The 576,716-nt window shown below is 41.3% G+C and overlaps 4 protein-coding genes and 4 long non-coding RNA genes across 21 annotated transcripts; 5 read left to right on the plus strand and 3 right to left on the minus strand.

The window, feature by feature from the left end:
* Positions 1-18,643: 18,643 nt before the first annotated feature.
* On the plus strand, positions 18,644-37,024 carry TBXT (T-box transcription factor T). The gene is made up of 8 exons (XM_072994325.2): positions 18,644-18,925; positions 21,005-21,269; positions 25,831-25,965; positions 27,756-27,817; positions 27,911-27,972; positions 29,645-29,821; positions 30,925-31,057; positions 34,142-37,024. The coding sequence occupies exons 1-8, from the start codon at positions 18,720-18,722 to the stop codon at positions 34,407-34,409; spliced, it is 1,308 nt and encodes a 435-aa protein (XP_072850426.2). The 5' UTR covers positions 18,644-18,719; the 3' UTR covers positions 34,410-37,024.
* An 8,386-nt stretch (positions 37,025-45,410) lies between these two features.
* On the minus strand, positions 45,411-93,710 carry LOC140705734 (uncharacterized). 2 transcript variants are annotated; one of them, XR_013540509.1, is made up of 2 exons: positions 92,850-93,710; positions 45,411-57,050 (listed from the first exon to the last, which is right to left on the minus strand). It is a non-coding gene; the product is annotated as an uncharacterized LOC140705734 (long non-coding RNA). The 2 variants fall into 2 exon arrangements; XR_013540508.1 differs by lacking the exon at positions 45,411-57,050 and adding an exon at positions 88,997-89,026.
* A 1,367-nt stretch (positions 93,711-95,077) lies between these two features.
* On the plus strand, positions 95,078-427,524 carry PDE10A (phosphodiesterase 10A). 7 transcript variants are annotated; one of them, XM_078383193.1, is made up of 24 exons: positions 95,078-95,562; positions 161,731-161,799; positions 313,781-313,909; positions 334,566-334,594; positions 339,358-339,478; positions 342,055-342,104; positions 350,068-350,208; positions 351,826-351,981; positions 368,144-368,194; positions 371,065-371,144; positions 373,253-373,304; positions 380,613-380,755; positions 387,145-387,237; positions 389,336-389,522; positions 389,846-389,988; positions 398,349-398,432; positions 406,310-406,405; positions 409,438-409,588; positions 410,151-410,306; positions 412,268-412,440; positions 414,356-414,467; positions 418,259-418,339; positions 419,933-420,021; positions 421,658-427,524. In XM_078383193.1, the coding sequence occupies exons 1-24, from the start codon at positions 95,469-95,471 to the stop codon at positions 421,770-421,772; spliced, it is 2,595 nt and encodes an 864-aa protein (XP_078239319.1). In that variant the 5' UTR covers positions 95,078-95,468; the 3' UTR covers positions 421,773-427,524. The 7 variants fall into 7 exon arrangements, with proteins under 7 accessions (XP_078239319.1, XP_078239320.1, XP_072850473.2 ...); XM_078383194.1 differs by lacking the exon at positions 406,310-406,405 and having other exon boundaries at positions 95,084-95,562; positions 371,086-371,144; XM_020808648.3 differs by lacking the exons at positions 95,078-95,562; positions 161,731-161,799 and adding an exon at positions 257,748-259,368.
* On the minus strand, positions 135,722-159,111 carry LOC144585899 (uncharacterized). The gene is made up of 2 exons (XR_013540512.1): positions 138,171-159,111; positions 135,722-136,968 (listed from the first exon to the last, which is right to left on the minus strand). It is a non-coding gene; the product is annotated as an uncharacterized LOC144585899 (long non-coding RNA).
* LOC144585898 (uncharacterized) lies at positions 339,486-341,934 on the plus strand. The gene is made up of 2 exons (XR_013540511.1): positions 339,486-340,059; positions 340,091-341,934. It is a non-coding gene; the product is annotated as an uncharacterized LOC144585898 (long non-coding RNA).
* Positions 352,379-355,284, plus strand: LOC140705732 (uncharacterized). Its single transcript, XM_072994385.2, has 2 exons — positions 352,379-354,884; positions 354,983-355,284. The coding sequence occupies exons 1-2, from the start codon at positions 354,210-354,212 to the stop codon at positions 355,076-355,078; spliced, it is 771 nt and encodes a 256-aa protein (XP_072850486.2). The 5' UTR covers positions 352,379-354,209; the 3' UTR covers positions 355,079-355,284.
* LOC144585897 (uncharacterized) lies at positions 357,150-360,064 on the minus strand. Its single transcript, XR_013540510.1, has 2 exons — positions 359,830-360,064; positions 357,150-357,226 (listed from the first exon to the last, which is right to left on the minus strand). It is a non-coding gene; the product is annotated as an uncharacterized LOC144585897 (long non-coding RNA).
* Positions 427,525-431,724: 4,200 nt separating the features above from the next.
* Positions 431,725-464,198, plus strand: C1H6orf118 (chromosome 1 C6orf118 homolog). Of its 7 annotated transcripts, none has more exons than XR_012085208.2 (12): positions 431,725-431,905; positions 437,535-437,709; positions 439,586-440,286; positions 442,296-442,418; positions 446,427-446,486; positions 449,036-449,160; positions 450,758-450,816; positions 451,037-451,224; positions 452,044-452,097; positions 453,965-454,026; positions 454,799-454,947; positions 462,051-464,198. XR_012085208.2 is itself a non-coding variant. In XM_078383195.1 (12 exons), the coding sequence occupies exons 4-12, from the start codon at positions 439,603-439,605 to the stop codon at positions 462,151-462,153; spliced, it is 1,458 nt and encodes a 485-aa protein (XP_078239321.1). In that variant the 5' UTR covers positions 436,964-436,996; positions 437,201-437,444; positions 437,535-437,709; positions 439,586-439,602; the 3' UTR covers positions 462,154-464,198. The 7 variants fall into 7 exon arrangements, 6 of the variants coding, with proteins under 6 accessions (XP_072850433.2, XP_072850454.2, XP_072850452.2 ...); XM_078383195.1 differs by lacking the exons at positions 431,725-431,905; positions 454,799-454,947 and adding exons at positions 436,964-436,996; positions 437,201-437,444; XM_072994332.2 differs by lacking the exon at positions 454,799-454,947.
* Positions 464,199-576,716: the final 112,518 nt, after the last annotated feature.

Consider the following 576,716-nt stretch of genomic DNA (forward strand, 5'->3'; position numbering starts at 1 on the left):
AATAGCCTTTGAAGGAGAAACTCTTCGATAGATTACATCTGAAAGAAACTACCCCCAGATCCTGGAGATGTGTGAAGGTTTGGCAGTATATTGTCCTTAGGGATGTTAAGTACTTTAAAGCATCCTGGCTATTTCCTGTAATTACAACCTCACTTTCTGTTTTGCTCCTTGGCTCAACTGTTTCCATGCTACCTAGTTATCTAGGTTGCTACTGTTCTGCCAGGTCCATCAAGCTTCCTTTTTTCTCCTCACACAGCAAGAAGCCAAGTTCATTTTTCCTTCCTTTGGATCAGATTGATCTTGGGCGAGTGCAAATATTCTGTAGACCGTGATGTTTCAGAACAGTACAAGAAGCATGTGTAAGAAACATGGTGACACTTCTACTCATAGTGAGAATGGGTCAATGCAGATCCTTCAACCTTTGTTGCTCATATTATTTGAAAGTCTAAGAGGAACCCAGTATGTGACCTGATTTTTTTTTAATGTGAAGCATCATTACGGGCAGAACAAGAATAAAACACTGTACAGAAACTATGGAGGCCACAACTAAGATAATTGCTTTTATTCAGTGCTCTGAAACTTGTGCATTCTCTCTCTCATCATCACTGCACTCCTTGTTTATTTTAATATTTTAAAAAATATATACCCAAACAGAGCAAGCTTGGATATGAACAAAAAAATATAATTTTTTTTTCAGCCTGCAATTATTCTTATTAGAAGCACAAATTTCCAAACTTAAAATGTAAAGTCTGCTACAATATAATCATGATATTATTAACTAAAGAGTTCAGGTAAGTTTCCAGCATGGTACAGTAGACAGAATGAGGGACTAGGATGCTGGAGAACAGAGTTTGAATTCCCATTCAGCCATGGAAACTCGCTGCAGGTGTAGAACTGGCAAAACCATTCCTAAAATATTTCACTTTCCTCGAACACCCTGTTAGGGTTTCTAATAAGTTAGTTCCAGTTTGACGGCACAGAATACAAGATTAGACAAAAACATCCTCTTTGGTGTGCTGTGCTAATACAAGGGGTTTGAAATCAGTAAGAAATCATTGCTAGAGCAGTTGAGTGTAGGCTGTAAAATGTGCTAGTTAAGTTTTAGATATGGTGCCTTCTGCCCTGAAATTTACTGAAACCCCCTCTGTGTGTGTATGTGTGCATGTGTACGTGCATGTGCATGTGCTCTCTCTCTCTCTCTCTCTCTCTCTCTCTCTCTCTCTCTCTCTCACACACACACACACACACACACACACACACACACACACACACACACACACACGTCTGTATGTGCTGTCAAGTTAATTCTGACTTAGGGTGACCCTTTCCAGGGTTTTCCCAGCAGAGAATACTCAGAAACGGTTTCCGATTCCCTTCTTCTGGAGGCTTCCTTGGACTGGGCAGCTTGCCCAAGGCCGCACAGGCTGGCTGTACTTGCAGGAGGCACAATGGGGGATGGAATTCTCTGCCTCTAGCTCAGCAGCCAGATACCTAAACCACTGAGCAAGGACACTTCAAAAGAATGTATTAAAAATTATGATTATTGTACTTGCATATAGGTAAGGAGAAGAAGATCAGTACTGAATTCAATAGAAATGCTCTGGAGTAAGTGATTTTGGAAAACATTTCTAATTCTTAACAGAAAAGGCAAGAGGGGTATAAATGCCTGCACTTCAGCTATTAAGGAAGTGAGAAGTGATGGTGACACAGCTCTGAGTTAGGATTAAGCTTGTTCACACCATGCAGCAAGGTCCTGCAGAGAGGAATCTGCACCTGGCACTTTCACAAATAACCTGCATCTGAGAGAACTAATAGCAACAAGAAAAGCAATGAGTTCAATGAGTCGCAGTTAATATAAACACATTAACATTTGCTAGGAATGCATGCTATGCAAAAAAAAATCAATTTGGAATCAATAACTAAGACTGTACCCTAAAATCATACACTGAAATAAGTACCTGTGTTGATGTAAAGCAGCTTTATATATCTATACAGTAATTCTAGGTATACATACGATACCTGTGGTTTGCACTGTGACCATATATAGTACAGAGGAAAATTAAGTGCAGAAAATACTGGAAGTACTGGCAGTGGCAAGAAATGGATATATCTGAAGGCCCAGCTCTCTCCCCTTCCCTCTATTATCATAATGTGCCCTGAAAGAGTCTTTGAAACAGTGGTTTCTGAAAGAGGACAATTGAAGATGGACCCTCTCCCGACACACACAATGCAATTATGTGTAGTGCTCCACTAAATAAGCTATGGTGCAATATAAATGGATGCTGATTTTGCTAATCCAGTCTCCTTTCTTCTCGGGGACAGCCCCTTATACCATGAAGCTTCATCCACGTGATAGCCTGTTGAGGACTCCACACAGGAGACCTGGATGAATGGAGCAGTCTTAAGTGGAAAAATAAAAGGGAGGGGTGTTTCAGTAAACCCACATTGTATGTAGTTCTGTTAGTTGAATTTGGTGCCCTTTCGAGGGTCACCATAAAAGTGCAAAACAGCAGAGACTAATCTTGCTGTGAATGGCCACAGTAGCACTAGGGTGTGTGCTTACTACTGCTTCTGAGTCACGGCTGCCAAACTAGCATTGTTACCATCAGACGTGCTCAGCATGAGTTCATTACTCATCCTCCTATGTTCCCTGTTACTTCAAAAACCTTGGGTGCTGCAACAAGTGCAGTGTGCAGCAGCTAGACGCAGAACACACAGGACACCAGTTCAGAAAGATTTGCATTAGCTGACAGTAGTCTTCTGGTCCGCATTCAAGATGTTGAGGATGACCTACAAAGCCCTAAATGGGAAGGAACACCTCTCAGTATATAAACCTGCCCGATCACTAATATCTCCTGGCACTGCAGGGGACAAAGCCTTCCTCTGTGCCCCACCTTTGGCAACAGTTCATTAGGTGGAAAAGCATACCCGTAGCACTCCTACTGTGGAATGCCCTCCCCCTGGAGGATGGACTGGCATTGGCACTGGCATCATGTAAGCACCAAATCAAAATATGTTCATTTTTAAGACCCTTTGGGATTGAGGATCTTGGCCTGCACAGGTTTTAATGCACAGGTTTTAACATTTAAATGTTTTAAATTGTTTCTATTTAAAATGTTTTAAAGGATTTTATGTTTTTAACTGGTTTTATATGGCTCTTTAACATACCCTGAGATATTGCAATGTAGGATGGCAATCAATCAATCAATCAATCAATCAAACTGTCAGTCAGTCAGTCAATCAATCAATCAATCAATGCAAGGTATAAGATTAGGCTGCAAATCTATTTGGGATCTTACCACAACATAAATTATATCTGAGCCAAAAATGTTTTAGCACAAATGTGGGCAACATGGGGTTCTGGGTGATTTTTATCACCCTTGCAGCCTCCAATTACCATCACTGTCATTGCTACGAACTCGCTGCTGGAATTCTGCATCACCACGGAGAAAAAATTTAGGTCCTTCAGTGAGCACTTCAGCTGGGTACTGGATGATATCAAGGAAAATGGCTCTACTTGCTCACATCATCTGACCTGCGGAGGATTAGGGAAGAGCCCCTTCTCCAAAGGCTTCCTTATCTTTGGTTTAGACCTCCTTCACAGCAAAAGTGCTCCAGGCCCATTAAGCATATGTGAAAGTGTACTAACGTCAGAGAGGAATGGTTTGTAGTTCTCTGCAAACCATTTTACAAATGTATTTGTAAAATCTGTAAACTTTATAGGTTGAGTCTGTACTTTGTGGAAGCATTTTAGCCTGAAGAACATTTAATAGATTACAGATAAAAGGCTGTTGGTCCTTAGAAATGTTGACAGAGGTAAATAAGCACAGAGGTAATATCAAAATAATTACTGGCGATATAGCAGTAAAATGTGATAATTAGCCTCTGTAGATATAAATGTAGCATTTTCTATTTCTAGTTTCTACCACACTTCCAAGTCATTTGACATAGAAACAAACAACCTTTCAGGATATGGAGGGCCACCAAAACATTCAACTTTGCTTTTGTACTCATCACCTTCCATAAAACTGTATGCCCTTTAAAGAAGGTGCTATACGATCAACACATCTGTCTTGAGACAGAGGCAGGAAGGGCGGAGGATGGCTGTCCATTAATTGCATCATATTAAGCTTTGAGGCAGACAAGTAAGTGACACAGCCAAAAGGTGAGGATTTCCAGGTCTTCTTTCCCCACCTCCTTCCACTCCCCTGTTCCCTGCCCCTTCTCAAATGTTTTACAAAGCCCTCATCGTGCAAAGTCCTGGAAGGGGATGGGAATTGGGAAAGAGAGAAATAAAAAGCCCCGGAGATGTGCTAACATTCCTCTTCAGAAAGAAAAAGAGTTTTGCAAAAAAATATTACATGCCACATTTTTCCTGATCAAAAAGAGAGGGTGAGAAGCTAAAGCAAATGCTACTGAGGGTGGCAGCCCAAGCCATGAGCAAGCTAAGCAAGTCACTGGTTACACCAGTGTTGCTCTATTGACTAGTAAGACTGAGCAGCAAGGTCTAAATAATGTTCTCTAGCTGGGCTGTCGAGTTCTGTGGCTGTTTGTTAGCAGGTCCTCTGCTCTTCATGGTTTGTGGGCTGCAGCCAGAACTTGAAAACATTCTTTTTCTAGACTACATCTGGCATGGCCACTAAGGAACAGTCCCAGTCTATGGACTGCACTCATGCAACCCTGGAATTTAATACATCTCTCTATTCAGAAACACAGTCCCGTGTTCAAGAGACCTTGATTCAAATCCCCACTTGGCCTTGGAATCTCATTGGAAGGCTGTGGCAAAACCACTCATTAAATGTCTAATTTACCCTGAAAACTGTAGGTCAGACGCCACATGACAACACATAAGTCACAACAGTTGATGGGAAAGGGAACATGATATTGTCTACACAAAATGCTTAGAATCAAAGCATTTGAGGAAGTTACAGATAAGCCAACCCAATTGTTTTAACCAATAATTTTTAGAAATATCTTTATTTGTAATGAAGTACAATATCTTTCTATCCTTTGAATCTCCCATTTTAAAAATATTTCCCCTTGTCTTCTCAGTATGTACACAAGCATTTAGAAAATTTAGAAAGTACACTTTTTAGGTTTCAGTCTTCTGTGTACAAGCCAAGAGATGTCTGTTAATGGTCAGCAGAAATACAGTGTGAATATTTGATACTTACAGTGAAAATTGTTGGCATATAGTGTGTTAATAAAATTGCAGGCTTTCTTTCACTAAGACGGAATGTGCTCCTCTCATAGTTGGTGACACAATAGTGCAATGAAGCACTTATATTTACTTGAGTACTACATATGGATAATTGTTAAAAACACTTTGACGATCACATATGTGACAAGAAAGCATCACATAAATCCCTATATAAACACATAAAATTTTGGATCAAAGGGTTGTGTGGGTGTAATGGAAGAACTGGTGGAAAGGACAGCCTCATAGCCTGAAAGAATCTCTTGCTGATAATTCTTCAGCTTTAGGTGAAGTTGCTGAAGGCAGCAAGGCAGAAGAAGTTCTGAAATGTGTGTGGAGAACACTGGAATTCTTTGGAAGCTTGGTACAGATTCCTCTGTGTTTTAAATTATGACATTTTTAGTTTGTCTTTCATCCAAGATCAACAAATGCATAATACTACTTCCCCGCCACATTTTCCTGACAACAACCCTGCAAGAAATGGTGGCTGCTCCAAGGTGTTTCCTGGATTTCTTCAGTTTAGGGCACCATTTACCAGTCGACCATGTTGATTATCAATTTCCATTTACTTAAATGAGACTCAGACATGCATGTTGCATACTGTAGTTATAGGTTTGCCCCTTAGTGCAAAGCCAGTTTTCTAGCCAAGAAATTAGTACTTGTAGCTTCCCAGCAAAAGACCTTCCCTGTTACAATTAACTATCCCATGGAATGCACAGACACAGAATAGTAATAGGTGTTTCTGGTAATGATTCCTGGCAAATTCATAGGAATGAAGAGCCTCAGCAGGGCTAGCCAGATGCCCACATGTGGAACCTTCTGAAATATATCATTGTCTATCACTCACCAAGGATCCATGAGACACCCTCAAAGATTCTTTCCTGCAAAAAAATCCAATGTAATAAATGTGCCTTAAGATATAACATTTGAAAATCACTGCCAAATGCCAGTTTTCTTTGGTGATATGGCTGTCAATTACATCTTCAGAAGTAAAACCTTCGTCATTCTGCGTAGGAGACCCCAGGTGTCTCTATACTATATCCATTTTGCTACTTGAAGCAGGTCTGGCCATTTCACTGGGCAAAGTGAGGCAATTACCACAAGAAGCAGATTTGAGGTATCAGGAAAGTATATGAAATTGTGAATTATTATTATTAGTTGCTATTATTGTGATTGTCTGAAATAGGGAGATCATTTTTGTGGATTTTCTGCCTTGTGTGCCAAAAGAACTGGGTAATACTCAACTTGAGCTTTGTGCATGGACAGGGCCATTTGATAATTGTGTCAAGCAGCAAAAATATTACTCCAGTTTGAAGGCTGTTGAAAAGTTACCTTGCCAGTCTGAAACTCTTACTGAAAGAATACAACATTTTAAAAACTGTACTGGATTAGATGAGATGAGATACTAGACACCCCTGGTTGCCTACGCCTGTGTTTTCACCCTTTCCCTGTTTCCCTGTGTCTTTTCTGGATGGCAAGCCCCCTGCGCCAATGACCTTTTAAATGTACAGTGGCATAAGAGGAGGTGTTCTGTATCAGCATTCTGGTCATCTAGTGGCCAACCATTTGCCCCAAGGCCAGCCTAGGAGATTCTGCTTCCCAAGGCAAAAGACAATATCTCTCTCCCCCCCCCCCCCCTTCTTTCTATTCATGGGCACCAACTGGACTGGCAATTGAACATCACTTCAAGATATGCAGTAGGACAGGATCTCATTTGTTTCAGAGACTCAGGAGAAGCAGAAGAGAAGAGCTGGCATGTTCATGAGGAACAGATGGGAGGCTCTGCTGCTCTTCCCTCCTTGTGTGCAGCTTAAAGAGGTTGTCTCACCACAAGCAGGCGTAGCTGATGTACAGAGATGAACTGTGTTGGTATTGGAGGGAATGCATAGGCATTACGGCTAGTAGAGGTTGACAATCCATGATTCACTTTCAGTGGCTCTGATATAGTACCTGTTCTTAATTGAGCAACACATATTTAGCTGGTGATTGTTTGGAAAGCTGGGTTGGCTGGTTAACTCAGTTAGTTGGGTATCTGACTGGTGACTGCTGGCAATGAGTTTAATTTGCCACTTTGCTTCCAAGGAGAAAAGCCAAGTGTGTTTAGTCCTGAACAAGTCTAAGAATACTCTCAGAAGAGGGGAATGACAAACCACTTCTGTCCTCTGAAGATGCCGGCCACAGAGACTGGAAGAACAACCTTCAGAACATGGCCAAAGCACCCGAAAAACCCACAACAACCACTTCTTAGTACTCTCTACGGAGAGGACTCTGGAAATAGTTGCCATCAGTCAGAATTGACTTGATGGCATGTAATTTATTAACACAGATGGTGCCTTGTATCCTTGCCTTATGTAGTTCCCTACAATACCAAGTGAACAACAACAAAAAATGAGCCCTTTCCTCCCCACACCTACCTATGTGCTCCAAATCAGCTCTGGAGAGCATGCCAATTTCCAGAATACACCGATTTCCAGGTACAGGCCCCTGGTTGCATGGAGAGCAGCAATTGCAGGGGTCAGGGTGTGTTCCTTTAGTACAAGCAGGTGACAAAAGATTATTTATTTATTTTATTTTATTGATTCTATTTACATCCTGCCTATCTAGTCATTGCGACCAGTCTAGGCGGCTTACAAACAGATCATACAACTTTATTATGATTGATAAAGATTGTTGATCAAAATGATAACTTCTGAGCTAATTATCTAGAACGTGGTACCCATGATCTACTGAATGTGGTCTACAAATGTGACAAGGATTCATGGGCTAAACATTAGCAGGTTTTTTTTTAAATCCTCAAAGTGACACATTGATCCAGACATGGGTGAACTTACAGGAGATTCCTCTAATAATATATGACTGATTTGAAAGGCGAAACCCAACAAGAAGCTGGGGAAGTTTACAACAGCCTAAGACCAGACACTTCCTCACGAGGCTGTATAACACCAGACCCTCCATCCTTCCCATCAGGATTTTGGACAAAAAGACCAGGCTGAAGTGCAGGTGCACAGAGGTTGTAAGCAAGCCCCATTTTTGACATTGTGCAACATCGTTACTGTGCATAGATATCGCATTAAGGCATCCTCCTCCTATTTCCCTGGCTTGACTTGTCAATTAAGTGAGACACACGAATTAAGAACTTAGGCAAACCAAGGGCTAGAGATGGTCAAGCGTCCTGTTTGATTGACCCAAGACTTTTGGGTAACCCAAACACGGCCTGGAAGCCCCAAAAACCTGGCCCTGGGGCGATCGCAATACCTGCCTTTCTAACACGATCGAATATTAGAAGGGAGGCGACGCGGCCCCGGGTAGGCGGGCGGCGCCCCAACAGGAGCCGCTGGAAAACGGGCTGCAGACCGTGGGCGAGCGGGGGGGGGGCAGGGAGAGGGAGAGAGAGAAGGAGGAAGAAAATAGAGGAGGCTGCAGCTCGCCGCCCGTAAGGAGGAGCGGAGCCTTCCTCTAACGAGGGAGACTTTATAGCCGTCGGGCTGGAGGATGTTTTTTGGCTATAAACGGTCATGCACGGCAGCTCCGGCTGAAAAGACCTGGGGTGGGGGGCGGCGGGGGCGGTTGGCTTCCCTCCCTGAGAACCAAACTGCTGTAAAGCTCACTCGGGATGGATCGGGGAAGGTCCGGCCGTGCCTCGTCGTAAAAGAAAGACTGAGAGGGCGAGCGTGAAAGAAAGAAAGAAAGAAAGAAAGAAAGAAAGAAAGAAAGAAAGAAAGAAAGAAAGAAAGAAAGAAAGAAAGAAAGAAAGAAAGAAAGAAAGAAAGAAAGAAAGAAAGAGCGAGAGAGGGGCGAAGCTCCCCGCCCAGAAAGGAACCCGCCAGCGATTTCGAAGCGGGCCGGCCGTCTCCTTGCAAAGGCGCCCCCCCACTCCTTCTCCTCCTCCTCCTTCCAGCGCGCCGTTGCTTCTGCGCACCGTGCGTGTTGATTTAAAGCCGGTCAAGACGCCGCTCCGACGGGGAGCGCCGGGCATTTCTCCTTGACGGTGCTACCAGCCTCGGCTCCGGAGCGCGCCGTTTAACAAAACGAACAGTCCACCCGTGGCAGCGAAATGAAAGGGAGAAAGTCAACCCCCTTCCCCCTTGGCCCTGAGCATTAACGGGAGGGAACCAGGAGGAAGATGGTGCAACGTCCAGAAGAGAGGGCACTTGGGCGACTCTTCCAAATTCATTCGGGCTCTGGAGCCCCGGCACAGAGGCCGACCCTCAGCCGGCTGGTCTGCTGTTCAGCAGCACAAACTAGGCGGATGGAACCGCGCATACGCTCTAGTGAATTCCCTCCTGTTTAGATCAATTCCCATTGAAATCCATCGGATTTACAAATCTGAGCCCTCATTTACTGCAAATTCGTAAATTCCCCCCGCCTCAGGCTCCAACGGAGCTGAATCGTCAAAAAGCAACCGTTGCATTCCATGTGTCTTCCTCTGAAGTACACAGTCATACTCAACACAAATCGCAATGTTTCATATTTGAATCCTAATGCCTAATAATGGCCATTAACAAAAATGAATAATGCTTCTTGCTAAGACATCTACAGTGTTGTAAAGGTAGCGCACAACGTGTATCAGCCTCTGTACTGAAGTTCGAAATACTGTACTAGATTTAGATTATTCTGATTCAATCAGATTTTAATGTGTTCTCAGCACAGCTCTGCAAATGGGTACCCATTTTGCTGTTAATTTTAGAATCACGCTCGATATTCCATCTGGAGGGATACGGTATGCATATTACAAAATGTAAGAACTTATTCAAGACGTCGCTCGAGTGTGTATTGCAAGAGTATCGTGCGATGGTTCGCAAAAGCCACACAATCATTTTCCAGCTTGTGACATGTGTTTGCATGTGTGTATGCGCGAAATTAAATGTCATCATTTATTTATTTACAAGATTTAGATACCACCCAATAACCAAAGTTCCGTGGACAACTTAAAATTAAAATTCAAAACCTCAAAGAGCAATAAAAATGCAAACAGAAAGTCTCCGAAAGCAGAAGAAAACCAGGCACAGCAAAAGCTAACATTATGGTAAAGAATGTTGAAAGCATTGTCGGATGGTAAGATGGAGAAGTCTGTTCAAAGGGCTTGGTAGCACTGCATTTGAAGCCCGGAGCAATACATCCTTGAAGCTCTTCTCCCGCATTTACAAACCAATTAATTTGAAGCTACTTGAAAAAGTCGACGTGGGGGGAAAATAAACCAGGATGAAATCAACTGTATTTTACCAGTGATTCACGATGGGTCTTCGAGCACACCGCACTGCGTGCTGGAAGGAGAGGACTGGTGGAGCGGGAGGGGCGGGAGGAGAAATGGGTGGCTTTTCTTTTCCTGCCAGCTATTTGGCAAGATCTCCTCCCCCCTCCCCCACATCCTGGGATGAAGGAAGGGCGATGGCGGGAAAACTCATCCCTTCCTTATTAGCAAGAGTGGAGAGCGGGCGAGCTTTTAGAACGCTAGAATACAACGCCCATGATTCTTGGTTATGATCGCTGGGGCTGATGAGAGTTGTAGTCCAGGAGCTGCATGGGGAGCAGGGGCACAAGTTCCTCAAAGTGATTTACACCATAAAGTGTAGATTTTACACTCTCCCGTTGATAACAGCAGGCCAGCCAACACGCTGTTGGTGCGCAGCAGATCTTTTTGCCACCACCGGGGTCGGGCGGGGGGGGGATTATAAATCTTCTCCGATGGGACCGTCACGTCGCCCAGCAGAGCCTGCCGGTGACAGCAAGCCGGGGGGGGGGGAGCAGAGGAGACGGGTGACCAAGGGGCCCTGTCTGTCCAAGAAACGCGTCCCATCCCAGAGACATTTGGGAGGCTTTTAGACGAAGAAGTGCTGCTACTCACGAATAAAAGGCATCAAGCTTCTGTAACTAGCACACACACACACACACACACACACACAGATCCTTCTCCCCCCCCCCCCCCATCGGGCTTTCCCTGGTAAAACAAAAAGGTCAAGGAAGCAAGAGAACCTGTTAAGGGCTCTTCCAGTTAACCGTGAAGTCCAGCGGTGCGGCGCAGCTGGAACTACAGCCCAATATGGATACCTGTCTATTTCGAGGCGAGTCTCACAGTGTTCATTTGCGTGCCTAAGCTCTGTGAGCCTCCTGTTGCTTTCGATGGGAGGTATTTAAGCGGATGCTTATCTTTTGAGGAACCTCGGGAGATTTCCTCCCTCCCCCGCCTCTCCGCTCCCCCCCCCCGGAGAAGAAAAGGTCCTTGGCGACGGCGGCGGTGGAGACGGGGGAACTCCACCGGAAAGGACCGGGCTGCCTCTTGCACGCCACCGCTGCATTTCAATGAGCCGGTCTGTTTGTGTACCTGCAATGGGTCCTCCTCCTCTCTCGCTAGAAAAGAGACGAGCGTTCCGTTCCGGGGCTTGCGGAGCCTGGTCTGGTTAGGCGGGAGGACTTTCGCGGCCCGGCAGGAATCGGGCTCCTCAGCCCAGCGCGAGTCTCCTGGCTTCAGGATTGGAAGTACCTGCAATATAACGCAGTGGCCGTGAAGCCCGGTGGAAACACATAACTTGCAATCGGTTAACCAATTTCGAGGTATAGGTCTTATAGACAGTGTGGCGTAAAGGGATAGAGGGACTGACGAGGACTCAGGGGACTTGGGTTCAAATCCCTGTGTCCCTGCCTCAGTATCTTAAATACTGTACCTTGAAAAGCCTATTAGATCGCCATACGTCGGGTGCGAAGTGGCAGCACCGAACAATGTACGCCCTACTAAAAATATGTCGGGCTTATTTCTGGGTAGACCTGTCTACCTTTATTTTGTTAGGCAAGGGATGTTTAGAAATCCCACAGCGCGGCGCTTCATAGAATCACTAAAGTTCTTCCCCCTCCCCGCCCCGGAAAAGAAAAAGTCACTGAGCAGTCCTAACGAAACCAAAACTACGGCGGATTCTTTAAGACCAATGCATTTATTTCTTCGTCTAACTACAGATGCCAAAGGACTTGCTGTCGTCGGCAAGTCAACAGAGCTGCGCAGTCCCTCGCTCGTTTATTCTGAAAGAGACGCCTCTGGATTCAAGCGTATCCGACCTACGGGGTCTCTGGAAAGGCACCCTGCGAACCTCAAAGGCTTTTCAAAAGATCTCGATCCGATCGCCGGAGATCTCGCAGCTTTGGCAAGCCAGTTTCTGCCGCCTGCACCTCTTCCCACCCCCCAAGAGAAACGGGGAAGCGGGCTGGTCCCTTTGCGGTTGTGCGGTCGCTTAAGTTTCTCGGGGGGGGGGGAGAAGAGGGCTTTACGACCTTGCGGTGAGAATCTCTGGAGGGAAGGGAGGGCGCGCGGGGGGGAAAGCGAGAGGTGACAATGGACAGGAAATGGTTCGCCAGGGAGCCTGCAGACAACGGGGATCTCGTTAAACAACTCACAACACACCAGCCAAGGAGCGACGCTCTTTGAACGTGGCGATTCTCTGGGCACCAGGTAGCAGCGCCACACGGACTAAACCGAAGGAAGTCGCTTTGACTTGGGAGAGCGACCCCGAAGGCCAGCGGGCCGGCTTCCTAAGCACCCCTGCCTTGTGCCACTTTAAAGGCTCACGATGCTTATTCGGTGGGCTGTCACCCACTTCTTCAGATTTCCAGGCCTGTTTTGGTACAGGCTTCTTACTGGTGCAGGCTTCCCGGATTAGAGTTTGCTTCATCCATTGTAGGAAGTGTACAGCATTGCATATTGCAGCTCTGCCACTGGCTTCTATGCCTGTTTACTCAAAAGGAAGTGCCACTGAGATCAATGAGGCCCAGGTGTGTGCTCACGGCTGCAGTGTGAGTCGCTCTCTCTCGCGCTCTCTCTCTCAACCCCTCATGCACACACAATAATGGACGGAATGCCACAGACACCGATAGGAGGGATAGGTTTTAAACACTCCCTTCAGCATCCTGAGTTCTTAAAAAGAAATTGTCTGTGAAAGGAAACGAAAAGATAAAACAGAGATTACATTTTTAGTTCATCAAAATTTGTTTAGATTTGTACTCCTTTTCAGAACTGCTAAAAGGTACATGCTAAACAATAAAACACACAATTCCTAAAACCATCGACTACTAAAAGTTATCCATAAAAACCTGGAAGTACAAAAACAAAGCCTAATAGCCAGTCAAAAGGACTCCCAAATCTAACAAGAAAAAGTAATTAAAGCTGAGCCTAAATCCAAAACAGATTGAATGCAGATTTCTTTAAAGCAGTACGTGGTTCCCAATCTTGAGACCCCAGAGGTACTTGGACTACAACTCCCAGAAATCCTGGCCAGCAGACCTAATAATAAAGGCTTCTGGGAGTTTTCATCCAAGAACCTCTGGGGACCCAAGGTTTAGAACTACCACTTTAAAGAAATCTGCATTTCAATCTGTTTTTGATTTAGGCTCAGCTTTAATTCCTTTTTCTTCTTAGATTTGGGAGTCCTTTTGAGTAGTATAACTCTTTTGACTGGCTATTAGGCTTTGTTTTTGTACTTCCAGGTTTTTATGGATAACTTTTAGTAGTTGATGGTTTTAGGAATTGTGTGTTTTATTGTTTAGCAATATATATACCCTGCTTTAGAGGTTGTCTATAAGAATACAAAGAAAGCACCAACTATGTCTCTTTAGAGAAGGCCTAGAGTTCCATGAATGAGGAACCATTACTGCCAAATTGTTGGATCTGGGAGAGTGCACTTCTCAGTCAATCACAAAGTCCAGGGAGAGTCTTGTAATCCATCAGATAACCTTGTATCAAACATGTAGGTCTTCAAATAAAAACAAACAAACAAATAAGCAGCTATTTGAATTAATCTTGAAAGCAGACACTCAGCCAGTATAGCCGATATAATTTTGGACTGACATCTTCCAAACACCTAGTCCTGCCAGGCATCCCTCTTTATACTACCTGAAGTTTTTATATTATGCTTAAAGATAATTACACACCAAGCAAATGACACCAGTCTAGACTGTATGCGAGCAAGTGGACATGAGCAAGCTAGGCAATAATCTCTACATCAGAGAGCAACTGGTGTATCAGTTTAAGTTGCTAGAAGGCACAAGAAGCACCCACAGAAATAGCACAAAGTCTAACAGGACTCCCAAGACATAAACAAGGATCTTCAGAAGGAGTGCATCTATATCTGGAACTGGCTTGACCACTTTATACAGGTTGGTTGGATTTCCCACCCACCACAGTCTATTTTACCCAAACTGAGTTTCAGATTGTTCATTGATTTTCATTGCGGCTCTAGATGAGACTTTTGAGGTTCTACATTCTCTTTGGGATTAGTAAGTAAAGAGGAAAACTATGTCACAACACTGGCCAGAAACATGGAATTATTTCCACCTGGAGTTTCATGTATTGGAAATGTTAAAAAGTACAAGTGTGTGAAAACCATTTTGTATCCGAAAATTTGCTATACAGATTTTGGGACCAATTTGTCCCCAAATGGTTTGGAGATGATCTGTACTGATTTGTTCTCAGATTCATGCAGGAATCTGTATGTTTCTGTATGGGAAGGAAGAACTGCAGAGGTGGAAAACAAAGGACTATGATCTGGAATAGGTGGTCCTACCCAGTGCAGTCAGCTTTGGCCATGCAGTCGACCCTCATGTGTAGGCAAAACTTGTACCAGCATTTTCCCACCCCCACCACGGGAGCTGTACATTCTACTCCTTCCCAGGTTTCTCCTCATCAGCCCCAGATTAACCATTAAGCAAAATAAGCAGATGCTTTGGACATCAACAAGGGAAGGGGGCATCACAGTGCCAGGTTTACTATGGACTGTGGTGCAAATGGTGCAATCCCCCCCCTTAACAAACTACATCCCTCCCTCCAGGCTCTCTCTTTCCCTCCCTCAAGTGCCCCAAGAAAACCACCTCCCTATTGAATATGAACCAGCAAAATCTAAAAGGGACAAAGATTCAACTAACAAGAAAACTTATGTTTTGAGTGAAATTATCAACCATCATCATCATCATTTGGTGTTTTGTTCACTCATTCATTTTTAAATTTTTACTTCTGTATTTTGGGAGGTTGGATGAGGATAAGGATAAAAAGAACTTCTGGTCTTTTAGATCTACAGCCTCTGCACTACATGTGGAAGCCAAAGAAATAACAATCACTGTTAAAAACATCCCCAAAGGGGTTTTAAGCTCTTGTTTGAGCTTTTCAGTTTACAGATTCTGTCTACATTAATCAAAGCATGAAAGCTCAGGATTTGGCTGGAAGCTGATAATTTGATTGTACGTATGATTTTGTATACAATTGGTTCTTTTTTGCCATATGCTATACAATCACATTGCCATATTTTCATGCATATAGTATGTGCATTATATGGAGTTTTCAGGCCATGGGACCTGAGAGGCACCCTAATCTTTTCAGTATTTAGGGCCTCTAAAGGTCTTAATCCAGCCCTGCTGCTCATCTATGAATGCATCATGCATTAACCAGCAAAAAAGAAAATAAAGTAGAAAATGGTGTGGTGGGGGAAGAGAAAGGTCCTTCCTCATGCTACTTTGACTTTGAGAAAAGAATAGAATTCTAGAACCCATGTGGCCTAGTAAGCAATGTAGCACCTTTCATTTCCTGGGTGGAAAGCAGCTGGTTGGTCAGGTAGACATGTATATGTCAAGTCAAGTGAGGATTGGTCTGAATGCTCCAGTGACCGGAGTCTCCAGAGGAAGGCGTGGCCTTCATTGGGTATCCAGCTGTCATTCTCCATCTATTGTGGTGCTTCCTCCCCAACCCCACTCCCATAATAACTGATGACAGATTTTCTTTTCTTCAGACTTCATCATTTCTAATGCCAAAAATGCTGGGGCACATTTGAATGATTTCCAGGAGTTTTACACAGTTCAGAAAGAATCGGGGGAAAGGCCTTGTGGTCCCAAAAACAACACCCGTTCCTGTGTTTCTCGGAGCTTGTGAACCAAACCAAGCATGACTGGGAGTTTCCTGAACTGTCTTAGACATAATCCAAATATACACAAATATCCCTGCTCCACACTGTATGGACATTTTTCTCTGAAGCCAATGTGTATCCCTGTTAAAAAACATTGGGAGCAAAGTAGGACTTAATGGTATTCCAAAAGCTTGAGAGCTAAATCCAGTCATTAATCCCAACTGTGGTAGACTCACTGAACGAATGAGATTTTTTATGTCAACACTTAAGCAAGTTATGTGTCAACTTAAGTTGCTAGAAGGCACAACTAGCATCCACCTCTGCTTTCACAAATAGCACAGAGTCCAACGTTCAGTAGGTCCATGATAGCTGGTGCTAACAATTGGATGTAGTGGAATGGACTCAAACACTCCACACCACCATCTTTTGAACAGCAGGATCAACAATTACATATGTGTAATTAAACATACAAAGAAAGCATATAAGAATACATTTTAATGCCCAAAGCATTATTACCTTTTTTGAGTTACATGTGGCAGGAAACTCAGCATGTTTCACTCATTTCCTTGCACAAAATCAGATCAGGAGCAGAAAGTACTCCAGGAAGTTATTTCAGGTACAGGAGCCATTTATTTAAATTGAGTACCTTCCAAGGTGGTGAGCAAACATGTTTGTGTTGCAGCCGAATCCTCTTTGCAGTATAAATGAATCAGGAAACAAAAGAGGCAGTCCAGACTCTAAAGCGGGGTGGGGGGTGGGGTGGGAGTTTCTTATTATCAAGGTAGGCCACTGGCCGTGTTGAGTGGGAACCAATAACAATCCAGTTATTTGTAAAAACCACCCAAACCATACAGTCAATTTTCATTCAAGAACTAGTTAATGACTGAGTGATCCATACTCAGTTTTGTGACACTTTCAAAGGAATTCTGTACTGCAGCTTATGACGATGGGTAAGAGGAATGGAAAAGTAATATTTTTAAAACTATTTCTCTGAAGCTCAGGTAACATTGTGTGCTTTGACTTTTCACTTTCATAAACTGTCTAACATTACTTGTGAATCGGGATGTGGAGAGTTCCTATGGCTTCTAACTTGCTGTGTGGAGGAAACACCCCCTCAAATCAAAATATTCAGATTAACATCAATTAGGGTTGTCTTTTAAAAAAGATAACTTTCAGCTTAATTCGCACAGTTTCTTTCTGAGAAAGAGTCCCACTCTTATTGACATGTTTGATAGATTTCAGAATTTATTTCTGTGTTGTCCCCTAAAACTGTTTACTTCCCTAATCATACTTAGAAAGGAGTAAAATCTCATGTATGACATTGATGTAAATTGATGTCACATTTGGGGGCTCTGACGTCCATTGAAATAAGACTCTCACTTTTACTCACTAGGAGTTGGTTGGACTGCAACCAAAGACAAAGGAGGATAAACAGAATTACGTGTATTTATACCTCACTTTTCTGCTAGGCTTTTCTACCCATGATGCTTCTAATTAAGGTCTATCAGAAGATGCAATATAGCTAGGAAAGAGATAAGGGATGACATTTCACTGTTTGGGATCTTTTCATTCCCCAATCAACTGGTAAAATAAGACAGGCAAACTTGTGTGGGCAGAAACCAAACCTTGCCACTATATTCACCCACAGAAAGTCAAAGCGCACGTTTTGGTTGGACTCTTCCACTAAGGACACCCTGGGAAAGCGGTCTTCGGTGCAGAGGCCAGGTATAAACATCCTCAACCCCCCCCCCTCACCACACATAAGATGGCTACACATCTCAGACGGTTTCCTAACAATCAGGGCCTGCCTTTGTCACTTACACCGCAACCTAAATGTATTGAACTCGGAAGGCTCACGGGCTTGAATAGCATTGTTATGTATACAGACGTGTTTTTAACTGGAGACGGAAGCTTGAACGCGGTTCTGTAGACACTAAACCTTGCCGGGGGGGGGGGGAGCGTCTGGCCGCAGTTCTTCGACCCGGAGCCGTCTCGAGCTTTGCTGGAGCGCCCAGGCGCAGCTGCCGACGGGTGGCGGGTGCAAGTGGGATAAACAGGGAGGACGCTGCCCATCGGTTATGGCGCTCTTGCTGACATGGCCCATTTCCTCTTGGGCTGCTGAAGGCGCTGCCCCGGCGGCTTTGATAGAGGTGCAAACATTTGGGGGCAGATTTACATAAAATAGCCGCGTTTAATCCCACGGGCTGCAATTAACATCACAGGCTTTCCCCAGGGTACCGTTCTGATATGGCCGCAGGGAGCCTGTCGGGTGGGCGGCCCGAAAACATCAAAGGGACTCTCCTCCAATCAGGTGAACCCCAAACCGGTATTGTGATGTCACTAAGAGGGTATTTATTGGGGGGGGGGCACAGTTTCAAGAGGCGCTGACCAGAGAGGTCATGTGGAATTAACCCCTCTGCAACCCAGGTCTACGCGCAACCTTCCCACTGGAGGAGTACCTCGAAGCCACCCACCCACCCAGCCCACTCCACCCCCTTCTCCCCTTGCCCCTTCGCCACGGGGCTACCCGGATAAGTTTTCCAAGCCAGAAAGCGTGGAACCTCGATACACTGGAGGCGGGACTCAGCTCCTAAGGAGACTCTCTAGTGGGGTGCGAAAGAAGGAAGGACGGGAGGAAGGAACGAAGGATGACGAATCCGAGCACCGACAGCTCCGGCAAGAGCCTCCAGTACCGGGTGGACCATCTGCTGAGCGCCGTGGAGAACGAGCTGCAGGCGGGCAGCGAGAAGGGAGACCCCACCGAGCGGGAGCTGCGCGTCACCCTGGAGGACAGCGAGCTGTGGCTGCGCTTCAAGGAGCTCACCAACGAGATGATCGTCACCAAGAACGGCAGGTAGGAGGAAAGGGAGGCAGCGGGCAAAGGCCTCGGGCGGGCCGAGAGCGCCTCTCCCCCGTTCCCCTCGGGGGAGCTTGGCCGACGCCGCCTCGCAACCTTTGAGGAGCCCCGCGGGCCGGCACGCGCCCTGGGCGAACCGTGGCCATCTCCTCGCGGTCCTGCGATTTAGCTCAGCCTCGGGACACCCTTGGGACGAGCCGGTTTTATTTTGCGCACGCTTTCCTGGACGGGAGCCCACTTCACGCCTGCTTATTTATGGTGGCGTGGACTGAGGCCCGCAGACGCGGCTGCGGCGGGAAGCACGTCCGCCCCTTCAGATGCCGCTAGGCTGACTCCGTGGCCCTTTTCCTGGGGGGGGGGGCGCGACCCCGCTTGCTCCCTTGGGCCACCTCTCCTTTCCTTCCCCCCTCGCTCACCTGCTCCCTTTGCGCCACCTGTTCTCCCTCTTGCCCTGCGCCTTCTCTGCTCTCTCTCAAAGTTTCCCCATTTCTATTCCAAGAAGCCATAAACAAAAAAGAAAGGAAAAAAAATGACAATCCGGTCCGCTAATCTTCCACGTACAGATTTGCCCTCGTGCCTGGTTTGCCATCCATGATTTCCAGGCCATCTCACTCTTAGGTGTGGACGCGCTCGCTTCATCTTTAGCCCACCGACCATCCTCAGCACTGCCCACAATTCTCCCGCTTTGCGGAGGCGCCTTTCGGGTCTGAGGTCTGGACATCTCCCGGAGAGGCCCGCTTTCCTGCGAGCGGCTGGTTGGGCAGACAACAGTCACCTTAGGATAAGCCAACTTTCCTTTTCTAGCGTCCTTTTCTATCGGAATGTCTGCAGAGGAGGAAAAACTTCCCTGCCCAGCTGAGATGTAAGATTTGCATGCCGGTTCTTAATTCCAAAACTGGGGTAGAAAGAAACTTAGCCAAAACTTTGGGAATCCTAGCAGTTGGCTTCATGACGTGTGTTTATTTTTAAAGACTGAATACACTTAATTGGGAAGGAAATGTACATTACAGGGTTTTATTTTTGACAAGCGGTGTTAGTGATTTTTAGTCAAAACCCCAGGAAACTTTCTTCTAATCACATCTTCATAGTGGATTGAGTTTTGCACTCCGATATAATTTTGCACTCCGACATTTCCTCCAGTTTAATGAAGTGATTGTATGAATTTGTCTCCGGTTTTAAAAAATTTCACCAGCTCTTGTAATAACTTACAACACCGAGGTGTTTTAGTATGTTAGAAAGCCTGAGGCAAGCAAGATTTAAATCCGCCAGGAACCAAATTAAGGAAAATAAAAGGACTCCCCTCTTTCTTAATCCCAGACTGGGATTCCACAATGCAGTAGTTACAACCTCGGTTTGCTAAAATCGACGGGACTTTTATTTTCCAAATCAAAAGAAGAGGGAAACGAGGATCAAAGTGAAAACCTTTTAGTCATTTCGGTGGAATGCACGTCCATCGTTTGAGGGCAATCGGTTCTTTCAGTGGTCTTACACTTCAGTGGTCATTTCCTAAAGACATTGGCACCTCATCCCTGAAAGCGATTACTCGTAAGAAAGCGTGACTGATGTCCGTGGAATCCCCTTGCTCACGAGAAAGCTTAGAATCCTGCTCCATATGGAACTGTCGGTCTCCAAGGGCCCTTGTCTGTCCGGATTACGTCCCGCTGATTTCTGCGGCCTCTGTAGGGGAGCCCGCTCGCTCCTCCTCCGGTGGCTTGGCTTCGCTGCTTTTAGGGGGGGCGGCCCTCTGGCAGGTGACTTTAGCAGGGGTCAGGCGGGGGAGCCTCAGGGCGGCCCGCTACCCAAAGTTACACACAGGACAGCAGGCCCAGCCTGGGCAGCTTCCCAGGGGCTGCGAAGCCTCAGGGTGGAGGCCTTTCCTCCCCCCGCCCGCCCGCCGCCCCCGTCCGGCTCTTCTGCTCCAGAAGGACCCCGGGGGGGGGGGTGCAGGAGGGTTGCTCTGGGCGAGGCGCGGGCCTGGGAGAGGGAAGGCGGCCCCCGCCTCCTGGGGGGCTCGGCCGGCTCGGTGGGAGGCCTCCCCGCCGCCTCTCCTCGCTCCTTGCCTTCCCTCCCTTGCAGGCGCATGTTCCCGGTGCTGAAAGCCAGCGTGTCCGGCCTGGACCCCAACGCCATGTACTCGTTCCTGCTGGACTTCGTGGCCGCCGACAACCACCGCTGGAAGTACGTGAACGGGGAGTGGGTGCCCGGCGGCAAGCCCGAGCCCCAGGCCCCCAGCTGCGTCTACATCCACCCGGACTCGCCCAACTTCGGCGCGCACTGGATGAAGGCGCCCGTCTCCTTCAGCAAGGTCAAGCTCACCAACAAGCTCAACGGAGGCGGCCAGGTGAGGAGGGCGCCCCCCTTCGGCGCCGGGGAAGGGGAGCCGCCGGGAAAGCGTGGCGGGGGGAGACTGGGGAAGGCTGGGGGGAACTCCGACGGGGGGCACTCCAGGGCCTGCCCGCCTCCTTCCGTATGTCCTCCATCTCCCAAAGAGAAATGGGGCCTTCGCGTGCATCAATTCCCCCCCCCCCCCGTGCTGGTCCTTGATTTGGGGCAAGTTCGTTGTATTCAGCTTTCCAGTTGATGAACCCTTTAACGTTCAGCTGTAATTTCCACAGGGATCGGAGGTGGGAAATTTACCCTCCGTCTCTCCCCCCCCTTTTTTTTTTAAACCGTGCTCTATCTGTGTGAGGTATCCGGTGTGGTGTAGTGGATGGAGTGATGGACTAGGATTAGGCTTCGAATTTTGCTCAGGCTTGGAAACTCACTGGGAGAGTGGAACTGGCAAAACCACTCCTGAAATAGCTCACTTGCCTTGAAAGCCCTATTAGGGTCGCTGTAAGTCAGTTCCAACTTGACCTCTCGGAACAACAGCATCTGCCTGAAGTTTTCCCAAAATTGGCAGGGCTGGTTGCTGTTTACATTAAACTCCACCGAGATAACAGCTAACTGGCTTTCTGTTCCTGTACAGAAGGTGGGGGCAAGGCTGATCCAAAGCACAAAGGTGTCTGTGTGTGTCTCTGTGTGTGTGTTCGATAGACTGATTCTTACACTTTATAGATCAAAACTGGGATACTCTGGTCGTAATTGTAACCCTCCTGTTCTCACACCAAGGATTACTGCCTGCCCCTCACACAACTGCTCACTGCTGCAAGCACCTGGCTGGCAGCACCTCCCCTGCATGTTTTTTTCTCTCCTAGTAATCCTTTACAGATGCTGTGATCACATGAAGGGGCAGTTAGAATACTGTTCCCTTTTCTTCCTCCATATGGTCTGAATGTCTGGACTGTCTATATACCTTCCAGAGGGTTACCTATATTTGTCGGGTACCAAAACACTAGATTTGTAGAGCCCCAAAGACTTAACCTTTCTTATGGCATGCATCCTGTTGGCTCAAAAGCCACCTAATTAAATGGAGGCTTTTATACACCTGGGGACAACGCACAGCACTTTGTGCAATTGATGAACTTGAGTCCAGTACTTCAGACTTTAACACTATAATGAAATAATTATTATTTTGGAAGATACCAATAGCCTCTTTAACCAGTCAGGTAGCCTGAGACCTTTTCATGTCTATAGGCTCTGCTCAGTGAGTTAGGTTATGGAGATAGAGATTGGGAGTTCAAATTCCCCTCTGTGCCTCCTGCAAGTACAGCCAGCCTGAGTGGCCCTGGGCAAGCTGCACAGTCCCAGGGTGGCCCCCAGAAGAAGGGAATGGCAAACCATTTCTGAGCATTCTCTACCTAGGAAACCCTGGAAAGGGTCATCATAAGTCAGAATTGATTTGATAGCACATAATGATGATTATTATGTTGTTGTAAGATCTTTGTACGGTGAAAGTTGTGTGTGAAAGTTGGGAGGACAGGCATTGTGCTGATTGCTGCTCTCTGTTCTTTATGAATCTCTGAAAAAGGGCTATTTATTGACTCTTTCATGTATTTGCTTCTGAAACAATATGTATTGGTAGATTGTCTATAACAACCTTAGGAACATGTAATAGAATTTAATTTTGTACTGCATTGCTGTGCTTTAGAACAGAAGCTGCACCTCAAAACATTATTCCTCAGCAGTTGCTTACTAGGGAATAGGAGTTGAAGGGGAATGGAAACTGACCACTTCATGATCAGCTTCAACTCCTACTCCCTAGTAAGCAACTGCTGGATATAGATGTTGAATATAGTCATAGCCATGCAATGCAGTTGTTTTCTTCCAAATATTATATCCCTATCCTAAGCTAAAATGCACCCACTTTTCATGCAGGTATTCCTCTTGCAAGGAAAAGATATGAAATTAGAAATCTTTCTGGCATATGTCTGTGTGCCCTAAAAATATTCAAAAGAGGGTGCCTTACATATTTCTTCCAAATGCCAGTAGAGACAGGTAGCAGCCAATGATAAATAGGGATGACTAGCATGTGTGCTAATTCAGTCTTATCTCTGAGGTCTACTGGCAGGCCCAGCCCTACAGTGAGTGAAGGTTATATTAGGCACCACGTTAAGAATAGCAAACTATCAATTATTTAACTTAGTGGCTGAAATCCAGTTGTAAGTCGTAACTAGGGGACTTATTTAGGAGTCGAATCATCACATCCCTTCTGACTCATTGGGCCTACTCTGGTTGTGACTTACTGTTGGATCTCAGCCGCTGTATTCTTATTGTGTGTGTTGAGGAAAAACGCTACTTGTTTTTGTTTTGTTGCTTTAATCTTACCAGTGTCTTCAGCAGCCCTGACCCTCCTAAGGCTGTTGTGGGCCCCTCCCCACTAATGGCTGCAAGGCTAACTCTTTGAGTAGGTTGAAGCACAGAAGCACTGTAACACAAATTCTCCCACAAGTCTAACAAGGTGTAGGGTGGAAATATTCTTAATTTGCGGCTTTGTTTTCTTTGAGATATCTTCATCTGCGAATCCATTTCAAGTTGTGCTATAGGATTAAATAAGGGGTGGGGAACTTGTTGTGTCTGATCCTGGGTGCTTTCCCCAAAGTTATTAGCAGTAAAGCAGGTAGAACAAAGCTTACTCTGGAAAATTAGTGCACACACACTTTGGAACAGCCACAAGTTATTTATTTCAGTATTATCAGCCTGTGACCCTCCTTGCCTTTTGTCTGCCACTTTGTCATTCTCCATGTAGTTTGCAAGTAGGCCAAAAATCAGTGCAGAGGACAAACAGGCTGCAGTCACTTCCCAAGGACCAAGTAAAACCCACTTGAGTCTTTTCATTGGGACATAATTCTAAATGTGTAGGTTTATGCTTTAGTAGACAGTAGGTCATTGTAGGTCAGAAAGCTAATCTGGTAAAATCTGGGACTATCAGATTAAATTGTGATAAATTAGAAAATTAATATTTATTTAAGAAAAAGTTCCCTTTTGTTTAATGCATCTTAACTACTGTGTTTCCATTTTGCATTGCATCTTCACATCACAGCTTTAGCAATTATGCAATATTAAAGATGTATGAAGCTGGCCTGCAAATATTAGTTTGGCAATCCAGCATCCTTGGCAGGGAGGACTGAACAGTACCCATTCTGCGCCATAGAAATGCCCTAGAGAGAGCAAAGATATTTTCCTTCTCATTTCCTAACTGAAGCAGTAGACAAACTGGGTTACTTAATTGGCATTGTACTCATGCTGATCTCTGTCATCTTGATAAACTGATCAGCATGAAATTGACAGGGTGTAAAATTATCTTTGTATTCACAAGGGTGGGGCTGGAATGTGCTTCAGCAGTGTCCTTTGTCAGCGAAATCAGAGCCTTTTAGATGTATTTCTAGCATAAGCATGCATGTCTTTCAGCTTAATTCCCATATTCTGCTGCATCTATTGCTGAAGTGGTTAAAGGGCATATTAAAATGAGAAAGCTGTTAGTTGATCAACCAGATCTGTACATCTGTGTGGTATGTTTCAACCTATGTTAACATATTAATGGCTAATGTGTACCTGTAGTGGGAAAATAAACAGTGCAGCTGTTAATAAAGCAGAGGTGCAGAATATGAATTGATATTCTGAAGAAACTCCCTCCCTATTGCAGCTTTGGAGACAAGGACAGCCTTCTAAGTAGTACTGAGTTTTGTAAGTTCCAAGTGACAATATTCTTTTTTTTAAGGACAGGAAATAACCATAGCCAAGTTTGGCATATCCAAGCTAGTTGATTTTAGTGGATTTGGATATACCTCCCTATATTTTTGCACAGGATTGAGCAGAATTGTTTTTCTTGAAAGAAAGAAAGAAAGAAAGAAAGAAAGAAAGAAAGAAAGAAAGAAAGAAAGAAAGAAAGAAAGAAAGAAAGAAAGAAAGAAAGAAAAGGCTTAATTTCATATTAGTTTCAAAAGTCAATGTTTCCCTTACTGCACAGCTATTTTTGCACTAATTTTTAAAACTCAGGATAAAAGAAGGATGTTTTATTAAACTTCTTTATTTCTACATTTCAGTATGCCCATTTGGATTATTTGGAATTAGAAAAAACCCATGATTTCAGTCTTGAAATTATTTGATGATAATTGTTCTTGCCATGACTTGGCTGAATATATGGACAAAGGAATTCTTAATAACTTTGGCTTGTCACACAAACAGGGATACTATCTAAAACAAGGAAGAGAGAACATTTAGTTCTTTTTCTTATTATTTATTCACTTTAAGAGAGCCTAAAACCCATTGATTTTGCCCTATAATCTTAGAACTCCAGAGCTGGAAGGGACCCTATGGATTGAATCTAGCCCCTGTCAAGGAAGCACGGCTGGGAATCAAACCCCCAAACCACTGAGCGATCTAACAGTTGAAAAAACCAACCAACCAACCAAAGAACAACAAAAACAACAACAAAACCAAAGACAAGCTGCAACTTGATGGTGTCACATCAAAACATACCTCTGTGTCAATGCTTGCTTCCATTGTCATTATATTAACAGATCATGCTGAACTCCTTGCACAAATACGAACCTAGAATTCATATAGTGAGAGTTGGTGGCCCTCAGAGGATGATTACCAGCCATTCTTTCCCAGAGACCCAATTTATAGCTGTGACAGCTTACCAAAATGAAGAGGTAGGTACAAAATGGGGGGGGGGATCCTGAAGTCATGAGTGAAATCACTGGAGCAAGACAAGGAAAGAAGTGTAGGTAGGGCTATGTTGACTGCAAGAATTTAAAAGGGTGCTATAAAATAGCTGGAACAATTGCTCATCTCCAGTGAGTACTGGGCAGTTAAAAAAAAGCTGTTGAACTGTGACAAGGTTGGTAGATGTTCACCATTCAGAGCAATGGCTTAAATGTGAGAAGATCTCAGCAGTAGAATTTGCTGCCTAATGAAATCAATGTTTTCCTTCTTTGAAGAAAGCGGGCAAACTGTTGTACTGTAGTTTTTGATTTTTCTCCTTCACATCAAAACCTAATTGTTGTGCCAGTGAAACACAATGGCTGGGTAACTTACAGAGCTTCTTCTCAGAGGAAACGTTCACTAATTCTCAAGGAATACAGAGGGTAGACTTTCTTTGTGGAGACCACAATTTGTGCAATGGATAGCTTGTGAAAGCATCCAGAACCCACTTTACAATGGTGTGGGGCTCCCTGCTCAGTAGCTCAACAGGATACCAACTTGGCTTTTAGCCAGTTATTCTCTTCACTTTCACTTAGAGTCCTGAGCACATGCTACTGCAAATGGTTTCCACTGAATTAAGTGAAATTTTCTTATAAACAAGATGTATTTAGCACTAAATGCCAGTCAGATTATTAACTTGCTCTGTGTCAAATAAGTCGTACTCATAGATATTTACATTCTGCAATTTGTCAATACCGATGACAATCTGAAGATATCTAATGTAGAAAAATTCTCTGAAAATAGATCACTTGAATTTAGAAATCCAGAATTTTTACTGTCAACATCAGTTTTTAAAAACAAGCTACAAATTTAGTGTTAAAATCATATTTCCAATTTTTTACTTATTTTCTCCATCCTCAGCTGAAAAATAAGCAGAGAATTCAACTGCAAATAAAAAATTAGATCTTTCTGAATTTCCATCCCATTTTAGATGTGTGAGACTTCTAAAAATGGTTTTTCTTCTAAAAAAGTATAAATAACCACTCTTCTTATATAAAGTTGTTTTTTGAGGAGGAAGGGGGGTCTTGCAGTTGCATCTGAATCTCTTGGTGACATTTTGTTACAGTTTTTATATTGCTCACTTTCTATAACCCATCAAGATCAGTTGGAGTCCCACTATTGGTTATAGTTCATATTCTTCACTTCATACAGCTAAGGGTCAGCTGTTTTTGAAAAGTGAATATCTTATTTACTCATAGAGCAGAAATTTTTCATATAGATACTTTAGAAATTCTTGGCTTTACTTCAAAAACAATTGGCAAAGGTATGATGTGAGATATGATCCCTTACTGTCTTGTTTTGCATTTTGAACTAATAAATGGAAACACATAAACAAACAGCATGTTGAGCTAGTTAAAGTGACTGTTATATTCATGATAAAGGTACTCTTCCCTGTTGTGTTATTCCTTTTTTACCCAGAAACCTGAAACTTTTTATAACAGTGTTTAGTGTATTCCCTCTCCCTTAGGTACTTCCTTAATAGGATAATAAAACCAGGCATCTAAGTGGAGTAAAGAGAGAAGGTTGTAGTAAAGAGAATGATTTCAAAGCAATGATGTTGCAGTGTGAGCATTTTAGGTGCTGTTTTGGTAATTCTCTTCTGGGCCAATTTCCCAGTAGAATCTTCAACCCCCCGTAGAGTTGGCAGAAATGTTGAATGACTGCTTTATGACAAATGGGGAAAAAAGAATAAAAATTACATTTGTATTTGACACTTTTTCTCTGTGTTTTTTTTTAGATAACAGCATTAAAAATTAAGTACAATCCCTTTGCAAAAGCGTTTCTTGATGCAAAAGAAAGGTGAGAGCTCTTTGCTGTTTTAGTTGCATTTATAAAGTATTTCTTCCAAAGTATTTGATCTTTTTGACTAACAAAGTGCAGTTTCTTTGACAGAAGTGATCACAAAGACATGATGGATGAAGTGGGAGATGGTCAGCAATCAGGATATTCACAATGTATGTCTAAGCTCTCTTCTGAAAATTATTTTCTAATGTGCCATCAATATCAGTTCTGCTTTGCTCAGGTACTCTTTTTCCTATGGATCTAAGGATATTGTGCATGAGTATAGTGCAAGTATAAATGCTGACATATAAATCCATTCTATTCCATATTAGATAAGCTATTCACCCCTTTTTGCCTGTTTTTCATTTTTCTGTTTGTTTGTTTGTTTGTTTGTTTGTTTGTTTATTTATTTATTTATTTATTTATTTATTTATTTATTTATTTATTTATTTATTTATTTATTTATTTATTTATTTAACTTATATGCCACCCACACTACCCAAAGGTCTCTGGGCGGTCTCTTGTTGTAGTATGTTTAATGACCATAGCTAATGCTGTACATGTAAAGTTCTCATGCCAAGGTCTGTGAATTTTATCACGGTGTTGCCACTTCATCTTTCTGAACTTTGAGACTAAAGGAGAATCAACATAGTTTTCCCAAAACATGTCTCAGGGTAGGGTGGCCAGGTGCATTAGCACAGAAGAGAAAACATGTTTCCCAAAAGAGGCAGAAGAGATTAGTGAAGTCTTTTTAATACCTTATTCTATTTTTATGCAAACTTAGGAGCATTTGTTATAATTTAAGCAGACACTAGAATGGGGAAGACTGTGAGTAGGTGACCTGGGTGTCTGCTCGGTTTGCTGTTCAGGTGTTAATTGTTGATGGACTACTACTATTTCATCTGATGGTTCTCGATCTTTAAACTAGTCACATGTTTTGGGAAACGGAATGCCTTAGACTAAAGGACTGTCTCAGCTTTCCAGATAAAGAACTGGATTCTGTAAAACAGGGAAATAAAGCAGCACCTGACCAACCTAGTCAGGGAGAACCGGAGTGTGATGCTCCCTGAAGCTGCTGCTGTATTCATAGATCTTGCATGGTGAATAGTCTTAAGTAATACAATGTATAATATTACTGGTGAGCATCTTTTTGTTCCACTGTAGAATATGCATATTTTATAGTACTTTGCCCCAAAAGGAGACCTTCTGTGCTTAAAACTAAGGGAAGTCTATATCTCCTTGTAATCAGTATAAAAAACTTAGGTTTACCTTTAATGGCATAGGCCTTGAAATGTATAGTGTAAAAAAGACCATTTAAAAGAAGTGCAAAATTGCATTCTGTGTGTCTAATGGAAGTATTCATAGAAATTAAATGTCTCTGGAAGCATTTATCATATCCATAGAAATTAATTGAAGAATAATGCACCCAGCGTCCTTTACTCCCCCAAATGAAAAAAAAAAATTCAAAATTTTAAATGATAGGGTAATATTCAGCCACTGCTGGAATAAAATCACTGAAATTCAAATGAAGCCCTCTACCTTCATCCAAAGTCCACAATGACTAGCAATAGTGCAAATCTTTGGAGGATATTAGAATCCTGTTTCTGTTTGTAATATTGTATGCATTTAACAGACACACATACAGCACAATTTTATGACTTCACAACACGGGGGAGTGTTTTTATGCATAGCACGAGATGGGGGCAGCTGGTTACAAGGAAGCCATGTCTGTGTTACTGCTGTAAATAAAATGTTTCATTATTTGATATTCCTGAATAGTTGTGTGCGTCGGGCTCGTTGCCCTCTTGGACGGACCGTGCAGTGACATGTCCCTTCTTCTTGCAGTAGGGGGTTGGCTGATTCCTGGAACAGGGACGTTGTGTCCTCCTCCTAGTCCTCACACACAGTTTGGAACACCCCTGTCACTTTCCCCTGCCCACAGCTGTGAAAGGTACTCATCACTGAGGAATCACCGCTCTGCCCCTTATCCAAATCCATACACTCATAGAACCAGCTCTCCAAGTGAGTGTTCTTTTTAAAAATTATTACTCTCTGGTTGTTTGTTATCACTGGACATTAATGAGCAAGTCAAACACAAGTGTGAATATAGAGGCTGGATCAAGAGTATGATCTTGTTGTGCTGGAGGTTGTGGACAACTGCTGCTGAGAAATGCCAGAGAGAGAGAGAGAGAGAGAGAGAGAGAGAGAGAGACATTCGTGTGTGTGTGTGTGTGTGTGTGTGTGTGTGTGTGTGTGAGAGAGAGAGAGAGAGAGAGAGAGCAAAAAGCAAAGCGTGCTGCTTATATACCGCCTCATAGTGCTTCAAGCACTCTCTGGGCAGTTTACAAGTTAATTATGCAGGCTACACGTTGCCCCCCCCCCCAGCAAGCTGGGTACTCATTTTACCGACCTCTGAAGGATAGAAGGCTGAGTCAATGTTGAGCCAGCTACCTGGGATTGAACCCCAGGTCGTGAGCACAGTACAAGAAGAATCGGTCTGGAGTGTGGATAATCTCTGCATGGTTACCTAATATTAATCACAGGAGGAAAATGAGTGCAGGCCTATATATAATATATATAATATGCATGCAACAATGTTTATTGTTGTGGCTGTTTTATCTGGTGTTAACTTAATTTTTATTCTGCTGTTTTAAAATATCACTTTGTAAATAGTGTTTTACTTCATCTTGGAAAGGTGTTATAGAAATACTTTAAACAAACAACTTTTTAAAAATTATGTCATTTCTACTACAGCTTTGTGAAATAAGATGCAATTTCTTCTATTCATTGTATTCATTTCCTACTAGAAGAGGAAGTACAGAGTTGTCAGAAATCAAGGAAATCAATTTATGTAGAGCACTATAGCTGGTCCTGTATGATATTTTTTAAAATGTTCTCCAGCTACTTGAGCTTTGCAGTATGTTCATTTCCTAGGTTATGAATATTTATGACTCAAATAGCATAATTTCCATTTTCCAAGAAACCCAGTAATTAGGTCCTTACATTTATCATGCAGTCATACATACGTTCATTTTGCTTACTAATTCTGGTAAATTCAGTTGCATAGAATATTATGTAGATTGCTTTACTTTGTACTGAAAACAGGAACTGTTCTTCTTTTACAGCAGCCTATGGTGATAGTTCTTCATCCTGCCTTTCAGTGCTCCAATCCCATGAGAATTGGTCCAGTTTAGGAGTCCCACCCCCAACAAGTATGTTGCCTATGGGTCACAGCACTGGCCCACCAACCAGTTCCAGGTAGGTTCTGTTTTGTGTTCAAGAAAGCTCTCAAACACCCAGAAGCAGGAATGTGGCTTTATCAAATGCATTTGTTATCCAAGGGCAAAATCTCAGAGGAATCACTTCTTTGCAAGTTTCATTGAAGTGAACAGGCATTCCAGAAGAGCACAATAAATTGTTAATTTAGTAGGCCTATTCGTGCTACATTCAATATGCCAGCAAGTTTGGAAAACTCAACAGTGGCCAGAGGATTGGAAAAGATCAGTCTACATCCCAATCCCAAAGAAAGGCAGTGCCAAAGAATGCTCCAACTACCGTACAATTGCACTCATTTCGCACGCTAGCAAGGTTATGCTCAAAATCCTACAAGGTAGGCTTCAGCAGTATGTGGACCGAGAACTCCCAGAAGTACAAGCTGGATTCCGAAGAGGCAGAGGAACTCGAGACCAAATTGCTAACTTGCGCTGGATTATGGAGAAAGCCAGAGAGTTCCAGAAAAATATCTACTTCTGCTTCATTGACTATGCGAAAGCCTTTGACTGTGTGGACCACAACAAACTATGGCAAGTTCTTAAAGAAATGGGAGTGCCTGACCACTTTATCTGTCTCCTGAGAAACCTATATGTGGGACAGGAAGCAACAGTTAGAACTGGTCATGGAACAACTGAGTGGTTCAAAATTGGGAAAGGAGTACGGCAAGGCTGTATATTGTCCCCCAGCTTGTTTAACTTATATGCAGAATACATCATGCGGAAGGCTGGACTGGAAGAAACCCAAGCCGGAATTAAGATTGCTGGAAGAAATATCAACAACCTCCGATACGCAGATGATACCACTCTGATGGCAGAAAGTGAGGAGGAATTAAAGAACCTTGTAATGAGAGTGAAAGAGGAGAGTGCAAAAAACGGTCTGAAACTCAACATCAAAAAAACTAAGATCATGGCCACTGGTCCCATCACCTCCTGGGAAATAGAAGGGGAAGATATGGAGGCAGTGTCAAATTTTATCTTCCTGGGCTCCATGATCACTGCAGATGGAGACAGCAGCCCTGAAATTAAAAGGCGCCTTCTTCTTGGGAGGAAAGCGATGACAAATCTTGACAGCATCTTGAAAAGCAGAGACATCACCTTGCCAACAAAAGTCCGAATAGTCAAAGCTATGGCTTTTCCTGTCGTGATGTATGGAAGTGAGAGCTGGACCATAAAGAAAGCTGACTGCCGAAGAATTGATGCCTTTGAATTGTGGTGCTGGAGGAGACTCTTGAGAATCCCCTGGACTGCAAGGAGAACAAACCTATCAGTTCTAAAGGAAATCAACCCTGAATGCTCAGTGGAAGGACAGATTCTGAAGCTGAGGCTCCAGTACTTTGGCCATCTCATGAGAAGAAAAGAGTCCTTGGAAAAAACCTTGATGTTAGGAAGGTGTGATGGCAAGAGGAGAAGGGGACGACCGAGGATGAGATGGCTGGACAGTGTCTGCGAAGCAACCAATATGAACCTGACACAACTCCGGGAGGCAGTAGAAGACAGGAGGGCCTGGCGTGCTCTGGTCCATGGGGTCACGAAGAGTAGGACACGACTAAACGACTAAACACACAAACACATTCGTGAGACCTTTATAGTGGATTGTGCCTTGCCCACTGCTAGGCAGTTGGCAGATGCTATTGTAGTAGTATGGAAGGACAGATCCTGAAGCTGATGCTCCATGCTTTGTCCATCTCATGAGAAGAGAAGACTCCCTCGAAAAGACCCTGATGTTGGGAAAGTGTGAGGGCAAGAAGAGAAGGGGACGACAGAGGACGAGATGGTTGGACAGTGTCATCGAAGCTACCAACATGAATTTGACCCAACTCCGGGAGGCAGTGGAAGACAGGAGGGCCTAGCGTGCTCTGGTCCATGGGGTCATGAAGAGTTGGACATGACTTAACGACTAAACAACAACAACAACAACATAGTAGTAGAAACAAGGGTAGTTCAATTTATTTTCTTGCCTTATGTGAAAATTCATGTTGTCTTCCTTCCTTCGTTCTACATCTTATATACAGTATAAAAAGGGGAAGGAAGGGCATTTCTGCTATATATTTTCTTCAGTTGTTTCTCCAGTTGCACCTTTTAAAATGTAACATACAGAAGTGAACAGAGGCTTTGGCTCTATGTATGTATAGAGGAGGAATGTGTATTTCCTTGGCATGAAAAGAGATCAGGAGATACATTACCCCACTTCCTCAAATTTTGTTGTTCAAAGGGGCTCAGATTTTTATTTTCCATTGAGGGCTTTATCAATTACTTTGAAGTCTCTAAAAGTTTGTTATTTTGTATAATGACACATGAAGGTGGAGAAAATACTCATTGCCAAAAGCAGGAAACGTACCTTAGTGTGAGTTGATTGAGGCATTTGATATTCTACAGTAGTTGTAGAAAGAAATTTTAACAAGGGATGCTTGCTATTCTTCATTAAACCTGTTTTTTATTTGTGTATATCTTTTTTCGCTTTTGGTTTTAAGCTGTTCACTTTAAATAGCTTTTCAATATTCTATGTTTCAAGTATTTATATTTAATTTACCTTGACTCTCTGAATTGGAAGAAAAACTAGGTAGAAAAGAAATTATTATTATTATTATTATTATTATTATTATTATTATTATTATTATTATTATTATTATTATTATTATTATTATTATTATTATTATTATTATTATTATTATTATTAAGATTCTATAAGAGCTGTGTTCAGAGAAGCCAGCTTTTGTAACTTTTCTTCAATCCGCAAAAGATCAAATCCACCAAAGGGCACCAATACCATAGTATGGGCAAATTAAGTTTTGTGATCAGTGCATCATAAGGGTAGTTGATGTGGAGATAGTTAATAATATGAATTTGTGCTTATCTGATGCAGTCCATATTGCTGTGCTGACCATGACAGAATCCTGCTGAATCTCATGAGAAAGAGTGTATTCCCTCCTTTCCATCTGGCCTAGGAGGCTGAGGTAGTTGATTGCCCAACACCAGACTGAAGAAAGACTGTTGAGTTCAAATATAATGTTCTATCTATCAGTCCTGGACCTGCATTCTCAAATCTGTTCTTTTTCCCCCCCTCTTGCAGCCAGTATCCCAATTTGTGGTCTGTAAGCAACAGCACAATCTCTCCAGTGTCACAATCAAGTGGGGTGTCTGGTGGGATTGGACCCCAATTTTTGCGAGGCTCTTCAACCCACTATCCCACCCTTCCTCATTCAGTGACAACTACTTCCTCGGGATCTCCGCTGTACGACGGTGGGACAACTACAGATATTGCTGATAGTCAGTATGATACTGCAGTGCATGCTAGGCTTTCTTCCACCTGGACTCCTGTCACAACTCCTTCTATGTAGACCTTCTATTATGGCCAGAGACATTCTCATTGCTGTAAACTAGGCATCCAGAAAGACAGTTTCAGGAGTGTGGAGGAAAAATCATGAAGTATGTTAATGGTGAAGTAACTGCATTAATTGCTTTATTCAGTATTCAGTATTCAGTATTATCGTGTATTGGTAGCAGCACAGACACCTTATGAAAGCAGTAGGCAACTTGTACTTACCACACTGGAAATTTCTGATGATCCCATTTTCTATCTCTGTGGCCAGGGGAATGAGAAGTGTTGCCAACCTAGTGTTGGAGAGAGAGAGAGAGAGAGAGAGAGAGAGAGAGAGAGAGAGAATATTGCTAATACATTCTCTGCTCTTCCTTTTGAACACAAAACTTTTCCCCCCCAAAAGGGGAGCAGGCAGATAAGAATTTTATTTTTGCCACTGAGCTGTTTTATAAACCAACCCAACCCAACCCAACCCAACCCAACCCAACCCAACCCAACCCAACCCAACCCAACCCAACCCAACCCAACCAACCAACCAACCAACCAACCCACCCACCCACCAACCAACCAACCAACCAACCAACCAACCAACCAACCAACCAACCAACCAACCAACCAACCAACCAACCAACCAACCAACCAACCAACCAACCAACCAACCAACCAACCAACCAACCAACCAACCAACCAACCAACCAACCAAAACACACACTTTACACATATATAAAGTGTGTATCTCACTCAGTGGAAGCTCTTTGTATTTTTTTTAAATTCTGTACTGGCCTTTTTTCATAGTGAACCACCACTTGCCTGTTTATTCCCTGATAATGGAAACATCTAGGCCAGAATCCCTGTGGTGGAGCACTTTGCCTTGCCCTGCTCAATCTCTGGCTTGTATTTGTATGATCCACATACTGGCCCCACAACCTAAAGAGTTTCCGCTTGTGTGAAATGGTAGCAAATACCTTCCTTGTGAAAATGGAAGAGAAGAAGCAATTAGGTGCAGATAACACCAGCATGCTTTGGGCCCATGTGTGAACTTGCACTAACCAATGCAGTTCCATTGCCCAATGGGAACATTTCACTCAGATTTTTGTCATCAAATGCCCCCTTTTTCAGTTCTGCTCTTCCCAGGCCCACAGTGACTGGATTAGGTCAAGGTCTAATGCCTGAGGTTTTTGGTGGTATATAAAATCACAGTTTGAAAGGGTGGTGAGTTTTTCTCTGTTTTTGTTTTTGTTTTGTTTTTGTTATATACAATTCTTATCCCCTTAACTCTTTAATCTGAGAAGGAGGGAAGAGGTCTGCCACATCTGGAGTGAACTACCCAAAACTGAAGTATTTCCCTTGTTTGAGATATAAATACAATGAGCCTTGAAGGATAACTTCTGCAATAGAAATTGTGCACTAACAGAATGGATGTGCCTTGACCAAATAATTGCCTTTTATGCACAACTTTATGCAACTTGTGATTAAGTTAAAATGACAATCAAAAAGAGCTCTTCCCTGCATATCAAATGCAGCTCTCAAAGTTTTACAAAGTAGTTCTTGTTTATTAAAGTGCCTCTTGTACAGTAAGTTTTGTTCTTGTCCAGTGCAATCCTATGCATGTTTACTAAAAAATCCTTCCCGTCAAGTTCAGCAAAATTTTCTGCTTACAGCCTGTGATGGATTTATTGCAGTCGCTTCCTATGTTGATATGTTTTGCCATATATGTATGCCTTGCATACACTACAAGTAATAACAATTCAGTGAGACGCTGTTGTATTTTACCGCTGTGTAGGCAAATGGTGAAACTCACACAGGCTTACTCACTGCATTCATATTTACATGCAATCTATATGTAGGTTTCCTGCATAAAATGATATATGTGTAAAGAACTATGGGTGTGATGCTGCTCCTTGAGTGGTTTGAAAATTATTTTCAGGCTTTTTAAAGGGCCATTGTATAATAAAATGTACTGTTCAAAGACACTAGCTATTAATAGGTTTGAAACCAGGCTGTTAAGTAGAAAGTGCACATCTGAAGATTTTTTCCTTATTTATTTTATTTCAGTACTGGCCTTCAGTGAGGTATATTTATTTGGTAGGATATGCTTTTGTATATTTGTATATGCTCTGTCTTTTTTATAGGCTATATTAAGACAATCACCTGGAGGACACATTTCCGAACAACAATAATACTTCATCTTGAGCATGTTCGAACTATTAAGGCCTTTTAAGGCCAATAAAACAGAATCTTATTGCTCTTATGGATTCCTAGTTTATAAGCCTCTCCAGAGGACCAGACCTTAGTCTCCTCACATCCTTGAGTTGAATTTCACTTTAGGTCATGGTGGCAAAGCTGGCAGAAGAGGACTTAAGATATTGTTGTTCATAAATGAGTCACCAGAATTATGGCCATTATTAATTGATATGTCCCCATTCAATACTGTAAATAAGCCATTCAGCTTCACTGTGAAAGCTGATCTTGTACATTAATTATGTGCATTATTATTTACTGTCATCTTTTAGGCATTAGTAAAAGTGTGCATAACTGTGTTTTTATTCATTTTAAATGTATTCAGTTAAACTGTAAAAAAAAGTAGAAAAGCTTCTCTAATAAATGATATGTGTAGCTGCCTGCTAGAGAGAATATTTTACTAATATTGCACTAAAAACTGCTTTATAACACAGGAAATTTCTGAGTTGAACAAGCAGATGACACATATAATGATTCTGCATGTGATGGATGTCAAAAACATACACTGTGACCTGGCAGTATCCTTCCATGGATGAAGGACTTTAGTAGATTCCTGCTTGTATCTTTGTTTTCCATATTTGTTTCTGTTCTCAAGGTCAAAGGTTTTACTTAATTTGGTTTGGGTAGTGGTGACAGAAATGATGGTGGTGGGGAATAACTGGATGCTTTTCTTTATATCATATATCCTGATATTTAACATTTTAAGCCAATTACTTGTGGGCCCAAGGAAAGATATTTGGAGGGAGGGATTTTTCTCTAGTTCCATTCTGTCCTGCCTGCCTCAAGAGCATTTGTTGTTCCTGATTAACTTCTGATTCTCACCCTCACATGTTGGAAGGTTTATGAAATGAATACATGCTGACCCTCTGTACGCAGTTGTGGTGGCCAAAACATCTTCAGAAAAGTGTGCAAGAAATGAGATGAATGGAGGAAAAAGTGGAGGAAAAACAAACAATTTCTTTCTAACCTCCTGTTTACTGTCAACAGATTCCAGTTAAAATGCCAATGGTTCCAGTTAAAGTATAAAAAATGTGTGCAGTTATGACTCTATGGTTTCATATGTGGAGAATTTGTGTAAGTGAAAGTTGTTTGCAAAAAAAGAGAGAGCAAAAGTTGTAAAGAAAGAACCTTAGGAATAGTCTCCAGATTACAGCTGTCTATTTTAGTGAGAAAAATGACAAGCATTAAAAGAAGCACCTGTTTTATATTCAGAAGTTACAATCTGGATGAGAACAGTGTTTCGCTAATATGCCTTATAGATATCGTATATAATTAAATTGGGTAAAGCAATATTCAGCAAAGACCAGAGGTCCATCTTCTTTGTGTACCACATCATGCCATCTTTCTGAAATTGAGAGCAAATTGTGGTGCATGGCTAAGACCTGCTGGCTTATTTTGACTGATGCAGGTCTCTTTGAAGGAAACCTCCCCCTAAAGTAGGTGATCTGTATTGATGCTTCATCTGATTTTGTATTTGGACTTTCTACAAGAGACATGCATAAAGAGGTAGTGGCTGGCAAGCATTTTCCAAAAGACAAGCTGTCGTATTAAGCAATGGCTGTGCCTCTACAGACTTACCTGTCAAAGGAAAATTGCCTCTTCCGTCATGCTCTTAGATCATGTGCAAATGCTCCTACATGAAAGAAGATGCTAAACTGTGGCTACTCACTGAAGAGAACATGTTTGTGGCAAATTTGGAAAGAGTGGTATACAGAACTGTAAATGGGAAATGATGAGCAGGATAATCCTGTCCAGTAAGAGCACTTCTTGGGAAATGGCAAAAGGTATTTTCCCCTTGTTGACTTTATTTCATTTTCAAGGACCTCCAACCATACATATGTGGGAAAGGATGCAGCCTCAGTTCACTCGTTTGCAGTGGTGGAAGAAGGCCTGGCCGAGGAGCAGGTTCTCTTCCACTGTGCCTCCTTGCCTTACTATGTTCACTGTAAGGGAGGGAACTAGATGTGACAAATATTTATGCCCAGTTTGCCTTCCACTCATGTTCCCACACTATCTTTTTTGAGGACTGGAGTGTGTATTAGCAACCAATGCCAATGGAGATATTCATTAAATGACAATCACCCACGTCACTCATGCCATTCATATTCATGAGCTGATTTGCATGAACCTATGAGAGGACTGGAGAGGCGGATTCAGCAGCTACATGAGGCTTGGCGGGAGAAGGAGGAACCAGATAAGGCTGGTTAGTCAGAGAGAGAGAGGGAACAGGTATTGAGAGACATAGGGCTGGTTAGGAAAATAAGTAGAGAAGGTGTTAATGATATAGCAAGAGAAAAGAAGTATGTACTGAGAGATGATTTGCTTATGTATAATGTGTATCTGAGAAACTTCTGTTATTCATTCTGCTTCACTTTAATAAATAAGTTCTGTTTCTGTTCACAAAACAAGTGTTCTGACAAATATCATTTATACAGTGGTGCCTCACTTAACGATTATCTCGCTTAACGAGGATATCGCTTGACAATTAGTTTTTAAATGATGGTTTAAATGGAAAAGATCCACTTTGCGACAATCGGTTCCCTGCGTCGGTAACCGATTTTCTCATTACGATGATCTAAAAACAGCTGATAGTCGGGTTTCAAAACGGCTGCCGGGTGTACAAAATGGCCCCCCGCTGTTTTCTAGGACGGATTCCTCGCTTTACAGGCAGCAAAAATGGCCACCCCTATGGAGGATCTTCGCTGGACGGTGAGTTTTCAGCCCATTGGAATTCATTGAAGGGTTTTCAATGCATTTCAATGGGCTTTTTAATTTTGCTTTACGACGTTTTCGCTCTACAGCGATTTCGCTGGAACGAATTAACGTTGTTAAGTGAGGCACCACTGTATTGTGGATTGAGGTAATCCACTGGTGGCAGTGAGAAGAAAACGCAATGTGAGCCTTTGTGAGGGAAAGACAAGCAGGGGCCACAAGGGCAATCACCACAATCAGATATTAACAAATTTTAGAAATGACAAAATCCCATGCTCTGTGCTAGCCCTACATAAAGTTAAGTGGCGTGATGTGGCAGATACTTGCAGGGGATAGCAAGACTCTCATTAGGGCTGTGTATACCACTGAAGCTACCCTGGTTCTTCTAAAATGCCTGCTGCCTCCAGAATGATGGATGATGTTATCCTATTGCCAGTATTAATGTTTTCTCAAAAAACAAACAAATAAACAAACACTCCAAAACTGTCCATGCAGCCTTTGTAAACTGAATAGGGTGTGCTACTGTGTCCCCTGCCTCAAGCAGCAAAATGTCTTCAGCTGGCCCTGCCCAAATTAGATTCAGAATGAGCATTTTCTCTTTATTCCTCACTGCTCATCTCCTGATTTCTCCCAAGGGGCCAGGTTTCCTTTCCTCTGAATTTAAGAGATTGCTTGGGAAATCAAGACTCTGCATTCCTCACCATTGGCTATGCCGGTTAGGATTTATGTCAGTTTATTTATTTTAAATACGTTTAACCCACCTTTCTCCTTAAAAAGGACCCAAGGTGGTTTGCAACTAAAAGGCAATATTTAAGTTAGTAACAATGAGTATACAATGGAGATGGGAGCTTTGTATTCTTCTCTTGGGGGAGGTGAATATGAAGCTCGCCTCCACAGGTGGCCAATCCAATTCAGCCCTCTCCTGAACCAGGGCTTCCACTTACCGCTTGTGGCACACCAATCACGGAAGTTGCCCAACTGGGGCTTCCCCGCTTCCCTGCACTGTTAACCAATCAGCAGCTGAATAGAGAGGCTTGTCATCCCACCCCCTCACCAGACTGGTCAGTAGCGCAGGGAGGTAGGGAAACCCCAGCTAGGCTTGTTCCATGATTGGCATGGCACAAAGGATGATGGCTGTGCGTGCCATGCTGCAAGCGGAAAGTGGATGCCTGGTTGGGGAGGAGGGTCCAATTGGACTGGCCACCTGTGGTGGCGAGCTTCATCTTTGTCTCTCCCAGGAGACGAATACAAAGCTCCCATCTGTAATATACATTATTAAAAGATCAGTGAATACAAAACCAAAAAACTTAAGTAACACCAAAATACTCTACATTCAATGTGGTAAGGTCTAATAATCCATTTCAAAAAGACCTTCTTGGCAGCCATTCACTCTGGGAAAGCTTGCCTGAAGAGAGAAGTCTTCACCTGCTTGTGGAAGGACAGTAAACATGAGGCCAGTCTAGCTTCCTGTAGGAAGGAGTTCCGGAGTCTGGGAGCAGCTCTCCCACGTCCCCACCAAATGCACCTGTGAAGTCCAACAACATCTGCAAGGACACACTGTGCCCATTCCTGAATTAGGAAAACCAAGTAGGAAACAACTATTTACTCCTGTCAAATGCCCACCACCTCTGCATGTCCCTTGAACTCTGATCTGAAGGCAGTTCATTACTGCTAGTATTTCAGGAGGACAGGAAATTATGCTTGTCAGTATGCTCGCCTTCACCAGCATGAGCCAAATCCTTAAGGTATGGACACAGAAAGAACACAGCTAACCTGGTTGACTGTCAAACATTCAGGTTCTATTTCACCTGTAATTCTTCTAACTTTCCCCCCAATTTTCCCAACTGCTTTCTTCGCCTTTACACCATACCACTCAACTCTGTCTTGTTTCCCTCTCCGTGTCTCTTTGCTTCAACATTCACTTCGCTCTTTTCTCTATTGTTCTTTTGTCTTTCCTCGCCCCCCCCCCAGCCTTCTGAGGGTGATGACAGGCTGAGCCCAAAACAGGGTGAATGCCACTGCTGTCCATCACAACAGTATTTCAAATATGGCTGCATATTGCTCTGCATAGTAGCATGCCAATATTACCAGCTTTTTATTCAGTCCTAGCTGAAAAAAATTGCCCACCTGGGCTAAGAGCATGATGATGCCCCTCCACCATTACACATGCCGACTGAGCCAACAAGCAGTAGGATTTTAGTTCTTTACAAATAAGATAGGATCCTCCACCATACCTAAGGGCCTCAGGGTGGTCTAGGACTGAAGGCCAGACTAACTGACAGATGCAACATGTAAGAGGAAGGAATGTCTCAGGAATTGTAGGAGCTGTAGGCGGACTCTGTAGCTTCCTGAGGCAGTCGCCTGACTCTTTTCGTTGGTCCCTGAAAATCCCAGGCAAGCATTTAGCATGGGATTGACCTTTTTCACAGGTGTCTCACTGTCAGTCAATACCTTCATTCTGTTACCTGTCATGACCCAAAGTTTTTCCCCAGATTATTTCTCACCAATTGCTAAATTATGTCATCATGTACATGTATCTAATAATGCACATACACACGAGTGATTCATCAGGAATATTTAAACCAAAGTCACAGGGACCTCGGGAACAATCCGGTTGCTAAGATAAATAAATAATCAAAAAGGAAATACAGAGGCCAGAAAGTACAAATAATCAGATGTCTTTTTTCAATTAAAAAGGTGAGGATGGTGCTTTACACATAAGCAATACTCAAATGCAGTTAGTGCAACTAGTACATTGGGGTGAACAAGAGAAAAGGCTCCAATTCAGATAAAAACAGGGGAAGGTGCCAATGAAGGGGTGGGCAAACTACAAAGGAACAAACCTAAAATGGAAGACAAGAAGGCTGGATTGTTACAAGCATTCTCCTAAAAGGCCTATCATTTTATTGTAGCTTTAAATACCTCCAAGCATTTGAAAGATTGTATCCTCCTTAATCTCCTTTTCAACATCTTTTGAACTATTTCTTATCATGATGCCTTAAAATCTGTAAAGGCTGACTTTAAAAAAAGCACCACCTTTCCCTATAGTGACTGGAATTGTAATCTTCCTTTAGTAGCATGCACTCAATCACCTTCCAACCAACCACTCTTCAGACATGCAAAGTTTGACGGGGAAGAATTACTGCTTTCTTTGCTCAGTCCTCACTTTTCTGGGGTAAATGCTGCCACAGATTATTCTTTCCCTTGGGCATGTCCTACTGATGCGAATCTCTGCCCATTGATCAGGAAGGTGGATGTTGTCAATCTAGGTCATTCCTAATCAATCCAGTCTAAAACATGGCACATTTCCCATTTAGGGCTTTTTTCTCTCCATCCATTTTGATTTCTGAGAAACACTCCATGGAATGCCAACAAGGGAACTCAGTTAGGTCACGCTATTCTCTTGGTGGGCTCAGTGTTTGCAACCCATCCCATTGCTGGGTGTCCCAAGGAAACTTTACTCCCCAACTGAATAATTCGGATCCTCCTTCTTCTCTAGTCCATCTCCTGAAATTGAGAAGATTTTTCACATCTGTCTAAAATGTGTTCAATTACAGTTGCTATCAAAATTATTCAACCCCCATTGAAAATCAGGTTTATTGTCAAAATTTACAGACTTCCAGCTGTTTGCAATGAACAAATCAAACAAAAGCAATTGAAATAGCTAAACACAATGAATGCTTCAAGTGGTTTCCCCAAATTCAACTGAAAACGCTGCTGCTATTGGTATTGTCAACATTCAGGCTTCCTTTTGCTATGTGCCCTTTTTCCTGCTGGCAACTTGGGCACCATATTGTGCAGCAATATGGTGTCATTTCCTGACATTTTGAACCATGGGTACAGAAGCACTATACTCCACATTCACAAACTGGAGGGTGTTTCCACCCTCCACTTAAGAATTGAATATCTAAATAGCTGCTGGTTGTGCAGAACTAGTCTTCATATTTTCATAAGTGAAATCACAGACTTGACATTTCCTGGATTGAGGTGAGTTTCACTGAAGTATTGAGGGGTCTGTTCCATATTTTCTACTAGCATTTGGGATATAAGCCCTGCTTCTTGTGTTCCTAACAGCATTTTTACTCCACAGTTGTCTCCCTACCACATTTCTGTGGCTTTTCTGAATTCCCTATCAGTTCACTGTAGCAAACTGCCATTAGGAGGACCAAACTCTGGTTCGGTAACAAAATCTTTCAGACAAGCAGTCAGGTCCTAAGCCATGGAAGCCAGGTTTGTTTGTTTGTTTGTTTGTCTGTCTGTTTGTTTGTTTATATACCACCCATCTGGCAGCCAAGGCCCCTCTGGGAGGTTTATAAAAAATAACATAAAACAACAAAATAGAAAAATAGCAAATAACTACATCAATATATAGGGCAAAAAATCAAAAATCACAAAGAGCAGTGAGGATAAAATTACAATACAATAAATAGAATTAAACGCATAGAAAAATATAGAAACATGGAGCATGGCAGTATCAGTTTGTTCAGGGAAGGCCTGTCTAAATAGCCAGGTTTTTAGTAGTATTTTGAATGTGCCCATTGAAGGGGCCAGGACATAGAGGAGGAGACTTCCATCATTGTAGCACCACTGCCGAGAAGGCCTGATTTCTATTGGTTGTTTTCTGGGCCTCTCTCAGGGGTCAGAACTCTCAACTCCCCTGGAATTATCTTATAGGGTCGGCAGATCAAACTTGAAGGAGATGCTCGGCTAGATATTGAGGTCCCAAACCATTTAGGGCCTTATAGGTTAGTACAATTACCTTGAAACTGGTACGGAAGTGAACAGGAAGCCAGTGTAAGGTGGCCAGGGTGGGGGAGATGTGTTGGTATTTTCTAACCCCACATAGAAGTCTGGTTGCCGCATTCTGGACCTGTTACAGTCTCTGTAGCAGTTCCAAGGGCAGCCCCACCTAGAGGGCATTGCAGTAGTCTAATCTTGAGACTATCAGTGCATGGACTAGCATGGTGAGAGACCTGGTGTCAAGGTAGGGACATAGCTGGGTGATTCACTTTAGGTGGAAATGTGGATTGGACCACAGACTATCTGAGATGTCATTGATAGCGATGGGTCCAAAAACATGCCTAAGCTATGAACCTCATCGTTCATGCAAAGAGTGCCCCCCAAAAGACAGGGAGGCACCCAGACCAGAGACACTAGGGGCCCCCACCCGCAGGATTTCCATCTTGTCTGGGTTCAGCCTCAGTCTGTTGTCCTTCATCTATCCCATCACCGCATCCAGGCAGCGCTCAAGGGACAGGACAGCATCCACTGAAGAAAGGTGGAAGGAGAGACAGAGCTGTGTGTCATCTGCATATTGGTGACATGACGCTCCAAAACTCCTGATGACCTCCCCCAGTGGTCTCATATGGATATTAAATAGCACTGGGGAGATAATTGACCCCTACGGGTCAATTGAGAGTCTACAGAGCTGACAACATCTCCACAAGCTCAACTCTCTAGGGACGGTCCTCCAGGAAGGACTGGAGTCAATCCAAGGCCTGACCACTGATCCCCAATCCCAAGAGTCTCCCCAGGAGGATACCGTGGTTGACAGTATCAAAGGCCACTGACAGACCAAGAAGGACGTTTTGCCTCTGTTGGCTTCCCTCAGGAGGTCATCTTGCAGGGTGACCCATGCCATGACACGGCCTGAACTTGGACTAGAATGGATCAAGGGTGTCCTCCAGGACTGCCTGAAGGGTTCACCACAATATTTGGCTGAGCAGTCAACTGCAGATGACAAAATTAGAATAAAAGCAAAGGGAGGCCCTCTAAACAGATGCTTTAAAAATGAGGAGAAGGAGGACTAAGAGCCGCTGCCTAGCCTGGACAGCTGAGCAATCCAGCCGTCTGACTTCAGTCATCACTTCTTTATGTATTTTTCCTTATGAGCAAATTCTTGCAGCATAGGTGAGGAATGATATCCGTCTTTTAACTACCCGCCTCTAGGAACACAAACTATTTGAAAATGCCAGCAAATGCCTGACCCTCCTCAATCTTTGGCTGTCAGGAAAACGTTGCAATTAAACATTCTTTTTAAAAAATGACCTGTCAGAGATGAAGTAGGTTTTTGTCTGTATCCAAGCTAAATCTTAAAAAAATAATAACAAACAGAAAAACTTCACTTATGTGAGCTGGCCCAAGGAGATGGACATTAACTGTCCAGGGAAACAGGCTATCAAAATGAGTGATCTGTGAAATTTCACCTCTTTTTCTGTTGGTGAGCAGCTGGGGAAATCCTATGATACTGAGCTCACTGTTCAGCATTTTGTGTCTCAATGATCACAGATGACTAATTTTTCAGGATAAAGGTCCCCAAATGAGGAGCCCCAAAGCTTGTTGTTGTGACTGGACTAAATCCAACTGTTAGTCCCAAGCAGAGCATATCCATTATGTACATGTTGACTTAACAAAGTCCCATTGAATCATTGGTTTCCTTCTAACTGGGGCCAATAATGCTCAGGTATCACTGGTGATTAGGAGTACATTTTCAGCTAAAGCTGATGCACCAGATGCACCCATTCCTGGATATGTATATCACAGCTACAGTGACACATGCCTTGGTTACACCCCACTTTACTGGGGCTGCCTTTCAAGAGTATTTCTAAACTTTAGCTGGTCCAAAATCCAGATGCTAATTTGAGACCAGTTACAGAAAGCATATACCTCTTTTTCTCCAACAGGTTTACTGATCACCAGTCCATTTCTGGGCATAATTCAACCAGAAAGACAGATAAAATGGATACTCAAGCCTGAACTCTCAAAAGAGCAAAAATGAGTGAACGGAGGCTATCCTACCATGCACATATAGCGAGAGTACAGAACTGACCAGAAAAGACAATATTGCTGGGAAAGGGGTGGTGTAATAAGAATAAAGGGAAATCTAACACGAGACAAATAGTCTCAATAAACAGAGCAATAGCTGCCAGTTTGCAAGACCCGAGTTCTTAATGGAAAACACAGTATTGCTGGGGAGGGTAGTAGGAAGGGAGAACAAAATAATATGAAGAGATGTAGGTAGGATATTGTAGAGGTCATTAACTCAATTCCTATGGGATGTCCTGCCCCAGGACATGTACATGGAATCACTCCTATCTTTTTTTAAAAGTAAGCCTTAAAGACCTATCTGTTCAGGACTGCTTTTAATTGATCTTTTTTTAAAAAAATCTTCAAAACAATTCTTTAAAAATCTTTATGCGATTTTATTGATGTGGACATTTTTTGTATTGTCTTATGTTTTTGTGGGTTATTTTCCATGTTCTTTTTATTAGCTGCATTTGTTGTACAGTTTTATGCTGTATAGCAGCCTTGTCGGAAACAGCAGTATAAAGCTTTTGTAAACAGGCAAACCAACAGTGGGCATCATTAATACACATTTGCATGTCACATGTATTTAATATTACAAAATAAATCATACAAAAACCCAAAGCCAACCCCCAAGCTCCATACCAATATGTTCTTTCTTTCATGGCAAAATACTGCGAGGTATACAGCAACAGAATAATATGGCCAGATTTTCTTGATATGCATCGTGTTGATGTGTAAAATACAACCCTTCTAAAATAAATGGAGAAGACATACTAATCATGTGAAGTGCAAAAGTCAGCACTCAGAACTGGAATAAAGCAGGCAATTAGCAATTGCTTTTTCAGGGGCCTGTTTCCTGGATGCTCTTTATACAAGTATTAGAGGATCTGTGGTGGAGGCCAAGTCTGGGAAAAAGTAATTCAGGGTATTTCATTGCTCAAAGTATCTCATGTACTTGTGAAAAATCCAAAAACAGCTCAGCTAACAGATCTGGCCATTTCAAAAGTGAGTGTGCCAGCTATGAGAGTCATTCTAATTTGTTGCATGTGTATTTTGTTCAGGGTTTTTTTTGTTTGTTTGTTTGAAATGAGCGACTAGACCTCTAGTCAAGCTGCTTGAAAGTGATATACTCCAAACACTTTACATTTTAGCTGCAGACCTGTGGAATATGGTGTGACTTATTTCCAAGAAAGTGTGCTGAGATTTTGCATGTTTATTGTAATTTCTACCCAGGAGGAATGGCCAGAAGTTGAGGAGGTATGGCCATGGGGCCTCAACCATGAACCCTGCCTGACGGTGAACCATCCTTGTGCAAATGTTACCATCCTGATAACAGTTGAAAGAAATGAGAAGTTTCATGAGGCCAACGTCTTATTATATGTGTGCAGAGTGTGATGGAGGGATTTTTCCTTTCCCCAGTTGCATTTTGTATACACCCAGCTGGGATACCAAGGGCTATACTCTATAGCTGAGCCTTTGCTGTACCTGAAGTGACTTTAGTCGCCATATGATTATGCCCTTACTTCTGACTAGGTAAATGCAGATATCCTATTAAATTCTTTCTGGATGGTGTTATGTATTTCAGGCTATTTATAAAAAATGTCAGGGTTGTAAACTGAATCCTTCCCATTAACTGTGAGTAATCTGTGCTATATTTATTTGCATCCCATCCATGCTTAACACCTCATACCTACTGTAGCAGCTTTTAGGAAACTGTAAGAAGAGGTGTTAATATTTAGTTCCCACTATTTTATTTGAAGAAGCAAATTAAGTAGTTTGCTCAAGGCTGATTGTACATCTGATATACACCAAATGCATCAGACTTTGCCTTTTAAAATGAGTTTTATAAACATATTTGTTTAGATCAGAGCTAAAAGATTTTTTTTGGACTACAGCTGCCATCAAGATGATGGAAAAGAAACCTTCTAAGTTTCGATCAATTAAAAAAATTACCTTAAACATCCTTCATTTGAATTCTATGTAATTTCAGGGAACATAACAAGAAAAAAATGAGCACAACATTTTACCAGAGTAATGACAAGAATTTTGACCAAACCCCAGGAGGCAGTGGAAGACAGGAGGGCCTGGCATGCTCTGGTCCATGGGGCCACCAGGAGTCAGACATGACTTAACGACTAAACAGTGACAATGACAAGAATTAGTGATATGAACACAGTACAGACAGAAATTATGAACAACCTATATCATTTGTAGATAGGCATGGTCATAAATGACATTTTAAGAAAATGTCATTTATGACCATAATCGCCAGATGATCTATAAACCGCCTGCACAGTGTTGAATGCTTCCTGTAATCCTGTTCATCAAAAAGCCAGGTATGCTTGCCATCTAGACATTGGCAAAACCAACTGATTTACTGTGGTATCAACTCATAAAGGCAAATTTTTTCTCCACCAGGCATATCATCTAAATAATATGAAATATACTCTTCATATACACCTGCCAAAGAAAGTAATCACTTTTGTTTGCAGTTGTCAGGTTCAGTGCTGTAGCTTATGTAGTGAGAAAGTAATTCCACCCACCCAAGAGGGAAGGATCTTTAGGCCTAGAGGAAATCCAAAAACGTCTGCTGTTGTTATGTGCCCTGAAGCTTTATCTGACCGTAGTGACCTTATGAATGAGTCATCTCCAGAATGATCTTCCATTAACAGCTCTGCTTAGCCTTTGCCAACTCAAGGCTGTGGTTCCTTTATTGAGTCAATCTATCTCATATTCTGTCTTCCCCTTTCTCTACTGCCTTCAACTTTTCCTAGCATTATTGTCCAGCAAGTGTTGTTTTCTCATAGCGTGTTCAAAATATGATAGTGTCAGTTTCATCATTTTTTTCTTCTAGGGAAAGTTCAGGCTTAATTTAACCTACCTTTCTTGTTTTTCTGGTGGTCCGTGGTATCCACAAAGCTCTCTTTCAGCATCACATTCCAAAGAAACCAAATTTGTTTCCTGTTGTCTTTCTTCACTGTTCAACTTTCACATTCATAATTATTTCTTAAAAGTCTTTGTAGGAAACCTCCCTGGGAGAGTGGGGTTAATTACCAACAACCTGATGAAGACCTGACATTCTCTATGGTCGCGAAACACTCACATGTTGTTTTTGTGTGTGCTGGCAGGAGATGGCAAACTGAGGAAGGTAGTGGATTCAATAGAAAAGCTAAAGAACCCTGAACAGCATTTCATGCTGCAACATTTTGCTACAGGTTCCAATTGCTGCTTTTCTGACTTTTCCCATTAAGAACTCATCTTAATTTAAGCTTTATTATATGCCTTGCTCATGATTTCAAAATCTACTGTCTGGATCCAATGTTGAGGGATGAAATTTAATAAAACTTTAAGAAGTTTTATTGTTGCTGAACAGGGAAGAAAACACTGTAGAACAGTTGCTGGCTTTTACTGATCTGGGTGCTCCACCTTGTGGCTGCCATTTCATATTTCATGCAAAAAAGGAGCGTTTGCAGTTTCATATTTAGATAATTGATGCTTACATTGGCAACACCGTGTGACTGGCAACATTGTGTGATTTTTAAAGTGATTCAATAAAGGTATCACCTAACTCTTGCAATTGGCAACTTTGTAAGCATGAGTCATTGTTGCAAGCATTGTTGCAAGCATGCAACAATAAATGACTCCAAATGGAGAGGAACAAACCTGATAACTTGGAGTTTAAAGGACAGTGCAATGATTTTAAAGGACATTGAAGAAACACACATCCAAATGCAGAAAATACACCAGTACTGGCTGAAGATGCTTCTGCAAACTGGTCATTCTCTTCCTGGATTAGGAGAACAGCACTCTCACCCTCCCATCCAGTTTTGTTTCTATTACTCTTCCCCAGACTCTGAGCTTGGGACTTTCTTCCTGGGAGGTCCAATGATACCCAAAACATCCAATTGGCTCTCTCCAGAGACTTTGCTGAAGAGAAGGATGCTTTGCCAAGCTGAGAAACCAGGACAGCGCAGTTCCTATGTTTCAGAGGAGGGAAGGTTATACATCGCTTAGGGGGACTTGATCTTTGAGAGGGTACACAGTACCACCACCTTCAAGGGGAGGATGAACGATGTGATTCTGCTGCCTGCTTGGATGCATGCCCCCCTTCCCATGCAATGAATGTGTGAAGAGCAGAATAGTCATATGCTCTTTACAAAGGATCATCATCTATTTAAAGGCTGTCAGGTCTAAGTATCTTTAAAAACCAGACACTATCAGAAGGAAGAGCAGGGACATTTTTTTTCTTGATTACTACCTGGACAAGAAACTGCATAGGCAAACAGATCACCATGTCATAATTTTGTTTCTGTCTAAATTCTAGTTATTGCTTAACTAGTAATGTCAGATATTGTGGACAAAGCACTTGATCACTGTTGGGCCACCACCTCATCCCTTGACCCTTGCCCAGCCTGGCTAATCAAAGCAGTCAGGCCTTAACCAATGAATGGTTAACAGCAATAATTAATGGGTATCTCCTAGAGGGCAGGGTTCCTCTTGCCCTCAAGGAGACACTCATTAGGCCCATCAGGAAGAAACCAAATTTGGTGGCAGACGATATTGGCAACTACAGGCCCATCGCCAATGTTTCTTTCATTAGTAAAGTAGTGGAGAGGGTGGTGGCCAATCAGCTTCAGGTTCATTTGGATGAAACAAATGTCCATATAGTTTCCAAACTTGTGAGTGAAACATGAAATTAAACATAAAAACCTTTCTCACCTTATATGTGCATTATATAATTTATAGCAGTCCTGAAATTTTTTTCAGTATCTTTGTGCCCATATTGCAGATGGGGGAATGCAAGCTAAGGGAACGATTTCCCTAAGACCACAGAGGGAATTAGGAAAGCAGCAGGCTTCCGACTAGGTAGAACATGCACTTTGCCTGGAGAGGGTCTCAAGTTCAAACTGTGGCATCTCATTTTTTAGGAAACAAATACAACTTTTTTAAAAAAGAGATTCTTGAAAGATGGCAAGCACCACTTCTGACCAAAAACCCTGGGGAACTACTACCGATGAGAGTACACAGCAGTGGGCTCGAAGCTTGTTTACATGTGGTGATAACACCACCTTTCTAACTGACAAACAACACATTGACCACAGGGTTGCCTTCAGCATCATGACTATCATGCTGCAGGTTCAGCTGAAGACATTTTTCTCCCTGATGGTAACCTCGCCTGTTCTGTGTACAAAAGATTACTTGGCTAGCTTATTAGACAACCACTGAATTTTACTTTAACACTGATAACAACCTATATCCGAAAATAGCAGGATAGGTTGGGAGGCACAAAACTGTCTGTGTAGCACATAAATCTGTCCTTCCACATGTTTCTGCTGCTTCCCAAGACTTGCCACCTGAGGCAACTCTGCCCAACAGTAGGGCACGCTGCCACATGCTGACAACACTGATTGCTTTTCTTATCTTGTATTGTCTCCCTTTGTGCTAATCAAAAGCAATGTGCACAGTTCATCTTTCCCTTTACCAATCACAGTATTCTTTAAGACAAGTGTTTCTCTGGAAATATTATTCATTTAAAAGCACTATGAAAGAAATGCCTTAGCATCACACAAGTTTTTGATGCCTTTCAAGTTGTATGTGATGAGGCAGGCCTCTAGGTGGCCTCATATATTCACCTGAAGTATAGGAACCTGCTTACCATTCTTTCCTCTAGTTATTTCTAGCTGCAGATTAGAAGTTCACCGGGAATACTTAAAAGGTGACAATGTATTAATTGCAGGCACTGATCTGAGTTCTGGCATGCAGATATCCTGCTTAGCAAACTTTGAAAATAGTTTCCAAAGCCTTCCTGCAGAAACTGTCAATAGGGGTGTGTGTTCAAAGCATGGCAGCAGGAGACATCTTCAATAAATAAATAAATAAATAAATAAATAAATAAATAAATAAATAAATAAATAAATAAATAAATAAATAAATAAACAAACAAACAAACAAACAAACAAACAAACAAACAAATAAATAAATAAATAAATAAATAAATAAATAAATAAATAAATAAATAAATAAATAAATAAATAAATAAATAAATAAATAAATAAATAAATAAAACAAAGCAGGTGAAAAATACCCAATCCATTGAGTTCCAATCTGTACAGGAAACAGCGTTCACGTGCATAGTGACTCTAGAATACATATGAGAATCCACCATGGTCAGCAATTAAAATTGATCATGTGACTCAGTGACCAGTTTGTGGGGTCCTGTGTGATCAGCAGGCAGCTCAGGCCCTTGCAGTTGATTGTATGGCCTCCCCACCCTCCACTGAAATTCCTCTTCCCGTCTGCAATCCTCTTCCCTTTCCTCCTATAATCAGCATTTCAGAACTAGTGTTTTGCAAAAAAATAAAAAATAAAAAAAAGATGACAAATTCTGACCATTCTCATTTAATTTCATTGAGAAGAAATTCATTTCAAAAAGAACTTCAAAAGAAGAGAAATTCTGGAGAAATTTTCATGAGTAAGATTCAAGGTTTTCCTAAGGAGGACTTTACATACGAGGAGTCTGAGGGGTGTTTGTGTGTGTTTGAGCGTGTTCTGTTTTTTGTATTACACTCATCAATATAGAATGAAAGAACTGTGCATGTTTAGCCTTGAGAAAAAGAAGACAGAGGGATGATATGGTAGCACTTTTGAAATACTTGAAATGCTGTCATACAGAGGAGGGGCAGGATCTGTTCTTGATCATCCTAGAGTGCAGAACATGCAACAATGGGCTCAAGAAACCAGATTTCCATTGAATATCATGAAAAACTTCCTAACTGTTAGAGCAGTAAGACAGTGAAACCAATTGCCTTAAGAAGTGGTGAGTGCTCCAACATTGGAGGCATTCAAGATAAACTTAGACAACCACCTGGCAGATATCCTATGATTTGTATTCCTGCATTGAGCAGGGGGCTGGACATGATGGTCTTATAGGCCCCTTCCAATGTCACTATTCTATGATTCTATGATTCTTTGTAGTGGACGGTAGCCTCTGCACCTTTGTGTATATTAAAAGGGAGGATGGAGGATGAAAAAGCCCCATCCTCCATTTTTGTCTCCTGTTTTTTCTTAATGTTTCCCTAATTGACGCAACACAATTCTAACTCTATACTAGGTGGATGGATTGCTCATTCGTTATGCCACTTACTTTATTTAATAATTAAAAGGGGGGGAAGGGAAAGCCACTGGGGGCAGCTGAATGAAGGCTGTGAGAAAAGGCAGAGAAGGGGGCTATGCCAGTGCCATGGGCTCCACCCCCACAAGGCAACAGAGCCACAACTGAGGAGAAAGGTGGGGAAGGTCAGGGTTCTCTCCCTTCTTTCTCATCAACCTGCACCCCAGTGTTTCCCCCTCATGCCAGTATCAACACTGCACGCTTGCCCTGTCGTGACTACCCTCTGCTGCTGCCTTCTTACTTGTGTGTAAATAGGGTAAATTCATTTGCAAGCAAACTGGGTACACTTACACATGAGTAAATTGACAACTGAAAGGCTTGTGTGGTCCCTTCTCATGGGAAGATTAACATCTCTAGTGTGAATGGAAGTGAGAGACAAAATAGATCTCATCGAAGATAAGAACCTTTTAGGTGCAAACCAAACTCCCTTGCCTGGACAGGTCCAAATTTTCTAGTCCTCAAAACGTTTTTTACATTCACAACATGGAAGGCCAACTGAAATGGTGTGTAGAGCAGGTGCCAAAAATGCTTCACACCTCTCAACCCCTGCAAGTGGATTATTAACCATAGGCCTGTCACTTCAAAATGCTCCAGAGCTCACTGTGTGGCTCAGTTATAATTATAGACACTGTGATGAAAGGAAATTCTCTCTTGCTATGGATATGGCCTTCTGAAATATATCATTGTCTATCACTCACCAAGGATCCATGAGACACCCTCAAAGATTCTTTCCTGCAAAAAAAATCCGATGTAATAAATATGCCTTAAGACAGTGGTCCCCAACCTTTGGCCTCCAGATGTTCTTGGACTTCAACTCTCAGAAATCCTGGCCAGCAGAGGTGGTGGTGAAGGCTTCTGGGAGTTGAAGAACATCTGGAGTTGCAAGGTTGAGGACCACTGCATTAGACAACTCTTGTCCCTCCAACCAACATCACCTGATTATTGGAAGAAAGGTCTATCAACAGCTTTCAGGCATGGTAGCTACATGACACCTCCATGTTTAAGGACAATGTGCATGACAATACCAGATGTCAAACAGGCTGTGCATTTGAGGGTCCTATTAATGTACCACCATATTATATAAAACTCTTCTAAGTGAAAGAAGGGGGCTGGACTAATCAAGATCCCACCTACATACCAAAACTTTATATTTATTTATTTATTTATTTATTTGTTGGATTTAGATCCCGCCCATCTGGTATATTCTACCACTCTGGGTGGCTTATATGTGCATGCTGGTATTTTTGGTGCAGCATCCTCCAAGTACCCAACTAACAAAAGATGCCAACAAGAGGAATCTGAGCGTTCCTGAGCAGGAAAGCCAGAGGCTTGGCTGTTCCTTTAACTCTGACCTCTACTTCCTCCTGCATCCCTTGTTCCACCAATATTCTCAGGGTCAGCCTGTCAATTTTACTTCCTTTCTTACCTGACTTATGCAGACATACCTTTGCTCCTTGTCAGTATGCCGTCTCAGGCACACATCAACCTCCTAAGATTGTTAAGCATTTTTTTGGTCTTCAATATAATTTCCCTAATAAAATATAGTTGTTTATTTTTAACTGTTTCTCCACCTTTATTGGGGGATCTAATAGCCCACATGTCTTATGCAGCACTTACTCTGCTAGTGAGAGAAAATGTCATAGTTGCTTTTTCTCATGCTTTGAACATTCACAACAGATATCTGTTTGGAGTCTCTTCTCATCACTGCCCTCGATTCACATAGGACAAATGTATAAGAAGGGACACATATAGGGTACCTGTCAGTCACCCACATTGAGGAGCTCTGTGCCTATACATTGGTTGAAAAATTGGCATGTACAGTAGGTATTGTTGTCAGCTGGCAGGTGGCATGGCAATTTCCCCCTCTCAAGACATGATGGAGATCTGTCTAAATACACCTTGCCTGTAACTAGGGAATTTTAAAATGTACATTATTCTTGCTAGATTCATGTTTTCCTTTTGGGCCATTGTAACATGCTCTGTGGGAAACAGATTTTGAAGCAAGCAAAAAAAAAGTGTGCTGCTTATATACCACCCCATAGTACTTCAAGCACTCTCTGGGCAGCTTACAAGTTAATTATGCAGGCTACACATTGCCCCCCCCCCCCCCGTGAGCTGGGTACTCATTTTATTGACCTTGAAAGGATAGAAGGCTGAGTACCTGGGACTGAACCCCCAGGTCGTGAGCACAGTTTTGGCTGCAGTACAGCAGTTTAACCACTGTGCCATGAGGCTCTTAATCAAGTAGCTGGTCCAGGTTGCTGAGGTCAGACTACTGATGGTGGCTAGTTATAGTGAGCATAGACTTCCTTGATACAATACCTGCTTCCTAGGCACAGTTCAAGGTGCTGGTTCTACCTGTAAAGTCATATCTGGCTTGTACCAAACTATCTGAAAAACATACACAAACCAGTTCAGATGTCAAAGCTTTCAGGAGAGACTCTTCTCTTGGTTACACCACCCTCAGAGGGTTGTCTAGTGGAGACAAAGAGAAAGGTTCTCCAAAAGCTGCATCCAGGTTCCGGAGCTTACTGTGGGGCAATGCAGGAAGGCCTTCTCTCTGTTGTCTTTCCACTGACAGGCAAAGAACCTATCAGTAGCATCTAAGCTGTTAAAGGGCTTTTAACTGGTTGGGTGCAGTTATTGTGGTTTTTTTTTTTTAAATGTGTGTTTTTAAAATAAAAACCCTGTTTTAATGTTTGAATTGTCTAAAGTTTTAAGTGACAGCTACCTTGAGTGCTATGTTTGTAGTAGAAAGGTAGGGTATAAAATGAATAAAATAATACACAGAGGTTTGGGGTGTCTGGCTGTGAGGCCAGGAGATCCAATCCCCACTGTCCCTCCTTAGAGAGAAGTCAGCTGAGATCACCTGGACGTCTGGGGTGGATGGGGTTACATGTTCTACAACCTGTCTGCTCAGGGCAACCTCCACAGTTTTAGAGCACCGCAGAAGGAGGTACTGGTAAAACATTTCTGCGTACTATAGTCCTACAAAACTGTACGACTGCTACTGTAAGACTGCATCAATTTAGCAACACAGTGTTATTGCTGCTGCCGCTGCAATGGTAGTGGTAGTAGTCTCTCCGCTTCCCATATATGAATACGTTTCTTGATTCTCATTACTTGATTCCTCGGTCCTCAGTAGGTGACAGATGAATGAAAACTTGAATTTATGGTGAAAATAAGAGGGCCCAGAACTCAAATGCAAAGGAGAGCAATTGTGAGATTGAGAAATGCAGAGGAAAATGGCACAGCTCTGTCTCAGATTGTCTGAATGTCATATTCAGCACCACTGATAGCCATGGTTTGTATTACGGTTGCCATTTATTCCAGGCTGTTCTTTGGTTCAGCCCACTCCAGAGTAGCAGTGCTACCAGATAAGGCCCATGAATAACATTAATAGTGCAAATGTTACTCTATGTCATTGTGGTTGCAATTACACAAGTAATTTGTTTTTCTGCAGCACCAGCTACCATCCTGAGTGATTCATCGCTTATTCTTTGGCATCACCCGCTTTGGCAGGCAAGACTGGATGAGAACAATCGTCCTGATGTTGCATCCTTTTATCTTGTTGTGGTTAACAATGTGCCAATAGTTGTCTTGAAAGTCTTCCTTTTTGGCATTGTCCCTTGCTGAAGTTTAAAATTTAAGAATACAGGGTAATAACCGAAGACTTTTCTTCTGGTCTTAATATTTACTGGCACGCTTTCCATTCAAACTTCTCTTTTCCTGCATGCAATAAATATACACATCATTTATTTACTTAATACATTTATATTCAGTACATTTATTCTTCATTGGCACTGAAGAAAGCATCCCTCATCCTCATCCTTACCATTATTATCATCACCATCACCACAATAATCAGAAATATTTTTACGCTGTTTCAAATTTGCACAAATCCCAAATACAGAAACAATAGGGACGGGGGGAAATGAACAAGAACACAATATTACAGCATTTTAAAATATTCCAAGTGGCTTATGGTGAGAGGAAAGGTAAGGTATAAAGGTAGAAATTGAATAAATGCCATGAAAAAGCTCTACGAGGGTTAAGGCCTTGACAACTCCTACAGAGGGGAGATAATTCCATAGGAGGGGCCCTGCCACAAAGAAAAGCCATTTCTCTGATCCTGCCAGGCAGAAAGCTGTAGGCAACAGCTGCAAAATGTTGTGTCTCTGTCAGATTAGGCCGTGTAGAAATATGGTTATGGTGAATGCAAAGGCTAATCTTGCAAAAATTTCTGCAGTAGCAGCAGCAGCAGCTCTAGAGCATGCAAAATGTTGAGAAAGGAAAGAGGGTTTCTGAGCATCATATTCTGAATGTATGAGAACGAACTCTAAAGTCTGGATTGCTTGCTGGGTTCCATTGTACTCATGCTTTTCCATTCTGTTGATGTGGAACATGCCTTTCTCCCAAATGAGGGCTTACAAAAATTTAGAAGACAGATAAAGTTAAAACACTATAAATTGCAATATTAAGAGCAATAAAACATATTGCATATTAAAGAAATAATAAGTAGAATCATTTAAAAGTTCAAAGGCATAGTTAAAAGATTTTTCAATTTTTTTTACAATTTCCCCATAAAAACATCTTCCTTGATGGCTGGTCATTCGTTTATTTACAATATTTATTTACAATATTTTTTAGCCGCACCATTGCCAGTGGCTTCTGGGCGGCGTACAACAATATTAAAAACATTAAAAACATTTTAAAAGATAATATAAAATAGCATATATTAAAACATTTTCTTAAAATATTAATATTAATAAGTCCTGCTGCTCATGTGGCTAGCTAGGGAGTACAGTTTAATTAAAATGCTGGCTAAACAGAAAGGTCTTTGCCTGGCGCCAAAAAGCCAAGAGTGTTGGAGCCAGGCGGACCTCTATAGGGAGGGCATTCCAAAGTTGGGGGGCAACAGCCGAGAAGGCTCTATTTCGACATGCCATCCCCCTCACCTCTTTCAGGGATGGCACCTTCAGAAGGGCCTCCTGGCCTGATCTTAGAGGACGGGCAGGCTCAGGGGACCAACCTGCCCTCTGTTTGGAGGGGCTTCCAAGCCCGAGATTGGCTGTAGAATGGGTGAGGCTGTAAGGGTGCTTGGAACAAAGGAGAGGCCTCTCTTGAAGACCCTAGAACTCAAGAAACATTAAATGGGGGAAATACTGTCTTTTAGACAGTCACAGAAGGCTCCATAGGTCATAAGCAGCACTTTGAATGGTGCCCAGAACTGGCCACATTGATTGAGCCCCAAAATCTGAATCACAAAGAATGCCTGCCCCACAACTTGAGTTTCAGTCACATACTGCCCGCGAGCCGCTCCTGTCTGGCCCGCCCGTCGCCCCTGAGTGAGCTGGAGCTCCGGCTCCTGTCACTCAGCACAGCAGTAAGCAGATCTCTCAAGATCCGATGCTGGGAATCTCACGAGTTTTGACTGTTACTCTTGAGCCGCAGGCTGTGGAGCCTGCGGCTCAAGAGGCCGGAAGCGATCCTTGCACAGGTGATGTGATGACGCATCACATTACCTGTGCGGGATAGAAGACAGTTGGAGAGGAAGGCTGTGGGGAAACAGAGGACTGGTGAGTTAGCTCAGTGTCACGTTTTTTCTTCCCCCCCCCCCCCCGCCCGGGAACGAATTGCAATGCTCACATAGCTAACTCCCTAAAAAGTTTAGGGAGTTAGGCTAACTATGTCAGCCTTGTAGTTCATTCACCGCAGGGCCTCACCCAATGGGGGCCTATTACTACCCACAAATTGGGGGCCTATTACTACCCACCTAATGGCGGCCTATTTTTAAGTAAAGTTGGTTCGGCCACCGAACACAGTTCAGATTTTTCATGTGGCCCCCTATAGAAATTAAATGCCCATTCCTGGTGTAGTGCTAGAAATCACCAGTCTGGAAGCACCCAGGCATGCTAGTCTTTGAAACAGGAACATTAGCCCACAGACAGGGGAGATTATGTTTCTGGATTGCATCTCCCAAAACATTTGAGTTGAAATCCAGAAAAGTAACTTTATCTATCTACGTCTAAGTCTGTGAGTATATTTGGACGTCACCGTAAACATACAAGCTACAATGAGTCTTGGGCTTGTACTCCCCTGTTCTTGTAATCCCCATACTGCAACTTGCAAACCTACAGCCTCCATCTTGGAATACCACTTAGACTCAGATATTGACACCACACCATGTGGTCAAAATGTTCCTCTTTCTCCTCACTTATGCACTTTCTCCATTTCCAAAATGCTCAGGCTGAAGAAGCATCCTTCCAGACTCAGAAAAGAGTTTACCCAACATTTTAGTGGTCAAATACAGTTATTACCCGCCCACCCCTGTCTTTTAAGTCAGTGGTCCTCAACCTTGGGCCTCCAGATGTTCTTGGACTTCATCTCCCAGAAATCCTGGCCAGAAGAGGTGGTGGTGTAGGCTTCTGGGAGTTGTAGTCCAAGAACATCTGGAGGCCCAAGGTTGGGGACCACTGTTTTAAGTAATGGAGTTGGATGGGGCCCATATGGTCATCAATTCCAACCTCTGCTCAATACAGGAATCCAAATCAAAGTATATCTGAAAGATGGTTGTCTTTCTCTTGAATGCCACCAGCACTGGAGCGCTCAACACCATTCAAGGGAATTGATTCCATTGTCATATGCTCTAACAGTTAGGACTAGAGATGGGGGTATTCGTATTCATATATGAATACTCCCGCACAGGTGGCAATAACAATGGTCCAGCCTCACGGGGCCAGACGGTCCACTCACAATTCTGCCACTGCTGGGATCCTTCCTATCACTCCGGAGCTCACAATTGGCTCAACACTCCTGGGAGGAGGTGGGATGACAAGCCTCTCTGCTAGGCTGAAGAGTGGCTCACAGATTGCAAGCTCCTGAGTGATAGGAAGGATTCCAGAGCTCACGGCAGTGGTGGAATTGTGAGTGGATTGTCCGGTCCCATGGGGCCAGACCCTTGTTATCACCACCTGTACAGGTTAGGATGTCCCCCCCCCCCAATATGCAACTGAAATATGGCTTCCTATAACATGAACCTGTAATTATGTGTCTTGCACTCTGGAATGATCAAGAACAGATTCTTCCCGATTTGAAAACTGACATCATATTTCACTGTTCTTTTTTTCCAGGATAAACATGACCAGTTCTTTCAATATTTCCCTCATAGTGTTTGGTTTTCAGCCCCCTTGTTGACCTCCTCTGAACTTGTTCCAGTTTGTTGATATTCTTCTTAAAGTGTGGTGTCTAGAAATAGATACAGTGCTCAAAACGAGACCTAACCAGAGCTGAATAAAGGGGAACTAGTACTTCTGTTAATGCATCCTAAAATAGTATTTGCCTTTTTTGTAGCTATATTGCACTTTGGGCTTATCTTCAGTTTGAGCACTACAAAAATTCCAAGATCCTTCTTATTCTTCATAATACTGAGTCAATTATTCCCCATAATCGTATTAAACAACTGCATGATTTATTGCAAATCACTCAAAGATTTATCAGTCGGTACTGATGTATGTTTGCCCTGTTTCTTAACTGCAGAGCTTAACCATTTGTTATACACCAAAGATAGGATGTGTGTGGTTCTCTAGTAGTTGTTGGACTACAACTTCCAACAATTGTTGACATGTTGGCTAAGGCTTATGGGAACTCCAATGACACCACAAAGGCCATGCACTCCCTGCTTCTGTTGTAAAGGTTTTATATGAAGCTGGAAGGATCTGCTTCCATTTCATCCCAGGTATGCTGTTAACATGGAGATTGTCACAGAGGCAGTTGCAGCATTTCTGTGGGGTGTGGTCTTTCAGTATGAAGCAAACCGACAGAGAAATTAAATGTGCACAGCTGTAAGACTTTCTGCCTCGTGGCATAGTAAAAAGCATGTTTCCAAACTACAGGTATGACTGAGATTGCAAAAGGTTCCTGAAAAGGCTGGAGGAAACATAAACAGAACATGTAATCTTTTCATCCTGCCTCTGGTTTGTGTTCTGACTTGGGCAAGAAGTGGCTTACATGCTTTGCTTCCCACTGCTGGCATTCTCTTGAACTGCAAAACCTTTGTTAATCCATTGCAGACTGCTAGATGGCTCCATTCCTAACAGCATTGCTTTCATCTTCCCGGACACATTCAGATCCCTTTCAGATCCACCATGTTAAAAGTAAAGGTAAAGGTTCCCCTTGACAATTTTTGTCCAGTCATGTCCGACTCTAGGGGGCGGCGCTCATCCCGCTCTTCAAGCCATAGAGCCAGCGTTTGTCCGAAGACGATCTTTCCGTGGTCACATGGCCAGTACGACTTAGACACAGAACGCTTCCCACCGAGGTGGTCCCTATTGATCTACTCGCATTTGCATGCTTTCGAACCGCTAGGTTGGCGGGAGCTGGGACAAGCGACAGGCGCTCACTCCGTCGCGTGGATTCGATCTTACAACTGCTTGGTCTTCTGACCCCGCAGCACAGGCTTCTGCGGTTTAGCCCACAGCGCCACCACTTTAAGGCAGCAAGAAAAGAAGACTGAACACGAGATGGATTGATTTAATAAAGGAAGCCACAGCTTTTACTTGACTTAATACAGTGGACCCTCTACTTACAGAATTAATCCGTATTGGAACGGTAGTTGCAGGTCGAAAAGTCTGTAGGTCGAGGCTTTATTGACCTACAATGCATTGAAAACTGATTAATCCGTAACTGGCCGTTTTTGTTCCATTTTTGTTCCATTTTGGTTTTTTTTCTGGTCTGTAGGTCGATTCTCCAGCTGTAAGTTGAACCTAAATTTTGCAGCCAGCGAAGTCTGTAAATCAAAAAGTCTGTAAGTCAAGCCGTCTGTAAGTCGAGGGTCCACTGTAAAGGAAAACCTGCAAGACTTTGGCAGGGTTGTTAATGACAAGACATTTTGGTGGTCACTAATTCAATTTACTTTTGTAAATTGAAAGTGACTTATGGTACAAAACAACAGTTATGCTCCTCATACTTCTGGGCAGGCATTTTGCCATTACTGCTATCATTTATTCAATTGTACAAATAATTTGTGTTTGTGTTTCCGGCAATACAGAAAAACACCGGAAAATAATCTCTGGTTCCCTCTAGTGGCTGATTCTGACACCACACATTGTAAAATATGCAAATACAGTATACAGAAGACAAAACTAAATAAAACATCCCTTGCCATTTAGGAGTAATGCGATAATGACATAAAGCCTGAGAAACTCACATCAAAATGCTTCAAAAATGCCTTAAAATGCATACATTTTGTAGAAGCAAAAACCCCCACTGACGAACCATTATTCTTTAAACTTAAAAATAACTTTATAACCACTTGTAATTACCTTTGCTGTAATTTGTAAGTACTCATTAAATTACCAGTTACCCAACAGATAACTAGCTGCAAGTGACTATTCTGTTTACAAACAGTTAGTTGATTCTATTTTCTGAGAGCTGCAATCCAAGAAAATAACTTTTGCAAGTTCTGTGCCTGTTCTAAGGAAGAAATCAACATCCACTGTCCTGGCTTGCCCAGTTATCTCAGACCAATTTCAGCCTGTGACGTCATCTGAGGTCAATAGGACAGTTGGTTGCTGTAGGGCCACCGCAACCTCCCTGCATCCTTGCATAGCCTGGCTTTTAAAAGCTGCTAGGCCGATAACAACAGAACGGGCTGCTTCAATCACCAATGTGTCTTTCCTTAAGGGTCAGATTCCCCAGGCCCTTAAGGAGACATGCATCAGGCCCATTTGATGACTGTAATAACTACAGGACAGCTGAGGATGTTGACCCTGAGAGAACCTACAGAGAAAAATACAAGGAACTGGACCTTCTCCTTCAGAGTTGGAATCTGTTACTACCCATGATTCACCTGCCCCCTTCCTTGGGTATCTTTAAGAAACAGCTAAAGACCTGGTTATTTTGGCAGGCATTTCAAAATATCCCATCTAAAGAGATGATCTAAATTGCTGCTACAGTCGAAATACTATAAAATCACTGCCAATTTAAATATTTAGCTGTTATTCACTGTGTTGTAGTACATATATATATATTAATGTTTATTTCTATTGTATAAGTTGTAGATGCGTCATTTTATGATTTATGGCTATTATTTGATTTGGCAGAATGTAGGGAGACAGAGGGACCCTTCTGTCCTAAAAAGCGAACTATTCAAAACCCATATAGAAATGCAGGTATTCATCCATGAGCACAAAAGTACACAGTCCTAGTAGTGTACCTATGTAATAAAAAGCAGGTGGGGGGCACGCAAAAAACCCAAAAAACCAGGCATTATGATACACTGACAGAATCCCTCATTTTGTACTGAAGGAAGCAACCAAGCAAGTGAATACATCTCGACAGGTGAGAAAGAAAGAGAGAGAGAAAGAAACTGCTGGTCAGTGCCTTCAACCAGAGATGCCCTGCGATTGGAGAGTGCAGGAGAGGTCTTGGACTTAGTTGGTGAGTGAACCTGTCTGTCTCCCACTTTGGCAGTGGCTCATATGATTGGAATACTCTTGATGTCCCTTCCTCCACTTTTAATCAGTGGCATCTTTTAAATTTTTATTTAATGTTTTTAACCTCACCAATGCTAGATTCAACATGGGGGAGATGTAGCGTTTGCCATTTCCTCCTCCTCCTGTTGTTGTTGTTGTTTAGTCATAAAGTCATATCCGACTCTTCGCGACCCCATGGACCAGAGCACGCCAGCCTCTCCTGTTGCCACTGCTTCCTGGAGTTGGGTCAAATTCATGTTGGTAGCTTCGGTGACACTGTCCATCCATCTCGTCCTCTGTCGTCCCCTTCTCCTCTTGCCTTTTTCGTGTTTTGTGAGCTGCCCAGAGTAGACTATGTCTAAATGGGTGGCATATAAGCTCAATAAATAAATTAATTAAATAAATAAATAATTGCCTTCACATTTTCCCAACATCAGGGTCTTTTCCGGGGAGTCCTCTCTTCACATGAGATGGCCAAAGTACTGGAGCCTCAGCTTCAGGATCTGTCCTTCCAGTGAGCACTCAGGGTTGATTTCCTTCAGAATGGATAGGTTTGTTCTCTTTGCAGTCCAGGGGACTCTCAAGAGTCTCCTCCAGCATCACAATTCAAAGGCATCAATTCTTTGGAGGTTAGCTTTCTTTACGGTCCAGCTCTCACTTCCATACATCACTACAGGAAAAAGACCATAGCTTTGACTATGCGGACCTTTGTTGGCAAGGGGATTTCCTCCTGTAAACTCCCTTAATTTCTATGGAACAGAGAGTCCTGCTATAGCCCATGTTTTCTCATTTATCTGAAGGCAGTGCCATCCTACCTGAAAGTTACCATAATTTTAGAAATCAAGAGGACTACCAGTTTTAGAGTCCATGTGTTTTCACTGGAGTAAAGATGAAACATACCATTAATTCTGCTTGCAAAATCTAATGCGGGATAAAGTTTATCTGTGCTGTCCTGAAATGCACTTTGCCCTTTATTCACACTTGGGGCTGCCACTGTGGATAATGCGCTGCTAAAATGGCTTCTTCTTCTTTTCTCTCTCTTCCTCCCTCCCTCTCCCGCCTCCCTCTCCCCCCCCTCCCCCCCTCTCCCCCCCCCTCACACTCACTCACCATAGTTACCCCCACTTTTCAAGACCTTCCAAGTTCATTAGCTTAGTTTATATTGAGTTTACCTGGATCTCTCTCAGCACTGGTGGTTTTTTTTCCTGACTAAAAGCACATTTGTATTTAAACAAGTGCAGCGTTTGGACTGGAGTCATTCTGATTTATGGCAGGAGGAATAAAGCGAAGGAGTACAGACGTCAGCGGTGCTGCTGCTGATCTGGCAACAGAGACTTCCTAATGTACAAATGATGTCTTTCGCCACACAGCGCCTCCTCTTTACTAACTCAGGGCAGGAACACGCTGTTTCTTGAGTGTCAGGCAAAGGGTTGCAGGTACATTGTGGCCACAGCAAAAGGATACCAGAGCACAGGATTTTCTGTAGCCTACAGAGCAACAGTGATATACAATTGATCATCTGTGCAGACATTTTTAAATCTGCATTGTTAACGTAGGAGTAAGAGAAAGACAAACTGGACAACGGAATGTGTCTGGAGAATTTGGTGGAGGTTTCGGTCGCTTTCCTTTAACCTGCAAGATCTGTGCAATGTAGGCAATGTAAGCAGAACAAGTCTTCCTACTGTGAGCAACTAATGCATTCCAGTCTCAAAGCCAAAAGATCACTGCTATGCCTGTTTCCTTCCTTCTAAGGATCCCAGGTTGCCAAGGTGTCAGGGAGGCCATTTGCAGCCAACAGCAGAGTGAAGGAAATGTGCCCCAGATGCCAGCGATGTGGTGTAACCTTCCACAGTTTTTTGGTCTCTTGGGAGAAAGCAGATAGTCCCAGCAGCACACAAATTTCCCCACGTATATTTCTCTCCTCCTTCTTTTTAAACTATATTCTCCTTTCAAATGTTTGCTTGCTTGCATTCCACTGCCTTTACTTTTCTGCCCACAAGGACATCTGGAAAGTTGTCCAATAAAATGGACAAAAACACTATAAAGCAGCAAAGTCAAGCCTTTGCAGAGCAAATAACAATTCAGTGCTGAAAGCAGTATTAAAAACCATGTTCCTAACTGTATATCAAAACACCAAGGTGGCATGTGCACCATATTTTATAGGCATTAACTTATTTACAAACAGTGAGGGAGGCTGGCCGAGAGAATCAGTGAATGGCAAAAGGTTACCTGATGAGTTTCACAGCTAAGTGGCTATGTAAACATGGGTTTCCCAAGCCCCAGTCTAACATTGGAACCTCTACAACCACAATGTTCTCCATGTGGTATCCTTGGCAACTAATCTCAGTATTCCATTAGAGCCCACTATTCATATCTTTCTTGAGACTTCATTTTCTGAGCATTCCATGGAGTACCAGAGAAGCTTGGAGCCTCCGGCTTGGTTTCCTACAACACTCCCTGGTTCGCCTGACATTAAGCTGCTTTGGGTCACTGGAGAATTCAGTGACTCCAACATGCCATGGTGCTGATAAGAATGCTACTGGTATTGCATCAGCCCCTACCTCCTTTGCCACTAGGGTTTGGGCAGAAACTTTTAAAAGTAATTTGCTACCATTAGAATTCCACGCCCTGTCCCAAAGTAGTTAATGACCATTGGGAGTTTGGACAAGTTTGGAAACGAAGTCTTACCTATTTCTCAAAGCAACTAAACCAAATACAGTCAGAAATACTGGGTTTTAGAATGTACTGGCCTTTGACACAAAATGTATGATTCTCTCCTTGCCCTCCTGGCAGCAGCATGAGATACAGCATGAGCCAGTACTTAGAACTGTAGCTAGAAGGGAGCCAAGGGTCATCAAATCCAACCCTTAGCCAAAGTAGGAAATCTCCAGCTAAAGGATCTCTGACAGATGGCTATTCAGCCTCTGTTTAAAGGCCTCTAGTGAAGGAGAGAGTCCATTGCCATCCAGATCAGTCAATTCCAGTCTCAAACAGCTTTTACTCTCTGTTACTCAGATGGAGTCTCTATCATAATTTGAATCAATTACTCCTACCTTCTGAAGCCACAGGAATGAAGCTCACTCCATCTTCTATGTGATAGTCTTTCATACATTTGAAGACCTCTATCATATCATATCTCATCTTCTCTTTTTCAGGTTAAATATATCCAACTCCCTCAACTGTTCTTCACAGAGGTTGGTTTCCAGACACTTTACCCTCTTGATTGCTACCCTCTGGACATATTCCAGCTTTTTTATATCCTCATACTATAGTGCCTACAACCAGACACAGTGTTCCAGCTGAGGCCTGACCAAACCAGAATAGAGTGGTATTATGATTACTTCCTTTGATATGGACACTCAAACTGTGTCAACTCTCCTTCCCCACTGCATCACATTCTTGATTCATATTCAGCCTGTGGTCCACTAAGACCCTTAGATCCTTTTGACTCAAGCCAGGCACCACTCATTCAGTATTTGCTCATCTCATTTTCCCTGCTTAAATGTAGAACTTTATGTTTTGCCCACCTGTTTCCAGGGGACTAGCAGTGAGACAATAAGTAGTCCAATCCTATTTAAATTGGACCTACACCTGAAAACCAAATTGGTCAAGAAGCAAGCTATAGAATTAGACATTTGCAAAACATGATGCCTCCAAAGGAAAGACAATCAAATGCCTGTTACTTTGTAAGACAGCTTCCATCTTCTGTAAAGAAACAGAAACCTGCAAAATTTGTACACCAGCATCGGTTGAGAGCCTTCCTATAGCTCTACGTGGTCTCTGTCAAGTTTCACTGGGAATCTAGGAGTGCTGGACTTCTGGTAAGTCGACCTGCACTTCTACTTTGTGTTTGCACTTGCCTATCAGTAGAGAGTTGCGTGTCCTGAGTCTGTCTGCAGGAGAATGAAATTATTCTCCTTAAGAACAACGCAGAGGAACACCTGCTTTGTAGCTGACAAGTCATAATAACATATTCGTGCCTCCAAAGTTCATCTTTTAAGCTGCCTATTTATAAAATCAATGTAGATTGGTTCAATGCCGGAACCTCCTAGGTGTCCTACAGAATTTCATAGACCTCCTGGGAGAAAAAAAATCAGAAGCCTGTGTTTGTCACAGCTGGCATTCATCCCAATAAAGGGTTAATTCCAGAATGAAACCATCTTTGGCAATCAAATTAACATTCTTCTGAGTGTCAAAGTATATGTATTTTCATTGTTGCAATAATTCCATGCCGGCCCTGGTGGAGTTCTGGGCAAGCGCACGCATGAGCAGCTTAGAGGGAATGTTAGTTATAGGCAAATACTTAAGTTGGAAAAATATGTTTCAGTTGTAAGTGTTTAGTAAAAATAATACAGGCAAAAATTTCAAGGTTTCAAAGCTTGACACCACTATTTCTAGTGGATCTAACAATCTGAACATCCCGTCTACCAAGACAGGTGGATCCAATTTCTAAGACATCTGTGGTAGGTTTACTCGTTTGTTGTTACCCAACGGGCAGTGTTTTTTGTTTGTTTGTTTGTTTTTGAGTCTGGAACATGTCTTCCTACTGGCGCAGATACTGCCAATTGTTTCACTGCCTCTTCACATCCCATGTAACATCCCTTTGCCTTGTTAATAAATTGATAATGATAGTTAAGCTCATCCTCTTATCTTAAAGTCCATCCCTATACTATCTTGTCTATGCCAGGTATTAAAAAACGTATATTCCATAAACTGCATTAGATCATTGCTTGTGTCGGGCTAATTTAGAGTTCCTCAACAGTGTCCAAGCATAAGCTAGACCTCTTCATCAGGGACAATGTTACAAATAGTACGGTAGAGGAATGAGGAAAAGGTGGCTTGATGTTACAAAATGTATATCATATCATCTTAAAATGAAATGAGGAAGCAAGACATTGCAGTCTCTTTTCAAGTAACACACAGGCACAATTGTCTATCCCTTAATTAAGTGTGTTGCTCCTATAATAATAATAATTGCATGCCAGCAAGTCAATTCTTACTTATGGGGACATTTTTCAGGATTTTCAGGTAGAGAATTTACAGAAGTGGTTTACCTTTACATTCTTTGGGGGGCATCTTGGGACTGTGCAGCTTGCCCGAGGCCACACAGGTTGGCTGTTTCCCTAGGAGGCATAGTGGGGAATCAAACTCTCAACCTTGGACTTCCTGAACCACTGAGCTATGCATCCAGCTATGTTGCTCAGCCGCAGCCTCTGCAATATGATATAGTAGTAATAATAAATATTTTTGCATTAATGCACAAAAAGTTTCAAGATTTTTTTAAAAAAGACCTGAGTCAGAATGTTAATCAACTACTGTCTTTGCTCCTATCATGGTTTGTGTCTCTGTGTTATACATACTACTGTCCAGTCACAGCTACACTAAATTCCTAGTATTGATTGCTTCAGAGGGAGAAAATGTTCAAAGCTCCCAAGACTTTGAAAAATGGAAACCAGAAAAAAAATTTAAACTGAAGGAGCTAGCCATGAAAACCCAATTAGAGGAGCTAGCTTTGAAAAAACCTATTAGAATTGGAAAAGAACAGAGAACTGAAAAGGCAAAGGGAATTTGAGCAAGAAAACAGGAGAAGGGAATTGGAGCAAGAACTGGAAAGAGAAAAAAAAATTAAAGAAAGAGAAACGGAAAGAGAACTTAAAGAAAGAGAAAGAGAAATGCAGTTCCAGATTGAGATGAAGAAATTTGAATTAATTGCTCAAAATAATAATAAAAATAATAATTCCAGTGAGGGAAATCTCTCAAAAATCAACCTAAAGACATTTCCCCAATATCGGAAGGGGGGTTGTCCTGAATCTTTCCTGATTTCATTTGAGAGAGTTTGTTGTGACTTTGAGGTTAAAGATGATGAGAGGATGATAATTTTAAGATCACAAATAAGTGGAGTTTTATCTGAGCTTTATTCACATATGTCTCTGGAGCAAGCTAGAGATTTTGAGGCTTATAGAAAGATGGTGTATTCCCAATTTGGGATTAATTCAGAGCACCTCAGAAGTAAATTTAGACCAATTTCAAAGAAACCTGATGAGTCTTTTACCCAACTTGAGGCATGTTTGAGACAGTATCTCAATAAAAGGCTGGAATAGGAACAGGTCACCTCCTTAGACCAAATGAAAAATGTGTTTGGGTTGGAACATAGAGTGGTCGTATAGACCAGATGGGCAGGGTACAAATCAATCAATCAATCAATCAATCAATCAATCAATCAATCAATCAAACAAACAAACAAACAAACAAACAAACAAACAAAAACAATTTTATTCAATTTTGCCAGGGGAACTGTGTTATCTGTCAAGGACAAGGATCCTAAAAATGTGCTACAAGTGTCTGAATATGCTGATTCTATTAGTGAGATCAGAGATCCTTGATTTCCTGAGGTAAAATTTGACAGAAAAGGATGGGACAATGGCAGGAGAACATCCAAATCCAGTGGAAATTACCTCAGGCAGAAGTGAGCTAAGGGAAGCCATTTTAGAGCCAAATCCACATCCCCAGACCACAGTTCCCTGAAATCAAATAATCCTGAGGGAAAAGTTATTAAAACCCTTTATTCTGAACCCAGAGCCAATAAGAAATGTTTTTCCTGTGGAGAAGTGGGACAGTTTTGGGCCCAGTGTGAAAATCAAAAGGATAAAAATTTCAGTCAGACTAAAAAGGTGTTTCTTCTTCAGTCATCAGCAGCTGAAGCTAGAAGCAGTGCTGTTGCTAAGGAAATGGACTTGGCAGAGAGCCCAAAAATTCCTGAAGCCAGAGTGGTACAATGTTTCCTAATCAAGTGTGATCCTATTTTACTTGAAAACTCAGCAAAAAAGATTCGTATAATGGCATAAAATAGCTAGGCCTTAAAGATTCATGGCCTCAGATAACTATTTTCCACCATGACAATTCCTGAAGAAGACTTGATAGAATATGAGAAGATCTCCATTAAAGGTACCAGTTCTCAGTTGGTGGTACTACCTACAGCCAAAATTTCTGTGAACTGTAAGGGGTGGTCTGGTTTCTGGAAAGTAGCAGTGTCAGACCAAATCCCAGCTCCTCATTTGATTGGTTTAGATCTAGTCAAGTATGTGCAGAGTGTTTAATAGCAACCCGCTCTCAGGGGAGGCAGATTGAACCCTCTGAGGAAAGCGCTGGAACTCTTGTGGAAGGACCCACTTTGGGGGAACATACTGAGATGACGGAGACAGCTGACTTGGTGTTAATGAAAAATCCTAGTAGTTCTTGCTTTGTTAAAGCGCAAAAGGAAGATGTTACCTTGAGTGATTGCTTTGGGAAAGTTAATGAGAATCCCATTCCACTGACCCCTGAACACCCAGAAAGGTATTGTGTGGGAAAAGATTTATTATATAGAGAGGTTTTAATGGCGCTTCATAAGGGGTAAGGAGGCCCCCACAAACAGCTAACTGACCCTGTTAAATGCAGATAAATGATTATAGAAAAGGCACACAGAGATGTTTTTGGGACACACATGGGCATCTCTTGCACCAACCAAAGAGTGGCACACAATTTTTATTGGCCAGGAATGGGAAAGCAAGTTAAACAATATTGTCAGAGCTCTGATACTTGCCAAAAATGAGTTACTGGAAATGACAAGATGAAGGCTTAGCTATGCCCAGTGCCAGTGATCTTGACCCCTTTCCAACACGTGGGTCTGCAAAAGACCTTAGAAATAGCAGAGGAAAGCTTGGGGTGTGCTCATGAAAAGTAGGGGCTGGTGTGATGAAAAGGCCTGGGAAAGAGCATTCTGTCCCAAGGACAGAGTGGTCATGCTGAGACCCATAGAAGGCAGTAAATTGCAGTTAGCATGATCAGGACTTGTAGATGTGTTATGACAGCCCTGGGAAGCTGAAGGACCTAGTATTAAGAAGGCTCCACATGCAGCTGCAAAAGCACTGAGAATCCTGCAGGGCAAGCCCCTACCTAAGAAACCAGAGATTAATGGGAGAGAACCAGATAATAAAAATCACAATAAATCTGAAATTAGCCAAGTGTTTGAGATGGCACTTAAAAGAAACTTGCCTGTGAATTTTGAGGTGACTCGTGATAGTGGTCCCCCACATACGGAAAGCTTTATGACTAGAGTACCTGTGGGTGAGTTTATGGGTGAGGATAAAGACAAGTGCAAGAACATTTCAAAGAACAACATAGCCATAGCTGCTCTGGAGGAGTGGAAGAAACTGTCTACCCTCCCCACAGTGGAGAAAATGAAGCCACGAATAGAAAAGAAGACAGGCTTCACTTGAAAGAGGTGAGCCAAATACATCCAGTGGATGTCAGAATGCCAGGTAGCCTTCAATCGTTTGAAGAGAGCATGGACTTTGGGACCTGTCCTTGTTGAACCAAACTTCAACCGTGAGTTTACCATAGGCATGGATGTGTCAAAGGTGGAACTGGGAGCCATGCTGTGCCAAGCAGACAACAGCGGGAGTCTACACCCAGTGACTCTTATCAGCAGGAGACTCCAGCCTGGTGAGAGACATTTGTCCACCATTAAGAGGGCATACCTAGCTATCGTGTGGATGCTGCAAAAGCTGAAGCCCTATATTTGGGGAAGGAAATTTGTACTCTTAGCCAACTGTTCTCCTTTGGTGTGGCTACAAACTATGAAACCCAATAACAGCAAACTTGCAAGATGGACACTGATACAACTGGTACCTTACCAAATCAGTGTGGCAGTTTCTGTCATTGGAATTCCATGGACATAAGTATTGAACAGGATATTGGCCATTATATATTTACACTGCTAGAGGTGGAGAGAAATGATTGAAGGATTTCCTGTCTCCTGTACCAAAAAGCCTAGCCTTGCTTTGAGTGCCATGCCCTTTGATTTGGATATCTGCCATTCTGTCTCAGGCAACAAAATCTCCTGGGCCAGCCTTGCTACCACTGCACATTAAATTCTAGCTCTATAACCGCACTAGCAGTTTATGCATGATGAAACTCGAACTTTGTCCATTGACTTCAGTGGAATGCTGGTATCCTTCCACTGAATCATTTCTCCAAGCATCAGCATAAACAAAATGATACTTTGGAGAACTGCTCTTTGAACAAACACAAACACAACCAGAGTGCAGGCCATACCTAATCTACTGGCACTACATTCTCTACCCTTCTCCTCTGCTCCAGGTAGTGGGAAAAACAGAAATCGGTGGAACAAGAGAAACATCAGTGTGTTTCTTACACAGATCCGAGATCTCAGGAGAGGGTAGCAATATTTGTTGTGACAAATTTAAAAATGAGTCTTAAGTCATCTCAACGACAAACCTATTTTATTTAGCATATAATCATCCTTTTAGAACTGCAAGGGACTCTATGGATCATGGAGTCCAGGCCCTGTCAAGGAGGCACAGCAGGGAATTGAAATCCCAACCCCTCTTGTTCCAGAGCCAGATACCCACCACTGAGCTATCCAGTAGTTCATGATTTTAAGGAGTGACAGTAGGGTCTAGTGGATGGAGTATCAGACTATGACTCAGGAGACTTGGATTTGAATTCCTACTCAGTCATGGAAATGCACAGAAGGGGGTGTTCGCATTGGTAAATCCTTAAATATCTCACACACCTTGAAAATCCAATAAATGCTTTCACAGACTGCAACCTCCTTCTCCAGATACATCAGATGCAAACATGTATCAAAGGTAAACTCATTTTTAGGCTAAATGACATCCCAGGTATTTCTGGACTTTTGGAACCTCAACTTGGCCCGGATGGCTGTTTGAAGCAATGCAATGGAACTCTTAACTGCAGTACACAGTGCAATGCATGGCTACCACAAAGGCAGAGCAGAGGAACAGCCAGGATCAAACCTGGCTTCAGTTCGCCCTGGAAGCCCATAGCAGACTTTGCCCCTCCCCAGTCCAAAGAGCAACCACCCTCTTGTTGCTACAGTACTCTTGAGGCAAAAGCCACGGACTCGCTTGCAGAGCGTGCGGAAAGAGGAGTTGGCGGGACAAAGCAGAGCCCCACACGAGGCTCTTTGAAATCAACACGAAGCAAGCTCGCTCAATCTATTAGCTCGCCGTGTGAAGTTTTGTTCCTGAGTGGGCCGGAGACATCGAGCCAAAAGCCTTCACAAAAGCGGGTGCCTTTCAGGGGAGGGGTGGGTGGAAGGAAGAGAGAGAGAGAAAGAGGGAGGGAGGGAGATGGTGGCTGCAGTGTTCTGCTATGTATATTTTTATCCTGCATAAATATAGACGCACGAGTTGCTGTACGGTGTGGCAGCCACCAAGGGTAGACAAAAAATGAGCATGCCCACCCCCACACCGTATCCATAGGGAAACACAGGGCGAAAGGCAGAGTGAGTGCGATGGGGGCAGAGTTCGGAAATGTTACTTTGGGGGCTACCGATTCCAGAATCCCCCTGGGATGAGCTGACCCTCGTCCCCTAAAAAAAAGAAAAAGAAAAAAAGAAAAAAGAAAAAAAAAAGAAAAAAAAAGAGCGCGAGAGAGATAATAATGTTTCCAAGATCTGGATGGCGAGGGACATGAAGAGAGAAAGAGGGATCATCACTAATTCTGAACTCGCCAGCCGCAACAGCAGCTAGTTGTCCTAATGGTTTGATTTATAAGCAGGATCATAAAAATCCCATTAGGTGTCTCATTGAGAAAAACAGAGAGAGAAAGAGAGAGGCAGCCAGGAGGTAAAGGGGGGGGGGGAGAGAGGCAGGGAGCCAGAAAGCCCGCACGTGTGTCACTGAGGCAAGCATTGACGCAGGCAGCTCTGACGTCAGCAGCTTCGGCAGGGACGAGACTGAGTGAATGGAACGAGACGGGGGGGGGGGGAGAGAGAGAGCGCGCGGAGGGCGAAGGCGAGCAGCCGCCTCTCCATTCACTCCCCGCAGTCGAGGCAACTTCGCCTCCGCCTGCCTCCCACCCGGCACAACGCGCGCGCTCGCTCGCTCGCTCGCGCTCCTGAGCCCCGCGGGTGCTGCGGCGGTCTTCTCAATGGGCCAGGCACGGCGCGAGGCGCGAGTCCAGCCGCTGCTCTTCGCTTGTTCCCAGAGTGGGTGGCTGGCTGCGTGGGTGGGGTGCGTGCGTCCACGTGAAGAAAGTAGAGGTCTGGGTACAGGAATCAAACGGGGAGGAAGGAGGGGGGGAGGGAGGGAGGGAGATGCCCGCTTCCAGCTTCGGGGCCAGCGTAGCTTTCAATGAATGAAAGCCACCTGATCCGCCAGGGATGGCTACGCGAGAGAGGCAGGCACCGGCAGCTGGCCGTCCAAGCGAAGGCGGGAAAAGTCCCCGAATGCCCTAGATGCCATGGGGACATATCCATGGATGGCAGCTGGGGGTGTTGTGAGAATTGCAGCCCAAGGACATCTCTCTTTTTTGGGGGGGGGGGACATATCTTTTTCTCATCTCTGGCAGCAAATGCTGCGGTTCAAATCCTCTCAGCAGCAGAACATGTTCCCCTAAAGAGGTTTAATGCACACCTTCGGCGTTACAGGACATCTTTAGGCAGGGCTTCACAGTTCCTTCTGCATTTCTTGACTCTGCTATAGAAACGGTAAACGTGTGGCCTCCGAACGTGGATAGAGAGGTGCAATCTTCATCATCCATCATCACTGAGTATGGTGGCTGGGGCTGATGGGAGCTGCAGTCCAAACACATCTTGAGGGCTGCACATCCTCCATTAGCCAGAATGGACAACCACTTTAGCAACGTTCCCTGCACCTTAGTCCATTTTGATCATTCATACTCAGCAGGGCAAACCAAGACATTTTGCTACCTGTAATAGTAAAAAAGCAAGGCACACAGTACCCACAGCTGTTGCCCAAGTTATTTTGGTCCCAGAGGAAGAAAGTCCCACAAGCGTCTCTTCCTGGGAGGGCATGAAAATAAAGCAGCCAACCAAATCTGTCACCCTCTCTGAACACTCCAAACCAGCTTCCTCACACTGCCCCCTGCTAGGGCCGGCCCTCCTGTTGTTTTCACTTGTGATGCTAGCAGGGGCTTTTGAACATTATACACGAAGAATTTGTGGAACATGTTAATTGCATTCATGGGGGGCCTAATGCAAATTGGAAGAGAAACAGAACATGCATTTCCGTCTCTAAAGGTCTTCTACTCTCACACCAGGCTTATCCAAGCACAAACCCACACAAACTTCGTGCGTAAAAGATCTTTATGTACACGACAAATAACCAGGGGAAGAGAGGGGGAGACAGAGAGAGACTCAAAGGCACATTTAATGTCACATCAAAATAGTTATAAGGCATTTTCACATGTTACTCTGTTCTAATGTGGCTGCAACGTTGGGTAAAAAGTATACGCAGTTTCTCTGTACGTTTGCACGTGAACAACATACACATGTGGCACAAGAACCACAGAGGGACTCAAAGGGGTATTTAAATGTCATATGTAGAAAACAGCCAGACAATGCCATGGCTAAGAAGCAAAAGCAAACAAACATGGAACAGCAGAAGGGAGCCAACGTGCGGGGAATAGGCAGCTGTGGAGAATATTATAATTGCCATAACCTGAGCACTGCAGTATCTGCTTTGAGCCTGTGCTGGTATCCTGCCCATCTGCACTGCAGTCCTGTGAAATATGAGTGTGCCTAGTGGCCCAGATGTGATCCTGTGCCTCTGTTTTTTAAGGGGTGTCTTTTGCTTTTGTTCCAGTTCCAGCATGCAGCCCTGGGAACACAAGGAGTGTTCATAGAGGCATCTAACTTCAAACATGCAGCATTTAGGACTGCACAGAAATGTTGCCAATGACCAAGGCAGCAATTAAAACAGAAATACAACATGGTGTATGTGACATACAAGAACATACAAAGAGCCGCAGTAGAATACACAAGGCTCAGTTTATTAAGATAAGCTGACAGCTATGGAATATTGAGGCAGGTGGAAGGCAGAAGGTATCCTGTTGGATTCTGGCTGAAGAGTCCTGAGAGAGGGGACATGGGGGCACATCTTTGTCCCCAAACAGCATAAGACCCTGGGTCAAGATTTTCCAGACAAGGGAGAAAGACATTTGAAGTGTCACTGCACATTTTTTCTATCTTTTCCCCCCTTATTGGACTTTCCTCTGTTAAGAAAGAAGCTGGAAGGATGAGGGAAAACACGAGAGGATTGCAAATTGAAAATGATGATGTGTAAGTACCCCATGAAATGCCAATAAAGGGGGCATTTCCAGGCCATGATAAAAATGCATTTGAGAGGCAACCATCCTCTTAAAGACAGTAAACAATGTCTACAAGGTGTGTGTGGGGGGGTCTTACCTCCATTTGGAGCACAGCTTCTATAAATATAACAAACCTTCCTGGTCTATTCAGGATCATGCCTTCCCCACAAAAAATTAGCATTATAATAGGAACAGCACACAGCTGCTGGAAAAGAATCATGTCTCTCCTCTTACTGCAATGACTGCAGTTAACCTGACAGGGGCAGGGAGGTTGGTGGGGTGGTGGCAGATGATGCCTTCTTCCTTGCTAATTAAAAGGCCCAGGTACTCTGACTCTGCCAACCCTGGCTCTGCCAGGCCACTGACAAATTGTGGAAATCCAGTAGGACCCCTCTCACTTTCACACAGTGGACTTTCTTAGAGATATATGTGTTACTAATCAAATGTGCAGATTAGAACCCATGTTCCCCTTCCAATGACCAATCAAAAAGTGAGGCAAACTACATTCTCAGGAAAAACACAGGTGATGACAAATAGAGATCTTCCCCCATTTCCACCTCTGCAAAAAGAGTGATAAACATATCCTCTAATTCAGTAGCTCACAACCTTGGATAACACAAGGGTTCTTGGACTGCAGTTCCTGAAAGTCTTCACCATCAACTGTGCTCAGGGTGGGAACCACTGCTCTATCCTGATTGTGACCTGTAAACCCAAGGTTAGAAGGAGAGCTTGAGGATGGTTACCAAAAAGAAGAGTCTCGTGTAATTTAAATGCTTACAAATTTGGCATGGTAACTGAAAACAGCTTGAGCCCCACAGACTCCAATATCATTGCTAACCCACTCCCACTAAAATATATTAAAAGCTACATTTCTGCACCACCTTTCCAAATCACTTGAGGTGGTTTACAATAAAATAATAATTGTTATCATGTGTTGTTAAGTCAGTTCTGCCTTATGATGACTCTTTCCAGGTTTTTCTAGATATACTGTACCGAGACGTGGTTTAACATTCCCTTCTCCTGGGAGTGTCCTGGAGCTGTGCAGCTTGCCCAAGGCTACACAGGCTGGCCCTTCTCCCAAGAGGCACATCCTCAATAAGACCATGTAAAATAGTCCTTAATGTCCATCGGTCTGAACCGATTTTAACAGAAGATGCTGACTTATATGATACAAGTCCTTTAGCTCCTCTAGCTCAGTAGGGGGATCAGGATTTCCCAAAGAGAATTTTCCCAGCTGTACCTGGAGATTCTGTGAATTGAACCAAAGACCTTATCCCTACAAAGCAAGTCCTTTATCAACTATGGCCCCTCCCAGAAATGACATATTTCCTAACTCTCAACAACAAAAAAGATTCTCTCCAAACACCTGCTACCTAGACTTCTTCTAACATCAATTACTTAAGCACATATCTATCTGCAGAGAAGGTATCTTCTAACCTGCTTCTCCAAACTATTAACCCTTTCCAGGTGTGTGAACTGTGATGGCTGGGAGGCAGATGCCCCCCCCGATGCTTCAGCAGTCCAGTGGTTAATGTATATGTGGTGTGTGTGTGTGAAAGAGAGAGAGAAACAGAAACAATTAGTGAGGAATATCTTTCAGTCCAAGAGACAAATGTGATATTCTTGTAAGAATGTTGGGAAAATTAAAAAGAAGAAGTTTGAAAGCCAGGGAACTACCAGACAATGTCAATATGGGAGGGCGTACGACCATCAGGGGAACCCCAGAAGGCAGGGATTGGGATCCAAGTGTTGGTATTTGGCCACAGAGGCTGTCATCATCCTTGCCTTAGATGTTCCAGCTAATAGGTCTTATCAGTGCATAAAAGGACAACTTCTGGTTTTTCCACAGAACTGTCCTTGGTAAATAAAATGAAACAATGGAAATAATCTACTTGTTGATCATAAATTAACTTTCAGTTGCAACATTCTTTTCCTTTTTACAGCTGTCAAAATCATTGTACATGGGGAATCTGCTAAACAGATTCAGAGGACAGCTTCTAAAATTGGCACTCTTTTGTATCTGAGTTCAGGCCGCACAAAAAAGAACTTTTTTTTTAACAATGAAGATAATTATCGTTCCATAGTTACAAATAATTATTTTGACAAGGGACATGGCAGAATGTGGTAGCAATAAAGGTTGGCTGATCCTGACAATGCCCCACTGGAAACAAAACATAAGTGGAAAAGAAAGTTACCACACCCTAAGTTCTTTGAGAGATGAAGAAATAAGCTTGTGTAAAAAACTGATACTGTAAGGTGAACAAAACTTTATATGGCATGCCTCTATGTTTTTGTCACAAATACTTCTGCCCGTTTTGGTGAATGTTTTAAAATTTAATTCAGGTTGTTATGACCTAGGAACTGCTTTTTGCTTTGGAAGCAAAGTGGGGCTTCCGTATATCTCCCCTTTCCCTCCAAATATGTTGAGCTATAACAGAATATACCTTCAAAAAAAAAAAGGTTTTCTCTGAGAAATCATCCAACAGAGGATTGTCCTCCATAAAGTGGGAAACTAGTCACTCTGTATGTGCACTCCACACAGAGATTTTCCATGTAAGGGCTCAAACTGTATGTCTCTGTGAGTGCATGCAAAGGTGCCCCTTGTGAGCTGAACAGTAAGAAGGAAGACGCAACACTAAACAACAACAACAGTAACAAAAAAGGCAATGCTTCAAACTGATACATATACTGGTTTTATGATATTTAACATGCTCAACATGTATTAAAAATCCAGAGGGATATCCACGATAGTCTACAGCACTGGTTCTTAACCTTGGGTTACTCAGGAGTTTTGGAAGGCAACTCCCAGAAGCCTTCACCACCTGCTGTGCTGGCTGGGGTTTCTGGGAGTTGCAGTTCAAAAGCATCCGAGTAACAAAGGTTAAGAACCACTGGTCTACAGTATAGTCTATTGCAGCAAATCTAGCATGAGTCTTCTGGCACTTTAAAGATGAACGAGATTTATTTGGCATAAGCTTTCTTGGACTGCAGCACACATCTTCAGATGCATGACTATATATGTCATTATGTATGCATGGGCCAAGAGGGAGGGCCTACTTTTTTTAACTGGGAAGCTTCTGGACCTTGCCATCATTTCCTTAGGAGGTTTAGGCCTGGATGAAACTCAGGTGCGTTCTCTTTGGATGTCTTGCTGAAGCCTTTTGTTCTGTGGGGGGGGGGGCTGCTTGTTCTCTCTCTTATCACATGGGCCAAGAGGGAGGGCCTACTTTTTTTAACTGGGAAGCTTCTGGACCTTGCCTTCATTTCCTTAGGAGGTTTAGGCCTGGATGAAACTCAGGTGCGTTCTCTTTGGATGTCTTGCTGAAGCCTTTTGTTCTGTGGGGGGGGCTGCTTGTTCTCTCTCTTATCACATGGGCCAAGAGGGAGGGCCTACTTTTTTTAACTGGGAAGCTTCTGGACCTTGCCTTCATTTCCTTAGGAGGTTTAGGCCTGGATGAAACTCAGGTGCGTTCTCTTTGGATGTCTTGCTGAAGCCTTTTGTTCTGTGGGGGGGGGGGCTGCTTGTTCTCTCTCTTATCACATGGGCCAAGAGGGAGGGCCTACTTTTTTTAACTGGGAAGCTTCTGGACCTTGCCTTCATTTCCTTAGGAGGTTTAGGCCTGGATGAAACTCAGGTGCGTTCTCTTTGGATGTCTTGCTGAAGCCTTTTGTTCTGTGGGGGGGGCTGCTTGTTCTCTCTCTTATCACATGGGCCAAGAGGGAGGGCCTACTTTTTTTAACTGGGAAGCTTCTGGACCTTGCCTTCATTTCCTTAGGAGGTTTAGGCCTGGATGAAACTCAGGTGCGTTCTCTTTGGATGTCTTGCTGAAGCCTTTTGTTCTGTGGGGGGGGGGCTGCTTGTTCTCTCTCTTATCACATGGGCCAAGAGGGAGGGCCTACTTTTTTTAACTGGGAAGCTTCTGGACCTTGCCTTCATTTCCTTAGGAGGTTTAGGCCTGGATGAAACTCAGGTGCGTTCTCTTTGGATGTCTTGCTGAAGCCTTTTGTTCTGTGGGGGGGGGCTGCTTGTTCTCTCTCTTATCACATGGGCCAAGAGGGAGGGCCTACTTTTTTTAACTGGGAAGCTTCTGGACCTTGCCTTCATTTCCTTAGGAGGTTTAGGCCTGGATGAAACTCAGGTGCGTTCTCTTTGGATGTCTTGCTGAAGCCTTTTGTTCTGGGGGGGGGCTGCTTGTCCTCTCTCTTATCACATGGGCCAAGAGGGAGGGCCTACTTTTTTTAACTGGGAAGCTTCTGGACCTTGCCTTCATTTCCTTAGGAGGTTTAGGCTTGGATGAAACTCAGGTGCGTTCTCTTTGGATGTCTTGCTGAAGCCTTTTGTTCTGTGGGGGGGGCTGCTTGCTCTCTCTCTTATCACATGGGCCAAGAGGGAGGGCCTACTTTTTTTAACTGGGAAGCTTCTGGACCTTGCCTTCATTTCCTTAGGAGGTTTAGGCCTGGATGAAACTCAGGTGCGTTCTCTTTGGATGTCTTGCTGAAGCCTTTTGTTCTGTGGGGGGGGGCTGCTTGTTCTCTCTCTTATCACATGGGCCAAGAGGGAGGGCCTACTTTTTTTTAACTGGGAAGCTTCTGGACCTTGCCTTCATTTCCTTAGGAGGTTTAGGCCTGGATGAAACTCAGGTGCGTTCTCTTTGGATGTCTTGCTGAAGCCTTTTGTTCTGTGGGGGGGGGCTGCTTGCTCTCTCTCTTATCACATGGGCCAAGAGGGAGGGCCTACTTTTTTTAACTGGGAAGCTTCTGGACCTTGCCTTCATTTCCTTAGGAGGTTTAGGCCTGGATGAAACTCAGGTGCGTTCTCTTTGGATGTCTTGCTGAAGCCTTTTGTTCTGTGGGGGGGGCTGCTTGTTCTCTCTCTTATCACATGGGCCAAGAGGGAGGGCCTACTTTTTTTTTTAACTGGGAAGCTTCTGGACCTTGCCTTCATTTCCTTAGGAGGTTTAGGCCTGGATGAAACTCAGGTGCGTTCTCTTTGGATGTCTTGCTGAAGCCTTTTGTTCTGTGGGGGGGGCTGCTTGTTCTCTCTCTTATCACATGGGCCAAGAGGGAGGGCCTACTTTTTTTAACTGGGAAGCTTCTGGACCTTGCCTTCATTTCCTTAGGAGGTTTAGGCCTGGATGAAACTCAGGTGCGTTCTCTTTGGATGTCTTGCTGAAGCCTTTTGTTCTGTGGGGGGGGGCTGCTTGTTCTCTCTCTTATCACATGGGCCAAGAGGGAGGGCCTACTTTTTTTAACTGGGAAGCTTCTGGACCTTGCCTTCATTTCCTTAGGAGGTTTAGGCCTGGATGAAACTCAGGTGCGTTCTCTTTGGATGTCTTGCTGAAGCCTTTTGTTCTGTGTGGGGGGGGGCTGCTTGTTCTCTCTCTTATCACATGGGCCAAGAGGGAGGGCCTACTTTTTTTAACTGGGAAGCTTCTGGACCTTGCCTTCATTTCCTTAGGAGGTTTAGGCCTGGATGAAACTCAGGTGCGTTCTCTTTGGATGTCTTGCTGAAGCCTTTTGTTCTGTGGGGGGGGCTGCTTGTTCTCTCTCTTATCACATGGGCCAAGAGGGAGGGCCTACTTTTTTTAACTGGGAAGCTTCTGGACCTTGCCTTCATTTCCTTAGGAGGTTTAGGCCTGGATGAAACTCAGGTGCGTTCTCTTTGGATGTCTTGCTGAAGCCTTTTGTTCTGTGGGGGGGGGCTGCTTGTTTTCTCTCTTATCACATGGGCCAAGAGGGAGGGCCTACTTTTTTTAACTGGGAAGCTTCTGGACCTTGCCTTCATTTCCTTAGGAGGTTTAGGCCTGGATGAAACTCAGGTGCGTTCTCTTTGGATGTCTTGCTGAAGCCTTTTGTTCTGTGGGGGGGGGGCTGCTTGTTCTCTCTCTTATCACATGGGCCAAGAGGGAGGGCCTACTTTTTTAACTGGGAAGCTTCTGGACCTTGCCTTCATTTCCTTAGGAGGTTTAGGCCTGGATGAAACTCAGGTGCGTTCTCTTTGGATGTCTTGCTGAAGCCTTTTGTTCTGTGGGGGGGGCTGCTTGTTCTCTCTCTTATCACATGGGCCAAGAGGGAGGGCCTACTTTTTTTAACTGGGAAGCTTCTGGACCTTGCCTTCATTTCCTTAGGAGGTTTAGGCCTGGATGAAACTCAGGTGCGTTCTCTTTGGATGTCTTGCTGAAGCCTTTTGTTCTGTGGGGGGGGCTGCTTGTTCTCTCTCTTATCACATGGGCCAAGAGGGAGGGCCTACTTTTTTTAACTGGGAAGCTTCTGGACCTTGCCTTCATTTCCTTAGGAGGTTTAGGCCTGGATGAAACTCAGGTGCGTTCTCTTTGGATGTCTTGCTGAAGCCTTTGTTTCCTGGACCGTGCGCCTAACGGCGCGCGAAATTCTCAAATACTCTCTCTATCTCCAATCCTAATATGGTAAATAGAAATCACCTGAGCAAAGGCAGAGTCTCAGCTGTAAAGGAGGATGAGCAGGAGAGTGTGTCTAACGGCATGTGAAACTCTCTAATCCTACTTTTTACCCAAATTTGGTAAATAGGAAAACCAACTAACATCTCGTACACTGCGGGGAGTATACTTTTAAAGGTCAGATCATACTTCCATACTATTAGAGACCAGGCCGGGTAGGTGGGGCTCGTCAGCCCTGGAAGGCAGCCCATCTAGGAGAAGGACCACTCCGAATTTAAACCTCCACTGCCTTGTGGCTATATCCACTTATGGAAAGGGCTTCAGGAGATAACCTCGAGGCAAAATCCGGAGCCGGAGTCCCGGAGGCATTTTCTTTCATTCTGCCAACTCCTGCGACGTTGCTGGAACCAGTTGTATTGGCTCTTGCCTTTCCACTGGACCATTTCAGCGATGTGGAGAGGGGGGATTTGCTGCTTGGGTAACAGCCTATCCTCCATACTATTTTACCCAGGCTTCGTGCTCTGGAGAGGACACTCCAGCTTCGCATACAGCGTCGAAACAACACGGGAAGTAGCAGTTACTGGTTATAAGTCTCTGCTCAATTGGCGTAGAGCAGGACGCCAGGGGCTACTTCTGACGGTGGGAGAGGTCATTGCACCTCACTAGGTAGATACCGCCCGCCTTAAGCTGGGCAGCCCCCAGCCAGTAAGGTGCTACCTCGCCACGGTCTGTTAACCTCACGGGGTGCGTGGGGTTTAGGGTGAAACCCGACAAGCAGATCGACAACCGTGCACCATGCAACAATCATAAGAAAACTTCTGCCCTAAAGCTGGGCACCTGGAATGTACGGACAATGACCCCTGGCTTTCCTGACTATGGCTTTCCTAACGACCTGCAAGAAATAGACGATGTGCGCAAGACAGCTGTCATTGACATGGAACTGAGTAGACTGCAGATGGACATTGTTGCCCTGCAAGAGACAAGACTGCCAGACTCGGGATCTGTCAAAGAAAAAAACTTCTCATTCTTCTGGCAGGGAAAACCATCGAATGAGACCAGGGAATATGGTGTTGGCTTTGCAGTCAGAAACACTCTCCTGAGATGCATTGTTCCACCCACTGTGGGGAGTGAAAGAATCCTGTCTCTGCAGCTCCACTCATCAGCAGGACCAGTAACCCTCATTAGTGCATATGCACCAACACTGTCATCCACTCCAGAAGTGAAAGACAAATTCTACGACGACCTGGCAGCTACTATCAAAAAAGTCCCTGAAAGAGAGTCACTGTTCATTCTTGGAGACTTTAATGCTAGAGTTGGTGCTGATCACAATTCTTGGCCCACTTGTCTAGGCCGTTTTGGCATTGGAAAGATGAATGAAAATGGCCAACGCTTACTGGAGTTTTGCTGTTACTATGGTCTCTGTGTCAGCAACACATTCTTTAATACGAAGCTGCAACACAGAGTTTCCTGGAGACATCCAAGATCCAAGCATTGGCATCAGCTCGATCTGATCCTCACTAGACGTTCTAGCCTTGCTAGTGTTACGATCACACGCAGCTACCAGAGTGCTGATTGCGATACTGATCACTCCCTGGTGTGTAGTAGAGTAAAACTGCGAACAAAGAAATTGTATCACATGAAAAAGGAAGGAAGACCACGTATTGACATCAACAAGACTCGCGATCAAAGAAAAGTGAAGGAATTTGCCCAAGCACTCGAGGAAACCCTTCCAGGTCCAGCTAATGTAAATGCACCTGAACGATGGGAACACTTCAAGAACACTGTCTACAACACCGCCTTGTCCACCTTCGGCAAGAAGACCAGAAAGATGGCTGACTGGTTCGAAGCCCACTCGGAGGAGTTAATGCCAGCCATTGAGGATAAGAGAAGAGCTCTAGCAGCATACAAAGCCTGTCCTAGCGAGTACAACCTGCAAGCTCTTCGAGCCGCTCGTAGCCAAGTCCAACAGGCTGCCAGGAGATGCTCCAATGACTACTGGCTTCAGCTTTGCTCTCAGATACAGATAGCAGCGGACACAGGTAACATCAAAAGAATGTATGATGGTATCAAGCAGGCCTTAGGTCCATTACAGAAGAAATCTGCTCCCTTGAAGTCTACTACAGGTGTGATCATCCAGGACCGAGCACAGCAGATGGAACGCTGGGTGCAGCACTACTCCGAGCTATATTCCAGAAAGAATGTAGTAACCGAAGAAGCATTAAATAACATTGAGTGCCTGCCTGTCTTGGAAGAGCTGGACAGCGAACCAACCCTAGCAGAAATAAATGCGGCCTTGGACTCCCTCACCTCTGGCAAGGCACCTGGAAGGGACAACATCCCTGTTGAAGTGCTGAAATGCGGTAAGGAGATCATCATCACCGAACTGTATGAAATCTTTTGTCTCTGCTGGAGGGAAGGTGGAGTACCACAGGACATGAAGGATGCAAACATTGTCACGTTGTACAAGAACAAAGGTGACAGGGGTGACTGCAATAACTACCGTGGTATCTCTCTTCTTAGCGTTGTAGGGAAGCTGCTTGCCCGTGTTGTGCTGAAGAGGCTCCAGGTGCTTGCAGACAGAGTCTATCCGGAATCACAGTGTGGATTTCGAGCAAACAGATCCACCACTGACATGGTATTCTCCCTCCGACAGTTGCAGGAGAAATGCAGGGAACAACAACAGCCACTCTTAGTGGCCTTCATAGACCTTACAAAAGCATTTGACTTGGTTAGCAGGGATGGCCTTTTCAAAATACTTCCCAAGATTGGATGTCCACCTCGTCTCCTTAACATCATCAGGTCCTTCCACGATGGAATGAAAGGCACTGTAGTTTTTGACGGCTCAACATCAGATCCCTTTGACATCCGAAGCGGAGTGAAACAGGGCTGTGTCCTCGCACCAACACTTTTTGGGATCTTTTTTGCTGTCATGCTGAAGCATGCCTTTGGAACTGCAACAGAAGGTGTCTATCTCCGGACTAGATCAGATGGAAAGCTCTTTAATCTCTCTAGATTGAGAGCAAAGACCAAAGTCCAGCTGAAATGCATGAGGGACTTCCTCTTTGCAGACGATGCAGCCATTGTTGCCCACTCTGCTGAAGACCTCCAACAACTCATGAACCGTTTCAGCAAGGCCTGCCAAGACTTTGGACTAACAATCAGCCTGAAGAAAACACAAGTCATGGGCCAGGGTGTGGACTCACCTCCCTCTATTACCATCTCCACACAAGAATTGGAGGTTGTTCACGACTTTGTGTACCTTGGCTCAACCATCTCTGACACCCTCTCTCTAGATGTCGAGCTGGATAAACGCATTGGGAAAGCAGCCACCATGTTCTCTAGACTCACAAAGAGAGTATGGCTCAATAAGAAACTGACAACACATACCAAGATCCAGGTCTATAGAGCCTGTGTCCTGAGCACACTCCTGTACTGCAGCGAGTCCTGGACCCTTTGTGCCCGGCAGGAGAGGAAGCTGAACACCTTCCATATGCGTTGCCTACGACGGATTTTTGGTATCACCTGGCAGGACAGAGTTCCAAATAGAGTAGTCCTAGAACGAGCTGGAATTTTCAGCATGCATACATTACTGAAACAGCGACGTCTACGCTGGCTTGGGCACGTTGTGAGAATGGCTGATGGTCGGATTCCAAAGGATCTCCTATATGGAGAATTAGTACAGGGAAATCGCCCCAGAGGGAGACCACAGCTGCGATACAAGGATATCTGCAAGCGGGATCTGAAGGCCTTAGGAATAGACCTCAACAGATGGGAAACTCTGACATCTGATCGTTCAGCCTGGAGGCAGGCAGTGCATCACGGCCTCTCCCAATTTGAAGAGACCCTTGTCCAGCAGGCTGAGGCAAAGAGGAAGTCACAAAGGAAGCAAAACCAGGGAGCTGGACAGGGGACAGATTGGATTTGTCTCCAGTGTGGAAGGGATTGTCACTCTCGAATTGGCCTCCTCAGCCACACTAGACGCTGTTCCAAGTCCTCCATACAGAGCACGATACCATAGTCTTTCGAGACTGAAGGATGCCTACACTTATGCATGTACACAGTTTAAGCATGGAGGACCCCATCACCTCCTATGTTAAGTGTGACCTGGAGGGGTGTGGCTTAGATTGGACCATTCAGTATTGAATGTACGGTATGTATTGATTCAGTTACCTGAATAAATACCAAAATACTGGCATGTTAGCATGAGCCCTTCACTTCTGGATGAGGATCAAGCTGCTATCAGATTGCCAACACCTGTTCATCTTCTTATTTGCATGACAACTGATCAACTATTTGGTGTTTACCTATTCCCTGGGGTTCTGTTTGCCCATCCTGCTTATCGAATGATTTGACAGTGGTAACCCTAGACCTCAGGGTGCCTACATAGCAGGAATAAAGGTCAGTGACATGACGACAATGGAAGAGTGACAATGAAAACCAGAGCCCATAAAAATATTTTTATAGACTATAAATCTCAAAATCTCTCCGTTGGCATGGTGTCAAAATAACACTGTAGTCTAAAAGTAACTATTCCAAACTTTGCAAGAAACAAAACTGAAATGGGATGAATTTTAACAAGGAGCAACAACTGGAGTATAAAGACTTCCTTAGCGTATTTGCCAATGATAGCTTTGACTCCTACCCATAGCATTGGAACAGGAAGCGGAAGGAAATGTCTGTCTAGAATCCCCAGATTCTACCAGCTAAGGCATTGATTTCAATTAAAACTGGAGGCACAGAGAGATTCAAGACCTGAAAAGGCTTAGGCTTCAGAGTGTATGAGAATAATAACAGCCTGCTTTCAAGTCAACCATCCATGGTGTTGCTTTTCTATGCAGTCTGTGGTTGTGGACATGTTTCCTCTGAGGACAGGTAATTCTTGAGTAGAGTGGGAGAGACTGACTAATAAATACAGAGACACAGGAGGATTACCCACCCGTTAGGAAAGTGAGCCAGAAGAAACCCAGGATAAATATTGCATTAAGGCCATCTCACTAGTTTGTGCCACTTTTCAGAGCACTAGGTACGCTGAAGGTCTCAAGCACACGGATTCAGTCTGCCTACCTCAGCAAACAACAACAACACACACTTTGTCTATTGGGAGGCATCCTTACTGATGTAACACCATACCTAAGCTTATGGGAGAAAGGGACAGAACCATTGCATAGTGTTGCTGGCCCATTTCTTAGTCTTATATTCTTTGTGTTTGATTTTTACTCTCCTGTGCCACAGGGCTAAAAGCTTTCTTATGCATCTCCAAACTGTCTTAAAGAACCAGGGTGGTTTGGCAGTATTATGTGTCTCTCTTGTCTGGATTTTCAATTTTATGCCCTTTATAGTATGGTGCAGTCAGTTCTGCCAAGTCAGTAAATAACATCATGAATGGCTCTTTGTAAGCACAACTGACAGGTTGGGCTGGCACCACCTTTCTGATGAAAAATAAAGTGTTTGCAAATTGAACTGTGTTTATGGAAGGTCCTTGGTGATGAAGCAAAAAGGCAGCAGCTAAGAAATACCATCACCAAAATCATCATGATGGCTTTGTTTTATTACCTTCAGGATCAAAGCTCTCTGCCTCTCAATACCAGTTTCTGGGCACTGGGGAACATGAGCAGAAAGACATTCTTGCACTCATGCTGTGCTGGTGGACTTCTCATAGGGATCTGCTTAGCCACTGTAAAAGCAAGATGCAGCATTATGTAGGCTTTTTGGTCTGAGTCAGCAGAACTTACGTATTAATTGAACTAAAATCAATTGCAATCTTTGTCTCCAGATTAAAGGCTGCAGTCTTCAGTTGCATGCCATGCAGACTAGACTTAATAATTCAGGGCCTAATTCTGAAAACAGTAGTTTCAGAGCTTGGAAAAGTGCCTTCTGAACAACAGTGGCTGCATTGCCTTGGGGGATTCTGAGTGCTGTAGTCCACAGAGCAACTGATCCATGCTCTGAGTAAGCTTAAGGCTGTGCTGGTATGGATGTGTCCATAGGTCTAATGTACATTTCTTCTTCAGTGCACTAGTGATCTCCACACCATGCGTGCTGGCATTTCCCATTCAGCTACAGGGTTGGCATCAGATAACCTGGGCTATGTGTTTTACCTGCTCGACCTGTCTGTGCATTTGTTTCTGGGTCCAACTCAAAGTGTTGGTTTTAACTTGGTTCATGGCTGCAGCATCTGAAGGACCGCCTCCCTTGGGAGCTGATCTGTATGTTCTAATTGCCAGCATGGGGCTTTCTCTAGGTTCTGAAGTTAAGCTTAATAAGAATGGGGAGGAGCTTGCAAAAATTACTTCCTTTGAGTTCAGAAAAGTTATTATTTTGAATTAAAACTCAGAATTTTTTTTTAGTCAGTATGCCATAGCCATGAAAAGGAACATTTCCAAGCACAAGAACAAGGGAGAGGAATTTCCCAGTTGCCATACAAAGATTTTGGAACTTCTTTCTCCAAACAATTCATTTCATTCCTCCTCCTTGGTCTTCTGCTATCATGTTAAAAAAAGAAACAATAATATTTTTCCATGTACACGGCTAATGGTCTTTAAAGGCCTGACTTCACTGTCTGGCTGACATGTTACTCTCTTGTGAAAGGCATTTCCTAGTGTGTCTTTATTTTTTTATTTTTAATGGTGTTTTGCTCCAAAAGTTTTGAACTGATTTTATCTCTTGGGCTACTGCTGTGTTTAGTTACCATGAGTTTTGGGTTGATTTTATTTTAAAGAATTTTGGTTGATTTGTTTTGAGATTCTTCAAACTTTATAAAGAATAGCATGGTATAAGTTATTTAAAAGCCCACAATGCATTCTTATCATGATTCTTTCCAAAAGTTTAGCAAGGAGAGTCCAGAAGGAGGTCCATTTAGCCAATTCTGTTCTTTAAACCATTGTAGAACTTGCACATATAAAGCAAGAGGTGTCATTTTGATCTTTTATGAACCTACCAATAAACCAATAAACCAGAGATGCTTACGACATAACTGATAGCTGAAAAGCTCTAATAAAGCTCAAGTTCTCCCTCCACTGCCTTGTGGCTATATCCAGTCATGGAAAAGGCTTCAGGAGTTAACCTAGAGGCAAAAATCCGGAGCTGGAGTCCTGAAGGCAGTTCGTGTCATTCTGCCAACTCCTGCAACGTTGCTGGAACCAGTTGTATTGGCTCTTGCCTTTCCATTGGACCATTTCAGCAATGTGGAGAGGGGGGATATGCTGGTTGGGTAACAGCCTATCCTCCATACTACTTTACCCAGGCTTCATGCTCTGGAGAGGACACTTCTCCATACAGAGCATGTTACCATAGTCTCTCGAGACTGAAGGATGCCTATGATGATCTCCCTAGAAACTCCAACCATTGAGATGCTAGGGAGAACTCAAACTTAAGCCACCCTGAAGCCACTCCACCCATCTTTTTGCTAAGCAGCAGAGTGAACAGAAATATGTATATCAGTGTGTAGGTAGCTCTTTTGCCTTCTGGGATATTCTTTTTCTTTGTTCTCTTACTCAGCTTAATTTACCAAAGTTAATTGAAATATTGGCTGAAATCCTATTGGTGTTTGTGTAAGGTTTGCACATTTTGCTGTGGTTAACTGTTTAGTATTGAAAGTTAAAGTTCCTAAAGTACCAGGCATTGGACAGTAATTTAAAAGGAGCGCTAAGTTTTGGCAGGCTCACTACCTAAATGCACACAAAGGGGGTGGGGATTTAATTGATTACATGCAGTTAAGTGATTGCCAACTTATGGCAAATCACATACAATTTTATAGGTATAAAATAAACAAAGTGGTTTACCAGTCCTTCCTTCTTTGCACATCATCAAAAAAGATGCAAATTTAGAAATAATTACTTTAATTAAATTATCACCATCATGGGAAACACTGCAACCAGTTAATCTGTGTATTTTTCCAGTTGACTCTCCAGGTGCTAAATGGAGATAGGAAATGTCAGCCCTCCTGCTGCTCTTCTTTCTGATGGCTCTTTATCTTTACTGGAACATGGTCTAGATGTATCTATGAAACAGGAGACATAGCTAGCCTTTCATTACACTAAGTGGCCGCTCCCTGTTTTCAGAAGAGACTCCATGTCACATTTTCAAGGCAAAAGTGCAGGCTACACATTGCATGGAACTCTGCAGTTCTTTGCAAGGAAGCATGTTGATTTACATAAGGCACACCAATGTTCAGTTCAAACCAGAAGAACAATCTGAGGGCAGAAAGACTTATGAACACTTTCCTCTTCCTCTTATTTCAACACTGAAAACCACCCTGATGCATCTGTTTTGATCTCTGCAAAGTGAAAATGGCCACTCTTGAGTAGCTGGTGTGGTGTAAAAGGAGTCCCCTGAACAGTTCATTTGCAGGAACACTCTATGGCTATCTTGGTTCTGAACTGCATTCTGTGAAGTTGGTCACAGCTTCGCCACTCTTACAGCTATCCTCTAAAGCAGTAGTTCCCAACCTTGGGTCCCCAGATGTTCTTGGACTACAACTGCCAAAAATCCTGGCTAGAGAAGCTAGTGGTGAAGGCTCCTGGGAGTTGGAGTCCAAGAATCTCTGGAGGCTCAAGATTGGGAACCACTGCTCTACAGGCCAAACACATCACCAGTGTGGCCAATGATCAGGGCCCATGGGAGTAATACACTCCTAACATCTGGAGGCCCAGAGGTTCCCTGACCGTTTTCTACTTGTGACCTCAACCTCTGGCAGAATGTGATACTTATTCAATAATTTTCTTCCTATCCTACCTTAGCCCAGAATGTGAGACAGCAACCTTGTTCTGTTTATTGTTAAATTCTTAACGTCAGAACCCTGGCTGTAAGTGTAGTCCTGCCTTCTTCCCTCCCGCTCATATTGACACGTGATGACTGGAGCTGTCTGTCACCAAGGCTTTGCTACGACGGAAAGTCCGGATGCCTCCGGGTTCCAAAGGGGGAATTAAAAACCGGGGCGGGGTCCGTCCGGGCAGCGGGTGGGCGGACTATACTGCCGCAGAGAACGCGTGTCTGCTTGCGTGTGTGTTTTGAGTCCGCGACGTGCAATGGGAGCTCTGGGCAGAGCTGATGCGGCCGAGCTTGCTCCTATCCTGGAGCAGCCTGCTGTTGGCAGGCAGTTTCTTTGGGTTACCGAGCATCTTTCGAAGCAGTCCTGTTCAGACCCACTCGAACAGCTGCCGCCGCCGCGTGTGAAAAAAACCCCACGAGTTTGTACTTTAGCTGGGGATGGCGAGGGGCGTGCTCGTGGGTGGGTGGCGACGGTTACCTTTACCGCTTTCTTCTTTCGAATTGCGGTTAGCAGGCTGGCCCCATAAACCTGATTTTAGAGTGTGCCCAGAGAGAAATATCCGCGGTTATTAAGTTAAACACACACACGCTCTCCCTTCTGCTTTGAGTACAGATTAATTCCACGTCGACGACACGGTGTAAAGCAAAAAAATAAAAATAAAAAAAATCCCCAAATTCTTCCCACCTGAAATCGAATATTCTTGAGGATTTACCAGGTTTTTCCTCACCTGCCTGGCGCAGCAACCGACCCATAGACCGAAGCAGGGGACGTTTGTCGTCTGGAACGGTTTCTTGTTTATCCGTGTCTTACACCATATGGCAACTCGTCTGCTCATTACCCCATCCCCATTTATCTAATAGGAGCAAGAGGGCGCCCTCTTTGTTCTTGACCCCATCTGACAAACACAAATTCGAATGGGGCGCGCGCGCGCAGACACTTCACCTGTTGAATTTCCTCGCTCTTGCGCAAGTGTTAAAAGGCTGAGAATCCTGAGAAGAGTGGATAACATTTGGGGGGCCTGAGTTCCCTAGTTCTCTTCCTTTCTCTATCTCTCGTTCGCTCGCTCTCGCCCCCGAGAGAAAGGGACCGGCGTCTGGTCAATTTCAGTCTGTTTAAATTCAGTTGAGTCACTTTCCAATTACTAAGCTAGGTTTCTGACCTGAAGCGAGAAGCATTGTGTTGCCCGGCGGCCGCAACTGCCCAGACGCCGTCTTGAAGCTTTCCTTTCCTTTCCCCTTTTCTCTCTCTCTCTCATTGCTTTCAAAGTTGTTCTGCTTTTGTTTTGGGACGTGCGTTCGTGTGCGTGCGTGTGTGTGTTGCAAGCAGAAGGGCTCGGCTTCCAAGTCGGTTGCTGAAAGGTCCAGGCTGCTTACGTCTGAGCGCCCCTTATCATTTCAATGAATGCCAATTGCAGCCTTGGCGCTGTTATAGCAATGAAGCTACACACGTCATTGCCTCCTGTTGGACGTGAGATGCGGCCAACCCCTCTCAGCCCCCGTTCTCGCTTCAGAAAAAGAAAAGAAAAACTCCTCAACTTCCAGGCAATCGCCTGACCATCTCGCACCGCCAGCCTAAGGTGAGAGCGAATTTCCCCGAGTAAAAGCAACCGCGAAGGCGGCGAATGGCGGGACCCGCGCCTCGCAGCCTCTTTCTGGACTGCTTTAAGAACAACCGGACGAGGAAGACATCCAGACACCTGGGTCTCTTGGCTACGAGCTCAGTGGAAGCCGCCTTCGTCGCGCGATTCTCTTCCTGCCGAGCCTTGGAAGGAAAAGGAAGATGCTCCTGGCGGCCTCTCCTTTTACTGTTGGCGCCAGCCGCTCCCGGGATGGGTTCCCGAGAGCCTCGCTCAACCAGCTCCCCGCCGCTTTTTGCGGCCACGGCTCCCTGATGTCATCGCTCCCCTGCCCGCCGGGGTCTTCGGGACTGGGCAGCCAGCATCCCCTCTCTTCCAAAGTTGCGTCGGGGGAAGAGGGGGAAGGCGACTCAGCTGAGACCAAGCTTGCTGCGCAGTTTGGGGGGTAAGTTGTGTGTGTGTGTCTGGGGGGGGGCGTTGGGGGCCTCTTCTCCGCTGGGGTTCAATGAGTGGGACCAGGTCGAAGGACAGCAAGAAGAAGTGGGGAAGGGAGGGGGATAAAAAAGAAGAGAAAGTAAGCGAAGCTTGCCCCCCCCCCGGTGTGTGTGCGTGTTCGAAAAAAAGAGCATAGTGAGTATATACCTGTACATCCAATCTGGAATGGAAAGGGTTACAAAGCTATAGGCAGGGGACAGCTAGGTTGCCCGGGCCGCGGGAGGAACGCGGAGGTTGCCAGGCGGGAGTTCCCGGCGGGTCCTGCCCGTGCCCCCCGCCTGCTCTCCGGCGTCAGTCGCGAGGATTCCTGAGCGCCCGATCCGAGGGCCGTGTAAGGGGGGGGGGCTCAGGGCTGCTGCTCCGGCACAGCTGTCCCGGGGGCAGAGCCGGCGCTCCCCGCCCACGCCGCAGCTCTCTTTCCCTCCCTCCCCTGCCAATCCGGTCGGAAACGCGGGTCGCCGCCCGTTTCCCTCGGGTGAATAACTTCTCCTCCCGGTCCCCTTCGCCCATTCCCGGCACGCTGGTTCCCAATGCAGCCAAACTACCACCCGACCGCCCGACCGTCCGGGGGGGGCTCTTCGCTCTCCCGCTGTCGACATTTCCCCCCTCCTAGTCGGCGCTCTTTGAGGCTCCGGAATTTAAAAAAGAAACGAGAGGGGGGCGCCCCTCCCCCACCTCAGAGAGGAGGTGGGGGTACTGCCCCCCCCGCTTGGACAGGCACGGAAGATGCCCCTTGCCCCCGCCCGACCCGGACCCCTCCGGGCCAGCCTTGCTCCGGTGGGGGGGTGGGGAGGCAAAAGAGGGGCGAGGCGCCCTTCCGAATCCCAGCCCCCCCTTTAGCGCCCCCCCCCCGACGGCCCCCCCCGCTTGCCCACCTCCCTGAATTCGCACCTCCACCTACGAGAGGAGCGAGGAGGGCGAGCGAAGGTGGGGGCCGCGCCGATAACCAGGCAACCCTCCTTCGACGTGGGGGCTGCTGCTGCTGCGCGGATGGGATTCTGATTTGTAGGATTTCTCCGCTAAGTCCCTGCCTCCTCCGCGGGCTCCAGCCACTCCAAAGTCTCGTCCCCTCTTTTTAAGCGGTGACTCCTCGCCATCCGCGGGGCTGGCTTGTACGTAGCGCTCTCTCTTTCTTTCTCCCTCCCTCATCTCTCCACAGAGAGAGAGAGAGAGATTGAGAGAGAGAGAGAGAGAAGGGGAGGAACAAACAAACAAACAAACAAACAAACGCCCCCTCCCCACCCCACCCGCCCCCAACTCCCAAAGGCCGTCCTGATGTCCAAGAAGCGCAAAACCCCCGAGGGCGGAGGAGGACCCGGCCTCTCGGAGGAGAAATCCAAGACCCAGCTGGGAGACGGCGAGGAGCCAGGTAGGAGGGGGAAGCCGGCTAGCCTACAATCCCCCGAGGGGAGGTCATTTTGGAGGGGGACCCCACCGTCGGAATGTGCCCTGGACGGGGCTGGTTAGCTTCCCTACTCCTGTGTAGCCGGGGCTGGCCAGACGCGAGAGACCCGGGAGGCTGCTAGGCCACATTGTCTCCAGGCCAGCGGGGCGATTCGGTTGTAGATCGTGGGGTTTGAGGCACTGCTTGAACTTTGGGAAGGGAAGGGGTTAAAAGGCCGGAGCTTGGGGGGGCGCAGGGGGCGCTGGTTTGAGGCAGAAAAGCCGGGTTGTTTGTTTGTTTGACTGATGGATTGATTGACTGACAGATGGGAGAACGGATTGCAATACCGTTTGGCTGATCAATTCCTCCACCCCCACCCCCACCCACCCCCAGTCCTTTCATTTCACTTGCCTCGGGTGTGTGTGCGCGCTGCGTTCATCCCGTCTTGGCCTTTGGAGGGGGAAAATAGTATGGATGAGATCAGGGAGGTGTTCCAGGCTGTGACTGGGGCAGCGAAGGGCAGGGGGACCTTTCTGCGTGACAGGGATTTGGAGGTTTGCCTCCCTTCCTCCTTTAACACTCTCCCCCCCCCCACCCCCATCGTATTTCCTTGAGGAGTCAGATGCTGTACTTGCGTCTTACTTAGGGAAAGTTGGGGCTTAATTTTTTTTTTCATTGCCATGCTGTATTTTCTTTCCATTTGTGTATTTCTCTGTGAACTCTTGTGCATTTTTAATATACAGCAGAGGTTAGGTTTATATTTGGGGGAAAATATCTGATTACTGTTTAATAATTCTGCTGCCCTTTCCCTCCTTGTTTCTGTTCCTTGCACTCCACCTGCTAGTTTCTGTCTGTCTCTTTTCTTGCTTATTGTACCTAGCTGGGCCTAGAATAAATGGCAAGTCAACCTACAGTATTGCAGGGCTTGTGATGATGGTGCAGAGAAAGGAAGGGGTGGAGGAGCACACAGAAACGATGGTCCAAGTTGTTGGAGATGTTTTGTGAAGACCATGCTGGAGATCATGGGTCATATGATGCAGTCTGTTATGCCAATTATTCAAGTGTTTCTACCCAGGGCAGAACTGAGATGTTTCTTTGGCTTTAGCAGGTGTAAAACCTGAATTTAGTGCCGACAGAAGGGGAAATGTACCTCATTCAATATGGAGTCGCTTGTTCTAGAGGTTGAAGACTGAGATCTTGCAGATACCGCCAGACTTGTAAAATTCTGCTTCCATCCTGTATGGGGTTTCAGGGCATGGGGAGATGTAGGTTTCGTCCTTTCATCAGTGCACTGAGCCCAATTTGTCATATCCTCTGCTAGAATTATTACAATGTTGCCGTCATGGTGTTAACACTTTTTGCTTAGAAAAGCCCTGTTTAAGGTTTTAATCCCAGCTTTGTTGGAGAATCCTTATAATATAATATTAAAAATAAAGAAATATACTCTTCTCACCTTGGAACCATTAACTTAGGAAAATAAATTCAATCATTTGCAGGTAAATACTGAATTTATAGGCGTAATTCCATGCAGAGCTTTTGTTTCCTGTGTTCCTTTTTTGATAGCTATTTTTTTATTTATTTATCTATTTTTTTTATTTTTGGTCTGTGAGCAGTTGTCTTGGAAGTCAATAATTTTTGCCTGATCTTAACCTAGAAAACTTTTAGTTACTTCATTATGCACAGACCAGAAAGCTGGATTATAAACTAAACACAACTTGTGATGGGTTGCTCGTGTTGTACGTGTAGATGGCAGCTTGGTGAGAACATGGTGGCGCTGAAAGCATGACGACTCTAAAAATGCTGGTCATAAGAATCTCAGGGTTATGTGATGGTGAACAAAGCCACCTTGCCTTAAGAACACATTTTTTTTAAAAAAAATTGAAAATATGGCAAAAATGAAAATATGAGTGATCAGTATGATTGAAGTATGCAAATGACCAGTTAGGTAGTGGTTGTCTAGCCTTTACTGCATTCTCCTTCAGTATACTTTTCTTCCTTTATTGCCAAGGTATTAACAGATTATCTTTTTCAAAGCCTCAAAAGATTGCTGGCTTTTTGTAGCTGGAAGCTTTGGAACCACACTCAGTTTCAGCATTGCCTGGGATAAAGCAGAACATAGCTGATGTATGCAAGGTTTGGAACTTTGGCACACATCAGCTTACATGGGGTAACGGTGAAATGAGTGGTGCATGCATGGCTCTCAGCGCAGGTGAATAGCTCCTATAAGCCTGACGTGCTACATTTCAGAGAGCGGAAGAAGTGATGTAGCCATCTTAGAATCACTTGCCAGTCAAATCAAGTTCACTTAGGTAGTACACCCACTATTACGTAGATCCAGTCCAAATCTATGTACACACTGTGATACAGTCAATTAATGGAACTAAGCTTAGAATACCATTTTGGCTTAAATTATCACAATCATGTTTTAAAATTCATAGATTTAAAAATCCATTATAAAAATACCCTTCATTGTTCCTTGTTGATAGGAAAATTATCATGTTTGCCAATTGTCTGGCAATGTCAGTGTAGAAACCTCTTTGAATATACAGTGTACCACAATATCAGGTAGCACATTTGTATGTGTGCATTCCCTCCCCCCCCCTTTACACCTGCTTTGCAATAATGCTAGGGATTGTCTTGAAATAATTATAGTCAGACAGACAGAACAGAACAGAACATTTGCATTGTATTAGAGGTGTAATATTAATGAAGCCCAATCACCTATCTGGGAATAATTAAGCAAATGAAAAACTGCATACATCTGAACCTGTGCAGGACACTTTTATACCCTGTTTTGCTTAATTCAGACAAATGAGCTTCTTTATTAAGCTTATCAGGAGTTCTAGACATGCAAATATTTAACACAACTGGTAAAGCCTTCATGCTTTGAGTTGAACAACAGGAAAGAAGTAGATGAAGGTTGGAGCAACTCTTCTGAGTTTTTAATTTGATGCTTTGTAGAGTACGTCTGTATAAAATCATTGATCAACACACCTTAATCCATGCATGGATTCAGAGTAGAATCAATCTCTTTGCTGACTATGATATGAACAATCCTGTGGTATATAGTACAGTATTCATGTCTGTTAAGTGTGCTTTTCTGTGCATGCACCCTGGTAGATTCAGATAATCTACTGAAGGTTAACAGAAGAGGTGCAGAATCTCACCCAGCATTCTGAACTGGAGAAGAATTTATTGGGAAAGTGCAGCTTGATTTTTAGTAGCCAAGCACCACAAGCTGGGAAAAATTCATATAATGAACAAGGAGTAACCTAATGGTGAACTTCAGTGATGCTCGTAGTTTAAATACACAGAGCTTATTGTCAGTTTTATTTTTCTAATTCTAGAGGACAGATCCTCATGTTTCATGTTCGGATAATAATATTTCTTTTTTTTTTTTCAATGGATAGTCAGAAGAAGAGGGAATTCTTGCAATTGAAATGCCAGATTAAAAGTAACTCCTGAATTAGCCAGCTATGATAGCTGGAAAATATTAGCTCTGTGAAGGCAATGGTTTGCATGAATGGGCTCTCAATTGCAGCAAGAAAACCTACTCATTCAGAAACAGTGAAGTTTTTACTATAATAAAACAGTGCCTCTTTATTTCATTTCATTTTATTTATCTCGGAAACTGCATCTTTCCCTTCTACCGTCAACCCAATGTTCAAGCAGTTCAACTCATTATAAAAAACAAAAATATTGATAATTACATTGGATAAAACAATTTAAAAAATACATATGGAGCTGAAATGACTGCAGCTGATCAAACCAACCCAAAGCATTGAGATCAGCCATTGAAATTTCAGTTAGACAAGCAAAAAAGAAATTCTCTTTTTTTAAAAAAGGAAAAAGTCTTAATAAAATGGGGGAAATTAAAGAATGTGCCAATGTGTCCTTTATAAGGAAAACATCTGTTGGGTGTAATCCGCTCGTGGCAGAAAAGGCCTTTCCCCATCTATGCTGTTGTGAAGCTTAGGGAAACTTTTTAAAGTCAGTTTTATCTAGACCACATCACAGTAGTCCAGTCCAGGTATGATTTAGCATAGATGTCTTCTGGAAGTCTCACTTGTAAGCAAATTAGTTTTTAAAAATGGGATTTTCTTTCTTTCTTTCTTTCTTTCTTTCTTTCTTTCTTTCTTTCTTTCTTTCTTTCTTTCTTTCTTTCTTTCTTTCTTTCTTTCTTTCTTTCTTTCTTTCTTTCTTTCTTTCTTTCTTTCAAGGTTGGGGGGATCACCTTATTTTACAGGTGATTTCCACTCCCTAGACTCTAGAAGGATGATTCTTCTGTTTCTCACCCGCACCCCTGCTGTGCTCTTGATTTTGTGAATAAATTCTTTACTAATTGGGTGGCTCAGAAGGCACAAAAATCACCCTGGCTATTGTGAGTGGACCATGGGCCACATTATTCTCACTCCTATTTTTATTTTTGCTCTTATATGCTGACACAAATTCTGACTTATGGCAATTCCATAGATTAGTGATTGCCAAAAAGGTCCTGTTATGAACAGTCCTGTTCAGGTCTTGCAAACTAAAGGCCATGGCTTCCTTTATTGAAAGTGTGAAGGCAAGAGGAGAAGGGGAATGACAGAGGATGAGAGGTTGGACAGTGTCATCGAAGCGACCAACATGAATTTGACCCAACTCACGGAGGCAGTGGAAGGCAGGAGGGCCTCGCGTGCTCTGGTCCATGGGATCACGAAGAGTTGGACACGACTAAACAACAACAATATCATATTCCATAGAAAATGCAAATCAGATCTGCATATTGGATACATTCAGGCTAACTATCGTTAAAATCCTGGTGTAGACAAAAGCGAAGTGTGCTGCTTATATACCACCCCATAGCGCTTAAAGCACTCTCTGGGTGGTTTACAAGTTAATTATGCAGGCTACACATTGCCCACCCTGCAAGTTGGGTACTCATTGAGCTGGCTAACTGGGATTGAACCTTGGGATGTGAACACAGTTTTGGCTGTAGGACAGCAGCTTAACCTCTGTGCCACGAGGCAACCCTTTAATGTGGTGATGTTAGAGGAACAATATGGCCGGAGCCTAGGACCTATCACAGGGAGTGTGATATATCACATGTGTATGTGTATATATTATAAATATATAATCCATATATTTATATATATATATATTAAAAATGCTGAAACAGGGTTATAAAATGTGTGTCCTATTTCAGATATGATATATACTGATATTTTTTTAAAAATGGAAGTGGGCTGGACCTCTCCGGTCCTCTGAAAGGCCCTACCTGAATCTAGTTGGTAATCTTGAGCCAGAATCAATCTGTTGAATTAATTTACGTCGTGTTAGCTTATACATACGTGCATCTAGACTTTGGGGGAAATCTTATTGTTCATATTCATTTGATGCTGTTCGAATGAGAAGAAACCAGGATAAACAGTACACACAATGGGAACTTTTGCTTTGTCATACCTTCACCAGGGTGGGAATGGTCAAGACCACTCTGGGCATTAGTTTCAACACTGGATTCTCTGAGCCACCCCATTAATGTGTTGCATCCCATGCAGGGCTTCTGATTTGCAGTCTTAAAAAACCGAGGACTCCAGCCCGAGGTCATCAGTTGAGCACCCATGGCAGCATGAGTGGGGCTTCTGAGGCACCTACACATTACTGTACAGATCTAAATTTGCCAGTGGTACTCACTATATTGCAGCTGGGGAGGAAAAGATTGTATTCCCTCTCACTGCCTGCTGTAGTCTTGATAGACATCAGTGCCCTTCTGCACCCACCCCCATGACAAATCAATGTTCTTGTTGTAAAAGTGCTTTTGTGTTAACAAGAATCTAGTTCTGCATCCTGGACCATCCAGTGGCTTGATTCTAATTTAGTACAGTACTTGGATTCCTTGTTAAATATTGGGTAGATGTCTGCAAAAATTAACCCAATAACACCCCCCTCCAAATAATTTTAAAACATTTTTTTAAAGAGATCCATCTCAGATCCATTCCCCAGGAGGGAAATCCCGGCGTCCTGGGTTCAATCCAGCCTGTGCGGATTCCCCACATGGACTGAGGAGAGTTCTTGGAAGGCCGTTGATCTCTCCCAGTGTGAAGAAATTTTCCTGTAAACAGCAGCCTTCCCGTAGGTGGGGAACAGACATACACAGGGAACTCCTGCTGACATCTCTGGTCACTCACTGGAGATCAGTGGGATTTCCCCCGCCCAATTCAATCCTAATTTATAGATTACTAACTAAACTATTTCCAGAATATGATGGTCAGATACAAAGAGACTTCAAGAGCAGCTTGCATTAAACCACATGGGAATTATTTTGGAGAGGAGCAGTAAGATCTGAGTGCAGGCACATATTGTAAGTGTGTGCTGATCTCCAGAGCACAGAAATGTTGTTATTGTTTGTTGTTGTTTGTTGTTGTTGGTTTTTATTTATTTATTTATTTATTTATTTATTTATTTGTTTGTTTGTTTGTTTGTTTGTTTATTTTGGGTGATAATTCCCAGAACCCGCCCAGCTAGCACAGCTGGCTGGAGAATTAAGGGAGCTGACATTGCAAAAAAGTAGTTTCCAAGCTTTGCAGACACCGTAGGCCTTTTTCAATTCCCCACAGCTTTCTCAGCAGCTGCTCTCAGGCTGAAGGACTCATGCATTAGAAGCCAAGACTGGTCCCCTCTCTGTTATCCTTCAATTGGCAATCTTCGGCATTTTAAGTGACTCTTAAGGACTTGACCTGATGCCTATTGGTGCTGTATTTTTCTTAGAGATGCATTTGTAAATTACATTTTGAATTGTGATTTTTAATTAATTCAGTTTTAATGAGTGATCTTGTTGTGTGCTTTCACTCTCTTCTTTAATTTAATCCTCTGATTATTATTATTATTTTTTGGAAGAAAGCTGGGTTATGAATCAAATAAATAAATATTGGATTCCAGCAATTTTTTTGTACTACAATGCTGGACTAGTAAGACCCTGATTTACAGAATGAAAATTCACTGAGCAGATTTATAAATCTTTGGAAGAAGATGAAATGTTTTTCAGCAAATGATGCACGACCCGACAGATAGCCATCTAAAAACTATGCATTGATTTGCCTACAAACTAAATAAGCTCTGCTAGTAAAATAAATCACACAGATCTGAATGAGATATCTTCAGCTGCATGTAATGTGTGGAGGACTTGAGCTGAACAATTTAGACAAAAGATATATAGTGGACAAACTATAGATTCCACACTGACAAGATATGGGTTCAAATCCCTGCTCCTGGCATCAGGCAAGTCCCCCCTCCTCTCCCTCGTACCTTCCCCAGCTCATAGGGCTGAAATATTGTCATGAGGGCAAAGCAGGATTACATTCTACACATTGCTCAGAGGTCATCAAAGGAATATTATTTTGCTTTCATGAAATGTTGGAAGCTTCTCTCCCTTTCCCTTTACTTCTCCTCCCACAGTCCTGCTTTCCTCCAGTGAGTTTGAGGTGACATATGTGGCTTTTCCATTTCTTCACAACAACCCTGTGGCCAGGCTGAAAGACCGTGACTTTTAACTAGGGGTTATTTTCATGACCGAGGGAGGATTTGAACTAATGTCTCCTAAACCTAGTCCAATGCATTAAGTCTCGCACCACACTGCCTGTTATCAGATGAATATTCTCCTTGAGATAAATGCAACTGGCCTCTTGATTAGACTTTGTGAATATGGCCCTTTCTTATCTCTAATGTATGTTGGACTACAATTTTCTTCATTTGGAGTCACCATGCCCATTGACTGTGTTGAACTAGGAAGATGGGACTACTGCCTGGGGATGATAGGAACTGCAGGCCCACACTTCTGAAGGCATCAGTTTAAGAGGCCTCTGTACAAAAATCAATTCTTTTCTGAGCAGTACTGCCACAGTAAAGCATGATGAATAACCAGAATGCTAGGATTTAAAATTTCCAGTATGAAGAGTTGGGTTTTGAAATAGCATCATAAGCCTTTGAAATTTACAAATGGCAACTGAATATGCTAGCATTAAAACCCAACATTAGGAATTAAATGACAAATGTACAGTATATGCAATTAGCACACAACTGGCTTTTACTTTGTAGCACACTAAACAGGCAAATGCATGAAGTAGACAGATGTGTGAATTTGGTTACAGAGACTGTCAGGAGACTTGACTCAACAGAAGTCAAGGAGGGTGTTTCTGTCTCATTGGAAATCTCAGCTTTTCCACTTGCGAAGAGACATGCTTGCCTTATTCCAAATTAATTCATACTCAGTCAGTACACTTTGTCTTGGCATAGTAAAGTCTTCATATGTTCTCTCGGAGGCTTTCACGGCTGGGATTTGATGGTTATTGTAGTTTTTTCGGGCTGTTTGGCCATGTTCTGGAAGTTTTTCTTCCTAATGTTTCACCTGTCTCTGTGGCCAGCATCTTCAGAGGACAGGAGTTCTAGCTCAGGAATCCTTCAGACTTGTAAGGTCTGCCTTCAGCTCTTGTGGGATCTCAGTTTTTAAATTGCTGTTTTACTTGGATATAACCAAGGTGCATTACCTGGAGCCCATTGCAAAATACATAACCCTGGAATCAAAGAATCTGAATCCAGGGGAGAATTCCAGTTACATAACAGCATTTACTTCTCACATCAAAACCCACTGCTGGTTACGTCAAGCTTTCTTAATTTCAGAAGAACAATTGCTGGGGGGAAGAGGAGCCTCCTCTGCTAGTAATAGCTGGACAACATCAAGGGTAATCTAACTTTTAGTGCCACAACAACAAACAAGGATGATGTATTGAATTCAAAGTAGTCTCCGAGTGTCTTCAGCCAATAATCTTTTCTCTTCTCTGCATGCATTTTCCCATTTATTGTTCCTGGAATGATCAACTGTAACAATCTCTCCTTTCTGTTTCTGATTACATTGGTGAAATATTCTGGCTTTCTGCTTTTTATGTTTTGTGACTTTTGGGGGGTGTTCCTTTGCTTTTGTAGTTCTTTGTTGATCACCCTTTCAATCCAAGGAATTCTCAACATCCTGCAATAAATCCTTGTTTCAAATGCTTTCTTTTTATAGTTGCAGTTGATGTGAAAATACAAATCCTTGCCATACTCATCTTTGTATCACTGTTTTGGAATAACATAGAGTTGGAAAGTATTGCTAAATCACTGCAATATATTTGTAAATAAAATAAACAAAGCTTCCTTTACACTTGCTTGTTTTCAGCTTGCACTTGAAATTGTAGGAAATCCATAGAGGAAAAGGAGGGACAGTGTGTTGTGGTGTTTTGTGTGGCAGAACAGAAATTCCCAGGTGCACAGTGTGGTAACCACATGAAGCCCAAGAATATGCACACAACAGAGCACATGGTGCAAAGGACCAAGCTGTACACTACAGGCTGTCATTAGAAAAGGGAGGGCATGCAATAGTCACAACAGAAGACTTTGATATCTCATGTCATATGCAGATTAGATTGCTTTTTTGTGACTGGACTTTGGGAGATAGACATGGGCTGGATCCATTTGCATGTATGGTTGCTCAGTGACAAGCAGCTGCCTCAGTCATCTTGCTGGAACCTTCAGGAGTTTAACTTTCTAATGACAGGTAACTTGCAACTTGTAGTTCATCTCTGAAGCAGGAAGCTCTTCAGCATTTCACAGGAGCCTCAAGGGGAGATCTTAAAACAGACATGGGTGAGTAACAATGTTTGCCATTCGAGTTGATTCCTGGACTCTTACTTCTTCTACAACACCATGTCCCATGTACATTGCAATTGGCAGGTTAGGGCATTTACCTCTTTTTGGGGGGGTCTTCCATCTCAACAATAAAATCATGATTACATAGGACAGCTGCTCATCTGTGAACTGTAAAATCAAAGCTATTAGAATTGCTCAGCTCATCAGCTTATCCTGATCATTAGTATCCTTTTTTATCCCAAGATGTGTCTGGACCACTGGAGAAAATGTGGGGTAGCCTTCTTGACTTCCTGATGTTTTGTGGAAGTGTTGGCTGGTTACATCAAAGTATGTTGATTTTATTGTTATATTTTATGCAGTCAAAAGGACACCAGAAAGACAGCTCCTATTGTTGTTACGCACTGCCAAGTTTTTTTTGTGACTTATGGTAATCCTATAAATTAATGACCTCTAAAAAGGCCTGTCACAAACTGCCCTTCTCCTAGCTACAAATGAAAGCTGTCCTCCTCCTCCTTAATCAGTCCTTGTGTGTGTGTATTAGTGCGATAAGGGAGGAAAAAAGGCAAGAGAAATAGTGGAAAAACATGTGAGGGGCACAAGTAGAAGATGATGTCATCTGGACACATCCCAATACATTTCCATGTTTCAAGTAGGATGATGACTCCATAGAATTCTCCTGTAGAAGCTCCACAAGCCTCTTCAAATGCAAAACTGGCAGAAAAAATATGAGACACACCATTTAAGATATTAATAGCTCGATAGAAAGAATGCTTGTACCGGGGCTGTGATGGCTATTTGGATGCCGTTTACTGAGACAAAGTCCAAGCATAGAGATCCTGTCATTTGAATGAACTGTGGAAAGCATCACAGGAAAACGCCACTGCACTTCCTAGTCTGCAATGCACTGCACAGACTGCGTTTATTTTCTTAGTAAAAGGAATTCCATATATCAGACATGATCTGCAATTAAGACATCTCCATTAGTTGACATTTCCTTCTTCCGTTTCATTCTGAGAAAAGGAGCTGAGTCATTGAGAGGCAAGTGGAACAGCTGTTAAGGAAGATACAAGCACGGATCATGTTGAAATATGTAAGCAGGAGCCGTGCTTGCGTAGTTTGTGCAGTCCGTTTTTTGAGGCAAATACCCATACTATGCATGAACTGACAGCAAGGCAATCTCAACTCACTTACTATTGAAAGGTGACGTCTGTCCAACCAAATCTTTCACTCTTTGCTCCAGAATGTATAATAACACAGCTTTTCCATGTCCTCTAGCTTTTGAAACCTGAATCTATATTTTCTACAACATATTTGAAATCTTTGGTAACATCCCTGAACTACTGCTTTTTCCCTCTTACGCCTTTGTTGTTTAAGACGCACATTTGTCAATTCCTTGCAAAAAGGGACATTTCATTGGCTTAAGAAAATGGCCATTGCTCTATTAACTAGTTTATATAAATATATATATTAACTAGTTTATAAACCTTTTTATAAATGTATATTTATAAACTAGTTTATGAATGTATTAACTAGTTTATAAATGTACGTATATATTAACTAGTTTATATAAATGTATATATAAACTTATTAACATACGTTTATTTACATACATTTATTTTAAATGCTGTAAGCCACCCAGAGACCTTCGGGTAGTGAGGGCGGCATATAAGGTAAATAAATAAATAAATAAATAAATAAATAAATAAATAAATAAATAAATAAATAATCTACATACATTTATTACATTTATTAACATACATTTATTAACTAGTTTATATAAATGTATCTCCTTCATGGATTGCTGCCTTGTTGTGGCGAAGGGGCTTGAGTAATTCAGAGAAGCTATGGACTATGCCGTGTAGGGACACCCAAAACGGACAGGTCATAGTGGAGAGTTCTGACTAAATGCAGTCCACCTGGAGTAGGAATTGGCAAGCCACTCCAGTATCTTTGCCAAGAATACCCCATGAACAGAAACAAAAGGCTAAAAGTTATGACGCTGGAAGATGGTACCCTCCGGTCGGAAGGCGTCCAACATGCTACCGAGGAAGAGCAGAGGACAAGGACAAGTAGCTCCAGAGCTAATGAAGTGGCTGGGCCAAAGCAGAAAGGACGCTCAGCTGTGGACCTGCCTGGAAGTGAAAGGAAAGTCCGATGCTGCAAAGAAAAATACTGCATAGGAACCTGGAATGTAAGATATATGGACCTTGGTTAAACAGGGGATGGCAAGAATCAACATTGACATCCGGGGCATCAGTTAACTAAAATGGACAGGAATGGGTGAATTCAACTAAAATAACTATCATATCTGCTATTGTGGGCAAGAAGCCCATAGCTCTCATAGTCAACAAAAGAGTGGGAAAAGCTGTAATGGGATATAATCTCAAAAATTATAGAATGATTTCAGTACAAATCCAAGGCAGACCTTTCAACATCACAATAATCCAAGTTTATGCACCAATCACCAATGCTGAGGAGACTGAAATTGACCGATTCTATGAAGACTTACTACACCTTCTAGAACTGACACCAAAAAAGGTGTTCTTCTCTTTATAGGGGGAATGCTAAAGTAGGGAGGTAAAAGGAACAACAGATAAGTTTGACCTTGGAGTTCGAAATGAAACAGGGCAACAAGTTGGTCATCGTTTAGTTAGGCATCCTTCAGTCTCGAAAGACTATGGTAGCGTGCTCTGTATGGAGGACTTGGAACAGCGTCTAGTGTGGCTGAGGAGGCCAATTCGAGAGTGACAATCCCTTCCACACTGAAGACAAATCCAATCTGTCCCCTGTCCAGCTCCCTGGTTTTGCTGCTTTAGTGACTTCCTCTTTGCCTCGGCCTGCTGGGCAAGGATCGCTTCCAACAACACAAGAGGCGACTCTACACATGGAAATCACCAGATGGGAAATACCGTAATCAGATTGATTATATTCTCTGCAGTCAAAGATGGAGAAGCTCTATAGAGTCAGCAAAAACAAGACCTGGAGCTGATTGTGGCTCTGATCATCAGCTTCTCATAGCAAAATTCAAGCTTAAACTGAATAGAGTAGGAAAAACCACTGGGCTAGTCAGGTATAATCTAAACTAGTTCCCTTATGAATACAGAGTGGAAGTGAAGAACAGTTTTAAGGAACTAGATTTGGTGGACAGAGTGCCTGAAGAACTTTGGACAGAGGCTCGTAACATTGTACAGGAGGCAGCAACAAAAACCATCCCAATGAAAAGGAAATGCAAGAAAGTGAAGTGGCTGTCTAACAAGGCCTTACAAATAGTGTTTTGACGCTGTATGCAAAGCTGGAGTGTCCTCTCCAGGGCAGGAAGCTTGGGTGAAAGAATATGGAGGATAGGTTGTTACCCAAGCAGCAAATTCCCCCTCTCCACGTCTCTGAAATAGTCCAATGGAAAGGCAAGAGCCAATACAACTGGTTTCAGCGATGTTGCAGGAGTTGACAGAATGACACGAACTGCCTCCGGGACTCTGGCTCCGGATTTTGCCTCAAGGTTAACTCCTGAAGCCTTTTCCATCAGTGGATATAGCCACAAGGCAGTGGATTTTTGAAATCGGAGTTTTCCTTCTAGATGGGCTGCCTTCCAGGCTTTGGACCCAATAGTCCAAAGAATTTTAAAAACAATGGTTCCAAAGGAAAGACAAGTGCTTTCTGTATACTTGTGTCCTTGTTTCCAATTTGCTACCAGTAAGGAAAACAAAGCAGGCCTCCCATGTTTGGCCTGCCGGGTAACAATACCTTGACCAAACTTCGTCATCCCACTTTGTGATGAAGTTCATCACCTTTTTAAATATCTGGTCCAGCAGAGACTTTTTGCCCCTCTCTGAGGTAGAGCCATGTTGTCCTCAAGAGACAAGAAAGACTGGAAAGCAGCAGACGCTCGCTGTCAGCATAACCAAAAAAGAGAGAGGAAAAGACCCCAGAAGACGTTTCCTCGAGCCAGAGATTCAGGGCGGGGAAGTTCATTCTAACTTGCTGCTTATGTTGCATTTGTGTCTCTCCACTGAAAACACCAGCAGGGCTGGCAATTGATGACAACTCCAAAGAGGAAAACGAGTCACAGGCATAATACCATTACCAGGTAATGGTTCTAACAGTTTCAGGACTGAAATAGGTGGCAGGGAAGGCCAGGGAGTCCTTTGGAGGCGGCTTTCCCCGGGGGGGTGGTGGTGGTTAGACCGGGCCTACCAGAGAAGACCCAAGACCTTTCATCGGATAAAACAACAGCAGTCAGGAAACCAAGGGTTTTATACTTCATCTGTTGCAGCTGCGTTTATACCACGCCAGGGGAATCATCTGCCCTAGCTTCTTAACACTGTTTCAAGGATACTTACACAACATGGTTCCCTTCCTTCTGGAAAGTCATAAAAGATCCTCAAATGTGGATACAACAGATTACTTCTGCAAATAATGAATGCTTCATATATTCTGTCAGGGATGGTTTGTGAATTCCCGCATTAGCAGGATGGTCTAAGCCTTATATTACAAGCATCCTGAAAAATCATGCTAGGGCTTATTTTCAGGGAAATGGTATGTACGAAGTCCAACATATTGGCATCAATACTAACAATGGATTATGATAATCTGTTAGCCAACCATCATCACAGTATTTAAACAGTGCAGGGCGGGTGTTGTGGCATACAGCTCTGACAATTTGCTGCGCCATCCCACAAAGCAACTGCTGGCTGAAGCACCTATCACGTTCTACCTAATGGTGGTACTGAATCCCTTGATTTTCACAAATGTATGAAAAGTGTCATAGATCTCTCTCAGCCCTGCCACAGACTCAACTTGGCAAGAATACACAGAGGAATTATACCAGAAAGATTTGGATGTCCCTGAAAACCCAGATAGTGTGGCTGCTGACCTTGAACCAGACATCCTGGAAAGTGAAGTCAAGTAGGCCTTAGAAAGCTTGTCTAACAACAAGGCCAGTGGAGGTGATGGCGTTCCAGTGGAACTATTTAAAATCTTAAAAGATGACGCTGTTAAGGTGCTATATTCAAGATGCCAGCAAGTTTGGAAAACTCAACAGTGGCCAGAGGACTGCAAACGTTCAGTCTACATCCCAATCCCAAAGAAAGGCAGTGCCAAAGAATGCTCCAACTACCGTACAATTGCACTCATGTCACACGCTAGCAAGGTTATGCTCAAAATCCTTCAAGGTAGTCTTCAGCAGTATGTGGACCAAGAACTCCCAGAAGTACAAGCTGGATTTCAAAGGGGCAGAGGAACTAGAGACCAAATTGCTAATATGCGCTGGATTATGGAGAAAGCCAGAGAGTTCCAGAAAAACATCTGCTTCTGCTTCATTGACTATGCAAAAGTCAATGGATTTCTGACACTGTGTTGACCACAGCAAACTATGGCAAGTCCTCAAAGAAATGGGAGTGCCTGATCACCTTATCTGTCTCCTGAGAAACCTATAGGTGGGACAGGAAGCAACAGTTAGAACTGCATATGGAACAACTGATTGGTCCAAATGGGGAAACGAGTACAACAAGGCTGTATATTGTTCCCCAGCTTATATAACTTATATGCAGAATACATCATGCGAAAGACTGGACTGGAAGAATCCCAAGCTGGAATTAAGATTGCTGGAAGAAATATCAACAACCTCTGATATGCAGATGATACCACGCTGATGGCAGAAAGTGAGGAGGAATTAAGGAACCTTGTAATGAGGGTGAAAGAGGAGAGTGGAGGAAAAGCGATAACAAACCTCAACAGCATCTTAAAAAGCAGAGACATCACCTTGCCAACCAAAGTTCGAATAGTCAAAGCTTTGGTTTTTCCTGTAGTTATGTATGGAAGTGAGAGCTGGACCATAAAGAAAGCTGACAGCCGAAGAATTGATGCTTTTGAATTGTGGTGCTGGAGGAGGCTCTTGAGTGTCCACTGGACTGCAAGGAGAACAAACCTATCCATTCTAAAGGAAATCAAGCCTGAGTGCTAACTGAAAGGACAAATCCTGAAGCTGAGGTTCCAATACTTTGGCCATCTCATGAGAAGAGAAGACTCCTTGGAAAAGACCCTGATGTTAGGAAAGTGTGAAGGCAAGAGGAGATGAGGACGACAGAGGATGAGATGGCTGGACAGTGTCATTGAAGCAACCAACATGAATTTGACCCAACTCTGGGAGGCAGTGGAAGACAGGAGGGCCTGATGAGTTGCACAAGACTAAACGACTAAACAACAACAACAACATTGATGTTATATGTTAATTGTGTTTTGGGTTTGTTGTCACCATTGTGGTTCTTTTGGGGGCTTGCTTTTATTGTGGGTTGGGATGGGGGTGGGTCCTTATATTTATTATTATGTTGTAATAATGAACATAAGCATGCACAGAAAAAGCTGGCCTGGTTCTCAGAAGGGAAGCTGGGATGATGCTTCTAATATGGCAGTAGTGGACAATGAAGAGGAGGTGGTCAAAGGATCAGGAAGAGAGGTGACGGCGGCAGTGGAACCGGGGCGATGCATCCGTTTTGCTAAAAATGAAGTCTCAAGTGGTAAAAAGTTGGGTGCTTTGTTTTGTTTCGGCAAAAGGGGATACCTGAATCAAACCACGAACCAGCCTGGTTCACTGTTTTCTTTACTTCGTAGTTCAGTTTGTGCCTATCTCTAACATTGAGTATACGATACTAAAAGGATAAATGAATGCAATACCAAACACAATCAATGCAGTATGGCACTACAAATCATTTTAAAAACTCCACTTGGCAGCCATTCACTCAGGGAAAGTCTCCTGAAGAGAAGGATATTCTCTTACTGTTGATCTGTTCAGTGGTTTGCTAAGTATACAGTATGTGCGGTAAGGAAAGCAGCATAAACAAGTCTGTAATTTCAAGCAACTGTCGGTAAAGATTTTATATATATATTCTGCCTACAAGTGTCTCTAAATGAGTAATTGAGACTTTAAGTGCCAGTTAATGAAAAAGGTGTGCGCTACAGAGTCCACAACTTTTTCATTAACCGGTACTTAAAGTCTCAGTTATTCTCCTCTGTAGATTTCTGTACATGTACTGTATAAACAAAGAGAATTTTACCAGTATTCAAAACTCTGCAACATGTTATTCTCTGCACATGGGTTTGATCCTCACCATGCAAGTGAGTCCACACATCTGTGTTTGTTTCATTTCCACAAAGTATCATGACATGTGGTTCTCTTTCATTTTTGTTTTGGAACCCAAAACACATGTCTGCTCACCCAGACTTGTTCAAATGCCCAGGCAAAGAGGGGAATAGTCACTGGAAAACTGTATTTCTCAAGGACAGAACAAGTCAGTCTGCTAGAGGGATATGAGTGGTTTTGTAGCATGTTGTATGGAGGAGACTGCAGTGCTGGCAACTGTAGCTGCCCACTGATTCATTCCCATCTGTTATTGCCTTGCAAAACAGTAGGTGAAACAGAGGAAACAGAATGCAATACCTTCGCATCATGTCGAATTGGCACTTTCTTGATGTAAATGAATTTAGGAGAGATGAGAGTGCAGGAAGCTCCTGGCTTAGAGATTATCCTTTATCGTAATCCTGACCTTCTGATTTGGTTTGGGACCCAATTTGGAGATTCAGATTTGAGCCTGATTCAGTTTGGACTGATTTGGGTCTAGTCTAATTATATCCAGATCTGAATTGGAATTGGATTTGAAATCCTGATCTTAGCTCCTCCCATTGATTTGCAGTTTCGAAATTTTAAATGGCTGTATATTTTTGGGCTTTTAAAAAAATGGACAAGCATGGACTGTTCTTGCCACATTCCAGACAAAATAAGTCTAGGGCAAGGGTGAGCAACGTGTGGCATCCCAGAGCTATCTTTGCAGCCCCTCAACACCCCTGGGAGACACTCCCAGTCCCCAAAGTGTTTAAACTTTTGTTTTAAAAAAAAGTGTGATTCAGATATTCTCTTTCTGCCCTGTATAGGGTGCGGAAGACATTTTTGTCATGTGTCAAGTTCTTCCTAGCACCCCAGGGAGTCCCCATATCCCCCATTTTAAAGGTAATGAAGCATTTCTTGGGTTAAGTAAAGGGGGAAAAACTTCTTTAAGAAGCAAAAGCCATTCTTCAAACCACTAAAACCCTTCATCACAATATTTATGGGTCATAAGAACTCCATTCATTTTTTTTAAAAAAACAAACCAAACCAGCAAGTGAAACCCTAATGGCACCAACTCATTTGGTCCTACTTCCCTGGATTTTAATAGCTTTAAATAAAGAAAACTGGTTTTAAAGAAAGCTTTTCACATAAGAACATGGCATTCTTGTACTTGAAAGGCATGTGAACTGCACCATTAAAATTAGTCACAATAGGCTTACATTTTGCTAATATCTGTCCTGCTTTTCAGAACTGTCATAGTGATAGTGGAGATTATAGGCTGATAGGGATGAAGAGAATCAAGCCAGAGCAAACACGAAAGCATCACAAAACCCCAACAAGGTTCTTCAGAAATTGCAGTGAGAGAATACTAGTGAGAATCTGACCTACCCCACCTTGAAAGGTAGGGGGCAAAGTTGGGCAGGGGGCAGATAAGTGTCATTACCTAACACATTAAGATTTACATACAGTAAACAGGTTGCTACTCAAAGGAACAAAAATTAGAAAAAAGAGGACTACATTAGGGTACATGGACTGAGAAGACAGAAGATTTGGAAATGAAAAGGTGAGATTCACTAATCAAGACAGTCCACCACCACCAAAACACAACAGCTTTTTCCAGGATCTGGTACCACAGCCGGAGAAAAGCAAATGACCAAAGAGCTGCAGACAGGTCTGAAAATATGACTTAAGTGACACCACACTATATCTCCCTGCAAGTACCATGTTTGCAGGTGCTGGTGAAATTATCATCTAAGTTTGCAAGCTGTACCTGTCAGTGAACAAAGTTCAGCTTCCCTTTTCCTCTTTACCTCATTTTGGCCTTTTCCTTATATGATGCTGTTTTGTTGTATTTGGGTGACACACCATCGGATTTCTTTTAGCACGTGAAATGCCAAATTGGTTCACATCGATATAGACCGGTCGGGATTTCCTTCAGATCCAATTTGAACCAACCCAAATCTGTGTCAGACTTATTCTGATTGGCCCAAATTAACCCAATTTGTTTCAGGATTCATTTGAATCAGCTGCAGTCAGTTAGTTTGAGATACAACAAAGTAATTTCAGCCCATTATCCACTGGCAATTCTGGGCTGCTCCGAAACATTTTGTTGCCTGGTATAGAGGCCAAATATCTGAAGGTCTGTTGCACAGAATTGGTCTCTGTTTATCGAAAAGGATCTCCTTTTGAAGGATTGGCCATTGCATAGTCTTATTTATTTATTTATTTATTTATTTATTTATTTATTTATTTACTTACTTACTTACTTACTTACTTACTTACATTACAATACAAAATACAAAGTTAAAGAAATTGAAAAAAAGTAATTAAAAAATGGGGAAAAACCAAGTAAAACACAACTTTATACACAAGCTTTCAAAATTATAACATGGTACTTCCCCACCACCACACACACACCCTGGGACCATTGGAGATAAAACCAATTCTCTAGCTCCTTCAAGGATTCCCATTCCCCCTCCAAAATTGTAACATTTCTTGAGATGGTGCACTTCCCTTTCCCTTTAGTAATACAATAAAAATCAATAAAATCTCCCCAAATAACTAGAAAACTGTCTTTTTTAACAATCACATTACACATTAATTTATCATTAACAGCTATATTCCATATTTATTTAATTGAAAATCATGTTTTATTTTCCAGTATTTAGCTATCATTAATCTAGCTGCTGCTAATAAGTTATAGATTAATTCTCTAGTTGCCCAATGTATTCCTTTTTATCAAATATTGATAAAAGTGAGATTTCAGGACATTATTTTACACTTTGCTTGGTTATTTCTTTTATTTCTCTAAATGTTATTTGACAAGATTTCATCATGCTGTCATGTCCGTACTACATATGAAAATAAGTACCAGTTTTCTGGCATCCTCTCCAACAGAACATAAAATAGTTCTTATTAATTCGATTTAAACATAGATTTCCTTATTCTTATATCCAGTATTTTCTCCCAGCTCCCAGTACTTATATCTTCCTCCATATCATATGCCCATAAAACTTTCAGTGGCTCCTGTAGATCCTCTGCTTCAATTTTCTTTGGATACATTTTACGTACTGTACCTTTCAGTGTTTGGTTTTCTTCTACACTTTCCTTTTGTAATAACATTTCCTCAAACTTTGTAAATTCCTGCATTAACCATTTTTCCTCAACCAATCTTTTCTCCACCACTTTAATTGCATTAACCTAAACCATGATAATTTCTCCCTTCCTAATATATCTTTTATTTGTTCTCCATTCTCCATTTTTTCTTACTGAATTCTTTAATCAACTAACTCTTAATATACTCTCCAAATTCTTCAAATTCATTGGAAAAGTTTTCAACTCAGTGAATGTAATGGTGATACTAGTGGACTACTGTATGTATATTCTTATACTTGCTCCAAATTGTCAACGTACAGTGGTGCCTTGCTTAACGGGCGCTCTGTTTAGCGATGAAATCGCTTAGTGACAACTTTTTCAGAGTGTTTTTGCGCTTCGTTTAGCGATGGTCCCTATGGGCGATTTTTGCTTAGTGATGGTTGGGACCATGCTTCGCATAGCAATTAAATTTTGGTTCCCCTATTTCGCTTAATGATGGTTTAAACAGCCTCATGTTTGCTGTTTTTAAATGTTTTTCTGTTATTTATAAAGTTAAAGTTTACTGTTTAAAATGTTTGAAATCATAAAGTGCACTTAATAAATCCATTGTTAACCAAATTTGACTTTGTTCTGACTCTTTTTTAATTTGTTGTTGTATTTTTTCAATGCATTTCAATTGGGGAACCGCATTTCGCTTAGCGATGTTTCATATGGCGATTTTCACTTAAGGACGGCAATTCGTTCCTATTGGAATGGATTATCCAGTTTTCAATGCATTTCAATGGGAAACCGCGTTTCGCTTAGCGATGAAATTGCTTAGCAGTGATTTTTTTGGAACGAATTAACATCGCTAAGCGAGGCACCACTGTATTTTTAAGGAAAGGATTTCCAATTTCTTTACCTCTATTTTTACTATATATTTTAAAAATAATATTCTCAAAATTTATATTTAGTTAGGATGTGCGATAATATCCTCTTTATGTCTTAATTAATTTGTAACATAGTACTTCAGTTTAAGGAGCCCCAATCCTCCTACCTTTTGAACTTTGTACAATCTCTTCCTATTAATCCTTGCCTTTTTATCACCATTACAAAATTTGTTTATCATACTTTGCCAATCTTTTATCTCCTCTTCAGGTAGCTCTATTGGAAACATCCCAAACAAAAATTTAATTTTGGGTAAATCTTCATTTTAATCACTTTCATAGTCATTTTAAAGGACCAGCAGAAGGTAAGACCAGAATTCTTGACATTGCTCATAAGTAGTTAAGGTCTGGACAGCATTAGGAGAGCAGTTAAGTTCAGCAGTTAAGTTAATGTGTGGATTCTGAGTATTAGAACAGTTATCAGAGAACACATCTCACTTTGGAAATAAATCACCCCCTGGTTTCTTATTTTAGGACAAGAAAACTGGTATTTATTAGAGAAATATACTGAGAGAGGTAGAGTAATCTCAGATATAGCTAACTAAGGAGGAACTGCTGAGAACCATGAGTGCTTCCGCACTTCTCGAGAATGAATGTCCCCTGGTTGCACGGCCAGTTATGTGACTGACAAAGTGGAAGAACTGCTTGTGCAATTACTTCATTTTTCCACAGTAGATCTAAAATGGGAGTCAGCAACCTGTGGCGTTTCAATTGTTCTTGGACTGCAACTCCTGTCACCCCTCATCATTGGCTCTGTTAGAACAGGTTGATGGAAGTTGCAGTCCACTGATATCTGGATGGATGGCCACAAATGGCTCACCCAATTCCACATCTTAGAAAGTTACTTGCAAGAACAATGAAGCATGCTGAATCTGTGTACAACTGAACAGTGGCAGGATGATGCTAAGGATCCCCAAGAATTGTCCTTCTACACTTTTGTTATAAATTGCTCCGACATGTTTTATAACATTTTTAGCCTACCCCATATTACTCAATCTCAAGGCCAGTTACAAAGCTGTACAACATAATTTTAAAACATAAGATATTTAAAACAATTTCAAATCAAATAGATCAAAACACAGTGGTGCCTCGACTTGCTACTATAATCCGTTCCAGAAGGTGGGCGTAACTCAAAATGGTCTTAAGTCGAAGCACCATTTCCCATAGGAATGCATTGCAATGTGGTTAATCCATTCCAGAAGGGAAAAAAACACACAAAATAAATAAATAAATAAAAATAAAACACTACAAGCCGCATAGGAATGTGCTGGGGCTGGAAAAAAAATACCAAAAAACAAAACAAAAACCAATGCAAGCCCTTTCGGAATGTGTTGGGGCCGGAAAAAAATTACCAAAAACAAAACTAACCCCCCCAAAACAAAACGAAACAAAAAAACCCACAGCCGGCCCCATCGGAATGACATGGGGCTGGGAAGAACAACACAGAAACACACACACACACACAGAGAGAGAGAGAGAGAGAGAGAGAGCCAGCCAGCCCCATCAGAACGCCATAGGGCTGGAAAAACAACAACACAAAAACAGTCCCCCCCCACACACAGCCAGCCCCATTGGGGGGAAAAAACCAAAAACACCAACACACGCACATGCAGCCAGCCCGAACGCGATGGGGCTGGGGAAAAAAACAGAGCAAAACATTAAAAAAATCACAACACAGAAACATAACCCCCCCAACCCCAACCCCACCCTGCAAAACAAAATAAATGTACTTACTCAGGAGCAGAAAGCAGCTCCAGGCAGTCCGAAGCCTCCTCCGACGCACTCACTCTAACCGTTGGGACGAAAGAGCTAAAAAGCAGCAGCCTCTTCGCCTACCAACGGTTAGCAAATTTGAATTCCCCGCCTTTTTTCCTTGCCTTTTTCCAGTCGCAACTGGAAGCTCTGACCAGAAGTAGAAGCAAAATTTTGCAGCTGGGGCTGGTCGCAACTCAGAATGGTCATAAGTGAGGATGTTCGTAAGTCAAGGTGCCACTGTAGTTAAAACATTAAAAACATTAAAATAATTGTGCTAAAACTTACGTAGGCCATGGTTCTCAATCCCCCCCCCAAAAAACTCTAATAAATAAATATGTCTTGACATGGCACCAAAATCATGTCAATGTCAGTTCCAATCAAGCCTCCAAGGGGAGGGCATTCCACAGTTGAGATGCTACAGCAGAAAGAGCCCCCCCCCGTGTCTCCACCTAATGAGTTGTTCTCAATAGGTGGACAGGAAGGAAGGCCTCCCCGTCAGATTTTATTGATTGAGCAGGTTTATATAGGGAGAGGCACTCCTTCAAATATCCAGGTCCCAAGCCATTTAGGACTTCATAAGCCATTGCTAACACTTTGAACTCAGACCGAAAGCATATAGGCAGCCAGTGCAAATTCTTCAGAACTGGTAACAGTTCTGATATCAGTATCATCTTCAAAGGTATCCCATTGTGGTAGTCTAGCCCAGGGTTCTTAACCTTTGTTACTTGGATGCTTTTGAACGGCAACTCCCAGAAACCCCAGTCAGGACAGCTGGTGGTGAAGGCTTCTGGGAGTTGCAGTCCAAAACTCCTGGGTAACCCAAGGTTAAGAACCACTAGTCTAGCCAGAAAGTTACCAGAAAATGGTCTACTGTGGTAAGGTTGTCCTTGTCCAGGAGTCATCATAGCTGGTGGACCAGTCAAAACTGACCCCAAGCACTTTGAGCCACTGAGCTCACATGACCCTACAAGGACAAAGATTAATCTATAGAGTGCCCCCCCCCCAAACTACACACCTACTCCTTCAAGGGGAGTGCAACTCCATCCAGAACAGGTTTTCTATCCAACTCTTGGACCTGGGAGCCACAAAACCACAAAACCTGCATCGTGTTGGGATTCAGCTTTAATTTATTGACCATGAGGCTGAGCAGAAGTCTACCCGACTGTCACTGATGCACCTTGACCAAAAAAAAGGTGGTATTTGCAGTGGGGATGTAGTTGTCATATACCTCTTGGTCCAGAAAGTTCCTCTTTAGGAGAGGGTGTGCTGCTGCCTCTTTTAAGGCAGATGGCCCCATCTTCTGTCATAAAGAGACATTTGCCACCTCCTGGACTCACCCAGTCAAGCCATCCTGTTAGATCTTATCAACCATGATAGGCAAGAGTCAAGTATGTGTGTGGTGGTATGGGCTAATTCAAGTGTCTTGTCCATATCATCAGGTTACAGCAACTGAAACTGATCCCCCCAAAACTGACTAGATGATGCACCTAACACCTCTTTTAGACTCTATAACATTATGGTATCACATTTCAAATGAATATGAGTGACTTTCCTCTTGAGTGCCTAGCAAACTTCACAGCATGTAACTGAGGATTCCATTCCTAGTCCTTTTGAGTCTTATTTGTGCCACTTGTACTTTGTAGCAGTACCTTTCCAGGTTTTGTGGTTTTATAGGATAATTTGTCTGTCCCTTTTCAGTTTTGCAGTTAAATGCTTGCCACTCTTAATGTGTTCCTTGAATCTTATTTGTCCCATAATCAAAAGGGGAGGCTGCCTCTCCTAAATCTTAACTTTACAAATGAGCCAGCCTAAAAATGTGTGCACTTCCTTTGACTGCTTCAAACTGAAGCTGAAACTGCTTAAATTGTGAAAGCATTGTTTGTGCTTTTGCACATAAAAAGTTGCTTGTCCTTAAAATGAAAAGTCTGTTTTTATTCTGAGAGCCAGTGTGATGTAGTCGTGGATAAAGACTTGGACACAAGAGGTAAAGGTAAAGGTTCCCCTTGACAATTTTTGTCCAGTCGTGCTTGACTCTAGGGGGCGGTGCTCATCCCCGTTTCCAAGCCATAGAGCCAGCGTTTTGTCCGAAGACAATCTTCCGTGGTCACATGGCCAGTGCGACTTAGACACGGAATGCTGTTACCTTCCCACCAAGGTGGTCCCTATTTATCTACTCGCATTTGCATGCTTTTGAACTGCTAGGTTGGTGGGAGCTGGGACAAGCGACGGGCACTCACTCCGTCTAGTGGATTTGATCTTACGACTGCTTGGTCTTCTGACCCTGCAGCACAGGCTTCTGCGGTTTAGCCCACAGCGCCACCACATCCCCCTTGGACACAAGAGACCTGGGTTCAAATCCTTGATTGGCTGTGGAGGTTTCCTGGCACTGGTAACGACACTTTTAAAATATCTCACATACCTTGAAAACTCTGTTCAGGTTGTCAAAAGTCAAATGTGATGATCACACATAATTTTCATTTTAGACCAAGAGGCAGGTCTTCCTTTGCTTGAACAAGCCTGAAGAGGCTAGAGGCTCAAATACACATTCAGACATATGTGCCTTTTCTGGTCTTACATTATCTTTCCAGAATGATCTTCTAATTCTGTGTGACTCCATAATTAGACATGCAAAAGAAGCTCTTGTTTTCATTTCAGAGATCTTCAAATGTTGGACATGATATTGCACCTGCTTCCCTTTTTATATTTCATTTGTCACTTGAAAGAGCAGTTTCTAGGCATGGATTCTTCATAATGTCTGGGTGAGATCGGTGGTCAGTGTTGCTCAGACAGGAGGGGTTGTCCCACTTAGCATCTTTTAGCCTAACTAACTTCAAAGGACAAAATGAGTGGGCTGTCCCTGGGAAAAGGAAGTACGGTAATTGGAAAACAAGAAGGACAGTAGCACACAATGGTGGAGCAGGAAAGAAACAGAGGTGCTTGTATGTTTTCATGCAAAATTCTATTTATTGTCTGGTGTATTTTGTATTCCACAGGCACTTCTTCAAGGAGTTCTGAAAATAATACAAGGAAGGTAGCAGTTTCCTTATCCCCCTTTTCCTTCAGAAACACAAGGCAGTGTGCTTGGTTCTTACCTTTCATTTTGTAATAACAACAATTTGGTGAGGTAACCATGCCAGAGGGAGGGAGGGAGTAACTGGCTCAAGGTCTGCCAGTTTGCCTCATACCTGAATGTAGATTTGGACTTAAGACAGAGGTCCAACCTCTGACCCATTGCCAGAGGTTTGGAACAGATGTGTCTTTCTGGCTGTAGATAAGTGCATCTGTCAAGCTTGATTTGGCTCAGCTTCTCTCTTTTTCATTCCTAACCACATTCTATTCTGCATCTGCCTTGGAATGCATGGTTGTATTAAATCCACATCTTGGACAATTTTCCCCATGCACTTTTCAAATGTACACATTAGAGGTCACTCCCCCCCCCTCACATTTCTGCAAGTTATACCTTCATAAAATAAATCATATGGGGGTACGTTTCTCCAAATACACACATTTTTGAGTGCATTGCAAATGTTTTGTGTATCCTTTTTGCAGTGTGAAAGGAATGACCCAAAATAGCCAGTTGCATCTCCAGGAGGACATTGTTGGCTATTTGGGAATCCAATATTATTGAAAACTGCTTTGTAGTGTTTTGTAGCATGCAATTTTCTCAGCCATATGGGCTGAGAGAGAGATCAGTTTTTGCTTCTTTTTTGCTTTTCTATAATTTCCCCCCTTTCTTCTACTAATCTCTGATGCTTTGTGAAATCTACAGGAAGCAGTGAGTAAAACATATATGTTATTTTTTACCTTAATCAGTGTCTGACTGATTATCTTGCTGGTTGATACAAAGGGATGGGCATGAACCAAACCAGAAAAAACAGCAAACCGGGCTGGTCTGTGGTTCAGTTCATGACACAATTTGGGGATCCCCCTTTGCTGAAGCAAATTGAAGTGCCAAACTTTTTTTCTGCTCGGTGCTTTGTTCAACTTCAGTGAAATGGAGTGGCCAGCCCGCCCCCTTTCCACTGCCCCGTTGCCTTCACCTACCTGGTCCTGTCACCTATGCTGTCACCATGGGCTGCTGATGCCATCTTCAGAGGCAGCAGCAGTGCCATGGCAGGGAAGCTGGGCCTGCTGCCTCTGCACATGTGACCTCCCATCAACTGGGTGAGAGGCAGTGGCCTACGTGGTTCTGGGACGCTTCCCAGAGCTGGCCACTGCCTCTGCACATGGTGATAGGCAGACAGGCCCTGGCTCCAGACTCTTATGAATGAGTCTCCAAGGCCCTGATTCTAACAATATGTAAAGTGTTGGCTAAGGTGAGGTAATATGGTACTTCCACATTCTGTGGTCAGAATCCTGTTAGAGATTTAGGCCAGGCTAAGGGCAGCTGGATAAATAGTGGCTGTGAATTACAACAAATGGTTGAAGCGAAGCTCAACGTTAAAAAGAAAAAGATCCTGGCCACTGGTCCCATCACCTTCTGGCAAATAGAAGGGGAAGATATGGAGGCAGTGACAGATTTTACTTTCTTGGGCTCCATGATCACTGCAGATGGGGACAGCAGCCACGAAATTAAGAGATACCTGCTTCTTGGGAGGAAAGTGATGACAAACCTAGACAGCATCTTAAAAAGCAGAGACCTCACCTTGCCAACAAAGGTCCGCATAGTCAAAGCTATGGTTTTCTCTGTAGAGATGTACGGAAGTGAGAGCTGGACCATAAAGAAGGCTGACTGCCAAAGAACTGATGCTTTTTTAATTGTGGTGCTGGAGGATACTCTTGAGACTGAAGGAGATCAAACCTATCCATTTTGAAGGAAATCAACCCTGAGTGCTCATTGGAAGGACAGATCCTGAAGTTGAGGCTTCAATACTTTGGCCATCTCATGAGAAGAGAAGACTTCCTAGAAAAGCCCCTGATGTTGGGAAAGAGTGAAGGCAAGAGGAGGGGACAACGGAGGACAAGATGGTTGGACAGTGTCATTGAAGCTACTAACATGAACTTGACCAAACTCAGGGAGGCAGTGGAAGACAGGAGGGCCTGGCATGCTCTGGTCCATGGGGTCACAAAGAGTCAGACACGACTTAGCGACTAAACAACAACATGTGCTTACAAGTTGTAACTGACTTATAGCAACTCTAATAAGGCTCTCAAAGCAAGTGACATATTTAAGGGGTAGTTTTAATGGTTCTATTCCCCCAGAGAGTTTCCATAGCTAGGTGGAGTTTGGACCCTGCTCTCCAAAGTCCTTGTCCATTATTCTATCCACTACACTACACTATGTACCCTGAATTACACTTATCCTAACATGCAACCACAAGAGGATTCTGGCCAATATTTCTAGGTGAATTAAACTGTAGAGAGGAGGAAGAAGGAACCTCACTCCCTCATTGGAATTTCCTGATACTCCTATAATTCTGTTTGAGTGGTTGTGATATGGCATTCACAGATGAATAGAGCTCAAAGAGAAGGATTGTTTTTTTTTAAAAAAACACCAAGCCTAAAGATCTTAAAGTAGCAGCTATCAATTCTGATATTCCTTTGTATGAAATATAAATTCTCAAGCAACTTTTGAATGTGTATGGCATTGCCCTCTACTGGACAACTAGAGAGCTATTTTCAATACTGTACTTCATAGTAGGCTTATTTAATTCTCATAACATTTATATTGTATAGCTTCTAATAAATGTAACCTCTTATCTGACCTCATATGGACTATTGGTAGGATTATCAGAGTGTTTGGATCAGGAATATACAGTTATCAATAATGATATTATGTTTGCTCCTGAAGATAAAGTGACTTTGGAAATGAAGTGGGAGTCATATCTGCCTCTTTACTCCTAAACTGAATGTGTCAAATTGAATATCAGAACAAAACCCACATGCAGTTTAGAATGCTGTCTTTTTGCAGTGTTACATGTGAATCCTCGCTTGTCTTTTTCTGATGCATAAGAATAAGAAGCTGCAAAGTATTTCCTCAGATGTACGGGCTCCAGCATTCAGACTTGCAAACTCTGCCTGCTTTTAGAAAGCAATGCTGCTTAATGCCAGATATGTGGACCAAGAAAATTATATGCAGTGACAAACAGAATTCTTTTAGTATTTGGGTGTTATCAGTGTGTCGCACAACTTGAAATTATGGACATATGTAAAATATAGTTAAAATTAAAAGCAAGTTAAAATGTTGAGATAATTAGAATGTTTTTTGACAAGAAGTGGGCTCCTTCAATAGTGTTATCTCAGTCATCTGCTAGATCTTCTTTTATAAACACGGTGGGGAATAAATTGCATGAACGTACCAGATTAGGCATCCTTCAGTCTTGAGAGACTATGGTAATGTGCTCTGCATGGAGGACTTGGAACAGTGTCCACTGTGGCTGAGAAGGCCAATTTGAGAGTGACAATCACTTCCACACTGAAGACAGATACAATCTGTCCCCTGTCCAGCTCCAAACTGATTTGGCTGTTTTCGGGACTGCCTCTTTGCCTCTTTGCCACCTGCTGGACAAGTGTCTCTTCAAAATGGGAGAGGCTGTGATGCACCACCTGCCTCCAAGCTGAACACTCAGATGTCAGGGTTTCCCATCTGTTGAGGTCCATTCCTAAGGCCTTCAGATCCCACTTGCATGTCCTTGTATCACAGCTGTGGTCTCCCTCTGGGCCAATTTCCCTGCACGAATTCCCCATACAGAGATATTGGGTAGTGTGGCTGCCATATAAGACAGACAGACAGACAGACAGACAGACAGACAGACAGACAGACAGACATGAGATCTTTTGGAATCCAGCCATCAGCCATTCTCACAACACGCCCAAGCCAATGTAGACGCCGCTGTTTCAGTAATATACACATGCTAAAAATTCCAGCTCGTTCTAGGACTACTCTATTTGGAACTTTGCCTCACCCCTGCCAGGTGATAGCAAAAATAGTCAGAGACAACATATATGGAACATATTCAGCTTCCTCTCCTGCCGTGCACAAAGGGTCCAGGACTTACTGCAGTACAGGAGTGTGCTCAGGACACAGGCTGTATAGACCTGGATCTTGATAGATGCCGTCAGCTTCTTATTAAGCCATACTCTGTTTGTGAGTCTAGAGAACATAGTAGCTGCTTTGCCACTGCATTTATCCAGCTCGACATCTAGGGAGAGAGTGTCAGAGATTGTTGATCCAAGGTACACAAATTCATGAACAACCTCCAATTCTTGCGTGGAGATGGTAATAGAGGGAGGTGAGACCATGCCCTGGCCCATGACTTGTCTTTTCTTCAGGCTGATTGTTAATCCAAAGTCTTGGCAGGCCTTGCTAAAACGATTCATGAGTTGTTGGAGGTCTTCAGCAGAGTGGGCAACAATGGCTGCATCATCAGCGAAGAGGAAGTCCTGCATGCATTTCAGTTGGACTTTGGTCCTCACTCTCAATCTAGAGAGATTAAAGAACTTTCCATCTGTTCTAGTCCAGAGATAGACACGTTCTGTTGCAGTTCCAAAGGTGTGCTTCAGCATGACAGCAAACAAGATCCCAAACAGAGTTGGCGCGAGGACACAGCCCTGTTTCACTCCACTTCAGATGTCAAAGGGGTCTGATGTTGAGCCATCAAAAACTGCAATGCCCTTCATTCCCTCATTAAAGGACCTGATGATGTTAAGGAGTTGAGGTAGACATCTAATCTTGGGAAGTATTTTTAAAAGGCCGTCCCTGCTAAGCATGAACATAAGTCCTGCATTAATTGAATTTCTCCACAGTCACAGAAAATTTGTCACAACTGTCAGATGGATACTCAGTTGGCTACATAATCATAATCAGAGGGTGATGACTAATGGCTCCTTCTCCAACTGGGAGGAAGTAGCAAGTGGGTACCCCAAGCCTCAATCCAGAGCCCTGTGCTCTTCAACATTTTAATTAATGATTAATGGATTAGATGGTGCAGTAAAATGCTAATCAGGTTTGCATATCACATAAAATTGGATGGAATAGCTAATACTCTGGAAGAGAGAAACAATATTCAAGATGATCTGGATAGACTTGAGCACTGGGCTGAAAACAGTAGAATGAAATTTAACAGGGACAAGTGCAAAGTACTGCATGTAGGAAAAAGAAACTAAACACACAAGTACGAGATGGGGGATACCTGGCTCAGCAGTACTACAAGCAAGAAGGATCTTGGAGTTGTTGTAGATATGAGACAACAATGTGGTGTGGCTACAAAAAGCCAAATACTATTTTAGGCTGCCTTAACAGAAGTATCGTTTCCAAATCCTGCAAGCTGCTGGTCCCCCTCTACTGAGCACTAGTTAGTCAACGGGACCTTCTCCCAAGCTGGGGATGAACATACTTCCCTCTGTTTGATTTGTGTTTGGAACCACTTGCCTGTGCCATGTGACAAAGTCCTAATATTCATGCCTTTGTTAACCTTTCTCTGAATTAAAAATTGCTCTTTATGTAGATGATATTTTATTGTTTATCACTGAACCTAAGTCTTCCATGCCAGAATTAAGGAAAGTAATATATTTGAAGATATATTTGTTCTATATTCAATTAACAGGACAAAATTTCAGTGGCTGCTAATAGGGATGATCCATCACAGAGTGTGTGATCTGGAGAAGATCATTAAGCAGACAGTTTGTAATAACTTAGAAAGCAATGCTGTCATCACTAGAAGTCAACATGGGTTTCTCAAAAACAAGCCAGACTAATTTGATCTCTTTTTTTGATAGAATTACAAGTCTGATGGATGAAGGGAACGCTGTGGATGTAGCATATCTTGATTTCAGTAAGGCCTTTAACAAAGTTCCCCATGATATTCTTGCAAAGAAGCTAATAGAATGTGGGATAGATAGTGCTACTGCTAGGTGGATTTGTAATTGGTCGACTGACTGAAGGGTGATCACAAATGGCTCCCCTTCGTCCTGGAAAGAAGTGACTAGTGGGGTGCCCCAGGGTTCTGTTCTGGGTCCTGTGTTATTCAACTTCTTTATCAATGACTTAGATGAAGGAATAGAGAGTATGTCGATTAAATTTGCAGATAATACCAAATTGGTAGAGGTTGCTAATTCCTCAGAGGACAGGATTAAAATTCAAAATGACCTTGACAGATTAGAGTCCTGGGCCAAAACTAACAAAATGAATTTCAACAGGGAGAAGTGTAAGGTCCTATAGCTAGGCAGAAAAAAATGAACTGCACAGATATAGGATGGAAGAAACCTGGCTAGACAACAGTATGTGTGAAAGAGATCCGGGAGTCTTGGTAGATCACGCTATAATTAATCCAACAGAAAATCATGTTTAGAATATACAGGACATTGTAATGTCTTTTTAAGGAAAGGTCTGAGCAAATCATCTGGATGTTCATGGTGTGATTCCCAAAGACTTCATATTCTTCCTTTGTTACTACTTTGTCAAACTATGGATGAGGAAAGTACTGCCCTCCTGCTGTATGTCTATCAGCCTTACAGACAGGGGATTCTATGCTTGCCATCTCCGATCTAAGTACAGAATGAACTAAAAACCAAAACCATATTTTGCTGCTGCAGGTTTGGGGCTCCATTTTCTAAGTTACGGTGATGACAACATAAAACCAAAATGGTGGGATAGTTGTTTTTCTTTGTGGAGCCATTCAGAGAACATATCCAAGTTGTCTATGCTGTGTATATAAGACAGAAACAAATTGATTCTTGGGAACAATTTGCGCGGGGAAAGACTAATGCCAATAACTAATATTCAGTCTGCTGAACAAAAATATGTAAAATATCAGAATATTTTATTTTAGAAAAAAACAGCATCACTAGGCAAATGATACATCTGTTGTCACTACCCTTTCCTTCTTGATAAAGTTTTGCTGTGCCTGTATTTTGAGATTGAATGTGCGAATTTGGCTTAAATAGTCCTCCCATATGCAACTTACACATTAAAGGTGGTTGTGAAAATTGCCAGGATCACCATGTCCTGTGGATGATGCACTTCACATCAGTTTAAAATTTTTGTAGGCAACCTCACACTTCGGGATCAACAGATTGCAAATCAGGAATTGGCGGCAATATTCTCCGGCACAATCTGCAATGATTATTTTCTCCTATGATTTAATTATATATTCCCAAGTTAATGTTCCCATAGCAATGTTAGCTGTGCCACAATGCACATATGTATCATTATTGAGAACTGCTAATTTATGCGCCAGTTCTTCATCCTGGAAGTCTGATAAGAATTGTGTAAAAAAAAAACCCAAAGAACAAGAAAAAGGCCACCCTCAGTTTTTCATATGGGTTACATACTAGGCAAGGAAGGAATGTGCCATTTCAGTGCCTGTGCTGGAAGAAATGGCAAGCAACAAGACAGCCTAATTGGGTCATGGATGTGGATGTGGAGTCAGGAGCAGCTTGTACTGCCCCCTGGCTCCTAAACAAACATTTCAGATAAACCTCACAGCTCTTTCATGGCTGGCTGCCCTCTTCTGCACCTTAACAATATCCCCCCCCCAAAAAAAACCAGATGTGTTATCCAGTGTGATGCTGTGACTAATATCTAGGACTTTGGAATAGGACTTGGATGGTCCAGATCCAGTTTTACAGTGAGCCATGAAACTCACTGGGTGACCTTTAGCCTGCTATTCTCTCTAAACTTGACTTATATCATTGGTTTGCTGTGAAGATTAAGTGGAAAGGGGGACTGCCAGGTACACTGTCCTATGCTTGCTGAAGAAAGGCAGGTTATCCATGTAATAAATAAATATCCTTGTTAGCCCAAGAACAGTCTTTAATTCAGTCTCACAAGTGAGTCAATTCACAGAACAGTCTAGTTGGATAAATTGACTTAACTCGGGCAGAAGAGCAACAGACTGACCACTTCAACCCTTCCCCACAGCCCGTTTCCTTCAAGTAAGAAAAAGCCTTTTACGAGAGCATAAAAGTTGTTTTATACCAATTCTGACCATTTGTTTGGCTCTTGCTCAGTTATGTTTGTGGTTCTTTAAGTTAGGGCCTCTAATAGAGCTGTTTTTACCATAACCTGTTAGCCTGTTCATTTTAACTGAAATATGAAGGCTCGAAATTTGGGACCTTCATTGAGTAAAGCGTATGCTCTGTGCTAAAGGCTTGACCTTTCCTGTAATACCTTCCACTCAGATATAGAAATGGAGATGAATCGTAGAATTTCAGGTAACAATATGTATTGTTTAGATTTCAGTTATTTCTACTCTTTATTAGTTGTGTAACAAACTCTATGATAATTATTAGTAATCAAGGAAGAAGTTATTTCAAGAAGAACTGAGAAATGTGTGAGAAGATCCAAAGTGACATAGAATGAAGAAACTACAAAACTGGTCAACCCTCGTGAAGTCCCTTTCCCGTTCCCTTCCCTTCCTCCCAACGTCCCCCCCCCTTTTGTATTTTGTTTCTTCTCTTTTTGTTCATCATGTCTTTATTGTATTTGAATCTTCGTAAAATAATTTTTAAAAAAGATATAGAAATGGAGATGACTCTCAGCTAGCTACTCTCATTCCTGTAGCCTTCCTGTAGTTTCCTTCAATAGTTCTGAATTCATTCAAAAACTGCAGTTATAGATCTTCTGTTTTCTTGTCTGTTAGTGATATATTTGAACAGAAAGAAAAAGGGTCCTTCCATAGTGTTACAATCATGAGATACAGATTAAAGTGGAGTGGCTTCAGCATGTGAGAAAGATGGCTGTGAAAGTTAGCCACTCTCCTATTCCTGTCACTCTCATACACTTTCCTTTGGCAGCTCTTGTTTAACTCTTTTTACATTACTAAAAGGTAAAGTTTTAATGAAATCTCCAGTACAAAGGAATCATTTTAAACTGGGATTTTATTTTGGTTTTTTGGTTCAGCTTTAAGTCTCATGGGCCATAGTTAACCTAAATAAGTTGCCCCACATAGTTTCAGAGTTCACTAATATTATCACTGATAATTGGGAGAGGACAGCTGTTTAGAATACTGCTCCGTATGGAAGTGCAAGATGTTTGTACTAGAGATAGTTTAGTTCACTAGTGACGACATACTATCACTGTCACCTAGGAAATGAAACATGTTTCCATGGAAACCTCAAGGCTGCATTATTTCACATCCTCAAAATGTTGACACTTGGATGGGGGAAAGAGGCTCTTGTCTGTGTGTATAATATAACGTTCCCAATATTTTTCTCAATCAGAATGAAGTTTGTTTCATTTTTCTTGCTTATGTCAGTATGGTTGCAGAAATTCCTTGCATATGCTGAACTAAGAAGATGCAAATTCCTCAAATATTAAAATACTGTGGAAAGTTATACTGGTGAAATACAAGTTTAGTGGTGTATGTGTTTGAAAGATTACTGGATACATGTCCTGGTTTCATTTCTATAGACTGAAAAGAAGAAAATATACCCCTTTTATAAATCCTACCCAGGGACGTGGTGGAGCTCCAGGCTAAACCGCAGAAGCCTGTGCTGCAGGGTCAGAAGACCAGCAGTCGTAAGATCGAATCCACGCAATGGAATGGATAATAATAATAATAATAATAATAATAATAATAATAATAATAATAATAATAATAATAATAATAATAATAATAATAATAATAATAATAATAATAATAATAATAATAATAATAATAATAATAATACAGGAAGAAAGTCTTTTGTATTATTTATTTAATTAAAACATTTATATTCCACCTTTCATCCCAAAAGGATCTAAGACAGGTCCTTGTGTCTTATTGTCAATTTTTATATGTCAATGTTGCTGGACTTCAAAAGTGATGACAAAAAGTAAAAGATACAGCAGTTAAAAAATGAATGGTATTGCTCTCCTACAAAGTTTTCCATAAATTTATTTGTGAATTTCGTTGTATGTGTATATACTTACAATGACAATAAATTATTATTATTATTATTATTATTATTATTTGGGGTTTTGTGGACACAAGTATGGTGTCACAGAAAAGCAGGAGAAGCAGTTTAAAATGATCAGCTAACTTTTATTAACAAAATTGCATTCAAAATAGTAATTTAAAAAGTCTAAACCCTAATTCTGACTAACTAGGTATGTGCCCTACAGCAGTGGTCCTCAACCTTGGGCCTCCAGATGTTCTTGGACTTCAGCTCCCAGAAACCCTGCCCAGCAGAGGTGGTGGTGAAGGCTTCTGGGAGTTGTAGTCCAAGAACATCTGGAGGCCCAAGGTTGGGGACCACTGCCCTACAGGACCCATATCTGCTCCTTGGTAAATCAGGAAAGAAAGCAGGTGGGACTAATGAGGTGGAGCCTTGGAATATCAGACTAACAATAGATGCAGAAGGAAGTGAAGGACAGAGAGTTAAAAGCACAGACCCTGTCATCTACTGTCAAATTCACCCTGTAAGTATTTGGTCTGGAAACGTAGTGAGAGGTGATGCCTGGAGGATGCCAGTCAAGCAATCCCTAGTTAGTATTGTTGATGCTGACCACTAGCAGCTGTCCATGTTCTGACATGGTGGCCTTTCCTAGCTCTGAGATACTGAAAACTGAACCTGGGGCTGTCTCTCAAGAAATTGTTTGCTCTGTCCTTGAGCCAGCTTGGAACCAAAGCAAAATGAGACACATCTTGCCAGCTGGGGATATGTTCCATGGATTACTCTCCTAATTTCTGAGCATTTTATCCCTCTTCTGCAGAATCATTTTTAAAAATCAGTCCTACAGTTTCTCAATGTATAATCTGCCTGATTACAGAATGGAATAGTATCATGAATATGAGGCAGCAGTAATGGTTGTTTTATTGTTTATATACTTGAGATGGGGACAAATAAAAAAGGTGATTTATTTTGATCCATTATTCATCAAAGTTAACGGATCAACGAATACGAATGTACGAATATTCTTCGACAAATCGATGGATCCTAATGTTGATTTCTCTGCACTTTTAATGGCTGTAACACTGGCCCCCCAATCACCTAGAGACACCAAATTTTCAGGGAAGCTTCCTCAGACGCATTTATACAAGTTTGGTGAACATTGGATCACAGACCCCTGAGGTATATAGTTACAAAGAGGACAACCCCCAGGAAAGCTCCCCCCCCCAGGTACTTAGAGAATCCAGAATCACAGCGAAGCTTCCTATTTCTTTCTCCAACACACCTGCCAACTTTGGTGAAGATTGGCTATCGGAACTCTGAGTTATTCACCCACAAATTGGGTCCCCCCAAGGAGAGTTTACCACATGACACAGAAGCCCATGGCATTGAGGGAGTTATATTTAGCCCCAGCAGAATGAGAGGTCTTCTTTGGCAGAGGCATGCATGAGGCAATGAGTTTGTCTCCAGCTCAGCACAACATTACATTTGCTAGTGACGTAGAGTTTGCCCTCAGGAGGACTGGAGGCAATGAGGTATTTGGCAGCACAGCAGGCTTTTTGGCTCCGCTGGGCACTGAGGAAGTTGGCAGCAGGAAAGGAGGCTCTTTGGTCCATTGGGCACTGAGGGAAAAGGCAGCAGGAAATGAGGCTTTTTTGGCCACATCAAGCACTGAGGTAGTTGGCAGCGGCAAAGTAGCGTGGCTTGCCCCATCGGGGCACTGAGGCAAAAGGCAGCAGAGCAGACTCTGGTCTTCTTCAGCAACATCAGATTTGCCTGCATAGGAAAGGTTTTTGCCCCCAGGAGGCAACTGACATTGCAACTTCCAACAGCACCAGCAGCACCAGCAGAGGAACAGGGTCAGTGCTACTACCAGTGGTTAATGCATGGGGCCACGGGAACAGATCAGCTCTGCAATCTGAAGCCGGGCGATGGGGTGACAAAGATGCTCATTTATAAGTAGAAAGCTGGGATTTCAATTTGGCTGCTGAGACTGCCGGGATATGATAAAGATAGGCCTAGGAGGTTTGAGGGGAGCTTAGGCTGGCCCCCTTGGCATGGGTTGAAAACCAGATGAGCTCTGCCGTCTGAAATCGGGCGATGGGATGATGGGATGACGCCTGTGCAGACTTTGGGTAGGGCTGAGACAGGCCCTCTTTGGCATGGGGGATGCCCAGACAGGCCTTGGGTGAGGCAGAGCCTGGCCTAGGAGACTCACCTCTCCAACAACGTCTAACTAGACTTGCTGACAACTTTCAAAGAAGCAAAGATGCTTGTTTAGAACTAGAAAGCTGGGGATTGCAACTTGGCTGCTGAGAGCGCTTGGATATGATAAAGATAGCCTTTGGAGCTTTGGGGGGGCTTAGACAAGCCAGCCCCCTTGGCACAGGGATGCCTGGACAGGCTTTGGGTGGGGCAAGGATAGGCCTGGTTGGGGATTAGCAAAAGGTGGCTGTGGAGGTGTGTTGTTTGTTTTTGAAAACAAAAGGAGGCAAGCAACACTTATTAGCAGCAACAATAACACCATCAGATGGATTGCTCCACCTCATTGGGAAGGTACTACCAATGGCATCAATGTTCCATGTCTAGTCATGCTCAACACATGAGGAAGTTGGCAACAGCAACATAGACTGTTACCAACAAAGTGTTGGCAAAGTGTTGCCAACTGTGTGTTGACAACAAAGATAGCCATCAGAGGTTTTGGGGGACTTGGACCGGCTGGCTCTCTTGGGTTGAAAAACACGGGTTGAAAAACCAGATCAGGTCTGCAATCTGAAGCCGTGCAATGGGGCACTGGGTTGATGCCTGGACAGGCTTGGATGGGGCAGAGCCCGGCTTTGGGTGTGCCAACATGGCTGGACAGCCCTCTGTCTTGGCACATTATTGGCGTCACCCAACACTTTGCTCTTGTACACTTTAGTTGTACAATTATTTATTCATTTTTTTACTGCTCAGTCTGGGTCTGCCAAGAGAGCTGGACGGCCCTCTTTGCTTGTTCAGGAGTGCCAGGACCAGCTCTGGGTGTGCCAGCCAAGAGGGTTAGATGATCCTCTTGTCACGTTCGGGTGACCCGTAGACAGGCTTTGTGTGGGGCAGAGCCCAGCTGCGCTGCTACTACAGCGGTTAATCCATGGGGCTGCTGGTGAGCTGAGCTAATTCATTTGGGTAATTTGTTCCAACTTCTGCCTACCTACTGAGTTGGCATGGGACTGAAAGCAGAGTGTGTTGCTTCATTGGTCACTGCGGTAGTGGGCAGCAGCAATGCAGAGTGTGTTGCCACATCAGGCACAGAGGTAGTTGGCTCCAAAGTAGGTGGGAAAGCATGTCTTACTAGTCATTGGGCGCTGAGGCAATTTTTTATTTTATTTTATTTTATTTATTTGATTTATATCCCGCCGATCTGGTCTGGTCGACCGCTCTGCAGCAAAAGTAGGCTTTGCCTATTGGGTGTATAGTGGTAGAAATCTTCAACATTGATGAGCAAGAAGGTGGCGTTTGCGATCAAGGTGGTGTTTGCGTTCAAGGTGGCATATGAAACACAAGCCTCCAGAAAGAATTAATTATTTAGTCAAGTATGCTGTTTTTGACTACCAGGAAGGGCTTGGGTCGGCCCAGCCATCTTGGCAGGGGGAAGCCAGGAGGACAGCTTTGGAAAATGAGATGATCAGCTCTGCAGTCTGAAGCTGTGTGATTGTGTTGTTTGTTTTGTTATTAATGAAGAAAGGGAGGGTTGTTGTTGCCACAAGATAAACTCTGCAGTCTCAAGCCATGAGATGGAGTGATGCCTGGGCAGGCTTTGGGTGGGGCTGGGACCAGCCTGTTTGATGCTTCCATGCATCAGGTTGGGTTGGGGTGCTGAGCCGGAACCTGTTTGAAAGCATGTACAGTGGTGCCCCGCTAGATGCTTACCCCGCATGACATCAAAATCGCTTAACGATGACTTTTTTCAATCGCTATTGTGATCACAAAACGATGGTTCCAATGGGGGAAATCCACATTATGTTGATTAGGAGCCTGCTTTGTGAACCGTTTGTTCGCTATACAACAATTTTTCCAGTTCCGCAAAATGCATTCCAATGGTTTTTTTGGGGGGCTTGACCACGATTTTGCTTAACAGTGATTTTCCTGGAATGGATTATCATCGTTAAGCGGGGCACCACTGTAACTGCAATTGAATAAATAGGCACCACCTCGGTGGTAAGGTACTAGTAACGGCTGTCTGCCAGGCACTGAGGTAGTTGGCAGCCAGAAAGCAGGCTTTTGGGCCCCATCGGGGCACTGAGGCAAAAGGCAGCAGAACAGACTTTGGTGTTCTTCAACAACATCAAATTTGCCTCCAAAGGAAAGGTTTTTGCCCACAGGAGGCAACTGAGGTTGCAACTTCCAACAGCACCATCAGCACCATCAGATGAACAGGGTCGGAGCTACTAACAGTGGTTAATTCATGGGGCTGTGGGGCTGTCAGAAACAGATCAGCTCTGTAATTTGAAGCCAGGTGATGGGGTGATAGGGCAACAAAGATGCTCATTTAGAACTAGAAAGGTGGGGATTGCTTGCAACATGGCTGCTGAGACCATTCAGATATGATAAAGATAGCCCTCAGAGATTTGGGGGGGCTTAGACAGGCCGGCCCCCTTGGCACAGGTTGAAAACCAGACAAGCTCTGCAGTCTGAAGTCGGGCGATGAGGTGATGGGATGACGCCTATGCAGGCTTGGGGGGGGGGCAGAGCAGACAGACCTTTTGGAATGTAGCCCAAGTGGAAGGAGCTGCAGGATTTGGAAATTGTTCAAATATTTTATTTATTTATTTTATTTGTTGGATTCATATCCCGCCCATCTGGCATATTCAGATAGCCAGCAACGTCATTGACTTTTTGCCCCATCAGGCAATGAGGAAGTTCGCAGCCGGAAAGCAGGCTTTTTGGCCCCATCGGGGCCCTGAGGCAAAAGGCAGCCACAAGAGACTCTGGTCTTCTGCTTCTGCAAAATCACATTTACCTGCAAAGTTACTTGAGTTTGTCCCCAGGAGACAACTGAGGTTGTCAAAGCAGCAGCAACAGCAGGAGAATAGGGTCGGACTGCAAGGTGCTACGAACGGCAGTTGATCAGGGTGGCCGCTGGGCTTCTCGAGCAGAAGATTAGCAGTTCGAATCCATGCAAAGGGGTGACCTGAGCTCTTGTCCCTTGTCCCTGCTTCAGCCTACCTCTGAGTCAAACTGCTGCTGAGCCACTAGGCTTGTTGATCGGATGGTCAGCACAGCAGTTTGATTCCGTGAGCTTCTGTGGCTTGTCCCAGATTCTGCCAACCTACTCAAGCAGTAGCCTGAGTGGACTTTGGAGCACCGTGTTGGCATGGGATGGCCAGACAGGCATTGGGTGGGGCTGAGCCCAGCCCTCTTGGCACAGGGATGCCCAGAAAGGCTTGGGAGAGGGCTGAGGAAAAAAAAAAGAGGCAGAGGCAAAAGGAAGGAAGCAAGACTCTTGTCTTCTTCAGCGCAAAGGTAGTTCAGTTTGCCCCCGGAAGGCAACTGAGGTTGAACAACTTGCAGCAACAGCAGCAGATGAATAGGGAGGGCCCAAGGTGCTACTAACGTAACAGCGGTTAATCCACGGGGCTGCCGGTGAGCTGAGCTCCCGTAGTTTGTTCCAAGTTCTGCCTACCTACTGAGGCTGTAGAATAGTCTGTCAGGTTTGGGTGGGCCTGAGAGAGGCCCTCTTTGGCACAGGGGACACCCAGACCAGCTGGGAGGGGGGCTTGAGACAGACCTGGTTGGCACTTGTATGCCCAGACAGGCTTGAAAGCAGACTCTTGCCTGCTTTGGGAACATCACATTTGCCTGCATAGTTAAGTTTGCCCCCAGGAGGCAACTGAGGTTGCACAACAACAGCAACAACAACAGATGAATAGAGTGGTGCTAGTAATGTAACAGTGGTTAATCCATGGGGCTGCTGGGCTTCTTGAGTGGAAGAGCAGATCAGATCCATGCAATGGGGTGAGCTGAGCTCCTGTAGCTTGTTCCAGGTTCTGAGGCAGTAGGAAGCTGGAATGAACAGCCAGGAATTAGGAATGAAGCACGAGTGGACTTTGGAGCACTAATGTAGCCCTTTGAATAGGCAGGCAGGCAGACAGGAAAGAACTTGGCCCAATGAGGCAACTTCAGCCAGCAGTCAAGATTTAGAAGGCCCTTGGCCCCACTCTTGGCTCAGAATCAGCAGCAGGCAAGCCCAAGGCAGCTGGAGAGGGATGCAGGATTTTGGGGCCAACATGGCCCAAAGGAGGCTGGTATTGATGCCCGGTGAGGTGGGGGTGGGTATGCCTGCAGAGGTTGCACATAGCAGCAACATGGACTGTGGCACTGTGGGTTAAACCACTGAGCCACTGGGCCTTGCCTTTCGACTGCGAGCTGAGGGTCATGGCGGACCCAATGGGTGCCACTTTGGTTATCATAGATGTGGTTGTGCATGTGGTGGTTGTGATGATGGTGCTGCTACCTACCCTGCGTAACTTCACAGCCTTCTTCCCCTTGGATTGCCCCTGAAGAAATCCATTTTCTACTGCCTGCCTAACAAACCAATTAAACAAATAAATCAATGGAGATTGAGGAAGGAAACTAATAGAGGGTCAGAGAGTATGTGTGAATGTTATTTTTAGAATTATGGTGGTGTAATTCTTTTGCTCAAATGTGACCTGCCTGCCTAAACAAAGCCCCCCCCTCAATATAATGTAATGAGGAAAATCCCCCCCCGCTACCCACTGTGGCAGAGAAGCCAAAAAAGTCCGAAAAGAAAAGCCCTGCTGGCTAAGTCTCTCTCTCTCTCTCTCTCTCTCTCTCTCTCTCTCTCTCTCTCACACACACACACACACACACACACACACACACACACACACACAAATAAGTTTTAGAAGAAAAAGGAATAACGGATCCAGCCACCCACCAAATTCCCTGAGAGACACAAGCCTCCCTAAAATGAACTTTTGAAAACTGAATAATCCTCCCACCTAGACATGCACATGCACATACAACCAATTTGGGGAAAGGAAAAAATTATTCTCCTAAAATAAACTTATGAAAACTAAATATAAAGGAAAAGAGATTCCACAGTCACACGATGACAGATCTCCATCCCCACCAGACAATACACAGACACACACATACACACAAGCCTCCAGGAAAAAAAAAAGGTTTAATTGATTTTAATTTGAAATAAAATTAAGCCCTTCCGAAGAAGTAGCCTGAGCTACCTGAAATCCCTCTCCAAATTCAAAGTAAAGTTGATGATGATTGATGAATGATGATGATGAAAAAGAAAAATGTAAGTCTTTGTTTTGCTGCTGCAAAAGCAAAACTGCAAGAGCACCAGCAAGCCAGCGAGCAGCAGCTGTTCTTACTCTGGAGAGCACGAACAGAAGTGGGGAATGGCCGGATGGGAAAAGCTTATATGAAGCGTCTGTAAAAGTAGATACCCCTTTCAGCAACGCTATTGGCTGCCAGACATGCCAATCCAGGATCTCTGTCCTGATTGGCCAGAGCTTCGAATTGGCACCAGCAAGCTCAGAGAGGCCCCCAAAAGGGGTAATGAATATAGATGAATATGAACGGATCAACGAATAAAACTGAGGAAATATTTGTCAAGCCATATTCATCTTGATTTAAAATTTTACAAATTCGTCGGATCAAGGAATATATGACAAATTGGTGATATTCATCAGAAAAACTGATCCGTTTTTATATTCATCCTCATCTCTATTATATACATCTAATAGCCATTAGTACAATTGGGCAGGACCTACATGTTTGCAGATAATCCATAATACTTTTTTTTTTACTGAAGGTTCTCTGAAAACAGGCACAAAACCACTGGAAACACACACCCTGATTTAATGCAGTTCTTCGCATTAAAGCAGGATGTAGAGCAGCTGTCGACCTGCCAGTAGTGGGAGGCTTCCTGGCTACTGACAGTGCCGGAATCAGAGCATCAGCTTGCCTGCTTGATATGCTGTGAAAACGGAGCTGCTGGAGCTGCCTCCAAACCCACCCACCCCCTGGCAAGGACAGTGTCACCAGCCAGCTAGGTAGCCAGGAAGTCTCCCAGCACTGACTGACTGGTGACGTTGTTCTTGGGGAGTGGGCTCTGCTTTTGGCACAGGTAGAACAGACACAGATTCTGCTCTCCCAGCCTCTGTACTGTCAGGAAGCCTCCCAACACTAGCCAGCAGGGGATGGGAGCCGTTCTGTGGTTTTAAAAAGTGCCCTTTTGATACCACAGTCGGTCTTGTGTTATGTGCAGCAACAGTAGCCTTTGTGGATTCCACTTGGAGTTTCTTGGTGTGTGGTTATGACTTTGGAGAAGGCCAGCATGAATAATATAGCTTGTTCCATACTTCCAAGCAACTTCTCATTCCCTGAGATTTCAGAGTTAACAACTGAAACCAGAATGTAGACCTTTGTGATGTCACAGGACATTGATCCTCGTGTACCCATTCCAAAATAATATAAGTGCACATCCGTGACAGAATGAGACAGGTAATGTGGATTTTCCTCCCACTACTATCTAAATATGTATCATGGGCAAAAATTCTCTTACTCCCTGGGAAAGTCAAATGCTTCACTGTGAGTTCATCATGATGTCCAGATTGTGAGGACGCAAGTCAGAAATCACTCTGTTGAAACAAACGGGGCTTCACTTGCGCAAGGAGTTATTGCATACTTCCTTGCACTTCACATTTTTGTGAAATATAGTCTAGATCGTAACACCAGGGAGAAACTGTCTGACTACTGATTGTTGTATGCATCCCCTTCTGGGAGGTGGTTTTTTTTTTTTTTTTTTTTTTTTTTTTTGGCCAAAGACTTGGGTAAAAATGCTATAAATAAAGAATAAGAGATGATGCTAGGAAGAGATAAGGGGAAGTATTTGTATCCAAAATAACGGGGGTGGTGGAATGAAGACACTAGTTCCTTCTTACAATTATCTTGTGGTTATAATATGTTGCATAAACAGTTTCTTATTTTCCTCTGTGGTTCATTTTCACTAATAACCCAAGCCAAACTATAATCACAAGAAAGTAAATGTCTTTTATTTTAATGGGATATATAACACTGGGATGAAATGAATGCCTGTTTGCATCAGTGAAGGTTGTTTCCCACCCACTCATCGCTTTTTGTTTAAGACATAACTGAACTGCCAATTTCATGTGTCATTTGCACTTAATTTGTAGGGCTTCCTTGGTAGTTTTTTGGGCTATTTGTTTACTTAGATATCTGTTGATGAACCTTGCACACACTCTCAAAAAATAAGTATATTCTTATGCACAGTTATATAACAGACAACATGAGGAATTATAACAACAACAAAACACTATAATTTGTGTACCCAAAACCTCAGTAACAGCATCAATACAGAAATTGCTTATAGAATTGCAAAGTTCAAATGGCCCTTTGAATTCAAATTCAGACGAAAATCCAAGATGCCTTCCTCAACTGGGTTGGATATTCATAACATAGAAAAATAAAGTCCTCATGCAGAATCTTCAAAACTCTAGAATACAATATCAATTCAATTGCATATACATGAATTCAACATTTGGATTCACACCACCAGTACAAACATATAGGAATTATACCTAGACCAAGTTGGTAAGGGCTTCAGTAGCCTAAGTGGCAACCATAGCCCCAGCCTCTTCAGCTCTCTCACTTTCTGATTCAAATCTCTTACAACCCTACTCCTTCTTAAGTCCCACCCTTTTGGGATGAACCTATATTTCATAGGAGTTACAGTAGCACCTTACTGTCTTCTGCCAGCGTTCTTGCTGCCCCCAACACTTTGTACATTAGTCACCTGTTGAAACCATACCTATTTGTACAAGCTTCAGGGGAATTCACCAGTAATTAATTTGCTTTTACTGCTGACTTGTGTTTGTATTTTTAATGTCTCTAATTTTGTGATTTTAGAATTGTAATGGCCAACTCTTGCTGGAGTTTTGCTGTTATTATGGTCTTTGTGTCAGCAATACGTTCTTTAATACAAAGCCTCAACACAGAGTATCCTGGAGACATCCAAGATCGAAGCATTGGCATGAGCTCAATTTGATCCTCACTAGATGTTCTAGCCTTCCTAGTATTACGATCACACACAGTTACCAGGGTGCTGGTTGCGATACTGATCACTCCCTGGTGTGTAGTAGAGTAAAACTGAGAAGAAAGAGATTGTATCACATGAAAAAGGAAGGAAGACCATGTATTGACATCAGCAAGACTCACAATCAAAGAAAAGTGGAAGAATTTGCCCAAAGGCTTGAGGAAACCTTTCCAGGCCCAGCTGATGCAAATGCACTGAACGATGGGGACATTTCAAGAACGCTATTTATAACACCACTTTGACCACATTTGGCAAGAAGACCAAAAAAGATGGCAGACTGGTTCAAAGCCCATTTGGAGGAGTTAATGCCAGCCATCAAGGATAAGAGGAGAGCCCTCGCAGTACAAAGCCTGTCCTAGTGAGTACAGCTTGCAGGTTCTTCGACTTGCTCATAGCAAAGTCCAACAGGCTGCCAGGAGATGTTCTAATGATTATTGACTTCAGCTGTGCTCTCAGATACAGATAGCAGCGGACACAGGTAACATCAAGGGAATGTATGATGGTATCAAGCAGGCTTTAGATCCAATACAGAAGAAATCTGCTCCGTTGAAGTCTGCTACAGGCATGATCATCCAGGACCGAGCACAGCAGATGGAACACTGGGTGCAGCACTACTCTGACTTTTATTCCAGAGAGAATGTAGTAACCAAAGAGGCACTAAAGAACATTGCATACTTGCCTGTCTTGGAAGAGTTGGACAGCGAATCAACTTTAGCAGAAATAAAAGTGGCCTTGGATTCCCTCACTTCCGACAAGGCACCTGGGAAGGATAACATCCCTGATGAAGTGCCGTAAAGAGCTCATCACCACAGAACTGTATGAAATCTTTTGTCTTTGCTGGTGGGAAGGGGGAGTACCACAGGACATGAATGATGCAAACATTGTCATGTTGTATAAAAGCAAAGGAGACAGGGGCGACTGCAATAACTACCATGGCATCTCTCTACTCAGCGTTGTAGGGAAGCTGCTTGCCCGTGTTGAGCTGAAGAGACTCCAGGTGCTTGCAGACAGAGTCTATCCAGAATCACAGTGTGAATTTCAAGCTAATAGATCCACCACTGACATGGTATTTTCCCTCAGACAGTTGCAGGAGAAATGTAGGGAACAATGACCACTCTTTGTGGCCTTCCTAGAGCTCACAAAGGCCTTTGATTTGGTTAGCAGGGATGGCCAATTTAAAATACTTCCCAAGATTGGATGTCCACCTTGACTCCTTAACATCATCAGGTCCTTTCATGAGGAAATGAAGGGCACTGTAGTTTTTGATGGCTCAACATCAGATCCCTTTGAAATCCAAAGCGGAGTGAAACAGGGCTGTGTCCTCACACCAACCCTTTTCGGGATCTTTTTTGCTGTCATGCTGAAGCATGCCTTTGGAACTGCAACAGAAGGTGTCTATTTCCGGACTAGATCAGATGGAAAGCTCTTTAATCTCTCTAGACTGAGAGAGAGGACCAAAGTTCAGCTGAAATGCATGCAGGACTTCCTCTTCGCTGATGATGCAGCTGCTGTTGCCCACTCTGTTGAAGACCTCCAATAAATCATGAATTACTTTAGGAAGGCCTGCCAAGACTTTGGATGAACAATCAGCCTGAGGAAAACACAAGCCATGGGCCAGGGCATGGTCTCACCTCCCTCTATTACCATCTCCACATAAGAATTGGAGGTTGTTCATGATTTCGTGTACCTTGGCTCAACAATCTCTGAGACTCTCTCCCTAGATGTCAAGCTGGATAAACGCATTGGCAAAGCAGCTACCATGTTCTTTAGACTGACAAAGAGAGTATAGCTTAATAAGAAGCTGATGGCATATACCAAAATCCAGGTCTACAGCGCCTGTGTCCTGAGCACACTCCTGTACTGCAGTGAGTCCTGGACTCTTCATGCATGGCAGGAGAGGAAGCTGAACACATTCTATATGCATTGTCTCAGATGCACTTTTGGTATCACCTGGCAGGACAAAGTTCCAAATAGAGTAGTCCTAGAATGAGCTGGAATTTTTAGCATGTATACCTTACTGAAACAGTGGTGTTTACATTGGCTTGGGTATGTCGTGAGAATGGCTGATGGTCGGGTCCCAAAAGATCTCCTTTATGGAGAATTAGTGCAGGGAAATTGCCCCAGAGGGAGACCACAGCTGCGATATAAGAACATGCAAGCAAGATCTGAAGGCCTTAGGAATTGACCTCAACAGATGGGAAATCTTGACATCTGAGCATTCATCCTGGAGGCAGGCAGTGCATCACAGCCTCTCCCATTTTGAAGAGACACTTGTCCAGCAGGAGGCAAAGAGGCAGTCCTGAAAACAGCCAAATCAGTTTGGAGCTGGACAGGGAACAGATTGTATTTGTCTTCAGTGTGAAAGTGATTGTCACGCTCAAATTGACCTTCTCAGCCACACTAGACACTGTTCCAAGTCCTCCATACAGAGCACGTTACCATAGTCTCTAGAGACTGAAGGATGCCGTAGGAAAAAAAAGAAGAAGAATTACAGTTTTAGATATCTGTAATTTGTGATTTTCAGTTACAAATACCGTAAGGGAATAAGTCTATAAATGAGTTGATAGGGAATTTGAGAGAGAGGTGCAGTTGCTTTCTTGTCCTGCTGGTAGACTCTTTATGGGCAACTGATTGGCAATTATATGAACACAGCACTGGATCAGATGGACCTTTGGTTCTTCTCATATGCTGTGTTATATAGATTAGCTGCCATGAGCTCTTATGCAGAAGAGTAGGGTATCACCAAAATAAGTACATAAATCATAAGAAATAATAAAAATAAATACAGAAATAAATGCAATGAAATGTCCACTGGAAGTTCTGAATCTTCCAGCTTTCTGCACATTCTTGTTTTTTGGGAATTACAGCAAGGCAAAGAGGCTGCTGCAGATGTAAATAAGATATTATTGGCAGGGCTACCTGCTTGATAAATTCTTGTTAAGTCATCGCTCTTCCTATTTCTGTCGTATCTTCTGCAGTTGCAAGCAAGGTACAACATTCCGCCATGTGTGCTGCTGCTAAACTGAGAGTCCTGGGAAGTCGTTGATTCAAAGACTGGCAGTGCAGAAACTATAAACTGGCTCATTGGGTGGTAACAAAGGTTGATGGAGGCTTTCATTTTCCTGAAAGCTTGGGCTAAAAGGATTTGCTTTGGAGGAGATCACATTTATATTAGACTTGGTGCACACATATGTCACAAATTCCCAACCAGCTCTTAATATCAAGGATATAGTGTATGTTATAAGTAGGAAATATTATCATGGGCAAAGGAGATTCCTTATAATTAGATTTACTGAGATGATTAAAACAGAGTGCTGTCCTCTGAAGATGCCGGCCACAGAGACTGGCATAATGTTAGGAAGGACAACCTTCAGAACACGGCCAAAGACCCGAAAAACCCACAAAAACCACTAGTTAAAACAACTAATAGTATTTCATTGAATATTTTTAACACATCAGCAATGTAATAACATTCATAAATGTATTCAGACATCGATATGTTACTACTGTGAACCTAATATTACCACAATTCACTAGTTCCTTTAGGAATGTAGAACTATAAGGGTTAAACTTTCAGGATGAAAGCTGGTCTTTCTCTGATGCAAATGTTCTGTCTTTATAAAAGTTCTGAGGTAGTATGTTTCTCCTAAGTATATGTCTTACTACAGTTGTAGTGAGCTCTTTTTTTATGAATTGCCACCTGAAATGTATTCTCCTGCAAGGTTAGTAGGCAGTGTAGCTTTTATAGATTGATTGCTGCAAAGGCCAATGAGAAATGAGAGAATAGGGACATTTGGGGAAAAAACACACACCAACACCAACCAGCACTGGTTGCTGAGCAACAATATGACGTCAACATACTTGGTCTATTTTTACAGCACAAAGATTGCAGAAGACTGTAAAAATCATTTATTCCTTTGATTGCTGAATGAAAGCAATGGAATGGCCATCTTATGGAGAGACAGGTAGAAGAACATAATCTGTTCCAGTTGTTCCATTTCTCCTAACACCATGTATATTTAATGACTGTGTATTCAGTCCACTATATATACTGAAGAGAGAATTTCAGCAGGTGAAGCTTTGAAAGCCCCTTTAAAAGTTACACAGTTGTTAAAGGCTCAGGAGTCTTCTATTTTTTGCCCTTAGTCCCCTAGGGTCTGTGGTTTGTCATCCTTGTCTCCCCCCCCCCCCAATACTGAAAGGAACTTCATATTGAAGTCTAAAATCACACACTACATTGCATGCACCATAACATACTGTGATAGCCACATGTACTGTCACAAAAAGAGGAATGTGTGAAACCTCCCTCTCCTGAAAAGAGAAGTAACTGATTTGCACATCATTTGCATACAATCATGTACAACAGAAGAGAACTAAAGTACTTATGTCAACATGGAGGGAAATTGTGACTAGGTGTCCTTTCTGCCTGCCTACTCAATTTGCTGTCCAGATGCTTACTGCTGATGTGCAACTTCACGGCCCACTCCTGTCCCATGTGATGTGTCTTGATTGTTAAAATGGACTTCTCCTGACAGTTCTTCCAAGAAAGGGTTCTCTTTTACCAGCATGGTTGTCTACAAGGGAGCAAACAAGGTTTCCTCCCTCCCCATTATCCTGCAATTGTATATTATTAATTATTATTTTAATGTACACAGATACATATTGCAATAGTGTGTACATACTATGCACATGAGTGTTGGTGTTATAAAATTAAGCAGCTTTGCCATACACCTCCAAATTCCTGCAGACACCCATATCTATCAGAACTCCAAATAGAGGAGTGTTTTCTGTAATGTCCACCCCATCATCATATACCAAACGTATTATAGTGTGTTTTGTGGAAATGGGAAGATCTCCTTTTTTGAACAGTGAATGCTGGGAGTTGTAGCTGTAGTTGATTAAAACATTTCCTTTGGTTATATTTTGCTTTTGAAGCAGTAAGACTTAACACATAGGTGGTTTTCCAAAATCTCCATGGGGTATTTTCATATTAATCATCCTGTTTTAGACTGGGGCAGGGAGAAAGAGAGAGAGAGAGAGAGACATACAGAGAGAGTATGGAAGAGGAAGAACTGGGGGAAGAATAGCAGGTACATGAGTGGATAACGTATATCTTTCTATTTGTAGAATGAATGAAAGGAGGAGGGTGAGGGAGGGGTGAAGTGAACAGTTGTGATGGAAAGAAGGTATTATTGGCAGGGCCACCTGCTTGATAAATTCTTGTTATGTCATTGCTCTTCCTATTTCTGTTGTATCTTCTGCAGTTGCAAGCATGGTACAACATTCCCCCATGTGTGCTGCTGCTAAACCTGCCCCTGTGTGTACCCTGTGTGTGAATGGCCACTTTTGTCCTGTTTTTCTGTCTGCCAGCCTTGGCTCCTCCCACTATTGGTTGCTGTCCCTTTAACCTCACCAGTCACAATGAGCATCAGTTGTGACTGCTGGAAGGGAGACCTCACTTTTCCTCCAATCTTTCCACACCTACATGCAAACTGTTCAGTCAGGAAGACTAAAAAAAACAAGATGAGCCCTGTGTCTAAAGATACAATAAATGGGTTGGGGAGAGGGATTGTAAAGAGAGGGAAGAGACTATCAGGGTGGGTGGAGGGGCCGAGCAGGTCAAATCTAATGTTTGGGCCAGAGGTTCCTTACTTCTGCTAGAGACATCTCAAAGCTTCCGCTTCCTCTTCTTGTGCATGATGCTGAGATAACTGGGTGAGTGCACAATGTGGCTGTGCATATTCAGCATCAAAAGATCAAACTTTTGAGCCCATAGTTATAAGAAAGGAAACATGCATGTACAAGACATTGGCACATATACGTACCTTCGAAGGACTCAAGATGCAAATTTCAAATAAAACACATGCAACAAGAGATAAACTGGCATGAGATACTCCAGAAAGATAGCTGTCCTGGCTCCCTGTTTTATACATCCTCATGCATTGACTGCCACCCTGTGGTAAAATAAGAGTAGCAGACATTCACTCATCTGAGATGCCTCAATAATTTGCTTTCTGAAGAGGAAAGGTGAGCAGGGTTCTGTTGTGGATCAAGAAGGGAGCCATGTCACAAAATTTCGGCAGGGGAGCTGCTGCTGCTCTGGTCCCAAGCCATCTGTGGCTTGCTAAATAACTATTACTTCTTGCTACGTATACTTGCCAGGGACAACAGTTTGTTCATTTGTTTGTTTGTAAAGCATGCAAAGACAACTTTCTGAACCTTCAGGGTATCATCATAACAGGACCAGTGCTTGATAGCTGTAATGGATCAACTTTATCTTCTCATACGTGTTCAGCCAATTCCATCTCAGTGACTACAAGCAGTAAATAAAATCCACACACTTTAGAAAAAGCTCCTTTTTATTAGAATTATAACTAAATGCTGGAGGTATTGCAACCTCACATGCTGCCTTTAGTAAGTGTCACTGGAAGGTACTTTTATGGGCTGGAATGACTGTCAATCACTAAGAACCTAAACCAATAGTTCCTTCCATGCCTCTGAATTCAAAGAGAGAGACACCTCTCTAAATGCCCTCCTGTCTCTGAGGTCTGTTGAAGTCAGTAAATCTGTTGAAGCCTGTTGCTGAAAGTAATTTTTCTTAGCTTGCTGTAGATCAGTTCAGTTGTAAGTTTAATTTTTTTCTACTATTAATGTCTCAGAGTGAATTATTGAGACTATAAGTGCCAGTTGATGAGTAAAAAGGAACTAAACTGGGGAACCTGAAGTTATTCTGTTCTCTGAATCATTGCATTTCTGCTGTGCAGCTAAAGAAATTTAACCCAAATTCAAGACTTCAACATTACAATACTCAGGAGCTTGGAACTTTGTTTATAATTGGTTACTTTTAATGAATTTTTTATTCTAATAACAAACAGATAATGACATTTCATTGATATTGTCCAACAATGTCACTTTATAAAGTACATATATAGATAACTTTATTCTGTTGCAGTGTACATATGACTTCCTAGATTCTTTTCTAGTTATGCCTCACTAGCCTCACTAAATAGTAGAGGAGGAATGCCATGTGCTTCAAATCCTGGTTTATGCCCTGCAATTTGTTAAGGAAAGATAGTTAATAAAGAACTGGGAACCAGACTTCTGATAACAAAGCATTTCATTGCTGTTGACCAATAAATGATAACTTTATTCTTGTTGCAGTGTAAGTGTAACTTGCCAGTTTCTTTTATAGCTGGGTCCCCTATAGGGAGAAAGTTCCCATATTAATTAATTAATTAATTAATTAATTAATTAATTAAATGTTGAATGTCATAGAAACTAGTGAGAATGAGTGTGGTGTAACGGTTAGAGTGTTCTATTAGGGCTCAGAAGACTCATGTTCATATCCTCGCTCAACCATGAAACTCACTGGGTGACTTTTGCCCTGTTCCCTGCCAAAATAGGAGCTCTGCAATTACAAAAGAAGGCAATCGGTGTGGGGGGGGGCATGCAAACTCTGTGATTATTCTTTGTTTCAGGGGGAGGATATCCAATCAACAGCCATCTGGGGTGTAGTTTGAAAATGACCCCTGCAACGTACCCTCTAATTTTCAGCTCTGCTGGGCAGGGCTCTGCCTCTCTATCTCAGAACCCCAACCCCGTGCACTCAGGGTTCTGTCACGACCAGAACCTAATGTGATTGCTGCACAGAGGAGGAAGAAAGCTGCATGCAGGGAAACAGAGACACGCACACATGCCCAACATAGAGGGAACCTTGGACTCCTCTAATTCAACCTGTAATAAGCAGACTTGGCATAGCCACCTGCCACAAATTTTGGGGACTCTCATAATTTTTCTGCACTTTCCACAAAATATCAGTGCATGGCCTGAAGAAGTGAACTTGACCCACAAAAGTTCACCGACTGATTTTTCAGTGATCTAATAAAGGTATCAGCTAATCCTGCATTGGGTCAGTCATGCTGTTTCAGCCTGACCTACCACGCAGGGCTGTTATAAAATAAAATGGAGAAGAAAGAAGTTCTGCAAGCTGTCTTGAGGAAAAGTAGGATAAATATGAACCAACCAGCCAGCCAGCCAGCCAACCAACCAACAAACAAAACTCCTTTCCCCAACAGAAACCAGTTCATTGATCTACCATTATGCCCCTGTGTGTGTCTTTTTACACTTAAGGCCAGGTGATGAAAGAGAGTTAGAGGGTGACTACATGGATACTTAGTCTGCTGCTTGGTCTGCTGCAGGAATGGATTGGTGATCAGACAATGACTTTGCTAGAGCAAACCAGTTCACCACGAGTGAGCTCCTACCTGGACCATTCTGCTCCCTGTCCGGTATACCAAATGGCATACCAGAACCTCTGGCAACCCTATTTAGCCCAATCCAGCTTGATCGAAAATTGGTATGTAGACAAGCTCTTAATTACACATGACTTGAATGAAATATCTGACATTCCATTGTTGCTCTTTTTAATAGTACACAATTACCCATGACAATCACTGTCATCCTTTAATGACAACTTTTTCAAAACTTGCCTTTCATAGCTAAAATTTAGCCATTTACTCATTTTGAGTTTGGCAGAGTCTTTAAAGTGAACTAGGGGCAACATATGGTGGCGAGGACTTGACAGACAAGCCAGGAGTTGTATCTGATCCACATTCTATCACATCTGCATGAGGTGCCAGCTTGTGGGATGGGATTAAGGTTGCTAGGTATCTGACTTTGCCTTTGAGGAGTACTGTACTGACTTGCCTTTTGGAGTTCATCCTGCAGATCTCAGGCTTTAGAACTCAAATGTCAGAAAAAGAGATATTATTACCCTGGCAATCTTTAGCTTGTTTTGTGGTTCACCCTGATATTCTACTGATCACCAGTACGTCCAGATTTACTTGTATCCTTCTTCTGGTTTAGAAAGCAGTGGTCCTTTTCTTTTAAGAAATGGGTTGCATCTTCCAGCCTCCTGCAAATCTCTCCCAAAACATTCTGGAAGCTATAACAGTGGCATTGTTACATATTTGGCTTTTGTGTCAAGCTGTTCTGGACTATCTGGAATAGTCTGGATCGGCTTGGCAGAAAAGCTCAATCTGTCACAGGCATTACTTCATTTGACTTTACGTTCCTCATGGTGCTTCCATGTGGCCTATCACCCACATATCATTTGGCAGTTGTTGCTAAAGGGTCTGATCCTTTCCCAGTGATATTGCAGGAGTGCACCCTGAGACATTATGAGGGCCCCTAGCTCTCAGGTTCAGGGAATGGGATACTCCTTACTAGACAACACAAGGTAAAACTTAAAGATAGGAATCTGAGGTTCAGGAGCTCTTGGACAATTAAAAGAGCCATAGATTCTCATCACATTCAAGAGCTTTTCTGATTCTAAAAAGCATACTGAGTATTCTTTCCCTTACCAACTAGAGGTATGGATTTGCATCCCAATAATATCAAGCACACCTTGAGATTCCCCAATTACTGAGATTTCACACTTGTGATGGTGAAACACTGTTGCTTAACCATAGGGCACAGAGCCAAGAAGAATGTCAGATTTCTTAATAATGACATTGGGAAATGCAGAGCATGATTGATGGTTATGAAAATTTATTCTGTGTCAGGGAAGCAAATCATTGCCATGTCCTTCCTGAACTTAATGACTGCAGCGTCATGTCAGGTATTTAATAAAACGGAAGCTTCCAAGAAATTGTAACCATGGGTGTGAGCTGTTTAGCATGGTTTAAGACAGCTTGCCAAGACTGCCCTTTTAAAACCAGAAGGGGGTATATATAGTGTAATTTGCTACCTCTGAATAGCTGGGTGGAAAATTCCAATCACATGTTACCAGGGACCAAGCATTAAACCATATCCCAAAGTCACGTAACCAGCTTTAAAATCACCTTAAGAAGCATACCTGGCAGATTTCTGCCATGAATTTTTGGGACATTGACCTATGATTTTTCTGCCCTGTCCACAAGATATTAGTGCATGCCTGAAGAAGTGGGTTTTAATCCAGTGGTTCTCAAACTTGGATTCCCAGATGTTCTTGGACTACAACTCCCAGAAATCCTGGCCAGCATAGTTAGTGGTGAAGACTTCTGGGAATTGCAGTCCAAGAACATATGGGGACCCAAGTTTGAGAACCACTGTTTTAATCTATGGAAGCTCATGTTGTTTGATTTTTTAAAAAAGTGATTTAAGAAGGCCATCACCTTCTCCTGCATTTGTTTTAAAATTGGTTTCAGATTGTAAGGTTATGTGTGCATCGGAAAGCAGGTGGCATCCAGGGTTTTGAAGAGTTACTTTTGAGGACTAAAATTCCCCTATAATCCAAGCCAACATGGCTATGGGGTGAAAAGTTCTGAGAGTTGTAGTTCAAAGAGTAACTTTCCCAAGTTCTTGCTGTAAAGGAGCAGGACAAGTTGTCCCCCCCCCCCCCATGTTCTCTTGGTACATGGTATACCCCTGTTGATTTTGGCCTGCCGCCATTTCACTGGGTCATATATATCCAGGTGAAAGCTTTCCACTCCCCACCTTTCAGCAGCTGACACCAGAAACAAAACTTGAGCGTGAGAAAGAGCAGGCACCAGACGCTTGCAGTCAAGATGCATCTGGAGGTCCTAGCAACCTGGCTGAGGGCCAATGTAGTCAGTATTCTAAATGTGATAAGTTTTAGTTGTTCTTGTTTCCAAACACACTGTGGAGGTGGCACAGAACTAGGATTATGATGCAAAGGGAAGAGGATTAATTGTACCAAAAAAATTAAATAGGAGGTTACAACTACTTAATCATGAATGTTCTGAAATACAAACAAAGGGTCTTGTGGAATCTTAATAAGAAAACAATTTCATGTGGGATAAGGTTTTGTGGACTTTAGCCCACGTCTTCAGATGCATAATGTCTGCCTGTCTGTTTGTGATGCTGATGGATTTTCATTCCATGGTGATGAATATTGTATTTTCTATTGCAGAAATTTCTAGGAGTTAATACAGTATAGCTACCCCACCTGAGTATTCAAAAATAGGTGGCCTATGATAAAGCTTGGAAAGGTTACTTTTTGGACTGCAACTCCAAGAAAAAGTTATTTTTGGACTAAAATGTGCAGGATCTCCCAGAAAGCATGACCACAAATCATAGGTTCTGTAGGGTTCCAGAACTTCCAGTCCCAAAAGGTTGCTTTTGCAAGACTGATCCTTTTCCCCACACCGTGGTGCCCATGAAAATCATCTTAATCTGCCTTGAAACTGGTATTTTCTGCAAAAGTGAAGCTGCTAGTGGTGCAAAACAGCAGTTTCAGCAGTGGATTCTGCCAGGACAGTGCACTCTGTTCCCAGAGTCATACATACCTCGCCTAATTTTCAAGACAGAAGCAGACAATTCATTCAGTTCTTAAAAAAAAAAAAACCTTTGGTTTATGAATGTGGGATATTGTGCTTCTGACTCCATGATTCAAAAGAGCAGGAAATGGCCTGATATTGTTGCACAATATTGTGCCTGCTTTGCCAGGAGTAAGAAGGATGCCAGGCTTTACATAGCAAAAGGCAGCCTGAATGTTGACCACACCAATGGCAGCAGTCAAGATGGTCTACACTACAGGATGGTCTACACAATAACATAGGTGCACTCTATGCACAGCAGTGGCATCCTGGGCATGAGAGAGTCATGAAGGGTACAGTGTCTACTACTGGGACTATTTCTGCAAGCACTAGTGATCCATACTGTATATGCAGATTATTTGTGTCCTTTCTGGTAGGTTTTAGTTTGCACATGACCACTGGCTGAGAGCACATTTGGTCCAAGCAGCAGAGCCTGGATTATTTTCCAAATAGTGCTATATACAGTTATGTTTGGAATTGAAGTATTGAGAATATTTGAATGCCAAGCATCCATTTTTAAAAATAAAAATGGATATGTTTATAAAATATTTAGTCACAGTGTTATGTTTAGGAGAAAACACAGGCAAAGGCTCTGCTGAAATATAAACATTGGCTGAGTTATTATCATCCTCTTTCAATAGCTACTACACTGCAGTAATAATGCAATTTCTATTTAATTTTTTGGAGGGGGGCAATGGGCTTTTTCTTTCCCCTTTTCTTTTTTGCACTGTTGACACATAAATACAGAGGAGCAGACCCACTCGCCTCTGAGCCAGAATGGCTCTCCTGTACTTGCATTTCCGTATTCTCCCTGTGTTTTGAATACTTCAGATACTTTTCTGGCTTTTTTTGAGCACTTTTTGCTTTCCAAACCAGCAAAACAATTCAAGGCATGGCAGTGTTCTCCTGCCTATTCCTGCAGAGCTCTCAAAGTAGCAGATCAACTATTCAGATGAGAAAAATACCAGCTATTTTGTGCCTTCTTGAAGTCCAAAGATTAGTGCATAGATTTAAATTAAAAAAAACAATAGTTTTTGCACTCTGCTGTTAAAACATCTGTTTTATGATATTCTGTTGCATTGGCATTATTGTTCTTAGTTTTGGGGGTAGAGAGTATCCATTTTTTCAACAGTCAGCTCTTGATCAGCCTTCTTGGAACACTCACTCACTAAGCGAGGCTTCTCAGCAGCATGCTGCTGCCCCTCCAAGAGGGGGACGTCTCTGAGCATTGTGCATAAGAGTGCAGATTTTCTCAGTGGCAAATAAACATGCACAAAAGGTCCTCCCTGAATAAGGGAAAAACTGGGAACATTTCCCAGTTCTGTGCAGCCATAGCATGTTGACAAGAATGCCTAGAATTCTGGGAGTTGTCGTACAAGAAAAGAAAGAGGGTTTCCTAGCTCTGTGCCTCTCCTTCTCTGTTCATGTCAGGAGCAATCTAATGCTGCTTCTCGAGTAAAAGGATCAGCTGAACAAGGTGCTGTCATCGCCCAAAAGTTTTTGATTGATTGATTGATTGTATTTTTAGTGGCTTTGCCTTTACTCTGGGTGGTTTCCAACAATAAAATAAAGAAAACAGCCAAATCCCACCCAATTAACATATAAAGAAATCTAATATAGAATAGCATGGTCAAAATACGTAAGGCTAATTAACCAATACTTAGGAAGAGAGGATATGAGGAAATGCCTGCCTGAAAAGCGAAGTGTTTATGTGCTTCTTGAATATTAGGAGGGAAGGAGCCTGGCATCCTTCCACAGGTAGAGCATTCCCTAAAGAAAAGACCCCACTCCGAGCTGTAACTTCCTGGCCTCCCGTGGGGTGGCCACACACAGCATCAGTGCCTGGGAAGTGCATGAGAAGTTGATCTTAAGGAGAGCTGCTCTGATAGGTAGCAAGGTCCGAAACCATTTGGAACTTTATAGGTAAAGGTAAAAGTTCCCCTTGACAATTTTTGTCCAGTCATGTTCGACTCTAGGGGGCGGTGCTCATCCCCGTTTCCAAGCCATAGAGCCAGCGTTTTGTCCGAAGACAATCTTCCGTGGTCACATGGCCAGTGCGACTTAGACACGGAACGCTGTTACCTTCCCACCGAAGTGGTCCCTATTTATCTACTTGCATTTGCATGCTTTCGAACCGCTAGGTTGGTGGGAGCTGGGACAAGCGACGGGCGCTCACTCCGTCGCGTGGATTCGATCTTACGACTGCTTGGTCTTCTGACCCTGCAGCACAGGCTTCTGCGGTTTAGCCCGCAGCACCACCATGTCTCTCTAGAAACTTTATAGGTCACCAATAATACAGTATCTTGAATTTGGCATGGAAGTCTTATACAAAATGTTCAACTATATATATTTTCTGTCTGCCATTGTTTCCAAGAAGGCAAGCAGGATCTAGCAGCTTCCCTTCCCCTGAGCTTGGAAACATTCCTCTTTTGAATGGGCAATAGCACTGATTATCCTGGCTGGGGGTTTCTGGAAGAAGTGATCCAAAAGCAGAACGTTCACAATTACTGCATTTAAGCACCATCTACAGAAAAATAATCAAACTTAAGGTCCATTCAGATGAAGGTACCACGTGTGCAGTCAAGAGTCCATTGCTGCAGTGTTATATACACATATTTTGGAGAAGGAATGTGAATCATTTTTCTCACCATTTGGGCAAAGCTGCAAGAGTTTTTTGTGTGTTTTTCACATTTTGGAACTTATTTCATGCAAAACACATTCATGTATTTATTTTTACACATGATACAGGTCTTTTGCTTCTTTCCTCCACTTTTTCCTTTTCTTTCACTAATGTTGGAGCTGACTGTAAAAGTGTGGACTTTTTGCTCTCATGCAAGGTTGAATCACAGCAGTTAACAACTTTTCTTATGACCTATCTCAGTTTGTAGTCACCTCTTTCCATTGTCAAATAAAATGCATTTGTTGCATCTGTACTAGGTAGTAAGTCCCACAGGAAATAATAGCCTTTATGTCTAGTTCAATATGATGATGATTGGGTTGCATACCTTATTATTTTACCTGGATGCTACTTCTCCACAGTGTCAGAAATTTGGTAGCACTGCTCCAAGCCATTTGAACTGAGCAAAACAAAGTCTTCCTTGTTGGCCACTGAATATTTGTAGCCCAGCATTAGCAGGCATTTCAAGCAAGTAATACATCCTCTGATTAAAGGAGCTGGATATAATTAATATGGAGCAGATAAGACTGAGAGGTGATATTATGCTTGTCTCCAAACATTTGAAGGCCTGTCATATGGAGGGTGGAGCAAACACATTTTCTGTGGCTCCAGACCAGGAGTGGGCAGTGAGCAGCCTCTTCGCTGCATGGGGGCACAGGGCCCGAATGTGCCCCCTAGCATCCCTGGACAACCCAACATTAATACCCTGTCCCAGAAAGTCCCCTTAGTCCCCCAGGGAATGGAGAGGCAATTCTGCCACGTTTTGGAGGGCCTCCATATAGCCCACTCCCAACATGCCAAAACATTTTAAATTTATTTGCGTTTTTTTTTAAAAAAAAATCACCACTAGAAAGCAAATAGGGACTTTTCCAGCACGCTCTTCTTTAATTTGTAAGAAAAAATGGTGATTCTGGGAGCCACCCTCTAAGGTCTAGGTTGGCATATGCAGTCTCCCCCCCCCCCCCATATATGGAAACCCACTTTTATCCCAGAGCCTAGAACATGAGTGAATGGATTCATATTGCAAGAAAGCAAATTGCAACTAAACATTAGAATGAGCTTTCTGGCAGTAAGAACTTTGCATAATGGACTGGACTACCTTGGAAGGTACTGCACTCTTCACTATTTAAACAGAAGTTCCATAAAAGGCATCACTTAATGCTTCAGTCCTTTCATTTCACTGGGACCTGGGTACTTGCAAACACAACTTCGAGCAGCAGAAATCTGTTACAGGGAGAATAATATTTCCCTGAGCACCTAAAAACAGGATTATGTTGAACAGAACATTTGTTGCATTTTAGATCCAGAGCAGAATGAAAAGATGGATTTACTATAATGCAATGGCACATTCCTAGCAAATGGAAAAGTCCCAGTAGTGTGTTTCCAAAAGCTTATAACCTAAATGTGTCAGAATAACATTTTGGCTTCCATCTTTTTGGGATGAATAGCTTGCTTGGAAAGAGGGAAGGCCTCTGTGTTCTATGGGATAATCTTTGTTGATTCTAAGAAGTCCAACCGCAAAGCTTCAGAATGATAATACACAGCCCAGTGCCTTTTTCTGGAGGCTGCCAAGAGAAGAACAGAGAGTCCATCCAGGAAACAGACTTTAAACTGATACATAGCCACCCAGTAGTTCTGTGGCAAGCTCTTCCATTAGATGTCAGCAGCAAAAGGAAATAATGAATGCTTCTGCAGTGAATGTGTGTTGTAGTTCAGGTCTGGTGTAGATTGGGTTTCAGACACCCAAGTTATATACCCACAAAATGGCTCCGCCCAGGAAAGTGCCCCTTAGCAGCTGGCTTGTGGAAACCAATCTTCGCCAAACTTGGCAGAATTGTAGAGGAGAGTCATCAAATGCTTCTCTGCGATTCTGGTGTCACAGAGAAGTTTGGTGATGATTGGGTTTCCCCAAGTCAGCTGCTAAAGGGCACTTTCCTAAGGGAACCCATTTTGTGGGTGTATAGCGTGAATATCTGAAACTCAATCTTCACCAGACTTAGAGGGATTGTAGAGGAGAGTCAGTAGAAGCTTCTCCTATGGTGTATCTAGCTGCATGGGGGAACTTTCCTCTATAACGCAGACATCTGAAACCCAAACTACCCCAAACTTGCAGGGCTTGCCGAAGAGCATCAGGGGAAGTTTCCCTGTGAACTTGGTATCTCTAGGTGCTTGGGGGGCATTTTATAGGGTTTTAAAGTTCAAAATGAATTGACTCATTGATTCATCAGGAAAAAAACAGTAAATTTGTGATTTGTTGACGTTGACGAATCACAAATGAAAACAAATCACCATTTTTCAGTTTTGTGCTTATCTCTAGTGCTTACTCAAAATTTGTAAAAGTTACTTATTTCTATTGCTGGCCATGTTGGCGGGAATATTATGGGCATTAAAGTAACTTCAGTAGTCTCTGGTTTATTTTAATCTAGATATTTCTGGACGGGCAGCTGTGTTCGCTTGTAATTTGTTGCAGCAAAACAGTAAAGATTTTTGCTGCACGATGAAGACTAATAAATTCAAGGTGCCACAACAATCTCTATTGTTTGTGCTTTAATTCAAAGTAAACTCATCTCTATTAAATGAAGCTTATTCCAGGCTACAAATGTAGACCAAGGCTGCCATCTTATAAATGTTGTTAGTGAATAATTCCTATTGTATACAGTGAAGCACCCTTCTAAGTCACCGTGCATCTCACCCTTTTCCCAATCTGGTTCTCTCCACATGTTGGCTATTGGGCATTGTAATTGAACAGATCTGGAAGGCACGTAGGTGGATATGTTAAATGTATGGCAAGCTCTGTACATTTCTATATGTACCCTCATCCCAATACTGGGCATGATTGCTTTATTTTTAGTGATCCCAATAGACTGTCCTTTCATTTTGAATTGCTCTACCTAAAGCAGTCTGTTGTAACACCAGGCAAACTGGATGGCACAAATGTTTATGCAGCCTAGTAGCACACAAGGCTTTGAAAGAAAAGCAGCCTGGATTAGAACAGTGGAAGGAAGATTTGCTTTTACGTCAAGAATTGAATGTTTCACAGAATTTATTGCAGGATGGATTAAAACCTTTTAAACATTTTTGTAAATAACTTGCTAAACCCAAGTTTTATCTTGCACACCCCCACTAAACTAAAGCTCAAAGGTTAAGAGGTGCAAGCCCACTGCGTAATTCTTTTACACAGTAATCTGTCCAACATGTTGCTCTAGGCCTTTGATCCAGTTCCTCACAACATTTTTTTTTCATGGAAGTAGGAGTTTCACAATGGAATCAGCTGGTGTGGGAAAGAAGTGGTTGATGAAGCAACAGCGGTGGGAACATTGAGTGGAAACCACCATGCCATGCTGGAATTCCCCACAGCAAGGCTTCTGACACCTGACCATGGCCATACCCCTACGTATCCTACACCTTTAATGTGACTTTAAAGAGCTCAGGAAAAAAGCTGTGGCTTAAAATTCTGGAGGAGGAATATATTTTTCATGGGATCCTGAGAAATTGAATACTTAAAGCACAATTGTTAACTATCCCAAAGGTAAGGAAGATGGGAGGTATCTGATGAGGCTGTCGTGAGTTCTTCCTGACCAGCTAATGTATCCAATGAGGACGACTTAATGTGGCTTAGTGGGTGGGGATATCCTTAGGATGTGGCTGTGCTGGTGTAGTTTCAATTTTGAGAGGGAGATGGAAATTGAGAGAGCTTCTATTTCCCTAAGAAGGAGAATTAACCCCTCATTTCTTTATTTGGTGTGTGATCAGGGAGGGAAATAGCTACCATTTTGGGCTAGTTGTGGCACAGTCTGGTGCGTACTATTTCCTGGTGAGCACACAATGCACAGGCAATAGCAAGCCAGCCCGACCCCATTCCATGCCCAAACTGTTCTTTTGTGGGGCTGGACTAGAGCGATTTTTGCGCAACTAGACAGAAGGATGAATGGGAGATCATGCCTGGCAAAACATTTTTTTTCTGGTGCAATCAGATGTGATCTTTCTTCGCTATCTGATTGCACTCTTAGGTAACAGAATGTGCTTGCGGGGGGGGGGGGAAGAAGGGGTAAATTGGCAGCAGTGGTATTCTCTATCTGTATTTTATCTTAAGCCTTTAAGGCTTTCCCTTTGGAGCATGATTTAAAATGTTAAATTATTGCAAGGTCCTTTGGCTGAAATTCTGTTCTGTAAGTGATGGTGCAGAAGACTGATGATGTCATCAACCACAGCAATTTTTTTGGAAATAAAATCTTTCTGATTTATGCCCTGAAGGTCCTGATGCTCCTGAGGAATTCCTTCTACCATGGATAAGCAAGCCTCTGGGGACCACAGGAGGGTAGGGTGCGGATCTTTAATTACCAAAACTTTTTGCTGTTAGGATGACTAGTGGTGGTAATTTTCATCAGTTAAAGATTTTTCCCTTCCCAGAATGGATTTTACCCGAGCCTTGGGACCTTCAGGAGGGAAATCAGAAATATTTCTGAAACATTACTGTGGTTGATGATATTGTAAGCCTTACATGGAATAATTTATGGCTAGCTCAGTGGTTTATATATCTGGTTGTAGAGCTAGAGGTTGGGAGTTCAATTCCTCACTGTGCCTTCTAGGAAAAAAAAATCAGCCTGTGTCGTCATGGGCAAGCTGCACATTCCCAGGGCTCCCACCCCCCAGAAGAGAATGGCAAACAGATTCTGAGTATTTGTACTTAGAAAACCCAAATCAGAATTGACTTGACAGCATGCTATCATCATCATCATCATCATCATCATCATCATCATCATCATCATCATCATCATCATCAGTATCATCATCATCATCATCATCATCATCATCATTATTATTATTATTATTATTATTATTATTATTATTATTTGGAGCAAGATTCCAGCCACTCTGTTTGCAATGCTCATTTTAAAATTTAACTCCATAGGATCAGGAGAATGGTATTCTTAAGAGGGTATAGACAGGAAATGGAAAGAAGTCCATCAGATCAATGATGAGTTGCCCAGTAAAGTTGTCCACAGTTACAAGAAAGATGTCAGGAAAGCTGAATCCCAGAAAGAACTGAAGTTTGTGTGACATTCTAAAAAGAATAAGAAGAACCTAACTGACCATGGTTGGAGAAAGAGGGAAAACAAGGTACAGGCAGTAGGTCCACTGTTTGGGGAGCGTAGTGAAGAATTAATGTAAGACAGAGAAGGTGGAATTATCAGTTACTAGTTTCTCCCAGTCTTCTCCCACAAAGTAAATTGTGTCCAACTTTGGAAAAGTTGGAAAAATTATATAAGAAAGGAATTCTGGCCCATCATAAGTAAGACAGTGGCTACAGAACTGCTGACTACATGAGATGTCTTCATGTCACCACAGCAATGTGAGTTTCACCCTGGGCTGTTGAAAAGGCTTGTGGGTGATTCAGAGCCACAAACTATAATCTCTGAGAATTCATAGAGAAGGGTGAAGTAGAGACATAATGTCTTCAGAAAAGAAGTCAGAGGAGGGACAGATAGAATCTGGAGGACTCCTGGTAAGCTTGATGTTGATATTGGAGATACAGCTCACCTTTTAAAATAATCAGCTGCTCTATAGTTCCTACCAACTGAGGGATGATGGATTGACATAAAAGGCAGAGCCTTTTCTGTGGTGGCCTACAGACAATGAAATGTTCTAGCAAAAGAAGTAAACAGTTGCGGCTTTTCATATATGTGTGTTTCTATGGTTTAGTAATATTGTATTCTTAACTGCTGGTTTCTTCACTTATCAGTTGCTAAATCGCTATATCTGCTGTGGGTACATACCTTGTAGGCGGTGGCCCTTTGGATATTTGAGAATGTTTCGTGACTTTCTGGAAAAATAGTGTAAGAGAAATATGTTAACAACTGAAAATACAGAAATGCAGATATATTTTGGAGAGATGTAAAAGTAGTTTAAGAACTTTCTTGTGATAATCATGCAATTTCATGAATGTTTGGATATACATTTATTACATATGAACCCAAGGCTAGGGAAACGATGGCCTCCAGATTTTCTTCACTCTTTTACTTTTGTTGTCTAAGCTGCCTGGAGCTGGTGGGTGTTGTAGTTCAAAACCTCTGTGTGACACTGGCTTCTTACCCATGGTCTACCTTCTTCAAAGAGGTAACCACTTTGTTTCACATTTCAGGTGCTTACAAGCACCTATAGGCAATGAACTGAGATAATTTAATGGAGGCAAGCAGTTGACTAACAGCAGCTATGCTCTAGAACAGCAGTTCCCAACACTGAGTGACCCAGGTGTTATTGGATTGCAACTCCCTGAAGCCGTCACCACCAGATGCACTGGCCAGGGTTCCTGGGAGTTGCAGTCCAAGATCACCTGGGTGTTCCAGAATGGTGGCTCGTGAGAGGAAACATATACCACATGTTTTTAAAATCAGTACAAACACAGTGAGACTGAGAAGGGATATACTCAAGCCCCTGTGATTAGGTGTGTGGCTACAGGCTGTCCGAGGCACCTGGGGTCTTTCATTCTTTTGTGTGATAAAAGAAGTATTTCCATTAGTTGCTAATGGAGAAATGTTTTTGTTCGTGATCTGTAACAAAGAAGAAGATTTAAAAGGAGAAATTTAGGCTGGAATTCCCTGACACTATGCCAAAGGGATATATGAACCCTTAAAAAGGTAATTCTTCTCTTTTGTTTGCTATCTTTGTAGGAACACACTCAAAAAGTGCATTTGTGGTACAGAAATGCCTGATGCAGCGCTCTCTGCAGCAGTTAACTGGTACAGTATATAATCATTTGTTACCTGGAAATTTAATAAAATAACAGTAATTATGGGGGCTGAGTCAAAACCATTCACAGTTATTTGTATAATTTTTTTGTAATGCCAGAATACAATTTTCCAGTTATATTTTCCAATAATGTTTTTGATTGTCTGCAAAAAATACTTGTGCATTCTTATTGTTTTGTTACCATATATTATTATTATTATTATTATTATTATTATTATTATTATTATTATTATTATTATTATTATTATTATTATTATTATTATTATTATTATTATTATTATTATTATTATTATTATTATTATTATTATTATTATTATTATTATTATTGTTGTTGTTGTTGTTGTTGTTGTTGTTGTTATTGTTGTTATTGTTGTTGTTGTTGTTGTTATTATTATTATTATTATTATTATTATTATTATTATTATTATTATTATTATTATTATTATTATTATTATTATTATTATTATTATCCCGCCTATAGGCCAAACTAATTATATTATGTTGTTCTGTGACAACATTCTGTTCGCTATATGGTGATCAGCTAGGGTCATACATGTGATTAACCTTGGAAGAGAAAGAAAGGATAGTCAGAGGAAGGAGTAAAATGTGTCAGTGCTGAAGAAGGAAACTAAGGCACCACATAGGCTTAGAAAGGTGAATATTCCCATAATGTGCTTTTCTGAAAGTATTTACAATAAATCTCATAACAGTGCTATTTCAGCTTTTTTGAAAATTAAAAGATAGTAGAAAAGGAGGTGCAGACCTCAAAGGCAGTAAAGAGATAAAATTCATAAGTAATGAGTCAAAGCAAGAATTAAAGTACAGAGGCTAATAAAGAATAATGACTTCACACACATTCACAGAGAGAGGAGAGAGGGAAAGACTTGCCAGCATCACAGTTGCTTTGTGATTCCCAGTTCATTAGAGCTGGGTGCTGTAAAGGCAACAGAATGGAAGACACAGAGAGCCAAGTGAGAAAAAATACTGTATATCCATTTTAATAGAAATGACATTAAAGGACTTCTTACCAAGGAATAAAGTGGCGTAGGGGCAAAGTTTGCATCATGTTCTCACATGATTTTCTCTACCAGAACATGCAAATATCTGGTGCAACTCTTGAGAAAATTAAAAAAAAACACTATTCTTGGGTTTACATTCATTCCTGAAATAAAATCAGTGCATATTTGTATTTGTCAGGTGATACATCTGTCTGCCATTTCAAAATGACTTCCTTGTTGGATTTAATGCTTATTCTGGTCACACTGACCTGGCCTGTATCTGTAAATATGGAGCTATTTGTAAACATTTACGATGAGAGGTATTTGACATTTTTCACCATTTTGGCCAGGAAAGTAAAACAGTTGCTGCTGCTGTTCTTCCTGCAACAGTCTTCTAGGTTTGGCGATCCTGTTAGGAAATCTTTCTCTCCATCTCTATGCTTTCTGTGAAGGTTTGAGTAGATTTCTACTCATCATGACAACAGCTCATCATTTTTCACATTTTCTCATTACTTTTCACTGTTCTCTCACTCTTCTGTCAAAGGAAGTGGACTTGATCCATGAAACCTCACATTCAAATATAACAGCCTTTAAGTGCCACAATGTTTTTGACTACTTTAAAAAAATTATTGTTGTTTTTGCTGCTATTTTGTTTCCTTTCTTGTCTGGTATACTTTTTCCCTGTTGCTTATTTTGGTTTCAGTTGCTTCGTGGTGTTTGATTGTTGTTGATGTTGTTGTTGTTCTTAGATGGGGGGGTTTAGGTAACAAAGTGGAATGAGAATGTAATGACTCTTCTAATGCAGCTGGCAACGGTGTAATGTAAAGCTGGAGAAATAAAAAACCAAAATACCAGTTTTAGGTAACAATAACAACCCATACATGGCAAATTGAGGGCATCTTATAGAAAAAGTGATATCTTTTTAAAATCTTAGGTATAATTTTTTCCTCACATGAAATTGGAAGAAGCATTTTGATAACAACAAAATGATAGCTAGATAGATAATTCATGCATTATTAAGATTTTACTGGAGCAGAGATGGTAGACAGGTTTCTCCAGTCCTTAAAATCTGTAAGGCTAAAGCTGCAACACGTATCTGTCATGATGCTCAAATATGGGGGTCTACTCAGAAAGTGAATGTTGAAATACCCCTGAATGAATATTTACAAGCTCTTTTTGGTCTGCCTAAGTCTACTGAAACTTCTGTTCTTCATTTGGAGAGTGACTCTCCCACAGTGAAGGCCAGAACACATATTTAAGCTCTTAAAAAGACAAAGGGGATGGGATCTCTTTTAACATTGTTATTTACCATCTTAAAGAGATGTTGATTTTTAACGATAGAACACATCTATCAGGAAATTCTTCAGATCATTAATGAGTGCAGCCTGTCTCTGAATCTTCTTAACTCTTTATGATTTGAGAAGGTGATTTGTTATTAAATAATATTTACAAACCTCAATGTGATTTTCAAGCAGATTGCGTTTCTGTTTGGCAGTCAACCCGCGTGCTGTGGAGTGCTATACTACCTGTTCAATTTTTTTATCCACAATATATAATTAAAATGTCAAATTTTAAAATGAGAGATGCTTTCACAGCTCTACAAAACTCTTTTATATTTGAAGGTCATCAGCACCAAATCCTGCATGAGAGAAGAGTTTCCTCTTGCAGGACCAACACACTTGAAGACCTGTCCCATTATTTACTTGGTTGCTCATTTTATGATAACTTAAGAACAATTTTGTTTAAAGAACTAAGCTTATCACTTGCGCCTTTTGCTAGATAGTGGATGCCTGGCAGAATTCCTTTTACTGAGGAATAGTTTCTTCTGTATGTTCGAGAAAGTGTACATTTTTTGCCTTTAAAGCATCAACTTTAAGAAGGAAGGTTGGTGGTGATAGTCACAATTTTCACTTTGAAGACATGCTGTTCTGCTCTGTACTATGTGGATTTGTGTATTGCACTTATTTTTTTTATTATTATTTCATTTGTCAATTTGTAATATACCAGTAATTTTCTCTGTGCATTCTTTCTTTTTGTAATTGCTTTTGCCACATAAATAGATAAATTTCTATTTTTAAATTTCTAGATAAAGTTCAAACTTCAGTGCATGTCAGGTCAACAATTTTTGCATCTCATTTGCACTTGTGTACAGTAGAATTTTCATGAATAGGATTAACTACATAGAATAAAGAACATGTTAAAACTTTATTCATATTTAAAATGCCATAAAATTATTAATTATATGCTTTATAGCCATGATTCTCTCCCCCATCCCGATCCACGGATCACTTGAAAAATGCTGGCATACTTAATAAAAACTAATCAAAGCACACCTCTTTTCTCCTTTCAGTACCAATACAGTATTGTATAAAATCTAGTACTGTTTTATGAAACTCTGAAATTCTAGGCCAGATTACCAAGAAGGGCTTCTTTGATTGATAAACCTGTAAATAATATTTAGCAGACTGTGTATGTGCCATGTTTTGAAACTAACAGGGCCTAGATCTTCTTAGCCTGTTCAATACACTTAATTAATGCACATTTTTGTTTTTCAAAAATAAAAAATAAAGGACCAAAGCTTGCAGACCATCAGTGATCCACACATACCACAGTTTAAGACCTTTGCTTTGCAGAGTTTTATAAGGCTTTTCCTTAATGACTGGTGGTCTAAGACAGGGTTTAATTGAATTGTTGTGCTCTGTTATTTTAAATGTGTTTCAATACTGATATTAGTTACCATTTTAATATAATACTTGCCTAATTCTTTTTTAAAATTTGTATACTTACTGTTTTTAGCTTTTAAATATTGTACCATTTTAATTATGTAAGCCACCCTGGGTCCTTTTGGGGAGAAAGGTGGGATAGAAATACTATAAATAAATAAATAAATAAATAAATAAATAAATAAATAAATAAATAAATAAATAAATAAATGTAAGTAAGAAAGAAAACTATGATAGCTCACATGCTCTCACCACTCCAGGCAGGAGGCAAATGGCTATTTCCAACATTGAGCTGTGATGATTCTGTCTTCCCCCACTGCACTAGAGGAGGAGGAAGAGGAGGGTCAATTTTGCTTATCCCCCTGTATCCCTAAAGTGGCAGAAAAGTGCTGAAATTCCCCCTCTACCCATCCATTCAGCCTGGATGAAAGGGAGGCCAGTGGCAACAATAACCTCTTTCCCTCCAAATAAGGATGTGGAAGCATTGGAAGCACTCAAACAACTGCTCAAAGAGAAGACAAGGGAGTTGCAAGTATGGCCTCTCATACTTGAAAGAGAAAAGGAGCTGGTGGTTGTGTGAGGTGGTAGCAAGTGGTTGCACCCCAGGTTCTTTCCAGAATGGGGAAAAAACTAAAATGAGATGACCTGGAAAAGGTGAGCCGTTTCAGTGTAAATCAACAGGCTGGTACATCTACCCTAAAAAGCTAAAGAAGCACTCCTAGTGAAAGAAACTGAAGGAAAGTTTCCATCATGCTCTTATTTTCAGTTCTGATTAAGCTCTTTCTGAGGCTGACTAAATGGGCATTTAGCCCCCTGTTTTATCTGCTGCAGGGACGGGCTTGTTCACAGCTGAAGATAGTGATCCAACAACGTTGGATTGAAACAGACCAGCCACCAAGCAGTCTTACCCGCACCTTTCTGAGCTTCTGTCAGGGGTGTCTGATTTTTTTGGTGCTGGTACGATTGCTCTCTTTTGCTCAATTTTCAGCATGTGTGATTGCTAAAAAAGGACCTAAAGAAAGTCTTCTAATTTGCCAATATCATGAAGGGGCTTAGTAAGACAATATTGGCAAATTAATATGTTCTCCAGCTATGTTTTTTAAAAAATGTGTTTATTATTTATATATGCTGCACTACTTTAAAAAAGCAAAACAAACATAAAGTTTCCTTCTGGGAAGTACTCCTAAGGATTCTGCGGTGCCCCTGGCTGGATTTGGCAGTGCCTGGGGCACCACAGCGCACAGTTTGGAAACTACTGAATAAAGAAATTAGAGATGGGGCCAAACCGCCAAAATAGTGGTTCATCTTGATTCGTGCCTTGTCAAAGTTGACAAACCATGAATTTTCACTGAGTTTTCTGACGAATCACGAATCGGTTTGTCAGTTCTGTGGTTTTTTTTTTTTTAGACAGCCCGAAGTTGTCTAAATAAAACACAGTTTGAGCCTCCCCCAGTCTTTCCCACCCCTTCCCACTGCCCCCGTTGTCTCCCTACCTTTTCCTCCTCTACCGCTGCCACCACTGCAAATATTGCACTTCATTTTTAAAATTTGTCCCCATGTATAAAATAAATCAATGGAAGCAAGCCAAGCCTTGGAAGCATCTTAGAGAAAATGTAAGCAGAAGAAAAGGGGAATGGAGGTATTAACCACTAGACCTATGCTTCCCTTTCTTCAGCAAAGCCATTGCAAAGAAGCAGCACAGGAAACACTGTGGGGGCAACCCAAGATAGGTCAGGTGGAAAAAAATTGCATAGTGGGATATATATATCTTCCCCCCCACACAATTTCCCCCCAAAACCAAATAGGATCCCTTGAGGTCCATCTACCATTTGGATGTGAGGATTGCCCTAAATGGAATACCAGACCTCCTAATGACCCTATTTAGCTCATTCCAGTCAAACCATGTAGACAAGCCCTAAGTCCCTCTACTCATTAGGCTTTTTTCATGGTAGCGCTAAAAAAAAAATCTACCAGTCCCACAACCTCTTGCAGCTCTCCTTCTGCAGTGGCTGCAGAGAAGAACATACTGGGCCTCAGGTATGTTTGCTGAAACTTCTCTGAGGAACTGTTTTTGGGGTTTTTTTGCCACACCTGTCAGATTTCTAGCTGGGAGTATTCCTGGTGAATTGTTGTAGTGTTTGAGAACAAAATCTGAAAATCTCATGCCTAGTATTGAATGATTCAGATTTTCACTTTATTCAGATTGTGCACAGTCATCTTTTTCACTATGTCTAAGTATAATGCAAAAAACGATTACTTATTTTTTTCCTTTAATTTCCACCTACCTTCTATGTATATGCATGTTCTTGTATGTGTGTCATTGGCGTGTTTACTTTTTAAAAAGCCGGCAGCATGCCCAGTCTTCTCACAAATTCCTGACAAGCAAGGCACACTAGAGGGCAGCGCAACCTCTCTGTTCCTTTGCCTTTGAGTACCATTAACCATTCAAGTTGGTACTTTTTCTGGCTTCACCGTTCCAGGGAAGTAATGAAGGCACTAGAAAATAATCATTCAGACAGCCAGAATGAAGAGAAAGAAATGTGTTATTTTGTCAGTGCACGATCTTTCTTTCATGTACGAGCAGCGAGGAAAATTTTGTGCAATAAATGGGAGAAGATTTTATTTTGCAGAAAATGCTTGTTAATGTGGCTGACTGATTTCCAGTATCCCCTCCCCCTGAAAAAATCTAGCCAAGCCAAGCCAGGGTTTATTTGCTTTTACTTCATGTTCCTTGGCAAGAAAACATCTTGTTATGTGCCGCTATGTTGGCTCCAGCATGGCAACCCTATGGATGAGTGACCCCCAAAAATGCCCTATCCTCAAGAGCCCTATTCAGCTCTTGCAGATTCAAGATTGTGGCTTTCCTTATAAAGTCAATCCATCTCATTTGGGTTTTCCTCTTTCCTTGCTGCCTTCAACCTTTTCTGACATTATTGTCTTTTCCAGAAAATGTCTTTTCCACAATGTCCCCAAAGTGCAATTTCCTCACTTTTCTCATTTTTGTTTCTAGGGAGACCTTGGGCTTGAATTGATCTAGGACCTTTATTTGTCTTTCTGTTTGTCCTGTAAAGCTGTTCTTCAGCACATTTCAAATGAATGCATTTTTTTCCTTGTTGGCTTTCTGTGGTCTTGATTTTTGTCTTATTAATGCTAAATTGCAGCCCCAGTTTTACACTTCTATCTCAAAGAAAGAAAGAAAGAAAAGAAAAGAAAAGAAAAAGAAAAAAAGAAAAAAGGGAAGGATATATTTTTATTATATTCTGCATGTAAATTGTATGTTTCGATTTCAAATATGGCTATATAACTCACTCACAAACTTGAGAGTAGGGTAGACAGTAGAATTTCTGTAACTGGTGTCCTGCCAGTGAGTGCCATGTCACCAACAGAAAGAAAATCATTGGTTATGCATCCCATAATATTGGCCAGTTTCTTATACTTGAAAGCATCATGGAGTTAGAAATGTAAGAAAACGGAAAACAAAGCCAATGTAATCATATATTGGGTACCAACATTTGAATTTCTAACATTTGCAGTTTGTCTTTGCAAAAATCTGAAATGTAAAAGACAACAACATTGTTGAACTGTTGAACTGTTATATCTGAATGGAGATCAGGGTTGCAGAATGAGGAGGGTTAGCATGGAAGGAGAGAAAGAATTGTGTCCACTGTATCTGCCTCCCTGCTTCCAGGTGATCACTGCCTAATGTTGCAAACAGCAGATAAATAATGCATAATGTTCTATTTGGTCAGAGTTTGGAAGCATTATTTTCCAAAAAGTAACTTCTCCATATTCTGTGTTTGCAGAGGCCCATTCTCCCTGGGGGAGACTCTTGGACCCCCTTACATTTGTTCCTGTCACCTGTTGCAGTGCTGTCACTGTGCTCATGAGAGAGCAAAGGAATGTGCAAGATTAGGGCTAGCAGTGTTGAAGAAGGAGGAACTTTAATTCTTGTGTGTGAGATAGCTTTAAAGCCTGGACACCTGTCCGTTTGATGCTGGTGCCAGAGCCCTGGTCTCAATTGCTTCATTACCTGTTTAGCCAGGTTTTGTCCAGTTTCTAGGCCCATTTACCTGGATTTACCTTTCCTAGAATCAGGTGACACAGAAATAGTTGCCCACTTGTTTGTCCTCCCACTTGATGACAGAGAGAAATATATCAATGCCAACCGGTGCCTTGAGACCTCTCCCTCCATGTTTGGGGTGTAAATCAGTGGTTCCCAGCCTTGGGTAACCCATGTGTTCTTGGACTGCAACTCCCAGAAACCTCAGCCAGCACAGCTAGTGGTGAAGGTTTCTGGGAGTTTTAGTGCAAGAACACCTCGGTTACTCAAGGTTGGGAATCACTGATGGAAATGCACCCCAATGATGCAGAAAGAACTTAGATTTCGGCTTTGAATCTCAAGAAATGATATGTAGCTGAACTGCCAACTTAATTTTTTCCACTGGGGAGAATACCAGGGGGTGATGGGCGTGGGGGTCAGTCAATAAATGCCAGAGAGCCATTGAGGGCATCCTGTACAGGGCCTGAAAATGTGGAGCCAGGCTGATGAAGAATACATGGGACGAGAAGTGGTGACGTTCTTTGTGTAGGGATTCAGACGTGATGGAAGACAGGACTATCAACTGCAATTACTCAGTAAGAGTTTCAGAAGAGATCCAGATTCCATTAGTGCTTTAAACAAAGAGGAGGGTAGAGGGGTGTAGGAATAGGTTGCAGTTGGCATTCTGTAGCATTGCAAGCTAGAGGATAGTGGAGAACAAGTTTAGTAACCTGACTGCTTTGACGTGTCCAGAGATGGAAGATGTTTTTCCTTTGGACTACAATTCCCAGAATGCTCCAGCCCAAGAAAAAGAAAGAAGAAAGAAATATTTCCCAACTCTAGATCTGGGAAGTCTACATCTTATCTTGTTGATAGAAGTTCCACCTACCAAGGGAACCTTGCATGCTATTATTTACAGTAGTAAATTATTTACAATAGTAAATAATTATGCTGTAAATAATGTGGTGACTCTTGTGGTGACTGAAGCATTTACACAGCTTGCCACGAGAAGACCTGCAGTGGGTGATTTTGCAGATGTAGAAACTCTGCATGATCCAGAAAGCAAGTTGCTTTTCCCCAGCACCCAGGACATGTGGAAGCATCCTTTCACAAGAAGTTGACTAGCCTTCAAAGCAAAGCAAAAAGCAAAGTGTGCTGCTTATATACCGCCCCATAGCGCTTCAAGCACTTTCTGGGCAGTTTACAAGTTAGTTATGCAGGCTACACATCCCCCCCCCAGCAAGCTGGGTACTCATTTTACCAACCTCGGAAGGATAGAAGGCTGAGTCTGGCTACCTGGGATTGAACCCCAGGTCATGGGCCCAATTTTAGCTACAGTACAGCAGTTTAACCACTCTCTCTTATATATATATAAGAGAGAGTGGTTAAACTGCTGTACTGTAGCTAAAATTGGGCCCATGACCTGGGGTTCAATCCCAGGGTTAGCTGATGGTGGAACTTTGCACACAAAATATATATATATGTTCCACCATCAGCTAACCCTAACCAGGGCCAATCTATGTATTATGTTTGCCACTTGGATTATAGAAGCAGGAAAGTTGTGCTCTATTTAAAACAATCATTTAGATAAATAACTAATTTATAGACAAAGTTTGTAATCTTTACAGTAAGTGTCATGGAATTCATCAATGGCAATAACACGGCATATTCATTTTGTCCATTGAGTCGGAGCCCTGCAAGTCAAAAGGATGAAGTACTACAGATTTTATTTTTACTAAATAAAGTGAGAGCGTTTGAAATTTCTGTCCTGTCCTTGGGTCTTGGCAGGCTTCTTGGGAGACAATTTCCATTTTGTCTATTAACGACTCATGTCTCCTCCTCCTCATTTGATGGCTCTAAATCAGTGGTTCACAACCTTAGGTCCCCAGATGCTCTGGCCAGCACAGCTAGGGGTGAAGGCTTCTGGGAGTTTTAGTCCAAGAACATATGGGTAACCAAGGTTGAGAACCACTGATCTAAATAAATGGGAATGCATTGAAGGAAGGAAAGCATTGAAGGCATTTTACCTTTTAGCCATGGCGATTTTGCAGTCTCGAATAATCATAGCATCATGAATGACCAACATTCTCTGTTCTGCCCTTATAAAAAATATATCAAGTGAAGTCATATCTGAATGACACGAAATGCTGGAGAAAGAATGTTTGGCTTTTCAGAAGAGCAAGGAGAAGTGTGCAATTAAAGGTGCTGTTGATAAAATCAAGTGTTTGAGATGTAATTCTTTTATGCATTGGTGAAACTGGAAGATATCTCTTGGTGCGATGTGAGAAGGATTTGGCTGACATTCTGCATAATAAAACAAACATTAAGTCCATGATCTCTCTGGAGAGGAAAACATGCAGGAACAATAGGTTCAGTGATAAACTTTCCATGCTAACAATGAAACCTCCAAAAGGGAAATAGCAAGGAGGTAATATTTACTGACCAGAATCTGCTATCAGTGTCAAGGAGAATTTGAAGTAGTCTGTGCAGTGCTTTATTAGTGTGGTTTAATTGACTATTGGATAGAGATAATAATACTAATAATAATGTTTCTCATTCTGTAGTTTATAAGTTCAACATTTCAGCCCACTCTTGTCTCCACTTCTAACAAAAAATAGTGTTTCATGCCAAAATGTCTATTTTTAAAGTATACATGTTCTGATTTTTGTACTGTCTTTAAATAGGATGTGTAAATCAACGGTCATCATTTTTTTACTTCAATAGCTAGCAAATAAAATCCTTTAATAATATCCTAGATCAGTTGTTGAGAAGACTGCCTCACGTTGTCAAAATATTTTCTGCCCATGTGTATGACTTCCTGCTCTTAGGATGATGTGTTAATTCTTGGGTATGGTAACTTTCAAAAATGCTGAGAATATAAGGGTTTTAACAAGCTTTTGCTTACTGTTTAGATCAGAGATTGGCAAAATGCAATTACAGTGGTGCCTCGCATAACGTTTTTAATTGGTTCCAAAAAAAAAAACCTTATGCGAAAAAAACTTTATGCGAAACACCATTTCCCATAGAGATGCATTGGAAACCGGTTAATCCGTTCCAATAGGCACGGATTGCCGTCCTTAAGCGAAAAAACCCATAGGAAACATCGTTAAACGATACAATGTATCCTCCATTGGAATGTATTGTAGCTGACTCAATAGGTTTCAATGGCTTTGCGAAGTCAATTTTTGCAAAATTAAGTGTGTCATAAAAGGGTCAAAAATGGTTTTAAATGCTTGGATTAGCTTCTGCACCCTCTAAAACGGATGCAAAAGTTAATTTGGCTTTGATCTGACTTTTCGTTAATTAATGGTGAATTTTTTTTCCCCAACTTTTGACAGCTGTCAAAATCTGACAGCTCCATTATTTCCTATGGGGGAAGAAAAAATTCACAAAAAATTAATGAAGACTCAGCAACTGTTCTAAATTCTTGGGTTCGTTAGAGGACCCCTTAAGTCATGTGCAAACCTGATTTGGCTTTGATCTGAACTTTCGTTAATTTTTTGTAAATTGTTTTCTCCCCCATAGGAAAGCATGGAGCTGTCAGATTTTGACAGGTCCATTGGTTCCTATGGGCCAAAAAACAAAAATTCACAAAAAATTAACGAAACGTCAGATCAAAGCCAAATCAGGTTTGCACATGACTTAAGGGGTCCTCTAACGAATCCAAGCATTTAGAACCGTTTTGGACCCTTCTAAGACACTTTTTAAATTGAAAACAAAAAAAAACGTTAAGCGAAGCAGGGGACCTAAAACCAAAAACGTTAAGCGAAGCATGGTCCCAAAAACGCTATGCGAAAATCGCCCATAGGGAAAAACGTTATACGAAGCACAATCTGCCTCTGAAAAAATAAACGTTAAGCGAAAAAAACGTTAAACGAAGCAAACGTTAAGCGAGGCACCACTGTATATTGTATTTTATTGGGTTTTTGGCTGTAGAATAAAAATAAATTATTCATTCATTCATTCATTCATCCATTCATTCAAAATTATAGCATTTTTTAAACAGAAAAATAGTCCAGAATTGCCCAGCCACGATGGGTGCTGAGGAATTCTGGGAGTTACAGTCCAAAAAAGTAACTTTTTAATGTTCTGCAGTGTTTCATCATACTAAGGGTCATACTCTTAGTACAACTTGTCAGTTTTCAATGGTATTTATTGTAGCCACTTTTCTCCACCCACGTTTGGTTTGCCAATGAGGGTATTCCGATTCCAGATAAATGATCAATTATTTTTCCCCATACAGTTTTCTTACTCTGGAAAGTATGAGGATGGACTATACCTCTTTGAAACAGATAAAAGGGAAGACCCAAATTCCGTAGAAGCCCTCTTTCTAAACAGGAGGAATAGACTTGTCATAGACATTTATCAGGTGGTCACAGCAAAAAAGAAAACAGGAAAAAGAACAAAAAGAACAATGACTTCTGTGTGGCTGTGAGATTTCATAAACTATATGAAGGGAGGTAAACTATTCTTGAAACACAAGGGCAAAGTTATATACCAATGTTTTGACAGTGCATATTTCTATTCTAAATAGTATTTGTTTGTTTGTTTGTTTGTTTGTTTTGTTTGTTTGTTTGGCTTTTACACCGCCCATCTAGATTCAAATGAATCTACTCTGGGTGGCTTACGGTCCGAGGAATATAAAACAAGAATTAAGACAGACAATATTCAAACAAAAAAGAGAAGTAAGCCAAGTCCAAGATGGAAAAACACAGGGAACTAAATGATGCAAGAGGGGAAGGCCTGCCTGAAGAATGAAGTCTTCAGCTTGTTTTTAAAAACTCCCGGTGAGGGTGCCAGGTGAATCTCAGGGGGCAAGATGTTCCAGAGGCGAGGAGCCACCGCTGAGAAGGCCTGGTTTCTAGTTCTCTCCTTCCGGACCTCTCTCGGGGTAAAGCCCCTCAGCTGCCCAGCCTGGCTAGATCCAGTGACATGAGTAGAGCTAGGTGGGAGCAGTATTTTAAACAACATTTTGCTGTCATAACTGTGAATTGCAAGTTTTAGATTTTAGATGTGGAATAAGACATTAGTACCTTATGGCTCGTATTTTACCTAGGCCACAGTGATAAACTTCTATTTATTTATTTAAAATAATTTTCTCTTGCCTTTCTCCCAGAAATGGACTGGCAGCCAGTGGAGCTGATGGACCACTACAGGGTTTATGACCCCTCTAACCAGCCTAAGTTAACAATCTGGCTGTGGCGTTTTGGACCTGTTGAACACTTTCCGAACACTTTCCAAAGGCAGCTCCACGTAGATTGTGTTAACAGTAATCCAACTAGGATGCAACATTTGAAAAGTACAGAGAGGCAATTAAATGCTGAAGAAATGCAATCTTGAACAAATTAGTGGTATAGTTTGCTTCAGAGAAACCTTGGCATTGCTGCCATGCTTGGGTCTTGACCCTTCTAACCAGAAACCCTGTACATACCGAGGACCTGCCCTTGCAAATGTACACTTTTATGGAGAGAGGCAGTGTAGGATTAATCTGAGTCAATGGATAGGGAACATTGTTTTTGACAAGCTTTCACAAGACCCGTTTTGCTGAGGTGGCATTTCCTGAGCTCACACATGAGATCCCCTGGAGGAGAGAAAATGAAGTGCTTTCCAGTACTATCCTATTTTTACATACCTTGATATGGTGGGCCAGAAATGCCACTATTCATTACAACAATTGGATGAAATATCAGGGCAAAAATGTCCTGCTTGAGCAGATGACTAAGCTGTCATTCATTTTATTACAGGTTATGCTTTCAAGGTTATTGTCTTCAGTCTAATAGTGCCCCGGAACAAATTCCACCATAGACATGTGGAATAAATCTCTAAGAATGCTTTCTTGATCAGTCCTGAGCCTGCCCTACTGTTCGGCAGCATGAGGCAGCTGCCCCAGGCACCCAGCTTTGGGTTCCCTGAAATGACAATAAATTGTTATTTCTTTCCTTGCTATTTTTATATCCCACCATTAGTGAGGTGGCTCTGTTCCTCTCCACTTATCCCCACAACCCTATGCGATGGGAAAGACTCTAAGTGGCCCAGGGTCACTCAGCATGTTTCATAACTGGGTGAGAATTTGAACCCAATATACCAGTGCATTTTTACATTTTACACACCCACTTTACAAAACAGCTTCAAATCACAACAAAACACTTATGCAAACGATTAAGCCCCCCCCTCCATATTAGAGTTGCGCTGATACCCACAGCCTCCAAGTTGACTTTTCATTCACTCACTCATTCATTTTTCTTACTTGTACCTCGCCCTTCTCTTGAAAAGGACCCAAGGTGGTGGGCAATATCTAAACAGGTAATAACAAAAGCTTAAAAGGGACTTTTCCCACTTGACAAAAGTCTCAGTTGGGAGGGAGTTCCACAGCTTGGGAGCAGCAACAGAGAAGGCCTTCTCTTGCATCCCCACCAAATGTACCTGTGAGGGTGGTGAGACGAAGAGAAAGGCCTCACCTGATGGTCTTAAAAACTGGGTAGGCTCACATGGAGACATTTGGTCTTTCACATAGGTTTTACCTAAGCCACTTAGGGCTTTATAGGTCAAAGCCAGGACTGAACAGGGCTCAGAAATGGGCTGGCAGTCAGAGGAGCTGTTGCAACAGAGTAGCTGTACATTACCTGTAACCAGCTGCAACTTACAATTGGGGAATTTTGTTTTAAAATAACAACAAAATGGCATTGTGACTCATCAGAGGGCTGCCATGTCACATCTAGCATGGTCCTCGTTTTTCTGCTTAGGATAAATCTGGGTGTGTCTCTGGATCTCTGTCACAGAATCCTTGAAGTTTAAGCTCTATTAGCTTTTGCCTAGCATTCTTTGATGCTAGCACAGGTGCTATACTAAACCTGTCCTTCTGCTCAGTCCAAATGCTAGACATGATTTCTGCAGCATGTAAATGTTCTTTCAAGTGATGTTGCTTCATCCTGGATACCCCATCTCATCTTACGATTGGAAACATCTATTGTAATTCTTTTCCATTGCACATATCCTACTATCATGGCCAAAAGTGTAGCTAACATACCATGACTTGGCATATATGTTAAGACAACGACAGCACTATTCATTCTGCTGCAGGACAAATCACAGGGGTTGTAGAAAATGAAAATAGCCATGATCATGGGGACACTTTCAGAGGAGCTGGGCTAGTCACAACATTGAATTTGTTTTGCAACAGGAAATACTTCTACAAAGACATAATCATTTCCGTAAGAGCATGCATTGTGGTATGGTTTATGTAGATTAGCATTATTTGGACTTTGTCTTCCAAGCAACAGTGGGAAAAGTTAACCCAGTGGCCTTATTTCCTATTTGCTAGGGCTGCCAAATTTTCAGAAAGAAAAAGAGGGCTCTGCAAAGGCATGCTGTGGACTGAAATTCTGAAGTTTTGGGATATTCATTTAATCCATTTTTGGATTTGTTGTTGTTGTTGTTATTGGGGTATGTGTGTCTGTGTATGCACGCACGTACATGCACACACCTATATAGCAGCAGAAGAAAGAAGTTCAGATGAGGACATAATGAAATCGCTCAGTATTTTGAGATTAGACTTCTATTTCAAATTTATCTGAACTGATGCATTTCTCATTAAATCATCACTTGCATTGGTAATATCATGACTTGAGATGGGGACAAATAAAATTGTGATTCATTTTGATCCATTATTCATAAAGGTAACAGATCAACAAATATGAATATTCTTTGATGAATCAATTGATTGATTTATCAACTCATCTGCACTTTAAATGGCTATAACACTGGCCCCCAACCACCTAGAGACACCAAATTTGCAGGACAGCTTCCTCAGATGCTTTTCTACAACTCTTGAAAGTTTGGTGAACATAGTTACAAAGAGGAACCCCTCAGGAAAGCTCCCCCAGCTACCTAGAGAATCCAGATTCACAACAGAGCTTCCTATGTCTTTCTCCAACACACTTGCCAACTTTGGTGAAGATTGAATATCGGACATCCGAGTTATTCAACCACAAATTGGGTCCCCCCTAGAGAGTTTACCACAAGCACAGAAGCCAATTCTGCCTACAGGCTGTCAATCAGCTGATCAGATGCTGATAGGCAGCTGCCTCCCCACACAGCCAGCCACCCCAACAGCCCATCCCCACACCCCCTTCCTTTCCCTACCTTAGCCCACTCCCAGCAATACCCCCCTTCCCTTAATAGCTGCTGGTGAAGTCTCCATCAGGCCTCCGCAGCCACACATGTAAAAAAGGGGACTGGCTGAACTTTGCAAAGATGGCAGCTGCAGCTTCATTTAGGGTAGTGAAGCTGCAGCTGCCATCTTTGCAAAGGGGATCCTGGATTCCCTTAAGGCAGGCTAAGGAAATCCAGGCTACCCTATGCAAAGATGGCAGCTGCAGCTTCACTACCCTAAATGAAGCTGCAGCCACCATGTTTGCAAAGGGCAGCCAGTCTCCATTTTTATATGCATCGCTGCGAGGCCAGAAGACCTCAGCAGCAGTGATTAAGGTAAGAGGGTGTCGGTGGGGATGGGTAGGGTGGGGTGGCATGGTATCCAAGATAGGGAGAGGAAGGGGGTGGAGGGTAGGCTGTGGTATTGGGTGGCCAGTGTAGTGGTGGCTGCCTCTCTGCTGCCAATCAGCTGATCGGGGGCCGGTAGCCAGAATGGTTTTTTGTTTGTTTGTTTTTATTATACAAAGGATGAAAAAAACCCTGATAAATATTTATCCCTTCATATTTGTGGAGGGTCTCTGGAACCCACAAGTATGGATCAACAAATATTTAATGAATCAGCTATAATTAGTGGGAAATCAGTTTTTATATTTGTCCCCATCTCTAATCATGACTGTTTTCTCCTCAGCCTTGCAAGAAATCCTGGATGGTAACATACAAGTGGGCAATTTTGTAGACATGTTTCTGCTCAGTACATGTTTTTATTTCCCCTCCTTTAAAAAAAAATTGGTCAGTGATGCGTAACTGAGATTTCTGATCCTTAGTATTGCAATTAGCATAAAGTGCACGAATCTGTTGTTATTTCTTTTATTCTCACAGTTGCTGACTCATCCCATATCCAGCTTCCTCCTTATGTAATAATATCTGCTGTTACTCTTTGAACACCTATGCCCAAAGAAGGTACTGTATAACCTGAATACTTCTTGTTCTTAGGCGCCAACGAGTCTCTTCTGATTTATGGCAATCCTATCAATTAATGGCCTTCAGAAGGAGTAATCATTAAGAGCTGTGCTTAAGTCTTGCAAGCTGTGGGTTCCTTCATTGAGTTCAGCTATCTCATCTTAGGGCTTCCTGTTCTCCTACTGACTTCAGTTTTGCCTTCAACTTCTCCTAGCATCATCTACTGAAAATGTCCTTACGATATTTTAAGACGCTTTTTGGATCTGCAAGTACAGAGGAGCAACAGCAAAATATTCTATATGCTTGTGAGGCATATTCCACTTTCGGAGTTTCCTAGACCATATTCTTCATTATTCTTATTCCTCACCAAATCATGCATCTCACAAATTATGGTCCCATAAAGGCAATGGGGCTGAGCATGCAAAACATGAATAGCAGAAGTTAATGTTTTGGTGCTGACAGCTTCCTGTATTTGAAGGGTCAATCAATTTAGGGTATTAATGTAAACCATTTTGAGTAACCGCCATTAACTTTCCCTGTCTTATCAGTCACTTGAAAAACCTGGAAAGTGTCTGCAATTGCGGCAATTACGTCAACAAGGCCAGTTGAGTGCCTCATCTGATTGCACTGGACGTTGTGTGTGCTTTGAGGACAGGGTGTTTATGGCTGCCTTATCTTGCTTTCCCTTAATTCTTGCTGTCCTTGTGTTTGTTTTGGCTGACCTGGTGCCCTGGCAGTAGCACTCATTGCTGCTGCTGAAGCTGCACAACCACACAATTAAGGAGGCTATGAAGAAAGAAGCTTTTGTTTTTGCAATCCGCCATATCAATGGCCTTCTTTTCACTCCGTACTTAGACTTGTCAAGTGGTGTGAGGCAAACGTTTCATTTGCTAAATGAAACATTAACCAAAATAATGGGGAACAAACTGGACCAGAGCAGGGAAGTTTCTTATAATGTAGTCAGCAACATAAAAAAAAACCCATCCCCCCAAAAAAGGTGTGAGAAATTCAAAGTAATGCTTGCTACCTTACAATGCATTTAGTTTTAAAATGTGCTGTTATGTGTAGAGATGGGCATGTTGTCTTGTCTAAGTCATCAGCACGGCACCACAGGTGCTGCATGTGCACACACACCCTGGACAGCTCCCCCACTGACCTGCCAGTGTGTGCTGCTCCATCCCTCCCTGTTGCACATTCTTCCATTCTAGCAGGAGTATGGACTTCCCTTCTCTGCTCCTCCATTGCAGCACCAATGACTTAGATGACATGGTACAAGGCACTTTGTGACTATCTCTAATTATGTGCCATCAGGTTGCCTCCAATTCATGGTGATCCTATGAATAAGCAATCTTCAAAATGTCCTGTCCTCAATAGCCCTCCTCAGCTCTTATAGACTCAAGCCTGTGGCTTCCTTTAGGCCAGGGGTGGGCAATTAATTTCTATAGGGGGTGGCACATGAAAAATCTGAACTGTGTTCGGGGGCCGAACCAGCTTTACTTAAAAATAAAATGAAACAGTGATGTCATGATTGTTTTTATTTTAAATTGTTAATCTTCACAAATACTAAAGAGGTTTTCTGCAGTATGTTATAGATAAGCAACTGATCAACTTTAGACAAAAAGCTTTAAATGGTTTTGATGTTCAAAATTGTCCACGAGCCGGGCAGGAGCTGCCCAGGTCTTCTTTAGGCAGACAGTCCATTGCATATGTGGTCTTCCTGTTTTCCTGCTACCTTCCACTTTTCCCACCATTATTAGCTTTTCCAGAGAATCTTGCCCTCTCATGATGTGCCCAAAGTATGACAGCCTCAATTTCAACATTTCACCTCCAGAGATAGTTCAGGTTTGATATGATCTAGGAACCACTTGTTAATCTTTCTGGCAGTCCAGGGTATCTACAAAGCTCTTACCAACACCACATTTGAAGCAAATCAATTTTTCTCCTGTCAGCTTTCTTTATTACCCATTTTCACTGATACACTATGATCGGAAATACAAGAGTGTGGATGATAATCGTTTTGGTTTCCAGTGACATGTCCTTACACTTGATTATCTTTTTAAATTCCTTCATTGCTGCCGTTCCAAGTCTCAGTCTTCTTCTGATTTCTTGGCTGTAGTTTCCGTTTGGATTGATATATTTAAATTTCTTCATTATCAATATTAAAGTTGTATACTTCTTCTGTAGTCATGATTTCTGTCTTCTTAATATGCAACTGCAGTCCTGCTTTGTCATGTTCTTCTTTCAATTTCCCTAAAAGTCATTTAAAGTCATTGCTGCTTTGTGCGAATAAGATGGTTTCCTCTGGATATTTTGAATTACTCCTTAACTTCTATTTACTCAACTCAAAATGTATTTAGTAGACACCGAGTGTACATGGGAGACAGGGGTGACTGCAATAACTACTATGGCATCTCTCTTCTCAGCATTGTAGGGAAGCTGCTTGCCCATGTTGTGCTGAAGAGGCTCCAATTTTATATCCCCCAAACTGGAAGAAAATAGAGTCACAGAAACAAGAGAAGGGTACTGAGAAAATATGGGAAGTGCTAGAAATGGATACTTTTTCAGGCATGCTGAACTTATGTCCAAGACAGAAGGAAATTGAAAGAGGGGATGTATTTTATAGTTGGTCTCGATTTCCTGATATAGTTGGATTAATTTAGATTTAAATTAAAACATGAATATAAGCTGATATTTAGAGGATAATCAAACAGTAAAAAAAAAATATAAAACTGTGGTTTTTTTGCATTGAAAAATGAATAGATTAGATGCTTGTATACTTAATATGTATAGATTGGAAGATCGTATACTTTGTGTTCTCCTGTCCTTAAAACCCTTTTCCCATCCCTTCCACTCCTCTTTACCTTTTGTATTCCCTACCCTTTTCCTAGTAGTTTAAAAATAAAATATTTAAAAGGCATCCGAAGTGGAGTGAAACAGGGCTGTGTCCTCGCACCAACCCTTTTTGGGATCTTTTTTGCTGTTATGCTGAAACTCGTCTTTGGAACTGCAACAGAAGGTGTCCATCTATGGATTAGATCAGATGGAATGCTCTTTAATCTTTCTAGACTGAGAGCGAGGACCAAAGTCCAGCTGAAATGCTTGTGGGACTTCCTCTTCACCGATGATGCAGCCATTGTTGCCCACTCTGCTGAAGACCTCCAACAACTCATGAATTGTTTTAGCAAGGCCGGCCAAGGCTTTGGACTAACAATCAGCCTGAAGAAAACACAAGTCATGGGCCAGGGCGTGGACTCACCTCCCCCTATTACCATCTTCACACAAGAATTGGAGGTTGTTCATGACTTTGTGTACCTTGGCTCAACAATCTCTGACACTCTCTCCCTAGATGTCGAGCTGGATAAACACATCAGTAAAGCAGCTACCATGTTCTTTAGACTCACAAAGAGAGTATGGCTCAATAAGAAGCTGACAACATATACCATGATCCAGGTCTATAGAGCCTGTGTCCTGAGCATACTCCTGTACTACAGTGAGTCCTGGACCCTTTGTGCACGGCAGGAGAGGAAGCTGAATACGTTCCATATGCGTTGCCTCCGATGCATTTTTGGTATCACCTGGCAGGACAGAGTTCCAAATAGAGTAGTCCTAGAATGAGCTGGAATTTTTAGCATGTATACATTACTGAAATAGCAACATCTACGTTGGCTTGGGCATGTTGTGAGAATGGCTGATGGTCGGATTCCAAAAGATCTCCTGTATGGAGAATTAGTGCTGGGAAATTGCCCCAGAGGGAGACCACAGCTGCGATACAAGGACATCTTTTGGTCGCAAGACCAGATACGCGGGATATATATATATATATAAATAAATAAATAAATAAATAAATAAATAAATAAATAAATAATAATAATAATAATAATAATAATAATAATAATAATAATAATAATAATAATAATAATAATAATAATAATAATAATAATAATAATAATAATAATCTGCAAGCAGGATCTGAAGGCTTTAGGAATGGACCTCAACAGATGGGAAACCCTGACATCTGAGCGTTCAGCCTGGAGGCAGGCATTGCATCATAGCCTTTCCCAATTTGAGGAGACCCTTGTCCAGCAGGCCGAGGCAAAGAGGCAGTCCTGAAACCAGTAAAATCAGGGAGCTGGACAGATGACAGATTGTATTTGTCTTCAGTGTGGAAGGGATTGTCACTCTAAAATTGGCCTTCTCGGCCACACTAGATGCTGTTCGAAGTCCTCCATACAGAGCATGTTACCATAGTCTCTCGAGACTGAAGGATGCCTAATCTAAAGTGTTCTGCATGCAAAACCTGGTCCAATTCTTCTGAAACTAATTTTCCAGCTTAAATATAATTAAGAAGGTAAGCACTGTTTGCTGAAAGAATAGTGGATTATACTGTAAATGAAACAAGAAAATTAGCAGCAACAATGACAAACACACAAATAAAATAATACCTAGAGCATAATGGTATAAATCTAGTTCTTAAGCACAAATAAATGATTCCAAGTGTGGTGTAGTGGAAAGAGTAATGGACTAGGACTCTGGAGAACAGGCTTCTAATCCTGACATGGTCATGGAAACTCATTGGGGGGGGGGGGTTCAGAACTGGTAAAACTATTCCTTAAATATCTCACTTACCTTGAAAGCCCTATTAGGGTCGCTGAAAGTTGGTTCTGACTTGACAGCACATATTTAATTTTGTAAGCTGATTACAAAGTAATGATAAATAGGCCAATATGTGCATACAGAAAATCCCTCACTCAACAGAGGTGGAGGCCTTAGATACAATCTGTCTCCTATTTATCATGCTGCCCTTTCATCTGTCTCCAGAAAGATCAGGACCACAAACCAGAAAGACCACTGTTAACAAATGTTAGTGACCCATGACAATGGGTTGAGAAGGACTGCAGAAGTGGGATTTTCACTCACTCCCAGTCCTTTGTCTATCTAAGGCACCTATTCAGACCAGGGGTAAGTAAAACCAACATATATCAGGGATCTCCTACCGACTCTGCTCAGACAGAAGAAGCTTATTGGATGAGTAGTGAAACGTTTCAATGTAATAAAAAAGAAGTCCAGTTACCATGACCCACCTTCCAGATAACCTTACCTGGATGACTTGGAATCTTCACAGATATACTGGCACTTTTATTGCTCAACTTTTCATGTGCTGTATTGATAGGTTTATACTCCAGCACAGCTCTAAATTATGCATAGTTATTACTAACCGTGCCTGAAAACAGTGGGCAGCCATTTTGTTTACCTGGCGGGCATTTTTTAAACCGCCGATCAGCTGGCCGAAAATGGGGGTTTGCAATGATCACTTCCCTGCGATCATCACAAAGTGAAATTCACCCATAGGGACCATCGCAAAGCGATTGCTTTTGCGATCGCAAAAACAGCGTCGCTAAGCAATTTCGCCGTAAAATGGAGCGATCGCTATGCGAGGCACCACTGTACACACTCTGCATTCATGTTGTCCATCTGCATTGCCTTACATTCAAAATGATGAATACATTCCTGGGTTTGCTCATCCATCTGAATGTTGGGATTCTCAGTTGTCTGATCTTTCATGACTGGTGCCAATGCATTAACCATCCCCTATCATTTATACGTGTTTGATTTCTAGACTTTCTTTGCTCCACTGAACATATACAGGATGTAGTTTTCAGTTAATTAGTTTTTTTCCTTTTACTGTAGGTTACCAATGAACATGCAGTGAAAGTAGCTTTTGTGGCAATATTCCTTTTTAGTTTTTTTAATTTAAACAATAGTTACACCTTTATTCTTGCATATCATTATCCTGCAAGATTAAACAAAAAGACATGAACAGGCAATTGTTCTAGACTGTCTCTGAAATCCAGTAGTAAGCCACAACTAGAGTAGACCCATTGAATCAGTGGGGATTTGGCAAGTCAACACCTATGTAAATTCCATTAACTCAGCAGTTGTGATTTACAACTGGATTTTAGCCTGTGAAATCCAAATTTAATTGTAGCCATTCTCTGAACTGAGTCAGAACACTGGTAGAGCAGAGCAAAGGCACCACCAGCCTTCCGATTAGTTAGAACATGGAAGGGAGAACATCTGTCCCTTCTTTTGTCCCAACTATATGGGACTACTCAGTGTGTGAGCTACATGTGGGCGATTGGTGTGAACAGGCTGGGCCAGACAGTGTTGACCTGCTTGTTTTGACAACCTGCATGACATCCTTCTTTCCCCCTATACCCGTTTTGCTTCTGTTTCTACACACACACTCCGGGTTAAGAAACAGGAAACAATATTTACAAAATAGTTTCCTTATCTGTTTTGTTAATGCTAAATTTTATGCTACTGTACTTTTCTTCCCAGGATCTCAGGACTATGGCTGCATATCGAGGGTGGGGGGATGATTTTAAGGAGTTCAGATGACCCTCACTGATTGATTGAACTATATTTGTTTTAAAAAGTAATTCAAGCCCCCCCCCCCCCAATTATTGCTGAAACAAAAGTGACAACATACAATGCTTTTTTGTTTGGATGAACTGTTGGACTGTTTGGCTATCTGGAGACATTTGGTTGAATAACTCACTGATGTTGCTGCAAGAATTAAATGACATCTCCTTCATCACGAGTTGCAAAGTCCACAACCATTCTGCCGTCCTAGCACAGTGTTGATGACATAGCCTGCCACCATGGTTTGAGCGGCAGGCAGCTCTTTATTATTTTCATCACTCTGGACACGCTTTCCAGATTTTGCAGGGATTGTCTCTTCATCCTCTCTGAATTTGTACTTGGCTTTGAATCTAAACATATTGCTTTGGACTGTTAACTGGGTTTCATCTTCAGGTTCTTCTGGTGTAATGGTCCTTTGCATAATGCACAGAAAGTGATACATAGTTGTTTATGAAATCCATCAGTTACAAAAATAATTTCTAACTCAGTTCTCGGTTTTGCAGAAAGCAAAATGTTAATTTAGTACAGTGGTCCTCAACCTTTTTCGGTCTGCGGACCATTGGGGGGGGGCAAGTGCTGTGCACGGACTGGTTGGCGGGTGGGGCACCCCCACACTCACGGGTGGGCATGTCCCGCTCTTGCTACCCATTCCCCCAGTGCCCCTCACAGGAGAGCAGTGCCCCTTTTCTGCAGGGAAGCTGCTGCAGGGCAGCCCACCTGGGAAGTACCAACCGTCAGTCACCGGGCTTGGAGCCACCCCACCCAGGGCGAGAGGCCAATCCTGATGCTTCCTTCCCGGCTGCCTCTTCCCAGGTGGGAAAAGTGGGCTGGGCCGGGCTGCATGGGGCGCTGCTGCTCATCTGCAGAAGAGGTTCCTGGAGGGTGGCTTCCCCGCCGTCGTCCCCAAGTGTGGCTCACCTTCCGGGGCCTCCCGTCGGAGCCTCGCTCCTATCCTTGCAGCGGCGGCTGTATCACTCATGGTGGCCCTGCCCGGCAGCCCTCGTTCTCCAGCAGTGGAAGCATCCCCCACCGCTGGAGCCCTGCTTCCCTCACTGATGGATGATGTGCAGCCACCCAGGCTGCATCTTGGAGCCAAGGCTGGCGCATCCCCCTCCTTCCCTGCTGCCCTGTCCATCGGCGAGGGAAGCAGGGCTCTGGTGGCAGGGAATGCTTGCTACAGCAAGGGTGGGAGCGTGGCTCCGATGGGAGGCCACAGAAGGCGAGCCCCACTCGGGGACGGCGGCAGAGGGGAAACCACCCTCTTGGAACCTCTTCCACAGACGAGGAGCAGTGCTCCATACAACCCAGCCCACCTTTCCCACCCAGGAAGAGGAGGCCAGGCAGGAAGCAGCAGGATCGGCCGCTCGCCCTGGGTGGGGTGGCGCCAAGCCCGGTGGCCGGCTGTCAGCGCTTCCTGGCCAGGGTGCCCTATGACAACTTCCCCACAGGGACGGGGTACTGCTCTCCTGCGAGGGGCACTGGGAACAGCCAGGAGTGCAACATGCCCCTCTGCAAGCGTGACACGCCCCTAGGGGGGCGGAAACTGGTCTCCGCGGCCCAGTTCTGGAAAGCCCATGGACCGGCACCGGGCCGCAGACCAGGGGTTGACGAACTCTGATTTAGTACACAAGCATGACCCCAACACATACTTATTTTATTATGTAAGCTGAATGTAGTACTAGCAGGTCAGGCTGAAAACAATTAAATGTTTGGAGTTTGTATGTTTTCTAACATTTAAAAGAGGTTTGCTTTGCAAAAACTACAGGCTGACCTTGCAAATCATGCAGAGAAAAAGCTCAGCAAAGACATTTGGCTAGATGCTGCAACAACAGAGGTGGGATTGGAGAAGAGGTGAAGCTTGAATAAATCTTAATCACAATTTCTTTGAGTTTTCCCTGACTTCTGACCAATTTCCCTGATTTTCCCCAATTTATTTCTTTTCCCATGACTATCTCTCACTTGTCTGAATGTGGCAATCCTATCAGCATTTTAAGTTCCATTCTTTTTTGGGCTGCTTTCTGAAAATCAAAATTAAAGCAGTCAAAAGAGTCATGAACGTTTTCATTTGCAGTTAGGATGTTGTTACAGTGGGAGCAGGCCTGGAAGAGAATATTGACGTAGAAAAAAAAACCTGAAGGTATCCAAAAAAATGTTTCAGCTGATTTAAGCCTAAGAGAGGCATGTAACAGCAGTCCAACTAGGTCTACTAATGAAAGCAATAAAGATGTTGAAAAGTATGACATAGGTTTATGTGTAAATGAAGCACCTTGTGATTTCTCAGAAAAAGAGGAAGCCTTAAAGCAATCTTGGATACAACTTGAAGATTTTAAGTTTCTTATGTCTGAGGGAAGAACACTGCCATTTCAGTACTGGTGGCTAAAGATTTAAAACTTGTTAAGGTTATGATGGTACATTGTGCTACTCATAGTTTAAACATAGGCATGATTCATTCCTGTGAAATCTCCATTATACGAAATTGCCTTGGAATGATGAAACTAGTTAGCAGCTTGTTATACCAGTCTTCTCAGAGAGACGCAGCCTTTCAAAATATAGTAAAAGAAAGTCAGGATGTGATCCACCACAGTATTCTTGGGTAATGTGAGTCAAGATGGACAAAAAAACCCAACAACCACAAAACTATACATCAATAGCTTGATTTGTTGAAACATGTTTGCCAGTAGTACAATCTTTATAGACTTTACAAACTTTACAAATTTTTCAGAGCTTCAGTACAAAAGAAATATCATAGCAAGCAGTTCAGTTTATATATTATGTAACATCAGGATGGTTTGTAATATCATTAATTACCATTAAGTTGGAACTGACTTATAGCAACTCTGATAGGTCTTTAAAGGTAAGTGAAGTATTTAAGGAGTGGTTTCTATTGGGACGTGGTGGCGCTGCAGGCTAAACTGCAAAAGCCTGTGCTTGCAGGGTCAGAAGACCAGCAGTCGTAAGATCGAATCCACGTGATGGAGTGAGCTCCCGTCGCTTTCTCCTAGCTCCTCGCCAACCTAGCAGTTTAAAAGCATGTAAAAATGCAAGTAGATAAATAGGTACCATCTCGGTGGGAAGGTAAAACGGCGTTCCCTAGTCATGCTGGCCACGTGACAACAGAAACTGTCTTCGGACAAGCGCTGGCTCAACGGCTTGAAAAACGGGATGAGCACCGCCCCCTAGAGTCGGACACGACTGGACTAAAAATGTCAAGGGGAACGTTTACCTTTACCTTTGCAAGTTCTACTCCCCAAATGAGTTTTCCATGGCTAAGTGAGGATTTGAATCCTCCTTGTCTCCAGAGTCTTAAACCATTACCCTGTTCACTACACCATGCTGGGTACATCAACATTGTTATTCATACCAAATAAATTGTTCTGTTACAGTACCAGACTATGTCAGGCATTCCAGAAGGTGGATTCTTCTGATCTTGTTGAATGGTAAAATTATAATGCAGACAATGCACAAAATAAGAGAGAATCCTGAACAGTTTGATGGCAGTTATTCTTTAGCAGAGAAAACATTTGGTGACTATGGGGAAGAAATTAAGAGGCTGAAAACAAATAGGTCTTGACAGTTCATTTGCTGAAAGCTCCAAAGGGTACTGTAAAATAAACCTACAACTCCTGTTCTTGGACCACTTCATGACAGAATTGAACACTCAGTTTTTTTTCACCAAAATATGCACATCACAAAATTTCAGCTTCATTTCTCCAAAAACGTTAAGTTTGAGCCTTCGGATCAGTGTTTTAAAATATATGATGGAGTTGTTGAAAAATTTTCAAATTTTGAAGCAGTACTGGAAATGTGGAAAAATAAATGGCAAATGTGAGGCCAGGGACTGTGTTAGTAGCAATAGAAACTTATGACTACTTTAAAAAAAATCCAAATATCTGCAGATTGTTGGTGATCCTATCTCCTTTGGCAGTTTCAGTAAAGGATCACATGAGTGTCATGGCCAATCACAGATTTGAACCCCTATCTCCCTGGTTGAGGCCCTGACACGCACATTGTACATTTATGTCTCATTCTGTGTACATAGAGAGAGGCTGGATTATTGAATGTACATTTATATGTGGGTATGTATGCATGTCTATTTGAGACCAAATATCAGTTCCCAGGTGTCGTGGGCATATATAGGCAGCAGGAACTGTGATAGGTAAAGTGTTGGGGAACTATGCAATGTCTCTAGTATAAATATAGCTGCACTTTTTAATCTCCGTGTTTATATTTAGAAAAACATATACAGTATCATTAAGTCCTCATAAAAGACATTGTTTAATTTTTTAGTTTTTAAGAAATTATGTAACTTTCCTTTTACCTGTGAAACTGCTTGTTCTCATGAGTTTTTAGTTTTACAGCATATTTTAAGGACCTTATTGTTATCCTTAATACTCTTAGCTATTTGTGTCCCATTATTTCTTTATGCACTTCACATATCATCTTTACCTTCCTTCTGATTTTCATTTTAAAATTAACAATACTGTAGTTTTTATGCTCCCTTCAGTTTTAAAGGACTTCATTTTTTACTTGCAATTATGTTAAGCAGCTTGTCACTCAGGCATGATGCTTTGTGAAATTTAATGCTTAGTTTCAAATAAAACCTCTCCTGAGCCATTTTTTTAAAGCTTTAACTGAGTCTCATCTATGTCTTTTGCTCAAAGTACTTATTAATTTTACTCCTCAAATTATTAAGTTAGCTTTATTTGTAAGGATTACACTTATTTCAATATATTGCATTCTGTAATTCTGTCTAGTAGAGGCAGCTATTTCTTAGACTGTCACTGTTTCACACTTTGAAGGCAAACTAACGCAAGATAGATAAAGGAGAGGGCATGGTTAACCGTCATGGACTCTATTGTTTATTGTTATTAATGTGAACCAGTGTTACACAGAGTGTTGAACTACGACTCAGGAGATCTGGATTCAGATGTGCACTTAGCTGCAGAAACTCACTGGGGAATAGCAATGGTAAACCAAACGCTCCTTGAATATCTCGTATATCTCTAAAATCTTATTAGGGTCATCACAAAGAAAAAGCAACTTAACAGCACACAACAATAGTGGACAACACTGCAGGATATCTCTTAGTTCTGCCTTAGTTTCTCTAAAAGTCTCACAGTGATGCAAGTAGACATTGGACTGGCTGATTTCTCTCTAATCCAAGAATGAATGGTTTGTGGCTCTCCAAACATTTTTAAACTACAACTTTTGTCAGCTGTACCCAGCATAGCCAAGGAAATCCAGCACATATAGAGGGCCAAAAGTTGCCCAGCACTGCTCTGCTCCATGTGTGTCTGCCACATTCATACATAAGTTGTTGTTGTTATGTGCAATGAAACGGCTGCCAACTTAAGGTGACTGTAGAAAGTGGTGACCTCCAAAAGATCCTACAGTTAACAGTCCTTCTCAGCTCTTGCAGACTTAAGGTTCCTTTATGAAGTCAACAACTCTCTTATCTGCTCTTCTTTTGTACTGCTACTTTCCACTTTCCCCAGTACTCTTGTCTCTTCTAGCCAATCCTGTCTTCTCATGATATACTCAAAGTATGGTAGCCTCAGTTTAGTCATTTTTTTTTCTTCTGGTGAGAGTTCAGACTTCATTTAATCTAATACTTACACATTTTTCTTTCTGGCGGTCCGTGGTATTCTTAAGCTCTCTGCAAATATCACATTTTCAGTTATTCTGTTTCTTTCTTTTAGCATCCTTCACTGTTCTGCTTTTCCTTCCATATAGATTAATCATGGGTACCAAGGTACAAATGATCATGGGCTTGATCTCTAGTAATACATCCTTACACTTACAGATCTTTTCTAATTCCTTCATATCTGCTCTTTTGGATTTCAGCCTTCTTTTGATTACTTGGTGGCAGTCTCTATTTGGATTGATGACTGAACTCAAGGTATACAAAATCATCAACCATTTAAATGTCTTCATTGTCAACATTAAAGTTATGTGACTTTTCTAGAGATATGAGTGTTGTCTTCTTAATATTCAATTTGCTTTTGGACACAGGCAAGACAGGTGTCAAATTTAAGATCAAAAGGGTGAAGGGTAGTAAATCCTGCCCCCACAGATTAGTTACCCAAAGGTCTTCCCTTTACTGCCACTTTTCTTTCAAGTACATTGTGAAAAGAGTTTGGAAGAAGGCTGCTTGTGAGCAGAGTAGCGGCTGGGAATTAAGGTATGGGAGAAGTAAATGTTCAGCACCTATTACACCTGCTTGGCACTAGAGATTAGTGTTTTTTGGATTATAGTTTCCAGAATTCCCCAGGCAGACCACCTGTAATTATAACTGTACCTAAATGTGGCAGCCAGATATCATATGAGATCTCATGGAAATGAATTACGTGTAAGTAGCCAGCACTGAAAAGTCCAATTAATACGAGTAGAACAGATAATAAACCAGTGACCCACGGTGAGCATAAAACAAGGACATGAATAATCTGGAACAGAACTTTATAAAGCTCTATCTTTGAACTGCAACTGTTTGAATCCTCCGTTTTGGAAACCGTAGTCCAAAAATGTAACTTTTGTAAGCTCTGGTTTAGAGATAGCTCTTTTTGTATTGGCTAGCAAAAGAACTTCCCCTCTTTCTCTGGGACAGCAGCTGTACAGTAGAATGCATGAAGCAAAATAAAAATGCTGCCATTTTAAAAAAGAAAAATATGCATTTTTTTTTTTTACTTTTTTAAGTAAAAAAAGTTGGCTGGTCCAATAGCTAGAAAAGCCTCCAAACCACCTAAGCTACAACTGTGCTTTTTAGAATATATATGGAAATTGATGCATCCTCTTGGAAGTAAAGAAACCATCTTAAGCAATTATTTACTTCTGAGTCACTGAGATCCTGTTACTTCTGAATATAGGAGGAATTCTAGTTCGAGCTAGGAGCATAAGTAGCATTTTTAATATTCGACCGCTGTAACCAACAAAGGAAGAAGTTTTCTGTTGTTTCAACTGTACATCCAATTTAATTTTAAATTGTAAACAGAGCTCAAAGGCATCATGATGACAGCATGGAGGTGTCGCTACGGATTTCCTGAGCGGAACTTTTAAAAGAATATTTATTTATTTATTTATTTATTTATTTATTTATTTATTTATTTATTTATTTATTTATTTATTTATTTATTTATTTATTTATTTATTCGATTTATATCCCGCCCATCTGGTATATTCTACCACTCTGGGCGGCTATACTGTGCCTCTAAATAATTTACTGATGACTATTAGTAACTATTAAGATTATGATTTTAAATAATTTTGTGGGTGACACAAAAGCCAAAATCTTATTCATTTACCTCATTTCAAAGTCATCAGGCAACTGTGAAGCAGGAGACCAAACAGCAGACACAGCCACAGAATCTGTTATGATATTCCATGCCTTCACACTGTTCGTAGAGGGAAAACTGTGACTTTTCTCTAGCAGTGAGGGCAAGGACCAGGGGGCAAGACCAAGGGCATGGGCAGGTACTGATGTACAGTAGGGGACGTGCACAGAGGAACAACAAAACACAGAAGGCACCTATTGCCTTTTTCTCAGAACCTGAAAAAATCATATTGGGATCACCCAACCAATGCTGCTTCTTGCAAAGGCAAGTACTTTGGCAAAAACCTTTCTACAAATGTATTCTCTCTCAGTTTTCCGTGTTAAATTGCACCTGTGAATACACTAGGGATACTGGGAATTATAATTCCAAGAGGAAAACAGGTATATGAGCACTTAACAGAAGTTATTTTTTAGGAATGTTGAAGCAGTATTAAATGACTACAGTATCTAAAGTTAAAGGCTTTTTAAAATGAAAATCTGTTGAAATTATTGTGTCACAATGCCTTGTGTGGATGCTCATTCTTTAAAACACCAATACAGTTGAAGGACTGTAAATGTAGCATCGTATTTTGATTTTCAGAATGTTTGTCTGCATGCCATTACAGTATTTCTGTTGTTCACATAGATATAAAAAAAATTGGTACCGAGTTCTCTTCCGATTCGATCTAGTTGTACTGGTGGTTTTAATAGATAATGTTCATAAGCAAAGGTAAGGGATGTGGTGCAGGGTCAGAAGACCAGCAGTCGTAAGATTGAATCCATGCGATGGAGTGAGCTCCCGTTGCTTGTCCCAGCTCCTGCCAACCTAGCAGTTCGAAAGCATGTAAATGCAAGTAGATATATAGGTACCACCACGGTGGGAAGATAATGGCGATCCGTGTCTAGTTGCACTGGCCACGTGACCACAGACTAAACACAACCAGCATTTGTCCGTTTGTCTATGGACAAACGCTGGTTCTACAGCCTGGAAACGGGGATGAGCACCGCACCCTAGAGTCAGATACAACTGGACTAAATGTCAAGGGGAACCTTTACCTTTACCTAAGCAAAGACATAATAGGGTTGTATGCTGGTCTTCTATGTGTTTCTTGCTTTTCAAACAATACTCTTTCATCAGTCAGTTATCAACAAAACTGTTTTACCATCATGTTTTTGGGTTGCACTTGAACAATATCTTTCTTTACTGCCCATCTTTCACACCATATATAGTGACTGGAAATACAAGAGTGTGGATGATCATGGTCTCAGTCTCCATTGACACATCCTTATTAGAGAAGGGAACAAATCAAAACATGAATTGTGATATTTGTCAAAAATTGACAATTAATAAAAAAAATCATTGCTTATATTTATTCAATACAGGGAGCGTGATGAATGCAAAGTGCTGATTCATTTAAGCCTTCTTTGCCATCTGCAACCTGCTGCCACCAATCAGAAGCTCTAAGCAACCTTGGGAGGGACCTAGAAACTCCTGGACTGGCATGGCAGCCAGCCAGTTGCTCTGCTGAAAGGGCTGTGGGGGTGTTCCTTGTTAATAGGCTTTATAAAGTATTTCCCTTGCAGCCATTTTCCACTTCTGCTCCAAGTCTTGGCTCAGGCAGTTGGTGCTGTGCTGCTGTGCCTAGCTGTTATGTGTGTGTGTATTTCACTGTTGTTGTGGCAAAGCCTACAGTTTACTTTACACCTTTATTCCTTTATTTGCTACTTACCATATTTTTCTGTGTATAAGGCACTACTTTTCTTAAAATCATTACACTAAAAATGAAGGGGAGTCTTATACACAGAAGTAAGCTGAAGACACGGAGAGAACAAAACGGTCCGTACCTTTCCTCTGTAAACAGGCTTCCTTCAATCATGAGGCTTAGCTTCCTACAGTCAGGAGACTTAGCTTCCTCCAATCACGAGCCTTATGGAACTGATGTCAGCTGATGCCGAACAAACCAATTGGAACACACCTCGTTGGAGGTGGAGCCGGTAGGCTCAGATGCAACAGGGGCTCCTAATGTCCGAACATTCTGAATGCAGAGGCTGAATACACAAAGCTACATTTTCTTAATTTTGAGGTTAGAAAAGTTGGGGGGCATTTGATAAATGGTAGTTGAATTTTGGGAGGGCTTTGTGGGAACATTTTAGTTCAATAGATTAGAGAATTGTTGTTTTTTAGGTTTAGGACTAGGGTAGGGTGGGTGATCTCTGAATATGTGTGTGTGTATATATTTTGCTCTATTCCCTATTAGATTCCAGAGTGTTTGTGTGTGTGTGTGTGTGTCAGGGGGGTACTGGCTGGTTGCTTGCTTTTTGATCTCTGTGTGCTCTAGCCAGCCCAGTACTAAGGTGTGTTCAAATCAAAGCACATATTACACTAAAAATATTTTATTTCTTTATTATTCTCACTCGTGGAACAATGGTGAGGGCTTATTTAAATCAGGTGCATTTAAGTTGAAGAATTAGTTGTTTTCAGAGGCATGAATTGAGGCATGGTGGGTGATCTCTGGAGTGAGTGTGGGGGCTGTATTTTACCCTTTGTCCCCCCTAAATTCCAGAGTGTTTGTGTCTCTCCATGTGGGGGACTGGTTGTCTATTTAGTTATTTAGGGGTATTCCTGCTCCTTCCCTCTGTTATTCCTTTTTTTAAAAAAAAACTTTCAGTTTTTCCTCCACGATCATGTTTTTCCTTTAAAAAATAAAATACATTTTTCACCCTCTCCTATATTATCCCACTTTATTATCTTCTTTATTTGAAGTGTGGTTTGGGACGTAGCAGGGCACAAGAGAAGGTGGAAATGAAGGGCAGTTTTCCCAGGCCACCAGTGAGCTGTCATAGCGGCAAACAGGGCAGAAAGTACATATGGAATAATTTCAACATGGTGAATGACGAACCACGGCTGGCGTGCTGCAGTGTCTGTCTTGTTGTGGTCCGGAGGGGGTCAGACCTTCTGCCAGCATCTGGAGAGTCACCACCCGAGTCTCCTGTCCGGGGAAGGCTGTTTGTCATTGCCATCTGGGGGAGGAAGAGAGCAATCCCAAGAGGAGAAGTGGAGAGGCAGAAAGAGGAACCACCTTCAAAATGGACAGCCGGGGAGGGGGGGTTGCTGGGGCTAGGAATGTGAGGCAGGCCATGCTCCATGAAGCTGAGCCCATTAGGTTTGCAATGACCCTCATCAGTTGGTCTACAGGCAAGGCACTCACTTTGTCATCAAAACAGTTGCCCTGCTTGAGCTTCCACTGTCCACTGTGGAAGCCCTGGCCTTTTGCTGGTAGCTGCTTTTTTTTTTTTTTTTTTTTTGCCCTGTGGTCTGACAGCCGCCCCCTCCCCGAGAAAGTTATCAGTTGTAGAGTCCTGCCCTTGCTCTGTGACTCAGTGTGGGAGGTGGTTCATTACCAGCTTTCGTGGGCCCAGGGACAGAATGTGCACTACTTGGTGGACCTGTGGAGTGGAGGTCACCATGGGTACCTCTCACTCACAGCCCACTGGTGGCAGCTGGAGGACCCGAGGAGTGGCAGGACATAAGCAACAAGGCTGCAGGGGGAGGCACCTGTCCTCCCACCAGGCTACAGCTCCGTTCTGCTGCAGCCATGGCACATGGAGGCTCAGGTGATGGGGAGGAACACTGCCAATGAGTTCCTTGCTGCACTTCAGCAGTGGGCATCAGAGGGCGAGGTCATCTGTGGCCACATGGTCACGAATTTGAGTGGAACATGTTAGTTGCATTAAATGCAGTGGGCGTCAAAGGTATTGTGTGCGTAGCACACAAGTTACACTATTTTGTGTGCAATGCCATTGGACTGGGCAGCCACACCAGGCTTGAGTGGGATGCAGGCATCCAGGAGATATGGGCACTTACGGAGCAATGCCGCCAACTGGTGGGTCACTTCTCACACAGCCTGAAAGCTGCCCACCAGCTGTGTGAGAGGTGCAAGAGGAGTTGGTACAGGAGACACATGTTCTCCTGATGGACCTACCAGCCAGGTGAAACTCCACCTACACCACGATGTCCTGCCTGGTTGAGTAGAAGTTTGTTTGGGAGGACATCATGTCTGTCTTTCATGAAGGTGAACCTTCCCTTCTTGGGCTTCCCCTCATTGAACCCAATGAGGTAGGGTTTCAATGGCAGTCTCTCTTCCACCACATCACCTGCTTCTTGCCCACCTACCTGTCTGCCTGAGTCCCCAAGGTTCATCATACAATCTCTCTGCCTCTTTCATCCTACTCAGGGCTGAAACTGAACTCAGTGTCTCTTTCTATCCTACTCAGGGCAGAAGCTTAACTCAGTGCCATCCTCATGGCTCACTCACAGCACAAACTGAACTGAGTGTCACCAATGGGACGTAAGAAGCCTGCCTGCCTCAATGTCCCCTCTTGCTAACCCAGGGTAATCACACCAGTACTTTGGGTGCCTGATTCCTAGTCTCTCTCTCATCTTGGTTCCATGTAGCTGATTTCTACCATTATGCCGCCAGGGAAAGAAAGAAACTGCCTGCCTAAATATCCCACCTTGCTAACCCAGGGGGAAGAAGAAACCTACCTGCCAGCCAGTAACCAGCCTCCCTACCTCAGTGCCACCCACCTTTATGTCTGGAGGCAAAGTAAAGTATGTCTCTTCCAAACGCCTCTGTGTCTGTTGATGAACTACGCCAGCTGCCCCTGCCACTATCCTGGGGGGACCCAGTTTGTGGGTGTATAACTCAGAAGTCCAAAACCCAAACTTCACTAAAGTTGGAGGGCCTGTAGAGGGGCACCAGAGGAATCTTCTGTTCGATTTTGGTGTCTCTAGTTTCCTGGGGGCCACTTTCTGGGGGGGGCATTTTGTGAGTGTATAACTCAGACATCTGAAACTGAAACTTTACCAACCTTGCCAAGCTTGTAGAGGAGAATTGGGGGAAGGTTCCCTGTGAATTTGGTGTCTCTAAGTGCCTGGGAGGCCTGTTTTATAGCATTTTAAAGTAAAGGCAAATCAATTTAATGTTTGCCAGAAAAAAAAGGTAAATTAGTGATTAGTGATTTGTTGAGCTTGACAAATTATGAATTGCAATGAATTGTCATTTTTTAAAAATTCATGGTCATTTCTAGTCCTTACACTTGATATTTTCTAATTCCTTCATTGCTATCCTTTCTAGTCTCAAGTCTTCTGAGTTTTTGGCTGCAGTCTCTATTAAGATTGATAATTGAATCAAGATGCAAAATCTCTAGTTCCTTCATTGTCAGCTCTAAAGTTGTGTAGTTCTGTAGTCATGATTCTGTCCTATTAACATCAACTGCAGACCTGCTTTGGCACTTTCTTCTTTCATTTTCTCTAAAAGTTATATGCTAATAATAAAAAAAAATTCAGTTTTTCAACTTTGGAGCCCCAGTTTCCACTCTATTTCTGTTGTAAAATCAGTAGCTCCAAAACCAGAGCTCTGATCAGAGAGAGAGAAAAAAATCCTTACATGCATACAGGTGTACATGAAGAGAACAGCTTAAACCCTTCTTGTGAACATGTGGAGATCAAGCTTATATAATTCCACTTTTCTCCCTCTTCCACATTTTTGTATAGGATCTTCAAAAAGTCTTGTTTTTGACCCTAAGGATTGGACAACATTGATAGAGTTGTTGGTTTGAGGTTTTATTTCTTATTAATATTTACATTTCGTTTATTTTTATGATTCAGTTTCAGGTTTCAGAATCTTTGCTCCCAACAGGTTTTGCGACAGGCTGCAAGGATGCAAAGGTTACATTTCAAGCTTCTGATATGAATCGTACAATATTGGGATGGTTGTTTTTGCTGTATTAAAAGGTTTTGAGATGAGACAGTGTGACTAGATTCATGGAGAAAGAACTCACTGTATTGTGATAATCCACATTTCCTGATCTCTGAGTAGAGAATCTAACCTGTTACGTTATTCTGTCACGGAAGGTGAAAATGCAAATGTGTTGCCATGGTTCATACAGTGTATCAGATAAGGTGGGGTTTGTCAGGTCTCCAGAGGTTGGGTTATGTGGGCGCTGCAAATGTCATACTGAAGACTTGTCTAACATTTTCTAGGGGCGGGAAAAGAAACCTACACTTTGAAGACGCAACCCACCCACCTAACCTGACATAAACGTTGAAGCTTTAATATTGTTATAAAACTGAATAATTCCATGCTACGACTTGTTAAATGTTCTCTTTGCTCTCAGGTTTCCTTCTCACTTATAGGTCATTCTTCACCAGTCTCTTGTATTGTTTAATGCCCTGTTTAAATATATATACAGTATATATAAAGCGGAAATGTTCTGGTGGATATAGGAGGATTTCTGTCCTTAGTTTAACCAGCTTGGGGAAACATTATGTTTCTACACAACAATCATTTGTGTTGCCTTGCATGGGTGTTTGCTGCAGTAAAGAAGTGGAAATGGTAGGTGTAAGTCATGAAGCTAATCTGATGGCTGCTCCATCTATCCCAGCATCACCTTAGGACAGCACTGTCTCTCCTCGGTCTCAAAGAAAATCATCCACATTGCTTACCATCTGAGATTTTTAACTAGAGGTGCAAAGAATCAGGCCTTCTTTAAGAAAAGATTGTGCTATAGATTCTCTCACCAGCAGCTCCCTCGACATGTTTTCCTGAAAATGGAAACACAGGAGACTTGTGACAGGGAGCTGTGGCCAGTCGTGGATCTGACATGCATGGTTGTTTAACGACATGCCTCTGACATTCCCTCTCAACATGTTTGTCAAAGTTAGTTTGGGTCCTTTTATGGAGAAAGATGGTGGTAGGGTAAAATGTTAAATAAATAAATAAATAAAATAATAAATAAGGTATGGGATTTGTATAGGTGAGGTGAGACAGTCCTTAAATATCACTGTAATAAAAGAAAATAAATTGTGGTGAGGGGAAAAGATTATACACATCCTTTCCAGCAATACAAAGAGATACAGTGACTCTGGTTCACCGGCATGGAAGGAGGGTTATTCTCCGTGTAGATAAGTGGTTCCAAATCATGGGTTCCCCGATGTTCTTGGACTACAACTCCCAGAAATCTTAGCTAGCACAGTTAGTAGTGAGGACTTCTGGGGACCCAAAGTTGTAGACAAAAATATGACTACAGTACAGACAAAAACTCTGATGCAGACAAAGACAAAACATTCCTAATTTGGAGCCAATATGTGAGAGGAGAAAAGGTTCATGAAACTCCTGGGAGAGTATCTGCAAGGGAGAAAAGTAACCCTTGTTGGCTGAAACCATTAGAATAAGGTTTATTCTGTTCTCTTAATGATTGACAAAAATAACTCTGTGTTGAATCCCTTATGGTTCCATGTTGCACTCCTTACCATTTGGGGTGCTTGGAAACAAAGAAGGTGGCCTTGATTTGAATAACTGTCCTCTGAAAGTTTCTAAATACCAGTGCATTACTAGCTTGGGAAAGAGTTGGTGGGAGCCCCATGAAAAGAGGCCTGAGGCTATTTTTATTTCATTTCTTGTTAATTTATTTTTGTGCTCTATAAAATACAAAGAAGGTAGTGATTTGAGAATATAAAATCTGAAATATTAAACAAACCCATTAGCAATACTGCAGTGTAGTCTGTATCCATGATTCATATTAATCAAGGAGGTTGTATCTGAACTCTGGCAAACTAAATATAGAGGACTCTTTTTTTTTGTTCTATGTCAGTCACTTTCCTGTCCAGCTGCTCTTTATTCTGGCAGGCAGTAAAAATCTGCATCTTTATTATCAGTAATTAACCAGGCACAGAGCCTCTTGCAAACCTTGCATCCTTGATAATTTTATTTTTTTAATGAAGTTTTTGGAACCCCCACCCACCCACACACACACAAACACACACCCTCCTTCTCTTGGGGGAAGGGGGAGATGTCTTTCCCTGCCCTTGCTACCTGACATCTGGAGCTTTGGAAAGTTACTTTTGTTGTAACTTGCCACTGCCTGGAAGACTCTAGGAGTTGAAGGCTGAAAAAGTAACTTTTCCGGGATATGGATGCTGAGGATGGAAGACTGAATTAGAAGCTCCTCTGTACAGAGCATACACTCTACCAGCATGCTGTGGTCTCCTTTACCAAAGGACTTTTCTTCTCATGTTGTGACATGTATTTTAACTCTTGGGACAGCACATTGTTTTTCCATATGGGGTTGGCTATTAACAGTACTGCAACTGGTATTGGCAGTCTTATTCATATATTTATAAGCCCTATCTGGATGTACACAGTTGGTTGTAGCAGCTAACTGGAAGATTTAAAGACAAAAGTTGAAAATAGTTTGTTTGGGGCATCCAGTATTGCTAAAAGCAATACTGGATGTTGTTTCTTCTGGGAGCACGCTAGCATTTTGTTAGGACTTGCTCACTAAAAGATAGCATGGGGATTACAGCTTTGTTAAGCAATACCTTTCTCTGAAACAATTTGTGATGTTTCTTGAGGGGGACCTGATGAGTCTTGCCCCGTTTTTAAGATGTTGTGTATTGGTTCAACAAACCTCAGGGGTGGAACTGAGCTACAACCAGCATAGCCATTTGCTTATTTCTGTTAAGAATCCACATTTTGAGATCTCTCTGTTATTTTTTATTTCTGAGGCCAGCATTTCTCCCATACCCTTTGCATTTTTGTATTATGATTCCAGCCCTACTCATAAAAGCAACTGGAAGATGAATGAATGCATGCAGTCTTGCTTGAAGAAACTGCTGTGCACAAATAGCAGTGCAGAACAACTGATGAATGTGATAAGAGAACAGAGATGTGGCTGCTGCTACTCCTGACCATCTTCTTCCACATGTTGAACATCCTGTTAAGTTCTCTGGAATACCTTTGATCAGATCTTCTCCTTCATTGTCATAACTAACCAGACACAGAACCTATCTCAAGCCTTGCATCCCAGATGTTTTTTTTTTAATTAGGTTTTTGGAACACCCTCACCCCCTCCTTCTCCAGTGTGTTACCCATCTGCGGTAGGTCAGTCTTTTTTATATTGCATATGAATACTGTGTTATATAAGAGTTGCTGCAGTAGATGTAAGCATGGCTGATGTAATTCACAGAGGACCCTGTAAGGTTTTTTTTTTTTTTAAAAAATTACTTAACAGAAGATAAAGAGCTACTTGCAAAATGGAACTAGATGGCATGTCACTTTATTTAACATGACGCCTACAGTTAGCATTTAGATCAGTTTGGAAAGAAAGTAGAGAGCAAATGAATTCAATCTGAACTGTAACTGCATCATCTGGAAAAATGCATAGGTAGATTGAGAATGATTAGAGAAACTTTTGGTCACATAAACCTTACTATGATCCTAACCCAAGGTGGCCATAAATTGATCTTCCTGCTTTCCAGTTTCCCTGTCCTTCCTCCTCCTCTGCAAAATTCTGCAACCTGCACTATGCACTGATATTAGGGAAATTAAACTGAGTTGCCCATTATAAAATATGTGTTCCTGTCACAGAAAGTTATTGTTCTGTTTGCAGAACAGCTTTGTTTCCCCTAATAATAAATATGCCAGAAAGTAGGTCATATGAAGTTATAGTATTTTGAATATCCCTCCCGTGCCAGTTCCGTCCCTTGCTGAAATGTGTCACAACTGGCCTTGTCTGCAGAACTGCTCAAGGCAAGCCGGAAAAGTTTACTCAAATGAGATGTCACCCAGAAATTGGTCTAGTATTGTGCCCACTGCCCAGGACATAAACACCAGTGGCTTGAAAGAGGATTTTTCAGAAAAAGCATGTAGCTTAGACACTTGATGATGGCTACACTGGACACTGGGAGGTTAAAAAGTATTTGTTATTATAGTTCAGAAGGGCCCCAAAGTAGTTTTTACATTTTTTGACCCAGTTGAATCCCAAGGTTTACAGTGAACTTGAACCCATATCTCCAAGTCCCAGTCCTATATTCATATAAGCATACTGTATAAATAAAAGCCATTCAGATAGCACCCTTTCAGTATATGCTGGAATTCTGGATTACCCAATTTAAATAATTTATTCAGCTTTCCGATGTGGATCCATAACTTACAGATTGACACAATTGCTCCTAAGCACTGTTTCTTTCTGAACGAAGCCTGTTTACTTCCCCAATATGACCAGGAGATTTGTAAATAAAGTGTGGATAACATAGCCTGAAGAACACAAGACCCCCAAGGACACTGGAGAGAATTCTTGAGAGTCTGCTCTGATTTGTTTACTAAATATCCAGCTGATAACATTACTTGCATCTGGTCCAACCTGGCTGCTACTTTCAATGCAGTATGTACGAACACTGGATGTTGCTGGAGAACCAGATTTTTGCCTTGATCTGGGTGATTTCACTTGTCATAGCCGAGAAGAATGATTGGTGGAGTGTAGTCTACTGTGTGTCTCCTTGATCTTTGAGTGAGAACATTCAACAGTGAGAGATGACTGGCTGGGTTTCGGATGTAATAAACACATAATCACATGAAAGAATACAAGCCTGTCCTATTATTAGGTAGAGTAAAGTAACTGTCCCAAGCAGCAAATGCAGGGGGAGGGAAGTAGGGACAACCACTTCCAGAATCTCTTCATTGGGGGACAGAGCTGTGTCAGCTGTACGGTTTCTTCCTGATCCATAATCTTGCCTTTTGCCCTCGGGTGCAGCAGATGACACTTTGACAATGCCAGTGTAGATGTGAAATTAAAATGTCAGTCCAATTCACATCTGTCTGTGGAGTAGGGTGGAACTACAATCTTATCTTTTGCCTCAGGCAGGAAAATGTATTGGATATGAAGGGTAGCCTTCATTTTCAAACACTGTCTCTCCTTGACATCAGCAGATCCCAATAGCATTAGTTGTAGCAACACATGCCAGAGTTTTTTCTTTTTATTTTCTGACTTCTAAAATGTATTAATGATGATTTTAATGCGCTGCTCCACCTGTTAATGCTTCAGGGCTCTTTCCTGAGAGCATAATATTTTCTTTAATCTGGACACCATATGAGTATTGATGTAGGCTGGAACTGAACAATCTACTGTTGACTTATGTTTAGCTTGTTGTCTAGTAAGGCATCTCTAGTTCCTTTTTGTACAAAAGAGGGTGGGGTGGGAGTGCTATGTGATCCCTGTAACCAACTTCAGTCAGAAATCCGGGGGCTGCATTTTGAACCCATTGAAGTTTCCTGAGACTTTCCATCAGCAGCCCCACATCAGCACAAAATAACCCTGAACAGTGATATTTACATGTCACATCAGATGAGAGGGGAATTATATAACAATGTACAAAATATCATCAGGAAGCACTTTCCAGTACTCATTACAGGCTGGAAACCAAAATTATTCAAGATAGTCCAGACTCGCAATTTCCAAGTATGAAGCATGCCAAAATTCACCCATCTCACTGCAATCGAGGGGACAGATGCAACCAGCCACAATATAGCTCCAAGAATCCCATTCCTATTATGGGTCTAATGTGAAACTTAGACCCATAATAGGAATGGGATTCCTGGAGCTATATTGGAGCTATACTGACGACAGCCACCAATTCAGCAATCACCTATGACTAGATGGGAGTAACACATCAAAACAGTGACCTTCCACAGAAATCATAGTCCACACACAGAAAAAAAAATGTGTCTGTATGCTTTCTGCCTGCCTTTCTAAGCCTATCACTTTGGCTTAGCCTGGAGAAGAGAAGACTAAGAGGGCAAACACTGCTGTCTGATTCCTTCAAGCTGTTTATGCTTTTTTCATTATTCTTCTGCAGTGTGTGGTTTTATTGAGCTGTCCTACTCAGAAGTCATTCTGGGCTGATTCTTGCAATATGGATTTTCTGCTCAGAATTGGGTACTGGAATGTTGTTCTTGGAGGGTGGGTGACGTTTCAGGCCTGGCTGCAAAAGTTCCCTTAACTGGATTGGTCAGGTGAATTTTGTTCACTGTTCTGGGCTGTTTTTCACAACATCGATTTCCTACCTAGGATGATTACTGGAGAGTTGTTCACACAGGCATTTTGGAACATGGTTGCATCAGTCCTCTCCAGTCAAATAGAACGCTGGGCTACTCTATGCACAAGTCACTCTTTCAGGCTGAATATTCTTTACAAGATTGATTTTATGCCTGAAACTGGTACTCAGTGTTGTTCTTATGGATCTTCTATGTCTGACAGCATCATTTCAATCTAGTCAAATGGGATGGATGAATTTTGTTGGACTGCTCTACTTGGAAATCACTGTTCCAGGCTGTTCTTCGTGAAACTAACTTTCTGCCTAGGATGGGTATTCTAATGCTCCTGAGGATGATTTGTGGCTTTCTGCATCTATGTCATCTAGGCACACATACATAAGTCATGAATTTGGTTTGATTATCCTATTCAGACGTTCCAGGCCACTGTGTCCTGTTCTGGTGAGGGTTTTTTCCCACAATAAAGATAATGAAAAATCTTCCAGGTTTGAGGCCTAAAATATTGCTCTGATGTTTGTCCATCGCATACCACTATTTTTTTACATTAGTTTTTTATTAACAAAGTGACACTTGCATCATGTAATATTCTTCCTTCACTACTTAGTGAGGTCACATCTTTGTAACTATGTAAGTAACTAAAAATTATGGCTGTCAAGTGAGAACCCTAATGTAATTTAGTTAGATTTTCCTTACTAAGAAAAAGCAATAATTCCAAGTAATAAATTATTTGCAACTAGTTATCTCAAAGCTTTGAGATACAGGCTGGAATGCCTGAGATGCTGAAGAAAGCAACTGCCAACTGTGTAGTAGGCCAGGAATAGGGAGAAGCATGACTCCAGTCCTTTTTTAAAAAATAGCAAGAGCTATGTCATCCAGGATGTTATTAGTCATAGTGGAAAATACAGTGGTGCCTCGCATAGCAACATTAATCCGTGCAGCAAAAATTGCTGCAAAGCGATTTCATCACTGTGCAGTATTAAAAAGCCCAGAGGAATGTATTGAAACCCCTTCAATGCGTTTCTATGGGCAAAAAACTCACCTTAAAGCGAAGATCCTCCATACGGCGGCCATTTTTGCTGCCTGGTAAGTGAGGAATCCGTCCCTAAACAAAGCAGGCAGCCATTTTTTTTTACCCAGTGGCCATTTTGGAACCGCCAATCAGCTCTTGGAAAATCATTGCTTAATTCTGTCTATACTTTCCAATGGGTTTTTCACTGTCAATAGGGAATCACCAGCAAATAAATTAATCTTTATTTTATTATTTTCACCCATACGTTCAATTAAATCGTCATTCCTTATTACATTTGCTAGCATTTCAATAATCAAACAAAACAGAATTGAAGAAAGGGCAACCTTGTCTTGGCCTAGAGCTACCTGTTCTGTGTCAGAATAATCTTTACAGTGTTATGTACTGGTATTCCCCTTGCAGTAGCTGTTTGCTGCGGTTTAGTAACACACACGTACTAGCATTGAACATGGACTGGGTAGGAGTATTTCTAGAGGGGTTTAGAGTGAAGAATGCCCCAGTCTGTGTGTCCTTATTCAGAAATGAACCAGTTGGGAGGTGCAGTGCACCCAATTGACTCTGGTGCTCTGTGTCTATAGGAACAATTCAATGTTAGGAGACAAAACATGTTCAGCCCTCTGCCTTCTAATCTGGTTTTCAAAATGAGGCCGAATCTGAGTAGAAGACAGATATTGAATAGTTTTAACAGCTTTCATTATTGGGACAGTGTCAGCTTTAGTTTGTTTGCTTCTTTTTAACTATATTTGTTAGCTGCTTTGAGCACTGTTCTTCAGTAGATTTCACACCAGAGATAAATATATTATAATATAACTAAATAAAATAAACTTAATTATCTTACCTGCTTTAGGATTTTTAAGTCAGCATCTATACAGCTCTGGAACATTAGAAAGAGATTTGATGGCTTTTGACACTTCAACTGTGATAGTCCCGATGTGTTGGCGGCTTTTCATACTTTAACTGTGGTGGTCTCAACGTCTCGGCTGAAATTGGTAATCTCGGTTGCATCTGACCAACTGAATTAATGAGTCTCATATAAACACTGATTTACTAAGTTCTTTGTAGAAGCCCAGAGTAGCTATAAGGTGGAACAGAGGTGTATAGCAAATAGAAACCAATAAAAATGCATGTGGAACAGATTATTCCAGGTGATAAAAACAGATGCTGGTTCAAAGGAGGAAGGTTCCCCCATACAGTCATGTCATTTCATACATATGCAAATAAAGTAAAATACACTGGAAAGCACCCTTTGGCCATGCCTTTTAGGCCAGTGGTCCCCAACCTTGGGCCTCCAGATGTTTTTGGACTTCAACTCCCAGAAATCCTGGCCAGCAGAGATGGTGGTGAAGGCTTCTGGGAGTTATAGTCCAGGAACATCTGGAGGCACAAGGTTGGGGACCACTGCTGTAGGCCATTGTCCAGAACAAAAACAAATGGGTAAGTTTTGCTTTATGGCTGATTGGCAACGCTGTCAGTAACCTTCTTAGCAAAATGTATATTTTTCTTATTATGAGTCTCTCAAGAACAAAAAATTAGCTCAGTGATTTAGGCATCTGGCTGCAAAACCAGAGGCTGGCAGTTCAATTTCCCAGTGAAGCTCCTTGGACTCAGTGATCCATAGGGTCCCTTCCAGCCCTGCAGTTCTAAAATGATAATGATGCTTAGAATGAAGACTGCTTTTAGATTATAAATGAAAAAGGTGGGAAATTCTAAAACATCTAGTGGCATTTTAATCAAATTATATGACGGTGGTTTTAAGTGGTTAATCCAATAAGGCCTACAGCCAAAAATCTAAATTTTGCATCAACCAAGCAAAAATGCAAGTGCTTTCAGATCTGCTACCAGATTTATCAGAGGTTTGAGAAACCATATTGGCTGGGGGATTCTGACGCGTCTGCTCCAAAAAGGGATTTATTCCAAGCTATAATTATTAAAGAAATATAGATATATACAGTTGATGGTTTTGCACTAACAAAATATATTTGGAGGAAGCAGAAGTGTGCTTTGTGGGAAAAGCAGAGATCCCACCAATGAGCAGTTTGTTGGAGAACAGAGAAGAATCAGTCTAAACTACCGAACAGCTGACAGGAAGGATATCCTCTGTATTTCATTAGTGCCCTGATCTGTTTGTTATGGTTTGATTCATTTGCTTGAGGTAGTATTTGCTTGGACTTGGACTGTGGTTGCAATTGTAGTTCAGACTTTTCAGTGACCCAATAGTGGCTGATGTAGATTGCTGGCAGGCAGCTGGGGTGTAGTTGCTCAACAAGTCTACCACGCTACATCAAGCTGTATCTTTTGACCTGCCAAGTTCTGTTTCTGGGAGTTTCTTAGCAGAAGAAAGACATTTGATAGCGACTGTACTTTCAGGGAGTATCGCTTAGCAATGCCACTGATTGTGTCTGTCAACAGATGCCTTCTCTGGAGCAATGCATTAATTTTTGGAAAGGTGTCACAGCTTCCGCTGAGGATGTGAAACTCCTGTCAGTGATCTCCAGTGATAATTCAGACCTCTTGGGTGTTTTTGTTTTTCATGTTGAAACTTCAGCTGAGTTCAAAATTGTAGCTGAACTATCTGCCTGTTCATTTCTTTTAGTTGATTCCAAAGAATTAGATTTAGTAGAACCATGGGGAAAATACCCTGATAATAAAATTAAGATGTCATTCAATACATGTGACAGTTCTCTGTTTGAAAGGCTATCCAGTGCATATCTGATTTAAGGCTTAAGAACTGTAAGAACAAAGAACAGGGCCCTAAGTTTGCCCATACACACTTACTTAGACTCTTAGAGAGTAGATTGAGAAGACACACAGATCATAGGATCCCAGTCCTCAGTAGTATGGTCAAGTCTTTCTTTCTTTCTTTCTTTCTTTCTTTCTTTCTTTCTTTCTTTCTTTCTTTCTTTCTTTCTTTCTTTCTTTCTTTCTTTCTTTCTTTCTTTCTTTCTTTCTTTCTTTCTTTCTTTCTTTCTTTCTTTCTTTCTTTCTTTCTTTCTTTCTTTCTTTCTTTCTTTCTTTCTTTCTTTCTTTCTTTCTTTCTTTCTTTCTTTCTTTCTTTCTTTCTTTCTTTCTTTCTTTCTTTCTTTCTTTCTTTCTTTCTTTCTTTCTTTCTTTCAATTGCTTCTGCATTGTCTTTAGGTACAGAATAAGGCCCCATACAAGTTTCCACTCCCTCCCTCTCTTTTTTTTCTTGCTAATAGTACAAAGTGTTACGACAAAGTACAGATGGAGCACTTTCAGGAGGGATCAAGTAGAATTGATTTCTGTTTTGAGGATATGAAATGGATGATTCATTGCATTGCCGTTTTGAAAATGAATAAAATTTGCAAATAGAATACAAAAGTCTTTCCAAGAGCACCTGAAGGAAGGAATGTGAGGCATTCCAACATGCTTTCCTTCTCCTTCTGTCAAAACACTGTTTTCTTGCTTCAGCACTAAAGGAAACAAGGAAAACTTCTAAAATTGCAAAAATGAAGGACAGATCAGAATAGATGACTTAACTAAATAACAGTCTAGATTCAGTCAGCAACTGCCATGGCTGCTCTCCAGGGAGTTAGAAACTCTGAGCAATCCTTGTTTGAAGCTTTCATTTCCAGACAGTTTTCCAGTCCATATTTGGGTATATTTTGGGTCATAAATTAAAGTTGGAACTTTTAGTTATCCTCTGGAAAAGAACTGTGAGCAAATTAACTTAAATATTTATTGGTGAAATATTCATTAAAATAAAAAGAGAGAGAATAACATTGAATTTTAAAATATATATTTTTTGTTAGCATGACTCTGTTAACTTACTATGTGTGTAAACATTATTGCAAAGAAGCTTTCTGAACAATGTGTGGCTAATAAATCTCTTTCTTCTTCTGAGAGTATTTAAGCCGCTTTTATTATACTAATAAATCTCTGTATAATGCAGCCTTGGAGACAAATTAATGAGTGATCCCATTTGCCTTTTGCATACAAGTTTGTGATGTTGGTTTATTTCATTTTGTTTGTTTTGTTCATTGTAGTTTTTCAGTCACATGAGAATATTTTGGGAAGATGATATGACATACAGGGGTGGTACAGGAAAAAATATCATTAAAAACAAAACAAAACCCAAAAACATCTAGTTTATGAATGTAGGTTATTGTGCTTCTGTGCTCATGATTCAAAAATCCAGGAAATGACTCAGTATTGCTGCACAATATTGTGCCCGCATTGCCAGCAGGAAAAATAATCCTAAACAATATGTAACAGAGGGCATGAATGTTGACAACATGAATGGCAGCAGCCAAATTGGTCTACAGGATACTGTCTTTTGCTCACTACCATCCACAAAGTGACATCACACAAGCTGACTCCTTTTTTCATCAGTTTACCACTTCTCACACAAATACAAAGCAATTGCCAGGGCTGTTTTTCAAAAAGTGTGAATTGTATATTGCTGGGAAAAGTGGGGTGACTCAAAAAAAGGAAGCCATAGCTGTTAGTTTACAAGATCTGAGCAGAACTTAATGGAAAAGACAATATTGCTAGGAATGTGGGGGCAGTAGGAAAAGAGAAGAATGGAACGTGGGATGTTGTTGCTTTGCAAGATCTGAGCAGAGCTCTTAATGATGGGACATTTTGGAAGCCAGTAACTCTAATATAGAGTGAGAAAGGGGGAGGGGAGGAGGTTTTTTTAACCTCCCTTCTGTCTCCCTATCCTTCGCTCCAATGTTCTCCCCTCATGCTGCAGTTGCCCTCGGTTGCTGTTGTTGCTGTCTCCTTACTCATAAGTAAATTGAGTAAATGTACTCATGAATAAACATGGTAAAACTTGTTTTGAGATAATACCCAGCTACAAGGCAAAAAAGAGAGAGTAATTTCACATCTTAAATGACAACCATTGAATAATATTCTCTATTTTAAAGATATTTTCACAGGCAGGATTTAAAAATGGAAGGAGTTAGCAGTGTTCTGAGTGACAGGATCACAAGTTTAGTCTCTTTAGAATGTCGCCAATTCATCAGGAGGCTGGTAAACTCATAGTTTGTCTTGCTTTAAAATCACTACTTTGAAACTGTGAATTAGAGTCATGACTGGCTGAATTCCTGTGAAATAAAAAAAGTGGCTGCAACTGACAGCTTTTTTTTTTGCCAGATGTGCAGATTTTGTCTTATCAGTGTATTTGATCTCTTTTAAATCAGCCAAACCTCAAGGTTCTGCACAGGGGTAAAACAGTGTTACATCAAAAGCAAACAAGCAAACAAAAACCTCAAATACCCTTGGCCCATATGTCACCAGATTTGGCAGAGAGCAAGAGCAAACGTTCTGCTGATCCAAGGTCCAGTTTCATAGTTATATATTTTTTTGTTTGGGCGCTCCTATCTTTTGAATATAGAATGCTGCATGCCCCTAGGATCACAATATACTGGTGCCCATGCCCTTTTGGGCACCAGTAATTAGCATACCTGAAAGTTGTGTAGTAAACAGTGTGGATTAAAAGAGTAATGAAAATTAAATACTGTAAATCAGAAACAAAAAACTGCTCCCTCTAATTCTCCATTGTAGTTAATGTGTCAGACAGAGTTTGTGTGAAGCAGGTACAGTGGTGCCCTCTTGACAACGATAATCCATTCCAGGAAAATCACTGTTAAGCGAAATTGTTGTCAAGTTTTAAAAAAAACCATTGAAATGCATTGAAAACCATCCAGCGAAGATCGCCCGTAGAGAGCCGTCGATCAGCTGTTTAAAATCGCTGTCTTCTGAAGCTTCTATCTGGAAAACAGCCATTTTGCGAATGGAGGGAAGCCATTTTGCGGAGCTGGAAAAAACATCATTTTGTGAACAAACGGTTTGTGAAGCAGGCACCTAATCGACGTAAAGCGAAAAAAACCCATAGGAACCATCATTTTGCAATTGCTATAGCGATCGCAAAAAACTCGTCGTCAAGCGATTTCATTGTCAAGCGGGGTCGTTGTCAAGAGGGGCACCACTATAGATCCAAAGGAGAGGAGGAAGTTTTGTTTCATTCAGATGCCCTTTAGTTTCAAGCTTTAGAACAGTGGTTCTTAACCTTTTTGAAAAAAATGCCCCCTTGAGCCATTGAGGAAGTTATCATCGCCCACCTCCCTGTGGTGGCGCGGCAGCCGCGGCACCGGATCTGCTGCTAGCACCAGCTGCTCTGGATCTGCCTCCTGGATCCGCTGCCAGCACTGTGGCTGCAGCCGCCTTCTCAGGTTTGGCTCACTCCATTGCCCCACATCACCCCCCTTCTGGTCCTTCACCCCCGCGTTGCCCCTTTTTGTTCCATTGCCCCCCCCAAAAAGAGATTGCCCAGGTTAAGAACCACTGCTTTAGAACAGCAATAATTCAGCCTGTTACAATAATAATAGAAAGTGACATAATCAATAAAGTCAGGTCAGTTGCTATGGAATTGTGATTTTAACCCCAACCTCCCATTATATTTAATCTTGTTTCTTTGGTGATTGATGTAGAAGAAAATATACATTCATGGCCATTCAACCATTGCTGCCCTGTGATAAGATACTAAAAAGAGCATTGATGTTTTATAGTGCCAGCCTTAATGACAACCGCACAAGATGTATGCTTCTTGTGTGGTTGTCATTAAGGGTGGCACTATAAAACATGTGCTCTTCCTTGCCTTCATATTTTGCATTCCAGCATGCTTTGTTTTGTGATTGGCCATTGATGGGTAAGTGTAGGCTTGATTTGCAAGTCTGATTGCCAAGGAATAGAAAAAATCGAGTTAAGAAAGGAAGAAAGAGTGAATCACAGGGAATACCTATTGGCCTTAACAACTACTTTGAGCCATCACTTTAATCTAGATTGTGTTGTGATCTCTGGCATCCAAATACAATGTGTTGCTTGCTTAACAGTAATAAAGAACCCAGCAACATACATAATAGCTGTACAGTGTAGAAATGTCTTTCCCAGCCTAGTGCCTTTGTAATTATTGGGCAACAACTCGTATCATTTCCAGTGAGCATGGCTAATGATCCTGCTGTCTGAGGGTGGTAGGAAGTGTATTTCAACACATTTCATGGCTAGAGGTTGCAGTGTGTTTTGTGTCTTCTACTTCCATGGCAATGTAACATGGAAACTTAGGTATCTCCCTTTGCTCTACCTATTTACCTAGGGTTGCCTGATCAGGATAATTGCATTCTCTGAGATTTCACGGCCGAAGGTAGGAACAGACCTTTGTCATGTCACAAAATGGCAGTGATAGGTAGGGAAGTGGGAAATGCCTCTAGGCCAGTTGTGTGCGGACAAGGACAAGAGAGGAATATGAGTAAATGGGCCAAGGATCTGGAGTAGAGAAGGGCACAAATCACAGTTTGGTGGTTCAGCCCAGTTTGGTATAGTGCCCACACAGATGTTCTGCAGGTACTGCATACAGTAGTCTCCTCTCCCACCTCCCCTGTGCAGGTGATGTACACTTCCCTCCCTGCCTCCTCAGTGTGACTGTTCACTCACAATGTGTGCTTCTCTCCTCCACCTCCTCTGGCGGCTGGCCACTCAAAGGCAGTCCTGCAGGCTCCTCTGCCCCACCTCCTTGTCTGAGTGAGTGGCCACCAGAGGAGACAGAGGAGGGAAGTGCAGGCTGCCATTGGTGAGTGGGCAGTCATGCTGAAGAGGTGGGAAAGGAAGCACACTTTGGCTGAGGAATGGGCGAGCATGAGGAGGAAGGGAGTGGGCAGGGGAAGGGAGTGGGCAGCCTTTGTCCAAATGCCACGATGGGTCCAAGGGTATGGACTTCTTAGGTCTCTCCCCAGTCTCCTTTGTTTCTTGCTTTTGCCACACTCATGTTATCCCAAGTACAGCACATTTGCAACCCACTTTTGTACAAAGCCAGTGGGCCTTGTTGACAGCTGGAAGTGGGGTGGGATGGATGTCCAGGTTTTAAAGCTACCTCCCCTCTTACCCTCTAGTGCTGCTTGCTCAGAAATTTGTATTCCTGCCTGGAGAACCCCCCAAAACACAGCAGTTTCCCATAACTCCAGCTGGTGTCCTAACATCTGGCTGCCTCCAGTTCTTTCAAGACTCTAACCCAAAGCACATTGTGCTCTGATTTAATTCATATAGTAATCAATGAATTGCCAGAATTTCTTGGAATATTACTTAATTTTTTAAAAAAATCCTCTAATGGGGATTGTATTCTTGTTCTGTCATCTTTTTTGTTGTTGTTGTTGTTCAGCTAGCAGATGTGGTTTAAACTTTTTCTGATGAGTTTAAACATGTTGGTTTTGTCCACTTTCTGCCAGTGTGATCTGATGCGAAGGGGCCCTCATGGGGGTGATAGTTCCTTGGAACCCCTGGTCTCTACACAATGTCTTTTGAAAAAGGTTTCAATTCCATACTGCAACAGAGGTTCACTAAGGTACTTTGAAGAACTGAATTTAAAAAGGGAGCATATTTCCGACAGCAGAAGCTACTTTAACGAGTGGAAATTGCTAATTGGCAATTTCCACTCGTTAAAGTAGCTTCTGCTGTCGGAAATATGGGCAAGCAGAGTTCTGTGCCTTTGCCCTGCTGACTCATGCAAATTGTCATCTGGATGGCTACAGTGATTCACATGGGGAAACTCCATTTAATAAACTGTGAATGAACAGTGGATCAAATCAGATTTTTTTCCTGCTATGTAGTTGTGCCATAAGAAAGATATTAGTTTGGAGAAAAACTTAGGAACTTTAGTTTTTCGACTAGAGCTCCCAGAATTAGCAGCTATGTTCTAGTCCAAAGAAAGTAACTTTCCCAGCACTAGTATGAGGTGGCAGAAGAGCCAAAGCTCCCTTGATACGGATTCCCCACTTTTTCCAAGGAAACTGCCATTCATAGAAGGAGACTGAAATGCATACGATGTTCTAACCGGGAAGTTATTGCCAATTCCTTATTCTGCGACAACACTTTGAATCCCACATCACCTCTCATGCAGGTTTGAGGGATTCTCCAGCCCTCTAGAGCCCTTAGGGCACACAAGGAATGTATGGGGAAGGGCAATTGGTGAAAAGCACCTTCCCTCTTTCCCTAAGCTGAGATCTGTGTAAAAATCCTTTGGTGAAGAATTATCTGTGGTTTGTAGGACATTCAAATTAAATTGGCTTAAACTATCTACAGTTTTGATGCAATTACAGGGTTAATAATAATAATAATAATAATAATAATAATAATAATAATAATAATAATAATAATAATAATAATAATAATAATAATAATAATAATTTATCAAAAAGCAATAGCTCCAAATAAGTTTTCAACTCTACAGAAGACAACAATTCTTAAAAAAAATTACCCTACCACAGTTTCAATTGATTGGGAGAAACAGAGCAATCATCTTGTTTTATATGGTGATGACAAGATCAATTCAAAAAGAGGCTTAATGTTTTTGGTTGAAATTGGGGGGGGGGGGGCTGACCTTGACTATAAAGTTTGTCCAAGCTGGTCATAGATTTAATGCATCACAATCTGGTGGGGTATTTCTTGTGGGCAACAACTCCTACACTGCTCACGATCATGTAAAATCCCTATGGCTACTCTGAATTGGTTGCAGAGAAGGGTGATATTGGCATTGCATAACAATCCAGCCCTTAGTTTGGGTTGGATGTCTCCAGAAGATCCACAAGAAGCCATTGTTCACTCAAATGCTGACTTCCTAGCTTGTGATGAACCCAAGACCTAGAGAAATGCAAACAGAATAAAATACCCACTGTTAAGTGCTGACTCTTCAGAAGTTTGAAGATATAATAAACAAGAAACCAATAAAAACATAGGGGAACACAGTGTTAAAATGATGCCATAAGAGATCAAGACAACTTTATAAAGCCAGTCCTTAGAATTTGAAGCAGCTGGAAAGAGAGAACTTGAAGAAATAAACCATGGGACTTTCTCCTGAATTAAAGTTAAAATAATTTAATTCTGAATATGAAGGCAAGAAGATAAGTTATGACCAGACATCATAGCCTAAAAGATAAGTGACATTTTGAGTCAGTACACTTGTTGCAGAAGCAGAACTTCCTCCTTTTTGTTCTTCATGGTATCAGAGGACAGCAAAGTGAGGGAGAGATGTCATGAAATATATTTCTTGGGGAGGGAAAAACATCCCATCAATGTAAGGAAAAAAGAGAACATTTTTCTACATGTTTCTCAGCAAATTCTCTTCTGAGAAATTTTTGGCTCGTGATTGAGAAAGAAAGCAACAGTAATCTAAGGGAAGGGGACTGAAAGGAGAGGACATCAGTTGTGTGGCTTCCCCCCCCCCCCACGGTTGTATCAAAATGTGCTCAGCCTATATATGGATAGCAAAACTGGCAAAACAGTTTAAGTGAAGATTCTTTAGAAGAGGTGTGAAATTCTTCAATGGCTCAAAAGAAACTTTAAAAAGAAAAAAAATCACACATCTGACGTTTTTGTGTGCCAAATGCTTACTACTTTCATTATTGACTGATAGTATGAATCCAGACTGCACTTTGTACTTCGAGCAACATACGTGTTGAAACAAGCCCAAGGAGACTTCTTGATATTCCAGACTTTGCACTGAATTTTCCATCACTTTTGTACTTCCCCTCTCTTGGATGCATATCTATATGTGATAAAGGGGGTAAAGTATGCCAGGCTTAGAGCAATTCCATTAGGATTGTAGACTCCATTATAAAATGCGGGATAGCTTAGCGGTTTAGGTATCTGGCTGAGGAGCCAGACGTTGGGTGTTCAGATCCCCACTGTGCCTCCTAGGCAAGGGCTGGACTCAATGATCCATAGGGTCACTTCTGGCTCTGCAGCTCTATCATCATCATCATCATCATCATCATCATCATCATCATCATCATCATCATCATCATCATCATCATCAGGGTAACCAAAGGCAGAACAGTCGAAGTAAAGGACACACCAAAGCAGGATATGCTGATAATCATAGATGTTATTATGTGTCATCAAGTTGTCTCTGACTTATAGTGACCCAATGACTGAACAATCTGCAAAATGTCCTGTCCTCAACAGCTCTCTCTGCTGTTCCAAACTCAAGCTTGTGGCTTCTTTAGGGAGTCAGTATTTCAAGCTTTCCTAGGATTAATGTCTTTTCCAGGGAATCCTATCTTCTCATGATGTGCCCTACGTAGGACAGCCTCCGTTTCAACATTTTTGCCTCCAAAGGTAATTCAGGCTTTATTTGATCTTTTTGGCAAAGCTCTCCTCCAGCAGCATATTTCAAACAAACCTATTTTTCCCCTGTCTGCTTTCTTTACTGTCCAGCTCTCACACCCATACATGGTGATAGGAATGTGGGCAATGGTTGTTGTGGGTTTTTCGGGCTTCTTGGCCGTGTTCTGAAGATAGTTTTTCCTAATGTTTCGCCAGTCTCTGTGGCCGGCATCTTCAGAGGACAGCAACCTGTGCTCATGAGAACACAGGTTGCTGTCCTCTGACAGCACAGGTTGCTGTCCTCTGAAGATGCAGGCCACAGAGACTGGCGAAACGTTAGGAAAAACTACCTTCAAAACACGGCCAAGAAGCCCGAAAAACCCACAACAACCATTAGATCCCGGCCGTGAAAGCCTTCGCGAATACAATGTGGGCAATCTTGCGTTTGGTCTCCAGTGACACATCTTTACCTTTGACAGTCTTATCTAGTTCTTTCATTGCTTGCCCTTCCATGTCTCCATTTTCTTTCCCATAGGAAGATACCTGCTGGCATTGACAATAGCGGTGGGCTTTCTTGTGTCTTGGGATGCTGGCATAACTGTTGCAGAGTTTTGAATTTCTGTTAAATTTTCTTTTGCTATATAGTAAAAGTACAGAGACTTACAGAGATGAATAGCTTCAAGTCCTCAGTGTTCAGCCCTTTCTCATTCACTGATACTTGAAGTCTCAATAACTCACTCTGAGACATTTCAAGTCTGCTTGAAATTACAGACTTGTCTATATTGCTTTTCTTAGTGCACACATAGTAGCAATCTACCAAACAGATCAACAGCAACAAACAACTACAACCAACAGATGAAAGAGAGGACTAGAACACTTCTTCAATACCATACAAGCATATAGTCAAGTATTGCAGAACAATATCTGTTAGTACAGTGGACCCTCGACTTACGGAATTAATCCATATTGGAATGGTGGCTGCAGGTCGAAAAGTCTGTAGGTCGAGGCTCCATTGACCTACAATGCATTGAAAACCGATTAATCCGTAACGGACCGTTTTTGTTCCATTTTTTTTTCCAGTCTGTAGGTCGATTCTCCAGCTGCAAGTTGAACCTAAATTTTGCAGCCAGAGAAGTCTGTAACTCGAAAAGTCTGTAAGTGGATCCGTCTTTAAGTTGCGGGTCCACTGTACAGGTATCAGTGTCATGTCTGTGAAAATGCATTCCTTACTGATCAGGAAGTAAATGGGAACTTTTCAGCAGCTTTTGAGAAACAGGAAAACATACTTTAAAAAGCCACATACATCTTTATAACAGTAACTAATTACTTTTAGGGGGTTTAAATGAAAACTGGAACTACCTACTTTTTAAAATGTAGCTTTCCATGCTAAGAGAGTCACCAAATGGGGCACTGTTCTCAGTGATGTTCAAGGGTCACACATTGGAACAGTTTTAGAAGTGTTGTTCTTATGTAACATCAAGTCACTTGTAACTTATGACAACCTTATGAATTAGTAACCTCCAAAATGTCTTTCATTAACAGCACTGCTCAGACCTACTCTTGCAAATTCAAGGTTTTAGAAGTATGCCCATTTATTTTCCAGTGTTTGAGTCAATTTGTTTTACTTAAGCCCATTCCTAAATGAGCCAGGAAGCTTACCAGTAAGGACCATCATTGTCTTTACAACGATGACACACATGGATTTCATATTTGATGGGCCACTTTATGAGCAGTCTTGTAGAAATCATTTTTCTTTGGATTGGGTGTTGTTCTTTATTTATACTACAGTTGTTTTTATATACCAAGGAGTTTCTCATTTAATTGTTAGTCTTGTGTAGTGCTAATCTCAGATGATATAACAACAATAATAACAGGCTCTTGCAAGTTGCAAATTTAAGTTGTCACTCATGTCACACAAATTGTTAGTGCAGAGACAAGATGCAAAACAAAATGTCAGAATGACTGTGAAAAATCAAAGCCCAATTCCCTGAATTTATACTTGATTATTTAATGTTGTCAGACACTGGTCGTTCATTTGAATGTGATTGAGTGGAACTTGTATTTGTGCCTAGATAAAATAGTAAAATCGAATTATGGATAGTGAGTATTTGTCTTTTTGTTCTTGGAGTATGAGATATTTGTGGAGTTAACTTTTTCAGCACAGTCCTCCAGTTCTAGAATTTTGTTCTTGGCAACTCCAATTCAGATAAAGATACTTCCCACTCATGCTTGGAGTGTATAACACCTGCTTTAACCATTTTCCTGTCCTTGTTGGAGACCAGAAATGGGCACAATGGTGTTACAATCAATTAATTTATAAATGAAGTTGAATATTTTTAAGGTAATTGGACAGTTTAATTTGTTTTTAACTTAACTTTGGAGTTTTGTACCAGTGTTGCATTGATAGGTTAAGGTGTAACTGTACTGGCCCTTTTGATGTGGTGTGGTGTGGTCTAAGTAGGATCACTTGAGGTCAGGGGGAGGAGCGATATGCCATTTCTTGTGATCCTTGCACACAAATGACATATTGAGCTCAAGTGATTCTTTGTCTCCTTTCTCTGTCAATAGAACACATCCTCTGCTCCTCTGCAGAGGGCAGAGGAAATGAAATTATACTTTTTGCTGTGCTACACTATTGCTAATGCACTGAATCACTTAGATTGAATTTTTAAAATTTCTTTGCCTTATGTGTAATGCTGATCAAGAAACTACCTCTAGCTACAGTTTCAATTGGCACCACACAAAACCAAAGAATTAAAAAAAATCTAAGTGATTCAGCACAACAGCAAATAGTCTAGCAGAGTAAAACAAATTAATAATTTCAGTTCTCCTGCCTTTCTCCAGAATAACAGGGGAAGTGTTCAGTTTGCCAATATCCTGAAGTAACTTGCTTTTTAAGCCATGTCACGATATCAGAAATTGTTGGAAACTTGATTTTAGGCCATTATCAGCAATCACACATGCTGGGAATGGACTGAACTAGAGCACAACTTGCACCAAAAAAAGTAGAAGTCCCTGACAGGGACTGAAAAAGGTGCAGGTTGGAGTGCTCGGGGGGCAGTGGCAAATTGGTCCACTCTAGTAATTATGTCATGTGATGCTCAGAATAAATAGTGAATCAATCCACCTCCACAATGCAGCAAACAGCAGATGAACACCTGTCTAAATAAGCCCTTAGTCATGCATTAGGAAAGGTAGAGGATGAAAACTGCAGCCAGATGACGGATCACTAATAAACTACATTGTAAAGCTGTTGCTCCGCCCACTGCAAGATTCTCATTGCCCAGTCTGATAATGTACAGAAAGGTTAAGGGCAAGGAATTTAGACTATAAGGGAGGGAGAAAGGGGAGGCAAGAAAAGCACAAGGGTCTGCAGAAATAATTCAGTAGGGGAGGGAGGGTAAAGAATGATGCCTTCAGTTCGTTGACCTAACTGTAGGCTGTACCTGCACATGTTTAACAAGTTTAGGATGAGATGAGTATGTGCCCTTCCTTGATTCCCCCAAGTGAACACCCATAAAGAGACATGTTTTGAGTTGAGTGGGTAAGAAATGGAATCTCCAAAAATTTCACAGCTATTTCTTTCTCTGCAAAACTCAAAACTGGGACAAAGGGGAGTCAAGGAGTAAAATCTTAGATTAGTTGTTTCACCTTCACTGTAGTAAGGCTTTTAGTGCATTAATGAAATATAAATTTAAATGCTGGTGTAAATACCATCTTTTCAAACTAAATATAATGTAATTAGTGGATATAATTTTTTTAGTTTGTTAATGGTTACCGTGTGATCATTTTCACTAACTTTCCTATCTCTGGCACAGCCTTAAGAAGTCCATCTTCTTACATTTCTTGTTCTTCGGTCTAATCTGGAATCACTAAGAAAGCGGTTGCATTTTAGCAAGTGTTCATGTTTCTATATTTTGTTTGCCTTCTCTTTTGCTACCAATAAAGCAGTACAGAAACAACCAGTTTAACAACACAAACCAAACCAAAACAAAGATGCCTACATCCCCGTGTAAGAAGCAAGGACTAAAGTGACAATCATGTGGGAAGCAAAGGGAGTGACCAAAAACTGATATTGATTAGAATCCCATTTTGAAGCTAAATTTAATCTGTACATGTAAGAATGCAAGATAGGCATGCAACAAAATACAGGTTTAATACCCTACATTTCATACAGGCACATATACAGGAAAGCTAGCTTATCATCAGTGCTGAAATACGAATGGCTGTTATGTGAATGTATGTACATGTTCTTAGAGAGCTGATAAGGACAACATTTTCATCACTGTGACAGTGCCTAGTGTGATCTAGATCTTGTCATCCTTCATTCAGTGGCTCCACACAAGAATCCTGATGATTTAATTAAATTACATCTGACTTTGCAATGGCATTCTAATCAGATTTGGTTTTCATGCACTGGTTGCTTCCCACTTTATTGGAGCTATACTCCAGCAATGGAAACTGGTGAGAGCCATGGGTCCTGAACTGGGCGATGAAATGCAAGGGGACAGACATAATTAAGCAGTAAAATGTCAGAGCCAGAGATAAGGTTCACTGAGGGGTAGAGGTATATAAAAAAAGGCAGTCTGTGGTCCTGCAAAGGCACCATGTTCACAGTCAGAGATGTAAAAAAGTAATGGGTGCTAGACGTCTTCTGCAGAAGGAAGGCTGGCCAGAGGGCTATTTTTGCCCCATGAAGTCAATGCTTCACTCTTGTCTTGTGATGCTACACCTGTGCAAAATGTCTGCTGTATCCAGCTAAAATCTATTCCATGTATGCCGCTCTTGAGTATTACTCTGTGACAACCCACATGCTAATTCTGAAGAAAAGCTATTTAACATTTGAATGTCCGATAGGAATGGTCAGTTTTGTTGCTCCAGTAAAATGAATAGATGATAAAATGTTTTTAAAGTGTTGGAAGGGAAAATATTATGTTTTGTGAAGGCTTGTTGATTACACCTCCCCACTAGAGCAGTCTCTCCTCCACCTGAGTCCCTGAATCATATCATTAACCCAGCCTGTAGACAGTAATGTGACTTTTCTGATTTCCCCATAACTAGACTGTGTGCATGCATGCGTATGAAAATCACAGCCTTTGTCACCTCTGGGCAGGCAGGAAGATTTTCCTTTTGGAAGCTAGTTTTTCACCAGTACAGAATAATGACAGCTAATTCGTGAACAAAGGAGGGAAGGAGGTTATAAGACAATATGCTGAGAGAATGGAAAACTGATTGTAATCATTTGGAGAACTTAATTCCCCCCCCCCTTTTTTTTTTGTTTGGCCCATCACTACTCAGCCTGGGTTCAGGGGAGAGCTATCAACTTCATAGCTTCTTAGTTGCCTAACTTAATAGGAGGGCTACCAACAGTATTTTCTAAATACAAAGTTCCAGGCCTCAGCACCACAGGGAAAGATGAACGCACACTCACTTTGCTTTCAGCCAAGTAAGAAGCAATACACACTGTTACCAAGGTCACTAGCACTTGTAAGTGAGTGCAATCTGCACTGTTGTGCCTCACAAATGGGTTCATTATCTTGGCTTAGTGGCTCTGTAAATCTGGCTTGTCCAAGAGAAGCACTTGAATTTATCAACCACTCACACCAACCAGGTTTTGAAGAAGCAGAACAGAAGAGGTGGGCACTGTTTTTTTACAGGCTTGGACAACTGGGAGAGGAGGACAGAGAGAATGGCATGGAAAACGAGGCCTTTTTGCTGTGTACATCTGGTCAGATGGGACAGCAAGGAAAGTTTATTATCAGGATTTATTTGCCATTAAACAATATTTCTGAGCCTTCAGCTGTTGGATAGGCATATACAGTAGTCCAGAAGCTAATAGGATGTCCACACAGTTGTTTGACACTCAAAATAAACAGCAGAAACTGTCAAATTATTCTATGTATCTTTATATTTCAGTTAATTAGTCATTGGCTGAGGATTTGTGTGTGTGTGTGTCTGAAATGCTCATCTCTTTTAGAAATCATGGGACTGAATCATTATTGGCAGCCCACACGTAGGGTGACTTCACTTAATTTTCTTGGTTATATAACATGCAAACTTTGTAGCAAGTTGTCTGCAGCAAGTGCTTAACGCTTTCCTACTGAACATTGCCTGTCTAGGTGGAAAAGCACTTACAATGGATCAGGAACATTAACTGGTAGAATTTTAAAAAGTAGCCTGATCAGGCTTTTAGACAACCTTTCTAGCAACGTGCCTACTGAGAAACATTTATAGGCTCCTCAAGCCTTAATTTATTGGGCAGGGACTGGAATATGAGAATAGCACAACTCAGTGAAGTTTTCAGTCTAATCCATTGTTTCTGCATCAATATGGGCAGTTTGGCAATTCATGTCCATTTGTTTCTTGGCTGAACAGATGTTGGCAGTTCCCAGGCCCATCTCCTTCGGTGGATGCCCACTCAGAGGCAACGCCCTGGCTTTCCTGCCCTGCCTCCCCCAGGTGCTGCCTCAGAGTGGGCACCCACCAGAGGAGGTGGTGCTGGAAACTGACAAACACCTGCTGGGCTGAGAAGTAAACTGGCACGAATCGTCGAATTGGCAGTTTATGCCCATCTCTATTCCTGGAAATTTAAATACAACTTTAGAAATTTTCTTGAGGAAAAAGGGGCACAGACTATTTTGGTTTAGTTTTCCAACACAGCAGTGATGTAAATGTTCTCAGTGACACCTGCTTTATATATTCTAGAATGTGCCCTTAAGTCCGAAACAGGCAAGATAAGAGGGAACAAATTTAAGATGTACTGTAACTGAATTGGGTGAGATTGTGTGCCTGGCAGTCCAGAGTTCAATATCAACACTATGCTGGTGGCACTAAGCTTCATGAGGATTCTACGGCAATTATGCCTCTTAACTGGAAGCTGGAAGCTGGTGTGGTCTGGATGTGGACAAATAATTTGGTGTAGAATTAAAATAAAGCAGAAATACTGAAGACTGTGGACTATATGATCCAGGAATGGTTGTGGTATGTTTTAGAGCACTGGTCCCCAACCTTGGGCCTCCAGATGTTCTTGAACTACAACTCCCAGAAGACTTCACCACCATCTCTGCAGGCCAGGATTTCTGGGAATTGAAGTCCAAGGTTGGGGACCACTGTTTTAGAGGGAATCACACATAGACACACATCTCTGAAAAAACAGTTTTAGTTATTGAGGTAATTACAGATCTGGTTTTGTATTCTGTAAATGAGGGATAGATTGTGTTTATTATTTAAAATTTATTTATTTAAAATAATGTTATCCCGCCTTTCTCCTTAAAAGGGACCCATTGCTGTTTTATGGTCAGTGGTGCCAGTTCTGGACTTTAGCAAGAATTATCTGATGAATGTGAGTCAGCGCTTAGGTAAATCTCCTTAATTTAGTGGGTCCTTGATAGTCTGGAATATCAGTTTCGGCCAGTACCTATCCTGTCTGCCTTTGCTGTGAGAGGACTCCTCAGACCCAATTATTTTTAAAAAAGGAGAGAAATAAATAGTGCTAACTTGGGACAATTGTTAAACCACACTGTCTGCATCTTCCTTTTCCATTGGCAGCATGTGGGGAACTGTATGGAGGTTTTGTCGCCTGCAAGCTTCTTTCTCTGAGGAAATCATGCCATTGGAGGAAAAAATAAGGTAATACAAGAGAAGTCACATTCCCCTCAACGTCTAGTTTGATGCAAACTTGTTAATGGTTGCTGTGCTACTTCTAACTTGGTTAATTCTGGATAGTTCTGGATAGTAGGATAAGCAAACTCTGCATATCTCTGTGGACTCTTCTATGCTAACAAACAAGGTTTGTCTCTGTTACCTAATTATTCTACCATATCAGCATTTTTCCTTGTCTGTTATTCCAATAAATTAATATCTCCTCTTTTTTTGGGAAAACACTGTATAAATGAAAAAGAAGAAAGAAAAAAGTAGACGTAGGCAGTTCCTCTTTAAATAACTGACAAAAGTGCTCTTTTGTGATCTCTGAGTATATTATATTATACCCAATTCTCTGTTATATGTACAGAGCTTTAAAGACTTGTATTTGAAAAAAAAAAACAGGGTTCTCATTAATTTTTGCAATAGTACTATATTGTAGATTTCCATAAAGCAGTACCTTACTTTATGCAGCTAGTCTACCCTTTGTGCATTTGACTTCTCTCATTTGGGAAAACACATCTAGATTTGTTAAGCTTCTCACATCTAGAAGACAACAGGTTGTTCTGCAGCCTGGAACATCTGCTACCACAATATGACTTTTGGTGGAATTTCTTTTGCTGTCTTTTGCAAAATGACTGCAGCTGCCTTGAGCAATTCTAATGGCATTTGTAATGTGCCTGTTCACTTGCTCTCAGGGTTTCTCTAACATTTTCTAATGGAAAGCTATTACCAGCCTCTCTCTCTCTCTCAGCAGCAAGCATTGCTATGTCTGGGCCTGAGACAAAGAAGTGAGGAAAAAAACTTTCCTTAGGTTGGTGTTGAGTCTCTCCTCCTTCCCTTTAGTACCCAGAGGAAAACTGGAAGAAGTACTACCACTGAGGAATAAGAGAAGATATAGTATATTCCATGAAATTGTGGTAGTGAATACCACTGAGCTAGGTCACTGTGTCAGTATTCTTCACAATGGGGAAATATGGTCTCCTGGTACACTTGTGTGTTAGAGAAGTTATCACAGCCCTTTCATGACAGAAAACAAGTGGCTCTTTTTAGAGCACCTGTCCTCGTAATACTCCTGAAAACAGATAAATCTGAACTTGCTATCTCCTGTCCTGCTGATGGGGATGCTTTTTTTCTTCCCTACAGTAGAACTGCATGCTCGGTTACTTTGCTGAATGCTGAAAGACTAATTGAAGCAGGACTAGTTGTGTGTTTCTAAGGTGACCATGGGGTAGAACAAAGGAACAAGAGGTGCCCACAGATTACAGCAGCACTCCTTTGATCCTCCCCCACCATTAAATTTGGCATTCATTGAGTTAAAGTGTTAACGGAAAAGACTTGGTATGATTAAAGTGGGAAAAGAAAAAGAAAAACTACCTGTGCCTTATAAGTAGGATACTGAGCTGGCACCAAGGGAGAAGCAGATTTTTTTTTCAATTTTGTCTTTCGCTTTTCCTTTCCTTCACAACTTCATGTGAGGATGTTAATGCCTGCCTTTCTCTCTCCCCCCCTTTTTTTTCTTCTTGTCTTGTCTGGTGCTGTAATGGTCAAAATTCATAACAGCTATCTTTTATTTGTTTTTTTTCTTTGCATTCTCTGGGGTGGGAATGGATAAATAATTCTGACAGAATCATAACTCCCCCATCCCAAGTCACTGCTGTTTGCATCTCCCATCTGTGGGAATGTTCTCCCCTGTTCCCAGAGAACTGGGAATGCAGAAAGACTGGACCAGACATGAGAAGGATTGTGCCAGAATGTCTCCAAAAGGGCACAGGGTGTGTGCACATCCCTGCTATAATTTTTATTTATTAATTTGACTTGATTTGATTTAATTTAATTTAAATACCACCCGTTTAGTGCAAGCGCTACTCTCTGTGGTTTACAGATCAAAATTTAAACCCCACAAACTCCACATAGCATATTATATGTTAAATAATATAGTGATTAAAGTAAGTTATTGCCCTGCTATTTATCACCTAATCAGACAAAAGAAGAAAAAAGGAAGTGAAGAGTAAGGGAAATGGTTGTGGGTTTAAAAAGTAACAGTTGTTTAAGAATTGAGAAATCAAGAAGTAAATGCAAGTCAGATGGTTCCAAATTACTGTCACTTCACTAAAATGATAAAGAATCCTGTAGTATATTGAAAATTGAAAATTTATTAAAGCACAAACTTCTGTAGACACCTCTGATGGATACTATTGACGTATGGTTGTGGACTAGTGCCAGATCTCACAGCACCGACTTAGGAAATTGCCATGTTTTTCCAGGTAAGGAGAGAAATTTCAGGGTGAGTGGTGCTAGAGAAGGAGAGAAAAATTTACTTCTCTGTGTGAAGTGGCTTCTGAGTGAGGTCAGCCCTTTTCCGTCTTGTGCCAAGGCTCACTAGCTCAGTATGACAGTATTTTATGTGTGTTGTGTTTGTGCAGCATTGACACACCATAAAGTTAGGTGTGGGGGTTGTGGATTGGAGACTGAGGAGAAGAGAGAAGGGAAGGACATGAACCTGTGGTATGAACTTTATTACATTGTTCCATTTGGAAGAAGACAGTGGCACAAATGGTTCGACTTTATGTTGCGCAAGCCATGGCAGCAGTGGCACAGGGTCTGGGTGGGGAAAACCCTTTGTGGGCTAGCGGCGAGCCTTCCACAAGGACCACCAGCAGCATAACCCCCTCCCAAATATGCCCCATGTGTCCTGTGTGTTGTAGATATGATTGTGTGGGTGTAGAGAGAATGACATCAGGCAGCACTACTGATATATGTTGTGCCACCTGCCTGAATGCTGGACTATGTCCCCCCACAATAGCATATTGCATTATTCCAAAGGTGGACAACATCCAGCCAGTAGGGAACATGCAGCCCCCGCAGTCCCAAATGTGACCCTCTAGTACCTTACACGATCACTGCCAGTGTTGTTATCCAGACATAAAATATGTTGTCTTGTTTCTTGTTTGTAGACACAAATGCTCCATCTTGAAGGCTGTCTTATGGCTGGCATATTTTGCCCTTTAAGATCCATAGTTCCAGTGGCATCCTTGCACAACATAGACAGGACTTCTGAGTTCTTTAAACTGCGGTTGCCCAACATTCAAAGTGTGTGTGTGTGTGTGTGTGGGAAAGAGCAACAAATTGCACAAACCGTAAGGAACTTTGTCTGTTTTCCAGCCTTGTGACAAGAATTTGAGAGTGATATTCCTGAAGACAGCAAGCTTACTTATTTTCAAGGTCTGTGGTGGCACTGAAGAAAGACAGAGAAAGAGAGGGTGGGGGAGACATATCATGCCCTTGACAAAGCAACAGGGCGAACAAGGGGAGCTGGTTGGAGCTAGCCTGACTCTGGATTGTACAGACCAAAACACATTTGGAGAGGATGGAAGGGAAAGCATGCAGTTGGAGAGGATGTTCAACAGACTATTTGCATCAGTGGTATAGGGCCAACACAATAAAAGTGATAGCATAGACTCTGGGCCATAAGAGTGTCGTCTGGCTGTCTGTGGTAAACTCATATTGTTGGAATGGGAGAGACACTTAGTTTCAACACTATCTGGGCTATGAGGTCATCAATTCTTCCTGTCTTTTTAGTGTGCTGACATGTGCTAGCTTCTGATATTTGACAGACATAGCATGTGCAGCTTCTGTGTGCAAGGATACAGAAGCCACCGTATGTGTTTCTAAGATACTGTACCTCTTTGCTGCCTACTTGCTACTTCACTCCTCTAGCTAAACTTACGTTAGTGACATTTTTTCTATACACTGCTGCTAGTGTTCAGGGAAAGAAAGGGCCAGGCTGAAAGTGGAAGTCATTGTTTAGCACTCAAGATCATCTGCCCTCTTCCCCCTCTTTTTGGAGCATGCCCTTTGTTAAAAAGATACAAGCACATCTTCATAATTGTGACTGTAGTAGACCTTGTAGATTCAGTGCAGATGTTACTTAGCAGTCTAGAGGCCACTGCTTGCGTAATTAGAATCCGGATGTATACTGGAACTCATGTTACACCTTTGCCTGGCTAGGGCTCTTCTCTTCCTCCTTTACTGACCTTTCCTCTGCTCATTCCTGACTCTTGTTTGTCTAGACCAGTAGTCCCCAACCTTGAGTCTCCAGAAGTTCTTGGATGCAACTGCCAGAAGCCCTTGCCAGCACAGCAAGTGCTGAAGGCTTCTGGAAGTCACACACACACACACACACACACACACACACACACACACACACACACACACACACACACACACACACACACACAGAGAGAGAGAGAGAGAGAGAGAGAGAGAGAGAGAGAGAGAGAGAGAGAGAGAGAGAGCATGGCAGCCACAAACTCTTTATTAGGCTATTGCTCTTATTTACAATGACTCTGTAGTTGTGTATTCAGATATACTCACTGAGTTCAACAGAGCCTACTCACCAATATGTAGGTATAGATACCAACTTGCATCCTTATTGTTACCTATTTTAGTTGCTTCTTGGCGAAACTGGAAATATAAAGGGAGATTCCTTAAGATACAGGTCACGTCTGTTTGAATAGAATAATATTACTTTTGTATATTATTTTCTTCCTGGTGTCAATCCTAAATTGACACCAGGAAGAAAGCTGGAGGGCAGTGCTAGATTCTGCATATTTGAAAGGATTAAACTTTTCCCAGATCACATGGTTATTTTAATGTAGATGACCCCTTGAGGTAATTATGACTTTTTGTTATATGTCAACTTTTTCAATTGTTGGAGGAGACAAACTGAGACCCGTTTTCAAAATATGCAGACAAAGGGTTTTGGACACTGTTTTTCAGAAAGTATTTAAAACAAGATGGAATAGGTCTCTCTATATTTCAGACTATTTCTTCTCTGCATAGTTGAGGCCACTGCTTGTTCTGCTCTAATGCTATATCTGATGGGCCACAGCAAATCACCAAAGATCTGGGCATTCTGTTGTTCATACATATGTGGGCCTTAACCTTCTCAAATGTGATCTAGAATTGATCCCCAATATCCCCTCAGAGGAACAGGGCGATAGTAGCCCAAGCCATCCAGTTCTCTTGATTTAGTTAAGTGTCTTCCTTATCTCTGTACCAAGCTGTCCATGTCTAAAAGAAAGCCGTGCCTATCAAACACAAGGAAACCCTCAACGGATGTTCCATTGGTTAGTTATGTTGGTATAAGTGCAATGGCATAAACTGCAGCTGGAAATTTCCACTAGTTAACAAGTCACCACTTGTGTCCCTTGTCATATACCAACTCACGTGATTGGCCATTACGCTTAATTCTAGCTAATAGAATTCTGGACTGTTGTTCTCAGAATTCCTTAGCTCCTGTTACATTGGCAGGAGGTCAACAGGGTGGAACACAGAGAAGGAGGGATACTTAAATTATAGAGATTAATGTCTCATGGTCTCCAGAAGTTGAATGAAATATCTGTTGGGAATGATTGCAACCTAAGCATGCTGACTTTAAAGAGGTTTTGGCTGGAAAGGACCTTTCTGGATTGTGGTGACTGTAGATCGATCAAGGAGCAATAAATTATTCATTCTCTGTCTCAGATTTTGAAGAGAGGTACACCTCTCTATTCAAGTCTCCTTTTCCCACTTTTTTTCAGTCAGAAGTCTGTAGTAAATTCTGTGAGCCATGTAGTGAGTCAGTCATGAAACTAGTTGGTCAGTTAAGCTCTCTCCCCATAACCTGTCATTATTCTTTGACAATACGTATGTTTGTTTTTGATCTATTCAGAACTGTGAGTAAATGGAAATTTTTATTCCTTATCTTACCAGTGTCTCTGAGTGAGATAAGAGACAGTAAGTGCCAGTTGATAAGAACAGGTTTGTTTAAAGGCACAATAATGTCACACTGCCAAGAATATCAGGAAATTCATGTGCTTCTAGGAGGATCCAGGGATGTTGAAAATCTCATAGTGAGCAGTGCAGAAGGAGGAGAAAGTCTAGTTTCTGTTTACACTTGGGCACCCTTCCCCAGCTGGGCACAGCTTCCTAGCTCAGTGCAAAGAAGCTTGGAAGCACACCAAAAACCAAGAGCAAAGGAAGGTGAGAGAACTGGTAGGTTCATATGTTTGGGTCCATTATGCAATTTGGAGCAAGGTATGGAGACAAATGCCTTGTACTTCTTTCCACATGCCACTGGTCAAGATGTAGTAATGGAACCCCACCTGATGATTTTCTGCCCCACCTCTATGACATCATAAAGGTCTGTGGCCTGGTCTTTCATTTTGCCCCTGATATATGAAGGGATGGGATGCTATTCACCCACCATGATCAATTACTGCTAATGCTCCTGATAAATTTGTGCAGGGCTCAGAAACCTATAAGAAAATGAATTAAGCTCTTGGTCTCCAGATATAGATGAGCAAGCCTTGGATCCCAGAGTAGGGAAGAGTGTCTGTGGATGTTTTGCCAGTCATGGGTAATTAATATACACCTAGCTAAGGAGGCCACTGCTCCTTTGCCAAAAAGCAGGAGAGACACCAAAAAAAGAAGATATGGAAGATAAGGAGCACCAAGAAGGAGAACATTTTCCAAAAACAGAGGGGGCTATTTTTTCATTAAATTTGCATATGGCAATTTAAATTAATATATACAAATATCACAATTAGACATTATTACTATACTTTAAGTGTAAATACACTACTGCTCACCATATTGCACATGACTACGTGACCACTTTGGGACAGAGCGCTGAGATAAAGATGGTATATACATAACTGTCTGAAATCTCTGTTCCTTGTATCTTCTTTGGCTTACTGAAAATAAATATATCCAGAAAGAAAGTAAGCAGAAGTCACTCGAGTTTTGTGCAAATATCTAGCTACGTAACATTTTTCAGAGGAATGGTCTGAACAGTGCCTTCAGAATGTCCCCTGCTGAGACTGAAATTACATCTGAAGATTATACATGCCATCTCCTTTGTGCCATCTCCTTCATGCCACGTATTAGCAGTTGTATCAGTGGGTGTGGTTTGTGTATTTTCTTACAAAATGGCATGCCCCCAGCAACAATTTTACTTTAAAAATGACAGAAGGCTGACTAGATATATTTGCTAATCAAAGCCTGCAGTTTCCTAGGTCAGCAGGGGAAACTCACTGAGAGGGTAGGGTGGTGATTTACACATCAGGGAAAAAAAAGAAGAAGAAGACATACGTTACCAAAAAATGAGGATAGACGTTCAAATACAGGATGGCCCTATGTAAATGAAATATGACCACCCTACAATCTAGTCCACCATGTTGGGTTGACATGAAGAAGTCAAGAAAATAATGAACAAGGGCCCATAAGGAAGTTAAAAGACAGCAGTTGGTCCTCCATTTTGTTTTTCAAACAATATCCTTTAATTGAGGGTAAAGAAAGACAGTGGTTAGAATCTCTCTCTCTCTCTCTCTCTCTCTCTCTCTCTCTCTCTCTCTCTCTCTCTCTCTCTCCATAATAAGACTGTACAAACAAGATTTACCACATTGATGAACGTTCAGACTAAACCAGTATTCTTCCTTTCTACAAATAGATTGTTCTGAATAGTGTAATATGGAATATTATTGGTTATGGGAGACAATTTTATTTCTAGTTAGTTGTCTTCTAGAATTAACATAGTAATTAAACTATGTTACTCAGATTGATGCCAGGAAGAGATGTAGCAGTCAGGTTATTTTAAAGAGCAACATTTGCTTTACATAAGTTGGTCTCTGTTTCTATGGCACTCCTAAGCAAACATGGACTTGTGCATAAGAAAGCAATGCAGTACATTTTGTTTTAAAATGTAATTTACTTGAATGTTTTATTATGAAAAACACTCTAAAAAGATGCAAATAGGTCTGATTCATTACATAAAACATATTATGATAGCTTTCTTTTAGCTTAATATAAATGCACTGAAGGGTATCGGACATGTCCGTTCATATCATACATCCAATATGAATAAATTACTGGATCAAATAATGTTTGTATAATCTGTGTTCTGAATATTTCTTTTGGTTACTATTAACACAAAATGTTATTTTTCTTACCGTAACTCTTCTGGGGTTTTTAAATATCAACTGTTCAGTAGTAGTTTACTGTTTCCTCCTTGTGGAGGCGCTCTGGGACCACACAGCTTGCCCAAAACTTCAGAGGCTGGTTCTTCTGTCTAGAGGCAAAGTCTGGAATCAGACTCTGAATCTCTGACTCCAGACCCTGATACTCCAACTCACTGAACTGTAGTTTTGTGCCTGTAAGACATTTTTACACTGGTTTCTTTAGAATTATTTTACAGTTCTGCCAACTTGATAAATGTGTGCATAGGTACAAGTACGACACTTAGCTTTTTGCTTTTTTTAACAAGATCCTTCTAGTTTGTTTTCTATTGGCTGGCTTTTCACAGGTTGAAAATCAGTCCTATCCCTAGTGTTATATTTCTGTTTCTCTTGAATTTGATTAACATTTCATTTAAAACTCTGCAGGAAAAAGCTCAGACTTTTGGAAAAGACCGTTAGCGTCTTCCTTATTGTGACATCCAAGATGATTTATAGTATGTAGAAATTATGCAGCCTGTTTAACAAATTTCACTTCCACATTTGTGATCCCAACCAGATGCATAACTCTGGTTCTGATACTGTGCAGATGCAAACATGAAAACACAAAGTTCAGTGTTGTCAGATGGCTCCATTTACAAAATGAGTCATTTCCATCCACCAATCAAATTTGCAACTGTCTCTATGACAAGTTACTGAGATTACTTGGGCTGGTTGGCTTCTTTTTATGGCAGAGGGTGGGCAGTTATGTAAAACAAGTCAATTTGTACAACTTCTTATTTTTTTTTACTTTGTAGCTTTGCCTTCTGTACAAGAAGGGGTTCAGCTAAGAGAAAAAAGTATAAAAGAATCTAAATGGGCCTTCACTTATGACTAGCACTAGGTACAGTTTTGTTTACAGGAGTTTATAGCTACATAGTCATCTGTTCGCATAATTTCTGTGCATAGTTTATGCCACCCTAACACGATGTATGTATGTGTGTGTGTGTGTGTGTGTGTGTGTGTGTGTGTGTGTGTGTGTACGTGCACGCGTGCGTGTGTGTGCATGTGTATCCAACACCTGTAAGTCAGCACCCTCCTTACTCCCTTTGTAGGTACCCATGCTTAGATAGAATGTGATCAGTGAATTCTTGTCAAATCCGGATGTTACTGTTCAAGTACTCAGAGTTCCTTTTTTATTGTTGTTTTTAATCAATTTCTTTTGTTTTAAGTTGTTTTGTCTTTTGTCTTTTATTTTATTGTTGTGAGCAGTATTCTGTTGGGATAAAAAGTCTCTCTTTCTGTCTCTCCCCACCTCACGCCCCTGTTTCAACACACAAAGTATGATTTAAGATGAAGGAGAACTGTTTACATTCTGGCTTATTGTTTGGCTACAGTATGCCCTACTTTGTTTTTGTGGGGTTTGGTAGCTTATAACAATGGGGGGGGGGATACAAATAGGTATGTGAGTGCTGACAGCCCCATCATCTCGCCAGAACTGCAATTTCTGACAAGGGGGTGCTTGCTTAGTTTTGCCTCCTACTTGATTGAAAGAGTTGAGTTTGGTCCATTGGATTCTTTTTCGTCAAGTAAGAGTCCAGCTGGGCTACACATACTTTAGCTGCATCAAATTAAATCCCATGAGGTGGTATGTTTAGCAAAGCTTGGCTGCCTGTCATCTGATGTCTGCAAATGTTATACTCGCAGGTTTATATTCGCAAGGAAAAATTGCTAAAAACACAGGAAATCCAAGTTATAAATGACTCTTAATATCACCTGAATGTTTTTCTAAGCTCTTGACTATTTTCACCTTTTAAAATAATTACTATTTTCTTTTTTTTACCTAATAACATTGGGGAGAAAATGCATGCCCGGAACTATAGGTCTTCAGACATTCCTAATGTTTCACTGAGTTCTAGCCAAGATTCCTCCTTGGCATTCTTCACTTCCTGAATTAAGCTATAGCATCTGCTCTTTGTATTCATGCTCTTTGACTGAACTACTGGAATGGAGTTTGTGATTTCTGTTAGCAAGGGCCTAGTTTTAAAATGGGACTATTTGTTGCTGCATGTAAATTCAGGTTTAGGACAATGACCAAGATTTTGAAAGACCTGCTTTCCAGATTTTTTTACAAAACTTTCTTACATTTCCTCTTCTTTGCTGTGCAGATAGGAAAGGGTGTGGATCTGCCTGTTTTTCTTTTTTCCTTTTTTTCCTCTCATGCAGTGAGCTTAAGAGTTCCCACAGTTGCTTCAGGAACAGCTTATGTAACTGCTGACATGCAAGCTCTAGATGACACTGTAAAATACTTGCTCATTTCTTTATTGCCAACTGATGTTTCTCCTTGGGGATCGCATTATTTCAACAGGTTTCACAAGACTGGGTTGAAGGAAAGAAATGGACTGAATTGGAAAAACAACAACACAACAACCTCTCTTTTTTCCACCCCAGAGTATGTCCTTTGTCATCGAGAAATCATTATAGTTACTCTTTTTCTTCTAGAGAGTGTACAGGCTCATTCCTTGCATGGGAAATTAAAGCAATAGTCCTGTAGTTACTGAAGTCTTTGTCATCTCCTTTTGTTGGAATTTAGAATTTTGAAATGTTAATTCTATGTAGCTTGAAATACCACTGTTGGTATTTTATCTGCTCCTGATGATTAGTTTCTTCCAACTGTTTTGAGTGGAGGTGTTGTTTTACTTTCTAAGATTGCAGGTTCTTTGCTGAAAGAGTATTCGTTGAAGGAATCTATCATATTTGTTTCTCTTCTGTACATTTTTCTCTCTATATAGTTTCCATCTTCTCATTCTTTTATTCTGATCTGGTGATATAGTGCCCTGTAGATCTTTCAATATCCATAACCTGAGTTAAAATTTCCTTTGATTTACAAGATATGAGAGAAGAACTCTCTTGTTTTTCTTTTGTTGTTGTTGGTATCTTTTCTATTATTAAAATTTATTTATTTATTTATTTATTGAATTTATACCCCGCCCATTTAGTCAACTGACTATTCTGGGCAGCTAACAACATATAAAATAAACCATTTAAAACATAGAACAAATGGTACATCAATAGACAAGAACTCAAGATGAAAGAACAAAATAAAACAAGAGGTGTCTGGAGGGAAGGCTTGCCTAAATAGCCAGGTTTTCAGTTGGCCTTTGAAAATGCCCAGCGAAGGGGCCATACGAATCTCAAAAGGGAGGCTATTCCAAAGGCAAGGAGCCACTGCTGAGAAGGCCCGGTTTCTTGTTTTCTCCTTCCGGGCCTCCCTCGGCGTTAGGCTCCTCAGCCTTACCTCCTGGCTAGATCAAGTGGTACGAGTAGATTTGGGTGGGAGGAGGCGTTCCATCACATATTGAGGCCGTAAACCATTTAGGGCTTTATACGTAAGCATTAGAACTTTGAAATCAATGCGGAACCTAACGGGCAGCCAATGTAAGGTGGCCAGGGTGGGGAGATATGATGATGTTGTCTCACCTCACTAAGGAGTCTGGCCTCTGCATTCAGCACCATTTGGAGTTTCCGCATTAATCTCAAAGGTAGCCCCACGTAGAGAGCATTACAGTGATCTAACCTCGAGATTAAGAGCGCATGGACCAGAGTGGTGAGCGACACCCCCCCCCATCTAGATAGGGACGCAGCTGGGCAATCCGCCACAGATGGAAATAGGCGGATCGGACCACAGACTCCACCTGGGATTCCATGGTAAGCGCCTGGTCCAGATGAATCCCCAAGCTGCGAACCTCACTCTTCGTAGTGAGAGTCACCCCCCCAAAAGAGAGGGAGTTTCCCAAACTGCTGATGGCAGGTCTGCCCACCCTCAGGACCTCTGTCTTGTCCAGGTTCAGACTCAGCCCATTCTCCTGCATCCATCACAGTACAGACCCCAGACAGTGCTGCAGGGACAGAACAGCATCCACTGTAGTTGGAAGAAAGGAGATGTAGAGCTGCGTGTCGTCAGCATACTAATGGCACACCACTCCACACCCCCTGATGACCCCACCCAGCGGCCTCATATAGATGTTAAAGAGCATTGGGGAGATAGCTGAGCCCTGTGGAACCCCACAGCTAAACTCCCTGAGGATGATCTCCCATTAAGGATCGGAGCCAGACCAACGCCGAGCCACCAATCCCCAACTCAGAGATCCTCCTCAGGAGGATACCGCGGTTGACGGTATCGAAGGTGGCTGAGATATTGAGGAGGACCAGTTTTTCCCCTGTCAGCCTCCCTCAATAGGTCATCATACAGGGCAACCAATGCTGTTTCTGTACCATGGTGCGACCTGAAACCCGACTGGAACGGATCCAGGGCGTTTGTTTCATCCAGGTGCACCTGAAGCCAATCGGCCACCACCCTCTCTACCACTTTGCTAATGAAAAGTGGTAAAATGATCATTGTGATAAAATGATAATTTAATAGTTCTCTTTGTCCACAATTTTTGTTTGTTCTCTGTTGTTAAAAGTTTGATTTAACAATTATAGAATTGCTTCATCAAGGCTTTTACTTCCTTTTCATTACGGCAAATACTGCAATGTTCAAATATTCAATTTCTAGATTTACAATTTTGAGGTTACCATGATGCAAACGTCTTACATTCTGTATTTCAATTAATGTATATGCATTTTGCTATTTTTGACTTTCCTTTTGTATTTGTACAGATTAACTGCTTCTTCAGGAACAGTGCTTTTAGAATTATTCTCTCAGCATCTGCTTGAGTACCCTCTGACCTTGGATACTCCTCTTACACCACCTTCCCTTCTTTCATTCTGGATTGCCTCATTATAGGGTTTTGGAGGAATATAATGTGTTCAGAGATAGCCTACCATTGCCGTCTTTTGTACAGTACTAACAAGAGTTAGCTTGAAGATCATTACTAAAGTTGACGACTCACAAAGCACGAAGTTGCCCCCATGAAGCCATGAATAACAAAGTTATTTGTCAATTTGTAGGGAGGTTATTTTAAACCCCTCACTGCGCCCACCCCCCCAGCCCCACTGACACCCTCTTCCTATTACAAAAAAACCCCACCACCATTCTGCCTACCAGCAGATAGGCAGCCACCCCCCACAGCCACCCAACTCCACAGCCTATCCCCCACCCCCTTCCTCTCCCTACCTTAGCCCCACCCCCACCGACACCCCCTTACTTTAATCGCCACTGCCAAGGTCTCCTTCTGGCCTCCTAGCCATGGCATGTAAAAAGGGAGACTGGCTGACCTTTGCAAAGATGGTGGCTGCGGCTTCATTTAGGGTACTGCAGCTGCCATCTTTGCAAAGGGCAGCCTGGGTTCCCTTAAGGACTAGGCCTGGTGACTTATTGATCTTCAATTTATCAATTAGGTCTAAAACATCCTCTCTTTTAACCTGTATATGATTTAAATCATTAGTCAAGAGGGGCCATTTGGGCAGTGGAATCTGCCCAAGGTCTTCTGTCATGAAGACAGATGTGAATAACTAATTTAATTTCTCTGCAAACTCCAAGTCCCCCTTTACTTCCTCACTATCTAGAGGGCTAGCTGCTTCTCTGGCATGTTTGCTGCTTCTAACATATTTAAAGAAGCTTTTATTATTGACCTTTATATTGCTGGCCATACGTTCCTCAGAGTCTTTCTTTGCCTTCCATATCATCATCTTACATTTCTTTTGACAGGGTTTCTGTTCCTTTTTATTTTGGGGAAGGATTCCCATTAACAGAAGGACCTCTCCTTGCCCTTTAACACCTCTCTAATTCTACTTGTTAAGCACATTGGCACCGTCTTGGAGTTAGCTGAGCCCTTCTTTCTTTGCGGTATACACTTCCGCTAGGCCTCTACTACTGATGTTTTAAACAGGCTTCATGCACTCTGGAGAGATTACCTTCCCTTTCAACTTTTTTCCAACTAGTTTCCTTATCTGAGGGAAGTCTGCCCTTTGGAAGCAAGGATTTTTGTGTCAAATTTGCTTGACACTCTCCCCCCAGCATGCATGGTGAAAGAGATCACAGCATGGTCACTATTCCCTAGAGGCCCAGTGACATTCACGTTGCTCACCAGGTCCTGAATACCACACAATATTATATCCAGAGTCACCTGTCCTCTAGTGGGCTCCATGAGAAGTTGCTCCAAGGCACAGTCATTTAACGTGTCAAGAAACCTGGTCTCTCTTTCTTGACCCAGTCAATGTGAGGATAGTTGAAGTTCCCCCATGATTTCAATCCTGTCCCTCTTGGACACCTCCCTGATTTGGCTCCTCATTTCAAGGTCCCCCTCAAGTTTTGATCTTCAAGATGATACACACACACACACACACACACACACACACACACACACACACACACTCACACACACACACACACACACACACACACACACACACACACACACACACACACACACACACACACCACTCCTTGGGCCGGGTAATTTAACCCACAGTGATTCTTTGATGGAGTCAAACCCGCCATCCATCTCTGTTCTGCTGGATTGTATCCCTTCTTGGACATAGAAGGCCACCCCACCTCCAGCATGGCCTTCCCTATCCCTCCTATATAGTTTATAGCCTGGGATTGCAATATCTCACTGGTTCTCCAAATTCCACCAGGTTTTCGTTATGGCCACTATATCAATGTTATCCCTAGCCACCAAATGTTCCAGTTCTCCCATCTTTGCTTGGATGCTTTGGGCATTTGCATAAAAACATCTGCATATGGGCTGCTTGTTTGTTTCTTTTTCCCCACAGCTTCTCATTCTAGTGGACCAACTATCACGTACCATCACACTCCCAGTCCTAATTCCTAAACTGTCATCTCTTTGTGATTCTCTATCCTCTCCACTCTCATTCTAAAGGGTTGAGGAGTCCCGAACCAGATGCAGCTTGGCTCCTTTCGGCTTTCCCCCCGGGATTAAGTTTAAAAGATGCCCTGCCACTTTTTTAATGTTACACACCAGCAGTCTGGTTCTCTGTTCATTCAAGTGAAGCCCGTACAGACTCTTGTACAGGCTAATCCAATACCACTGTGTTTGTGGCTATGGCATTCACCCAGTTCATGAATATTCATATGCTATTTTGCATAGACCAGTGGGAGTGCTGGAGGGGCAGAATCACAAGGTATAAGAGACTCAGCAAGATGAGGAGGAGTTTAGATAAGGTTTAGATAGGGTTTTGAGATGGAGAATTAGAATGTTAGAGAGCTGAAAGAGTTTTGTAGTTTGGGCAGGAGAATAGTGGTTGAGTGTGGAAAAAGAAGAATGCTTGTTTAAGAGTTAACAACATTGCTTGTTCTGTCAACACCTGTATCAATAAACAATTTCTGTTTGGTTCTTTTAAAATGACACATGGTCTGGATGTCTATTATTAATAATAGTGGGAGGTTATAGCATAATATCACCTGATAGATTGACCTGGAGGTGGTGGCAGTGTAATTTGAGAGCATAGTCCACCTACTGAGCAAGGAGACATTCTCTGAGAGAGCAAGAGCTGGGTTAAGATCTGAATGAAGGAAGAATAAATGAGGTCATCTGCAGAACTAGGGCCAGCTCCCAGCTCCACTAAGTTTCAAAAGCAGGCCAAGTCCAGATATGTTCATATGTTAATTGTCTGTCCCACATTTTGCCTCCTCTCTGCTGCTTCTTAAAGGAATCATGCCCTAGGCCAGAATATGGCATATTGTTACTGGCACTGTTTACTGTCATGTCCTGAGAGCTCTAATGAGGTCTTGGTAAGCTGGCATAAGGCATTGAGAAGTTTTGGGTGTAAGGCCTGGCTGCTTCTCAAGAGACTACTTCTTGAAGTATTCAGGCAGTGTGAGCTGACTGAAATAGCATCCCAGTCCTCCATAAACAGCAAAATATTTTGAAAAACAAGCAAACAGTTAGGGCTGTACATGGGTTTCCCAGTCTGATTCAGTGGCTAGTTCAGGGCTTTAGAATGGATCCTGAGGCAGCCTGGAGAAACTTGTAAAGCTAGCTTTAGGAGTCGGTGTATGAGACACCTGTAAAGTCTGAAAAAAGGAAGGAAGGAAGGAAGGAAGGAAGGAAGGAAGGAAGGAAGGAAGGAAGGAAGGAAGGAAGGAAGGAAGGAAGGAAGGAAGGAAGGAAGGAAGGAAGGAAGGAAGGAAGGAAGGAAGGAAGGCCGTTGGTCTACCTCCTCAGGGAAGAACCACACAGGCTGCCCATTTGATGCAACTGTACATTGAATACCACGTAAAAGTGTGCTATAAACAATGAAATAATAAATAGTTAGAGAACAATTTACTGCCTGATTGTTCAGACAGGCTGATATCAAAGCACAGATGGCAGCCAAGCTTGAGGCACAAAGCCAGGTGCTAGGCTTGCAGTGGGAACAGAATGTTGGTGGTGCATAGATAATATGCTAGAGTCCCAACTTAAGATTGCCCCTGTCACCTTGCAGCTGATCTCAGTTGATAACAAAACTCCAGCACCTCAGTTGAGGTAATGTGTTCCACAGTGCAAAAGCAGGCTGCTACACATCTCAGTTGCTAAGGTCATATCTGTGGGCATAAACTGATGGCTCTTTTCTGATGCACATCCATATAGGAGTGTCGTCTATCTGCAGAACATTGCTTAAAGTGTGCTGCTTATGATTGTCTTTACAGCCAGCTACATAGCTACATGTATAACTTAATTCAGCTGCCTTTTCAAGAATATGTACCATTGTGGTGTTCAGAAGGCCCTCAGAACAGATGAAAACACCAAGTGTCCTTCTATACTGTCCCTAAATTGACTTAAACCACTCTGCCAGTAAAATGCGTAATTGACCCTAACAAGAGGAGCCATTGTATTCAAAACCACCCTGGGTTCATGCCAAAAGGACAGAAGGGATGGAGGAGCAGCATTTTTCCCCTTATTTTGTTTGTGGTTTAGATATCTGTCTGCAGGACCAGAGGTTGGGAGTTCAGTCTCCCACTGCATCCTGCAAGTAGAGCCAGCCTCTGTGGCTTTGGGCAAGCTGCACAATCCCAGAGTGCCATCAGAAAGAAGGAAAGGTAAGCCACTTCTGAGTGCTCTATACCTGGAAAACACTGAAAAAGGGTTGCCATAAGTCAGAATTGACTTGACAGCACATGATTATTATTTTGTTTCTCTTGCTTAAATAGTTCATTTCCCACTGTGATTCGTGGATTTGTGGAAAGTCAAGAAACCATACCAGCTCCAGGATTGGCATAGTTCTCCTTCATTCCTTCTGGACAGAATGATGGAGGAATGAGAGGATTGTGCAACAAATGGGTTCACAACCTCTCTCTGCATGTTCCCTTTTCTGGCCTCTGAAATCAGAATTCCATCATCTGGGAAGCATGAGCTTAAGACCTTTCCACAGCTTCACAGTACAAGCATGAGAGGTCAGATCATCCCCTCTGAGGGCAGACCTAAAGGATGGGAGAGAAATTTGATTGCTTTGCATTTTAATAGAAACTTACTTCATTCATAGTTCCTTAGACTAACAAATGAATCTCAACACAAATATTCTTCACTTTTTTTGCACGTGTGCTTCTCTCAATTTTGTAATGCGGTTCTCTGATCAAAAAGTGCACAAAAATGTGTTAGAAGAAACTATGTACTAAAAATGTCTACATTTGGGGGAAAAGCATAAAAAACATAGAGGGGAGATTGCTTGCGAACCATGGAAGAAAATGGACACAAGATCCATACACTTACAAAATGGCCTTGATGCAGGAATGGAAAAGAACAAAGTTGCAAACATTACATAAAGAGCAACACCTTTATCTGTCCCTAATGCACCTGCCTGCTGCTGGAACACCCTTGCAAGGACACTGATTTGAAGCCTTAACTTATTAATCTTGTGCATAGCATTGTAACTAGTAAATTAAGTTTGTACATGAATAATAGTTTCAAAAGAAAAAATATATGCTTCCTTGGTTTTTAGTTGATATAGCCTTTCTTTGTAACAAGCACCATTTTGGAAGGAGAATTCTTTCATATGTGACAGTAGGAGCTTTAATGGCTCTTCTAAAATAGAACCTGCCATCTGCAGTTTTTCTAAGCACATGTAATTAAAATTATGGGCTGTATCCAATGTCGTACCAGCCATGCAATGGAACATTCTCCTAATCATCTCTTATCCCATCCCCTCATGCGCACTAAATCTGCTCTAGAGAATATCCCAATCATCTCTGAAATGGGATATGACAGTGGGGGTGAAGGAGGAGTCCATTCCATCGGTGCTGTTTTATCAGCAATATTGCCAGATTTATTAGAGTATCTTTGCCTTAGTCAAAATATTTTAAACTATCGTTTTAACTGATTAATTGAACAAACACTGCAGCTCTATCTATAGATTGTGTGATATACTTGTGTGAGTAATGTTTTCCTTGAGTGTTTTCCACATTATTAGAACTCTGCAAGTGTATTTATAGTACCCTTTCTTGGGTGCATGCCTTAATGTGGTGAAAGTGAATTTTGGGGGGCATATATCATTGGACTTATTGCAATCTCACATGTTGCCTTCAGCTGGGAGGGACCTTCCTTGGCTGTGATGAGTGTCAATCTACCCAGCATTAACCAATTGATTCTTCCCTGCCTCTGATTCAAAGAAAGCTCTGTCTGCTTTTCCTCCCCCCCCCCCCATATCTGTAGAAGAATGTTGAGGTCTGTTGCTGAGAGCAACCAGCCATGTTTGTCGGTTTGCTGTAAATATGAAACCTTTTTTATCCTTTCTCTTCTACTATTGTCTCAGAGTGAGTTACTGAGACTGCATGTGCCAGTTTCTGAGGAAAAGGGGTGGACCAGTCTACAGAACAAGAAGGTATTTCTGCTCTGTGAGTTCCTCCACTTGTGTTGGACAGCTAGAGCAATGTAACCAAAATTCAAAACTCTGCAACAGATATCATACAACATCATAGATAAGCATGGTTTTGAATCTGTAAGAAGAAAGTAGACATAAAGTTACTGCTTTGGGAGAGAATAATATCAGTTAAAGAATGACCTTACCACAGTGATGCAAAGCTCACACACATTATGTATTCTCCCTTCCTCAGATATACATTTCACTTATTCGACATATAGTTAGAGACCTGAAAATGCCTATTGCGTAATTAAATGGAATGTGCTAGAATAATTTCCATGGATGCTTCCAGATGAAGCTTTTACAGTGTAAGCATACTGCTACAAACACAATTTAATGAGAAGTTCGGTATAGTTGTCTTCCACTTGTAGCCTTGCTATGTCTGCCAATAGCTTCTACTGTGGAAGGGAAGGGAAAGGAAGGGAAGGGAAAAGGCAGTAAGAGAATAGCCGCATAGTGCTTTTAGTTGGTGGTGCTAGAAGATACTACTCTCCATGATTCAGTTGTCGTGTGTATCTGTTTATACACACATAGCTGCCAATTCTTCAAAACTGTTTCATTGCAAACAACATGGACTGAAAATAAACTTATAAAGAATAACTGTCTTTTTGACACACTACTGTATTTCCACATAACAAATGGTCTGACTCTGTATGTATAAACTGTAAAGTGTCACATGTGGTTGCACCACACATCATTTCTGACTGGTGGTAGTTTTTACCTATAGACAAGAAAGCCACTTTTGCTAGCTGAACCTGTTTAGCTTCCCATACTTGCAGCATTTCTTGGGGCAGAGAACTGGGCTTTATTTTTGTCCCTTTCTGAACATGTAAGCTAGGGCAGTACATGTGAGAATGCTGCTTTAAATTTGTTTTATTTTCTTGTGTATCAGAGAATTTATTTTATATTTTACTAAAAAAAAATCAATGTTGCTTTAAAAAAATTTTGCTCCACTACCAGATTATTCACTGGCTCTGCCACCTACAGAAGTCTTCCTGCTACTCAGAAAATGTTTTGGTTTGAAATTGATTGAAATAGAAAGGTAGGCACAAACCTCCTATAAGTTTATACATCATCATTGTATTACTAGAAATGTAAGCACAATCCAATTTGGCCCATCTAAGCTGATATTAAGCCATCTGAAGCTTCACTGACTTCAAATTTTATTTATTTATTTATTTTCAGGCTTTTACCCTGCCCATCTAGATTCAACTAATCTACTCTGGGCGGCATACAGTCCGAGTATATAACAAAAATTAAAACAACAATATCACCAACATAGAGATAGAGAAAGTCCAAGATGGTAAAACATAAAAACTAAGAAATGGAAGGGGGGAAGGCCTGCCTGAAGAACCAGGTCTTCAGCTTGTTCTTAAAATCTCCCAGAGAGGATATCATGCGAATCTCCAGGGGCAAGGTGTTCCAGAGGCGAGGGGCCACTGCCGAGAAGGCCTGGTTTCTAGTTCTCTCCTTCCAGGCCTCTCTTGAGGTCAAGCCCCTCAGCTGCCCTGACTAGATCGAGTGACATGAATAGAGCTAGGTGGGAGCAGGCGCTCTGCCAGGTATCGAGGTCCTAAACCATTTAGGGCTTTATATGTAAGCATTAATACCTTGAAGTCAATGTGGAAATGAATGAGCAACCAGTGTAAGGCCACCAGAGTGAGGGAAATGTGCTGGTATTTTTTCACCCCTGTTAATAGTCTGGCAGCCATGTTCTGGACTATTTGTAGTTTCCGCATCAATCTCAAGGGCAGCCCCATGTAGAGCACATTACAGTAGTAGAATCTTGAGATTATGAGCGCATGGAGAGGAGTGGTGAGCACCCCAGCATCAAGATAGGAGCACATCTGGGCAATCTACCAAAGATGTAGATGGGCAGTATGGATCACAGATGCTACCTGGGACTCCATGGTAAACGCTGGATCAAGATGGACCCCCAAGCTGTGAACCACACTCTTTGTGGTGAGAGCCCCCCCAAAAGAGAGGGAGCTTCCCAAACCACTGATAGGAGGGGCACCCACTCTCAAGACCTCCATCTTGTCTGGGTTCAGCCTCAGCCCATTCTCTTGCATCCATTGCAGTACAGCCCCCAGGCAGCACTCAAGGGACACAACAGCATCCACTACTGTTGGAAAAAAAGGAGATGTAGCACTATGTGTCATCAGCATACTGATGACATGAAGCGCCACACTCGTGGATGACCCCACCCAGCAGCCTCATATAGATATTAAACAGCGTTGGAGAGATGATCGAGTCCTGCGGCACCCCGCATTTGAGAAGCCATGGGGCTATTACACTCTCTCCAAGCTGAACTCCCTGGGAATGGTCCTCCATGAAGGACCAGAGGCAGGCAAGAGCCAAGCCACCGATCCCTAATTCAGAGAGCCATCCTAGGAGGATACCGTGATCGATGATATCAAAGGTGGCTGAGATAACAAGGAGACCCAACAAGGATTTTGCCCCTATCAACCTCCCTCAATAGGTCAGTGAGCAGGGTGACCAATGCCATTTCTGTACCATGATGCGGCCTGATGCCCGACTGGAACGGATCCTTGGTTTCATCCAAGAGAGCCTGAGAACTCCTCCCAGCTTAAAAAAATTACTTAACCCTGGCCTCATCCTTGTTTAACTTTGTATCAATATTGTGTCTGTATCCCAGGTTAGAGAAAGTTTAGAGTGGGAGGAAATTAGGCTCTTCCTTGTTCCGTCCTTTCTCCATCCCCCTGTGGGGGGATGCCCAATCTTTTTATAGGTATCATATCTTCGAATTAGAATTGCACTGTGGCCTCTGGTGTTGTTGAAAGCAAAAGGTAAGGTGGTGGGAGGCACTTTGAATTTACTTCTGCTGAGACATCTGATTGGTTTAGCCATATTCATAAAACCCAAATTGGTTGCAGTGTAAGGAAATAAACTAATATCGTGTAGCTTGCATAATTAAATTATAAACCTCCCAGAGAGTGCTTTAAGCACTGTGGGGTAGTTTAAAAACAGTGCACTTTGCTTTTTAATAATAAGGATCTCAAAGTTAGTTATATTTCACAGGGCCATAGTATATTTTTGGTTTCGTTTCTACTGTAAGAAGATGTGCTGGGAAAAAGCTCTACTGGGAGGAATAATTGTATGTGATGGATGAGATCCAACGCTGCATGAGTCGACTTCTACTCTTGCAGCAGAATGTTCCCTTCTGTTTTTCCCCTGCAGAACCCTGTGCTCTCCATTAAATTTGCCTAGGGCAGATCTGGGATAGTGTAGGGCAAAGGGAAACTGCAGAGGGAAAGGGAATGTTCCATTGCATAAGCAGAAGTACGCTCGTGAAACATTTGATCTCACCCACGATGTATAATTTCTCAAGAAACTTTCCCCGCACATCTTTTACTATGAAAAAAACACATCATCACCATGATGATTCAGTGAAAGATAATTGCGACAGCCTGCAAAGCTTCTTTCAAACTGCAAAAAAACTCAGAGCGTCTTAGGGGATGGTGATTCTAGGTACTTATACAGAATTAAGAAGGCTGTTATATAATTTAAGGGCTCTTCCAGATAAAGTATTATCCCCTCCCCTTAAGTAGCTGATTCTGCACTGACATTACCGGGTTTGTCCTTGCCATCTACAGAACATTTTTCTTCTCTCTATTTCTTTTTTTTTTTTTCATTTTTAAGTATTTATTTAAGAACAGGGATGGAAAGTACAGAAAATAAGGGGGGAATAGGGAAAAGGGCAAAAGGTTTTGGGGGATAGGAGAACATAAAATATACCATCATCCAATTAATTCATATTACAGATACAAATCAACTTTTTGCTTTTCCACTGTTTGATTACCCTCCTGCTTTTATCTTATAATTTAATTTTAATTTTATTCTATGTTACTCCAACATTGTCTGGTAGCTGCTGCCATTTATACCATAGATCCCATCGTTCAGTTTCCTTTTGAATTAAACAGTCTTTCAGCCCATCTGACAAAATATCCCTTTTTTTGACTTCCCATATTTTCACCATAAGATTCTCTGGTTTCAGTATCTCTGCTTCCTTAAGATTTTTAACATAATGGTTTTTAATTTTGGAAGCTGCATAGGTCACTGGGTAACTCTCTATACCATTTATGTTACTTGGAGTCATGCCTAATACAGATGGTTCTAAAGTTTGTACAGCTTCATTTAAGTTTTGTTTAGCATCTACTGTCCCCTCTTTCATCCCTTTCATCAAATCTTCTATTTTGCTAAGATTTTCATTCACTTGCTGAAACCCTTTTTTTATTATCCTATGAATGTTAATCTGCCATTCCTTTTCTATTTCTTGTACCACTGTTCCGAAACTTTGGGATTGAACAGAGCCAGTCTCCATTTGTTCTCTTGAATTTCTGGGGTCCATCTCAGGCTTTGGGGTTTGTATAGACAGTAATATACCCTTAATTGCAATAATCACCCCTTAAATATCCTTCCACCGTTTCCACAATTTTATCAACAATCCAAACCCCTCATCATGAACCTCCCCTTAGATCTTCCTCCAATCTTTATCCAAATATTATAATGTAAAATTAACTTTTAACCCAGCAAATACAGAGTAAAATAGAACCGTGGCACAGTTTTTTTCCCTTCTTCTCCTGTGTTCAGCAAGTTCTATTATCAGTCTCACACGCAGTCCGCAATCCGACAGACAAAACAACAATCACCAAGTCTCAAACTGTCCAGTAGTTGTCTTTGAAGCCCGTCTTGCGATCTTCATTAACCCCTCGATACTCCTTAGTCCAGTCGACCACGTCAGCTCCCTTCTTCTCCCGAGAACCAAGTTCTATTATTTACAGTTCACAAAATCCAGGGAAAAGCGAAGAGAGACGTATCCCAGCCAAACTGGATTCACCACCCTCAAGTCCCTTAAATCCAGTCAGATGGTGTAACTATCTGGGATTCTTTTCCAAAAACAAGATTTATTTTTCCGTCTCAGACTCTCGGCTTTAGAATCAGCCTGGTGTTTTAAGAGTTCACTTGGAGAAGCTTTGGTTTCGCTTTTGAGTCAGACTGATAAAATAACCCCGCCGCCGCTTTTCTTCTTTCAGCCAAATATTTTCATTCTTATTTCAGCTTAATGAGGCTGTTTCATAAATCAGAGGCTTTGGCTTACTTACTTGTTATATATTATTAGTTTATATTGATTGCTCTCCTCTCCCCCGGTAAAGGGTTCCTCGCGGCTCAGTGCCAAAAATGGCGCCTGCTCCAGTCCGTGCACGGTGATTTCTTCAGAAGAAAAAAGTCTGGGTCTGCCTCCCATTCTTCTCCTTCTGCCACTCACCATCTGCTTCAGAGAGACTTCTTCTAGACTCTCCTTCGATCCCCATTTCAAAAGGGGGATCCTGGACCGGAGGGTTCCAGTTTTTCCAGAGAGCTCTTCTCTGGAGTTGCTGGCAGCACCGCAACAAAGCCCCGCCTCCTTCTCTCTATTTCTTCATTTTTTTTTCCCTTGTGACTTCCTGCCCCTTGTCATTCCTTCTAAATGCAAGCTTTATTCTTGTTCTGCTTCATCCTGACCTCAGCTGTTGGGAAGGGATGTGTGACAATGGCAGCAGCTTCAGGATTCCTTGCCAGTAAAGCAGATGAGATGGCCCACAACTTCAGCTCTTCTGGCTTCTCCAGGTACCATCACCACCATCACAGCAGGCTTGCAATGAAGCTTCTAGATAGGATGAGCTGGAGGTGGCAACTGCTGCTGCTGTGACAGCCCTGGTCCTGGAGGGCCCTGATGGGTACTTGACCAACTATTACCCACCTCAGGGTCAACCTACTGTGATGACTTGACAGCCTTTCCATTCTGGTTCAATAGTGCCTTCATCTTCCTACCAGGTCAGCATTTGGACAGACTTATCAGCACCCTCCCCCCCCCAAATGCCCTGCCATTTACCACCACTACCACCACTGTCATGGTGAGGACTTGGATCATGGCAAACTTTTCAATTTGTTGCCATTTTTTGACAAAAGAGGCGGGGTGAAAACATGAATGCTTGCCCCCTTTTTGATGCTATGGTAAGTGTTATCTAATTCTATATATTTTTTATTTTGCTCATTGTCTACACAGCTGTGTTTCTTTTTTGTTTGTTGTGGAAAAATACCATGAATTCAGGACAGGTACTCTCAACAGAGAAAGCAGATTTGCCACCAGCATGAGAAACTGCACTGCATACAGGACTCCTACTTTTTTTTTTATCACTGGAGAATATTCATATTTTTGCTTTAATTGACAGTATTTGCCTAGTGAAGCCTTTAAATTTAATATCCAATTTGCCCAACACAAGGATTGTGTTGTTTCTCAGTGCTTCTATTCCAAGCCACCATGTACTTTGACAATAATGGACAGTTGGCTGAGTGAATGTCCTTTTGTATAGAAAAAAAAATAAAGCCTGTTGATTTTACATCACTAAAACTATAAATCCTGATACCGTCACATCTCAAGCACATTCTTTAAACCCCAGCCTCCATCTTGAGATTTTAATCAAACTTCATAGGGACTATGACTATAATTGGCCAGGAAAATTTCACAATTTTTCCATCCAACACAGATTCTGTAAGACACAGGTTGATGAACAGTTAATCATATTATCTTCAACATAGCTTGATCTTGTGGAATTTCAAAAGCTAAGCAGGGTGTGGCCTGGTTCATAATTGGATAGGAGACCACCAGCTAATATCTGAGATATCTAGGTAAGGCTATAAAGGAACCCTGGAACCCTAGAAAAGTTACAGTTGATAATAGGGGTCGAAATGACCAATAGTGTAAGTTGGTATAAGACAGCTTCCTATGACCAGAATCCCATGGTATACTTCTGCTCAATCCTATAGTTTCAGGCAAATATGATGATCCCTCATTCATTCCATGCACCTTAAAACCTGCTCCTGATGAAACAGAAGAGGAAGTCCCAGTTCTGGTAGCATAGGACGCTGAAGAATACTACTGGATCTTGGTATCTGTGCTCATGAATTTTAAATAACTCAAAAGCAAAATTTTGTGATGTTTTAGTGGTCTAATAATGATATTATCTAATCGACACAGCTGTATTTAATTTTAACATGCTCTTTCATATCTGCTGACCTTGTGAGAGTTAGAGTAGAATATGAATACTGTTAGGTGTATTGTAAATGAAGCCATTATGTAACAAGCACATTGCATAGGCCAAAAACTTTCATGGCCACATCAAATGGGTGGCAATTCTCAGCTCCCAGAGCTTTGTGACCTTTGCTCAAACAGAAATTGTATTGAAGCTATTTACCAATGTTTTGTGGCTTTTATGAGAGTAAATTCATGACTATTTGTTAGAGAATTTAAGCTAGCAATAGAGCTTGAAAACATAACTTTTTTGGACTGCAAGTACTTGAGTCCTGTCACCAGCGTAGATGCTTGGGTTATCTTGGGAGTTGTGGTACAAGAAAAGCAAAGGTGGGTGATACCTTTATTAGGCCACTAAAATTCACAAATATAAATTAGATGTTGACTCCTCAAAGGGTCAAAACCTGAGGAAGACTTCTGTGCAGTTGAAAACTGGATTATGTTTATGACATTTTAGTGATCTAATAAAAAAAATCACCCACCTTTTCTGTCAGATAGTATACAAGGACTACACAGTATTTTTAAAAGTTTTTTTTTTCAGTACAAAGGAGTAAAATTTCTAAGCTCTGAGAAATATCACAAAGCCTTTATGTTAGGGCCTTTCCAGATTGTTTATTTGCATAGAGAATATTGAATTATCATAAAATTTGGTTGGATCCAACCAGTCTTCCCATAATTTCCACTTTCACACTAAGAATACAGCTGCTGTCCCAACAGTTAGCATGTTTTCCCACAACCACCCAGTCCTCTGGGTGGCGGCTGTTTCTGGGCAAACAACTCTATCTTACCCTGTATATGTATGCTCACTCATGCACTATTAAAGAGCAGGCCGGGTAGGTGGGGCTCGTCAGCCATGGAAGGCAGCCCATCTAGGAGAAGGAAAACTCTGATTTCAAACCTCTACTGCCTTGTGGCTATATCCACTCATGGAAAAGGCTTCAGGAGTTAACCTAGAGGCAAAATCCGGAGCTGGAGTCCCGAAGGCAGCATGTGTCGTTCTGCCAACTCCTGCGACGTTGCTGGAACCAGTTGTATTGGCTCTTGCCTTTCCATTGGACCATTTCAGCAATGTGGAGAGGGGGGATCTGCTGCTTGGGTAACAGCCTATCCTCCATATTACCTTACCCGGGCTTCATGCTCTGGAGAGGTCACTCCTCGATTCAGAGCATGTTACCATAGTCTCTCGAGACTGAAGGATGCCTATACTATATATACTATACTCATGTGTTAAGAGTCAGTGAGGGAAGCTCTTATTCTGAGTTTCCTTTAGGGATTTTCCTGCATCTGGCTGTCCTACATTGCTCTGATCTATCCCATTTTCTTTAAACTGCTGTCCTTAGGGGACTAAGCAAGGATTGCTAGTAGCTAAATTCTTCTCTCTTTTGTCCCAGCAAGGTTTCAGCAGGATAAAGTTTGTGCTTTAAAACTGCCAGACACATTTGAATATTACACATCTCCTTACATTCTCACATTGAGCTTATCTAGAGACAAGTTGCTCAAAAAATAAAATAAAATAAGCTAAAGAGATAAGCTTCTTAGACGTGAATGATATTAGAGTCATCTTATAGCATTAAATTTACAAGTATAAAAATAAGTGACAGTCTCTTAGGAACATGAGCAGACTTCCATGTGGCAACAAAATATAGCAAATAACAGCCAGAATTCTATAGAATCATAGAGTCATAGAATAATTGAATTGGAAGGGGTCTATAAGGCCATCGAATACAAACCCTTGCTCAATGCAGGAATCCAAGTCAAAGCAGATCTGACAGACAGTTGTCCAATTTTCTCTTGAATGCCTCCCGAGGTAATTGTTGCCATTAAGTTATGTCACTGTAAGTGCTAGGGCAAAAACTGTGGTTGTGAATTGTCACCATTTAATTCCTCATAATGAGCCAGCTGCATGAATTTAGGCACAAGGAGGAATGTAAATGGCCGCTCATTAAATAATGGCAATTCACTGGTGCAGTCTGTGCCATTACACTTATGTGGGCATAGCTATCCAGAAGGATTCTGGCTCATATAGTCACTGAAATCACTGAGTTTTGCATAAGTAGCAACAAGTACCATTCATATCAGTCTTCTGCTCTAATTAGGATTTGTTCATTAATGGAATTTATACTTGGAGTATGTCTTTTCAAAGAGGAAAGGGCTATATGCCAGCGAAACAATCAACGTACTTTGGGAGAGAGATGGGGTGAAAAGGGATATAAATTGATATTACTGGTAATCTAGTCACAAGGGTGAAGGTGGTATGGGTGGGGAAAGTTTAATGAGTATTGTGTATTTGCATTTTAGGTCATTTTTTTGTTATTTGTATTCTTTTCTCTTGTTAATTAATATAAAAGAGGATTAGCCCATTATTGTCAGATTACCACTCCCAGTAGCTTTGATCCAAATGTATAGAAGAAGAAAAAGTGGGGTCAACCCTCCTTTCATCTCAAGTGCAGCTCCAGTGCACTCAACAAAGGTCACTCCTCCATCATAGCACATCATGATGCAGTAAGGACTGAAAGTTAGAAAACCTGCTGTGTCAATCTTCTATTCTTGCAAGTTTGGGTCCAAGCAAATATTTATTTTAAACTAAAATGATGTATTAATCAGTACATAATAAAAACAATTGCTATCATTAAGTAGAGGTTGCAGAAGCTTCCACTTTGAGAGCTTCTGTACAATCTCTGCAAATGTGTGTTTTCTTGTCAGATTACTTCAGGGACTGTGAAACTAATATTATAACATTTGCTGAACTCTTGATTCCATAACTGCTTGGCGATGATAGTGAGGATGAAGAATATTCTAAGTATTAGGAAAGGATGAGGAATGGTAAAGTTTCCTGAAGCTTCAGATAATAGCAATGTAGCTCCAATCATAACCCAAATCCTAATTTCTGTATTACTCCTTATGTGTAATAGTATAAGCACTCTCATTGAACATCTTCTGTTCATGAGTGAGTTCTAAATCATTCCTTGGATTATGTAACAAAGGCTTTATCTTTCAAAAGCAGTTGATCAGTGAAGTCAAACTGGGAACAAATTACATAATATTTTGTTCATTTAATCTATCCCACTGAGGGAAGGACTTCTTGCAGTGGAATCAGAAGGCCTAATGATTTCCTCTTCCTCTGTAACTTGTCCACACCTCAAAATCTGTTCCACTGTGTTGGAGGCCTCCCGGGAGAGGACTTTTGGGGAGAAGGCTGCAATGAAAAAGTGGAAATCTGCTTGCCTCTTGTTGGATTTCACTCATGAATTGGATGTGCAAACTTCAGAATTAGAACTCATAATGAAACATGCAGTTCCATAGATATGTCTCTAATAAATAGCAGTAATTCTGATTATTTGCTTAAAATGATTCTTTCATCAAAATTATACGCTTATTTCATGATGTTGCAGCAAAGTGTGACCCACAGCCTGCAAACAGTTCCTAAGGGGCCCAGACATACTCTTCAGCATCTCTACATGCTCCAGTCCCAACAAAGCTCATTATTTAAAAATGCTGAAAAGGTCCCATTGTGCCTCTGGCCATGTTTTGCCCCTGCCCTTCCCAAGTGTGTAGAAAAACCATTTCTGGCCACCAGTTGGAGTGGGAGGATGTAAGAGGTTGTTTCAGTTTTAAAAAGGTCTTTTTAAACAGAAATGTATTTTGAGAATAGATAGGGGCACATGCAGCCCTTTAGTTTTCCAGACGTTGCCCACCTCTGTGTTAAAAAGAGGGAAAGTATAATATGTTTCTGGTGAAGAAATTTCAAAAAATGTCTCTTCAATGAAATACATGTAAATTAAATACTAAAGGAAGTAAATAACTTCCCTAAAGTATTTGAAATCTGGTAACTATTATGTGCGGTTGAAATTAGTATGTTAGTATGAACTTTCTATCCAATTCGGTGCATGTTTACTTAGAAAGATGTGGAGATTTCAACAGGACATGGCCTTCAGTAGCACTGCTTTGGTACTGGCCAAATAGCTAGGATTTTGTATTAGTGACAATAGAGTTCAGAAACAATAAAATATAAATCTAAGAAAAATCAATATGCCAAAATTAAATTAATATTGTGTTGGTGTCAAGATCCCTGTGGAAATAAAGCCCAGTGGTTTGTATAGCAGTCATAATGCTTGAAAGGACCTCCCCCAAATTTTCAATGTGCTGTTCTGGCCATTGAATAATTTTTAACAGTAAGAGGAATTACTTCCTTAGTGATGGGCAGTATGTGAGGATATGGGGTATACCTATTGACAAGTTAGTTTATAACGGATGTTTTAGCACTCTTCTAAATAATGAGAGAATAAGTATCTCTGTACTGTCATGTCACAATTCTTATTTTTGAGGATGTCATCTACTCTGATCCTCTCAGACTCCAATATGTGATATGAAAATTAGCATAATATCTGTGCAATTTATGGATGTCAATAAAAAATGTCCACTGGAAGTTTCCAAAAGTACTGTAAACAATTGAACATTTTTACAATACAATGCAATTCGAAGCTCACTTACTGGAAAGTACCGGTAGATACAATTGAATTCAGTTGGGTGTACTTCTTTGTAAGTACTTATTGGAATCAACCTGCAATGCATTTACAGGACAAATAAATATTTTTTTCAAGATGTTCAAGTGAATGCTTTAAGTTTATTAGACAAGGAAAATTACAGTTTTAAAACTGAAAGCACAGTTGGGAAAACATGAAATTATATAAACAATTTCACATAACAACATAGAAGCTGAACTGTAAACGTTCATTTCAATATGCATAAAGTAAAAGCCATTTCAAAATGTTCATAGTTTCTCCTTTGTTTCTGTGCTAGATTTCTTAAATCTGATTTGACAATTTTTTGTTACAAAGCGTGGTGGAACTTGACAAAGGCATTCAACAGTAAGTTTGTGAATTCACATGAAGTTAGAAGAATTGTTCATCATAATAGTAATGCTTGTTTACAATAGGTAAATATGTTAAGCAAGGATAACAGGGGAAACCACAAAATACAGAAATGTTATTTCCTACTTCAAAAATGTTTTCTAAATATGGTGATAGAAAATATACAACAGTGAGAATAAGTGAATTCAATAATTTATGCATGCATTGCGGATTTGAGACTTTATTCACTATTTTCCTGAAATATATTTCTGGGATATGAATCTGAAGAATCCATTTATCACTGTACATATTTGTCATAGAAATTATGTTGCAAACTGAATCAATTTGCAAACTAAAACATAGATAGGAAAGTGAAGCACACAATTTTACACATTCCTGGTTCGTATGATGTCAGGATACACTAAAATTGTGAAATAAATACTTCTGTGCCATTTTATATCAGATACATAACTCCCCTCAAATGAATGCTATGCACATCAGGTACATCTTCATATTACTATGTGATGGGTAAACTCTCTGGTATACAAAATGTTTTAAGCATTCATATTCAATATTTCATATTTCAATAGGTATGTTAAATGATGTTATTTACCAACACTTTTTCAAGTATTTCCGAATATTTAGACAGTAATAGTGTGTATTATAAGAATCTTTGAATATTTACAAGGAGCGAAAGGCAAGGTGACTTTATGTGCTTCCAAGAATGCAGATGTTAATGATAAATAATATGAACATTAATTATGATATTGCACTATATATAGTCTAGATTAGATTCAACAGGTTGTATTGAATCTGAATAATTTTCGAAAGAGATTTGCCCTTTATTTACTACAAAATGATCAATATAGCTGAGCACAAAAAAGTAAGAAATTGAGAAAAACAATTTCATTAGCTCCTCTTTTCCCTCAATAGATTTCATCTTAAAATTGTGGTGAGGCACTTCATATACTGCTATTTAAATAAGACTTCTTGTTTCCTCAGGAACGACTTTCGAATTTTATACAACGTTGATTCCTTTGTAAGAAGGGACATTTCTTCATTACTTCTTAGACAAGTTGAATAAGGTTACATTGCGTCCTTTTAAAAAAAATCACGACTGCCAAGAAAGAAAATATGAAGGTATTGCAAATGAGATTGTGAGTCGGAGGGCGGGCGGACGCGTGGGGTTTCCACTGCCAGAGAGGCCGCCTTGTGCCCTGAACAAGGGGAACACATGAAAAACCCTTCTGGCAACACCTAAATGCCTGCACCTTCGTGTAACACATTTTCCTCATCTGCCAGACTGCGAAACGAATTTGACTTCTAAAGACCATGAGCACAAGGAAGATTCCAAGCACCAAATAACTGAAACCGTGCACGAAAGATCGAAAGTTTCTGTTTGGATTTTTTAAAAAGAATACGAAGTCGTATTTCGTTACAAACACAATAGGATTGTCGGAAGGAAGGGGGATTGTGGTTAAGGCAACTCTTCCCATCCAAGGAATGAGGAATGCAAATCATGTTTACTCTGGTTTGAGGCGAAGTGCTCGCCGTTTTCTTTTGCGCGGCGTTTTTAAGCTGCTTACGGGTGAGTTTCTCCTAATCAAGCGAGGCCGAGCCGGTTTTTCTTCGGCGGACCGGCTGTTAACCAATACCCCGCTGGAGCTTGGGCTCGCTTCGCGTCCAACGAAGTCCGGTTAAAGCGGGAAAAGAAGAGGAACGATCAACAGGTGATCCCTGAGAGAAAAGGTGGCAGTGCGAAGTCCATCTTTTTTTTTTTTAGGGGACCCTTTTAGGTTTTATTTGGCACGTGCTTCCGTTGATTGTAAGCCGAACTCCGTCAGGTGTGAGTGTGTTACAGTCCAGGAATGTTCATGCCAAGTAAAGCTGGTCTTTAAGGAGTCAAAAGGCTCTTTGCTGATTTCCTGCAACGGACTAACGCGGCTGCCCCCCAGGAAGCAGGTGGAAGTGTTGGGGGGGGTGCCCTGTGCGCGCCTCTTTGCGCCTGCCCTTCTCTTCGCCTCAGCGCCTGCTGCTAGCCGGAGCAGCAGCGCGGAAACCACGCTCGGCTTGCGTCTCTCTTCCGTTGCTGCTGAAGCTGAGGCTTGTTGGCGCGAAAACTCAAAGCCGGCGGCTGTGACAGACACCCACTCGCCCCGCGCCCACCGGAGGTGAGGTCGCTCGAGTTCTCCCAGCGCGGAGCACACCTGCCTTGAGACCCGGCCACCGAGACCACTGCCTTGTCCCCTGGCGGGCAGCTCAAGTTCAGACAATGGGCCGCGGTCCCTCCTCTCCCCGCCTAGCCGCCTCAGCCTCCCCCCGCGTTCCCGCCCCTCCAGCGCCCGAGGAACAAAAGGGCGCTAGCCTCTTGGCTTATTGCCACGGGGAGAGTGGAGTAGGTCTCTGGGTCCGTGTTTGGAGGAGAAGGGCTGGCCGCTTTAGGTGTTCTTCCGGCTACGTACAACGAGCGAGCCGTTCCCGGGCAGGTGTCCCAGAATTGGGGACAACAGGTTAAGCCTTCTGAGGCAAAGTTTTATCGGAGGACAGCGGCTGAGAGGCGAAATTAGCGCTCTGGACGAACGCTCTGAACGGGGTCGCTTGTTCTACCTAAAGAGTTCCTTGAACACGAAGCAGCGCGCCTTGGCCTCACTTCTGAATAGCCACAAAGTTGTTCTGCCCTTGAGAGGGGTTGGGGGGGGGGGCTTCCAGGAAACTTGAACCCAGAACCTCACGCACACAGTATATTATTGTAGAACAGAAGGGCACCTGCCAAATGTGATGCGAAGTCGCCAAAGACTGGTGGTGAGCGTGAATGGCAAAGAAACTCTTGAAACCCGCCCGCGCTTTAATAAGACACTGCGAGCTGGGATTTCCTCCCCTTTTGCCGAGGCTTTGAGGGCTCTCAGCGCTGAAAGAAAGAAAAAAGCCGGCACCTTCCCTTCCTTTTGCTTTTCTTCAGGTGACAAAAAACAGAACACGTGCTGCTCGCCTTGGCTCAACGCGAGGACGGGGAGCCGTGAGGTGGAAAGGGAGGGGCCTTCGAAGCGCTCGGCTCCGCCAGTGGGCGTTTTCATTTTCTTCTGGCGACTCTGCCGGCACACGGGAGCGGAGTGTGTGGGGGGGGGGGGGAAGCAGAGGGGGCGGCGGTGCTGGTTCCCCCGCGCCTTTACTGCCAGCCTCGCTTTTGCAGCGAGAGAGAAGGAACCAAAAAAAGAGAGGAAGGCATTTGTGCCCGGGCTGGCTTTTCGCCCCTCTCTCTTAGTGCCAAGGTCTTAGGAAGGACAGGGAAAGTGGCATTAAAAGTCCCGGGGTGATTCCCCGCCTCTTTTATTGTCGTCGAAGGGGAAGATTAAAAACAAAATTACAGTACTTGGGAAACAATTCGTGGGGTTCTTAGGGAAAGGGCGGCAACCGAGGGACCGAAGCCATTCCCTTCCCGCCCCGCGCTTCTCTTCTGGCTTCAGCTTCCCTTGTCTCCCCACCGCCCCGGTTGGGTGATTCTTGCAAACGATCTCCCTCAAACTCTCCCGCGGAAAGAGCGGGAGGGAAGCTCGATGGCCAACCCGGAGAAAGCGCGCTCAGCCCGCCTCCAGGCCCCCCTGACTGCGGCGCGAGCGGGAGGGGAAAAGCCCGGCTCCAGCCCCAGTCAGTCCCATTCCCTTGACCGGAGAAGGAGAGGAGGAGGCGGCGGCGGCGGCGGCGGCGCGGCTCCTTCCTCGGGACCCGGCGGCCCGGCTGCTCGGAGCTCCTCCGGCCTCTTCGTCGGAAAAAGCTGCTGCTGCCGCACAGCGGGGACGGGCTCTTGCACCTCCGTCTCCGTCTCAGCAGCAAGAGGAGCAGCAGCAGCAGCCTCCTCCTCCTCCTCCTTTCCCTCCCCTTCTCCATCTTCTTCCTTTCACTTCGTGCCGTCGCCTCCTCTTCTCCCCTCCTCGTCTTCCTTCAACCTCCCAGATCCTCGCGGGAGGGAAAGGGGAAGGAAAGCGAGCGGGGCATCTGCTAGAGATGTGGGAGCAGCAGCGGGGAGGGCGGCGGCGGCGGCAGCAGCAGCGGCGGCAGAAGCCCCGCCACCGGCACCACCGTTAGCAACAGCAGCAGCAGCAGCAGCAGCTCCTTTGATTGTCTCTCGTGGCGGCGGCGGCGGCGGCGGCAACAGCCCCGGCAGCAACAATAACGGGAGGCGACTTTTCCTCCCTTCCTCCACCCTGCTCCCACCTTCCAGCTCCAAAGGCGCCACCGGTCGGCGGCGTCATCGGCAGCAGCGAGCGCTTCTTGGGCTCCCGCCTCTCTGCCCGGCTTTGCCTCGCTTGTGGTCTTACAATTTTTTAACGAGAGGCGGCGGAGAAGGCACAGCCGTCCGTGGCCACGGCTCCAGAGGGAGAAGCAAGGCGCTCCTTCTCCAGCAGCAGCAGCAGCAGCAGCAGCGACAACAACAAAGAGGCACCTTCTTCACTTTCTCTTCCTTCCCCGCTCCCCGCTCGTTAGGGCCAGACATGGAAGATGGAGCTCCTTCGGCAAGCTGCTTTAGACGGTTTACCGAGTGTTTCCTCAGCACAAGTAGGTGGTGCCGGCTTCGCGTTTTGTTCTCCGCCCGGTTGGCTGCTAAAGAGAAAGGAAACGAGGGCGAGAAGGGTAGATACAAGAACGGGGGTGTGTGGCGCGAAATTTTGTTCGACCGATGTGCTTTGTGGGAAGGAGGTTGGGGCAGACAACTCTCGTTTGACAAATGAAGGATTGCAGTCAGTGCTTGGGGGTGTTTATGTGGCTGTGCATTTCACTTGTCATGTCAAAGGGATAACAAGAGTTCACCAGATCTAAGGAAAAGAGAGAGAGAGAGAGAGAGAGAGAGAGAGAGAATGAGTTTACATTGAAGAGTTGCGCTGAAATAGATTAGTGCTGGAAGAAGCTTCCTTTAGCAAAGGTGGTGGACAGAATCTCCCTCCTTGGAGACTTTCATGCTGAAGCAGAATGGGGTCATTTGCTTTAAGGAAAGGATGCCCTGCTTCAGAAGAAGTTTTCATGTTAATGATGGTGCAAAGAATGCAGGCTTTTGACCTACTCCTCTTCCCATGGAAATGCCTAAAGAAGCACAAATATCTTTTTATACCACATCTTTTTGCCTAATGGATGATAAAAAGAAGAAAGGAAGCACCAGAACATTGCCAGGTTTGTCTAGGAACAAAGAAAAGGAATCCGAGTGAAATATGTGAATCATTCTGTTACTCCCTCTGAGATGTGAGGGTTTGTGTGTGTTTATAAGACTTCTGCATTTGCAAATCTTTCTTTATCTTCTAACTATCAAAGAAATTCGTGGGGTGATCACTGAGTGGTGTGGAAGAAACATCTTCTAACTATCAAAGAAATTCGTGGGGTGATCACTGAGTGGTGTGGAAGAAACAGTATTTTGTGTGTGTGTCAGGGTGACCCGCCCAGGAAGTTTAAAAATAAAAGGAAAAAACTTTACCAAGTTTTAGGGTGAAAGGTTTTGGTAGCTGAGAAATGCAAAACAAAAATGAAGGGAAAGTAGTTGCCATTGTGCTTGGTAAAAGGAGAAAATTATTAACTTAGTAGCCATGAGAACTAATACTTCACAGTTCAATTGTACCAAAGCCATGGAAGGCATTCTTTTAAGTCAGGAGCAGCCTGACCAGTAAATTGGATCAGCAGCCAGAATGGCATGTGGCTACTCAGTGGCTGAAATACTGTTGTATAGAGTAGTAAATCATGCTAGAGTAGGCCCACTAAATCAGTGGAAAATTTTGTGAGTCAGCTGCTCTGTAAGTTCCATTGATGGGCCTGCTCTAGTACTTTAGCTTAGGAAGCAGCAATTGGAGTAGGTCCATTTGAATGAACAACTTGTGGAGGAGTTGTGTCCCCAAATCCTCATCAATCAGCGGGCCTATTCTAGTGCAACTTACTACACTAGATAACAGGATTTCAGCTGTGCATATTTTCCACATGTCCAGTTGGTTGTAAACTATGTTAGTACTGTATTTGTGAGAAGAGAACCAGGTTCTGTTATTTTGTTGTCACTACACATTAAGGCAGAATGAGTGAGTCGTTTGGTGAACTAACACCGTATTGTGGAAATACCAAACATTAAACTTCATCATTTGTCATTTTCAGTTTATCACCCACCTTTGGGGTTTGTGTGATTTTTTTGGACATATCTCCCATGCTTTATGTGGAATATAACAAAGATACTTATGGATTATCTTCAGCTTAATGCTTATTATGTTTTTCCCTGGGCGACTTGTCTTTGTGTTCAGTACAAGTGATTACTGGCCACTTTTGGAGGAGAGGGGAGGGTCACTGGGAAAATTATTTTTCTTCTGCCATTCTGGGCTTACCATAATTTTGTAACTAGTTGCATGTGTAAGATGCTGTGAAGAAAGCATGCTGGTACATATTTAGGGTATCATAAAATGGGAGGGAGAGTTGCTGTAAAAGAAAAGAAAAAGCAGTTCGAGTGGGTAGAAAAAGTACAAAGTGTGGCATGATAAAGCAAACCAATAAGTAAGATCTTACTTGGGGTGGGGAAAACTACTTTTTAAAGCTGTTTCTCTTCTGTGATGGGAAGAAAAGCAGCCAGGATAGAAGCTGACAAAAGGGGAAAGTAGCTGAGAGAATTTTGGCTACCTCACCTTCTTGTTATTGGTGTTTTTGAACTAGGCAGTCCCTACTTTGTACGTAGTGATTTCACAGGACCGGAGTGTTGGATTCTGAGGCATCAGTTATTTTGAGCCTTACTTTCTACAGTGTTGTTTTAAGTGGTGGAACTCTTTAACCAAATGCCCAGTGGATAGACCAGCATTCAAATTCTTACTTGGTCACAGAAATTCATGGGAGGGAGGGGTGGAGCCTCTCTTTAAATATCTCACCTTGAGAGGCCTATTAGGGTATCTCTATGGAGGTTTTGACCTGAAGGCAAGTAGCACACAAACTCAGCAACCAAGGTAATTTCTCAAGGCATGTCTATACTGTGTATTTATTACTTTCCCTTTAATTCCTATTTCCCTCTCCTTATCTGAATAATAGGACCAAATCTTTATGTCTTACGTACATTTGCAAAAAAAGAAAGATAAACAATGAGTACAGTTTCATGACCAAAATCTGACTGCTTACTGTAGTAAATAGTACTAGAGTAGGCCCATGGAATCAATGGAGATTTAGTAAGTCAACTCTTCCATAAGTTCCATTGGTTCAAATGGGTATATTCCATCTGTGACTTACTGTCCTAAAGAAAGTTGCAGTTAGAGTAGGCCCATTTGAATCAATGGAACTTATGGAGGGGTTGATTTGTTAAATCCCCCTTGATTCAGTGAGCCCACTGTAGTGTGATTTATTGTGCTAAGCAACAGGATTTTAGTCCATGGTTTGGATAGGAGAGGGTTGATGGAACCAGAACTACTGATGGACACTCCCTTAATAATGAGTGGGAAAGTTGCCAGTGAGATTTCTGGCTGATTCTTGTAAAGCTGAATCTTCCTTAAATTTTCTGAAAGAAGGAAATCCCCCCCCCCCCCAAACTGAGGATCATTCAATTTATGTGAAAAGACACAAGCAGATGCAATTTTCTTTTGGGATGCACAGGAAGAGGCAGTGAGCTGAGTTTGGGGATTGTGTAAGCTAGAAAAGAAAAAGAAAAGAGAACATTCAGAGGGAATTTCCTGAAGATCTGATTTGGGGCAGTAGATAGGGCTGTTTATTTTATTTATTTGATTTTATTTATTTGATTTATACCCTGCCCATCTGGCCGAAAGACCACTCTAGGCGGCTTCCAGTATAATATAAACAATAAAACAATACAAAAATTACAAAAACCATACTATAACATACACAATACAAAAATAGAGTAGAAAATAAATAGAGAGAGAATAAACAGAAAGATCAGGTATTGGCTGGAGGGAAGGCCTGAATGTATAGCCATGTTTTTAATTGACTTTTAAAGGTGCCCAGAGTGGGGGCCGCGCGAATCTCAGGAGGGAGATTGTTCCAGAGGCGAGGACCCACCGCCGAGAAGGCCCGGTTTCGTGTCTTTTCTTTCTGGGCCTCTCTTGGTGTCAGGCTCCTCAGCCTCACCTCTTGGCTCACACGGGTGATCTGGGTAGATCTTGGTGGGAGTGTTCCACCTGTGCTATAAAGTAGGAGTTTCTTAAGCCATGGACTGCTAGAGGGATGAGAAATAGTTTGCTGGAGCACAAAGAAATGTAATGATTACAAAGAATGCACACTCCCTCCATCCTCATGTTTTCTTTCAATGGTGACATCCTCCATTATCTTTGTTTTTTTATAATTACTGTAGCAGTGAACCCACAGTATCAATATATGTAGTTTTCAACTACTAATAGAGTTTCAAGTTACATTTGGATGTTTTATAATAAAACTGGAAGATTTCTAGTTAATTCCATAAATATTTCAGTGTCATTGGCACATGTTCGTTTAAGTGTTGTTAAAACAATCTGGGCTCCATTTGATGTCTAGCCACTACTTTCTGAAACATTATGGAGATCTCAGGAACTGGATCATTGTCAAACCATGATTTAATTGGGAGGCTATTGAATCACACTTCTCATTTCAAGGAATGTTGTAAAATATGCCTGTTTTCAAGTGTTGGCATTTTTCTGAGCATTGGGAAATGTCATTTAATCTCACCATGAGTTTAATGATTCTCTGGTTTTAAATAATGTCGACATCTGATAAGAGAGAGAGAGAGAGAGAGACCACAAGGTATAAAGACAGATTGACTTGTTTTATTTCTCATTTTAAATAGAGGATATTAAAGCTGATATTTGTTTATCTTGATCCATTGAAATTAAGGGGAAAAGTTAGCAGAGAGCCAATGGCAAAAATCCTGTTGCTTAGTAATACTAGAGTAGGCTCATTGAATCAGTGGCAGTTCAGCGAGTCAACTTCTTCATAAGTTCCATTGAAAGAAACAATTTGCAAAGTGGTAAAGGTAAATATTTACATTTTACACTGGTGGATTGAATTAAAGGACACCTATTTTCTACATGTATTTGGGGGGAAATCCTGTCTTATTAGGAGTAAAGCATGTAATCTCCACTTGTTTACTATGACTACCAGATTTTATAGATTTACATTTATTACTGGAATGTCAGCATTCTTAATTTACTAGTGTTAAGATTGCACTCATATGTACACTTCCTAAAGATATATGCCACTTAATTCTGTATGCCTTCTAACAGATCAGGCTGCAAGAAACTTTTAATGTGCTCTGCACTGTAATGTGCATGATCTGTGGATCTTCATTTTCGTTGTATAAAAATATTCCAGTTAAGTAGTAATTCTTCACGTGCTAATGTATTCTCAAAGGCTTTCATGGCCGGGATCTGATGGTGTTGTGGGTTTTTCCGGCTCTTTGGCCGTGTTCTGAAGGTTGTTCTTCTGATGTTTCACCAGTCTCTGTAGCCGGCATCTTTAGAGGACTGGAGTAGGAACTCTACTCCAGTCCTCTGAAGATGCCAGCCACAGAGACTGGTGAAACATCAGAAGAACAACCTTCAGAACATGGCCAAAGAGCCCGAAAAACCCACAACAACCTTCTTGTGCTAATTTAATCTATTATTTTAATGCTGCGAAATAAGCCAATAGCCAATGTATACTTACAGAATGGCATCCATGCTCTCTAGACTTTTGTAATTCTCTTAACACATTGACATTTCTATGTTTATTTCAAAATGCTTGATTAAAGTGCCTTTTAATAAGTGTAATTTAGTTTATTGTACTCCCTCTGCTGGTTGCTGAACTGCAGACAAATCAAAGCAGTGCTATTCTTCAAATGATTCTCGCATTACTGACATTAGAACCAGGACTAAATCGAGGCATTGTTTCAAAATAGCTAAGGAGAAAATGTATTTTGTAGGTGATCTTTATACTGGCTTGGCTCTAGAGAACTACAAGTAGATTACAGTTTATGCTCTGGAACTTTTCCATCTCTTCTGTTCAGATGTGGCTGTCTTCTGAGCAGCAATGCCTTTTCCTTATGCAAATTGTTCTCTAAACCCAGTCCATTTTCATTTACTTCACAGTGATTCTAAACACTGTAGGTGTATTTTTACTAGACTTGCTTAAAATGGTCATCCCTTTCCCCATTCATTCCTGAGGAATGTGATGGAGATTTGTGTATCTTGGTGCTTCCTTCACTTCACATACAAGTTTGCCTCATATCAAGAAAATTATGGTTTTTTTTTTTTGTATGCAGGATCTTTTCTGATCATACTATTGAAATGCTTTTAAGTAATTGCTTCCATGAATTCTATGTCCCTAAAACAGAGCACCTCTCGTAGTCAATGTGGTCTTTTTTCTCGTTTGAGCATCCATCTATGTATATAATAGCAACGTGGAAGTCTTCATACTTCCGTTGTGTTTCTCCAAATCTCACTTGCGTTGTCCTTTTGTCCTCATTGTTTCAAAGATTGCAGGCCTTTTTCTTCGTGGAGATACAGGTGCATTTTATTTTACATGTTCTTACTATACTGCATTCTACTGAGGTTCATTTGCCTCCATTTCTAACTTTCGGCATCTAAAATCCCCAAAGGATTGTGGTCAAAAGGGCTTTCTCTGATGTGGCATCTATGTTGATGGATTTCTCTGATGCCATCAAATGGGCTCCCAGGTGAGAGTGTTTTGCTGTTTACAAAAGACTCATTTGTACGGGCATTTTTTAAAATTGCTGATCTTACCAGTTACTTCTGCTGATTGTAATAAACTGACCACAATCCTATTGGGACTTTATGCCCCTGAAATTAAGAAATTATGCAACTTTTGGAGGCAAATTGTCTCAAGTTAAGAAATCATTATTAAGTGTTATCCATTGAATTGCATGACTCATGATGATTTTTAAAAAAATCCTGGGATGAGAGTTGGTGGGAATTATAAAGCATGCTGATTTGATGGTGATTTTTAACTTGAGGTGATTTTGCCCCCGAAAGTTCTGTTGTTCATGTTACACTTATGAGTATTTTAGATATTTTATGCTTGAATAATTCTTCTGATTTTTTTAAAAAAATAGTTTTTAACAAATTTTGCTACCTTTGGTTATTATAAACTGGTTTGCAATTTTTGTCATAAGAATTAAAAACACTGTAAAAGTATTCCCAAAGAAATAGGCTACACAACATATTTACGCTAGAAGATGCAAAAATGTGTTGTGATAACTAGAGAGCTAAATTAATCTGACTACTGTATTTCACAGCTGCAAGGAAGTCTCCCCATTATTGTAGGAACTGAGAAAATATATGTGTGTGTTTTCAGATTAAAGTTTATCCACAGTTGGGGAGCACCAGGCTAGGAAAAATATGTGTTGTACTCTTGTCTCACTAATGAAACCAGGCTTTCCTTATCCAATATTCCCTAATGAATAGCCTTTGTCATCTAGTGTATATTGTTCCAGTGCATTTTGTCCCAAAAAGGAACAATGGAAAACCTGATTGATAGAATATTCTCAGAAAAGCAAATTGTGATTGCTCAAGTTAAATGAGCTGTTATGCTTATCAGAAGCAGATCTGGCCTAAATGAAGAGGATAGTGAACAGTGTTTAGCTTATATGGGCAGACTTCCCCAGGCTGACCTTTTGTCTCCTCCTTTTGGTACCTTCTAATGTGATAACCTGAAGCAAGGTGGGAATGTGTGGGGCTCTCCAGAAGTCGTTGGACAGTAAATCCCATTAGCCCTGCTAGCATAGCCAAAGCTGAAGGAGTTGTAGTTCAGCAAAAAAAAGGGTGCCTGCAAATTGCCCACCCTAGCCTAGAGTTCCTTCTTGTTAAACATTTCCTACACCATTCTCTCCTTTTCTTCCTGTGTGTTTTACTGTAGAGCCCTGCAATAAAATTATGATGTTTATTACTTTTATGCAGCAACACTTGCTTCCCAAATAGAGGCAAGAACATCTGAAATTAGGAGTCCGAAGTGTAAAATGTTAGGCTTAGAGAGAAAATGACATGTTCATGATCATTCGGACTATTTTAGAGGCTCTTGACCTGAGAAATACAAAGAGAGAGTTAAGGCTGGTCCTATCTTTGCTGTCCTTCTGCAAGCAGGCAAAGATCTTTCCCTTAAGGCAAGCTTTTCTTTAGTGACTGACTACAGTATTTGCCGGCATACAAGGTGACTGGCCGTATAAGATGACCCCCCCCAACATTTCCACTCAAAATATAGAGTGGACGGCTCTGCTTCAGCGCCGGCAGCGGCTGCCTGGAGCTCTGCCCGGGCCCGCCCTGGAAGTTCATGGCCGGCGGGGAGGAGGGCGAGGAAGAGGGGAAGAGGCTGCACGGGCAGCAGCAACTGCCTGCCTGCCTGCCTTCCTCCCCGGACAGCGCCGCCCCGCGTCACTCACTCAGCAGCGGTGGTGGCGGCAGCTCCTTCCTGGCCCAAATGAAGTGCACCTGGACTACAAGACGACTCCCTCACTTGGAGGTATGTTTTTTGGGCCAAAAAAGTTGTCTTGTATGCCGGCAAATACGGTAGTCTAAGAGACAATACATGGACTGGTTTGTATTCGGTTGCTTTTAAATCTGTTGTTTTTTTTTTGTAATGCCTTTACTGAATGTTTTAAATATAATGTTATTAATTCTTCTGTATATTTGAACAATGCTGTTTTTATCTTTTAATATTGCAGTTTTAATGATGTAAGCTGCCTTGGGCCCTTTTTTAAAGGATAAAGTTGGGGTAAATATATTTTACATAAATGAATGAAAAAATAAAACATGACTTCATTACCAGCTGTGAGCTGTTTTGTATGCCTTATGTTAGAAAAGAGAGCTAAAAGTATAAAAATAGTTCTAAAAATCTGTGAAATGTTCCCCCCCCCCCCATACCTCTTTAATTGAAGTAGACAGAGTGATCACAGTGTAGAGGAGAGTGAACAATTATGACAGTGATCTTCTATGCTTTTATGCTCATAATTGAGTATTTGGACATTGGGGCAGCCTGTGGTTAATCTTAACTTAAAAGAAAAAGCTTCTAATCTCCCCACCTACCTGGAGAAAGATGACAGAGCAGGGAATTGCAGGCCCTGTACTTAGAACTGGTTTCTCCAATCATCAAGGTTTGTCAAAGCATGCAAACACAACCCAGGACTTCTTAGAACAGAGTTACACAAGTGGAAGAACTTGGTGCTGAAGACGAGTTGAGGAGAAACAGATGCAGATCCAGATCTAATATTTTAAATAGGAGATCATTTAGAGACACTTGTAAGAGGAAGGTGTAGCTATAATAAACTATTTTTTGTTTCATACTATTGTGACAACCTTTTTTTCTTGTAAAGGCACAATTTAACGAATGTTTTAAAAAGTAGTTTCTCTGAACACTGCTCATTTGCTGTGGAAGTTAACTCAGTGCAACTTTCATTTCATAAAATTTTACTGGTTTTCAAGATAAAAATAACAAAAGCCCTGTTTTATTTTTACATTTTAATTAGGAGTAGGCTGTGTGTGTGTCTGTATGTGAAAAAGTAAGCAAATCTTGTTCACTTTGTGTGTGGAAAGGGAGTAATCTGTTCATTATAACCAGCATATGGAAGCACAGAGCCTAGAACAGTACAAATCAATACAGTGAAAAAGTTAAAGACACTGTTCAGGATAAAGACTGTGCGAGATAAATTGGTAGACACGACTGAGTCCTTAATTTAAGTTTAGTACCTGCACTGTCCCATGTAACATGTAGAGCTCTGAAAACTGAATCATTGCAGAAATCCTGTAATAAGTTACAACAAAAGTAGTCCCACTGAGTCAGTGGAACCTATGGAGGAGATGACTTATCAAATCCACATTGATGCAGTGGGCCTGCTTGTTGTGACTTACTACTAGATTTCAACCATTAGCACAGTTTTAATATTCATATTCCTAACTTCATTTTTTAATGAAAGTATGCTTCTGCATTGATTTTTTTTCCAATATTCAGTATCTTGGGATATCTTCCCTGACACAAATGGAATTTTATGCGGCATAATAAAGGGGTTAATGTTTTGAAGTTACCCTGTTTTGAAAGGGAAGTGTTCACATATTTCTCATATGATATACAGAACAAATGCTTCAGATATCTGTTTAATGTTTTATGAAATTTGAAAAATACTATACATAATTCAACAAAAGTAAGCAAATCTAGTAGATGGATGCTGGACATTGTAATTAGAATATCCCGCAAAGGTGGAAATTGTCCACTCACAATTTCCGTGGTGCCTTCCTATTGCGCTGTTGTCCACAATCGATTACCCAGTCCTGGCAGGAGGTGGGATGACAAGCCTCTCTGCTAGATCGGAGAGTGGCTAATCCATTGCAGAGAACAGCATGATAGGAAACCGCCGCAGAGCCAGCGGTAGCAGCGAAATCGTGAGTGAACAGTCTGGCCCCGTGAGGCTGGACCCTCGTTATTTCCACCTGTGTGGGGATATGCTTATACGAATACAGTGGTGTCCCGCATAGCGACAATAATACGTTCTGAAAAAATAGTCGCTATCTGGATTCGTCTCTATGCGGGACTAAAAACCCCAAAGGAACACATTAAAACACGTTTAATGCATTCCTATGGGGGAAAAACTCACAGCTATGTGGAAATCCTCCATACGGCCGCCATTTTTGCCGCTCAATATGCAAGGGAAACCGTGCAAAAATGCTGTGGGTGGCCATTTTTTCTGGCGGCTATTTTGGAACCGCCAATCAGCTGTTTTTAAAACATTGCAATGCGTTTCGCTTACCAATCATCACAGTGCGAGTTTTGGCCATTGAGAACGTCGCAATAGCGATCGCAAAAAACTCATCGCTATGCGGATCCATCGTTAAACGGGGCACTCGCTATGCGGGGCACCACTGTACTCCCATCTCTAATTGTAATTATAGATAAGTGGGCTTGTTGCACATTTCCTAGCAAGTGCAATTCTAAGATGATGTTGGTGATGGTGATGATGATGATTGCTGCTGCTGTACAGGAGTGGTTCATTTCAAAGATAGTTGCAACAGCTTCCCAGAAGCTCCACTGAAAAAGTATCGCAATAAGAGTGAATTCTGTGATGAATAATATATGCAATTTGGCTTCAGTTTGAGCCAGATGTAGATAGTGTATTTGAAACAGGACATTTAAAACCATGAGTAAGATTCAAAGTCTTTATTCTCTCAACTTCTATGAGAGGCAGTTGTGGAAGGAGTCCTTCAAAGGACAGAAATACCTTTTAAAATGGCTTCTGTTTCCTCATTTGGGAATGAGTTTTAAGGGCTGCATGAACACTTAAAAGAAAGATACCTGTAGGTTGACTAGCTTTTGTTGTGGTTGTTGTTTAGATAGAATAAAGTGTAAACTAATTGTGTAGGTTGCTGGCAATGAATGACTGTTCATCACTCATGAGGTAGTAGCTACTAGCGTCTGGGAATCTTTGATGTTCATGAAACTGTTCCATACATGATAGCAGTTTTAGTAATCATGGAAAAGAATGGCACTTTCCTTATCAGTTGGTAGTACTATGAAAGACTTCTCACGTAAGTGGAAAGCTATCTTGATAGGCCATTAGAGCACAAAAAGGACTTTTAAAAAAGCCCTTACAGAAACCAGGTGCCTAGAAACTTCATCAAATAAACCAGTTGTGTATGTTTTTGTCCAGCTAATAAGATTTTGCTAACTCCTCTTCCCAGGGAGAAATTCCAAAACTCCCAAGTATGGAAGAGCTTTGTTCCTTTTCTGGGGTAGGGCCAACTTCCTTTCCCTGTAATCTTCTGTTAAGCAAAAGTAGGGACGCAGAAAGGTGCCTTGTATTGCATCAGATCACTTGTCTATTTAACTTAGTACTACCTATACTGACTGGCAGTATGCCTGGGGAATACTGTGGGGAGCACTTCCAGACCTGGCTTAAAATGCAAGATACTAACTAAGTAGTGTCTTTTTTTATGCACAACGTATGCTCAGTCACCAAGTGCTCAGTCATAGTGCAAAGTATACTAGATACATTTCTCAGTTAAAAATAAAATGACATGGATAGGAATTATATTTCTAAAGGAAATTGCTGGCCTCTTAGTCATTTCAGTATCATGCCAAGTTTATTAAACTGCTAATTATGAAAACATTTGGCCTTTTATACAGGAGCTTCTGTGTATTATTATTGATGCAGTGTTTGACCCTCCCAAAATTTAGCCCATTTTCAAATCAAACTGTGTTCGGGGCAGGGTTTTATGGAGACTTTTTAAAAAAACCAAGGGAAATGCACATTTGAGTGCTGGAGCACCAGAATACACAATACAGTGGTGCCTCGTACAACGAGTGCCCCGTTTAACGATGAATTCGCATAGCGATGGCATTTTTGCCATCGCTTTTGCGATCGTATAACGATGTTGCCTATGGGGAAAAATCGCTTTGCGATGTTTTCCCCATAGGCACCATTTTCCCCCAGCTGAGCGGCGGGAGCCTCCGAAGGAGTGCTCCCGCAGCTCAGCTGTGGGAAAATGCCTGCGGTGGCCTCGGAAGGACCCTTCCGAAGGGTCCTTCCGAGGCCACCGCTGGGATTCCCCTTCCCCGCGGCCGGCTTCCCCGGCCATGGTCGGACTCTCAGGAGTCCGACCATGCATGGGGTAGCCTGCCGCGGGTCGGATCCAAGCCGCGGGGAGAGGGTGGGGGGATCCGGATGGATCTCACCACCCTCCCCCCGTGGCCTGAGGAGGGTGGGAGGCATGGCCGGACTCTTTGGCAGCCACCGCGGCTCGGATCCGAGCCGCGGCGGCTGCCGAAGAGTCCGGCCATGCCTCCCGCCCCCACCCCCACCTCCTGCGGCTTGAGAAGGGTGGGAGGCATGGCTGGACTCCTCGGCAGGCACCGCGGCTCAGATCGGATCGGAGCCGCGGTGCCTGCGAGGAGTCCGGCCATGCCTCCCACCCTTCTCAAGCCGCAGGAGGTGGGGTGGGGGTGGGAGGCATAGCCGGACTCCTTGGCAGGCACTGCGGCTCAGATCGGATCGGAGCCGCGGTGCCTGCCGAGGAGTCCGGCCATGCCTCCCACCCTTCTCAAGCTGCAGGAGGTGGGGGTGGGGGTGGGAGGCATGGCCGGACTCCTTGGCAGGCACCGCGGCTCAGATCGGATCGGAGCCGCGGTGCCTGCCGAGGAGTCCGGCCATGCCTCCCACCCTTCTCAAGCCGCAGGAGGTGAGGGTGGGGGTGGGAGGCATGGCCGGACTCCTCGGCAGGCACCGCGGCTCAGATCGGATCCGAGCCGCGGTGCCTGCCGAGGAGTCCGGCTATGCCTCCCACCCACCACCCACCTCCTGCGGCTTGAGAAGGGTGGGAGGCATGGCCGACTGTGCTTGCACCAGCGGAAGAGGTGCCCGGTGGAGGAGAAGGCAGGAGCTGATCTGTCATTTCTCCTCCACCGGGCACCTCTTCCGCTGCTGCAAGCAACTTCGGGGCAGCCCTTTGGGAGGAGCCGGGCTGTGGAGAAGAAAGGGAGAAGCCCATCCGATCTCCCCTCCCAACCATCGGGAGCAGCGGGAGAAGCTGCCCGGTGTGGAGGGGGGGGAGATCGGATGGGCTTCTGCCTTTCTTCTCCACAGCCCGACTCCTCCCAAAGGGCTGCCCCGAAGTTGCTTGCAGCAGCGGAAGAGGTGCCCGGTGGAGGAGAAGGCAGGAGCTGATCTGTCATTTCTCCTCCACCGGGCACCTCTTCCGCTGCTGCAAGCAACTTCGGGGCAGTCCTTTGGGGGAAGCCGGGCTGTGGAGAAGAAAGGCAGAAGCCCATCCGATCTCCCCCCCCTCCACGCCGGGCAGCTTCTCCCGCTGCTCCCGATGGTTGGGAGGGGAGATCGGATGGGCTTCTCCCTTTCTTCTCCACAGCCCGGCTCCTCCCAAAGGGCTGCCCCGAAGTTTCTTGCAGCAGCGGAGGAGGTGCCCGGTGGAGGAGAAATGACAGATCGGCTCCTGCCTTCTCCTCCACCGGGCACCTCTTCCGCTGCTGCAGGCACAGTCGGGGCAGCCCTTTGGGAGAAGCCAGGTGGTGGGGGAGAAGGCAGGAGCCGATGCCGTCTTCCCCCCCTCCCCCGAGGCTTCTCCCAAAGGGCTGCGCCCGATAGTGGGAGAGAAAACCGGATAATCCGTTCCTATTGGAACGGATTATCCGGTTTTCAATGCATCTCTATGGGAAAACACGTTTCACTTAACGATGTTTTCCCATAGCGATGTTTTTTTTGGAACCAATTAACCTCGCTATGCGAGGCACCACTGTATTCAAAGATTAATATCAAAATAAAATAAAATGTAGTAATGCAGTGTGGAAGAGTTTGCTTTGAGGTATATGTTGAGAAGCCATCAACTGAGGTTACAGAAGTGCCTTCTGCCCCTCATAAAAACACCTCACTCCGGTTTCCTGTTACATCAGTTTGTACACTGAGTGTCATTTCATAAGCCTAAAGAAAAATGCTACTGACAGTAACTTATGCCAGAGTAGATGAAGATATGAAACAACCAGCAGGAATCTAAGCATGAACCAGGTACTTACTTACTTACTTACTTACTTATTTATTTACCAGGGACTGAGCTCAGCCTGGCGCGAAGGGGACTCAGCAGCTGCGGCAGCATCGGGTGAAAGGAGCGAGCCAATTTCTCCCCGCCCGCCCGGCTTGCTTCTCCACTGCGGCCGGGTAGAAATCGGCTCCCTCCTTTCACCCGATGCTGAGTCCCCTTCACGCTGGGCTGAACTCAGTCCCTGGCCTGGCGCGAAGGGGACTCAGAAGCCCCGGCAGCATTGGGTGAACAGATTTCAATAAAAAGTAGTTGTTAGAGACAGCCGGAACAGATTAATTGGTTTTCAGTTCATTCCTATGGGAAATGCTGGCTCAATTTACGAACTTTCCGATTTACGAACTGACTTCCGGAACGGATTAAGTTCGTAAATTGAGGGTTGACTGTATAAGCCAACCCGAATATAAGCCGAGGCACCCATTTTTCCCACAAAAACCTGGGAAAACCTATTGACTCGAGTATAAGCCGATGGTGGAAAATTTAGGAGCTACTGGTAAATTTAAAAAATAAAAATAGATACCAATAAAATTACATTAATTGAGGCATCAGTAGGTTAAATGTTTTTGAAGATACTGCCCTTCTGAGCTGCGAGACGCAGTACACTACCTGTGGAGGGAGTACTCATACCGGATGCTGCACTTATCTACTGCTCTACTGCTGCGTAACAAGATGGAGAGAGACAGAGGATGGAGGAGGAAGGTGGGTAAATAGAATATACAGAAGGAAGAGGATGGGAGTGTCCTGGAAGCGGAAGTGCAGTGTATTTAACCTGGGTTATCGGACCACCAACTGAAGCTTGAGGCGCCCGTAGATGAGCGGGGGAGTCTGGAGAATACCCGTACTTCAGGGAAGAACATGTAATTTTGTCACTGACTCGAGTATAAGCCGAGGGGGGATTGCTTTTTCAGCTAAATTATTGTTGCTTTAAATTGCTGGATTTAAACTGCTTTTGTAGACGTGGTCTAAATGGGCGGGACATAAACAAACAAATAAATAAATAAATAGTGCTGAAAAATTAGGCTTATACTTGAGTATATATAGTACGTATTTATTCATTTATTCATTTAATATTTTTATCCCACCTATCTCTATGTACATTAGAAAACCATGCTGGTAAGTAAAATGGAGTAAAGGCCTGGTGGTATTACAGGCCTGTGTGTTGTGCCTGTGACAAATAGACATTGAGAATGTTCCTCAGCCAAAGGAATGTTTGATTTGCAACCAGAACATTTCTTACATAGCATGTTGCCATAAACGAGGAATACGGGGAAGAGGAGGACATAAAGTGATATGTGCAGCATCCCCCCCCCCCGCCAAGGGGCAACAAAGGATCGAAAGGCTAAGGAAGGATCAGCAGTGGGAAGGGGGCAAAGAAGATATCTATGGCCCAAAGGATCCAAGAAGCTCTTTCAATGCTGCTAATTGCTCAGCAGAAGGAATTGAGGGGAAATGTAGAGAGCTATGCAGTATTATGCAATCAAGTACATAAGGCACCAGAAATGAATGGCCTTTAGCTACAGAAGCTCTGCACAAAACTCATAGGTGTGAATCACAAAGACCATGAAAAAAAAATCTAAGCTGTTTTAAGCTAGATGTTCAACAGGTATTTAATAAGCTTCTGCTTCTGCCCAGTCATGCTATGAGGGGCAAAAAAGCCCATAGGAACGCATTAAAACACATTTAATGCGTTCCTATGGGCAAAAAACTCACCATTATCCAGAAATCCTCCATGCGGCCGCCATTCTCGCTGCCCGGTAAGCGAGGAACAGGCGTGAAAACTTCGGGCAGCCATTTTCTTTACCAGGCGGCCATTTTGGAACTGCCGATCAGCTGTTAGAAAAAACATTGCTATGCGAAAATCGGTAAGCGAAACACTTAGCGATCATTGCAAAGCGATTTTTGGCCATCTAAAACATTGTTATGCGATCGCTTTTGCGATTGCAAGAAACGCGTTGCTATGCGGATTCGTCGTTAAATGAATTGCTCGTTATGCTGGGCACCACTGTATTTTCTAAAGTTGCTTGTTTTAAAAGTTAGCAGCCTTAAGTTTTCAAGCATCGTTAGTACGATATAATCTTCAACAGGAAACTAATACCACCTATGTAGGTCCTGTTGCAGAGGTATTAATCAAAGATTGCAGCCGCTGGATAGTCTACTGACCTTGAACAGCATGGCTGGCGTTTGCCCACCATCCCGGATGAGGCGAGCCTGTCCTGCGTCACGTGACTCATGTCTGAGTAGGGGAGTGTGAATATTTAGAGGAGCGTTCCCCTTTGCTTCGCCCTCTTTCCTGTTTCAGGCAATTTCTAGTGTGAGTTTTTCTGGTTGCTTTTAAGGGGGTGGATAGGAATTTTTGACCTTCATCCTGATTGACCTTTGGATGGGGGGGGGGATTTTTCACCTATCCCACACTGGAGAAGTGTTGTTCGCAATTTTGGTGGTAATTTTTGGTCACACTTGCGAGTAGTGCAGAAACAACAGGTATTTTCAGTGTTTCCCAATTGTAATCTCAGGTAAGCCAACAGCGCAGCTGACCTCCCGGCTCTGTGGATCGTGCGATTACAGGGCCAGTGGCGGAAGATGTGCTGGGTCACTTCTGGACCAACAGTCATCAATTAAAGATGTCTTGAGGTCTGGGGGTGTTTATTAGTGGCCAGACTGCTGGAACCTGAGGGCCGGGGACTTGCCCATTGACTGATCAAGGGGTATTTAGATACCCCTGCCATTTACCTGTTTCCACACTACACCAGGCCCCCTTTGCCAAGGTTGGCAAATACAATTTTTGATGTTGATTTAATAAAGTGAGGCCCATATTTAATCCATATTACTGCCTCGTGTCTTTACTCCGGGATTCGGTGGGCAAAGGACTGCCTGCAATTCTATTTTATGTTAGAAGAGTGTTACAGTTATAGCAGATCAGCACTTTGATATTCGGGTTTATAACTCCCCTGACCTGGAGATTGTGGGGCCAATTTTTCCAACTTCTCAGATGAATAGAGGATCTGCTTTGGCTAATGACACCTTGACAATGTATCTTGAATAAGGTTATACGAGATGAGCAGGTAGGAAAGGGTTGAAGGATGATGTAGTCATAGCCTGCTGACCCCTTCTTTTCCTTGACAAACTGCTATGTGTTGTTGCAGTGTCCCTGCCTCAAACTGTCTTGGAATCTAGTGATTCTTCTACTTTTTATAGACATTTTCCTGTGCTGATAGTTTCATATGTGACTGTTAAAACACGATGTTCTGTTCTAACATTGCACAAAATGTGGCATATAAAACATATATTTTAAATGAAAACAAACGGCACAATAGTATATTTTTTAAAAAGTTGCTACTATCCATGGAGTGCTATTTTTGGCTGCATGGAACAGTTGATAATGTTTGAAAGTAAACAAACAATAGGTTGTCAATTCATTGTAAAAGATTGGTCAGTATATCTGTGTGACAATCAGCATGCTAGAAAGTTTAGATTTGGAAAATTTTAGTCATTCCTTGGATGAAGTTATGAATAAGCACGCAGGGAAGATTGAAGGATGATGTAGTCCTAGCTTGCTGATCCCTTTCCTGTTTGATGCCATTTGACTGTTGTGGTGGAAACGTAAAAGCAATCCTGGTTGTGTCCAGTTGCTATCTATTTGTTATTAAAGGAAATGTAAAATGATTGTGTACAACACAGTTGAAGCATCATCTTCCTTACAGTAGAGGCAAAACCACAGTTCTGGAGCTGGGAAAGTTATTTTTGAGAAGAAGGTGTATAATAACATGTTGAGATAAACTATAATTGGGCAGTGGTATACAGTAGTGAATTGAAGGGCCATTGTCTGAACAGAAGGGTAGCTAATCTCAAGTCAGATAGCTAATCTCAAGTCTTATTTATGTTCTTGCAACAACAAACTTGATCATATGAAACGCAGTAACCACATGTACATTTTCCTCATCCTATCTAAATTTGAAGCCTTACTTTTTAATAGCTTATCACATTTTTTCTGCATAGCTGGATCACATCTGGACAATAGTACACTCTTTTTTCACATAGATTGGTTTAACTGGTTTTGGAGGAGGTGCAGCACACTCTTTGAATTTTAATGAAAGATGTATCTGTTGCAAAAAAAATGCTTGAGTAAAGGCTGCTTAGAATAACCCCAGGCAGCCTTTGATTGGTGTTTGTTGTTTAAAAATTGAAATTCCATTGCAGAAACATTAATTTCCATGTGACGTTTGGAAATGGTTTTTCCTTCTTTTTTCTTTGCTGAAAACCATTTTTAAATCATCCTGAAGCAAAGCAGCTGACCATTTTGTAGTGCCAAAAAACAGGATTGCTTTTGGTTCTCCTATTTTAAGCATTGGCTGATTGGCTTTTGGTGGCAAAAATAGTTAGGTTGTTCTTGTTACCAAAATAAGAGGTGGGATAAGGTAGTGCCAAACAATATGTGGAAATAGAAGACAGTGGCTAAAATCCAGTAGTAGTTTGCAACTAGAGCCAAGCCCAGTGAATTAGTATTGATTTGAAGAGACGACTCCTCCATACATTCTGTTGATTCAGTGCACTTATTCTAGTTTCAGTTGCTACACGATTTCAGCAATTGTAATTTAGATGTTGTGCATGTAAGTGCAGACATAAGACTATAGTCGCCAATGTAAAAAAAGAAAATAATTTCTTAGTTTTACCAGGAGGTAGATGCATTTATAGTAAAGGTTCTTCTTTGTGGTCTCTGTGAATGCACACTCTAGGGTTTAATCTGTGCTTGCGCAGAGGTTTCCAAAATATTCTAGAGCTTTATCATGCGTTAGCCAGGACTGCCCCCTAGTACATTTGGTCCGCCCATCCTGGCGATTCTTTGAGTTCCTTTTTGCCGCCGCTGAGGTTTTACCTCTTGTCGAGCTCTCTGTTCACCACTGCTTTCGTTTTCTTCCTGCAATAAAAATAACAGAGGGAAAATTGTAAGAGACTTTTTGAGCTATTTCTCCCTCTTTTGATCACCCCTTTCCATTTCCTTTCTCCCCCCCTCCCATGCGCCATTATGGCCCCTGTACCACTGTTTAAAAGGTGCATTTGTGCTCCAACAAGATCTGCCTCTCAGATGGACACGATCTTTGCCTATTTTGCCTCGGGGAGTCTCACCAGCCATCTATGTGCCATTTTTGCAAGAACTTTACTCTGAAATGCAGACAACAATGTCTTAGATCCATTCTTTGGGAACATTCTTTATGCCCAACACAAACTATGGAGGCTTCCTAAACTTCTCAGCGCCATAAAGTATTACCTGAGATGTCCACCGCTTCTCTGAAAACTAAGCTACCAGCTTCGAAATCCAAATCTAAGTCCAATTCTAAATCTAAATCTTCAACATCAAGTCGATACCGGTACCAAACCTTCCTTCAGTACCGGAACACTCCAAATCTAAGAAGACTAAGAAATCGTCTTCGGATTCCCAGTCCGATAAAAGGTGTACAGTACCCTACAAGACTACTCCGACAATTCCTTTGCAAGACCAACCTACTGTTTGCCTTGACTCTTGAGATGATGATTTCCTGCCACCAACTTCCAGTTAACCACCATCTCCACTGCTTGTCCAGTCTCCATCTTGGGCTAACACCTTGATTGAGGTGACAGTCATCTCCCCATCAGCACATTTGAGCCCCAAATCCATGGGTTGCTCGGTCTCTGTTTGCAATTCAGAGTCAGTGTCTGCCGTACCTGGCCCATCACCTCTGCGTAAGTGGTCAAGGAAGACTCACCACATGCCAGAAACTTGCTGATCTGATGCCGATCCTGCACAACCTCCGACTTCTCATGGGTTGTTGGCATCCCATGAGTCTTTGACTCGATATCGTCACCCAAAATGGGTCACGCTCTATGAACTACCAACTTATTATGAGCCTCCACCCAAGCGCTATCGACATCAAGCATATTGATATTGGCAACCCAATACTGAACTTTACATTGAGCCTAAACGCTCACAATATGGATATTACTATCCATCTGATTCACCTTCTCCTCAGTACCAGCTGCGGTCCCATGGCTACTACTATACCTCATCCGAGGATGACATTGCACCTTTACCTATGGTACCAAAACCTCAGAGATCCTCTCGCAAGAGGAACCATCTTCCTCATAGAACAACAACTGATGGTACCAAAGCGATCTCACTCATCAGTTAAAGCTCCACTTTCGGCTACTAAGCCCGCTACATTCTCACTGGTTCAGGCTTCTTCATTACAAGTAACAACTACATATGCTAGACCACCACCTGCGCCTCTTGGTACCGCTCAGCCTCGTCAGAAGAGACACTTTAAATCTCATCAGTCTACAACTCGATCCATCCCGGCTAAACAAGCTCTTGACAAGCCTACCCATTTCCTATCAGAGCTTTGTCCCAATACCTCTGTTACTCTGTATCATCATGCTTCTCAAACATCGTCTCCACAATTTTCTGATTCAGATGCCTCTGACTTCTTACCACCACAGGAGTTCCCCCCTAATCTGCCCACACCAGACTTGGATGTAGCAGACATCACCCCTCCCTCGCCTTTGGATGATTTCTCATCCTACTCACAGCTAGTGCTTTGCTTAGCTAAAGCCATGGATCTTGATGTCCAGCGACCAACCCAGTCTGAATCCGATAAGGTGCATGAGGACATTAACGAGGACCAGACACCACTGCTCCGTATGGGCTTTTACTAAGGGGGCGGTTCTGGCGAATGCGTGATAAAGCTCTAGATTATTCCAGAAACCTCTGCACAAGCGTAGATTAAACTCTATAGTGTGAGTTCACAGATGACCACTCCAAAAAAAAAAAAACAAAAAAACCCAACAACAAACAAAACAAAACAGAGTTACAGGTAAGTAACCTCTCTGTAACTGCATGAATATGTGTTGTCTCTCTTACTTGAATAATTTGTTTTCCCATAGATACCTTCCCATTTCTGAAAGGTTTTGTAAATTATTTTCTGCAAGTGTTTCCTTTTGTATATTTACTCTATTCCTAATCTGTGTTGATGCGGAAATTGACCAGTTCTCTGAAGACTTGCAACACCTTCTAGAACTGACACCAAAGAAAGATGTTCTTCTCATTATAGGGGACTGGAATGCTAAAGTAGGAAGTGAAAAGATAAAAGGAACAACAGATAAGTTTGGCCTTGCAGTTCAAAACGAAGCAGGGTAAAGGCTAAAAGAGTTTTGTCTAGAGAACAAGCTGGTCATCACAAACACTCTTTTCCAACAACACAAGAGACAACTCTACACATGGACATCACCAGATGGGCAGTACCGAAATCAGATTGATTATATTCTCTGCAGCCAAAGATGGAGAAGCTCTATACAGTCAGCAAAAACAAGACCTGGAGCTGATTGTGGCTCTGATCATCAGCTTCTCATAGCAAAATTCAAGCTTAAACTGAAGAATGTAGGAAAAACCACTGGGCTAGTCAGATATAATCTAAACCAAATCCCTTATGAATATACAGTGGAAGTGAAGAACAGATTTAAGGAACTCGATTTGGTGGACAGAGTGCCTGAAGAACTATGGATGGAGGCTCTTAACGTTGTACAGGAGGCAGCAACAAAAACCATCCCCCAAAAAAAGAAATGCAAGAAAGCCAAGTGGCTGTCCAACAAGGCCTTACAAATGCAGATAAGAAAAGGGAAACAAGATAGAAGGGAGATAGGGAAAGTTACAGAAAATGGAATGCAAACTTCCAAAGAATAGCAAGGAGAGACAAGAGGGCTTTCTTAAATGAACAGTGCAAAGAGGAAAATAATAGAAAGGGAAAAAAACAGAGATCTGTTCAAGAAAACTGGAGATATTAAAGGAACGTTTTGTGCAAAGATGGACATGATAAAGGACAAAAATGGTAGGGACCTAATAGAAGCAGAAGACATCAACAAGGGGTGGCAAGAATACACAGAGGAATTATACCAGAAAGATTTTGATGCCCCGGACAACCCAGATAGTGTGGTTGCTGACCTTGAGCCAGAGATCCTGGAGAGTGAAGTGGGCCTTAGAAAGCATAGCTAACAACAAGGCCAGTAGAAATGATGGCATTCCAATCGAACTGTTTTAAAATCTTAAAAGATCACGCTGTTAAGGTGCTAGACTCAATATGCCAGCAAGTTTGGAAAACTCAGCAGTGGCCAGAGGATTGGAAAAGATCAGTCTACATCCCAATCCCAAAGAAGGGCAGTCCAAAGAATGCTTCAGCTACCATACAATTGCACTCATTTCACACGCTAGCAAGGTTATGCTCAAAATCTTACAAGGTAGGCTTCAGCAGTATGTGGACCAAGAACTCCCAGAAGTACAAGCTGAATTTTGAAGGGGCAGAGGAACTTGAGACCAAATTGCTAACATACGCTGGATTATGGAGAAAGCCAGAGAGTTCCAGAAAAACATCTACTTCTCCTTCATTGACTACGCAGAAGACTTTGACTTTGTGGGCCATAGAAAATTATGGCAAGTTCTTAAAGAAATGGGAGTGCCTGACCACTTTATCTATCTCCTGAGAATTCTATATGTGGGACAGGAAGCAACAGTTAGAACTGGATATGGAACAACTGATTGGTTGAAAATTGAGAAGGAGTACGACAAGGTTGCATATTATCTCCTTGCTTATTTAATTTCTATGCAGAATACATCATGCGAAAGGCAGGACTGGATGAATCCCAAGCCGGAATTAAGACTGCCGGAAGAAATATAAACAACCTCAGATATTTAGATGATACCACTCTGATGGCAGGAAATGAGGAGGAATTAAAGAACCTCTTAATGAGGGTGAAAGAGGAGAGTGCCAAAATGGTCTGAAGCTCACCATTAAAAAAAAACAAAAACTAAGATCATGGCCACTGGTCCCATCACCTCTTGGCAAACAGAAGGGGAAGATATGGAGGCAGCGACAGATTTTACTTTCTTGGGCTCCATGATCACAGCAGATGGTGACAGCAGATATGAAATTAAAATGAAATTAAAAGACGCCTGCTTCCTGGGAGGAAAGTGATGACAAACCTAGACAGCATCTTCAAAAGCAGAGACATCACCTTGCCGACAAAGGTCCGTATAGTCAAAGCTGTGGTTTTTCAGTGATGTATGGAAGTGAGAGCTGGACCATAAAGAAGGCTGACCGCTGAAGAATTAATGTTTTTGAATTGTGGTGCTGGAGGAGACTCTTGAGCGTCCCCTGGACTGTAAAGAGAAGAAACCTATCGATTTTGAAGGAAATCAACCCTGAATGCTCACTGGAAGGACAGACCCTGAAGCTGAGGCTCCAGCACTTGGCCATCTCATGAGAAGAGAAGACTCCCTGGAAAAGACCCTGATGTTGGGAAAGTGTGAGGGCAAGAGGAGAAGGGGATGACAGAGGACGAGATGATTGGGCAGCGTCATTGAAGGTACCAACATGAATTTGACCAAACTCCAGAAGGCAGTGGAAGACAGGAGGGCCTGGAATGCTCTGGTCCATGCGGTCACAAAGAGTCAGACACGACTTAATGACTAAAGAACAACAACAAAATAATATGTGGATTTATTTAAATTGCCAGAGTGTGGAGACTGCTAATAATTATTCCTGATAATGATTTTGTAGTTTGTACCAGTTTCTGCTGAGGCCTTAAGACCCTCTGAAAGATGTATGGATACTAAATATCTGTAAATTAAAAAGAAGAGGAAATCAAAGTAAGTTTATTTTGACAATTATTTAGGACTTGAAAAATTCAGTTCAGTATTATCTGTAACTTCAAATGCTTGTTTACTGGAAAAAAAGAATATTTTGAGGGAGTGGAATTCTAGAATATAAGTACCACAGATCGACCTACACGTAACCATTTTCTTTCTTCTGTATGTGGGAATGGCCCTGAGGAGGGATTATTTTTGTCACAAAGTGCAAGGGGACATTTGGTGCAAATGTGTGCAATAGGTGTTTGGTTTTTTTTTTTTTGGTAGAGCCAGAGCCAAATTTTTCCAAGGCACTTAGAAGTGCACTATCCATTTTATTCTCATTACAATCCTATGAAGAATGTTTGTCCAGTGTCACTGTCTCTTGATCTAAGCACCTCCATTCTCTTGAGGTTGCTACTCAGTCAGATTTGTGGTGCCTCACAGAAGAAAGTTGCTTGATGACTTGTGTTCTGCTGCCCAAGCTACTGTGTTCTGTTGCTGTGATTTTAAAAGTTGTTTTTATGTTATGTTTTTTTGATACTAGTTCCTTCCTTGTCATTTACTTTTTTTAAGGCCTTCCTCATAAATAGTTGGCCAAAAATTAAAATAATAGGAGTGACACATGTAATCTGACCTTTAGTTGACAGGGTTCATTGTGGCAACATAGATTAAAACCTTCATCTGCTATCATTTCAAAAGTCTTGCCAATACAGTGGTGCCTCACAAGATGAATGCCTCATGTTACAAAAAAAAATGCAAGACGAATGGTTTTTTGAAATGCTATGGTGCCTCCTAAGATGGCTTCTTCTATGGCTGTGCTTCACAAGACATTTCTTTTTCAAGACCAATGCCCCCGCAAGACGAAAAAAATTCATTTGTCTTGCGAGGTTCCCATAGGAATGCATTGCAATGCATTCCTATGTGAAGCCGCTTTTCACAAGATGATTTTTTCGCAAGACAGCACTTCTCGCGGAACAAATTACATTTGTCTTGCAAGGCACCACTGTACTATCTCATGTGAGACCCATCTGAAGCAAAATTTCAAATGAACAAAACTCTTAAAAACATTAATCATTTTCCTATAATCATCATTTCCCCTGAATCCTTGTATATAAATGTGTTAATTGTTTGCTCTCAGAATATGCTCCTCACATGCACACTCACTGCTTCATATGACCATAAAGTCTTTTACCTTCTCTTCAAAACCAGTAGTTTTGCATCTAGAAATGGATGGGTTTACAATTGCAGTCACTTATTTTTCCTGTGGATTTGCTCTCAGCTTTTAGAGATACTTTACAATAAAAGTAGTCCGCTTTTATTGTAACTTTGAGAATTGTCCTGTGCACATTTAGCTACCTTCAGTCCATGTTTTTTTCTCATTAACAGATTAGTAGTATGCAACAGTGCATAAACAAATTGATGGAAAGCAAGAAGGACTTTTGATGTGATCAGGTGTGTTAGGGAGTGAAGGTTTGTGGGGGAAGCCTGATGCTATATATGTCTAGACACCCTACTACACTGTTCATAACCCTGTAGGAACCCAGTTCTAAATTGTGTGGGGAGGACTGTAGAGCAAGCCTCTTCCTGCAAACCTCTGCCTTACTGTGCACTCAGGGTGACGTGGGCATGATGGAGGGGATGGGGCCAGCTGGTGTTTCTACCCATTCTCCTTTTCATGTGAGAAATAATCTAAAGAGGGTTCTTACTACTTTTGTCACCTAGAATTGCAACCATTTTGAAAGTATGACTGAATTAAGGAATTAGGTAATGATTGTGCTAGTAATTGCACTTTTACATGTGACATGGCTTGGTTGCTTAAAAATGCAAGCAGATTTTCAGTCATGAGCAATCTCTCTCTCTCTCTCTCTCTGTGTGTGTCTGTGTGTGTGTTTTGTTATACTGAGAGTTGAGAATCCTGTGTAAATGATTTGTATGTAATGTCTCTTTAAAATGCACAAAGTCTTTCAGTCCGGTAAATAGAATAAATATTTAATCTCTACAGTAAAAGAAGTACCTTGCTAATTCATGGAAAATCTCTAACATTAAAAAACAACACGCTTTTTGACAAAGAAGACAGAGTGTTCCCTTCTGGTATTTATTTATCTAGACTTTGCATTCTTGGAAAATAAACTGCATTAGTTGCCCAACTGTCACCTGGGATATTTCTATGGGTTGCATATATTTTAAAATTCACTTCAGTGTATTTTAGTTTGTTGGTAGAAACAACTCATTTCTTCTGAAGGAAGAACACATCCAGCTCCATAGGATTACTGTAAAATTTAAAAAGACAAAATATGAAGTCATTATTTCCTTTTCTTCTAATCATACTGCAACCAGCATAAACTCCCACATGAAATCTTACACAAAAGTTGTACTAAATGTGTTCTTTAAACATAGTACGTTAAGGCTTACATATTTCATTAATCTACACCTCCTTAATCTTTTTCCTGAGACTCTGGAAATGCACTGATTTCTTTTGTTTGGCCTGCCCATGATAGTGCTTTTTAATGGTGGTGAGGTTATTTTTTACTTTTTCATTATTCATATGTAACTTTAAAAATTATTCTTCTTAACGGCAATTTTTAATTATTTTGATTAGTTTAATTTGCAAGTGGCACAACTTGAAATTTTATTGTACCTGTCATCATGTGAAGTATTTGTGGGGAATTATTCCCAGGAGATCAGTGAGTCTGATTGCCCAACCAGTTATGTATCTGTGCCTGTGGAACTATTTTCTGGATATGACTTCTGCCTTGGTTCAAATTTTGAAGTGGCTTGTGCAGCTTCAAGGTATGCAGGCAGAGGTATGCATCAGGATTTTGACCTCTGCATTCTATATCTTGTTTTGCACTTTGTCCTGAAAGGTAGAGTACTGTGCACTCCCACTGAAAACTAGAAATCGTAGAAAAATGTTTTGTGACCAACCTTTTGAAAGTATTCCATGCAGTGTCTGGAAAAGTAAATACAGTACAGATGCTATAGTCCTCCAGCTAGCATGGTCGTGCTACTGTGTTATTCGAAAAGCTGAGTTCAGAACAAAAACAAAACTAAACTAAAAACATTTCCAAGCTCTGTTTTCATGTTTGTTTAACCTACATGTTTTTATATGCAACAAATGGAATCATCACATTTCTTATAAATCACTGCAACGCATATATGCAAGGACATTTTCTTTAAAAATATTGCTGAGCCTGCCCAGCTTAGAGGGAACCTTGAAGACATGGCAAGGAGGATCTGTCTGAAGACAGCTGGATGTACTTGAATGTGCCTTATAATCCATACTATTTCAGAAGCAAGGACTGGCAATTACAGTCATGACAGTATTGCCCTGTGGAAAATAGATGTCTATGCTGTTTAGTTGTAAATGCAGGCAACTTGCTGCAATAGTTTGAACCATTCATAACCTGACTGCATAAGTGAGGTATTTCTGCCCTGTGTCTTTCTTTTTAAACCCATAAACGTATATGGTACAGGAATTGCCAGATGTTTAAGTTGGATTCAGAAAAGAAGGAGGCATGAGATACCATATTGCAAATATGTATATTGGCTACTGGAGCATGCCAAAGAATTTCAGAAGAAAATATCGGTAGTGATTGTACGACAGCCTTTGGATGAATGGATCATAAAAATCTACAGTTTGTCTTAAAAGCATTGAGGGTGCCACAAGATATGACTTTCTTGATACAGTATATAATTTATAATCTGGAGGAGAGGTTGTTGTTAGGAGAAAATAAGAAGAAACAGAATGAGATTCAATTAGCAAAAGTGTCAGAGAAGCTTGCATTGTGCATACCCATCAGACAAGCTTTATTGCTTAAAACCATAGGTCATCACAATATATAATCAGCACAAAACATATATGGCACTTACATCATGTATTTGCACACATATATAAAGTGACATAGCTTTCCTTCTTCCTTAAGGCTTTTGATGCTTGGCATGTGTCTTCTTTTGCTGCTGCACCAAATTTTGCTATTTGATAGGAAGTGGTTGCATCCCTACCCACAAGCAGCATACAAAGCTGAGCCAAGGGGGATCTATTGCACAAAGATGTAAAAATGCCATCCAGAAATTGACTTCTGGGTTGCTCATATAAAGGACAACTTAATAAATAATGGAAAACACCTTCACCATCTTCTGATCCAAAATACAGTGTCTTTGATGCAATGGGACATTATTGGATCTCCCCTCCAGAAAAGCTGATGGCATATGCTGAAAGTGCAGGGCTGTGAATGTTTTCTTAAAGGGGCTATAGTTAGAGTGACAAAATAATTTTCCAAACCAGATGTTGTTTTGTATAGGGGGAACCAAGAAGAATATGACATTTGTGAGATGTTAAATAAATTCATCCAATTAGAGACAGATTTCCTTTTCTTTAACCGGCTGCTTATCTCTTTTAGAGGTAAAGATAAGCAGGGACTCTGTAAAATGGGCCTAACTGATTTTACCCAGCATTCTCAAAATCGACTCTGGATTTGTTCTTTATAACACTTCTTAGGAAGGCGAAAATTGCTCATTCAGGGCAATTTCAGACATTACATGGCAAATGCAATGTGTTAATGTGTTTCAGTTGGGAGTAATCCCACTTCAGCCCTTAAATATGCAGCAGGTGTATGGCTGTCTCTCAGATCTGTCAGTATTGGCACAATTGGATTTGTGATTTTCCTGAATCGAGAATACATATCTTCTCATTAATCCTTACAAGTTATATACTACTATTGAATACTGAATGATTAACATGGTTCTAGTACTGATTTAGTACTGGCAATTAATTTTATTCTTGTCTCCCATTTAAGAGCTGTTCACTTTATTTGTGATCATTCATGTTGTGTTTAAATCCTCTGCTGAGTCCCTCAGAAATGGAAAATGTTTAGCTTTGTGATAACTTTGGTTTCTGTTGGCTATGAAAGTTCTGAGTGAGAAACAGGGACTCTTGAATACACACAGTTAATACGAAATTCTTATCAAAGCGGCTTCCTTTTCAATTTAAAAAAGTAACTAACCCTCAAAAAAGCAAATTTTGTGTTGGTTCACAGAAAAGCAGGCAAAAGGGAAAAGGTACACATAATGGCATGATTAGTATCTAGAGTTTGGTATGAATCATGTATTGTCGTGGATGGAGGTCATTGAAGTAAATTCTTAAATGTCAACCTTACAAACGAGTTTCATGAAATGAATTATTCTTTCTAATAACCAAAAAGTGGCTAAGCTTCATTATGATTGTAATATAAGAAATAAGTTCTTTTCTTCCACAGTGTAAGTTCAACTGCTTTTGTTATTTTTACAGTTATGGGGGTGCATGGCCTAACTACTGTACTTAGGTGTGTTTTGTATCATAGGTCAATGTCTTGTAACATTCTGGTTTCAATTTAAAAACCACACAGTGTACTAGAGTTACATTTAAATAATTAGAAGAATATTATGATAGAACTCTCTTATTATTTACTTTAACAAATTAAGGATTCAAAGTTGCATTCATGTATAAACATATTCCAGGTATAAGCATCCGGAGAAGTAGGTTGTTGACACCAGCAAAATCTCAGGTCTCAACAATCTGAGCAGGATTTCAGCCACTATATGTGCATTACTCTCAGTCCTTAACTGGAAAAACTAATTACTGTATATACTCGAGTATAAGTATAGTTTTTCAGCAATTTTTTTTTTTGCTGAAAAAGCACCCCCTTGCTTATACTCAAGTCAGTGTCAAAATTACATGTTCGCCCCTGCAGTGCCTCCTGTGGGCCCTGCCACCAGCACCACTGCCATCCTCAAAGCTTGCCTGGGTGCCCTCCCACAGCCGCTACCCTTGTTCCCGCAGCTGCAGACCTGCAGGCTCCTGCTGCAGGTCTCTGGTACCTTCCTGCAGTTCATTTGTCATTCTTTGGGGGAACCTGTAGCATCAAGGTACAGGTGCTCTATGTTTTGAAATTGTACAATAAGATAGATCCAGAAAAGCTCACAGTAGATTCCCACTTTATGAAAGATCTGGGCTTGGATAGCTTGGACCAAGTGGAGATCATTATGACCATGGAAGATGAATTTGGTTTTGGTCTTGAAATCCTTGATCACGAAGGAGTGAAGCTGATATGTCCTCAAGTGATCATAGATTACGTAGCTGAACGGCACGATGTATACAAATAAGCGTTTCTGTCAAGCTGAGTGGTTTTGTTCTGCTTGAAGGGCCCGGGTGGCACATGCAGGAAGCCTCTGCGCAACCCTGCTGCCCCCATGCAAATAGCTCAGCTGGCTGCTGTATTTAAAGTTGTACAAATATATGCTGGCCTTCCAAATCTATGGGGGAGCAGAATAAATTAAAGAATTACATGAGAAACATTTTAAATATTAGAATTTTGTCACTAGTTTGTTTTGTTTGTTATGTATTTTTACTACGTGTGCATATACACAGATAAGTATCAGTTGTTTTTTCTTTGTAATGAGAGGCATTGTTGATAAGGACATGAAAGAACAGTAAGGATTTGTACTGGTTTTAAGCAGAATAAAATAATAACTCTCAACAAAGTAAAGTTAGTGTAGTGTCTTTAAACAACTTTGACGCATATATCCTATTTGTTTTGCTTATTGAATCAAGCCTGCTAGTGTTTAATCATGTTTCATATGGCACACCTACATTATTATGCAACCGAAGTAAAAAAAAAGTACTGATTGAACTTTTTCTGTAGAACATAGGGTTTGTTGTAACCGTGCATCTTGATAATTTAACAACAAGAATTGGAACATATGATTCAGGTCTTGAACTGGCTCTTGGGCTGGGGCTGATATTCAGGCAACTTATTTTTGGAGCATGTTACTGCAGTCTGATTTTCAAGAAGTTGATATCTTTCTACACCTCTTGTTGGCTGAAAAACTATTGCTTAGCATGAGAAAATGCATAACTTTTAGTCTGTTTCTAGTCATTAAATAAAGAATCCTTGCCACAATTCCTAGGGTGTGCACATACTCTGCCTTGATGGATGTGCCACTGAGAATCACAGCAAGGACTTTTTATTTGCCAGTTAGGAACGGTTTGAATATTACAGATTTTCTTATGCTAAACAATAAGATTTCAGCTATTGTCTAAACATGGAAGCAAGTACATTAATGCAGTGTGTACTGTAATGACTTTGTTTTAGAGTAAGCCTGACTGAATTCAGTAGAATATAGCTAACATGTTTAAGATGTGTAAATGTAATTAAGGGTTGCATTCTTGCTATTTTGTTCCTGACTTCTAGCTTTGCAAGCATATGTTCAAACTTCTTTGGCATAAAAGCTTTAAAAATATTGAAGGCTGTATTATCACAATACTGGCTAAAACATTTCCTCTTGCTATACCAGAGTTCAGCAAGAGGTGAGTGATCTTAGTTTACTCCTGCACTCATGTGCTGTTCCTTGTTTTCTTGCATGATGTGTGCATGCGTACATGAGTGCTGGTGCATGGGAGGGCTCATGCCTTGTACTTCTGCTTTTTGCTTAATGTCTCTTATCCTACTGAGCTCATAGATGGTGATCATTCATCTTTACTGTTGTGAGATTACACCAGGATAGGTAGTTGGACTGAAATGTCTGTCATCTTTAGTTTATGTAGTAAAAGGCGATGGCACTTGCAATCCAGCAACATCTGGAGTGTGGCCAGTTGTCTACTCCTGGTTTAAGCAAACCTGCATCATAGACCATAGTTTGACATGGCAGAGATTATATAAGGAAAAGTAGAAGTGAAAGTTTCTGAGCTCTTCCTTGCAGATGTGATAGAGGAGGGAGGAGAGGATTTCAGCCCATGTGTGTCTTAAGTTTGTTCATATCTCACTGAATAAAAGTTTAGTGTTTTATCAGAATGCAACCTTTTTTCCTCTGAAAATTCTAGGCCTTTAAGGAGGTTGGGGATACATTGGCATGTTATATTAATTATTTTTTTTACATTTTTGTTTTGTCTTGAATTTATTTATTTGTTTGTTTGTTCAATTTTTATCCCACCCATCTAGATTCGGGAATCTACTGTGCTGAATGTGCTCAAGATGGTGCACAGGGCTTTACTTTCTGTTCATCTTCGCAACAACCCTATGAGCTAAGTTAGTTTGAGTGAAAATGACAACACTTTGCGAGTTCCTTGACTGACTGGGGAGTTGAGCCTAAGTATGCCAGAGTTGACCTTGGATATGCCAGCCCAGATACCAGTCCCACAGTTCAATCTCTACACTGGTATTTATTGTTCTTCACCTTACAGTAAATGCAAGAAAACATGTTTAGTGGTTTAGGTGTCAGGCTGTGCAGCCAGACATCGGGAGTTCAATTCCCCACTGTTTGGGGAAATGGCTGTAACTGACGCCAATGTGCTTTTGAATTAGGAACCATAATAATGAATTTTGACTTTAAATTCCACCACAATTAAGATGGGGAAAAACCCTATCAAGGTTAAAGTTGCCTTGAATCCATATGTACTTCATTATTCTATACTTGACAGTCTACAGTTGAATTCTCTTTTTAAACCTGCCTTGGTTTTCCCGTCTTGGTTCCTTCTAAATCAGTGGTTCCCAACCTTTGAATAACCCAGCTGTTCTTGGACAGCAATTTCCAGAAACCCCAGCCAGCACAACTGGTACTGAAGATTTCTGGGAATTGCAATCCAAGAACACCTGGGTTGTTCAAGACTGGGAACTGCTGTCGATATATTAGATAGATGACAGCTTCCATAATCCCTGGTCAGTATTAGTCATCTAGAGAGCACTAGGTCAGGGGAGGCTGCTTTACTGGTGTAACAGAACCTAAGGCCTGTAACCATTTGATAATGATGGAAAGCAAAAGCGTGCTGCTTCTATACTGCCCCATAGTGCTTCAAGCACTCTCTGGGTGGTTTACAGGTTAATTATGCAGGCTACACATCCCCCCCTCCAGCAAGCTGGGTACTCATTTTACCGACCTTGGAAGGATAGAAGGCTGAGTCAACCTTGAGCCGGCTACCTGGGATTTGAACCCCAGGTCGTGAGCACAGTTTTGGCTGCAGTACAGCAGTTTAACCACTGCACCACGAGATGTATTATACTACAACCCCTATTATCCTCATTCAGAATGCCTTTTTGGCATGGGATGATGGGGGTTTGTGATCCAACATATCTGGAGGACACTAGATACAGGGAGGCTGATACAGAGTTATTGTCTGCTTGTGTGGGGGGTGTTGGTGCTCGCAGCACAGATGAGAAGGCAGAAATAGAACGTTCTCCTTTGTTGATGTAAATGTATTTCTCCTTTTATTAGTATATATTAATCTCCTTAGAATATGAAGTTTCATCCCATCTTTATTACAGTCCTCCTCCCTCCTTGTTCTAGTTAAGCTGCCATTCTTCCTGAAGCTCCAGTCCCAAATACAAAGAATCCCTGATAGAGATGAGGCAGCACACCTGCTTCTGTCTCAGAAGAGGCTTTCACTCTGCTCTGAATTGTCATATAGAAAGAGAAGGTAGTAGAATTATTATTACTAATTGCTAAACTGGATGTGCCTGGACCAACTGCTTTTCCTGGATTTGATCTGCTTTTTGTATTTCTGAAGTGGATTATGAGACTTGTGTTTTGCTGGAAAATTAGCATATGGGTGAGGGGAGCTGAATTACTTCCCCCCTTGCATCTCTTAGCTCATCTCCCATGTTATGAAAGCCAGCCTGGGAAGAAAAGAGCTCCAAGCAACTCCATGCAATGAAGTAATGTGTGGAAAGATTTCACACACAGTTATAAGGGGGGGGGGATACTTGGCTTAATTATACTACAATTGAGAAGGATCCTAGATTTTTTTGCTGATCAAAAACTGAATCTGAGCTAACAGTATGATGTGGCTGCAAAAAAGGCAAATGTAATTTTAAGATTCTTTAACAGAAGTATAGTCTCAAAATCCCATGAGATACTAGTTCCTCTCTCTTCAGCATTGGTTAGGCCAGATCTAGAGAAATGTGTCCACTTCTGGTCACCACACTTGAAGAAGGATGCGAACAAACGAGCAATCTCTCAGGAAGGCAAAAAGGATGATCATGGGGCTGGAATCCAAGCCTTACGAGAAAAGACTGAACGAACTGGGCATGTTTAGCCTTCAGAAAAGAAGTCTGAAGGGAGCTATGACAGCACTTTTCTAATACTTGAAAGGTAGTCATACAGCGGAGGGGAGGGATCTGTTCTTGATCATCCCAGAGTTCAGGACACAGGAAGCCAGACTTGGGTTGAATAGCAGGGAAAACTTCATAACTGTTAGCACAGTATAACAACGGAACCAATTACCTTGGCTTGTAGTGAGCGCTCCAACTCTTTAGCCATTAAAGAGAAAACTGGACAACCATCTGTCAGATCTATTTTTATTTAGATTCCTGCCTTGAGCAGGGTTTTGGACTTGATGGCCTTATAGGCATCCTCCAACTCAGCTATTCTGTGATTCTGTGATCTCTTCTCACCTACACAAGGACTTAAAAGGAGTTACAAGTGACATAACTATATGTAGTTACTTTTCAGGGAATGAGTGTGCATCAAAGTTTCATTTTTAAAGCAGTATAATGAATTGAACTGTATGTACTTGATAGTTCCTATTAAACTGTATTTCTTTCTCTTACAAAAAATATATATATCTCAGTTTCATGGCTATGTGTAGCAGAATATTTATTAATCTTCTTTCAGAGATATGGGAGTTTCATGGTTTAGCTGCTGATCATGTTCCTGACTGGAAATTTCCTTCCCAGTAACCTATTTATTTATCATTCTGGTAATCCATGGTATAATAAAATCATCCTCCAATACCAATTTTCAGATGAATCAATATTTTTCCTCTCAATGTTCTTCACTGTCCAACTTACATGTCTTTTGCACTGTACATGGGAATACCAGAATATGGATGTTCTTGGCCTTGGCCTTCACTAATATATTCTCAAATGTTGGGATTTCCCCCCTGCTTTTTTCATTGTTGCATTTCCAAATATTTTTTTGGAAATATATTTCTAAATATTTTTTTTGGAAATATATTTCCAAATATTTTTCTTCATCTGAGTTGTTGGCTGCAGTCCCACCCCTCAGATGCACACCTTAATATGGTGCAATATTTGTGTGTGTCAAGGATGTTGAGAGCAATCAGAGGACCAAACTGTATGATATGTCTAGACTAGAGATGAGGGTATTCGTATACAGATATGAATATCCCTGCACAGGTGGCTCCACAGCAGACGATCCACTCTGCACTCTTTGACCTTGCAGCGAGCCTTGTCCTCCCGCCTCCTGCCAGGAGTGGCGAGCAGATCACACACTGCGGAACCATTGGTAGAAAGGCACTGTCCATGTCCGATTGGTGAGTGGACCGTCCACCAGCGGTTCCCAGACTTCTTTGCCCTGTAGACCACTTGCTGACTTGTTTGTTTTCTGTATACCCCATGCCCCCTGCAAAGCTTTGATACAAGTCTAAACTTGCACCCCCATTTTTGTCTCTCTGACGTGGACCCCCTGCAAGTTGAAATCGACCCCTGGGGGGTCCATATAGACCACTTTGGGAACCTATGGTCCAGACCAATGGGGCTGGACCCTCATTAACGCCACATGTGCGGGGATATTCTTATTCGTATATGAATACCAATAACCCCATCTCTAGTCTAGACCTCTGGGAGGGTCATCCATGGTGTAATGATAATTGATGAGGCTCCAGACTAATATGCATCCATCCTTTTCAAGAATAAATGTCCACATCTGCTCAATAGAATGGATCGTTTCATGGGCGATAGAGGCAGTTAAATCCTAGAATGGCGCTACTGGGCAGCTGTAATAATGGAAGGAAGAGGTTCTTTCAAAAGTCAGCATTAGAGACAATCAAGTTACTTTTATTAATAGTATGCAGAAAAAGACAATGGTAAATCACTTCTGAATACTTTTATGTCAAAAACACTATGAAAGTAGGTAATTCTAGAGAGAAGATAATGGACTCCAATTTAGCACTCAAGAATGTTTTTTCTTTTTTTCTTTTTTTGTTTTTGTTAAACAATTCTGGCAAATGCAGGAGGAAAAAGCAGAGGAAAATTAACATCTCTATAGTACTTTATGATGTACATGCAAATGCATTTTGCATTAAAGAAAGAATTAGAAAACTACAAGTGGAAAGTAAGATCATTCTAATGACAAACAAATCTAGAAGCTCCGATTGGTGCAGAAACATTCATTATAGTTCATAGACATAAGAGCTATAAGGAGCACTGTCAGTTTTTTTAAACTTTGAAAGAAATTCTATTGAACTGAGAAACTTCATTGCAGAAGCCTTGAGTTTTAGAAGGAACAATACCTTCTTGCCCAAGGTGAGTAGGCATTTTATTTGCCTATCTGCATTAATGTGTTCAATACATCAAAGCTACATGTGTCATAGATGGCATTCTGTGGGTGCAGATATTTCAGAGGGCTGTGAAGCCAACTCTGTTACATAAGAGAACAATTTCATAATCAGTTCTGCATAGACAGTGTGAAGCAACGTTTGTTGTAGTCTGATATAGCTGGACTATGACTACTGCTGGATTACCTTGTCTGGCTTTTATTTAGACTCATGTAGAGATCAGTAGATGTATCTTCATACTGCTCAGCTTCAGAGTAGCTATCAGGGCCCTTAAGGTTTTTTAAAATTGTTTTCTTTTATGTGTGAGAAGACACGTGTTGATTCTTTGATTATATAAAATGTCTAAATGTCTAAAATGATCTCCTGTATGGAGAATTAGTGCAGGGAAAGTGCCCCAGAGGGACACTACAGCTGCGATACAAGGATACCTGCAAGCCTTAGGAATGATCTGAAGGCCTTAGGAATGGACCTCAACAGATGGGAAACATTGACATCTGAGCGTTCAGCCTGGAGGCAGGCGGTACAGCATGGCTTCTCCCAATTTGAAGAGACCCTTGTCCAGCAGGCCGAGGCAAAGAGGCAGTCCCGAAACGAGCAAAATCAAGGAGCTGGACAGAGACAGGTTGTATTTGTCTTCAGTGTGGAAGGGATTGTCACTCTTGAATTGGCCTTCTCAGCCACACTAGATGCTGTTCCAAGACTATTTAGAGCAGGGGTGTCTGACCTTTCACCTTCCCTAGGCCACATTAGAAGATGAAAATTTGGTTTGGGCCGCACATAAATTTGGTTTGGTCTGCATGGGGGGGCAGCCCTAGCAGTTCTCTGCAGCCCCGCTCCAAGCACGCTTACCGGCAGCTGCGATCTCAGACAGCAGAGGCTGCCAGCTTTGACTCCGGTGGTTTTATGGGGCCGGGAGGGGGTCCACCTATTGACGGGGACAGCGCAATGCAGTCATGCAGCTCCCCTCCCCTCCCGCTCCTTCCTTCCCTCTCTCCCCCCCACCGTTGTGACGTGCCCCAGCCACATTTGGGCCGCAAGTGCCGGCAGTGTAACTTGAAACTTTGGAATTTCTTTAAAAATAAAAAATTGCACTGGGCCGCATTATGAGCCGACCTGGGCTGCATGCGGCCCTCGGGCCGCAGGTTGGACAAGCCTGATTTAGAGCATGTTACCATAGTCTCTTGAGACTGATGGATGCCTACATAGAATGTCTAATTTTTATGGTTGTGAGATGACTGTGAAAGGGGACAAATAGTCTAGATTACTTTCTCAATTAAAAAAGGTGTGAGCTGAGAGAAAATGAAGTGCCTGAAGTACATTTGAAGTGATGTCATAGAGATGAAGGGGTGAACATTCTAAGAAGATCTAGTATGTCAGTTGCAGGCACACAGATCTGTTGTTCATAGCTTTATCTGTATGTCTACAATGCAGTGAGGACACAACCTCTTTCAGTCCAAGGCATTTCTTGGTACTATTTTGAGTTAGTATATGAATGTTAGGTGTCTTGTGCTCTACTATGTTTTGATAGTCCAGCCATTTTTAATCCTGTTGGGTGCTTTGTTCTGAAAACATGGATGAATCAGTTGTGAAAACAACCAAGTCGCCACCTAGAAGAACTTCACCCAAATTGCCAGATACATTAATAATAGAGAGTAGAACCAGTCTCAGAGGTAAACTTGCAGAATCTTTCTGTGTGGCAGAGAGAAGATTGGGTGAGCTATATTCAAGATAACATTTGGACCATTTAGTTGCTTATTGAAATAGTATAGTTAGTAATAATAGTGTACATTTATAACCCACAGCCATTTCCCAGGGCTCATGAAGCAATGTACGTGGTATCCCCATTCCATTTTTATCCTATTGAATCATATTTACAACATCCATTAGAAAAGTTTACATGAATATATTGTGGCATATCAGGGAATTAGAGTTTATAATTTTAAGTTAAAAATATTTTAAGTTACAAACTTTAATATGTAGAAAGTATGTTAGCAATAAAAATGAAAAAACGTTTAACTTAAATTTGAAAATTTATTTTTCTTCTTTTTGTTCATCTTTGATTTTTATTCACTGTTGATTGTTGTTACTGCTTTATGAGAGTCTGCATTTGATATTGATCCAAAACTTTAGTTAGTAGAGAAATATGCAGTGTTTCTTGCAAAAGCAGCTTGAAACCACAAACAAAGCTCCCCCTGGCTCTCCTCTACAATCTCTCCAGGTTTGGTGAAGATTGGGTTTCAGATGTCCGAGTTATACACTCACAAGGAGCCCCATTCAGGAAAGCCCCCCCCCCCAACATCTAGAGACACTAAAATCACAGAAGATTGGGTTTCAGACATCCAAGGTTGGTCACCCCCCCCCCCCCAGGAAAGTGCCCTATATCTGCTGACTAGGGGAAACCCAATCTTCTCCAGACTTGGAGGGAAGGGAAGCTTCTGCGATTTTGATGTCTCTAGGATCCTGGGGGGGGGGGAGCTTTTCTGGGGGGACTTTTTGTAGGTGTATAGCTCAGATGTCCAAAACCCAAACTTCACCAAATTTGCAAGGCTTGTAGAGGAGGGCCAGTGGAAGCTTCCCTGTGAATTTGGTGTCTCTAGGTGCTTGGAAGGCCACTTTATAGGGTTTTAAAGTAAAAAATGAATTGATGAATCAATATATCGATGTCAGAAAACATGTAATTTGTGATTTGTTAACCTTGACAAATCACGAATAAAAACAAATCACAATTTTTCTGATTTGTGCCCATCTCTAATTAGCATCTGTTGAAGGTGTGAATGGTTTTAAGCTTAATTTGTGGATGATCCAAAGAGTTTCAACTGTTGGGCAGTATGGAAATTCAATAAAACAAAACAATATGAAATAAAATATTTTTTTAAAACTTAGATTCTGTGTTTTAGAGGGAGTATCAGTATGCCTAGGGGGATTCCTAGAGTTTACATAAATTGAAGAAAATGTTCTGGAGGAGAAACCTAAAGATCTCCCCTCACAGTTCAGAGTCAACCATCACTGAAATTCCTGAACAGTCTTCAAAGGCAGTGTCGTGTACAACACAGTATAGAAGCATGATTACTAGAACATAGATTATTATCACAAGGATTTATTTGTTCATGAGAGTTTGTAGCCAGTATAGCAGCTGTAGCTGGTAGAAGATGTTCTGCTTTCAGGAAGTTTATTGACAATGATAGAACTTTGAAGCTCCCACCTTATTTAAAATATTTGTGATTACTTGTGGCAGGGGTGAGCAAAATGCGGCCCTCCAGATGTTGCTGAACTGCAACTCCCATAATTCCTAGCCCACACAGCCAATAGTGAGGAGATTTGGGCCTAGCCCACACAGCCAATAGTGTGAGGAGAGTTGGGCCTAGCCCACACAGTGAGGAATGTTGGGATTTGCAGTTCAGGAACATCTGGATGGCCGCACTTTGCCCAGGTCTGAAAGTACTTGAGGGCATGAGGAGGCTCGTGGTGCAGTGGTTAAATTGTAATATAACAGTCAAAACTCTGCTCATGGTCAGCATTCAATCCCAGTGGATTCTGGCAGCTGGCTCCACATTTGCTCAGTCTTCCAACCTTCCCAGGTCAGCAAAATGAGTACCCAGCTTGCTGGAGGGCGGGGGTCAGTGTGCAGCCCTGTATAATAAATTGTAATCTGATGGCTACTGCAGTGGGAACATCTGCATCAGTGAGAAGGCAGTGGGGCTCCCAGTAGATTGAGGAAGGATCTTATGTGACCTTCTGCCACTGCGAAGTTTCCTATCCTTGTTCTAGACAGAATATCTAGCACTATATCACCTTTGCACAGAAGATATAACAATTTATATGAAATAAAAATAATGCTGACAAGTTGCAGCAGACAACTATGTTTCCACAGTAAATGTGTATGTATTTTTATGTTATGGAGAACTTTGGAAAACTGTCTTTTTCCCCAACACCATGAGATACTTTAAACAGCTCACTGGTTTTACAAGAAGAGCCAGGGATTGTAGGAGGGTGAGAGAAAATGAAGGAGGCCTGTGGGCTGTGGCCTGGAGTGAACTGCATAGGATTGAGAGGCCAGTGTGGATACTGGCATTGAAACAATCCAAGTTCTCCATGTGATCACCGCATCTTAGTAGAAGTGTAGACTAGGCAGTGAATCAAGCTGCAGTGTAGTTACAGCCATAGTCACATTTTGTGGTAGGTATGTTGGTTTTGCTAAACAACAAGAACAAAATAGAGAGGGGAAAGGCAGTCTCTTTGGTTGGATCAGTGAATGTTCAGAGTGCTACAACTGTGAACTTCTGAATTTCTTCATTAAAAAAAAGATTAGTTTTTGAAAAGGAAAACTAGATTGGCAGGCAATGCTAGTTTAGTGATTTTGGACTAAGTGTTCCTACGAAGAGACAAAGGGATTAGGAATTATGTTACTTGGATAAAAAATTGCTTTGTTTTGCTGCAGATATGAAGGTACACGTCATTCACCAATAAGATAGAAAGCAAAACATAGCAAAATTTTTGCCAAATGTGTTGAAAGTAAACACTGGGAGAAGGTTAAATGGTCTAAAAATCTAATTAAAGATTCAACTAAAGTGGAATTACTTGAGTTATTCAAAATTATTTCTGCTTTTTTAAAAATTATCTCCTAGCTCTTTAAATAATTTGGGAAGTGATCTTTGTAATGTATTAGTGAGGCAGCAAATGTTTCCATTTTGTTTTCATGTTGCTGTCACCGTCACTCCTAGATACTGTTGCATCCCTTAGCAAGCAAGTGCAAAGGGAATAATCCTTTTTTTTCCATTGGCGTTATTCAATGGTTGTCATTGTATCTGGTCCTTGTATACCATAAATACTAATATGAAAATTAAGAAGAGCTAATGACTGCAGATTTTGTAGTCTTCAATGAAAAAGGGTATCAATGCCCTCCCCAAAAGGCCAACTGTTTTGCTTTGTATTGTGTGTAAAGTATGTTTTCTGTGAAAAGTATAATGTTTTCTGTACAAAATATAGGCATTTTTCCAGCATAAAAAAGACCCCACTTCCAAAAATCTTGGGGTTTTGCCTAGCAGGCATAGAACTGTTGAAACGTCTCATTCCCATCTGTAAGAACATTAGTGAAAATTGCTCATTCCAGTAAACAAGTAAACAATCAGTGTAGTGTTAAACAAAGGGCAGATTAAACATATACAGCCTTGGAATAAAAAAATAAATAAAAGTAAAACTAACATGACAACCTTTGTGAAGTCGAGACTACTCATGCATGTTATAGGTATATATTAAGGGAATTAGGGTATTTACTTAACAGCCCGTCTCTTTGACACATGTCATGAGATTACATATTCCAATTACAGTACAGAAAGATGACTGGTTTAGGTATCTGGCTATGGAGCCAGAGGTTTGGAGTTCCATTCTCCACTGTGCCTCCTGGGAAAAGAGCCAATCTCTTTAGCCATGGGCAAGCTTCCCACTTCCAGGGCACCCCCACAAGAATGGTAAACCACTTCTGAGTACTCTACCTGGAAAACCCTGGAAAGGGTTGCTTTATGTCAGAATTGACTTGACAGCATGTGGTTGTTATTATTATTATTACTATACAACCAACGTATTCTGGAAATAGTGATCATCCTCCCTGTGTCCTCATAAAATTATGAGACGGATGTGTATTTTTTTTAAAAAAAAAGGTTATATACTCATACATTTGCCTGTGCTAGCCTGGGAAACGCTTAAAATCTTCACTTTCATTTACAAGTACCCTTCCTCACTGCGCCCTCCTTCTCTCTTTTTTCACACTGTAAGGGTTGAAGTGCCAGACTTTACAAACTGATAAGAACCACATGGTCTATTGCCATAAGCCAGGAGTCCCCACTGGGCCTAATGACGCACACAGTTCTCCCCTGATGTCAAACAGCTGATAAGTAGCACCTTGGCTCTTTTCCCAAACTTGTGTGCCAGAGGGGAAGAAAGGTTCTTTGTCTGAAAAAGGCAGTTCTGTTGAGGTATTTTTTTTAAACATCTTACTGCTTTCCTTGATTCAAAGCCAGAGTCCTGTCTGTTCGAACTATTTAGTATTATTTCTAAATTACTTGGCAGGAATACACGTCCAGTAGAATAGTGTATAATTCATTATGTGTGGTATTTACTTCAATGTGCTATTAGAATCAGATAGCGAATGCAACGTGCCATGTTTGCAAAATAGGAAGATTTAACTAAGGTCTGAATAGTTGAACAAAACTGTTTGTAAGCTTTGAGGTTTGCCTTACAAAATAACAATGGCTTGGATCCTGAATTGCACATAACATGAATAGAAAGTCTGCTTCTATTCATAGAAAGAATTCTGATATCTCAGAAGCTGTGATTGGTATAAGTAGGGTGGAAAGGGAGGCAGTATTTGTCCATCCCTTTCTCTCTATGCACTCATTTGATATGGAGGGGTCTGTATCAACTCCAGAGCATATTTTCAGGAACCTCAGGGGCTCTAGCCAGGTATAAGAAATCAGTTGTATCCTTTCCTCTTGTGCCAGTGAGAGCAAAACATGAGTTAAGTTCTACTGTCCAAGTAGAGGACAGTAGAACTTGGGTACAAGCCTGTGAATTGTGCCAGAAAAGACAGATACTGCACATAGTTTTGTTCAAGATAACACATGTGTCATCATTTGTAAATAATGTTTTGAACTGTTTAAATGTTTTAGCAGTACATTTGCTTGTATGCCATTTTTTCTGTTTATACTAAGTTCTTCCTGGTGCATCTAGGGCTTTAGTGACTATGAGCTGGTGTTTAAATGCAGCTCTAATGATACCTTTAGTCAATATTCTTCTGCAATGAAACAAAAATAAGTCATATTTATACCCCTGTACTTTAGTATTTTTTAAGGAATTTTAATATTCATGCTTACTGTTAAGTACTACTACTGTCAAAAATTATCACAAACATTCTATTTTTCTTTGATTTTCTTAAAACATCTGTGATTAATTTTCCAGCTGAAATTACTGTGATTCAGAATGGTTTCAATTTAGCTGCACCGTGCTTACGTTTGGTAGGTCAGATTTGATCAAAGTTCCCTCTAAGCTGTGTGGCTGTGCAGCCTTGCATCACTATTCAGCTGAGCCAGTGTTGCTGCCCATTTGCTTCCGGTTGCAGCTGAAACCCTGCATGCATGGGGCATCCACCCAGTGCCCCAGAAAATTACAGGGAACGCAACATTGGATTTGACTGATCCACATTTAGCACTGCTTAAGTAAGCTGTCCAGATCTCAGATCTCTCTCTCTCTCTCTCTCTCTCTCTCTCTAATATATATATATGTATGTATATATGTATATGTATATGTATATGTACACGGTATGTATATGTATAGAGTTACCTCATCATGATTTTTGCCTGAGCTTTTCATCCAATTCTACGTTTGGTGAAAATGTTGGAAAACAAATAAATAAATTCTGGGATTTACAAATGTTTTTATTTTGCTATTTTGAGACTCAGGAACATTGTTCTGTGATTTTGATTTTAAAATATATTGTTGCACAGGCAGAATGGTACTGTGGGATCTGTCAGGGTTCTGTTTTTTTTCTCCTACAGTATGTTATTTAAAATCTACATGAAGCTACTGGGATAGGTTTGCTGACATTTTGAGGTTTGGTGTCACTAGTATGTGAATGACACCCAACTCTATAATTCCATCTACATCTGAGGAAACTGTTTTGGCTGTAGATCTGTGTCTGGTATTATTAATGGGCTGCATGAGGATTAATACACTAAAACTTAATCCAAAACAAGACAAAGGTATGGGTGCAGCCTGTGCTGTATGGGGTTACAGTTCCACTGAAAACACAGCTTGGGGGGTCCTCCTGGATTCCTCTCTGAGACAGGATGCCTAAGTTTTGGAATTGGCCAGGAGTGTACTTGCACAATTAAAACGTATGTCTCAGCTTGCTGCACCTGTACCTGGAAAGGTCTGATTGAGCCATAGTGACACATGCCTTAGTTACATCTTGGTTGGATTATTGTAACATGCTCTACATGGAGTTGCCTCTGGAAAGTGTTCGGAAACTTCACCTGGTCCAAAATGCTGCAGCCAGATGCTAACTAGGGTTTGTCACAGGGATTACAAAGCCCTCCTGTTAAAGTGGCTCCATTGGCTGCTAATTCATTTACAGGCACAATTCATTTGGACACAAGTTGTCTCAAGGACCGTATCTCCCTTCATGAGCCTGCTCAAATATTAAGGGGCATCTTTGCATCATTCAGGAATGGATTTGTTTCCTCAGGATTCCAGGGGCCCGGCCATCCATGGAGGGGATCATCTTTTAATATCTCTGCATCCTCTCCTTCCAGTAAGGGAACGGTCTCGTCCTCACTGGTTCTGAGCCACTTATCATCCCGGGTGTCTGTGAATAATGTCCAGGGTCTTCTTGAGAATCTCTCCTCTTCGCCTCCTCCACCCTCTATCTCAATCTTTCTTGTTTTTCCCTTTCTACCTTTTCTTTCTCCTCCCTTAGCCGCCTCCGCCACTCGCAAGCCTCAGCTTCACCCCAGTATGACAGTTGTGGGGGAATCTCTCACCTCCAGCAGTAGTCGCCTCTTCTCTGGGCACCCGGAGTCATTCCCACTCTCCAGTCCAAGGATCTTGGTCCCAGATTTGCTCTCAACCTGAAGGCAACCCTTTCTCACCCCTTTTTATCTCTGCTGTCCCCACCTCAATCTCCACCCTCCTTTGCCTACCCGTTCCCGCCAAATGGTCCTCAGTTTGAATGGCTACCCTTAACCATTGACTTCTCTGCAAACAGCTCTACTTTTCCTTCAGGAAGTTCTTTTGACTTCCATATCCCAGGTATCGGTACTCCTTTGTTCTTTCCTAATAGGGGATGGAGTGGGCGAGGTCTGTATCTCCCTTTCTGTAGTTGGTGGAAGGCACAGCACTCCTGCGAGAGGCTTCATTCTCTCACCTTCCATCTCACAATTTTTCAGTGCTGGGAACCAGGCTTTGTTGAGTTTTAGAGTGTCTTTTTTGTTGAAGCTCTGCTTGTGTTTGTGGATTTCAATGGCTGCACAGGGAACCATCTGATTCCGGCCATGAAAGCCTTTGAGAATACAGTACATTAAATATTTTGAAATCTAGTTAGGTTGTGGAAGGCAGACACCTCTTCTCAAATCCTGGGGAGGCCCTTCTGTAATTGGGGCATGTGCTATTCTGCTTTACATGCATTAATAGTTTTCATTAATATTTTAATTGTCACCACAAACTAGTTATATGGGACAGTGAGTTGCATCTTGATAAAGAACACACACATACTTAGGTTATAGCAGATGTGCAAACTGGTTCGGGAAGAGAAAATTCCTAATTTTTTCTGAATCATAATTACTATTTTCTCACTTTACTGTATGCGGTAATATTAAGAAATATGCTGAATTAACAGAAAAGATAAGTAGAGAGACATTTGGTGCAGTAACTCAAACAAGGAAGACAAATACCTTGAAAATTATATTGCTTTAAGAAGCTAATATAAGAAAGTGGTATGAGAAATGGGAACCCTCTGATTTGTAGAATAAAAGCAGATTGGTATTCATAACATTCTGAACTTCCTGCACTGTAGCATGTAGATTTCAGACCATTTAAGGAAGAGTTGAAGCAATACAGAAAGTAAGTAATATAGAGTGAATAAATTTTCCATTAGATACTGGGTCTGTAGTTTGAATATACAAATCTGCTTTATATTGAGCCTGAGAACGGTGGCCCCTTTAGCTTAGATTTCTCACCTTTTGATGCCAGCTCTGCAAGAGGTTCAATTATGCTATTCATCGTTCATTTTGCTATAGGTGCTATGGATTGAGCATAGAATCTTCTGTGTGCAAAGTGTGTTCTCTATCATTGAACTTTCATTTAAGGTGGCATTGATTTTGAAAGAGTATTTTTTAAAAATAGCAGCAGCATTAAATGCCTGTTGATGTAATACAGGTAGTTACATGCTGATGAGTATCAATTTGAACAGCTTTGAAAGGGGCTTAGATATTTCATAGAGGTTGTTAGAGCTACCAGTGACTACTGGTAGCTATGTTATCACCTGCAGTTCAGAGACAACAGACCTCTGTGTATCAGTAGCTTGAGAATGTGAAATGGATGATTCAGTTATACTCCTGTATTGCTTGTGAACTTCCCATAGCCGTTTTGTTGTTCACAAGTAAGCAGAATGTTGGATCCAGTAAATTTTTGGTCTGACCAATAAGGACTTTATCATGATTCCTGTTCAGTAGACTTGCACTAAGACAGTGCCATCTATAAATGAAGAGTTCCTTTTAATGACATTCATAGAAGTTGCGGGAGGAGGGGAAGAAAAGGAAGGAGTCATAAGCAAATGGCTTAGCAAGGAAGGCAGAGAGGGAGTTTGTAGGCAAAGACAAATGATTAAAATGTTTGTAAAAGTCTGGAAAAAGGTTTTGAAAATATTTCTATTTGATATTTGTATTCCTGTTAAACTAGCAAAGGATGTTTTGCACATGACAAAATTGCTACATTGATATTAACTCTATATGGGAATCTATCTGGACCCAATGTGCATGGGAACTTGTAAGGAAATATGTATCACTTTTTCTGCATGTGTACATGGCAGATAACCTGTACAAATACTGTCTCATGTATGATGAATGGCATACATTTGTGGTGCATTTAGTTTTGTACACAAACATGATATCTATGGAGATAACATGTTGCATGTGAAGCAGCCTCTTCTGGGGTGTAGAATTAATGATTTTAATAACTAAATTTGGTATAGTTCAAATGATACCATAGTATGATGTTTCTTGACCCATTTTCTGCCACATGACTACAATAAGTCTGCAGCTAAATGGAAAAAAGATGGATCAGGATTAGAGATGGGGAGACTCATCATTTTGGCGAGTCACCCCGCTTTGTGAGTGGTTAAAAGTTGACGACTCACGAAGCATGAAGTTGCCCCCATGAAGCAATGAAAAATGAAGTTATTCATTGATTTGTGGGGGGTTATTGAAAAAAAATTAATAAAACAAAAAACACCATTCTGCCTACCTGCCACCGATCAGCCGATTGGTGGCAATAGACAGCCACCCAACCCCAAAGCCACCCTTAAGGCAGGCTGAGGGAATCCAGGCTGCCCTTTGCAAAGATGGCAGCTGAGCTTCCCTACCCTAAATGAAGCCACAGCTGTCATCTTTGAAAAGGGCAGCCAATTTCCTTTTTACATGCTGTGGCTAGGAGGCCAGAAGGAGACCTCAGCAGCAGCCACTAAGGTAAAGGGGTGTCGGTGGGGGCTAAGATATGGAGAGAAAGGGGGTGGGGGTGGGTAGGCTGTGGGGTTGGGTGGCTGCCTATTTGCCGCTGATCAGCTGATAGGCAGCTGGTAGGCAAAATTATGTTTTTGTGTTTTTTTTAATAGGAAGGGGATGTTGGCGGGATGGGAGGCTAAGGTAGGGAGAGGAAGGGGGTGGGGGTAGGCTGTGGGGTTGGGTGGCTGTTGGATATGTGGCTGCCTACCACCACCAATCAGCAACCAGTAGGCAGAATGGTTTTTTTTGTTTCATAATAAGAAGGACAAATAAAAACAGGTAAATATTTGTCCCTTCATATTCATGGGGGGTCTCTGGACCCCACTAATATGAAGGGATGAATATTTAACAAAACGGTTATTTTTGTCAATAAAGCTGATCTGTTTTTATATTCGTCCCCATCTCTAATCAGGATACTTGATCCACAGAAATACAAAGAAAGTCCCACAATTCAAGGGCTACTTGAAAACTGTTTTGTTGAACATTTGTAGAAGAATCAAGTCAGAAAGTGACATTATGTGTGGTTTACATATAGGGCTGGTATCAGTCATTCCCTGGATCAAGGTAAAATTATGTAGCTACATCACAAATCAGTATTGTATATTCTGTTAGGTTACTAGAATAGACTATATTGTTTAGTCTTTTACAAGCATGTCGGTTGATTTTCCCAAACTTCAACAAGGTTAAGTGGTCTTAGCCATTACATGACATCAGTTAGTAGATGGTAAGTATTGTAGGGAGGTAGGCTTTGATATCAAATATGTATTTAAAGCAATACAAATTTCTTCAATATTTTTATTTTTATGTAAATCTGAAGTTTTAAATGAGAGTGGTCTTTATTTCCTTCCTACAGATATCTTCTGAAATAAGAAAAACATGTTAGGCTACAATGCTATATAGGCATCAGAGTGCTTTTAAAATTTAATAATGGTTTGCTTCTGAAATGTTATGCTGCCAAGGAGATCACAAGTCACATCAGTTTGTGCTAGAGTGAAAACAAGAGGTTAGATACAATACCTGTCACCTTATCATTTGAGAGGATTTAGCTATTCCCCAAGTTCTTTTTGTTTTAAAAAATACTATGAACATATATGTAGATACAGTATATGTTCCATTTTGTATTGAAACAAAAAAGCAAATAAGTCAACAACATTTAATGACCTAAAGTTAATACAATTTCTGACATGTTTTGCACAATCAAAAAACTGTTGCCTAACTTTTCAAAATTTAAAGGCTAACTTTTGACAGGAACTTGCTCAGTTGAGAGATAAGACTTCCCAAATTCAGTTTAATATTGCTTTCTGTGAATGTTTGCTATGTGGCGTATCTGCTTCTTCAGTTCTTACGGTCTTTAGTAACAGATTCTTCTCAAATACTCACTATTCATTTTTGCCCCTTTTTTCTGCCTGTACTAAAGGTAATTTATTTATTTATTTATTTATTTATTTGATTTTTACCCCGCCCCCTAGACCATGTCTAGACCATTGGAGTGCAAATCCTTGCTTCTCTAATCCAAACAGCTACAGATGGAAAATTGAAAAAATATATTTATTTTAACCTTTGAAAGGGCGAGATATTTCTGGTGCTATTGATTTAATTGTTATAATGATTTTGTGCAATTTACATACGACTCTCTCTGTGTGCATACACATACATGTTCTGCTTCTTGAAGGGGAAGGGGCAGGGTTAGATTTGTGCAGCTTCCTGCAAAGGCATTTTGCACAAATTGCAGAATTATTTAAAAGGGGGAAAAGTTGCCCTTGTCTTGCTCTTACTCTGGAGCTCAGAAGTCTCTCAAATTAATCCTTGTTGAATGCCCTATCATGTCAGTGTAGTCTGAAGTGAGAAGAGCAACGAATATAGCAAATATTTTTCACATGCATATTTTGTAGTATTATCACTTAATAATTCTTGATATTGTAGGCTGTTAGTAAACCGAAGGTCAAATTACTCATTCATTTTTGTTCTTTTCGTTTATTTTCCATCTTTCACCCAACAGAGACAGTTTTTAAAAGATATATTTAAATGCTGAAACACTGCACGTAATTTTGGCACAAACAGTATCCACAGGGGTTTCAGGTAAATTGCAGCAGCGCAAACTGCAGCAGTGCTTGGCAAGTATCTTTGAAAGAATTAACCATTAAACAACCCCCCCCACACACACACAGTTACTATAAGGGGTGAAAAATAAGTATCCATATAATCATGTTGGGATCAGGAACAACACAATGGCTGTTTTTCCTACATAGTTTTCTTAGATGCATACAGTTCCCCTCCCTGGAAGGAAAAGCCTTTGTATTTCAAAGGAATTGTTAGAAGCAGATTTTTGTTCGAGGATTCTTGGTAAATGTAGATTTAGAGGCTTGGATGTAGTCTCTGTAGCACTTTTGGTAGGTAGCTTTTCTGTAATTTCATTCAAGTTTAATTCTCTTAAGAGCAAGTGGAGCAGAAGAGCAGTGACTATAAAAAGTATATTTTTCCTTAATGATCACTACAAAGGTGAACATTTATAAATAGGATGCCCAGTTAGTTTGGCAGGGCATTTTAAGTCTGAAAGTACGGTGTGTGTGAAACAGTCATATAGTGGCACATTTGGGGCTAGTTTCTGTTTATATGTAGCAATGATTTTCAGAAGAGTTTTCTTTATAATAAAAATAATGATTACATAACATCTAGTCAATTCCAACTTATGGTGAACTTTCCAAGGGTTTCTACGTGTAAAGAACTTAGAAATAATTTACCATTCCCAACTTCTGGTGGTACACTGGGAGTGTGTAGCTTGCCCGAAGCTGCAAAGCCTGGCCTTTCTTCTGAAAAGCACAGTGTTTCTAACTAACCTCAGCTCATTCTCAGCTTTTGCCTTCCTTAATGCCATCTTGGACTCTTTTTCTTGTTAGGATCTCCTGCCATGGGACTTTGTTCTGAGATTATGTTCTGAGATTATTAAAATTGGCTTTTAAAAAATCCAGTAGACTTGTGTGGCTACACTGTGTTTTTGTTTCCTTTGAAATCAAGGATTCTAGAAGGACATGGTCACTCTCATGTAGAGTTCCCCTTACTGCCACTTCCCCCACCAAGTCATCTTTGTTGGTCAGAATCAAGGATAGCAAATCCTCTAGTTTCTTTCTCCACTTTTTGTAGGAGAAAATTATCAGCCACACAAACCAGGAGTTTCTTGGAAGGGCCATACTTGGCAGAATTTGCCTGCCAACATATATCTGGATAATTGAAATCACCCATCACTACTACGTCGTGTCTCTGAAAACCCTGCAGTTTGTTTTTCAAAAGTTTTGTCTGCTTCCTCTCTTTGATTGGGTGGTCGATAGTTTATTACTGTGATTATTATTGTTAATGTTATTATTGTTGCCCTTTTGATCAGTTTGGTCCATTCCTCTAATTGTGTGTAAGGCTTCATATACCCCTAACTCTGTGCTTGCATCTCCCTCCCCTTTCTGATTCAGTTTAAAGCCATCCTGATGAAATTCTTCATGCTGTGGGCAAACACATTCTGCCCAGTCCTTGTTAGATGCAAGCCATCTCTTGCTAGCAATCCTTGTCTGCCTGGGGGGGGGGAGTGCATCTTATGGAGCAAAAAATACGGTAATTTTTTTCCTTTAAAAGTTTTCCTTACCAGTTATTCAAACTTTAATAATAATAATAATAATAATAATAATAATAATAATAATAATAATAATAATAATAATAATAATAATAATAATAATATTATTATTATTATTATTATTATTATTATTATTATTATTATTATTATTATTATTATTATTATTATTATTATTATTATTATTATTAAAACTTGAATAACTGAGTGTGAAGCTTTTTATTTAGTTGTTCTCCCCCTTTTGGTAAAGCCTAACAAACAGAACAGAGCAATAGAAGCATTTCATTTATAAACTTGAGGTTGCTGTTGAATATTGTAAGATAGATATGGCATATTTTATGAAGACGTTGAGCTGCTTCTTGAATAATCACTGTGAATACATGAAATAATCTTCTCTCTACTCATGCAGAGTTAATGTAATTAACACTGCAATTTAAATTTATACAGCAAACTATATGTAATCACAGGAAAAATGTTTTTGAAACGTTAGGTTAACGAATTGGCTGTTTTGGTCGAAAAAGCCGATCCATTTTTATATTCGTCCCCATCTCTAGTTCTGACTTCTGTTTGTTGCCTCTAAGTAATTCTCCATCCTCTGTATGCAGTGAATCTACTGTTGCTTTGTGTTTCCTTTTGCTTCAGGCATAGCTGAAAATTATTATTATTATTATTATTATTATTATTATTATTATTGTTATTGTTATTATTATTATTATTATTATTATTATTATTATTATTATTATTATTATTATTATTATTATTATTATTATTATTATTATTATTATTATTATTATTATTATTATTATTATTATAAACCACCAAGGCATAGCCAACATTCTAAAAACATTGACTGATATTATATAACAGATACAGTACAAGTTTTCTGCACCTGCACAGTAGAAGAAATTACAAAGCCACCCTTTATTTGTATACCCAGAAGGCTTTGCATATGTCTTCCAGGATATCTTCTTGTTTTCTATCAGAGGTTTATGACTCCATCCTTGGTTTTTGAAGGCAATAAATATAATAGAACTCTATTTATTTTATTTATTTATTTATTTTATATCCCGCCTATCTAGTCCCTCAGGACCACTCTAGGTGGCTTACAACAGACTCTATGTCCTACAGGATTGTTTTGCTAATGCTTTGAACCATATAAAATTTGCAGCAGTGGTAGTGAATAACTAGAGAATGGAAATAAAGTTTCTCATCCATTCATTGCAATGAGAGACAAGAGTTAAGGAGCTATCGTAGGTAGTTCTGTCCCCAGCAGAACTAATTAGCACTGCTGTATTCAGTGTGTTTGTGAAAACATGTAACTTGTTCCCTCTGGACAATTTGCTGTGTTGGTTTCTGATACAACTTTGAAAAACATTTGTATCATACCTGTCTTAAAGATGGGAAGAGGATTTTTTTTTTTCAGTGCAGGACTTGGAAAAATCGGGGAAATCTTGACTATCAAAGCTTACAGAGTTCTAAAAGTGCTGAGAACTGAGTTTTTAAAATGCAAGCTGCTGGTTTTCTACTGGAAAACATGGAAGATAATGCTTATTTAACCTCTGTGGAAGTGATCCTGCATTGATATGCATAAGCAACTCCACAGACATCAGTAGGAATTAAGCAAGAATGGAAGAGGACAACCATGTATAATGAAATTGTGTCATAGATACTAATATTTTATGTTTAAAATTCTGTCATGTCTGTTAGGATGCTATTATTACTTTTAGTTATGAGAGTATTAATGCATTGACGTACACAACACTACTGCTGTTAGCTTATTGTCCTTAAAGTGACAGGCTTAATGTTTATGCTGCACAAGACGCAGCATGACATCCTCACAAAGTTTGGTATTCAGTGTGGAAAAGATACATTCCTTAATACAATCTGCTAGCTGGTCTAAGCCACTGGTTCTTAACCTTGGGTTACTCAGGAGTTTTGGAATGCAACTCCCAGAAGCCTTCATCACCAGCTGTCCTGACTGGGGTTTCTGGGAGTTGCAGTTCAAAAGCATCCGAGTAACAAAGGTTAAGAACCACTGGTCTAAGCAATAAACTGGAATAGCCAAAGGACTATGACCATACTTACTTGGTCATACTTAACTGTAAGGTATGTACTTCACTGAATTCTTATGAGGCTCCATGGACTTCCATTTTTGTTTCAAATTGGCAGTTTCAGGAGAGGAGCCAAGGTCTTGCTGAAAAACAAGACAATTTGCAAATTTTTTCTTCATGTTGGAGATTGCACAATGTAGTCTCTTCCAGTTTTTTACCAAGATGGGTTGGGAATTGTGGCATCATTTATTTTGAAGTAGCCATTAAAGGGGAGTGATCTACGATACAGTGAATGTCATATGTCTTTGTTACCAAAATGATGTTCCTTTTCCAGTTAGCGTCTCTAGTCTTTGCATTGCCCACGTTTCTTTTAGATTTCTCCTCTTTCTGCTAGTTCAAACCACAGTCCAGAAGGATGGATGCTTTTGATCAATTCCCCTTTCTTCTCCCTTTTCATCACCCCAACTGTATATGTGAGGTTGCAAGCAATTGTTGGAGATAGAACTTTTTGCAAGGTAAAAATGAGCATGATTGAATCTTGACACACATCACAAGTGTGTGCCATGTTAGCCATCAGTGAGAAGCAGCAACTTAGTACTGTTTTCATCTCACTTGTATGTATTATTATTTCTTCAGTTAATATCATCTGATAACAGTGCAGGGCGATGTGAGTGGGAGGAAATGGACATCTGGAAGTCTTATATTTAACCTTCTCTTACCTTTTGCTACTCATTTATTCATGTTTTCTTGTATTTGTTTGATTTTTATTTCACCTTTCTCACCTAGTAAGCAGCACTGAAAATTTTTAGAATCAAGAATTAGTCAAGACAAATTAATTTAGATTTAAAAACATAGTATGTATATATTTAAAGCATTATTTAATGACTACACTTTTTAAGAAGACCTCCCCATCTCGGTTGCCTGCTGGCTCCCCAAAAGGCTCTTTAAAGAGGTATGTTTGTACCTGTTGGCAGAAAGAAAGGAAGGATTTTGTATGTAAAATCATTAAAGTGTCTCTTTCTCAGCTTGGTGCAAACACTAGTCTGTTTCTAATTTAATGAGATACATTTTCTAAAGTTAATTTGTTGATTGCTTTTACTTGGATTCCTTCACCTTCCCCCCACACAACCATGGCTGTGGTTTCCTCACCCATTCCTTTATCTATTTAACAGAAGCTCCCTTTCATATTCTTCAAACACTTGGCCCTTCATATTTAGCCATTTTTGTTTTCATTTGTCAGAGGCTCCAGACCCGTTTATTCACCTTTAGTTTCCTGCTGGCATTTCCCTTTCATAGCAAGCCTTGAGCAGTTCTATATCCAACCTTGTACTTGTATTTTTGAACAGAGTATATTCCTCTATCATAATTTTCTGTCTACTGCACTTTGAATTAAATACTCAAAGCCAAATAATTCTGCTCTTCTTGATACAACAGAGCCTGTTCCTGATTTTGGGTGTGTGTTAATCGTAAACTCGTTTCATTTATTTTATTTATTTTGGTTAAAATAACAATAATGTAAAAAAAGTGGTGTTCTCTTTTGCAGGTTTGACAGATGAAAAAGTGAAGGCCTATCTTTCTCTTCACCCCCAGGTACTGGATGAATTTGTATCAGAAAGCGTGAGTGCTGAGACAGTAGAAAAATGGCTCAGAAGGAAACACAACACACAGGAAGGTAAGCTCTTTGAAGAAACTTCTTTCGACTAACGTTGGAATTTTTTTTCTTTTTGCTGTCATTTCTTAGGGCATAAGGAGCAGAGATACCAAAGAATAACGAAATACACAATCATCGTGAAAAATCTTAATGAACACTGTCCTATAAAACTCAGTGTTTGGTACATGTTGTAATGGTTCAAAACATGTGTAGTGCAAATTGCCTGAATAATCCTTTAGGTTTTATGCTAGTTGATAGCTAGTTGTTCATAATAACACTTGGATCTTTATAATATTCCTTATGTTTCATTCACTTGAATGAGTCTAAATCTGAGATCAAGATATATTTTTACCAAAGCGTTCCTTCTGCTCTCTCAGGAGGCCTAAATTAAGAAGTCTTAGGAATGCATATTATTAAATATGGATGAAAGTTCTTTCATTAACCTTATCTACTTAAAAGTAAATAAATAAACATCCTGCTAGTTCAGTAAACAGACCAAGACACTGTTTTTCTAGTGTGATGGGAAGTCTATGTGTCAGTGTTGACAATAGCCAAAGGATTTGAGTTCATCTTTTACAGATAGCATGATCTGTTTTGCTTTGAAAAGAACCACTTAGAAGGGAGCGGAATAGTACATACCAGCAGTGCCTCATCTGCCTAAGCTATGCATTGCTCACAAATTAATTGAATAGGAAAGCGGGAAAGCCAGATGAAATGGAATAGGCTTTAGATGGAATAGGCATGATATACAAATTAACCATTGTGACTGCACCTGCAAGCTTTCTTATTTCACAAATGGGTTTTCATTCTTTTAATGTGCTTGTTAATCAGAGAAATACAGTCTTCGTATTTAGTATGTTTATGGACAGAGCTGTCCACCATGTAACAGTAATTTGTTTGTGTGTACAATTTGTTTGCATTTTATATTCAATGAGTCAAAAATATCCAGGGCCGTCTTAAGTAGGATTGCCAGACGTCCAACAAAAGATGACATGTCCTCCTTTTTAGCCTAATGTCCTCCGTCTGGCAGGCAAAGCTAAAAACCTTTAAAGTGTCCGGCTTTTGTAATACAGTGGTACCTCGACTTATGAACGTCTCCACTTATGAACATTTTGAGTTACGAATGGCTCCGTTCGCAAAATGTTGTTTTGACTTGTGAACAGAACCTCGATTTACAAACACAAAAAGGCAGGGGGAAAGGGCGGGAAATTTGAATTTACTGAACTGTTGGTGATGAAGAGGTGGCTGCTTTTTAGTGCTTTTGCCCCAACAGTTAGGGAAAGGGATGCGGTGGGGGTAACCCAGAGCCAGGAGGCTTGAGCCTCCTGGCTGCTTGGTGGGTGTGGCGGGCGGCAAGGGTGACCAGAGTGCCCAGGAGGCTGGAGCCTCCTAGCTGCTCTGGCGGGGGCGGCGGAGGCAGTGGAGCGCCAGAAGGCTTGAGCTGGCCGGGTTTCTTTGGCTGCTCGCCTCCTGCTCACTCCTCGCCGCCCTCTGCCATTTGAATTTCCCACCATCACGGAGGTTGGCGCTGAGCAAGTCGAAGGTGAGCTGGGAAGTGAGCAGCCGAAGAAACCCAGCCAGGCTCAAGCCTCCCAGTGGTGGCGGTCAGAAGGCCAGGAGAGCACCCTTTGGATGGGTACAGTACTCCTTTTTAAAAACTGTTCTCGGTGGGGTTTGGAGGGTGGGTTTGGACAGGGGGGTTATGTTTCTGTGCTATGTTGTCTCATTTTTGGATTTGTGTTTGTAGTTTTTTCTTTTTGCAATCCCAGCATGGGACTTGCTCTGTTGTATTTTTGTTTTTATTTTTGGTATTTTTTTAAGTGCTGGAACAGATTAATCCCATCCCCATGCATTTCAATGGGAAATGGTGCTTCGACTTACGAACATTTCGATTTACGAACGGCATTCCAATATGGATTACGTTCGTAAGTCGAGGTGCCACTGTATTTTATGTTATAATTTTGGATGGGAGTATGAGGGGTGGAAGGTGGAAATCAGTCTCTGAAGGAGTCACAATCTAAGACACCCCTTTGGGCTGTAAATCAGCCATGCCCACATGGAGCCTTTGTTTCTGGAGGTGGCTTCCTGCTTCGTTTTAATCAAGCTGCGCATAATGATTAGCAAGGAAAGGAGAGCAAGATACACACACAGAGACACAGACACAGATACACACATATATACACACACACCACGAGTGAGAGGGAACGGGCAAAACAAAAGGAGAGAGTTGAGAGAGAGCAGTAGCTGGAGAAGGGCAGGATCTTTTTTTTAAAGGGGAAAAAGTTTGTGCGTTTGCCCGGAGGTATTCAAGCAAGCAGCAGGAGTTGAGAAAAGAGAGATGGTGGCGGCTAGAAAAGATTGCGGAAGGCTGGCAGAGAAGAAGTGAAACTGCAGGCAAGGGGAGCCAGAGCAAGAGTGGGGCTCAGCGCCAAGCGCCTGCCAGAGAAAGAAGGAGAGGGAGAAGAGGCGGCAGTTGCAGCAGCAAAACGAGGCCGGAAAGAAAGGGGAACCTTCTCGCAGAGCTTGACCTGGCACAAGCGAAGGAGCAACGACAACAGGCACCGGGATATGTCGTGTAATTAATAAAGATTATAATATAATACAGTGGTACCTTGACTTGAGAACGTCCCTACATAAGAACGATTTGAGCTAAGAACGGCTTCGTTTGCAAAAAGTTGCTTCAACTTGAGAACGGAGCCTCGACTTAAGAACAAAAAAGGGAAAAAAACACACATGACTTTCCTGCCCCCTTTTTTTTGACCTAGGTTCACTTTAGGTCAAAAGAAGAAGAAAAAATAACCCCTTAGTGGTAGATACGGATTAACCGGCTTTGTATTAGTTCCTATGGGAACTAATGCTTCGATTTAAGAACAGCGCCTCAATTTAAGAACGAAAAACAGCAGATACGGAGTAAATGGTTTTCAATGCATTCCTATGGGAAATGGTGCTTCGACTCAAGAATTTTTCAACTTAAGAACACAGTCCCAATACGGATTAAGTTCTTAAGTTCTTAATTACCACTGTAATTGTACAATTGGCTGTTTAAATAACGCTTCTTGGTATTTTGAAAAAAAAAAGCCTCCATTGAATTTATTTTTATTTTTTAACATGACTGTTTCTTGGTTGGTTCACTAAGAGACATTTATTGGCAGCTATTGTGATAAAATTGTATTGATTGTGGGTTTAATCCAGAACTATTCAAGTGGAACATTAAATACATCCTCTGCCCTCTTTTCTGTCTTTCTATGTCCTTCTTTTGGTACCCATATATCTGGCAACTCTATTCTTAAGGGACAAGGCAGAAGAGCAATTGTGCTGGGCCTCTGATGTGGAGGGGTTTATATCAACATTGGCATTGCTGCATGTTGCCAACTCTTTTCATTTAGAGTCCAACTTAGTTAAACTCTATATACCTAGTCACCCCTCCCCCTGCTGCTGGTAGTGTTCTTTTATTGTGACAGCTTGAGGAAAAATGGTTGCAGCCATATACAACGCTAACAGTATGAAGGTAGATCCAGCTTGACTATAGTCTGATTGAATGATTATATTTTTATTCCACTTCCTTTCGTCAAAGGAACCCAGGACTGAATTATTTTTCTGAAAATCAAGGTGCATTGGAAAGAGATGCAGAAGCTTTTTAGTAAGAGCATATGCAAAAAAAGGCATGTGAATTTTCCTGTCCTCTGAGCAAAAACATTTTATTCGTTTCTTAGAAACTGCAGAACACTGTTTCTCAAACTGGAGGACATGAAAAAAATATCCAAGAGGAGGCAGGAGGATCCAGACAAGACATTTTAGGAAAGGGTAGCAAGAGGGTACTGGTGTAGTTGAAGATAATGGTAATGGAGGCAAGAACTGGACCAAGGATTGTCTGGTCTTCATGACTCTGAGCTGAAGGGGAAATCCAGTTTCCTTCAAATTGGTAGCAGGCAGGAGCAGGTATTCAAGCACTGCAGATCTCTTCCTTTCTGTTGATGTGATTTCCTTCAGTAGAGGAGGAAGAAAATAGGCAGTGCTGTGGTGTCCCCCTCCCCAAACTTACAGAACTGTGAGGGAGGGAGATGAAGAGAGGTGGTAGAAACACTGCCCCTCCCCCCGCTGCTCACATGTAAGTCTGCAGTATACATTCTCTGTTCTTTGCTTCTGTGCATGACTTGTATGGGTCAGCTGATGCCCCAGAACTCTGTAGCATCAGAAGTTTGGGTGGTAATCCCTGGCCTTTGGTGGTAACTTTGTCTACACTTGCTGCCTGTCAGTTCTCCTTCATCTATCACACCAGTTACATGTAGTAAGGCTTTTTGCACAATTTATTTTAACTATTGCATTTTGGCCTGGCCTCTCTTCTTCAAATACTGTACAGATTACAGAAAAACTCTGTTAGCTGATAGCCACAAAACAATATTATTGGGTCAGCAAGCATTAACTCATGACCTTTACTAGTAGTGAACAATAGACTTGCATGATTTTTCACCTCAGACTTGATGGAATAGAGATGCCCATCTCCTGTCTTATGTATCTTATGTACAAGGCATTTCTAAGTTTTAGGTGGTGTGGTTGATAGATCAGTAAGCGTTTGCTATTCATGTGTGCTAAGCTTCCTTCTGTTTGATCCCATTTTGGCATATTTTGGTACCATAATGACTGTGGTGGTCTCTCTGAGTATCTCTTTGCTGTTTTATTTTCATTATGTATTGGTTGGTCTTCGCTGCCAGGAGCAGTTGGTGTGCTCTTTGCTTGGGGTTTATATTTTTCTACAGTGAGATACAGTATCCTTGGAGCTGAAACCTCCGGTAAGGTCTGCAGCATGAGGTATTTTTCTGACAGGTTCATCCGGAGGGACCCACAAACTGCTGGTTAACTCAGCACCAGCTGAAAAGAAGTAACTTTCAGGGCCTGTGAACCTAACTTTTCCCATGACCAGGTCATAGGCCTACCACGCTTATTGCAGGCCTATAGCTTGTTTCATAATATAATTCATGTTCAGAACATCTGAATTGTCCTTGTAATAGCCCCTGTGTAGCTGAAAGGTCCATTTATTGGTACCCTCAGAAATGGAAAACAGGGCATTTTTAAGGATTGTGTACCAGCTCTGAGGATACTGTATCTCAGCTAGGCCAACTTCCCAAACCCTGTTCAAATCTAAGGACTGGGATAGCGTTGTTGTAAAGCTGGCATTTGTATTTTGAGGAAATACTTTCTTACAATAGTTGTTGGGGAGTGTGATGTAAAAACATGATCGCTCTTTTTGCTTCTCTGTCCTATAAGACCTCAGAAACTTCAGAGACAGACACCCAGCTGTTGAACTTCCTAGGCCAACCTAACCGTTTCACTAGGTGAAGCTTTTTTGTGCCCCTGCCTTTTGTGTCCAAAATCTTTTCAATTCTGTACAATCTGTCTTCCCAGTCATTGATCTTCTGCAGTTCTTCAGGATAGAAAGTCCGGACTATGGTCTCCCCATCATAATCTGTTAACTGGTATACAGGCCTTTCTGCTCCTTTGATAACCCCATCCACTATAAGTATTTCAGTGGTGAAATTCTGTTCATATCCCTTATCAAATACCCCCTTTGTTTTAGAAACTCTCACAGGGTCTCGTTTTCTGAGTCTTGGTACCTCTTTTTTTTTGTTTCAGCAGAGGCCCCATAGACCCTTTTCCAGACGGCCAGAGCATTGTGATGATTCACATCTACAGGTCTACATTTAATAAACTATGAATGCTGTAGTTATAAGTTTTAAGGAACTCTGGTAATACATCCACATACCTGTAGGTATTATTAGCCATGAAATACTTCCACATTTTTGTTTTTAATGTTCTGTTAAACCTCTCCACCACTCCCTCTTTGACCTCATTATTGGTGACAAAATGGTGTATTCCGCATTTCTTGAATATGCTGCTTATAGGCCTGTTTAGAAATTCACTTCCTTGGTCCATTTGCATTTTGTCAGTTTTTCTTCCGTCTTATTTGAAAATAGCGTCAAAAGCTTTCGCCACTTCTTTATCTGTTTTGCCTTTGAGAGCTTTTGCCCAGCTGTGCTTAGGAAGGATGTCGATGCATACCAGGATATACTTATAGCCCTTGTTGTACTGAGTGAATGGTTGCATATTGACCAAATCTGCCTGCCATTGAGCATCTACTTTGGAAACAATGGTCTTATTTCTTTTTAAATGAACTCTAGCCAGTCTATGCAATGTATAGGCACCCTGATCAGAAAGCCATTGAGAAACATCTTTTACTTCAGTGTTTTGATCTGCTTTTTGGCTTCCCTAAATAGAGGGTTCAGATGCCAAAACTCCCCTCTGTTGAGGGTGTATAATAGATATCGTATAGTATTTCCCTGATGACATCACTCCATACCACCTGTTCTTCTTAGGCTGTACTTCTCCCGGTTGCCATGCTGAGAGAGACAACAAAGACTTGTTATCAGAAATTGCATCTTCTTGGTTGTGGGCTCATCTTTATAGAATGGGCTCCCAGCAGTACATCTGACCTCCTCTCCTCCATCCTTTAAGAGGATGCTAAAGATTGACCTCCCCTTCATGGATTGCTGCTTTGTTGTGGCGAAGGGGCTTGATTAATTCAGAGAAGCTATAGGCTATGCTGTGCAGGGATACCCAAGACGGACAGGTCATAGTGGAGAGTTCTGACTAAAAACAATCCACCTGGAGCAGGAATTGGCAAGCCACTCCAGTATCTTTGCCAAGAAAACTCCATGAACAGAAAAAAAGCTAAAAGATATGACGCTGGAAGATGAGCCGCTCACATCGGAAGGCATCCAACATGCTACTGAGGAAGAGTGGAGGACAACTACAAGTAGCTCCAGAGCTAATGAAGTGGTTGGGCCAAAGCCGACAGGACACTCAGCTGCGGACATTCATGGAAGTGAGAGGAAAGTCTGATGCTGCAAAGAAAAATACTGCATAGGAACCTGGAATGTAAGATCTATGAACCTTGGTAAGCTGGATGTGATCAAACAGGAGAATAAACATTGACATCCTGGGCGTCAGTGAACTAAAATGGACGGGAATTGGTAAATTCAGTTTAGACAATTATCATATCTACTATTGTGGGCAAGAATCCCGTAGAAGAAATGGAATAGATCTCATAGTCAACAAAAGAGCGGGAAAAGCTGTACTGGGATACAATCAAGAAGAGGTGGCAAGAATACGTAGAGGAATTATACCAGAAAGACTTGGATGTCCCGAACAACCCAGATAGTGTGGCTGCTGACCTTGAGCCAGATATTCTGGTGAGTGAAGTCAAGTGGGCCTTAGAAAGCATGGCTAACAACAAGGACAGTGGAGGTGATGGCATTCCAGTTGAACTATTTAAAATCTTAAAATATGACACTGTTAAGGTGCTAGACTCAATATGCCAGCAAGTATGGAAAATTCAGCAGTGGCCAGAGGATTGGAAAAGATCAGTCTACATCTCAATGCCAAAGAAGGGCAGTGCCAAAGAATGCTCCAACTACTATACAATTGCACTCATTTCACAGACTAACAAGGTTATGCTCAAAATCCTCCAAGGTAGGCTTCAGCAGTATGTGGACTGAGAACTCCCAGAAGTACAAGCTGGATTTCGAAGGGGCAGAGGAACTAGAGGCCAAATTGCTAACATGCGCTGGATTATGGAGAAAGCCAGAGAGTTCCAGAAAAACATCTACTCTTGCATCACTGACTACACAAAACTGTGTATACCAGAGCAAACTATGGCAAGTTCTTAAAGAAATGGGAGTGCCTGACCACCTTATCTATCTCTTGAGAAATCTATATGTGGGACAGAAAGCAACAGTTAGAACTGGATATGGAACAACTGAAGTAGCCCTCATAGTCTACAGTTGGGAAAGGAATATGACAAGGCTGTATATTGTCTCCCTGCTTATTTAACTTATATGCAGAATACATCATGCAAAAGGCTGGACTGGAGGAATCCCCAGCCAGAATTAAGATTGCTGGAAGAAATATCAACAACCTCAGATATGATGGCAAAGCGTGAGGAGGAATTAAGGAACCTCTTAATGAGGGTGAAAGAGGAGAGCGCCAAAAATGGTCTGAAACTCAACATAAAAAAACTAAGATCATGGCCACTGGTCCCATCACCTCAAATCAAAAAAAATTATTATCATTGTAAGTATATACATAGTATATCCATACAACGAAATTCACACAGAAACCTCCTGGCAAACAGAAGGGAGGCAGTGACAGATTTTACCTTCTTGGGCTCCATGATAACTGCAGATGGTGACAGCATCCACGAAATTAAAAGACGCCTGTTTCTTGGGAGGAAAGCAATCACAAACCTAGACAGTATCTTCAAAAGCAGAGACATCACCCTGCCGACAAAGGTCCGCATAGTCAAAGCGGAGAGGTGATGATAGAGGATGAGATGGTTGGACAGTGTCATTGAAGCCACCAACATGAATTTGACCCAACTCCGGGAGGCAGTGGAAGACAGGAGGGCCTTGGCGTTCTCTGCTCCATGGGTTCATGAAGAGTCAGACATGAGTTAATGACTAAACAACAACAAGAAAGATAGTCCTGTTTTAAGAGGTATTCAAATCTTGAGCTACCCTATGTGTGTTCCTGGTGTCACCATTATTGTGGGTTTGTATCTATTGTTTGTTTTATTTGAAATATTTCATGTTGGGTGTTTGGGTCACTTAGAGTAGTGTTTTGCAGTATGTGAGCTCTATAGGAATGCGTGGAACAAACAAACAAACAGCTGAATGGATAAAGTGTGAACATGCATAAGCCAAGCAGGCACAACAGAAAATAGGATGGCACTCTGCTGTGGCTCTGAGATGTCACACATGGATAAGATCACTGGTGGTCTCTCATGATTCCAAGCCAAGGATAGAGGATCTTCTCTTTGATGGGAAGAGTGTCTTCAGTACAAAAACAGACAAACTGATGGAGGACCTGGTAAGAAAATGAGAACAACAAAAAAATGTATGGGTGACTCATCTCAAAATTGTCAACATAGCCAAAGATAAACTAGACCATTGGGGAGGCGTTACCAATTTTACTTTAAAAACACGTTTCCATCAGAACAATTTAGAGCATCGAACTGGTCCACACATCAATTCTACTGTTACCAAACTAAATACAACAAACCCAGATCTACTTCTGCCTCAGAGAAACATGACAGGAAAACAAAACAACATTTGGGACTCCTGTGACTGAAACAGGCCATGTCATACTTTCTCAACCTCCAGTTTCTGCTCCCAGAAGTGGGACTCATGCTGTTTATCACCATTTGATGCAGGGTCACCAGTGCTTCTTGGGTTTTTTCCATTATCTCCCAAGGTTGTGTAGTAGAGTTTGCCAGTCTCCTAATGGCAAAATTCACAGAACAAAACCATCCTAGGTTCTGCAAGAGGAGATACTGACTTTGCTACAAAGGATGCAACAGACCCAGTTCCATTAACAGAAGTTCAGAATGGATTTTATTCAAGGTACTTTATAATTATCTTCAACAACTTGGATCTAAATTTCTGGAAGACAAGCTATGGATAATTGAGTCCAGCCCCTTTACAGTCCCCAGAAGGATGGAGGATTATGTCTTATCATGGATCTACTTGTGGTCAATGAATATATAGTAGCAAAGACATTTCACATGGTGACACTGTCTACTGTCTTTCCATTGCTGAGGAAAGGAAATTGGTTTGCCATCATAGACTTGAGGAATGATTATTTTCACATAGCCATCAGGCAAGATCATTGATCTTTCCTTCAAGATCTTTGAATTCAAGGTGCTTCATTTTCGCCTATTTATAGCTATGGGTTTTAATGAAATGCATGGCTGTAGTGGCAGCAAGAGTCATAGGGATTGCCATCTTCCCACATATAGATGACCATCTCTTGTTTTTAGAGTCACACAGCCCCCTGGAGAGAAATACAGCATTTAAACTCAACCTGTGTCCAGTCCCTGTGTCAATCTCAAGAAGTCATTTCTGATACCTGCCAGAGAAATAAAATACATAGGTGTTGTTCTAAAGTCTATAGTGGCAAGATAATTCTTAAGAACTACAGGAGATGATTCGTCATCACTCAGTACCAGCATGTTTGATCCAAAGTATTTTGGGATTGATGGCTTCAACCACAGAAGTTGCCAGACACTTCTGACTGGGAATGAGACCTCTTCAGGTATGGTTTCTTTACCACATCCATGTCAAGTACTTCTGGTGGTTCTTGGTGGACGTTCCTGCCCAGTTTGTCTATGGGAATCTCATTCAAGCAACTGTAGCTATCTGTCCTACTGACCATGGATTCCAGAGACTTAAAATGGAAAGTTCATGTCGCACAACCCCAGTGACCCCTGTGTGTTTTCCCCCTCGCCTAGGTTCACCTTCGGACACAACTTTACCTCTTTTTTGCTGCCACCAGAGGATATTATCCTCACTATATCAATTATGAGTCTCACACTTTTGCTGCCAAACAAAACAAGGTTTATTTAAGGATAAATAAGTGAATCACAGAAAGAAAATCATGGATGTTCTATTGTCATTCATTCATTAAACATGGATTTGATTACTTATAAGCTTGCTTATACTCATTTATTATAATCAAGATCTCAATATTTTCTGACTGTCAATGTACTTCTAATTCCATTTAACTCTTTAATATTCTCTAAATAACCAACTGTCCAATATCTTGTCTAAACACTTCCCCATCTTTTTCCTAACTGCCTCTCTGGCACTCCCAGTTCTCTTGACTCCGCCCCTCCTATCCTGTCATAGATTCCTGTACTAGAGCTCTAAAATGACTGACAGGAGTGACGTGTGGGCTGTCCGCCACAGCCCATTATCAGAACATTTCTGTTCATGCAATAGTTTCCTCAGGAAAAGAGCAATCACACCAAATATTTGGAATTCCTAGTGATTTTCAAAACCTTGGGAGCTTTTGAGCTGCCTGTGATGAGAAAAATTGTATAGATTGTGATGGACGACACCACCACACTTCTTTATATAAACAAACAAGGAGGCACTCATTCTACAGCTCTTCCTTATTTCACAAGCCTTTGATGGGAGTAGTGCATACTCAGACATGTACATCCTATAGCAGGAAAATGAGACCCAGTCAGACATTCTCAGCAGAAAGTCTTCACAATCCCTTGAATAGGAATCAGCACCAGAAACTTTCAAAATAACTCCCAGATAGGGAATGCCTCACATAGACATGTTCACTTGAAGGATCAGTTGGAAATGTCATTGTTGTTTCAGGGCTGGAAAGGAAACAGATTCCATGAGAGACACATTCACCATGATCTGGAAATACCTTTTCCCTCCCTTTCCTCTAATTCACCATGAAATTTTAGACAGGACAAGGCTGATTCAATCCTACTGATGCCATGGTGGGCCCATGTTTTCTCCTCCCATTGTGGAGCCATCTCCTCACACTCCACAGACATCAAATATGACATCCAGACATAGACTAAAGCTGACAATATGAAAGATTAAGGATGATCATAACAGTCCTCTAGAAAAACATCTACTAATTGGTCTTTACAAAATATTGTAAATGGAAAAGATTTCAACAGTTTATGAATTAAGTTCAGGCAAAGTCACAATCAGTGGTGCTTCACACAGTGCTTGGATTCCTTCTCAATTTAAAGGAATCTGGTTTGGCATATTCTTTGTTGAAGGTACACCTTGCATCCATAGTAACCTATCAGCCATCAAGTGACGCAGCTAGCAAGTCATTCCAGAACTGTATGTTAAAAAGTTTCTAAGAGGCTTGTGAAATGTGTAGCCTAATTTATGTACATCTATTATATCTTAGTCTCTCTCTCAGGCTTTAAACCAGTTAACAAAACTACTGCTTGACCCTTTGGTGAATACAAACCTCAGACTCTTGACTTTGAAGACAGTGTTTTTGTTTGCTGTAACTTCAGCTAGAAGAATCCGTGAGATTTGTGCCTTTAGGTCTTACTTCCCATTGTAACATATCAGGCACACAGAAAAAAGACAAACATGTTGTGGCAACTTAAAGACAACCTGCTATATTTTAATGTGAGCTTTCATGGACAAGTCATGGACACTTTTTCAGACCTACTTTTACAGCTTCATCCAGATAAAGTAATGTTGTATCTTGACATGGATTTCTTACCTAATGCCATGTCCATTTCCCATTTCACACATCCTATTATTCTCTGAAAGTTTTCTTTCTTCTCAGTTATCACTGGAAAGAACTCTGCTCTCCTTCAGTGTTCTCTTTCTAGAATGGTTAGATGTGTTTTCTGTTACCATGGTCTCAGAAAGAATCAATCTGTTTCTACACACTATTTGTCAAATAGGATGGTATCTGCAATCAAATTGGCTTGTGATACAGCAATATCCCTTTACTGTCTGCAGTTAAGGGTCATTCAACTAGAGTTCTCATTACTGTACTTCAAAAGTTTTTTAAGGGAATTCAGGACATTTGTAAAGCAGCTATGTGGTCCAAACCATCAACCTTTGTCAAATAGAACATTCTGACTGGGCTTCTGAGCAGGCATAGAAGCCCAACTATGTGAATTCATGGATGATCACTCTCAGAATTATAGTTACAGGTAAGCAACCTGCTTTTACCCCTCCATAGGTCCTGCATGTAAGCACTTTTTTGTCAGCTGAAGTGGTATTTCAGTTTGGCTGAGGAAAGAAGGACCTATGTTGAGAAACTTCAGAATGATAAACTAGTGGTTGAAGGAGGATTTAATATTCCCTGGAGATGGTAAGGAATGTACCTTGTGGTTCATTTTGCTCTAAAAATTGCATTCCCTACTTTCTACTTTATGCATGAATGGAGAAGACGTGGAACCTTACTTAGAAGGTAGAATATGATTTCAAACAGATTTGTTCAAATATCTTGAAAAGAAGAAGGAGCATATGTTCCTGTCATTTTTCCAAAGCTCATATTTGTCCTGAGGATACTTAAAACGTTTTTCTCAGTGTAATACTTTCATCCCCTAGAGTACAATAAATAAAATACGTCTCTAGAAGAAATGTACGTATGTTGTAGTTACACTAGGGCTCCTTTGGAGGGAATGAAATAGTTCCCTTGACGTAAATCTGTTCCATGTTGGATTATTGCTGTCTCCCATGTGGTAACCTATCATTTCTACAGCTAATGATCCCCTTACCCTTATTGACGTTAGCAGACAGTTCCCAAGGGGCATTTTCTTTTGTTTCCCTTGTCAGCTGGTCTGAAAAGAGCACTGCTCTGTCTTGACTTCTCTGCAAATGTTAAGGATTGCACTGCAGAATTCAGCAAAATCTGTTTGTTTTCAAGGCATTTAGGAACACAGAAACAAGAAAATGAGCCTGTAAAACAATATATTGTCATATTCTATGGAAGATTAGCACCAGAATTAGAGAATTCATGGGGCTTACTTTCATTATTTTCCTTGTCTTGTAAGTTTTTTTTAGAGTTCTTGCTTTTATTTTGTGTGTGTGTTTGTAAAAGAAAACTCAGTGCATACAGATAAAAATGTCAACAACAACAACAAAAAATGCAACAGTCAGGGCAGCCAGTTACTTGATGAAAGGCAAATGTAAAGAAAACGGGTTTGCATACAGTTTGAAATCTTTCCAAAGATTTAAGTATAATGAAAACAAACACAGCAACTGTTACAAATTGTTCCTGTGTTACTGAGCCAAATCCGTGGAGTTTGGCTGGCCTGTGAACAACTAGTCCTTAATAACTTAATGCTCCTTTCAATATTATCCCAGCCCATCAAACACTAACTTGTTTGAAAACTTATTCTTCCACACATATATTCAGTCTATCATATGTATAAAAATGTGCATGAATTTGCTCCATGATGGTGGATTTTGGAATTAGTCAGACCTCTGGAGATTTAGAGTGTTGGTAGGGGACAGAAAGCTTCTCAGCTCAGTCCCTCATGAGATTTTATGTGTGTCTTTAGACAGGAGCCAGAGAACCAATTTACCCTCTTTACATGAATATACATGAATCCTTTCATTCTTAGTGCTGGACCATGTCACCCAAATCTAGAGACGTAACTTATTTCTGGCTTCTTGGGTTTCCTTGTAAGCAAATGTGGAAATCATTGTGTTTAGTCATTTAGTCGTGTCTGACTCTTTGTGACCCCATGGACCAGAGCACACCAGCTCTCCTGTCCTTCCACAGCCTCGCGGAGTTTGGTCAGATTCATGTTGGTAGCTTCAATGACACTGTCCTCTGTCTCATCCTCTGTCATCCCCTTCTCCTCTTGCCCTCACACTTTCCTACCATCACCGTCTTTTCCAGGGAGTCTTCTTTTCTCATGAGATGGCCAAAGTACTGGAGCCTCAGCTTCAGGATCTGTCCTCCCAGTGAGTACTCAGGGTTGATTTCCTTCAGTATGGATAAGTTTGTTCTCCTCGCAGTCCAGGGGACTCTCAAGAGTCTCCTCCGGCACTACAATTCAAAAGCATCAATTCTTTGGTGGTCAGCCTTCTTTATGGTCCAGTTCTCAATTCCATACATCGCTACTGGAAAAAATCATAGCTTTGACTATGCGGACCTTTGTCGGCAAGGTGATGTCTCTGCTTTTGAAGATGCTGTCTAGGTTTGTCATCACTTTCCTCCCATGAAGCAGGCGTCTTTTAATTTCATACCTGCTGTCACTATCTGCTCTGATCATGGAGCCGAAGAAACTAAAATCTGTCACTGCCTTCATATCTTCCCCTTCTATTTGCCAGGAGGTGATGGGACCACTGGCCATGATCTTAGTTTTTTTGATGTTGAGCTTCAGACCATTTTTTGTGCTCTCCTCTTTCATCCTAATTAAGAGGTTCTTTAATTCCTCCTCACTTTCTGCCATCAGAGTGGTATCATCTACATATCAGAGGTTGTTGATATTTCTTCTGGCAATCTTGATTCCTGCTTGGGATTCATCCAGTCCAGCTTTTTGCATGATGTACAGTGGTGCCTCGCTTAACGGGCGCCCCGTTTAACAACGAATCCGCATAGCAATGGATTTTTGCGATTGTTTTTGCGATCGCATTGCGATGTTTCTAATGGGAAAAAATCGCTTTGCGTTTTTCGCATAACGAAGATTTCCCAACAGCTGATCGGCGGTTCCAAAATGGCCGCCGGGTAAAAAAAACAGCTGTCCGCTGTGTTTTCGCCCAGATTCCTCGCTTACCGGGCAGCGAAAATGGCGGCCGTATGGAGGATTTTCGCATAAAGGTGAGTTTTTTGCCCATAGGAACGCATTAAACGGGTTTTTATTTCCCAAAGTGACGAATCTGTATAGTGACAATTTTGGCGGCACGGATTATCGTCACTATGCGAGGCACCACTGTATTCTGCATATAAGTTAAACAAGCAGGGAGACAATATACAGCATTGTCGTTCTCCTTTCCCAATTTTGAACTAATCAGTTGTTCTATATCCAGTTCTAACTGTTGCTTCCTGTCCCACATATAGATTGCTCAGGAGGTAGATAAGGTGGTCAGGCACTCCCATTTCTTTAAGAACTTGCCATAGTTTGTTGTTGTCCACACAGTCAAAGGCTTTTGCATAGTCAAAATGTGGTAAACACACTGATAATGTATACTGTTTCATTAACTGTCAATCATCTTGCACACTAAGATTTCTTATTGAAACTTTGATATTTCCCTGATATGAGAAAAAAAAAACCAAGAGTCTCTGGTATTATCAGCTCTTCAACTATAGCTGTTTCTTAACCTGCTCACTAAAGATTGATCTGAAATTTGTTGTGGAAGACAATCAACATGATTAGGAATTTTTGTCTTAGATCTATCTTGGAATAAAGGGGTACTTGTATAGTGTGTTGATTTTCTTGCTAAGATAGTGATGGTAGAAAGTGATGTATTTTTACTTGTAATTTAATTGTTTTATCTTTTTATTGTATTTAAATTGTTGTAAGCAGCCCAGAGAGCTTTGGGTAGTGTGGGAGGCATATAAAAAAGAAATAAAACAAGCATTTACTGCAAGCATGAGTTTCTGCCTTTTAAAATTGTAAATAATCCATTTTGACAAGTATTTCAAATTCAAGTTTACTCTTCTGTTTATTATTCACCCTATAATAAATGTGTTCTCAGGGCAATTTACATAAATGTGAATTAAAAACAAGTGAAAGTCAACATCAAAGCCACGCCAAAAGATCTAGTTAAAATCACCAGAGAAACTAAAACATAATTGGGGTTAAGTACTGTACTACAAGAGAAAAAGTTTTGCATAGCTTAAGTTGCTTTAAAATACCTCTGGCAGGCTTATGTAAAGCCTGTGAAAATAAAAAGGTGACGGTCTATTGCCAAAAACATACTGAGAAAGAGACAAAGTGGTCCATCTGGCAACAGCATTCCAAAGCTGCGGGGTGTGTGGGGGGGAAGTAGGGACAAATCTGCTGAGAAATACCTCTCATGCATGGTCACTTGTTGCATCTAAATGGAGTGGTCATTCGGTAGGGGCTTTGATGATGATTGCAGGATGTGGGTCACAAAGTGTGGGAAGACGTCCCCAATGCTGTGAAGAGTTTTGCAGAATTAAAACCAGCACTTTGAGTTGGGCCAAGAATGAACTATGATATAGTAAACATTGTGCAGTGCTTTATATCACAGTTGATTCTATTCCACATTATTGGTTAAAGGTTTTTCACCAGCTGTGTGTGCTGCTAATGACAAGGATTAAAAAATAAGCGTCCCCAAATGGTGAAACATCATCAGTTATGGCTGTGGTTCTTAGTTGGTGGTACGTAGATCTATGTAGTGATATGCAGTGGTATGTAGAAATAATCAGGCTCAAGTGAAGCAGGGTTTTCATAAGAATTACTAAGAATTGAAAACTCTATGTTTTGCAGGTACCATAATAATGAATTCTAAGCTCCAAAGTATTATTGAAAACTCCAACTAGTAATAGAATTCATGTTTTTTATTTTGCTTTCATTTATTTGTGCTTACTTCTAACAAATGTTACTACAATTTTCATGCTCTTAAAACTCAGAATAAATTATGACTATAATACAAGAGTGCCTGTAAGTATAAAAATGTCCTTTTTGGAAGAAAACAGTTTTCGTTTCTCTCATGCTTAGGATCCAGGTTCTTTGGTAGAGTGATTTGTTGGGAGGTAAGAAATAAATGGTTCAAAATGGACGTGGGCACAAATTTAAAAATGAATCACCAGATTCATTCAAAAATGCTGATTTGTTGATGTTTATTCATACGAATCAATGCCCCCAACAAATACGAATCAACAATAGTAGTGATTTTTGATTTGTCAATTCATTGGGTTATAAAACTGCCCCCAAGGCACTTGGAGACACCAAAATTGTAGAACAGCTTCTTCTAATGCTCCTCTACAATCTCTCCAAGTTTGTTGAAGATTGGGTTTCCACAATCCAGCTGCTAAATAGCAGCGTCCTGCGGGAGAGCCCCTTTGTGGATGTATATCTCTGGTGTCCGAAACCCAATCTTCACCAAACTCAGAGGTATTGTAGAGGAGAGTCAGGGGAAGATTCTCTGCAATGCTGGTGTCTCTGGGTGCTTGGGAGTTGTTTTATAGTGTCTTAAAGGCAAAAAACAATGAATCAATAAATTGATTTATTTGTCAACAAAAATTTGTAAATTTGTTATTCATGATTCAATAATCTCTGAATCATGAATCAAAACAAATTACCATTTTTTCTGATTTATGCCCATCTGTAGTTGAGAACCATTGAGTCATAGGGAGTGTGACCCTGTTAAGAACAGGCTGAACACCATGGATCAGCAACATGGAGAATGGAGCCACCCCACAACAATACTTCTTATTGTGTTTGGATGGAGCTTCAGTTTGTTGACCCTTCTTAGCCTTGTTCAGGCATTTGCATCAGCAGGGCATATTGTGGGAATGTCCATTGTCATGGATAGATGATCACCTGGTAAGTTTCAACAACTGATGGCTTAGCTTGGGACTGTTCCTGGATCTCTCTCTGAGTCTGGATGCCCAGGTTTTGGTGGTAGCCAGGAGTGCCTTTGTACAGTAAAAACTAGTGCACCAACTCTGCTTCTCCCTTGAGAGGTCTGATCTGGCCTTGGTGACACATGGCTTAATTATATACTGGCTGGATTACTGTAAGGCACTCTGCAGTGGTGCCCCACATGACGACGATAATCCGATCTGTTGAAATCACTATACAGCGAAATCGTCGTCATGCAGAAAAAAACCATTGGAATGCATTGAAAACCGGTTAATGCGTTCCAATGGGGAAATACCTCATTGTCCAGTGAAGATCGCCCATAGAGAACCACTGATCAGCTGTTTAAAATTGCTGTTTTGCAAAACTTCTGTCTGGAAAACAGCCATTTTACAAAGGGAAACCATTTTGCAGAGCCGGCAAAATCATCGTTTTGCGAACAAACGGTTCGTGAAGCAGGGACCTAATCAACGTAAAGTGAAAAAACCCATAGGAACCATCGTTTTGTGATTGCTATAGCGATTGCAAAAAAGTCGTCAAGCGATTTCATCATCATGCGGGGTTGTCATAATGCGGGGCACCACTGTATATGGGATTGCCTCTGTAAAGTATTTGGAAATTCCAGCAAGGCTGCTGATTATTAACTGGAGCTGGTTACAAGGAACATATAAGTCCCCTGTTACAGCAGCTTCATTGGCTGCCAATCCATTTCCTGGCACAATACAGTCATGCCTTGCTTTACGATTGCCCCACATTACAACAAAACCGCATTACAATGATCTTTTTGCGATCACAATTGCAATCACAAAACGATGGTCTAAATGGGTTTTTTCTGCTTTGTGATGATCGGCTCCCTGCTTCGTGAACCGATTCTTCGCAAAACAACGATTTTAAAATAGCTGATTGGCAGTTTCAAAATGGCCACCGGGTAAACAAAATGGCTCCCTGCTGTTTTCTGGGACGAATTCCCCACAAGACAGGCAGCAAAAACAGCTGCCCTATGGAGGATCTTCGCTGGACGGTGAGTTTTGACCCCATTGGAACGCATTGAAGGGGTTTCAATGCATTTCAATGGGTTTTTTTCGCTTTACGATGATTTCGCTTAACGGCGATTTTCCTGGAACGGATTATCACCGTTAAGCGAGGCACCACTGTAAAAAGTTACTAACCAATGAAGCCCTTAATGTTTTGGGTCCAAGCTATTTAAAAGATTGTATCTCCCTTTGTTGAGCCTATCTGGTTTTTAAGAACACCAGGAGGGGCTTTTCTCTTGTTCCCACCACTCTCACAGGTGTGTTTGGTGAGGACGTGAGAGAGGGTCTTCTCTGTCCCTGCACCTAGACTGGCCCCATCTTTGCTGTCCTTCCTCAAGCAGATGAAGATCTTTTCATGCAGGCATTCCTTTAAATGACTGGTTTGACCAAGGGGATTTTTTAAAGGGAGCATTTTATTCTCTGTTTTACTTTTATTTTTAATATTACAGTGTACTCTTATTAGGAATTTTAATAGGATATCTGTGTAATGCTTTTTAAAATATTGTAATATTTAGCATTTAACTTTGTGTCTTTTAACACTGTAAGCCTACTTAGATTCTTTCAGAGAAAGATGGTATATCACTATTTTAAAACAAACAAACAAATGGCCCCATTCCTGAATGGGATCTTATCACTCAGCATTCTAGAGCTTCAGGACTTGGCCTTCAAATCATTCCAGTTCTGTAACTGCACTTAGCCAAACACAATTAACATAATTCTTCAAAACTGTATGCTGAATGTGAAAGGTTCAGGGGTGCTAGAGCAAAGTGGCACCATCAGGCTTTTGAGCATGCATACATCCCAGTTTTTGCAGTTGGAGTTTATGTGTGCACACAAGTTCCCTCTTTAAGCTTTGCTTGTGTTAGGCCAAATGCCTAAATACAGTGGTGCCTCGCAAGGCAAATGCCTCTCAGGACAAAAAACTTGCAAGACAAATGGTTTTGGCCATGGGGGTTGATGACTCGCAAGACAAATACTCCTATGGCCGTGCTTCGCAAGAAGAATGTTTTGCATTTTTTGTTCCTGCCTCATGTTTGTAGTCCAATGCAGTCTATTGCAGTGGCAACGTGCAGATTAAGCAGTTCATTGCTTCTTCTGGATCTGCTAAGTAAAGAAAGAGGACTGTGTGAAATTATGAGAGTGTTGTTTCAATATACTCTGCAGTGTAAATATGGCTTACTCCAACCTCAATGCTGTTACGTGGTTTTGTTTCTGGCTTAGCGGGCTGCAGATCTGATGATGCCACAAATTGAGGCAGGCAGGAATGTAAATTTGTTTCGATGGGATAAACCAGGTTTGTGGAACCTACTTTAATAGGACGCAAGTACAAGATCAGTACTTCCCTGAGAATCATATGAAGAGTAGCTCTTGCAGCATCCCCTGCATGACTATTACCCTTCATATTAGATAATATGTTTCAGGAAGGACAGTTCAGAGAGCTATGGTGCTTGTGTATCACACATGAACCATGCTTTTCCTTCTTAGCACAAACAGAAAGTAGTTAATATGAGTCTGATTCATTAATGTGTTGAATAGATTTTCATTCTTAAAACCTCTTTGGAGAAAAAAAAAGTACTGAAAATACTGTTGTGCAATGGACCTGTTAGACTGTTCATGAAAGCAGAGGTAGGATTGTGCAATGTGTTGTGTTATTTTGCCAAACAAAACAGGATTTTTATTCTAAGATTAGCCCATAACTTTTGAAGAGCATCTAATTGTTTTCTTCTTTTTCTCATAGATGAGTCAACTCCTAAACCCGTCAGCAGGGTAAGTATTGTACAGTTCTGCCTCTGTTCCCCAGAAGGTAAAATAGTGTTCTCAAATGACTTCTTTATGATTTGTACTTCATTCACTGAATAGCTTCAGAAAAACTGCTGGTGAGCACACTCATAACTTTCGGAGCATTTAAAGTATCAAAATTTGGAGTATTAGGATGTAAATTAAGAGCATAATGCCCTGCTTGGTGAAGCTCTTTAATAGGGATGAGTAATAGGGATGAGTAAACCACCTCCAGCTCAACTTGAAAATTAGTAAAACATTTTGAGTGCTAAGCTGAATGCTTGAAAAGGACAACGTCCAGCCTCCCCACGTTTCTCTGCTCTTTCCGTACCCCTGCCCTCTGTTGCCAGTCCTCATCTCCTCTAAACAAAGGTGTTCATTGGGGACTTTAGAGTGTCTGAGAGATGTTTAGGAGAGGGAATGGATCCTGCTCAAAGTGGAACTAGCTCTTTATGTTTTTAAGCAGGGAGGAGTTAGCATTCCAATCTCCCAGCCACCTTTCAAAAATGTGCCTCATATTTAGCTGTTACACCCTTGTTCAGATGCTATAATGTGGAAGGAATTATCTTAACCTCTTGGTGAAGGTGTATGTGGCTGGCTCCACATCTCAAGTGGTCTTCCCTGGTTTGGAGGTAGAGAGCTGTACAAGTAGAATGCCCACATTGTTGAACTTTGAAATATATATGTTGTCACTTTACTGAAGAGAAAGAAATTTCTGTTGGTACTTTACCATGTTTGCGCAGAAGCCCCAAACTCTGTAATTTTTATTTCTTGTCATTTATAGTATATAAATAATTCTTTATAATAATTCTTATGTTATGATTTGGTCACATAAGATGGTACATTTATGGTGCTGGAGAAACTGTCAGTTTCTAATCACTTTCCTGAGGGATGTATAACCTGCTCAGTTATGAATAGAAAGTATCTTAATGTTATGAAAATCAACTGATAGTTGGAAATACCTTAAATAATTTAAAGTTTTAAAATGGAAATGTACTTCGTTTTTTTCCTAGCTAAACCATTTTCTCATGTATGATTAAAAAAAAACCCTTAATAGCAGATTTCTGGATTTGATGAAATTTAAATGCCCTCTAATAATCTCTAGTGTGAGTTCATTTAAGTAGTTTCTTGCTCTATTATTCTGATACCAGTGTTCCTCTGAGCTGCAAGAGTGCCTTGTACAGATTTGCCAAAATAGTGTAAAATACAAATCCTCAAAAATGGAAAATAGTTGCAGGAAGTTTTCTTGATAATCCAAACTTGTTCTTTTCGAGGAAAGGGTGCTTACATATAACAAGCAATGAGGTGGGAAGTGGGAGTTGTGGACCCTTCCCCTTTTTTCTTGTCACATTTTATATTCCACCTTCATTATTCCTTTCTCTACTTTGCCCCCAGGATTATTTATGGATGGATCTTTGTTCACACCTAAGGATTATCTTTTTGGTGTGTTCTTGCACGTGAATATTAAATTGGTTGTTGTGGGTTTTTCGGGCTCTTTGGCCGTGTTCTGAAGGTTGTTCTTCCTAACGTTTCGCCAGTCTCTGTGGCCGGCATCTTCAGAGTGCTGTCCTCTGAAGATGCTGGCCACAGAGACTGGCAAAACGTAAGGAAGAACAACACGGCCAAAGAGCCCATAAAACCCACAACAACCATTGGATCCCGGCCGTGAAAGCCTTAACGAATACGAAGATAAAATTCACTTGTATTTTATTCTTGTATTCAATGGCTTCACCTGTTCTGTGACTTTCCTAGAGAATTCTGGCTATTGAATAGTATAGAATTGTAGTAAATAAATGCATTTGGGCAGGAAAAGTCAGCACACATCTTTATTTTATATGATTCTTTGATAGGGCAGGCATTTTAACAGACATGCCTCTGAACTGATGTTGTGTGTTGAGATACAGTGCAGTGAAATTCAGTCATTGAACACTGGTATTGTATTTCCTATAATCCTGGTTCTGGTTTGCCATTGCCAAATTCTTTGTAAACAATAAAACTATTCCAGCATGCCTGTGGTTATTTATGTGCTTGCAATAAAATATGATTATCTGTTGGTGCACTTGTCTCACTGTTTTCTCACATATTTTTCTGCTGTGTCTTTAAGACTACTTTTATTTATTTAATAATGTATTTATTTATTAATTAATTTTATTTATGTAATAAAAGTAGTCTTAAAGAGATAGCAGAAAAATATACTTTTAATAAAAGTAGTAGTTTTTCCCCAGGAACAAGTACAGGGCAGCTAACAAATAAAAACAAGTGCAATTAAAACATAAAATGAGTAAGATTTTTTTTAGCTTCTAATAAATTAAAAGTCAGTATCCATCCAGTTAAAATCCCCTTCCTCAGCAAGTGAGGTCAGTTACCAAAGGCCTGCCTGAGTAACTAGTTTTTTGCTTGACAGCAGAAAAATTAGAGGGAAGAAGACATTCTAACCTAGCACACACACACTATAAATGTTTAGATGCTATATCTTCTTCAAGGAAACATGCAATTATAGTCCTTTGAAGTATAGAGAATTCTTTGTGACAATCACAGAAACGAGTTCTTTTCCAGAAAAATCTACAAGAGTGTTTTTTTCCATTTAAATGAGTCCCAAGGCAACAAAAATATTATTTGAAATAAAAGTAAGACAAATTAAAGATTGATGTTGCTTATTTTAATTCATGCTGAAGGCATATCTATATGCACTGTTTAGAGTTACAAATCACTGATTTAGTTCTGTCTGCTTGCTTAACTTCTCCTCCTTGGCTTTCAGACATATTTACTCTTCAGGTTTCCTGCTTGGCTTTTACCCATTCTTTTTAGTATTTAGCCTGTAAGTGTAGAAACTTTGCCTATTCTGTACAACTTATCATGCCTATTAATAATGCATTTATACTGCACATACTTGTCTATTCAATAATTTTCCGGTGAACACTTGCTTAATTCTTGAGCTGATGTTCTTCTTTCACAAAAGCCAGTTACCAGTTTCACACTGTGGGGAAAGGATGTGAGGACTCAAAAGAATGAGAAGTGAAGAGCTGTGTTCTTCCATTCCATGCCATTTATTCTTAATGAATTTGGTCTCTGACATTAGTTTTATGCCTCATTGTCTTCACTGAAGTGGCCCTTCCTAGACTCCTTTTTGCTATTTGCACCCCCAGAAATTACACCAGCATTTGAGGACAAGAACAGCTTCCCCCATTTTTGAAATATGAATATATCCATCCACTCACCTCCTCAATTTGTGAGGTATCCAGACTTTAAAAAAGAACTGCTCTGACATTCCAATTGACCTTCCAGTTCCAGAGAGACATACAGTTCTCATGGAGAAGCCTGGGATCCCCACATCAATAGCTGGTACAGTAGTTAGTTAGCAGGTTCGCTGAGTAGTTTTAAGAAACAACTGAAACCATGGATGTTTAGGCAGGCCTTCCCCACCTTCCAGTTAATTCTTAATTTTTCTTCCCTTTTTGTCTATTATAATTTATCTTGTTCTCTCGCCATCTTGGAGAAAAATTTCTTTTTTCTAATTATGTTAATTATGTTATATATATGCTTGTTTTATATGTTATGTTGTAAGCCGCCTAGAGTGTTCGCGATGAACAGATAGGCTGGGTATGAATGGAATGAATGAATGAATGTAATGATACTGGCTTGACCTCCCCAAGGCTTCTCCATTCAACGGTTCCTGGGTGTGACTCTGAACAATCACAACGAAACAAAACTTGAATGAAAACCCATAATGGTTCCACAGCTAGCTGACAGGACAATAAGTCTTGGAGAGAAAGAGAGACAAATTATTATTGGAGTACATGGGAAACATGGGCTTTACAATCCTAAAATTCTTTATCTTAATACTATATATAATGGTAGCATAGTTGAAGGCCACTTCACCTTACCCTAAGCTCTAAATTTAGAGTTCTAAACTTGCCCCATCTCTCTCTTATTAGCCTTTAAATGAAATCAACATCTTTTTGTTAAGTTGAAAACTGTCATTTTAAAAAAATCTTAGCTTTCAGTCTTTGTTCTGCTGTCATTTGTTAAAAGCATTCTTAATTTTAATTTATGAATTTAAATCTCAGGTGGCTCAATTGCTATAATTATATCATGGTTATGAACTTCAAAGAACTTTTGTCACATTGTTATAAAACTGCAAAGAAACCAGGTGCTAAAAATGCAGTGTTTTATTTAAATCATGCTAAAATGGAAATATAATTTTAAAAATCACTTTTCAATAATATATTCTAATAATTAGAAGAGTACAGGTAGTTTAAAATTTTGCATTCAGAAAAGTTGTTATTCTTGTGCTTCTTTTTTCAATAAATCTTAGATTAGTTTTGACTTTTATCTTTCTTAGCTTGTATCAGCTTACAGTTAAACCTGTACAGTTCAAGAAAATATTGTTGCGTCTTTTTAGGAATACAGTACTGACCTTTTCTGGTCAGTATTCAGTCTAAAAACTGGTATAGAAATCCTGCCATTCTTGAAACAAATATAAGTTTTTAGCTAGCATTGCCACCTCCATGTACATAGTTGCAAGTATAACCATAGTAATTCTAGAATCATTGACAGTATTAACAAAGCAGAAGCCGAGAGGATATGCATGCTTTGGAAAAGACAGTGTAGAGGATTAGGGTTTTGGAGTACATAATTTGAATTGCCGTTTCATCCTTGCAATGCTTATAGTTGTTACTATAATACTGGATACACTATACTTGGCATAAAATATGATTGGTAGTTCTAAAATATGTGTTTCTTTTTACTAGTACCAGAATTCTGATATGCAAGGAGTGGTATATGAATTGAACAGCTATATAGAACAACGGTTGGATATAGGAGGGAACAATCAACTATTATTATATGAATTGAGTAGTATCATTCGAATGGGTAAGAAAATAATTCTGTGTTCAAAGTAAGCTGTGCAGTGTTTTTTGTTTGTTTTGATAATATATTTACTGTATTATTAAAGAAAGGCTGTATGTACCCTGGATCTTAACTCAAAATGGAATCAGAGCCAAAAAGCTCCTCTACAGTAATACTACAATAGTATTATATATAAGTCAAATATATTTCCCTAAATGATCTCACTTTAGAATAAATATCCATAGTAATTCAGACTACTCAGAAGGTAAAGCTAGAGAGCTCTACTATTTATTTATTTATTTATTTATTTAATCAATCTATTTTATACTGCCCCACATAGTGAAAATCTACAATTCTAGGTGGTCATATACAAAACCATAAATGATCAAGACAAAAACAACAAAGAAACAAACCCCCACAAACCATTCCACCTTCCAGATAAAAAGACACAAAGATAAAACAAACTCAAAACATTAACCTAAATAACTAAATAATTGAATTAATATACAAGTAGTGGCAATACCCATCTTTGATAGAATTAAAACCACGGGTCAAGCCTACTACCTGAGGGGGGAAAACGTTCCTGAAGGCCTTTTCAAACAATAGTGCAGAGCACTTTATAAAAATGGAAAACAGAGTTCTTCCCTCATTGTGCTCTATAGTGAAATAAATGTGCTGAAGTGTTTTTTTTTCCCACTAAAAATGAAATTCTAATTTTGTATACTTTGAAAAAAAAAAGTAATTTTGTGGCAAGTATAGTTGGCTGTTATAACTGGAAAAAAATGGCCCAAATCCTCTGACCGGCTTATTTTAGCATAGCACAGATGACCTGACTTTTGGAGGTAAATTTCCTCAAGCTAAGAAATCAACATAGACATTATCAGTTACGTGCAGAGTTCTGTGACTCAGTGTGCCTACAGTGACTTATTAACTTGGAGCAGTTTGCCTCCAAATGTTATGCTATTTGCATAGCTACACAAGATGATTTGGCCAATGTGTGTGTAACTTAACTGTGAGCCATAAGTTTTAGCCAGTTTTAATTTTTTTTAAATTTGCAGGCACCCACTGATTTTATGATTATTATGTTTACCCTTATTCTTCCATTTTAGACTTTTCACTAAAACTCTGATTATTAGATACTGTTACAAAGGAATATGAAATGCTTGCTGTGTATTTATAAATGCTGTTTGATTACAGAGTGATGTTAAAGCTGTCCTAATGTTTCATTATTTGTTATACTAATAATGTACCAAGAGTTTGTTTGTACCCAAGCTTACTAAAACACAAATGTTGAAGTTGAGTTCTCAGATCTTGCACTACACTCATAATTTGCTATATAACTGTTGTGCATTTGGGCAAAATATCTCCACCAGTAACAATGTTAGAGAATGAATATAGAGTTGTAGATCATAATCTATGCCAGGCAGATTACATGAGAGCAGCAGGAATTAAAACAGAGAGAGAAAGAAAGAGATTATATTGCATTTGTGTTCACGGCTGGGATCTAATGGTTGTTGTGGGTTTTTTGGGCTCTTTGGCCGTGTTCTGAAGGTTGCTCTTCCTAACGTTTCGCCAGTCTCTGTGGCCGACTGCTGGCCTCTGAGGATGCCGCCCACAGAGACTGGTGAAATGTTAGGAAGAACAACCTTCAGAACATGGCCAAAGAGCCTGAAAAACCCACAACAACCGAGAGACTATATTATTAGTGAGTACATGGTGGCCAGGTTGGTGCTAATCACTGCATTTCTGGCTGGCTGTGTTTTTTTAAAACCCTAAATTTTTATGAGAATGTTCATTCTTCAAGATTATGTAGTTGGAACTCTGCAAATCATTTGAGGTTATTGGCTAAAACAAGTCACAGATGTTTGAATGTGTTTTTTTTAGCTATAGAAAGATATAAATGTTTGTTTAATTTAACAATGACAACAACAACAACAGTAATGCAAAAAGTTATGTCAACTAATTAATTTTGCATCTGAAATTGTCTTCATATGATGCCAGTTTTCACTGATTTTTTTTCCTGTGAGGTCTCTAATTTTTGATGCAAAGAATAAAAGGAATTAATTATTGTGATGAACTGCAGGACAGTTAACAGTAATGATGGGATGATAGTGATAAACAAGAAAGTTTAACCTGGAATGGAGCTGTTGAACACATAGACTGTCTCTTAGCTTCCCCTTTAGAAGTAGAAGTTCTGCTCAGTTTTTTCTAGTTTTCTTCAGAATGCACTTGTATATGTTTAATGTGTTTTCCCATTTCTATTAAAACTATTGTTTAATCCTGGAAGAAAGCAAGATCAGTGTACTAATATGCTTGTTGTGAGCTGATAGAAACTTGGATAATCAGCTCATTTTTCTTGTAGCAGCTTACAAATAGAGTATTTTAATAGAAATAATTGTGCATATTTTATAGAAATTGTATTACAAGTTCATGTAGCATATTTATGAATTATTTTTGCAATTTTGTATTTAGTTCCCCATTTTTAGTGACTTACATTTTAAATATTAAAAGTAGGTAGGTATGCTAATTATGGTGCCCAGAAATGTCAATAATAGTATATTGTTCTCCTTAATGTTTTTTTTTAATTATTGGTTTGGCAGCTACAAATGCTGATGGATTTGCATTGTATTTCCTAGCAGACTGCAATAATGTGAGTATAAGTTTATAAAGCTATGCCTTATACTAAGGATGCCCCTTTTCTGGAGACTTTATAGAACATATTGCATGAAGTTTAGCAAAGGTTAAGAGTGTATTGGTTAAACATTTTATAGATGCATTTCTGTAAATGCAGCTGATGCAATTGTTGATGCCTCAGATTTGTTACATTTACATATGTGTGTGTGTGATTATATTTCGAAAGCTGTGGTGTTAAGCTAGTCTGCGCATCTGTTTAAGTTGTTGAAACATCTTTCCTAGCCTTGAATCTAAACAGCAGCGCATGCCTTTCCAAAAAGGGAGCTCCTGTACAGATAAATAGTAGCCAAAATCCAAATTAGCCATAACTCATCATGGCTAATTTTGGCCAATTAATTAAGTAATAAATTATCAAATACATCTTGGTTGTGTGCCTGGTCATGCATCTGGTTGTGTTATCAATCTGTGCCCCAGCACCTTGCCATTTAGCTACAACTGGCTGTAGCAAATTATGCAAACATTATGCAGACACTGATAGTATTCTGGCTAAGTTCTGTTAAGCCTGCAAGATGGCAGGAAGAGCATAATCCAACAGACCTTCCAGTGCCCAGGCTCTGAGGTGGCTAGAAGCCTATTTGATGATATGTTGAAAGAATACAAGAGTATGAGAAATAAAGGAAATTTATGAGTAAAAAAACATAGATTACATATTTTTCATTGTATCAGATCTGCATTATATTAAGTCAAGCAATTATTCCTGATCAGCATCTTATTTTCCTCATATTACCATCCCTACACACTGTATAACAACAATAGAAACAAGAGGTAGACAATTCTGACTGATAATGTTAGCCATCTTCTGTTATTGAACCCCAAGAGATAGTGGATTCACTCTTTCTTGCATGCTTAGGCATCAATTTCAAACTACCTTGCTATCAAACACACACACACACAAAACAAACAAACCCTGTGTTGAGTGCAGCAGGATATAAATCTTTAACATGCTCAAGATTATGCTGGCCATGTCATTTACATTTACTCATACTCTTCTTTTATGAAAACAGGCTAGTTGTCAACACCCTTCATTTCCTATCCTGTGGTTAGTATTAATCTTATCCACTTTTTTGTCCTAGAGGTTTTAAGCTTCTGAGGAATGTTTTATGAGATTGTTTCCACTGGTTTGCATTGGTCCACATACTTGTTTTATTTGAAGAAGTTTAAGAATTCATGTAATGTAATTAGCCCACAGCAAAAAATCTTCCTTTCTTTTCACATACCATAATCACTCATAGACCAAAACCTTTTGCTTTTGTAAGTGTATATTGCTAAATTCTTGAGTAGGGATAGTTGGGCAAGCAGGTCTCAACTTCCTCTCTTTTTTTAATACTGTGCTACTCATAACTTTTTTTTTCTTTTGTGATTTCACTTCCAAGCCCGTGTAGAACTATTGAATAGATACCCACTTGAATAAATATTCTACCAGCATTTTCTATTTGGTAGTTAATAACTTTATCCTTTAACACAGTGGACTGTAGCGTCCAGAAACCCTGGGCAGCACAACTGGTGGTGAAGGCTTCTGGGAACTGCAGTCCAAGAACACCTGGCTTACCCACGGTTGGGAACCACTGCTTTAAGAGAATTCTGGGGATATATTACTATAGAGGAACAGGTGTGTAGATGATGCTGTATAGGAACATTTTTCACTAGATCCTGGCAAGTGATCTTTCCTCTGAAAAAGGTAGTGAAGAGTGACAAGGTCCATATTTTCTGGGAAAAGTTATTTTAGAAAACAAAATATAGAAGTGTAAACTAATTCTGGTTGATAGATAGTGCCATCTAGTGACTCTGCTTAAAACTTTAGATAACCAAATCCTGCCTCTTCTGGAACTAAATAACAGAGATTATTTGCTTCAGAAAGCTGTCATTTTTGGCTCTTCTCTTGTGAAGCTTTCTATGAAGCACATGACTTTGAGTCTTTTGCAACATCATGAAATGAGGGCTATAGCGAACTGAATGAATTTCTAGGTTTCAGGAGGACTGCCATGTATGACTAAAACTGTCTTTGTCCTAGCATAATATAACTTTGGATCCAAGACAGAGTCACTCATTTTCCTATATACATTTATTTATAAAGGAGACCTTAGAGGAGGGATCAGGGAACTTTTTTACCTTCCCCCCCCCCAAAAAAATTATATACACCGACATTACCCCCTTGATTTGAAAGGAAGGAAATCATATCTTACTTCAATTCAAAATCTTATTGAATCTACACAGACTGTGTACCGAACTAGCAGGATGCACCAAATTTAATAATGATGTGCACTGTTTTTGCTGGAACACATCGCTCACCAGCCATGGTGTGGTATAGGGAGTAGTAAGGTGTTCAACATGCCTAGCAAGTTGCATTAAATTTTTGCTAGCTCATAGAGGATTTAATCATCATCAGTGGCTGCCAGAGTGGTGCTAGCAACGATGTGCTTGCTAGAGACAGCCAAGGCAGAGTTGGGAGGGGAGGTTTCCTATCACTTTAATCATTCTGTGTGTGGTGTGCAAAAAGGAACAAACCAGGCTAAAGGTCATGTCACCCACCCTGGTGCCACAGCCCAACATCAAAGGACCAGTGCACTATTTTTTTATCGTCAGCAGTGGCCAGAGGATTGAAAAAGATCAGTCTACATCCTAATCCCAAAGAAGGGCAGTGCCAAAGAATGCTCCAACTAGCGTACAATTGCACTCATTTCACATGCTAGTAAGGTTATGCTCAAAATCCTCCAAGGTAGGCTTCAGCAATATGTGGACCAAGAACTCCCAGAAGTACAAGCTGGATTTCGAAGGGGCAGAGGAACTCGAGACCAAATTGCTAACATGCGCTGGATTATGGAGAAAGCCAGAGAGTTCCAGAAAAACATCTACTTCTGCTTCATTGACTACACAAAAGCCTTTGACTGTGTGGACCACAGCAAACTATGGCAAGTTCTTAAAGAAATGGGAGTGCCTGACCACCTTATCTACCTCCTGAGGAACCTATATGTGGGACAGGAAACAACAGTTAGAACTGGATATGGAACAACTGGAGTAGCCCTCATAGTCAACAATTGGGAAAAGACTATGACAAGGCTGCTTATTTAATTTATATGCAGAGTACATCATGCGAAAGGCTGGACTGGAGGAATCCCAAACTGGAATTAAGATTGCCAGAAGAAATAAGACAGCAACTTAAAAAGCAGAGACATCGCCTTGCCAACAAAGGTCCATATAGTCAAAGCTATGTTTTTTTCCACTAGGGATGTATGGAAGTGAGAGCTGGACCATAAGAAGGCTGACGGCCGAAGAATTGATGCTTTTGAATTGTGGTGCTGGAGGAGACTCTTGAGAGCCCCCCGGACTGCAAAAAGAAGAAACCTATCCATTTTGAAGGAAATCAACCCTGAGTGCTCACTGGAAGGACAGATCCTGAAGCTGAGGCTCCAATACTTTGGCCATCTCATGAGAAGAGAGGACTCCCTGGAAAAGACCCTGATGTTGAGAAAGTGTGAAGGCAAGAGAAGGGGATGACAGAGGAGGAGATGGTAGGAGAGTGTTACCGAAGCTACCAACATGAATTTAACCAAACTCTGGGAGGCTGTGGAAGACAAGAGGGCCTGGCATGCTCTGGTCCATGGGGTCATGAAGAGTCGGACACAACTTAAAGATTAAACAACAAAATTTATAAAGCTTGTCAAGTATATTGAAATACTGGAATTGTTTCCTCCAAAGTAAACCACCCTCAGAAAAACAGCTGTATATTGGAGTGCAGACTTTTAATACACATTTTATACACTACATAAACTGTATACACTCATTTAACTTATTTGAAATTTAGCGTTGGAAATGAGTTTTAAAGATATCATGACTTGTCAGAAAGATGAAGCAAATTAAGTGTGGACTTTAACTTGAAGCTAAAATAACCAAACAAAGGGTACTGTACTACAGTGGCATCATAAGAAAACAAGCTCACTGGAAAAGGCAGCAATGCAGGAAAAAGTGCAATGCAGTAGGAAAAGAGGAAGACTGCACATGAGATGGATTGACTCAATAAAGAAACCCACAGTTTTTTGTTTGATGCTGCAGTCAGTGTAGGACCAGGAGCAGAAAAACTGGGATTCAGATTTTGGGAATAAACTATGATACTCTTGCCTGCTTTGGGGATGAGAAATAGAGAAATGCAATTGCTACACACTTCAGACTTCTGCTGTTCTTAGCAGAAGCTGCAGAGCTAAATGCAGTGGAAATTAACTTTGGAAGGTTCTTTTTTTCATGGTTTTATGAAAAAGTCATGTCTCTCTGTGTCTGTCTCTCTCTCTCTCTCACACACACACACACAAGCAAACCCTTCCTCCCTCAATTTTCAACAATCAGTTGCTTCACTTCAGTATGTCCCTTTTATCTCATTACATTTAAACAAGCTTGATGAAGCCACCTGTCCCTCTCTCGCACCTTCCTTCCCGCCTTAATTGAAGCTTTCCCTCCTCCTTGCATCAGTACCTTTTTTCAGTTTTGAGTCAGTCTGTCTCTCTCTCATACACACATACACTAATACACACACAGACCCTCCCTCTCTCAATTTTCTACATACATTTAAACAAGCTGATGAAGCCACTTGTCCCTCTCTCACACCTTCTTTCCTGCCTTAATTGGATCTTTCCCTCCTCCTGCTTGCAGTCACCTCTGGCGGAAGTAGTTATTCACAAGCTGGATTGATTGCCCTGGGCTGTTCTACAGCCATAAACAATAAAGCTGCCTTATCTACGATCTCTAAAAGAATGGATTTATAAGTGCTGCAACCAAGGAAGGTAGCAGGGATAGGTGGCTTACAGTGTGAGGTTTGGCTGCAGGGGGTGGAGGTGAGGGGGTAACGCTCTACTCATTACCCCCAGGATTTTCATTTTTACCCCAGTTGGGGTAATTTACCGCTGTTGTCCAGTCACTGCCTTAGAGTAAGGTAAAAGAATGACTATGAGAATGCCAGATCTTTTATTTTGCTAATTCTTACTTCCACTAGTGTGGGCAGCATATAAGCTAAACAAACAAACAAACAAACAAACAAACAAACAAACAAACAAACAAACAAACAAATAAATAAATGTTTATTTGCTAAAGTTGTAACATTAAAAAGTGAAGTATAGTTCACAGACCCTTACACCAGATAAACTTTACTAGTCTCAAGGTGCTGCAAAACTCTCTTGTTCTCAGCCAACTCTCTTGTTATCAGCCAGTCTTATGGTCCAACTACAGATGCAAATGAAGTGCCCAGGAGGAAATTGATCACATACTGAAATAGGATGTGTTGATAATGATCAGTAATTGGAGTGCAAAAGTAGGAAATAAGGCAGACAATATTCATCCTGGAAGTTAGAAATGAAACGGAAGAGTGAATCACACACTTCTGTGAAGCTACCAAGTTATTAATTGGAAATGTATGCTTCAGGTAACTAAATAGTCAGTTGTACACATGGATGTTACAAAATGGCCAACAATGGATAACTGATTATTCTCTTGAAGTCATTAAAGCCAGAAGAGAAGCAGAAGGAAAAGGTGACACAAATAAAACGAGAAAATTATATGCAATTTTTTTTTAACCATGTCCATTTTACATAGAGGGACAAAGAGAATTATAATAATATTTGAAATTAGTATAAGATAACAACATTGAAGGAAAAACAGGATCTGTTATATAAGATCCAAGAAATCAAAGACAAATTTAAACAAGGATTAGGGATGCTGAAGGATCATCAGAGGAATATCTTATATGAAGGGGGGGGGGAGGGAGTGAAAAGGAAGATAGAAAAAATACTGTACAGTGAAAAAAAATTACAGAAGAGCTACAAAAATGACAGATTTCTTTGAAGAATGAGCCATTGGTAGTTTTAGAAAGGTAAGTGAAAGCTGCTTTCAAAGCAGTTGGAAGAATAAATTACCAGGATGCCAGTAGAACTATTCCAGCCTACAGAGACTGAATCTGTCTTAACAGAATTTGCCAACAACATGCTCAAACCACAGATTGAGCATGTTCACTATACATTTCAGTTCCAAAGAAAGGGATTGGAGTAACTGTGGGACCACAGTTAATAGAGCTATATAATCATTGCATTAATTTCCCATACAAGCTAAGTGATGCCCAATTTATTTATTTATTTATTTATTTGATTTATACCCCGCCTATCTGGTCCAAACGGACCACTCTAGGCGGCCAAGATTTTACAACAAAGTTGTTTAACATATACAAATGAACACCAGATATTTAAATCAGGTTCAGAAAAGGCACAAGTAATTGTAATGCAAATAAACACTGGCCAAAATCCTGTTGCTTATGGTTGTAAATTACATTAGAGTAAGCCAGTTGAGTCAATTATTTTTTAATGAGTCAACTGTCCCATAAGTTTCATTGATTCAAATGTGCTTACCCTGACTGTGATTTACTATGCTAAAAGAAGCTGCAGTTAGAGTTGGTCCATTTGAATCAATGGAACTTGGGGAACAGTTGACTCATTAAATATCCACTAATTCAGTGGGCTTACCAAGAGCTGTTTACAACAGGATTTTAATCATTGACTGCTGAAATACAGTATATCAAAGTACAGGGGTGCCTTGCTAGATGATTGCCTTGTGGGATGAAAAACTGCAAGATGATTGGTTTTTGCGATCATTATGGTGCCTCGCAAGAGGTTTTTTTTTCTATGACCGTGCTTTGCAAGACGTTTTATTTTACACCAGTGCTTCACAAGACTTTTTTTTAAGACCGATGCTTCACAAGACTTTTTTTTAAGACCGATGCTTCACAAGACTTTTTTTTGAGACCAATGTATAGGGAACCTCGCAAGACAATTTTTTCACAAGACGACAATTTTCGTGGAACAAATTAAAATCGTCTTCCGCGGCACCACTGTATTTCAGAAGAAAATCAGTGTGTGCTTTATATATTATAGCAAAAATTTTGCCAGTGTGGATCATGAAAAGCTGTGGATCATTGTAAGAGATATGGATGTACTATAAAATTTGATTGTGCAGCCAATATCTTCACAAGAAGCTGCTGTTAGGACAGATTAAGGAGAAAGAGAACACTTGCCAATTGGCAAACGTATCAAACAAGGATCTGTATTACCTCCCCATCACTTCACTTTATGTGTAGAACATATTTTAAAAGCTGGATTGGATTCAGAGGAAGAAAGAGTGAGAATTGGTGAAAAAATAATCACTTGAAGATATTCAGATAACACTATATTACTGTCAGAAAAAAAAACACGACTTGAACTGATTACTGAGAAGGATCAGAGAATAATGTGGGAAAGCAGAATTATAGCTTTCTAATGTGGCACTTACTTTATGGCCCATAAGGCAGTATGCTTAAAAAAACTTCTAAGAACATGATAGAAGAGTGCTCAGACATTGTTTATAGACACCAGTGTACATTGCATTTCTGCTAGCATTAATCTTATTCCCACACTAGTGAAAAACAACTTTCTGTTCAGGTTCCTTCTCACTTTGAAACATGTTTAAATTTACCCCTCTGTTTAATGTGGTTACATAATTACACTCACATGTTGTTCCAGTATATTGATTGTACACGTGGTAGGGTATTGGCATGAGTTTTGGGCTTGCATGTTGTCTTCGATCATGATATATTTTGGCTAGTCTACAAAATGATTACTAATATTGCTACATTTCAGATATTTCGATTATCAGTGATGAAATAGAAAAAAAATACCGTGAAGTGAAAAGGAAGATAAAAAAGGGGGGGGGGACTGGAGGCTGCCGTAAACCTACATGATCAAAAATGACTTCATTTCCATGAGAGATGCCAAGACCAGACCCCCCTCAAATACATGGGTGTAGAGCTGACATATTTATTACCCCATTGTTGACATTTGCATTTTTTAAAAAACTGATTTAATGTGGAAACGGATATTTTAACTGCAGTCCTGTTTTGTTCTCTCCCTCAGAGCCTTTGTGTGTTCACGCCACCGGGAATAAAGGATGGACAACCACAACTTGTTCCTGTAGGACCCATTAAGCTTGGCACCACAGTATCTGCACATGTAGCCAAGTCTAGGAAAACATTATTAGTAGAAGATATTTTGGGGGTAATTTTTTTTTTTTTTTTGGTCATGTTTTATGGACAGAACAATACAAACCTGTGGATCTGTTGTTTGGGGTGGAGTTAGATACCACATGAGTTCCCCACCATGCACAAAGGTATTCTCCCAGAGCAGTGCGCAGTACACAAAGTTCCATAGTCTCTCTGCAGAGAGTTCAGTGGGTACAGATACGATACTGCTAATTCTTTTTTTTTTTTAACTGCAATCCATAATACGATGTGTTCTTTGAAACCGGAGTCTGCCTTAGACCTACTGGAACAACAACGACTTCATTTTCCTTAGGAGATGCCAAGATCAAACCCCTGAAATACATCAGTGTGGAGCTGGCATTTTTATTGTCCCCTCTGTATTGAGCTGCAGCTCTGTATATGCCTGTTGAGGAGTAGGCCCTGTCAAAGTCAGTGGGACTTCTGAGCAGATATTCATACATCTGTGATTTTTAGCAGAGGTCCTCTAAGCATTTATCTGAGAGGTAGTTCATTGTACTCAGTGGCAGTTATTCCAAGTAAACATTTACAGCACTACATTTAATTTACTTTAGAATATATTTAAAAGAATCAAGTAGAGTTAAGCTTTCATACTGTAAAGGCATCCCACACATGGCATTTGAGAAGGACCCTAGTATTATAATACCCATTTATTCCATTGTCTAATTTATGCAAATGCTTCCTTCATACAAAACACATTGGCAGTACTGTGTATATCAGAGCAACAGTCTACAACTCATTTTGTGATTAGATGGGACATATAAGTTGCACTGGATTGTGTCAGAAATGGTCCCCTCCAGGGTACAATTTTTTAAAAGTCACTTTAAAGTGACTCTTCTGTCCAGTCTGGATTGCACCAGCTCACCCCCAAATTAGAAGAGCCCTGGCATTTGACGAAAAAGATCTGAAGAGGGGGATGGAGCAGGATCAGTCTGGTTCGCAATCTACAACATGTCATCTGCCATGCTCCAAAATGTGATCTAAAACCCTGTCTGATTCCACTCTCAGTTAAATTTATATTCAGCTGTTTCTAGTAAGAGCATGTACTATTGATAAGAATGTGGGCATTATTTAAGAACATCAGGTAAAATATAATTATACAGATTTGAACACCGAGAATTACTCAAGTGAAAGCTTGACCAGATCAGGATGCAAGAGAGTAAGAATCAGCTGTGATTGATCAGATCCAGTGCATGTGTCAACATAGCTAATAGCTTCTGTGCTGCATCTAGAGTCAGCAGTCAATGGTTTCAGTAACATTTTAGTAATAACACTACTCTGACATTCCTCTTTACAATTTTGAGGTAAATCATAAATATTTCACTTGTGATGACCAAGAACTGTAAGATCAGTGGTTCCCAAACTTCCCATATGTTCTTGAGCTACAACTCCCAGCAATCTGGCCAGCACAGCTAGTGGTGAAGGCTTCTGGGAGTTTTAGTCCAAGAACACCTGGGTAGCCAAAGTTGGGAGTTGCTGTTTAAGGTGAAAGCTAGGTTGTATTTAAGGTATCAACTGAGAATATTCCATATTTACACACAGAATTGGCACAGGTTTAATACAAGATGGAAAAAATGTTGTGCTGTTAATATAAAATTGTGCTTGCTTGTTTTAGGATGAGCGGTTTCCTAAAGGTACCGGTTTGGAATCAGGAACTCGTATAAAGTCTGTACTTTGTTTACCAATTGTTACTGCACTTGGTGATTTGATCGGCATCCTGGAGCTCTATCGACACTGGGGTAATGACACCTTCCATCTCAGCCATCAAGAGGTAAACAGACTAGTGAGCGTTTAAATGTTAGTTTTAAAAGATGTGTTGATGTGTTGCTCTTTTTGTAATTGTGGCCCAGATTTACATTTTAAATTTTATTTTTAAATGTGTATTAATGGAGTATATTGTAGTGAGAAGTAGCCATGAGAAATTGTTATTTTGAGAGGGGGAGGGAGTTCTCTCTTTACTCTTTTCATGTTCAGGCATCTTCACAGTTGCTTCCTTCCCCCTGTGCATATTTTCTCTGGTAAAGATGCATACATAAGGAAAAGCACATATGATTTTGTGTAAAAAATGGCAGCATGAGAAGAATAATTGCCTTCTTCCCCATACATCTTCCTCTTACCATCAGAGTCGCTTGGAGATGCTTTTCATGAAAACAACTACAGCAACATGAGGAGGGCTTTGTTATACATGTTGGGATGTGAACCGAGGACGGAAGCAGCCTCAGTTCTAACAGCAAGATGTACAGCTGTATGCTTTAAATTTTGTGTTTTAATTATGTAAGCCATCTTGGGTCCTTTTTTAGGAGAAAGACAGGGTAAAAATATTCTAAATTATTTATTTATTTATTCAACTTATACTCCGCCCATCTAGACTGAAGTCTACTCTGGGTGGCTAACAGTAATAGACAAAAGTATAAACAATATAATAAAATAAAGACAACAGTAATAATACAATTCAAGATGGCAAAAGTAATCAGGTGATAACAGGATGGAAAGCCTGCCTAAAAAGCCAGGTCTTAAGTTTGCTCTTAAAAACACCCAGCGAGGGAGCCAGGCATATCTCTGCATGCAGACTGTTCCAGAGTTGAGGGGCCACTGCTGAGAAGGCCCATTTTCTAGTTCTTTCTCTCTGAGCCTCCCTTGGCGTTAGGCCCCTCAGCCGCCCTTCCTGGCTAGAACAAGTGATTCCGGTAGATCTAGGTGGGAGGAGATGTTCCGCTAGATATCGAGGTCCTAAACCGTTTAGGGCTTCATATGTCATCATTAACACTTTGAAATCAACGCGGAAATGAATGGGCAGCCAATGCAAGGCAGCCAGAGTGGGGGAAATGTGCTGATATTTTCTCAGCCCTACGCAAACCACACCTAGGTGTCAGGTACTGCAAAATCCAGACTCAGATGTAATTGTCATAGATGCAGGAAGCCTTGAAATAGGCCAGTGGTTGCTTATAGTTGTTGTGGCCAAAAGCCAGGCCCATGTTGAGTTTGCTTGACTTCCAGGTCTTAAGGGCCCCCTGTCACCAAGAGCCTGCACACAAGCATGTAGATGTCCAGTGAGAGCACTTCGAAGACCAGGCAGTCACAAGCCCGGTTTGTCCACATTAGCTGTAGCGCATGCAGGGCATTGGATGCCAGGTAGTGGTTCTCGCGGAACAGCACAGGGCCCTGGTGGCAGTGTGAGATCTGCACACGCTCCCAGATGAAGTGCAGCTCCCAACCACGAGTAGAGCTTGATCTCCACGAGGCCACCTCACAATGGTGTCAATGGAGGTTGGGAAGCAGGCATTGAGCGCGGGTCCCTGCTGGGAAACCTGCCCGAGTAAAGCTGCAAGCAGAATGGGGAAAACGTGCAGGATGACACAGAAGTTCACAGTGTCAGACGACACTGAGGCAGCCAGCGCGTTAAGCCCGGGTAACCATGAGACTAAGCGTGGCAAACACCTGCAACAGCGCTGTTGTTCTTACTCTCCGGTGATAGTGGTGGAGGTGGCAAGAATTGTAGTTGTAATGTTTGTTGCTGTTGCAGTAGAGATAAGAGAATAAAAAGCAGCTGCAGAAAAGGAAGGATGCAAGAAACCAAGAAAAAAACAAAGAAAGCAAAAGAAAAGAAAGCAAATAGGAAAGAAAACCCGACCAAGCAGGAGGAGAAACACACCCTCCTGCTATCGGGTCACCATCATAAATGAATAAATGTCTCACAAAAAGCTGACTGTTCCTCGAGCTTAGTTCTTTGGCTTCCAAGCATCTGCTTTGCCTCTACAAAATCTGCTCATATATGAGAGTGAGTAGTAATACTACCTAGCATTCATCAAAATCACTTTTGACAGGTGTGTTGCCCCTGCAAGGGGGGGGAAAGGGTCAAGAATTGACCCAGGTCCCTCCTACTGGGTGGGTGTGGCTTTAGGGTGATGTTGAGGCCACAATGGGCCTATAAGAAGGGTTCATAGATGCCGGGGACCCCCGTGACCAGAGCGCAGGCTCAGGATTGGCCCCTGAAGTGACATGTCACCCCCGTGGTCCTGTGGGGCAAGGTTGGAGGGGTTTAGCTTGAAAGGGGGTGGCCATAGGCTGCCTGGCGCTGAAACTCCACAGCAGTTGCTGAAATGCCACAGCAGTGGTTTGGGGGGCCTTCTGCACATGCTTGCCGCTCTTTGCAGAGACTGGTGCGGCTTGGAGAAGATGGAGGACAAGGAAAACCAGCTCCCTAGGACAAGCCAAAAGGCCCCAGTGAAAGCCAAAAGGTGCCTGCACCCCCAAGGTTACCACTATGGACCTTTGGGTTTTTCCAAGCCCCTGTGCCACTTAGGACCCCCTGCAAGTCTCAGGGGAATGCTGCCTGAAGACCCAGTAAATCTAAAAAGAAAATACTGGTCTGCAGAAGACATATTTGTACTTACCGCAAAGCCAAAGCAGAAGCCGAAAAGCACAAGAAAGTTGGCCTGCACCCTGATGTGGGGTGATGAGGAGGAGGATGGGCTCGAGTGCGATTGTGGACAATGGTCACAAAGAGCTTTACAGAAGTCAACTGGTGATGCCCTGAAATTAGCAGAGGACGTGGATGGCTGTGTGCTGGCGAAACCGGGCTTTGCAGGGAATGCAAATGGCCCTGAGGATCTGATGGTGGAAGAGGCTTCAGGTGAAGTCTTTGAGAGTGATGCAGAGCATCAAGTTAGCCAGGTAAGAGCATTTTCTAAAAGCTATAGATATGGGACATGTTAGGGGGTTTAAGGTCTTTAAAAAACCTTACTAAAGGGTTATTTCATTCTCACCCACAGGAGAAGGCTCGGGATGATGAGGATGATGAGCTTGAGTGCGATTGTGGATATGGGCCAAACAGAACTGATCTGAAATCAGCAGACGATGTTGTTTAATTCTCATCCACCGGAGAAGACTCGGGATGCTGAGGACGAGAATGAATATACATCCTGTAAATCTATCCTGTATTGCATGTGTTTCTACATATACAGCTTGTACTCTATCCTGTAATCTATCCTGTTTCTATTGCCCCGAAGGTTAAATGATTGCTTTACAATACCCTTGTAATATACTGTCTTTTAATAAAGAGTATTTATTGTACCATACCTTGTTCATATTTGTGTTAACGGTTGAGATGGCTGCACAGGGGAAAATACTACACAATATCTATTATGCATCCTCATCAGTGGGGAGTTTTGGGGGTCTAAACCCTCTATTTAGGGAAGCCAAAAAGCAGATCAAAACATTGAAAGTAGAGGATGTTTCTCAATGGCTTTCTAATCATGATGTCTATACACTGCATAGACCGGCTAGAGTTCATTTAAAAAGAAGACCATTGTTTCAAAAGTAGATTGCCAATGGCAGGCATATTTGGTCGATATGCAACCATTTACTCAGTACAAGGGCTACCAGTATATCCTGGTATGCATTGATGTCCTTTCTAAGTACAGCTGGACAAAAGCTCTCAAAGGCAAAACAGGCAAAGAAGTGGCCAAAGCTTTTGATGCTATTTTCAAACAAGACAGAAGAAAACCTGACAAAATACAGACGGACCATGGCGGTGAATTTCTAAACAGGCCCGTAAGCAGCTTATATGGGGTATTTGACAGTGTGATTGAAATCAATCACAACAGAAACATTGTCTTTGATTACATGTGAAGATAAACATGGTGCAGATATTAATTTATTACAACGAGGCAAGACCTTTCTAGACGTCTATCCCTGTAAACCCCCCCTCAAAACTGTAATTTAATTTTCTATAAGACAAAGGAGCGATTCCCCTGTTAAAACATCATACATGCAAACACCCCAATATAAAAATGCTGAGAACATACCATTGTTATTTCTCTTTCTTTTAAAGGTGTAGATGCGGGGCTGAGCCCTAACAGGAATTGGTTTCTTGGAAATTGCTTTATGAAGTTTAGGGGATGGTCTCTTCGTTGGGGCAACAAAATCTTCTACAAAGTATTTTTCTGAAAGGAGATTATATTTTCAATTTAGAAACCTCTATAAAAATACAAACTATATAAGGCACACTATTTTAAAAACTGAACATGGTCTGCATTAAGCGACAATACGGCGCAATAAGTCTATATGCTCTTCTTCAAAGTATTTTTCTGAAAAGCAAATGATATTTTCCATTTAGAAACCTCTATAAAAACATAAACTATATAAGGTACACTATTTTAAAAAGCTGAACATGGTCTGCATTAAGTAACAATAAGGCACAATAAGTCTATGTGTACCTCTCTAACAAAAAGGTTATACCTTATGGCAGAAATGTAAAATTACTTACCCAGGGCCTCTGGGGAAAGGGAGCAGGCCTCGCCCACATTGCTCTGCGCCCCTACAAGAGTAAAGAAAAGGGCATGTTAGGACCTGCCTCACATTACCTTCCAGCTTTTTAGCACTATATTGCAAGATTATGGACAACCTAGAGAGGCAGACCTATTCTATAGTGCATATCTATCTAGAGATTGTATGTGAGCAACCTGAAAATGAATGGCCTAAACCAGAAATGAGCCCTATTTTAAAAAATATAGACTCTTTGATTCAAACTCATTTTGAAGGTCAGATCAACTCTCATTTAAGACAGCTCCAGATTCGTACCATGGCTGAAGCTTGTGCTACATTCCTCTTAGCGATGCAATATGAATTTGCAGATGGAAAAATTAACTGGGGCCGCCTCATAACTATGCTAGTATTCTGTGGATGTCTGGTGAAGACCATGCAGAAATCCTACAGGACCCTGTCAAGCAAGGACCTAAATTCTCTGACACAGTGTATGACAAACTATATTATGACGAACCAAGCAGAGTGGCTTCTTCAAAACGGCAGCTGAGTAAGTACCATCCAGAAATCTCCCATTTATCTAAAAGAAAAGCAGCATTATTGTGACATTTTTTTCTAAACCAGTCTGTTTTCTACTGATAGGGTGCTAATTTGCAAAGACATAAATGCTACTTCTTCATCGTGGTCTTCTGTGAATGCACACAAAGGGTTAATACCAGCGCCAGCGTTGGGCCTCTCGGAACATTCTCTAGCTGCAAGAGAAAAGTAACAATGTTTAGGACTACCCCTACTGCGCACGCCCAGCCTAACCGTCCCTCAGTTCCATTTTTCCGCCTAGCGGTTTGGAGCCTCTCGTCTTAGCTGCGTCTATTTGCGACCTGATTTGATTCCTTGGTTTTGACCTCGCTTAGCTCACGGACTACCCTAGCGCTTCTCCCTTCAACTAGACGACTCGGTTTCTTCTATTCTCCTGGCTTTACTCGGACTGTTTACGGACTGCTCTGCTTTCTCCCTTAAACTAGTCGTTTCGGTTTTTCTTACTGCCCTATGTCCCCTTCCGGGCCATTCAGCAGGTGTGTGGTGTGCGACCGCAAGATTCCCCACCAGGACGGCCACGATACTTGTCTGTATTGTTTGGGGGAATCGCACAACTCCAAAACTTGCCCACACTGCAAAGCTTTCACTAAAGCCGCTCTTAAGGCTCGCCAGCAGCGCCTTAAACTCCATCTGTGGGAGTCAACGTTGTCTTCCACGGCGCCCTCGGAGGGGGAAATGGCTTCCACTTCTCGAGCAGGTCCTGTTCAATCGGTCGTCTCCAAAGTTTCGAAAATGTCGAAAAAATCCGCGTCGTCGAAATCGGCCGCCCCTGCTTCGAATCCCGAGCCCCCAGCTCTTGTTCCACCAAAAGCTAAACCGTCGAAGACATCTAAAGCCAAGGCAGCCGCCCAGCTTAAAATGACATCCATTCGACTCTCTCCGAGCTCGGGCTCGATACCATCACCGATTCTCGAGGAGTTGTCGAGACGCTTCGAGACCTCGTCCGAGGCACCCGCTCCTCCTCCGGTTCGACGCACTGAAGCTGTGCCACCATCGGGAATGTCTTCCCCGACGCCGAGCCAGTTAGTTGGTGTCACTACTGGTCTCACTTCTGCCCCACATAGCCCTTTTCCTGCGGGCCAGGGGTCGCCTCCTGTGTCGATCTCGTCCGTGCACTCGGACTCGAGATCTCCTCGAGACAAGGTGCCTCGTTCACCTGTGCGTTCGAGGTCGAAATCTCCTCGAGGCAAACGTTCCCGCACGGAGAAGCATCGCTCTCCGAGTCGGTCCCCTTCCTCCGGCCGCTCGAGGTTGAAGTCTCCTCGACGGAAGCGGTCGAAGAAGAGGCATCGGGCTTCCACCCAGTCCGACTCTTCCCATCGTTCGGACTCGAAATCTTCTAAGCACAAACGCTCTAGGAAGAAGCGCCGCTCCCATCGGCGTCGTAGCAAACATCGACGTCGATCCTCTTCTTCCTGTTCGGCGAACTCCGACCGCCCCAAGCGTCGTAAGCGCCATCGACGTCGACGTGAGCGTTCGAGGTCCCTTTCCTCGTCTTCGACGTCCGCATCTCGAGACCGGTACCATAAGAAGATCCGGTACATATACCTGTCTTCTTCCTCGGAGTCGACCCGTCCTCGACGTCGACGCCGAGCTATTCGAGTCGGAGAAAAACCTCCTTCGCTACCTGTTGCCCCTCCACCGCAACCGGTCCCTTCCACCTCGGTGCCAACTGCGGTCCCGACTCGACCCCCGACAGCGCCGGTCGGCATCGAGAAACCCCCTCCAAAAAAGAAGAGGGATGTCTTCTCCTCCGATCCAGATGAGGTGTCCACGGAGCAGTCTTCTGACTCCGATCAGGAACAGCCCCCACCCCTGCCACCCCACGATTTACCTCCGGGTGATGTGGTGCTTTCGGATACGGGTGATCCTCACGCCCCTTCTCCATCTGAGGATTTTTCTTCCTACTCTCAGATGATGTCCAGACTTGCCAAGACACTGAAACTGGACTTGAATCTCCCTTCGCCTCCGGGTGAGGACTTGTTCTTCGGGGACATCAAGAAAGACAGTACCGCTCCCCCTAGCATAGCCTTTGTGCCTGTGGTTATGGAGGCCATTAAGGAGTTCTGGGCCCAGCCTGCGACTACCCCTAATGTCCCTCGCCGCACAGAACACTTCTACAAGATTCATGGGGCTGACACTCACTTTTTACTCAAGCATCCGATTCCAAACTCACTCATTGTTGAAACAAGCTGTTCAAGGCCATCGGCCAAGGCTCACGTGACCCCAGTTGACAAGGAGGGTAAAAAACTTGAAATCATCGGCAGGAAAATCTACTCCCTTGTCACCCTGTTACTTCGAGTCATAAATTATCAGACTGTTCTAGGGGCTTATCACAAGCAGTTATGGCTTAAGCTTTTGCCAGGACTGAAATTGATTCCTGAAGACGCCCGGCAAGCTTTCCTAAACTCATATGAGGAAGCTCAGACGGTATCCAAGTATGAGCGTCTTTCCATCAGGCATGCAACAGAGATCTCTGCCAGAGTTCTCATGTCTGCCATCTCTATCCGGCGCCACGCTTGGCTCCGTTCTGCGGACATAATGGAGGACGTCAAGTCAAAGGTTGAGAGCCTCGCCTTTGATGCTACCGGGCTGTTCAACGAAAAGACCGACTCCCATTTAGAAGACCTTCACAAGGCCAAGAGGACCGCCAAGTCCTACTCTGTTCAAACTCAATCTAGACAGCGACGACCCCAATGGCGGAAATCTTATGGTCAATATCAGCCCTTTCAACAGTACCGTCCTTACAAGCACCTACCTCAGCAGCGATCTGGCCAGTCCTCTTCTTCTGTCCAGGGCTATCAGGGATACCGGCCTCGCCCGTCTCATCGCCGCCAACCCTTTAAGCCACCTGGCAGAAAACAAAAACAGTATCTTTGACTTTCGGCCCCCCATTTTTACCCATTCACCGCCTACCACCCGTCTTCAACCGTTTCTTCACAACTGGTCTACCATCACAACCGACACTTGGGCTCTAAAAAGTATTCAGCACGGTTACCAGCTGGAGTTTATAAGATCTCCTCCGCTAGGTTTCATAAATCATTCTCCATTCGACTCCTCGCTAGAGGAAGAAATATCATCTCTCTTGCAAAAAGATGCCATCTCTACAGTACCACCCCGCGACATACAACGCGGTTTTTACTCCCGCTACTTTGCTGTCTCAAAAAGAGGAGGAGGCATAAGGCCCATCCTCGATCTAAGACTCCTAAACACTTACCTGCGACCCATACGGTTTCGGATGCTCACCTTAGAGTCCATCATGCACCTGCTGAAGAAGAACAACTGGTTCGTCCTCATAGATCTAAAGGACGCATACTTTCACGTCACTATCCACCCCGACCACCGCAAGTTTCTTCGGTTCATCTTTCAGGGCACGATCTACAAATTCCAGGCCCTGCCATTCGGCCTGTCCACAGCTCCCTGGACCTTCACCAAGGTCATGGCCCCAGTGGCAGCTTACCTTCGTCTCAGAGGCATCCACGTTTACCCTTACCTGGACGATTGGCTCGTAGTCTCCACCTCACGAAGACAATCCCTGAGAGACACAAAATTCATCCTGTATCTCCTCTCCAATCTCGGTCTCACTGTCAACAAACAGAAGTCTCAACTCATTCCCTCCAAAACAGTACAATACATAGGGGTCTGCTTGGACGCTGTAAAGGGTCGAGCATTTCTCCCCCCAGAGAGGATACACAAGATTCAACGAGCCATCAGGAAATTTCACCCTCGTGCTCGGGTGACAGCCCATCACGCCCAACACCTTCTCGGCCTGATGTCTTCTACAACACCGGCGCTCGCTCACGCTCGCCTCAAGCTCCGGTCGCTCCAATCATGGTTCCTCACCCTTTTCGACCCTATGATGGACAGCCAGAGGAAGCGCCTTCGTGTCACCCCGGAGCTAGTCAGACAGCTCCAGTGGTGGATGTACACACCCCACCTCACGGTTGGCCGGCCCTTTCGTCCACTCCGTCTCACCGTTCAAGTCACAACGGACGCCAGTCCATCCGGCTGGGGGGCGCACTGCGGCCATCACACCATTCATGCCCTCTGGACCCCACAGGAAACCATGCTCCACATCAATCACCTGGAGTTACTTGCAGTTATCAAGGCCTTCAGGTCCTTCCTTCCCCTGCTACAGGGCCGCGGAGTTCAGCTGGTGACGGACAACACTACCACAATGCACTATGTCAACAAGCAGGGAGGAACTCGCTCTCACTCACTCCTGTACCTTTCCATTCTCCTCTGGGAGTGGTGTTACCGTCATCATATCTACCCGGTAGCCATCCATGTAGCCACAGAGGACAACACAGTTGTGGACACTCTGAGCAGGCTTCAACATCAGACACACGAATGGGAACTGAACTCTCGGGTCTTCCACGACCTTTGCTACCAATGGGGGACCCCAGTGCTGGACGTGTTCGCATCCCCTCTCAATGCGAAATGTCCCCGGTACGCGTCTCGAGCAGGTCTCGGCCTACATTCGCTCGGCGACGCATTCATGATTCCATGGAACCAGGGTCTCTTGTACATGTTTCCACCGATTCCGTTGATACAGAGGTCCCTAATCAAGCTCCAACGTTCAATGACTCCGGCCATTTAATTGCACCCTTTTGGCCTCGCCAGGTGTGGTTCCCCACTCTAGTCAGCATGGCTGTGGACTCCATGACCCTTCCGTTGTGGCCGGACCTGCTGACCCAGGAAGCAGGCAAAGTCCTTCATCCCAACCTCGACACGCTCCATCTGACGGCGTGGAGGATCGTCCCGAAATCCAAGAGGTCTTGACTAACGCCGTCAAGCCCTCCACGTCTCGCTTGTATACCTACAAGTGGAGAAGTTTTTTGAAATTTACCCAGCAGAGGGATCTTGTTCCCTCCCCTGTCTCTCTTTCCACGCTTCTACAGTATCTCCGTTACCTGTTTGATTTCCACCTGTCTATATCTACTATCAAGGTGTACCTTGCTGTGGTCGTCTTCTTCCAACCCAGGGCTTCTTCCTCTTCCCGGCTCTTCTCTCACCCTACCGTTCGGATGTTCTTGAGGGGTCTCTCTAACCTCCGACCTCCCGTTCGTCCACCACTCCCACAGTGGTCCCTTCATTTGGTTCTGCATGCTCTTTCCAGGCCTCCATTTGAACCTATGGCTACCTGTGACCTCAAGATGCTTTCTTTAAAAACGCTGTTCCTGGTGGCTATCACGTCTGCTCGCCGAGCTAGTGAGTTGGCAGCTCTCCGTTATGACCAACCCTTCCTTCAATTCTTTAAGGACAAGGTTATGCTTTACCTGGACATCTCTTTTCTACCGAAGGTGGTCTCCGACTTCCATGTAAATCAGCCACTGATTCTACCAACCTTGTTTCCGTCTCCGACTACTGACGTTGAACGCATGCTTCACATGCTCGATGTTCGACGATCCCTGGCCTTTTATGTCTCTAGGACCAAGGACTTTAGACAGGCCAACAGACTGTTTCTCTGTTATTTTGGTTCAAAGAAGGGCGGTCCGGCCTCGCCGTCGACGCTCTCTAGGTGGCTCGTATCTACCATCACCCTTGCCTACGAGCTCAACCACAAAGATCCTCCAGAAGGACTTAAGGCACACTCCACCAGGGCTGTGGCCTCATCAACTGCCTTACTCCGTGGCGTCGACCTGCCCGACATCTGCCGGTCTGCTACCTGGTCCAATGCCTCTACCTTCATAACCCACTACAGATTGGACATGAGGGCAAGAGAGGAAACCAGATTCGGGAGGGCAGTGTTAGCATTGGCTCTTCAGTGACAGCCCACCATCCGGTTAGTAAGCGTGCTAATCACCCTTTGTGTGCATTCACAGAAGACCACGATGAAGAAAGAAAGGTTACTTACCTGTAACGATGGTTCTTCAAGTGGTCATTCTGTGAATTCACACAATCCCGCCCGGCCTCCCCTCTGTCTGTCTGTCACTGGCATCTCTATGACTCGAGTGCCTATGGCGGACAAATGGAACTGAGGGACGGTTAGGCTGGGCGTGCGCAGTAGGGGTAGTCCTAAACATTGTTACTTTTCTCTTGCAGCTAGAGAATGTTCCGAGAGGCCCAACGCTGGCGCTGGTATTAACCCTTTGTGTGAATTCACAGAATGACCACTTGAAGAACCATCGTTACAGGTAAGTAACCTTTCTTTTTCCCCTCTGTGTGTGTGTGTGTTGCAGGAAAATGGACTAAATATGCTTGTTGTTAGACAGAACATTTCCCTGAGGAAGAAGCTGAGGCAGAAGGTGAGCTCTCTTGGGAGCACACCTTTTTTGGGGGGGGGAGGTATATTTTTCTAGGCAGACCTTTGCTCTCCCTGACCACATGGTCTAAGAGGATGGGGGTTTGGCTTTAAATGAGTGTGAGCTATAGGATTAAGCCTTTTCCCTGAGGAGGAAGCTGAGGCAGAAAGTGAGCTCTCTTGGGAGCATATCTTTGGGGGGATGGTATATTTTTCTGGGCAGACCTTTGCTCTCCCTGACCACATGGTCTAAGCGGGCGGGGGTTAAGATAAGTTTATTTACGGTCCTTAGACCAGTCACATAAGTATAAAACCTCATAAAACATTAGAATTGTTAACTTTCAGTAACGGGGATTTGGCTTTAAATGAGTGCGAGCAGAAGCACAAAATGAAATTCTCTGATTCTATTTTTTTACTCTAATCTAGTAAATAGGAAAGGCAAATAGCATTACATACACCTGGGGTCAGGAAAGTTTTAGGGGTCAGATCATACTTCCACACTCTTAGGGAGCAGGACAGGTAGGTTGGGCTCATCAGCCTTGGAAGGAGAAGGAAAACTGATTTCAAACCTCCACTGCCTTATGACTATATCCACTGATGGAAAAGGCTTTAGGAGTTAACCTCGAGGCAAAATCTGGAGCCGGAGTCCCGGAGGCAGTTAGTGTCATTCTGGCAACTCCTGCGACATGGCTGGAACCAATTGTATTGGCTCTTGCCTTTCCATTGGACTATTTTAGTGATGTAAAGAGGGGGAATTTGCTGCTTGGGTAAGAGCCTATCTTCCATATTATTTTACCCAGGCTTCATGCTCTGGAGAGGACACTCCAGCTTCACATACAGCATCAAATCAACACGGAAAGGGATTGCCACTCTCAAATTGGCCTTCTCAGCCACACTAGATGCTGTTCCAAGTCCTCCATACAGAGCACATTTCCATAGTCTCTCGAGACTGAAGGATGCCTATCAACAGTGCTAACAAACATGAAACTATACTCTAGATTCTCCATACTCTGCAAAAGGCTAATAGGTCTTGTTTTACCTAAAACCTTTTTCTGTGTCTTGCAATAAAATATATACAAAGGCTCTGTCCTGCTCACTGTGATATTTTAAAACATAAGTCTTTCTAAGGGTTGACTATCTACAAGGGAACAAACCAAAGTTACATTTCCCCTTTATTTTAAGGAACAAGCCCCAATAGTTACATGCTTTTTTCTAATTCTGAACATAACATAACAAGGTCTTTAAAATAGATAAGCTCGTACCTGTTTGGCCAGAATTTGAAGACTTATGGATCTGGGCTTTGGAGACCATTTTCTATAAAAGAGCAGAGAGAGAAGTAGCTATCATGCCTATAACAGACAACCCAAGCATTAAAAAGTAAGGTTGGTAGGGTCCTAAAGGACAGTCCCTACCTCTGATCAAGGCATGATTACAAGCAAAGGAATACAAGCTATACTACACTGAAATAAAATCTTACATTTGAAGCAGATAGTAAGATACATATGTGATATTTTTCAGCTGTCAGGAAATACTTCTCAGCAACAGATTGATGGTAGAAGAGGGAACGAGTGGTGATCTTCTAGAGAAGACCCCACTTTTTTTATACAGTTTTCCATGGGAAGCAAAATAATGCCAAAATATTTTTCCTTTGTATAATTGTGTTTTGCACCTACAATTTTCCTTGGGAATCAAAATAATGCCAATAATTGTGTTTTCCTTGGGAAGCAAAAGGCCTCCTCAGGTGTTTAAACCTTTCCCCCCCCCAATCTTTTTGCATAATTGTGTTGTCTTTTCTCACCCACAATACAACAAACTCTGCTGAAGCCTGCTTAAGGGGGGGATACAGAGGTCTTTTATAAATATAGGTCCTCTGAAAACCAATAAATTTACCCAAAAGCAGGACTTCTAAGAATATTTCTGAATAACAACTGCTTCGGGTATGTGTTAATAATCTTTAATGGCTACAATAGGGCTTTTTCTGAGGCTGTTATATTCTAAGCAGGAAAAAGCTTTTGGGAACTGCTGCGTTCCAGCCTCTTTGCATAATTGTGTTTTCCCTGGGAATCAAATAATGCCAATAATTGTGTTTTCCCTGGGAAGCAAAAGGCCTCCTCAGGTGTGTAAACATTTTTCCCAATCCCTTTGTAAAATTGTGTTGTCTCTTCTCACTCACACACAAATAAAACACATTCTTGCTGTGCCTACGGGTGATCTGTCCAGTGGGACTAAACCATCATAGCCGGATCACTTTTGGGGTAAATTTCCCAAAAGCAGGACATCTAAGAATATTTCTGAATAACAACTGAGGGGTGTGTGTTAATAATCTTTAATGGCTACAATAGGGCTTTTTCTGAGGCTTTTATATTTTAAGCAGGAAAAGCTTTTGGGAACTGCCAAAGCCTGCTTAAGGAGGGATACAGAGGACTTTTATAAATACAGGCCCAGACTGTATGTAGCAGCAGTGTGGAACCAGATATAATGAAATATAAATTGTTGCCTTTTAAAAGTATTATTTTTATTCAAATTTTACGAGCTTGACAGAGAAAAGTTTTATAGTGATAACCTTTAAGCCCGGTTAACACAGTCTCTAGAAAACTCTGATCTGATTTTCTCAGTAACTTTTTTTAAAAAAATAATAGGTATTACTAAAATTTGTTACATTTTTAAAAGCTCAGATATAATCCACAGTTCTAGTGATGCAGACAACATGATGCTGATAAGCAACCACTGTAAGAACATAAAAAGAAGTCTTAAAACAGATTTTTCCACATAACATTCACAGCATTCTTGAAAGGCTGTGTGCGCCCCAGGACAGACAGACGTGGACCTCTTCACCAGTCATTTCCAGGTGCATTCCCTCACACACTGCTTTCATATAGCCAATCAGACAGTGTTTCGGAATTCCATAAAGGCTTGCCCTTACAATGGATCTCATGGCCTTTCCTTTTGTCAGGGGTGTTCCACTTACTTGTAAATGGGATGGTTCCTGAAAAATCAAAGAGGGGTTTTAACAAACACATACACAGAGTAATCATATATAACATCTCTCTGGTGCCACCCTTCCACAAATGATTACATACCGGTGTTTCAGAATATTTCTCTATATTAAAGGGAGCTTCCATGTTATGCCATCTTTCAGGTTCCTCCAGGTGTTGTAGAGATGCAGCATGCATATTCTCATTCTCAGAATCTGTACTTGTGTACCACTTTCTGGGGTTGGCTGGGGTTTTGGTGTCCATGTCCTTTTGGCTTTCCGTTTTTGGGGGCCCCTGGGTACCAGGGCACTGGTCTTCCCTGTCCTCCATCTTCTCCAAGCCACACTGGTCTCTGCAAAGAGTGGCAAGCACGTGCAGAAGGCCCCCAAAGCCACCGCTGTGGGGTTTCAGCCCCAGGCAGCCTAAGGGCATGCCAAGGCATGCCGTATGGCCACCCCTTTTCTAGCCAAAACCCTCCAACCTTGCCCCATTGACTCACAGGACCACGGGGGTAACTCGTTGCTTTGGGAACCAATCCTGAGGCCATGCTCTGGTCATGGGGTACCCCGGTGTCTATGAACCCCTCCTATAGGCCTATGGTGGCCTCAACAACCCCATACATCACCCTAAAGCCCCACCCACCCAGGAGGAGGGCCCTGGGTCGATTCTTGACCCTTTGTCCCACCTCACAGGGGTGGCACACCTGTCAAAAGTGATTTTGATGAATGATAGGTGGTATTATTACTGGAGTGTGCCAAAACTGTGAAGAAAAGAAACAGATTAATTACCTGTAACTGTAATTTCCAAGGGCCCTGTATGGCTGACTACTCAAAAGACTTCAATAACAGTTCAGTAAAATGTTTTTGTGGTCATTCCAATAGCACATGTGTAAAAACTGAGAACTCAAGAGTAATCCACCTAAGCATGGTGGCTGTGTATTCAGAATTGGAGTAGGACAGACTCAGTGAAGTCTTGCTTCTCACTCCCTTACTGGTCTTCAGCTGTGGACACTATTAAATTGTATGGCAGTTTGCTAGCAGTGCATTGGCTTGTTTAAATGTTTAGGAAGCATGTGTGGGTCTCCTCTTAAACATAATGTTTGCCATGCAAAATACATAGAAACCTTTATGCATGCCATGGACAACCACTGGGGTAGATCTAGCTTGTTGCTTTTTTAAAAATTTGTTTTACTGAGCTAATCAGCAAGTTACAAACATAACAGGAACCTTGTATTTAATTATCTTTATTTGCAGTCTACAAAAAGCTATATAAATCACCAAGTGAACAAAATGAGAATATCTCCTTTGATTTGCTGACTGATAATATACTGTTATTTCATATTGGTGTATTTAATAGTCTTATTTCAGTGTTTTGGTTTTAATCTTCCATTTGGTAATTCTTTTTCGATGTCTTCTGAGGGGCAGATTATAAATGAAATAAAAAATATTATGGCTTTACTTCATGTTCAACAGATTTTAACAATCCAATTAATGTAGTACCCTGTTTCCCTGAAAATAAGCCCTAGTATGATTTTTCAGGATGCTCGTAATAGAAGCCCTACCCCCCAAAATAAGTCCCAGTTAAGTGAAACCCCGCCCTCCACCATTGTGCCACATTGTGCAGCAACTGTAAAATAAAGGATCCCCTGAAAATAAGCCCTATTGCATTTTTGGAGCAAAAATTAATATAAGACCCTGTCTTATTTTCAGGGAAACATGGTACTAATCTTAAGTGACCCAGGGTGAACAAGCCTTTTAATAGGGCAATGAATTCTCCATTAATTTTTGTCATGTCAAACTGAACTCCCTGAAGTTTAAAAAAGTTTTTTTTACCAAAAAATTTCTGTGTTTCAGGTTGCAACAGCAAATCTTGCATGGGCCTCAGTAGCAATACATCAAGTAGAGGTAAATCTCTGGATTAAATGCTGGGCGGGGGGATATGTAAGAAAAGCAATAAAATAACCTTTGCATATGTAAAACATTATCAGGCAGCACTGTAATATCTAAATTATGTAAAAAGTTGGACAGTATGACCAAAACATGTTTCATTAACTCTGTTTTAAGAAAGTTGTTTGATAATTCCTTTTTGATCCTGGTCCAAATCCAGCTCCATCACATTTCTAAATGTGTTTTCCTTCCTTCCTTTTACTGTGCCCCATAGTGCAATGCATACTCTGGGCAGTTTACAGCAAACCAATCAAAGAAAGAATAAATACAAACCACTAAATTAGTTTAACTATCTTTAGAACAACATTGGACATTGCAGATAATGTCAGAAATAAAAGGCAGCTTTAAACAATTCTTATTTTTACTAACTTCATCAAAACTACAAAGGAAGGCACCTGGTGAAGCTGTGCTGCAAGTTTATTTCAGAGGTGCGTGTGTGTGTCACAGAATGGACAGGGGTCGCAAAATGCTGCATTATGTATGGCATTGTGCAGAGACTTCTTGTAGCCATGGGTATAGCCATGGCATGCTCCAATTCCCATAGTTCCTCAAGGTGCTCTGTGGCTACTCTCTGCTCTTGTTTCCTTTGAAGTCAAGAACTCAAGAAAAATGAGGTCACTTTCCCCCAGAGTTCCTTACTGTCTCTTCTTCCCTGAAGTCATCTCTATTGCTTAGAATCAAGTCAAGGACAACCTCTCCTCTAGTTTCTTCCTCCACTTTTTGTAGGAGAAAATTTTCAGCCATACAAGTCAGGAATTTATTGAAAGGGCCATATTTGGCAAATGTTGTTTCCCAGCAGATGCCAGGATAATTGAAATCTCCCATTACTACTACATCATTTCTCTTTGAAATTCTTGCAGTTTGTTTTTTAAATGTTTCATCCACATCTTCTCCTTGATTGGGCAGTTGTTAGTAGTCTCCAACTGCAACACTTCTTTTATTTTTCACCCAGATTATATTCTTCCGGATGCCCATGATGGGACAATCAAACTCATTCTCCTGTATTTCTCTGCAGACACATGTATTTTTGATATATACTGTAACTCCTCTTTCTCTTCTTTTTGCCCTTTTTGAACAATTTATGACCCTCAGTTCCTGTATTCTAGTCATAGAAGTCAGCCCACCAAGTTATCTTTATCAAGCCATATTTACCCTCCTAAACTAAGATTTCCAATTCTTCTTGTTTGCTTCCATGCTCCTAGCATTCGTATATAGACACCAGAATTCGTGTCACTCTTTTTAATGTTGCTTCCTTCACTACATGTTTCCCTGAAAATAAGACAGAGTATTATGTTAATTTTTGCTTTAAAAAAACGCATTAGGGCTTATTTTCAGGGGATGTTTTATTTTTTTCATGAAGGACAATCCACCACCTTTTTCTGGGTATAAGATGTTACTTTCTCCTAAAATCATTACACTAAAAATTGACGGGCATCTTATACACTGAAGTAAGCTGAGAACATGGAGAGAACAAAACTGCCTGTACCTTGCCTCTGTAAACAGGCTTCCTTCAATCATGAGGCTTCGCTTCCTACAGTCAGGAGACTTAGCTTCCTCGCATCATGAGCCTTATGGAACTGATATCAGCTGATGCTGAACAAACTGATTGGAACACACCTTGTTGGAGGTGGAGCCTGTAGGCTCAGATGCAACAGGGACTCCTAATGTCCGAGCGTTCTGACCCCAGAGGCTGAATACTTAAAGCTAAGCTTTCTTAATTTGGGGGTTAGAAAAGTGGTAAGGGAGCCTTATCAATGGAAAAATACAGTACATTTATTCAAATACAGTAATGTCATCTTCTTGTTGCTGCACAATGGTAGAGGGTGGGGTTTCACTTAACTGGGGCTTTGGGGCAGGACTTATATTACAAGCATCCTGAAAAATCATACTAGGGCTTATTTTCAGGTTAGGTCTTATTTTTGGGAAAACAGGATATATTTGTTCTCTCCTCAGCATTCTGCTCCTCTGCTTTGTCTTGCTGTTCTTACAATTTCAGTCCCTTCCTTGACTGCTGCTGCTCAAGAGTTCTGTCCGTGTACTCTTCATCTTCTCTTATAGTTCCCAAGTGTGGTCCCTTGCTGCTCCAGTTCTTTCACTTTTTCTTCCAACAGTGTAACCAGTTTGCACTTGCTGTATATGTACGTTGTACTGTTCTCAGACATGAAGATAAACATTGCAAGTCACTACCACTGCAATGGTCCAGGCCCTGTCAAGGAGACCCAGTGGAGAAGTGAACTCCCAACCTCTGACTTTACAGCCAGAGATCTAAACCACCAAACTATCTAACAGTTCATTCCTGTTATCTTTTTTCTTCCTCCCTCCTTTCTTGTTAAAGAGAAAATGCCGAAGTGTGTAGCTATTATTTGTCAAATTGAACTGGTAGAAGATAATGTAACTTGCCCACCTTGATCATAGCTTGCCTTATAGACTGTTTTTGTAAGATGAGAGAATTGTGGGGGAAAGGCAGCCATTGGTGAACAGAGTTGAACACTTCCATTTTGTGGACTTATGTGAGCTGTGACCTGGTTGTCCTAGGTTTTTCCATTCACAGTTTTAAATTTAAAGGAGGAAGCAAGTAGTGAAGTCTTCAAGATGACTGAATAATATTTGTCATTTTTTACAATATAAAATAATAGGGTAATCATCAGTTAGCACATCTGTACCTCAAATTGAAGTATGCTGTGTGTCATAGTTGCTTTTATTTGTATTTACTGTATAGGCATTATATTTTAATTTATTCCTCCCTACTAAACAGTCTGGACAAGTAATATGTATATATGTGCCACAAATTCATTCTGATTCTAATCTTCTGCTTAAGTAAGCAATAGTTTTTCCAATGTTCCAATCAGGTATCCAGGGGCCTTGCCAAACAGACTGAATTGAATGACTTCCTTCTTGATGTGTCAAAGTAAGTTTTAAAATGAGATGGAATCTGAGTGTGTTAAGTGCATTTTTCTAGGTAACAGATACATTTTTATTCCTCACTGTTTTGTCATTTCTTTGGGAATTTTTTGTGGTTATCCAATTTTTGTTTCTGATTCAAACAGGTAATACTAACTATAGCCATAAATTATAAATATGCTAAATAAATTCACAAGATCATTATTTAGTGTAAAGCTGTATTGTGAATTTTTTTGAAAGACTCAGAATGATTTGGTTGGATCCAAATTGAGTCTCATTAAAAGCAGACTATTGAAATGAATGGAAAATAATAATGACTAAATAATGAATTTAAATCCCATTGTTTTCCTTTTCTTTAGGTAAATTCACAAAAGTCTAGGTATAAGTCATTGAGCATATTACTGTCCACTTTTGATGTGCATTGCCAATCAGCATAGAAGGGTTATGTGACCCGTAATATAATCTTAATTATAATTATTTTCCTAGTTTATTTAAATTAGTACTTGTATTTCCATTAAAGGAACTGTAAAAAATGAAATCGTGGATGAAAATGCTAAGCAAGAAATTTTCTTCAAAATAATTACCTTGGGCCTTGTATTACTCCCATAGAAAGCTAATGTACAGCTATATATATATATATATATATATATATATAGATAGATAGGTAGATAGGTAGATAGGTAGATAGGTAGATAGGTAGATATGTATGCATGTATGTATATGTATATGTATATGTATATGTGTGTGTGTGTGTGTGTGTATATATATATATATATATATATATATATATATATATATATATATATATATATATATATATATATATATATATATATATATATATATATATATATATATGTATGTATATATATGTATGTATATATATGTGTGTGTGTGTGTGTGTGTGTATATATATATATATATAGTAGTTTTAGTAGTAGATACAAAATGAAAGATCTTTATACCTAAACTAGAAATTGATCTCATATGTTCTTTATCTTGTGGGTCTGGATATAAGATTTGAAAAGAACCTCTATTTCATATGCAGGATTAAAGGTGGTTCAGTAATGTTTACAGGTGAGAAATGTTCAGTGCTTTACAAGAGGTGGAATTTGGGACTTGAATGAGAGAAGTCTGAGTTCAGTGGCTCAAGCCACTGAGTTACCCTAGGAAAGTCACTATTAGAAATTTTTTAAAAATGGTGAATTATTTTGATTAATTATTTTTCAAGGTTGATGAATTACAAATTTACAGTTTTTCCTGATGAATTCATCAATTTGTTCTTTACTTTAAACCCCTATAAAATACACCCAAGCACCTGGAGTCAACAAATGGATAAGAAAGCTCCCCCTGACTCTCTGCTACACGTCCCCAAAGTTTGCTGAAGTTTGGATTTCAGGTGCCCAGGTAATACACCCACAAGGAGAGCCTACCCCCAGAAAGTCCCCCCAGGCACCCAGAGACACCAAAATCACAGAAAGCTTCCTCTGACTCTCCTCTACAATCCCACAAAGTTTGTTTAAGATTGGTTTCACAAAGCGAGCTGCTAAAGGGCACTTGTCTGGTGGGACCCACTTTGTGGATGTATAATTTGGATATCTGAAACTGAATCTTCACCAAACCTGTAGGAGAGTCAGAGGAAGCTTCCATGCAATGTTGGTGTCTCTGAGGGCTGTTTTATAGCTAAATAAACCAAATCTAAAAGTGTTAAAAATCCATTGATTCATATTCATTGGGGGCATTGATTTCTACCAATACAAATTGATACAATAGTGGGTTTTTTTGAACAAATTTAGTATTTTTTTCAGTTCGTGCCCATCTCTAGTCATTATCTTTCAGTGTGTTGGACAAATATCTCATGGTGTGTGCCCTTGTGAAATTTACCATGCTGTAGACTGGGTGTTTGTCAGTGCTCCTCTTTAGTAAGGAGAAGCCAGATTCGTTATTCCCACTGCCAGAGCAGGTGATCTGCACTATCAAAGCGGACAACTTTGGTTTCTTAGGTCTATTCCAGTTTGCCAAAAGATGATAATCATTGTTTGTATGGACAATTAAAAACCAGCACAAGTTCTTGGCAAGTTATAACATCTAAGGACATTATTTCTTCTTCCCCAGAACATATTTTGATAACATAGTTGCAATAGATTCTCTACTTGAACATATCATGGTAAGACAACTTCTACTGAAATTTCAGAATTACATCACTGTTCCTTTTAAAATACAGCATGCAGCATGTTTGTTTGTTTGTTTTTTTGCCATCCCTTGCCCCATATCCATGTGTCTTGCAAATAAATAAATATATTGAATTTGCTAATTAAAACAATTAATTGTCCAAATCTTCTGAGAAATGGGATAATAATTTGTGCAGTAACATTGTATGACATAATGGGTTGTGACTGAATGCTTCTTTTGATTCCCATTACATGGTGAGAATTCTGAAAGAATGTAAAACTTAGAATTGATAGGGATCAGACATTGCGAGTAGGAACCAGACACTAAATTTAATTTTAGAGTGCCATAATCAACTATTCAAAGCAATAACAAAAACATGCTTAGTATCTATATAATGCTATATTCACAACAACTTCATATTTCTGTATTATAATTAGGGTGTGTAGTGTTGATAGACAATGCCTTTCTTTAATAAAGTAGTTAAGAGTCTTATACGAGGGGGTGCTGATAAGTATTGAGTCTTTCCCAGAAAAAATTGAGCTAAGAAGTTGTAACTGACACACTATTCTACATATTCCTCCAGGAAGTCAATGCACTTGCAACATGTGTCCTGCAAATAAAATTCTTCCAACTGCTGGTGTAACCACTCATTTGCGGCATTAGTTGCCTCCAGAACACTCCCAAATCGTTGTCCCTTTAGGTGTTTTTTGAGTTTGGGGAACAGATAATAGTTAGAAGGAGCCAGGCCGGGGGAATAGGGTGGATGGGGCATCACTTGAAATGCTAAGGACGTCAGTTTTGCCATTGTTTCACCTGTAGTGTGTGACAAGGCGTTGTCATGGAACAGGAACCTTTGGAAAGCTTTCCTTGATATCTTGCCTCAACTTCGTCAATAAAGCACAGTAATATTTTGCGTTTATGATTGAACCCCGTTGGAGGTAGTCCACCAGCAGAACTCGCTTTTTATCCCAAAAAAACCTGTTGCCATTTACTTCTGCACCAACCTTTGCACTTGGAACTTCTTTGGCCTGGGGGAAGCACTGTGCCTCCATTCCTTAGACTGTTCCTTTCTGTCAGGATCATAACAGTAGAACCATGTCTCATCACCAGTTACCAGTTTGCCCGGGAAATCTGACTCATTTCTTGCATAATGTTCCGAAACAGCCACTGATTACTCCACACGTTTCCTCTTTTGTTCGGTTGTTGAAAGTTTGGGGATCCATTTGCTGCCAGATTTCTCATTTTCCAGTTGTTGTGGATAATGGCACCAACTCTCTCACATGATGTTCTCAGATATACAGTGGTGCCTCGCTTAGCGATGTTAAGTCGTTCCAAAAAAATCGCTGCTAAGCGATTTCATCACTAAGCGAAACGCGGTTTCCCATTGAAATGCATTGAAAACCGGATAATCCGTTCCAATAGGAACGAATTGCTGTCCTTAAGTGAAAATCCCCATAATAAACATCCCTAAGTGAAATGCGGTTCCCCAATTGAAATGCATTGAAACCTATTCAGTGCATCTCAATGGAGGAAAAAATACAACAATAAATTTAAAAAGAGTCAGAACAAAGTCAGATTTGGTTAACAAAGCATTTATTAAGTGCACTTTATGATTTCAAACATTTTAAACAGTAAACGTTAACTTTATAAATAACAGGAAAACATTTAAAAAACAGCAAACATGAGGCTGTTTAAATCATTGTTAAGCGAAACAGGGGACCCAAAATTTAATCGCTATGCGAAGCATGGTCCCAACCATCGCTAAGTGAAAATCGCCCATAGGGACCATCGTTAAATGAAGCGCAAAAACGCTCCGGAAAAGTCATTGGTAAGCAATTTTGTTGTTAAATGAGCAATCGCTAAGCGAGGCACCACTGTATAGCAATACTTTTGGCTGATATTCGGCAGTCCTCCATGATCATGTCATGGATGGCTTTCACATTTGCAGGCACAGAGACAGAAACAGGCCTTCCACTGGGTTTCTCACTTTCAACACTGAAATGGCCAGTTTTAAAATTTACAACCCAACATTTAACTGTTGCATATGAAGGGCTATTGTCACCCATAGTTTGTGACATTTCATCATGGATCTACTTTGCACCTTTCCCTCGGAGAAACAGGAACTTGATTATGGTCCTATGCTCTTCCACATTGAACTTTTCTGGAGGTGTCTCCATGTTCACTTTGGACCTGAACATGAAAGTTAAGTTAAAATCATAGGTAGTTGATTTTTGCACGGTTGAATACCGACAAACTGGCCAATACACCCTGCAATTTATACCTTCCTAGCTCAATTTTTCTGGATGAGGCTCAATACTTATCAGCACCCCTTCGTAGCTTAACACACTTGTACGACAGTAATCATAGAATGTGTAGCTGCATGAAACTTTTAAAAAGAGCAAATAGCAGCTGCTCAGGATAGTCTGTGTGGTAAAGAATAACCCCTGCCCTAGTCTCACTTAACACCCCCCCCCCCAAGTTACTGTTAGCCTGAGGGGGGGGTTGGGTGGAAAACAAAATTTATAACCTACTAGTCTACTCTGTGTTTATTTGCTTATGCTTAGGAACTACAGAAGCAGGAATGAATGGAGTTATCACTCTTGCATCAAAATATTTGATTATGGGGCTTTGGGCGGGCTGAAAATATTTGTCCAAGTAATAAATATTAAAAATAACACGTGACCGAACCAGTCCTTAGGAAGTGCATTATTGAATATTTAGCAGTTATGCCTAGCTGCTGTTTTGATTTGAAATTCCCAGACATCTGGGATGGGGGATGGGGAATCTTTCTCACGGCAAAAGCCTCAAGTCTTGTGAGTTACCAGCATGGCATAACTTAAGCTGTTCAGGTAAGATGCTCCAGAGGGGAGACGATATATTCAGCCTACTGAATAATAATAATAATAATAATAATAATAATAATAATAATAATAATAATAATAATAATAATAATAATAATAATAATAATAATGATGATGATGATGATGATGATGATGATGATGATGATGATGATGATGATGATGATGTGCCGTCAAGTCAATTCTGACTTATAGTGACTCTTTTCTGGGTTTTCCAAGTAAAGAATGCACAGAAGTAATTTACTATTCCCTTCTTCAGAGAGCGCCCTGGGACGGTGCAGCTTACCCAAAGCTACACAGGTTAGCTTATCTCCTACAGTACTGAGTGGGGAATCTATCCAAAACCTCTGGCTCTCCAGCCAGATACTTAAATCACTGAGATGTCTAGCCGGCTTCAGACTACTGTGGCTGGTAAAAAAAAGGAAAAAAAGATTCTATGGCTGAAGAAAAGAGGGAGAAAATAACCCAATGTTCAGATCATTAGCATATTGATTCAGTTTAGTCTGTGGCTGTTTTGTCATACAGAGTGGGACAATTCAGTCATGGCAGCTACTGTCATGTAGCTCTAAGCTTTAGTCATTGAGAGCAGCTTCCCAGTTCATTAATCTTTCTTTAATTGGGAATTGTTCTTCATAACTTTTTTTTCTTGATATGGAAAGTAATGTTGACAGCTGATAGTGTCTGTTTCTTCGCTTTTTGTAACTGAAAAAGGTTTTCATTTTGACTGCATTATATAGTCACACAGCCTTGTTGGGGTGGCTACTGCAGAGAACAGGAAAAAGGTTGAAGTGCATTCTGTAGGAAGAGGAAGGGAAGAGAACCTTTTTGGTGTAAGTTTGGAGATAAGGGATGTGGTGGCGCTGTGGGTTAAACTGCAGAAGCCTCTGTGCTGCAAGGTCAGAAGACCAGCAGTCGTAAGATTGAATCCACACATTGGAGTGAGCTCCTGTCACTTGTCCCAGCTCCTGCCAATCTAGTAGTTCAAAAGCATGTAAAAATACGAGTAGATAAATAGGGACCACCTCGGTGGGAAGGCAACAGCTTTCCGTGTCTAGTCGCACTGGCCACATGACTACGGAAACTGTCTTCGGACAAACGCTGGCTCTACAGCTTGGAAACAAGGATGAGCACTGTGCCCTAGAGTCAGACACAACTGGACTAAATGTCAAGGGGAACCTTTACCTTTACCTTGGAGTTGTTTATGATTAGGAAAAGGATGGGACAGGTTTTTGCCTAGGAAAATTAAATCAAAATTAACTCAAAGTAGGGAAACATGCTGATTCATGGCTGTATATGCAAGCAAGTGACATTTCTGCAAAATTCACTTTTTTTGTTTTCTTTGACTAGAATACAAAACAGTTCTAAATGTTTCAAACAAAATGCTTGTTTAACCCTGAAGGTTCTTTTAGCACACTTTACTATGATGTCCTAAAGCCTCTGTGTATTCTTTTGACAAATAGTTTACATCTTGTCAGTTCTCCACAAAGTCAGATATTCCAAAAACTACCTTCTTGGAGCTGAAAATAATCTCTTATCCCATTTCCTTGATCAAAAGAGGTAGTAAAATATGAATACAGTGTGTAATTATAAGCAGTGACCCTCCAAAAGCATAAGCTTCTCTCCTCAAGAGAAAAATAACTAGCTTTGGACTGACCCTTCCTCTCTAGTCAAGAATACAGACTCAGTGATTTTGGAATCTGGAACTCCTTGACTTCTTACTGCCTTGGGTTGTGAGGCAGCAAGCTTCTTCAGGACTCTCATATTTTATTGCGAATGAGAGCTCAAACCCCAATAAGAAGGGGAAGGCTGGGGAATGAGGAAGAAAGGAAATAGAAGAAGAAATAATAATTTTGGGAAGAGGAGAAGGTGGTAGGAATAAATAAGAACAGAATGTGCCAGTGCCAGCAAACACCAAGTGTCTCTCTGTGATCAAATTCCAGTGTGTGCTGTTTTTCCATAGGGAAAAGTAGATTCTTCCCTTTTTACGGACTCTTTCCTCTTGGCAAAAGCTGGCACAAAGTCCCAGAAAAGATATCCGAGTTGCTTCTACATAGGCATCTCCTAGACACATGCAAGTGAACTGGATCAAGGGGGACATCACTCATCTGTGTTTAGAGCAGAATAGATAAGATAAAGGCACAGGGCAAAATGGATTTTATTGACAAAGGTGTTAACCTTTGTTACATATATGAAAAGGAGAAATAGAATACATTCTAAAATTCCTGGTAAGGCAAACTGTAAATACAAGGTTTCTTTCTTGAGATATTACTTACATAAACATAGAATCATAGAATAATTGAGTTGGAAGGGGCGTATAGGGCCATCGAGTCCAACCCCCTGCTTAGTGCAGGAATCCAAATCAAAGCATATCTGCCAGGTAGTTGCCTAAATTTCTTTTAAATGCCTCCAGTGCTGGAGCACTCACCATCTCTTGAGGTAATTGGTTCCATTGCCGTACTGCTCTGACAGTAAAGTAGGAAGTTTTTCCTGATATTCCTCCGAAATCTGGCTTTGTGTAACTTGAGACCATTGTTATTTGTCCTGAATTCTGGAATGATCAAGAACAGATCCTGGCTCTCCTCTGTATGTACCTTTCAAGTATTTGAAAAGTGCTGTCATTTCTTCTTAGTCTTTTTTTCTCAAGGCTAAACATGGCCAGTTTTTTCAGTCTTCCCTCATATGACTCAGATTCTACTCGCCTGATCATTCTTGTTGTTCTCCTCTGAGGTTGTTCCAGTTTGTCAGCATCCTTCTTAAAGTGCAGTGTCCAGAACCAGACACACTACTCTAGATGAAGCCAAATGAGTGCTAAATAGAAGGACACTGGTACTTCACAGGATTTATTTATTTATTTATTTATTTATTTATTTATTTATTTATTTATTAGATTTCTATCCCGCCCTTTTAGACAAATTCTACTCTGGGCGGGATTTGGAGACTACACATCTGTTATTACAAACTAAAATGGCATTTGCCTTTTTTGCAGCCACATTATACTATTGGCTCATATTCCATTTGTGATCGACAACAAGTCCAAGATCCTTCTCACTCACAGTCTTACTGAGCCAAGTATTCCCCATCTTGTAATTGTGCATGATTATGTGAAACATTTTCTGAGTACCTAACACTGTAATCAAATAAAAGATGCCCTTATATATCTATATGCATAGCCCCTAAATTAAACCCATGAGGCTATCAGTGACTCCAGGAAGGACCTAGCTAAACACTGGCTCATGTGCTGAGCCAGAATGAAAATGCCCCTAAACTGCAAGATTAAAGATCCCTTAGCAAGTCTGATTTTCTATAATCTGTGAGTCAACATAACTGACATCCCTGATTATCTGTTTAATGATATTTAGCCTTTCCTGTGCTGCCCTGTAATATGAAACACAAGTAATTTGTAGTTTGCAATGCCATATAATGACATGCCAGAATCATTGCTCTTGCATTATGACACTATGGTTGAAATTCAGTAGGAAGTCAAAAGAGAATAGGCCTCCTTCCTTAAGTTCTACTGATGCTATGGGCCTTCTCTAGTTGCAGCTTGTTACTGGATTTCAGCCTATATCCAGGTTTTGAACAATTCTAAACCCTCATCTTCCAGACTCCAAAATCATAAACTATGCCCTCCTGGTCCAAGAACAGGAGTGTAACTCAAAACTGATACGCTCCTTTCTCCCAATGGAAACCCACAGATAAGTCCAGAGTTTCCATTTTGTTTGTTTGTTTGTTTGTTTATTGGTCTTTTGTACCATGCCCATTAGTACAAGGCAGTATTCTGGGTGATTAACAATCAATACAATCAATACAATGATAAGGTTGCCATTAAAAGGATGAGGAGCAGTGTTTTTTGCAACCTCTTAAGACTAAGTGTGTGTGTGAACAGGAGCTAGGTGCAGCTCAACCAGGAACCAATTCCAAAGGGCTGATGCCACAGCTAAGAAGACCCAACTTACAGTAGATGTTTTCTTGGTCTCCCTCAGTGTATCGACCTGGAGAAGCATGGCCTGTGAGGATTTGGTGGTGTGGGCCAATGTTCTTGGGGACATGCATTCTGACAAGCATTCCGATCACCCATATAACTTCAGGTTTAAAGCAAGAAACTTTTGCTATATATACGGTAATTGTATAAGGCATATTACACAAGCAGTTGTGTCTCTTGACTGTGTCATTCATCATGGTCCCTACACTGACCTGTCAGATGGAAGTTGTGCACCCACTGCACACCTGGCAGCACAATACATGGCAAGCCAGAGGGGAACACCACTTGCATGATTGTTTTTACGTGCTTTCATGTGCCCAGTTTTCCTCAATAGGATTTTGGTCATTGTGTGTTTTTAGAGAGCATGTGAGTCTACATATTGGTTACTTTAAAACATGAAACATGATTGAGGCCTTGTCTTACTCCGATTTAGGTTAATTTTAGCTTTGCTCTCTGCCTGTAGATATATGCAAAAAACCTGGTGAATGCAGACCGCTGTGCACTCTTCCAGGTAGATCAGAAGAACAATGAGTTATATTCAGACCTATTTGATATTGGGGAAGAACATGAAGGGAAACCTGTCTTCAAGAAGACCAAAGAAATAAGGTGAGAACTGGGAGTGAGTTATTTTTGCACATAAAGATGATTACCCAGCCTCTGTTCATAGCTACAGGCCCCATGATGCATTTTGTCACAAATACCATTATTCCTGCCAGGACCTGCAATTCTAGAAGTTAGTTTTTCTGGAAATTGTAATTCTGGTGATATCAAAACTACATGTCTAAATTGTAATATCTCTCTCTGAAATACTGTTTCCCTTTGGATACCACATGTTAAAAAAACAGTGTTACTCCAAGGTAGGTAAAAAAATAAATATTAGAGTAATAGTTAGTTTGTCAAATGGGCAAAATCATTCTACACACTGAATTTTCAGAACAAACCAACTGGAAAGGTGGCAATAGAGTGTCTATGCTAATATAAAATCCTTGGTGCACCTTTGGCCTAACAAGGTTTTTCTCTAATTTGTCTGAGAACTCCTGGTCCATACAACATCAGCCCTTGCCATGTGCAGACTACAGGAAAAGCTTGTGGTGAATGAACTTCATATTGTATTTGCGAAGGCTTTCATATTCCCTGCCTTTAATGTTGGCAACCCTCAGAAATGAAATAATGACAGCTATTAATGGAATATGTGTAGTCTTAGCTTCTCCTCTCTTTTTACTTTTATTTTGAGCTGTGTTTGGGTTAGAACAACACTTCTCATTGCTTAAAATGGAGGTCTTACAAATCCAAAAGTATTTGCAAAGGCTTTCACAGCCGGGATCTAATGGTTTTTGTGGGTTTTTTGGGCTCTTTGGCCTTGTTCTGAAGGTTGTTCTTCCTAATGTTTCACCACTTTCTGTGGTCAGTATCTTCAGAGTGCTGTCCTCTGTGCTCTGGTGTAGTTTGCTTGGGAGTGCTGTCCTCTGAAGATGCCGGCCACAGAGACTGGTGAAACGTTAGGAAGAACAACCTTCAGAACATGGCCAAAGAGCTCGGAAAACCCACAACAACCGTCAAATCTAAAAGTGTTAAGTATGGGTTGCTTTTCAAAGAACAGTAGTGGATGGAAAGTACTGTTTTCCAACCTCACATTGATTTCTCAGTCCCAACTGGTGGAAATATTACCAGAATGTGGAGTGCAGTGGGAATGGATTGAACACCAGTGTACTCCTCAAATCTCTACTTCCCTATTTGCACTCCATCACCAATATGTAGAGGAAGTGGTTGAAATCCTGTTGATTTGTTATGCATGTGGAAGTGAAAAAGCCTTCTTGTTGGAAATTAACAAGGTCCTTCCTGCTGGGACTTTCAGTTACATTCCAAGCCCATGTGTAAATTAGAAACTACTCTTTGTAATTTCTGTCTCGCCGTTTGTCACAGCAACATGGATTTTGCCCCACTGCTACTACTGGTAAAATTAACTTTTTTGGGTAGCTATAATACTGAGAGAGGAGCTGCTAATAAATGGCACTACATCATTCATCACTACTGTTGTGGCTGAAAGATGAGAAGGGAAACCACACAGGCAATATTGCATGGAACTGAATTCCATATTTTGATTGTGCAGTATGTGAAAGAAGTGCTTCTTTTCTGTGATCAGAACGTCCCACCATTTAGCCTCATTAAGTGACCCTAAGTTTGGGTATTATGAGAGATGGAACAAAACTCCTCCATGTTGATTTGCTCATGCTATGCATATTGTTATACATCTCCTCCATGTTCCCTTATTTGTACTTGTCCCTAAGCCCTACCCAGTTTTTTTTTAACTTTTTCTTTAAATGAGAGTTGCTCTAAGCACTGAGACCAAAGCTTCATTAGTCTTTGCCAATCCAAATAATTTAGAATTTTTAATCCAGGGGTTTTCATTGGCTTTAGTATCAACTATAAATTCACAAAATATGTGAACTTGCGTGTTCCCTGAAACTCTTTATCAGACTAGAAGGTAAAAACATGGAAAAGGAAAAGGGCATAGAAGTCCTTTAATTTGTCTAGGTATTTTGAGTAGTGCAAAACTGCAGTAAAACTCAGTCTCAATGGGGCTTTGTAAGTTGGAGTATTGTGCACGTACCATATGACTTCTTCCAAAGGCCACTGGGAAGAAGGGAGCATGGATATTCCCTTTCTTTGCAAACATAAAGATAGCAGCCACTCATGAATCAGCATCCTGGTTACTTTCTTTGGTAGAGTTTTTAGGCATGTTTGTGGGGCTGGAGCTATTGCTCCTAACTTTGGAGGTACTCTTTTATTTTTGTCCCTTTCCACGTTACAATGATTTTACTTTTCATACTTAAGACACATAGTTACTTAGTAATTAGTAATCTCCATGTGGGTGGATATTTGTGCTTTTAATTAAACTGATCCTATCTCATTGTGTTTATTATCTGTATATTGGATTCCCATAATTAGGGACAGACGCAGTACACTGACCACAGGAAGTCTGCCTAAAACTATCAGTCTCTAGAGTGATCCTCAGCTTTTAGAAATTCCTGTCCACAGGCATTGTCCTCCTGACAATCTGGACTGTTATAGTACAACCCACTTAAGAGGTTTACAAAAGATGTGGGGAACCCCCATGGGATAGTTAGGATTGCAGAGGCATCCTCATAACATATAACATGTGTTTACTGACTCTCTGTTGTGAAGCTTTCATGTCTAAGTCTTTGTATCTGTTGTACTGTTTAGTATATTTTATTCATTTTTGAAGAAAGTATCAAATAGAAGTTTGTTTGAAGCACTGAAAGATGGAGAATGATGCATTCTTATTTATCTTTGGTCCTTATTTACCCAAACCTTTACTGCAGTTGCACTTTGAAGGGATGGACCGAGGCAGTGGAGGGAGAAAGTAATTTCCCAATTGTACAGTTCTCAAGTATTAAGCCAAACAGTTAATTGAAAAACTGGGGGCTGGGATAGATATGGCTTTGATCATACAGTAAACACTGGCATGCAAGTTATATTTAAATAACTGTCCAGGGCGTGTTGAGATGGTCGTCTCTGTGACATTCATGGCATGAAGGGGCTGCTAACCATTTGCTGTGCTGTGGTCCATATTGAAGGCATTGGTGCTGTTTCTCCACAAAGGAGAGTAAATATTTTCATCATTAATGCATTATTCTGCATCTCTTCACAGTCTTTAAAGCTTGTCCCTGTAGGGAAGTTAACACAGAATAGCCTAGTGTGCAATCATATTATTGGTAGTAATTTTAGTGTATTTTAGTAGCTAAAATATTCATTTCCCCCACATAGATGAAAGATAATTCAGCTCTGGCAGAATTCCTAAGATTGGAAGGCAGCATTAAAAAACATTTCCAAGGAGGGCTAATCTCCCCATAGCCCAGTTTGTCTTCCTGCCTTTACAGAGGCAGGGTTGCTATTGAGCTGTTCAAGAGTTCTGGTGGGGGAAGGGACCTCCAAGGAACAGCAGGCAAACAAGCCAGAGGCATCCAGCAGACAGATGATCTTTTTAACCTTTGTAGGCCCCCTCCTTCTCTTACAAGTTAGAAGGGACAGGCTGAGGAACATGCACTCTAGGTGACTGTCTCTCAGGTGCTCTGCTAATGTCATACAGACCAACAGGCTTCCTTCTCCCTCCCCAGACTTATATTTATCAGAGGACCAAAGGAGTGGATGTATTCCTCTACTGAAACAGAATGAGACCTGTATCACAACTAATGAGAACCAAACCACACATTATATTGCAAGCACTTGTCCTTGTCATCCTCTTCTCGAAAAGTAATTGCAGAGGCAATTCGGATTAGAGCAGAGATGTCCTTAATTTAAGTCATGCTGCTGCCACCTCCCTGTTAGGGAAAATATATAGGCACCTATATGATTTTTCTGATAAGGCAAATAAGTTCTGAGAGAATTTGACATGGATGTAGATTGTAGAGGATTAATCGCTCCTCAATGCAGTCCAAATTCCAATCTTAACACTGGCAGTTGCTTTTTAAAAAGGGAAAACATGCAGAGTTCCCATTGTAAAAATACTCCTCTTTTATTTGAATGTATTGCAATTACATGTGAGACTGAATGCATTTCATTCCTTCCACAGGTACTGGAGGAAAAGATGGTTGATCACATTTTGTTAGGTGGCTCATAGCAGAATTTGAGCTCAGACTGTCTAGAGCAGAGGTCCCCAACCCCTGGTCTGTGGCCCGGTGCCGGTCCATGGCCTGAGCTGGACTGGGCCACCGAGACGGACCTCCTGGCCCCCCCCCCACATGCACTCACTCCTACATAGCCCATTTGCATCTGTGTGCGCGCTCCAGCATGCCCGTGCAAGCGCTGCACCACTGTTTGCGCATGCGCACAAACACATGCATGCCCAGACAAGCACCGTGCTGCTGTTTGCACATGTGCACAAGCGTGCCCATCTGTGTGAGTGCCATGGCACAGCCGCACGGTGCTTGCACGTATGGACGCACGTCTGTGTGAGAGAACATGTGCGCTTGTTCACGCATGCTCCTTCCCCAGCCGGTCCGTGGACCAAAAAAAGGTTGGGGACCGCTCTAGATTCTAGAGCTTTAAAGAGAGAACATTCCTTTGCTGAAGTCCTGTCTTACCTAAGCCATTTTCCAGTAGGACACATTAACCTAAGGACAGATGTGGAAGGGTAGAATATATGGACAGCTATGTCTCCAAATTTTTTTAGAGGGACAAAGTATTCTCCAGATTTTTAACCTTCCTTCTCTCATTTGCCTCTGCCTAAAGAGTGGCAATCTTAAACTTTTGTTGGTTTCTCGGATCATACACTGAATGCACAAAGCCCCATATACAACATGAGAACTTGTCTGCCTTTTTTACACACACAAAATCATAACAAAAAGTGTGGTCCCTGTTTATACTTATCCACATAGCTATAGAAATAATATGATCTGACTTGTCCTTTTATAGGAGGTATGCTAGCATATTTCATTTAGGGTAGAGACACCATTTGAATCAATTCATCCATGTAAGTCACTACAAAGACATAGCCATTGTTTCAGCTGATACGGCATTTTTAAATAGGTTCTTGAGACAGTAAGTGGCTGCTGGCTCTCTGGGCAGCACATGAGATTCATGTTGTCAGCTCAGGGAAGATACTGCTTTGAATATCCAACTGCTGAACAACTTCTGTCTGAAGAAACAAAAGGAAATAAATCCTTATTTCATAAATTTCCATTGTTCCTCTTCATAGTCTCTGTGAAATCACTCCTATGGGTTCCTTTCAGACCTGCATGAACACCCTTGGAACTTTCTAGAGCCTAAGTAAAGAGTTAAAACATGCCCTCTTCAACACGTATCCTCCCCACCCTGCATGGAGCCTTCAGTTCCCTTTTTGCTGCCGCTGAAAGAACACCTAGGATCTTTCTCAAAGCTTTACCATTTTTCCTCAGCTTGTTGATTTGTATACATTTTTTACCTTTAAATCTTTTACCCTCTCCATGTTTTCCATCATTTGTCCTAAAAATGGGGGTTAGAAACTTTTTCTCCTAGTTGTTTTTTTTTGTCATAATCTGTTAATAGCTCTTCCCATCTTTTTATGTCCCTGGCAGGCCCATTCAAAAAGTATGTTACACTGTAAGAACGAAATCTCCCTCACTGATAGCCATTCAAGTGTTTGTAGTGCTTTGGTGAGGGACATCAAAGACATAGGTGCTCCATCTGTGACAAATTTACAAATGTTGCCATCAAGAACCAACCGTCTCACTTGAAATCATACTTGTGGGAGAAATTGTTACAAGCAGTCAGTAAAATTGCCAAGGATACACCTTTGGATTACAGGTTGCTTACCTGTAATTGTAGTTTTTCAAGTGACTATTTGTGAATTCACACAACCCACCTAGCCTCCCCTTGGTCTGCTATGTGACTCCCTTTTTTTAAAACCAGTGTTAAAACTGAGGGCTTGATACAGGGTGGGGAAGCATGTGTGGTAGAGAGGGCGTGTGTTAACTCTTTGCTTAGGCTCTAGAAATTTCTGAGGACATCATGTAGGAACAAAAGGAACCTATATGTGTGAATTCACAGATGGTCACTCAAAGCACTGCAGTTATAGGTAAGCAACCTGTCCTTCTCATATGTATGTAACAAGTCTTCCTGTCCACTCTATGTATTTGATGCTAATTCTGGATATTGAAATTGTTTTTCTAAAGGTGGTTTAGCAGTTCAACAGGTCAAACTCCCACCCCAACTTTTCTGCAGTATGATGGGCAAGAGATCTTGTTCTTTTTATATGTTAATTGTATTGTGATTTTATTTCATAGCCTTTGACAATCTGGTGTTAAAAAGATTTAACCTCCCTAGAAATGATTTTAGCTTTAGATTCTGATAGCATATTGTAAGAAGATGTCAACTAAAGCTAAATTTCCTCCCTCATATCTGTGAGAGGACTGAATTTTATTGAACACAAATGTTCCTTTTTTCTTATAAGCATATTGTTTAATATGTTCATATCTCTTTTATGTTATTCACAGATTTTCTATTGAAAAAGGAATAGCTGGTCAGGTAGCAAGAACAGGTGAAGTTCTCAACATTCCTGATGCTTATGCTGATCCACGTTTTAACAGGTAGGAATTCAACAGGCTTGCAATGCCGCTTATGATGTATTCTTCTAATGTAAATATGGAACATTCGTTTCAACTCAAGTGTTGTCAATAACTTCAAAAGCAAACTGATCTTTTAAAATAAAGGATACTGAGGTAAGTATAGTTCTTGTGAGACTTCCCCAGAAGGGAAGGCACCTCCCTCTAAAGCATGTAGGCCAGGCCAGAAAAACTGCTTCCTCAGTGTTCTCCCACACTACTCTGAGTGAACTGTTTACTTGGGTTGGAGCCCCTAGACAGTCAAAATCCATTAGTTCTAGTTCTCTCACACTCACTCACACATACACACTCACTCACTCATCTGCTTTTCCCTTGCCTCCTGATTTCCAGCGGGGCTTATGGGATTACAGGAATTTTCTCTGTTGCATTCTTGTGCCTGGTTAGGCCTCCTTTTTGCTGTCATTCAGAACACACATACAAAATTTCTTCGTCTTGCTGCAAAGGGAGGTAGCATCCCAAGACCAAGGAATACCATCTGGGTGATACAGGTGATAGATACACCTGGTAAACATGTTTGTTTTCCCCATTTTCATCCTCAAGTTGAAACAAAAAGCTTCACACAAGCAAGTGTTTTATTTTTGAGATCAAAAATAGCTCTGTGAGTCCAATGGGGACATTTGTAAGCTGTTTCCCATCATAGGCAAGAGCACCCTCAGTTGAAGGAAATTCCACCTCTGGGACCATGTAAGGAGGGTTAATAAGTGTTGCCTAAGGATTTGGGGTTTTTTTTTTCCCCTGAGAGTCTAAGTGAACTCCCTATCATTATCAAGGAAGGCTATCCTGGAGCTGAGAAATACATCCCCCCCAAAAAGCCCAAAATCAGAATAGAGAAACAAAAACAAAACACCCCCCCCAAAAAAAACAACCTCCGAGATGAAATTTGGAAATTGAGCATGAGAGAGAACAGATGGGTTCAAGCCTCACATCAGCTGAATCCAAGAGGACTTCTCTTTCCTCACTACTTCAGATCTCATCTGTTAGGTGATGGAATGGAGAATCCACTACTGAGGCAACTACCAGTCAAGGTCCCCATTCCATGTTATGCAACACAGTGGGGCCCAGAGAGGTCCCAGGTCACTTTCTAAAGGTCGGCGTGTTAGTTGAATGCAACTATTCAAGAGCTCCTGTGCACCAGAGAAATGGTGGTACGGGAGGCTTTGCAAATATATAGCTCTTTCCATCCAAACTGGGAATCAGATAAATGGAAGTTTCCAGAGAGACTTCAGGTGATGGGAAGGTGAAACAATTTCCAGATGCTCCTCTCTTCTTTTAACACTTAGTGAAGGGAGCATTCATTCTCACACCTTGGATTGACTGAATCCATGGTGGAGTTCCAGTTGATAATCTGGATCAATGCTTCTCAAGCTTGGGTCACCAAGTGTTCTTGGGCTGCAACTCCCAGAAATCCTGGCCAGCTCAGCAAGTGGTGAAGGCTTCCGGGATTCTAGGTTTTGAAACATGGGGAAGAAACATGCAGCTTTTCTACCCCCAGAAATAAAACCCGGACATTGTTGAGAAAATCCAAATATATGCAGTATACTTATTTCATATCAAACTTTAGCTTCATTCCTGACTTAGCATATAACATTGTGCCGAATTAGTAAAACCTGGTGTTAAAAGTGTTTTATGAAATTCTAAATTTGCAGAGTTTTCCCCTACATTTGACTGATCTTTTTCCACGATGAGGAAAAAGAGGGAAAAAATCATTATTATTTTTACAGAATCATTAGCTAAAATCCTCCAGTGTAGCTATGCAAATTATATCACATTTGGAGACAAAATTGCCCCAAGTATTAAAATCTCCATAGACATTATCAGTTGTATGTGAAGTCACACAACTCAGTATGCAATGGACAGTGTTAATGCTAATTGGGACAATTTGCCTCCAAAACTTGAGCCATTTGTGCTATGCTAGCATAACTAGGTAAGTGGATTTGGCCCCATGTCTTCTTCCCTGGGCCTTCACTTCTCTACTCTTATGTTCAGAAAGTTTGTATTTAAAACAAATTGAACATCTATTTGTCATTTTCTTTCCATTTCCCCCTTCCTTTTGATTTTCCAGAGAAGTAGATCTCTACACAGGCTACACCACCAGGAACATTTTATGCATGCCTATTGTGAGCCGAGGAAGTGTAATAGGCGTTGTGCAGATGGTGAACAAATTAAGTGGAAGTGCCTTCTCTAAAACTGATGAAAACAACTTTAAAATGTTTGCGGTCTTTTGTGCTTTAGCCTTACACTGTGCTAATGTAAGTTGCTTTCCATAAAGATAGCAAAGTGAATCAATACGTTTTAATTGGTTTTATAAAATACTACTCTGTTTGGGATTTATTTAGCCAAAATAATTGCACTAATTTAGATGTCAATAGCCATTATGTTGAGAATTGACACACACTAAACTGATTCTGTTCATAATATTAGAAGATTATATTTTCATTTCACCAAATCTGTGTATTCATTATTTTAAAGTATCCTCAATTATCCTTCAAAAATAACATTTCTAAGTGGTCTTAAGGAGTAAAAAATGTTTAGTTTAATCATAATGTTTAACCACAATGGTCTTATATTTTAGATGTACCACAGAATTCGCCATTCAGAGTGTATTTACCGTGTAACTATGGAGAAGCTTTCCTATCATAGTGTTTGTACAGCAGAAGAATGGAAAAACCTCATGGACTGCAAACTCCCTCCACAGCTCTGCAAAGAAATTGAACAGTACGTTTTTAATGTAATTTTTTTAAAATAGAAAAAGAGATTACATTGGAAAGGCAATAGCTGTCACTGTGGAAAGAGCCAAAGGCCACTAGGTAAGACAAATATTTTTTTTATTGTACTTGTGGGTTCACATCATTTGAGTAGGTCTGGTAACAGAATTGAAGTAGGCATGGAGGGGAAGTTTAACCCTTTCTTCCTCAAGAATAAAAAATATATTTGAAACTTGTGTTTGCATTGGGAGGAAACTCCCCATTAATACCAGTTTAACCTATCCTCCTGCTTTATAAAGACTAAGAGTAACTGTACTATTCACAGTTCAGGCATCCCCAAAACATGTAGAAAGCACATGTGACGAGGGTAGTGTGTTAATTCCACTCCCTCTGTAGTTGCTTTCATGAAAATAACAGTCCAAAGAAGGTGGGGCAGCTGCATAGATTCTTCATGTGAGCCGGAATGTGAAAGAACTGTGATTTTGGCTCATATGGAAAATCTCCCCTTCTACAAACAGTTGCTTTTACATCGAGTGGTCAAGTAGACCAGATAGGCGGGGTATAAATCAAATAAATAAATAAAATAAATAAATATAGAAAGTGATAACAAGGAGAAAGGGGTAATTAGTTCTCTTCTTGTAAGTGGTCTTTACATGCTTTGAGTACAGCTAGATGGGGCTTGCACATCACCACTGAATTAGTGGCAATGTGATTATTGATAACTCCCACATCCCAGGCTACTATTACTCTGGGAAGTAGCGAAAACCAAGTATGGAACCTGATTTATGTGTAGGTTCTGAGACATCCTGGGCCAGCCCCATGGTTGTCATGGCAGCCCAGGTAGAATAATCATTTGTATACACAGTACAGTTACTTTCCTATTTAACATGTCTGCTCTTCAGTGCTGTGTTTCCAGTATACCCAAGAATTTTACTCAGCTCATTAACTGGGAAATAAAACACCTGGTGCTCCTGACTATGATGTAAGAACAATTAATAATGAAAAGACGAGCAGCTGTATCATTCGGACCTCTGTGTAAGATTATGAATATTGACATGAGAAAAACATGACTTTAAATAACAAGATAAAATAGAATTTCAAATGTTAGAAAAGCGTTTTGTTATTTCAACCATCATGATCATAGTGACTACAAATACAGATTCACAAACTCTAAAAGAGGTAACAGTAAAGGGATCTCTAACAAAATCATATTTTTGAAGGCCAACCAAAATGCATCTTTACACTGAAAGCAAGAGACTGTAGTGCCTTTATTAGCCCACCTAAAAGTCACAAACACAGGCTAGCTTGTGAATCCGTATGAGTCTTCATTAGGGTGGGATTTTCATGTTTTAACAAAAGAAAAAAAATTCAAGGAAGAGACACACTTTTTTCTGTATTTTTTCATTGATGACTGAAAAACAGCCTCCTAAACATGTATAATTCATGTTTAATGATTTAAAGACATGATTTAAAGACAGAAATTAAAACAGAGGATTGGACAAAAATTTGGAAAATGAGAGTTTTAAGATTAATGTCAGTAAGAATAAAGGGGAAAAAATTAAAATTAGTTTAAGGTGGTACATCACTCTGGTGAAATTGAACATAATACATTCAGACTATTCTAAGGCTTGTTGGGAATAAATATTATCATATGTGGTGGGAGTGTAAATTGATTCAGAAATTTTGGAAATTGATTTTTAAAGAAATATGTGATATATTTGGAAAAGAGCAAACTTCATTCTAAAATTGCTTTGCTGTCAATTTTTTATAAGATAGAACTTGATTATTGCTCAAAGGAATTGATTTCTAATTTATGACAAGTGCTAGAATATTAATAGCTAGATTCTGGAAAGATAAAAATGATATAAAATTAGAAGATAGGTATAATGAAGTATGGGACATTGCGTTAAATGATAAATTGACTACTGAACCTAAGATGGAAAGAGGGGAAATAAGTTTAAATATTTTTACGCTATTTGGTGTAGATTTATTGAATTTGTATTAGTGAAAGGAAAGAGGAAAGCCTCTAAACAACAATCAATGCAATTTTGGAAAGGAGGTTCATAATAAAAGTATTGCTCCAAAGGGTCCCGTGGGTATGGCGGGTGCACTGTGTTTAGATTGCATTAGTAAGTATTTTGTATTCTTGTATTTGTTTTGGAAGTTTAATTTTTTTTAAAAAAATGAATAATTCACGTTAATGAAAGAGGGGACACAAAAGTTTTGCATTCTTTCCTGTTCTACTTTTTCATTCAACCTTTCTTTCACCCTTTGTCAAATTGTCCAGAAAATTTTTCCTCCCAACATCTCGAGAGCTGCTGTCAGCAACCAATCACAATGTCTGAGGGGAGCAGGAATTTTGGATCTATAAATGAGCCTGGACTGGTTGGAACTAGAGATGGGGATGGATTTTTAACAATGGCAATTCATTCTGATCTGTTATTCATCAAGGTTAACGAATCAGCAAATACAAATATGCGAATAGTCTTCGATGAATCAATCTGTTGATTCATCTGCACTTTAAATGGCTATAACACTGCCCCTTGATGACCTAGGGACACCAAATTTGCATAGCTTTCTCAGACGCATTTCTACAACTCCTGAAAGACTGGTGAACATTGGATCATGGACTCCAGTGTTATATCGTCACAAAGAGGACCCCCCAGGAAAGCTCCCCCCAGGTACTTAGAGTATGCAGAATCACAAAGGAGCTTCCTATGTATTTCCCCAACACACCTGCCAACTTTAGTGAAGATTAGATATCAGAAATTGTGTCCCCCCAGGAGACTTTACCACACAGCACATTGAGGGAGTTATATTTAGCCCCAACAGAATGAGAGGTCCCTTTGGCAGAGGCATGCATGAGGCAATGAGTTTGTCTCCAGCTCAGCACAACATTACATTTGCCAGTAGACTTTGTCCTCAGGAGGACTGGAGGCAATGAGGTATTTGGCAGCACAGCAGGCTTTTGGGCTCCATTGGGCACTGAGGAAGTTGGCAGCAGGAAGGCAGGCTCTTTTTGCCCCATCGGGCACTGAGGTAAAAGGCAGGAGAAAAGCAGGCTTTTTTGGCCCCATCAGGCACTGAGGTAGTTGGCAGCAGCAAAGTAGCTTGGCTTGCCCCATCGGGGCACTGAGGCAAAAGGCAGCAGAGTAGACTTTGGTCTTCTTCAGCAACATCAGATTTACCTGGAAAGGAAAGGTTTTTGCCTCCAGGAGGCAGCTGAGGTTGCAACTTCCAACAGCACCAGCAGCACCATCAGATGAACGGGGTCAGTGCTACTAATAGTGGTTAATCCATGGGGCCACGGGGCTGTCAGAAACAGATCAGTTCTGCAATCTGTAGCTGGGCGATGGGGTGTCACCGAACACTTTGCTCTTGTACACTTTCGTTGTACAAGAGCAACTATTTATTCATTTTTCTTACTGCTCAGTCTGGGTCTGCCAAGATTGCTGGCTGGCCCTCTTTGCTTGTTCGGGGGTGCTGGGACCGGCTCTGGGTGTGCCAGCCAAGAGGGTTAGATGGCCCTCTTGACATGTTCGGGTGACCCGCAAACAGGCTTTGGGTGGGGCAGAGCCCGGCCACACTGCTACTGCAGCGGCTAATCCGCGGGGCTGCTGGTCAGCTGAGCTAATTTGTTTGGGTTGTTCCAACTTCTGCCTACCTACTGAGTTGGCATGGGACTGAAAGTAGAGTGTGTTGCTTCATTGGTCACTGCGGTAGTGGGCAGCAGCAACGTAGAGTGTGTTGCCACATCAAGCACTGAGGTAATTGGCTCCAAAGTAGGCGGGAAAGCTTGTCTTAATAGGCATCAGGCATCGAGGCAATTGGCAGCAAAGTAGGCTTTGCCCATTGGGTGTGTAGTGGCAGAAATCTTCAACATCGATGAGCAAGATGGTGGCGTTGCCATCAAGGTGGCATATGAAAGACAAGCCTCCAGAAAGAATTAATTATTTAGTCAAGTATGCTGTTTTTGACTACCAGGGAGGGTTTGGGTCGGCCCAGCCCTCTTGCCATGGGAAAGCCAGGACAGCTTAAGAAAACCAAATGATTAGCTCTGCAGTCTGAATCTGAAGCTGTGCGATGGTGTTGTTTGTTTTGCTATTGATGAAGAAAAGGGATGTTGTTTGTTGTTGGCACAAGATAAACTCTCCAGTCTCAAGCTGTGCAATGGGGCGATGCCTGGACAGGCTTTTGGGACCCATTGGGGCACTGAGGTAAATTGGCAGCAGCAAAGTAGAGTAGAATCAGCTTTGGTGTGCCAAGAGGGTGTTTAGGCTTGGATGCCAAGAGGGCCAGCCTGGGTCTGCCCCACCCAAAGGCTGTCTCTGTGTCACCCCATCACCATATCACCTGGCTTCAGATTGCAGAGCTGATCTGGTTTAACCCATGCCAGTCAGGAGTTCTGCAAAACCCAATGGGCTAGGTTTCTGCAAAACTTAGCCCTCTGGGACTGTGTAACCCAGCAGGGAGGCAAAAAGATGAAACAAACTTAGCCTGACAGGACTACGTAACCCAGCAGGCAGGCAGGGTGGCAGAAGGTGGAACAAACAGCCCACCAGGAATACATAACCCATGGGTCATCTCTGAGCGCCATGAAATGATCCCACATGGCCTCTCTGCCATGTTTGCCCAAACGAGGACCCACTGCCTGCCCCTGACTGCTGGCCTGGGAAGAACTCTGTGTCCCAGGGGTGCTGCTGGTCTGGGAGGAGGGAACAGATGACTCTGGGGATGAGGGTGGCGGCGGCTGTGAAGCTTGCCCTGCCATTACTGGTTCCAAATCAGACTGGGGATCTTCAGAAACCAGTAACTCCTCAGATCCGTCTAGGAAGAGGAGCAGCAGTTCTTTTGGCACCTCTGGAAGCTTTGGTTCCATGCCTGCCTTCAGGGCCACAGGAGGAGGGACAGTAGCACAGGTTATCGTAGAGATGGTTGTGCACATGGTGGTCATGATGATGGTGCTGCTAATTAGCCTGCGTAACTTCACAGCCTTCTTCCTCTTGGATTGCCCCTGAAGAAATCCCTTCATTTTGTACTGCCTGCCTAACAAACTAACTAGACAAATAAAGCAATGGAAATAGAGGAAGGAAACAAATAGAGGGTCAGGGAGTGCATGTAAATTTTATTTTTAGAATGATAGTGGTGTAATTAATCTGACCTGCCTGCGTAACCAAAAGCCCCCCCCCCCCCCAATAATGTAATTAGGAAAATTTCCCCTGACCCGCTGTGGCAGAAAAGCCAAAAAAAGTCCAAAAAGAAAAGCCTTGCCAGCTAAGTCTCAGTTAGTCAGTCAGACAGACACACACACACTCAAGTAAGTTTTGGAAGAAAAAGGAATGATGGATCCAGCCACCCACCAAATTTCATAAGAGACACAAACCTCTCTAAAATGAACTTTTGAAAACTGATTATAAAGGAAAACAGATTCCATAGTCACACGATGACAGTTCTCCCCTCCAGACCCCCCTCCACACACCTCTCCAGGAAGAAAAAAAGGTTTGATTTATTTGAATTTGAAATGAAATTAAGTCCTTCCAAAGAAGTAGCCTAAGCTACCTGAAATCCCTCTCCAAATTCCCAGTAAAGCTGGTGATGATTGTTGAATGATGATGAAAAGAAAAATGTAAGTCTTTGCTGCTGCAAAAGTGAAACCGCAAGAGCACCAGCAAGCCAGCGAGCAGCAACTTGTTTTCACTCCGGAGAGCACGAACAGAAGTGGGGAATGGCCGGACGGGAAAAGCTTATATGAAGCGTCTGTAAAAGTAGATCCACCTTTCAGCAACGCTATTGGCTGCCGGACATGCCAATCCAGGATCTCTGTCCTGATTGGCTAGAGCTTCGAATTGGCACTAGCAAGCTCAGAGTGGCCCCCAAAAGGGGTAACAAATATAGACAAATATGAACGGATTGATGAATAAAACCAAGGAAATATTCATCAAGCCATATTTGTCCTGATTTAAAATTTTACAAATATGGATCGACAAATATATGATGATTCAGCTATATTTGTCAGAAAAACTGATCCTTTTAAATATTCGTTCCCATCTCTAGTTGGAACACAGTGAGGAGTAATTTTTTATTTGCTTCAATCAATCTTTAAGGATGTGTGAAGTTTCTGGTTCCCTGTGTATTGGATTGTGGTGCCAGCTTAGCTGCATTGTTTTGTTACTTCATAACTGTTCTTTTCCTTTTTTGCCTTTTATTCTTGTTGTTTTTTTTTTTTTTTGATGGGGGAAAATTTCCCCCCTTTTTCTTTGGATTATTTTTGCTATTGCCACTAGACAACCTGCCTCTGGCACCATGCCTCAGTGGGATTATGCTTTGGATTCCACACACATCTCTAATTTCTTTTGGGGATCCCCACAACCCTCCTTTCCTTTCTTGGATGATGTTTGCTGCCTCTCTGCTGCTGCATACTGGATTCAGAGAAGAAAACAGAAGTCATAAGGGTGGGGAAAGAGAACTTTCCCCATATTCTAGTATCCTTTTTTGCTTTTATTTGCTTGCTTCCTGTTTTTGATTTGGGGAGAGGGGGCTGGTTTCTTTTTGTTTTTGTTTTTGCTATTTTCCCCCTGTGTACAAGGGGGATTGTTTTTCCTTTTTTAAACAAAGTTACTTGGTTAATTAACTGTCTATTTATTCTGTTAAAGATGTAATTAGTGCCAAAAATGGGTTAAAACAAAGCTAAATGCCCTGGAAGAAGCAGCCCCTTTGATATAAAACAGAAGGACTGCTGCATGAAAAATATGAATATGAAAGATGCACCCTCTGAAAAACCCCCAAAACAAAACAAAAATAATATTTTTGTCATATACTCCCCTAATGTTTATCAAGCTGGGAATTACATAGCTGAGGATGAATCAGGGGAAAAAAGTACCAGAAACTTTGGCCAGACGTGTAGGCCTGGATCTTTGTTTCAACCAAGCTATAAAATAAGAAATGGAGAATCTTCTTAGAGGTGGTACTTCTCAGATTTCACACCTGGCAATATTGATTAGAAATGTTTCAAATGTGTTAGACAAAGAGCTGTCAGTCACTAAATTTCTCCCACTACCATCACCACTCCATGCTTAGTGACTGGAAGCTCTTTTTATCTATTTGCAACCTGGGATATTAAGTCAAGAGCTATTTACAGTTCATTATCAAACACCCGACAACCTGGCTAGAAGATTTCAGTTGTTCCCCAAAAGTGGGGTTTTTTTTTTGGGGGGGTAATCCTCTGGGTTTTTTTAAAAAACCATATGTAAGCCCAGCTCCAAAAAGTGTAATGGGATAGTCCTCATCTCTCCCCTAATAATAGTTGGTAGAATAAGGGTTGATAAACCAAGCAATGTTTCAGGGAAAAATATCTGTTGGGCAGTTTCAAATTATTTTTGCCAGATCCCAGTTAATCCATTTAAAGTCATATGAGGAAACATTTTTTCTGTTGTGTCCTTGAAACACAAGATGGCTAAAAGCAAAGCAAAAAGCGTACTGCTTATATACCGCCCCATAGCATTTCAAGCATTCTCTGGGCGGTTTACAAGTTAATTATGCGGGCTACACATTGTCTGCATTTTACCGACCTCGGAAGAATAGAAGGCTGAGTCAACCTTGAGCTGCTACCTGGGATTGAACCCCAGGTCGTGAGCACAGTTTTGGCTGCAGTACAGCGGTTTAACCATTGCGCCAAGAGGCTAGTGAAGGTCATGAGAGTTTCAGTGCAGAGGTGGCCAAATGGTAGCTCTAGTTGCCCTATCAGCAAACCATGTAGCAAGATAGTTAAGGCGTATTACTTCTCAAGTGCTTACCCATTGATAAGGATGTGTCTCTCACACACTACAACTTTTGTCATAGTAGAATTTACATTAATATGTTATTTACAATGAATTTCCCCAAAATCTTTTAGCAAACATCTCATTCCAACATGTCAGAGAAAACCCAAAGGAAAAAAAAATAAAAGTAAAAAAAATAAAGAAAAGAAAGTAAAAAAAAAAGACAAAAACCTATGGCACCTTAAAGACTGTTATATTTTAATGTGAGCTTTCATGGATTAAGTCCACTTCTTCAGACATATGTAAAATACAGAGTTCACAAATAAAGCAGCTTTGAAAGTCTGTGGTGTATATTTGCATCTCACACATGAAGTAATTTATGACCTATATTTGGTTTTCAGTTCTTTTGAAGTCTGGTTTTGGAGACATTCTCACATTCCAGCACATGTTTGTGCTAGCAAAATTATATCATGTACATGCAGCAGGATGGATAGCTTATGGGACAACATAACTCTAAAGGAACCAGGCATACTACTATATGAAAGATAGGGAAGGGACCAGCAGATAGATGGGTGTCTTTGGTTTTCCTAATTGTCTATCTCCCTTATGACAGATACCACTTCGACATCAGTCCCTATGAAGATTTCTGGCCAGCCATCTTTATCCATATGGTCCATCAGTGTTGTGGAACAGGCTGGTATGAATTCAGTTTTTATAATTATTTGTATTTATTTTATAGTCCTTATTGTAGGTCTGAATTGACTTTCAGGGCTTGATTAGTATAGAATCATTGAATCAGTGGGATTTATACAGTTATTGAGTTAGCTTTCTGTAATGGATTCAGTGTTTACTTTCATGGAGACTAACAGTTATAGGCTGTAGATTTGTGACTTATTTTGTGGTGTAGGATAATTTCATTTAAAATAATCATGTTTCCAGTTATGTGCTCTAGTTCTTCTAGTATTAAAATGACTGCTATTAAGTTCTTTAGGGTTAACCTCAAAGTGTGAGCAGAAGGTACAAGCTGGCCCTGCTTCCCCCATTGTTGATGTCTTCATATGGACAGCAAAAACCTAAAGAGGCACTTTCTTCATGGGACTAGAAACCCTGAATCCTTTCCAGGACTGCATTAAATTATAGAACTGGAAGGGAACCCAAAATTTTTCAAGTCCAACCTTTGAATAAAGCAAGAAAACATGAAGACACACCACATATAGTGGAGCATCTCCTTTTTAGGCTATGGCTCTCCATCTGAACAATGCTACAGGAGAGGCTAGAGGACTAGCATGCTTTGATCTGCTCATGCTTTCAGGGTAATCCTATTCCAAACACTTGAATTGGGCCTTGTACAACATTCTTGCTTCTGTAATAACACCCTTTTGTATGCACCAGCAACAATTTGTATAAAGTTGTATTTCCAGTTTACATGAATGATTGCACTAAGACTATTTTTTAATGTGAAGGTAATTCGGATCCATTCATGTGTAAACTAAGATAAAAAATAGTACTAAAAATTTGTTGGAGCAAAGGTACTAAAAACTCTTGTATAAAATAAGGGATTGTACAAAATTGTTGGAGAAATGCATAATTTAGAAAATGCAAAAATGTCATTGTAATAGTGCGCAGTTAATAGTGGAATGCAACTATTGGTAGCTGAATTCAATTGATTTTTATACTTTTGGTCATATGATAGTATTGGAAACAGAACTTGAGACATTTATGGACATCAGTCATGCTGAATTTCCTGTGTTCCAGGAGCTTTCTCCTTCTTAATGTGCTGCTTATGTCGTAGATTATAACTCCCATCATCCCTAACTATTGGCCATGATGATTGGGGCTTTTGAGAGTTACATTCAAAAATACCCAGAGGGCACTAAGTTAGATAAATCTGCACATCCATGTGATCCAGTAGGGCCACTGAACAGGAGTAGTAAACTATCTCTGCACTGACTACCTAGGCTTGATTAGATACCGAGAGTGAGGTGTCTGCACAGTTGTGCATACTTCATCCTTGTCTCACAACTATAGATGCGGAGAACTCACCATTTTGGTGAGTTGTCCTGCTTCGTGATGCGTCAGAAGTTGACAACTCACGAAGCACAAGGTTGCCCCCATGAAGTGACAAATAATGAAATTATTTGTGTGGGGTTATTAAAAAAAACACCCCTGCCACCATCCCCCCTGCTGCCACTGCCCCCTGCTGCTACTGCACCCCCGCTGGATCCAGGCTACCCTTTGCAAAGATGGCAGCTGCAGCTTCCCTACCCTAAATGAAGCTGCAGTCGCCATCTTTGCAAAGGGCAGCCGATCTCCCTTTTTACATACCGTGGCTACGGAGGCCAGATGGAAACCTTGGCGGCGGCAGCAGCAATTACAGTAAGGGGGTATCAGCGGGGTTGGGAGGCTAAGGTAGGTAGAGGAAGGGGTGGGAGTTGGCTGTGGGGTTGGGTGGCTGTGGCAGTGGGTGGCTGCCTGTCGGACCACTGATCAGCTGATCGGCAGCTGGTAGGCAGAATTGTGTGGGGTGTATTTTTTACATAGGATGAATATAAACTGCAAAATATTTATCGATCCGTATTGTTCTGACTTTAAAATTTGATGAATACAGATCAGGGAATATTTAACGAAGCAGCAATTTTCGTCAAAAAAGCCGATCCATTTTTATATTTTCCCCCAACTCTACTCACAATATTGCAGCCCAGCTTCACAAAGCTGTTGCCACTGGAGTAGCAAGAAACATGTGGGCTAGCGTTTTGCTTCGCTTTGTTTAGTTTTGCTTTAGATAATGCTGTCTGGAAGAAAAGCCAAGATTATTGTAGGCATGATTTATTTAGTTCATTCCTCCTAGTCTCAAATTAAAATGAACAGAACTAAAATATGTGTTTTAGTTCTTGATCCATTCAGTTCACCACAAATTTTATGCCAAAAAATATATTTATTATAACTATATAACAAATTATACTACTGCTATAAATAGCTAGTTGAACCTTGTGCCGTCTCGACACTACTGTTTGCATTGCATTTCCCAGTGCTGTTTCACATTAGAAGACGAAGAAAATGTTTTGCTATATTTCTCAGAGGAAGAAGGGTAGAAGACAAAAGTCAAGGGTAGCAGGTTGATTTATATGAAGACTTCTCCAGCATCTGTTTACTGGAGTCATTTTTAGGTGTTGCCACTATGCATACCATTCATTTCCCTAGCAACACAAAAAACATGTACAAGTGGACTAGTAGAATACTTACATTGAGATTTCTTGGGAAGCAAGACTGCGGCACTGAAATATCTGTGTAGAATACGTTTTGCATACATGGAAACTTACTAATATGCATGAGACAATCTAAGTGCTATATTCTTTGCAGACATTAGCACTGGTCCTGCAGTTCTGGTGCATTTGTGGAACTCTGATACACACATAGAAATGAATTAGAGATGTGAAATGCTAGAATATTGGAGACATTAGAATCCCCCCCCCCCCCCGATGCTACACTTGAAGTTGAGTAAGACAGAAATCTTAGGGAAAAAATGAAGTATGATAGGCACATATTTTCTCATTAGTTCTAAACTTTGGAAGAACATAGCATGCATTACATTTATCTTAGCATATAGAATTGTGCTCTTTTGAAACACCATGAGATTTAGGAATGTAATTGCTTAAATATATCCAACCCTAGCTGCACGCAATAGTGTCCTTTTGCAAAAGGAAATTCTTTCATTTCTAAAAGTGTTTGATCCATCTTCACCTGTGTTGAAGGAAGGAAAGGAAATCTTTTATTCCTGCATTTCTGTTCCATACTGGCCTTGACAGTGCCCCTCAAAGAGGGCAAGGAAGAATCAGAAGACAGTAGCATATCCAAATGTACCATTTGTGGTGGTTGAGTTGCCTCTCCTGTCAGCATTATTCAGAAACAGAAGAAACAATATAAAACCTACAATAAATTTTACTGGAAATAATAGCAGGTAACACACAGTAGGATGGGATACATAACACCAACAAATTTCCCTCTTTCACATTGTTTCTAACATTTTGAGAAAAGTTTAGATTCCTAAGTGAACAAAGTATTAAGGATGATCAGAATCTGGATGTTGTTAAGTTTATAATAAAGTTTATAATGTATTATCAGTACACAGAGTAAATGTGTAGTAATACATCATAATAATTAGGACAAAACAACCATAAATTACCAAATGATATGTATGTTCAGAAGAATTGTCATCTAAAGCAGAATTTTTCATGTTTATAGCAGAGATGGGGGGAATGGAGAGAGATTGGCTAATTATTAGGAAATAACTTGAAATAATTTTAAAAATCACAATTTTGGTCCACTGATCAGTGATGAACAGAATGACCTGTGTATTGCACCAAAATATGTCAACTTAGAAGTTCAAATGCTTTATTTTACACTGTGTAGAAAAGGTGAAGACCTTGAAGAACAGGGTTTAAACAATTGGAGTGGCACAACATAAAGAATATTTTACTGCCCCCATAAAAATTAAAAAGATTAAAACAGCTATTGAAATTGTGAGGAGTGGGAAATTCCCAGGTCTAGATGACTTTCCTGTTGAATGCGAGAGAATATATATGGAGATTTTGACTCCTACACAACTGTTTTCTGACAGTTGAGCAAACTGTCTCCCCTACTAAATATTGATGCTAAAATATTTGGTGCAGTATTGGCCAATAGACTCCAGAAGATTGTAGCAACACTGACCCATCCAGATCAAGCTGGTTTTGTGCAGCATTAGCAAGGAACAGATAGCTTAAAGTTGATTGCAAATTTGATTGCATTGAATACTAGAACACCTGACCATGCTGCCATCAATTCATTAGATACTGAAAGCATATTTGACAAAATTAATTGACAGTTTATTTTTGTAGCACCAAAAGACTTTGATTTCCCACTTGGATACTTAAAATACATTTGAATATTTTAGCTGTTTCCTATGTCAAGTGATTACAGATGGGACACTTGGGGTATTTTTCCACCTAGAGAAGGGTATATGGCAGGGATGTCCTCTGTCTCTTCTAATATTCTGTTTGTGTCTGGCACCATTGGCATGTCTAATCAACACAAAATTCAACAGCTTCAGGATTTGTACATCAAAAATACGAACACAAGATAGTTTTGTTTCCTGTTGATCTTCTTTTGTTTATAACCAAATTTGAATTGTCAGAATGAACATATTACCATGGACACTTTTATGTTCTTTGTGCCATCCCATTCTGTTATTCCTTAAAATTATTTTTTTTTAAAAAATTAACACTGCATTTAAGAAATGTATATACTGAGATTCATCTGTATGTTTTTCACGGAAGGAGATGCAGTCGCTATTTTATAAGGTGGATTCAAGTTTCCAGCTTTGGGTCTATACCATAAGGCATACCTTTTTATGCATAAAAATAATTGGCAAATCCACTCTGATTCCATATTGGCCATGAAGAAACATACAGTAGAAGGAAAGAAACTACTGTATAGTTTACTATACTATTTCTTCATTCTCAGCACAAGCCCATCAAACTGCATCATCACTCAGAGGTTTTCACAAATGGAGCACATTACATTTGGTATACAGATATGGACAAACTAGGACTAACAACAGTGCACATACACTCCTGCTACAGAACCTACAGTCTTCTTGCAAGCTCTCCATGGATCTTACACATGCAAATGACAACGTTTCATTGATCTGCTAAATTCAAATATCTGTCCTTATCAGGCAAGCACAGTTTCTACAGTTACCCAAAGTCTTTTCCATCTCAAACAGAATAGACTATCTCACTCATCTCTTCAAAGCTATTTGATATCCAGAGTGATGCACCAGCCAGTTACTTCAAGAAGGTCATCATTGTTTGCTGATCCCATCATGAAGAAATTCACAAGGCCTTTGCATGCTGTACCCTTTCTAAGGTGCCCCCATTGTTCCTTTTTGCGGTTTTGCCCTAGTACTTCCCTGCCCTTAGCTATAATGAATCTCCCTCTTCTAAGCATTAAAACAGCAATCTTGCTAGCCATCATGTCTCCTCATCAAGCAACTGAACTTTGTGCTCTGCATATTGACCCACCACTCTTGACATTTAATAAAGTTGTGCTGAGACCAGACAGCACATTCCTGCCAAAAATGGTTTTGACATTTCATATGAGTCAGAACATCATCCTTTCTGCTTTCTTTACAAACTTTTCTACACTATTGAAGGCCTTCCTTGCATTCTTTGGATGTTCAGTGAGCTCTCATAATTCTATATTAATAGAATTGTACCCTTTCAAAAGTCAGCAAAGCTTTTCATTTGCTACTTTGGGCCTAAAATTGGCAACCTAGTCTATACACAAAGTTTTGCCAAACGGGTTGTGTTTTCAGCTTTCTATTTTATCAAGTACCTGTTTCACCAATCCCAATGCATATTTGTAGTCATTCCACCCTACCTAGAGCGTCGTCTACAGCTTTCCTACCAGGAGTCCCTTTACAAGATACCTACAAGGCACCAGTCTGGTCTCATCTGTTCACATTTGTCAGTCATTATAGACTTGATGTGTGGACTAGAGCAGATGCAGCACTTGGCTATGCTTGTATCTTGGCATGATGTCCCCTCTCTTGGTAAGTGAGTATGCTGGTCACTGCTTTTGTGAACTGTAGACACCATAAAGAAGAAAATCAGATTGCTTATCTGCAACTGATTCTTTGAGCAATCATCTGTGAACTCACATAACCCACTCTTCTCCCCCACAGTCTGTCAAACTGTTTACTACAATTTTAACATGTGGTGAGTATGAAACTCCGTTGGAAGGCACTGGGGTACAACAAGGCATGTGCAGTGGGGATGGGGTGGATCGGGTCAGACAGTTCCTGCCAAAAAGATACTCAGCAGTAGAAGATGACAGAGGTAGCTGTGCTTAGACATAAGGCCCACTTGTGTGAGTTCACAGATGACTACTCAAAAGCTTCACAGTTAACAGGTGAGCAACCTGTTTTTTTCTTTCACATATTGCAGAGGATGGAGTGGATCTAAATAGGTGAGAGGACTGAGACTTACACAGTTTTGTAATGTACAGTAACTGTAAGGGTCCAATACAATAGATTCCTGAACAGTTATTCTAGAAAGGCATTTTAGAAATATAAATTTCAGCTAAAACAGTCGTTTAAATTGATGCTTGAAAAGGCATTTGTTTGCAAATCATATCTGGGAAAGAAAAATATATATGATTCCTCCCCTTGCCACTTTTCCCCAAAATTTCTAGTTTTTCCATTGGAAAATATTTTAGAAGTGGCATCAGGAGAAACCCCCACTGTTTTCCGTTTTTCCCCCAGGCCTTCATATCTCTGTGATGAGCAAGAACTGTTCCATCTTTTCCAGATTAGGAATATTGAAGTAAATGGAATGGTTCGAGTTTATGCAGATCTCCATGTGTGCTTCAGAGTCCTGTAGAGCTTTTGATTGGGAGAGATATTTCTTCTTTAAATGTTTATCTTTTATAAAAAATACTTAGAGCTTTACTTTTTTTATATTTCATAACATATTATATTCTTTTATAATTTTGCAGTACTGATAATCTGAGTAGAGTTCTGTATTGACATATATTCTGGGAAAATGTCAAAAATTCTCACAGACTGGCGAGGGCTTTAGGCAAAAGTAATAGGTTTGCATTATCACTGATGCTAAATTGAAGACTGTTATGCAGCTTTAGGATTTTTAAAAAATTAATATATTTGAAAACCCGGATAACTGCACCTCTGAACCTCATCTCTTAAAATCATAGCATTAGAATGCTTTCTACTAAAATTAATAAATAAATCACATAAACATAGACTTTTTATATTAAAAAGGCTGTAATAGGCAATAGTGGCCTGATATGGGAGAAAACCATTCCAAATGGGTAAGTTGGGGTATCCTGATTTTCCAGTAAGCCTTACCACAGCCCTCCTCACCACAGAACATTATTTTTCAAAATGCACCTGAAATCTTACAAGCAGGATTTAGGAAGAAACAGGTGCCTGTGATGGCAAGCAGGAGTCAGAATTAGGTGTCTTAACTTACCTGAGAGGAAGTTACCACTGGCTACAATTCATAATTTATAAAACCATACTAGAAGTTACAAGTTACTGTTACAAGTTTGGATTTTTCAAAGGTTTTTCAAAGACAAATATTTAGTGTCTGTTCCTCAGTTAATTAACTTTCTATGTATTTGCTCAAAAGTATATTTTTCATGAATACTAATGTAAGTTAGAGAATTCCGTAAATGTTAGTTGAAGAGTTGTAAGAATTGTAAAAATATGATTTAGTATGACTTTGTGTAAGCTTTGAAAGTTAAAATCAAAGTTAAAATCTGGGATCACAAGTACTGTATACCTCCTTGGAAACAAGTTCTACTCTTCTGAATAAACGTGTGCAATGGAGGTGTTAGTTCTAGACAGAAGCAATTTTTTAAGCTCTTGTATCAGTTTATAGAATTTATAGATAAATCCAGATACATTTTTATTTTTTAAAATGTGTTAGGTAAATCTTGGCTTGAATTGTAATTATAAGAGGCAAGGTAGTTGTCTTTCCTGCCGTGTAAATCTGCCCCATTTTGCATATGCAGGAGGAACAGATCTCAAGAACCTAAGGAAAGTGACGATTGCAGTGCTATGCTGTCAGCATTGAGCCTTTATGTGGAATCTGATATTTTGGAGGAAGGGTAATTAGAGCTTATAGCTTTGACACCCCTTTTGAATAAATGGAATGTTTATATGTGTGGGCAATACAGATATGTACTTTGCTTTGGGAACTAAGCTCTTGTAATCATAGCTTGCATATAGAGCTTGGGTTATATCAGTCATAGGTTGACAAGATGTGAGGGTTACAGTGACAAAGCTCTGTGGGACTCTGATGTGGACATGCAGATCTGTTGTCCCATTCTCTCTGAGTTAGAGAATCCTTCTCTTCAAAAAATCTTGATTGAATGTGTGACATATGCAGCCAAAGAGGAGAACAGTGACCTCCATGTCTGTGTTAGTTTCCACACATGTACTGGAGCTGTTTTGCAGTTCAGATATGCGCATTGTTTGACTATTTTGCATCTTGGGGAAAACTTTAACCAGCATGTAAAGGTAAATGTCTAGTTAATTAGGAAAGCAGAACAAAAACAAAAGTGCCTATTGTTTCACTACCACAGTACCAAGCATCTGTTGAAATCTCTAACAGTTACATTTTGGGTGTGCAGAACCTTTAGCCCCTCAGATCATAGACACTATTCCCTTTTAATTACCACATTCATAAAAGTAATCATGGAAGCAGTTGCTATGATGTAGAGAGTTTTGATCTTATGCCCAGTTGTATGCCTACTGGCATGACTTGGATATGTGACTGAACCTTTCTGCATTGCAGCAGCTGCTTCCATAATGATGCTTAGGCGCATAATAGTTTGAATATTCAGGCATTATAATGTGAGTAAACTCAGTGTGTATAGGGGAAGTGCTCTAACCCTATCCCTTCTTTATTTTCCTTTCTAGTACCCACATACATGTGGAGGATGGTGAGTGTGAAGAGGGAGTAGTAGTCCACCTGAATGAGGACCTTGGAAAATCAGGATCCTTACTAGAGATGGGCATGAATCAGAAAAATTGTGATTTGTTTTGTTCCATGATTCATCAAGGCAGATGAGTTACAAATTAACAATATTTTTCATATGACAAATCAATTAATCAATTTGTTTTTACTTTAAAACCCTATAAAATGCCCCCCCCCAAATTCACAGAGAAGTTCCCTCTGACTTTCCTTTACAAGTTTTGCAGGTTTGGTGAAGTTGGGTTTTGGACATCTGGATTATACTTCCAGAAGGAGCCCCCCCCCCCCGAAAATTCATCCCAGGCACTTAGAGACACCAAAATCATGGAGTGGCTTCTACTGACTTTCCTCTAGAGTCCTTCCAAGTTTGGTTAGGATTGTGTTTCATACATCCAAGTTATACATCCACAAAGTAAGCCCCCCCAGGAGAGTGCCCTTTAGCAGCTGGCTTGAGGAAAACCAATCTTCACCAAACTTCAAGGGATTGTAGAGGACAGTCATGGGAAGCTTCTTTGTGATTTTGGTGTCTCTAGGTGCCTGGGGGGCAGTTTTAAAGCCAAACAAAATGATGAATAAAAAAATCACTTAAAATGTGTTGATTTGTATTATCGAGGGCACTGATTTATACAAATACAAATTGATGAATTAGTGGTTTTTTTGAACAAATTTGGTGATTTATATTTTAATTCAGGCCCGTCTCTAATCCTGACTCATATGATGAATTTCCCTCAGTGTCAGAGTTCTCCCTCTTCAGGCTCATTGTCATTCATAAAAGTAAAATGAGGAGGAGGGTGTGGGGTTAGGTTCCTGCTTTCTATATGTAGAGAGCTTTTCCGAATCAAAGGGCTTTAACAGACATTTGGTCTAGTGAGGAGAGGGAGAAGGACTGTCAGATTATGCCAAATAAAACATGTTAGTCTTTGAGATGCAACAAGATTTGGGGAATGTGGTGCTGAGACACAGCTACTGTCTGGTGATTGTTCTGTAACATATTGGAGAAGGAACAATGTCACTGGAAGTAGGTACTAGAAGCTGTAGTATAATTGCAGCCATTTATTCTGTGGTGTATCCCTTCTCAGTTACTGAAGATAGCCTAGCTTTTATCTGTAAGAAGAGAGGCAGGACTCTGCTAAATTTTAGCTTGTCATTTAGTCAATGACACACTTTTTTAACTGTGGGTTGGACAAAGACATATGCCCTCCTCCAGTTTCTAATGTCTCATTCTTGTTTTTTGTTTTTTGTTTATTATTATTATTATTATTATTATTATTATTATTATTATTATTATTATTATTATTATTATTATTATTATTATTATTATTATTATTATTATTATTATTATTATCTGAAAAACATAAAGTAGCATTCAGTTAATTGACTGTAATATAGGAAAAAGATATTACTGTAATGGCTGGGGCAGAAAGGAAAGACAAGAATTTGCAGGTTTGATTAGTAAAATATACTTGCATACTGAAAGTAATTCTACTTTTTGTTGAGAATTTTGATTATGACGTGTATTCTCATAACATCAGCAGAGTAAGGAAATATTGGTTAGCAGAGATACTTATGACACTATGACACTGAGAGAGTAAAACCAACAACTTCGTCTATTTACATATATACATAGAAAATAGCCATTCCTCTGGCAGCATAACATGACATGAAGCAACACACAGCATAGGAAAAATTGAGCTGACTTATAGCAGATAAATTCATTTTACACATGACTTATGTACAGTTCTGTGACCAATCAAAAAATACATTACTTCATTTTCTGTTACACAAAGTTTCACCATGTACACAGCTGTACAACATTAAGTCTTAATCTTTGATGCCCACACCTGAACACAATCAGTACAGTGACTCGGGTAAAATCAGCCATTTTACATTTAACTACACAACATTAATATTTAATATTTAATATATTTTCATATCAAAATCGCAACACTTTTATCAATATAACTTAGCGTGCACTTACCTTACAAGTTAAGTAAGCTAAAGAGCCCAGCAATGATTTTATGATGAATTAAAATTAAGCATTTTTTTCAGAGATTACCAATGAAGGATTAAATATATTTAAAATGGTATTTTATTCTTTTTGATTTAAAACATTCTTATTTTATTTTTTCACATTCTTTGTCTCATTACTTGTTTTCTTTCAAGTTTTGACCTGGAAAAACTATGTCGTTTCACAATGTCTGTAAAAAAGAATTATCGCCGTGTGCCCTATCACAACTGGAAGCATGCAATTACAGTTGCACACTGCATGTATGCCATTCTTCAGAATAACCGCAGAGTTTTCACAGACTTAGAAGTAAGTATAGATTTTTTTTTCTCAGCATGTACAATCATTATGGATGGATGCGTGCTATAAAAGAATTTGCTTTGCAGCCCACTTTAAATGGAGCACTGCTTCACTTCAGTCTGCTTTGGCTAAGACCTGCTTTGCTTTAGACCAGAATTTGAGCCCCACTTGACTTTTCTGAAGATTAAAGTATCTTAAAAAGGCACTTGTAGTTATAAGGCTCCTGTTAACCCAAGCAAAATTTCAGTTTTGAATGTCTCAGCCAGGTAGATCTTACTTTGAATGTTAGGGGCAAGGGTTAGTCCTTGGCATTCCATAGAGCTAGTTCTGAAAATCAGCAGGATAGACCAGTTATCTAACTGAATCTAAGACTCTCTCCTATGCAATGGAGCTGCTTTTTTTTCAGTTGCAGGCTGCTATTTAGTGTACTATAGTTTTTGATCCTAATAATTTGAGACTTGTATAGTATATTTTATCTATCAGTGAATTTTTCTGAAGGAGTAGAGTGGCATCTAGTGGTACAAAATTAAACTAAACACTAAAATATTTACCAGCCTGTTTCCTTATCTAGAGGAAAGGTCTTCTGGTTGCCTGTCTATGTCATGACTTGGATCACAGAGGTTACAGCAACAGCTATCTTCAGAAGTTTGACCATCCATTGGCAGCTCTTTATTCCACCTCAACAATGGAACAGCACCACTTTTCACAGACAGTATCTATATTGCAGGTAACTAATTGCATTCTGACTCAAAAACAGTTTAGTATTGACAAGCTACAGATGGTAGGGTTACATAAAAGCTCCATACTTCTCTACAGTATGCCTTTTCTTCTTTTGCTTTTGAAAGAATTGTTTTAAATTGTAATTCTGTGAAACAGAATTATTGCATCTTAGTACAACAAATCATTATATATTGCCCTTTATTTCATATATTTTGAAGCTTTCACATTTCAAACCAAAAACTAAATTATAATCAATATAACTTAAGACATTTTAATACAATATTGCAATATCCTTTAAGATCTGATATCATACTGTCTATTTGCCTCTTCCAAAACACACAAAGAGGCCTTCTGCAGGTTGATGGCAGGCAAATTGCAGCTTCACAAGCAATCCTGGACTGATGCTGACCAAGACAGAAGGTGCAGGGGCAGTTTTAAAACATTTTTCCCATTACCATTTTTTCCCTTTCTTTTTATTCCTTCTCATTGATTTGGGTGGGGATAATGTGCACACTGGCATATCCCTCCCTCTTCCCATTTCTAGAGGTATGCAAAAAGTGAGGGAGCTTTGGATGAAGTAGATCCAACAGCTCCCATGAATGATCCATGCCAAACTGTCCAAACTTACATCCCATTGGAGGGCAACTAGAGAGGAAGAACTTCTGCCTGCAAATGGAAGCTCAATAGCAGACTTCCCACTACACATGCAGGCCTGAGAGGGAGAGATTGACATTATTTTTTGAGCTCTTGGACACCCTTAAAGGATCCATAGGGCTGTTCTCTAATTCACTGAAATTTGCACTGTAACACGAAGGATGCCTTTAGAAGCCATATTTTTTTCCATCAGTGTGTCTGGAAGTGGTATAGTAACACAGGTTTGCACCATTTGTGCAAGAGAGGGTGTGCTTTCTTCATTGAAATCACTGTTTGCAAAATGCTTGCGCAAGTGTTGCACAATCCCATATGACTACACTTGTGGGTCTTTCTTTTCAGCAGTAGCCTAGTGAGATACAGCCAAGGTAAAATAAATTAACCCCCAAAATCATTTTTGAAAATGATGTCCGTATATTCATACTTCCCCTCAGGCCAAATTTTAGATAGAATGGCATATTGTAAATACTTCAAAGATGTTGCCAAAGTGAGCATTCTTGTCACTGCTCCATATGAGCTGAAATCTTGTTATTTAGCATAGTAAGCCAAACTACAGTGGGTCCATTGTATCCGTGGAGATTTGGTGAGTCAACTCTGCTGTGAGTTCCATTGATTCAAATGGGCCTACTCTAGTTGCAAGTTACTTTAACATAATGTCACACAACTAAGTAGGCCCATCTGAGGCAACAAAACATATGGAGAAGTTGACTCATCAAATCCCCACAGTGGGCTGACTCTAGTGCTACTTGACGACACAGAAGAACAAGATTTCAGCCAATATGTAGTGGCCCTTGAATCCCAAAACATCGTAAAGAAATTTCAATTGAATCCAAACTAAATTTCAGTGTCTTTGCAAACATTGTCAAAATATTTTGTTACAAAATATGCACAACGCTGTGTTATATTTGATTATGAGTTAAAACAGACTTGGGCAGCCTTGCTGGAACTGATGTGGAATTTAGACTTATTACAGCCTGCCACAGAACAATCTTTCACTGCAGCAGACCACCAAGACTTTATTTATGGTTTGGTGGCACCTGAAAACACTTCTTGTTCAAAACAAGATATAGAGGGAACAGAAGGGCAGTGCTCCTTGTGTGCTTTGTTTGAGGGCTAAAAAAGGGAGAGGGGATTGGCTGCCATTGTCACCATGCTGCCAGATTATGCCAAATACCTACCACAAAAGAGGCAAAGGGGCAGAAATGGGATGAATTGTGTCCTCCCCAAGTTAAAATGACAGTTTTGGAAGATCTTAAGTAGTTCGAAATAAGATATATTGTTTGTCTTTAAAATTACGGTTGTGTTTTTTTTTAATAGCTGGAAGGCCATAATATTTTTTCTAATTTGAACTCAAATGAGTATGAGCAAGTACTGGAAATCATCCGCAAAGCCATCATTGCTACAGACCTTGCTCTGTATTTTGGAAACCGGAAACACTTGGAAGAGCTATATCAAACAAGATCACTAAATCTTAAAAACCAAGCACATAGGTAAAAAGTAGATTCATATTTCTAATTCTGCTGGAAATATCAGTGTTTTGCTTTGCCGACATGAAAGGTTTTTATTTGTTCTTTTTAAAAAGTAGCTTTCTTTGAATTAATTTCTGTTACGTTATGTTACATTATGTTATGTTACATCATGCGCATGTAAATCTTCAAAAATAAAGAGGTTCTTCAGAGTGGCAGAAAAGTCACTTGTTTGTTACACAGTAACTTCAGCTTGCATGTTGGAGCAGAGAAAAAACCTTCTGCAACAGACCTTAAGGTTCAGGTGGTTATATTGTTAGATGACTAGAGTAGCATAGAAATCACTGAAAATCATTTACAATATGATCTTTCTGTGACCTTTCATTACTACTGTGTCTAAAAGTAAAGAAATGTTGTGGTAAAGTCATTTCCTAATTATAAGTTAGAACAGTAAATCATAAAACCAGCATCTTCTTTCCAATTTATGGAGTTATTTGGGAAGATGTCAGCTTGCTCCCTCTCCAAGCTAATTTTTTTTTCCATTTCAGAATATATGTTTGATGTTAAATAAATTTACTAAAGCAAATGATAGATTTTTTCCTACACACCTTCAGTTCATTTTAAGCAGTGATGCTTTGAAGTACCAAGTAAAGGAATATGGTGGCATCTGTAGGGGTGTTTTCTTTTTATTTTCTTTGTCCCCCCCCCCCTGGTGATTTTGACTTAAGTAGATCCACTTCATTTAAATGTATCGTGGTACTATAGAACTTTAAGTGGCAGACAGGAAGACAGGATTTAAATTCTGCCTTCTTCCACATGAAACCCACATGTAATAAGATCTTCAGGGCTCTTGTCTGGGTGTTCGAAAAAGGATCGGAAGCAAGAATGGAAGCACGCAACAGAAAGACTGTTCAGATCATTATGGCCCCAGTGAGTTTTAACAAAACTGTCAAAGGAAAATAGTTGTGCTTCTTAGTAAAGCCAGTCAGGGTGTGTTTTCTTCTGCAGAACATCTAAGCAGACCTGAAACACATAGGTTGGTACCTGTATCCACTTGTGCAAACATATGTTAGTCAGTCCAGCTCTTGCTTTCTACAAAAGTAGGAGACTACGGTTGAAAACTGTCACTCTGTGGAATGTCATTCTAAGTCCTAACTGTCTTTTACGTGCTTGTTTCTTACATGCATTTAATGGTATTTACAATATTGGCTTCTAAGTATTGACCTTAATAAAGGCTGCTTTTTTTGTTTGTTAATCTGTTTTTAGTTGTTTTAGCATTTATGCTTCATGGAGATATGTCTGTGGTAGTGGTTGTCACCTGCTTGATTCCTTGCAATAAAATGAGATATACACAAATAAAATATCAGAAATAAATAAATAAATAAATAGGACTACAGTGGTGCCTCGCAAGATGAATTGAATTCATTCCGCGGCTAATGTTGTCTTGCGAAAAAACTGTCTTGTGAAATGCATTTTCCCATATGAATGCATTGAAATCTAATTAATGCGTTCCTATGGGGGGGAGTCAGAACAGTCAAATTTGGTTTACAAAGGGTTTATTAAGTGCTCTTTAAAGCCATACATATTGTGCAGATGATTTAAAAAATTTCAGTCAAAAAACTTTAACTTTTTAAACATCATAGAAAAACATTTTAAAAATCAGCAAACATGAGGCAGAAACAAAAAACAGAAAACATTCTTCTTGCGAAGCACAGCCATAGGAACATTTGTCTTGCGAGTCATCAACCTCATTGCCAAATCCATTTGTCTTGCGAGTTTTTTGTCCTGCGAGGCACCACTGTATTTTTATATATCTTGAATATTATTATTGGAAAATATCATTGCTGTGATAACTGATGCCAGCTCTGTTAATGCTTCTGATAATCAAATAACAAACATGTTTAAACAGCATGATACATTTTGAGTTGTTATATTCTAGGGATCGGGTGATTGGGTTGATGATGACAGCTTGTGACTTGTGTTCTGTGACAAAATTGTGGCATGTTACCAGACTGACAGCCAGTGATATATATGCAGAGTTTTGGGCTGAGGTATGTAAATTATATTATTCATTTATTTATGTTTAATAACAGACTAATATGGATAGCTTGGGGAAATAGTTACTTACTTTTCATTTGCATATAAAATTTTAAACTGAGCTCATCTATTCAGTTTGAAAATATTAAACAATAGATTTCCATGTACACAGCTATTATATTACTAGTTCTCACAAAATGTGAACCTTTGATGTTTCTGATTAAAGATGGTGACTCACATGAAGGAGTGCTTGCCTCTGTAGAAAATGTCCCTGCACGTTCAGATACAGTTGTCTCGTGAATGAAAAACTAATAACTTTCTCCCTGACATTTAGACTTTTTGGAAGTGGAAGGAGTTTCTTGAAGACAGAATTCATATACCTGAAATCCTGCTCGCAAATCAAAAATGCTTCCTCATTTCCAGTTTTTGATACTGAAGTTTAATACTGGAGTATAATTGGAATTTGTTTCTATTTTATTTTGTGTCCTGAAACTGAAGTATTCGGTGTTAAATTGAAATTTGTAATTTTATGATTTTATATATTTTTATACTGTTTTGTTTTATTTTGTAAGCCGCCCCGAGTAGACATGGTCTAGAGGGGCGGGGTAAAAATCAAATAAATAAATAAATAAATAAATAAATAAATAAATAAATAAATAAATAAATAAATAAATAAATAAATAAATAAATAAATAAATAAATAAATAAATAAATAAATAAATAAATAAATAAATTATGCCAGCTTTGAACTCATCCTGCTTGTTTTCATTCAAATTTACTTGTAGAAAGTGCTATTTCATTCATTGCTAATCTGGATGAAACATTTCTTCCTTTTAAAAAAGCAATAAAATATCTCTGTGGTTTTCAGAAAATTACAAGAAAAAAACATGAATCAGAATTAGGTGATCAGCAACAAAAGCAGGACTCCATTTGAATCAGAAGTATCTATGTGTGAGGTTCATGGAAAAAATAAAGAAAGCAATAGAGGGAAAGATATCAGGGAGAAACAAAATAAAAATAAAAAAAGAAGACAAAAACATTGTGGCATCTTAAAGACTAAGTGCTAACGGCTATACTTTAATGTATTTGCGAAGGCTTTCACGGCGGGGATCTAATGGTTGTTGTGGGTTTTTCGGGCTCTTTGGACGTGTTCTGAAGGTTGTTCTTCCTAATGTTTCGCCAGTCTCTGTGGCCGGCATCTTCAGAGGACAGCACTCTGTACTCTGGTGTAGTTTGCTTGGGAATGGAGTATTTATGGCTGTGAGATGGGCTTTTCTCCTATTCAGGAGATGGGTGATTAGTGTGTCTTGTTGTGAGTGTATTGTTGTGATAAGGAGGAGAGATTATCTGTCACTAGGATTGATGGGTGTCATTAGCTGGTCTTTTGTGTGTAGTGATCCCCGGGCCTTGCAGCTGGGTAGAGATTGTAGACCTTTTGCACGCTGTATTTTTCAGAGCTGGAATCCAAGTTTTGTTGAGTTTCAAACTTTCCTCTTTTTTGTTTAAATATCCCATTAGTATCTGTACTTTAGCAATTTAAATTAGAATATGCATCAGACAAAAACCTTTAAGGGCTCTGCATTGGAGGCTTATTACTTCAGAAAAATGCAGATAAACAGAAACCAGTAGATATATATGCAAATATGCATGGTACTGGAGTTGTTAAATAAAAGTGTCTTGCAGAAATAGAATTACCTAGTAAAACAAATGAGGTTTGGATTGGCAACAGATGGGGAGGTAACAGAAAATCCACCATCACCAGATATAATGGTGGCTGTTGGCTAGTTTGGTTTATAGAGAGGTTGAACACATTCATGGAGGTTAGGTCCGTATCAATATGTAGTAGCCATGATTGCTAAATGGAACCTTCAAGTTCAGAAGAAGAAAGTTTTTGCATGGTTAAGCTCTTCATGGTCTTTGTGAACCAACACATGTAGATTCCTTTCACGCATGCACGGACAACTTCAGAACCTTCTAGAGCTTAAGGAAAGCTTTAAGATACACTATTTACAGTACAAATGTTCCCCACCTCACTTCCCTTTTTACCATTGCTCAGGTAACAGCTTGTGAGCTTATCTAGAACCTTTTCTGCTCATGTAAAGTTTGTATATAGTTAATCCTTTCCATTTACATTCTCCATTCATCCCTTTCTTTCCCTGTAATACTTCACCCAAAAATATACCTTCATTCTTTCCCCATTCATTGTTTCTTCATTGAGGCCTTCCTGCCTTTTATGACCCCAACAGGCCCTTTTAAGTGTGCTTCCTGGACCAACCATAATGTCTACTTGAGGGACACCAAACACAGACTTACCTGTTGTGTTAGAAGGTTACAAAAATAATGATCAAAATCCATCAACCCTGCTTAAAGTTCTGCCTTCTTATATGTCCAGATCCCATCAGTTCCAAAAGTCTGCCACATTTTTGTGAGTTCCCAAGGTCTGGAGAAGGCTGAAAGAGATGCATCTAAATGGATAGTCAGTATTATCACCTTATGTTACCAGCTAACAAAGAAGCCTGTGCCCAGTTCTTTAAAAGGGCATTCCACTAGAGCAGTTGCTGCATCCACAGCTCTTCAGAAACGTTTTCAACTGACAGACATTTATAAAGCAGCCACTTGGTCACAGCCTTCAGTGTTCATTAAAAATTATAGATTGAAGCTTGACATTGCATTCTGCACAGCAGTGATCTCTTTGGTCTTGGCACGACATCCCACCCACTGTTTAGTGAGTTTGTCAGTCACCCATATGTGTCACAGAAGACCACAAAGAAGGAAGGATTGCTTACCTGTAATTGTAGCTCTTCCAGTGGCCTTCTGTGAATTCATACAACCCAGCCATCCTTCTTTCAGTCTGCCACACATCTCCTGTTTTTCTTTATTAGTGGAGGACTGAGGGAACTGGAGGTTAGCTGCAGGTTGGCGAGTATGTATGGTGTAGAGCACTGGTTCTTAACCTTGGGTTACTCAGGAGTTTTGCACTGCAACTCCCAGAAGCCTTCACCACCAACTGTGCTGGCTGGGGTTTCTGGGAGTTGCAGTTCAAAAACATCCGAGTAACAAAGGTTAAGAACCACTGGTGTAGAGCTGTTTTAACACTTTCCTTAGGCTCTAAAACGTTTCAGACTTGTCTGTATAGGTGCCAAAGATATGCATATGTGTGAATTTACAGATGACCACTTAATTAACTTCAGTTACAAGTAAGCAACATGTCCTTCTAAGGCAGTGATTCCCAACCTTGAGTAATCCAGGTGTTTTTGGACTACAACTCCCAGAAACCCTGGCCAGCACAGCTGGTGGTGAAGACTTCTGTGAACTGCTGTCCAAGAACACCTGGGTTACCCACTTTCAGGAACCACTGTTCTAAGTCACTGGTTCTTAACCTTGGGTTACTCAGGAGTTTTGGACTGCAACTCCTAGAAGCCTTCACCACCAGTTGTCCTGACTGGGGTTTCTGGGAGTTGCAGTTCAAAAGCATCCGAGTAACAAAGGTTAAGAACCACTGTTCTAAGTGATAGAGAGGGTCATTGCTTCTGCTCTTTGTTTGAGGGCTTCCCAGAGACATCTGAGTGGTCCTTATAGAATGCAGGGCTCTAGACTACGTGGACCTTAGTTGTAATCAACCAAGGCTCTTCTTTCCTATTGTCAAATCATTCTTTTCAGTACTTTTCTAAATTCAACCCCTACACAGTTTTAATCCTTAATATATTTAATTCTAAATACATATTTCCATATAAATGAGAAACATTTTTGTGGATCACTTATCAAGACTTAACAACTGATTAATTAATTAAATTGTTTTTTGCAGGGTGATGAAATGAAGAAATTGGGTATTCAGCCTATTCCTATGATGGACAGAGACAAGAAAGATGAAGTTCCTCAGGGTCAGGTAAGCCTAAAAATTATTCAAATTTTGAACAGGTATAATATAAATAGAAGGTAGTTGTTCATACCTTTAATTATTGCTGACTTTCTTGTTTCTCTCAGCTGGCCTGTTCTTAATTTAATTTATCTTTTAAAAATAAAAGCTCTTGAATTACAATGCCATTGAAGAAATTAAAAAGCAAAAGTGTGCTGCTTGTATACCAGCCCATAGTGCTTCAAGCACTCTCTGGATGGTTTACAAGTTAATTATGCATGCTACACATTGCTCCCCCCCCCCCCCGCAAGCTGGGTACTCATTTAACAACCTTGGAAGGATAGAAGGCTGAGTCAACCTTGAGCTGGCTACTTGGGATTGAACCCCAGGTCACGAACACAGTTTTGTCTGCAGTACAGCAGTTTAACCACTGCACCACCAGGCTCTAAAGTAAAAAAATCAAGTAAAAATGGCATGGAATCATGACCAAAGTTAATTGTAGTAATGTATATATGCCACTTCATTGATCTCAAAGGGAAGCGAATCACTTTTTGGTTATAGGTTAGATACTGTGAATAGATACCAAGCAGCTATATCAAAAGTTCCCAAAGTTTGCACCGTAGTGCACTGTGGCTTCTGAGATGCTCCACGGTGCAGCTGGGTGCCACCAAACTCAGCTAGCAGTGTGGTGGAGTTTTCTCTCTGTTTCTTCACTAAGCTGGCACTGCTGCTGCTGCTCTTCCAGCTTCAGTTCCAGCTCCTTTGTGCATCTTTGCTTCTTGCAAATCCCGCATTGTTCCTCCTGCTCTACTGTCGCTGCCACCAATCAAGAGAACTGCAAGTTAGAAAACCTGGGAACCCCTGAGCTATATAATGGTGATTAATCCTAAGTTAAGAGGACTACAAGAAGAAACGGCTGTGCTTACATATTTTTAAGTTGAGAATTTGCTCATGGTAGGAATTCTGACCTAATAAAAATGAACACACAACGCTGGGTGATTCAGAAAAAATTGACACCAAAAAAGGAAGACAATTGTTAGTTTACTTAAAAGTTTGTTTCACTTTAGAAGTAAGGATGGTTTTAATTAAATCTGTCTTTCTCTCCCAATGGCCAATCATAAACCAAAGCAAACTAATTTGTAAGATAAAGGGATGAGAAACACTCCTGTTAGGATACCTAGACAGCTTTTGCCCCTAAAGGAAGCACCACTTCTAAATATGAGCTACATATATAATCTAGTTTGACCCTTGATATAAGGAAATTTAAATATTCCTATTCAAATAAAAATGTATGCAAATGTATTGTTAGTTTTCAGGCTAATTTGACAAATTTTGAATGGCTAGCAGAATTTTCAGTTCAGGATTCAGCAGTGGCAAAATTGCAAAGTTTGACTTCTACTCTATGACTTTTCTCATTTTAACAGCAAATTTGTTATGATGTCCATGAATTGTTTATGTTTCTTTTTACCCATATGAATGGTATTAATAGTAACAAATATTTAGAAAGCATTTCGTGATATCAGCTACAGTATATCCCTGCCAAGTACATTTATTTTTGTGCATTTCTGGTTTATTTAATTACTTTTTTGCAGATTTTCATGTCACACTGTTTTTCTCTCCTAGATTGGATTCTACAGTGCTGTAGCTTTGCCATGCTACACTACACTCACACAGATCCTGCCTCCTACAACACCACTACTTCGAGCATGCAGGTGAGTTCTAAGACCTTTCGCAGTATGCCTTTGACATTTAGTATCTTGTCTACTTCTCAGGAAACTTCCTATTTAGAAAACTCTTTGTAAAAGCTGGGTGACAGAGAAAAGACATTATAAGCATGCACTTTTTTTTAAGATTGGAGGATAAACTCTGTTCTAATACTAATTACAGTCATCACCTCACTTTTAGTTCCATGTAACCTTAATTGCAAATGAAGGAGCTTTCTTTTGTACAAGAATCTACAAATAGCAGATTTCCTTTAACAAATACTTCTCTAGACATATGCAATAAATCAAAACCCAGTAAGTAATAAAAAGCCTCAAATTTATCCCATACTGTTTACATACAGGAAGAGAAAGGAGGCTTTTTTTTAGCACTAATGATGGTATAGTCACCTCCTTCGGCAAAAATACATTCTTGCACTGGCAGGAAAATTTCAATTTCTTAATGGGACCCAAAATTCTTAGCATTAATTAATTTGAACTGCTTAACAAAGGGGTATTTCACTAAAATTGATACAAGAGATTTAGGAAAAATCCCTGTTGCAAAATGTGTTCAGATCTGGACATATCTTATACTCTTTTCTTTGTCTAATTCTGTTCTTATTCATATTTATTTATTTATTCAATTTATATCCCGCCCATCTGGTATATTCTACCACTCTGTGCGGCTTTTAAAGCCTGCACACTAGTTGTAAACATTTCAGCAAAGATCCTTCTGCTTAAAAGGAACACAAAGATGACAAGACCACATGATGGAATATAGCAAAACTTTAGAGCATAGAGTTAGTGTGGCAGAGCTAGGATAATGTTATCATACAGTGGAATGTCTTTCACTGCATTCATACAATATTCTCCTAAGCTGGCATGTGTATATACACTTTGTTGCAGAGGAGATGGGGGCTATAAGCTGTTAAAAACACAGTGCAGAAAGTCCTGTCTAACAATTACAACTTGAGTGCATGTAAAATTAGTACTGTGACTTTTCATGAAATAATGATGATATCGAAAACAAGCTGATATTGAAAAACTAAATAATATGCATGTAGGTTGAGATCCAGCAGTGCTTTCTGGCACATGTAAAGCTAATTATATTATTAGCTGCAGTGCTTTTTCAGAAATTAAACATTTTAGATTCCCCACCGCCACCTGAAAGGTCCCGAGGCTCTCTTAGGATCCCTTTCATTATGGGTAGCTATTAGGGGCCATGAGATGGGGAAAGGAGTCTTTAATTTCCAAAAATTGCAGCAGAGGTTTACACAAATGAAAGACCACCTCTGCCTTATGGCAAGAGGGATGTCAAGGGATCTTTGGGACTTACAAAGGGGAATCAGAAAATTTCATTTTCCGAAAAGTCACTGTGGTTTAAGATGCCATCAGCTTTACACGGCATAAATTATGCTGCTGGATTTCAGCTACTGTGATTCAGAGTGGAGAAACTAGAATTAAACTTGATGAGTAGTAGCGGTTTCATTGTTAATGTCTTCCTATGAAGTTCCAAATAATTAAGAGATGAGTTAACATAAATGTGACAGACCAGTGCCTGTTGATTTTCATAGAGAAGTACCCATTCCTGTAAGTTTCATTTTGAAAATGGAATCATGTTCTGCATTGGCTCTTTCTGTCTCTCCAGGGAAAATCTCAAGCAATGGGAAAAAGTGATACGAGGAGAAGAAGCTTATGGATGGATACCAAACCAATCCAATAGCACTGAGTCCGATTCACTTCCTGTGAAGATTGATGACTGATAGACATTTAAACAACAGTTTAAGACCCTACCCTCCCCTTTTAGGCTTTTAAGCATAAACATTCAGAATGCTAACTCGGATGACCTTGTGCTGATTTCTTCAGTGATACAGCGTGAACAGAGAGACTGAATGACAATTCAGCTACTTCAGAATCATCTGCCAGAGAAAATATTTGGCTTGTAAATATGAACAACTTGCTTCTTTTTCCTTATGGGTTAACTTGCTGAGGCCTTAATTTAAAAATCATTGAGGAGGGAGGGCAAAACTTAACAGTTGCTTTTAACTTGTGTCTTTCAATGGTACTTTTACTACTCTATACTACAGTGGCTTTGATACCAGTTTCATTTTGAGAGTTCTTGGCTATAAATAGCAGACTACCACATTGTTGTGAATATTTCTGTTTGATTTTTGTTTGAACTCCAGCAGAAATTATCTGGGGCTTAAACTATATTCGAGTTTACAGTACTTGAATCTAACTTGCTGCAAACAGGGGGAAATTAACTTCCAAATACAGTGCTCCAAACATTATTTTATTAGCATCATAGGGCAACAACTCTATTGCACACATGTAAGACATTTGAAAGTGTATCTTGTCTGTTTTTATAATTAATTTCATAAGCTAGAGAATGTGTCCGTTTCTACACTGGAAATAGAATGCTTATACCTCTAGTAAGGAGACATGTAGACCTTCCAGTTAATGTTAGTAAGAGTAATGGGCTGAATTTTAAATGTGTTTGCAGAGATCTGCCAGTTATACAAAAGTATCAATTTATATTTTAGCAAACATTAGAGAGACAGGCCTCTAAATCCTGGTTGGCTCACAAAAGATAGGGCTTTCCAAACATATTCATATTCAACAGAACATAATGGTATCCTCATAAAAAAATGAAATAGATGTTCTGACCAGCTTTTGTGTTGTTTAATAGTACTGCATGTGTTTTGCTTAGGTTATTCAATTGAACATGCAACCAATTTGGAACTTTCTAAAAAATGTCGATGCTTATTCTTTAAAGTAGATTGGCTGCTGAACAAAAGAGCTGATCTGGAAAGCATTGCACTTAAATACTGTGAATGAAGGTCTGGGATGACTTGGGCCCCAATTCTGTAAACAATTACATTGTATGAATACATGGGTATACCTCTTTGCAGAACTGAGTTTTAAACCTAGTGCAAGCATTTTAAACTTAAAATAGGATTTATAAATAAGCCATTGAGTTTAATCCTAGTACAACTGACCTCAACGTGAGTTCTGCTATTGACTTGAATTAATATCTTTTTCTTTGCCCTTTCTCTTTTGCTTTTTCCAAATTTGCCAAATGTATAGAGTCTATGAGCACTAGGGAAGTGAGACTGTATGTGCCACTTTGGCCCGGCTGTTGTCAGGTGCAGCTGGGGTTGTGGCCAGGATGGTGATCTGCTGCACTCATAAATACTGATCATTTAAAAGATTATGTCTGGAAAGCATCTGGAAGTGCTACTAAAGCTTCTTTTTTTGTTACTTAGACATACATTCAAGAGTAAGAAATCGCATTAAACATCATTGTGAGAATATATGCAGATTCATACAGTATCTGTCAGATGATCTCGGAGCTCTAAAAATTACTGGCATATCAAGGTTGCTTTTTCTGCCCAAACTAATTTTAAAAGTAACTGCTTGATATTGCTTCAAAACATTGCACACGAGCACTGTGCTTCAGTTTGTTGAAGGAATATTAGATTCAGTCTATATTTTGTGCAGTGTAAAAAAACCTTTTTTTAAAATAAGCTCATATATGTGGATCCTATGATGAATGTGGGGGAAAAGAACTGTGTCAGAATTTCATTTTTAGCTAATTAAGGTTTTAGCTGACTTCTTCATTCTTGTTCAGTATAATATACATGCTACACTGTTAGTATGTTGCTCATAACATAGTATTTGCTCACATATCTACCCTATTCTTTTTTTAAAGTTATTTTACTAACTTAACCTTTAAAGAATGTTGATAATTGAGCACATATTGTTATTGTTCAGAATCCTGCTGGTGTTCACGTAAGGTTTGGGTAACACACCATGGCCAATTAATAAAATCCTGGATTGGGTCTTGGTCCCATGACTAGGATTGTGGCCACCGATTTGTACATGGTGTCCAGTGAGAAATACATTTGCAAAAATGTACTTGTGCATTTGCCATAAACACAATTTGTAGGTTTCTGTTTTTGCTCTGGCAGGTTCTAGTGCTTTGAAGTGATCTGATTGTTTTCTTTTACCCTAATTCTATTGATTTTCTGTCTTCACAATTTAATGGAGACAAAAAAAATGCCCATATAAGATTCCCCAAGCCATATATGGGCATTGTTACCATGCAAACCCAAGTGAATATTAAGCAAAAGTATGCTCTGACTTGGTTTATCTGAATAAATGCCAATATATATGCACTTCTCATTGGCCAAAATCCTGTTGACTAGCATAGTAAATTGCACTTAAGTAGGGCGTTTGAATCAATGAGAATTTGGTGAGTCAACTCCTTTACAAGTATCATTTATTCACAATGGCCTCCTCTAACTGTAATGTAGTTTAGCCTAATAAGCCACGGTTAACAGGAGGCTCATTTGAATCAACAGAATTTCAATAGGAGTTGATTGACCAAACCCCTATTGACTCAGTCAACCTACTCTAGTATGCTAAGCAACAGGATTTTGGTAACTGATCCATAACATTTATATGCAAATTGTTTATGCATCTAGAAAAAGTCAGAGCTGTTTGACGTACAAGAAACCATTCCAGATAGGTGATAAAAAAAGGATTGTTAAATCACATTATAATGGCAATAGAACTGTATGGCAATCCACACAACGTATCCCATGGATCTTCATATATTTGACTGTGGTGTGCTCAGACTGACTGTTGTATGTGGGCTCTACACACAGTCACTCTAAAAGTGAGGGTGACACTTCATCAGGAACGCCATCACTTGATTGTACTGTCATAAAAATGGGCTGTATCAGGAGGTTGGACTTGATGGCCTTATTGGCCCTTCCAGGTCCATGATGATTCTATGATTCAAACTGTACTGATGGCATGCATTTCTAAGTCACATCAGACTGTTTCCATATGATCTGCAAATGTGTTCCATGTTTGATTGACACTGGCAGTGTGTATAAGCAGTGAGCTGAGTCATGATCTAGATCAGTGGTTCTTAACCTTTGTTACTCAGGTGTTTTTGAACTGCAACTCCCAGAAACCCCAGCCAGCAGAGCTGATGGTTAAGGCTTCTGGGAGCTGCAGTCCAAAAACATCTGAGTAACAAAGGTTAAGAACCAGGGATCTAGATATCTGTTTTCCTTTTCTCCCCCCAATCCTTCTTACCAGAGTTCAAATGTATTTCCTGTTATAATATAAAAATGACCTCAGAGGTAAGGTGGGTGACAGCAATTGAATGGCCTTGAATTATTAGTAATAGCTACATTTACCTGTTTCTATCAAGTACATTCATATCTTTATCTGGATTATAAACAGGACTGATTGGGGTTACAAGGCACTATCCAAATCTAACCTACTGCAAGTAGATGGTTGTACAAGATGATTGTAATAGTTTATTGAAACCGGAGAAGCTGCAAGTCACAAATAGTACAAATTGTTTACTGTTTAGACTCAGAGCTTAAGCCCAGCCCAAAGTCATATAAACTTTTGTCTACCCAAATGACAAGGGATGCATAGACGTTTTGTAAGCACATTCAGTTGAATATGCTTACAGCAGTTCCATGATCAGCAGCCCTTCCGTATTAAGGGATGTAGGGGATGGATCTTACTTATGTTCCCACATCACCACGCCACACTGTCAAATTGAATAGGAATTTCATTTCTCTTGAAACTCCTCAGAACTCTTTGTAAGTACAATAGTGAAATGACAAAAAAAGCAGCTGTTGGCATAAGTATGTGTGTGCAGACGTCATTTAGGAACATGTTACATTTAGGTGTCTCTTAAAATGGCAACATAAGAAAGAAGACATATATATTTTTGTCATACTTTTGTAACGTAGCTACTTTTGTAAAAACAACAAACCTTGACATTGGGATACAAACATTGTTTCTTCAAATTTTAAAATGTTTGGAACAATCACACATACTGTTGGTCTTTATCTCCAGTAACAACAAAGGGAATATTTGTTGGAAGTCTTGTTTGAACACTTGTTTTATTGAAAGGGGATGGTGGGTAGCATAAATCCACTTAATATTTGGGTCTGGGTTTTGAAACACAGATTGTGAGTGGCGATCCAGGTCACATACTTCCTTGGCTGATTTGTGCATTGTGGGTAATAGCAGTGACCACTTGATCTGTGGAGTACCCATGTGGTGATGCAGGCTCTCTGTGTGGCTCAGCTATTCATTTGTAATGACAGGACAGAGCAGAAGATCTGAGAAGGCCTGCTCCTGATTTCATCATGAGTGGTGTCCTAGATGACAAGTGGGTGTTTGATCACTTATTTTTCTGCTGATGTATCTTGACATGTTGCCTGATCAGTGAATAAGATTAATGATTTTGATCACGATACCTTTATACTGAAATATAATGCATACTGATACATCAGACATTTTGATGGGTAATATGTGCAGTGTCCTAAATAAGAACATACGTGTGTGCATGCATAGATGCATGCATACATACATGTTTGTCCGTGTATGAAATATTTTAAGGGGCATCAATATGCTACTGCAGTTCTGTAAGGTGTACAGTTCAAAAGCAATGGCAGTTAGAGATACTACAGTTTGTAAATAAGGGAACACATTCTAAAAGATACAAATCATGTGACACAAGGCATACAGTGTGGCACTCAATGGCACAAGTGTATACTTCACTTGTATCAACGTCTGTATTTCCCAGGGAGCATTGACATGTCTGATTCACTTGCTTAGGCAGTACTAAAATACATAGAAAATGTTTACCATTTCTTTTTTTAAAAAAAATATATGGCCAGCCCGTAATTGTTCATATAGCTTTGACCTTATTACAAAAATTTGTAACACTTTGGTGCCGCCCTCTTGTTGTGCAACTTTTAAGGTGGTTGCATTAGCTGTGAGGAAGAGAGGTCACTCCATAGTAGGTATGAAGAATTTCAAATCATAGTTCTTATGGTCCAAACTGACACACATCACCATAATTTTATTTTAAATATTTTGCTTGCTGACCAAAAACTGTGCTCAATTGTAATATGTGTGTATACTCTTGTTATACACTCAGAACATAAGTAATTTAATTTGTTTGTCAGTTTGATCTGTGTATATCCAGATTCTGGCAAGTTATTCTGAAAGGAAATGATGTTGAGAAAACTCTTCGTAAAAAGAAATATGCAAGTGCAATAATTTAAAGAGGTCTTAATTCTGCATTTATAAATATTGTACACGGTATGTAATTTTTTCATGTATCATTTGCAGTCTTTGTACTTTAAAAACAACCCTAACCTTTACTATTATGTTTGTAAAATAGAACATATAATCATTTATTATGGTCTAGGTATCTTGTAAATAAATTTGCAAAATGAAACAGCCAGAACTTATGCATATTTGCGGGTCCTCTTGTGAAACCTATTCCTGCTTTAACAGCTGACTGTAGCGCAGCAAAGCATCTTCTGTGGATATGTAATTATACATATAAATATATGTATGATACATGAAATATTTAGAGCTATTCATAATTTTAATTGAATTATACATACACGCACACACACACACACACATGTGAATATTACAGAATACAGAGTTTTTTAAAATATATATATATTGTGTGTTTATTTCTGGTACTATTTCTGTGTGTGCATCTCTGGTTGTGTGTGTGTGTGTGTGTGTGTGTGTGTGTGTGTGTGTGTGTGTGTGTGTGTGTGTGTGTGTGTGTGTGTGTGTGTGTGTGTGTGTGTGTGTGTGTGTGTGTGTGTGTGTGTGTGTGTGTGTGTGCATATCCATATCCGTAAGCAAGAAGGAGCTTCAGAAATAGTTTGATGGTTGAACCCCACCGGCCCTCACCTAGTCCCTCTTCCATTCCCAAATCCATGGAGTCAACATGGGGTTTTGGAGCAACAACAGGATTTATTAAAATTTGGGCTGGGGAATCAATACTCAACAAACCAACTAACAGCCCATCTTCAGGGCTAGTTGACACCACTAGTTCCAGGCCAGTCTCATTTCTTCCACTGTTCTAATTTCACTGGGGGATTAGAGTCCACTTTGAACCTCAATGGTGGCCGTCACAGTCCTCTGAAGATTAAGGCTGACAAAAGCCATGTGACATATCTGCCGCTCTGCCAGTGAATGATAGGAACACTCTGGTTGCTGCTATTCCTCCTAGAGATGGCACAGCTGAACTTTCTAGCACTGTCACCTCTGGTGCTTTTGCTGGGTCTGTCAACTCTCCATTGGTTTCCTAAGAGGTTTGAAGACTTTGTCTTTGACATCTCTCTCCCCAATCAGGTAGAGGAGGAGGATATTGATTTTTTGCTCCCTTGCCTTCAGTTCAGCCAGGTCCCCAGTCCAAAGTTCCTTCACAACATAATCCCACTCCCCAGGGGGCCCTGATTGCACTCTATTGACCTCAGCCTGTAAGGCCTCTCCTAACTCTTTGACATCTTCCCATGTCCCTTCCTCCTCCACCACCAGGTGTGCTGTCTCTCCTTCATCTGTCTCTGGCTCCCACCTCTTCCAGAGCCTCTTTTATAGAGTCCAGCCCCCAACTCTCTTCTTCCCTTTTCCACTATTTAGCTGGGAGAGGGCCAGGGATGGTCTCAAGATATTGGCAGAAAATACCCCTGTCTAGGTTGTGCTGTTTTGAGGAAGAAGTGCAAATTCTGGAGCTCCCTCAATTGTCTCCTTTGGCCATGCCTCAGTTTGTTGCACTGTGCTTAACTCTGGGCCCATTTTGCCCCCCAGCAGGGCAAGTACAACAATGCCTGGAGCCAAGGCTAGATGTGCCACTGAAGGTGTTTCCACCAACCTCACAGATGCTGTGCAAGGTAGGCACATAGAATAGAAATTCCCGAGAGGGTTTTTTTTTCTAATTCAGGTGAGCTGTTACATTATAAGCGACAGAAATGCATTTTATTGCAGTTTCTAGAATTAGTTTTATTTCTTTTCATTGTTGGTCATAGAAAATTTGCTTAAATAAAAATTAAAAATATTATAAAATACTTTAATCCATTTTATTGTATTAAACTAGCCTTAATGAACATCCTTTTTTCTATGTGTGTACCACATCTTCTGAGATTGCATTAACTATTGTACAGATGGAATTTACTTGCACAATACGTTTCCCATCCTCTTTTCCCCTCAAAATCCCCAATATGTTCCAGAAGGTCTCCCAGCTTCCAGAGTACATAGTGGTGGAATGAAAAGAGGGTTTGCTGTTTAATCAATGGACACACAACTGAATTACATTCTTACGCTCAGCACAAGTATCTTTTTCTTCTCTCCTTATTTGTGTACCATCCATATGTTTCAACTATATACCTCTTTAAACAATAGAAAGCTGCCTTACTTGGAACACTGAGCCATCTAGATCTGCCTCCTATATAATGACAGCAGGTCTCCGAATTTTAGAGAAACAGCCATGGCAACACTGATTCGTTTCACAAGAAATGAACAAGAACCCCATGCATGTCCTGTGCTACTTGTATGGTCCTTCCTTTCAGCTTCTCCATTTCTGTCATAGCTACTTTCACCTGTGTTCTCTCATTCTGAACAATTTGGGCAGAAAAAGAACACAAGTATTCTCCCTTCAGAATATTTGTCAGAGATCAGCCATGTAGGCTGGCTAGCTAGCTCTAACGATTTGGAAAAACTGGTACTTACTCCACTACTTATCTGGGCAGAAAAAGAATAATTCAGATACAATGGTTGAAGGATTTTACTATCTCTTCTTCCACTGCTTGGGCAAATGTTTGAGATCACCACTTTAAATGCATTTTGTTTGTACCACATAACATGCTTATACAGCTCCTTTCTTGTAAGGGTACTGTTATGACCTGCTTTAGAAAAAAAGATGAAGTTAACACTGTGCTATCCATCCATCTCTCTCCCCCCCCCCACCATTTACCAAGAGTTTTATTTCTCCATGATAGGGCTTCCATGTTCCTGCCTGATTCTCAGTGCCTTTCTTCGGGTATAGTTTAAGCTTACTGCAGCACTGTAGAGTGCTATATTTGTGATTTCTTGTGAAAATCACATTCTAGACGCCTGTGACTGCTTGCACTTTCCGATCTGAAAAGGTGCTGTGGAAAGAGTTAATTTATGATACTGCCCCCACCACCAGAGTTTTAATTTAAAAAATGGGAAGCTTGGGGCAGGGCAGACTGCTTGCCAGCATGGGGATAATTACAAAATGAAGTACAAATCACCTCTCAGCCACCTCATAAGTAGAGTATGGGCAAGAATTCTGAACTCCACTCATGAGAATATCTCTGAAATTTCTTCTCCATAGAAATTATCTTTGAAGGGAATTTCCATTCTATCAAATTTATCTGAGAATGGTTGGAATTCCTACGGGAGAAATTTTTATCACAGCACTGTTTGGGACACTGGCTCCTATTAAAAGAATGCAATTGTAGAGAAAGGCTGCCTTGAGAGCAAATGAGACTGAAGGACAGCAAGTTGCAGGAGATAGAACCATAGGCAGTTTGTGAATGGAGATTCCTCCATCCCCATTACATTAGAAAGTGATGTCTCTCTTCTCAGTCCACAAGCCATCCTTGAAAACAACACAAAGAGAGTGGGAGCGGCCTCCAGAGGAGCTAAGACCCCAGAGCACCAACATGCAAGGCTGAAGAAGCAGAGGAATCCAAAATGACTAAGTGCAACAGTTTGAACCCCTAAGACTTGTAAGACAGGAAGCAAACGCATTAGCAATAGCTAGAGCTAGGAACCACCTACAGGGGAACTACGAAAGCTACATTCTCCTATAGTCTGACCTACAATTCTGATTCTGATCCACTGACTGCCATTGTATCCCGCGTGGAGGATCCATGTGTGAAATGCTGTGTCCTCTACTATGTGCATTTATACATGTTCATTTTTAATGCATTCTTGTGACATGAGCATGTCAGGGCATGACTAAGGGGAAACTACAGGAAGATTTACACCAACAAGGGAGACTGCCTCATGGCAATAGTAGATGGAACAGGAGACACTCACAGACACCCTATAAAGCATTCCTGGCCAAGTTTGATGAGTAACTTTTGGAGCACTCAATTTTGGTTGCCAGTCACAAGCAGTTGTCCTGACTTTCTCTACCCAATCTTACTCCATCCTCAAAGCGATCAGAGTAGGGACTGACCAACACATCACAATTGATTGTGCCCACCTGTCTGCTATTTTCGAGGCAGCTTTAAGATCAACAGTTTTATTTTCACATGTTAGTCAAAATTACAATTCACTTCATAACATTTGAACTTCAGGTGTATGTCATATTGTATATGAGTACATAGTGGGATCAGAGTGAAAATGGATGCAGAGAATGACAATTGTATTACTAACACTGATCATAATTGTATAAATATCCTTTCAGTAAGTAAGGCAGTAAACATATGATAAGCATCTGTTACCCAATATGCATGTTTGCCAATCAGTTTTATGACCTTTGAGTTCATCTTCCAAGAACGCCTTCATTGTACAGTTCTGAAACTTGAGTTCCCTTGTGTTTTCTGGCTTTAAAAAATGGCTATACACAAAACTATTGTGAATATCAGTCTACAGATATGTAAAGCATGCTCTGAAAACAATTTAATCTTTTTTTTGCTGAAATCTCTTGCTTGAAATTCCTTGATTCTGCAGATCTCTGAGATCACTGTTACACAGCACAACAATAAAATTTGGTGAAAATTACTTGGAAAGCCTATCTAGTTTTGGAGACCTGCTGAGTTAACTGTTTTCAACTAGAGGACCCAAATATGTCTCCATAAAGTATTTTCTTTTGCATAGAAACATTGGCTAGTGGGAAGCTGATATGGGAACTGTTAACTTTCTGTTTTGATCCAGCCTTTTCAGTCATGCATTGTTGCCTAACAGCTGCAAACAGTCTAAACAGCACTTGGAATGTTTGACTGGTTTCCATAGTAACAAACCCAACATAAAAGTTGCAGTTCCGCTAGATACTTCCTGGAGCTTATGAAATGTGAGTTGTTGCACAGTTTAAATGTATCTTAGCTTTAGCATTTATAGATTTGCTATTAGGTGGGCTAGGAGAGATACAGGGGCTTGCTTACTTGCTTGCTTACTTGTTTACTTGCTACTTTGTCACTTTTCTATAGCCTTTTTTGAAAAAAAAACAGCTCACGATTTACAAGACAGTGGCATATAACTTGAAAAATTCAATTCAAACTGCCCTTAAGAAGTAACTTTTCAAAGTAATAAAAAATAGTAAGAAGTTGCATTCTTGCCACTTCATTACTTTTGAAATGTAATTTGTTACACCATCATTACCAGACAAATAAAAAGTTACAGGCAGCTTTGATATTTCTAATCCGATACTTCTGAGCTCTGAGCTGGCCTAGTCATTCATTGGGATTAATTCTATACTTGACCATGTTGGCTGGAAGTCTGCTGCTTTTTATGTATGAATGGGAAATTGTAAAAGTCACCACAGCTAAGTGATGAGGGTACCGGTTGAATGTCTCATCATGCATCCAGTTAATGTGACTGGAAAGCAACAAGAACCTGGGCTATTATTTGTTGCGTCTGCAATTTCACGGCTGCACACTGTAAAAAGCAATAGGATGTTGGTCCTAGAAACTCAATGGCAAACAGTATGGGATTTCTGGCAACTCTGAGTACATTCCACCTTGATTACCTCTACTTTGGATACTGCTAAATGTCTACCACTTTACCGGGAAGTCTAGCGTAGTGCCGATTGTGAAAGTGCTGAAGTCGTTCAAATTGATTAATATCTCCTTTCAAGCACCCGTTGCAATAGGAAAGACCTTCCGTTTACAACTTTATGGCCAGAAATTAATAAGCTGCAGCACTAACAATTGACCTGATGGGTGGGAGAAAACAATCACCGAACATTTCAAAGCTTTGAAAATATGTGAATGTCAATTATATGTGAATTTAATAAAAACAATAGCTCTGTAGAGTGATCTGTGACTGCTCATTTAATCATTTTACTTTAGGGTATGGTAGATGGGCTACCTGAAATACTGTTCTTTTCCATGGACTCTTCTGTGCCTACACAGCATCTTCTGGAACCTTCCAAAGCTAAAGCTTAGTATTTTGCTGAAGCCTACTCCCTTTTGCAGTATGCCCAATCAGCTGTTTCTGTCCATTTCTAGCAGTTCTTTCTCATCCGCCAACTATTTATTTATTTATTTATTTATTTATTTATTTATTTATACTCCGCCTATCTAGTCATTTCGACCACTCTAGGCAGCTTACAACATAAAGGATAACAAGTTCAAGAACTAGGAAGCATTGTTCTGGAACTCTCACCACATGGGTGATCACTTCTCTGATATCTCCTTCATTTTTCCTTCTCCCTACTTAAAACAAGAGAAAGCAAAGGATTTCTTCTTCAGTTGCCTATTCTTCCTCCTTTGTGGTGCCCCAACCACTTTTCAAAAAGTGTGCAGTGTGTAGCTCCGAGATTCCACTTTTGGGTATACACTCTCAGTGCCTCCTTTGCCAGCTTAGGTCCCACAACACTCAATCCTGTAACATTTGCCTGATGTTTTCTCCTCACACATCCTAAGAACACGGAGGCCAGGACTTCCTCCCAAAGGCAGGCTTTGTTCTTGGGAGAAAGTCTTTTGTGCACCGGACTTTCCATTGCCTTCATCTGTCATCTGTCACTTTTCCCCCTGTGGTTCCAACCACTCCAGTACCTTCAACCTCAGCCTCCAACCTAACTGTTGAACAGTTCTACTTCCAATTATAATACCAAAGTATAAAGGCAAAACATAACAGTATGTCCACCCCCTGAGGGTAAACCTAAAAAGAAAAAGGACCATATATACACAGGGCCACTGCCTGCTTCCTTTTCATTTCTGCTGCCTTTTCTCCACCAGACAAGACCCTCCATTACCTGCTTTCCTCATATGGTTTCAAAATAACCACCACCACAGCATCACCATGTCATTCTTTGGAGGTTTTTCTTCTTGCCCTATCTGCCACCACCTTTGCAAAGAAGGACAAGGTCATGATGACTGCCTTCTTTTTCCATAGGGGAAATTGTCAACAAGTCCCCTTAGGGCTCTATTAATTCTTGACTCCCTAACTAATTCTCTACCTACTAGGACTAGGACTAGGTTCTACCTCAATCCTATGAGTCTGGATCTCTCACCCCATAACTATACTGTTTCGATACTCTCCAGCTTCCTCTGACTTTCCAGGATTTAGATCTCCCTCTAATTACTTGAGAGTCCCCTGGACTGCAAGGAGATCAAGCCTATCCATTCTGAAGGAAATCAATCCTGAGTGCTCACTGGAAGGACAGATTCTGAAGCTGAGGCTCCAATACTTTGTCCATCTCATGAGAAGAGAAAACTCCCTGGAAAAGACGCTGATGTTGGGAAAGTGCGAAGGCAAGAGGATAAGGGGATGGAAGAGGACAAGATGGTTGGACAGTGTCATCGAAGCAACCAACATGAATTTGACCCAACTCCGGGAGGCAGTGGAAGACAGGAGGGCCTGGCATGCTCTGGTCCATGGGGTCACAAAGAGTCAGACATGACTAAACTAAACAACAACAACAACTCATTACAGAGTGGGAATATGACCATAATCTTATGTGGGATACCATTCTTATTCCCCTTCTTACAACTGAAGATCACCCTCACATTATAAGAAGTACTGTATTACCGTCTTCCTTCTGAAGTTGATATTTGATTGCCTAGCCTACTCCAATGTTATGAGGTTAACATGAACTACCAAAAGGGATTGCAACTCAGCCACCAAAGAAGTCATAGAACCCGTTCCAGCAAAGTTCAGGCATACGAGTTTCCACATGAGATACTTTATTGTCTCCAGAACAATTAGTGGATTATGCCCAATCCTAAACCTGAGAAACAACAATTCCTTTCATCACTTTCACTCTACAATCAGGCATCCCACTACTCAGAAGTAAAGACTGGTTCATCACCAGAGATCTGCAGGTGCCATTTTTTCACATCAGTATCTGCCCTTTCTATAGAAGGTTCCTCAGATTCACAATCACTCACAGCACCTACCACTTCAAAGACCTCAACTTTGTAAAGACTCTTGAGGCTATCCAGTACCCTAAGGGTCCTTGCAAAATGTATGGCCATTGAAGGGCATTATTGTTTCCCCCTGTTTGGATGACTGGTTGATTATGGCATAATTCAAGTCTATCTTATGTTAGGATCACTCTTATGATGCTCGACAGACTGTCATCACATATCCAAAAAAAAAAAATAAATCCTGTTTAAATCCACCTGAGTAATTGGTTTCATAGGGGCTGCATAAATTCCTGTAAGCTCACTATTTCAGGAGCCAGCAACATAACATCTTTCGTCCTTCGCCTTCTTCATCATCCAACACCTATGGTGAAACAGGCACAAGTGATTCTTGGTCTCATGCCCTCTGCTGTCACCTTGAGACTCCTCCAGCATTGGTTCATCAACAACTTCAAACTGTCTCATGACCACCCTCACCCATTTGTGTATGACATCCAGAATTTACCAATTTCTTCTGTGGTGGATGTCTTTAAGCAATCTCTTTGCAGGTCTCTACTTCAGATCACCCAGAGTATCTATTGTAGTAACAACTCTTAGCATGGGCTAGGGAGTCCATTGTCACAACTTTGACATACATAGCTGCCAGTCAACCATGGAGGCAGCCCTGGCACCAAACACCTGCAGCTCTTAGCACTGAGACCTTTTGAACACTTAAGCTTCTTCTACATGACTGCTGTGGCATTTATGTTGCTATATAAATATCTGACCTATTGCAGTACACCTCTAGCAAAACAATATGTTTTGGCAGACCTCCTCAGCACAATCTCAGTTTCCACCAACAAGTGGAAGTTTCATCCTCAAATTCTACATTATCTGTTTCATAGATGAGGTGCTCTTCATCTAGACCTGTTCACCATGCCCCAAAACACTGAATGCTGGCAGTTCGATTCTAAAGACAGGTTTAGACTCAGTTTCCTTGGTGACACCTTAATCTAGTGGTCCTCTGACTTTCTCAGAACACCAGAACCTCCTGGATCTTTAAGTGGAGGCCTTTTCAACCCTTTCTTTGTGACTTCATCTAACATCTGGACTCACTAAAATTTGATATCACCACTCTTCTCAGCTTCTTACTGTCACTTGAAAACAAGGGCCTGTCCATGTCATCCATTCAAGTTTATCTTGAGTCCATCTCAACCTACAAATGGAAGTCTCATCACACTTATATCTCATCACACATATGAAGGTTGCTTTTTTGGTCACCTTGACCTTTGCTAGATGAGATAGTGAGCTATATGTCCTCCATATGGATCTCTATACAAGATTTTCCAGAAATACAAAGTGGAGCTGCATCCAGATACTTCCTTCTTTCCTAAGTTTTCCCCCCTCTGGATTTCACTTGGGACAGAACTCAACTCCACCACCTTTATCCCAACCTTCAGATACAGGTGGAACACAATGTCCACACTCTGGACTTGTGAAGCACCTTCATGTTCTATGTCTCCAGGACAAAACCCTAGAGATAATCCCAGATACACTTTGTCTATTATAGGAACTGTAACAAAGATCTCCAATTTTCACCTCAATTTGTCTCAACGTGGGTCACTGGCACAATTAAATTATGCTTTGAATTGGAACACCTCTCACTACCACAACCAATTTGCCTCACAACAGTGGCAGCTTTCTTCATGGACATAACCTAGCCAGAGATTTCTTCTACTGCTGTGTGGTCACAGCCTTCCATCTGCAAGGCTTTGTTATTTCCAGTTCTCTAGTGACATCTATCTGTCCACCACATGTGACCCAGTTAATCTGTCATTGCTGTCTGTTAACAAAGACCATGAAGAAGAAGAAGAGGTTGCTTACCGGTAACTATGGTTCTTCTTCATTGCCTCTGTGAATAACACCCTGGGTGATCCGCACCTGCACAGAGCCTCATCGGAAAGTTCTAGAGCTTCTGCAGTAGCACAAAACACATTAGAATAAGGCCCCTCCCCCTTGTATAAGTACTGTGGTGCCAAGGCTCCCCTTTCAGTTTCTTTCAACCGCCGCGTTGAGAGCCTCATAGTTCTCCTTCTGTGAGTAAAAAAGAAAGGGAGTTCATCCTTGATTCCTTCCTGTTATCAATCTTTTTTTTCCTTTAAACTTTTAGATCAAATTCATTATCATCAGAGATTTTTTCTTTTCTATTTCACATGGCCTCTGGCTGCAGGACCCCCCGCCCCCAAATAATCCTTTTTCTTCCTCCTCAAATTATTTTCTCTTATTCATGGCCCCTTTAGCCTTCCACTAAACATCTGATGTCCATCGAAGCCTTTTTGGTTCCAGAGCCTTCTCTACCTAAAAGACCTAAACAGCATAAATCTAAAGCTACAGTCATTTCTCAGCAGCCTCAACAAACTGCTGAATCAATCTCTATTGGTTCACCTTCTGATGAGCCAAGGTACTTTCTGATGAGGCTCCGCGCAGGCTCAGATCACCCAGGGTGTGAATCACAGAGGTCCACTCAAAGAACTACAATTACAGGTGGGTAACCTGTCATTCTTTGAGTGTTCACCTGTGAAATCACATATCCCACCTGTCTTCCTCCATAATGTCTCTTGTTTCTTCTTTCAGGTAGACTCAGAACTGAGAGAAACGGAGGGAAACAGCTGCTTTTGTGTACTGCAGAAGGGGGTAGATCCTCAGCAAAATGCTAAGCATCAGCTTTGGAAAGTTCTGAAGGATTCTGTGCATGTGCAGAATGACCTGTTAGTGTGAGTTCACAGTTTATTCAAAGATCCAGTTGCAGGTAAGCAACCTATTCTTATGTACATACTACTCCCATCTCTGCATTTAGTGGTTAACCATACATTTCATGAAATGTTGCAGATTCTGAAGAATAAACTTCTCATAGTAGTGATTGCAGAGGGTTGATGGGATTGAATCCATAATCATTAGTTACCAATCAGTTTTTGAGGTTCTTCATGTAAGCTATGCATGGATTCTTAATACCCTAGGACAGTGATCCCCAACCTTGGGCCTCAAGATGTTCTTGGACTACAACTCCCAGAAGTCTTCACCACCACCTCTGCTGGCCAGGATTTCTGGGAGCTGAAGTCCAAGAACATCTGGAGGCCCAAGGTTGGGGACCACTGCCCTAGGACACTATTAATAAAAATGTATCTACTGATGTAACTATTCTGAAATGCTCTCTTCCAAGACTGATGTCTTTCCTATCTGGAATTTCAGATTTACAAACCTCAGTAGTAAGCACAGAATTCATAAAGAACACCACAGCAATGTAGATTTATTCATAATTATAAGCTGAATTACTGCTGTAGTGCTGTTTGGTGATCTGGCACAACAGGACAGGAGATGAAATAGTAAGATTCCAAATTTTCACTGCATTATGGTTTGAAGAGCAATCATCTGGAGAAAGAGTTTGGGGAGAGAAAAGTAAAGCCATCACAAAATAATGTGCCCAAGTAACTTTTCTGCCAGAGATGAGTTTCAACATCAATAATTCATTCCTCTTGCTAATTTCAGAATTTGAAAAGCGACCCTTTGCTGTGACTCATTACAGTGTTGGAAAAGTAACTCACATTAGTTATTACGTTGTTTGCTACTTTTGTTTTACTTTATGTTAGTTTCCATTAAAGATGTGCACAAACCAATAAACTGGTAGTTTGTGATGGTTCATGGTTCGTGACTGCCCACGAACCATGAACCGCAAGCTGTCACACCCCTATCCCCAAAATGAACCAGTTCACAGTTCACTTTTTGGGTTTGTGCCAAGGGGGGAACTGCTTACCTGTCCCTTTCTCTTCCACTGCCATGATCAGCTCCTTACCTTATCTTAAAATTGCTGCTGCCACCGTAATCCTGCTGCATGTGTACATGTTCCTGCTGCTCAGCTAGGTAGCTGACACCTGTGCACACACAGCTTGCAAGGACCCAGGTCTGCTGCCTGTGAGGCTTGTGGCAGCAGCAGCAGAGGAGGAGGAGGTGGTAGCAGCAACAGAAGCGGCAGTGGCAGAGGAGGAAGCAGTAGCAGCAGCTTCAATGTAGGGAGCCAATGGGGGCAGTGGGAGGGGGTTGGGCAGTCACCCCCTTTCACTGAAGAAAATGAAGCACTGAGGTGAAAAAAGTTTGGCGCTTTGTTTTGTTTCAGCAAAACAGGATCCCCTAAATGAACCAAAAAACTCAACCATGAACCATTCCAGTTTGTGAATTTTTCTGGCTGATGGTTCAGTTCGTGCTCATCCCTAGTTTTCTCTTAAAAAAATTTAAATTTAGAATTGGTAAAACATGACATAAACCTGGGGGGAAATCATGTCAAAATGAATCTACAAATGCCTTAGAATGTTCTTTAAAAGTAACTTTGGAAAAGAAGTAGAAAATATTCCTTACACTAGTAAAGTAACTCTTCCTACACGTTATATCAGAGATGTTACTTTGCCATTACCTTAGAAGTAACTAATTGTAAACAACTACATTACTTGCAACCCATTACTTTTAATCTCTGGTTTATATTTATCACTGAAGACTGCTCAACAGAGTCAGAGAAACTTTGGTGAAACCAGTTAAATATATGATAGGAAGCTAACCTATATGAATTAAATATTGGAGTAAGGCTTTCTTCTCCCTTTCTTCACTTTAATTTAAATATTCTGTTTTATATGCAGAGTGACTAATATTCTCCATGGCAGAAAAACAACAACACTACAGCCTTACAGATCTCTTAGATCAAGTGGAAAAGGCCCACAAAGCTGAAATTCAGCTTTACACTTCAGGTCACCTAAACCACAACAAACTTTTCAGGCCCCGAGGATTGATAAAACATAACTACTGGGGAAGTGCCCAAAAACCTGCCCTACTCCTCAGAAGACCTCAGTTCACTGCACCCACCCAGGCATCCCAGAAGACAAAGCATTCTTTGACCAGTAAAAATGACACACCAACACCCACTCGTGTCCGATCAGCTTCGCATTTGTGTTGGCAACCTTGGACCTCCAGGGCCACCTCTGTGGCTCTGGCCAGTGTTCCAGTCAGTGGTGCAGCTTTAACAGTACCAAGAAAGGAGATTCCTGAGGAAGAAGAGGAGGGAGAAGGCTTGTTTAGAAGGAAACTTATAAAGGATGAGCTGGATGTTCCAGAGATGAAAATTTTGAAACACAAACCAATCAAGAACAGTCGGCTTTGTGTACTGAAGGAGACTAATGACGAATACCAGTTCCTTCCTTCCTACTTGGCTGGTGTGACCAAAACAGACCAGTATCACAAATTCATGCAATTTGAGAAAGATATTATAGGCAAACAGGATTTGCTGGAGAATGACTGTGTCGGAAGCAAATCATCAGAGCAGCATGAGAGGAAATTGGCTCAGGTCAGTAAACAGATGGAGGGAATTATGAAGAAGACACTGACATGCTCCCAGATCATGTGAATTTTTGCAATATTTGTGTGTGTGTGTGTGTGTGTGTGTGTGTGTGTGTGTGTGTGTGTGTGTGTACACGTGCACTTAATGTGGTTAAGCCATGTCACATGCATTTATCTCAAAATAATTGATTTGACTTTTGGACATTTTGTAGTTCTGTGCCATTAAATTGCATTTGACCCATGGAGCCTCAATAAGGTTTTTTGAGGTATGGGAGTTGTTCAAGGAATGGTTTATGGAAGGAGTCACCCTGAAGAATGTGAGGACTCTGAAGGCATTTAGGTATCTACTGGGAAACAACAGAACCTATCTTTCCACTCCAGAAGCACCATTGGATTTCCACCAATGGAAATCTGAACTGAGGTCACCTGAGCCCTAATCCCATGATCTATCCAGTATGCCACACTGGTGTAGTAGAAAATACATGGCATTAATAATACCAGGGGGTTGGACTTGATGGCCTTGTAGGCCCCTTCCAACTTCACTTTTCTATGATTCTATGATTCTATGATACATATCTAGGCTCCTGCTAGAATTGTTTGAGGGCCAAACTCACATCTCCACTGACAGTTTAGGAATGGGTGTGTATTTTGTAAATTCCCTTCCCAAATGTTGGATGTGCTTTGGGTTACACTGGATGTGGCTGATCTGGAGCTGTCACAGATGTAATGGACTCTTGAGTCACATCATTTTAGAAAAGTCCAGCAGTTTAACCATTATACTATAATGGCTTCTCAGATCAGTGATTACTGTATATATGATGCTGGCTAATATGTATTGGTAGAATGCAACTATTAACTTGCATAATCTGCCTAATATGAAAACTCCATGTTAATTTGCATATTATGCAAATGTGCACAAACACTACTTGGACTCTGTAATATCTATAATATACAAAACAGGCTGACTGTATTTGAAAACTAGAATATGGCAAGATACTAAAAATGGGACTTAGCCTTTTTTTCATGGTTCAATAAACATGGACTCTCTCATTCCTAAATCAGCACTTTAACCACTACAATATACTTTAGAGTGAACAAAATAATGATTCAATTCAAAGTGACATACAAATGCTAACACAAGTAAGTTAAAAGAATTGTTGGATAGCTCTGTGGTTTAGGTATCCGGCTGCAGAGCCAGAGGGGTTGGGAGTTTGATTCCCCACTGTGCCTCCTTGACAGCAGCTAGACTTGATGATCCATAGGGTCCCTTCCAGCTCTGCAGTTCTAAGATGATGATGATGAGTGCAGCTATAAACAAGCCAAGCTATATTTGGTTTACTAATTGGTAATATATAAAGCAAATGTAATGTCATAGGCCACCTGGATCTGTTTGACTGATATGAAAACTGCTGGCTTGTTTTGACAGCCCTGTCTAACAATGTGGATAGAAGATACAATTTTGAAGAGGTTTACATCATACTTAAAACACAAAGATCTGTGCAAGCTTCTAAATAAAAACATACTTCCCTTTTAGATTTTGCCGTTCCAAAACTAGGAAGTAAAGAACAAACTATGCAAAGTAGGAAGAATGTGGAATAAATTATGCAAAATATAATGAATTTTGCAAATATATCCGGTTTGCATAATTTATACATAGTTGAGAATCCATTTTATCCTTGTTTAGAGTTACTTGAGGAATTTCATTTTATTTTATTTTAAAAGAGCATATATATCTCTGCTTATAGTAAGATCGATGCAGGCTTTATGTAAGTAGTAACGGGATCTCTGAATGCCACAAGTGATTATTTGTACAAATGTCCTCTCCAGAAACCTGCTTCTCTTTAGGTCAAACAAAAGTCCTTCTGGGATTGGGATTACAGTTTTTACTAGGTGGATGAGTGCTGGTGTGGAGGTAGTCAGAGCTAGGCTGCTTGAAATTCATAGGGCAGCTGTATGTAGCAAACACATTATTAGATTAGAATAAATCTTGTCAACTAGAATTTGATTTCTTTTCAGGCACTCCGGGATATCTGTGACTGCAATCGTCCACATTTTTACCGGCTACAAGCTGTTGGTGACGTGTTTGAAGATATTTGCAGCAGCTCTTGGATATTTGGTGATATATTGAAAGAAGTGAAAGTACGTGAGGTCCCCCAATTTAATGGAGTGTAGGAGGAAAGCTCAACAAATGACTTTGGGGAATGTACTGCAGGATCTGTGCCACTATTTAAGTCTCTGTGTTTGAGTACACAGGATGTGTGCCGCTATTTAAGTCTTTGTGCTGTGTAAACGTAGCTCAGACGTCATCTGTGCAGTACCAAATGCAAAAGATCATTGAGAAAGTTATGATGAAAAGGCATGAATGCAAATACTGAAACACGGGCTTTGTAATTCCTTAGAATTCACAAAAGCTCAGTTAGTTAGGACTCTCAATGATAGCTGGTTTTTGGCCCTCTTCACTCTCCTGGATTTAGCCAGACCCTGCTGTTCAAGACACCAGTCCTTTGTAAGAATTTTTATAATTATTTTTTATTAGAAAAACAGAGTTTCATAGATTCAGTTTATATTGCTCAAGCTTTAGCATAAAGAACATATTCAAAGATTATTACAGTTAAATAAAATAACTAATACCCATTAAAATAAGAAACACTAAGATGGGCTAAGGTGGGCTAGCCCCACCTCCTTCTGGCAATTACATTTTTTTACCATCCAACTACATAACACATTCCAGAAAGAATCATCCTCTCAGATCCTTCAGAAATCAGTTAGCTTGTAGCTAAACTCAAACACATACTTCTCCTTCCATCTTTTCCACATTCTCTTAACTCCTCCCTTCTTCTTGACACTTCATGGCTGTTAACCAATTAGCCTCAAGGGGATGTAACACCTTCCTCCGCCCTCAGTTCCCATGAGGATCCAGGTGTGTTATCTCTTCTCCAGTTAGTTCGGAATGTTGAGTCTTTTCATGGGCCTTTTTGTTTGACCTTCAGCTTATCACGGATCATGCTGTACCAGTCTTCAGAAAAACACTGTCACACCACTTAGAAAAACACATTCCAATGCCTCTCAAATCACCTTCACACAGAACCTGTCTGACTCCATTGTACATTTCTCTGACTACATATCCCACACTGCTTCGACTCCACCACAAGGCCTTGTCCCAACTGATAAAAATGTAGGTGTGTCCATAAGCAAGAACTGATAGATTTCTGCCTCAGGGATTCTTGGAACTGGAGTCCCAACAACAACAAATGTCACACCCCTAGTTGTGTAACATTTCAGCTTCCAAGGAGTCTAAATATGATAAATCTATGTGCATAGACTTTCCCTTTCATATCTCATGCATGTATTTTAAAGGGGGGTTAAGCGAACCATGCAAGATAACCTTGTAGACATATATAGGCATTTGGTTAGTAACATAGGAGGGGTTTGAGAAGAAAGAGTAGAGGACTGGCAGGAGGAGGAGGAGGCAAAGGAAAGAAGGAGCATAGGCCTAGGCAAATTTAAAATCTTTTCAAAACTGTTCTGCAAACCATAATATTGTAACTTACGGGGAACTTACCTTCTGTGTATTGATTTTGTTGTTGCAACTGATAGAGTTCTTCCTCTGTGGAAATAGTTTTACTAATAGTAGAAGTACTTCCTTGTCTCCAGGTAATGGGTCATTTACATAGGTATTACTAGAGCTACAGAAATAGGTAATACAAAGCTATTACAGAAACCTTGCCTTTTAAATGTAAACGTCCAAAATCCCATAGCTATCATGATAGCAGCCATACTGGCTATGGGATCTTGGAAGCAACATTCTTTTATTTCTGGGTCATGCTTAGGCCCTCCAAGTAAGTGAAATTAGTATACAACAAAGGCACAATGGGAAACAAAATCCATGTCAGTCTATGAATACTTTAAAATGTAGATCTTTCAATTTGATCTTGCTCACACATTAAGCCTTTTTGATTGCTTCAGTGGGAAATATTCTCAATTCCGGATATCTAGACAGATGAAAAAGGGGGGAAAACATTCTCCAGCGACAAAATCCTGTGATCCCCAGCTTAGTAGAAGAGGCTCATGAGAAAAATGAACTGTCCTGATGTTGGAAGGAGTGCTCTGAATTTGTATTTCCCCTTCCTGCCCTTGGCAAAGGATATGCGGAGCTCACACTTCTGAGATGTTGGCACTTTGATGACAGAGAGGGGAGAAAGGATCAGAGGGTGGCCCCTGTGAAGAGCAGATCAACCATTTTCCCAACACAAGGAAACTTTATGCAATCTTGAAGGTGGCATATAGAATTTCCCTCCCATTGCAGGCAAGTGAGAAGTGTAGAGAACAAATCCAGAGAAAAAACTGGCAAAAGTCGCTCCATCCTCATCTCTGCCATTTTGGCAAAGTGTGGTGTATATGCAACCCCTGGAACTTGGAGCAATTTATTTATTTATTTATTTATTTATTTATTTATTTATTTATTTATTTATTTATTTATTTATTTATTTAACTTATATGCTGCCCACTCTACCCAAAGGTCTCTGGGCAGCTTACAACAATTAAAATACAATAAGAAAGATAAAGCAATGAAAATATAAACTCAAAAAATTGCCATCAGGACGATTCAGGTATCTAGGGCCCAAGCCATCTAGGACTCTATAGGTCAAAACAAGCACTTTGAATTGGGCCCGGGCAGCAACTAGTAGCCAATGTAATTTAAACAGTATTGGCTTGATATGTCCCCTAGTGGCCCCATCACTCACCAGCCATGCACCTCGATTCACTGGACCATCTTCAAAGGCAGCCCCACGTAGAGCACATTGCAGTAGTCTATACAAGATGTTACCAGTGTGTGTGTAACTGTCATGAGACTCTGCTCGTCCAGGTAGGGCCGTAGTTGGTATAATTTCCACAGCTGAAGAAGCTGGGCTTCCAGAGATAGACTGGGGTCCAGGAGCACCCCCAGGCCATGGACCCTTTCCCTTAGGAGGAGTGCAACCCCATTCAGGGCAGGGAAATGGCCCTCCAGCCTGTCCAGCGAAGCACCCACTAACAGCACTTCTGTCCTGTCTGGATTGAGTTCCAATTTATTAACCCTCATCCAGTCCATTATCAGGTACAGACACAAGTTCAGCACAGAAACTGACTCATCTGGATTGGTGCGAAACAAGAGTTAGAGCTGGGTGTTGTCAGCATATTGCTGACTCCTCAGCCCAAACCTCCTGATGACCTCTCCCAGCGGTTTCATGTAGATGTTAAACAGCAATGGGGACAGTATCGAGCCCTGAGGAACTCCATGACATAAACGCCATGGGACAGAGCAACTGTCCCCCAGCACCACCCTCTGGACATGGTCAGCTAGGAAGGAGTGGAACCACCATAAAGCGGTGCCCCCAACTCCCAACCCAGCCAGCCTTTCCAGAAAGACACCATGGTCAATGGAATCGAAAGCCATTGAGATGTCTAGGAGTATCAACAGTGTCACACTCCCCCATCTCTCTCCCAGCAAGGTCGTACAGGGTGACCAAGGCACTGTGATTTTAAAAAGAAATTAGTGGTTACTTTATAGCGGACAACTATGGCCCTCTAGATGTTTTTGGATGGAGATTCCTGCAGTTCTGTGCTGGCTGGAACCAATGGAACTTTGAAAAATAAATTGAGAAAATACCTTTCTGTTTTGCAAATAAACTTATGCTGAAGTTTGGGGAATTGACAACTAGGAAAATGGCAATCTTGGGCAAACCCCATTGGATCTAATAAGGCCTACTTCTCTAGAGATGCACAGGATTGCACTGCATTTGATCAGTTCAATAGAGATGAAAGATGGTAACTCAAAATGATTACTAAAATGCAGAATCTTCAGGCAGTGGCCAGCTTTACAATTAGTTAAAATATTATTGATTTAATTTATCAAGTTCTTCTTACTACGCCAATGCAGTAAATACATTGAAACATACATTTCTCTCTTCCCTCAAGGGAAAACTGTATGTTTCAATGTACGTATTTCAAAGACAGAGGAGGAAAAGAAAATGAGGCGGTCCCACCCAGCCACTTGCGGCCACATTCGAAAGTTCTCATCTGAGAACAAAGAATGGCATAGATCAGTCTGTAAACAGTCTTGATGACTTTTTTTTACTAACACTCCTATTTAATTTTACCTTACAGAATGAATATGAACTCTACATGGTGATCCTGTTGGATGCTTTGCCTACCATGCAGTACAGAGTAATAAATTTTTTAAAATTCTGTATTGATATATACTTTTGTCTAGGGTTATGCTGAAGGTCCTTAATTATAAAGTGTTTTATCTGGTCTCCTAGAATTCAGCGGATGACTCTTCTTGCCATGCATGCTTTCTATAATAAATATTCCCCATAAATTGATACAATGTTGAAGTCATAGAGTGGATTGCACCACTGGAGGTGTGGAAAGGGAAGAACGGATAATTCTGTCAAGCTCAGTTTCATCAACATCTTTTTTACCCAATGCTAACTCCTTTCTGTCCCAATTTTTCATATATTTATAAATGTAACTTTAGACTATGAAAATTGCTATTCATTTTCATATGGTTTTTTGAAAATCCACATTTTTGCCTGCATAATGTGTGCATATTTTTCCAAGCAGTTTCCAGAAGAATAAACCATTCTTGCACGTATCTTTGCAATGTATTTTGCTAATAATACACACTGTTTATACAACGATGTGGTTGTGGTCTACTCCTCTCCAAGAACTACTTTCCAAACTCCAAAAACATGATGAATTTCAGTGGCATGATAAATTTTGTTTCCCACTCTTGTAAACAATATACAGTAGTTATCAGGGATAGCAGTGAGTAAATTGTAACCCTTGTAAATGGGTTGCAATTTTTGCCTGATGTAGGAATGAATCCAGATAAAATGTTCTGTGTGCCACTGCCCCTACTCAGTGTGAGATCAATGGGCAATCCCTTCTCCATTCCCATATCCATTGACTCCTGATGGCCTTGATCAGCAAATGCTGGGTTTATTGATACGGAGGTATGAGTTGCAGCAAACTCAGGAGTTCCTTCTACTTTTGGGAGCTTTCCTAAAGCAGAGTGATTGGCACTTGCCCCTGGGATGACTCAGTCCAGTCTGGGCCCCTACGTAACTCCACTGGTCTCAAAAGTCCTTAGTTTCTATCTATAAGGACCTTCATGATGGTCAAAGGTGGGTGCATGAAGGAGGGACAGCGTGTAAATCTGTGCTCTGATCAGAGTTTGAGTCTCACTGGGGCCAACTGCTGCTGTGGTTGTTGTAGCTTTTGCTGTTGGAGGTGCTGCTGCTGTTTCCTTTGTTTGTTTGTTTGTTTGTTTGTTTTACCTCCATCATTGCCTTTGGGAGGTCCTGGGGCCTGACTGGCCTTCTGGGTTGGGTTGATGGAGATGGCAGCCACAGTTTTGGGATGTGGGGATGGGTCTGATACTCCTATCCTACTACCTTGCCCCCAAGGCAGTCAGAGCAGTACAAGGACCTTGTTTTGGGGCTCCTCCTGGTTTATATAGTCTCATGCCTCCTCAACACTCCAAAAGTCCTTGGCAATGCCTCCGCCAGCTCCTCCCAGGCATCTCCTCAAGCTCCTTCCTCCTCCATCTCTGAGGCTTCCACTGCCTCCCCAATGGGTACAGGTATCCCTCACCATACCCAGACATCTCCACCAGGGCCTCTTTAATGGTCCCCAACTGGTAGATGGCCTCCTCTTCCTCTTCCTTCCCCAGGTGACTTCCATCTGCCACAGCCTCTTCCCCTTCCTGGGCTAGTCAACCCTGCTCCACACCTGACTCAGACCCAGCTACTGCCCTTCCTCAGGTGCTTGGGGTGGGTATTGATGGTGTGCCAGCAGGGGTGCCAGTGGTGTTTAGATCAGAAACAATTGTATAGATCAGAAATTGGAAATGTTATATTTTCAAGCTCTGGTTATAATGGGGGATAGGGAGAAATTTACACCACCTTGAGTTTATTAGGGGAAATATGGTATATAAATACTAACAAATGGATGAATGAATGAATGAATGAATGAATGAATGAATGAATGAATGAATGAATGAATGAATGAATGAATGAATGAATGAATGAATGGTTATAAGAATATAATAAGAACTTGAAAAAGTTACTTTTGAAGGGGCCAGTGACCATAATGGCTGGAGATTGTGGGAGTTGTAACCCTAAGCATATCTTTTTCTGTTGTAGGTGATCTGTGATATAGTTTACAACCACATCTTGCTGTGTCTCTTTGTGTGTGTGTGTGTGTGTGTGTGTGTGTGTGTGTGTGTGTGTGTGTGTGTGTGTGTTTGTGTGTGTGTGTGTGTGTGTGTGTGTGTGTGTGTGTGTTCAGGAATGTATGATAGGTGGCTGGGTAGCTCAGTGAGTTAGCCATCTCTTTGGGCATTTAATTATCCACTGTGGATCCTAGAAGAGCCAGCCTGTATGGCCTTGGGCAAGCCGTGCAGTCCCAGAATGCCCCCAGAAGAAGGGAGTGGTAAACCATTTCTGAGTATCTAGAAAACCCTGAAAAGGGTCACCGTGAGTCATTGACTTGACAGCACATGAATGTTATTATTCATGATAGCTTTACACTGGAAGTACTGAGACTTGTCCATATTCATTCATAACCAATAACTGTGAATGAAAGACAAATTTCAGAGATGTCTTACAGACCCAGGGACTTAAAATTGCATAAACATGCAACTTAAAAGTTTCTATCCTTCTCTTTTGTTGGAATGTCGTCATATTTTCTTTTCCCCTGCAACAAAATAGACCTTGCAGAATGAAGTAAAAGGCATGGAAAAGAGGGCAGTGATGACTCATGAAATAGAAGAGCATAGGCATGATGTACAGGTTCTTGTGCAGAAATCCAAATCAGCCTTAGCAAGGAATGAAGAGTAAGTTGTTTGAGTTTGACAGAGTTGCTTATATACGGGTATGCCATGTTTATGGAAATCATTCTTCCTCAGACTAACCTGTATTTCCAAAGGTCACTTCCCCCATTGTGAGGGATATTGTTTTGTTATATGTGACACTACCCTTGGTATGATCAGCCAAGCGTGGCCTCACCATAGTCTATTTAATGTAGCAGAAACAAGTGGTGAGGTGAGAGACAGACCAAGGTGTTCTTGGTGATTGTTCCTGGGCTATTCGAATTCCTTTTCCTGTGAACGAGAACAGCTCATCCATTTTACCTTCTTCCTCATCATAAAATATTTGATTCAGCAGAGAACAAATCTCAAACCCCCTTTGAAGCCACAGAATACATATGGCATTTTTGTGATCCTGCATACTGGTGCTTTCCACTAAATGCAGCAGGATTTAAACAGCTGGGCAGTGCAATCCTGAATTGCTTTACCCACACACTAAATTTAATGAGACTTGTTTCCTAACACCTACCTTAAGAAGATCACATCTTTCACCTCACATTAAACGTTCTTAACCAGTCTTTTGTTCATGAAAAGGAGGATTATGAACAAAGCCTGACAAACCCTTTGTGTGTCTGCAACATCCTGAAGGACTTCTGCCCTCTCAATTATGTCAAAGGATGTTTTAACAGAATGACCTTGAATTCCTATTGTAGAGGGTTTATTTGTTATGAGGCTGCTCCAATAGAGGGTATCATGCATCAGATTAACCAAGAGACTTGTTTTAGCTGTTGCCATTCACAAATCTGGTGATCGACTGTGTCTGTCATCCAAAGTGACACTCCTGAAGTAAACAAGATAAGGTGATCTAGTTGGACTGCAGTTTCCAACTGTCTCAGCCAGGCGGGCCAACGAGAAGGGATAATGGAACTGATAGTTCATCAACGGCTGGATGAACCTTGGTATAACCTGCTTTAAAAAAAATCACAAACCTTTAAAAGAGAAGTGGCCAGCGAAACGGGGTTTCATTTCATAGTTTGCATTTGAGAAAAAGATTATCAGGATATGACCTGATAACCTCCTGAGTGGCTTCAGTCTCAAATTCACTGAAGTAATAATGAGGTAGATGAGGTGGTGTTGAAATGTAGGTTTAGTTCCATTCTCATGTCTACAGTAATTGTTGTGCATAGGCATTCACTGGTTTCTCTACTTTTCCTGGCTCTGATTATCAAGACTGTAAAGTTACTTTAAAGAAGAATGAAACATACAGTATAATGTAGTTGTTCCCAGCCTTGAGTAGCCCAGGTGTTCTTGCACTTCAATTCCCAAAAGTCTTTACCACCAGATGTCCTGACTGGGGTTTCTGGGAACTGCAGTCCAAAACTCCTGGGTTACCTAAGGTTGGGAACCCCTGATATAAAGCCAACTGTAGTAGTGGTAGGAAGATGCTCTGGGTCTCAGAGAATCCTTCTCCTCCTGCTTAGTCATTGTCATAATGCAGCATCTCATTATATCATTTATGCCTCCTAAAAATAACTTTGCAAGCTTATGCATTGCTGAAAAACTCTGCTGCTATTAGACTGGCATTAATAAACATATTCATTCTCTTTCTCTCACTGCATTTTAGACTCAGACACGAGTTAGAAATTGAATTGTGGGTGAGCCAGTCTGTTTCCAAAACGGCAGGTAAGATATTACGTTGCATTGAACAATGACATAGACTTCATGGATCACACAGAAGATGCTGTAGCTGCTAGGGGGATATCTTCATCACAGCAGTTGACGTCAACCTATGTTTACTCTGTTTCTCAAGATCTGCTAGTATGTTGCCCATATTTGACTTTGAAAGTCACAGGGCAGGCCCAGCACTCTTGCCCTAGTGACAGATGCTTCCTTGCACTTGCAGAAAAGGACCAGGCAGAGTCAGACAAAGCAGCAAGTCTTTTTCTTTCCACTGCTGAGCAGCTGACATCCCTGAGGTGTCAAATTATTGTGAAATGGGAGGAGATTCAAGCAATGGAGAAAGAAATCAAGGATACCATGACTTTTGCTGGCATTGTAAGCATCAGAGAGAAGACTGTAAAAGAATTAGAGGTAAGACCCAAGGGTGCAGTGAAAAGGCAGACGGGGGACATTTCCATCTTCCATTCAGATGGAGGTGTTTATGCCTTCTTTTTATTTTTGTTCATCGTTTTTAATTGTAGTGAGTGCATGTAGTGCATTTTAATTGTTATCAGCTGCTTCAAGGACATTGCTAGGAAGCAGGACAGATTGTGAAAGAACAAGAATAACAACACCTGGTGTGTTTGTTTAGAAATAAGATACTTAATGCTCATGACGCCAAATTCTGGAACTTAATGGCTCTTTCTTAAGTCACAGTAAATGATGCTTATTGTTAGAAGAAAGAACCTAGGTGATGAACATCTGGCTTACACACAAACCCCTTCTCCTCTATGCTGGCTGGACTATTCTCAGACTTATACTCCCCAAAATAAATACTTTTTCCAAGCCCAACTTCAATGGTTTTTTTTGTCCTGGACACCAATAATAGTTCTAATTGAGCATCTCCCAAACATGTTCTTTGTAAAAAGAGGAGGGCGCCCACAGAATAGTATAGAAGGGCCTAGCCAGTTAAGAGAAACTCTGAAACCTCGGAAAAATAGTTGTCTACTGGTCTGCAAGTATATCAGTTTTAAAAGCACCAATACTGCAAATATAATAGAATCATAGAAGAATGAAGTTGGAAGGGGCCTTATAAGGCCATCAAGTCCAACCCCTTGCTCAAAATATATTCCTGTTCTTTTGTTCTTAGGCACTCTGCTATTCTACTGAATGGACCTTGATTAAACTACTGATGTTTATGAACTGAAAAATGTAGTGAGGCATGTCTAAAGTATTTTATTATTTTTGCAGGGTGAAGCATCAAAACTCCAGGGGTCTAACAAATTTCTAAGAAAACAAATAAGAGTAAGTGCACTCATCATGGGGTACTCAGCATTGTGTACTGGATAGAGTAATGGGCTCTGGGTTAGATTCCCCACTTCAGCCATGGAAACTTACTGGTGTGTGTATGGAACTGGTAAAACCCCTCCTTAAATACCTCACTTACCTTGAAAGCCCTATTAGGATTACTCTAAGTCGGTGAAGGGACGTGGTGGCACTGCGGGTTAAACCACAGAAGCCTCTGTGCTGCAAGGTCAGAAGACCAGCAGTCGTAAGATCGAATCCATGTGACGGAGTGAGCTCCCATCACTTGTCCCAGCTCCTGCCAACCTAGCAGTTCGAAAGCATTTAAATGCAAGTACATAAATAGGTACCACCATGTTGGGAAGGTAACGGCATTCCATGTCTAGTTGTGCTGGCCACGTGACCATGCTGGCTCTACGGCTTGGAGACAGGGATGAGCACCGCCCCCTAGAGTCGGACACGACTGGACTAAATGTCAAGGGGAACCTTTACCTTTACCTAAGTTGGTTCCAACTTGACAGCACATGACAACAACACTCATCAAAGCCTTAAATGAGATGCCAACAGATTTTTTAAATTATATGTGTTATAAACCTGATTCTCAGATATCACTGAAAGGAGGCCAGCTCTCACGGTGACAAATACACCGTAGCAACCATGGGGTGGTGACATTTGGTATTGATCTAGTGGCAGCTTAATGTGTAGCTGTATGGTCATAAGGTATCATCAGTATCTTCCTCAAAGCTTGCATATGTGATGCTACAGTTCTAATTTGTGGAGTCTGTAGAATTTGTATCTCAAGGCCTATTAGATGCATAGCCTCAGAGTGCCAGCAGGACTGGTAAAATGTTTCTGAGTGCTTTACACCTTGAAAATCCTGGGAGGGTAGACATAGCACCAACTTGATGACACACAATTATGATGATGGTATGAGATAGTGATGAGCTAGATTGCATGGTCATTTGGTCCCTTTAAGCTCCCAGTTCTTGAGAATGTGATTGCAAGTGACTGTGCCTCTTAGCTGTATGCAGTATGGTCTGATGTAAAATAATGTGGCCAAGATTATGAGCTGCAGTCTCCACCTGAAATCTCAGCTGTGTCTCCCCATTAAATGTCCATTTCCCCCTTCTTGTTGCGGGTATCTGCGGGCCTCTTTTTTTACAGAACAGTGTCCTGGAGGAGGCCTCACCCATGCCAGACACGATGGGGACTAGTGCCTTGTGGGATTTGGAGCTGTTGATCCCATCCAGCTGAAAGTTCGACCGCAATCTAATCCACATTTTTCAGCATCCACCGGGGCACCTGATGACCTCAGACAACTCTCTCTCTCTCTCTCTCTCTCAGTCACACACACACACACACACACACACACACACACACACACACACACACACACACACACACACACACACACACACACACACACACACACACACACACACACACACACACACACACACACACACTTAGCCCCTCCTTCCTGAATTGCAAGCTAGAGTTAGCAGCAGTCACCACTGCTTCAACAGAAACAACCCTTATAGAGAAGTGAAAGGACTCCTGACTTAGTGGATATGCATTTGAACTCTGTGCATTTGAAGTACACTTTGTAGTATCTGCCTGCAGTGCCAGAGGTCAGGAGTCCAATCCCCCACTTGGCCTCCTTGTATAAGAGCCAGCCTTGGGCAAACTGCACAGTTCCAGAGTAGAGAGTATTCCAGAAGAAGGGAACGGTAAACTACCTCTGGGTATTCTATACCTAAAAAACCCTGGCAAGTACTATCATTGCTATTGCCAAAAAGCTAAGTGTTCTCTTTAGTCTCCACAGAAGGACTACATGCTTAGGTCTTTCCCATTTTATATTTTGTAGGATGTCGAACAGACCATCACAGCTACATTAAAGAGGCAAAAGTTCAGCACAGACTCTCAGCGGTGAGTATGGCTGTTCTAATACAAGTGAGACATGACTCAAACTCTCTACCAGCACCAGCATTCACCATGATTCAAACTCTGGCTCAGCCTTGACAATTGCCTCTTATCGTCAGGACTCAACTGATCCTGAACATGGCAACAGTGCATTTCCTTCATCACCAAATAAATGAAAAATGCTCACACATCAGGGCTGAGAACTACCTTCAGAAGTAGTACCTTCTTTTGATGTTACTTCCAAAGTATTTTGAATATCAGCATCTCTGTGTGCTCCCTCCCCCCAGAACTTAATCACTGTAGCCAAGCTCTGTTGTATATATTAAATGTCACAGATGGGTAATAAAATCCTCTTTTACATTACAGCTGAAGATAGCGCACAACAACGTTAAGTGACTCATGGGTGCTATTTTGAAGCTGCAATTCCATACTCATTTACCTGGCATAAGTTCATTTTAATTCTATGGGATTTGCTTAAGTAGACATCCATAGGACTGCATTATAACATGATGAGCTCTGTATTTAGTTAAGGGATATAATACAAGGGGGGAAATAGTGGTGAGAATGTTACATTTAAAAAGTAATTAGTTACAATTATGGTTTCAGACAACCAATTAATAACTTATTGTTACAGCTTTTAAAAAGTAAATATTCACTATCACAATTACTCAAAAGTAACTAAAACAATTTCAGTTAAAAACAACCTGACTATTACTCACCACTGGTTTATACTACACAACACAGTCTCCTCCCATCCATGTCTTCATCCCCTCAACAGATTGTGAGGCAGCAGAAAAAGACACAGGATGGGCCGGCATTTGAACCATGTGATATTCTTCCTGTACTATTTACTGAGGACCTGCCCCCCCTCAACTATGGAAGTAACTGAAAAAGTACAGTTATGCTGCAAAAGGACTGAAATCCTTGGTAAAGTTGCAATCACAATGTAATGTAGTTATACCATCATTACTGGGGAAAAATTAGTCCCAAGCTTTGGCAAATATTAATCATACTCTTTTAAGTTCCAGCCACCAAAACTATGCAATACAGTATATCTGTTCAGGTGTTACCTTCATAGCTAGATTATTGTGCTTCCAAAAATAAAAAAAAATTAAATTTTTTTTAAAAAAATTTAAATTTTTAAAAAAAAAAATTAAAATGTTGTGGCACCTTAAAGACTAACTGCTGTATTTTAATGTGAGCTTTTGTGAGCAAGTTCAGACAAACTATGAGCATGTTTCAAAAGGAGTGCTGTCCTTTCCCCTCTCTGCCATTGTTTTCTACATGTGAAAAATGATGTTTCTGCGGATGAGAGGTTCCTGCCTGGTTATCCTGCTCCTGGGTGTGTGTGGTCTCTGTTCAAGCAAGAATTCTAATTTGTCAATGTTCTGACTCTAAACATAAGCAGGAACATCTCTAAAGACAGATGACTTTCCATGTGTAGAAATCAAAGATATGTTGAGAATTTTGATTATAACATGTATTCTCATAACAGTAGCAGAGTAAGGAGATATTGGTTAGCAGAGATACTATGACACTATGACACTGAGAGAGTAAAATATCAACTTAGTTTATTTACATATATACATAGAGAACAGACATTCATCTGGTACCATAACATACTATGATATGATACACTGCACAGGAAAAAGTGATCTGACTTAGAGCAGATAAAATGTTCCTTTTACACATGACTTATGTACAGTTCTGGGACCAATAAGAAAATACATTACTTCATTTTCTGTTACACAAAGTTTCATCATGTACCACAGCTGTACAACGTTAAGTCTCAATCCTTGATATCCCCACCTGAATACAATCAGTACAATGACTCAGGTAAAATCAGCCATTTTACATTTAACTATACAACATTTATATTTAATACATATTCATATCAAGATCTCAACAGGTTAAACATTTCCTTCAAAGCTTAGAGAATCTGTCCCTGAAAGTAACACCTGAATAGGGCTTATGAGAGGAGACATAGGTGAATATTTGCAATCACTCTTTGAAATTATTAGTGTTGACGATGACTTTTTGAAACACTATACAATCAATTCCTCTGTTGATATGAGCCATCGAAGTAGCAGTTCTTTCCTGTGGCATGGCCGGTGTTAAGAGGGATGTTGATAAAGAGTTGAAAGCTGTGAATCAGTTGTCACCAATAAAACACTGGAAGCAGCATCTCTTGTTAATCTGTTCCTTAAAGGCTGTTATCGTTCAGCCATTGAAAGGTTTTTGGAAGGAAGATTTAGCATAATGTAGTAGTCCAGCATCATGAATGGAGAAGGCAAGTGTGGCCAGTCAGGGGCACAGTCAAACAAAGGAACTTAAAAGAATATGGACTGCTTGTACTCTTGTAAGAACAATGGAAGTCATTCTGTCAGAAGGCAAAATTCAGCAGTGTTATTTTAAAATCATTAAAATACAGAAATCCTAGAGGTTATTAGAAATAAAATATTAAAGCAATTAGCAGCAGATAATACTGAAATACAAGGTTAATTAGTCTCATTTATAGGCTGTTAATTATTAAAAGTAATTAGCCTAGAGACAGTTAAAGAAATGCCCTTACTAAATATTTTTAATATGTTAAAACTCTGAGAGCTGTTTAAATTTTATTCCCAGTAAAGTGCATAGTTAAGTTATTTTTAATTTGTGTGGCGCCTTGGAGATATTTGCATAATATGACAGGCTGTAAATGAGGGAGCTCCCAAATTTTGCCCTTCTTTTATTATGATTCTCAGTTTGGGAGCTGGCACAACTCTTCTCCATTATAGATTAGGGAATTTGAAAGACTGCAAGAAGCATGAGAATCAAAGTCTGTCTTGGAGGCATAATTGAAGGAGGATGTCTAATTGTGTGCAGTGAGAACTGTATCATCTTTTCGCCCTCAGTACACACAAGCTTATTTAAATGGCATTAATTATCAGCAAGGCACAGATTAATAATGCAACCATTCAATCCCCAAAGTAGCAACTTCTCAGGTGGCGTGATGTTATCTACCAAACTGAAGGCAAAATATGTGGCCCATTTCTACATGAGTCAATATTTATCTGCCCACAAAATACTCAGCTGGTTTAGCATCTCTTGCCAAGTCTCCTTAAAGTATTTTCTCTTTATTGGATTTTTAAAATTAATTTATTTATAAGACATCTTACTGGACCACCCAAGGCAATGAATAAAACACAAATATAGAATTAAAAATAGAATATTACAATATAGTTTTAAAACTCAACTATACAAAAATTAACAATGCATTAAAATGTAATGCACTGATTTTTTTTAAAAAAAAGCACTACTTCTCGGTAGACTAGAGGAAATCTATGTACATCCATGAAAATGGCACCTCTTCCTTTGCTTTGCTTTGCTTTCCTCCTAGCTTCAGTTCCCAGAAGCCCCCAGTGAAATGCCCTTCTTTGTGCCTTGGGGATTCTGTGAGCAGAGGCCTAGAAAAAAACATCAAGTTCTGCTTCTGGTGGCTGAAACAGTGGTTGCGAATCAGAAGCCCATTTAAATGTGCCTTACCATGTACATACCAGAATGGATACTAATGTGTCACAGAAAAAGAGGATGGACACATATTTGCCTAAAATCACATGCACTAGTTTTATGTACAGATGCAAAATTAGCCATGATTTTTATAATTTAGGGTTACAAAGCATTTAAGTGAAGTAAGGATGATTATGAACAAGCAACTTGTGTGCCTGCTGAGTCTATTGAGTCTAGGTATTCTATAATAATAATAATAATCTTAGAACTGAAGATCTGGAAGGGACCCTATGGATCACTTAGACCAGCACCTGGCTCTGCAGCAAAGATTTCTCTGTGTGGTGCAGAAACTTGATTTCCAAAGGTTGTGTACTTTTTTTGAGCAACAGCAACTAGGATCCCTTTGCTAGCCTGGCCAGGGGCCATTCAGGCTGGGAGATTCACGGAGCTGCCGACTAGAGAAGAATGTTTTCTGAGCGCTGGTTAGTTTTATAAGACAAGAGACAGCCTCCATGAATAGAATGAACTCTCCAATTCATCCGTTCGCCCTCAGTGTGATGAGAATGGGCTGGAGCTAATGGATATGTCCTCCCACCTCATCTGTTGTGAAAATATAGGATTTGATATCCCCCCTGGGAGTAGCAGGGAAAGGGCAAGAATAGAAAAGGGCATGCTTGGCCATGCATTTAACTCTATCCTTGTCAGCCATGGAAGGCAGCCCATCTAGGAGAAGGAAAACTCCAATTTCAAACCTCCGCTGCCTTGTGGCTATATTCACTCATGGAAAAGGCTTCAGGAGTTAACCTCAAGGCAAAATCTGGAGCCGGCGTCCCGGAGGCAGTTCGTGTCGTTCTGCCAACTCCATGTCGCTGGAACCAGTTGTATCGGCTCTTGCCTTTCCATTGGACCATTTCAGCAACGTGGAGAGGGGGATCTGCTGCTTGGGTAACAGCCTATCCTCTATACTACTTTACCCAGGCTTCATGCTCTGGAGAGGACACTTCTCGATACAGAGCATGTTACCATGGTCTCTTGAGACTGAAGGATGCCTATGAATGAATGAGCAATCCAGCTGTTCACAATGGATGGACAAATCTGAGGTCTCTGATCTCCCTCTTTATGGTTCTTTCTCTTTTAATCAGATTTGCACTGGGCGGTCGTTCAAATAGGGAATGTGTTCCAGTAGATGATGACACTCTTAACAGCTCTTCAAATGCAGGATTGTCCTCCTTAAGTGCGTCCACACTAGTGTTGTACAGTCTCCCATGCAATGTCTTGTGGGTCATAAATAAAATACAGAAGCAATGGCAAAAAGACTCTGCTAACAAAGAGTGGCCCTGGCTGCCAGATGGGCAGTATATAAATCAAATCAAATGAAATAAATAAATAAATAATGCTGTCCAGATGACGACATGAACCTAATCACTATGAACCTACAGAAGGGCAGTCTTGGGTGTTAGCCAAGCCAAGCCAAGCCAGCTGCTCCAATAGAAAGTGCTTCTCAATATATTCTGAGCATCTCTCTCTATTAAAGGAAATTCTTCAAGTCATCAGCCAAAGCTTTCAAATAAATGCTTAGACCTCTTTTGCTTCTAACTCATCTTGGTATTAAGAATTCCCATGGTAATGTAATATTCTCAAAGTATTTTAGGATGCACATCATATCGTAGCAGTCCTTTTTTTCCTTTTTCGTTCCCTCCAAGATGTTTTTAAAATCCCATTTGTTGTTGCTTTGGCAAATCTCAAGTCACAAATCCTGGGCTAAATTCAGTATTAGTCCTTGCCAGAATAGCTCAATTGACATCCATGGAACCAACTTTATTTATTACTAATTGGACTTATTCTGTGAAGTGAGACACCAGTGTTGTTGTAATGTTCCATCATGTTGTTTCCAACTCAGGGTGCCACTGATAATAAATGACCTGCAAAAGATCCTGCCATATTTGCAATATGAACTTTTGTGCCTCTTCATTTCTGAATTTTGCCTGAACATCTGGCATTTCTTGCTCCATGGGTGGTATTTGTTATAAAATCTGGGGCATCACTTGCTTGTATGAAAATTAATGTGATAGCTATAGTTTTTCTAATCATTGATGCCACCTTTTGTTGGGATTGGAATGTATATTAAATTTGCCCATGGTTTGTTTTTCACATTTGTTGACATATTCTTATTAGGATTCAATCAAGATCTGCAGCTTGAAATAGTTCTATTGGTGCTCCTGGTGATTTATTTATTCAAAACAACCTGAGAACATCTTTCACTTCCCTTTGTAGGACTGCTAAATCTTCACTAAAGGATTCTTCCTTGAAGGAATCTGTCATCCTAACATCTTTTATGTAGTTTTTAATTTTTATTTTCTCTTTATTTTATCCAGATCAGATCAGATATTCCTCTGTTCATGCTTCAGTATCTTTTTGATTTCTTATACTTTGTGGAAAAGATCTTTTGTTTCCCCTTTCTGATAGTTCTCTTTTGTTTCTTCCAAAGATTATTATTGTTTTATTATAGTTATCTTTGTCCCTATGTGAAAGTTGTGTTTAGGATTTTGACCCTATTTTTGTGACCACATGCTTCTTGTTATTTGTTAGCCATTCTAAGAATTTTTATCAACTGTCCATACAACTTTTCTTTTGACTACAGGCACAGAGAAAAAAATTTTACAGCATACTTTTTCTGGTTCATGTTAAGCTGAATTTATTAATGTAAATCTGTTCTCTATATAGTTTTCTAATTCTTCAGGAATGCTATGTCACTGCATTTTGAACTATGATTGTTTAAGAATTCTTCAGTACTACTTTGATTTTTGATATTAAGAGTCCATAGTATGTTCCTGGTCTTGTTTTTGCAGACAGAATAGAGCTTCTTCTGCTTTCAGTTATGTGGTCTATTTGATTTTCAAACAGGTCATATAGTAACGTGTGTGTATGATCATTTGTTTGGTTGCCTATTTAGGATAAACAAAAATGTTGGTTTCACATAATTCAATGAACTATTCCTTTACTTCATTTTTAACTTGTAGGTCAAATTCTCCAACAATATTTGGTTCTGCTTTATTTCCTACTTTTGCATTGTTAACCATGATTATTAGCACATCCTGTTGTGGTATATGATCAACTTCCTGCTGGACACATGCATGAAATCTTCTAATATCTTCTTTTTCAGCATTGGCAGTTGGAGCATAGACATGAATTATATTTATGCTCACTGGCTTTCCATGAAGTTTGGTTGGTATTATTTAGTCAGACTTTACAGTACAGTCCTCAACTGCTTGCACTATTGGTGACCTCATAATTAGAGCCACATTGTTTCTTCAGACTTTGTAAAAACACTTTGTAACTATTTGATTGAGAACATTATATTCTAGTTCACTTTAGTTCATGTTCACCAAGTTTTGCATTGCTGAAACATTCAATTTTTTATTGTATGATTTTCAGTTTATCTTGTTTTATACTTCTTACATTCATTGTTCCAGTTATATGCATAATGCAGCATCACTGTCCTTTTGTCTCTGTGTACATCAGCAATTAGAAGTTCTTTCATTTTTAATACAGTTTTTCATCTGTGATTGTACATTTATACTTACCTTTTGCTCTTCCCCAGTAATTGATTGGGTGTGTTCTAACACTGGAGTCTCATCTTGCAACACTAAATCTTGTTTAATTTTGGATTGTCTCACTTAGGATTTTCTAAGCAGGACACTCAGAAGAGGTTTACCATCACCTTCTTTGTGTGCAGTACTAACAAGAGTTAACTTGAAGCTCACTGCTATTCTCTGTGAAAAATTCTTTACTAGTGCCACTTTCTGCTGCTTACTGCTGCTACCCTATAGTTTCCCTTGAAGAATATCTCTACCCTAATTACCACCCACACTTTCAATTCCCTTCTGTTAATTCCCAAAGAGGATGGATGCATTTTGATCTGGTGTATCAGCTTTGACCATTCTGCTTTCAACAACCCTGCTAGGTGTCTAGGTCTGAAACTGAGTCTAACCTCCTGACAGAATTGATCTCAGATTCTCAACCCTCCCTCCCCATGTAAGAGCTGTGTCAAAGGGGTATGGCCTACTCTAGTTGGGAATAGCCTTAGATTTAGCCCAGTGAGAACACATTTCTCTTATATGGCAGGATTTGGGAACCTTTGGCCCACCAAATATTTTGGATTAGAGCTTCTGAAATCCCTTAACATTGAATACACTGGGTGAAGCTGAAAATAGGTTTAGATGGGCCAAAGATGCATCATCTCATCTCTGTAAAATGCATACACTATATGGAATACTTCCTATTGATGTCATCTTTATATAGAACAATCTGGATCAATCTTTGAGATTATGTTAGAGGCAGAATATCTACCTCTAACCTTCCATAAGAAGTACTGTAATGAAATTCTTCCTTTCCTCTCTCTCATAATGACCTAATACTAATTTTTTTAAAGAGACAGGTTTGGTAGGATATCTGTTTTAAGACAAATACTTGGTACAACAGATTTGGGGCATATGCACATGTTTCATTCCTTATATTCTGGTTGTTTTTCTTTATCCTAGGTTTTTGTGGGACTTGGTGAGAGACTTCTTGGCACCAGTTGGAAAAGATGGCCTCTTTGAACTGGATCAATCACCTTCTGACTTGTCTTTATTAAACCTTTAATATTTGCATTTCTAAGAAAAGACCACCACTATGGAAAAAAGAATGATGTGAGATCTTAAAACTTCTGTGTTACATTTTACTTACAGGGAAGAGCTGAAAGATATTTCAGAGTTGGGTTTTGGGGTTTGGGTTTTTGTTTTGTATTTTGTTTTTTGACACATCCATGTATATATATCGAGAATCAACAGAATTATGTTTTTATTTACCATTGACATAAGGATAATGATTGCTAGTTTTACTTCTGACAGAGGACTGCCACCATATTTGAAATTTATTTTTGCGAATATGGTCTCTGCGGTGTCATAAATAACTGAAAGTTCAGTTATTTCTCTTTTGGAAGTAAAACTATTGGCAGGCTGAAAATACTGCTGGTAGCAAAATATGAAGCATTTTCCACTTCAAAGGTTATTATAACCACAGGAATTTTCAGAACTGTAGAAATAAAAGAAAAACAATGTTTGATTGGTATGGATCATTTTTTGAAAAAAAAAGGACAAATGGGATTTGGACTTATTCCTTAGGATACGATTAAATGTCAAACATAATTTTTATTGACCTATTCATTGACTGTGTAAGCAAGATGTTACATTAGTCTATCTTCTTGTAATATCTATTCCCAGTTTTCCATTGAATGAGATTTGTGTGTGCTTGTGCAGCTGTCCTTTTGATGGTTCCACTATTTTGTTTACCCAGTGGCTGTATGTGGATAATGAAATTATAAGAATTAATTACTTTTCTGTATTGCAGTCTGTTAAGAAATCATATGTATCTCTCATTCTGTAATTGGCCTGTAGGTCTGAGATGTTGAGGGACTATAATTTAGTCAATTCCACTTCCAACATGGGTGATAACTAATTCCTGTTGTGTAAGTGATGGAGGGAACATAAATGAATGGGAAAGCCCCAGGGAAAGTACCTACAGAAGACAGCTGTGGTGTACAGAGGGCTTTGGGAGGTACAGAGAATGAGAAGGATGTGGGTAGTTATCTCATACAAGCTGAGTGCTTTGATAATGCTCCCTGTAGACTGAGGTGTCAGGCAAAAATATTGCAACTGATCTTTGAATACTTGCTGTGTTAGATTTTAATTCTGTTCTCATGATCCCAGACGTCCTCTCCATATATCACTTTCTAGCTGCCCTTAGAGGGAGAAAACTCTTTTACTGCTTCTTGCGAAGAAAATTTCTTGAGTAGAAGACACTTTGCCTGCAGCTGCAGCTTTCCCTCAGAAAACTAATATGGTGGGGGTGTCCATAAGGCACATACAAGCTGAAAAACACCACAAGCATTTTTCCCACCTTAAAGGTTTGAGTTTATTGTCTGTCTGTACGCACAGGAGGCTTCATTCATTCATTCATTCATTCATTCATTCATTCATTCATTCATTCGTTCATTCATTCATTCATGGGAGCTTTGTAAGTACTTGTCAAGGTTGAGAGGTTACATCTGATGGCAGATGTTCGGCTATTGTTGCATATTCCCCACTTACCCAAGCATGAGGTGTTTGAGCGCCAGCATCAGTTGGGTTTGGTAACCCTTGGAGATTAAAATAATGAAGACTTCTGACCATTTTTGTAATATTTCCTCTAGTCACATATGTGCAAATAGAGGTGCAATAGCAATAGAGATGCAACAGCAATAATAGCAATGCAGGCTGGTGAAGCAGAGAGCTCTGTTGTCACTTCACTAGCTGTTGGAATAAGAGAAATAAACAGTAAAGATATGTCTGGCCAGTAACAATTCAACAATTCAGTGTAGCATAACAACTGAAGGTATGGCCCAGAAAATATGCACACTGGTTTCGGTGAGGGAAGAGATTTAACAGCTTTATTAACTTTCTGTGTGATGCCAGTGGAATTTCAAAGTGCTTAGGTTTGGTTGGGGCCCATCATCCAAAAATAACATATTTGTGTGGCTGTGATGTAAATAGCTGAACCAATTGAAGAAATTAGCAACACAATGTCTTCCTTTATGCTGCCCCCAAAACAACTCTGGGTCTGTAATAAATCACGTAAAACACATTATAAAAACTATGATTTTACCAAAATTTCTTTTGATTATATTTTTGCTGATTTTTGAAAGATAGAGATAGAATTCAGGAAGTGTAACAACTCAGGAGGAAATATGAATGGCACAGAGGCAATAAAGTGTGGTAGTACAAGTGTCAAACTAGGATTTGAGAGACGTGGGTTCAAATATCCACTCATAAAAGAAATTCAATGGATGACCTTGGGATTATCATTCTTTCTCAGCCTAACCTATCCCACACAACTTTTCTGATGGCGAAACAGAGGGCATATGTACACCATGCTGAAGTCCTTGGATGACACATAGGATGAAGTACAACAATTAACTAAATACTGGCATCATCAGATATGTGATTAGGATCTTTTAAGGATGTCGGCTGCTAAATATAATACTTATAGACCAATAATATCTTGACCTCCAAATGGTTCATAAACAAATATTTGTAACATGTATTATTGCAGTTCAAATACCTCAGAACACTCATACATTTTAACTTGGCAGGCATATATCCATAACATTACAACCAATGTAAAATATTTCAGATGTCTAAATAAGGGAAACACATATATTGGTTTGATTAAATGTATTGAATACCAATATTGTCAACACACATCACAGAATGCAATAAACAGGCCATATTAAGAGGCCTTAAAAAAGAGAAAAAGAATACTTGTTCATATCACACTCACAACAAAACAGGAAATGGCTGACTTGCTGGTGCCTGGCCTGGCAAGCTATGGCAAGTAAGAGGATCATCAGGGAAGGCAAAGGTATGTATGGATTTTTATTTCTTAGCCTCCCAGATTCTCATGAGAATTGTAAATCTCATGATAATGACTTGGGAAGTCATCGTTGCTGCCTTGCAAATGGGCCTGTCACCATCTTGCTCTCCCTCTTCGAAGTAGTGGTTGCCGTTGCCATGGAAACAGAGGTATTGCTCATCAGGTGGCTAAGAAAAATATAGAGCAACAGCCAAGTCACTGGGTAAACAGGTGGCAGGGTGACCACAGACCTATTCCTCAGAAAGAAGATATGAGGCCCTGATAAAGAGGCGAACGCAGGCGGAGACTTGGGTAACATTTGTATATGCATATATAATATACCCCTTTCCCCGAAAATAAGCAGCAACCAGAAGAAGATCACATGACTGTATTTGAATAAATGTAGATTGTTGGGCATGAAAAAAAAAACATCCCCTGAAAATAAGCCCTAATGCTTTTTTTTTGGAGCAAAAATTAATATAAGACCCTGTCTTATTTTTGGGGAAACATGGTATACGGGTACGGATTCAAAACCATTCTCATTATCCAAACAGAATTATAATATATTTTACCCTAGTCATGATATCTGTGAAAACTGGGATCAGGTGACCTGTTTGCCTACCAGCTCAAACTATAATCCAGATGCTGGCAACTGTTGACGGACAGTGTCAATACGCTTTTCCTTCTTTCATTTTAGTTTTTTAAAAAGTGTTTTTGCGGAAATTCTGTCATGCAAATGAAGAGTTGAAAAGCAAATAGCATAACAGTCACTTGCTTTCAGCCAACAATTAAGTAGCTGTTGCTGCTTCTCGGGGGCACATGTGGCTTGGCGTACACACAAGAGTTGTACAGGACACTCTTTAATGGCTAGTTGGAAGTTTGTGAATGTTACCAGTTTTGCCTTCTGCCTGCTTAACAAAGTAACAGGATTTCAGACATTAAGTGAAAAAACATAAGGAACAAACCATATGCACAAAAGCCCATACAAAACAAGCTCTTCCTTTTCATCGTTATTTAAAGTCTAGAACTGGAATGGAGTGTATGCATCACATACCTGCAATTTTAAAAAAAATTGCCCCAAAGTGCTTTTAAGTGGGCATAGGAGCAATTGTACCACATGCTGAAGTCACCCCAGCACCCTTGTAACCGCCATACTCTGAGGTGTTTTAATTTTTTAAAAAATGACCACTGGGTGCTAAGGGCCATAGGGGCTTGTTTTTAAATAATTTATATTTGAATTTAACCCATTTTAACCCTTTGAACGATTAAGAAAAACACATATGTAAATTGCCATCTTTGGTGTTGACCTCCTTCATTAATAACACCTTCAGAGGAGTGTAGCCCTTTGGCTACTGACAAATCTGAAAAATGGCCTTTGGCTCTGCTGAGATCACCTCCCTCCCCGATTATAGAACAAAACATGGCCCTTACCATGTCCTGTGTGGCAAAGCAACAGTGCAGGGTGGAAGGAATTCAAACATTTCTCAGTGTGTTTTCCTTTGTTTATTTTTATTTTATTTATTTTATTTATATCCTGCCTATCTAGTCAGCTCAGGACCACTCTAGGCGGCTAACAAACAAAGAATAATGAAAGTAGACATATATGAAATAGCATAAATAATAAAAACTTTGCAAAAGTAGAAAGCAGTGGAAAGGGGAAGGAAAGGAACGTCAGGAATTGTCTGGCGGGAAGGCCTGCCGGAACATCCACGTCTTCAATTGATTTTTGAAGATACCCAGCGAGGGAGCCCCGCGAATCCCAGGAGGTAGATTATTCCAGAGGCGAGGAGCCACCGCCGAGAAGGCCCGATTTCTTGTCTTCTCCTTCCGGGCCTCCCTCGGTGTTAGGCTCCTCAACCTCACCTCCTGGCTCGCACGAGTGACATGGGTAGATCTTGGTGGGAGTAGGCGTTCCACCAGATATCGAGGCCCTAAACCGTTTAGGGCTTTATACGTAAGCATCAACACTTTGAAGTCGATGCAGAAACGGATGGGCAGCCAATGCAATGCGGCCAGAGTGGGCGAAATATGTTGGAATTTTTTTCACTCCACTGAGTAATCTGGCCGCCGCATTCTGCACCACCTGTAGTTTCCGCAGCAACCTCAAAGGCAGCCCCATGTAGAGCGCATTACAGTGGTCTAATCTTGATATTACGAGCGCATGAACCAAGGTAGTGAGCGCCCCCACATCAAGGTAGGGCCGCAGCTGGGCTATCCGCCTAAGGTGATAAAAGGCGGTGCAGACCACCGACGCCACCTGTGATTCCATGGTGAACGCCGGGTCCAGATGGATCCCCGAGCTGCGGACCCCATCCTTGGCGGGCAGAGTCACCCCCCCAAAAGAGAGGGAGTTTCCCAAATCCCCAACTGTGCAGGGGCACCCTCAGCACCTCCGTCTTGTCCGGGTTCAGCCTCAGCCCGTTCTCCTGCATCCATTGCAGTACAGCCTCCAGGCAGCGCTGAAGGCACAGAACGGCATCTCCTGCGGTTTGCAAAAAGGAGATGTAGAGCTGAGTGTCGTCCGCATACTGATGACACAGAGCTCCACACCCCCTGATGACCCCACCCAGCGGCCTCATATAGATGTTAAACAGCATTGGGGAGATAATCGACCCCTGTGGAACCCCACAGTTGAGGCTCCACGGGGCTGAGACACTCTCCCCAAGCTGCACTCTCTGGGGGCAGTCCTCCAAGAAGGAACGGAGCCAGGCCAATGCCAGGCCACCTATTCCCAGCTTAGAGAGCCTCCCCCAATGGTATCAAAGGCCGCTGAGATATCGAGGAGGACCAGCAGAGACACTTTGCCCCTGTCGGCCTCCCTCAGTAGGTCATCACACAGGGCGACCAATGCCGTTTCTGTACCGTGGCGCGGCCTGAAGCCCGACTGAAATGGATCCAGGGCATCTGTTTCATCCAGGAGCGATTGAAGCTGATCGGCCACCACCCTCTTGACCACCTTGCTTAGGAAAGAAACGTTGGCGACGGGTCTATAATTTGTTGTAGGTCTGTGGGCTTAAAGATGCCACACAGGATATGAAGAGAACCCTCCTCTGGTGGGGAGGTCTGGGGTAGGGGGAAGAGAAATTATTTTCACATCAATGTATTCATGAAGGCTTTCATGGCCGGGATCTAATGCTTGTTGTGGGTTTTTCGAGCTCTTTGGCCATGTTCTGAAGGTTGTTCTTCCTGACGTTTTGCCAGTCTCTGTGATGCCGGCCACAGAGACTGGCGAAGCATTAGGAACAGCAACCTTCAGAACATGGCCAAAGAGCCCGAAAAACCCACAACAAGCATTATTTTCACATCACTTTTTTTTTAAATGTAGGGGAAATGGACAGGTGCTCAGAAGTCAAACCAACCCCTGTGTTACTCCGAAAGACCTCCCAAAACATGTATAATTGATGCGGATATGTGCCCTCCCAGATATGTGCCCTTGGCAAGCTGGTAAGCCATTTCTGAGTTCTTTATACATGGAACACCTTGGGAGATTACTATAAGTCTCAAATTGCTTGACAACAAGCAATTACTTTTAATTGGTAACCCTCAAATATCTGTGATGATCAGAAAAGATTCCCAGATCATAAATTGCGGTGGGAAGACGTAAACTCATTATTAAGAGCTTTTATTTTAAAAATTGCAAACTCCGTATGTTTTAAGCTGTAATCACATAAAACTGGGTGTAAGAGCTATTGATGTCAATTGAGATTACATCTCCATAGGACTGCACAGTTAGCAGGGAGCCACACCAGGAGCCATTTGGGAGGCTCCTCATCAGCTAATGGGTGCTAATAGGGGCCAAGAAATTTATTTCTGTATATAGGAATTTATTAGTCACTTTTATGTCCTACTTTTTCCCAAACAACATGAGATGCCATCCTGTATGTGACTCTTCTTTCTTGCACTTTTGCCACACAACAACAGACCTGTGAGTTTGAAAAGACTACAAGAGAAGCCTGTGAGTGGCTCCAGCTGCTGTATCCATGATGAGGCAGCAGGTACTGGTGATCAGTTAAGCTTTATTGGACTCAGCATACAAAGAAAAGAAAAGAAAAACAGGATGGGGCCTCTAGCCCCAAGCAGCAGGGATGGAACTGGGAGCTTTATATCCTTCCAGCCCTGGGGGCAGGAACAGAAAGAATATTCTGTCCCTGCCCCCAGCTCCAAGGGAGATACTTCACTCCCATGGCAGCTCGTCTTGGCTGAAGGGTCCAGGCTGTTAAACAATCTTTGCCAGCTGAGTCCCCCAGCACGACATCCACCAAGCAGAGGCGAGCTTCTATCTTCAGCTTTCAACTTGCCTTCAGATAAGCTCCTTTCAGCATCTCCCCTGGCAGACTATTTTCTCACTTCTCCAAAGGTGACAAAAACTCCCAAGGATCCTTCCAAATATCCAATTCCTCCTCTCCCTCTCCTTGCTCACTCACCTCTATATCTACCTCAGCTACAGCTACATCTGTTTCTCTAGAGGTGGGTTTAGGGACTCCACCCTCATCTGCCTCAGGTGTTTCCTTCAAGGCCAAAACCCTTCTGCCATTGCTGAGGGGGCCTGCCCACACTGGCACTTAGCTCCTTCACCCCAGCTGCCTACAAAGCCCTAATGCAGGCATGTTCATAGTGAAGCTCTTGAAAACATATTTGGCTGAAGGCACTTACAGTGTTTCAATGAGGAGGAGCCTTGTCAAAGCTCCAAGTCACAGAAATGCTGTAAGTGTAACATTTTTTAAATTCAGTGGGGCTATTTGTTTACTTAGATATCTATTGATGAATCTTGTAAACACAATCTCAGAGAGAGAGAGAGAGAGAGAGAGAGAGAGAGAGGAATCACTTCTTATTCACAAATATGTAATAGACAACACACACAATTATAACATCAACAAAATGCTGCAGTTTGACCACCCAGGGCCTCGGCAACAGCACCAATGCAGAAGTTGCTTGTAGAATTGCAAAGTTCAAGTGTCCTTTTGAATTTATGTTTAGACAAAAATCCAAGAGATCTTCCTCAACTGGGGTGGGTATCTGTAACAAAGAAGAATCAGCTCCACATGCAGAATCTTCAGAACCCTAGAATAAAGTATCAATTAAATTGCATATATATGAGTTCACCCTGTGGATCCACTCCTCCAACACAAACATGTAAGCATTGTAACTAGACTGGGTTGGCAAGGGCCTTAGCAGTCTTAAGTTGCAAAAGCAGTTCCAACCGCTTCACCTCGCCCGCTCTTTCTGATTCAAATCTCTTACAGCCCCACACTTTCTTTGTCCGACCCCTTTAGACTGAACCAATATTTCATAGGGGTTATACAAATATATTCAGGGGAACATATTCACAAATACCACTGCAGGCTGTTGTTGTGACTGTGTGCAGTAGGACATGGGGGGGGGGGGAAGAGGGCTTCTCTGCATCCCCATGGCTCTGCCATGCTTCAAGCCTTACCCAGTGTCAGGCAAAACATCAGTTACTGGCTTAATGCCACCCAGTAAGCTTCATAGCCCAGTGAGGGCTCTCACTGGGTTCTCCAAAATCCTAATTCAACACTCTAACCACGTACCCATACTGGTTTCTGCAAGGATAGGGCCAAAACCAAGGCAATGTTGTTCTACCGGTCTTCTTTGATATAGAAGCTATGGGACTCTTATTATTACATGTTATATTACTATAACAGATCTTGTGAAGGATCATGTATAACAAATGTAGGCACATGTCATCCTATTTGCTCTCTCAATCCTAATTGCTCTGCTCGGTTTTTAAAACTGTTTGTTTTTTTTCAACTGTCCACAAGATGGCAGTGTAATTCAAGTCATGCTCGAGCGAAGAAGTAAGGAGTACTGAAGAGCTAAAGTTAAGGCAATTTGGAAAATGAGGGTGTGGGAGGTCTTGTGAAATTTAACTGAAGTAAGGATGCAACAATACTTACAGGCCTCAATATAATTATTAGTCCCAATTAGAGCAGACCTCCGAAGTCAACACCTGTGTAAGTCTTGTTGAGTAGGTTTTCTTTAGCTGGGATTATCAACCAACTTTTGAGTGTATATTAAGAGAAGAATATACAAACTGTATGCTTTTCTTTGAGGAAAAACATGAAAAATAAGTATGTGATTGTATTAATTTCGGATGTAGACTGGTAGCTGCATATTTGGATGTCATCTGGATGAATGGCCAAAGAGAGATCTGTGCCCACAACCAATATTTGTACATTCCAGAAATTCTGTAGCATATGTTTCTTAGGTACTGGTACTTTTGACTGAGTTGTTATAACAGTTATTGTCATTGTTATTGTTTTTTTGCTAATATGCCATCCCATAATGCTAAAGCACTCTCTGGGTGGTTTAGAACATAATTATGCAAACAACAACTTGCCTCCCAGCGAGTTGAATACTCATTTTATTGATCTCGTAGGGAGGGAAGGCTGAGTCAGTCTTGAGCCAACTCCTGAAATTGCTGGGATTAAACTCAGGTGGTGAGCAGAAGCTTGACTTCAGTACTGCAGTTTAATAGCTGTGCCATGGAGTTCACTAATAGCTGGGTAGATATATTGTAGACTGAGGTGTCTCTACTGGCTTCCAGGGGTCATCAGTTGTTTATAGGTGAGAAAATAGAAGAATCCATTGTGCTATCTTAGAATCTGGCTCTTCAGCATTTTTTAATCACACTACCTTCTTGGGCTGTCAGTGCCACAGATTCTCCCACAGATGGCACTGTTAAAATACTGATTAGAGATGGGCCTGAAAAATGATGATGAAAAAATTATTAACGGAATTCTGCCCATAAACTTTAATGGATTATTTACTGACTCAAGAAAGAACTTCCATGATGATATTTTAATTTGTACTGTTTTCCTCTTCTCTCACCTGTTTTAATGCCACTCTTGAAAATCACACGGGAAGTCTATCCAGAAGGCAACATGGTCAACTTTTCTTCTTGGCTATTATTCCCCAGGTACAAGTACTGTACCATCTCAGCTATGATATTGATAGATTGACTGACTGACTGACTGACTGATTGGTTGATTATTTCCACTTCTGTACTGCGCCATTCGTGCTATCATTCTCTGGGCAATTCACAAAATACAATAAATTCATACAATAAAAGCACAGTGTAATAAATACTATAAAAATACAATAATGTAAAATGAACCCTTTTGCTAGCTAAAACAATGAACCTACCTTTAGATAGAAAGACATAAATTAAAACCAATGTGAGCAAGTCAATACTCACCGCTAGTAGAAGACAACTTTATATAATTCTGTCTTAATTAGCTTCCTAAAAAACCGATAAGGATGGTGCCTGGCAAACCTATGCAGGAAGCTTAATCCCTAGTGTTTGCTTTTTTTTTTTTTTTTTTTGGCCTCTTTAAGTGCTGCAGTTATTATAAGAAGCAGGTAGGATGGACAGCTACTTTATGGGAGAGGTGTTCCACCAAGTATTGAAATACTAAACCATTAAGAGCTTTATAGGTTACAACCACACCTTAAATTGAGCATGGAAACTAACAGGGAGCCAATGAAAGTTTACCAAGACTAGGGATATGTGTCATCTGCTGGTACCTGTAATTAGTCTGGCCACCACATTTTGGATCTGCCAAAGTATCCATACTAATGACACCCATCAATCACAGTGACAGATAATCTCTCCTCCTTATCACAACAATACACTCACAACAAGACACATTAATCACCCATCCCGTGAAAAGGACAAAAGCCAATCTCACAGCCATAAATACTCCACTCCCAAGCAAACTACACCAGAGCACAGAGTGCTGTCCTCTGAAGATGCCGGCCACAGAGACTGGCGAAACGTTAGGAAGAACAACCTTCAGAACACGGCCAAAGAGCCTGAAAAACCCACAACTATCCATACTAATTTCAAGAAGAGCCCTACTTAGAGAGCATTACAGTAATAGTTTTAGAGATTACCAGTGCATCAGCCACTGCTGTTAGGCATTTCTTATCCAAGTTGGGGCGCAGCTGGACAATCAACCAAAGCTGATAAAAGGTACTTTTGGCCATAACTTTTTTTTTGAGTCATATAAATTGGGAAATTACAATAACTTCTAGCTCTTCTGAGAATGTTTAGCTCTTGGCAGCAAACCTTTTGCTCTTGTAGGCACTGAGTCAGCTCATATTACTAGTCAAGGGGAGGTCTTTTATTTTGTGAAATTAACTGGTGAATTGTGTCTGCCAGGCTTTGATGCTAGTTCTCCAAACTGTGAGAAAAAGTTTGTCAGCATTTAGTTATTCTGCGCATATGGATTACCTACACAGCATGGAAATGCAGAATAACCTCCTTGATCTAGGAAAGAACAGAAGAGCCTCATAACTCCACAACCAAACTTTAAAGGGATCTAAACAAGCTGCTATTTGATATATTAAAATAAATGATTTTCAGAAAAGCTTTAATGGAAATGATTAATCTCTGCAACATTCTGCATGAAGCATGGCATTTTTCCCCCAAAGGGTTTCTCCCCCCCCCGTTCAAAATGTTAGGCCTAACGATTAATTATTAAACATCAATGGCAAGGGAAAAAAATATTAATTATGCATTTGCTAGACCACAAAAGCTATTTTAACTGGCTACAAAATGATTTAGTATGCATAAAAGTTAACATTTAATAATAACAGCAAGAAAATTTGTTTTAAACATTTCCATGTTCCATTCATGTCTAATTAATATTTAACCATTGAGGAGATTAGTTATGCTCTTTTCGTTTCTTCATGTATGCATCTGAAGTCCTGGCACAATACTTGTGTAATACCTAGAAGAAGAAGGAGAAGTTAGTTTGCTGCCCAGCAGTGAAATGCAGTTCACTGCAGGCATAGTTGCAAAACTGGTGCAAATGTCACAGTTTTCTTGATCTGCTTTTTCCTACAGTTTCTGGTTTTGTTGTATTAATACAAGCCAGTATCTTTGGCCCTACAAGCACTCACTGAAACATACAGACACTAAGCAGGGTTTCTGTTTATGGAAAGGCTTGAGATCCACAGGGTTCCACCAGAGGAAGGGCTGGAGGTAATTTCGGTGGTTTTAGCCTTCCTCCTGCACCACATGCATAAGGTTTCAAAGGGCCTGCCAGCCCTTGAAGCTTTGTGAGGAGAATCAGTTTAAAGAGAAAGAAGAAACTGGTGAAAATCACTCTTTTTCTAGTGCAAGGATGCTGAACATTCAGCTCTCCGAGCATTTTAGACAACATTGAATACAGCTCCTTATCATTGGCCATGATGAGCGAGGTTGATGGACTTTATAGGCCAAAACATGTCAATGGCCGATGACTCATGACTATTGCTATAGCATCTTGTGAGTGGAGTTCTTTACATAGGAACTCTGAATGCAGCCCATCAAATTTTGCCACTTATAGTTCATTAATCACAATCTTGTCACTAAAGGCATGATTGATGAGGAGGAGCACTCTTTTGAAAAGGGGCAGTGTCTTTCAGTAACCCTAACCAATCTGGTATTGTAAGTACTGAGAAAATGGTTCATGCAGTTTCTCACGTGGATTCTGTTGTTGCCAGAACAGAAAGGCATCCAGGGAAGTCATATTCTCATTGTTTTTTGTTTCTTTTTGAAGGTTATCATAGAGTTCTACAAACATGAATCCGATTGATTTTATTAGGAACAGGCACTGTTTTCTCCGTGTAGGCATCCTTTAATCTCAAGAGACTATGATAACGTGCTCTGAAGAGAGGTCTTGGAACAACATCTAGTGTGGCTGAGAAGGCCAATTCAAGAGTGACAATCCCTTCCACACTGAAGACAAATACAATCTGTCCCCTGTCCAGCTTCTTGATTTTGCTGGTTTCAGGACTGCTTCTTTCTGTTCTCAGTATATACCAGAGAATGTGAGATCACAAAATAACATGAGTGGAACATAGCATAGCCTCATGAAACTAAAGAAAACAATGTAAGCAGCGTAAATTCCTTTTCTGTTTCTTCTCAACTGATGCTTTTCTTTCCTGGAAAAACAGTCTTTCCTGACTCCAGTACTGATGAGAAAACAAATGCAAAAACAATATCACAGTATTCAAGTATGTTTTGATTTGGATTCCTGCACTGAGCAGGCGATTAGACTTGATGGCATTATAGCCCCCTTTCAACTCCATTATTTTATGATCCTGTTGTTCTATACTCTGTAAATGCCATCCCACAAATATTTAGTTCATCATGCTGCAAACTCATTTTAAGGACAACTTCATTCTAACATATGTTGTCAAGTAGACATTGTTGTTCTTTACAGAACTAAACACTAGGGTTCACTCTTTGATAAGCTTTCACATGCAGCAAAACAGTTTCTTGCTAATCCAGAATTTAGGGCCTTGTAAACGAGATGATACCCTTCCTAAATTAATACATTTAAGAGGCTGAGATGATGGTGTAGGCATGAGGCAAGGAATATAAGCATTGACCTAACTGGAAGCGTGAAATGCGTTTTTATTTAATAAAGGCACTGAGCAAAGGGACAGGACTTGATCAAGAGTAAAGCCTGGATGGCTTTGACAAGGCTTTCCTTTATTCTCTTGAGCTAATTGTGTCATCTGACAGGTTTGCATCAGAGCTCGTTGAAATCCTGACAGGCTAATTGGAGCTTGCGATTCCAATGAAACATACATACGACATGTGTTATATTTAGTGACAATCAGTGTCATTTTCTGCTTAAATGCAAATGGCTCGGTACAAATGTACAGCTAGCTGCCTATTGGCAAATGTGAAATGACTCTTCTGAGGTGGGAAGGGAGAGAGCTTGAAGGGGGGAAAAAGGTGTGCTCTGGGTAGGATGATTGTCCTCTGATTTGTCCCTCTGAAACATCGACAGCTGAACAGAGCACATCCATGAATCTTAAACGGATCTGACTTCACATAGAAAACAACTGGTGAGCAGTTTCTTCTTGGTTGATTTCTCCTTTGTCTTCTTGCCAAAGTAGAATATAAGTCTAATAAATAAAGAACAGGAGAAAATAGAGAAATATTGCAACCAGCACTTAATGAGTCTCTAGCAGGGATGGGGGAATGGTTGACTGGCTTCTTGTTATTGAGCAGCACCTCTCAGTGTTTCTGCCATTTACTGCTGGCTAGGGCTGATGGAAGTTGCAGTCCAACAACATCTGGAAGGCCTCATGGTCTCTGCTCCAGTCTAAAGATTGTGTTTAAAGATGTAGGCCACAAGCCAATTCAAGGATGGGCTTGGGCATTTCTTGAATTGCCCCATACCTGATGCCATATTGCCACTGCTCCTTGGATAGCTATGGGGATGATGCCTGATTTCAGGAGTCCTTTGGGCCAAAGCTTTGTGAAGGTGTGTGTGTGTGTGGCCAAAATATTCTTTGGTTTCTGTTGTCTAGAATTCCGTTGACTTATATGATTGCATAATGGCAATACCTCCAGCAATGTGAGTTATTTTCCTGGCTAACTGCTCTGCACTAGAGTTTCCTTTGGTTGCAGAACTGATTGAGTGTGAGGTTGTGTAGATGGTTGTAGAACAAGTCTGAAAACTACAAAACCTAAACCCGAAAACTTTCAGCTGATGCACTTAAATCTGCAGAAATGTTTGATTCAACAGTGTCCCAGGAACTTTGCCCTGACTGATTGTGTCTAGGATAGGTTGTTAACCTTTGTCTAAGATGCACAAAATTCCTTATTGTGAAGGAAGTGAAGGTTGGTGCTCCCAAAAGAAGTCCAGACAGATTTCAAAATGTTGGTTACATTTAGGAATTTTCCCCGGCAATCTGAGGTGGCAGAAGTAAAACACTTTACAAACATAATATTTAAACCATCTTTTCGAAAGCTGCTTTTTGCATTTTCAATATTTAGTTTTAGCCATTCGGTTTTAAAGTTTGGCCCTCCACTTAAGTCAGCTTTCCTTCTGATTAGTCCATAACTCCAGATTTATGCTGGCACAAAACTGGCAAAATGGCATGGGAAATCATGGCTCTGATGTCAATGTTAATAGTTTTGCTGCAGTCAAGCAGCTGTACACACATTCAGAAATGCAGGCCAGTTTTTAGTGTAGCTGGCTAGATACAAATGAAAACAGGGTCCATAACACTGAATAGCATGCCAATAGCAGTGACCACAACTGACTGAATCATGCCCTCTGAGAAGATAAAAATAAAGCAACTACATATAAAAATTATGATAAAAATAACAAATTTTTTGAAATTGTTAATAACTAAAACAGATAATTGAATCCCAAATATACTGCCTAAGGCAGCTGCCTTACTTGCCTAATGGTAGAGCCAGTCCTTGTCAGAATATTTATGATCTGTTTTAGGAGCATGATATTCTTAAAGGTTTTTGATTTTTTTTAATGTAAGTGATACATGGATAAATCAAGTGTCTAGAAGGTGCAATCTGGTGTCATAATAGTTACTAGAAACCACAGGGAAAACACCAGAGAGATGAACCCAGCTGATTAATGATGAAAAATGGGAATGTGGGAGGAAGGTTTCGATCTGCTTTGTGGGGTGATGCTTCTGGCATGTGGACCATCCTCTATGTCCAGGTACACCTGCTATGTGTCCACTGGTCTTCTGCTGCTTTGCTGGCTCCTTCATTGGCTAAATGGAGAGAATGGGATAGGTGGTTATAGTGCTTAACATACTGATGAAGTGATGCAGCAACAAGCATTTTAAGAAAGAATAATTTTAAAAAATACAAGGAAGAATGGCAGTGCCTCTGCCACCCAAAATCCAAATAGGCACAAATTAAAACGACAGCAGCATTCACATCCACAAAACTCTCTACCAGCCTATCCAGACAAGACGTTATGTCTGCAACTTTTGCACCAGGCAGGCAGGCAGGTCACCATGCAGTCCTCAAAACCATCACAGACCCCTTGCTCTATGTTCCTGGCAATCACCCACTATCAGAAGCCCCCTCCCCCCCTCCCCATGAAGAGTAACCTCAGTGCAACTTGATACAGGTCTGTCACCAATATAAGGAATCCCTTCTAGGGGATGGTTTCCCTCTTGTCCAGATTGATGTCCTCCAGCCCAGAGACTTCCAATCCCAGCAGCTGAGGAGCAACTTGTTTTGTAGGTGGGACATTGTCTGACGGTCCCTGGAAGTCTCACCGTGGTCCCTCTCTCCCTTTCTTTGCTTTTCCTGGTCCACAGGAGCTTCTCCAAGATCTCAAGGGAGAGAACCCATTTCCTGAGTTCTTGGAGCTCCTTGCAACGAGGACACACCCATGACTTTTGCCCAAGAGGTATACATAGTCAAACATACTGTATGACATTTGGTTCAAAACAAGGAATAGCCCCAACCCACTGCTGTCTGTCAGACTACATGCTGATATTTGTTTAGAGCTTGCCAAACCTCTTTTCAAGGGAAGTGACAGGCTGCTGAACTTGTACAGCTGCTAAACCCGCAGTGTCTTCTTACCCTGCACTTCCTTGCAGGAGGCACTCACACTTGAGTCAATTCCATGCTTTGTTGTTCAGTTGTTTAGTAGTGTCCGACTCTTTGTCAGGGGATGGATAAAGTGGATAGAGGAAAGCTCTTTTCCTTCTCACGCAATCCCAGAACCAGGGGACATCCACTCCAATTGCATGCTGGGAGAGTGGGAACAAACAAAAGAAAATATTTCTTTACCCAGCATGTTGTCAGTCTGTGGAACTCCTTGCCACAGGATGTGGTGAAGGCATCTGGCCTAGATGCCTTTAAAAGGGGATTGGACAGATTATTGGAGGAAAAGTCCATCGCAGGTTACAAGCGATGATGAGGACGTATAATCTCCAGGCATAAAAGGAAGGTATCAGGAGACAGGTATCTAGTTGTTTCATGTGCTCCCAGAGGCATCTGGTGGGGCCACTGTGAGATACAGGAAGGTGGACTAGATGGGCCCTTGGCCTGATCCAGCAGGACTTTTCTTATGTTCTTATGTTAAATAGATTTCACCCTTGCTAGGTGTTTAACAATAACTTCTAAATTGATTTAAATGACACTTTAACATGATTCTTATTGCCAAGCTCTGTTGGAGAGTTATCAGGAGCTATGGTTGCTCCTTTTGTCTCTGAGATAAACGCAAGATGTGTCCTCCTTGGAGAGGGGAAGAGGTGTGCAAAGGAAGGATGTGATTATCAGCAAACCTAAGAAAAACAATCAAAGGTTGTCAGACAAGAAACAAAAGCAGCAACAAAATAAAGACAAAAACATCTGAGGAAGTGGACTTGATCCAGGTAAGCCTGAATTAAATTATAGCTGTTAGTCTTTAAGGTGCCACAACAGTTTTGTTTTGTTTCTTGTCTGATATGCTTGCACAAACTAATACAGCTACCATTTCAAAATCTAAACTTGAAAAAAGGTCACCACAGGCCAGAACAGATAAAGGGCAGTCTAGGAAACCAGAGGAGGTCCCTTATCTCTACTCTTCCCCATGTAAAGACATGCCTCTTGGAAGTGTCAGCTGTATTGTTTAGTTTGCTTTTCAATGAGGGACAAAGCCAATCTGCTGCCTAAGGCACTCACATTATTTAAGCCAGTTCTGGAGAGATTTAAAAATAAGCTTCACTGTACCACACATTCAGATTCTTCTTTAGGAAATCTAACTGCTGGTTAATAGAATTCGTGAACTACTCTCATAGTAAACTATATAAAGGGACCTATTTTATGAGACAGGAAACTATGGCAGGCATTGGTCAGATGATCTGTTTTACTACAACAGAAAGGCAAGTTAGAAAAAGAAAGGAGGAGAAATGATGAAGACATAGGTGAGGCCAATATGGGCTGCGTAGTAGCTTCCTTCCCTCAAATGTTTCCACCCCATCTGCTTTATGAAAAGTTGTGTTTGACACTTGTGCTCTGATAATTATATTTTGATTGCATAATTGCATTGGGACAGGTCTTCAGAAAATAATAGTTTCAAATTAAGGATTCTGTCTCTCTTTTTAGGGTAAACTAATATCAGTATTTTAATGAAGTGATTGAAAAGTGTTTAATACTAATTGTATTTTGGTAACATAATGGCCCAAATCCTGTTGCTTAGTATAGTGAATTGCAGTACAGTAGGCCCACTAAGTCAACAGCAATTTGGTGAATCAACTCCTCTGTACATTTCATGGATTCAAATGGGCCTACTCCAGCTGTGACTGACTTTAGAACAGAGTGTGGTTTGTTTGTTTTTTTGGACCACCTGAAGATTCCAAACATTGTGCACAGGCAGTCTCAGAGACATCATGTTACAGTAATCCTTTTGTGGTGTAACAAAGCATGTGTTGCTACAGTCAGAAACCACCAGGAAGAGGCAAAACTAGCACACCAGGTTTAACTATGTAAGTGAACTCCTGGTCAATACTGAGACCTGAACATCAAAGCTCAGGGATGAATCTAGGAGTACACCTAGGCTGTGCATCTGCTTTTTCAGTGGCAGTGCAACCTCATCTCTCTGCCTTTTAACTCATTGAGAGCATCTGTCTTGTCCAGATAAAGCTTCAATTTGTTTCCTCTCATCCCGTCCATTACTGACTCCAGCCATTGTTTTACAATTGAATCATACTGGGATGGAATGAAGAGACAGATACGGCAAAGGAGAGATATGCCATCTGATCCCATATAATGTGCTGTAAACAGTATGGATTCTGCCCTCACTCCTGCTGGTATTCAGTAAGCTGTAGTGTAATTTATTCCAATCAGCCTCTACTTTGATACTCTGCTGAATGGTCTGCAGCTGTGAGAGCAAAATGCCCCCCTCCTCTTCCCATCCTTTTCAGGTTCTTCCAGATGCCGCCTTCATCTTTGGAGTGACAGAGCACTGCTCAAGTAGAAAAACAGGCAGCTCGGCCAATGATGATTAGCAGGCTGTGTTCATGAGTAGCACAAAGAAGCTCTCCCCCCCTCCCCCGTGCTCATCACAGGAAAAGAGGCAAACAAAAGGGTTTGATTAGAATTGGAAAATGATTCTGTGTCAGTGATAGGATGTTTCATGAGGCTGTCAAGGGTATTTGAACTGCTTGCCCATGGAATTTCAGTGGAACTACTTCATTGGTTTTGAGACTGACTAGATTCCTGTTGGTTTTACATTTGATAAATAGTTTTTTGTTGTAAAAAAGAAAAATGTGATAGAATTATTGTAAGGAGGGGTTCCAGTTGAACTGCTGAATGGTCTGCAACTGTTGGAACAAAATGCCCCCCCCCAACTATCCTTTACAGATTCTCCTAGATGCTGCCTTCATCTTTGGAATGATAAAGCAGGTTTCAAGTCGAACTTTCTCAGGCAAATTATCAGACCCACTCAAATCACCGGGTACAATGGCATGTGACATAGAGACAGTTCAAACATTCTTCAAAGATGCTATAAAGCATGTGCATTATATGTGGAAGTGTGGAATATGAGGTCCTGATGAGTTTTTGGTGTTCCCAGCCAAGGTGGGTCTCAGGGAACAGTGTGATATCACAGACATGGAACAGGCAGATTTTGGGAAGGGTACAGGAACTCTTTGTGGGCTTGCTAATTCTGAAAAAAAGGCACCTGGCACTTTGATTTCCAAAGGACATAATAGCATGTATCCACCAAACCCCTCGTCAGTTCCCGCTCCTTGCTCTTGGCTAAGCCTGTGCATTGATTTTGTTTGAAGTCTGCATTTCCAGCCAAACTGGCCTTGTTTGGACTGATTTGTATGAGGTCTAGACTGAAGCCAGCTTCAGTTCCAGAAAAGGGTCTAGAATGATTTTTTCACATGATCTGGAGATATGGGTATCCAAAATGAGTGGGGAAAGTTCATACATTGTAATGATTTTTAGAGCTTTAGCATAATGCATCCCAAAGATGGTTCCTCATGCCCTCATGTGACAAGCACTACTGCCTGTAGACCTGCTTGCCCAGTACCTGGTCTGGTGGCCACCATGCTATTTGTACTGTTTTGACTCAGCCTCCTACTTCTTGTTCTTGTTCTTTTCTTCTTCTTTAAATTGGCTCTTTGATGCAGTTAGAAACGGTCACAAAGCACTGGTTCAGCAGTTCGTGCTGATTTGTTTATCAGCCAAACAGGTGTTAGGTGCTTCAAAGCCTTGCCTCCTTCAGAAGGTGCCCGGTGCAGTGGCCAACTCACCTGATGAAGTCATTTCCATACTTGATCCTTCCCCAGTGTATATCCCATAGAAGCTGACTTAGTCAGCTTCCTCTTGCACCTCCTGGCTCATGGCCAGTGTTTCAGGAGTCACAGAAGTTGCTGACCTTCTACCCTTCTTCGTGCGCAGAGACCGTGGTGTCAAGGAAACCTCATCTGCATCACATCTAGTGGTCGCCTCAGGTAGCTGCTCTGGTTGCCAAAGTTGTTGCCATGCTTGGTTCCTTCCCTGTGTACAGCCTGTCAGGGCCAACCTCCTTGGCTTCCTCTTGAGTCTCCTAGTTCATGGTCACTGTTTTGTGCCCCGTAGGAATTGTCGACCTTCTAGCCCTCTCAGCCTGCTGAGACTGTGGTGTCGACCAGGCACCGTTTGCGTCGCATCTGGTGGTCCCTACGGTTTGTTGCTCTGCTTCAAAGACAGCAAATCTGGCATTAGATCACTGGCTAATGCTTTAAGTTTGGCCCTATGGTGGCTTTTGGCATCCCTGGCCAATCTGCGTGGCTGGACCTCGCATGGCTGTGGAGCTTGTCTTGCCAGCCTTTCAGCCTCTAATGCAGAAATCTTTTCCTGCAGTTCCTGCTGTACCAGCCAGGATTCCTCATCAGAAGAAGACTGTGGACACCTGGGGAACCGGTCTTTTCTTGGCCGGCTGTTTCCCCTTCTTGTTGCCCAGGCCCTTCCGCGCTGCCATTATGAATTAAGTATTTAATTGGATAAGAGTTCAAATTGTCTCAGCGGCACAGTTGACAAGACAGGTGCTGATCCTTACTTGTATTGAAGAAAGCTGGTAAACTGTTAATGTTTTCCAGCTATACTCCCCTGAGAAGATAACTCGCCCTGCTTATACAGTAAGAACCGGCTGGGTAACCAATAAACATTAGTAACTAATGATATTTAATTAGGTGTAATCACTGTTACTTGAATTCATTAATAGCGCAAAGAGCCAGCCGCGCTGCCCTAAGCCATGGCTTGTCAGTGGCTGCAGCATTGGTTGTGCTGGGTGTGGCTGATGGGGATTGTAGTCTGATACTTAGAGAGCCACATGTTCTGCAACGCTCTGCTACTATGTGGAGCCATGCCTTTGAGAGGATGATGAAACATTGATTATATGGAAACAACAAAACGCAGTAAAACAAATTGCATGGAGTGGAACTTTGACAGCTGGATGGTCCTATGAGCAGGAAGGAGGAGGTATTATTACCCCAACTTTCCCTCCTCTTTCAGCCCCTCTATGCTTTCCTCCAATTTGCTGTGGATTGTGGGGTGCTGAAGACAGAGAGGGAGAGGAACGAAGAATCATTAACCTGTTCCCTCCTTCCTGCAGGAACCATTCTGGTCACCAACATTCCCTCTAAGCTGTGCACTTGCACACTCACCCAGAGCTCCATCTGGGCTGCACATGGGCAGCCAACAGTCAATTTGTTTAACATCCCATTCCAAATGCAGCCTCACCCAACCCCTGAACACAAAGAGTGAGGCTCCTGTGCATTAAGACAGAAAATGAGAAGGAACATTGCTGGTCACCCAAAATGCTGGTCCTCTTTTTCACAGTCTGTATTTGTTCCTACCATGATTAGGCTTTGATGTAGCTGTTGTAGACATCAGAACCACAATGCTGTTTTTCATGAGGAGGGGTAAGGGTTTAAGTGAAAGAACCCATGGACAAGGTAGGAAATGCAGTGGCCTAAACAGTCCCTATTTTGAATGATAGCTCCCAGAATCACCTAGACATGGCTAGTGGCTATGGGCCTTGGGGGTTGTGATCTCAAATGGTAACTTTCCTAGCTACTGCATTACCTTGGGACATTTCAAGAAGTGCACGTTCTTTAGCCCAGGAGAAAGCCTGGGAAGCGTGTATCTTTGAACACTTTCAGAGTACAATGACACCTGCACTGTTTTTACTTAAATCCATTGGGCAGTACCTTATAGAAGGATGATTTCTCACTATTTTCAAAGCAGAATGCAGTAAGAGGTCCCTAGCAAAACCCAGCTCCCTATCTGACCCTTTGTAAATGTGTCTCTTGCTAAATGGAGGTATAATGACTCAAACAACCTTTTATGCTTTTGGTGGATTCTCGTCTGCTATCTCCCTTTCTCTGTTTCTTTCACAGCTGGAAAGGGCTGTTTTTGTGGCAGTTTTGTCCCTTGTCAGCCAAGCCTAAGGGAAGAAAACTGCCCTGGGGACAGCTCTGGTGCAAAATGAAGAGAAATTAAATAATTATTATGGATTTTCTGATCCCTGTATTGCTTGGCAGGGTTTTCTCACAGTGTGCCATATGAAACAGTGATAGCTGTTTTGGCACAAAATAAATTCCAGACTTCATATTTAGGTGACAACTTTGTTCACTCTACCATTCTCTACCAGAGGCTGATACTAATGTGGACACCCTCTATTCACCTTAGGCAATTAATGCACCAGCCCCATATAAACAACACCTCCTATCCAGCAGAGTACTAACATGCCAAACCAGGCTTCCCTCTTTCCTCTGAGCTTAGCTGTAAACCTCATACTTGCTGGAATAGAAATATATTTTTCAAAGAATGCTTTCTTTCTTTCTTTCTTTCTTTCTTTCTTTCTTTCTTTCTTTCTTTCTTTCTTTCTTTCTTTCTTTCTTTCTTTCTTTCTTTCTTTCTTTCTTTCTTTCCTTCTTTCTTTCTTTCCTTCTTTCCTTCTTTTTTACTTTCCTCCTTTCTTTCTTTCTTTCTTTCTTTCTTTCTTTCTTTCTTTCTTTCTTTCTTTCTTTCTTTCTTTCTTTCTTTCTTTCTTTCTTTCTTTCTTTCTTTCTTTCCTTCCTTCCTTCCTTCCTTCTTTCTTTCTTTCTTTCTTTCTTTCTTTCTTTCTTTCTTTCTTTCTTTCTTTCTTTCTTTCTTTCTTTCTTTCTTTCTTTCTTCCTTCCTTCCTTCCTTCCTTCCTTCCTTCCTTCCTTCCTTCCTTCCTTTCTTTCCTTCTTTCTTTCTTTCTTTCTTTCTTTCTTTCTTTCTTTCTTTCTTTCCTTCTTTCCTTCTTTCTTTCTTTCTTTCTTTCTTTCTTTCTTTCTTTCTTTCTTTCTTTCTTTCTTTCTTTCTTTCTTTCTTTCTTTCTTTCTTTCTTTCTTTCTTTCCTTCCTTCCTTCCTTCTTCTTTCTTTCTTTCTTTCTTTCTTCTCTTTCTTTCTTTCCTTCTTTCCTTCTTTCCTTCTTTCCTTCTTTCTTTCCTTCTTTCTTTCCTTCTTTCCTTCTTTCTTTCTTTCTTTCTTCCTTCCTTCCTTCCTTCCTTCCTTCCTTCCTTCCTTCCTTCCTTCCTTCCTTCCTTTCTTTCTTTCTTTCCTTTCTTTCTTTCTTTCTTTCTTTCTTTCTTTCTTTCTTTCTTTCTTTCTTTCCTTCCTTCCTTCCTTCCTTACTTCTTTCTTTCTTTCTTTCTTTCTTTCTTTCTTTCTTTCTTTCTTTCTTTCTTTCTTTCTTTCTTTCTTTCTTTCTTTCTTTCTTGTTCCTTCCTTCCTTCCTTCCTTCCTTCCTTCCTTCCTTCCTTCCTTCCTTCCTTCCTTCCTTCCTTCCTTCCTTCCTTCCTTCCTTCCTTCCTTTCTTTCTTTCTTTCTTTCTTTCTTTCTTTCTTTCTTTCTTTCTTTCTTTCTTTCTTTCTTTCTTTCTTTCTTTCTTTCTTTCTTTCCTTCTTTCCTCCTAAATATCAACAGGGTGGGGGCTAGGTGGAGCTCCTTCAGAAGTTATTTCCACAAGGTTGAAACCACTGCGGGAAAGGCCCTACCTCTTGTAGAAGACTTATGGGCCTCCCTTGGGTGGCTACCTGGAGAAGCCTTGTCTGAGATGAACTTGTGGGTGAGACAGATGACATTAAGGAAAGACATTTCTACAAGTAACATGGTCCCAAACCATGGAGGGCTTTGTATGTAAGTGTCAAAACTTTGAAACCGATCTGAGATGCAACAGGCATCCAGTGGAGGTGAGCCAGAACCAGAGTGACATGGTCAAATTTGCTTGCACCAACCACCAGTCTGGCTGCTGCATTTTGGACCCACTGAAGTCTCCAATTCATGCTCAAGGGAAGCCCCACATAGAGAGCATTCCAGTAGTAAATCCAGGAGAAGACCAGGGCCTGCATTAATATCCTGAGGGACTTTGTATTGTAACTCTCTTGTAATTAAAAGTATTTCAGATGAGGCGTTGACTTTCAACAGGCAATAGGTAAAGGTAAAGGTTCCCCTTGACAATTTGTCCAGTCGTGTCTGACTCTAGGCGGTGGTGCTCATCTCCATTTCCAACTCAAAGAGCTAGTGTTTGTCCACAGACAATCCTCCATGGTAACGTGGCCAGCGTGACTAGACACAGAACACCGTTTACCTTCCCACCGAGGTGGTACCTATTTATCTACTCGCATTTTTGCATGTTGCATGGAATTCATAGAAGGAATTGCTTGTACTGTCCTGCCTTGGACAATGTCCTTTTGCCTCTTGTTAACTGTATATTAGGAAGAGATATGCTAGATTAGGAAGAGATATGCTAGAGGGAAATTATTATCAAATCCTGCATTAAGGGAAATACCTATTTCCTCAAATGAAAACATTTTCCCGCCAGACTTGCAGTTCCTTCAAAGCCCCATGCCTAAAATATTAAACTTGCAAAAGAAGCTTGCAATTATTCCCAGTGGCAAATTATTTTTTTAAAAAACCCAAGAATTTGCAATACATGGAATGACACAAACTCTTGTTAGGAAAACAAACACACTTTAAAAAATCTCCTATGGGAGCTCTGCTTCTAATAATGTGTCTAATTTGGGCTTTAGATTTTTAGTGTTGTACCTGTATATGTGGATGTATCTGTTGGTTATGCAATTATTATTAAAGGCACAGGTGTGCCCTTCAAAAGGAAATTAGAAAAGCAACAACCCACAGACTTGTGCAATATACAGGAGTTCAATTAAGTTCATGCCATGTAATTTAAATAAAACAGAAGGACCAGAAGATGATAATGCAGAATGGCATGTCTTCTGTCTGGTATTCTAGCAAATGGTCAAAGGCAAACCTGTGAGCCATCTATAGCCCTTGGTGACCTTGACTGCTTCATGTTTACTTTCTGTCCTTGGGGAATGCCCATGTCATCTTGAAACATTGTTAGATTTTCTCATCACCTGAAAAAAATAACCAGTTCACTCATTTTTTATGTTTCTTGACAAGCCTGTAAGATGTGGTTCATTCCTCATGATATCGCCACTGTTCTCACACTCCACTGATTCTATTCTCCTTGCTGCAGTCACAAAACCTAGATGAATTTCTTATGTAAGCATGGTAAAGATAAAATAGCAACTGCAAAGGAGACTTGCTGAATGTTCAGTTTCAAAATTAAATGGATTTTCTAAGGTATGCATTTGTGTCACCGTGATGCTCACTTAGTATGATTTTATTTGGGGGGTGGGGGAAGAAAGAGCCAGAGATATATGTATTGCTTTTAGATGTGAGAACGATCAATACCATTCCTTTGGTCAGTGTTGCCTGCAATGAAGATGTTAAGGTTCATAGTTGCTCCTGGTTGTGATCCTTCAAGTACCTCCATCAGAATAACTGGATTCTGTTTGCTGCAATAAATCTTGATTTTTCCCCCCCTACATAATATCCATTGTTGAAAAATGAAGTGTCTGTATGAGTTAGTTTTTTTTTGGGTGGAAGAAGCTGAATTGAAATCTTCATCGTTTTTCTTAAAATAAGTGAGCTGTGTACCTTGAATATCAAGACTAAAAATGAACTCTAGCTAATTTTCTTAGTCTTACCACTGCCATTAGACACCTAATGTGTCTCTGTTTGGGTAGGCTTTCTATTATGATTAAACAGCTGCCTCTCTATACCGTGCTGTGTATTCAGAAAGCTTCCATAGTTCCTAAGCTGGCTGGCCCATGCTAGCAGTCAGGTCTCTTGGCACATAGCTGAGGAAGTGATTGTGCCAAATGTGCTGCCAATCAACACCGCATCAGTGGCTGGAAGATGACTCAAAGCAGGATGCTACCGTTAATGAGGTCCCCTCCCCCATTCCTTCAAAGGCATCTGTTCCAAATTTGATGAAAGCCTGATCAGAATTAACTGGTATTGTGTTGAAGAGCGTGTCTGAAGAAAACCAAGAAATGGAAGAGACTGATCAAACCAAATGAAATGAGTGTTTATTCTCCAGTATATCATTTCTTAACATGGGATTCAGTTACAATTATTATCCTTCCTATGAAAATATCACGAGGCCATTTCAGAAACAAGCTTCCATTTCCTCAGTTGCAGAGACTGGGAATAACTGGTACAAACAATAAGATTCTTACAATTAATTGCAATTTGCAACGAATCAGGCTTAACTAAGTTAAGAACTGCTGCACTCTTTTCATGGTGTTAACTCTCAATGGCTTATCTTCTTATATAATTGCAAGAAAGGTTTGTGTCGACTTATTACTAAGGCACAATTTTTATTACAGGGTTGCCAAATCAATAGCACAATATTCCCTGATCTCCAGGACCAAACCTGAAACCAGGGAACAGGACATTGTGATGTTGCCGTTTCCTCTGTGATATCACTGATGGGGGGGGGGGGCAGGCAGAGCTTGGGAGGGGTCTGGAAGTCCTTCTGGGCCAGCTGATTGCAAGCAAAGGCACTCAGAAATCTGAGTAAACGTGCACAGAATCTAGATAAAAGCAGAGATAAAATGGTAATCAGATCCTGAGGAGAAACTTTTCTGGTGGTTCGGCGGCGGGGGGGGGGGAGGGGGAGGTGAATACTTCCAGGAGCAGCAGCAGTTTTTACTATTCCTGTTAGGACTCTCATTCTAGTTGGCTTTACCTACAGCACACATGCTGTATGGAGAGTCTTTCCATGCCAGGAATTGCTGCTAGGGCTTATGGAAGACTCACTGCCCACTGCCCAGTCACAACTACATAAAATTTTTGTTTTGTTGAACCAATGAGCCAAGGGGCCAGTTAGAAGTTGTTGGAGATCCAGATCCAGGCATTGAAGCCACCACACACACAATAGTCAAAATTTCTCCTCCTGCTGTTCCAGTCACCCGGGGATTTGACTCCCCGCCCGCCTAGAAACTGTGAGAAACATAGCAATTGCTGCAGCTCCCTGAGATTTCACTTGGTGCTCAGAGGCCTGGCAATCTGATCTGTAAACTATAGGCCAGGCTTATATCTGTAGGTTTATCAACATTATAACCAATGTTGTCCTGACTTGTGGCAACCTTTTCAAAGTGTTCTGGGTATAAAGTACTCAGAAGTGGTTTCCCATTCTGTTCTTCTGGGGGTGCCTGGGATTGTACAGGTTGCCCAGGGCTACACAGACTGGTGCTTTCCCCTGGAGGCATGGTGGTAATTGAACTCCCAACTTTTGACTTTGTAGCCAGATATCTAACTCACTGAGCTATCCAGCCTCCCAACCTTTGTCCATTTTAGGCATTTGTTGTTATTGCTGTTCTCTCAGTAATCTTGACCAAAATCCAATTGCTAGTCTCAACTTGAGTAGACCCATTAAAGCAGGAAGATTTATATAAGTTCCGATTTACCATTCGACAATTGATTCAGTGGCTGAAATCCTGGGGGCAGACTTCTGCCACACAACTTGTCAGATCTTGTGGCCATACCACAACTGTTTTAGGCCTAGTGGGTTATCCTTTGTTTCCTACCCTGCTCTGTGGAATGGATTCCCAGGGATCCTCAGAATCTTAGGGATGAGACTATGAAATTTGCATTTGCAGTCCCTCTGGCCTTGCTGCGAGGTTAAGCGCTGTCTATTATATTTGGACTAGACAAAGACTATTTGTCACCATGTATGTGTTTATCTCATCTATGGTGGGATGCCCTTGCTGCCTTCCAATGACTGTTAAATGAGCAATGTGCTTGCTGGTACTTCTTCCATTTTGCATTTCCCCCATGTAACCCTGCCAATGTTCTTATATATTCAACAGTATGGAACAAGTCATTCTTGCATGAGTGTTTCTTTTCTACATGGGAGGGAAACAGATGGAGAGAGCATGGCAGAGAGCTTCTAGATTAACCTGTCATCTTCCACTAGCTTATGGGGCAACATTTCAGAAAAAAGAAAGTATCCTGCACAGAAGCTCAATCCACATAGTCTCTTCGGGCACCAGTAGCCATCCATGGTCTTCGGTGAATGACAGATATCAACTACTGGCTGGCTCACAAATGTGTAAACCCTTGTGCTTATGGCTCCCCAAGGTCTTTTTGCTTCAGATAATTCATTACTCATCTGCCATGAAGCTGCTCATAAGCTGCAAAACACCCTACACAGAAGCTTGGGAGCGTACGATGGATTTTGCACAATGTATCATGTCAATCAGTTATATGGAGATGTTAATAAGCGGATCTTGCAGACAAAGTATCTTGTCATTCTACTGCCTGGAGATTTGCATAAGTCGAGCTTTTGATGTGATGCTTCAGAGTGGCTTTAGTGAAGCTATTTTACTGTGCTGTGTTAATCTGTTCGAAGACCTTTGTGATGAATGATGCTGCATGTGGCCCAATGGTGACAAGTGAGTGCAGTGCAGTTTTTCTCCTCACAGAGAGAGAGAGAGAGAGAGAGAGAGAGAGATGGCAGATGTAAGCTCTGATTTACACAGTTCCCCTTTTCATGTTGTCTAGGAATGCTGCTCCCTACTCAGCAAGTGCAGAGATGATGAAGTTACATGGTGGTGCTCTTCTACTTGATGGATGTATCTTTGGATCAGAATGCACACATCTCCATTTGGAGCTATTAGAGGACCCTGCAAACACACCAAAGAGGCTGCTGGTGCCAATATGTTTCCAGCTGATCAATATTGTACTCAGGGTGATTCGTCCTATGCCATCCTCTTGCAAAAGGTCACAACACAAGGCATCTTTCATAGTATTTCCAGAAAACTGAGAATGAGGCAGCTCTATTCTGTCTGGCAGTATTTTTCAGCTACCAAGATGCAGCGATTTTATCAACCCACCTGTTTTTGTGTTTCCTTTTCAAAAATGCCTCAGTATAAAGCACCAGACTTTATTTTCCAGTTATTTTCAGGGTGAACATTACTTATTTCTACCTAATGGAGGGCAGAGATTGGTGCTGAAAGTCTTACCCGAAATGGGCAGAGTAACCTGTATACAAATTTGGAGATATTTTCTTGTCTCCCAAACCATTGTAAATGGAATTCCTGTCAAGTGACAGAAAATATGGGCTGTATTTTTGTAGTTATTTTCTGGTGCCACAGTTAACTTCTAGTAAGAGACGAAGAAAAATCCAAATATATGATGAGACTCCAGGCTTTTGCAAGAGGTGAACATTTTCATTATGGAACAACATTTAAGATTTTCATTTTATTCCTACCTACAATTTCTGTTTGGTCTGAACATAATGTAATCCCCAGATGAAGATGGCTGTCACTAGACATCAAGCCTATTGCATGGCTGCATTGGAATACAAGAAGAAGTAACCCTCATTCTTCTAAAATGTCTGTGTTTTCCTGCTTTGCTTCATCCATCTAAGAATAGGTCAGGATGTGGAGGGCCATATAGGAGTGAAAGGATGGTGATATCAAGGCTCAGTTCTCATGATTAGCCTTTGCTCCTTTCCTTTTTTTCCCTATTGGTGTCCTGGACCTGAGCTTTATGAAAATTGCCATTGCTTTCTCTGTCAAAATGCTAGGATGTTTTTCTTTTTCTGATACAAAAGAAAAACATCCTGGCATTCTGTACCCAGTCAACAGATCTAGGCCAGGATCCCATTAATATTCCCAACTAATAGGAAATCCATTGAATCAATTGCTCAGTTGTAAGTCACTACTTAGATAAATCCCATTACATCAATGAATCTATTCTACTAACAGTATATGGCCATTAACTTCTATGTACCAGGATGGGCCTGGGCCATTGTAGTTGGTGAAAGTCATATTTGGTGACAAAATCCAGCATAAGATAGGAACAGGAGCTAGATTGCCTCAAAGGAAGCCCTGGCCTTTGAGCTGCAAGATCTGAGCAAGGCTGTTAATAATCATTTCATTCATAGGTTTAAGTCAGAAGCATCTAAATGGCAGAAAACAGCAGCAGTTGCTGGGTCCTCTGTGCCACCTACTTACTTGTAATTTGCTGGATTCCTCTTAGTATATGATTGATAATATTTTTTTTTCACCAGGTTGAGCACTCTTTTCCTTTTGCAAAATGAAGGCAAAGAAACATTTGCCTCTTCTCCATTGCCCATTTATTTATATTTTCCATGCAGCAGACCTACTGCCTTCATGTTTTTCTGTTTACTCTGCACATAGCCCTCCATTTATTATTTTCAAATAATAAATAGTCTGCTCTAGAGGACTCCCCAACCGTGTAGAGTCAACCTGAGGAGAGAATGCAAGGGGAGGGGAAATCTATTCACCAGTGGTTTCTGTTCTTTGAGAGATAGAAAGCGTCCACTACAACCATCTCTGTATAACTATTGATTATACTCCTTGTTACATTAAAAAAAATAAAATTTCATCCTCCACAACAATCTCTGGCTTGTGTAACTTCAAACTGGAGATTGACAGTGCTTTGTGAAGACAAACAGCACACTACTCTAGGGACATGACAACGCAACTTGGACAAATGGATCTGAGTCACAAGTCACCCCAGAAACCCCCAAGTTGAGTCAAAGTCATGGGTGTGACTTAAATTGAATTGTGAGTCTCAAGTCCCCATCCCTGATATTTAGTGCCCTTACTGCCTTTTTGCCATGCTATAGTAAATCACAGGAAGGAATAAATTGTATCCCCAATGTTTTTCTTCTGATACATCTGGTTAACTTTTTCTTAGAGAAATAAAAAAAATACTGATCCCTGTGTACATAGAGTTTCTGGCTACCGTTGTCATTCCACTTTGAGCACATGAGCATTTACTTGTTCAGAAGATGTTTATGTCGAGACATAAAAATCTTTGCATCATATTGCCATGATTGACCTCAGCTAAAAAATGTTGATGGGTTTCAGTTATCTCACACTTAGCTGGCCCAGAGTGGTCGACCAGACCAGATGGGTGGGATATAATTAATTAATTAATTTGCTCCATGGCCTAATTTTCTGCTGTATAGTGTATAGTTAAACTATGGAATTCACTATTGCAAGGTGTACTGATGGCTGCCAATTTGGATGGCTTCAAAATGGGTGTTAGAAAACTTCATGGAGGTTAGAATTACCAGTGGATACTAATTAGAATGGGTTCATGTCACATCTAGTATCAGAGGAAGTATACTTCTTTCTATCACTTGCTGGGGCATATGAAATGAGAGACACACTTGCACTCAGGCCTTGCTAATGGGCTCCTCATAGCTAATTGACTGCCAGCTCTATGAACAGCATGCCAGATTAGATGGATCCTCAGTTATATCCAACATGGCTCTTCTGATTTTTTTCCTTATTTCCACATGATGCTGTCATGCAAATAGCACTAACTCATTGGCATATCTACAAGGATTTTACCCATTGCATATGGGTGCAGCCTTTGCATGTCAGCAGTTCTGGAGTAAATACCTTTTAAACGTACTCCTGGTCACAAATTAATGAATTAAAAATGCTTCCCATTCACCATTGGTATGGTCAAACCAGGCATCTATCACGTTGGCTTATTTCTTAAGTAACTGTATGTAGAGTTTCTTCAATGTCCAATTTAATATGAGGCAAACTAGATAAATTTGGTTAGTGGAAATTTCCAAAGATTCACCTTCCTTTAGTGAGCTAGCCCCTTATATAGGTTTGGTTGTTTTGTTGTGTATGATTCCTCCATTTTGGCCTTCAACCATGTTATATCAGAACCTTTTAAATTGGATTAAGCTGACAGTTTATTATCCAAATTAAGTGGACATCAACCATCTCAACTCAACAGCTGCATTGTGCTGATTAATAAAAGGCTAATAAGGGAAGGCCAACTTGGGAGAAAAGATCAAATTGACAAAATATGAAGAAAATTGAAGTCCTGTACTTTAGTTTTATTTCAAAAATAAAAATCAGAGTCAGGCAGGAATCACCAATTAAAATGGTCCCAGTTAAATAGACTATATCATTTAGAAACCTCCAATTTTGTTATAATAACAGACTTTATCTTCTGCATATCTGTGGGGAGAGCCAAGACCTATTACCAATTCACTCAAGTCATGGAATGGGACTTGTATTTAATCACCCACTCCCCGCCCCCCTTTTTTCTTTAAACAGTTTCCGGCAAAATGTCTGAACAGGGCTCAGGCCTCCTGAGACATTTGTAATGAAGTGAAAGTTATTGCAATAGGTTCAAAGAAAGAAAGAAAGAAAGAAAGAAAGAAAGAAAGAAAGAAAGAAAGGAAGGAAGGAAGGAAGGAAGGAAGGAAGGAAGGAAGGAAGGAAGGAAGAAAGAAAGAAAGAAAGAAAGAAAGAAAGAAAGAAAGAAAGAAAGAAAGAAAGAAAGAAAGAAAGAAAGAAAGAAAGAAAGAAAGAAAGAAAGAAAGAAAGAAAGAAAGAAAAAGGAAGGAAGGAAGGAAGGAAGGAAGGAAGGAAGGAAGGAAGGAAGGAAGGAAGGAAGGAAGAAAGAAAGAAAGAAAGAAAAGAAAGAAAGAAAGAAAGAAAGAAATGAAAGAAAGAGGAAGGAAGGAAGGAAGGAAGGAAGGAAGGAAGGAAGGAAGGAAGGAAGGAAGGAAGGAAGGAAGGAAGGAAGAAAGGAAGAAAGAAAGAAAGAAAGAAGAAAGAAAGAAAGAAAGAAAGAAAGAAAGAAAGAAAGAAAGAAAAAGTACAAGTACTCAAAATACAGAACGTGTGAAGGCCAAAACCTTGCAGCATACCAAGTACATGAATTGACCTTGCACATACTGAGTGGTGGGTGACCTGAAGAGAAGTTCACAGCCAATTATTTTGTGCTTAGTAATGTGCTCCTTGTAATCACAAGCACTGTATTATCCAGGGATAGGGAATTGAGTCGTGGGACTCACTGTCAAGTCAGACTTGAGTGACACTGGTGACTTGACTTGGACTCAACTTGTTTGTTTGTTTTTTCAAAGACTCGGACTTGACTCATGAATTAGAACCTCCCTCTTTTTTTTTCTGGGGGAAAACTTGTTTTTAATAGGAACTCAGACTGGAGACTTGGGACTCAGTACTTCGTACCAAAGACTTGGACTCCGATTTAGGACTTGGGACAAAAGACTTGGGAGTCAGACCCAAAGACTTGTCAACATCTCTGGTATTATCACAGTTCCCTCTTCCACTGAGGATTGTAAATAAGTAGAGGCTGGTATGGATGGGGCTTGGCTGAAGTGTTATAGTCTGCTCAGAAGTGGTAACTTGCCCAGAGCTTGGAAAAGACAAGTTACAAATAAATAATTGTAATAATAACTAACAATGAAAATGTAAGCCAGAGGTGATTACAACCTGAAGAAACATCTTCTTGTGTTCACCAAGAAAAAACATTAATTGACTTTAATTTTGGACAATTGGTTGCTCCTGCCTATTGAATGAACCAAATTATACCCCAAACCTGTGCTGGAGAACCTCAGATATAACAACAATTTTTGGACACCTGTTTTTTTTTTTTAATTGGCACTATCCATTAAAGGGTTGTTTTGAGTCTGAGGAAGTGGGGCTTTCTCCAAAAAAGCTTGCTATTTGTTTGATTATTAAGTGGCGCAATAAAAGGTATCACTCACTCTTACATATGAATAATCTTGGGGACCACATGACCTTTCCTTTGTTTTTGTTTTCTGCAATTGTTAATGAGGGATGACTTCAGCCATTTTCTGGCCTCTCAGAACTATAACAAGCAATTCTTTTTTAAAAGTATCTTTTCAAGCTGTGAATCTACCAAGAGGTCCTTGGAACCATGTGATGCGATCTGGGGTTTTAATTGGCCATGAAGCTATAAAATTTTCCTCAACCTTTCAGGATATTGTTGAAAAGTTATATAGTCTTCTAAAATAATCCACCATTTCTTAATAGTTGTAATATTGCTGTGAATGTCCCAAGATGGCTGACCATTAGCAGAGACAACCTAAGGCTAGCTAAAGTTCTGTTGAATCCAAATTCTTCTTGGTTAAGAATGTTGGAAATTGCTTAGAACTTGTTTTGGGCCTGATTTTTTTATTTTTTTTTTGCCAGTATAGTGTCCCTGCACTAAAGGAGATAACTCAGCTCCTTCCTTTCTACATGCTTTCTCTTCCCCTTTCTTTGGCTCTCCTGGTGGCAGATTTTAGCCATCGAAGCAATTCTCTTGGAAGTTCTGCTAGCACAAGTGCATTTGTACTTCAATAAGGGGATTTCTGCTGATAGAAGAAGCTTCTGTATTTAATCCCATTATGGCCTGCACATTTGTTTTCAGCAATGACTGCACTATCAGTCTCTTTGTTGATCTGTGGAGAATTCCGGGAATTTCCAAAACCACAAATATGCATATCTCTGATGTCTAGTATATTTGCTGCACTACTTCTCTGTTTTTATATAGCATTTCATTCTGATGCTGATATTATACTTTCATCTCTGTTGTTTTTACATCAGTTAAAGGGCAAGGTTGATAGGTGATTAATAAATGTAATTAATACATAAAAATAAATAAGTGAGTGGCTTGCCACATGGTGACATGTCAACTTTATTTAGGTATCTCATGGGAAATAGTCCTTTATATTCACTTACCATTAAAAGAACACATAGCATTCCTGTTTATGTTTTTGGGACATAGCTTAAGAGGTAGTGAGAGGCAGCACAAAATGTTTGCCATTAATTTCTGGAAGAAAGCAGGGGAATATTCCGCTAGAGTCACACTTTTAAGTGTGCTGAAAAGCACTGCACAAGCCCAGACACTCTGCATGCATCATTTGTCTGAAACGTTGCTTCCCTGTTTAATGATGGGTTGTCTCCAGCTTCATATGTCCTACATTTTTCACTTTCCTCTCTTCAAGTGTAACATTTTGCTGTTCCAACTATTTTGCTTTTACCCTCTTGAAGCACTACCTGCCCAAATGACTGTAATTGAGCAGACACTCTTGGTGCTATCCAACAAGTGCAAAACAAAATATTTTGATTGCCCTTTTTTCACATCACTTCAATGAGAAAGCCAGCCAGAGCAAGGTTTACTGTGAAAACTTACCTATTGAAGGAATAAGGAATGCTTCCTCCTTCTACCCTTAATGTATCATTCTGAATCTCTTCGTGTGGTTATTAGCCCACTTATAAAAATTGCTACTGCTTCCATTTTTTTAAAGAGAAAAAGAACTGACATTTTAAGCGCAGCACCAACACAGACATCTAAATCCCCACATCACATTTATGGAATCCAGTGAACATTCCTTTAAGATTTCTTAAAAAGGAGCATTTCAACAAATGCATAAGCACAGCTAAACAAATCTTATTGATTTCATTTCTGCTTCTACAACCACTATCCTTTTTCTGCATTTCTTTATATCTCTGTTTTTAATACAGATAATTAATAGATGACCAAGCTGTTGTCAGTCACAATGTGCACTGTCTCTTGAGAAAAGTTGCAAAACAAACTGAATCAGAGATGTTTATATCTTCTGTAGCTCTGGCACAACAGACAGGGAATCTTCAAATGCTGCAATAAAATAACAGAAACCCTCCCTTTACCTTTACCTTTTGTCCTACAGTCCTCCACCATCAGGAGCCTCCATTATAAATGATTATTACAACAAGACGCTTGTAGCACAGTGATTTGAAAATCTCTGTAATGTATATACTGGACTATTTTCCTTCCTGAAGCACAATATGTTGAAGATGCTCTAAATTAGTAGCAGGTGTTCTTATTTCATCTGCAAAAGACATGTCTAGACCAAGTTTCAAACTTGGGGTGAGCTTTCTTTTTTAAAAAGATGATATATTTCACATAAGGAATAGGAGTATGTTGATTTAATATTTGGAAGGCATTACTAAGTGACATATTTCAAGGATAGATGCCTCATCATTACAGGCCTGTCCTTGGCTTTAGTTGGAGTTGTAATACATTGGCCCTTGATAATGCCCTACTCAGCTGAGCTGCCTCGCTGTGCTGAGAAGGTGGACCTGGACTCTTGAAGATTATGGTCACAGAACCCAAGGCTTAGATCACAACCCATCGGACAAACTGTGTGTCTGCAGTCAAATACAAAAAGGCTCCTTAACAGAAGGTGACCAGCTTGGACACAGCCACAGTGAATGCAATGGGGGTGTCACGTAGTTGTGGTCTGCATTGGTGGAGGTCTTATCCACCCTGATGAAACAAGAGACTTTCAAAGTACTTTCTTACTACTGTTGATGGTTCTTTTTTTCCAATTTTTTATTATTATTATATAAATCCATCTATACTGATTTAACATCATGTCACCAGGGTACAGCTTATAATCATTTGTAAAACAACTACTACACACATTACACTCCTAATCTATACAACATCCTTCTAACCATTGATAGAATAAGTCCCATGTTTGATAATATTTTGTATCTTCTTTTCCTTTGATTTTCAGTGTTAGTCTCTCCATTTCGGCGCAGTCCAATATCTTTTTAATTATTTCTTGATCCGTAGGTGTTCCTTCATTTTTCCAGTACTGTGCATAAATAATCCTTGCCGCTGTTGGAATATGCAATATTAAATATACATTTTGTCTATCAACACTTTCTGGTATTATACTAACATGTGCTAACATGTATTGGATTTTAGCACTTTTCAAACCGGATGCTTGTTTTATTATCATCAGTGACTTTAACCAATATTTTATATTTACTTTTGCATTGTGTAAGCTACACTTACAGTGATGTAAATTCTGACTTGATTTGTGCCAATCAAGTGTCAAATGGACGTAGCATCTGGAGCCATTAACACCATTCCTGTTTGGGCTTCCATCCACATGGATTTTTCTCCAACAGATGTGACACACGGTGAGTTTTTCTATGCACAAACAGAGATGTTTGTATTCCACTTCCTGCCCTGCCCTGTTCCGAAAGCTCTCATTAAGCCTATGCTTGTGGACTCAATAGCTTTGTCTCCAGTCTCCTCCCCTTAGTCTTAGAAGGCTGGTGTGCTGAAATGGCACAGGCACTAAGAGAGCATACAAACACTTTCATATTGAACAAGGGATACCAGATAGGAATGGGTGAAGATGAGTGCTTAGACATTAAAGCTCCTTCACAGACAAAAATCATTTTTTTTCTCCTTCTCCAGTTTTACTGACCCTGAAATTTGTGTTCCCTAAGATCTGCTTGTGGGCATATTCTGATTTGTGTGTCCATATAACTGGGGTAACCTTGATACTTTGACTTAAGTGCCTGGAGGCATAGTTTCCTGACCTGCCTTGATAAGACAACTATTCTGGTCCTTGAGCCAACAACTCTGCATATTTTTTTTTACTTGAACAGGAAGTTACTCTTGTGTTTTTTGCTAACTCCCCACCCCCTCCCTTTTGGCTTAGTCTGGGCATAACCCTGATATATACAGCTACCTAACAGTTGCTTTTAAAACAAAAACGAAATCCTAAGGACTTACCATGGTAAAGCCAATTTCATGTTTTCTTCCTACCAGGAACTATGCAATTTGCTCTGTAGTTTAGTTGACTCAGGCAATTGCCTACACCTGAGAAGTCTCAGAGCTGCAGGGAAAGAAATCATGAGGAAAAATGGCCCCATGTTGATACATAATTTAAGTGACAGTTGGACTGCCTCATTTACAAAGTTATCTCTGGTCTTGAAAATTGGTGGATACACAACTACTGTCACCTTTGGGGAGAATTTTGAAATTGCCTGCAAAACAGACATATTGAGATGTCTGTACCCTGACCTATTTAGTCTAGCGTAGCCTTGTTGTTGCCTCATTGAGTAATTTATATCCCAATGAATGTTGTCTTCTCTAGCATGATTTGGCTTACAATTATTCATCAACCCAGTGGCATAAGTACAGACTGCCCTGTAACTTTCCCCTCTAATTAAAAATGAATAAAATGTGGTATAGACAGCTCACTTCTTTTTTAAAAAAAGGAGCTGTTGTCGAGCCCATGTTAATGAGCAGATGTTTTGGCATTTCAGCAAAGGCAGAGGTGCATGTTATTACAGAGCCAAAAGAAATGATATATGTTATACTAACCACGACTGATTATTATCAAGTGCTTTATTTACGGTTCCACAAACAGATACCTTATCTTTAGCAAAAACCTGAAAAAAAATCTCAATGCACAAGAGGCACTGTCTCCATCTCTGGGCTACTTAGCATCATTTGCCGCACTTCTGTTAGATGAATGGTGAGCAAAGAGTGCCCCCCGAGACTGTTTTGGTGGCCCCTCGTTGGCTTAGACTTGCCACTCCTGAAATGATTTACACCTTAAGAAGAGATGAACTGGCTTTCAAAACTGAAAGACTTATGGTCATTTCCCTTCTCTTTGTTCCTTTTCAGATTTTTAGTTGGGAGCAGAATACTGGCTCCTAGACCTATCAAGATTGCCCATTCCTGTGCTGGATGGGTAGAAAAATTGCACATTTACTTCTCTATTAGGAAAGGAAAACAGGAGGTCGGGCGGGAAGGCGCCTTGCATCCTATTTTACAGAGAATAACACTCTCTTTAAAGATTTATCTGTCCTCTATTTGAGAATCTCTTCTATTTGAAAGTTCATCCAGTCCAAATTGGTTAAAGTACCATGAAAGGGGAGACAATTCAAGGGTCTTGAAGTTGCCCATTAATAATTAGCACCTATATATCAGACTGGGCCAGATACATAGGTAAGTAGGTAAGTATAACTGTATGGACCTGTGGAGAAGATGTACGGATCTCTTCTAATGAATGTCATGCTGTTGGTTTGTACTACTAAATATCTGTACATATTATAAAAACACTTGGTGCTAGAGGAAGCTGTCTTTGGGTAATTCAACTGAACTGCCTGGACTGAAACAAAAACTCTGCTAACTTACGCCAACATGTGCTCTCTTGGGTAACATCTCTATAGGCATAGAGCAGGGATTATATCTTGAAGTCCTAATCATAAGGGTTTTCTGCAACATATGCTTGTATCATTCTCATTAAAGTTCCATTGAACTTTTCCATGAGCCCATTTGTTTGAGGATGATAAGGGGACAATGTTACATGGGTGATGCTGCAAACTTGCCACAGGCTTTTCATTAATTTCGATGTAAAGGAGGTGTGACAAACCCAGACCTACTGGGATATGCCACACTTTCACTAAGCTGCCACCAACCATTCCCTATAAGAAGTCACACAGACCAGGGATGGATTTTCAACAAATAAAAGAATAAGGTTTATTTAAAACAACACACAGGGAAAATAAAATGATCAGGTGAATAAGATACAGTAACGTGGCTTAGTCTCAATCATACATACACACAGTTTGGTTCACACAGAACACTTAACTAAAGCACAGACCCTGAACCTATCAGTTCTGGCTAACCATACAGACACCTGAACCTATCAGGTTGGTACTGACTGACACACAGTAGTACCCTGTCTGACACACAGACTCCCACTCAAGCTTCTTCTCTCAGCTCTTCTTCAGCTTCTCCTCACACGCTCCACATATATATACAGTACAGCCCCTCCTCCTGATGTCCCGCCTTCCACTCCCCATAGGATGGAACTTTCCCTCCAAACCCATGACAGACAGGTAACATCAGTGCTGTATGTAACACCTCCCCTCTTTATAAGTTGTTTTGTAGGGGGAAAGCTAAGGTGCTTTTCACCAAAAAACAACCTGGACCCAAAACAAACAAAAACAGTCATATAATAACATACAATACCATACTTACTTATACTTACACTCTATTAGGCATTTAAACATTTACCATTAACAATACATCAAGTTACCTTTATTCATACAAACCAACATGTTTAATAAACAGACACATTTGACTTTTTGTCACCAAAATATATACATAGTCCATGTTTCTTTCGCTGTCTTCATTCTTCAGGTCTTCTTGACAAGGCGTCAGCAACACAGTTCACTGACCCTCTGACCACCTTCACTTCAAAGTCATAGTCTTGCAGGTTTAAAGCCCACCTCATAAGTTTACTATTGTGGGTTTTCATTGTCTTTAACCACTGCAGTGGTGAATGGTCAGTGCACAGAATAAAATGTCTTCCCCAGATGTAAGGCTTGGCCTTCTGGATCGCGTAGACTATGGCCAGGCACTCCTTCTCCACGGTTGCCAAATGTCTCTCACCTTTCTGGAGTTTCCTACTCAGGTAGGACACTGGATGCTGGTCACCATTCTCATCCTCCTGGCAAAGAACTGCTCCTACCCCGCTGTTAGACGCATCGGTGTAGATGATGAACTCCCGGTCGAAGTCTGGAGCACGCAGCACTGGATAGTTGATGAGCGCCTGCTTCAACCTCTGGAACGCCTCCTCACAGTCGCTGGTCCACGGGATGCAGTCATCAGTCTTCTTCCTCGTCAGATCGGTCAGCGGAGCCGCAATCTCGCTAAACCTCGGGATGAACTTTCTGTAGTAGCCCACCAACCCAAGAAATGATTTGACTTTTTTCTTGGTGTTGGGTCTGGGCCAATCACGAACTGCTTCTATCTTGGCCTCTAGGGGTTTGATCACTCCTCCCCCTACTATGTGACCCAAATATTTTATTTCTGGGCTACCCAGCTGCAGTTTGTTCTCTTTGCAGGGCCTGGGCCAAAGCACTTCCTCCCCTGGGTTAAAGTGCCTCTCCCTGCCTTCCTGGTCATCCCAAGCTTTCTTTCTGACCTTTTGAGCTTGCAGGGTCTCTGCTGCTAGCTCTAGGTTTCTCTTTAGGTCATCCTGGGTGATCTGCTCCCAATTTTGTTTGATCAAATCAAGGGGCCCTTTCACCCTTCTCCCAAACAAAAGTTCAAACGGACTGAACCCGGTACTGGCTTGTGGCACTGACCGATAAGCAAACAAAAGGGATTGCAGCTTCTGGTCCCAATTGTTTGGATTCTCTGCCAAGTAAGCCCTAATCATGCGCATTAGAGTCCCATTGAACTTCTCCGTTAACCCATTACTTTCAGGGTGATAGGCAGTGGTTTCCTTGTGTTTAATTCCACAGATTTGCCATAACCGTTTCATGAGCTTCGATGTAAACGATGCGCCCAAATCTGTGATTATTTCTGAGGCAAATCCCATCCTGGACATATACCGAACCAAGGCATCTGCCACTGTGTTAGTTTCAATGTTAGTTAAGGGAATGGCTTCAGGGTACCTCGTGGCATGGTCCACAATGGTGAGAATGAACCGGTTCCCCCTCTTTGTGGCCTTGGGCAAAGGTCCCACAATATCCACCCCTATGCATTTGAACGGAGTGTCAATCACAGGCAAAGGGCACAACTTTGCTTTGGTCCTGTCGCGGCTATTCCCCTGCCTTTGACACACATCACATTGTTTACAGAACTCTTTGATCTGCTTCCCTATGTCAGGCCAGTAAAAATTCTGTGTGATTCTCTGCTGTGTTTTGTTCACCCCTAAGTGCGCAGCAAACATGTCAGAGTGCCCCCTTTGTAAGATCATGGGGCGATACTTTTCAGGTACCACTAGCTGACTTCGGATCCCATCTCCCCCTTTTGAGATATTCCTCAGGGTCTCTCTATACAAAATCCCCTTTTTCTCTAGAAATCTCACTGGGGTTTCAGGTGTTAGCTGGGCGTCAGTCACCTGTTCAAAACACTTTTGGAGGGTGGCGTCTGCCTTTTGCTCTTGGCCAAATCGGCTGTCTGTGGTTAAGGTTTCCACCACAGCTTCTGAACTCCCCTCTGCTTCAGTCTCTGGCTCATCAGTACCCCCCTGAACTGTCCCCGTGGTAGCTTGTGAACGTGTAATCACTAGCACCCGTTTCACATGTTCAGCCAGGTCATTTCCCACGAGCACGGCTGCTGGCAGAGTCGATGAAATCGCTAGCCGCCAAACTCCCCTCCAGCCTTGAAAGCTCACAGGTACCTCCGCTACTGGCAGTGAGATCACCTGCCCCTCAATCCCTGCCACCTTTATGCTCTCATTTGGGATTACATACTCCCTAGGAATAATATCTGGATGGCACAGGGTCACCTGGGAACAAGTGTCCCTCAACCCCCGATACTGATGGTCAAGTATTCCTACGTCCACCCCTGCTGTTTCAAACAACTGAGAATCTGTTCTCACGAGCAAGCAGCGCTTGACCTCCACAAGAGGACCATTTTCCTCAGCTTGATCAGCAGATGTAACTGTTCCAGATTGAGTAGCCATGGCAACCGGCTCCCTCAGTGACAAGGGGCTTTGCTCTTTCTGGACACAGAACACAGCTTTTGGCTTGGTTCCACTCGAATCCTGAGGCACATTTCCTTTTAGCTGCTTTAATTTCTCACACTCTGAGATTAGATGGCCCTTTCCCTGACAGAAATAACATTTTCTGCTATATTTTGAGTCTTTCTCATCTTGTTTTGGTTTTCCCTCCAAAATCTGAGGTCTTAGTTTCATGTCTGAGGGCTTCCCTTCACCATGGGCCCCTCCCCCTTGCTGGCTTTTCCCTGGTCCCTGAGAGTACTTGCTGTAGGTTTCTTTAGGTTTCCCCATCGATTTCCCCTCACCCAAGGGCTTTCTTATTTGATAAATAAAATCTGCGATCTCTGCTGCTTCGGCCACAGATTTCGGTTTCCTTTCCCTCACCTGGAATTTCAGTTCCCCATGCAGGACTGAATAGAACTGTTCCAGCGCTATCAAGTCTTTGAGCTGCTGAAAGGTCTCTGTCCCCTCCTGAGATAGCCATTTCTCTAGCAGCCTCACCAATTGGGCCCCCACTTGGGTAAAAGTCTGCTCTGGTTTCTTGGTGATTGACCTGAATCTTTGCCTCAGCTGTTCCGCATTTATCCCATGTCTGGCAAACACCAGTTTTTTAAACTCTGCAAAATCTTTCATCAGTTCCTCTGGCATCTCTGCATAGACTTCTGCAAGGCTGCCACTGATTAAAGATCGCATGATGGTCATCTTCTCAGTTTCCCTCACTGAGAAGTCCACAAACGCTCTTTCCACTAAGGAAAAGAACACCTCAGGACAATCTCCCTTGTGGTACACAGGGAATTTCTTCAGGTCAGCTTTAGACAATTGGCCTCCCTCAGAATCCCTATTGTTATTATTGTTCTGATTCATCAGTTCCAATTTTCTCAACTCAAACGCCATCCTTTCTTTTTCCAGAGCAATTTTCTCTCTCTCTAATCTTTCCTCCTTTTCCATTCTCTCTCTCTCTAATTCGAAATGTCTCTGTTTCTCTCTTTCCCTTTCCTCCATTTCAAATTGCCTTTCCCTTTCCTCCCTTCTTTCTCTCTCTAATCTTTCCTCCACTTCAAATTGCCTCATCCTCAGTTCATGCTGTTGGGCTATGAGCATTTTCCTGAGTTCTGGGTTCTGTTCTCCCGTGCTGTCACCCTGCACTGAGCCAAATTCATCCTCAGAACCTTGGTCAACCTGGGGGTCTTTCACTTCACCCATTCCTGCCATTTGGCTTCGAGTCAAGGGCATAATCCCCCCCCCAGAACAGGCTGCTTTCAAAAGTCAAGCCTCAAAATAAAGTGACCACTTTTTTTTTCCTCTCTTTTGCCTCAGAACCAGCCTTCCTATAGATTACTGCTGTTCTTCAGCACTAACTTGCAACAGTTGCGAGCCAGAGTCTACCCCCCTCTGCTAGGCCTCTCAGCAGGCAGGCTAGATCACTGCTACTACACAGTTTTGCCTCAGCTTTTTTCCCGCCAAAACAAGTTGCCTCAGAGCCCCCTAATCTAGTCCCCAATCTGAGGTTACACGTTCTTCTACTAGCGCACCTCCCCGTGAGGTACACCTAGAAGATTACCTACGTGCTCTCAGATTGTCCCTGACTAGACCCCCCCTTGCTCTGGGCACACTTGCCAAGGCTTTGTTGTACCACTGGACAACTGGACCAGTCGTATCCCACCGCTGCCACCAATCAATGTGACAAACCCAGACCTACTGGGATATGCCACACTTTCACTAAGCTGCCACCAACCATTCCCTATAAGAAGTCACACAGACCAGGGATGGATTTTCAACAAATAAAAGAATAAGGTTTATTTAAAACAACACACAGGGAAAATAAAATGATCAGGTGAATAAGATACAGTAACGTGGCTTAGTCTCAATCATACATACACACAGTTTGGTTCACACAGAACACTTAACTAAAGCTCAGACCCTGAACCTATTAGTTCTGGCTAACCATACAGACACCTGAACCTATCAGGTTGGTACTGACTGACACACAGTAGTACCCTGTCTGACACACAGACTCCCACTCAAGCTTCTTCTCTCAGCTCTTCTTCAGCTTCTCCTCACACGCTCCACATATATATACAGTACAGCCCCTCCTCCTGATGTCCCGCCTTCCACTCCCCATAGGATGGAACTTTCCCTCCAAACCCATGACAGACAGGTAACATCAGTGCTGTATGTAACAGGAGGTTCCTAGGTCCGTGACTATTTCAGAGGCAAATCCCATTCTGCACATATAACTGATCAATGCATCTGCTACTGTCTCCATTTCAATGGTTCATAATGGTATGGCCTTGGTATATCTAGTAGCGAAATTGATTATGCTTAATATGAATTTATTTCCCCTTCTGGTAGCTCAAGGCAGGGGTCCTACTATGTCCAAACCTAACTGTGTGGAATGGGGTTGAAATAATAGGTAAAGAGCACAGTTTAGCCCTAGTTTTGTTGTTTCCAGTACCCCTTCTCTGGCACATATCACATGTTTGACAAAACTGCTTAACTTGCTGATCCATTCCTGGCCAGTAGAAGTTCCTTGCAACCCTTTGTTTGGTATGTGATATTCCCATGTGAACTCCAAAAGCACCATTATGCACCTGCTTAAGATCTTGTCTCTGTATTTTTCAGGTACAATAAGTTGTTTGAGGTTTCCATCTCCACTCCTCTGAGGCGCTAACAAAACTTCCCTACATAACAAATTGTTATCTATTATAAATCTCTCTGGGTGTTCAGGCATTAGTGAAGAGGGATTTCCCTTTGCATTCTCAAAGCACTGTATAAGGGTAGTATCTTTCTTCTGTTCATTAACAAAGGATGAACTATTAGGGTTTTTCACAAATATAACTTCTACCATTTCATTCACCTCAGGGTTTCCTTTTAAACTGGGGCTTTCCAAGTTAATTGCAGAAGTTAGGGATTGCACTTTTCCCTCGGGGATTGTTAACTGCCCTGGAAGCAGGTTACAACAAAAGCACTCTGCACATGCTTGGAGTGATCTAACCTGATCAAACAAGGTGCTGGAATTTGATTAGAAATTGCCATATCCCAAATTCCAACCAGTCTCGATACGTTATCTTTACTTTAGCCATACGCTTTGCTTTCTCCATTTCAAGTTCTATTTCCTTAGCTCTTTCTTCAGCCCTCATTTTGATCTCCAATTCTTTAAGCCTGAATTCCTGTTCTAACCTCCATTTTTCAAAATCTTGGGAGCTTAGAAAACCTTGACTTTCTGAGGCATTATCATCAGTTTCCTCCTGTTCCATTGGAGGTAGAGGGTCTCCATTTCCCTCCACTTCCTTTGTGCCTCCTGACTCACTATTGGTTCATGCAAATGCACTGCTGAATATCCATGACAGGGTGACTGCTACAGGGCCCTTGTGTAACCACTGGAAAACAATATGAGCACATGTGTGTGCATATGGGAAAGAGTGAGACACTAGAGATTTCCTTCACCAACTCCTAAACAAATATATGGGAAATATTATATTATACAAATACACTTACAATATACAAGCCACCAAGTGCCCACACCACTTGTAGGAGGAGCTGAATGCTCAGGCATTAAAACCACCACATGCAAAATAAAATAAAAATTCCTCCTATTGCAGCACTGCTTGCCTGGAGATTTCTCCCACACCTGGAGAAACATAGCATTTCCTTAGACTTCACTTGGTGGTTTGAGACAGTGGGGGTTGTTCCACATGATCAAAACACCTGAAAAACGACGGCATGGAGATCATCGAGGTGAAAAGACACCTCTCCTCATCATATTTAGTTTTCTACACACAATCTGGGACTGGGGTAGAGAGAGAGAGAGCTAGCTTGCTCCTTGTGCTCACAGGTTAGGATTTACCCACAGGGCTGATCTGTGTACAGAAATGGGTTTCCACAATGGAATGCACTTGTAATGTAAACTCATGCATTTTGTTAAAAAAGAGCTGCAAGGATGAAAATATGTATTTATCTCTTGATAGTGGATTGCCTATGTTTTTGACAGTGACAGCCACTTTGGTGGGATGCTAGAAGAGGAGAGGCAAATCTGCCTAGTGCAGTCTCATGCCTGCATCCACTAGACATCCTTTGTCCCACCAGTAGAAAGCAGTATTGTGGAGTGAGGAGAGAGAAATGTAGTGTTTAATTAAGTCAGGATATGAGGAAAATAGTAGTAGATGTTACAGAGAGCTAAGTGGGTGATCTAGGTGTAACTGGCAGGCATGCCTTTTGTTTAATTTCTCTTTGAGTCCTACAGCAGGAGATCTCTTCAGTTCACAGAGGTGGATATAAGAAGAACAGTGTTAAAATAGCATACCTGAGTGTGCAAAGAGTGCAGAAAACCAGCCAACAACGGGAGGCTCTTTTTGATATAGAAACAAATACAAAATGAGATGCAGTTTCTGCTTAGTTGTAGCTATTGTTCTGCGCTTGAGCTGCCAGAAAGGGATAGCACCTTGGGATCCTCTCTCTGCTTGAAATTCTGCTCCATATAAATACATGAATATTGTTTCCCTGATACACTTTGTAAAATATGGAGTATTCAAAATGCTGCTGTTTGTTATACATTTGGGCATAGCTCTTAGCAAGCCAATGTGATTCCTTTCCTTTGTACTAAACAGTCAATTTAGCTCCTTGAAAAACTAATCAATTGTGCTTCTAGGTTCCCCAACCCCCAGAGAAAAATTATACTTTTGTGTGTGTGTGTGTGTGTGTGTGTGTGTGTGTGTGTGTGTGTGTGTGTGTGTGTGTGTGTGGTGTTGCATTTGTTCTTTATTTTTCCCCTCCCCCAGGGTTATGCAAGTCTACCAATACTCTTAAGTACTTCCTTTTGGAACTGAATATCCTGAAGTCACAAGGACCTCTGCTTCTCTTTTTGTTACCCAGGTTACTACAGTATTGAGTGCCTTTGCTTTGTTCCCGCCTGCCACTAGTCAGTTCTTCAATAGGTCTGAGCAGTTGTTTTCCCTTGTGACAGGAAAGGAAGGTGGAATCCAATCTTTTCAGCAGACCTGTCACAGCTAGTGAATTCGTTAAGACAAGCAGGCCTCTATGAAAGGTCAGGAACGTAACCTTTTCAGCTTTACTACTCCTTAATCTCATTAGCTACCTTTAAAAAGTTATAGTATCTCTTTTCAAGGGAAGAAGCTTGCTATGCCAGCGAGCTAAAAATAGTGGCTGAGCTGCCCTCAGACCATCTGAAACAACTTCCCCCATGACAGGACAGTTTTGTGCAGTTTCTGGAATATACATTTATTGACTAGGTTTTCACAGTGATCAGAGGAACGGCATTAACTAGACCAAACTTGCTGAAGGGTGATGAAACGTTACAGATGCAACGATCTTTCCTGCTAATCCTGAAAGGATCAACTTCAAAGGTGACATTGCTGCCATGAGTCTAATGTATCATTCCTGAACTGTGAAGGGAACTTTGAATTCAATTGTAAGAAGGGAAAGTAAAGGTAAAACAATACACTACTTGTAGATGGGAGATCTAGGATTTGATAGGCTCCCCACCACACATGTTGTTTTCCTTTTGACCCTTTCATTTCCTTTGAATGCAATGTCTCTGAAGGCAAGAGGTGCTAGGGTGTTTGTAGCTTGTAGGTTCCGGAATGGAGAGGTGTTTCTTGTTTGTCCCCACATCAATTTTCCCATCAAAATTGTTCGTTCCAGAGAGTTGCTTGTTCCATAGGAAAACTACCTTGCAAGGACAAAGAGCAGATCAGGAGGATATGTTTGTTGTAGAGGGAAATTTTAAAATACATCTACCTCTGCCAGTGCTACTCTGATATAAAATATTTTATTAAACATTAAAAAATCATTACATTAAAAATATAAAACAAAGACACTGATCCAGTGGTGAACAGCATATGGTTTGGTCTTAAATGTTGGCAAAACTGTACGGCCCACTGTGTGAGAAATACTGTGCCCCATTTGGCCCTTCAAGAATCATATTGGTAGACTATGGCTCCCAGCTCTCAAAATACAGTGTGCAAAAGGTCAACGAACTCTACCCAGCCAGAAAGACCGGGGATCACTACACACAAAAGACCAGCTAATGACACCCATCAACCCCCCCCCCCCATGTAGGCATCCTTCAGTCTTGAGAGACTATGGTATCATGCTCTGTATGGAGGTCTTGGAACAGCGTCTAGTGTGGCTGAGGAGGCCAATTCGAGAGTGACAATCCCTTCCACACTGGAGACAAATCCAATCTGTCCCCTGTCCAGCTCCCTGGTTTTGCTTCCTTTGTGACTTCCTCTTTGCCTCAGCCTGCTGGACAAGGGTCTCTTCAAATTGGGAGAGGCCGTGATGTATTGCCTGCCTCCAGGCTGAACGATCAGATGTCAGAGTTTCCCATCTGTTGAGGTCTATTCCTAAGGCCTTCAGATCCCGCTTGCAGATATCCTTGTATCGCAGCTGTGGTCTCCCTCTGGGGCGATTTCCCTGCACTAATTCTCCATATAGGAGATCCTTTGGAATCCGACCATCAGCCATTCTCACAACGTGCCCAAGCCAGCGGAGACGTCGCTGTTTCAGTAATGTATGCATGCTGAAAATTCCAGCTCGTTCTAGGACTACTCTATTTGGAACTCTGTCCTGCCAGGTGATACCAAAAATCCGTCGTAGGCAACGCATATGGAAGGTGTTCAGCTTCCTCTCCTGCCGGGCACAAAGGGTCCAGGACTCGCTGCAGTACAGGAGTGTGCTCAGGACACAGGCTCTATAGACCTGGATCTTGGTATGTGTTGTCAGTTTCTTATTGAGCCATACTCTCTTTGTGAGTCTAGAGAACATGGTGGCTGCTTTCCCAATGCGTTTATCCAGCTCGACATCTAGAGAGAGGGTGTCAGAGATGGTTGAGCCAAGGTACACAAAGTCATGAACAACCTCCAATTCTTGTGTGGAGATGGTAATAGAGGGAGGTGAGTCCACACCCTGGCCCATGACTTGTGTTTTCTTCAGGCTGATTGTTAGTCCAAAGTCTTGGCAGGCCTTGCTGAAACGATTCATGAGTTGTTGGAGGTCTTCAGCAGAGTGGGCAACAATGGCTGCATCGTCTGCAAAGAGGAAGTCCCGCATGCATTTCAGTTGGACTTTGGTCTTCGCTCTCAATCTAGAGAGATTAAAGAGCTTTCCATCTGATCTAGTCCGGAGATAGACACCTTCTGTTGCAGTTCCAAAGGCATGCTTCAGCATGACAGCAAAAAAGATCCCAAAAAGTGTTGGTGCGAGGACACAGCCCTGTTTCACTCCACTTCGGATGTCAAAGGGATCTGATGTTGAGCCGTCAAAAACTACAGTGCCTTTCATTCCATCGTGGAAGGACCTGATGATGTTAAGGAGACGAGGTGGACATCCAATCTTGGGAAGTATTTTGAAAAGGCCATCCCTGCTAACCAAGTCAAATGCTTTTGTAAGGTCTATGAAGGCCACTAAGAGTGGCTGTTGTTGTTCCCTGCATTTCTCCTGCAACTGTCGGAGGGAGAATACCATGTCAGTGGTGGATCTATTTGCTCGAAATCCACACTGTGATTCCGGATAGACTCTGTCTGCAAGCACCTGGAGCCTCTTCAGAACAACACGGGCAAGCAGCTTCCCTACAACGCTAAGAAGAGAGATACCACGGTAGTTATTGCAGTCACCCCTGTCACCTTTGTTCTTGTACAACGTGACAATGTTTGCATCCTTCATATCCTGTGGTACTCCACCTTCCCTCCAGCAGAGACAAAAGATTTCATACAGTTCGGTGATGATGATCTCCTTACCGCATTTCAGCACTTCAACAGGGATGTTGTCCCTTCCAGGTGCCTTGCCAGAGGTGAGGGAATCCAAGGCCGCATTTATTTCTGCTAGGGTTGGTTCGCTGTCCAGCTCTTCCAAGACAGGCAGGCACTCAATGTTATTTAATGCTTCTTCAACAAGACACACTAATCACCCATCTACAGAAAAAGACAAAAGCCCATTTCACAGCCATAAATGTTCCACTCCCAAGCCAACTACACCAGAGCACAGAGTGTTGTCCTCTGAAGATGCTGGCCACAGAGACTGGCAAAACGTTAGGAAGAACAACCTTCAGAACATGGCAAAGAGCCTGAAAAACCCACAACAACCACTAATCAGGTTTTATTGCTTTTGTGAAGTTTTCACAAAATGAGCTGGCATAAAATAATTCTTGACCCCTTCCAAACTTTTACCTGACCAACCCTCTGTGACATCATAAGGACCCACCTCCATGATATTGCAAAGGCCAATGCTTTTGTCCCAAACTACCCCCAAAAGAAAGGAATAAAGCTTACCTATAAAACCATAGAACTGGTTACCATTAAGTCAGAGTCAACTTCATGGCATGTAATTCGTATTATTCCTGGAAGGCCACAGACAGTAGGGTCATTGAACAAGCTGCTCATGACATTCTCAGAGTTTATTTTGACTGCAACAATCAAAATCCTGAACATCATTCATTGCTTTAAAAATTGACAAGGGCAATGAATTTAAATTTAATACATTATTCCCATTATTTAAGATGGGCTAGGATAGAGGCAGGTAATTTAGTGTCTCCTTTGTTTCTGCTAGTTTCTGCATTTTCAGTATGGCAGTGGTTCTTGTTGTTGATTATACTGGATTTCCAGCGATGAGCAGGAGCAGCAACTGTCATTATCCATATGCATTAGCTAGGTATTCTTCCAAGTGTTTACTTCATAGGAGTGGTCTGTACATCACTCATATACTCTGGGAGTTCTCTTCCAGTCAATAAAATAAATGAAATAGAACTGTGAAATACCAAAGGAAACCTGTTCTTGTTTGTTTGTTTACATCTTAGAACTAAAGGGCAATCATTTGAGATTTGCTCTGTTAGATGCCATGTATGTGAACTGAAGACCTCTTTCTGCTCAAATGCTGGTTTGGTTAAATAAGAGCCCAGTTCTGGGATGTGAGCTTCTCTTGGTATTATTTGCAAGGCAGACTACTGTTATTTGGAGCAGCTTCTGTCAAGACTTTTCAGGATATCTAGTATCAGACTGGGCTCTAAGGACACTGAGAAATGACCATCAGACATTCAGTGTGGAACATTTGTATATATTATATTCTGCTTCCTTTACTATTTTCAGAAGGGAATCATAAAATATATTTTACACTGTATTTTCATTGTCATAAAGTGCTTTCTATTATTTGCCCTGTGAAATCTGCTAAAGAAAAATTCTTGATGTAGCCCAAGGGTAGACTTAGAAATTACTCTGCTGTGATACTCATGTTCCATATATTTAAGTTCTCTTCCCTTTATTCCTGAGTCCTATTCATTCCCTATGATTTCTAATAAACCTAACACAGGGTGTTATCACATGGGCACATAGCATTTGAGACTGCTTTTGATGCAGTCTGGTGTGAACTGTTTCCTTGTGATCAAATGACCTGCAGGGAATAGCACTTCAGCCCAACCCCCATCAGTAACCATGCTGGATTTTTTGGCCCAACAATAGGTCTATTACTTTGGGAATCTGGGCTGGAATGATTCCCCAATGAATGAAAGGGTTGTTTTTAAGAGAGATTGGTCTAAGCAAAGTGACACTTTCTAATGCAAACAGAGGTGTATCATTCTCTGATTTCACCTTCAGTTTCACCTTCCAAATGCTGTCCAAAAGTGAACATTGGGAAACCTTGGCTCTACAAATTGTTTTTGGATTATAGGTCCCATTCTTTTTGACCTCATGGGCTGGGAAGATAAGGTCAAACAGAAATAGACTCCCCACAATCGCATACTGCCATGTGAAAAGTAAGGTGCAGATGCATTTAGGTTGACTTGTTAAGATCCAAACCACTGTTCTTTTGATGTCTGTGTGGTTTAGGTAGCTGGGTACGGACCCAGAGGTTGAGAGTTCAATTCCCTACTGTGTCTCCTGCAAGTAGAGTCAGCCTGTGTGATCTTGGGCAAGCTGCACAGTCCCTGGGCACCCCCAGAAGAAGGGAAGGATAGGCCTCTTCTGAATAGTCTCTACCTGGGAAACCCTGAAAAAGGTTGTTGCATGTCAGAACTGATTTGATGGCACATGGGTATTATTATGAAAGAACGCTACCTGACATGATTCCTACAAATCAGGAAACACAAACAACAAAGAAAAGCAAAAGCAAAGCAAAACGTGCTGCTTATATACCGCCCCATAGCGCTTCAAGCACTCTCTGGGCGGTTTACAATTTAATTATGCAGGCTACACATTGCCCCCCCAGCAAGCTGGGTACTCATTTTACCAACCTTGGAAGGATAGAAGGCTGAGTCAACCTTGAGCCGGCTACCTGGGATTTGAACCCCAGATCGTGAGCACAGTTTTAGCTGCAGTACAGCGGTTTAACCACTACGCCACGAGCCAGATATGTGTTATTTTATTTTTCTCCTTTTCTTCAGTTGCCTAGAGAAAGTCTCAGTGAGCTTCCTAAGGCAGACGTGAGGGAGTGAGGGGCTTTACGAGGGCAAGGGGCACAGCTGTCTTCAATTTATTCTTTAAAGGCAATGCAGGGTGCCTGCTCTTCTCTACACTGTTTCCATCCATACTCTCCCCCCCTTCCTGTTTTCTGGATGTGAAATTAGTGGTGTTGTTACCACAAAACTTTGAGGGAATGATTATGCAGCTGTGAAGGCAAAGGAGGTTCTTTTTTAAGGTGCAAGAGATGTTCTTTTGTCTTCCTTTCTCTTTCTCCTGTTCTATTTGCAGCGTGCGAATGGAGGGACCTTTGGGGATGTTGCTTCACCTCCCCCAATACAGAAATATCCCAGTTTGTATGTACACATTTGTACAATATGTACATGCATAAAGTCCACACTGTATAATAATTCACTTCCAGAAGATTGAGTATATATGGAACATATTAAACCTGTGACAGGTACCATAGCAATTAATATACAACATACATGTGGATCAAAAGCCTTCATTACTTATCTGTCTCAGTATTTTGATGCTTCTCCATGGGAGGTGTTTGGATGGGCAGGCTTCTTCTGAAGGAAAATGCAGAGCGCTGGGATGAGTTTGAAATGGATGTTAAATGCAGACTTCATTGCTGCATATGTTTCCTCCCTGGGGACTTAATTATGTAAATGTGTTAGACTTGCAGTTCTGGAGGCCAAAGTTCTATGGCTTCAATGAACTATCACTTCTGATTCATTCCATGATGGAAAGCTCTGTATCTGTCCCCTTCATATTGGGAAGGGATGAGAGAGAGACAGCAGCTGCTGACTGTCATATTAAGGATAGATTCAGGAAGCCTAGCTTTCTGAGCATCATGTTGTGTAAGAAAAGGTCTGGCAAGTAAAGAAGTCCCTATACTGCAGTGGCAAAACAAAAGCTCACAACAAACAGTGAGTATTACTACTACTACTACTACTATTTATTTATTTATTTATTTATTTATTTATTTATTTATTTATTTATTTATTTATACCCCGCCTATGTGGTCAAATGTCTACTGCCAGGACTGGCGCTGTCATCGGTCAGGATACTGTGCTGACCTCAGGCATCAGATGATGCTTAATTATTTACTTGATGATTAATAATTGTGTGCCATCAAGTAAATTCTGACTTACAGCAACCTTTTTCTAGGTAAGTACTCAGAAGTGGTTTACCTTTACCTTCTTTTGGGGCTATCTTAGGACGGCGCTGCTTGTCCAAGGCCACACAGGCTGGCTTTTCTGGGATGATCAATGGGAAATCAAACTCCCAACCTCTGGCTCTGCAGCCGGATTCTTAACTAACTGAGTTAGCCAGGTAACATAATTGTCCCCCTCATTCAAACAAACAAGCACAAATAAACAACCCCCTGATCTGTTAAAAAAAAAAGGGAAATTAGCATACCAGAGAGAAGGGTTGTTTCCAAGTTCTTTGCCAGATGTTCTCTTTCTCTATTAGCAGGATTGTTTTTAACATAGGAAGGTGTTAAAACGTGATTGTCAAGCTACAGCCTGAAGTAGTACAGTCTGTTTCATCAGGGCCTGTCCTACCATGGGGCAAACGGAGTCAACAACCTCAAGCCAGCAGAAGCCTTGTGCCACTTAAAATACTCTGTTGCTTCAGGTGCAGTTGAGATTACCAGTTATGAGGTAATATACTACTGCCAACCTGTTTGCCTTTGGATGGGGTGTGTGTGCTTTCTGTTGATTGCCTAAGGCAACAAAATGTTTTGGACCAGGCCTGCATCAGACACACACACACCGGCTCCGTACTTTACCACTTCCTTCTGCTGCTTGAAAAGATCAGGTCTGAATCCAAAACAGATTATTCCCAGGTAAATGGCAATAGACTGCTGTTTCTGAATAACAATGACGCAGAACATTTCAGAGTTTGCCCACTAAGGAACTGTCACTGAGGGGGGGGGGAACCCACATCATTTTCTTCGTTTGGACAGGACAAGCACTATGCATATATTCAAAAGCTCTCTGATTCAAAATGCAATCATGTGGAAGGTTTAGGAAATATGATTTTAATGCTGAAACAGCAGACTGGTCAAAAGGGTCATGAGCATGGCTATATCTGTCCCTGACTTTCCAGGCGCCAAAGTCTGTCATTAAAGAAAAAGTGTCATGTATTTTAAGCTTTCCAATGAAATGCCTTAGAAAACATTAAACTGGTGAAGGTGGGAAGGTTGATTGAAAAGCAGTTGGGTGGAAAAAAAGAACAGCATTAACTGCTCACTTTAATTTTCGCTTCACACATTTACAAGATTGCTAAAAACTTCCTTAGCCAGGTACTTTGAGGCTCAGGAAATTTGTTCAAAATAGTGAGAGATCCAGAATAGAGAAAGAATTAGTTAATAAAAGTACCAGATGCCAGAAAGTGTGCCCAGCTTTAGCAGGGGGATTAAAGAACTTCAGATAAGTACCTCTACCAGCCACTCTGCATTCACCAGAAAACTATTTTTAAAAGGTTTTCTGCATCTACTGTTTCCCATTAAAAAGTTCTACAGTAGCTCACCTCTTTGTTTCAGCCCTGCCAAAACAACAGGTTCCTGGCATTTTCCTTGGGGCCACAATTTTCTTAAGGCTGAAGGAGTATAGCTTCTTGGCAAAGTTTGGAGAAGTTGCCTTAAAAAAAGAAATAAAAGGGAAAAAAATAAACCTCCCAGTCTTATCCAACCTTGTTGGCCATGTTGGCATTTTTTTAAAAAAAGGATCTTTCCCAAACTCAACATAATTCCAAAGGAGTTCCTGAGTTTGGTTCAAAGGTGTAATGAATACTCACAGACTTTCATCTACTTGACAAAGAAGGAGGGAATAAGTGTGTTATAGGGGTGGATGAAAATTTTGTTTGAATCCATCTTTTAATATAAATTTAGCAGAATTTGCAAATTGCTTCCGATTCAAGACAGAAAGCTTATAAGTTTTGTTTATTTTTTAAAAAGGGAATGTGGGAGATACTGAAAATACCTGATTAATCTGTCCAGATCCAGGGTTTAAGACTGAAAGTCTGGGTTTCCATTCTTCTATATTGTAGTACGTCAGTACAAAATTAATGTTGACAATTCGTTTTCTTTCCATTTTGACCACAAATAATAGCAAACAGATAATGCTCATAATGAGGATAGCTGTATCTATTGGAGTTAGTCAGGGCAAGTAAAGGAGAATTTTATTTCAGTTCATTTTCAGGAGGAAAAATGCTGATTTTTCATTTTTCAGAAGTATAGAATTCAAGATTTTTTTAAAAAAATTAAATGTTCAAGAAAGTGAAGCTGATAAATGTTCCCAAAGCTAACAGTATGATTTTGAAAAAAGTGAGAATACCATATATAGTGATTAGAAATGGATTTGTGCTGGTTCGTTTCTTGTTTGAACAGGTGTTCGGTGCTTCCCAGCCTCACCTCTTTTGGGGAGTACCCACTCAGAGCCAGCAATCTGGATTCCCTGCCCCGTCTCTTACAGGCGCTGCCTCTAAGTGGGTCCCCACCAGAGGAGGTGGGGCTGGGATCTACTGAACACCTGTTTGGCCGAGAAACAAACCAGTATGAACCAGCAGTCCATTAGTTCATGCCTATCTCTTATAGTGACCTAGAGTGATATTCAAAATTGGGAGGGAGAGCTAAAGTTTCATTAGAACATTGGAAAAGCAGCCATGCCATAGCAACAAATTCTTGAGTTAAATCCAATTTAATCCTTACTAGTGTTGCTCTGTTGAAATAAGTGGCCAGTCATAATTAATCAGTTCCACTGATTTCACTTTAAATGTTTGACACTATTTTTTTTTTTTTTGGAAAAAAACTACTTCATTAGATGCATGCAGTCAATTGAGAGTTTATCAGACTGATCATCTGTTTTCCTCACTATTTCATGTATGTATATCACACGTACATACAACACGCACATATATACATATGTGGATGTTTGCGGATAAGTATATCAGAGCTAATGAGCCTTTCACACAGTCATAGCATAGCTATATTTTCAAGTGGCAAATAAGAGTCCTTCCTTTCCCTTGCCTAAATAAATAGAACAGACTACCTTAAATGTCTTGAATAGTTAAAGAAAACACACTAATTGCACCTTCTAATCTTATTTAATCCACTTCTCAGTCTGGAAGGGCTTTTGAGCAGCTTTGCCCAAACCTTGCCAGTGCATTTTCTTGGCCTGTAATCTGTCACCAGTGGTAGAACTAAACCATTATTTTCTTCCTGCCAAAATGATTTTCAGACTCACATACATTTTATCCATTTATTGGTGTTTTATCTTTTGGCCAATGTTGGACAAATGCAAAATCTGCCCTCTTGCCAGGATAAGGTGTTGTTTCTCTTAAGGAGGCAGGAAGCAGCTTTTACAAGTAACCTTAGACTTTGATTTGTAATTATCTTTTTGTTGTCACTTGGATGTGCCTTTGCAAGCTCTGTTCAGCCAGGCCTGTTGAAATTAAGTGATAAACCCTTCCAGGGAACATGCATGTCAAGATGTGGCCAGTGTGCCTGGAGGAGAGCACAAATATGCAAATGCAGCCACTGAAAGGGGGTCAGAGAAATAAACTAGCACAGCAGCTGCTAGAAAGCTAAACTGGAATGAAGGTTCAATTCAAATAGATTATTCCTTGAATGTGTCACATTCACAATTGCTCAGGAAGCTGAATTCAAGTTCTATTCTCTTACAATCCAAATTTCACTTCTCTCAATATGAGTACCTGATATTTATGTATCAGGGTTCACATTAAATGGTCTGTATGATCAATCTGTCTGAATCCAAATCTTAGAAAAGGGCCCTTGGAATCCTCTGGCCTTGCTGATTTCTTTCCTGCCATTGCCTGCTCTTTATCCTTTCCAAGTGAGGGAAGGAGAGGAAACTGGCCATGTGGGCCAGGTGAATGTGGCCCAGAAGAAGACAGAGGATTGGGCAGCAGCAACAGCAGCAGTGGCTGCGGTGGGCCATTCAGAGAGGGTGGCTTTGTGATGGTATCTTGCCCAAGTCTCTCCTGCTTCCCAAACTCTGGAGATGGTGCTGTCATGGAATGGCTCATCCGGATGAAGTGTTTCTTCTTCCTGTGTTTGTGCTGCTTAGTGACAAATGGGTAGAGATTGTATAAGGGCTTCTATCTGCACTCACTGATAAGCTGTTACTTTTCTTCTCTTTTAAAAATGTGCACCTTTTAAAGAAACAGATTAAAAACACCCAAACAGCTTTAAAAAACTATTCTTTGTGCTGGATTTTGGGGTGTGTATGTGTGTGTTCATGTGTTTTAGTAGATTGGTGCTAACATTAAAAGCTTCCAATTTGAGCCCTTTTCAACATAATTCACTCCTAATCTTGTTTGCAAAGCAGTTATCTTTCACATCGACTCTTTAGAAAGCCCTAGGGAAACTGCTAAAATCTTTCAAACATTTTTTTGTGTGTGATGGATTTTGGAGTTTGTTTATTTATTTGTTTGTTACAGAAGTAGTACAGTAATATTCTGCACAGTACTGCCCCATTTAGTGTTGTTTCATTATTGTGCTTGTGATCGGACATCCATTTTGGGCTCAGAAGGGTCAGCTGTGGTCCCTTGGAGTTGACTCCCAGCCACCTCCTCTGCCTTGGTAGGCCTAGCATGGCTCAGGAAACAGGCCTGTTGCTCAACTCTGGTCTTCTCCTACTTCAGAATATGGCTAGGCAGGGGGAGAGGATGGCTCATCATGCTTCTTTCTGCCCATATCTCCTACATGGGATGTGAAGAGGTTGAGGAGGGCAGGGCCTCCTGAGAGTTCACATGTACAGGCATGCATCTGAACAAGCATCCCTGTGTGTAGCAGAGAGAGAGAGAGAGAGAGAAGGAATTGTGTAGGTCTCAGGAATTGTCTATGGAAGAAGCACTTTTCAGAATATGCAGCAGTAGTTAGCTTGGGGATGCTGGCATATGCACCAGGAATGAGGGGGCTGAATGGGGTTTCCCCACTACCAAATCGCCAGGTGGAGAGAGCAGGTTTGGTCATGACAAGCCTTCCCAGAATGTACCTTCAGGATTTGTGGTTACATGATGGGAGCAGGAAGTGGCAGTCCGAACATCCCAGGCACTACAGACAAGCTGCACATGAGTGGACTTGGCCAGTGGTTCCCAAACTTGGGTTCCCAGATGTTATTGGACTAAAGCTACCAGAAGCCTTCTCCACTAGCTCTGCTGGTGAGGATTTTGGGGAGCTGCTGTTCAAGAACATCTGGGGACTCAAGGTTGAGAACCGTTGGGTGTAGCAACATAAAGGCAGAGGAGGAATTAAAATATAACATTCTTTACGACCTGCTGATCAACATCAAGTACGGTAGTCGCTGGAGACTGAGCATGCAAGTGAGTCTTTCTTTTTCCACAGTTGTCTGTAGAGCCGCTGCTTTTCCATGGCAAGGAGGACTGTACAGAGCCACTCTCCATCCCTTCTCAAAAAGGAAGCATTTACTAGAGAACCAAGATTGGCTTAGAAAAGCCAATTCCCTATTTCAGCCGAACAAGTACAGGCAGTGTGATGGACTTACAATCATGCATGCCATTCCCTCTAGTAGAGGACAAGGCTGCAGCAGCACACATGCCCTCTCCGTTTCTTTCTGGCTTGTGATCATGTGCTGCAGTACAACCTCAGGAAGGTCTCAAGACACCAAGCGATTCTCTTCATTTCTGTATAAGCACACACAGGAAAAGAAAAAGGGGAAAGGGAGTTTCATCTCTTTCCAGTAATTCACCAGATGGTGATGTACAGCCTTCTCTAGTGCCAGCACACTGCATCTGAGTCTGTTCTCCAGAAAGACACCTGCACTAATCATCCTCTCAGGTCAATGTGGATAGGGCCTGGCTACTTAACAAAAACATCACCTCACAGCTCCTCAGTGCTTAAACTGAAGAAAAAAATTACATTCAATCCATTGATGTTTGAGTCTGTGTGGATATTTACATGTTCTGTGAGCATATGCATGTCTGTGATGAGTGCATATAAATTCTTTTGTCTTCTCAAATCTCCTTGGTGACACAACCGCCTTCTGAAGATTTGCCCCTCTCTCTTCTGTTTTTCCTGTGAGCAGAGATATGTTAAAAGGATAAAGCTCTCTTGCCAAATGTAGTAAGCCTAGTAAAGTACACCCTGTGGCCTTATCTAGCTTTTAGCTGCGATATGTAGGCATCATACTTAATAGAGAGTGGCAGAGAGAACTGGGCTAAAACCAAATTCATTGTCAGCTTCATGGTCTACAAGGAACCTGCAAAATGGATTAGGAGAATTAAAGAATGAGAATATTCATTCATTTGGACAGTATTTTAAAGCCTACTGGCACTTATGTCAGCCAAGTTGCCGCTTTTGGTTTGCCTTAAGTGTATATAGCCGATAGTTTCTGGGCTGATTTTGAAGGCTAGGCAGCTGCTGAAGAAGTTGACCACTAGCTGTCAATAAACCAGCACACGTAGGGAAGGAACCACAGCACTGTCTTTCCTGAGGGATGAGGAAAGTGCAGGTACTGTGAGCAGTCCCTCCATGAAAGCTCATTCCGTTTTCAGAACATTTCAATGAGGATAGACCAAACACAAAATTCATGTGAGGGAAAGTTACTTTTTCAAAAAAAGGTAATTCATTCCAATGGCTACAGTATTAAAAAACCTGTTCCTTTTTAAAAGGTTGAATAAACAATTTATTTTCATTACCTGTTACTTTTTAATTCCTGTTGTGTTTGGGGGGAAAACTTAGAATAGCCAAGAATATGGCCTAAAACTTGAAAAGCTGCTACACAAATATGTCTAAAATACCCCGCTGAAAGAACTTTTGAAAATTAGTAGAAAACATTGCTCTTTAATACCAAAAAAGGTACATTTGTTCCACTTATTACATTGTATTTGAAAATACAACTTTGTTGCTGCCAAAGTAACTAGCTACAGGTTAACTCCACTATCTGTAATTTGTTACTTTCAGCTTTTGCCATCTCACTGACACAGAAAACACAGAGAGGAAGAAAGCCTTGCTTCAGTAGTGAAAGGTACATGGGGAAGATGGAGGCTGAAGCTTCCCTATACCACATCTGAGTGTCCCACAATTCTCTGTTCTGGCTAGTATTCCCTAGGTAAGCAGGGATGGCTCTAAGAAAGGATGACCCCCTTACTCCCTGGCTTTACTGTATATGTAAACAGGGAAATGTGGAGAGAGAGAAAAAGCGCCGTGCCCACCACCACACCTCCCATAGCTGCTTGGCCCTATGTATTTCTAAGATTTTCCCTTCTCTGTCCTTTATGTCAGCTCCCTAACAGTTAAACCATTCCTTTCATTCATTGAAACAGAGGCTGATAATTCAGCATGGTTAGTCCACTGGACATAAGGCAGATGCCATTGACTATGACTATCAGTTTCATGAAGTAACTGTTGACAACTCTCAGCCCTTCAGCTTGGTTCAGTCATTTCTTTTGTTGATATAAATCTTTTGCCACACTGGCCTGCCCTCCATCTAGCACTGAAATAGCATGCTGTTACGTGCACGAGTACTCTGTATAGAGGGCCCAGCTGTGTTGATCAAAGCCACACAGATGTTGCTTGTCTGTATGTACCATCACCCCTAGCTGGCATAGCCAATGGTAGGGGTGATGGGAACTGTAGTCCAGTTAGCAACTAGAGGGCCATAAATTTTCCATTCCTCGTGTAGATGCTGTATTTGTAGTCTCCCTATCACTATTTTTGAAGTGGGATGGAATAGTGAATGTAAGAAGCATCTGTACCAGATCTGAGGTTATTTGCATAATAATGGATACTGAAAACTTGCCAGCTCTTTTTAAACAAAAACTCTCATTGATATAGTAAATATTCAAACCACATCTCCAAAATAAATAAATAGGCCTGCAATCCGAGTGTAGAGATAAATGGGTTAGTTAATGTTTTTATTGTATGCTTGTTTGTTATGTGCATCAAGTCACCCTTGAATTAGGGTGACTCTATGAATGATTGATCTCCAGAGCATCCGGTCCTCAACAGCCCAGCTCAGCTCTTGCAAACTCAAGCCCATAGCTTCCTTTAGGGACTCAGTATTTGGTCTTCCTCTTTTCCTGCTGCCTTCCACCTTTCCCAGCATTGCTGTCATTTCTAGAGTATCCTGTCTTCTCATCATGTGCCCAAAGTTTGGGCAACCTCAGTTTCAACATTTTTGCCACAGACTTGATTTCATCTAGGTCCCACTTGTTTGTCATTCTGGCAATCTAGGTATCTGCAAAGTTCTCCTTCAGCACCACATTTCATATGTTTCAACTTTTTTCCTCCCGTCAGCTTTCTGAACTGTCCATCTTTCACACCCATACACAGAAATACAAGAGTGTGGATGATGTTGGTCTCTAGTGATACATCCAGTTTTTATTATATACTACCAAATTACAAACAAGGCAATATAACGTGATTTACAATTGACAAAGAGTCCTGGAGGACTCAACAGCTATACTTACTCATCATTTTTAGTGATCCATCAAAAGCATTGCACAACCAATGCTTTTGAATCAGCTGTATGATTTTTTTGTTAGATATGGATAAATGTGTCAGAGTAAGAGTAACATTCCTGGTGGTTAATTCCTTTGTTTTCTTGACAGCTGCCAGTCAGCCAAGCCAAGCCTTTCTTTCCTTCCCCTTTCAGCCCGCATCACCTTCTACCTCTTCTGCCCTGCCCCTCAACCTACCTCTTCTCCTCATCCCCCTCCAAATCCTTCCTGTTTTCTATTCCCTTCAGTCACCTGCCACTACCCCCTCTTTCCATTCCCACCCCTTTCATGATTTTCATATGGTTTTTATATGGGACACTCAACAAACCACCATCAAAATATAGATCCCATCTGTGTCCACAGACTTCCAATCCAAGGCATGCCTAGGTCCTGTGTTTTTGTGATTTGGGGTAATCCTAAATATAAAATTCTTGGGGATCCATGCCTGGGATCCACATTTCTCTGATTTGGGGTGATCCTATATATAAAAACCATGGGGATCCATGGGGAGAGTTTCTCCAGGAATTGGAGCCCAAAGTGAAGGGTCATTCCTCCTCCTCCTCCTCCTCCTCTGGCTTGCTCTCTAGGTGGAAGGTTTGGGTGTCTTGCATGTGTGTATGTGCATTTGTGTGTGTGTTGGGTTTGCCAGAAAATAAATCCTTGCCCATTTCCCATTCGTCCTTCTCTACCATCTCTTTCTGTTTCTCCCCCCCCGCCCCCCATCAGATCCATCTGAGAGGAGATGAAGGTGGCGGTGGCGGTGGCAGGAATAGCATTGGTGGTGGCAGGGTGAGGATGCACAAACCATCACAGAAATTTTGGATTCAGGCTAAAGCCCACATGACTTAATCATAAATTCAAAAAATACACTTGCTCGGCTGCTTTATTCTGGCAGTGGATATAGACTACAAATGGGGACGAATATGAAAATGGATCGTTTTTTTCCGACGAATATAGACAATTCATTAAATATTTGTCGATCCGTATTTGTGGGTTCCAGAGATCCCTACAAATCCAAAGGGATGAATATTTACCCATTTTTATTTGTCCTTTATATTAAAAAAAACCAAACAAAAAACCATTCTGCCTACCGACCGCTGATCAGCTGATTGGCGGCAGAAAGGCAGCCACCACCCCACACAGCCACCCAATACCACAGCCTACCCCACCCCTTTCTTTCCCTACCTTAGGCCCCATCCCACTCACACTGACACCCTCTTACCTTAATCGCTGCTGTCAAGGTCTTCTGGCCTTGAACCACACATGTAAATATGGAGACTGGCTGCCCTTTGCAAAGATGGTGGCTGCAGGTTCATTTAGGATAGGGAAGCTGCAGCTGCCATCTTTGCAAAGGGCAGCCTGGATTCCCTTAGCCTGCCTTAAGGGAATCCAGGCTGCCCTTTGCAAAGATGACAGCTGCAGCTTCCATACCCTAAATGAAGCTGCAGCCACCATCTTTGCAAAGGGCATCCAGTCTCCCTTTTACACGCCATGGCTGTGGAGGCCTGATGGAGACTTCAGCAGCAACTATTAAGGTAAAGGGGTGTTGGTGGGAGTGAGGTGGGGGCTAAGGTAGGGAAAGGAAGGGGGTGTGGGGGTAGGCTGTTGGGATGTCTGGCTGTGTGTGGGGATGGCTGCCTATCGGCTTCTGATCAGTTGATCAGCGGCCGGTAGGCAGAATGGGCTTCTGTGCCATGTGGTAAATTCTCCTGGGGGGACCCAATTTGTGGGTGAATAATTCGGATATCCGATATCCAATATTCACCAAAGTTGGCAGGTTATGTTGGGGAAGGACATAGGAAGCTCTATGGTGATTCTGGAGTCTCTAAGTACCTGAGAGGAGCTTTTCTGGGGTCCTTTTTGTGACTATATAACTCAGGTGTCCATGATCCAATATTCACCAAACCTTCAGAAGTTGTAGAAATTTGTCGTCATCCCTAATACAGACCTTCAATCTCAGCTACTTGTGTGTTCCTGAGGTGACCAAGGAGCACAGCATGGACTTGAGGGAATCATGGCACAGATTTATTGAATCATTTCTGATTTAACGACTTCCATTTGTTCAGTATGTCTACCATGGTTGGGCAAAATCATCTTGCACAACTTTACACTATACAAGTACATACATACTTATAAACTTTATTGTTTCTGGTCATAGACTTTTACAATGCACCACACAAGTAGGATAACAACTTCATCCAGTGCAGTTAATGTTGAACTTAAATTAATTGAAGGCTTCCTGGCTCCGTTCCTTCTTGGGGGACCGCCCCCAGAGAGTACAGCTTGGGGAGAATGTCTCGGCCCCGTGGAGTCTCAACTGTGGGGTTCCACAGGGGTCGATTATCTCCCCAATGCTATTTAACATCTATATGAGGCCGCTGGGTGGGGTCATTAGGGGATGTGGAGCTCGGTGTCATCAGTATGCTGATGATACTCAGCTGTACATCTCCTTTCCACCTACCACAGGAGATGCCGTTCTGTCCCTTCAGCGCTGCCTGGGGACCGTACTGCAATGGATGCAGGAGAACGGGTTGAGGCTGAACCCGGACAAGACGGAGGTACTGAGGGTGGGCGCTCCCACAGTCGGGTGTTTGGGAAACTTCCTCACTTTCGGGGGGGCGACCCTCCCCGCCAAGGATGGGGTCCGCAGCTTGGGGATCCATCTGGACCCGGCGCTCACCATGGAATCCCAGGTGGCGTCGGTTGTCCGAACGGCCTTTTACCACCTTAGGCGGATAGCCCAGCTGCGGCCCTATCTCGAGGTGGGGGCGCTCACTACGTTGGTGCATGCGCTCGTAATCTCAAGATTAGACCACTGTAATGCGCTCTACGTGGGGCTGCCTTTGAGGCTGCTGCGGAAATTACAGGTGGTGCAGAATGCGGCGGCCAGACTACTCAGTGGTGTGAAAAGGTACCAACATATTTCGCCCACCCTGGCCGCATTGCATTGGCTGCCCATCCGTTTCCGCATCGACTTCAAAGTGTTGACGCTTACTTATAAAGCCCTAAACGGCTTGGGGCCTCGATACTTGGCGGAACGCCTATTTCCACCAAGTTCTACCCGTGTCACTCGCGCGAGTCAGGAGGTGAGGCTGAGGAGCCTAACGCCGAGGGAGGCCCGGAAAGAAAAAACAAGAAATCGGGCCTTCTCGGCAGTGGCTCCTCGCCTCTGGAATAACCTTCCCCCTGACATTCGCGCGGCTCCCTCACTGGGTACTTTTAAAAAACAATTAAAAACTTTGATGTACTGGCAGGCTTTCCCGTTTACTAATTCCTGATCACCCTTCCTTTTTCTTCTTAGTTTTCTCTCATCTTGTCGTAATTTTTCCATTGTATGATTTATTTAACCGTATTGTTGTTGTTTATTGTTGTAAGCCGCCTAGAGTAATCTTGGTTGATTAGATAGGCGGGATATAAAATAAATAAATAAATAAATAAATAAATAAAGTTCCTATTTCCCCATTTCAGGTTTTGAAACCCTTAGGGCTCCCTTTTGCCTCAAGAAGCCTCTAAGAGCCTCAGCTGGGGAAGGATGGGCTGTCAGATTGGGCCAAATTGATGGCAATCCAGCAGTGATGCTCGCTATTAAAGGTTTCCCCAAACTTGAGCCTCCCAAGTGTTCCCCAGGGAAAACAGGAGCCTTAGGGAGCCTTTTAACCTGAAAAGCATGGATAGAGGGAAGCTTTCCATTAGATTAAATCAAATATTACTACTCTGGATGATCATGTCATCCAGCTTGCATGGCATAAATTTATACTAGTAGGATTTTGGCTATTTGGATTCAGTATTCATTTGATCATTCATTGTGCTATCTGTATGCATTGTGCTTTGCACAGGAAAAAAAAGGGCAGGATCCTGTCCTGAGGAGCTTCCAAACTAAAGCTCAGAGAACCTGTCACTTCTACTTTGCCATTCACACCAACCTACTAGTATGTCTTGCATAGTGGGGTGGTAAGTCTGGAATCACCTCAAAGTGATACACCTTTGCTTGGCTAAAATGTTTTTTACTCGGTCCTACTGGAAACTGTAACAAGTCTCAGCATGAAGGAATTCCTCTCTTTCAGTCTAAGGCCAAAGTTACAAACTAGGAATGGTAGCAACTGTAATTTTTCTATGGTCACGTCAAAATTAAAATCATCATCTCCTACGAAAAGAAGAAAAGGAAGGAAGGAAGGGGGGGAGGGAAGAAGGAAGGGAGGGAGGGATTTGTAGAATTAAAACTTGTGCAGATTTCATGGGGAGATGCAATTTGTTGTTATTAAGTGCTGTCAAGTTGCTTCTGATGTACGTATGGCAACTATATAAATTAATGGTCTCTTCACCTATCGTTTTCAGCTATTGCAAACTAAAGACTATTGCTTCCTTTACTGAGTCTGTCCTTCTCTTGTTAGGTCTTCCTCTTTTCCTACTGCCTTCATCTTTGCTATTATTGCTGTCTTTCTCATTGAGTCAGGCCTTCTCATGAGATGAACAAAGTATGACAGCCTCAGTTTAATGCTGTTTTGCTTCTAGTGTGTGTTCAGGCTCAATCTGATCTAGACTCTGCTTATTTGTTTTCATGGTAGCATGTACAGTTGTGCCTCACTTTACGATTGCCCCGCATTACGACGAAACCGCATTACGACAATCTTTTTGCGATCGCAAAACGATCGCCTAAATGGGTTTTTTTCACTTTGCGATGATCGGTTCCCTACTTCAGGAATCGATTCTTCGCAAAACGACGTTTTTTAAACAGCTGATCGGCAGTTTCAAAATGGCCACCGGGTAAACAAAATGGCTCCCCGCTGTTTCTGGGATGGATTCCTTGCAAGACAGGCAGCGAAAATGGCTGCCCTATGGATGATCTTCGCTGGACGGTGGGTTTTGACCCCATTGGAACACATTGAAGGGGTTTCAATGCATTTCAATGGTGTTTTTTTTGCATTACAATGTTTTCGCTTAACGGTGATTTTCTTGGAATGAATTATCATCATTAAGCGAGGCACCACTGTACCGTATATTTAAAGCTCCTTTCTAATACCTCATTTCAAATGAAACAATGTATACATTTCTTGTTCCATGTGTCCTTGATTTAATAAACTCATACCCTATGAAATAGGAACAGATCAATTTGTGGTGTGAAGAAGATAAAGATGATACCCCTTTTCTGTTCCCTGAGGTAGAAAACCTTAACAATGAAGCAAGCCAAGTGGCGCCTTCCACTTTTCTCCACCTCTTTGCCTTTTTCTCATCTTTCTTTTGCATAAAGGAAATCACATTTGCTTTTAAAGACGAACATTTAGATTACTCTGGCAGCATTGAGTGCTTCACCCTGAAGGACGTATATGTTCTATTTCCCTCCACCTGCTTTTGATATATTACTAGATTGCTTTTATATGAATACACACTATATAGTATCTTTTCATTTCAAAGGAATCGATTTTCAGGCTTTTGTATACATGGAAGCCACTTTGCTCAGCATTGAAATGGAGCCCTCTTGGTTCCTGTACTTATTCTTAAATTACAAAGTATCTTGAAAATGGGAAAGGAAGGGAGCAATATCTCACCAAAACTTGCATTCAGTTGGGGTTGCACCTGCAAGTCATGAATTTGGCAGGATGTGCTAATTTTTTTCTGCTGTTTACTTAACATTTACAGTATGCTTGGTGAAGAGAATGCAATTTCATCCAACTGGTGTTATGTGCACCCCTCAATCAGTTAAACACACTTAGTAAATCTGGAGTAAAACATGAGAATGGCTTGCTTAACGTTATCCTTTTGGCCCACCCACCCCCATATTCCCTTCTTCAGCTGATTCTCTGACCACAGATGGGAGGTACAGGTTGCTGTATCTTCTGCTCAAAGGTAGAAATCCAGAGAGCTTGATTGGGGGTGTCATGAAAGCAAAGCAAAAGCTCACACCACCTTCCTCTTTTGGACTACAGTGCCCAGAATTCTCCAGCTAGCATGCCCACCATTTGTAGGGAGGTTCTGGCTAGTTCCATGCTGGCTGAGGAATTTTGGAAGCTGCCAAGGGGGGAAAGGGTAGTTTTTATACACTGTGGAGAAAAATGCTGAAGAAACCCTTCCCCTCTTTCACTACTATCTCTGGCATCTACTCAGATTGAAAACAACAACAGACATTGATGAAAGAGGCACATGATCCTGTGATGCTCTGAAGAGCCAACATATTCCAGGAACTTCAGGGAAGTGAATTTCAGAATTACTCCAGGCACTCACCATTTATAGTTTTCAGTGGATATTGATCCAGGGCTCCGTGGGATGCTGGTACACCAAAAGAGTTCCACAACAGCAACAGATTTGCACGCTTCAGGTGTACACATGAGATTCATTGATGTGGGATGGGAAGAAGAAAGTTCTGCATGGAGCTCTGTCCAGTTTAGAGCATTTGTATGGCTCCAAGGGTTGCTGTGCTCCATCAGACTATGTGCTTATTTTGAGGACAGCCCTCCATTTGAAGAGTAGCCCAGCCTAAGCCCTGTAAAGAAAGAAAGGGGAAAAAAAAAGAATGATGAGCAGCAGTGTTGAACTTACTCGTCAGGATTACTATCTCTTAAATGAATCAGGACTAGTATTTTAACTGTTTTAAGTGTTTTCACCGTATTCTAAGTATCAAATGACTTTAATGCTGTTCTAAGATTTTAAACTTGGTGTATTTTAGTTGTGTTTTAAAACTGTGCGGTAAGCCCCCTTGGGTCTCAGTTTAGAGAGAAAGATAGCAAATAAATAAATAATTAAATTTCTCATGTCATGGCAGGATAGCAGAGTGAGCAGGTGGGCCTTTTCTTCGATGGTGAGAGAGAGAGAGAGAGAGAGAGAGATTTTAAATGACAATTTGAGTTTGCAAACCTCTGTTTTTAAACATACATTGTATGTGAAAAAATTATGTAAATACGTGGGAATAGATTTCCTTTTTTGCAATGTATAATTAGCTTCTCAAATGCATGTATTTGTGTATCAGTGGATAAACAAACTCAACTGCTTTGAGCTATGGGAAAAAGTGGCATAAAAAAAGAAATGAGTGTGTAGTTACAGCACAAGTGTGATGGTGTCGTTGGCTGTGTTTTGTAAGTCACTTGTTTGCAACTAGTCTGTAGCATTTCCTTCCCTCCCCACCCCCCTAGTATGTCACAGTCACCTTGCATTCCTTGGTTTGTAACTGGCTTTCTTACCACATGCTGCTATTTCCATAAACACTGCCTGTCCAGTGAGATGAATATGTGTGTAGAGCAAGGGTGGACTGGCAGATGTTTTTAGACTACAACTGGCAATGGTGCGGCTAAAAAATATTGTAAATAAATAAAATAAATAAAATAAACTCCTATAACCTTACCTTACTGGTTGGGCTGAATATAGCTGTTGGGAATGGTAAGCCAAAACAAAACTGGAGAGTCATTGTCACTCAGCCCTGTTTGTTCTAGAGCTACTTGTACTTCTTCACAGTAGCAGATTTTGCCTTTATTTTTTTATTGTAAATGCTTGCTTTCCTGCTAAGATACAATTTATGCACTCACTCACTCAGCACCCCCTCCACAACATCACCACGAATTTCCTAAAACTCATGCTTCAGAGAGAAATGATGGGTCAGGAAAACTGGAAGCTTTGGCACCATTCTCCATCCATGGAGCCAGTGGTGAATCCTTCAACACCAGCAGGAAGCAACAGAAATAACCCTGGTATTAGGGTTAGACATATTACAACACCAAAAGCTTTCCTTTCTTCCTGCTCATCCACTGAGGCTTCCCTCAAGCTCCCCCAGCCTCTTTTTCTACATTCCACTATTTCAGCCTCTCCGTGTCCCAGGAAATTGTCTCCTTGTGCTTTATTACAGCAAACAGAAATATTTGGAGGATATGTACAGCTGTGCTCTTGAACCTGTGACATTTAAAGGGCAGTAGAATACTAATGAGACTAATAAAATAGAAAAGTGGTTCTGCCTAAGTCAAGATGAGAGTAGCTCATTTTGAGCAAAGTGATTTTGACAACAGTACTCCAAAGGGACAATAGCAAGTAAGCTGGTAAGGACAAAGGCAGACTTTTTTTTAAAAAAAGATTTTTTAAAAAAAGGTCCTCCAGGTTTTGGATAATGGAAGAGAGAGAAAAAGGAATCAGCACCTTCTATCACCTGTTTTTGTTGTTGTTGTTGTTTTTTAATCATAGGAGGAAATATTATTTGGCTTTCTGTCCTTCTAGAAGTACTTCCAGATGACAGACTTTTCAGAATTTTTTTCTTTAACATATAGGATTAGAATGCTCAAAGCTGAGGGCACAAATGAAAGAGATGCAAGCTTCACAGTTAGCAGTGGAACTCCATTAATCATTCAAATATGTTTGTTTTTCCATTTTACAACTTGGCAAATGGCAAATTAGCTTGATTTATTGTGGGGTGGTAGTCCGTGATCAGACAGATAGTGGGCAATAAACACAGGAGTCAATTGCATGTTGATGGAGCAAGCATGGAAGCATTGGTGGGGTGGGGAGCTTTGGAAGGTATGGCCAGCATCACTCCATATAGTTCTATGGAGTCAAAACTCTCAGTGCCACTAGGACTAGATTTAATGAATGTAGGGGAACAGGATGCAAATATGAGAGCCTCCTGAACCCCATCCCAGCAGTTTGCAGGGGAACTGAGTTGGCTCCATTTACCCTCACAAAGTCCCATCCTTGTCTGAGCCCAAGTTTCACTCACTGGACCACTGCTGTCTGTGGTTGGGGTCTAGTTTTTTATATAAGCCAACTAACGTCCTCTAGCAAGGGTTTATATTACAGGCACTTACTGACTCCTGATGAGGGTGAAATAGAAGAGCACAAAAATGATCTGAAGCTCACCATCAAAAAATCTAAGATCATGGCCACTGGTCCCATTACCTCCTGGCAAAGAGAAGGGGAAGATAGGGAGGCAGTGACAGATTTTACTTTCTTGGGCTCTATGATCACTGCAGATGGTGACAGAAGCCATGAAATTAAAAGACGCCTGCTTCTTGGGAGGAAAGGGATGAGAAACCTCAACATCATCTTAAAAAGCAGAAACATCACCTTGCTGACACAGGTCTGCATATTCAAAATTATGGTCTTTCCAGTAGCGATGTCTGGAAGTGAGAGCTGGACCATAAAGATGGCTGACCGCCAAAGAATTGATGCTTTTGAATTGTTGCACTGGAGGAGACTCTTGAGAGTTCTCTGGAGTGCAAGGAGAACAAACCTACTGATTTTGAAGGAAATCAACCCTGAGTGCTCACTAGAAGGACAGATCCTGTAACTGAGGCTCCAATACTTTGGCCATCTCATGAGAAGAGAAGACTCTCTGGAAAAGATCCTGATGTTGGGAAAGTGTGAAGGGAAGTGGAGAAGGGGATGACAGAGGATGAGATGGTTGGACAGTTTGATTGAAGCTACCAACATGAATTTGACCAAACTCCGGGAGGCAGTGGAAGACAGGAGGCCCTGGTGTGCTCTGGTCCATGGGGTCACGAAGAGTCGGACATGACTTAACAACTAAACAACAACAACAACAACTGACTCATGGTTCCCTAAGCCCTTCTTGCCTCCATTGAAGATGATCCTTTCAGTGCTTCCTCCTCCAGCACCTTCATTGGTTCAGGCTGGGGCCTGGATACCTGGGAGTCTCTGTGATTTTCACAGTTTCATAGTTGGTGGTGCGCTGAAGATTGGTGAACCTCCCCCTTGTCCATGTCTTTTGGCCCAAAGTCCTTAAGTTTCCTTCCCAGAGCTTCAAAGTTTGATCTGATTTATTAATAGTTCCTCTTGGCTGTTTCATTTGTTCCCACACAGATGAGAAGAAAGAGACATGCTTCAGTTGGTTTTGAGTGATGGCAATCATTCCAGCACACCCCTGATCCATCCTCCAGGGAGACAGTATACCTAAAGGTAAAGATTCCCCTTGACAATTAGTCCAGTCATGTCCAACTCTAGAGCACAGAGCTCATCCACATTTTCTGTGGTCATGTGGCCAGCGTGACTAGACACGGAATGCTGTTACCATCCCACTGAGGTGGTACCTATTTATCTACTTGCATTTGCATGCTTTTGAACTGCTAGTTTGGCAGGAGCTGGGGCAAGTGATGGGAGCTCCCTCCATTGCGTGGATTCGATCTTACGACTGTTGATCTTCTGACCTTGCAGTACAGAGGCTTCTGCGGTTTAACCCGCAGCACCACCACGTCCCTGACAGTATACCTAGTGGATCTCAAACCCACACAGTAGGGAATCTCTTACTACAACTACTCTTCTCTTCTTCTTTTTATAGGATGTGGGTTCACTGACTCTACATGGATGAGTTTCAGCCTCTCTCATGTCCTCCTGTGGGGTCTCCTGTATGTCTTTCTCTACATGCTGTCTGCCAGACTCCTCTTTAAGAATCTGTGTGTGGTTTTTCAGTTGCACTGGTGAAGGGTGCTTCTGACTGTAATTCTTTGCCATGGTGCTTCCTCCACTATGTTTGTTTTGTTCTCCGCATTCTCCTCTGCTTTTTCTTGCTCTTCTTCCACCTCCAGTGCCTTGCTAAGCTACTTCAGCTTGCGAATTCTATGTACCCTTCATCTTCTCTTATAGCCCTTAAGCATGTCACTTGCTGTTCCAGTCCCTTTACTTTTTTCTTCCAACAGTGCAACCAGTTTGGACTTGCTGCATAGGTATGCCCCATTGTTCTCAGGAGCAAAGACAAATATTGAACATACTTTGCAGGTCACCATCACAGAAGTATCTCTTCTTTTCTTCTCTTTGTCTTTGAGTGACCTTTCCTTTATCTTGTCTGTCTTGAATGACACTGGCAATAATATATAACTATATCCAGGAACCAAAACTTTTGTTAGGGGCCTCCAACTTGGCTTCCCTTGTCAAACACCTGCTTACTCTCCCTGTTTACTCTCTCTGGTTGCTTGCTCTCTGGGGCAAGTCTCAGTTTTATTCCTCCGCTGTGCTCTGTTAAGAGTCAGCAAACAGAGTCCCTCTGTCTCCGTTGTAAGCATTGAGTCCTCTTCCTCTTCCTCCTCCTCCTCCTCCTCCTCCCTTAAGCCAGGTTCCCTCCAACTTGCCTGGCCTCCACCCCATCATCCCCTTACAGTTCATCTACATCTTTCCCCTCACCTAGGGTCTCTGTCTCCCTTTCCATGCTCTCCTGGTGCCCTGTAATTGGGGTCTCCACCTGGTTTGCCAGGAGGGCATGAGGCAAGGGCATATAACCATCCCAAAATAGCTGGAGTGTCCCCCTCACACTGGACTAACATTTTGTCACCTCACTAAAAAGCTGTTTCTGCCTGGAGTCCTTGCATCTCTTCCTGGGGAGATACGTATATGCTTCCTGCATTCTGGCCTTCCATGCAGGGGGAGATAAGCAGGTTCAGATGTTCTAAAGAAGCATGAGGACTAAAAGCACAATTCTTTTGTGCTTCTGTTCCATCTCCTCCGGTCCCCTCAAGCTGCTTGTTTAGGATATTCAAATTTAGGTTATACTCATTTGGTGTACCACAGAGCTACAGGCTGTATATTTAACACTTTCCAGCTTGCTTTGATTCTCTGCCTATGTGATTCTTTGCTTTACATAGTGGATATGAGAAGTTGCAAGCCATGCTAAGACAACACAAGCCAAGCGATGCTGCTACTACTATAAAATGTTTTCGCTTTCTAGTTGTGCATTAAAGCTTACATGAAGACTGGGAGATTGGGCCAAGGTATTGGCTTTACCCATAAGCAGCAAAACAGAACACACCTGTTACATAACCTTTTAAATCAAACAATTTTCCTGATCATCAAACAAGTGGCATTAGAGGATAAAACCTTTGATTGATCTTTGCAAACAGGGATTGAGGGGCAAATTCATGTTTCTAAGTGAGTTTTGCTTGACCCAAACTGCCAGATCTGCACCGTGGTTTAAGCTTCCAGAGCCTTGACCTCCACTGCATCCAGTCACCCGACCTACATTTGATTTAGTTGGCAAGCAATTGTTGAACTGTAAAATCTAAAGCTCAACTAGTATCAATGCCCACAGCTGCTCTATTAATGCAGGACAAGGATACTGAAATGGTGCTTTTTATGAACCGTGTAGCCTTCTGAACTCAGAGCTACAAGCATACAATGGGAAGCAATAGCAATTATTATTTTTGTTCCAGCCTTTATCTAAAAGCAGAGGGAAAAGATTCAAGATTTTGAAAAGCAGCACAAAGTCAGGTACACATTTGCTTTCATAAATGATTTTGCCTCCTTTAGTTCCCTGTTTTTCAAAACGCAGAAACATGTGATTTCCCATAAAACAGCACAAAGATATTTTTGTATTGAAAAATCAAGGTGAAAGCCCATCCCTTCTTTTCTTTGTTACTTTGGTTACTTTCAATTTCATTTTATTTCTTTTTTTAAAAAAATCAATTCTGTGAAAGGACAAGAAATTAATTGATAGCCATAAATACTGATTTCCTGTTTTTGTGTCTGCCCGGGTATGTTACAGGCCAAAGGATTATGGAGGACAGAAACAGACACAATCTAATGGCAAAAAGGCTTGTGTGGCACCACCCCTTGATAAGGGTAGTTTATAAAGCCCTTAATGGTTTGGGGCTGTGTTATATTTTGGAGCAGATTTCCCTGAGTACATCAGCCCATGTCACTCACTCTTCTCAGATGTTGCTTCTCTGGGCCGCTGCACCAAGAGAGAATAAGAAGACCATTACCAGAAATTGTGCCTTCTCAGTCATGGCCTCAATCCTTATGGAATAGGTCCTCTGAGAAGTGCATCCCTCTCTCTCCCATCCTTTAAGAGGATGTTAAAGACCATTCTCTTTTGAGAAGCATTTAAGAACATCCGTGTTTAAGTTAATTTATATTTCTGTTCTCTATCTGCCATTATTTAGGATTTAAGGCAATGTATGCCTTATTTGAGGGTGTAAATATTGGTTTTTTGGGGGCATCTATGGGTTTTTGTTGTTGTAAAGCACTAAGAGTAGTGCTTAGCACTAGGGCTAACAGTCTGTAAATATGTGGAATAAATAAATAAACACATTTTGTTGAATTTTTAAATCAAAACATTTGTACAATTTTCTTTAATTTGCACACACACACAAAAATTTATGTGTGTAATGTTTTACTATGTAATAATTGTTTTATATATCAATTTTATTGTATCACTAATGTTGTTAGCTGCCTAGAGTGGTCCTGATCCAACCAGATAGGCGGGATATATCCCGCCTATCTGGTTGCATCAGGACCACTCTAGGCGGCTAACAACATTAGTGATACAATAAAATTGATATATAAAACAATTATTAAATAGTAAAACATTACACAAAGTGGGGGGAACAATAAGAGAGGGAGAAAAAGGTGTATTTTTCTTCTCTTGTGCAGAGTGCTGCAAAATACCTTGCCTTCCTGTGGGATGGGGAAAATAATTTCGCAATTCTTCTTCCTTGCAGGTTGAGATAAGAAGAGTGGGGAATTGTTTTTCCTTAGCACTGACAAAGTCTGCCTCAGCTGAAATTAGGACAGGGATGAGAGATGCCTTCATGCCACCCAGAGTGGATGCTTCATTTTGTGGTTCCAATATATACCTGGCCACAACTGCAAGGTATCCGGTATACTCCTGCAGTGGTGAGGGGGTCCCTTCTCTCCTTTTCTGACTATAACATTTGTTGTATTTTTGTGGTGGGCTTGAATACTGTTTGTAGGTTGTGTTTTTTCGAAAGTTACCCCCTTGCGGTCTGTGACCCCTTTGATGTATGGCAGAAATACTTTATTTGTGGGTGGCTGTTTTTCTTCTTCAGTTTGGTGTTGTTTTCTTGTTTTAATGGCTCTTGTGATTTCATATTGGGAGTAGCCATTTGCTTGTAGGGCCCAATTCAGATGGTTGAATACGGTGCTGAGAAATTGAGGTTCACAGTTCCGATTTGCACGTTCTACCAGTGTTTGGTTTATGCCTCTTTTTTGCTGTGGGTGGTGGTTGGAGTTTTCTGTAGACCTTGTGTCCCAATAGGGGGTCAGTTTTGCGTACGTCCGTGTGACGTTCCTCTTTCACGTCACAATGGTAAGGACACTCTCTCATTCACACTTTATTTACGCTGCCACCAACCACTCCTTCATAAGACTCTTCAGACAAATGTATGATTTTAAAATAAAAACTTAAGTTTATTGATAATAACAAAAGGAATGGTAAATCACTGTAATAATTAAAATAAAAAGGCAATCAGTAATAATAAAGTATCCCCTCATACACACTATCTCTCAGACCTTAACTCTTCATGACTCTTAACTCCAAAACTCTTAACTGCTAACTCTTAACTAACTCCTCACTGACTCACCTCATTCACTCCCCCCCCCCCTTTATATACACAGCTCCACCTCCTGGAGTCCCACCTCCTGCTCTGCTATAGGCAGATGGGTTCCAGCATAACCATGAGAGGCAGGTGACGTCATCGCAGCCGTCACAGTCCGTGACATTTAAGAACAGGACTTGGCCCTCTATTTCTTTTTCCATGGTGAATTGTATATTTGGGTGGATACTGTTGAGATGGTTGAGAAATTATTCCAATTTTTCTTCACCATGGTTCCAAATTGCGAAGGTGTCATCCACATATCGGAACCAAACTGTGGGTGCGAAGGGTGCTGAAGCCAGGGCCTGTTTTTCGAAATGCTCCATGTAGAAGTTTGCTATAACTGGGCTGAGGGGGCTCCCTATGGCCACTCCATCCGTCTGTTCATAGAATTCATTATCCCATTGAAAATAGCTGGTTATTAGGCAGTGTTGGAAAAGGGCCTTGCTGTCTTCTGGAAAGATCCGCTGGATGAGTGTCAGAGTATCCTTTATCGGTACCTTAGTGAAGAGGGATACTACGTCAAAGCTGAACAATCTGTCCCCAAGGTTGAGTTTTAGTGTGCTGATCTTGCTTATGAAATGTCCTGAGTCATTGATGTAGGATGAGGTTTGTCCAATGTGGGTCTGTAGGAGGGTCGCTAGGTGTTTGACTAATTCATATGTTGGGGAGCTGATGGCACTTACAATGGACCCGAGTGGGATTGAGTCCTTGTGGATTTTGGGGAGTCCGTATAGTCTTGGTGGGAGAGCTTCTGTCTTGCAGATTCAATGAAGGATGTAAAAGTGAAGGGAGGAACTCCTAATCAGCATGTTTGTTTTATGATTTTGTTAGTTGGGTTCCATTTCAGTTTTCTGTAGGTGGTGGGGTCTAGAAGTTCCCTGATTTCTTATTTTACAGCAGTTTGCCACTAAAAGTGACACCTTTTCCATGACTGTGGAACAAGATTTCAACCAAATGTTAATTATTATATTAGTAAAGTAACATTCCCATTTACTGTTATACTTCTGAAATATAACTTTATTGTGTTCTTATTATAAAAAGAATATATTTTATTATCTTATTATAAAAAGAAGATAAATATAAAAAGAAGATAATTATAGTTAGCTGCATTACTTGCAGCTCACTCCTTTCAAGCCCTGAGAACAAGTTATTTGTTTTCATGGCAAATTAATTTAACCCACTTATTCTGTTGTTACTCTGTGCCCAGGATGCCAGGGTAGGAGACTATCTATGTAAAATGGAAGCAGGAAACTTCCTGCTCTTGTCTTACAGGTTGAACATAACATAGGAAGTAAACCAATCTACCCAAACCCCAAACTTTTTACTCTATCCTGTTTGTTGACCAGCTAATCTTACATAAATGTATTCTTCGTTCCATGTCATATTGTGGTTTTAATCTGGTATCATAGTTATTAATTACTCAACCTTTGATGAGTAAGTTGTCGAGCCGATATTTAATGGGTTAAAAATTATAACACCTATAAATAATTATTCCTTCTGAAGCTTCTTTGCTTCAGGCCTACTCATATCTTTCAAAGGTAGTTCAGGCATATTAGGCATTTGCTAATGACCTTTGGCAGATGGTGTAAATCTTCTAAATAAGAAAATACAGTTTCCTTAAAGTTCTATAATTTTCTACATTCATCAAAACTGGATGGGGTCCATGTGAGTGTGACAGAAGAGTTCTTATGTGGACTTGGGAAGAAGGGAAATAAACATGGCTTTCTTGGGTCTGATCAATGTTTCTATATATCCTGAATAGCATCTACCACCTGAGTAGCAGGCAGAAGTCCAATAGATACAGAATATATACCATTACATCTCATTGCTAAGAAAAATAGCTGTCTTTTTAAACTTAGTTTAAGATGGTATTTAACACCGGTAAAATTAAACAAAATCAACACCAGTCATCCGAATGTCTGTTGGAAATGTGAGAAAGAAGTTGGTACATACTTTCATATGTGGTGGGAATGTGAAAAGGTACAAAGTTTTTGGAGACAAATTTTTAAAGAATTAAGTTGTATCTGTGGAAAAGATATAGAATGTAAGGCTGAGATTGCTTTGTTATCAATATATGAGAATGTGGAATATGACAAAATGATTAAAGAATTGATAACTAATCTAATAACAGCAGCTAGATTGATTATTGCTAGACAGTGGAAATTAAAGACTGAATTACAAATTGAAGAATGGTATAAAGAAATATGGAATATAGCATTAAATGATAAATTAACTTGTAATTTAAAGATGAAGAAAGGAGAGTTGAAAAAGAATAATTTTTATGTAATATGGGGCAAATTTTTGGAATATGTGTTAATAAGGGGAAAAGGGAGAGCTCCAAATCAAGAATCTATGCAGTTCTGGAGAGGAGGACAATAGAAGAAGAAGAATGAGAAGAAGAAGAAAAAAGAAGAATATGGCAAGAGGTCCCGTATATGGTGGTGGGGAACACTGTTATTGTGTTGTAAGTGTATATGTTTTATGTATATGATTTTTTTGTTATAGTTAATAAAAAAAATTAAAAAAAAAAAAGAAAAATAGCTGTCTAATGGTTCTTTCTTTCTGCACTTGTATCAGAATTTCGAACAGTTTAAAGTTATGGATGGATATGAAATATAGGGAAAAATTAAAAACAAATTACAGTGTTAGAAACCATTGTCATTTGTGGTCCTAAAAGAACCATTGGTTCATTTTGCTCATCAGCAGGTGTGCAGTACAATGCTTCTGGATGTGAAGGACTGGCTGGCCATACACTGTTGCCCATGGGATGTCCAAGTGTATTGCAAGGTTTTCCACTCTTCTATGTCTCCCAGCTGCCTAATGGATTTCTGCATGAGGCACAGAAAGAAAGCTCTGTGGGAAGGATGGAAGGAAGCATGCATACACATGCGTGCATGTGCACACATGTGTGCGTGCACACACAGACTCTCTCTCTCTCTCTCTCTCACTCACTCACTCACTCACACACACACACACACACACACACACACACACACACACAGAGGCTATTCATGAAGTATTACAACAACTAGATGTTGATCTCTGCTGCCAACCATATGAACATGTGCATGGCTCTTTTCACCTATGAACCACTAGAGAGCTCAGATAATCTTATGATTTGGCTCCACAATGTGTAAAAATATTCAAAGCCCAAGAGCATGGATCTTTCCCACTTGACGCTGCAAAAGCTTCAGTTGTTTCATTCTCAGAAGTCAGGATGAGGAACCGCAACATTTGTCTCCTTCACCTATGAGTGGGTGAGCTACTGTCAACATGAGGCACTCTGAAAAAGAAGTTAACAAGAAGAGAATCTGTGTGGGTTGGGGGTCTGTTGGGGGGGGAAGGTGCACAGAGAAAATTGTACAAATTGTGGAATATGAGTATGACTGTTCTGTTGTTGCTTGGACTTGTAATGATTATACGTATTGGTGGGGTAGTTTGTATCTTTTAATTTCAATAACTACCTAGTCTTTCCATGTGTGTGTTTGCTCATGTGGTTTATTCTCAAAGGGAAAGAACACTAGTTTTGCACAAGAGACACTTTGTGCAAATTACAGAGAAGGTGAGAAGAAAAAGTAGCTTTCCTTTTCTCAGCACCACCTGTATGTGAAGAACCAAGAAGAATTTTAAACTGTTTCCTTGAGGTGTCTCGTGGAGTTGATATTTTAAAGACTATGAAATCTCCTGTATTTCAGAGTGGGATTTCACAAATTACATGAGACTTTCCTGGTGTGCTTGAGAAGGATTATAGTCCATCAAATCTCATACTGAAGTAAATCTGTTTACCAACAACCTGTTCCTTATTTACAAGGGCAGAACTCCATTTGCTGTGTGAGCTAATGAGGTGCTAGTAGTGTGCCTGGCTGGATTCATGCAGCACCTTGTCCGATCAGGATTGAAACTTTGAAAGACAGAGCGCCACATGTGCATGAACACCGAATAAGATGGCGGCCTTAGTCTTTAAGGTGCCACAATCCTTTTCTTTTTCTTTTCATTTTTTTCATCTGTTTCATTTGTTTCATTTACTTCTGTTATACTTTGTGAAGATGAGGGAGCCACAATGGATCGAAATGAAGGGCCCAGTCAGTAGCCAGCTGAGTTTACATTTCAGCCCCTACCTGACTGGCGTCCACTCTCCTGCACGGCAAAGTTTCTGCCCGTACCATATTCTCCACAGTGACAGTGGAAGTGAATTGCTTTCCAGCAGTCATGATAATGAATGAAGAACAATTTTGGAAGAAGGGTGTGAAATCTTGCCAAGGACTTTCAGGGAACAAACTATTCCAAAAACATTGTTTTCCCCACTGCAAATGACTGCTGGATGCTACAGAATGTGGCAGTTTCTCCTCAGTGCATTTTAATGCATGCAGCCCTTTGCTCCTTTGAATTATTTTTATCTGGGTGAGGAAAGGGTTAATAAATATAATGAAAACTGTGAACACTCCTTCAAGCAATGCTGTGGTAATTATCACGAGAGTTCAGACAAAAATTGCAAGAATAGTCTATCTCTTTCTCTTGACAGTTTATAGTAGTGTTGTCACAACCTGTTTCAGACAGTTGTTTCAATTGAATTTTCTTTGCCAACTGAGACTTCATTTGGACAGCACAGGAAAAGAGGACCCACATCCTGATATCACTTGTAATTTCAGGATCTAACATACCTGCTACATATTTGACCCACAAACCCTGATTTCTATACTGTGCAATCCAAGTTATTTTCCTTGCTTTTAACATTCTCTGCTCTCCCACCTTAGTTTACCAATTTAAAACAGCTTGATGCTGGTTAAACCTGATGTTGTAGCAGCTGCGAAAACCATGCCAATCAACTAGGGGTTGCTTAAAGATTATTTAGCTTCATGGAACGTACGGGGTGAGCTCCATAGAACATTGAGAAATGCATGCACGGGACCTTTCAGCTTTTGGCAATTGTTTTCCCTGCAAGTTTGTTGCTGAAAAACCATTGGCCTGACATTGATGATATCATGGAAGAAGAAACCTGAAGGTTTCTTCTGTATCTTGCTCTTTCCCTAAAGGCAGGGGTGAGCAATTGAAACCCTCCATATCTTTCTGGTCTGCAATTTGTACGGTCCTAAGCAAGATTTTATGGCAGGAAGCAGTCCTTTTGGCGCCTAGGTCTTAGGCTGCTCAAGGCTTTAAGTGTTACACAGTCTTTGGAAATGGGCTGGGTGACAGCAGGGCTATTTCATAACTGGTGAGATGCAATTCATATGCCCTGTCCTGATGAGCTAACTGACTGCTACATGTGACAGACTGACAGTCCACTGGGTGGTGAAGAAGAGACGTGATATGAGGAAATTATTGGTGTGGTATCTAACGGGTTTTTGTAAAGGGTTTTGCAGTAAGTACACTGCTTGAGAGGTTTAGCAGAAGGAACAAAGACAAAGATTAAAGGAAGTAAAACAAAATTGGGCCCTCTCAACCCACATGGTTGGGTCCCTTACATGGCTGGGAGCAAGAAAATGGTGGACTTGTGACAGAGAGGCTCGAAGAAGTGTCCGTCCTCTTTGGTGTCCCAACAATCATCTAAACAAAGGCAGTAAACGAAGGCAACAGGGGAGGGGTCATTTTTCTTCACCAAAAAGAAAAGGTCAGTTAAGTGGTCAAATAAGGGAGAGAGCATGGAAACTGCCTAGCATGTTAGTCTGCTAGGCACTTCTTTCCTCTCAGGTGATTTATTTGCATGCTGAATTGCCTATATACCTAACAGTGCCAGACTGGGGCTTGTGAGGTTCAGGCCTGCAGCCCCACTGAGCTATAAAACTGTCACTGAGTGCTTCTTTTTTCCCAGTAATTTTTCTCTTAGCTGGACGTACCTCACAGTCTCATTATTTTGAAGATCAAGTAGAAAGGAGTAGAGATCCACATACTCTGCTTTGGAGGAAAAAGAGGCATATGAATTTTTCAAGAAAAAAGAACATAATTTTTCTACCTCTTTTTGGCAAGCTGTAATAAATTAACTTAAACCTTATATGACAATTTAACATGCACTGAACAATTTAAAAAATTGCTGTCTATCTCACCTGAGTTGGATGTTTGTGTTTGCTAACAGTTAACTGAGCTGCTAACAATTTCTGCTAACTTCTCCATCTTTATTTGAAAGTCATGAGATAGTTAGTGTGGTTTTGTCATTAGCGTACTTGACTGGAACTCTCCACTGAGCAATGAAACTTACTGGGTTGGGCTTGGCCTGGTCATACTTTCAGGTGGACCTACCACACAGGATATCATGAAGATATGGTGGGAAGGAACAGAGTATAGTACCTTAAGTTCTTTTGAGGAAAGGTGAACTATAAATGCAACTGGTAAATACATAAAAGGTAAGAATAATCATGGTTTTCAACTGATTTAGGCTGATTGGGTGGGCAGCATTTATGCCTTAAAGAGGGCTGTGTAGGCATTGACTGCTACTGATCTTTTAAAACCAGAAACATTCCTGTTTTAACAAGCTTGCATTCTTGAAATGGAAATTTGCCCTTCAGTTTCAAGCTGCTGTTATCTCCTGTTTTCTGTGAGTGTTGAGATTCAGCCTTGGAACTCTTACACAGGCTAATTATTATAATCCTCTCAGAGCTTAATTATTGGGAGCCGATGCCGGTGCATACAAGCTTAGTTGACAATCTGGCTCCGTGCAGCTGGATCTCGGCATTGTGTTTGGCAGTGTCATGCTAAAAGAATCCACTTGGTGAAGTCATCTAAAATAATTATGCTTTAAATATGCACTGTTTCTGCCAAGCCAAGTGCTCCTGAAACACAGAATCCAGATGCCATGAATTTTCTATTCACTTCAGCTTCAGTTCTGCCATGTGCAGGAAAGAGGTGCATTATAAAATTTCCCCCTTGTCTTTTCCAGTGCAGGAAAGCTTTAATTAGACATAAATGGGTTTGATCAATGAATCATTAACTTCCATTAAACTTTAAGTAGATTTCCTGACCCGGCTACTTCATTTTGAATTTAATCTGGTACACACTTGATAATTAGAATGAAAGGGAGGAAAGCTGGAGGCTATCCTCAGTCTTTCACACAAAATGGAGTTGAGTCAGCTAATACGTTGTGTTATAGTCAGCTTATAAGGGCAGGAATTAGCTGTAAAGTGTAATTTTCCTAGGGAAAAACTGAACTGTGAAGTGGAATGGCTCTTTATTTTGCTTTCAAAATTAGTTCTGGAATAGCCTATCTGAAGGCTTTAGAACATCTTTCCAACCATATCCCTGCCTGGGCAACCCCTGTTATGCCAGGTTATGCTGCAAGCTTTGCTCTGAATGGTAAAACTGCTGTGTGAGAACTCGGGATGGGGGAGACTTTCATTTCCATTAATGTTTGACAAGAATAGGTCAAAATCTGTAAATTTCTTCATGGTTGGAATGGAAAGGATTTGAAATTACAAGAATTCAGAAGTGTGAAAAGCTGACCCTGAGACCAGTTGGCTGTTGTGTTACATGATTGTGAAAAGGCTGCCACATGAGCATTCCCACTGCTCCAGGAGCATTCCTTTCCACAGCCCAGCTTGTAAGATTGTTTGTGTACCGGGATACGTGATTGGTTGCTCAACATGAAGTCTGTTAAAGTGAGGAAAAGCTTATAAACTGAAAAAGATACTGGCCTGGCAGATATGTCCATTTAGTCCATTTGGGCTTTGAGTGTTTAGCTCTTAAAAGCCTGCTTTGAATCTTCATGCATTCAAGCAAATGACTGTTGAATTAAGGTTGTCATTTTTTTCTGATAGGTTCCCCGCCTTAACAGCCATATGGTAGACAGATGTAGTACAGGCCTCTTTGCACTGGGATGGGCAGTTATGTATTGACTTTAAAGGTAAAGGTAAAGGTTCCCCTTGACAATTTTTGTCCAGTCATGTTCGACTCTAGGGGGTGGTGCTCATCCCCGTTTCCAGCGTTTTTGTCCGAAGACAATCTTCTGTGGTCACATGGCCAGTGCGACTTAGACACGGAACGCTGTTACCTTCCCACCGAGGTGGTCCCTATTTATCTACTTGCATTTGCATGCTTTCGAACCACTAAGTTGGCGGGAGCTGGGACAAGTGACGGGAGCTCACTCTGTCGCATGGATTCAATCTTACGACTGCTTGGTCTTCTGACCCTGCAGCACAGGCTTCTGCGGTTTAGCCCACAGCGCCACCATGTCCCTGGTACGTATTGACTTTGTTCTTTTCAAATAGAGGAAGAATTTCATTTCAGCTCATTCAGGTGCTGATAACTGTCCAAATTTTACCAACGTCATACCAAAGGTGGAAGGAACGTGTGTGTGTATGTGTGTTTTTATGATAGTGGGAGAAAGTAAAACTGCCTGGTTTCCCTGCTTCTATAAATATTCCTCTAATATTGGCTCAATTTTTTGCGTCATCAACCCATTTTAAACTAAAGAAGATGGGGACATATTGAATACTGCAAATATTCCACCACCAATATCTTTCAGTGCCAATTTTTACTATAGCCACTGGACCCAGGACTATTGCCAAGGCACTCTTCAGCACAGGTTTTCTCCCCTCATTTAGAATCAACTGGAAGAAATTCTGTGATCCGTGAGCTACATCTTATTAATGTGGAACACTGAAAAGCCACATTCATTGTTTCTAGAACTCTGGACTCTCCTCTTCAGGGATAACACTATTCTAGCTTTTCACAGGAAGTGATAGATGGCAATATAGGCAAATCATTCTTCTTTTTATAGACTTTAAAGGTGCTGCTACAGGACAACAAGTGGAGCTTTTGTCTTGATGTTAAGCTAATGATATATTAGTATTGGTCTTTGTCAGGGCTAATTGTACATTATCTAGTTCCCCCGCAAAATATAGATTCCAAGTTTTCAGAATGCCTCATACAGGTTTACTTCAACATCCTCCAAGCTTTTTTTTTTTTTAAATATTCTTTCTTATTTTTCCCTTTTCTTCTCCCCCACATTAATTACTGACCTAAATTATTCGCATATGCTGTTACAGTTGTTCCACACCATGACAGGAGTTGCTGCTCCTGTCATGGTGTGGGTGCCTCAGCAAGGATACTTTCTTGCCATTTCTTTTTGCATAGAAAGGAGGGTCTTCGTTTGGGTGCAGGGGTTCCCTGTAAAAACATTTGCACAAACAACTCATGAAGGGAAGTTAAGCCATGCCTAAGCTTTAACAGCTAGCTGAACAAAACAAAACAAACTTCTGAACATCACCTCATTGGTCATGGATCACTGCAACCATGAACTGTTTCTAGCAGATAGGGAGCCAAGGAGATAGACTCCTAAGAAAGAGAAGGAGGGAAGTGCAAAGAGGAGGGAGGCCTGCATGGCTTATATTCTCTGATTTCTCCCTTCTCTTTCTGTTCCGAGGAAAGAAGTGGATATTTGGAGTCCCTAACAGCCATTCTAAAGAAAATGCCATTCATCCCTGTTACTGCTGGGACCATTGCTATTTTTGAAGTCCTTTTAGAAAGGAAGAAAACAATATGTTGGTGATGGCAATATGCATTTAAACCTTCCACTGATTTCAGGAACGTGCCACCTTTGTATTAGCAGAGGCACTATACATTTTTAGAAGTCTCCAAGCATTTATCTGAAGGTTTGGAAATAATCCTACATGTCACCAGCCATCAGATAATCCGCGTGATACAGAGAGCTGACTGTGATCTTTGGCATCCGTTTCTCATCACCGGGGACTGAGAGAAAGAGCAGGAAGTCATTGCTGCAGAAACCAATGTTTGAAAATCACTCCTCTCTGTTTATAGGAAGTTAATACTTGGAGATATTGCTGTAGTTGCATCTTCCCTGGGGCAAACAAAAGGTCTTCAGTTAAACAAAGAGACAACCTCCCATCTCCAGCTTCCACAGTTTTGTCAGATAATGGATTGTGGGGTGGGGGTGAGATGGAGGAGGTAGTGGAGGTGCAAGAAGGTGGTGGAGAAAGGCAGTCTTCCTCTCTACCAACAACCACATCAAAACACGACACAAACAAACCAAACCAAATGAGAGAGACAACAGCACTGCTTAGTTCATGCCTGGACATTTTGTTTTATTGTTGCTTATGGGTTTTTTTGTATAGTATTTGTTTGATCATTTTTAGTATTTCTATGCACACTGTTGTTACCTTTAATATTGTTTTTTAATAATGAAGCCAGCTCAAACAAACAAACAAACAAACAAACAAACAAATAAAGAGAAAGAAAGAAAGAAAGAAAGAAAGAAAGAAAGAAAGAAAGAAAGAAAGAAAGAAAGAAAGAAAGAAAGAAAGAAAGAAAGAAAGAAAGAAAGAAAGAAAGAAAGAAAGAAAGAAAGTTCTTAGAACTCCAAAAACCATCACCAAAGTATGATTTGGCAGAAAGTCTGGCTGTGACACAAAAATGTGGATGGAAGAAATGGCATTAGGATAAGCAAGAATGGGTGTATAAATCTTGCAGATAGAAGAAAGCAAGTTTGAAAATACCTGTGGGCTATTGGTACTCTTCTGACTTTTCACTGAGTATGTGGCCTTCCAAGAATCTGATGACTGTGGTTGTTGGCATTCTAAGACAGCAGCCGGGAACCTTTTGCCTTCCAGCTCTTTTGAACTGCAATTCTTATAATCCCTTAGCCTTGGCCATGAGGGTTGTGGCTTCTGGGACCTGAAGTCCAACACATTTGAAGGGCCTATGAGTCTTTGCTGCCGTTGCTTTAAGAGGAGCAAAATGCACCTGTGAGGTTTGTTTCATCATCTCCCTTTTGCCTAGTTATAAAAGTCTAGCTGTAATGGTCTGAAACACAAAAGTGTTTCCAGGAATCTTGCAAATGATTTGGAATAGAGGTTGAATTAGCCATGAATTATAGTATTCCCTACTAATAAGAAGTGAACGAAAAGACCGCTGGGAGCTGCCATTCAAGCAGAGTCTTTTGAAACCTTGAAGCATCGCTTTGAAAAGCCATCATGGTTCTGTTCAGCCTGTAGTGCAGTGATACTACAAGTGTCAACTTGTCACATTTTATTTCCATTCCCACAATGCAGAGAGAAGCAGAGAACAGAAAGAGGAGGCATGTCTCCTTAACACATTTCTACAGCATCCCCACCCACCCTCCAATGCTCCAGCAACTGCAGTAACAGCACCACCATCTGCATTGGTGCAGGAGGTGATGGGAGAGGAAATGACCTTGTCATTCTTCTGCCTTAGGAAAGGACAAACAGCGTTACTTCCTGTCAAAACTTCCTTCTCTTCATCTAACCAACAGGACTGGAGCGGCTGCACCTGCTCCTGACAGCTACGAGGGAAATACAGAGCCAAACGGCTGGGAGGATGTGGAACGTGGAAGCAGCTGTTGCCTGGGAAAATAAAACAAAAAGCAAACAGTTTATTCCTCATTCTCTAGTACCCAGATTTAAACTGATTCCCAAAGAATACTAGGTATGTTTCAGCATAATGTCTGCAATGACCTGGCTGTTTTCTTCTGGCAAAACCCAACAAAAGTTGTGGTTGTATTCACCACCTATGAGATAAAGGAGGTGGCAGCAGTATCTCCAGCTTAGGAATGGTGGCTGCATTTGCCATGCTGTTGCCTTTCTTTCTTTCTTTTTTTCTTTCTTTCTTTCTTTCTTTCTTTCTTTCTTTCTTTCTTTCTTTCTTTCTTTCTCTCTCTCTCTCTCTCTCTCTCTCTCTTTCTTTCTTTCTTTCTTTCTTTCTTTCTTTCTTTCTTTCTTTCTTTCTTTCTTTCTTTCATGTACCATTCCATTTGTGTGATGCACTATTCTGGGTGGTTAACATATAATAAAATGAAACAAGTAATAACAAAGAAACAGTAAATCAAGACAGTAAAGCAAAAAGTAAAAACAAAGCCCAGTTAACACAAGATTTCATAATAAAATGGCAGGGCAAGATGCAAGAAAAAATCATGTGAGATTGCAGTCAAAAGCCTCTCTGAAGAGCAATGTCTTCAACAATCTCCTTAAGGTGGGCTTCTCATTGTTCCCAAACTTCCAGATTCAAACCCAGTGTGATCTAGGTATATGTTCATGTGTATCTTTAAATAAAAAAATGGGAAACATGCAACCTTGTTGAATTGTGACTATCATCTTTCTCACCATGGACCTTCCTGATTGTGGCTGTTGGAGTCTGGCAACAACTGGATGGCTCCAGAGTCAAAACTGTTGGGAAAATACAATGTTGCAAGCTTCACCTTCTCCTCCACATGATGGATGCCTTTGGGGAACACACTTTGTATCTGCCATTAAACTTGTTTTCCTTTCAACATATGTTAGTTAAATGCCAAGAAAAGCTTCCTAACTCTTAGAGCAGTACAACAATGGAACCACTTACCTGTGAAAGTGGTGAGCGCTCCAGCACTGCAGGCATTCAAGATAATCTCACAGAATACTTTAATTTGGATTTCTTCATTGAGCAGGGGGTTGAACTCAGAGGCCTTACAGGCCTCTGCCAACTCCATTATTCTATCATTTTGTCACGAAACATTTTTCCCAGTCTTTGACACCACACCTAGCTTTCTGTTGCTTCCTTTGTTAGCCATTTTTTCTTCTCCTCTCCATTTTCTGCTCTCTGAAGATAGACATGTAGAGATGTAGCTCCACACCATATATGAAAAAGAACAAAGCACTGAATTGTAAGTAAAAGGTTTTTGTTTTCTTAAGCCTAGAAGCATCCAGAATTATCATTTTCCCCTTTTTCAAGGGAAGCAGTGAGACTGATCTCACCAACCTTTTTTTTCGGCACTAAAAATGAAATAACCAAATTCCAAATCCCTCTGACTAAAGCAAGTGTTAAACAAAAATGTGTGTATGTGTATACATATATTTTCTCCTTCAAAATGAGCTTGGTTTTCTCCACACTCCCATTGCCTGTTCAACATGTTCTAAATATTGTAAGGTTTATTTGAACATAAAGCATACTTTAAACATATTTACAAGTTTAAGCAATCAAAAGCACATTTGTATGTGCTTAAACAAAAAAATCCCATATCTTTGAATCAGCTTTGTAAATGTTTCAAAGTTGATTCAAGAGAGAAGCTTGGAAAGAAGCAGTGACAAAAACAATGAGTCAACTCGTGTTGTACCCAGCTTTTTTTGGTTAGCTAATAAAAGCAGTTTTTGCAGAGTCTGAGAAGTCTAAATGTAACACAATATTAGCAAATGTATGTTCTCAGTCCAGCCCAAGGAATATAATAGGGTGGGTGCTTGTAAGAGAGGAATGACATGTACCCTCTGCATGTATGTTAAGCAAAGAAGTTTAGAAAACTACATATAAAAGAGAAAGCTAGCATGAAAAGGCGTGTGGTGATCACCCTGCTTTGGCTCATCTCTGAGGTTATTTGCATACACCAATGGGAGCTGTTGGGAGGCAGAGCCAAAGAAACAAGAAGGGAGGGGTGAGGCAGAGAAGACGGGTTAGTCAGTCTGAGTCAGAGATGAGAGTCTGACGTGAAAAAGCTAGTCTGTGGGAGTTAGAAAGTGTGGTAGAGTTAGGAGTTAAGGGAGGCAGTTAAGAGTGTGGAACTTAGAGTTAAGAGTAAAACAAGTTATTATTAACAACTGAATAAGTGTTTGAAGAACCTGTTTATGTGATCTGTAACCAATAAACCTGTTTGGTTCAATGTTACGCTCAGTATGGTCCTCAATCTTTCTAATTAAACATTGTTGATGGAGATCAACTGGCAGCAGTGTAAAGGAGGGGACATGTTGTGGGCCTCAGGCTAGTGAAATAATCTGGGGACACATGAGGGGCAAATCACAGGCATATATCAAGTAAACCAAAAGACAAAATTAATTTGTTCTGGAGAGTTTCATATGGACATTTTTTAAAAATGCTGACTGTTATGGAAGTTAGATAGAACAGGCCTCTGATTATATACATACAAAACTGACATATACTGAGAATAAGCCATCGGTGAACCATTGTTCCAATAAAGCCAAAACAGGACTTCCAAAACTGGAAGCAGCACTCAGTCTTGAACTTGATACTGAAACAAAGGACAACATTATCTTTCATCGAAAATGGATCATGAGACCCATCCTTATTTATGGATGCTGAGATCTCTGTTACTAGCACACATCTTTGCACAGGAGTTTGAATAAATACCTAATTGTTTCCTGGGACTGAACACTTTCCCTCTGATTGCCTTAGCAGCTGGACCCAATTTTCTCTGGGGAAGTTTAATCAGCTATGAAAGAGAAGGATATAGAGTACATGTGGTCATCTGTAGTTCTGCCCACATCCACTGGACTTCTGTAGACAGACAAACTGGAGCTGTTCCTAAAAACTAAGACAATAAGATAGAGCATACTTTGGGATCCATCAGAACACTGCCTCTGTAAACACTAGCCAACTTGTCTAAAGAAACACATAGAAACATGTCTTCTAAGAGAGGGAAAAAGTTAGCAATGGAGGTCTCTGATGTGCAAAGTTTACCTCACGAGGAGGAGAGCTATCTTGAAATGATAGAGCAGGAGGAGGAAACCTCAGGAGGAAAAACCGGGTTAACCTCATAAGAATTTGAAAGATGGAGGTCGCAGCAAGAATTTAAATTAAAAGAATTAGCAATAAGAGAAAAAGCAAAAGCTCAAAGTTGAGGCTGAAGCCAGACAAAAGGAGTTAGATTTTGAAAGGGAAAGGGAAAAAATCAGAGCTGAGGAAAGACAATTACAGTTCAAAGCGGAAGCTGAAGCAGAAAAGAGTCAACTGGAAATGAGAGCAAAAGAAATGGAATACCAATTAGAAATGAAAAAATTAGAATTGGCATCTCTAAACTGTAACAACAGTAATAATAGAGCAGAGGGAATCTCAAAAATGAACATTAAGAAATTCCCTGAGTTTAGAAAGGGAGATTGCCCTGAATCATTCTTAATCCTGTTTGAACGAGTGTGGTGGGATTATAATTTTATTTATTTATTTATTTATTTATTTTTGGACTTATATACCGCCCCATAGTGCTACAAGCACTCTCCGGGCGGTTTACAATTTCATTATACAGGCTACACATTGCCCCCCCAGCAAGCTGGGTACTCATTTTACCGACCTTGGAAGGATGGAAGGCTGAGTCAACCTTGAGCCGGCTACCTGGGATTTGAACCCCAGGTCGTGAGCACAGTTTTAGCTGCAGTACAGTGTTTTAACCACTGCGCCACGAGGCTCTTTGTGAAAGAAGAAGAGAAAATGGTCATTCTAAGAACGCAAATAAGTGGGGAACTAGCTGAGATTTATTCCCAAATGCCACAAAATCAAGCCAGAGAATTTGAGGCATTCAGAAAACTGGTTTTTGTGAGATTTGGAATCAGTGCTGAGCACCTCAGGAGGAAAGTTAGAGCATTGACAAAGAAACCTGAGGACTCATATTCCCAGTTAGGAGCCAATCTAATCAGATACCTAGGGAAATGGTTGGAACAAGCTAATGTTGAAACTCTAGAGGATATGAAAAATATAATAGGGTTAGAACAATTCTATTTGGTTCTGCCTATAGAACTAAGATATTTAGTAAAACAGTTCAGCAGGCGAGTGAGATGGCTGATTATATTTCAGAAATCAAAAGCCTGAAATTTTCTGCGATAAAATTTGGTGGTAGAAGCTGGGAAGACAGAAAGAAAGAGCCCAGGGATCACCCCAGAAGCAAACAGGCAACTGGAAGCCATTTTAGGGACAAACCATCAGAGCAAAATCAACAGAGGTATAAAAGCAGTGAAGGAAAGGGAGACAATCCCATTACTTTGAACAAAGAGCCCCAAAAACCTGCTATGGGTGTGGAGAAAAAGGACACTTCATTTCTAAATGTCAGACATCAAAGAATAAAGAATTTAATAAGCAAAAAGGAGGGGGAAGTTTGCCCAAGAAAGTGTACTGTATACAGCAGCTGAGGCAGTTGAAAATGGTGCAGTGACAGCTAGAGCAGAGAGCCAGGAAAAACAGCCGCTTTTAGCAAATGTGGTGCAATGTTATTTTATTGAAAGCAACCAGGAGCTGCTTCATTGCTCTAGAGATGCTATTTATATAAATAATACTAAGTATCTAGCTTTGAGACACTCACGCTCTCAGGTAACTTTGTGTCATTCTGATATTGTCCCTCAGGGAGATATCATGAAAAATGAATAAATAACCATAAAAGGGATAGGGACTGCATTAATTACTCTACCCATGGCTAAAGTACACATGAAATATCAAGGGTGGAATGGAATGTGGAAGGTAGCCATCACAAATCAAATTCCTGCCCCTTGTTTGATTGAGTTGGATTTATCTGAGCATGTTAAGAGTGTTTTGATAACTACTCGCTCCCAGATAGAAATGAATGAAACCCCTGAGGAAAATTGTGAGATCCCTTATAAAGAAATAGGAGAAAATGAAGCAAATGAACTAGTTGAGGTGGCGAATATAAGGAATCCTCATGAAAACAGTTTTAGACAAGAACAAAGACAGGATTCTACCTTACAACAATGCTTTAAGTTGGCCAGAGAAGGATCAATAACCCCTGAGTGCCCTGAAAGATTCTTTGTGGACAGAGACCTGTTATATAGGGAGGTCCTGTTAAATCCAAAGAGGGGAGGGGAAAGCATCCACAGACAACTGGTCATCCCTTTTAAGTACAGGGAAAAGATCATAGAAAATGGACATACAGACACCTTTGCTGCTCATTTGGGGATCATACGCACAAAGCAGAGGATAGCGCAAAATTTTTACTGGCCTGGGATGGGGAAGCAAATAAGATCATATTGTCAGAGCTGTGACATATGTCAGAGACAGAGTACTGGCAACGACAAAACTAAAGCAAAATTGTGCCTTCTACCAATTATATCAACCCCATTTCAACGCATAGGGTTGGACATTGTAGGACCATTACCTAAAGTAACCTGTTTCATTTTAACAATAATAGATTATGCCACCAGATATCCAGAAGCCGTTCCATTGTGAAATATACAGACTGAAACTGTGGCAAATGCCTTGGTGAACTATATGTGTTGCATGGGCTTCGGTTCAGAAATTGTCACTGATTTAGGAACATAATTCACTTCCAGATTAATGAAAAGGCTTTGGCAACTTTGTGGCATCGCTCATATTACATCATCCCCATGTCATCATCAGACAAATGGATTAGTGGAGAAATTTAATGAGACCCTAATGCAAATGATCAGAGCTTATACAGCTGAAAACCCCAATGACTGGGATCACAAGATACAACCCTTGTTATATGTATACTGGTCTGTGCCCCAGGAAAGCACAGGTTTCAGTCCATTTGAACTGTTATTTGGACAGAAAGTGCAGGGACCCTTGGATTTACTCTGACAAAATTGGGAGGTACAACAGGGAGAAGACCCTGAGAAAAGTGATCAAATAAGCCGGGGTTAGCAAAGGGAGTGGTGCACAAAATTGATACAGGGGATGCACCCTCTCAAGCGGTCGCACCATACAGAGTGACAGGGCCATATGTAACAAAGGCTCACCAAGAACTATATGAGATGTTAAAAGAAAAGATAATTGTTCTTTCTTCCAGCCCATGGTCAGCTCCAATAGTACTGGTAGATAAACCAGATGGCAGTATACGCTTCTGCGTAGATTACAAAAAACTGAACCACATCACCAAGCCTGATGCTTACCCAATGCCTAGACTAGATGATTTGATTGAAACAATTGGACGTTGTCAGTTTATATCCAGTTTAGACCTAACAAAAGGGTTCTGGCAAGTGAAATTAGACCCCAAATATCAGGAAAAGTCCAGGTTCTGCAGTCCTTTCGGATTGTATGAATTCTGTATCTTGCCATTTGGGTTGTGGAATTCTCTGGTGACATTCCAGAGATTAATGGATCAAACATTACAAGGACTTAGAAATTTTACTGTAACTACCATTCACAAAGTGACATCATGTAAGGGAAAATTCCAGAAGATGACTCCTTTTTTCATCAGTTAACCATGTCTTACCCAAACACAAAGCAATTGTCAGGGTTATTTTTCAACAAGTATTAACAATAGTGAGCAGAAGAGGGCATCCTGTAGACCATCTTGACTCCTGCCATTGGTATGGGCTACATTCAGGCTGCCCTTTGCGATGTAAAGTTTGGCATCCTTTTTCCTGCTGACACAACATTTTGCAGCAATATTGAGCCATTTCCTGGCTTTTTGAATTGTGGGTACAGAATAGCAATATCCCACATTCATAAACAGGAGGTTCTTTAGGTTATTTTAAGAATTGAATTTCCTGGCTTTTTAAAATGTGATTTTAAATATGTATACGCTACTCACAAATTCCAACAGAAACTTCCCTTATGTGAGACAGGATCCCAGAAGATGAACTCATAACTTTACTAAAGTTTCTTGGAGAGGACAGAAGCAAAAACAGCTGGAATATGGCTGTAGTCCCTCTGTGCCAAAATATTTTGAAAGGCTGTTTTGGACTTAATGATATGGTAAAGCAAAAGAGTAGGTACAACATGCATAATGGAAGAACATTCACACTCTTGAACCTCTCAGGTAAACTAATGATGCCATTCCTGCTCTGCAGAATGCAGACTAGAAAACTATGTTCCCATTTCCGAACCCTTTCTTTGAGCAAGGCAAGCTGAGGAAGAAAACCTATTTTGGACCAAAACGTCTGAGGATATGTTGTGTCCATGTTTTCCAAAAGCTGCCCTTTGCCTTTTGAAATTAAGTAAGGAAGAGTTTGGAGTTTGCAAACAATGTCACTGGAAACCAAAGTCAAACTCATCCATACTGTGTAAAGAAAGTCAGGAACAAAAATTAACTCAATTGAAATGTGGTGTTGGTACAGATACTAAAGACAGCCAGAAAATCAGAAAAGTGGGTGCTCAATAAAGTCAAGCCTGAGCTCTCACTAGAGTAACAATGAGCCAGCTGAGGCTACCCTACCACGCATATATAGTGAGAATATAAAACTGACCAGAAAATGCAATATTGCTGGGAAAGGTGGTGGTGGTGGGCAGTAGAAAAAGAGGAAGACCTAATATGAAAAGGGTTGGATCAACAGAGGAAGCCACGGGTCTTAGTTTGCAAGATCTTTACCGATCTTCGCATTGCGACGCTGGGAAATCAGCTGTTCGGCAGCTCCAAAATGGCTGCCGGACGACCCAAAATGGTCACCGCAACAATTTTCGCGCCCTGCCCTCGCTTACCGAGGGCGCGAAAATGGCGGCGCTATGAGGAAACTTCGCTTAACGGTGAGTATAGAAGCCATTGGAACACATTAAACTAAGTTTAATGCGTTCCAATGGCATTTTGCGTCCCGTTTAGCGATGTTTCCTCATTGCAAGGGTTAATCTGGAACAGATTAACCTCGCTATGCGGGGCACCACTGCAATTTTAATTGTATTTTAATTGTATTTTAATTATTTTATCTTTTGCTGTATTGAATTTTAATTATTGTAAGCCGCCCAGAGACCTCTGGGTAGTTTGGGCGGCATATAAATTGAATAAATAAATAAATAAATAAATAAATAAATAAATTGGTAATCCTTTTATAAGAAAGTCAGATTTTTTCCCTTTTGAAAGGCCTTTTTTTAGATTCAGCAGTTTATTTATTTATTTATTTATTTATTTATTTATTTTATATCCCGCCTATCTAGTCGCGGTGGACTACTCTAGGCGGCCAACAACAGAGATAAAATACAATAAGATAAAACAGCATAATTACAAAACAATTAAAAGTAAAAAAACAATAAAGGAGAAAAGAAAATCAAAAGTAATCTGGTGAGAAGGCCTGCCGGAACATCCAAGTCTTTAATAGATTCTTAAAGGTGCCCAGCGAGGGAGCTCCGCGAATACCAGGAGGTAAATTATTCCAAAGGCGAGGAGCCACCGCTGAGAAGGCCCTATTTCTTGTTTTCTCTTTTCGGGCCTCCCTCGGCATTAAGCACCTCAGCCTCACCTCCTGGCTCGCCCGTGTGACCCGGGTAGAACTTGGTGGGAGTTTACCCCTTGAAGTCTGAACTCCTTCCAAATTAAAAAAAGTGGCTGGGACTAACCATTCTGTTTCAAAATAAGCAAATTTGGTCTTTTCAATGTCTTTGATCTATTTTGAATCTGCAGACAAAAATGGTTGCTGGTACTGTATCTGCATGGGGAGAAGTTTTATTTGTAAAGAATCACAACTCAGAAACCTTTTGCCCAGACTTCCTGTAATTTGGCATAGAACAAGAACCTACTGTCTGATACATTTGTATCAAATTTGGTGCTGATTCAAAGCCTCAAAGTTATGATTTTTTGTTTTTGTTTGGGGCACCCCCATTTTTAAAATTGCCTTGTGGAATGTTGATTTGCTCTGCTCTGCTACACAGTATCTATCACTACACTCCCACGTAGCAACATATGGACATTTGTTTGGCTGTTTGATCTTATCCTATGTAAAGCTTGCATGCTAATAACATAAACCAGCTTGCTCCACCTGGTCCCAAATGCCATGCCGGCTGGTGTAACAGTAATTGTAATCTTACACGTTTCAGATGCACATTATCAGTAATTTCATTTTTGCCAGTGTGAATAAAATGGAGTTTGATTAAGAGAGGTTTTATCCATTTGTCATGTTTATCTAATTTTTTTTCCAAAAATTCATGGAACTTTTTTTGTACAAAAACTTTCTGTTTTGCACAGGGAACTTTGTGTTTTGTGCAGAATAATTTTGGAGCAAAATTTGGGATGGAGATTGCACAAAAACACAAGTATTGTTTTATTTTAACCCCCCCCCCCCCCAAAAAAGCTAAAAAGCTGCTGATGAAAGCACTGCTGGCATTTTCACTCTCATGCAGGCAGGGAAAAAATCTGGCTGACCATTTTCTCAACAAGGTCTCTCAGTATGTGAATAAATATCAAGGGCAGGAAAATTAGCAATTATTCATTGCCTCTTTCCATCATGTTGGGGATGGCTGGTGTAGACATTCTAACTGTACCTTTGGCAGCTCAGCAAAAGGTTTTACCTATTGTTTTTTATAAATGAATAGATAAATAAATAAATGTATATGTATATTATTATTATTATTATTATTTATTTAATTTATATGCCGCCCACACTACCCAAAGGTCTCTGTATATGCACAGTGGTGCCTCGCTTAACGAGCGCCCCGTTTAATGAAAAAATCGCATAGTGATGGCTTTTTTGCCATCGCTTTTGCGATCACACAATGATCTTGCCTATGGGGAAAAATCGCTTTGCGATTTTTCCCCTAAGGCACCATTTTCCCCCAGCTGAGCGGCGGGAGCTTTGAAGCCCTGCCGCTCAGCTGGGGGAAAATGTCGGCAGTGGGCTGCGGCCTCGGAAGGACCCCGAAGCCACCGTCCCCTGCCGACAATTCCCTTCCGAGCTCTCAAAGGGCCCCCTCCGATATTGGAGAAAACCCTTTGAGAGCTCGGAAGGCTCTCAGAGGCGGCAGGGGAAGGGTACGGGGGTGTCGAAGGCTTCCAGGCCTTCCACGCCTGGAAGTCCGAGAACGGCCTGGGTAAGCGGCGCGGGGAGGCTTCAAGCTTCCCGATCCACCCCCCACCCTGTCTCTGATGCCGGTAGCCTCCCCGCGCCGCCTACCCCGGCCGTTCTAGGATGCCTGGAAGTCCGAGAACGGCCTGGGTAAGCGGCGCGGAGAGGCTTCAGGCATCAGGGACAGGGTGGGGGGTGGATCGGGAAGCTTGAAGCCTACCCGCGCCGCCTACCCAGGCCGTTCTCGGACTTCCAGGTGTCCTAGAACGGCCGGGGTAGGGAAATGGTGCTTCACATAACGATGTTTTCACATAACGTTTTTTTTTCTGGAACCAATTAACATTGTTATGCGAGGCACCACTGTATCTGTATATGTATGTATATGTATATGCCTCGCACAACGATTGCTTCATACAACGATGAATTCACACAGCGATGGGTTTTTTTGAGGAATTTCCCCCATCGTTTAACGATGTTCTCTATGGGGGAATTTCACTTAACGATGTCCCTTTTTGCTCATTTAAAAGTATCTTAAAATGTTTGAAACCTGTTTTAAATGCTTGGATTCCATAGTGCACCTTGTGAAACATGTGCAAACATAATTTGGTTTTGTTCTGAGTCTTCATTAATTTTTGGTGATTTTTTTATGTTCCCCATTTAAATCAATTGAATGGACAGTTGAATGCATTTAAATAGGGAAAACAAAAAATCACCAAAAATTAACGACGACTCAGAACAACACCAAATTAAGTTTGCATAGGGTTCAGGAGGTGGGCTAACAATTGCAAGCATTTAAAACCTGTTCAAAACATTGTAAGGCACTTTTAAATGAGCAAAAACGGACATTGGAAAGGGCTCTTTGATCTCCGTTTTCCTGCTTTTGAAGCTCTTTCCGATGTCCGTTTTCGCTCATTTAAAAGTGCCTTACAATGTTTGGAACATGTTTTAAATGCTTGCAGTCGTTAGCCCACCTCCTGAACCCTATGCAAACTTAATTTGGTGTTGTTCTGAGTCGTCCTTAATTTTTGGTGATTTTTTGAATTTTCTCTCATTGGAATGCATTGAACTTTCCGTCCAATGCATTCCAATGAGAGAAAATTCAAAAAATCACCAAAAATTAAAGACGACTCAGAACAACATCAAATTAAGTTTGCATAGGGTTCAGGAGGTGGGCTAACGATTGCAAGCATTTAAAACCTGTTCCAAATATTGTAAGGCACTTTTACAGGAGCAAAAAAGGACTTCGCAAAGCCATTGAAATGTATTGAGTCGGCTTCAATACATTCCAATGGAGGAAACATTGTTTCACTCAACGATGTTTCCTATGGGTTTTTTCACTTAAAGACGGCAATCCGTTCCAATTGGAATGGATTAACCAGTTTTCAATGCATTCCTATGGGAAATGGTGTTTCACAGAATGATCTTTCACACAACGTTGATTTTTTTGGAACCAATTAACATCGTTGTGTGAGGCACCACCGTATATGTATGTATGTATGTATGTATGTATGTATGTATGTATGTATGTGTGTGTGTGTGTGTGTGTGTGTGTGTGTGTGTGTGTGTATGTGTGTATGTGTGTGTGTGTGTGTGTATGTATGTGTGTATGTGTGTATGTGTATGTGTATGGTGTATATAGTGTATATGTGCGTTTCGTGTGTGGGTGTCTGTCTGCCTGCTTGTCAAAAATATACTCTGAATGATACACAGACTGAGACAGATAGAGGAGGGAGAAGCAGACACGTACTATAGCAATGAGCATTAGTAAATTGTTACATTTTCTCCCTAAGCTTTGGGCTCTGTTGTTTGGGGTGGGGGGGGGAGGAAACAGTTAAGGAAGGCTGAAAGCGTCATTTTCTTTTCACCCTCCATGCAAGCTCAGCCTAGCCCTGAGACTAATCTACACTAATCAATCCCACAAATGCATTTGTGAGAATAAGGAACTAGGAGGCAGAATAACTCCTGGTGGAAGGACGTCATTGAAATGGATGCTCCAATCAAAGGAACTTGAAAGCTGGGCTCTTCAGCCTGCCCCTAATAGCTCCTTGAAGTTCAGCTGCATGCATAGTCGAAAACTCAGATTATGAAGAAGATGGAAGTAAAAAATCAGGAACAGGGCTGTTAAAATCACTCCAGCCAACATCTGCAATGTCCTAGCCATTAGTAATCGCCCTTTGGGCTATTGAAACTGTTGACCCTGAAGCTCTAATGGTCTGCATAAAGACACTACAGCTCACATTCTGAGTTCCTTCATCTCTTTAGATGACCTCTATGATTACAGTGACATGAAGGGAGAAATGATATATGCATGGAAGGACATCCGGCAGCCAAGAGTACTTTTCAGTACCCATTCAAAACAGTAAATGAGCAGCTAATGAAACTGTGAGGGCTTTCTTCTCTTGCCTTCCTGGTGCACAAAGAGCACAGAGTTTCAGTCTGTCAGGACCTGAGCACCGGAGTATATCACTTTTGTATGTTTATAAAGAAGTAATTACAAGTGTATAGGCTATTTTGAAGCAGCAACACCAGTTTGGCTGGCTGGGACAGCCTTGGCATGGCTTTCTTGATGCTGAGCTTAGTCATTTGAAATATTTATAGGGGTTTTGTCCACATCCAAGACAGAGCCTGGCTCCCTCCAATCCTCTCTAACATCCTGAGGACCCAAACCGCAGGAATCCCCCTTCCCATGGCAAACTGCAGTACCAAAATATTTGCCTGGGTTGGTGGTGGAATGATTTGCCATTTTGAAGGTAATTTCACCCTCCCAAGTCTTTTTTTACAGCTTCACGCTAGCCTCTGTTAATAGCAATTATTAAATTTTAACCAGATGTTGTGTTATTAAAAGAGAGAGAGAGAAAAGACGAGATATATTTCTGGATCAGCATAAGAACAACAGTTCCACTCTAATTGACTTCCAGATTCTTCTGTTCCTTGCATGCAGCAATAGCTTGATCAGATTTGCTCAAATTGACAATCTGAAATTTCAGTGCAACATTTTAACAGTTTGCTTTTAAAAATCAGCCATTAGGTGTTTTTTTTTTTAAAAAAAACAACAACCCTGAAATGTTGTCTTACTGCTGAATTTTAAAGTCACAATGTTCTCAAATTGCTAGAGTACTTCTTCACTTTTAATAGAATTGTGAAAGCTAACAGTCGTATATTGAAAAGGAGTTTTGTTTTATTAATTTATTTTATTAAAGGGATTTTTTTTTTTTAAAAAAAACCTTTTTATGGCCCTTTCAACACGAAAGACTTCGCTGCAAACACCCCTCCCCTGCATTTCAGCTCTATAAAGTATTCCACATTTAAAACCCATTTTGCACAATTCATGTTTGGCTTTCAAGTGTTCATGAACAATTAACAATTTCAATTTATGTTTGTTCATGCACACCAATAGCTAAATTCTATTTGCAACTGTTCAATGGTCTGTTGCAGTTTTATTGATGATGAATGTCAAGTGGTTCTTTTATGACTGATACGTTAGGTGTTTGATGGGTTTTTGTATGTACACACATACTTTGGCCCCAAATGTATTGTGGTTTCAGTGTCATTGAATATCAGAATCCTGAGGATTTCAAGTGCCTAATTTATGTCAAATAGTAGTTCATTTTTCTGAGAATAATTAAAAAACAGTTTGAGTCTGGTAGCCAGTAAGAAAATTGCTCTTTTTCTCTTTGAACACATGACAAATCATTTCAAGGTTTAGTAATTCAGTGTAGATCAAATGGAAAAAGGGGCTTCTGTGACTGATTCTAAGGACAGTTCTATTGAAAAAGGATGACAGTGTTTCTTTGCTCATGTTGTAATGTAGACAATGTAGAAGCACTGATTGCAGGCATGTGTAAAACTAGTTTGTTCTTGTTCAGTTAATAAGATAATGAATGAGACAGCTAGATTGTTTTTGTTGTTGGTTTCAAGATTTTGTTCATTGCTAATTTCCCCTATGAGAAATAAATAAATGTTTGTATAGGAAAAGGTATTGTGCAATGATTGTCCAGTTTCGGAGTTCAATTTGCATAAGATTAGTCCTGGTATTTGCCTGGGGGAAGAGAGTCAAAACCCAGCTGTGTCTGTTTGCTTCTCCAATCTAGATTAGAATGTGAGATAACCTGCCCTGGCGAAGGAAACCTGGCTAGCCTTCTTTACAGAAGGAACGAAAAACATGTACATATATGTATAGCTGGTTGTGTTTTTTCTTTCCAAACTGTATTTTGTGTGATCTGATCATTTTTCATTTTTATTAAAGGTGTGTTCTTCTTGCGTGTTTCATGTAGTCATTTTGTGTACATGGTCCCATTAGTTTTTTTGCTGAAGACATTTATATTTTGCCCTGTATCCCAAGATTTCATGGCAAAGCGTAACATCAAAAACAGTTTTTTAAAAAAATCAATATTTTAGAACCATAAAAAATGTAAAACATTAAAGCTACACAAAACATTAAAAACCACCAACAAAAAAGAAGCCCCCACAGCCTCTTAGTCATGGTCTTTAGTTTTCAAAGATCTTGGGGAATAAATATGTTTTAACTTGGCCCCCAGATGAGGTAAGTGTTGGCTCCAGGTGACCCTCTAAGAGGAGAGCAGTCCATAAATGTGGTGCTACAGCCAAGAAAACCTTTTCCCATATCTCAACATAGGGGATAATTCTCTATGGCAGGGTGTGGATGAAGCCTCCCCAGCAGAACTTAACAATTGGGCAGGTGTATATAGGGAAAGGAGTTCCCTGAAGTGTCCAGATCACAAGTGGTTTAGGGCTTTATAGGTGATCATCTTGAACTCTGGCCAAAAACGTGTTGGCAGCCAGTGCAATTCTTTCAGAACCAGTGTCATATGGACTTTGAAAGATGGTCCTGCAAGCAATCTAGCTGCCACATATTGTACTTCCTTCAGCTTGCATGTTGTCTTCAAGGATAGCCCTTTGCAAATCCCATTACAGTAGTCTAACTAGGAGACCAGCGTAGCCAGGTTGTCCCTATCCAGGAATAGTCACCGCTAGCAGGCCAATTGCTTGCCTTTGAGTACAGTGCACCTTAAGCCCCAGGGGGTTGGCCCCACAAGCCTCATAGGGTCATCAGAACCAGGTCTTTCTTCCTCTCCTCTCAGAAACAGCAGTTGGCTGGAAAAAGGCAGGGGAGGAGAAAGTGCAGCCGTCCATGTGTTGCTGTACTGCAATTCTAACTAGCCCTAAGCTATAGCTAACAGTGAGGATGATGTTGCAATCCAACAGTAGCTGAAAGGTTGCACTTTCCTTACTCTTGTTACTGAAGGTAGGCTGTGCAGCTTCCCTGAAAGATTCTGAATAAAGTGGTGAGAGGGGAGTGCTTCCGCCATCAGAGCAATATGCCCTTGCACGGCATAGGTATTTTAACATATGTGGAGCATTAGGGTGCAATGGGTGCAGAGGAATGGGGGTCATGGATGCCCATCCCCTTTATATGGGGATTTTTCTATCTGTTGCTAAAATGCTCATTTCAAACACTCTCCAACATGCAAGTTCATCTCTCCTGATGTATGATTTCTTGGATGAGGAATACAAAGTAGTGTGGTCTGTGATGAGAATTTGTTGTACTATGGCTATTATTCCAGTGGAATGTACCCGAATGTAGCTAACTTAATGTTTCTGTGGCAAATCAGTGAACATCCTCAACCCCTTAGATGGTAATTTATTTCTCCTATTGACCTTGCATGGATTTGAACTCCAGGCCTTAAGGCAAACATCTTTAACATCTATATTAATCCTGTGAGCTACTGAGTTCAGAAAGAGGCATAGCACCGTCTTGGCAGTTCTTGTGCTGGCAAGTACAGTATATGGGGAATATTGAGTATATAATATCTTTCAGGCTATGCATTTATGGATGAAAAGTCTAGCTTTGTGGAAATGTATTTTCTCTGACTGAGTGAATATCTGGGCTTTTCCTAATTATTTGCTACAACATAGAGAATCTGTGTGATTATTTCAGAATTATAGTATGTTTTTCTGCCATAATAACTTTTCATGCACTTTTGTTTTTGAAGCTACCAGAAAGATTATATAGATTCTTCATTTCAACATTAGATGGGCAGAATAAAAAACATGGTATCTACAGAAGTTTTTTCTGGGGGGTGGGGGGAACTTCATAATATGCATCACTACAAATGGCACATCTACTTGTTTACATTAAAATAACCCATAAATTTAGGATTCCATGAATGAGCAATCACTCCTCTTGCCGTCGATTGCAAACACCCATGGTCAGCAATGTCACATAAACCCAACAAGACCCTATGCATGCTGGAGGGAATGTCTACAGCAGTGGTTCCCAATCCTGGGTCATCAGATGTATTTGGACTACAACTCCCAGAAATCCTGACCAGCAGAATTAGTGGTAAAGATTTCCAGGAGTTCTAGTCCAAGAACATTTGGGAACTCAAGGCTGGGAACCACTGGCCTACAGGGATGCCCTGACCTCTAGGGAAAAGAGCAATATATTACAAATAAAAGGGAAAAGGTGCCTTTTCCATTGCTGTTCTTAGAAACTATAAATATGTAGTTAGGAAAAAAAAACTTTCCTTCCTATCTACCCTGATTCCCTGCACATATGAGAATACTAGTACCCTTTTAAAAAATTTAAAACACTTGTTTTAAATGAGTTCTAAAATGAAGAACCCTGGATGAATGTTAGTTGAAAAAAATGGGATATTAAAACAGGATCAGATTTGGGCTTAATATCTTAGCCATTCAGTATTAATCCAGAGTTTCTTATTTTGGACATAATGGGGAATTCTGGTTTGATGTTTATATATGAGTGAGAATTCTAGTCTATTGTCAGTTAGCATTTTTATTTATTTATTTATTTATTTATTTATTTATTTATTTGATTTGTATCCCACCCATTTGGTCTATACGACCACTCTAGGCGGCTTCCAATATAACATAGACAAATAATAAAATAAGACGAAATTACATAAATCTTCGAATGACAATTTACAAACCAGAAAAATAGAGTAAAAAAATAAAGAAAGGAAAAATGAGAAGAATCAAGTACTGACTGGAGGGAAGGCCTGAATAAACATCCAGCATGAAAGTTAAGGCTGTGGTTAGGGATTAACATTTCCAATGAGAACTTTAGAAATTCCAAATTTCTCCAAATAAAGCTAGCCAATTAACTTACATATGCAATCAATTCTGTGTTGCTGCATCATACTGTGCTAGAAAATGGCAGATTTGTGTGTTGTTGTTTTTTTAAATCCTAGTACAATACATTTTCTGGGACAAAAAGTACTCAGTTTTCTCCATTCAACCAATCCACCTTGTTCTGTCAAGGGTTTTGCTTGTTTGTCAACCAAACCAAACCAAACCAAACCTGTACTTCAGAAGTGGCTGAAATTTGAAGTAATTATTTGCAACTATGAAGGTGGTGATAATACAGAATGTCTACTTCCATGTGGATACTACAACAGATTATGATTCTGTGTCAGTATTTCATGGTGCGGGGGGGGGCAGTGGATTGTTTCTGTGTTTTAGTCTATACTTGACAGGAGCAATCTAACTGGCTGGGCCCTTACACAAAACAGGTTCAGAATCTTGGATAACTCATTAAAACATGAAATGGATTCACTGTTTATGGGAAATGGGAGTTGTCCACTACTCTGGGAGCACAGGTGCCCAGTCCTGATGTATGAGAGGTTTGTTTTGTTTTTTAAACCCATACAATTCTCTGTGGCAATGACTGCGTATGTAGGCATATAGCATTTTATTTTATCTTCCTTGACCTCAGGGAAATGTTTTATTTTCATGTGGGAAAGCTACTTGGGAGTGATTTTGAGTGGAAAATTGGTGGAAGGAGAAAGGGTTAAGCATCCCTCCTATGTTATTTCTCCACTGTAAACTACTCCACCATTTGCTTGGCTTAAAATGTCACTGTTACATGTGTTAACACATTTTTATAAGCCATCCTGGGAATTTCATTGAAGGACTATGTATTAATGTCTATAAGAGAATAGTAAAAAGTATTGCTAACTCAGTCGGGAAATGAGGGTAGTGACTGGATACAACCAAAGTGCAGGAGACATTTGATGACATCCGCTGTCATTTTACGGATGGTTCCTAGATTGGTTATTTAGGGACAGAGGAAGCATCTGCATTGTAGATGGCAAAGAACAAACAAGACACAACTGCACTGGGTAGCTATATACTGTACTACTCCTGTTTTGGACAATCTGTTCCTGAATTCTAGAAGCCCAGAAGCTCAGGTGCTGCTGCTGTGCATGTCTTAATTTGTTCTACACTGAAAGCTATGACTTCAGATTTCACAGTGAGAACATAACTCATGAGCAAGGAATCAATATTTTCACGCTCACTGTTAAGCAAAATTGGGTTTCATATTGGTAAGCAGATCAAATTAATGCTTAGATCTGTAGTTTTGTAACTACCAACACTGCAACTTTAATTGCTCCTAGAACCAGAAATTAATCATTTTGGGCTTGTCATATAAATAGCATCCCTGAAAGTAATGGGTCAGTTGCTTGACACATGGAAATAGTTGACACAGAAGATTTTCTTTTCCCTTCTTCTTATTTCTTTCTCGCCCTCCCCCCTCCTGAACTTTTGCCCAAGAATTGAATCTATTCTGGGCTACATATGCATTAATATTTTTCCCTTCCCTGAAGCATCAAGTAAAGATATGTGCAAGAAAAGAAGCCTGCATCCAAGCAGAAAACATCACAAGGAGATAGATGGGAAATTTCTCACCGCAGGGAAGAAAGAATTTTGCAGATGTTCGTTCTTGCTTGCAATTTTTAAAGACTTGACAACAAATGGGACTGTGTCCATATGCCATTTTTTTCTTTGCATCAGCCATCACATATTTTATATTAATTAGTCTTATTTTAACTCACTCCAATTAAATCAGACTCTTCACACCTACATCCCCTCTGCTCAGCAGTCAGTTGTCTTTGATAGTCTGATTCATTTCTCATATATAAGAGAATCGTGCCGACTTAAGAGGCTAAATAGAACAGGGCAGTTTTGATCATTTTATTTATGCTAGAGATTATTAATACCACGATCTTTATTATGTTAACTTATAAGTAAGCACCTTTTGTCCAGTCACTTTCACTCTCTGGTTAAGCAAGTTTAGAATCCTAGCCTAAAATATTGGCATGATCATTTTTTTCTTGTATATGGTACTCTAATACATATAGATTAGTCCCCCAGCTCTCTCTCCCTATATCCCTGATAAAGTGTTATTTTTTAAAAAGAGAAACCCAACCCATGACACTTTGTCATTGAGTTAACAGCTCCCTCATCTGGGCTTGGCTTCACTGGTTGCTGCTTGAATGGGTTGGAGAAAGGGAGACACTTTGATATCATACCATTGTTTTTGACCACTCTGCATGGGTGATAATCAGAAGACTTTGCATCGTATATGTACAAAGACAGTATTCATGGGTTGTTGTTCATTTTTCGGGCTGTTTGGCTGTGTTCTGGAGATTTTCCTTCCTAATGTTTCACCAGTCTCTGTGGCTGTAATCTTCAGAGGACAGGAGTTAGAATTCTGTCTGTGTTCTAACAGAGTTCCAACTCCTGTCCGATAAAGATGCCAGCCACAGAGACTGGTGAAACGTTAGGAAGAAAAACCTCCAGAACACGGCCAAACAGCCCAAAAAAACCTACAACAACCATCGGATCCTGGCCGTGAAAGCCTTCAAGAATACACAGTATTTATTCTTTATTTGAAACTACATTATTTATTTATTTATTTACAGTATATCCCACTTTTAAAAACTAGTATCTACAGAACATGAATAGAATAAAAGACAAACACAAAGGATAAGTGAAATGCTTGCTAAATTCTTTGTCCATGGCAGTCTCAACAGAGGCAGCTTAATGAGGATTTTGGAAAGTGTTAAAAGGTTCCTTGCCTTCATCCAAGAGTGAGATGAAGTTCCCTTCCCTCTCCTCATTTGTTCCTTTGTTTTCTATGCATATTTTCACTTACTATACACAAAATAACTCCTTTCCTTCTGAGAAGCAAAATGTCCCCTTGCAGAGAGAAAGAACAGAAGGCCTAGTTGACTATTAAGGAAGTGTCAAACTTCTCCAAGATTTTAATTGCTGAACTTCTGTGAATTGAAGGAGCCATCGTCCCAGTTTTGAATACATTTGATAGTGACTTTGAGGAGCGGGAGAAATTAGGGAAGCTTATTGCTTCCCTTCCCTTCCCAATCCTATTCCTAATAAACATAAAATGTTCCCCATGGCACAACCAGGAACTTCTTTTTCCCTACTGGTTGTAACTTCAGAGACAGAATGTTTCAGAGGGCACGTGATGGAGAGGAATAACCCCCATTTGCCCTATATACCAGAATCCTCCTAAATCACCCCATGCTCCCTCTAATACATATAAGGAAAAGAAGAAATAATAGCTATATATATGCTGTGTAGCAGGCATAATGTGTAGTTTGTGTGTGGGAGAGACACAAGAAAAAGAAACTGCTTTGCACTGGCAAAGACAACATCAGGTACTGCTTCTGTTATGCTGAATGCAAATCAAGGACCAAACAACAGATCCTGGTAGTGAAAGCGTTTGAGAATACATATGTAAACAACACTTTGCCACCCCCCTCACTAATTTTACTAACCTTGGAAGGATGGAAGACTGAGTCAACCTTGAACCAGCTACCTGAATCTATTGGGACTAAACTTCAGGTAGTAAGCAAAGGCCTGACCTCAGTACTGCAATTTAACCACTGCATCATGGGGTATGTCATGCAAGCTTCACCTGCTGACATTCCTTCTTCCACACAATTGCTAAAGGTACGGGAACCCAATCTTCTTTTCCATATGGCTGCCTTAGTAGTTTGGCCCTTCAGCTGCATTTGGTGTAACTGAGGCCAGCCCTGATGTTGTCTTTGCCAGCACTTGCCTTCCTCCCTCTCTTGTTTCCTATAGAACCTCCAGAGGGTGAACCTTTGAAAGGGTGTAACATTCACCTCACCTCTATCACTGCCTAACTCTCAGTCAATCTGTACTTTATTTTTCCTTCTTCAAAAGACAGGAAGCTCTCAGGCATCAGCTTTTTCTCTATAAATATGGCACATTTAAATAACATGGAACTTCCTTTCCCTCACATAGAACATGACGGACTGCAGCCACAACCAGTTGCCACAAAATGGTCCTGATCCTATAGGGTGGCCCACAGTGATCCAAATGGGTTTAATGCATTTCATGAAGAGCAAGCTGGGATCAAGTGCCATGAGCAGGACAATGACTGAGCACAACAGTCTGGCTGCAACAGAAGTACAAATGCAACTGAGGTCTTGGGCTGCACAAGAAAGGCTTGCTTCACTCAGTTCATGGGTTAGAGAGACACCAGTATGAAGAGACACCTCTGGTCTCTCTCCCACCTTGGCTGGGTTAAGATCAAGTAGAACGATGAATGTTGCATTGAGCTGCCTCCCGGCTTAGCCTGATGCAGGGAGAAGGACAAAAGGGTATCCATCTATGACTCTGTGAATTGCATTTCAGATACCACACACACACACACACACACACACACACACACACACACACACACACACACACACACACACACACACACACACACACACACACACACACACATCCTATCACAGTTACGTCAGTGACATCAAAGACATTCGTTTTGATGAAGGCTGTGGAGAGGTTTAAGTGTCAGTAAACGATTGTTAGCATCAAGATGTATGGAGAAAATACAAAGACTGAAACTGCACTCTCCAGAGAAAGCTGATTGAATCTGCAGCAGCTCCTGTCATGGTACTGTACACAATGCCAAACAATATGGCAGTTCAAAATCAGAGCCAACCCAGGTCTTTCCTGATCTGATTTGTTTAATTTTTGTAACAGATACACTGCAATTTTGATTAGTACAAGGCCAGCCCTTTTTCTCCCAACACTTGTCTGCCCAACTCTTCCACACATCCCATCTCCTCTTGATCCTCTCCCAACTACCCCATGAGTCCATTCCTGTTGTTGTGCCTTTGAATTTTTCTTTTGTGCCCCCATTTGTACAGGTGGAAGACCCGTTATATTTTTAACCTGCATTTAACCTGGATTTAAAATCACACATCCAGAGATTTGTGATTGTAGAAAAGAGACTGGGAGCATGAAGGAGAGCAGGACAGGATGTTCCCCACATGTGATGTCATGCCCAACTCCTGACACGCTCACAGCAACAGTGTGCAGACCCATCCACACCAGATTATCTCCCACCAAACATATCAATGTCCCGGATTAAAACATAGAAAAAAGAGCTATAATTTGAACATGTGTTACAAGTAAGGTCATGCCTCTTTGCAGCCAAGCCACAGCAATTACACTTTCCCTGGTGTGTTGCAATTGTGTAGTTTCAACCAAAGATAAGTCCCCTGACGTATGACATTTTTTATTAAGCATCCATGCAGTTTTCTGAGTCCTATAGTATTGAGTGGTATGTTCGATGTTCATTTTCATGATTCATCATGTGTGGGTGGGAAAATACCAGATTGTCAGCTTGGATAGTTCCCCATTAATCAAAAAATAATCAGAGCCAATACATAGCTTCTTTATCCCACCTTGGATCCTGTTTTCTTTATTGTTCTTTCTGCTCTTATGATCAAAGTTATTTTAATGCTGTTTTTATCTTTACATTCTATAAGCTGCTTAGAGTAGATTCCCGAATCTAGATGGGCAGGGTAAAAATGGAACGAACGAATGAACAAAAAAGCAAGCAAACAAACTAACAAACAAATAAATAGTAGTAGCACTGTTGGAATATGAGATAAATTATTAGTAGAGTATGGGCCCATGGTGGAAATCATGTAGGTTGATCTCATCTTCGCCTTTCAGGGCTTGATCAGACAGGCATTTGTCCTATGATTTGGTTTACTGTGGGTGATGAGTTTTTTCAAGTCAAGTTTATTGTATTAGCTAAAAGCCGACACAAGTGTTTAAAATACAAATATAATCAAATAAAATAATGATAAAATCACAGACATATAAAATAATAAGAGACCCTTCATATCTGGGAGTCTCCCGCACAACTGATTGTGATGGCTCTCGGGAAATTAGCACGAATGTTTCTGGCTGCTTTTGCAAACAGCGCTGTTCTGTATGTGATATATGGGTCACAATCCAAAAGTAACCTGGCCACCTTTGTCTGAGGGCTTTCCTCCTGTAGAGCAGCCAAAATGTTACCCAGGAATTTTCCTCTGGGGTTTTGATAGAGCTGGCAGTTAAGTAAATAGTGGACAACATCCTCTATCTCACCTGCTCCGCAAATACACAGCCTTAGATGCTTGGGGACATTCATGTACTTGCTGTCTAAGACAGCAGTTGGCATGGTTTGGTAATGGAGTTCTGTGAATGCGGTTCTCAAGGAGGGAAAAGTAAGTTTATGTATGTATTGCGCCCTTGAGTGGTTTGTTTTCAGCAGATGGTACCAGTGAGAGAAATTTTAAGAGTGAATTAAGGCTGTCCTATTGTGGGGGATGAGTTGGTTCATTCTTCTTTCTGGCAATCAGACAACATAATTGCTAGAGTAAATCAATCCGTCCCCAGAGTGCCCTTATCCGCACCTTTCTGAGGCCTTGTCAAGGGCTTCTACACTGTGAGTAGGTTTGCTCTAGTTTGGTCCATATCCAGAGTGCACCAAGAAACCAGCCTTATGCTGACAAGGCTCTTTCCATGTCTATTTCTGATATTGTGAAGTGACTCAATAAGCAAGGCACTTCAGGATATCAGCAAATATACCAGAGGAAAGAACAAGACTAAATAGGGTCTCCTGAGGTCTGTATGCCATTTGGATGTGATGATTGCACCAAATGTATTTGGGACCTCCATCAATCTCAAGTGACCCTATTTAGACCGCATCAGCTCACTCCAAAAGGACCAGTGTAGATGACCCCTGAGATATGATGTGCTATGGCAGTAGCCATCTAAATAGTCTGGGTTTCAAGTATTGCCACATTACAGAACAAATGTGGAATATATATAGATGAGAATGGCTTGGAAAAAACCAAAACCCAACAGAAAAGATCCCTGATACACCAAAAGAATGGGCTGGACCAATGTTTGGACCTTTCGTTTTCTGATCATGGGGTAGAATGTTTCCAAATAAATGCATATCTTTTTTAGAAAAGCAATTTCCGAATGTAGATCTCCTTCTTAGTCAGAGCAAAATAAATCAATAAGGTAGTGGGAGTTATCATCACACTATCACTTTTTCCAGTGTCCTGTGCTGACTGGGATTCTGGGAACTGTAGTGTAACACTTTAAGGGAAGGAAGTTCTATACAATATTTATGCCACATGAATACTACTAAAAAAAGTAAAATTGTATCTTTATATTCATGCTGTCATGTGGAATGTACATCATGTAGAGTGTATATCACACATGAACTTCCTCCTGGCGTGGAATGTATCAAGAACAACATTTCCAGTGGGTATCCATCTTGCTCTCTCTCTCTCTCTCTCTCTCTCTCTCTCTGTGTGTGTGTGTGTGTAGGGTGGCATCATTGCCTCATTTACTGTAGAGGTATGAAATATATATATGGAAGTCTCATACTAAGATGAGGATATATATATATTCTCATCTTAGTATGAGACTTCCATACCTCTACTGCTTAATGTTGAAATTTAGTGATACTTTGGAACAATGCTTGGGTTGCTTTTCTTATACCATGTCATGTGGCGTATTTTTTTTACCAATGCCAGCAATTGTTAAATGTGATGATATTGTAATACTGATTTTTAGAAGATTTGTTCTATAACAGAGGGCTAGATATGGGGTTACCATTGTGTCAGGCTCAGTCTTGCTGGTTGCAGTTGTTTCTAGTAAAGGGGAATGGGAAGGTGAAAAAGTTACTTTTTATCAATAAAATCCCATCAGGAGGTGAGCAATCTGGGGAGAACTCATTAGCTGGATTGTACAATGAACTGCTTTATACAGCATTTTGTATGTTGCACCATAAAACACTGAGCATTGTATATCATTCTGTCCTAGATGACCCCTTTAGGAATTTCCCCAAAATTCAATTCCATCCTTTATTGTTGCTGACCCTCTTTACTCTGTTCTGATGACTCCCATATATATATATATCTGTACAGCCAGAGTCATTATAACAGAATGAGCGGTTGAGACACAATGGAGCGTACACTTAATCAGCAAAGAATGTCACCTCATCAGCATGAGCTTTTCCTCCATTGTTTTTAACACTCTCATTCTGCTTCAATGATATAATGGGTGGGGGAACATATGGAGGAGATGCTTAGAAAATTTTTGCTAATGTTGCTAATGAGAAAAAAAAGACTGGTCTTTTCCCTCTCATGCAGGGGTGGAAAAAAAATCTTGCAGTTGCTCTTTTTTTGGGGGGGGTTTGTTTTTGGTGGGTTTTCTGGACATGATCCCTGAATGCATTGAGGTATATTTTTTCATGACTAAAATTTTTTGTTGATGTTCATCATGTTCTTGTCTGATATATAGATGCCATAGCCCTCAAGCAGAGTTGCCAATTGCATGTAACAATTGTTTGTTTATTTATTTAAAATATTTTCCTGCTTTTCTCCTTGAAAAGGACCCAAGGCATCTTACAACACTGAAAGGCAATATTTAAAGCTAAGAACAATAAGTATGCAAATATTGAAAAAGGGGAAAAAACACAAATGCCACTCTGAGAATTGGAAAACACAAAAATGGAAAAAAAACACAAGTAGTACTAAAAGCCCAGTCAAAGCAGTAATGCATAACGATCCATCTAAAAATCACATACAGGCACTGTAGCTAGTTACTGAGGGAAGATTTGCCTGAATAGAAACTTTTCTATTCAAATAGTCTTTGCCTGCTTGTGGAAGGGCAGCAAAGATGTGGCCAGACTGGCCTCCCATAGAAGGGAGTTCCAAAGTCTGGGAACAGCAACAGAAAAGGCCTTTTCCTATGTCTCTACCAAAGGCACATGTTAAGGTGGTGGGACTGAGAGAAAAGCATCTCCTGTTCATTACAGGATATAAAGCCACCAAGTGTATTGATGCTTTGTGTTGGCAGTAGGATATTTCCATCCATTTCACAGGCCTTCACTTAATGTAATTCTCAGAAATCACAAGTGAACAAAGGTCACTGTCCCAAGTGTAGGCAGAGGCCTAGTTGACGTGGCTGATACAGTGGATGATTCAATTCTTAAAAAGACTTTTGGTTTATGAATGTGGAATATTATGTTTCTACCTCTGTGATTCAAAACTATGGGAAATGGCCCAATATTGCTGCACAATATGATGCCTACATTGCCATCAGGAAAAACAATGCCAAACTTTACATAGCAAAGGGCAGTCTGAATGTTGACAACACCAATGGCAGCTGTCAAGATGGTCTAACAGGATGCCCTCTTGTGCTACCAAAGAGACACCCCTCTTGTGCTACCAAAGAGACAGGAGAATCTGACTCCTTTTTTTCATCAGTTAATCATTTCCCCCCCCCTCCCAACACAAACTATTGTCAAGGGTGTTTTTCAAATTTGCTGCAGTCTCAACTGCACCAGAGAACCTTGCAAGACTGCATCCACTTCCCTGCGTGGAGCAACTGGAAGAAAAGAGGAGAATGTTACCTCTGTTCCTTTAGCAACCAGGACAGTGGAGGCTGCAGACAGGCCACAGGCTATGTATTCCCTACCCCTGCCTTAGGTTAATTGAGTTGTGGTTTACATCGGCAGTCTTTGTGGCTTCTTTTTTTTAATGACTTAGGCAACTGGCATACTTACTCAGACAAGTGTCTTTATTGATTTCACCACGAGTGCTCCCTGGATTGAGCAGCAAGTTGTTTGACAGGACTTCAGCAGCAATGTATAAATGAGATCTGTAGTGTGTCCTGCGGGGTCTTATTTATTTCCACCCTGCTTTGCTTCACATGGCTGTTTGCTGCAGGCT

Source organism: Pogona vitticeps, chromosome 1, assembly GCF_051106095.1.
Source record: "Pogona vitticeps strain Pit_001003342236 chromosome 1, PviZW2.1, whole genome shotgun sequence".
In the NCBI taxonomy this organism is placed as follows: domain Eukaryota; kingdom Metazoa; phylum Chordata; class Lepidosauria; order Squamata; family Agamidae; genus Pogona; species Pogona vitticeps.

What these genes read in the sequence shown, in the direction of transcription:
- C1H6orf118 (XM_072994332.2), top strand. Translation starts at nt 439,603, where the DNA reads ATGGCAGAAAAACAACAACACTACAGCCTTACAGATCTCTTAGATCAA. An exon ending in ATGAGAGGAAATTGGCTCAG is followed by an intron (nt 440,287 to 442,295) that starts GTCAGTAAACAG and finishes ATTTCTTTTCAG; the next exon opens with GCACTCCGGGATATCTGTGA. An exon ending in TGCCTACCATGCAGTACAGA is followed by an intron (nt 446,487 to 449,035) that starts GTAATAAATTTT and finishes GCAACAAAATAG; the next exon opens with ACCTTGCAGAATGAAGTAAA.
- PDE10A (XM_020808648.3), top strand. Translation starts at nt 258,369, where the DNA reads ATGGCCAACCCGGAGAAAGCGCGCTCAGCCCGCCTCCAGGCCCCCCTG. An exon ending in GAAACACAACACACAGGAAG is followed by an intron (nt 313,910 to 334,565) that starts GTAAGCTCTTTG and finishes TTTTTCTCATAG; the next exon opens with ATGAGTCAACTCCTAAACCC. An exon ending in TCCATCTCAGCCATCAAGAG is followed by an intron (nt 351,982 to 368,143) that starts GTAAACAGACTA and finishes TCTGTGTTTCAG; the next exon opens with GTTGCAACAGCAAATCTTGC.
- LOC140705732 (XM_072994385.2), top strand. Translation starts at nt 354,210, where the DNA reads ATGTCACCCCCGTGGTCCTGTGGGGCAAGGTTGGAGGGGTTTAGCTTG. An exon ending in CAGAGCATCAAGTTAGCCAG is followed by an intron (nt 354,885 to 354,982) that starts GTAAGAGCATTT and finishes TCTCACCCACAG; the next exon opens with GAGAAGGCTCGGGATGATGA.
- TBXT (XM_072994325.2), top strand. Translation starts at nt 18,720, where the DNA reads ATGACGAATCCGAGCACCGACAGCTCCGGCAAGAGCCTCCAGTACCGG. An exon ending in AGCTCAACGGAGGCGGCCAG is followed by an intron (nt 21,270 to 25,830) that starts GTGAGGAGGGCG and finishes TTATATTAACAG; the next exon opens with ATCATGCTGAACTCCTTGCA. An exon ending in GGCCCACCAACCAGTTCCAG is followed by an intron (nt 31,058 to 34,141) that starts GTAGGTTCTGTT and finishes CCCCTCTTGCAG; the next exon opens with CCAGTATCCCAATTTGTGGT.